This window comes from Lepisma saccharinum, chromosome 3 (assembly GCF_977018435.1).
Source record: "Lepisma saccharinum chromosome 3, izLepSacc3.1, whole genome shotgun sequence".
Taxonomy (NCBI): Eukaryota; Metazoa; Arthropoda; class Insecta; order Zygentoma; family Lepismatidae; genus Lepisma; species Lepisma saccharinum.
In genome coordinates this window covers 40610481-41187196 of record NC_139231.1, presented here as the reverse complement: position 1 = coordinate 41187196, position 576716 = coordinate 40610481, and the positions used below count along the sequence as shown (strand labels likewise).

The window sequence follows — 576716 nt, the reverse complement described above, 5'->3', positions numbered from 1 at the left end:
ATATTGGTGCACCTTCCCATCCCCTCTGGTCGTCGTCTTGTTGCTAATGGGTTTATTTTTCAACAAGATAATGATCCCAAACATACATCCAAATTGTGTACGCAGTATTTGGAACACAAGGCAACAGAAGGGGCATTAGTTCTCTTGACGTGGCCACCACAGTCTGCTGATCTTTCACCAATTGAACTGATATGGGACCAAATCGTTAGGGACATCAGGAAGAAGTTACCCAGCAACACTCAACACCTATGGGAATTCATCAACGATGCCTGGCGTAACATTCAACCATCCTATCTGGAAAAACTATTGGATCGCATGCCACGTGTTTGCGCTGTTGTCATTAAGGCCCATGCTGGACATATTGATGAAAGCAAAATATGAGGTGACATTCGTATGTATAGTGGATGTATCTATGTCTGTACATTGCCAAGCATATTCTTACATCTGTTTCTTGTACATTAATTACGAAATACACTCATTTCTACTGATTTTTGGCACTTTTTCCTGGTGGTCTTAAACTTTTTGTCGGTAGTGTATGTATGTATGTGTATATATATATATATATATATATATATATATATATATATATATATATATATATATATATATAATACACACACACCGACCCTCAATGCAAACAAAACTAAAAGACTGAGAAGAAATGAGGTTTTTCTCTCCAGACTGAACTTTCATCAAGCCTTTTGTCCCCCCTAATCAGAGGGTCTGCGTACGCCTATGTCAATGATGATATACTTCGAAATAGATTTCTGTTTCTTTTTAAGAAGTGTAAAGAATATGATAGTGGATATGTACATACACACAATGTTGTCGGGTCCAGCACCTGCCCCCTCCCCCGCTCCCGAACAAGCTTCAGGTCAGTTGTGTCCCGGATTTTCACTTATGAAATTTAGCAACCCTAATCATACCAAAAGTTGACCTCCCCCCCATACGTGAACTATATATACGCCCATGCTTGTCGGTATTTTTCGTTCCCACAGAGCAGACAAGATAAGAAGATGGACGAGCCATCTATTTTAGTTTAGAGTGGAAATGTCCATTAGGTCCTGTGGAGAACTTCAAGCATATATGCATTAGGTTAGGATAATAATTAGGTTTATAAATTAATAAATTTAGTAAATAATGTGTACTTTGTAACAATATAGCATAAATGTAATGGTAACCTCTGTTTGCAATATTGATCAACTTGTAGTAGTAGTGCAAGCAACCAGTCCCAGTGCTGTATCCATCGATGAACTATTTGATGACAATTAGGTGAATTACAATGGTACAAGTGATTTGCCTCAATTTTATGCTATATGTTTTTTCATTGCCCAATAGAGTTAGGGCGTAAATGAGTATCACGTGAGATCCTCTTTTCCTTTCACCAGGGCTGGAAATGGAACGCCTTACTTTCGTTGACATTTCATTTTCTTTTTTTTTTTTGTCACTGATTACCAAAGAGCGTATATAACAAGAGTCCTCATTTGCCGAAAAACCAATGGTACTACACAATTCAAATTTCCATACAAAGGATCACTGATAAACTTCGAATCTGATCCTGATAATAATACTAATATTCATGCTTTTATAAATTCAAATAGAATTGAAGAATTTCCATATCAATTTGAAAAGGGTGATATTTTACATTTTAAACCACATAGGCTAGGCTAGCAGCAATGGAAGAGCATACCGTTGTTATATTGTTCTTGATACAATAATGAAATAATTTCAATATGCAGTTTTTTATTATAATAAATGACCATAACATATTGCGTCAAGTGTAAAAAAAATACCGACAACATTAATCCTGTTACAAAAAAGGCTATAAATGGAAGACCATATGTGTCGTCAAAATGTAAGAAATGTGGATCCCTTTCACTACTGAATTAAAATTTAACGACACAAAAATTATTTCTCATCATAATGTGATGTCATGAGGTCTTCAAAATAAGAAAAAGCAATTTTTTCAAAATTTGCATATTTATTTTTTGGAATATGAGCTGTCCATTACTGTGAACATTGGTAGCAAGTTATACATTTTCAGCAGAATCACCATGAGAGAATACCATAAAAGAAACAGGATACACTTCTACTAAAGTTGCAAACATAATGTTGTAAAAATGTGCACTATTTTGCACGAAGACATACGCTGAATATCGAATAACAACACTAACATCCTGGTAGAAGTCATGCTACTGTTTATGAAACATTTATGTATTTTACACAGATCAGTTACACATGAAAATCCAAGAACCAGTTTTTTGCCTTTTATGAAACACAAATGTACACAACATTTCTTACGGAACACATGGTGTGTCAGGGGTGTCTTGAAGTTGAACGGCATTGTAAATGTCACTATTCATCTTAGCGACCCCAAAAACCATGGTTTTCACGCTAATATCGGTCCTTTTACATGTCACTCCATTCCCACCTCCACCCCTAGGGGTGCCAGGGGTGTCTTGGAGTTGAACGGCATTGGGAATGTCACTATTCATCGTAGCAACCACGAAAACTATTGATTTCCACACTAATATCGGTCGTTTTACATTTTTATATGTCACTCCATTCCCACCCCCACAAAGGTTTCAGGGATGTCTTGGAGTTGAACTGCATTGGGAGTGTCACTATTCATCTTAGCGACGCCTAGGAGTAACAGGGATGTCTTACCCCCACAGTATTTCTTTCCAAGTTGCAAGTGATATGTGTATCAAGTTTGGTTGCAATTGCTCCAGACGTTCGAGAGTTATCCCGGAACAAACATACGCACACACTGAAACATCAGACTCATCTTCCTCGCTTGATTCATATTCTATTTCAGATACTGTGCCATCGTTTATAAGATCCCATACTTGTTCGACATCTCCAGGTTTTCTTAGATCAAATATATCTGTAACAAACAAAAGAAATAATTCCATCAGTAACTAGTAAACTCCAAGTAAAAAATGCCAAGTTTCTGACAGACTTTGACGTGATACTACGCGAGTCCATTACAAGGGGCACTAAAATTTCACTCACTGTAGCTAAAAGACTATATGCTTGAATTGAAGGATACTGTAGTATGAGAATACATAATACTTGTATGTTGCAAAGAGCAAACTATTACTTCCCTTCGTTCATTTTGAATACTGCTAGAAATTAAAAGAATACACACGTACCTTGCATGCGTGAACTATTCGCCGCCATGCTGTTCGGACTGACACCTACTGCTTCACAAAACCAACCGTAGATGTCACCTGCGTACAAGTTTCCACAAGAGATGTCCACTGAAACGGACAACGTAAGTAAATGGTTCTAAAATATATTCATGGTCTATTTTTCGAGTATGCAGAATTAGCGTCCATTGTGGTGGACGCCAGTAGTGAAAGGGTTAAAAAAAAACTTAGGTGCAGGTGTAAAGACAGAAAACGAGCGGGAACAGAACATTGATGAACTACATAAACCAGCTAGAAAAAATTATCCAACAAGAAAAGTTTTAACTTATGGAATAGACGATGTTTAGCAAGCTGATTTGGTTGAAATGGACTCTGGCAATCTTAAAGAAATTTCTAAAATTAACAAAGGGTACAAGTACATGATAACCATTATAGATGTCTTTTCTAAATATGCTTGGGCTGTTCCTTTAAAAAATAAAACTGGAAAGCATGTAACCGACGCTTTTGAACACATATCGAATAAACGAAAACCAGTTAATCTGCAAATCGATAAAGGCAAAGAGTTTTACAATAAGGACTTTAAGAAGCTCATGATCAAATCAATCATTATTCTACTTATACAAACATCAAAGCATCCGTTGTCGAACGATTCAATAGAACGCTTAAAGAAAAATGTGGAAACAGTTCTCCATACAAGGTAATTATAAATGGATCGACATATTACCAAAATTATTGTACGAGTACAGTCATACAGTACATAGCACTATCAAAATGAAACCTACTGAAGTCAGCTTAAAGAACCAAGAGATGATCTACAACAGTGTGTATCATAGTGAGGTAACGAAGAGTTATCCTAAATTGAAAATTGGTGATCATGTACGTGTTAGTAATATAAAAGGTATATTCGAAAAACGATTATCAGCCAACTGGTCTACTGCGATATTTACGAGTAATAAGGTATTTAAAGGTGATCCACCATATTACCATCTTAAAGACTCTCAAGGTGAACAAATCATCGGTACTTTTTAGGAACAAGAGCTACAGAAAACAAAACACCCCGATGTATACTTGGTTGAGAAAGTATTACTTAAAAAAGGAGATATGGTATATGTTAAATGGCTTGGTTTTGATAGTTCACATAATAGTTGTGTTAACAAAAATTATGTTGTTTAAATTTGGTTGTAAAAAGCGTCTACACATTGGACAAGTATAATTTGATTTTAACCATTCGTCAACACACTCCTTATGTAATATGTGTTTGCATTTTGTTTTTACAAATTGATAATTGTGTTCGATTAAACATATAGAGCAACATACTTCTGAGATATCATCTGATGATAATACATGATATGGATAAAACATCTTTTTAATTGCCTCCTTAAAATCCAACTCCAATCAACCTTATCCTGAAACTCTATTAAAATCTTCGGATAGTGTTTGATTTTGTAAAATACAATCTCAATCAGCCACATCCTGGAACTCTCTAATAAAATCTTCGGATAGTGTTTGCTATTCTGAAATACATCTCCAATCAACTTTATCCTGAAACTCTGTAATAAAATCTTCGGACAGTTTTTGATATTTTGAAATGCAATCCCAATCAAACTTATCCTGAAACTCTCTAATAAAATCTTCTGATAGTGTTTGACATTCTAAAATCCATCTCCAATCAACTTTAGCCTTGAACTCTCTAATAAAATCGTGTGATAATTTTTGACTTAGTGAAATATAACCCCAATCAAGCTTATCCTGAAACTCTCGTATGAAGTGTTCGGATAGTTTTTGATTGATTGAAATACCTTCCCAATCAACTTTATCCTGAAACTAATAAAATCTTCTGATAATTTTTGATATTTTGATATACAATCCCAATCAACCTTATCCTGGAACTCTCTAATAAAATCTTCGGACAGTGTTTGATTTTGTGAAATAGGATCCCACTCAACTTTACGTTTCCCTAATTCTTCAACAGCATACACTGTAAGGTCACGATCTTTATAGCATTTCATTAGATTGTCCACCGGTACATGATTAATAATTTACTATGTAATTTTTGTATACCAAATGGAAATAAGTACCGACTTAGCCAATCAGCTTTTAAGTCATATGAAATACTTTACAAACAAAAAATGTAACCAAAACAATATATTAGTGATATTTTGTATTAGCCTTTTTATTGTTGTAGTTGTTTTAATTGTTTTGCTTTGTTACATTGCCTTTCAAGTCTTGATAAAATATACTGATTCTTTCTATCATCATCAAAACTAACCTTTATTCTCTCCTTACTACTGTTTAATCATTCTTCGTCAACATCACCAATTTTCTACACCAAAATCAAATATTTCATCTGACATTATTTTCATGGCATCTTTATACAAAATGATATTCGCTGTTAGATCTTTACATTTTGTGGTTATAGTAGCTAAAGACTGCTTATTTAAATCTATAAGTTCTTCTCTAATTTGGTTGCGAGTTTCAAGATTTGTTTTTACATATTCAATTATCTCACTCATTTATATATAATTAATTTATCATTCTATCTATTTCTTCATCTGTAAACTCAATTTGATCTGTGGTTCCACCAGCAATGATCGGTTTTTTGGTTTTTCTGTTTATAGATGTTTTATCAGTTGCAGATAAATGTACTTCATCCTTGATCTTAGTTGTTCTCATGTGATCTTTCTTGTTCTCATTTGTCCCCTGTTTTTGTATAATTTCAACACTCAACGATTTTAGGCCTGTATTTAGCGAATTTCTGCTAATTTTATTATTTTTACAAAATGCATCCTTCGTTACCTTCTTGTTCATATTCAGTTCGATATATTCACTAGCAAGATTACGATAGCGCATTTTATCTATCTCTTTGCTGTTTTTGGGTATGCATTTATTATTTCTTTCAAGAAGAGACTTATAGTTATTTTTTTATTTTCTGCAAACCAGAAATCGATTTTCGTTGTTTGATTGGTTTATCGGCGTAGTACTGCGCAATAATTGTTTGACCATCTGAAATCTTTATTTATGTCTGAAAAAATATATAAATCAACAAATAACATACACATTGAAGTAAGGGATAGAGTATTAGTATAAATAAAATTTTACCCTATTAAAAGGAGGCCCTCACAAGAAAATGCTCTATTTGTAAGACTCTGAAGCCTTAATGAGAAAGAGTTTGTTAAAAATAAATGTGTGAAAGATGGTATTGGATATACGTATCATGTTTGCCAAAATATAATTAATAACAAAAGGCTTGAAAAAGTATATTGTGAACCATGTCATAAATATATAACAAAATTACATTTTAAAGACCATACAAAAACAAAAATGCATGAATTATTAGTAGATAAACATAAAACAGAATTAGAAATGTCTCGTGCAGTTACAGTGTGCTAAAGTTTTATATTTTAAAAAAAATCATTGTACTAAATGAGTACTAAAAATGATATAGTGCAATCTAATACTTCTGATATAAATAACAATGAATATCAATGATCTAGATAATATGATAACCAAGCTTGATCTAATAAAATTTGCTAAGCAGCATGGTATCAAAGGATATTCCAGAGAAAAACATATAAATGCTTTACGAAAATATATAAAATACAAGTTATATTCACTTCCCTTTATTGATTCCCCTAATAATAAACATCAACATGAGACCATGAATGTTCCCAAGATAAAATATTCCGGAGGTAAAATAGTCCCCCATTCGGATCTCCGGGTGGGGACTACTTTGGGAGGTCCCTGGACTAAGGATAAGATCTGCATTAGGAATAAGGATATTAAATTAGGCACCTGGAATGTTCTGAGTCTTTACCGGCCTGGGGCATTTCAGTGTACAGTTAATGAGATAGTTAAGTATAAATTAGATGTAGTAGCTGTCCAGGAAGTTAGGTGGCCAGGAGAAGGGAATTGTAAAAGTAAAAATTATACTTTTTTCTATGGTGGTACTGAAAATCATAATTTTGGAACAGGCTTTTTCATAAATAATAGAATTATCTCGGCTCTTAAAACAGTAGAATTTATTAATGATAGGATATCATAGGCGTCTGACTACCATGGTAAAGGTCCCGGGTTCGATCCCCGGCCGGTTCAAATCCGGGAACTTTTCTAACGATGGAAGCGGCCCCGGCGCCCACCCAGCGTCGAATAACATGGGTACCTGGGGGAAACCCTGGGGGGTAAAGGCGGTCAGGGGCGTGATGCTGATCACATCACCCCACTCACGACCGGATCAAGAAAGTGTGGGGCGTTACCCCCACACCCCCTATACGCCTTCATGGCGTGGTGCTATGCACAGGGGAACACTTTACCTTTTTTTTTTACCTTTAGGATATTATATGCAGTTTTACAGGGTAGGTGGTGTAAAATTATTTTAATAAACATACATGCACCAACGGAAGATAAAGACGATAATACTAAAGATGATTTTTATGCAGATTTAGAACAGGTCTTTGATAAATTTTCTCAGTATGATATGAAAATTCTGTTAGGTGACTGTAATGCACAGATTGGCAAAGAAGAGACATTTAAACCCACGATTGGTAAAGAAAGTCTTCATGAATTAAGTAATGATAATGGTATAAGATTGATTACTTTTGCAACCTCAAAGAATTTAATTGTGAAAAGTACCACTTTTAAACATAAAGATATTCATAAATATACCTGGTCTTCTCCAGATGGTAAAACTAATAATCAGATAGATCATATTCTCATTGATAAGAGAAGGCATACTAGTATAATTGACGTTCGTACACATAGAGGTGCTGACTGTGCCAGTGACCATTATTTAGTAATTGCTAAATTAAGAGAAAGACTCTCAGTGATAAATCATAAGCAACAAAATCTAAAAGTTCTAAAATTTAATACAGGAAAATTTGCTGATGAAAGAATTAAGAAAGATTAAAAATTAAACTGTCCAATAGATTCGATGTTTTGCAGGATTTAAATGATGATGAAAATATAAATGAAACAGACATAAATAAGGATTGGGAGCACATACTTAATGCAATAGAATCAGCAACTAAAGAAAGTATAGGATACCATAAACCAAGAAAAAGTAAGCCATGGTTTGATAATGAATGTCATAATAGAAATAAGAAATCAGGCTAGACTTAGGTGGTTAAATAACTCTGATGATACAAATCTAAGCAATTATAATAGAATAAAGCGAGAAGTTAACTGCACGTTTAGAAGTAAAAAAAGAGATTACTTGAAAAGCAAAATTAACGAAATTGAAACAAACAGCAAAACCAAAAATATCAGAGAGTTATATAAAGGTGTAAATGAATTTAGAAAGGGGTGGCAACCTAAAGTAAACTTGATAAAAGATAAAGACGGTGATTTTCTAGCTGACCCAAGCGATATTCTAAATAGATGGAAGAACTACTTTAATGATCTTTTAAATGTTCATGTAGGAGATAAATCAGGAGTAAATGAAGTGCACACAGCAGAACCTTTAGTTCAAGAACCTAACTCGACTGAAGTTAAAGATGCTATTAAAAGGCTAAAGAATAACAAAGCAGCTGGCATAGATTTAATACCAGCTCAGTTAATTAAATATGGTGGAAATTCGTTAATACGTCAAATTCATAAATTAATTTGGTTAATATGAAATAAAGAAGAAATCCCTCAACAGTGGAAAGAATCCATAATTGTTCCTGTGTTTAAAAAAGGTGATAAAATGAGCTGCAATAATTATCGTGGAATTTCTCTACTCTCAACAACATATAAAAATATTATCTAACATTCTTTTAACAAGACTAACCCCATATGCTAATGAAATTATAGGTGATTATCAATGTGGATTTAAACGTAACAGATCAACTACAGATCAAATTTTTCACATCAGACAGACACTTGAAAAAAAGTGGGAATATAATCAAAATGTCCATCAGTTATGCATTGATTTCAAAAAAGCATATGATTCGGTCAAAAGAGATAAATTATTTAATATATTAGTAGAGTTTGGAATACGTAAGAACCTTGTTAGTATGATAAAAGTATATAAAAAAAGGTAAAGTGTTCCCCTGTGCTTAGCACCCCGCCTTGAAGGCGTATAGGGGGTGCGGGGGTAACGCCCTACACTTTCTTCATCCGGTCGTGAGTGGGGGTGATGTGATCAGCACCACGCCCCTGACCGCCTTTACCCCCCATGGTTTCCCCCAGGTACCCATGTTATTCGACGCTGGGTGAGCGCCGGGGCCGCTTTCAACGTTAGAAAAATGATAAAAGTATTCACCAGTAAAAGAGAAAGTAAAATTCGTGTGGGTATTAATGTGTCTGACAAATTTACAATTGATGATGGGTTAAAACAAGGAGATGCATTATCTCCATTGCTGTTTAATTTTGCCTTAGAGTATGCTGTTAGGAAGGTAAAAGAAACTAACAAAGCACTAGAATTAATCGGTGTGACTCAGTTGTTAGCATATGCAGATGATGTAGACTTATTAGGGGATGATATAAATACAATCAAGAATAATGCTAAAATATTTTTCAAAACTACTAAAGAGATAGGTTTGGAAGTTAACAAAGAGAAAATTAAATATATGCTTGCAGGCCGAAACCAAATGTTAGGTAATAATCAAAATCAAATTATTGATAACAATTCGTTTGAACCAGTTTCCAAATTCAAATACTTAGGAGTAATATTAACATGTGAACATTATATTAAAGAGGAAATAAAAAGTAGGCTTAATTCAGGAAATGCATGTTACTTCTCTCTTCATAAACTTTTGTCTTCTCGTTTAATATCTAAGAAACTAAAAGTTAAAATATACAAAACAGTAATTTTGCCTGTAGTATTATATGGGTGTGAAACTTGTTCCCTTACATTGAAAGAGGAAGAACATTTCATGAGAGTATTTGAGAATAAGATCCATAGGAAAATATTTGGACCTAAAAGGGATGATGAGACAGGTGAGTGGAGAAGGTTACATACATAATTTGTATTCATGTCCTGATATTATTAGAATGATTAAATCAAGAAGACTTAGGTGGGCAGGCCATGTGGTACGAATGGGAAAGGAAAGAGGAGTTTACAGGATTCTTGTTGGGAAACCTGATGGCAAGAGTCCTGTAGGAAGACGAAGATGGAGGGACAACGTTGAGATAGACCTAAAGGAAATCGGTAGGGATGGAAAAGAGTATATAGATCTTGCTCAGGATAGAGACAGATGGAAGGCCTGTGTTGCTGCAGCCATGAACCTTTGGTTTTAAGAAGGCTATAGAGTTAGTTAGTTAGTTAGTTAATAATAATGACACATTTCCACAACCACGAGAGAGATATCAACCACTATTTTGTAATGTCCCTAATAGTAATGACACATTTCCACAACAATGAGAGAGATATCCCCCCTTCTTGGACAGTTAATAGAAATTATGTATATGGCTCACCATTTTCTAATATCCCTAATAGTAATGACACATTGCCACAACCACGAGAGAGATTTCAACCACCATTTTCTAATGTCCCTAATAGTGAAGAGTTTGCTGAAGAGGAAGAAGTGGTAGAGAGAGAAAGAAGAAATCAAATTATGAGAGAATACTTAGCTAAACCCAGGAGAGCGTTTAATGGGATGATTGCTGATTTCGCATTTATTTCTAAAAATGACACAGATTTCATGGTACACTTTAACGAAATAAGAGGTAGAGTTATTAAGTATATTACCAATAGTTTAAAAAAAAATACCCAAACTTACTTATCTACCTTACTACACATTTTTAGTATCATATCTTAAACCCGGCTACTGGAGAAGTAGTAGGTACAGATAACTGGCATCTAAGGTGTCATACTTTCAATATTGAAAGATCAGCTATAAATAGATTAGGTGCTATACATGGATTAGCAACAGATGAGATTATAAGAAAATTTGAAGAATGGATTTATAAAAACCCAAAATATAGATTTGATAAAATAATTTATACAGTATTGAGTAGGGATGTGCATCATCCAGTAAGAGGTGACATTTGGATCGAACTACCTCAATAGATTAAAAATTAAAAATGTTGTATTAATGTAAAAAATATAAAAAAATAATAAGTTTAAATGTAAAAATAAAGAAGACCAATGATGCTTTGAATACACATTGGAAAGTATATTAAATCCAGCTATAATACATCCAGATAGGCCTACTCATTATAACATTTATGAATATAATGCGTTATGTATGAATTACCCTATTGAAATAACAAACGAAAACATTGAAATATACGAAACATTTCTCAACCTATCCATTAACATATATGGTATTGATAATAATGGTGAGGATCAGCTTTATACGATGCACACGAGTAAAAATATTGATCTACCAAACAAAACACATGCTAATATATTAGCTTTAGAATCATTATCATCGCAAGGTGATATTAACAGTGAAGACTACACCCCACCAATATATCATTGCGTAGGTATAAAAAATTACAATACACTCATTAGTGGTAAAATACATCACAGAAAGCAACACACTGATACATGCCCAAAATGTCATAAAAGGTTTGATAAAAAGGAAGCTTCTGCCAATCACATTAGAAAATTACCCTGTTAAAAATCATAAGTGGATGACCACAGAAGAAATTGACTATGTTAAAAAGAATATTTTAAATATTAACGATGAAAGTGATATAAGATATTCATTAGTAGTTAATCTTAAAACACCTAAACATTTGCATGACACATTTAATGACTATGCGCCTGCACCAGAGCATTTCGCACCAAACTTTAATGATTTGTCAGAGTTTCAAAGGTATATGATTGATAAAAATCTTGGGTCAAAGCCAACAGGCAAAAATAAAAAGCTTATGTGCACTCTAAATTATAAAACACATTACATAGTTGATTATAGAATACTTAAAGAGTATATTAACCTTGGTGTTGAGTTAGTTAGCATACATAGTGGAATTAAATATACACAAGTAGAGTGGTTAAAACCATATATTGAGAAAAACACAAAACTTAGACAATGAAAAGGAATTATCAAATTAATGAACAACAGTGTGTACGGTAAACAAATGGAGAATGTTAGAGCTAGAACTAATGTTGCTATTACAAATATTACAAAAACACCTGATAAATGTCTCAAATTAGTAATCTAAAAAAAATATCAAAATAGAACTATTATTATGAAAACATCGTGTTAGTTCCTGGTAGAAATATGAGAGTAACGTTAAATAAACCCATATTTGGTGGGTTTTGTATACTAGAGTTGATATATGGTGATAAGGTAAAGCTGCTACAGACTGATACAGACTCATTTATAATTTATGTAGAAACTGAAGACTTTTATGAAGATATAAAACAAAATATAGAATGGTTTGACACAAGGGATTATCCAGATGACTTTCCAATAGACATACCTAAAGCCAATAAAAATATACCTGGGATATTTAAAGATGAGTTCAATGGTATACCAATTAGAGAGTTTATTGGTTTGAGATCAAAGATGTGTTCCTTTAAAAATGATATTACAGACAAAAAAGTGTGTAAGGGTATTAAAAAGTCTAACATAGAAAGAATTAAATTTGAATTGTATAAAAAGTGTTTGTTTAATACGATACAGACGCAAGAAGAAATATATCGCATACATTCAAATAAACTACAGATGTATACAGTTAAAGAAACAAAAATCGCATTGAGTCCATATGATGATAAAAGAAAATATCTTGTGGATAATATGACTAGACTTAGTTTTGGTCATTACAGTATATGTAATAATTTTAACTCTTATAAATGAGTCAACAATCACATAACTACCCAGACGCTCAAGCACTGAAACATATGCTTAATATGTCACTGGAGTATATCAAGATGCAAGATTTAGAAATAGTTAAACCGTATGAAATCAACAATGGCGAAATTGTAAATACAAAGCATGGTCTAAAAGCAGGCGTTACATTAGATAACAAATACAGATTAGATTTACCAGATCGTTATAGCAAAATCTTAACTAATGAATTGATGCAAAGCTTGTTAATGATAAATCTAAAATTATATATAAAGGGAAAAAGAACTCTCTGGTAAGCAAACAAAACATGAGATTGAATTTGTCTAAATTTTTGTATAAAGAGTTTCAAGATAAATTAGGTAATATACATTCAAGTGATGAGGAGTAATAAACAGCGCTATATTATTACCATGTATCATTTATATTCCGCATTCTATAGAGAGGGGGTGACTCACCCTTGATTATGCCAATTTCGCGCTAAAATGAGCCAATCATATAAATCTGTGCTGATATTCCTATTTATCTAATTTTGAGTGCGTTTTGTGTTAAATTGGGTAGTATACCTAGGTATATAATCTGTCCTAAGAACCGCGGATATATATACATACTACTACTGGTAATACTGTATATCCTTGGAACTTCATTCTTGCGGGATAGCGAGGCTCTGGCATGTGTGTCAACGACCTGTGTATTACTCTGTAGGTTTGTGCTCTTTGTCTTATCGACAGGGGTTTGTGATCATCCCTTCATCCATTTCATCTACTCACCATTCATTTTCATCGTTGCGATTAGCCAAGTGGTAAATTATACGTAAAAATAAAGCAAGAGCAATACAAATTCAAAACAAAACTTATGGAACGAACATGCTGTTACGTCTTCCTGTATTTCAGGCACGTCGCACTTATCAGCCAACAGTCAGAGATTGCTTTTCGATCGAATGATACTTCTAATAATGGAAGGTAAATGCAAGCAAGCTGAGAATTATAATTTGGTCTTTTATCCACCTGAGTTTGAGGATCTTTATTTTTTGATTTTATTTGTAACAATATTATAAGTTAAATACTAATTCGAGGAATTAAAAAAACAACAACTTACGGCTAATTTCGGCACTGGCGTCCTATTATATTCTCTGATATTTACATTTGTTGTAAGAACATACTTAACACATTAATTAACTTTATATCAATGTTACATTATCCATTCCTTTTCCTAATTAAATGTCATACCATGTCCAACAGACACATAAAATGTGTTTTATTAATAATAATAGCAGTGCGCAATTAGAAAATAAGGCTTGTGAAGCAACACAAATATGGCCTCCCCGATGGCGTAGTGGTAGCGCCGTTGCTTGTAATAAAGGGGTCCCGGGTTCGATACCCGGTGGAGGCACAGTGGTTCGGTTCCTATTTTAAACTGTAGGTGCAGTCCCACTTAGCCTTTCTGTGCATAAAGTGGACTTTTAATCCACCAATTCAATCAAGCAACACAAATATGAAATATTAAATCTACGTCACAAGCATCCATATCCAGGGCGGGATTCCAACCTGGGACCCCTGGCGTCGTAGCGCGATGTGCCAACCACTCTTCCACGGAGGCCGGCTATTAAATCTACGTGAAAAGAGTTTCTGCAGCATGTTTGAGTTGCGTCAAACAAATTTCATAAAGTGTCAGTATTCTCGAGGGCATGTATCCAAATATGTATTCATATGAGAGAGAGCTAAGGCCTATCTACCGACTGCCGACCTCACTTCCAACTGCCGAGGCGGGAGATCAACGAACCTGTTACGAGGTGACGTGTGGTCAGCACGACGAACTCCCAGTCATTTTTGTAAGTTTCCATGACCGGATTACGCTACTCATTCGTAGCTCTCCAATTTCCTCACAATGGTGGGTGGCCACGGGTCCCATACAGAGTCCGAAATCTCAGAAGGAAAGTTGTTACGCTTCCCCTAGGAGACTCGAACCTGCGCGTTCGCTGGAGCCAAAGCATGACGTCTTAGACCGAACGACCACGATGTGGGAGACTAAATATGTACTATAAGTATTAAAAGCAAAAGCACCTTCTGCAACATGTAACATGCCATGAATGAATATAGAGATTACGATTGTCAATGTCGGCCATTTATGAAGGAGGTGTTATCATCACGTTCCGGTCCCCTCCTTTACCCCAAAATACAATTTTCTTAGACCCGTGTTGAACCTCAAAGCAGTTTTCGTGCGAGGGCGTTGCTGAGAAAAACCCCTCGAGACCAACCACCCCGGTAACAGAATCTGCGCTTACAGCGTGACAGTCAGACTATTTACCGACTGGACCAACGAGGCTTTTTAAAGCACATATAAAATAAATTAAAGCTAGACAAAGTAGTATTATTTTTGTACGATATCTTCAAATATATAGACGTGTTTATAAAATATTATATTGATAATACAAAAATCATTGATAAAATCTTCCTCGGTTTGATAAGTATGCTTCTTTAGGCATTATTTACATGACAGCTGTTCTCATTGTTTGACGAGAAGATTGAAAAGATGTGTCTTGTAAGTCGTACACTGGCGAACTTTAAAAAGAAGTCTCGCTCCTCTTAGTTAGATTGGAAGGTAGTTGGAAACACTTCATTAATCCTGTATTGGATAAGAAAGTGGGGGAAGGCAGTTGCAGACAAGGCCATCACTACCCTATGCGCACGTAAACTTGTTTCCGGAAAGCTTTCTGTTGGAGTCTTGTCAGGCATGATCTGGGCAGTTTGTGGAAGATTTTTGTGTTCCTACCCCCCTCCCCTCCTTTCTCTGTGTATGTGTGTTTGCGATCGCGCGCACACGCCGACACCCGTTTCTTTTTAAGTTTGGCGTATTTTTATTGCATCGACTAATTGCTGTTATGGCTGGGAATGAACCAGGTTAGCAATGGGCAAATGAAAAAGTATAAAAAATACCAAAATTCCTGGCATGAGTATGAGTAGTTAGTAGTAGTAAAGGTTAGGTAAAGTTCCTCGTGTGTATAGCAACGTGCCATGAAGGCACATTTAGGGGATGTGGTAGTGGGGCACCGCATATTCTCGAGCTCGGCACTTTTGGAGGTGATACGATCAGCACCACGCTCTAGCCGCCTTTTTTCGCCAGGGTTGTAGTAGAAATGAGAAAATAGAAATGTTTTGCATTCTGCGTATGTGACAGTATTCTTTGGATATTGTCCCTGAAATATCTGTTAACATCCTAACCCGCAGTTTTTTTCAGGATAAACTAATTGAAGGCCGCGAGTGGTTCCTGAGAAGTAATGAACATATCACAGAATGCGCACTAGTTTAGCTCACGTTTCTTGGGGGGAGGGGGAGAATGATATACAAATTTATTCTACGAATGCTTACGTCATTGTGACAATGGAGTATATTTTGCAGACTAACGAGGATCTGGCGTCTAGATACAAGGCCAGTATAATGGTCTGTGAAGTTTGGGCTGTGTCCTACGTTTGTGATTGCCTTTCACAAATTTCGTCTTAACACACCTTTCATCCTTATCTATGTGATTACTCAAAAGTGGAAGAAAAGCGAAGTAAAATCAATAAATCAATTGGTCATTGTGTCCCTGCGTTTTTCAATATTTCTTCCTGAACGAAAATTAATATTTCACCGATGTAATGCATGAATTATTATTTTCCGTCATCATAGTGTGCTTAATCATTCCTTAAGGCATAGACTTTAACGCTGTTGTCCTTAGTGTAAACGATCTTAACTGTGTGGAAGTTTTTATGCAAAAAAATGGTTAAGAGTAAATCCCAATTGATTGTTAGAAATTTAAGATATTATAACTCTGACGTGACGCATATTAACTGTTCTTAGTTCGCTGTCAAGGAACGATTTCTCCTAACTAAAAAGGATTCCTGCCTCCGTGGTAGAGTGGATAACACAGCTTGCTTAAACACCGCCTTGGCATTGTGTTCGTTCGGTGTTCATTGTGACTGTCCCTTCATCAATGTCATCATTTCATCGCTCATCCTCATCGTTGCGTTTAGCCGAAAGTGGCAGAAAAGCGAAGTAAAATAAACCAAACAAACATAAATAAGAATCTGAAGGGAAAATATTCCATTACCAAAAATAAAATATATAAATATACAGTAATTACTTTGTTAACACTGCAGTTTTTTTTGGCAGTGTGTAGCTGTCTTAGGGTCGTATGTTCGAATTAGCTGACCTCAAAATATACGAAGAGTGAACGATTAATGGAAATGGGGATGCACATTTCTATTACTTTAGTAAGCGTTCAGTCGTAAATCATGTGGACACAGTGTGATTTTCGTGCAAGGAAGGGTTCCTGAGACATCAACTAGGTCGACGTTTACTTATAACATTACGAGGGTATGGATTTCTCTCAACAAGTGCAACAAATGTTTATGGTCATGAAAATTATTTATACAATTTATTTGAGTAACGTCTTTTTCTACCTCTTGAAATTAATGGTGACTGGAGAGACACACGTGGCAGATTGTAACGTGCTTTGAAGACAGAGGTCTAAAGTTCGAACCATGATTAAGGTATGTTTGCGCCATCACATCCATGTTATCAATTGGTCAATCATTCTCATCGCCACGGATTAACCAAGAGGCAAAAAGGCAACGTAATATATCCTAAATAGAAAAAAATACAGGCAAGGAAATACAGATATCGTGCCTAGTCGAGGTTGTGTGTTGCAAGACGGAAATGTGTAACTATTATCGCAAGAGCACGTTCAATTATATTAGGGCAGAACCAAATATCACACAATACAGGTGAAATTGTTGTAGGTTGACGTGAACTGTTAATCTGCCTAAACTCTTAAAATACTCTAATGTCAGGTTGGTTTTTTGTTCCACTTATTATTTCAATTTCGAGGGTCTTCATGACCGAGTGCTTTGAATATTTCTCTATGAAACCGGATACCCTATGTTCGATTGATTGATTTGTTTTATTTTACTTCGCTTCTTGTGCCACTTTTGGCTAAGTTGCAAATATGGGAGAGGCCTCCCCGATGGCGCAGTGGTAGCATCGTCGCCTTGTGAACAAGCGTTCCCGTGTCCGATACCCGGTGGAGGCACATAGTGGTTCAGATTTAAACTGTAGGTCCAGTCCCGATTAGCCTTACTGTGCATAAAGTGGACTTCAAACATAAACTCAACCAATGAAACTCAATCAAATATGGGGATTAGTGACGTTATGATGAAATTGATGAATGGACACTCACAAATCCAAGCCCAGGCCAGGATTCGAATGCGGCGTAGCGTGATGTGGTAACCACTCTGCCACTGGGGCCGGAATCTATTTTCGAAGCGTGGGTAATATTTAAGAGCTTATTGTGTTCGTTCATTTTTTCTGGTCACTCCAACATTCGTCCTTATCGTTGAAAGTAAACAAGATGGATATAATATGGTCGTAAAAATAGCAAAGTTACCACATATGCCTGTCACGTGCCGAAAGAAACGACCTTCTTTGCTTGTTTTCTTTTTATATTTGTTTTAGAGCTAATGACAAAAGAGAGAAAAGAAACGAAAAAATGAGCAACCTATTTTCATTCATGAAGGATTTAAATCGCCAGCTCAGAACCTGACTTCTTGAAAGCTCAAAATGGACAACAAATATTTCTTCCGAGGCCGAATGACCACAGAAAGAAACGCTGTGCTAATTCCTTGATGACTCTTGGTTAACATTGCTCTTCTGTGTGGTGTTCACGACTGACAACTGTGCAGCTCTTCCTTATCTTACATAGAGTTTCGGCATTGACGCTGGAGTGTTTCCAATTCAATATCGGTTTTTGTTTGTTGCTTCCAATCTAACTGAGAGGAGGGAGACCTTTTTTTTAAAGTTCGCCAATGTACATTACAATTTCAGCACTATTTCTCAACAAACGCACTTAAAATAAAGTAACGCAGTGCAAGTGTTAATTAGTGTTGACTACCCACGAGATGCTCAAAGTATTATTTTCGCGGGCGATGTTTCAACTTCAAAGCTGTCGAAGAGCTATATGAAAGGAGCTGACCTTGAACAAGTCTCGATGCGCAGTAGCAAAAGGAGGAAGTACAGACTGCCGTGGAAAACGGGCGATGTCGTTCTTTTTGTGTTTCGAGCGATAAGAATCGGTTTGGTTTTCGTTGTGACTGTTCGTGTTTCTTCAGTGTGATCACAAAAATTTGCCAATATACGTGTACAAGATGGCTACAGAAACACGTAAGCGTCATGTTCTACACAAACAAGCGCGAGATATAGTGTACAAAGTGTATCAGTTCTTCAAAAGTGAATATCGCAGTGCAGACAGTGCCTCGTGTTCGTCAGGGAGCAGTGTTGCCTCATGTCAGGAGCGTACAGCGGCTGCATGTGGGATAGATCTGCGTACAGTTCAGACTATTGCGAAGGAAGCCAGGTCGTCGATCGGTGATACAGGGTCGGTTTCTTTTCGCTCGCCTGGTAAACGTCGTAATCGGCAAGAGAATGTTACGCACTTGGACGATTTTGATAAAGGGGTATTGCGTAATATTATATTTGATATGTACTCAAATGGCGAATTTCCTACTGCAGTGAAACTTAGGGCTAAATTGAAGGAAGCTATCGGGTTTGCAGGCAGTACGTGGTCAGTGTTAAAAATTTTGAAAAAACTGGGGTTCAGATATTGGAAAGGCAACGACGGGAGGAAATTTTTAATGGAGAGGGGTGATGTTGTAGCTGCGAGAGTGATCTTCCTCAGAACCATGCACGAAATCAGGAAAGCTGGTACCACAGATAAGGTACTGCAAATATGTACTATTTAGATGAAACATGGGTCAACCAGAATCACACGAGGACGAGCTGCTGTAAATTAGTTTTCCGCTCCAAAACAAACAGTGCTGACTATCATTCAGAAATGATGTCTGCCGTGTTTCGAAAGTGGTTTCGCTAGCAGTTCTTGCCTTTTCTCGCTCCTGAATCTGTGATTGTAATGGACAACGCGAGCATACATTCCTTGCAAGTAGATAAAACGCCTTGTTCGAACACAAGGAAGGCGGATATTAAGGCATGGCTCTGTAACAAGAACATTCCCCACACAAGCACGCAATCCCGAGCAGAATTGTTGCAGTTGGTGAAACATCATACACCAACTCACAAAAGTTACGAAATCTATAGCTATAATAGCAAGAGAATGTGGTCACAGAGTTGTTCGTCTCCCAAAATGATTTGGGCCCAGGTGAAGGGGTACGTAGCTGACAAGAACAAGACTTTCAAAATTGCCGACGTAGAGAAACTGACTCACGAAGCAGTAGACAGGATAGGTGTTTCCGAGTGGGTAAATTGTGTGGCTCACGCAGAGGAAATACAAGAAGATGACTTCCAGCCTGAGATAGTCAGAGCCGATGTCATCGAGCAGGTCATTATAAATTTGCAACACACGAATTCCGAAGAACTTGAATCAAGTGACGACGTTGACAGCAGTACGGAATGAGCGTTATGTAAGTAAATGCCATTTTAATTTTTCTTTTCAGTTCATGTTATGCATGCGAGACAGTTGTTTTGTTATTGCGAGTGCCACAAGACCGGCGAATGGTATCTGCAGCAAACGAAGTTGAAGAAATAATGAATCAAGTTCTTCTCTCGTTTTCTCAGTAACCAAATAACGTATCGCTGTAAGTATTATACGAACTTAAAATTTGGAGTTTTCTTTGTAACTTTCTCACTGGAAGTTATTTCAAATCTAATTTAATAAAAATCGGCTCGGAAGAGAACTTTTTCTCTATTGAATAATGGTCCATAAAATATTTTCATTTTTTTCACTTACTTTCAAGATTCTACACGTTTAATTTACAGCACAATACGATTGTCTAAAGCTTTGTGGTGATACTCGTGCAGGATTGGTATCGATTGTTGCAATAATAGCCGTGCAGCGGCTATTTACAATTGTTCGAATGTACGCCGTTGTGTTTTATTTTGTACGAGCTGTCGACAACCCGGAACGGTGAGTAGGTGGCAACAGCGGAAATGTATCTCCCTCTCTCTCTGCGCGGAGTTGTCAAGGTCAATCGCTTTCATATCGCTCGTTGACTTCTAAGAAGATCTTATCTTGCTCTCAATATTCAATAAAGCAATAATTAGAAACTGAGTTACGATTGTGTATTGGGTTTTGAAAGTTACACACGTGATGATGTGGAAGGCAAGTGTGGATGTAAGTCCGACGTTTGGAGGAATAAATTGAATCAATCCTGCTGCGGAAGTGGCGGATCCAGAAATTACTCTTGGGAGGGGCGAATTTCAGCGTCGGGTACCACACCGAACCTACAATTGCACTCTTAGTCCATTCTTCCTTCCAATCCTGGATGATCTGGAAATTAATTCTGCAATGGTAAGGGCATATCTACCGTATTTTTATCTCCAGGGCCGTACGATTGGTTTAAGAATTTCTAAGGGAAATATTAGGGATAAAACTGCAAGAACAAAGTTTTACAAGCCGTGCATTTAGCGTACGGACTAAGGTCTGGACCGTACGTCCGTACATGTACGGTTAGAACCGTACGGTTGGCAACGCTGCGCTTTCACCACTCGATTTTCCTCTGCCGATATGCGCGGCCCTGCTCTACAGTTATCTGGGAGAGGGTATAGAGTGGATCCTTACGTTGTTGATTTTGAGGCCATGAAGTTAGACATCTAATGTGCTTTCCATCTGATATGGTTCGTGGACAATCCATGTCTCTCATGGTCCTGTAAAGATGGGGCCAACTAACGTCGGTACAGGTAGATGTCAGTTTGAAGCCTCACAACGCCGTCAACGTCTCTACCATCTGTGAGGGCCTCTTTTTTTTCAGTTGGAAGAGGGACGCAAGGCCATTTGTACCTTACAGCCTTGCGCCGGAGAACCAACTGCAATCGACTTGATATATCGCTTGCAAATACACTCGATATAAATGTCGATTGCATCTGTGTATAACAAGATCTCGCTTTCATGTCCACAGCGATCTCTTGTAATACACCATTCTTCCTTTTGAGTCTGCAAATACTGTCATACACAAATCTAAGGTAATGAAAATTGCATAAAGCACTTGAAATATCTATCACTCAACCTAACCTACAAGCTTAAGGAATTACTTCGCAGATCCAAAAGGAAGAACCATTAGTGGTCTAACATTACATAGCTACCTACTATTTTAATACCTACATACTGGCTATGAAGAATTACCTCATTACATACCTTCATTTCCTGAAGTGACATGGAAAAATCTCAGGGATTACTGTCATTACTGTAATTGTACTGTGGCAAGCTGGCCAAGTTCACCCCAGCATAACAACAGTGGATGCTGAGCAAACATAGGACCTTCCCGACCCAGCAACATTCCAGAGCTGTCGAACTCGTACAGCTCGGAAAACGTCATGTACTATCACACCATAGTATAGGGCCACCAACGCAGAGGCAGGCCCATTGTCCTAGGTGGAACTTCCACGACGTCTCCTACCAAACGGTAGGGAAAAACTTTATCATGAGAGATCCTACAGATTTTCTTTCCATCCGAATAACAAGAATCCATGAGATATAGGGTAGAAACATAACATGTAAAGTACTTTTAATTATTTAAAAAAAATATTAAAAAAGCTTCCTTGGTCAGGAACTATAGTGTGTTTAATATGGAAACAATGCATAATCGTGTTGCAGCAAGAATCCAAGTAACTTCAGGAAAATCCTGTGTGTTATATATTGTTAGCACATAATATAATAACAGGATATAACTAGTAGATAAGATAGCAGATAAAGAGAATAACTAGCATTCATTCTGCAATCTAATCTATAATCAAGCTGTATACAGCAGCGGTGATGGAATTCTATGAGTTCACTAGGCGCCATCTAACTGAAATCTGGTTGGCAGGCTTTGGCACTCTAAGGCCTGTTGCCCACAGGGTTTATCTATTTTACAGACAAACACATTTGAACATACGTATATAGCATTAATACGGGTCCTTGGTTCGAATGCCGGCCTGGGAATGGGTGTTCTTTGTGGCTGTCCCGTCATCTTCATCTTCGCGAGTGGCCAAAAGTGGCAGAAAAGCGAAGTAGCATTAATAACATAAACACGCCGGTTCGGTGACCGAGTGTGTTAAGTGGCCTACTTTCGATCTTGCAATCGAAGTTCCCGGGTTCTAATCTCGATCTGGGCATGGGTGTCCTTCAGGGGGTGCTCGTTCGGCGGCGCAGATCGTATGCGCAGTTGTCCGTGTATGCATGACGTCATCATCGAAAAACACGGCACGGAAAAGGCTGGTTCCTTATGCAAATATTGAGAAATTTGACAACGAATATCTTCTAAAATATAGTAGCAAGGGAAAAGTTACAACTTTTACTGTTAAGATTCATCCTTTCTAATCAATTTATCACAAAGTTGATTCAAATGTGTAAAATGGTTTTCAAGAAATCGTGTTACAAAGGAACCCCTGTTTTGTTCTCTCCAGGCTTCCAATGTAAGGGAGTTTTAACTTAAGCGCGTTGGATTTCTTTTTGCTCTATGTTTTGAAATAAGATTATTTTGTTCTTGTCAACTGAAATCATGCCTAAATGCTATGGAAAGCTGTGAAAACTATTATCAGGAAACTAACGGAAGAAATCTAAAATATCACAGCTTGATTGATATAAAAAATGCGGGATTGCCCATTTTTGTGAAAAAGGCATTGTGCGAGATCTAAAAGCAGAACTTTATAATATTGTATGTAAATGTAAGGGTGTAATAAACGTGACTGCTTCCCAGGCACGTATCCAAAGGGGGGCTTAGGGGGCTCAAGCCCCCCCGAAAGTTTTCGGTTTACACTGGATACAATGAGATTTTTTGTTTCTTGTCGTGTCAAATAAAATAATGTGACGTTAATTTAAGGAGAGAAATAATTATCGAGGAAAGACGGAGAATATTCTATAACCCTGTTATTGGTAACAGCTCGTATCCAAGGTGGGAATCAGGAGGCTCAAGCCCCCCTTCAGAAAATTTTCAGTTTACGCTAGATAAAATTAGGTTTTTGGCTTCTTGAATAATATGGTGATAATTTGAGAGAGATATTTATCTAGGCAAGACGGAGAATGTTATATAAGCCTGTTATTGTTAATAGCGCGTATCCAAGGTAGGGATCAGGTGGTTCGAGCCCCCCCCTTCCCGCTCCCCAAGGAAATTTTTCAGTTTACACTGATAAAATTAGGTTTTTGACTTCTTGAATAATGTGACGATAATTTAAGGAGAGGAATAATTATCGAGACAAGACGGAGAATGTTCTATAACCCTGTTATTGTTAATAGTACGTATCCAAGTTGGGCATCAGGTGACAATTCATACATTCGATTAGTGATCAGTCAGTGTCCATTGGTTGCTTTATAAGATCTAGTGATTCGAAAATGAAATGGACTAAATACCGTAAAGTAACGAAGTCTACTACTAGTTCCAGTTCGGTCCGAAAGCTAAAAACATTGACGACAGCGGAACTTCGAGTAGTGCTACGAGTAGTTCGGGTCGAAAGATGAAGAGATCGAAGGTCTCTCTCTCTAAAGTGAATATTTCGGCAGTATCGGGCTGGGCATTGCAGCGATTTATTAAAAAAGAAATAAGCTGCACAGATCAACTGAAAATCAAAGTTTTGAGTGATGATTTGGTTGTGCCAGGACCAAATTTTGTGTATGCAGTCCGAGAATTTCATGGCATAAAAAAATACTTTTCTTTAAGGCTACTGGGTTCGACACACACTCAACAGACAATTTTGGACACTTGCGAGTGCTTAGGCATGAATATGAACAATTTGGTGGGTTTCGGCTTTTGTAAGAGCTGCAAACATGGGAGGACAAGACACATTAGTAGTGTTCAGGCTCGAATGAGAGAGAAATATTCGTGAACTGTCTGATTCCAGTTCCCAGCACACAGTTTGAATCTTGTATTGTCGAGTGGATTGTGCATTCCGTGCATGTGTAACACCTTCGTAAAAACACTTCTGGTACATAGATGTTTTGATGCCTGATGAGAAGAAATGGACAAACATACATACTGAGATGGTTCCGGCACACAATATTAATGCATGGAAACAGAGGAGTTGAGTGGTAGAAAATGTCCCGATTTCACGTTCTGATTAAAATGACAGCCTTAAACAGTGGCGACGATTTAGGAGATAGTTGCTCCCCATTCTTTTGCCTCCACACTATCACACTATGGTCTCTTAATGCTTGTCTCCTTGTCCACCCCCCACCCCCCGCCACATTTTGGAACCCAATTACCACCACTGGCCTTAAACATACAATTGTGATACCCCTTTAAAAAATGGTGTTCAGCCGCCGCCCCGAAAGGAATTCCTGGATACGTGCCTGCTGCTTCCCGTAAAATATCACTGCACTCTCCACGTTCTTCTTCTTCTGTCTTTTCTTTGGCGTCATCAATAGCTTCAACACGTTGTTTTTTTATATATATTTGTCACATATTTGTTTTAATTAGTATTCTGCTCGTTCCGCCACCTGAACGCAGCAGCTACGGCTCAAAGGGCAGTGTAGTTACACCGGAAGAAGGCTCGGAAATGGCAGGCTTCAGAAGTTAACTCATCCAAATTAAATTAAACAGGTATGTGCTCTCTCTAAATCTAAATCATAGTTCACAAATAATTTGATTAAAAGTTTTAAAAGTATCTGTTTTATTTAATAGCGTATTAATTGGTGCATTCTTCTCCAGCATAGCCATAGGCAGAGACCACACTACGGGAGGGGGAAGGGGGCAGGAACGCCCCCCAATTCTCGTTCGACAATTTCTCTCTCTCTCTCTCTTATCTGCCCCCAGTAAAACGACAAAATAAATAAATTAATGAATGAATGCTCTTTTAGCCAAAATATGCATTTTTGTGTCGTATGTAATGGAATAATAAAAATGATTGCCCCGGGAAAATATGATTTACCCTTCCATCTTTACTATTGCGCTGTCACTAGCTACAACATATTTTGATTTCTATTGTTCCCACATATTTATTTTAATTTTAGTATTGTGAATCATATTCCACTGTGTTACCTCACGTAGCCCCCCCCCCCCCTCACACACGTACGACTTCAGTTGTAAGTTTTAGACTAAGCTTGTCAAATATCCACTTATATCTTTGTATTATTGAGCCATTAAAAAAAATTTCGTCCCTTCTTCTGGACTATTTCATAGGAATGTTTTCCCACTGGAAGCCCCTTTGCAGATCGAGATCCGGGGCTATAGCCTTCCCAAGCCAGCGTCCCCTCTAAATACTCTCTTGGCCTCATGAAAGACAAATATATTTATTTCTACGAAATATTAATTTGACTTGGCAGTTTCTCTTTTCGAACAGGAATAAGTTTTAAATTTTAATAGCTTATACCTAGGTAAATTTACACTAGCAATTTTGAGTAAAGGTTTTGCGTAACCCTAAAAGTACATTTAGAGACTGCAAGGTCAACTCTCGATATTTCAGATATATTAATAATTTTCATCCCAACGTCTTGTAATAATTATTTGTTACTTTAATAACCTCCTCGCAAATGTTTCTCGCATATTAAAACATAGATGCCAATTTCTGTTTATTTCCTTGTAATGCTGACCTCTGTGGCGAAGTGGTTAGCACAACGCTTTACGATGCCAAGTGCCCCCAGGTTCGAATCCCCGCCCTGGCATGGGTCTACTTTCCTTTCTTCAATTTCATCATATCATCACGCATCCTCATCTTTGCGATTAGCCATATGTGACAGATAAGCGAAGTAAAAAACTAAGTCTATTAATCAATTATTTTTTTAAACACTTTAATTCTTCTTTAGCATGCCACGTTTTTGTTAAAATTATATTACGATTTGTAAAATGACGAAATTCTAAAGGAGAACACGCAACTTTCTTTGTAGCGGATCGGTCAGAAAGTTTCAGGAATATGGATTTTCAAAATACATTTTTTCACATGTACTTTGCCACCTTTTAAAAGTAGCGCGTTTTCAACTATGTTACTAATCATTAAAAGGATGCCTCAATACCATCTTGGAGGATGACAATTATTATTTTCCCCCTCCTAAAAGTAATTATATACTTTCGCTCTCTGAATCTCCCATATAAATGCTAGGGGCCGTCTGCTTCAGCGGAGCTCACTGCTTCTCCGGTGACGTCACGCGTTCGTGCAAGATCGGCAATCTTCGGATGGCTTTACCTAATCTCTATATTCCTTGGGTGTCCTTGTAAGTGTTCTTTGATTTAATCACATCATCACTAAATTCGCATTGCCGCTATTAGGCAGAAGTTACAGAAAAGCGACTGAATACAATAAAATTCAAAAACTTACGTATTATTCTGCAGCTGCCAGCATATCTCCACTTTTGAATGGGTATCCGATATTAAAGAACTTTTACCTTAAGTAAAAGTTCAATAGAATTCTTATACGTGTTGGGCCTTTAAGTTTTGGGTGTAGTTTCATAGCTACTGTAACGAGCTTCAACAATAAACAATAACTGTTGCATGTTAAACATTGTTGTGCTGTTTTGTGTTAGGTCTCGTTCATTTACAACCTAATATAGAGTGTAAAAGAATAAGTTTCCAACCTAAAGAAAGTAAATATTGAAACTGAACGTGGTTAGTAAATCTTTGTACTTTGCCAATTTTACTTTTTTTTTAATATAGCCATTTTGACGTCGTTTCTCTTTGCCTGTATCAGTTCATCTTAAATTTCAGAACGTGGATAATTATTGTGAATCTCATTTATTTGTGTACGTCTGAAATGTTCTTGTGGTAATTGGTCATATTTCGAAAGACATTTCACCAAATACGTGAAGTTTTTATGTTGTTTCTGCTGTGTATAATGTATTCGATGTTCTCGAACCGCTCATTTTTAATAAGTCAAAAATTGTGTTTATGCTTATCAATCTTTGTAAGAGAACGTTTCATTGTTGTTGTTTGGTCCTGAATATTCGAAAATCAGATGGCTACCACACGGTTTATTAAAAATACTAAATAGTTGACATATTCATTCAAATTGTAACGTTTCACTAGAAAATTACAACCGGTTAAATACATAATGTTATATTTTTGCTACCCACAAAAATTAGTCCTTTACATCTATTTTTCTCACCTTTATTTATTACATTTTTAAAAGAAAATAATAAGCTCACGGGACGCCCCTTCGCCCACCCTTCGCTACGCCTCTGTTGTTATCATAATTCCTCCCATTGTTACAGTAAATTGAAGGTCAGATATGAGGAGTAAAAAGAATAAATAAGGAAATGAAAACATATTCTCTGATTCCCTTTCAATGCACCTTGTAGACTCGTTCTGATCCAAATTTAAACTGTAGGTCCAGTTGCCAATTAGCCGATCATGGACATTCAGTGGACTTCTCGTTAAACGTGGTAATAAAAATACAGAACGAATGAGTCTTGAATATTATTAGGCATAATAGTACATCCAAAAACATGACAGTTGGAAGGGGCTGTCGCTCCTTTCTCCCTCACCGTAGATCCTCGCTTGTGCTGCGGCAACTTGTTTTTTGGGAAGCGAAGATCACTTTATTCAAGGCGATTATCTTCTATTATTATTGCACGTGGCAATAGCACAAACAGGGTGATTTGATTTGTACTCATTGTACCGGCATCCAAGAAAAGGTGTGTACACGTTAAAAAAAATCGACCCATTTATTTGAAGCTTCCTTATACGCTAACGAAGTAAATTCGATTATGTCCTCTTCATGACGTCATAGCGCGCAGACGATCATGGGAAGAAATCTCGGAACCTCGGGAATGGCCTACCTAATAAAGGTACCTTGTGCCAGGCTAATTTTGTGTGAGCTTGATAACAAACTATATTTCACAATATGAGATAAAAACAGAGCCATGGTAAAATCTTTCCACACTAATGCATGTGCTTTTAATTACCAAATTCCAGTTGCATAAGGTTATAACATTTTTTTTCTTCTTCAGTTTAGAATAGAATCTTGTTCAAGTTTTTCAGTTCAATTCAGAACTTTGTAAATTGCAATATGTTTATCATTCATGGTTTGAAAATGAAAAATGCAGTAGCAAACGGGAGCGGTGCCAAGAGTGGGCACCGTCTAAAATCAAGCTGACCCACCCTATCAAAATGTAATAGGCAATTGTATATAGATAGTGACGAATATACCTTTTTCTTTGAAAATGTGGGCCCACCCAAATCTTGTCAGCCTCCATAGCAGAGTGGTTAGTAGTTCTTCGTGCTACAATGCCAGAAGTCCTGGGTCACGAATCCCAGCTTGGGCGTCAGTGTTTGTGAGTGTCCCTTCATCAATTTCACCATATCTTCACTCATCCTCATCTTCGCGATTAGCCAAAAGTAAAATAAAAGCGAAGTAAAATAAGCCAAATGAAATGAAACCACCCAAATCTTTGACAGCCATTCACAGGCCACCCACACCACTAAGTCTTGGTAGCAAATTATTATGTATTGTACTGAAAAGAAATTAGCAAAGCTAAGAGTGCAGGGGTACCCACAGGGGGGCATTCATGACACGGCTGCGTCATGGGAATTTTTGGGGGGGACAAAATTTTATAGTTTCTATATATCTTTCACAGAAAAAATGGGGGGGATCGTTTCGTTTGATTGACTTGTTATTGATTTTTAGTTATGGTTATTATGTACAGTTTCTTTTACCCGCCTGTGGGTGATCGCTACGATGGGGTTGAAATGAAACACCACCGCTTATGCTTTTAGAATCTGTTTGTAAAGGGGGACGTGCTGTTGGCATTTATACAAGCAGTGGTGGCGATTAGAGGGGGCAGTTGCACCTCCCCCCCACTTTTTGCAACTTTTGCTCGCGCACTATAATAAGCTTTATCTACCAAGGGAAAGTAATCTGTCCTTGCAACCTTGGTTTTGGAACCCAATTGCCGCCACTGTATACAAGGTTAGTCAAGCTGGTAAAAGTACAGTAAAATGGTTCGATTGTTGGCATTTCGCCCCCCGCCCCCCCTGTTTGGACACCTTGGAACCCAATCGCCGTGCTACGTTTGATTGGATAATTGTAAAATACTGCCAGTTTTCATTGTCTAAAGCTTACTTTTGTTGACTATGTAAATTGAAAGAACATTCATTCCAGAGTCTTACAGGCCAGTTCAAATACATGTGTATGGATGGAGTACATGTGTAATACTATTCATCTCCAGGATAAGTGGAAAAAACACTGAACTTAAACATGTATATAAAACTAAAAATGTAAAGTGTTTCTGAAGCTTTGCAATGGAAAACATTATTCACATTGAGTTATTTAACGTCTCTTATCTACTTTGTGGTTAATCGTGATGGAGAAGATGAGATTGAGAAAGAATGTTAGAAAATTCAGATACAGACGACATGATTGGTTCTGAATAAATTGTGGATAAGCAGAAAAAGGTTAAGAATGTATTTCTTAAACCGTATCGTGTTGTTGTCCACTTTTCGACCTTTCCAAATTTGCAGGTATTGCATACAATTCTGATCGTAGTTACAATTAACCATTACCCGTTGGCGGCACATAGTGGTTCGGATTCCACTTTGAACTATAGGTCCAGTCCAATTAACCTTACTGTGCATAAAGTAGATTTAAAACACCAAATGAATCCATGGTGACAAGTTGCTCTGCAGAGCGCACAATGAGTGCAATTAGAACTATTAAAAACAGGCGACATTTCAATTTACAATGTTCGTGCGTGGCTGATGAGTGGTTAATGTCTACCTTCATTCCATCCTGTGCGTCCGATATTTTAAAAGTGGAGCCAATTGAGGAAATTATCAATAAGTTTGCTGCAACAACTTTGCCACATCAGAAATTATTATAATTTGCGTAAACTGTTATTTCAATCAATGGCAAAGTAATATGCAATGTACATGTAATTGTCTGCATTGTAAACAATACCTAAAGTAAACATATAGTATAATGCTTAAATATGTCTTTGTTACATTGTTCGGCAAATGTTGTCTGACAAAAATAATTTGAGTAAATAATTCGCCGTAATGAAAGGAGGATGTTTTACCATTTTGGGGGAAGTGCGTCATAGACCTTTGGGGAGGGGGGGGGATGGGAACTCCTGTAAAAGTGTGATGGCAGTTTGCATTGAAGTTAATGAATCATTATCATCATACATATCCAGTTTTCTGGAAAAGCGAGTAGCTACTTGTTTCCATTATGTTAGTATTTTTCGTGTTACAGATCTACCACTTTTCATGACATCCCGAAGTTTTGATATGATCACTGTTTTATCATTTGAGTGTGATTTGGAAAGCATATATAAATAATAATATTAATACAACTACATGCTGTTCATAAGATGTCTAATTTCTGAAATGCTTTAAAGGTCACATTTCTGCTTTGCTATCCACTTACTGTTTTCACGCTGCTTACTTACGTAGTATGCCCACATGTAGCTTTTGTCAGATACTTTTGAGTAAGGTCCTTTTTGGGTTGGAGGGTTTGATGTATTTTGAGAGTAGCAACCTCATTTCAGGAAGTTTTTAAATGCTCTTTGAAATTAAAAGAGTTACACTTTGTAATTGTTTTATGTGCTGATTTTAATTGTAATTATATGTACACGGACACTTCTGCGTTGTAACGATCCAATATGATAGTTTCAACCAAGATGTGTTCATGACTGTACACTTACCATCTTTCGAAACCGTATTGCCGAAAAGTTATTTTTCCCCTCCCAATGTAGGGTTTCTAGCAACATCCCTTGATCCACTCAATTTTTTTTGGTTTCTTATCACCCTGCTCCAGTGGCGCAGGAACATAGCGGGGGGTGGGGGTACAGGGGTACATTGTACCCCCCAAAATTTTGAAGGGGGTACTCTACCCCCTAAATCCGTAAATCGAGTTGTACCCCTTGTACCCCCCTCTCTTTTGGTAATGTGACAGCAGACGCAAGGTACTACTGTTAAAAGAACCTATTTTCAATTCGCCCAATAAAAAAGTGTATATTGTTTATAACTTATAGGCTAAGCATTATCTTCCTTACCACAGAAATTCAAACCATTGCAAACTTATTCTACTACATTGTGCTTGCTACTAGTTAGTTCATTGACCTGTGTTCTTGGAAACCTCATTAAGGAGATAAAAATTGTTTAAAATTTGTGTGGAACGATGGAATCAGATTTGCTCTCAGAAAATCATGCTGCAGCCCACGAGGTCCAGAGTTCAGAATTGTTATCTGGTTTTTAAATCGGTTCTTTTTTAAAAAAAACATAAATTCTAAGAAAAACAATGAAAAAAAATATTTATGCAAATTTTGCATTAAATAACAGGACATTCGTGTGCAGGGGTAACCCCACAGGGGGTTTTTATGACGCGCCTGAGTCATAGTAATTTTTTGGGGGGACAAAATTTTATATCTTGACACAAAAATGGGGGGAGGGGTCGTATCGTTTGATTGACTTGTTATTGATTTTTAATTTTGGTTATTATGTATAGTTTTTCTACCTACCTGTGGGCAGTGTTTCTTTCAGAAAATTTGTTCCGGGAGGGTAGGGAGGCATTCCTGAGAACCGGGAGGGCGTTGTGAATCTCATCTGTGAAATACAACATATGTGCATTTAACATTGAGAATTACCAGTGGTCGTTCGCGGTTTGACGCTGAGCGTTACAGGTGGGAAATGACATAGAGTAACAAATATAAAGTAGGATGCGGTGACCTAAGCATACTTAGTAATTCAATGTGGAAAGACATGGATTTTTCTTTTTATTTGTATCTGTTTCTTTTTAATAGTCTGTTGTCACAGTTACAAATATTATATTGTCAATTAGCATTACAATAGTAAATAGTAAATTATCACCTACTTTTAGTACATTTAATCATCCAGAACAAATTCCACAATGGTGAACCAGGAAAAATATTACAATTATTAAACTCAATAGAACACATCTGCAAAGCTTAAGATGGCATGAAGAATTTACAGCAATCTTATCCTGCGAACTTTCTTCGTGGCATATAAATCTACTGTTTTCTCCAGAAAATCATCAGTTGGAGTCTTAGGTCCCTCGATGCTTATTATCATGCAATGCATTAAAGTTCCTTGTGTCATTCTACTTCTTGTCCTAGTTATTATCCTATTCATAGCACTGAAAGACCTTTCTACGCCGGCTGTCGTAGAATGGTTAGAAGGACTTCACAGAGTTTTTTCAACTCGCAATATCCCACGTCAGCTTCTAAGATTTTCAACAATGGATTGTCAGCTTCTGTGTACATATATTCCATTATCAAACATCGACTTGACAAAAAATTGTAGGACTTGAGGTCAGCAAGAACGCTTTCCACCTTAAGCATGGGAAAATTAGCACAAAACCTTTTGACTTCGGTGTCTTGCAAGTCTACTACTGACTGAAAGGTTTCAAATTGACTTGCGAATCTCATGGTATCAACAGATTGATCGTTGAAACTGTTTTCCATTTGTTCAATTACACTTTCCGTGTATTCCTTCATCCCACAAAAAGTTTTTCTAACATCTTCAACAGCAACCAGGTGCGCTTCAGATCCGATATTCTTCAGTTCGGCCCAAATATTTTTTGCAAATCACTATTGATGTTTTCACGCTGATTTGCAATATCCTGCAAATGCAATTTGGTTGAAGTAATTAGAGGGATGACTTTGTCCAGACTCAAATCCTTTTTCTGCAATGCGTTGCTGAGGATAGAAAGTGCATTGAGAATTTAATTCATCACATTGCAAGTAATAATGAAACTTTCATTCGAGATAGGAGAGAGGAGACAAAGCCTTGCGGTTGCCAGTTTTATTCTGCTTCTTCTGTAAGAGTGGACAAGTGTAGGCGTTGTTATTTACAGAGGGATATATAAAGGCAAAAATATTCGCTTCACAAAGTAATGCGGTCCTATGCGAGGGAAACAACGGTAGCAGAAAAGTTTTATACTTTGGTTTTGTTGTACAATTTTGTCCGGGGCGGGAGGGGGGCGGTAGATTCCCTCCGCGGGTGCTCCGCACCCCCGGAAAGGTGCCTGAAAGACATTGCCTGTGGGTGATCGCGGCGATAGGGTTGAAATGAATCACTACCTCTTATGCCTTTAGAATAGGTTTGGATGGAGGGGGGGGGGGCGTGGTATTCGCATTAATACAAGGTTATTCGAGCAGACAAACTGTGCAGAATAAGGTTGACTAACAATGGCGGTGAGCCTAAAGTATCTAAAGGAAACATATATTGCTTAAATATGCTGTATTATACAGTGACGCAATCACAGGGGGGAAGGGGTGTCATTTCAAACAAATCCTTTAGCACTGACTTCTACCCCCTTTTTGCGTAATTTTTGAGGATAATAACTACTACCACTAGTAATAGGCTAATAATAATAATTATTATTATTATTTTTATTATTGGTACGTTTATCCTGGTACTTGCCCTCCCCCCGACAAAAATTCGTGGTTGCACCTCTGGTATTATATTTTTCCACAAATTTTGTCTGACAAAAATAATTTCAGTAATTAATTTGGCATAAACGAGGGGAGGGAATGTTCTACCTTTTGGGGGGAGCGCGTCATGGGCCTTGGGGGGGGGGATGGGCACCCCTGTTCGTGTGTACTTTTCTAAAATAGAATATTTCCCAGGGCTTCACATTATACCTAGGTATAACGGCCGTATTTGGGGGGGGGGGGCTGAAGGGTCCGAACCCCTCCCCCCGAAAGACTTGCCTAGTAGTATAGGTAAATAATCAAAATATAATTGTTTAGCATTTGTTATATAGCCTAGTCGATGGTTATTTCCGCTGAACTCATTGGAAGGCAAGGAATTTTGCTCATACGGCTTTGAAGGGTTCCAGAGATTTATGCACACTACTAATGATAATATCCATGAAATATTAATCAGGAACTTTATTTTTCGTTAATTGTATCTAACGACTTTTTTTGTTATTCAATAAATATCCAATTCTTTTTCTATTTGACATTAAATTCCATGCCAGGGCATTTGTTTTTTTGCAAATCTTGGCGATCTTAACTACACGTAAGCTAGATAATGAATACGTGCTGTATATCTCTATTCTTTTACTATCTCTTAGCTATTCATGTAATAATAACAATAGAATATTAATTAATATTTTAATTTAAAATAAATATAATTCTATTTATTATTATTATTATTGAGACACTTGGTTGGACTGCCCCCCCCCCCGAAATTACGTATCTCTAGATACGTGCCTACTAGGTATAGGCATCGGTGAAGTAGTATGTGTGGGTGTGGGTGTATATATATCTATATACATACATACATACATACATACATACATATATATATATATATATATATATATATATATATATATATATATATATGGGAGGCTGAATTTTGTACCCCTCAAATGAAAGACGCCTGCGCCACTGCCCTGCCCTATATTGCGTATTGTTAAATGCAGCACATAGTGTGTTTTATGATGGGCAATGAAAGTGTTATCACGGTTGCAACTCAACCTTATTTATCTTGGATTATGAGTGCGCATTTTGATAGACAAGTTTCTTACGTGTGTACCAAAGAGAGCGGAGTGCCATCTTTTGTGTGTAGAAATATCTGGAGTCCAAGTTTACACTGCACATCAGTGTAATGGCTTGCCTCCCTGTATATTTGTGTGGTCATCTAAATATATCCCAGGCGATAGTAACTTTATGTAGTACAATCAAGACTTACCTGTTTGATGATATCGACACAGCTTTGAAGGAACAGGAAAATCAACTTAGCTTTATCTTGTCTAAATTTCCTTCTCCACCTTGGTTGAAGAAGCTAGGAAATTAAACCAGTTTGTGTATTTGCAGGGCAACTTAACCGCGTGAAAACATCAGTAAGATAATTGGGCGCAATTAATTTACATGCGAACCTAGGAAGAAGTTCGGAAGATAACAGTGCTACGATTTTTTAATTTTTTTTTTTTACACTTCTGTTTTGTTGCTTTTGGTTGTGCTTGGATTGGATTCTTCTTGCACATTCTCGTGTGAGTTACTGTAAGCTATTGATTACTTTTCAGTTTCATATGCGCTTAGTACATTTAACCGCTTCCCAAATTCCAAAATCCATACAGACCAACGAATCCTCATATTAAGAAATGTCTCCTTTCAGAAATGTTTGGTGGCATCGGAGAACAAGTTCTGGCGCTACTTAAGATGCAAAGAGGAAGATAAAAACAGGACCATTAAGCATAATAGGACTACTATTAGTCTTGACTGACATCCACGTCTGGGTTTGAGGCTATAAATCAGTATCAATTAGTGTTTATAATGAAAATGTATGGCGTCTTTACAGAAGTTGATTTAAATCGGCCAAGGGCTGTTTGAAAGTTTAATTAAGACAAATACGGGAATGTTTATCATAAGAATGGCTGTAGATAGACAAGATGAACCAATTTCCCCACAGAGATCGGTTCGTGCCTGCCTCTTTGTCATTCTAGTTTTTGTTCACTTTAAATATTCGTAGAAAAAACACATGGCTAAAATATCGCGACTCCAACTTTAATATAATAAACTTTACTGGATGTCAGAGTTTTTAATGAACCAATTTTAGTAACATGCTTCTTAACATCAAAGTTGGATAAGTTACTCCAGAAAAGTTAAGGCTTTACGGTTACCGCTAACTTAGCTTCGAAAGTAACTCATTATCGTTACCTTGTCATAAATGAGACCGTTTTGTTTCGTTATCCAGAACCTCCCAAGAAAGAAATCTAGACTTTAAGTGCCTGTAGCGGCAAAACTGTCCATTTTCGACAGCTGTGCTCATTGGGATTTTGGATCTGCATTTTCTCAAAATTGTTATTCAGGAGTCCTGGATTCGAATAGCGGCCTGGGGCTGGGTGTTTCCTTGTGCTTCATCAATTTCATCGTATCATCACTCATCCTCATCTTCACGATTAACTAAAAGTGAAGTAGAATATGACCAACATGGTCATTACCTATGTAGTCTTTGGATTTTTCGCTTACTCACGAATCCAGGAATAGACTGCATCAACCTCTCACCCACCATAAGCATGGCTTTCCCGATGGCTTAGTGCTAACGCTGTCGCCTTGTAATCAAGTCGTCCCGGGTTCAATCCCCGGTGGAGGCACATTGGACACTTTAAACTGTGGGTGACATGCAGATTAACATATCTCAGCATAAAATTGGCTTAAGCAGAAAAATAATCACCAAAATCAAAAAGTTGAAGTTCACACCCTGATTTAAAGTGATCACCACCATTTATACATCACTATTCACAATGTCAACGTTGATCAAATACGCTTTTAAAGGAAGAAAACAGAATTGTTTTTTACAACACACTGAAACCACAAAAATATGCCTGTCCTCTGTCGAAAGTAAAGTTGGTTGCCGTCTTGTTAAATTTACAATGTCAACATGTCGCTTATCTGGCTGGTATAGGCTAGCATTTCATTCCCAAGTACAAATGTTGAAAAAAAAAATTGCACAACATAACGATCAGAACCATGTTTCAAGAAGTGCGTCAAATCCGTCACCAGCAACTCGATTGAACGTGACGTTGTTGGTGTTTCCTTGGGTGGAATGAGGTCCTCGAAGCTGGTGGCTTCCTCCATAATGGACGCGTTGAATCGTGGCAGCCATTTGTATCTCGACACTGTCGCTACTCAAATCTATAATTGCGATTCCAGACCTCCCTCGAGATCACCCTACCTCACAAGTCACGGATTTCGGATCTGCGCTTTTAAAATTCGCGATTGGATTGTTTTGCTTCCAGATTCTTGAGTTATTTCGTTCGGTTCGGCTCCACCAGCTATTTTGGAAGACTGCCTCTTTTATCGTTACTGCATCTCCGTCGTCTGCTCTTCACGATATTTGCATTAACTGTAAGTTTTGCATACTCTTATATTTCCGCCAAGGGCATACCGTTAACACTGCATTTTGCTTGTTCACATGAGAGAATTATGGTCCCGTGAAATTTACAGGCTGACCAAAATCCAACTACCAATGTTGATTTGGAGCTTAGGAGTAATGCTATTGCCACGTAGCACTTATAATGGATAATTCCTTCGATACCCACGTAGAAAAGTTCTCGTTATGTATAGTTAGGCTAGTTGGCCTATATACAATTCAGATATCTCATATGGCCTTATAATCAAGGGGTCTAGAGTTCATTTCTCGATGGAATGGAGCCACATTGCATAGCGTTTCGGATTCTACTTCAAACTGTAGGTCTAGCAAAATGTCAAGTTATAGCGAACTTTTTACATTTCTTGGTTTGGCCCCTTCATGCATTACTCCACTATCCATTTCATAATTATTAACCATCGATTCACGTTTCGCTCTTCATGTCCCGCCATAGGTAATATCCATGTATTATACTCTGTTGTAATCACTCAAATGCCTTCTTTTCGTTTTTTTTTTAAAAAAACATATCTTTTCATTCAAGTATGTATCCAGAAATTAACAAACTTTACGATAAAATGACGTTTTGTACCCCTTTTTTGATAAAGGTGAAACTCTGGTATGGAATATTCTGAATATGAAGAATGCAAATTCGATATCTCAAATTGCCTTTTGTAATTATTTCATTTTCCTTTGCAAATAACTACAGTACCATTATACATATATTTTATAATTTAATTTCTTGCGCTTCCTACCGCGTAATAATTGCTCGATGCGACGTTGCCAACATGTATCTTCGTCTTTGAAGATACAACTCAACTCAATATGTTTAATTTCTGATTCTCATATCACAGAAGAACAATCAACTTTTAGGACAAGGGTTGTACAAATGTAAGAAAATTTCAGGACTTGAAATCCTGAGTCTTAATGAGGTGTGGAATAAGTACACAAACACTTAAAGTTGCATAATTATTTTTTTTATTTGAATCTATACATAAGATTTCAAGTTTTTTGCTAATATTTTGTCTTCAGTAAATTGCACATAGCAGAAGTCAGGTAGTTTTTTATTCACAGGAAACAAAATAAGAAATGTGATTTCTGAAGACGGTGATGCTGAAGTATAGTCTTGCTTTCATTATTCTGTCTTAGGTATAACCAGTGAAGCAATGAGGTATAGGCGAGGCTCTGTTTCATGAACGTGAAGTACTGTTAGCAAGATAGGAAAGTTCTGAAGGAATGCTAAAATTGTGTAAACATTCTTATGAATCCTAACCTTTAGGACCTAAAACAGTGTAGTTAAAAGTATTTTTTTTCCACAGATCTCTTAGTTGTTTTCATTATTTACCAAATATAACTAATATGTAATTTCTTTTAACACGTGTAAACCTAGAATTGGAAAATACCAATAAGTACATTCTTGGATTATACACCAATCACACAAAATGCAATATGTTGAAAGGCTTAATTTTACGAAATCTGATCTAATGAATATTATCCTATCCAGTTGTTTGACCATGTTACATAACCCTATGACTGTTCCTGGTCTCGAAAATACTCTTCGTTCTACCATCATAGTGTTATCAGTCGTATCCAGTAATTTGAAAATTAAGCGAATTGATAACTAGCAGATGATAAGGAGATTTTATTCGAGAGCGGGAATGACGTTTTGGTCGTAGTAATCATTACAGTACCCAAAGCTGCATCTACATTGATACACTCAAGAGCTGAAACACTGTGGATTGACTTTAACGTTCTTGTTGGCAGTGAACTAGTAGCAATTGGCTTCAAACCACATTTCATATCGTATCAGATACTTTGCCATACTCCTCCATTCCAAATTCCGTGCACCACAAACATGGCAACACGCGGACGGGTTGATTCTCACTCGAATTCCTGCATACAATTTGATCAAACTAGGACCACTCCCTGTACATTTGAAGTCAGTACCACGTGATCCATGAGACTCGTGAAATTTCAGCTCTCGGTAAGAAAAGTATAGCTCCGTGAGTATGTAGTACCATCTTATATTTCATGTTTGATGTTGTCTTGATGAAAATTAAGGAATATAAATATATCACGTAAGAAACCCACTAAGAATAGACATAGTATTTTTGAAAGTTTCTTGACTGACTCGCAATGGCAGAAAAATTTAAAATATATAGTGTATTATTAATGGGTATCAAGTGTGTTTCATATTACTTTATATCTCTGGAATGATACAGATTTGAGACCGTAGTGTAGTTAGTGTATTTTGTTTTATTTATGTAATGAAGGTTAGAAGATGTGTAATCTTAAGAAAGGTATAACTTTCAGTCAACCAAATTCTATATGTTCCCTAAATCCCTACTAATGAAAATTCAAATAATAGCAAAAATCAAGCAGGAATTGCTTTCTTGAGACACAGCGAAGGACTGAGTAGAGGTGAAGTAAATAATGTCAGGAAGAGAGAAACTATTGGTATTGCTGTATTTTGTAAAATCACGCTCGTGTAAAGGTCGAAACTCATATTTGAATGCGCACATTTGAATTTTACTATTTTTTTAAAAAATAACCTAGAGGCAATCAATACACATATATGTATTACCAATTCTGTAGGAAATTGTTGATTCTAGTGTACAAGTTTAAGTTAGAGAGAGAGAGAGAGAGAGAGAGAGATAGATTCTGTGGGCAAGCGCGCACATTTTGTTAATGGATCGATGGATTTTGGTGGTTAAATTAGACAGAATTGAATTTTGAGAAATTAGTGCCATTAGCAAATAGAGAACAAGAAAGGGATTGAAAATGGTGCCTAAAATGTGAACGTTGCGAATAATTAGTTTAATCGTAAACTCCACGTTCCTACGCATATTATTATAGTAGTATGACGGGCGTAACCAAGGAGGGGGCTGATGGGGCTGCAGCCCCCAGATCCCTGAAATGACCCTTGATTAATTAATATTTTGTTCTGAATCATTTGTCTACCATGTTGTGAAAGTTAACCTATAGCCTATCCGTCCACCGGAGGAGATCTAACCTTTCCTATTTAGAATATAACTGTAAAGCACCAGTTTCAGTCCCTTTAAAATTAAATCTGAAATACGTTTCAGATCAGCATTAGCAGGATGTCGTCTTTCTGACGTAAGGAAGTAGTGAAGTTGCTTATCTTAAGAATCTCCGAAGTGAGACAAATTATAAAAGTTGTGCTCATATAAAGTTCTTTTTATGTTTGCGGATAATAGCCGAATGAAGAACACTTCATTGGTTATCTGACGTAGGGACATGAGGGAAAAGCATTATTTTGTGTTTGTTTCTTAAAATTTAAACTCTGTATTGAGCTTAATGCAAATTCGTCGGATACAATGTAGGGAAAGAAAGAGACCACCAATTCTTGAACTACAGAGGGAGAGTTAGGTTTCAAGCATATGTATTCAACAAAATACAAGAGAGAGGTGGTTTATATGGTAAATAGTATGATCAGGTGCAGGGCAAAAAGAGCTGTCATGATGCTCCTCGGTTGTCACGGAATGAACACAACGATGTTGATGATATTTGGAGCGTTTTAAGCCACGATCAAAATACTCATTTCAAAAGATGGCCTCTGTGTCCAATCAGTCTCTCTGGTGATATGTAGGCTCGAAAATTGATGAAAAGTCATATTTTTGACGGGACCTTGAAGACATTTCCTTCAAGTTAGAACCGGAAAACATTAGCATTGTCCTTTTATGGGATTATTTGTCTTTTTTTCAGTATTATGGCAGAGTTTTATTATTTGTTCAAAATAATTTTTCAGGTCTTGTAACTGTATTTTACTCAATCCCTATCGTTTCATGCACATTAGTTGGAATTGTTCTCCCGTCTACAACGGAAAACTTTTTCGATTCAAAATGCAGATAGATAGAGTGAGAGAAATAGAGAGAGACGAGGGAGGGAGTAAACGTCTTCTTGGCCGCTGGTCCCAGACAACGATAGAAAGAGAAATGAATCATCGAAGAGTTAACGTTGCAAGCAGCTGTGTATAAAAAGTATAATTGCACTTCTTAATCATTTTCAACCACCAAACATCCGGTTGCGTGAAATTAATTCACTTGACTCTTTCCTTACCTTTTATGTCATTTCATGTTGTAGTAGCAATCTTTTTTACATAAGTTCTTTTATATTATTTTATTTATGTAGTATCTTATAATTATCATGTATAATAATGTACTCTACTATATCTTTCTTTGTCTGGTTAGGTGGTAGATCAGCATTTGGTGAACCTCGATTAAGAATATAGACTATTGAATTGAATTGATATATCCTTTTATATAAAAGAAACATCTGTAGGTAAGAATATCAAAAGTAGTTGTAGGCTGTTTTTTAAAAGAGTATGTTCAATTAAAAATAATTTGAATATTATTTTTGGGACCTTGTAGGTCATCAACTTCAGAGCCCTAGCGTTATGGTTTTGGGTACTGAATAAACTGAACAATCCATTACATGTTAAGAATTGTATTTTTGGATCGAGAAGTGGTTATAGAGATGAATTCTTCAGTTGTCAAATGTGACTTTCCGTGAAGCGAACAAGAATACAGGTAGAATAGGACTGGTTGCGGGCAAGAAATCATCAGGTACTGACATGCCGAATGACTCTCGAGCATGTTACCAAGAGCACTCGCAGCTGACATTGACTCTCATCTGCTGCGACTTCCAGTCCTTCCTCAGCGAATCCGGTATGGACGTGTCTTCGCAATCGTCGGACGATGTCTGGCGGACAAGGATCTTCACCTCGGACTGCTGAGAGCGGCAATAGTAGAGATCGTTGTAGCATTTCACCGCCCTGCAGTGGACGGTGCGGACGAACCTCGGGAAGTAGGAAGAGCCGAGGTCCATCCAGTGGTACTCGGGCTCGCACTTCCAAGGCAGCCGCTGGTCCGAGTTGAAGGCGGAGTTCCTCTTTTGGAGCCTCCTGCAGTCGTCCATCAGCCGCCTCTTCAGCTCCTGGTGCGTCGTGGCCATCATGGACTTCTTGAAGGCCGGTCCCATCACGTCCCTCAGCGTGGCGGTGGTCGCTCCCCCGCAGGATTTCTTCCCGCGGGCGAATTCCTGGTTGCCCGGCTCTCCCTCCAGGTCGTCACCCTCGCTGGAAGGTTCCAGGAGGCTGTAGCATGCGTTCGGGGTGTACAGGAGCTTACCCACGTCCTGGATGGAGATCTCTTCCTCGCTGGATGGGTCGCCCTCACTCTGGCGATGGCCGGGTCTTGCGCGGTCCCAGCGCCATAGATCTCTTATGGTGAGCGTGGAGGTCAGGTTCAGGAAGGTCGCCAGCAGGAGGATAGTCGTGACCGTTTGGTACTGTAAAGATATTGAAGACATTCAGTCGTAAGATGCTTGCAATACCTTGATTTTCTTTTCAAGAGGACTTTGCCATTTCTCAATAAAACGACTAGCCAATCTAAGGAAAATGTCAAGTTAAAGCAAACTTTTTTTACATTTCTTTGTTTGGCTTCTTCATGCATTACTCTACTTTCCATTTCATAACTATTGACCACTGATTTCACGTTTCGCTCTTCATGTCCCCGCATGGCAAATATAAACGTATTATACCAGGTTGTTATAATTAAAGTGACGGTGTTCAGAGTGGTACAGTACGGACTGTAATGAGAGTAGCAGTCTGAAACTTTGTAGATATGCTAATGAAGCAATGCGCTCGCGAATTATGCAAAAATATAGTTCCAATTCTCGCCACTAGGGTAAAAAATGGCGCTGTAAGCAGTCAAAACTTGGTATAGTTACAGGAAAAACACTATAAATCGCAGAAAACAATACTCTTTGTAATAAAATATCGCTACAATTTCACTATTCGAATTACATGAACATTACTAAAGGAAAAAGCAACAAGCGTCATCAACAACAACCAGGGAGCTCACACAATGGTTAGGCAATGTCACCGACTTTGACGTCAGAGTTACGGAAATTTCCACGTTTTGACTGCTTACAGCGCCATTTTTTACCCTGGTGGCGAGAATTGGAACTAATTATTGTTTTGCATAATTCGCGAGCGCATTGCTTCATTAGCATATCTACGAAGTTTCAGACTCCTACTCTTATTACAGCCCGTGCTGTACCACTCTGAACACCGTCACTTTAATTATAACCACCTGGTACTTTGTTGTAATCACTGGAATGCCTTCTTTCGTTTTTTTAAGAAAACATATCTTTTCATTCAAGTATGTGTCCAGAAAATAACAAACTTTACGATAAAATAACATTTTGTACCCCTTTTTTGATAAAGGTGAAACTCTGATATGGAATATTCTGAATATGAAAAATGCAAATTCGATATGTCAAATTGCCTTTTGTAATTATTTCATTTTCCTTTGCAAATAACTACAGTAACATTATACATATATTTTATAATTTAATTTCTTGCGCTTCCTACCGCGTAATAATTGCTCGATGCGACGTTGCCAACATGGTGTACCGCTTCGTCTTTGAAGATACAACTCAACTCAATATGTTTAATTTCTGATTCTCATATCACAGAAGAACAATCAACTTTTGGGACAAGGGTTGTAGAAATGTAAGAAAACTTCAGGACTTGAAATTCTGAGTCATAAACAGGTATGGAATAAGTACACAACACTTAAAGTTGCATAATATTTTTGTTTATTTGAATCTATACATAAGATTTTAATTTTTTGCTAATATTTTGTCTTCAGTAAATTGCCCATAGCAGAAGTCAGATAGTTTTTTATTCACAGGAAACAAAATAAGAAATGTGATTTCTGAAGACGGTGATGCTGAAGTATAGTCTTGCTTTCATTATTCTGTCTTAGGTATAACCAGTGAAGCAATGAGGTATAGGCGAGGCTCTGTTTCATGAACGTGAAGTACAGTTAGTAGGATAGGAACGTTCTGAAGGAATGCTAAAATTGTGTAAACATTCTTATGAATAACCTTTAGGTCCTAAAACAGGTTTTGTTAAAAGTAATTTATTTTTTCCCCACAGATTTCTTAGTTGTTTTCATTATTTACCGAATTACATGTTTATACGTACTTTCCACCTTCTTCACACATGCACTCCTAACAGTGTTTGCAAAGGCTAAGTATGTAATAATTTCTTCGAACTTACAAATCTGGAAAACGTGCTGTGAATTAGGGACGATTGCACATTTTTTACACTTTTTCCAAATATAACTTATATGTATTTTTTTTTTTTGACACGTGTAAACCTAGACTTGGAAAATGCCAATTAGTGCGTTCTTGGATTATACACCAATCACACACAATGCAAGGGCTGAAAGGTTTAATTTTATGTAATTTTATCCTATCCAGTTGTTTGACCATGTTACATAACCCTATCACTGTTCCTGGTCTCGAAAATACTCTTCGTTCTACCATCATAGTGTTATCAGTCGTATCCAGTAATTTGAAAATTAAGCGAATTGATAACTAGCAGATGATAAGTAGATTTTATTCCAGAGCGGGAATGACGTTTTGGTCGTAGTAATCATTACAGTACCCAAAGCTGCATCTACATTGATACACTCAAGAGCTGAAACACTGTGGATTGACTTCAACGTTCTTGTTGGCAGTGAACTAGTAGCAATTGGCTTCAAACCACATTTCATATCGTATCAGATACTTTGCCATACTCCTCCATTCCAAATTTTTTGCACCACAAACATGGCAACACTCGAATTCCTGCATACAATTTGATCAAATTAGGACCACTTCCTCTACATTTGACGTTAGTACCACGAGATTCATGACACTCGTGAAATTTCAGCTCTCGGTAAGAAAAGTATAGCTCCGTGAGTATGTAGTATCTTCTTATATTTCATGTTTGATGTTGTCTTGATGGAAATTAAGGAATATAAATATATCACGTTAGTGATATAGAATAGACATAGTAATTTTGAAAGATTCTTTATCGTTCGCAATCGCAGAAAATTTTAAAATATATAGTGTATTATTAATGGGTATCAAGTGTATTTCATATTACTTTGTATCTCTGGAATGATACAGACTTGAGACCGTTGTGTAGTTACTGTATTTTTTTTTTTTTATGTAATGAAGGTTAGAAGATGTGCAATCTTAAGAAAGGTACAGCTTTCAGTCATCCAAATTCTATGTTCCCTAAATCCATACTAATAAAAATTCAAATAATAGCAAAAATCAAGCAGGAATTGCTTTCTTGAGACACAGTGAAGGACTGAGTAAAGGTGAAATAAATAATGTGACGAAGAGAGAAACTATTGGTCTTGCTGTATTTTGTAAAATCACGCTCGTGTAAAGGTCGAAACTCATATTTGAATGCGCACATTTGAATTTTACTATTTTTTAAAAAAATAACCTAGAGGCAATCAATACACATATATGTATTACCAATTCTGTAGGAAATTGTTGATTCTAGTGTACAAGTTTAAGTTAGAGAGAGAGAGAGAGATTCTGCGGACCAGCGCCCCATTTTGTTAATGGATCGATGGATTTTGATGGTTAAATTAAACAGAATTGAATTTTGAAATTAGCAAATAAAGAGGAAGAAAGGGATTGAAAATGGTGCTTAAAATGTGAACATAGCGGATAATTAGTTTAGTCGTAGTTAACGGCACGTTCCTAAGCATATTATTATAGTAGTATCACGGCCGTAACCAAGGAGGGGCTGATGGGGCTGCAGCCTCCAGATCCCTGAAATGACCATTGATTAATATTTTGTTCTGAATCATTTGTCTTCCATGTTGTGAAAGTTAACCTATAGCCTATCCGTCCACCGGAGGAGATCTAACCTTTCCTATTTAGAATATAACTGTGAAGCACCAGTTTCAGTCCCTTTAAAATTAAATCTGAAATACGATTCAGATCAGCATTAGTAGGATGTCGTCTTTCTGACGTAAGGAAGTAGTGAAGTTGATAATCTTAAGAATCTCCGAGGTGAGACAAATTATAAAAGTTGAGCTCATATAAAGTTCTTTGTATAATTTACGGATAATAGCCAAATGAAGAACACTTCGTTGGTTATCTGACGTAGGGACATGATGGATAAGCATTTTTTTATGTTTCTTAAAATTTAAACTCTGTATTGAGCTTAATGCAAATTCGTCGGATGCAATGTAGGGAAAGAAAGAGACCACCAATTCTTGAACTACAGAGGGAGGGTCAGGTTTCAAGCATATGTATCAACAAAATACAAGAGAGGTGCTTTATACGATAAATAGTATGATCAGGTACAGGGGAAAGAGAGCTGTCATGATGCTTCTCGGTTGTCACGGAATGAACACAACGATGTTGATGATATTTGGATCGTTTTAAGCCACGATCAAAATACTCATTTCAGAAGATGGCCTTTGTGTCCAATCAGTCTCTCTGGTGATAGGTAGGCTAGAAAATTGATGAAAATTCATTGTAAGTCATCAACTTCATCAACCGTTATGGTTCTGGGTACTGAATAAACTGAAAAATCCATTACATGTTAAGAAATGAATTTGTGGTTCGAGAAGTGGTCATAGAGATGAATTCTGCAGTTGTCAAATGTGACTTTCCGTGAAGCGAACAAGAATACAGGTAGAATAGCACTGGTTGCGGTCTAAGAATCATCGGGAACTGACATGCCGAATGACTCTCGAGCATGTTACCAAGAGCACTCGCAGCTGACATTGACTCTCATCTGCTGTGACTTCCAGCCCTTCCTCAGCGACTCGTGTATGGACGTGTCTTCGCAATCGTCGGACGATGTCTGGCGGACAAGGATCTTCACCTCGGACTGCTGGGAGCGGCAATAGTAAAGATCGTTGTAGCATTTCACCGCCCTGCAGTGGACGGTGCGGACGAACCTCGGGAAATAGGGCTCGCCGAGATACATCCAATGGTACTGGGGCTCGCACTTCCAAGGCAGCCGCTGGTCCGAGTTGAAGGCGGAGTTCCTCTTTTGGAGCCTCCTGCAGTCGTCCATCAGCCGCCTCTTCAGCTCCTGGTGCGTGGTGGCCATCATGGACTTCTTGTAGGCCGGTCCCATCCTGTCCCTCAGTGTGGCGGTGGTCGCTCCCCCGCAGGACTTCTTCCCGCGGGCGAATTCCTGGTTGTCCGGCTCTCCCTCCAGGTTGTCCCCGTTGCTGGAAGTTTCCAGGAGGCTATAGCATGCGTTCGGGGTGTACAGGACCTTCCCCACGTCCTGGATGGAGATCACTTCCTCGCTGGATGGGTCGCCCTCACTCTGGCGATGGTCGGGTCTTGCGCGGTCCCAGCGCCATAGATCTCTTATGGTGAGCGTGGAGGTCAGGTTCAGGAAAGTAGCCAGCAGGAAGATAGTCGTGACCGTTTGGTACTGTAAAGATATTGAAGACATTCAGTCGTTTCACAGTTTCCTATGAAAATTTACATGAATAGATTGTGAAATTTTTGCCATTATCTGGCTTGTCTACCAATTTAGGTAGCTACGTTTGAATTATTCCACAACGACACATTTCTACTGACTATACATATTCAGTCGTGTAAATCATATGATGAATTGACGGAACGTTTCCCCCTCCTCCCAACAAAGTGGAGATACATGAAGTATTTTTCTCGTGTGTGTTTTGAGGTGGAAATTTTTCATCTACGTAATATCCTTGCATTAGCGATCTGCGGTTCACCCTCTCATCATACATAAGGATAACTTTGGGGGCACAAGCGGTCGGAGTGTGAAGATGATCACATCCCGCTTGCTGTTGTCGAAGCCACGTTAGCAAATGCTTTCGAGAATTTGTAACGTTGGATACTTTGCCATTTTCTACATGTCCCTTAGGTAGAACTTATTACGCGAGATACAAACGTGCATGTAAACAGAGCTGGAAGCCAAGTATCTGGGTCATTCCATGTTTAATCATCCAGAATTTTATAAAAATGTCACCCACCATCTAATATTTTGATGAAATTCTGTATACGTATAGAACTTTTGATGCTTATTGCAGGAATGAGAACTTTTTTTTAGGTAGGTCAAGGGGTTCAGAAGTTTCACGCTTTTTAAAATCTCCGTTTACGACACATGCGGCTTCACTTTGGATGAAACGCATTAGGTTATAAATAGGGCTTGGAAGTTGAGGAAAAATCCTTTTTTTTTCCTAGTGTCCGAAGACGAGGCCCAACGTAATATATGTTCATTTTGGGTCATTGTAGGCCAGAAAAAAAGGTGGGTTTTATTTGTCCTTTGTTTCCTTTTTCGGAGTTTTTTTTGGCTTATTGGTCTTTTTTTAGCCTTGTTTAGGTCTTAACGGCTTTTTTTAGCGACTTCACCTTCTTTCGACTACGTTTTTACTGTCCATTCTCAATTCGAATTATCATCAGTTCATCACCTCTTAAACATCCTTTCTGTAGTAAAGAAATATATATATATATATATATATATGTATATTTGAACCATCTCTGAAGCGAGAGAAAAGCATTTTTGGACGACTGAAACAGGTACGGTACAAGGTCCTTTAACCGTAACTTGTCTGGAAGGTCGCGCTGTAAGTGGCAACTTTCTCTTGTTTTGAAGCTTTCAGCACGGTGTATACGACCAGACAGCACGCCCCTGCAAAGATCTCGAGTCAGATAAGGAGATGCCACGCATATTCATTAAATATGTAATTAAAACTGAAGTTATTAATTAATTTGGATCACATTTATACGTCCTTTTTCCGTTTTTAGGGCCTTTTTTTTTATATTTTTAGTTCTTTTTATAGGTCTTTTTTTGGCAATTTATAGGTCTTCAACTTCCGAGCCCTTGTTATAAATGATTGTATCTTCTCTGAGGTTTGTCGCAGAACATTCAAATTTGTTTTCTTTTGTTCAGAATGATATAAGCTTTAATTTAAATAACGTATCAGATGAGTGTAGCAATAAAAAAATATTTTTATGTATAGTTTTATGTATTTGTTTATAAAATTAAATGACTAACTTCAACAGCGAATTTCATGCAATACCACCCTACAATTTCCCCCCAATTTTATATTTGTAGGTAGCTTGGAATGTCTACTAATGCCTGATGGAAAAATTGGGATGGGCAAGAAAATCATTTGCATCAAATCACATTAAAAGTTAATCTTATTAAAAATGCTTATGTTTTTAGCACAAAGCTTGAAGTACAATTTGTTTTAAGGTATAATATTCGCATACCAGCATAGGCGTAACCTGGTGGGGGCAAAGAGATGCGCTTGTCCCCTACCAAATTTATAGATTATTTAAAATATATAAATAATAATTACAGTAGAATCCCGATTTTAAGTTCCTCAATTTTACATTTTCCTGCATTTTACAATAAATCTTCATGGTCCCAACATAGCAAAATGTTAAGAAATTTTCCTGAATTTTACATTTTCCAGCGTTTTAAGATTTTTCAGCTTGGTCCCATGAATAAAGTACAATCAAAGTTCTACTGCATCTAAGTTAGTTTCTACTGTCTTCAATTTTTTAAAAAAATATAATCATTATTAAAATTCCCAAATTTAGAAAATTTATCTTCGGCGACATTCTTTTTGTGCATTTCACTTCAATATGGACGTTCTTTTATTGGCTACTTGTAATCAGCATCAATTGTTCTATAACTATACCGAATTTCATCGAAATCGGGGATGGTGGATAATATAGTATTTATTTTCTCTTCTACCTTACGTTTTAAGCAACGAAGTGACAAGTGGCAAGGTAACCGTGCATGCGCAATCAGCAGACGGTCTGAGTGACACCCAAGCGACAAGTGAGACGTTATTGGACGTTATGTTTTGATTTAGATATTTTTGTACGTACTTCGGAAACTGCATGTATAAGAAAAATACATATTTAGACTTCATTTGGATCTTATGTGGACATTCCATGGATCACTTTTGGATATGTTTCGGACATCAGTGGGACATGAACGAGACGTTATCTGGATGTCTTTATTGTTCATGAGATAACAATATATTATGGACATTGTCTTGATATTTTTCACACATAGTTTGAATACGAAAAGATCATTCATGGACTAGATTTACGCATATCAAAGATATCATGCACCCATGTTATAAAATGTGTTTCTTATAATGTAAGACTGCATCACATAGTTTGAGTCCTCCAACATAATCAGCTAAATTACTAAACATTTTGAAGGGATATTACCACGGATATTAAGCATATTTGTCAATTTTTTAATAATACGTGCACGTATACCGTATGTCCTATGCATATCCAGGACGAGGGATGCGCTGGATATCCCAAGGACATCTAATTGATATTAATGGATCTGATGTGGGCATTAAGGATATCCAATAGCTATCCTTTGGAGATTTCTGTTGCGGGTTAAGCCAAAGAGTTTTTAGGTCAGTGTTACCTGGTAGAGTAATCGTTCATTTGCACTGTAATTGAGGTTAATGTGGTGAGAGGGGCGTAACGAAAAAAACCAAATGTCAACCTCACTTAAACGTAGTACACCCACGACTGTATTTTGCAGACTAGCGAGGCTCTGGCGTCTGAACTGACGGCCAGTATAATCCTTCGTGGGGCTCGCATTGTGTGTTGTCCTTGCGTTTTTGTGATTGTAGCTTTATGCATCTCGTCTTATTACCATTCGTCCTCGTCTTCCATATTAGCCAAAACTCGCAGAAAAGGGAAGCAAAAGGAAAACCAATCCTGTGGTGAGGGCACATTAAAGGGTTCCGATTGCGCTTGAGACGGTAGGTGCAGTTCCCATTAGCCTCATCTGTGCATAATTAGGACTAGAACTCTGCAAATTGATGATGATGACTAGGGCTCGGGACTTTATGTTATAACATATTTTTTCATTTGGCTTCGGATTTGGTGAGATCTTTACATCTTTACATATCTGATGAAAATCAGCCGAAATAGACAAATTTGACATATTTCACCAATTTCACGTTTTTACAACATATTTCTTCAATTTTCTTGTAATTATACATATTTCTGTATAATTTCGTAATTCTCCCGCACATAATCGGTTATTTCATAATTTTTTTTCGTAGCTTTAGCACAACGGATAGTTCATATTATCGATGACAGAATATGGAAATTACGGAGGAAGAAAGGTCCCGTCTTTTCTTAGTACAGAACAAGAATACCCCACTTTTTTTATCCCGCCGACAATTGATAGCCATGCAAACATTATTGAGGAAAAAGAAGTCTCGTTCTCATTTCTTTGCCTTCTTCGCTTTTCACAAATGAACGGGTTAAATTTACAGTGCTGTAAGTCACTTTTTAAAAAAATAGACTTAGACACAGAAACCAGATCGATATAAGTAAATCTGTTAACAGAAAATGTGAAGTAAATAAGAGATTCATTCAACTGTCAATAGATGACAGTTTAAGGTCTCGCGATAAAGGAAGCAGCTGTTGTGTTTATGAGCAAAGTGCTGTGAGTCAGACTGTTTTTTCTTATTAAGAAATTGACTTACACCACTGTAACTTTAACCAGTCCAAATATCAGTCAAAAGTAAAAATAACATTCGGTATATTACAGCCCCTACTCTACTCTATCGGGTATGGGAGAAATTCGAGAGTACTGTTGTGCATATTTTTGGCTTTACTGGGAATATTTCTGCATTTTTCTGACACATTTGTAATTTTTCATGACATATTTTCCAATTTATATGACATAATTACATACATATTTTACAGTTTTATAGGACATAAAGTCCCGGGCCCTAATGATGACACTCTGAAAGTGGTGTACTAATTGCCGGTTGCATAATAGCAAATCCATTGGCAAAGAACAGAAAATACTGAAAATAATTGCCTAACCTGAATATTACAGGACAGAAGGATTATCCTGGTACAGTTCCCGCCGAAAGACGTTGCCATCTATCACGTGATTCCTTCCTTTTAATGACAGAAACGCTGGAGACAGCATGTGCTTCGTTCTCTGTCAGCCAAAGTTTGGCATTCCCGTCGAGATTGGAAGTTGAAGACTTGGTTACCACATTCACTGCTGAGAAGTGGGGAAAGGCTAAATTTTCTTATACACACCTTACCTTCTAGTTTACTGAAGTCCATATCTGGTTGAGATGCTCGGTCTCCTGTCGATTTTGCAGAACACCTGTCTCGGTCTTGTCTCGGTGGGTCCGGTCGATTTTCAAATCATTGTCTCATTCTTAGCACTGTCGCATGTAACTTAGCTTGTACAAAATAACGTGCAAGTTGCAGTCATAAAATATTGCGCGGGATTTAATATAATTAAGTGCAGCAAATGTTACATAAACTGCATCATCGTATCGAGACGAGACTTGGTCTGATTTCGATTTATATACATCCGTCTCGTTCTATTCGGTCTCGAAATACAAAACACACCTACAGCGTGTCGCCGGCATGTCGTCAACGAAGGACAGAAGGATTATCCTGGTACAGTTCCCGCCGAAAGACGTTGCCATCTATCACGTGATTCCTTCCTTTTAATGACAGAAACGCTGGAGACAGCATGTGCTTCGTTCTCTGTCAGCCAAAGTTTGGCATTCCCGTCGAGATTGGAAGTTGAAGACTTGGTTACCACATTCACAGCTGAGAAGTGGGGAAAGGCTAAATTTTCTTATACACACCTTACCTTCTAGTTTACTGAAGTCCATATCTGGTTGAGATGCTCGGTCTCCTGTCGATTTTGCAGAACACCTGTCTCGGTCTTGTCTCGGTGGGTCCGGTCGATTTTCAAATCATTGTCTCATTCTTAGCACTGTCGCATGTAACTTAGCTTGTACAAAATAACGTGCAAGTTGCAGTCATAAAATATTGCGCGGGATTTAATATAATTAAGTGCAGCAAATGTTACATAAACTGGATCATCGTATCGAGACGAGACTTGGTCTGATTTCGATTTATATACATCCGTCTCGTTCTGTTCGGTCTCGAAATACAAAACACACCTACAGCGTGTCGCCGGCATGTCGTCAACGAAGTTGAAATCCCGGCGTGGACACAAGTGTCATTTGTGAGTGCAACAACATATCATCAGTCATCCTCATCGGCGCGATTAGCCAAAATTGCAAGAACAACGTCGGCAAATATGAAAAATACAAATACAAACAGCATTAACTTATAGGTCGCTAGTTCTTGCATGAAGCGTCGCGACGTTTACTTTTCCCGTGTATTGTTTTTGCACCTTCGACACGCTTGTTCCTCAGTGCCAGAGGCGACTGCTCTCCTTTACCGACAGCCATACGCTACAAGCTCGCAGAATTTCATTTTTGTAATACATGGTGTCCATAAAGATCGTTTACAACATCGCACCTCAATAACAAGAATTGGAATTGACGTGCAAAAGCACACTACGTTTCATATGATGTACCACCTCAAAAGGTTTTGTCTCAGATTTTCCAGCAAGACTGCGCACTATCACGTTAGGCCAGGATTGTGAGAGATGTCCTGAACATAAATTTTCCAGCACGTTGGATTGGTAGAGGTGGCCTCCTAGGTCCCCTGGACTTTGTGCGGTTAAGGACTGAGTGTATCAGACTGCTATGGTAACCTTGATTTTTTAAAGACTAGAATATCCAATACCATGCCACTGTCGACAGGGACATGCCGATGCAAATATGGACAGGGTTGAAACACCTGATACACGCAACCAGAGGTGTACAACAACCTTTGTGGTTTTCAACCTTTATGGATACCCTGCATTTTACAGTTGAAGGGTTCCCACACACCTGGAAAACCTGGAAATCTCAGGGAATTTGAAAAAAAAAAATACAAATCTCAGGGAAATTCTTGTAATTGATTAATGGTTCCCAATGAAGCAAAACTGAGGGATTATAATACTCGTATGCTCCTGTCTGTGGATAATCCAGGCTGTTGTAGCTTTTCTCCTTCAGCAAGGAACTCGTATCTATTTGTTTGTCTGTTTCTTGTTTTTAAATGTGATTCCAGAGCTGGTGAGCAAGTGTATACCCTCATAAATTTTGCGCTTTTTAAAATTTAATTAGCCGATTTCGATCTTATACATGACGTAAAATATATTTCAAGATGTGGGAAACGCATAATAAAGATAACCTGATGTTTAAAGTTAACCACTGTTCATCTGATTTCCCTTATTAGGGAGTAGTTTTATGTACAATATTGTTGATTGTGTATTTACTGCATTTAGAACAGAATTTTAAATATTTACTTATTAGTGCTATATATGAATTATGTACTGTTCATAAATACTTGTTCATATTTTAATTTTTTGATCATGTTCAACTATTGTTATAGTCATGACATGACATGTGAATTTTTACATGCCTCAAAAGCTCACATATGTGTAAAATGGAATTACTTGTAGGACCAGCAGATCTACATTAATATCATGTAATGAAATAGTTTTCTCAACAGATATGTCAGAAATTGAATATCATGAGGTGTAGGCCGGTCGAATGGTGTATACTTAACCCCCATCACACTTGCACTTGCAACTGTCACTAACTTACCATTACGTACTAGCATTCCTCACGTCTTTATCTTAGATTAGGCTGTTTTGTTCCTGCCATTATCACTGTCACTCATAATATTACCAATTCTAAAGCTAGTTTTTCTTGCAGGATATTTGTAGAGTTGGTATTTAAAGGCTCAGGAAAAGAATGTCTACTTTTCACACTAGTTTTAATCCCCGGTGGATTGATCCAGGTGTCAACCCAAAGTGATCTAAGTGACTAGAGGACGTAAAGGACAGTTGAACACAAGCAAAGTGTAAAACTTGTAAAAAAGTGTTTGAACTTAGTAACATGGGACGTCAAGCTATAGTAAGCCATTCAAAAAGTGCTGTACATAAAAGAAATACTGAAGCTCAGTTGCATCGATCTGTGAAAAATTATTTCCTACCAAGCACAAAGTTTGATGGCCAAAATAAACCTTCTAGTGCTGCAGTAAAAAGTGAGTTAGAAGAGTCAACACTTTCAGTTCCTTCACCAAGTGAACCAAAATCTACTTTGGAAAATTTTGTTGTGAATGAAGATGTAAGAGCAGCAGAAATTATGTGGACTCTAAAAATGGTCATGGGGCATTGTTCCTTTAATTTTCAGGCAGGCTTAGGAGACATTTTCAAGAAGATGCTTAAAGATAGCAAGATTGCTCAGCAGTTTACACTTGGTCCTACGAAAGTGTCATATTTAATTTTGTATGGATTAGCACCATATTTTACAAATTCTCTTAAAGACGATATTTTGTTGAGTTCCTCCTTTGTTGTGTGCTTTGATAAATCTTTGAATAAGATTGTTCAGCGTGAACAGATGGACATTGTTTTGAGGTACTGGAATATAGTTGATAATAAAGTGTCCACCCGGTACCTCAACTCAGTATTTTTGGATCATGCAACAGCCAAAGATCTTCTCGGCAAGTTTTTAGAAGCTTTGCCGTCTCTCCCTGTTCAAAAATCGTTCAAGTGTCAATGGATGGAGTAATTGTAAATTGGGCTTTTCTCCATGAATTGTCTAAACATCTGGTTTCAGATGAAGAAGATCCAGAGCTGCTATCAGTTGGTAACTGTGGTCTTCATGTAATACATGGTGCCTTTCAGCATGGTCACAAGAAATCTGGGTGGAGTGTCCATGAATTTCTTAGATGCGTCTATTATTTCTTTAAAGATCCTACAGCTCGGCGTGCAGATTACACAAAAATTACTGGCAAGACTGATCTGCCTCGAAAATTCTGTGCTTCTCGGTGGGTTGAAAATGTAGCTGTTGCTGAAAGAGCTATAGCCATTTTCTCTGACTTGAAAAAGTATTTTCACCAGAGAAAACGTTTCAAGGGATCATACTGTTTGTCAAGAATTATGGCAGGGCTTAATGATAATTTTATGCTCGCAAGGCTCAATTTCTTCATGACTAGCTAGCTCATTTGAGCCTTTTTTGACAATGTTCCAAACCCCCCAAACCTATGTTCCCATTTCTTCATGACTCATTAGAAAGTGTTGTTAGAGATGTAATGGGGAGATTAATAAGAAGTGACATCTTGAACAATGCAAGACATAGTTTTAAATTAATGTAAATTGATGTCAGGAATTCTCACAACTTGATTCCTTTGACAAAGATTGATATTGGAATTGGTGTCAAGGCTGCTTTGGAAGCTAAAGAGGTGAATGCAAAGGAGAAGATTATGTGTTTTACTAGCTGCAGAATTTTTTTGCAGTCAACAACAGAGAAGATTGTGGAACGTAGTCCCCTTAAGTTCAGGTTGGTGAGAGCCGCTAGTTGTTTAGTTCCGACGCAAATGACTCAGTTTCCAAAGCGATGTGCTCAGCGCATGGAAGACCTGATACAGGAGAAAGAGAATGAAGGCTGTAACTGGTGATAAAGTAATTCGCCAGTTTAAGACATTGTTGTACAATGTCAGTAGTGAAAAGGAATTGAAAGAGAAGTTTTGTAACTTTTCAATCAAAACTGATGCACTAGATTCTTTTTTTACAGGTGTCATGAAGGGCAAGGATGACTTCTCCGAGTTATGGAGCACTGTTAAGTTGGTTTTGATTTTATAACATGGCAATGCATATGTGGAAAGTGGGTTTTCTGTAAATAAGCAGGTTTTAATAGAAAACTTGAAAGAAGAGTCTGTTGTGGCTATTCGGCAAGTTTATGATGCAATAAAAGTGGTAGGAAGAGTGTCAAATGTAGAAGTAAGCAAAGATATGATCCAGAGTGTTGAAGGTGCACGTATTAGATACGAAGAAGCATTGCAGAAGATGAGAAAGAAATGTGATCACAAAGAAGACAAAAGGAAGGAAATGAAACTTAAAGCAAGTGAGATCTGTGCTTTACAAGCCAAACAACAAAAGATGCAAGAAGAAGCAAAGGCTATTGCAGAACAATTAAAGAAAACTTGAAGCTTCTGAGAAGTAAAGTTTCTTAATTTGCTGTATCAGATATTAAGTACATTTCTTGTTTTATATTTCAGTCTCAGTAACTTATTATTCCTTTTTAAATCGGTACTAATAATTGTCACTTCATTTTTATATGTTTTAAAAATTCCAATAATTTGTTTATCTTAACTATTATTGTACGCATTACAGATTAATTGTTTTGTATCCATTTATAAACATGTATGAAAAGTGTGAAAATATTTTAATGTTCTATATCAGATATGTTAGAAATTGTTTCAGAGTTGTTTAAAGTTCTAGAAAACTGGTCATCTTTGTTCTTAATTACATGCAAAGAAGTGTAATTTTATTTTATTGTTGAACTAGTTTTGTTATTTGCATCAGAAAACAACAGTAATAAAGAAGGTGAGGATGGTATGGCTATGAGCGGAAATGGAGGAGGCCATTGTAAAATTATAGTAGTCATTTACTGTGCATTCAATACTCTGGAAAAAAATATGAGGATTCTGGAAAACTCAGGGAAATCTCAGGGAAAATGGATTTGGAGTTTACGTGGGAATCCTGATTATAGTAAGGCGTGCATTACTTTTTTTTACCGCACTTTATATAATATATGTTAACGTTCGGTGAATTTTATCAATTTTAAGTTTGGCGGAAGAGAGCGTACTATTCAATGTGAAAAGGTTTTGAAGATGTTCACATATGACGTGAAAACTAGTTTTTCAGAGGACAGCTGAAAATGGACACCCTTTCCCCATATGCATCGCTCGTGGGGATAGCTGAATACTCAGGGGGTGCTAATATAGAGAATCTAGAACTGGCGAGAAGCACCTGTAGCCTGTTCCACTTTTGATTTCTGCTATAGATCAAAAGTAACAAGATCGTATGTACGTATTGCAAGTCCTATGGATATGATTTACCCGACGGGAGGATAATCACTGTTTATATATCTTCTCTTCCTTTAAGAAAATGCCAGTGAATCGCAGCTATAGGGTATTTGTACAGTTGAATTTGATCTTTATTAACATTCAAATCTGCAGAAGATATTGGTGTGTAAGTGGTGACAAGGCTCTGGCGTCCGGATTCTCCGAGGGACTCGTGTTGGGTCATCAATATATGTTTGTGATTTCCTTTCACCCATCTCATCACCATTCTTCCCCATCGTGGCGATTAGCCAAAATGGGAAGAAAAACGACGTAAAATAAACTAAATCAATATATTTTGTTTTTACATAAAGTTTCATTGTTGGGTCATTCCATACCAGTCTGACCAACCACTGTCGCATCACCATTTTTAAAAATATTAGTAATTTAACCACTTATTTCTACATCTTTCAAGTGTTCAAAACTGACATTGAATTTTCTTTCGGGTTTGCGTTTGGATCTGGCAGCCATTTTTAATCAGCGGTGATTTTAGCGTAACTTCTGTTCTATAATTCCAAATGTTGTGATCCAAAAAATATTTTCTTCAAAAAGAAATGCTCTTTGATTTTGTTTATGACCATTTTTGGATCCAGATTATTAGTTTCCATGCTATACTACAATAAATCCGATTGATTTCATTTTGCAAGCAAATATCTTTGGGGCACAAAATAACCATGAAGGGTGCAAAACACCTTAACCATATTTCTTACGTTTACTGTGAGTCCGAAAATTGTTAAATGTATGAGGTACCTGTGTCCTCTTTTTTTCTATAAGCCCCCCGAAATTGATAATTCTTTAAAAAAACAAAAGTTTGACGCTCTGTATCCCGAAATGAGAGACGGAGCAAAAATCTGAAATTTGCACCACAGTGAGAACTCTTGAGGCTCAACATAATATTAAAATTTGGTGAGGGTGTTTTTCCGAATAAGAAAAATATTTATTCAAACGTAAGCAAAAATAGCCCCTTGACCATACTAGATAAAGCACGTGTGGCACTGGAAAATGAAGAACTTGCAAGCTAAAAGATAGCTGTAAATACATTGCAAACCTAGACTTATTACAAATGTATATTAAATGTTAAAATATGTATTATAAGTAGATACAGGGCGAATAAAAAGTGGTTAACCACCCGAATGTATTTAAACGCTTGGAGTGAAAATGTTCAAAGCATTAGACGCATCTTGAATATTCGTGGCGAAGTTCTGGGATGTAAAACTCTTGAATGCATTTTGGATATCCATATGCAATGTCTAGAAGATATCCGCTGAATTCATTTTTGGATCTGTAACAGACATTTTTGGTTCATTTTTTGATATGTATGGGTTATGAATGTTTCATTTTATACACGAACAATACCTCATCTGGTCACTTTAATTTGGTTGAGATATGCTGTAGGTAAGAAAACATATATTCTGGACTAGAACTGGATCTAATCTGGATATTTATTACGCATAATTTTTACATTGTAAAGCCTTTCAGAGGTAGACTTGTGATTCAACTGCACAGGGACGGCGACAGGGGTGCAAAAATTCCTGTGCCCACCCGATTGCCCACCCAATCAAATTCAATACATATATACAATTAGGGAAATGTAGATGGTTCTGTAAGTATAGGCTGGTCCTCATTCCATGTATATTTTACTTGTGAATATTGTAGATACTAGAAAGTTCACAAGTTTCATTTCATTCCATAACAAGCATTGCTGTCATTTGGCGAAACTTTTCTCTAATAAGTACGTTTACGAAGATTAGAGCAAATATCTTGTTGAATGAAAATAATTTAAGCTTTTCTTTCTACTTCCTTAATTTTGTCATTGGAAAGGAACTCTCAGAACTCTTTCTTAAAATGCAATCTAATGAACACTGCTATGATTAGAAGCAATCAACAGGCTTAGTAAGTTTTATGGGATACTCACAATTATGAGGTACGTGTATATGATCAAGAGTTCATCAGGATTTGGAGGGTTGCAACTCCCAGCTTTCAATGGGGAAAAATTGCTCTGAAATCAGTCATATATTGAAGAAGAAAAAAATATATTAGGAATGTGGAAGTATAAAAAGTATAACTAACCATCTGACATGACTTGGGCTGTAGCATAGACTGAGTCTATGGCTAAAGGTTATAGACTAAATGAAACTGAGCATAGATGGGAGTGAGTTAAATCTTAGCCTGATGAAAGTAATAAACAAAACAAAAAAAAAACATATTTGCGTTAATCGCAATAATGAGTATGAATGATGATGATGAAGGGATACTCACAAAAACACCCATGCTCAGACCGGGATTGGAACCCGGCACCCCTTGCGTCATAACGCACTGCGATAACCACTCCGCGGGTAATTTGATGTGTCACTTTCTTTATTCTATCACAGTTTTTTTTACATAACTGTAATCTTCAAATAATGAAATGTTTCTAAAATTACAATTTCTAATTTGTTCTAATAATTAATAACGAGTAATCACAGTTACTTCCATACCGAGGTGGCCAGATTTTAATATAACAGTTTTGTAGGTTTGGAAAAAATCTATAGTATTACTGAACTGATGTAATTAGTGGCTAGCACTATTTACAAGTTCTCTTCCAACATATAAATTTTCACCATCAGTTATGCAGTTCTTATGATTAACTTGCATGAATTTCAAAGAAGATGAAGAAAGGGGTGGAAAGAAGCCTTGACTCGAGGGTGTCAGAGACCTATAATAACAAAAAAAATAATCAGGACAATAATTCAGGAGTGATTTTATTTGTTTTGTTTTTTAAGTCCACATGCTTAAATAGGCTAATTGTCACTAAATCTTCATTTTAAACTGTAATCCTAACGAGTGTGCGTTGTCTTACACTGGAGATTGAACCCAGGACCCTTAATTATAAGATGAGAGCGTTATGCGATCGGAGAGACGGTGTACAGAAAGAACTCCGTCAACTATTTATTCATTTATTCCAAGTTTCAGATACAGCACTTTTAAGGCCATTTTACACTGAAAACTCTAACAAATAAACAAGAACAAGTCAAGATGGTTTAAGGTAAAAGCAAGAAAGGTTAAATATAAACATAAGACATAAACAAGGAAACAAACAAAGATTTACATATTCATTTTTAGGGAAGATCGGAAAATGCTTTCAGGGGCAAAAATGTCTATGTTTGTGGTTAGTTTATTGTATAACTGGGGCAGCCTGTAGAATAGAGCGCGCTGTATAAGGGAAAGCCTAGCGGTAGAGTTGTGGAACAATTCAGTGTTTCGGGTCGATCGAGAGGGAACTCTGAAGTTGAATTCTGTAAGCAGAAATTCAGATCTTAATTTTCCATTGATGATTTTATAGAAAAAATTCATATCGGCCATATGGCGTCGGGTCTGCAGTAACTGGATGTTCAAAGTAGTCAGGATGTCAGGTTTCTGAAGATGCCGCAGAGAAGGAATTCTATGACAAGCAATGGCGGTAAAGAAGCTGAGGACGGAATCCATGCTAGAAAGATTTGTATTCGAAGCCATGGCCCAGACTGGAGAGCAGTATTCCGAGAATCGGTGAAATGAATGATTTGAAAAATAGGCTAAGAGAAGTTGGAGTATCAATTTCAGTGAATCTGTAGAGGAGGCCTAAGAGACGCATTGCACTTTTAGTAGTAGTTGGGATGTGTTCCTTAAAGTTCAGTTTTTCATCTATGATAACACCTAGATCTTTTTGAGTCGCAACTGTAGTAATATAATTGTTTTCAAGAACATAATGAGAATGTATTTTGTTCTTTTTTAAAGAGACTGTGAGGGAGGAACATTTCTGCGGGTTAAGTTGTAGATTCCACTGCTTACACCATGTGACAAGTTCGGAAAGAGCATTCCGGAGAATCACAGCATCTTGCGTGCTTGAGATTTCTTTGAAAAGTTTACAGTCGTCAGCAAACATGAGTATATTGACAGGAAGTGAGGAAAGTCTTTGAGGGAGATCGTCCATGTATAGGATGAACAAGAGAGGTCCGAAGACGCTCCCTTGTGGCACCCCAGACAAGACAGGAAGAAAATCATAAGAGACGCCTGAAAGAGTGTCACGCTGTGTACGTGAGTGTAGATAATCCTGGATTAAGGAGAGAAATTTGCTATGTATGTTAAATCTAGTTCGTAATTTGTGAATAAGAAGAGCATGGTTTATTTTGTCAAAGGCTTTTGAAATATCCAAGTATATCACATCTAGCTGGGAATTTTTTGAAATAGCCCTGCTGGCATTTGAAAGGAGAACTGAAAGATTAGTCAAGCAAGAGCTACCAGGAAGAAAACTGTGTTGGACAGTACTGATATCCAGAGATGTAAATCTGAATAATCTGTCCTTAATGATTTTTTCACAGATTATAGACAGAGGTGGCAGGAGTGATATTTAAGAGGTGGATTTTACTATTATTATGATTTGCACATGGACGTCCGCAGCATTTTCCAGGGAGGGACAAGCATGGAATCTTTTCCAGGGGAGACAAACGAGACATATTCCCCCCGATAATAGTGCTGCCCCCTAAAAAAAAAAACCTTATTAAAATGGAAGCTATCATGTTCCTGCAGCACCCTTCCAATAATTAACATAAATTACGGTGAATGAAATGAAATATATACATATGTGTGTAATGTATAAGTTTATGGTAAGACCCATTTTCCAGGGGGGCGTGCCTCCCTTGGACCCCCTCCTACCAGATATCCATGGATTACTTGAGATTTAAACTATTTCTTTCACGTACGGACAAAAATATTTGAGACTTAGCACGTCGTTTGATTGATTGAATTGCTGTTTTAAGTCCACTTTATGCACAGTAAGGCTAATCTGGACTGGACCTACAGTTTAAAGGGATCCGAACCACTATGTGCCTCCACCCGGAGTCGAACCCAGGACCTCTTGATTACAAGGCGGCGAAGCTACCACTGCGCCATCGGGGGAGGCCCAAAACCACGTCGTTGTTCGTCAAAAAATGAAGTATTGTGGTGTTGAAATTTCTATCTCAACTTTCGAAGTTGATTGATTGATTTGTTGTTTTAAGTCCACTTTATGCACAGAAAGACTAATCGGGACTGGACCTACAGTTTAAAGTGGAATCCGAGCCACCGGGACCCCTTGATTACAAGGCAACGACGCTACCACTGCGCCATCGGGGAGGCCCTAACTTTCGAAGTGCTATGAACTGTTGATACTCTATTTGTGGAAAGTAATCAAGACTAATTTGACTCATCGTTATATTTCAAGTCAGTTTTCTGCTAGTTTTGACCAATGGCGACGGTGGGGTTGAATGGTAATTAGATGAACGTCATGACGGGACGAACACAAACACGTAAGGAGACAATGCATCAAGAGGATTATCTTGACTGCGTTACAGGCGCCAGAGATTCATTTGCCTACAAGAATACAGTTTCCAGGATGTACTATTCAGGAGGGAGATTGAGATTTGAGTGTGTTCGAAGAGGTCACACTTACAGCCCAAATGATCTGTAAGAAAGATACAATGATTAGGATTGATGAATTCCTTGTGTCCAAATTGCTTTCTAAACAAGGCAAGGGGGGAATCTCGAGTAAGAGAGGGGGGATACGTGTTACTCAAACTCACCTAGTGCCTTACGTTTGTACTGCCCACCCTAATTTTCCAATATGCAGCTTCTGCCCACCCGGTCGAAAAATTCTGGCGCCGCCCCTGCAACTGCACTACAGTATGTCATCATCTTGGTATTTTTTGTACATAATTTGGACAGGAAAACATTTCTTGGATTAGATTTAGATTTATCAAGGATCTCATCAGGAGGTGTTTTTGTAATACAATAGAACATAATGTTTGTTTAACACGTTTTCTCTGCTGGCTTACCCGTGAACGTACGCGCACCTATAATTCTGAAAAATACTTCATATTTATGCCACCTTGTATGCGGAACCATGTGCGCTGAACAAAAGGAAATAACTAGAGGATTAATAATGCTCATACATAAGCAAGTCGGATAATTGATAAGCAGAATATTTCAATTTCAACTTTCTCTCTTTCTCTCTCTCTCTCTCTCTCTCTCTCTCTCTCTCTCTCTCTCTCTCGACTGCTAGCTTTTACCTAAGTATACAGTTGCGTGGACCAGGCAAAGGGTCCCTGAGAAGTATTCTGTTGGAAGTTGACTTCATGTTCAGAAAGGTTAATCGGGAATGAACTTAAAGTGTAGAGTAAAATTCGAACCACCGAGGATCAAACTCGAGACCTTTAATTACCTAGGTACATTGAAACAGAATTACCACTATACAATCTAGTCTTAAGAGGCTCGTAATGCGTTCTGGGGTGATATAATTTAATAGACCTTTGATTTACAGAGTTTATTGTGTACCTAATAGATGTAGCGGAATGCTTATGATGTAAATAATTGAACATAAGACTTATTTCATTTCTAAGCAAATGATAAAGTGCTCATAATGAAACATATGTGTAATATTTTGTTGTGTGATAAATATTATGATTTAAATGCTGAAACGTCATATGAGCAACAGAACACTATTCGATATATTGGACTTCCTTTAGACAATGTAAAATTATGTCCAGAAATAGATATCTAGTACTGGGCATTGTGCATGTCCAATGTATGTCCTTAGAGATTTTTGCTGCATATTCGAGTTTGTAGTTTTGAAATTGTCAATGGGAACCTTTAGGAATACTTTGCTCATGTTGACGTAAAATTGTGCCTTTGAGTTAAAAATGATTCCTTCCAAAGAGGAAGCATATGGTTACATAGTCAAAGCCACAAAAAATAGTCTAATACATAATGATAATCCTTCTGAAAATGTCGACTCCAAGCGTTTTATATACCAGGTGGCCCATAAGTCAGTTGGCAGTAGCAATTATGAGACGCTCAGTTTGCCAACTGACTTATGGGCCACCCTGTATATTCGTGGGGCTCACGACTTTTGACTCACCCTGTATGTACATATAATACATAGTTTCACATTTAATATATATTTGTAACTAATAAGTCTACGTTTGAAATGTATTTACAGCTGTATTTTGTCTTGCAATTTCTTCATTTTTCCAGTTCCACATGTGCTTTATTAGTAAGGTCAAGGGGTTATTTTTGGGTACGTTTAATCGTAAATGTTTTTCTTATTCGGGAAAACACCTTCAACAAATTTTAATATTATGTTGAGCCTCAAGAGTTCTCACTTTGGTGAAAATATCAGATTTTTCCTCCGTTCTCCTGTTGGGGATACAGAACGTCAAACTTTTGATTTTTTCAAAATTATCAATTTTTGGGAACTTGTAGAAAAAAATGGGTAGAGGCACCTCACGTTGAACAATTTTCGGACTCACCCGGTACCGCACAGTAAACGTAAGAAATATGGTTAAGGTGTTGTTACAGCTACAACGAAAAGTTGTAGCTGTTAAGGTAATTCCAAGTTCCTTATACTGGTAGATTTCAGTATACAAGGAATAAAGTGACGTAACCTCATCTCCTCTAAAATCCAAATCTTACTACCCTTGCTAACTGTCCTTTGTAAATGTAATAAAATGCTCACAATGGAGGCCATCATCGTCATTGATTCACTCATTCGGAAAAATGTGAAAAAAGATATGCTGAAATTAACTATTTGTGATTTTTCTTTATAAATAATGTTATGAGATAATAGACAAACAGTCAAAACATCATTTTCTTCCAAGTTATTTTCTGTCATCTGACATTATTGTAGGAATATTGTAAAGCAAAGATATTGTACAAGTAATGGCGGCAGAGCACACATTCACTTCTACAGTGAGAGAACAAGAACTCAGTAAAAAAATAAAATAAGAGTAGCTGTACTTTTCCTGAAATGGGTTATCATTATCACAGTTCTTGGTTTTTCAAACCCCATTTTCTCCGTGTAGCAATAAGAAAATATTTATTATTATTATTATCATCATCATCATCATCATCATCATTATTATTATTATTATTACCACAGAAACTTACACAAAAAATATTTCGGCAACTAGACGATAAATATTTGGCTTTCACGCTGGGTGCCACGAACACTGAAGTCGGCTCTGGAATGAAGCATGGATAGTGATTTTTTAAAATTAATTTTCCATGGGAGTTGTGAACTGAAAACACATTAGTTTCGTCATGTAAAGTGGTGACATATTTTGTATAGAATTATCGCCAAAATAAACTTTAAAAAAGCTAAAGAAGACGAAAGCTTTACTTTGCGACAGGTTGTCCCTATCATTCCACCCAGGGGTTTCATTGCAAATTTGAAAATTCGGTGCATATATTTACAATGGCATGTTTATTATCCTGATTTAATGATACCGAAAACGCAAAAATGAACGAAAACACACACTGTACTCGTTATTTAATAGAAAAGCAATGGAAATTTCCAAATAATAAAAAAATAGAACTGAATTTGAAAATTAATTCGCAATGTCGACTGGGTGCCCTGTATTTTTCTACCCTTGATTCCGATCCTTTTAATATACACCAAACTTTATTGACTCGGCTAGATTTCGTTGCACACACTACTTAATTGAAACTATCTGCGGTGGTCGTCAGTCGACCTACGTGGCGGAGTGGTTAGCATAGCGCACTACGACGCCAGGGGTTCAGCGTTCAAATCCCGGATGTTTGTGTTCGTCTGTCCTGAATGAAAAAGAGATTTTGATGATATGTGAGGAAGGCTATCGCTTAGGGTTCTTGCTTGGAAAAAAGTCTGTAGGGCGTCATATTTACTGCCACGCAGAAGATTGGAGTTCGATTCCCGTCGAACTTAGATAAAAAAAAATTTTGGCCTTGTCCCTGCATAAAGCTGCTCTGGGGTTCACCCAGCCTCAAATAAGTGGTACCTGGAACAACCCGGGGGGGGGGGGGGGCTGAAGGCGGCGTTGTACTGGTCACATTTGCTCCAAAAATGATCGAGATCAAGAATGTGTAGGACTCTATTTTCACATTCCCCAATGTGGCTTCATTGTATGGTGCAATGTGCACAGCGAACCTTACCCGTACCTTACTACACAATTCAGCACTAGTTTAGTGTAATCGAAATTAGCTTCTTTATACAGCTATACAATTCAGCACTAGTTTAGTGTAATCGAAATTAGCTTCTTTATACAGCTCTTAAGCAAGAGCATGCAATTCAACCTAGAATTTTGCGTTCGTCTTTTTTTCGTTCGCACAATTGATCCTTGCGAAGATGAAACTTAAGAAACACGAAAATGTAGTGAATTAATTTAGGCTTTACACCACGCTTGCTCACTCCCAATAAGGAAACAAATCTTTGTCACGTGACTAAGTGTTCATTCTGATTGGCTACTCCTAACATCGAAAACGAGGCAATATCAAGATAGAACACGATCTGTCGGCATTGGCAAGAAGAGTTGGTAAGTAAGTTTGATTCTTAGTAGAGCATTGGTTTTCCGTTTTTGATAACCAAAGTAATCTTTAGAATAGTTTGTAACTTATCTGCTAAATATCCAAGTCAACCAGTTTACGCGGATACAATCTGTGAAACATATGAAGATCATAATGGCTGTTTTTAAAAAGCCAAGTGCATTATACTCAATATTTTTTCTCTTGAAACTGTTTTGCTTGCTGGATAAAGGAGAAAAAGACATTTGATACTTACTGAATTGATGTGCACTGTTGAAATTCTCATGTTGTGGCGAAGTTAAGATCGTGGTGTTGAGTCTGTGGTGTTATAGCAGAGGGTGCACGAAAACGTTCCCTGTATTGTGTTTATATATCTTTTCCGAAGGGTGAAAATGAGCACTGCGGACATCCTATTTTGGAGCAAGGAGGAACAAAAGACATGTCCTTCTTGACAACCCATTAGCAGTGTCATGCATCGAACTATTATTAACGTCAAAGTGGACTGATTCGCGACAGAAAGTATAAAGGATCTGTATCACATTTCTTTTCGATGCCACTAAGTAGATGGCGCCACGGTAGTCGGGATTTCGTCTTCTTCTATGATCCTTTTTCGGTCATATAGGGAGGATGAATATGAATCCAGAGATGTGTTAAGATTGATTACACGGGAACTTCTGACGATGCGAGGCAAAGACTGCGACGAATGAGATCAAATTCCGAAATTACCACGAAAATGGCTTTCCGGAAGAAGCCACGAAAACTGGTTTCCGCCGGTTTTATATCGTGAGAGTAGGCTAGTCGTTGCTAGCTTAAAATTTATTGACTTCTGGTGCGAAGCGCGCTGTGCTAACTACTCCTCCACGGAGGTCGACGCTAACGAATTTTACTCGAGCAATCTACAAATTTTGGGCCCCTCTCGCAAAAAGTTACTAAAGGCCCCTTCTATATAAAATATACGTACTTGAGTAACGAAATGTGACTTCTGGAAATATTTGATTTACGGCTAAGAGGGACAATTAACGCACCAGTTGCGCACTTACTTCAATATCGTAAGATTGGGCACTGCATTTAAAGAAGGATTAGTATGCAAAAGAGTATGGATTTCTCTCCATGTTGCAAATGGAAACTGTTTTTCAAGTTGATTAGTAAGCTAGACACGATGTTTGAGAAATATGATAAATAAGTATTTACAGAATCCCATTTATTTCTTATGGGAAATCAACTTCAACTTCAAGTTACGGCTAATCAAATGGGAGTCTCGACTTTTCCTACTACTATGACATAGTTCAACGTGTCTTTTTTCCGACCATGTATACTTTTCTACGTCATTGGATGTTTCATATTCCCGAGAGAACGAATAAAATAATGGTCCCATAAGCCTAATGCATTTCTCCTTTCCACCTACGGCCATCCTGGCAGTGTTGCCAAACCTGATGTGCATAAAAGAGCTAAATTTCACCATTAATAGAGCTAAAGATGACTTTCAAGGAGCTGGATTAACGAAGGCTGGATAAAATGCCTCCTACGGTAATTTTAGGTGTCAGAGGGGTGGGGGCGCTGTTATTACCGTTAGCTTTAAAGTGATGGCAATTTATTCTTAATTTTCACCGCCTAGATTTGGCGGCATCACCCATCTCAATAATCCACTGATGCAGGCACGTATCCAGGAATTCCTTTCGCGGGGGCTGAACACCATTTTTTAAATGGATATAGATAGAACCTCATAATTGCATGTTTAAGGCCAGTGGTGGCACCAAAATGTGGCGGGGGGGGGGGGGGGGCTGCAAGGAAAGTTTATTTTGGGGAGCGACTATCCCCTAAATCGCCACTGTTTAAGGCTGTCATTTTAATCAGAACGTGAAATCGGAACATTTTCTACCACTCAACTCCGCTGTTTCCATGCATTAACATTGTGTGTCGGAACCATCTAAGTATGTGTGTTTGTCCATTTCTTCTCATCAGGCATCAAAACATCTATATACCAAAAGTGTTTTTACGAAGCTGTTACACATGCACAGGGGATGCACAACGCGAGATTCGAACTGTGTGCTGGGAACTGGACGCAGACAGTTCTCGAATATTTATCTCTGATTCGAGCCTGAACACCACTAATGTGTCTTGTCCTCCATATTTTCAGCTCTTACAAAAGCCGAAACCCACCAAATTGTTCATATTCAGGCCTAAGCACTCACAAGTGTTCAAAATTGGCTGTTGAGTGTGTGTCGAACTCAGTAGGCTTAAACAAAAGTATATTTTTATGCCATGAAATTCTCGGACTGCATACACGAAATTTGGTCGTGACATAACTAAATCATCACTCAAAACTTTGATTTTCAGTTGACCTGTGCATCTTAATTCTTTTTTAATAAACCGCTCCAATACCTGGTACTGCCGAAATATTCACTTTAGAGAGAGAGACCTTCGATCTCTTCGTCTTTCGACCCGAACACTACACTGAGGCTCCGGAAGTTCCGCTGTCGTCAATGTCATTAGCTTTGGGCCCGAACTGGAACTAGTAGTAGACTTCGTTACTTTACGGTATTTAGTTCTTTTCAGTTTCGAATCACTAGATCTTAAAAGCAACCAATGGACACTGACTGATCACTAATCGACTGTATGAATTGTCACACTAACCTCTGAAGTCTCAGCCGATTCTGTTGTACAGATCAACCGGGAAATTGAAGCCGCATATTTATATCCTCAATATATTCTAAAACGTTCCGCAGATAAAACGATTCGTAAATATTGCCAGTAGTTCGACTCCTTCTGTTATTCAAGAACGTTCCTTCTCGCTCTAGCCCCTTCCAGAGATTAAAAATTACAACGAATCGTCCTACGTGTTGCGCTACCTTTGTTGTGCATGCCACGTCCTCTCATGTGAGCATCTGCCAGCTTAGCACAGGGTAGAAACAATGAGATACCTCTGGGTACAGATCAGGGTGACTAACACTACGAATATATGGAAAGAAACAATAGATTTAACCCACTACGGAGGGTACAATTCGTAATATATTCTTGAATAATCATGTACAAACATTAGATAACTTTGGAAATCTTTTCAAACAATATTTTTTCTTCTATTTTTATTACTTATTAATTGCAGCCAATCTTCTTCTTTGAGCTTCTTCTTCTTGTAATTACTAAGGCTTCTTCTTCTTATAATTACTAAAGCATCTTCTTCTTTGAGCTTCTTTTTTGGCTTTATCTTCTTGTAATTACTAAAACATCTTCTTATAATTTCTAAGGCTTCTTCTTCTTGTAATTACTAAAGCTTCTTCTTCTTGTAATTACTGTAACATCTTCTTCTTATAATTTCTAAGGCTTCTTCTTCTTATAATTACTAAAGCTTCTTCTTCTTGTAATTACTAAAACATCTTCTTCTTATAATTTCTAAAGCATCTTCCTCTTATAATTACTAAGGCTTCTTCTTCTTGTGATTATTAAAACATCTTCTTCTTATAATTACATGCTGTATATTTACTTCCTTATTTACAAATTCCTGATGCTACTTAAGTTTCTTCATCTATGTAACATCATCCTTTCCTTATTCTTTATTTACATCTTTTGGTTTGTTCATTGGTCTTGCCTTTTAGATCCTGGCTGGATTGATTTTTTCTTGTACGTGGATCATTAGATACGCTTCCCTTTGTATCTTTGTATATACTTCCTGGAACACATAGGCGGAGTTTTGGAGGTGCCAGGGGGGGCCTGGCCGCCAAACATAAAAAAGGTTAAAAAAATAACACATGATTAAGTTCAGTTACTACATTTTTGTTATGAAGCCATACCGCAAATATTGACGTTTGTCATGATGTCGTGTGTGGTAATTGCGCCGCAATAGCGGGTCTTAGACGATTTGATTGATGTGTAGGTTGAAGAAAGAAAACGTAAAATGACTTTGTGTTGAGTCAACAGTTACTGCTGAGGTATCAAAAGAACTTTTCAATTGAATTTTTCTAAAATTTCTGAAGCTTACTATTGTACCGTAACTTTTTAAAGTAATACGAGTATTGTATCAATAAAAAAATAATGAAATGCAAAATGAAATAATCGTACTGTTTTGCTTCTTTTGAAACTGACAACCAATATACTAATTAACATTTCTTAACATTTTCAAATCTAAAAGGCCTAGAACTCAGTGTTTTTAAGTTTTTTTCTTTTCATTTTTTAATTTCCGGGGGAAGGCCTCCGGACCCCTTATAAACTGGATATTCAATAACCCTCAGGTACATCATATGCTTCTCCCAGAGTCTGGCCCTCCCAAAGCAAAAGCTCAAACTCCGCCCATGCTGGAACGGTATGTATATCTAGGTTCTGCAGCTTATATGCACGTTCTCGTTTGGAAACGTCGTGCAATAGATCCAGTGGATCATAGTTGATAATTGGAGGTTGTATGATTTCTCTTCCTTCCCTTTTTCGTCTTGCTAGAACAAATAGATTCTCTCGTTTCCCTGCCTCCTCTCTTTCCTCGTTTCTTTGGTATCACCTTATACAAATTGACGGAAATATTAAGAAAATCTATCAAGGGGTTAGTTAAAGATCACCGCCTGGCCGGCGCTAACCTTAAATTGGAGCTGCAATAGATGCGCCTACCAAAAGTGCTTGGGTGCCTGCCTTGAAATGACGCTACACCTCGGAAAACAACCCAAAAACCGCACGAAACTCTCAGTTCGTGGGAACCGTAATAGTCTCAGAATCGTAATTACAATTCGTTTTCTTTACTTTTATATAATGATCACTTATGCTATTACAGAATATTAATTACCCTTTCCACCTTATTTATATCCTGTTATTGTGCTAAGTTCATTTATTTCTTTCATTATAATTAGTATTAATATCTACAATCATTATTTCACCACATCAGCGCTTTCCCTTTTTTCTTTTTACAATGGTAGCCGTTCTCTTGAGTGCGGCCATCTCCAGCCCACTTTCTGAACTGCTTTATGCATCATCAAATATAAGCGTGCTGCCATCTATGATCCTCTACACCAAACAACAACAATGCAGTTTGTGTACGTGACAGTTTGTATACGTGACATGCAGCTTCCAAATGGTGACAAGTCTCTACATAGTGCTCAAGTTCGCTTCAACAACACCGAACAACACCGAAAGCGCAAGAAAAGCTTACGTGCAATATTATCAACAACAGGATTTAAAGAACATTCTCCGTCTTGCCTTGAAAGTATTTCTCTCCTTAAATTATCGTCACATTATTCAAGAAGACAAAAACCTAATTTTATGTAGTGTAAACTGAAAATTTTCCTGGTGGGGATGGGTGGGAGAGGGGCTCGAGCCACCTGAGAACCACCTAAGAAATAGAATGATTGATTGTTTTGATTGATTGATTGATTTGGTGTTTTAAGTTCACTTTATGCATATAGTAAGGCTAATCGAGACTGGACCTAAAGTTTAAAGTGGGATCCGAACCACTATGTGCCTCCACCGAGTATCGAACCCTTGCTTACAAGGCGACGACGCTACCACTGCACCATCGGGGAGGCAGATCCCCAACTTGGATACTCGCTATTAACAATAACATGTTTATAGAACATTCTCCGTCTTGTCTCGATAACTATCTCTCTCAAATTATCATCACATTATTCAAGAAACCAAAAACCTAATTTTATCTAGCGTAAACTGAAAATTTTCTTAAGGGAGGCTCGAGCCCTCTGATTCCCACCTTAAATACGAGCTATTAACAATAACAGGGTTATAAAATATTCTCCGTCTTGCCTCGATAATTACTTCTCTCCTTAAATTAACGTCCCATTATTTTATTTAACACCACAAGAAACAAAAAATCTCATTTTATCTAGTGTAAACTGAAAACTTTCGGGGGGCTCGAGCCCCTAAGCCCCCCCTCGGATACGTGCCTGCACTGATACTCATATGAAATCGTAAATAATGGATTCCAGGATAACAATATTGTCATCTTCACCTTAGCCACGGCCCTATATAAAAGTAGCTGGGGTGGTAAGAAGAGGGTGGGTGACGCAGCCAATATAACAATATCACGTCACGTGCAAAATGTACACTCATGGCAAAAGTTGATCTTTGTGGGCCGGAGCCAGTGGTGGCATCATAGTGGGGCAGGGAGCGGGTGCCACAGTTCACAGCAAAACGAGTGCACGAAAGAGCCAGATCTTGCTCCAAAAGAACGAAGTTGGCAACAGTGATCTGTGAGAAAATTTCGGAAATTCAGCCGGGGCGTCCGTTCCCCTTGTTCCTCCATTGGTTTACCTTTTCAATGACCCTCCCGCTTAGTAGCCCAGAAAATAAAACGTTGTGAGCTCAAATAATTTATATAAAGTTAAAAATTTCAGGATTTGTTTTTCAAGTTATTTGGAATAACTTACTAAAAGTCTTGGACAATCGCATGTGTGAGTCATCCTCAAAATGGCGGACAAAGATGGCGGCCAGTCGATATGAGTACAGTTCGGAATTTTGGTCATAGTTCGGAAATGATAAGTCGTAGTTCACTTGTGTAAAATTATTTGAACTCTAAAAACACCTAACTTTAACTCTAAGTGTAACAGTTTTGGATCCAATCACTTTTAAAGAATTTACATCCATTTAAACCTGAAAAATGTAGGAATGTTGGTCCTTACTCTGGCAGTTTATGCAAAAATCTCCTAATCGATTAAGAAATAGACGGTAAACGTTGTAATATTTTTAATGAGCTAATCATTACCTACAATTTAAAAAAAGCTCGTTCAAATCGGATAAAAATTATCTCAGATATTTAATTTTGAAACAGACAGGTTTGTCCAGACTCGAAATAAAAAAAATATCTCTTTTTCCAGATGGGACACTGAGACTGGCAGAGTTCTCAAGCAACCTTTGGATAGCCATGCATCTTGTGAAAGGTACGCCACAACCATTGTGGAGTGCTGCCATGCACGCTATGTACAAGGGTCAAGACTCTCCCTTTGATGTAAGCAGTGTAGTTCATTTGCCTTTCTTCAATAATGTCAGATATCAATAGAGGTAAAGGTGGTATTATGAGCCATTCATGTACTATGAGCCCCCACCAATATCTGTTCATGGAGTGGCCTCAGCCTAGTGGCGATGATTTGAACTGCTAATTTAGTAACGCCTTTTGCCGCCAGAGAGTTCTCGTTCAGTTGCAGCTGATAGTTTATGAGTGAACGTGTTCTTTTTGTTTTCTCGATCTGAAAAACTTTGAAAGGTAAGTGTTTTGCTTTCAATTGCAGTACTTATTCATTTAAATTCATCCTAGTGCATTATTGCATTGGATAAAGCATGGTTTAAAGCATGGTTAAAAGATTGTTTTTGTGTATATACTATGTAATTTTGCAAGTAACAAAGATTGGTTATGCATGTTCCAATTCCAATATGGCAAGGGTTGTAAAATGAGCCCCCATCATGCTTGGTATATGAGCCCCCAAACTTTAAGGGGCTCAATTTATATACACTACAGGAGTGGTTTCAACTTTGTCTTTTCAGATGTCACGAAAAGTGCTAGGTCCAAAAAACAAGACCAAAAGAAAAAACTGGAATACTGAAGATATGGTTAAGGCGATCAAGACTGTAAGAAACAAAGATATGGGATTGAAAAAGGCATCAAAAATGTTTCTTGTTCCAAGACCTACTCTTCAAACACAAACTAAAAAAAAAGCATGCAGTGAAACCGAAGCTTCATCAAGATTCAGATGAGGAATCCTGTGAATCAGATATCAATTCTGGGGAATCTGTCTCAGAAACACCAATCGGAGTAGAAAGTCCCAGTGATGAAGAAGCAGTTTGTCTGTTCTGCGAGGGTCTATTTTCGGCAGATGACCGAGGAGAACTGTAGGTGCAATGTCTCATCTGTGAAATGTGGGCACACAACAACTGCGCTGGATGCGAGAAAGATATTTACATTTGCGACTTTTGTAAATAGACATTACAAAGAAACAAAATAAAACTTTGCAAATGGTTTCTTAATGACCCTTTCAATTCATTTTTAATTACCCTTACAATTAGTTTTTTAATGATTTTTTCAATGATCTTGTTATGAACTCTTTTATGGTATTTCACATCATAATATCTTTTTAAAGGTTTTGTAATGAATAAAATGTTGTTTGTATGATTTAATTTTTCATACACTTTTCTAAACCAGTTATTCTATTATTTTTTCCTAGGGGCTCATATTACCAGCACAAAACTTTTTTTTTCCACAAATTGACTTGTTTTGTATTTTATTTTTTTCATATCCTTAAAGTTGCTCAAATTGGTTTATATGTTAACAATAGTTTTATGAAATGTTGTAGTTAAAGTTATCATAAGAATCTGAACAAAAAAGTTAAAAATCAAATTTTAAAAAATACAAAACAAAATGGGGGCTCATAATACCACCTTTACCTCTACTATCTACTCTGCTGTATGCAGTGAAAGGGTGCAAGAAATTGGGCAGAGCACATGTGTTGCGACATTCGACCAGCCATTGTACTTGAAAGCTCTTGAAATTGTATCTGCAGCTGAAGAAACTTCTGAATTGTCCAAATTTGAAGTGCTCTTAGGAGGTTTCCATTTACTTATGTCATTTCTGGGCACGATCGGGCACATTATGTCAAGAAGTGGTGTAGAGGAACTTTGGGATACGCTGTACGCCAAGACAACAGTAGTTAAAATGCTGAATGGCCATCCTTACCCAAGATCATTGAGAGCTCACTTCTTGACCTTGATCGCCCTATATCAGCAGTTGCAGAGACATTTACAGCCCATTGACGATATCACAAATCTGAGATTCTCGATCTTATTCAACAATGTCTGGATGGAGAAAACAATATCCAAGATTTGCAGCAAAATGAAACTATTCGACACGTGACAAACGATATCGAGGAAATCGAAGAAGGTGACTTTTCCCGAACGTGAAACTCTGGATACAGTACATTGAGCAGGTCAGAATCGTACTGCTGTTCATCCATGCAGACCGGCCAGGCGATTGGAAACTTAACTTGCATGCTATTAAATCAATGCTTCCGTATTATCATCATTTCTATGCAAAATGTGCCCATCACTATATTCAGCAGATGGAAGCTTTAGAGGCAACTATGAAACCAGAGGATTACAATAAATTAACAACCCAAGGATACTTCACAATTGGCAGAAAGGAGACTTTCTGGAGCAGAGTTCCAACTGATCAGGTTATCGAACAATCTTTAATGAAATCTAGAGGCTTTTTGTGGGAAACAGTTCTTGTCATCTGAACAGCACGTCGAGCTAAGACCCTCCCGTTCATTTCGAGACGATAGAGACTTGAAGAAATTTTCAGAACGGTTGTCCGTTCATGACCCATTTGAAAACACAACTCAAAAGGAATTACTCAAGAACATTGCCACGGACCTAGTTGGAGACAATAAAACAAATTCTGATCAAGCGAGGAGTGTTGGGGAAGCATTAGATCAGAGAATGATTGAAGGCTTCTACGGTTCAGTAAAATTTGAAAGAAAGAAGATAGTCATCCTTATCTCGGCCACCTACAGTACCGTCAAAATCAAAGAAGAACAGATTGTTATAAATATGTTGCAGCTCTTCGGCAGAATCGCAGCTGTAATTAAGCGAGGTGAAAATATTCGTGAGTATCTGAAGTATGAATTAGCTCCAATGCCACCTGCCCTGTATGACAACATCTCCATGTGCAAGAACGTCAAATCAACTATGGTAACTACTGTTGAGTGTCTCCTGCCTTGTGTTAAAACACCAGAAGACATTACGTATGTTGCAGATGGAGGATTATTTCTTCACGCAATGGTGTGGACTAAAAATGACGCTTGCCAACAAATCTGCGTTAAGTATGTGAGTTATGTCAAGCGACATTTTTACCTTGTAGTGCCGTTGTATTTGATGGATACAAATTTCAACCAGACACAAAGAATGCTGAAGGACAGAGAAGAGCTTTACGGAAAATGTCTGCAACGATCGCATTTGACTCTGCCATGGAAGCAACGACGGATCAAGCACAGTTCTTGAGAAACTCAGAGAACAAATCTAGACTGATTCTAATGATGAAAACATACTTCGGAGCAGCCAGGATAACCGTATTCCAAGCAGAAGGAGATGCCGATACATTAATCTGTTCAACAGCAATAGAAGAAAGTACGAACGGCAAATCTGTAGCTGTTGTTGGATCCGATTCTGACCTTTTAACAATCTTAATTGCTAAAAGACTTCCTGAGCAGTCGCTCTTACTGTTAAGGTCCCAGACAAGCAAAACTGAGGGAAAATGCTACGATATCGCTAAAATTCAAGGAACTCTTGGGCCACTCAAAGACTGCTTCCTCTACTTTCATGCTGCTACAGGTTGTGACACCACCTTGGGTATATTCAGAAGAGGAAAGTCGACAGCATTCAAGATACTCCAAAAAGATAAAGAATTGTGTAAGTTAGTCAGCATCTTCAACCAACCAAACCTCAACCGTGACAGAGTGATCGAAATTTTGGAAACGTTTCTTATTCGCCTGTATCGAGGAGGAGACGTGTGCTCCCTTGACAGCCTGAGACATATCAGGTATAGCAAGGAAGTCGTTAAAAAGCTGTCTTCACATTTCAACTTGGCCACTTTGTTCCCTACCAGCGCGGCAGCTGCTCAGAACTCACTTCGATTGTATCTCCAAGTCCAGAAGTGGAACAGACGAAGCAATAACCCAATCGAATGGGGTTGGTGTGTCAAAGAGCGTATGCTGAATCCAGTACCCACCAGTGGCGTAGCATGGGCATTTCGGGTGGGAACGCCAAGTCCGAATGAAGGGTCGGCCCTTTCTTGCTTAATAATTTACTTATGGTATTAGTCGCCACAGTCCTCCTCCGTAGTCGAGCGGGTTAAGGCGTTCACTCGTCTTGAGATCGTTCGCTGCGGGACGGCGTAGGTTCGAATCCGGCTCTGGTCGGAATTTATTCGGCCTACGTATAGGGCCGGTGGCAACCCACCATCGTGAAGAAATTGGGGAGCTCCGAGTGAGTGAGCGTAATCCGGTCGAGACGACCTACTATAACGGCTGGGGATACGTCGGGCCGACCCCCCGACTATTCCAATACTGGTTGAAGATCTCCACGCTTAGAGGTGACGAAGGAAAGTGTGGAAGGGAGACCGGCAGTCGGTAGGTAAGCCAAGGCCCTTCATGGGCTGTCGCGCTAAGGATTATTATTATTATTAGTCGCCACAGGTATTGTTTATTTGCCTGAGGTCAGCTGGGCTTTCAATAAAACATCATCCACGCATGTTTTAGCTAGAAAATTAGATGCCTCACTATGCCAAAAATGTTTTGAACTCTGGCGTTTTATACCTTTTTTATACCTTTCTGCATGACGCAAGTCATTAAGAAACCTACCTGAATCACAAGTGCCTCTGAATAACAATTGACGTCATTGTTGAGGGTGATCCAACTACTGATTAATTTGGTTTGTTTTACTTCGCTTTTCTACTACTTTTGGTTAATCGCGAATTTGAATATGAGTGATGTTATTGATGAACTTGATGAAGGGACACTCACAAAGAACACCCGTGCTCACCCCGGGATTCGAATCAGGGGTCTCTGTCATCTTGGCGCGCTGTGCAAAAAACTTTGACACGGAGGTGGGTGGATGATTCAACTATCGTAAACTCAACTGACGTAACAGTTCCGATTAGTAATTCAGACTACTGTTTATTACATCTTGAGAATGTTGATAAACATTTTAAAATAATTTTGTCCAGAGATCATTCGATGTTAAGAGTTTTCAAATGAATGCTAAACATTTCCATTGACAGATACTAACGAAATAATAATAATAATAATAATAATAATAATAATAATAATAATAATAATAATAATAAAGAATAGTTTTGTGGGTTAAGTGGTAGAGGAGCCACAGGCTGAACTTCTACCACGAGGACCTCACCAACTTGTTTGACAAAAACTGTGTTGATCTTTTAGTTTTTAATGCACATCGCTGTTCGTGCGATAAATTATACAATGCAGTGGCCATTATGAAGTGGTATATTTGAGTTTGGTAAAGTTATGTTAATCAATATTGCGTACTGTAGCATCACATAGCACGAGTCGAGTGGCATGAGCGCGAAGAACCGGGTAGGAATTCTACCGCAGTCGTCTGCTTCAGAAGGCAGGAAGTGTCACATGAACCAGTCACGTAGCCCTCTGCTCAGTACGCTGGCGTACGAGAGAGCATTTGCGCGCGTGCTGTAGAGATGCAAGCTTACCCTCCAGATAGACAGCAAGGGATGTAGAGTCCTTTACGCCGAACCTGGCCGGCGTCCGGCCAGGAAAGGTATTGAAAAAAAATGATAGAACGAGTGTTGTTAGTTTAGCGTTGCAAGCAGATCGCGAAAAATAGCTATTATAATGCTATGAAGGTCAGACATATATGAAATTAGTCAAGTTTTACTTTATATTTACAGCATTTACGCATTTTTGAAATTTTAAATCTGGGTACGCTGGGCATACGGGCGTACTATAACGCTACGCCACTGGTACCCACAGAGCTACCACCAACTCCAGCCGAAATACTGAACTTACTTGCCTGTAAGTGCAAAGTGACTGCGAGAAAGGATTGTGAACGAGCAACATGTGAGTGTAAGAAAGCTGATCTCAAGTGTTCAAAGTTCTGTGCACTCTGCCAAGGAAGTTCCTGTACAAAGGGCCAACTGGAAGACGAATCTGATTTACATTATGACAACCACCAGCCCTAGAAAATCCATATGTCAATCACAATGCCAATGGCCTATTTGCTGATGCATTCCGTAAGGTAACTGGTGAAACCTTAGAATTTCATCTTTAGTAAACTGTTTCAAAATTAAATATCTGAGATAATTTTTATCCGATTTGAACGAGCTTTTTTTTAAATTGTAGGTAATTAGTGTTGCCCACGAGACGAGACTTTGGCCTGTCTCGTCTCGTGGAGCCTCGTGGAAATGCTGTCTCGTCTCGAAAATATTCGTTTGTCTTATGACACATGGTCAATCTCGTCTCGTCTCGAATTTTTAAAAGCCTGTCCCGTCTCGTCCCGTGGGCAACACTATAGGTAATGATTAGCTCATTAAAAATATTACAACCTTTGCCGTCTATTTCTTAACTGATAAGGAGATTCTTGCATAAACTGCCAGAGTAAGGGCCAACATTCCTACATTTTTCAGGTTTAAATGGATGTAAATTCTTTAAAAGTGATTGGATCCAAAACTGTTACACTTAGAGTTAAAGTTAAGTGTTTTTAGAGTTCAAATAATTTTACACAAGTGAACTACGACTTATCTTTTCCGAACTATGACCAAAATTCCGAACTGTACTCATATCGAATGGCCGCCATCTTTGTCCGCCATTTTGAGGATGACGCACACATGCGATTGTCCACGACTTTCAGTAAGTTATTCCAAATAACTTGAAAAAGAAATCCTGAAATTTTTAGCTTTATAAATTATTTGAGCTCGACCTTATTTATAGCCCTTTATTTACTGGGCTATAGGCCGGAATAAGCTAGGGTCGAGTATAGTGCTCTAGCTAGATATTTTGATACCAAACATCAACATTTTATGTGCGTTTTTCTTAAAAAATATTTTCTTCTTATGCCATGGTTTTTGATATCCTATAAATGAGGAAACAAAGGAAAACTCATTAAAACGTTTCGCTCTCCATGTGAAGAAAATTAAACATTGGAATTGTGACAGCAGAGGTAATGAGTATGAGTTAGTAAGTGGCATTATTGCAATCGCTGTCTGAATTGGTACATTTTATGCGTTTGACCAAAAGAAATTGACTACACGTACACCTTCCATTATTGTTGAGCAACAATCTCGTGGTAGTTTTCGAATGGTAACAATTTCATAAGACTAACAACAATAACATAGACGCAGTGAAGCCAATATTTTATTTTTCGGAAAGAGGTCAGTATTTCGGGGTAAGTAAACATAATGTGAAAAATATATACGTATCTATATACAGGGTAAGTCTGTAACTTCGCATCAAACTCATAAATCGAAAAGGATTTATGGTAGAGATTTTTTCGTGACGATTGAACAGGGAACGTCATGTACCGAGTTGAATGGGGGCATCTATTTTCAGACGCTGATCACCCAAAGGTGATGATCACTTCATCATTTGAAAATCTTCAATGGGAACAAAGGTCGAGTAACACCTTGTATGTTTTCCTTCTCCTCTTACCTCTGCTAAGTGGCGGATCCAGAAGTACAGTTGGGAGGGTCGAATTTCAGTCGGACCTCACCGAGAATCAATTATAACCTACACTTGCAATCTTTTATAAAACCACTAGCTGATTACCCGGCGTTGCCCGGGTATTTATTTATCCCAATCTTGTATTAGACAGGAAAATAATGAATTCTAACTATAGTGTAAAATCTAACTAATTTTAAATGTGATCGTGAATGTCACCAATTAGCTTAGCGACTCCGAAAACTATGGATTCGACACTAATCTAGGTCATTTGTGGCATTTTATTTTTCACCCCCCTCTAACCCCCATGCCGATAAGTGATGAACTATGGATTCCACACGTTCTCGCAACACAAAATCATATCAGCCTCAATGTTAGACAACCCGAGGAACACTATATCGTTGTGCGGATTGCTTAGAGTCACGCATGTCTGTGCGGAATTTAATATCGGTGGTTTTCGATTATTTTTACATGTCACCCCTTCCCACCTCACCCCTAGGGGTGCCAGGGGTGTCTTACCCCAAAAGTATTATTTCCAGATTGCAAGTGATACGTGTACCAATTGTGGTTGAAATTGCTTCAGGCGTTCGAGAGTTATGTCGAAACAAACAAATATACACACCCACACACATCCATCCATTTATATATATATTTATTTATTTTTGTGTGTGTGTGTTTTAATTTGTTTATTGATATTGAAATACGTTGTTTCCCAATGTACTTTTTAATAATAGGTCTTACGTTTAATCACAGAGTTTTCATGTGCTTTGTTTATCTTGTTCTTACAGCGCATGTTTTTGTAATATTTATACAATGTCATTTTTATTCTTTGTTGTGCATTGTGTCTTCATGAGTAGTTTGTGTCATTTTTTTTGCTGATAATGAATTTGCGTGTGATTTGTTTTATTATTTGTGTTATATATTTAGAAAAAAAATTGCTTTTGTGTTTACATTGTTTTCAGACGCATTTTTGAATGTGTATAATTTATTATGGCCTTATTAATTTTTTCTTGTGTGATGAAAAACAGTTAAAAATATTTTATACATTTTCCTTGTTGTTGCAAAGGTAAGATCGAATATTGTAAATGGAATGGTATATATATTTTTTTCATTTCCAAATATGGTGATTGAACATGATACTGTTCTCTTTACAGAATCACAGACTGTCAATAGTTGTGTGGTGCTTATGGTATGTGTCTGCAAATGCTATAAACAAATCCATTTTCACATTGAGGAATACAGAAACTGTGAGCAATAGACGATAATCTTATGCTGTTCAACAACTACGTTCAGGAATGAAAGTAAGTAATAAAATATGTCGATTCTTGTGTTGGCGTTGTCCAATGTATTTCAAATATATATTTGTTAGTGTGTTCAAACTCCGTATGCAGTGGATTACCCTGATGCTGTAGTGGTTAGTGCTGTTTTCTCATAATCATTGGATCCCATGTTTCATTCCTAGTGGAGACACACTGCACAGTGGTTCAACTAGGGGAAGGAAGGGTAAAGTGGCCAGTGCGGGCAAAGTGACCATGAGAGTTTTCTTCGCTGTATAGCGCTTTCGCCACGCGGGAGCCGGGCGAAACAGTCGCCACAGTGTTGTCTGTGACTTTGAAGCGGGAGGCTGCACTTTTCTAGATGTGAACTCATTTTATTGTTTCTTCGCAAGTCTGAATTTAGCTAAGTGGTACAAATTGTTGATTAAAGCTAAATAATAGTAAGTGTTATAATTATATGCTCTTGTGCTGTTTGATCCGCGTGAAATAACCTTTTAAATGATGTGTATTTGAAAACGCTAAGTCATGTAGTTAGACGTTAGACCACAGTTTTTGTAAAGGTATCATTTCGGGGAAACAAACCGGGCAAAGTGGCCACGAAACATAGACAGACTCGAAAGGCAATGAAGGATGGATTAGATGTTTAAAATGTAAGAAGTGGGCACGTGAAGAGTGCGCCGGTTGTGACGAAGAATATGATGAGTTTGAGTGCGAATTTTGCAAATAGGCCTACGCCTAATCCTTTATTGATAGACTATTGATTATGAATTACTATTTACTTTATCTTGTAAAGATTTCATATTTAAGATAATACTTAAAAAACATAATACTTATTCTTAATGTGTATTACTTCAGCTTGTGTTGATTAAATACACACTCTGAATCAATGTGATTTGTTCATTTACCTATGCAGGTAAAATGGGAATGGGCTGGCCACTTTACCCAACCTAGGCGGGCAAAGTGGCCACTTCGTACTTTTTTTTAAAATATGTAACGTGTACATTTCTAAACAACAAGAATTAAAAAAATAGAAATAGGAAGTAAAGTTATTATACTTACTATTGGTCTACGTTTCTATAACTTTGCTGATTAAAAAGGTATGATAAGAATTCATAAAAAAAATCCTTAGAGTGGCCACTTTACCCTTCCTTCCCCTATTGGTAGAGTCCATTGTTCGAAACTATCAGTTGAAAGTCATAAAATGCAATTGGAATATTTGTTTTTTTCCTTACTTGCATTTTTCAAGTTTCTTCTTTGGTCAATAGAAAACAGTTGCATTTCTATAAACATTTTCTAAGATTTATGTAACAATTATCGAATTTTACACAGCATTTCTTTCTGCCTGGAATGATTGTTAATTGTAGCAATTACATTCAATTAATCAAAAGTATATAAAATACAATTTTTGTATTAATAATGACTACTATCAAGAGATAACACAACACTACTTCTAAATCTTATTTCTTGTGAGAGGGATGATGGTGCATTTCACTGACAAGTCGTGATATATCGGGCTTAATGGTAGAAACCTGAATCCTAAGTTCTAATCCTACATTTTCCAAATGGTTTCTGTACATGTTTTTAAGATAGATGAGAGCAGAGAATGATTATTCACATAAGTAGGTTGTTACGAAAGGTATTAATACTTTCATGGCCTTCTTTGGTAGTCCGGGAAAATCATCCTGTAAGTAAGCCCAAAAGTTTGCAAGTGTATTTTCTTTGAACTGCATTTTCAAAGCACCGTTGTTACCTCCATGAGTTGGTCTTCTTCTGCTTCTGTAAGCCCTTCTACTAAATGCACGCTAACTGAAAATGGATCCCTGATCCAATTTTTGCTTGCATCAGGCACAGGAAAATATTCTCTGAACGACTGCTGCAAGTGTTTCAAATGTTGTGTGAAGAGTGACTTGTCGTTCTCTGACAATTCTTCTTTCGTGGAACGAAGAAAATGTGAGAAGTTTGGAAAGGTCTCCTCATATTTTCCATTCAGTATACGCTAACGCCACAACTCCAACTTTTTGATCATTGCTTCGATCTTGTCTTCCAACTAAAAAGACGGTTACTTTTTCTCCTTGAAGAGTTAAGTTCAGATTATTTAAATGGATGAAGATATCTGATAAGTATACTAACTTGACTAACCAGGAAAAATCATTCAAACGATCGCTGAGATGAAATTGCTTATCCAAGAGAAATATTCTTATTTCGTCTCTCAATTCCCAGAATCGAGACAAAACTTTACCTCGTCACAGCCAGCGAATTTCACAATGAAGCAAAAGTTGATGATATTCACTGTCCTCTCTTTGCAGAGCTGCTCAAAAAGTCTTGAATTCAGTGACTTGCTTTTCATGAAATTGACAATTTTCACTGATTCATTTAAGGTCTGTTGAAGCTCTTCTGGCATCTTCTTGGCCACTAGTGCATCCCTGCTGCAAGTCCAGTAAGCCTTCCCGACATTGCTCGTGCTCCATCTGTGCTAACTCCAACGCATTTCAACCAGTTCATATTATGAGATATTAGTGTGCGTCAAATAGGAAATGAAGAGTAAGTCCTCATAAACACTTTTGAGATGTTCATACCTAACGTAGCACATCAGCATTGCTTTTTTTGTAATGTCTGTGCTTTCATCCAGTTGCGAACTCTTTCTAATAACTGCTCCTTCATATTTTAGGACAAACTGAGAATTCACTTCTTAACGGTATCAAAGAGAGATCTTTGGCAGCTTTTCCACTGATCAATGCAGAAACCATAATTTTTGCAGCTAGTAATACAAATTCTTCAGCGATTGTGTGAGGTTTTCCAGTTTTTGCTATGAGGTGAGAAACTTCAAATGACGCCCTCACGGCATTCTCGTTTGTTACACCCACTTGTAGACCTTTTCACAATTTTCTTGCTTTCGCGAAGTTCCTGCTCGTTACTTCTAAAAAAGTCAATGCTCTTTGTGATGTGTTCTTTGTGTTTAGTTTCAAGATGCCTTCGCAGTTTCGATGGTTTCATGACTTCATTGGACAATACGTCATGACTAGGACCTGGATTCTCAGGTTTTAACCTATTTTATTTCTTACTTGGTAACGTCACTATTCTAACACATATTTTCATTTTAGCCATTTCTTAATGAAGTACATGAATCCTATAGGTCCTAAAAACGGCTAAAAGGAGTTCAGATCCTAAAAAAAGGCTAAATTGAACTTTTCAGCTAAATAAATGTAAAAAGAAAATTAAAAAATGCTGAAACCTTGTTTTGTTTCATCAGAGTGAACGCATTGTTAACTGTATGGCAATATGAAAATGTATTATCACCTCCCCTCTCTCTCTCATACACACACACAGAAGGGGGAATGGAAATGAAAGGGAATAAAAAGGGAAGCAAAGTTGGCATTACAAAAGAAATAGCTTCATAATGACACGTTTTAATTTTTTCCGAAATTTCATTGTTGCTGTGATCCAGCAGATTCCCGTTTAAGATTGTAAATATAAGAGAAGCAGTTACAGTTTAGAATAGAGAAGATAACAGAGCTACTCCAAGTTATTACTGCTGCAACATGCCTAAAGTGAAAGCCGCAAAAAGTAATTTACTTCGACAATGGATTGTTAAGGATTCCCATTTTTCAACAGACGGTAAGGTCATCTTTTGTCAAGTGTGTCAAAAACAATTAAGTTGTGACAAAAAATCACATTTTGAGCAACATAAGGAGTTGACAACCCACAAAAACAATATCACAAAAAAACTGAAAACATTGATTCAACGTTTATTTCTTCATCTGCGACAAGTTCTACGGTGGATATTTGTAATATGCAGTTGTGTGAGGCATTTGTATCAGCAAACGTGTCATGGAATGTGTTGAAGAACAAGGTTTTACACAGTTTCCTTGAAGATGTTAGTGGTCGCAAAATTCCAGATGAGTCTATCTTGCGAAGAACTATTTGAGGCCCCTCTATGAGAAGACACTAGATACCATGAGAGCCGACATAGGTGACCATTACATGTGGCTTTGTGTTGATGAGACCGTGGATAGCTGCGGCCATTACATTGCCAATGTTGTCATCGGGGAGCTTGATTCTGCCGAACCTGGAAAACTGCATCTAGTCCTATGCAAAGAACTGGAGAAAACAAATCACAGCACTATAGCTTGTGTTGTTAGAGAAGCCCTACGTATCTTGTGGCCTACAGAGAATCGAGATGAAAAGTTTCCCCTCCTGCTTTGTGAGAGTGCTGCCTATATGTTTAAAGCAGGAGAGGTTCGTCAAGTTTCTATGTGAATATGACCCACGTAACGTGCCTAGCCCATGGTTTACATCGGTATGCAGAAGAAATAAGAAACAATTTCCCAGGAGTAAATGATATTGTTTCTTCTGTCACGAAAGTTTTCCTGAAATCACCAAGTCGCACTCAGATATTCAGAGTTGTTACCAGAAATACCTCTTCCTCCAGAGCCAATCATCACTCGCTGGGGAACTTGGTAGTCATCTGCACTCTACTAGGCTAAACATTTTCAGGAAATAAAAAGTGTTGTGGACAAATTTGACAACAGCGAAGCTGCTTGCATCTCGACGGCGAAGAATGTTCTACATAATAGCAAAAATATCGCTTCTCTTGCATTCATATTGCATTCATAAAATCCAACTTTGCTGACTTTCCTGCTACCATTGAACACCTGGAAGGTGCATCATTTCCAATAAACAAAGCAATGAACATCATTGAAATACTTTCAAAGAAGGAAGTACCAGGGGTATTGGGTGGTGTACTCTCTTCAAAGCTCTCTAAAATCCTAGAATGAAATCCTGGATATGTGAAGATGAAGGACATATCTGCAGCTCTCCAAGGAGAACAAATAAGTGAAGAATTAGCATGGGGACCTAAAGAACTTGCATCTATGAAGTATGCACCAATCACTTCATGTTGTGTGGAATGAACCTTTTTTCAATACAAAAATGTGTTGAGGGACAGTAGGAAATCTTTCACAACAGATAATGTGGGACTGTACATGGTTGTTCATTTCAACACTTCATCTTAAAAAATGACGATTTCGTTTTGTATGCGGGCCTCCCCGATGGCGTAGAGGCAAAGTCGTCGCCTTGTAATCAAGGGGTCCCGGGTTCGATACCCGGTGGAGGCACATGGCACAGTGGTTCGGATTCCACTTTAAACTGTAGGTCCAGTCCCGATTAGCCTTCCTGTGCATAAAGTGGACTTAAAACAACAAATCAATCAATCAATCGCTTTGTATGCTAACCTTTAACTTGGTATTTTAAAAACTGGAACTTTGAGTTTATATTATTTTCTAAAAACTGTGTTTTTTGTATGCTTTAAGTTTAGTAAACATGTAATATGTGAAGGAAAATGTGTTTGCAGTATTGAAGCTCATGCAAATGCAAAGATTTGTGATTGATTTAAATAAAAATGTGGGTAGGGAAAAAATCCTAAAAAGGGCTAAATCATATCTTTAAAAAGCCTAAAATGATGTCTATAAAATCCTAAAAGTCCGGGCCCTAGTCATAACATAACACACACATTGCTTCGAACTCGATGCACCCTCATCATCGGAATCTGCACTGTTTCATTTCAAATTCAGCCAGCGGTTCATCTTAGGTCAGAAGTCACAAGCATAAAATTCACCGCGGAAATATCAAGAAGTAACTTTACCATTACCCGACAATGTGCAAAGGCCCGAACAGAAACAACTCGTGATTACTGAGAAGTCTTCGCTAACAGTAATAGACTGACTGAGATGCGAATGCCGCAATCCTTTCGTATGGGGCTTTCTTCAAGAACATACTCCAAAGGACGAGAAAAAAATCTTAGAAGTAATACAAGACTTTCAGAGGATGCAAAAATCACAAGATTCTGAACAGCTGCAAAAGTGGCTTTTGATTGTTCATGCTGTGGAATAAAGTCATGCACGAAGCAATCAGAGTCAAACAATCAAGCACCCCCCCCCCCTAAACACACACACAAGCACCAGCCCAGGCAGTTCTCAGCCAAAACATAAGTGCTGTTGCTGTGGGAACTGGCGATTCTTAGTCATGTCTACGTTTTTGGCTTATCTATGCTAGCCTAAGGGTACATAGCACCTGCTAGCTTAGCACAGGGGTAGATACATGAGATAACTCGGGGCAATTAAACCTGAACAACAATTTAAAGGTTGAGAAAGGAAACACCATAATTTCCCACTACTGAAGGAGTAGTCAGTCATATATTCTGAAAAAAACAAAAAAAAAAACACGTTCTATATACAATTCACACACTTAATCAATTCTTTACAATTTCTATATATCGGTTCGTGTTCCAAATTTCCTTCTATAAATTTCTTTCATTACAATCTTCTTCTTCTGTGGCAACTTTCTGCATTCCTATATGGATTTCTTCTTTTGCTACAAGCTTCTTCTTTGACTACAGGCTTCTTCTTCTGTAGCAACCTTCTACATTTATTTCTTTTTAGGCATCTACCCAAAAATCTAAAGCCCCTCCTTCGGGTCACTAATGGAAACACTGCGCCACCGCCTAACTCAACCAAAAGGGGTAATCGAAGGGCACCGCCGATCCCGTGCTCAACCTCGACTCAGAGCTGCAATAAATGCGCTACACGAAAGTGTTTGGGGGCTGCCGAGGACTTGGCACCACCACAGGACAAACAACCAAAAGGTCTAACGGAAAAGCTCGTTCCCGTTAAACAATAAGGTCCAAGAATCATACTTGTCATTTGGGTTCTTTACTTTTCCTGCCATATTATATACAATATTAATGGTGATCCTTTATTTCTGACCCCTCGATACAATTCATTATTATTACTTATTCACAGATTAAACATTTAAAATTAGATTTACTATTTACAATTACATTCATATGTTTTCCTCACACGTTATTCCAAGAATCAGCGTTCTTTCATCTTTTCCCGCATGCTGCCATCTATCGTCAGCTGTATAACTAATCTTTGCGTTCGGATACGCAACATCTACTTCAATTTCTTTTACCTCAGTAAATAGACACCATAAATTTGTATAATTTTCGTTCTCTCATAATTCATTCTTAGCATTAAAGAGTAAATGCTCTTGTCTTAGTATTTTCCGAACCTTTGTGGAACACTGGGAGGGCTTCGTGGACCTCCTGAGAGGGTCCCCCACAGTTGAAGAACCGCTGATATAAGCAATGGACGATCTGCTTATCATCAAAATGATGTATAAGATTTCAAACCCAAGGAAGCAGTAAAATTATGGTGGTGTAATGTCTTAGTTGATGTGTTTCTGACTTCCAGTAACAGTCATGTGCTTAAACACCTGGGTGTCTGTATCTGACCACTTGAAATGTACACTAGTGTCCAGAAGTTAAGCATAACTAAGATATGAGAATACATGTTATTAATGAAGAGTCAGAACTGCAAAAAACGTAGAATACATTTGTTTTTAATTGCAAAGAGAGACACGCAAAAAAATAACAAAATTTGAAGATAACTTCCTCAACAAGAAAAATAGGTTAATATGGGGTGTGGTTACCTCCTAACAGCCACACACACCTCTCAACGATGTGGCATGGTCTCTACAAGGTGGTTCAAGAGCTCCATTTGCAGCTGGTTCAATTCCTCACAAAGATCAGTGCGGAGCTCTGGAATTGTTCTTGGTGGAGGCTGCCACTCCTTAATGCACCCCTGGCATGCTCTATAGGGTCTCGAGACCTTGTGGCCAGTCCATGAGGTGGGTTTCTTCACCTTGAAGGAAGTCATCCACCAGATTGGCTCGATGTACACATGTATTATAATCCATGAAGATGATGTCTAGACCGACAGTGCCTCTGAAATTTCACAATTTTTGTTGGAGTATCTCGTCTCTGTACCTCTGAGCAATAATGGTACCATGCAGCTCCAGATGTTCATAGAACATGATGCCTACCCACACCGTATTCCACCACCACCAAACTGATCCCTTTCCATGATGTTCCTGGGTTTAAATCATGTTTGAGGTTCTCTCCAGATGAATGTGCGACTGGAATCATTTTGCAAACTGAATCTGGACTCATCTGAGAAGAGCACGTTCCTCCATTCATCCAGGGTCCAATTTCGATGGTGCTGACTCCACTGTAAATGGGGCCTTTCTGTGCACTGTATCAAGCGGGACACACACTACTGTATGTCTCGCATAGATACTAACTGTCTTGAGGTTCCTACAAGCTCTGAGAACAGTTGTCTTGCAGTCATCATCCAGTTTTGTCATGCACTTAAGGCCATATATCGGTCCTCTTGTGACATAGTTACTCTTGGACAACCTTGGACTGGCCTACAATGAACATCTGTTGTGTCTTGGAACGATCGCCAAAGCTTGGAAATCGCAGTGTGTCAATAGTTGTGTGGTGATTATGGCACATTCAGCGCTGCCGAGACTTTAGTCCAATTCCTTTAAAAGAGGGCCCAACTGACGTCTTTGTGCTATGTTTTTACTGTACAGTGCCCACTTTACCAAGAGGATTCTCCGATCACAATGAGAGTTTGATACAGACTTTTGGTCTGATACACTGAGATTTGTTTACCTTTGATCAAGGGCTGGCAGTACTCTTGCCTATGCATGTATGGTGAGTTACACTATTTGATAAATATTTACGGTGACGTGCAATTCTCCCCTTCCCATTTTTTAAGTTTTCTAATTATGCTTAACTTTTGGACACTAAGCCGAGCGACAGGTTAAGTTTGCAGCAAATTTTCCCATATACGAGGGTGGTTCAGCATGTTCCGCCCCTGACCCATTTCCAGTGATAGTAGAGACCTGTAATTTTATATGTCACATTGTTCATTCTTTAGACTAATATCCACAAAGTTTCAAGAATTTACAACAATTTCTCTTTTTGTTACAGGTTGATGATCAGTAAGAAGTGTAGCCACATGTGAAACAATGGAAAAATCTGAGGTCCGAGAAAAATCTAACACCGAAAGACATCCATGCAGATATGGTGAGAACTCTTGGAGACTCTAGCCCCTCACATGACCTAGTGAAGAGATGGTGCCGTGAATTTAAATGTGGTCGGTAGTCCTGTGAAGATGAGCATGGTGGTGGCCCATCTGCAACGGTGACCACACCAGAAATTATTAGAAAAGTGCATGGCATGATTTCGGCAGACCGGCGAGTGACTGTCCACACCATATAGCCGACACATGTGGCATCCAACTGGCAGTGTGCATTCAATTATTCATAATCATTTGTTAATGAAAAAGATCTCTGCACATTGGGTCCCGAGAATGCTGACGGTCGACCAAAAGAGGACACGTTGTGTGACAAGTCAGAACCTGTTACGGACAATAAAGGCTGACAAGCCAAAGTTTCTGAAGAGATTTGTTACAATGGATGAAACGAGGGTTCACCACTGCGATCCCAAAAGTAAACGCCAAAGCATGCAATGGAAACACCCCCATTCTCCACCCCCAAACAAATTCAAGGTTCAACCATCAAAGGGCAAAGTGATGGCATCTGTGTTCTGGGATGCAGAAGGAATTCTTTTGATAGATTATCTCCAACACGGAAAGACAATCACAGGTGTTTATTTTACAACCCTAATTGTAGAATTGCGTACTGCCATCAAGGAGAAACGCTGCAGAATGTTGGCCCATGGTGTGTTGTTCCATTGTGACAATGCTGCCGCTCACACCTCCCAAGTTGCGGTGGCTGCAATTCATGCAGCAGGGTTCGAAATTGTCCCTCATGCCCCTTATTATCCAGATCTGGCCCCCAGTGACTTCCACCTGTTCCCAAACATGAAGAAACAACTTCATGGAAAATATTTTGCCAGTGATTCCAAGGTTATGGATGTTGTGAATGCTTGGTTGCAGGACCAACCACAATTTTTTTTTTTCTGCTGGGATTGAAGCACTGGAAGGCCGATTGAAAAGTGTGTTAATGTTGCAGGAGACTATGTTGAAAAGTGACAGTGATTTGGTTTTCCTACGAGGGTCCCTTCTATGTCAGGGGCGGAGCAAGCTGAACCACCCTCATACAGACCCAAACATGGACACAGGATATAATTCCGCTGAGACGGGTTCTATTCCGACACAATTGTATACTTGCAACAAAACAGTTATTTAGTTTGTAATATTAGACAAAATAATACATACATTAACAGATATGGACTTTATCACTGGGCAGACAAACTTGAAACTGCAGATTCACCAACTGGACAGTCTATTGCGCGAAAGAAAAACAAACTCATGAGCGAGTCAAGGTGCACTGGAACACGTTGCAGAGCCCTTGGAATCAGTGATACTAGTGTAGTACACCCCACTATGACAACCCTGTGTTTATCGTGATTCATTTCTAATCGTGCTATACAGTGACGAGAATGTCTGAATCGAGGTCTCCGTTCACCGTGCAGTTTTACCAGAGTGTTATTTTGGACATTACATTATCCGAAGGGAAAGCTATTCAAAGTCTAGCAAGTTGTTTTAAATGTACCGGTATATTTCTCCTTATGGCAACAGGATCAAAGTAAAACGGCATGAGGTGACAAAAGTAATGCCGGTGCTGACAGGTGTCAGCGAACATTCCATTTTTGCACCACAGAGGTTTCTTTCCATGTAATATAAAAACACCAGGCAAGAAGAGGCCCCTTGTCATTCAAGAACGGTGGTTGTTTGATGATTTCTCCGAGTGACTGATTCAGAAGAAAGTGCACAATGTCTATCATCACCACAATGAACTTTCAACAGTCCCAGGCAAGTGAGAGTGATTTGTTGTGTTTCGGGTGTTGAATGATTTGGGGTTTGAGTTTAGAAGGTGGAAATAATTGTTTGTTTTTTGGCAATAAAAGAATCTTCATGGTATTAAAAGAAGAAGAAAGAAGAAACATGTTAGAAGAAACATGTTTATTATTTGGATGAGACGTACATATGTACATTGAATATAGTGTGGGAGGATAATACCACCGTGCAAAACCACCGCCAGACTTTCATCAAAGGGCTGAGCACTGGGTTGAAGGAAAATAAACAACAAAGAATCGTCATTTTGTTTTCATGATATAGAGGTTGTGTTAAAAATCGATTCCTTCATGTATGTAATTTACGTAGCGTTAGTTACAGTGTAATATTGGTTGGTTGATTTGGTGTTTCAAGTCCACTTTATGCACGGTAAGGCTAATCGGGACTGGACCTACAGTTTAAAGTGGGATCCGAACCACTTGTGCCTCCACAGTGTAATATTGGAACACGATAGTGTTCTAGGGTTAATGTGTTGTATTGTACAGATTCCTTTACAACCTTGCACTTTTAACTTTTCCCAAGGGGCTCTCCTCTTTTAACTCTTAGGTAAAAAGCTATTTCCCAGTATACATTGAAGAGCTATTTCCCAGTATACATTGAAGCATGTAAAGTGGCCATATGTGCGGAAGCACCAGAAAATGTTAATTTATTCATTCATTCGTCTAATGATCAACTCACCTTGTCGTAATTAGCCTAAAGAGTCAGAAAACTGTTTAAAAGTAATATCAGAACCCCACATTAAATCGTGACTAAAGTTTCTTTAATAATAAATCCAAGATTAGGGACCATAAACTCTTAGAAATTTAACTTGAAAATTGCTAGACTTGGAATCTGCTGGAATCCAGTAGGCACCAAAGAGACTTAATATAAAAGGAAATTTCAAAAACACAAACAAATTAAATTAAAATTAATTTTTTAACAATGTAAGTGTAATAAAAACCATGAACATAGATTTATATACTTATTATTAATTAATATAATCTAATATAAAAGTTTGTTTATCTTTTTCCCTTTTTTATAATTGTTATTATTACTATTATTATTATTATTATCATCAAGTCTACATATAATTATTTGCATATTTTATGTATTTTATGTCATATTTATCTATTACATATCTAACAATTACAGTTACCGCATAATTAGCATGCTATCAAAACTTAGTATTACTGATTCACGTTAAATTGTGCGGCTGTGATTTCATTCTGATACCTCATAGCAGCTTCAGTCTGCACGGACATTGAACCTCGCATGGCCACTGTCGCTAGCATGGAATGCAGAGTCAGCTTCATGTCGCATAACCAAGTTGACACGGAGTGCTGACGCCGGTATCTTATCGAGCGTGTGTCCTCAAAACATAACTGCAACAACGGCAAGATAAATAAACTACAAAACCTCTTACAGTATGTGTATATTAGGAATCGATATCCACTAAATTAATGAACTAGTCCAGTATTTCAGTGCACTTAACTTCCTTCCAAATAGCAAATTCTCGCCACACATTACAATAAAGCCTGATCTGGAAACCAGACAGGTAACTTGCGTCCGTGCAGACTAATCCAAGCCATCATTCACCTCATCACCCCATCATACTCTCCCCTCAAGCTTAAAACAGTTCTGGATACCAGAATGGTTGTCCCTCCTGTACATAGCATTTCCTACTATCTATACGACAACTAAAACTAACCAATAAACTAACACAAATTAATCCATAACTACTATTAACAAGTTTAATTAATTACCAATCATACAAATGCACAATAAATTTACAAGAAATCTTAAGACTTGTTCTGGTCACCAGAAAGGTCTATTAAAATAATACAAACTAAAAATTATTAAATGTAGCTATGTATAGAATCTCCATGTATTTTTTTTTTGTACTTGTATTTGTATTTTATGTATGAAAATAAAGACGAGAAGAAGTAGGATAAAAAGGCGGGAGAACCGTTTAAATTCAGGAAACTGACGTCCTGGTTTATTTAAAGGTACCAGGACATTAAGAGCATACCCTCGAAAGTACGCGGGTGGAGGTGGGCTACTTCGGGAAGTTTCCCCCCTTTAGATATGTATATGTGTTTCAAAAAGTATTATTTTATGCTCATTCAATATGTTCTGCACTACTGTCTGCTTCATGTTCTAAATACATATTATATCATGATTCATTCCATGAACTAGTGTATCTTGTATATCAATTAAATTCAGAAGGAAAAGCTTTGTAATGGAATGTAGTGAAAATATGATCCAATGAAATGTATGATAAAGTTATAAATGTATACATTCTAAAGGTCAATAAATTTATGTCGTAACTTTAAAAAAAATAAAAATAATAATAATAATAATAGTCAGAAAGCATATGGGCGGACCCTTGGCCAAAAGGCTCTGTGCACCTTCCCCTCCATCGATTCAACTCAGGCTGTAAGGAATCATGCTCCACTCCACCCCTTCCCTCCATGTGCGAATATGATGCTCAGGAGTCACGGGTCTGTGCAGGCTCTTTTGCCCATGGTTCCACTATAGGACAACACACGTTCACAATCTTGGCCATTTGTGGAAGTGATGTGACAAGCAGCATGCTCCAACCACCTTTACCCCCAGGTGTCCCAAGGTATCAATTTATTAGAGGCTAGGTGAACCTCTGGGGACATTGCTAGAAAAATTTCCACCTGATAGCACTCACTGTGAGAATTGAACCCAGGCCTCCCACATTGTAGTAAAGCACCCTACCGACTGGATCACTGGAACATATAGTCAGAAAAGTGAAGTAAAATAAGAAACGGACCTACTTTTGTTGAACATTTCTAATAAAACAAATATATTGTATATATTATATTGCTAAATCATATGTTTAGATTTTTGTACATTATTTAATGGTATTTATTGTTCATTTGGTGCTACATGACTGTTTTAGTCTTCACTATGGGATCTGTTCTTCACAGAAATAACAGAAAAGATAACTTTAGAACTTCAACTCACACATCTTAATTTTAATTACATAAAATATTGCTTAACAATGTACATAAAAGTTTTAAGTACGTTCATTTAAAAAATATTCAGCACCAATTTTCAGCTTTTATTTTTCTACTTCCTGGTATAAAATGATACATAAATCAATAATTCTTTCGTTAAGTGAACCACAAGAACCAAATATTAACAAGACTTAAAACATAATTTGTTAGATATTTTTTACGCAGTAATGTTTTGCACAACTGCACACTATATACACACATACAGAGTTCAGTAAAATTAATTAAAGGTAGGAAAAATGAAAATATGAACATCATTTATGATACTATTGACTGTATACCAATTATCCCTTACATGCGGTAATATGCATTTGCATATTGAAAAATTATTTTATTTCAAAACAAGAAAATCCTGGAAGTGTATGTTTTAACAGTACAAACAATACATGCATTGAGCTTAGTTTGATTATTGTGCACACAATCAAACCTTACTTTAATAAAGTAAATTAAACTATTTTGTTTGTTTCGACACATTTTTGTTCAGATTGTCATATTAGCATATTAATTTTTAAGTACCTGTTTAAAGTGAAGCATAAGGAAAAATAATAATTGTGATCACTTGAAGTTGCAGAATTATCATCCACTTTATCTTCTCTACTACCAGTTAAAGTTCATTAAACTTATTCTTTCACTACAGAATATCTTTACTATGACATTTCTATAAAATTAATAACTAACGTAATGTAAATTTTTGCACATACATTGGAAAAACAAAAGTGAAATGAGACATTCGCAGTGAAAAAAACATATGGAATACTGGGTAGATGATACTCAGTAATGGTTAGATTAGAGATAGTCAATGCAAGTAAATTTTGTGTATGTATTGGCTCAGAAATCTGGTTATTATATTTCCATGATTTAAATGTCCAGTAATATTGGTGCAATGTCTATATATTAATGATGGATTGGGTTTATCAGACCCACCATGGTGCAACTCAGATTTTTCTGAAGGTTAGGGTTCATATTTGGAATACTTATTAAAAATAATGTTTTTGTTATTTAGGATTGATTTTTAATGAAATACATGCTATTATTATTAAACAATGGAGAACTGAAATTTAGAATACACCAGTGACACCATGTTAGCCTGTTTAAACAACAATGTATGATTTTCTGACAAAATCAAAGCAACAATCAAAGAATCTTGATAGTTCACAGAGATACAGCTCATTTATTTGCAGTAGTAAATAAATTAAACCTATTTTAAACATTAGAACCAGATCTAAAAGACCCATTCATACAAGTTTAACCAAGGTGAATTACTTGTTACTTTCAAAATGAATACCAAATAATTCAAAATTCAGGTTTCTGCTACCTTAATTTCTCAGCTATCCTTGGATGAGTGTCAATGTTTATTTTGGATAAAATTCACTGGTAGAACATGCCATAAAAAGGAAAAGGAAAACTTACTTTTTTAACATAATAATTATTAAGTGTTACTTAAATTTCTTACCAATGTACAATTTATTATGGCTAGATTGCATGTTTCAAGTCACAAAAATCATGCCAGTTTTACAAGAATTTTATGATGAAATTTATTTCTGCATCAACAAAGGTGAAGACGATTATTTGAATCTAACATGAAAGAAGCTACAAACTAAATATATGTTGCACTTCAAATACAAAGTTTGACTGTCTCATTGCATTGCATTGCATTGTAGTGGAGTACTGCCACATATTGTTGTACAATTTGTGTCAGAACAAAACTAATGTTTTCTTTCTTTCCCCAAAGAACATCAATATTTTTTTTTGTTTTCTGAGAACGTATTTGTGAATAATGATTTAAGGGTATTCAACAAAGAGGCACAAATACATGGCACAATATTTTTTCATTTGCTAATTGTGTATTTAACGCATGTCTTATTAATGCTTTACGAGTTACAAAATGTACAGAGTTAGTTACATGGCAGTGATTAACACATAATTTTTACAGTTTGAATACAATATATTATATCTTCAATTAATTTGTTTCTTAAATTATTCAGAGTTTTGCACATTAAATTGAAACTGTGATAAGGCCATTTTATTACTCTTTCAACTTCTCTCTCATCACTATTTTTATGAATGAATTCCTGTAAACAGTCTCCCTGGACTTATCACATTGTTAAGCGTTGTGCTCTGATTATATATAAAAAAAGGGTTTTCATTAAATGAATTTAAATATTAATTATCTATAATAATTAAAAAAGCAGCATATTGCACAGCCTTTAGGCAATAAACAAAATGAACACATTAAAACAACCTACACAAACAAGCTTTTAAAAATTAAATACATGGCATATTTATGTAATGTGGCAGTGTATCTTAGTAAAGAAAAAATAGTGCACTTACTATCATCATTCTGTATTTTTAAAAATCATTCTGTGCTTTTTATAGTTACCATCTGTTCATGGATCAGTAGCACATTCTGAGAAGCACTTTTAACAAAAGTCCTCTAAGTTTAGGCAATATTTTTCACTTCTCTCCAACATTGCAAAAATCACCTTTGATGTTAACTTGATAATGTTATTTTAGTCTTGCAAGAACTATGCTTCAACCTATCCACTTGTGCTAATAAACTCATTCTTGACGAAGAGTTGTTCACTTGAAGGCACACCATGTGAATTTACTGTGTTACCACGAGTCTCACTTGAAGCAAGAGTGGTTCCTCCCAAACATCATTCTCCACTGTTCTAAGCGAATGGCCTTCAATTTCCAAGTCGAACGTTCCCGGCTTCCTTAGTTTCCTCCTGAAGTGCAGGGCCCAAATTCCATTCTTCTTCACCATTTCAAATTGACCCCCATGATTTCCTTGAGTGATCACATACCGAATATTATTCTGTAAGAAAAATTTGAGAAAATTTCAACTTTAGCTGCTGGGACCCTTTTATGCCCCTACTGATGGGAAGTTTCCAAGCATGTGCTTTTCAAACATGCAGTGATGTGCAAAAAAATGTAGAACAACTATTTACTTAAGACAATTAGGATTTTCTTTGTAGAAAAAAAATGTGACGTGTTTGAAACCCCTTCTCACGAAGCACAGTTAGAACAAAATTTAATTTTACACAAAAAATTCCTCCCCAGTGAGCCTCTGTGACCAGCACAACGAACCAAAGTGAACACAAAGGTTGTAATATGTAGTGCAGGCATGCTAAGTTATGTTGGAAACTGTTTTGACTGTTCGCCCTAAAAAAGCATTAAACTGTTACACACAATATTAAAACTTGCAGGGCGTGTTCCAACAATTACTTTTAGTCATGCAGTACCCTAGATACTTGCATTTGAAATATCAAAAGTAGTTTTCCAAAATTTACATGAGAGAATTAGTCACATGGTGCTGTGATATAAAAGTCTGTGTCCTGGCTGGCATTTTAAGGTTAAATTGTTTCTATGTGCATGGCATTCCTGTTCATTTTTCACTTTCATTATGAAGTTAAATTTACAATACAATTTTGAAAAGTAAAAACACTGACTTAAAATTGTATATTTGTTCATCTGCTTTTCAGGTGAATAGTGGAAATGAGAATGGGTACTGATTAGGTTGAATGAAATGTCCAGGACTTGAAGCCAGAGTGTCAGATTAAGAGTGTAACACAGACAGGTAAAGTAGATATCAAATGTTTTGTGTGACCATCCTCAGTATATAGTCTGGGTGCCAAATGCCTAAAAGTGGCATAACCTCGTTTTCAGGTATGAGTAAAATGTTTTTGACTGATTTTGAAAGCTTACGTTATGTACATTCAGATCCGATTGATGCCACTCTGTCAACTTTGAGCAATTTGAGTAATTCAAGATGGCGTCCAATATGGTGGACTTTCCAGTTAATGACCTATATCTCAGTAACCAATGGTTAAACAGAATCTTTTTTTTTAGTCTTGATCCATATTAGATGAACTACGAAAAAGATTCTGTTTAGTTTTTCGCTAATGTCAGTAGTTTTACCATAATTTAAAAAATAATCCTTAAAATATGTAATTTTTCTAGCACCTTTTGAAGTTTTTGCCTTGTAACTTTTGAATAAATTAAATGGCAGGAAATTGTTTCAAATAAAAGTTATAGTCCAATTCATAACCTTTACAACAATATAAGATTTATGCATTTTAATGAAATATGCTATAAAATATATCCCAAAATGGAGAATAGTGTCAAAAGAGTGCATTTTTATCACAGGCCAGCGGCCAAGACCCGAATCATTGACTTTTTGATAAAAGCAAGAGACTTGGTAGGATTCATTGTTCTATCGTTAAAGATATTTTCAGTCGAGTAGCCAATCGATATCTGCACTCAACGGCTGCCATCTTCAAAATAATCTGCCATATTGGATATATTTTTATTTGATATATCTCGGCACAGTGTCCCCTATCAATGTCCGGTTTTCTCAGAAATGTTCCAAATAGTGTAAACTTTCATAATAAATCAATAGATCTATTTTTGAAAAATAAGAAATAGAAGTTTTGCAGAAAAACTACAAAAGATTTTATGTGAATAACTGCGAGTTGAAAGTCTTAATAATTATCAAACCAAACAACAAACAATGGCATTTTCTATTTTGTAAGATTATGAAGTGTTTGTTAGAAGTCTTTAGATGAACTGAACTGATTTTTTTTTAGATTTATACATTTACCTTAAATAATATTTTAAGATAAATACAATTTACAAACAAGTCAACATAATTTCTGAAAATAGAAGTCATTGAAATTTATACAGTATTAAATTGTTGTATTATTTGAAAAAAAGACACATCTTTATTGTAATTCATGAAACAAAACTAGCGAAAATTGTCTACCGAGTTTAGATATGAATCACTCTTTGGATCTTTTCCTTTTTTGATCAGGTCTTCTTATCCTTCACATTTAGATAAAGTACAGGGTGTCCTAATGAGACATCCCTGATTTTAAATTACAATTCTAAGGAAACTCTTCGACATAGAGCTTTGCTGGTTGTGGCAGTATGTCAAGCAATTCAATCTTTTTTAAAATTTAGTTCACTTCTACATGGGCTCCTTTCGTAACCTTCAAATGGTCTAGCTGATACTAGATCTCGACTCATGTGCACACTAGCATGTCAGGGGTGATGGAGTTGATGGGATTTTCAATTCTCCTGCAGAAATAAGAAGGTAACATACAGGTGAAGTGTAGACCATGTTTTGCATAACCCCAGAAGAAGAAATCCAGAGGGAGTTACGTCTGGAATCGCAGTAACCACCTGATTGGTCCATCATGCCCTGTCCATCGCTGTTGCAATGTTCTGTCCAGAAACTCGGAAACATCCAAATTCCAGTGCGGTGGTGCACCATCCTGTTGGAAGATCACATTTCTATCCCATCAAGTTTCATCTGATTTTCCTCTGCCAAACAAGTCACTTTCCTGGATGTGGCACAGGATGGTAATTTGAAAGCCCCACCAACTGTTTATACTGATTCCCTTACTCCAGCACCCATGCATACTGCACCAAGCAAGGAATTCCATTATCGTTTACCCTAAGATGCCAGCTCCTTAATACATTTTCTAAAGTTTTTGTTTTACGTCCACTTTATGCATAGATGGCTATCGGGACTGGGCCTACAGTTTAAAGTGGAATCTGAACCACTATGTGCCACCACCAGCACTCAAACCTGGAGCACTTAAGTTGCAAAATGGGTTTTTCCTGTCCTGTACACAATGCCAATTATTGTCGATTGTTCAAGGTATATCCTCTATGTGTTGATGGGGCAATAATAATTACGCACTACTAATAATCATGTTCACTTTTATGTAGAATTTGAAGTGGTATGGAAGGTGTATACATTTTCACATTTTCAAAATATAAGGGCCTTGCAGGCATTGTTCACACAGGCAGCAGCCTTGCTTCAGCTACACTTGATTCTGTTTAGCCAAAAAAGAAAATGTGTGATCTTGAATAAATTAATGAAAACACACATCACGGTAATTTGCATACTTCATTTTCTGAATATTGATGCAACTTTTTTTGGTCAGGTAATTTCTCAAATTAATGCTAAGTAGTTTTTGGAATATCCTACATGGAAAACACAATTATTTAATTAACCTCAGACTCTTATTACATACCCGTAAGTAACTGACTGCTGGCTGCAGCTTAATAATCCTCATCCGATGTTTTGTTTGAGACAAACTTATCTTCAGCATTATTTGTTCATCTTCCTGTTTGTGTTTCTTCAGTTTCCTGTGCAAGCTGCGTTTCTGGATCTGTTAAAGATAAGGAGAAAACAATTACATCAAAATTTTATCTTAATTTAATGTTCAAATACTCCATTGTCTAAATATTAAACTTGGGAGTATTATAATTACATGCTTTAGTATTACAATGTTAAATATTGCATTGTATAAATTGATGAAGTAGGGATAATTAATTATTATATAACATTCAGTACACTAATATTTGATGCTTAACCTCGGTGGAGTGAGAATGAAGCACAAGTACAGTGAGATGCATTGATTTTGATACCTTCCTCTTTCCATGGTTGAAAAGAGGCACTGAAGGGGACATGGCAGACGTTGCAACTATCCAGTTGGCCGCGACAGCTGAGCTACGCAGCATCCCAGAAGAGGCTTTCTCTACATGCTACCAGAACCTGCAGAAGTATTGACTGATGTGTGTCAATTCCAGAGAGGACTACTTTGAAGGTACTCAGGACAAATAATTGGTGAGTACAATATTTTCGTAGTTATTTTACCAGTCTCGATACACTCTGGACAAAGGTTGTACAAATATAAACCACTAAATACAAAAATAAAGTTTGTTAGAAAATTACTAGCATATGCGTCATACGACAACTGCGGGAGCAAATGATCTGTTAAGACAATCATATTATATGATAGAGAGAAATTGAGAGTTTTTAAAAAATAAGTTTTCAAACCTGATGAATATGATGCACTGCTGAGTAGTAATGTCCAGTGGGCTGCTGCTCCTTCAAAGTTGTGTTTATGATCTTTCCATCCCACCTCAATGTAAAAGGGGTTGGTTGGGGTAAGGTCTCATTCACAGATCTTTTACTGCGACTTCTTCCATTTACCTACCAAGACACAAGAAAATTCACAAGCTAGTAATTAAGGCAGAAATTTGGGATTTTATAAATGCATATGTTTTGGAAGGGTAAATCTTTCTTAATTGATTTTTCAATTAAAATATAGTGACAATATGCATGCATACCCCATACATCTGTGAATTAATTATTACACCCAGTGTTCACATCCCAGATAATATTCCACTAAAATAGGAATTCATTTCACAAAAGCTCAGCTGTTTGTAAATCACATTACAATCTATCTCTCTTCATCAAATTATGTACACGCTAGACACTCCTCTACAGTGGGACCATGTAAAGAATTTTAAAATATTATTCAATAGATGAAGATTAAATTTTTGCAGATTTATTTCTTGAGTAGCCCTATATAACTAAATTACAATGACAATAATGACTAAATCTTTCTAATACTTATCATTACACAATTAATTAAAGAGGTTTAGTATTAAAAAGGTACAAGTACAGTATAATTGTTATTCTAGATGAGTATATTTAATGCATTGAACCTGGTGCAATTATCTCTTACACTTTTTCTTTTATTAACACTAGTAGACCTGACAGACACAAGCTTTAGGGTAAGAACTGAAATATGTTGCCTTTCATGAAATTATATGCATGCAAATGAGAAGGAAATATGAAACGCTTACAAGACACTGAAAGAAAAAAAAATCCCTGAAAATCAACAACTACTGCTCCACCCGAAACCTAGACTTCACTGTTGCCATCCATACCAACAATCACAATATCACTTTCAGTGACTGCTTCCAGATAGCAATCATCCACCCATTAACCCAATCCACCAACACCTTAGTACAGAGAAGAGGGAGAGGGCTTAGATATCAGCCATTAGTGAAACCTCACCACCAGTGGCGGAGCGTGACCTTTCCAACAGTGTAAGCCTAGCATGACAAAGGCTATTTCCCGTTGTGCTTATTTTTGGGCTGACATGGTTAGATCCACACACATCAACCTCCCCCCCCCCAATTTTTTTCAGAACACTTCCCTGGAATTTTTCACTAAATTAAAAATTCTGGATATCTGATAAATAAGTCAGTGTTATTCCTATCACGATGAGTAACGTATCGATAAAAAATATGCAAAGTTAGATAAAATGAATAATAATAATAATAATAATAATAATAAACAAACGAAAACAGAAGGAAACAGAAAAGTGCTGAATACTTTTTACAACTGCATAACCAAGTATCATCTCCATACCATGAGTCGCAAAATCGGCGCACTTTATTTTTCGTTTCTGTTACTACTTTATTTTTCGTTTCTGCTAGAGAAAGAAGGGGTGGGCCTACCTATATCCACAAGTTTCTTCTTGGCTAAATCCTTGCTGAACAACGGCGTCTTCAACAAGTTCACCCCACCGCAAAATTACGCTCATTTTATTCCATAATGCACTTCACTATCACACAACAGCACAGGGACGGACGACAGTCCGCTTTTCAATAGATGGAATTCGCAAAAGCAATACCTCGAGACTTTAACAAACACACAACAAGAAGGGGGAAACAAAAAGAAACCAGATCCAAAATCGGTCACTGCTCAAAGCAGTGATCTTTCGGACTGTGAGGGGAATATCCCTTTCGGATATAAATAAATTCCCCTTTTGCCTTAAATTCCCTATATTTAGTAAAAAAAAATACAATATAAAATATAAAAGAAATGCTCACAAATTGTAGGGATATATCCAGAAATTTATATCAAAGGACATGTAAGTGCTTTCTTAGGATAGTGTAAAAGCAAATCTAGCACCTAAAGGATCATAAACAGACTTTTCGTACATTGTTCGAAGAGTGTTTGAATCACGGACTATGTAATTAATAATATTTGGTTCACATTTGACATGAAATTTGTAAAATTGGTTCAATCTTCAGTTTTCATTAACATTTATTTATTTATTTATTTCACTTTTTAGCTAAATTATTACCAGCTGAGTTCATAAATAAACGGAAAACAGAGATCTTAATATTTCTAATGTTTATGCTCTCCTACAAGCGAAAAACAGAAACAACAAGAATTTAGCACATCAATGTGTATCTAGTTTTCCCGTATCCGGCTCATTTCTAGGTTTCTCCTTTTTCCCCTTCCTGTTAGTTTTTTGCTTCAGAATTCCCTGTTCCTGGAAAAAAAAAAACTCCTTGAAGCACCATCGGCTCAAATTTCCTTTGCAGTCAACCATTCATACCCGACAACGCTGGAGCCCCTCCTCTTACAGGACCTGTGTCTCGCTGGCGCGTATTCAGTGAAGCCAACCCAAGCATAATGGTGCTAAATCTCGCACAAGTTTAAAAAGTCATTTGTAAGTTGGAGATATAAATAAAACAACAGGCCGCTTTTCGTTGTGGTTAAATTTTCTCAAACTTTTCACATAACGTCGAACCCATGCCGTTGGTTGAACCGTTCGAATTTATATTTGTTTTTGTTATAAATTAATATTTATAATATGAAAATCCCAGAAGAATTTAGTAGTATCTAGCATAATTTCGGAGTTTAAACGACACCATGGATGTCCAGAAGGGGAAAAGGGGAGGAGACACTTCCTGAAAAATGAATGCCCACCATTTTCACACATATAATTTCATTTCAGTCACATCAAATTGTTAATTATTGTAAGGGCGTTGCAGAAAAATGTTAACTTCAAATTCAATTTTGAGAAGGGAAATATACCTAGTTTACCCCAACCCCTGAAAAAAAATACTTTGCTTAATCCTCCCTGGTGGAAAGAAATACTGTGGACATCCATGAACAACACTTTTTCTAAACATGAGGTTTGCAACGCTGCTGTAAGCTTCTGTCCGTAGGTTTACACACCTAGGGTTTCGATGCGCTCTTCTCCCTATATTCCTTGCTCTTGCTCTTCTCCATCCAAATACGGTGGGCGACGGTAGCACTGCTCCTTCGCGGTCAGAAATTTGTAAGGCAACATTCAGACGGCTTACAACTTTCCCCAAGCAAAAGGCGGGAGTTCCTATGTGTCGCCTGGTGCTGAAGTGTTGCAATCTAACAAACAGGATCTCGAAGACTGGTATCGGGCCGAGATGAACTTTGAAGTTTTTATGAATTTTGCCATATAATTACATACATTTTACTAGAACTAATAAAGTGTAAGCCCGGCTTACATGGACGCTCCGCGCCTGCTCACCACATTCCTGCCCCTTTTAGCCAGCCTACTACTTTCAATTCTCAACAAGCCTGGCTAGAGAATCACATTTTTCTGTACCAGCTATAACTTTGATCTGGACCTGGCAAGTTTGCAGGTCGAACACTCATTTCCAACTTTTTTCCTATGACTGAATATGAATATGCTGCCTATGGCCGTTAAAATTTTAAGTTTTTCATTGTCTGATGATTTTTTTCTATTTCCTTCTCATTTGCTATTCAGTCCTTTGGTCTCTCCTTCCTTTCAGTCATTCACTTTATGTTTGTGTGTGTGTGTGTGTGTGTAAATATGTAAAAAATTGATATTTAATGCCATGTGAATCAATGTCCTGAAATTAACCAAAACAGTCCCATCACATACCTTCTTTTGGTTATCCTGAAGAAGAAGAGAAGCAGTCTAACGTAGTGAAGATCATTATACCTTTTAACCAATTATTTTAATGAAGGCATGTGTTGCAACTACAGTCTTGGCTAATTTTATATGTTGTGTTTTTAGTTTTAATATACACACAAAATGTACTTATATATGAGCATAACCATATATTTTATTCTTTGTCACGAAAATTAATCTAAGATTGAAATAAACAGATATGTAGATACGTAAGTATATATGTATGTATATTAATATCACCTTAGTAGCAGTTTCTGTTGTATCAATCATGCAGCATACATACCTTACATGTAAAGCATCCCTCTGTGGAAATTAGCCTGTCTTCCGGTATCTGATATGGATCAGAATCTATTGGGAATGTTGGGACGTTACCAATGTCTTCTCCATAGGCTGGTGGGTTGATGGTTGAGAGACAGTGACCCTAAAAATAATACATATTAACTGTAAGTTATTGAATCAATGCACAGTTGCATATTGCTACCAAACAAGAAAGTACATGAATATATATGCTTTTTGTTTATGAATAAGTAAAACTGCTGTATGGAGTGAATTTTTTTAGAACTGACCGAAATTTTGCTGAGGACAGGAACTGATGAAAGTTAAGCACAGTTGCCATGTTTCATTTTTAATATGTGAGCACCACATCAGTTGCTGGAAATATCTCTACCATGCTTGAATGAAATCCATCCTCTTGAAATATGCAAATGGCAGGAATGGAGTATGTTGTTTCCAGTTTATTTGCCACTGACAGTGACAGAATATATATTGCATCAAAGTTCATCTTACATATTCTCCTTATGTTAAAAGAAAGTGACCAAACATTTTACAGAATACATCGTGCAGTGCTGTTCTCGTACCACTGTTGCAACCTTTCCATGGGACCACTCTCTAGCATAAACTTATAAGCTGTACCCACTGTCTTTAACAGAATTTTCATGTTTTAGTTTTATAAAAATCACCCTCTAAGCTGGCTGGAACCTAAATCAATAACTCATGTTCATTGCCCTTTCAAACAATATAACAAACTATGGAGCCTGTATGCACATTTAAATTCACCTTGTTAAGGTGCATAACTACTTAAAATATCAATGAATTGCACAAACAGGATTCTAAAAATTACATATTTTTTTTTTGACATACACTCATGTCCATAAATTAAGGATGATGATACAGATACAGCTATATAACGTGTAGCAATTTGGTTCACATATTTGAGATAAAACTGGAAACAATACGAAAACACAAGAAACCAATAAATATGGTGGAAAGCAATTGGAAAATTGTAAAAAAAAATACAATAGAGAGCCTCATGGTCATTGTAACGTCTTCACACAAAGGCAAATTTGAATGCTGCACAGAAATGTTAATAGTGAATATCCCTGGCAGTTTCAGGATTCTTGAACAAGGGGTATGATAAGGAAAACAGCACCCCCCCCCCCCATCCTGTACTTATACAGAATGAAAATCGATTACACAGTTTCGCACCGTCTTTTATATACATATTACAATATATACCTTTACCAATTGACGTGACTAATGTACAATTTACTGCAAAAGTGAAACAAGTGCAAAAGCAAACCTATTTTTGAGTAAGTGCGTAGCCTATTTTTGTTCACATTGATTTTTAATAAATTTAAAATTTCCTGCTTTTCCGTTGATCCATTGATAATTTTGTACAATAAAATTTGTTCGTGAATTTCTCTTCTAGCAGAATGTATTATACTAATTTTTTTCTAGCAATTTTATATGTAGTATCTCTATGATTTTTTTATAAGTGTAATAATACAGTATAATTAACGTAAGAACTTTTTGGAATATACAGCACTAGTAAAAAGGATCCTATATTATACAGGCATATTTCTATATGCTTATAACAAAACTATTAAAATTTAATTATTAATATTTAATAAGTATATAATATAATTTATGCTTCTACCAGGTGTGCCGGTTAATAATTCTTAATTGATCCAAAAGAAAACAAGTGTATCTGGGGAGAAAGGTAACAAATGCTTTATTCAAAGTATGCACCATCGCTTGTTATAAATTGTGCCCATCTGTCCGTCAAATTGTGGATGCCCTTCCAAAAAAGTTGTTCACATTTTGAGGTGATCCAGTCAGCAAGCCATTGTTTGACATCTTCGTAATTGTTGAAGTGTTGCTGGGAAAGTGAGTGAGACAGCGATGAAACAAGTGGTAGTCCAAAGGGGCTAAGTCTGGTGAGTATGGCGAGTGGGGCAAGAATTCCCAGCCAAGTGCAGAAATGGTGTCTCTGACACCTTTCGCTGTGTGTGATGAGGCGTTGTCGTACTGCAAAATCACTTTTCCTTGTCTTGTCACCCAATCTGGATCTTTCCCATGGCATGAAGACGATCAGATATGGTTTGGCGACCAACATTTAACTTCTCTGCCAGCTGTTGTTGTGTTTGCGTATCGTCATCGTCCAACAGTGCTTGCAATTCGGCGTCTTGGAATTTTTTTGGCTGGCCCGGGCGATCCTTTGTCTTTAAAGTCAAAATCACCACTTTTGAATCGTCGAAACCAACGCACACACACGTCTTGCAATAGGACATTGTCACCGTACGTTTCCACAAGGATACAACGGCTATCACTCGCGTTTTTCTTTTGATTGAACAAGAAAAGCAGGACGTGCCGCACATGCTCCTTTTTTGGTTTGAAGGTCAACATGTTTCCCACACAAACCCAATATAACGATCACTCGCACTCGGTTGCACATCCACGGCATTTTGACAAGTACTGTCCTGGCAACACACTGAAGTAACTGTTGACACAGTGCACCAACACTTGCTTCCAGAGCCATCCAGCGACGAAATTAAGAATTATTAACCAGCACACCTGGTATATTGTTAATGTATTTTGTATTTGTTATAATAAAACCTAGTTCATGATAGGAGGTATTACATACAATATTTTTTCAATATGTGTTCCGAGAGACGAAAGTTAACTTATGACCGATCATTGATTTCTGTCCTCCTTTCCAAAATATAACTATCCACCTAGAAGCCACAAAGAAGAAATCGGGAACTTCAGAGTTCCGAACAGTATAATTACATGTCTAATCTTAATATTTGATTTTCTTTCGGGGACGATAAAATATAATTGTTTCTTGCATTTAGAATCATTAAGATGACAGGAAGTATGAGGAATGGGTGAAACTATAGAATTAAGTATGACTACTTCACTCAAATACCCACCCAAAACGTATGATTTGGTTAACTTTTTTTCTCAGGGGCGAAATATTACGTGTTCTCGTTGTCTCTCAATAACTTAACTTCACGGATGAATGGTTGGTCAACTCACATTTCATTCTGTTGTTGTTAGCAGTACCTAATACTATACGTAGTTTTACCAAGAAATTTCCAATTCTTGCAGCAATATTTTATTGTGATCAAAAGAAAAAGCCAGGAGAGAAGCAAAGACAAAAACAACACTAAACCTGACATAACTAATGTTATTCAAAATTCAAGTGTCAATATCTCTAGTTTCGAAACTCGAATCGCAAAACTTTTTTCACTATGATACTGTTCGGGAAAGTGTACAAAAATGATATGTTAGAAGTAGGCCGTTTTTCAGTGATTTCAATAACTCACCTGATTTCGAACATTTCAGAAAATTATTCATGAAAGTAGACTGACGCAATGTAGCCTTTTCCCGTTCTCTCTGCCTTTCCTATTTTCTGCCCCTGACAGTTTTTTCTTTGCTGTACTCATTTTCATTGGATGCGAAAACAAAATATCTGTTAACAGGGACGGCACTACAGGGGGGCTGAGGCCCCCCCCAAAAAAACCGCACCCCCCCCCCCCCCTGTAGCTTCCCAAGATTTTTTTGTATGGTAGATGTATTTTGACCGAAAACTTAAAAAGTTTAAGTTTACATTTTCCATTAATAAAATTCCATTGAGGCAAGTACAATGTTCAAGTACATTTTCTAGTTTGGTTAGATCGCGAAGTTACTTTTAATACGATGTGTTCTAAAATCAAGGGGAGGGGGATAGATGCAGATATGCCTGGATAGCAGTGGCTACCATTTTATACTACGTAATGGGCCAATCATGGGTGACAGCCAAACATGCTATGAAATCTGTTACCTGCCACATAGGTAGACGACGTATTCAGTGGATGTGAGATCGTTCTTAATTGTTGGCATATGCAGCTAAACGTGTACATTATTAGGCTCCATAAATCGTATTACTATATTTCTGAATAAATCTAACAGATGTGTAAAATGCATTTTTTTAAAGTAGGACAACGTTCAACCAAAGGCGTACGCAGACCCTCTGATTAGGGGGGGCAAAAGCCTTGATGAAAGTTCAGTTGGGAAAGAAAAACCTCATTTTATCTCACTGTTTAATTTCATTGCATTGTTGGGTGTATGTATGTGTATATATATACATATAATGCAGCAACATAGAGGCATCACAACGAATCTATAAATTGTCTCTGAAATGTGCCTCGCTCCTTTTCCTCCATGCATTTAAGACAAAACTGTTTTAGCAGCAAGAGTCTGAAGTACTTAGTAGTTATAACTTCTCTGTCTGGTAATTTGCAATGCATTACAGAAAACAATAAAATTGCGAGCAAAGAGAGCAAAAAATTTTTTATATCCAAATTTTTGCAAACTGAGAACAATATTGATTTAATATGGCACAAAAAATTTCAGGGGCGCCATTTTTCTCATTTAGATCATTCGGCACCCATGGCCAACTCCCACCACTCCCTAGCTACGGCTCTGAACTTGACAAGACTGTAAGAAAAGAAGACATTGCGACCGAAGTGAGAAAGAACATTTTACGAATTATATTTTTATTGTATAAACTTAGATATCGAGGAGGGCAATTGCTCCTTTGTGCCCCCTGCAGGTGCTCTTGGCCATCTGGAAGAAGTTATGTAAGAAAGACGTGAAAACTAATTCCATCTTCAGTATCCTTTTGTCCTATTACTCTTAGATTCTGCTAGTCTTGCATTCTTTTACCTCAATGTTTGCCATTTCTGTTCAAGGTTTGGGAGGGGCAATGGGGGCAATGTCCATTGCCGACATTCCCCCCCCTGGTGGTTGCACCACTGCACCCCTTCCCCCATAGTTGCTTTGAACTTTAATCACTTGAAAATGCTTCATTTTCTTGAAGGGTGTAATGTCGTTTAATACCAGCGATAAGCTTTCTCTGCACTAAATTTCTAGGTGAAAGTATAATAATGTAGGGTTATGGACGTCTGGAAGGGGGAGGGGGCAAGGATGGTCACACCACCCCTTAGAAATCGAATGTCACCCTAAAAGTATATATGAGGTGTGGCTAGAAAAAAAAAACGGATTGATGTTGCTGTTGACAAACGACAAGTGCGTCATGGTCAAGCGGTGAATGAGTGTATAACGTGATATCCTGCCTATTGACTGTGTGATTTTCCAGTGTGCGCGGTGCTCAGTTCCGCTGTAGCTTGTGGACAAAGTGAACCGTACATCTTTGCTCCGTCGGAAAAATGTTAAGTGTGAAAGTGGAACAGCATATCAATTTGAAGTTTCTTATGAAACTCTGAAAATCCACCACAGAAACTTATGGTTTGTTGAAGGAAGTATATGGAGATGAGTGTTTATCATGCACGCAAGTGTTTGAGTGGTTTCAAAGGTTTAAAGAGGGACAAGAAGTAATCGTGAATGACTCGCATCCTGGATGGCCTTTCACGTCAAAAACGAAATCAAATATTGCAAATGTCGGTGAATTGATTTGTAAAGATCGTCCTTGAGTATTCGAGCTATTGCAAAATAAGCAACATTATTAAATTATGGTGCTGACGACCCTTCGTGAGCGAGTAAGAAGATGACGACCTGATTTGTGGAAAAGCAAGTCATGGATTCATCATCAGAGCAATGCTTCTGTCCACACGGCATTGTCAGTTAAGGCTTTTTTGGCCAAGCATGGGATCCCAGTGTTAGAACATCCACCCTATTCGCCAGATATCACTCCGTGTGACTTTTTTTTATTCCCAAAGGTCAAATCAGCACTGAAAGGAACCAGATATACGACCGTAGAATCTGTGAAAACAAAAGCAACGGAGGTCATGAACATGCTTTCAGAAAATGATTTTCAGCACTGCTTCCAGAAATGGAAGATTCGTATGGAGCGGTGTATCAATAGTGCAGGGGAGTACTTTGAAGGGGATAATGTTCGTATTGTACAATCTAACCAATAAAAGATTTTGTAGCAACAGTCCGGTTTTTTTCTAGCCACACCTCGTATTTTACATGTATAATTTGATTTCAGTCATAGTAATTTATATTAATGCAATAATTTCACATTCAAGTGGTGTTTTTTGAAGGGGCAACACATATTTTCCTCCGTGGAACAAATCTGGAAACGTGCATGATTAGGGGGGCAATTGTCCCCCCCTTGCCCCCCCCTCTGTGCGCACGCCTATGCGTTCAACATCTAAAGAGCAGTCAATGTTCTTTTCTGTTTTGTTAGTTTCTCATTCGAGTACCAACAATGGTATGAGTGTTATCGATGTTCTCTCATTGTTTTCATTGTTATATCTATCCACATCGTTGCAAATATTCAAGAGGGAGAAATAGGACATTAAGAAATTAAAGAGTACACAAAGTAACTAACTTAATTCTTAAATGTTAAGAATTGGAAATATTAAAATTGGACCTCCCCGCCCTGCTTATCTAGCAGCAATACTGCTGCCTTAAAATTAAAGGGTCCCGGGTTCGATCTCTGGTGGAGGCACATATCATTAAGTGGCTCGGATTCCACTATAAGCTGTAGGTCTCATCCCAATTAGCTTCTGTGCCCTTAGTCCTTGAGTCTTTCCACAATATAGTTGATCTTAATACAAATACAATCAAATAAATATTTTTGCATATGATGGAAAAATCAGCAAACTTGGGCAATTTTATTCTTCGCCGGCCTAGGCCTACATGCTAATTACTTATCATTTGTGATGATAGAAAGAAAATCTGCAGTACCATCAAAGTGGCCAAATTTGATTCCATCCAGAAGAATCAATCCTTTAAGCACATCTCGTAAAACTATTGATCCAATTCTGATCATTATTCAGAGCACAATATATTCTGAAATAAAATTATAATCTTCAGCACTCACTTCTCTAACCAAAATGCCCAGTGCAAGAGTTGCAACTACATATATTCCTTGATTTTATGACAATATATTTGTCTCGTAGTGGAGGTGGATTTGTAGTGAAAATATTTTTCTTCTTTAAGAGTGGACACGTCCTAATTTCTCACATTTTCCCCCTTTTCTCACATATCTCCCCATTTTTAGCCCTAAGGTCTGATTTCCAGTCGTTGAACAAGAAAAGTAAGATATTTCATCATGGAAGAGGAGGAAAAGGTATCATTAATACAGTTTTTTCAAGGGTGTTTTCGCTTATTTGAAGCCTACTTTATTAAGTTAGTGCCACTTTTCTGAAGCATGTAAAGGTACAATCTTTATGCGCTCCCTACTGTTGTGATTTGGGCAGCTTAAAATCATGGCACACTATGAGGTAGAATGGAAGCCAAAATAAAGACCTTCAGCAGTTGCTTGCAATGCTTGAAACATTCAAAATTTTGTTTTACAGACTTTATAAGCTTTGTGTTATTGAAATGTTCATATCCCCATCAACGATTGCTTGCGACAAACCTTCAAAATCTAATTGGTGATGAGAGGTTGAGTGCTCTATCTGTTCTGTCCTTTGAAGAGCTTACAAAATCTTTGGATTTAAAAAAGGTTGTGGCTGCTCATAAAAACTGACTTATCTGCCTGTTAAGACCGTACTCTTCTAATGCATGTGATTCACTCACTACCAGACCACAACTGAGTATCCGAAGGGAAGCAATACTACGAACTATTTAAAAGAAACTGTTTATCATGCTGCTTATTGTTGCGGATTATTAAAATGTTCAAAAACATCCAGTAGCCCTTCCAAACAGCCACCTGCCATGTTCTGAAGCAGTGAACGGAAAAAGAAACACCTACAATTGAATTCGTAAAAGTAACAATGGAGCTTATAAGGGATTGTTGACGTTAGAGGACAGGTTCCGCGCAATTGTTGACAGTTGATTGAAGCAGCAAACAAAAGAAACAATGTTTTGGCATTTTTTCCTCTTACATATCTCCAAAGTGTTTCAGTCGGAACTTTGCAACGTGGAAGTTGCAGCAACAAATATGCGGAACAACAAGAACAAGTTTTCCCCAAAGGATGCATTCAGTAAACAAAAACTGGCTACTTTCTGCCTTCATGTCGCCCCGTCGTCTGTGAAACAACAGGGGGTACGGCTGTACCATCGTACCCCTGCTGGAGCCGCCGGTGGTGAATATGGTGGTAGCTCGGCTTCCTTGGTTGGCAGATTCAGTCTTGCTCCAGGATTCTGGGTTCGCATCCCATCCAAAGACCTTTCATTCCTTCCATGTAGTAACCATTCCAATTAACCATAATAAATATAAAAATATTAAATAAACAAAATGCAAATATGCAAACCTAAACTATTCTATTACTGAATACTAATGAAAACATTAAAACCAAACACTTACCTGACCAATCCGTTGATATCCCGTTGGACAGCCACAGGCAAAACCACTATTCCCCAATGGAGTGCACCCAAAGGCACATGGGCTACCAGTACAACCAGAACTAACCTGAGAAAGAGAACACAACCCTTCAATATAAATGCATACCTATGTTTTTAAAATTATTTTAGTAACTGATCAAATATAACAAAACAAATATATTCACCTCCAGTGATATTTTTTTTCTGCAAAAAAGGGTCCCAGTTCAATTCATAAGTCAAGTTGCTATGTTAACTCAAGTGATACTTGTGCAAAGTTAATAGTTTTAAAAACACACAGTTATTCACTTTTGTTATACTATATTAAAAATGCTCTGTTAATGTGATGAGGTTATTTTTATTGCTATATAAAAAAACAAACCATTTTTTTCTTTTGTATCATTTGTAAGTATAATGGATAAATTACTGCTGTAGGACACCAAAGAATCTAGCAAATGATTAAATTCAGAACTGTCACTAACACCTACCTGTACACATACTACCAAAGCTGAATCAAACTGGTAGCCATCAGGGCAACCACATCGGTAACTTCCTATTGTGTTGAAGCAATTTCCACCTGAACCGCATGGGTGCTGTGCACATTCATTGTCATCCACGCACTGGTTGTAGTAGAAGTGCTGCAGGAAACCATCTGGGCATGCACACCGGAATCCTCCCAGCAAATTCTTAAGAAAGACAAATAAATCAGTGCATATCTCATGGTATAATTATTGCTTTCTTCCTACTGTATTGAATGTACAGTTTTTGAAAATTCATGATCATCTTTACTTTTTACCACTTCTATCAGCAGCTTGAAAGGTTCACGATCTTACCTCTGTAAGTTCTGGTTTGAGCCATGTGCAGGGCATGGTGTTTCATTGGGTTTTTTCTTTCATCTACAGGGTGGCGCATATTCTATCTGCCAACTTGAAATGACAACGGAAAGATGGTGAGTGCTTGTAGTAACTTTATATCATGAAATAAAAATATACATGTAGGCATTTAATACAGTGTGTAATATGGACAATACAGACATCAATGCACTTTAGAAATGACATCCTCCTGCTTGCATGCACTGTTCGAGGTGATGCGGGAAGGCTTTCATGACATGCGTCCCAACATGTCCTGTGGAATATGGCATATTTCAGGGCGACTGTGTGTCTCTCGAACAGGTGCATTATAATCTTCATTGTTCAGTGCCCGGTGCCTGTTGGAGAAGGCTTCCACCACCGCAATCTGCATCTGCACCAGCCAATGCTCCATGCTAAACTAATTGCCCAACTCTCAACAGATGTAGGTACGCTACACATGCATATGTGCATTCTGGCAGGGTTGCCAACTCAAATTGGTAGATATAATATGCACCACTCTGTATTTTGCATAACCTGGTTCATTTTACATTGATCATTAATGATAATGTTCATATTAGTATTGTATAGGGTGACCGTAATATTTTGACCCTAAAATGGGACATCTTAAGACCCCCCTTCACTTTTAAACAATTGGTTAGACCTAATTATAAAAGTATTGTTATTAACGTGTTATTATTATTTATTAAAATATGGCTCAAAAAAATGATACATCATAAACAATGAATGGAATATGATGTCCTGTTGTCAAAAGGTGTTAATTATTATAATCTCGGTATGACTTACATAGTGTTCTGGACTTTCCTAATCAACCTTTGATGTTAGTCCTATGCTGTAGTTGAGGAGTGCTAGAAGTATTTATCAGAAGAACCAGTCTTCTTGAGAACAACTTTTTTTTGGACCAACCGTTTATAAAACTCCATACATATCTGATACACAATGCGAGATTTGTCTTTTGAGTTTGTGTCAAGATGCAGGAATGTAAATTCTAAATAGTCTCTTTCTCTCTTTCTGGCTCTACAGCCCTTGGTGGGCCTTGGCCTCCTCCACAATCAGCCTCCATTCCAATCTATCATCAATTCTTCTCCTCCATCCTTTAATCTTCATTGTCCGCAAGTTTGCAGCTACGTCATCTATCCATCGAAGTCGTGGTCTGCCCTTTCTTCTTGCGTGGTGAAGCTTTTCTTTCAACATTCTTCTTGGCATCCTATCGTCCATCATTCTCTCCACATGCCCCAACCACTTTATTCTCTGGGCTTTGACAAATCTCACTATATCTTGGCCTTTTATTAAATCATCTAGCTCTGCATTATATCTTATTCTCCAGTCGTCATCTTCCCTCACAGGTCCATATATCTTTCTTAATATTCTTCTCTCAAATATTCTGAGGGCATTTTCATCTGACAGTTTCAAAGTCCAATTATCTGATCCATAAGTGACAACTGGTCGTACCAGTGTCTTATAAATTTTAAGCTTTGTATTTCTTGCGATCAGTCTATTTCTAAACAACTGCATATTTGCAAAATATGCACGATTTCCTGCCTGTATTCTTTCCTTTATTACTTTACTCATATCATTATCACTATATACCATTGTCCCCAGATATTTAAAACAAGGAACTCCCTCAAACTTATTATCTCCAATTGTCAGATCTTGAGGTGCTCTTCTGATCTCAGAGTTAGACATTCTCATATACTTTGTCTTTTTTTCATTTACATTGAGCCCTATTTTTATTGCTTCTCTTTCCATTTGCTCATAGATTTGCTTAAGTGTTGTTATTGTTCTAGAAATGATTGTAACATCATCTGCATATGCACATATTTGACTGGATTTTCCAAATATGGTTCCCTTTTGATCAACTACATTCATTACTTTGTGCAATGCTAGATTAAATAATACTGCCAAAAGACCATCCCCTTGTTTCACTCCTGTATTGAATTTAAACTCTTCACTCAGTTTACTACAAACTTTCACTCGTGCCTTAGTACCACTCATAGTCATTCTTATTAGTCTTATTATTTTGATGGGAATATTATACTCTTCAAGTACCTTAAACAGTTCATTTCGATTAAAACTGTCAAAAGCCTGCCTGAAGTCAACAAATAAAAAATGCAAATCCACATCATGTTCATAAAACTTTTCCATCATCTGTCTAATTATAAAAATCTGATCAGTAGTGCTTCTGCCAGGGCGAAATCCACATTGGTACTCTCCCAGTATATCTTCTGTGTAACATTTTATTCTCTCACTGATCAATCCTGACAAGATCTTATAGACCACACTAAGAAGTGTGATGCCTCTGTAATTTCCGCATATCAATTTATCACCTTTCTTATAAATTGGGCATATTATTCCAGATTTCCATTTATGTGGCATTGTTTCATTTTCCCATATCATTACAATCAATCTATGTATTGCTGCCAACAATGCGTTACCACCAAGTTTGATAAGTTCAATTATCACCTCATCCTCGCCTGGAACTCTATTATTACTCATTTTCTTCATTACAAATTCAACTTCTTCAATACTAGGTACTTGTACCTCATGACCATCCCTATTTTGTATATTCCTATTATACTGCTCTTCTTCTTCTTGGTCTTCCACTTTATTCAAAATCTCTTTAAAGTGCTCTGCCCATCTATTGAGTATCTGATTCTCTTCTACAATTACTTTCCCATTCTTATCCTTACATACTTCTATTCTTGGCTCAAATCCTATTCTCATTCTATTTATAGCTCTATAGAATTTTCTTATTTCACTTTGCTGATTTAGTTCTTCTATTTCTTGCATCTTCTTTTTATACATCATTTTCTTCTTTTCCTTGCATACCCTATGTGCTTTCCTTCTTAGTTCTTTATACCTCTCAGTATTACTTCGAGTTTCCCTCTGTAGCATTCTCTCTCTAGCTTTATTCTTCTCATCTATAACCTGTATGCACTCTTCATCAAACCACTCATTCCTTTTAGTTTTCTCTTCTCCAAAAGTTTCTTGTGCTGCCTCCTTTATCACTCCTTCTATTATTTCCCATTCTTCCTCAACCACTCGAAGTCTGTTATTCTCTTTCTCCTTCAGTTTACTCTGTACCTTACTTACATATTCACTAATTACTTCTTCGTCTTTCATTTTTTTCATATTCCACTTCTTTCTCTTGGCCATCTCGTTTCTTTGCACCGCTATCAATTTTTCCCTCATTACTAATTTTACCAGGTAGTGGTCGCTATCACAATTGGGCCCTCTGCAGCTTCTCACGTCAATAACTGATGAGGCATGACGTGCATTAACCAGTATGTGATCAATCTGGCTTATTGTTCCATTAGGTGCCTTCCATGTTCCTAAGTGAATTCTTTTATGTTCGAAACAGGTACTTGTTATGATCATGTTGTTCCTGACAGCAAACTGGCAAAGAAGGTTCCCATTCTCATTGTTTTCTGCATGTAGAGTATGCCACCCTGAAACCCCTTGTTGATTCTTGTCCTTTCCTATCTGAGCATTAAAGTCGCCCAATACGGTTACCATATCGTACTTTTGGATCTTTCCACATGCTTGTTCCAGATTGTCATAGAACTCTTCTTTCTCGTTCTCATCTTTCTCTTCTGTAGGCGCATGTGCATTTATAATTGTTAAGTTTCTAAATCTTCCTCTCAACCGTATTCTACACATCCTTTCATTAATTGCTTCAAATTCCATAAGACTTTTTCTCATCTTTTTGGTTATTATAAAGCCTACACCGAATTGTCCGGTCCTCCTCTCTGGTCCACTATAAAATAATGTGTACCCTGGCTTATCAATTCTTCCTTGTCCCTGCCATCTAATTTCCTGAAGTGCAACCAGATCATACCTAAATTTTAATATCTCGTTTGACACTTCATTCATTTTCCCAGGTCTTAACAAAGTCCTGACATTCCACGTTGCAAGTGATAAATCATTAGTCCGTAAATATCGCCAGGTTCGAATTCCATTACGTCCATCCATCATCCGAGGCTGTTGCATTGGTTTCACAACGGTTTTATTTTTTTCCAGGGTGGGGTTGTCGGCCCCACGCCCAACCCCCAACCTGGAGGACCAGGATTTGTATAGGGTTTTCTCCCCTAGGTTGGCATTAGCGTGCCTTCGGAGTCCTTCCTGCCCCTCAGTTTTCTGTCAGGGTTTCCTTCCCTTAGCCTTTGGGGATCCCTCCTCTTACTGCAAGGCAGCAGTAGCTGAGCTTATTTAGTGGCGGCTCTCCTCGCCACATCGCAGGATTTTCTTCGGAGACTTGCAGCATTTACCGAGATGCAGTTGCCACTCCACATCTCACTGCCTCCTCCAATCCTGCTGCTGCTTGTCCGCGACTGTTTCCAGCTAGCCAACATATCTGCTGGCCATTCCCCTATCCGCAACCTGGGGACGCACCTGGTGGCATGCAGCTCTGCCACTGGGAAGGTAACAGTAGGTCTAAATAGTAGTTTTTTTTAATACTATTGATGGGACAACTGGGACACCCCTTTGAAATGGGACTGTCCTGGTCAAAATGGGATGCATGGTCACACTAGTATTGTATCACTATCTAAAAATTAAATTCATTCATCCTCATCATTGTAACTGACCTAAAAAGATAACAAACCCCAACTCCTTTTTAAAAGTTTTTAAATTTATACCATCGTTTTTAGATAACATGTAGGCAATGGGATGTGAAGAGCTTCCGCATAGCCAAATGGCTATCACCAGGGCTCGGAAGTTCACGAAAAATCATCTTTCTTTCCGAGCCTTGAAAACAATGCTGAACCTGATATCAGTCCGTTTCCCAGAAGTTAGAACTAGAAAACAGTGTTTTTATTTAGCATTTTTCAGCCTGTTTGGCTTTTAGGACATTTTTCAGTGTATTTTGCTGTTTTTATTGCATTCTTCTTCATTTTTGAGGTTTATTTTTCATCTCCCCTGTTGTTTCTTGTAATTTAAATGCATTTGTTAGCAATAATTTATGTATTTAAAGTTCTTGACATGGTCTTTTTAGCAAGTTTGCCATTAATCGAAAATCAATGCACAATATTATTTTTAACTGGAAGTTTGGCAACGGATTAAATAATTAATTGTGGTAGATTATTTTTTCTCCAGCACTTAAAATACTTTTTTGTGAAGCCTACTTTGAGGTTTCTTTGCTGGTCACTATAATCACTTGGGTTTTAGTCACAATACTAACAAATTATAATCTGTTGTGCGTGAAAAACAATTGTATTTTCAGATGCTGACGGACTACTGTATCGTGCAAGGCCCAGTCTGAAAGGAGGTGAATGAGTTACACAGAAAAAAAACCTTGTACAGTAAAAATAAAGAAGAATACATTAGCATTTAATTCCTTTTTATCCCCTTTGCTTCGATAGCAAACCAAACAACGGGTTTCGTCTAATTATGCAAGTACTCTGTTGAAATTTATGAAATAAAAACCAAGCTTTCATTTTAAGAGCGAAAATCAATTTTAGCTCATTTTTTACCATTTTAGGTCATTTTTTAATAATTTCAAGGTCATTCTATAGGTCATTTGTTGAGATTTTTTATATCATCAATTTCCGAGCCCTAGTTACCTTTGATGTGAAACCATCCGAGGTTCGGTTCAATGTTGAACTAGCATCATAAGGACAATTGGGGAGCCACTTGAATGCAACAGTTCCAAACTCTGGTCTCAAAAGCCAGAAAACTGTAGCAATGGAGCTCGATGCACTGATCATGTGTCACCCAGTGTAAAGTTGTTTGGCAGGCCTTCGCCCTCAAAAGGCTGTGGTGTCATGAAGTTTAGTTAATGAGATATGAAATTTTTAGATACTGACACAATACCAATATGAATTTTATCAATATCAATAACTGATACTGTACTGCTCAATGTAAAATGATGCACATGCACCTAGCATTTTGTTGTAGAAAAGAAGCTATGTGCATGAATTTTTCTTCTATATTAATTAGAAAAACAAGAATATGACAATTATAGCAGCATGTTATAAACTCTTCATGTAAGTAATGGACTAGTAAATTTTACCAGAAAAATGATACATCATTATTGACAGTTATGAATGGTAAACTTCATGACTTTACGGCCCTTGTTTGATTCCTCAGTTTTGTTTGGCGGCTTTCACTTCCCCTCAGTATCTTCATCTTTAAGTATCAGTGGGTTGAAGGGATAAATTGTATTTTGGGAAATTAGAGACATGGCCTGACTGAACGTTCGCTTCCGTACCTAGTCGTCGAATCGACGGGTTCCCGATTTTCATCACGTAGTTCCTTTTTCATTCAATAGATGGCAGAGGTTGTATGATCTTTCAAATCTATGATGTGTTTGTTTGTGCTGCTAAGTTTTTCATACCATTTCAAGCGTGTTTTGTTCAGTAATTTCTCATGTAAACAAACCTTCATTTGTTACGTCTTGCAAACATGTTGCATTAGAATGTTGTAGATGATTCTGTGATTGAAAAGTTGCTTTTCGATAGCGATGAAGAGGAAAATGTGGATTTTGGAAGGGGAGATGAACACGGGGGTTCATTTTATGTTAGTGAAATTGAAGAATGTAGTGAAAGTGAGGAAGAGGTGGCTGTGGCAGGAAAAATATAAAAGGTTGAGGAATGGAAATGGAATGCAAAGATGTGTGTGATCAAATTTATTAGGTGAGTTTCTAATTATCTTTCAAGTAAATTGCATATGCGCATACTTATTACTATACTTCAACTTCAATATATAAAATTTTCATGTAAATTGCTTGGATAGTTTAAACAATATTTGACATCTTGTCTTGCTGTGCAACCTTCATGGGAGATAGCCAAATTTAAATGGTATTTCATGGCAAAAAAAATTGGCATTTAAATGGTAAGCGGATGGGTTAATAGAACAGCAACAAAAAACAGTGTCATGGAAAAGTTAGTACATAAGTTCCTCTGTATTAATAGTTGCTATATTTTTAAACACACACACACACACATACACACAGTTCATTTGGCATCATATACTAATGAAGTGTTTTTTAATTTTTTGAAAACTTTCTGATGACTTACTTGGCAACCATACTGGCATTTGGAATCATCAGTGCATTCGTCCGTGTCAGTGCAGAATGTTCCAGTGGGATCCAATTTCAAGCCTCGAGGGCAAATACATCGGAAACTTCCTAAGGTATTTATGCAGGTTCCAGGAGGAGGGCACACACCAGTCTGGTCAACACATTCATTTACATCTGTTGACAAAATATAAATATGTTTTTGATAATATAATACCCTTTCCTATTGCCTATATTATGCCTATTTTACTCTTATTTTATAAATGTAATCTGCACTATCCTCACCTCACAACATCTGTTGGGATTTTAGTGAGGGAAACAATCAGAACCTGAAAGTTAATTCAAGTTCTGAAGGAGTTTGAATAATGAATCCAGGATTTCAGATTTGAATCCCACTAGATTCTGGTTAAGTAATTTTGGATCTGTATAATTAAAATTTGAATGCTCATCTGTAATCTGAAATTAGTGTAACAGTAAATTGAACAACTGACTCTGGATAGGCGTTACCTGTTCAATGCTAGCCCGGAATCGAAACTTTCTCCCTTGTCTCCACAGGCCCACTCCTTCTCTTCACATTCCTTCAGTGTGTTTTTTCTACCATACCATCTTCTAACCAAACCCACAACTAGATCAGATGGTGATACACTAGCAAAATAAGCATGCAAAGTTTTCTATTCAGACATTTAAAAGGAAAATTAGGATTTATAGTCATTCACATAGGCTCCCTTGATAGCCAGGACTGTGGGCTCAACTGTCTTGTCTATGTGGGAACCCTGGCTGCAACAGCAAATCAACTTTGCTTTTGATCTAGCTAATTTGATGGTATAAAATGACTCATAATGTAAAAACTGTGGGAATCATGGAAAAATATAGGAAAAAAAAATCAAGTTTGAAATTTCCCCCCATATCTCCATTAGTTAATGAAATATGAGCTAAAAGCCTAAAATTCTAGTGTGGCAGTGAAAGCTGAACTCGGATTTTTGGGGGACTTTTAGTACATCAAGCTGAGTAATACTCTGAACATCTCTGCAAAAATTCAGCTTCGATTTTTCCCCTGCCATCGGGGGTTAAAATGTCTAATCTTACTGGGCTAATAATGTAGTTCTTGATATCACCTTTTAATCTAAGCTGAAGCTGTAGTAAGGCCATAGAATATTACAAATTTTATATTACTATATGGTTAGTGTATCCTATTTCATTATTTTTTTTATATATTTAGTAGTCCTTGTAACTTACTCCTTTTTTATACACAGAGACACACAAATCAGTAAATGAAATGGGATACAGCAGCATAAAGAACAGTGAGTTCTGGAGAAAAGTGTTTGTGCTGACAGGAAAGACAATCCTGAAAATGAACTTCTCCATCCTTGAATAACAGTGTTTACAACTATGCACATTTCTTGTTATCTCCAATCATTGTTACTGAGATGGTGGATGCCTTGTTGTATTCAGATAAACTAGTATATTAAAAAAAATTGAGCGTTTCAGTGCTTGTTCAGTTCAAAACTCAACATCCACAAATTAAAAATGCATTTTCTAACTAACTCACCCATGCAGTGATCTCCGACTTGAGTGTAGCCTTTGGGGCATGTGCATGTGTAACTGCCCTGGGTGTTAACACACTCATGCGTGCACACATGGCGGCCGGTGGCACATTCATCCAGATCCCTGCAGCTAACTCCATCTGGGTTTAAGATGTAGCCCTGAGGGCATGAACAGATGTAACTGCCATCTGTATTTTGACAGGAGAACTTGCAATGAGATGGCGTTTTATCACACTCATTCACATCTGGAAAAAAATGGAAATTAATTTACATTACAGGTAGCTAATAAACCACTAACTTGACCTCACAAGTAAAACTACATTACAGTATGATTATACTGATTTTGGATGGGCAGATAGGAAATATTCTCCTCAAAGGATGTAACCAGGTGACTGCAAAGCGTTTTGCTTTGAAAGAGTTTCTATTTATTTATACATTTATTTTATAAAACTAGGGCATGTTTTTTGTCCAAGAAATAACAACATGCCAGATTTTTTGCACTAAGTTAAGGCAATTTATAGAAATATCAGACTGGTAAAATTACCAGCTGACGGAAGCAGAAACCAGCTCGCCTGGCTGGTTGCAAGCAACTTCATATTATTGAAAATACATGCAAAACTGTGAGGAAATTTTGAATCTCACTCAAACATTTCTAAACTTTATTGCAATAATAACAGTCTCTTTATTAGGCAAGAGTTTATACAGAATTTTTCATGAGAGGGGTGTTAACTTATATGTAATTTATATCATAAATTAGCATTAGAGTTAAACATTCTAATAACCATTTTAATTTGAATAAGACAGATGTTTTAAGGTAGGAGATCATTATGAAAATTGACTGTACATCTGAGTTACAATCAAGACAGGAATTTTTTGTCATTGTCCATGTTTGCACAATGTTCATATTATGAACTTTAATTTACATATGAGCATAATGTAAAGACTTGGTATAACTTTTAATATATTCTCGACATTTTGATGCTTCAAATATGCATCATCATTTTGACGAGAGGCATTGGCTGTACATTTGGACATTTACATGGGGTGTAAAGCATTAAAATGTAAAGAATTTATTATAGTTATACCACAGAATTAACATTAAGTTTACAGGGTACCTGGGCTAAAAGTTATACAGGGTAACTTACCAAGTTTTGATGGAGGTCAATGAAGTTCAATGTAGGGACCTTTTGTAGCTAGACAGATGTCAAAACGATACTCGAACTATCTCATATTTTCCAGAATCCGAGGCATTACGAGAACACTTCTTCAACAATATACTCTTTCAAATGGTCCAAACTGCACACAGTTTTTAATGAAGCCCCATGTAAAAAAAGATCCAATGGAGTCAAATCAGAGATCTAAGTGACCAGGCAGTTGGGCCTCCTTTTCCAATCCAACAATCAGGAAAACTGTTGGTTGGAAACTTGAAAGAGTGGTGGAGCACCATATTGCTGAAACGTAAAGTCTGGTGAAATCTGTGAACAAGCAAAGTTCTGCGGCATATCAAGATGAGCATGTCCTGTCACTGCAGACTCACTGAAAAAAATGGACCAATGTGAATTTTTGTTAATTCTTAACCAGACAATGACTTTTGGTGTATCCCTTCCATGTTCGATCACTTGGTGAGGATTCTCAGGCCACCACATGTGGCAATTGTGTCTGCTAACTTTCCCATATGGGTGAAAGCTTTCTTCATTGCTCACATCATCAGCTCAAGATAATTGTGACTGTCATTGATATGCCTCAATATCTCAAGAGCAAAATCAGCTCTGATGGAATGATCAGCTGGCTAAATCTGGTCAAGAAGTTAATTTTATATACACACAAACAAAGACGTTTGTTCACAATGTTGTGAACTGTTTAACGAGGAATCTGTAATTCATTACCAGGTTGTCTAATTGACTTACGAGGGCTTCTAGAGGATGACTCTGACACACAATCTACAGTCTCATCACTCGCATTATGTTTTTGTGTGTTTCGTAAGTTAGGAAACTAAACTTGCTTTCTCTCTTTGAGCCTTGTCCCACTGAAGAATGGATTTGGATTTGGGAGGATCCACATTCCACTCCCTTCATGTTTGCCACGAGAGAGCAGAGAACAAAACAGAATGCACTGAGCCTTCTTCTGTGTCATCCACATCTCAACCGAGGCTGTTCATGTACTGTTCTTTCCACACATGTGTGACTGCTGGTGACATACCTGCACCAGTGACCTCATAAGTGTGACAACAATTCTTGGAGATATTCTATCATTATGATTTGTTATTTTTGGATACCTTTAGATTACACACACTGTATATGTTAATTAAAGTTCATAATATCACCGGAATAATATACTGAAATGAAGCACTCACGTATCAACAAAAATTGTTTTTATGATGGTGGCCACAGAAGTTAACAGAACATCACAAAAAACAGTTTTGTGGGTAAGTGAGCACTTCGTTTCATTATATTAATTTGCTATCACATCTTTCTTTTCCCAAAGCATGAATCGCCATAATAATTGAGTTTACTTTTTTTAATTTTTCTAAAAATTGTCATTTTTATGGGCATAATTGATATAGCTAATAAACAAAGAGATGAAAATAAAAACTTACCTACGCAACGAGTACCACTATGATCTGGAGCATACCCTTTGTTGCAGATGCATCTATAAGATCCTAATGTATTTATGCAGCGGCCATTTCGACAAAGGTCAGGTATAGTGTGACATTCATCAATATCTAAAAAAAGCAAGACATGAATTTTACGAAGGAGTGTCTAACATCATTTCCCTAAAAAATGGTTACTACAAAATTCAGCAACATATCCATTGTACAAAATAACTCTTTCTCATGGCATAGCTTACTTCATATTACATGCAATTACACTAAATAAACACACAAATCCACTTACCATGGCCTTCGACTGAGTATCCTGATTCTAGGCACAGGTCCTTGTACTCGTCTGACCCTGACACAGGGCATATCTCACACAGTGGTCCCCAGGCAGCCCCCATGGTGCAGCAGCAATCTGCTTTCGTCACCTGCATCAAACCATCCGTGTGTGTTGTACAAGCTCCCCCGATCAGCTGACGGAAGCAGAAACCAGCTCGCCTGTCTGGATGCAAGCAACTTCATATTATTGAAAATACATGCAAAACTGTGAGAAAATTTTGAATCTCACTCAAACATTTCTAAACTTTATTTCAATAATAACAGTCTCTTTATTAGGCAAGAGTTTATCCAGAATTTTTCATGAGAGGGGTGTTAACTCTATTTTCAGGGTGTGTAATAGAGCACTGCAGAGAGAGGATTTTGCTCGAGTGTCAAATAGTTTGCATAGATGATGCTAGATAGCATATAGAATTAAAAGCTCTTCACTTGCCATGATATCATGAGTGAATAATGCTAAACCAGTCAAAACAAATGGCATACACTCAAAGCCAGGTAGTACACATATAACTGCCATTTGTCTGTAAGACTGTAAGATGCAGTAAAATTGAAACTTAAGTGAACATAGTCATTACCTTCATGTTAAAATGTATTCTAGTCTATTGTACCAATACACAGTGATATATTAAAATGAAATATACCAGGTGGCGCAAAAGTCAGTTTACCCATACATAGGGTGACCAGACGTCCTCTTTTATCCTGACATGTCCTCCTTTTTAGGTGTCTGTCCGGCATCCGGGCAGATTTTTTAAGAATCGGTAAATGTCCTCCTTTTTTTGGAAAAATGCTTCCACCCATAACAATCAACCAGGTGTTATTTTACATGTAAAGTACATCACTTGAGGCATGATAAGTAGTCTAGCAATGCTCACTGAGCACCTTGGAGCTCAACCACTATCATTTTGTCCAAATGAGCCTTCAACGCGTCCCAGACTGCAGTTCCTTTTCGAGTCCATACGCAACACAGTAATGGGTAATGAGAAATTTGATTATGAAGTAATATTTACATTTATGAAATACCAAAGTGCCAGACTCCATGGCAGAGTGGTTAGCACACAGCATTAAGATGCAAAAGGTCTCTGGTTCGAATCCCAGAACTGGAAAACAGTGTCGGATCCAGAAGTTACAGTTGATAGGAGCGAATTTCAGTTGGGTATATCACCCCACAGAAAATCAATTCCAACCTACAGTTGCAGTAGTCTATACAAAGGAGAAGAAGTACTATAAACAGGAACAATATTGTTTTGGAAAAATAGGGTACCAGGGCTGGAATAGATTGTTGTTGTATGTTGGAAGAAGCACATTTTATATATTATGAAATTAATGGTGATGGCAAATGTGCAGGAATTTTTTTCAGTGTTCTCTTTTTTATGTCTGTATCCTCCTTTTTCACAATGCCCTGTCCTCCTTTTTGAATGTATGTGTCTGGTCACCCTACCCAGACACAAATTCAAGTATACATACAAAATACAAGTAGATACACAAAATTCCAGTTTCAGTGGTTTTGTTCAAAGTGTCCTCCATTGTTTGCAATACATTGTGTGCAACAATCAACAACAGAATTACAAATACGATGCAGTAAACTTGTATCATTGTTGATGACATGAACGCATTGATAATTGAGTCTTTCAGTGTATCCAAATCTGCGAGAATGATGAGTATACCATATCCTTAACACATTGGGGTCTCACGATGAGCATAGCCTGCAGTGCACTTAAAGTCAATGTGGACGAACGACGGGCATAGCCCATCCTGCAGTATGCAATCACTTTGCCGATTGAACTACGGGCTATGTTTGTACTTCGTATCATGTGCGTGTTCATTCAAGCCAATCTGTTGAAATTCCGACTGCTAGGTGACTATTTTTATCTCGCACCTGCGACTGTTTGTTGTCGGGTTGATGTACGTTGAATTGTTTAGAATGGCATCGTTAGATCCACACTGCATAGCGAAAATTCTGCATGAGGATTCCACCTCAGAGTTAGAATTTAGCGACGATTTTGATGATGCAGATGAATTTGAAGATTTGGAAGGTACGTTATATTTGTAATAATTAATTGTTGACAATATAAACAGTGTTGCAAACTCTAGTATTTTATGAATGAAGTGAGAAGAGGTAATTTTTTTGGGTCTATTCATCTTGCCTCTTGCTTGATTCTCCTACATGCACTGATGTATTTTTAGTTTTTCCACTTATTATTTTGTATAGTGTATGTCAAATGAATATTTATTGTATTTGTTTATTTTATTTATTTATTTGTTTAATTTTTACAGATGACGCAGAACCAACTGGTAGTTAATTATTGAAATTTCCAGATTACGAACTTAAAATATCTTTATATTAACATTTGTTACAATGTTGTGCTTTTTTTTTCACAAAACATTGCTGAAAAAATATTCAAAAATGTCTGAAAATGAAAAGAAAATTTAACAAATTTTTGTTCATTGAAAAGAGGAAGTTTTGTAGATTCAAGAAATGTGTGGTAAATAAAAACAAATTAAAAATATTTTTTCTATGATTTTTTGAAAACCAACCAAAAACCGCAGTCCAGAGGTAAAAATGCTGTATTATGAGGCCAGTTCCGAATGTGTTAAGCTTAACAATTCCCCACAAAGCAAAATCGAATGGCGTCAAAACACAAGAACGTGCAGGCCAATCAATGATACCACAGCATCCACTCTTCAAATGTGTCATCAAACAACAAACAAGAGACTCAACTGTCGACAAAAGAATAACGAGTGCACTGTTGCCAGTGTCACATGACAATGTTACCAACCGTATACCTAAAAAATATTACTTAGCACAAGAAGCACATACACTATCTTAATACTACACTCCGCAGCAAAAAAAAATCGCCCCCTAGTGTTAAAATCTAATATTTTCTTTCCAGCATTTTTTTTTGTAATTATTTTGACAATTTTACATACTGTACATAATTTTAACATTTCTCTGATATTTTACTTACTCTAACAATGAAGGTAATAATGAAGAAATCAACAAAGAAAGCAGTTAGTTGATTAAATTGTTAAGCTTTATTGCCTTCTGCTATTGTTTAGTTACTTTTGTTTGGTCTGATGTATAGTTCAATTGTTACATTTGTTTAGGGATTGGTTTCATAACCTCGCTGAAAGGTTTCTTGATTAGAAGTCTTCCTTCTTGCTCACACTCTTCACACCTTCTTCTCATTGTTCGTTCCAATACCTTTTTCTCGAATTCACCGCTCCAAATGTCAGCTAATCGGCGGGTAGACAGTCTACGAGAAAGCTTGTCAGTTTTTGCTAGACGTTTCAATTTTCCTTCATCCCTGTGTGCTGTAACTCGTTTCCTTCCACTGCCTTTTCTAAGGTCTGTACTTCCAGTCTCTGTATTCCACCGAACAATATTTGTGACAGTTTTTGGATGAATATAAAGTCTTTGTGCAATTTCTTTCTTGGACTAAGATCTGTAACACCCTGCTTTCTACCCATTTCGATTTACTGTACTTTATGTGAGCAAGAAGGAAGACTTCTGATCAAGAAACCTTTCAGCAAGGTTATGAAACCAATCCCTAAACAAATGTAACAGTTGAACTATACATCAGACCAAACAAAGGTAACAACAATAGTGGAAGGCAAAAAAGGCCATAAAGCATAACAATTTAATTAACTAACCGCTTTGATTGTTGATTTCTTCATTATTACCTTCATTGTTAGAGTAAGTTATCAGAAAATGTTAAAATTACGTTCAGTATGTACAATTGTCAAAATATTTACAAAAAAAATAAAACATACTGCTTGAAAGAAAGTATTAGATTTTATCACTAGGGGGAGATTCTTTTTTTGCCGCGGAGTGTATTATCAATGTGCTTTTTGGGTAAACTGACTTTTGCACCACCCTGTATGATTGTAGGCTGAAAGTACCTAGGTGGATATTTCATATGTATAATTCTATAGTTATTGTCACATTAAAATGTTCGATTGTATGTTATTACTGTTTATTTCACATAATATGATTATCCTTTCCATAGTTTTCTTCCATGCATGGATGATTTTATGTTGACAGTGTTGCTTATTAGGCTCTGTAAAAGTAACGTTTCCACCCTCTAATAGGGTCTTCTTCAGATGAAGATTCACAATAAATTAGAGGGTGGAAACATTATGTTTTTACTGAATATTTTTTATACAATAAATTTTGCCTTGTCAGCATTTTATGCTTTATTAACATGAAAACAAGGCTTAACAGTGTTACCAGCTTCAACATTGCGCATGGTGATAACACCTGCCAATCATTCCATTACAAATACAGTATGCTCCAGCATGCACACTTGAAGGTGAGGAGCTTGAACGATTATGAGCACGCGAGAGGTCAAATGTGGGACTCTATAGTGTGTAAAGGTAAATTTAGGGTCACATTGGGTTTGATTGATTGATTCGCTATATATTACTTTGGTGTTTGTGCCACTTTTGGCTAATTTTCGAAGATGGAGATAAGTGATGATTTGATGAAATTGATGAATGGCCACTCACAAACATCCATGCCCAGGCCAGGATTCGAATCCGGGATGCCTGGCATCGTAGCACAATGTGGCCACATTGGGCTTTTGGGAAAAAATTTAGAGGGGTTTTTGAGGAAAATTTGGATGGGTGTTTGGTGAATGTTGGATGTGTGTGGATAAATCACTGCTGAGGTGAGGTTCAACAATAGGCTGCTCTCATTTTGATTGTTATGCTTTTTGCCTTTTCATTTGTGCATTAACTGAGCAGCCACAGTTCAATTTTTAGAATAGAAAAGTAATGTCCATTGCATCATGCCATGAACAGACATGGAGGTAGGACACCACACCTTTAGCCCTCCACACTAATTAATTAGAGGCTGGGTGAACAACAGAGCAACTTTGTGCTGGTACATATCTGAAAAATTCCCACCTGAGTTCACCAATCCTGGGAATTGATCCTGTCTCTCCCAAGTGGCAGCCAGATGCCCTATCAGCTGGATCACTGAGGCTCATTACAGTAAAGATTCAACAAAATTCAATATTTGCAACCCAACCATAAGTTTCTCTGACAATTTTAAGATTACTGTACTCTGTATGCAAGCACCTTGCATTCATGATAGGTCACAAATCTCTTTAATCTGTAACTGAATGCAAGATTTGAGGAGATTGCCAAACATCTATCAAACTGGTGCTTCTTAATATAACATTAAATTTCATATATCTGATTCAATTCTATAAGAACATCCTTCATAATACAGACATTACCTATGCATTGTTTTCCATCTCCACTAACTTCAAAGCCATCATAGCAGTCACAGCGGTAACTTCCTCTGGTATTCACACAGTGTCCATTCCTGCAAATGTTTGGATTCACAGCACACTCGTTGACGTCTCTGCAATCGTCTGAGATTCCTACCTGCTGGTAGCCTTCCGGGCAGATGCACATGAACGTACCTATCAGGTTCTTACACATGTGCTTGCAATTGTTTGCTGGCGTCACACACTCGTCCACATCTGCAAAAGAAAGCAATTTCAAAATATTCAGTGTTTATAATTTTAAAATCTGAAGTGATAGTACGGAACTGTACAGGATGTGTGTAAAGTCTCTTATCTATTTGACAAATGTTGCCTTGGTGGCCGAGCATGTAGAGGTTGGACTCTCAATCCCACCATCAATGGTCTGAGGTTTAAGTCCTGGCATGGGTATGAGTGTTTCTTTGCGAGTCTCCCTTCATCAAATCACTATTCATCCTCATCAGGATTAACCAAATGTAAAAGGAAAGTAGCACTAAATAAGAAAAATATGAAATATGAACATGACAAAAGTGTGGAAAATGCATATTAATAGATAAACCTTTGAACCACCACACCTTTATAGAATGCCACTTGTTGTCCATAACACGTCAAGCCAATACTCAAGTTTCAAGCATGTTCAGTGCAACTGATCATCACAAATTATGGAAAATGCACCCTGAATCCCTGTTATAAGGTCGTTGATGTTCCATACTTTGTATGACACATGGCATCGTTTGACATAACCTCTTATTATGCCAAGAGGGCATATTTTGTAACATTTATTATTTTTATTAGCATGACATTATACCCTTTTTCTTTACTGTAAAAGAATATATTTAGTGAGTAAATGCACAGATTTCCAAAATGTATGACATTATACCCTGATATATACTGAACAAAACAAGGTTACATTTGTGACTCTACCATTTTTAGTTTCTGAGATACAAAACTATTTGAAGCAGTATACAATTTCAAATTTAATGCTGAGACAGCTTGGGGATTGATGCTTTACTGCAGAATCAGGCCCAGCTTACACGAGCGTTTAAAGGATGGCAAAGGGATTAGGAATATGAACATTCTCTTCCAATCCACCAGTCAGGGAATGATTAATGTACAAACTCATGCATGTACAGTCCCCAGTAAGTGTGCATCTTTCTGCTAAATGGTAGGACAACCAAAAGTCTTGCAACTGTTGTACTACAATTCTGCCAAGGGATTGATAGTTTAATCTGATGTTTTTGGTCAACAACTACCCTCTTTATCCAGCACTCATCCTGCTCCTATAAAATTTCTTATGCCACTGGTGAATATACTGTAGGTTTTCTATACTTTGTTGTATAGCTTCACAACATCTGAAGCCAATTTGGTTTCAGTAAACTAAGAGATATATTAATTCTTGTTGGTGTACCCATTTCTAAAATAAATGAATTACATCGTTGAGATTACATGAAACACCAAAAGGTAATTTGAGTGTAAGCTTGGACACTTACTTAGCATTCTGCTAAAAACAAACAAACAAAAGAAAAATCAATTGATCATAAACATTGTGCTCTCTATGTTGAAAAAACTGATAAAAGACTTTATGAACATCCTATATATGGAAGATGCACAGTGTCACATGTATAAACTATGTTTTGAACTGTACTAGCTACATGAAATAACTTACAACACACAGAAGATATGTAATAACTTACTGAAAAGTTATACGAAAATTAGGCCTCAACCTGGAATCGAACCTGCACCTTTGGCATTCTGTCCCAATGCTCTACCATTGAGCTATCAAGCCAACCTCTGGCATCCCAACAATTGAGATCTCTTGAGATGCAAGGTCAGTGGCTGGCTTGTAGTTCAGTGGTAGAGCGCTGGCATGGAATGCCAAACATGCAGGTTTGATCCCTCGTTGAGCCACAATTTTCACATAACTTTTCAGAAAGATATTATTATTCTGAATTTGTTTTCATAAGATATTAAATACACAATTTCTCCTCTTAGCTGTAGACCAGAGTAAAAAATAATGTAAGGATGAATTAAACCAAAATAAAATGAAGCAACCAAATCTAAATTAAGAGAAAATCAACAACTTGCCTTGACAGTGCCTACCATCAGGGGCTAGTGCATACCCGTAAGGGCAAATGCACCGGAAAGACCCAGGGACATTGTGGCAGCGGAATGCACATTGATTCCCCATTTCCTGGCATTCGTTAACATCTTCACAGATCTATAATGTAAGCATTCACATTCAAAATAAAAATAAATAAACCATAATGAAATGCATAAAATAACATAAAAAACAAAACTTCAACTGTAATTTTGGTAAAGAATATACTGTATTTGGAACTATTCCAGGAAAAATCATGTGTGATAAATGAACAAATTTATAATTTGTTGAACACATGCATGTACTTAGAACTTTATGGACTACATATCACATTGCAAACATCTTATGTGTATGTTACATTTCAAATTCTCTCTCCTACCTGCATAGGTCCTGGTGCATAACCTTCATTGCAAGCGCATTCAAAGCTCCCTACAACGTTAGAGCATGTTCCATTTCCACAAACACTTCCTGCAACACATTCATTGTCATCTGCAATAAATAAAAATGTTTGTCATGATTTGGCCTTTTTTAAATTATTTTTTTAAAAAAAATTACTATTATACTTGTTTAATTTTGGCTGAATCATAGATTCTGCCAGTCATTCTTTAATTCTTATAGATACATTTAAAAGAGTCCCTTATTAAAGCTAGAAAACAGCAAGGATGGGAAATGATGCACTAACGATGTATCACCTGCTTAGCAGGCCTTGGCTCTCAATGGATTGTTGCACCACGATTCGAGTTCAGTAGAAATTTATTGCATCATCATGACTCTTTCTTAATCATATCAGCCATAACTGTATTATTAAAATAAAATAAAATCTCACCAAATACAGGGTATTTGGATTCAGACTGATACATTTTAAATTGTTGCCACAATTCACTAAGCATTGTGTGTTGGATGAGTACGACGGACTGTGAGATTTTTCTTAGAAATGCTTGATACATGGATGAATTTCATGGCAGCTACAGTGCAATTACCTAGTCAAAAGGGCATCTGCTTAAGAGGGAGCATAAGCAAGTCACGTGGTGTTATTCTGAGATGAATTCTGTAGTGCAAGTGCAGTGGTGACTTTTGTTGTGTGTCTAGGAAGAACACTCCATCACATGAGACCATCAAGGTATGGAAGAAACAGTTTCTGTCCATGAGAAGTGCATTTACCATTGGCCTCTTTTTCTGCTAGGAACTGACGATCACAGGAAATTTGTATCTGCATGTGCTTCAATAATTTGCAGTGATTTTCCAATTTGATGATGCTCATCCACATTGCAGCTTTCAAGTGAGACATTACCTGGACACAAGAATCGAACCCATGTCCTCCTCATATGGGAGTATGTCAAGGATAAGGTTTATACTGACATCAATCCATGGCCTCCAAGAACTTTGTGTGTGCATAGAGGATAAAGTTGCTTCTGTTATATCCCAGATTTTTGAGAACACTGAAAGGAGTCTGATCAACAAAAGAGGCACATGTGGACCTGTATTGATTTTATGAATTTTTATATACAGACTTACTGTAGAAACTTTTTTTTATCTATAAAAACTTGGTGAGCTTGTCTTTAAATTACAGATCTTAGTTTCATTGTATTTCTTTATTTACTTTTCTTATAGCTATTCAAAAATGTAGCAGACATGCATCATTAATTCAACAAGAACTTAGTTTTCATTTCCACAATGAAAGACTATTGTTGACTCACCAGTGTATTATTATTTTAGCTATCTAGACATTTTCCATCTCCTTAAGTTAATTTGATTTTGATTTCATTTGATTTATTTTACTTTGCTTCTTGTGCCACTTTTGGCTAATTTGCGAAGATGGGGATGAGTGATGATATGATATGTGTACTTCCTCCTCTTCATATCAAATTAGGGCTGATTAAACAATTTGTGAAGGCACTTAACAAGGAAGGACAATGTTTCTAGTTCATATGCAACAAATTTCCATCCCTGTCGTACGGCAAAGTGAAAGAAGGTGTTTTTGTTGGACCAGACATTAGGAAATTAATGAATGATAAAGACTTCGAGGAAACAATGACTGTAGCTGAAAGAGATGCTTGGATAGCATTTAAAAGTGTAGTGTTGAACTTCTTGGGGAACCACAAAAGTCCTGATTACAGAGAAGTTGTTGAGAATATGTTACTTAAATTTCAAGAGCTGGGTTGCAACATGAATCTCAAATTACATTTTTTGCATTCACACCTTGATAACTTTCCACAAAATCTCAGTGAATTAAGTGAGGAACAAGGTGAACGGTTCCATCAAGACATGAGGGATATGTAGAAAAGGTATCAAGGACATTGGATGCATGATGGCTGACTACTGTTGGGCATTGTACAGAGAAATGCCAGAAGAAAATCACAAGAAAGTTAGGAAAGCTTACAGAAGAAAGCGTGCTAAACAGAACTGAAAAATATGTATTGTGTAATGATTTTCTTGTGTTTATATTATATACTGCTATATGTCGTTTTCTATATTATATGGGTCCTTTGTGTCTGTCTATATTCATTTTAAAATAAACATGTTGATGTGTTTAGTGTGATAAGCTACTTATTCTGATTGAAGAAAAGAAAAATTATAATAAAACAGTATGCAATATTGGACAAAGCCCACATTTTGAAATTTGATTTGTAAGAAGCCTTGCGTGATAGAGAAAAACAAATTTCATATTCGTGATCAGCATGGCACAAATAATAAAGTTCACCTATTAAACAAAAAACAACATTAAATTGAATTTAATTTGCGGCCCTGTGTAATCAGTTGTGGTCCCTCCATGGAACAGAGGGAACAGGCTCTTTCCTTCTACTTCTCACCCTTTTTATCTATTTAAACTATCTATAATAACATAATAAGAACACTTCCTTCTTCCGAAATCAACATGCCGAAGAAAAACTTTCACCGTGACTGGACGTTTGTTTACTTCACCTACCCTCGTCGTCCCACCCTCTGCTGTCTAGACGCTGAGTATTTCCGACCACGTGTGTAGGTAAACGATCCTCATGGTCCCACCTCCCACCACGGATGGAAGCTGAACTCTCTAGCTGTTCCCTACAAGACACATAGCGAATTCGTTCTCCTTGAATTTTTGCTATGTGCTAAAGTTTAATTGCATCGTAGTGATAGTTTTGAGTGTAGTAAGTCTATAGTTTTCTAATTTCCTTGCAAAATTGCATCTGCCAGTCATAACGAACTGGAAAAATCTTCTACAGTCTAAGCGTCTCCTAAATGCCTTGGCTAAACACTGCGAAATAGCTTCCGAGGGAACAGCTCACATCTACCTGTTCCACCAGCAAGACAAGCGCAGCGCAGGACAAGAAAGTGAATGTTGCGAGCGTAGGGTAGTGAATGTTGTATGATCGACTGGCCGAAAGACGAAAGCTTTTAGTTCATTGAACTTTACAGAAAAGACAGCAAACCAACACCTATCCTAACCTAATTAGAAACTAAAACGAAATCATACACAAGGCATTTTCAAATAAGTTACTACAACTCTGTAAAATGATTAACTGGATACTCTTCCAGTGGCAAATTATTGTTGTCCTTGATTGTTCCCGAGTTTGGAACAGTTTGGGTTTTGTCACAATTTCTACAAATCTAGCAGACGTCATGAAAAAACTCGGCCATCTGATTGCCATTATTGCATTGAGGATGTTTGAAATACAAAGCTCAACTCTACCAAAAAAAAAAAAAAAAGTCAACTTAATCTACAAATAGAGAGATGAAACAGGTTTCGACAAAACATTGTTTTTCTATGATCACTCATAAATTGCCTTTATTAATTTTTCCTTTGTTGTGCATGAACAATTTTGTTTTTAATGTTTTCTTTACATTATATCATATTTGCTTTAACATTGGTAGTGTCACAATTTTAACATGCTGCATGTATGTCACTTCTGACAATTTGTAACATATGTTTCGTATGTTTATTTGGTTCATTTCAACAAGGGTTGAATTTTACTTGGTCTACTGTATTATATTATGACAGGTAAGGGAGGGGAGGGGGCAAGTGCAGGTCACCCGATTTAGCACCCCACGTCACTGATAATAATAATAATAATACACATAACTCTTCTGTTCACAGGAAGATGAAAATGAACAGTTGTCAACATAAACTATGAAAAACGTGAGTTTGAATTCTTAAAACAGGCACATTTTTTATTTAGTATCTTAATTCATAGCTATTACTCATTTGGATCTGTTGGTATACATACCTATGCACTTCTTCCCAGAACCATCGAGGACATACCCTGTGGGGCACTCACAACGAAATGAACCATCTGTATTGACACAGTCTCCACCTTCACATATCTCTGGCATCGTTTCACACTCGTTCAAATCCTCTCCTGTTCCACCCCTACCAGGACCTCCAGGACAGAGCTTCTCAAATTCTGCTAAAATAATAACAATAAATGTTCAATCCAAATAGTTTGATACCAAAACTGATTTGCACACAAGAAAGAGTCTGCAATGCACCTGTTTGTAAAAATGCTAGGATGGAGTTGAATAAATGGATGTAGTGTATACACCAATAAAGGCACATCAGTATATTCTATTACTGGCTATAAACAAATCCAATATTTCTACACATAGCCAGTAATTGAACACACAGTTCTGCCATTGTGGTGTTATTTTTATGAATATTTAACTACAAGTCTAGTACAAAGGTTTCATAAGAGAGTAAATTTCACATCAGTATTTTATCAGTAACAGTAAAAATATTCATGTCTGCATTAGTCGCTACCACTGAGGCAAGTGTGCATGCACTAACTGGATGAATCCAGCAACAAATAGGAATGAGGGCTGTAATATATGTGGACTGAACAGTGCCTTCAGACAGAGGGAACTGGCACCACTATTAACGGTAATATAGCCGACAGTGAACGGTCCTTGTAACCAAGATTGTTGCTTGTAACTTCTTGAGTTCTTGTTATACTTCGTGTTGTACAATAAAGTACATTGTTAAGTTAATGTTAGTCTTTATCATAATAGTAAGACAATGAGACAAGGGCTACAAGTGGAATGGATATGGGAATTGGGTTCTGTGAAAATGGTTTGCATCTGAAACAAAGTTTGCCCATTTTATGCACAGGTAGGCTAATCGGACTGGAGCTACAGTTTAAAATAGGATCTGAACTAGTGTGTAATGAGCCTCCATTGGGGATTGAATGCGGGACCTCTTAATGACAAGGCAGCAATTTGAGACTATGCCATCAGATAGGTTCCTGTTCCTGAAACAACATTTAAGTTTCACACAGTAATGTCGCTGGCAAAATATAGTTAGAGGGGATGTTACAATTTGTAATATCCATAGCCATAACAAATTCCAAACCCAACATAACAAGCAATAATAAACAAAGCAACCACACAAACGAATTACTGACCTAAAAAACACAACATTGTTTACACATGTCTCTTATCTGCTTTTACTTTTGCATATTGTTTTGTCTTCTGGAGCTAATCTTGTCTTTTATGGTTGGAGGGCATAAATTAAAGCAAGTTGTTTCCAACGACAATTTTTTGCAAATTACTATTTGTTTTTAAATATTTTAAAAAGGACGGTATCATTTTTTAAAAATAATTGACCAATGTGACATTGTTTGCAGATACTGGTATGAAAGTTATTAATACTAATAACTAGAGACATGCATATTTAGTTTTTGATGAAAACACAAAATGTGAAGTAACACATTGTAATGTTAATTTTTCATAGTTCTGAAAGGTGTAAGGTGCAATTTCCTACCCTGTTTTGTCACGAAATGAACTGCAAAGTGCGAAACAAACTCTTGTACACGAAATTTAGAGTTTACTTCCTGACGCAACACTTTCTAAAGTTTGAATTATCCTGCGAGTTATGAAATTCATGGAAACTTGATTAATTCTGTTGTAAATATTTGAGAAGCAAAAATGGACCTCTTTGTACAGGAATAAATTTAATTCTCTGGTAACTACAAAAATGTGCATTAGAAGGGAGACGTTTAGTTTGTGTAATAAATACAGCTTTTAAATCAAATTTAGGATTATTTTCATAATTTTAAAACCAGAATGTCATTTTATATATCGCTTGATCTGATTTTTCACCACTATACGAGGTGTGGCTAGAAAAAAAACGGACTTTTGCTACAAAATCTTTTATTGGTAATTTTGTACAATACGAACATTATCTCCTTCAAAGTACACCCCTGAACTATCGATACACCGCTCCATATGAATCTTCCATTTCTGGAAGCAGTGCTGGAAATCATTTTCTGAAACCATGTTCATGACTTCCGTCGCTTTTGTTTTCACAGGTTCTACAGTCGTAAATCTGTTTTTTTTCAGTGCTGATATGACCTTTGGGAATAAGAAAAAATCGCACGGAGTGATACCCGGTGGATAGGGTGGATGTTCTAACACTGGGATCCCATGCTTGGCCAAAAAAGCCTTGACTGACAATGCCATATGGACAGGAGCATTGTCCTGATGAAGAATCCATGACTTGCTTTTCCACAAATCAGGTCAACATCTTCTTACTTGCTCACGAAGGGTCGTCAGCACCTTAATGTTGGTTGTTTTGCAATAGCTCGAATACTCAAGCGACAATCCTCTCGAATCAATTCACCGACATTTGCAATGTTTGATTCCGTTTTCGACGTGCAAGGCTGTCCAGGCTGCGAGTAGTCCGCAATCACTTCTCGTCCCTCTTTAAACCTTTGAAACGACTCAAACACTTGCGTGCATGATAAACACTCATCTCCGAATACTTCCATCAACAGACCATAAGTTTCTGTGGCAGATTTTCCAAGTTTCATAAGAAACTTCAAATTGATTAGCTGTTCCACTTTCACACTTAACATTTTTCCGACGGAGCACAGATGTACGGTTTACTTCGTCGACAAGCTACAGCTGAACTGAGCGCCGCACACCCTGAGAAATCACACAGTCGATAGGCAGGATATCACGTTATACACTCATGCACCGCTTGACCTTGACGCGCTTGCCATTTGTCAACAGCAACACCAATCCGGTTTTTTTCTAGCCACACCTCGTAACTCCAAAATTTTAATTTCTTTACTGCTTTTGAACACGCTATTGACTGTTTCCATACCAAAATTTTGCTTTTTTATTTACCAAAAAAATTGTGTAATAAATACAGCTTTTAAATCAAATTCAGGATTATGTTCATAATTTTAAAACCAGAATGTCATTTTATATATCGTATGATCCGATTTTTCACCACTACAACTCCGAAATTTTAATTTATTTACTGCTTTTGAACACGCTATTGACTGTTTCCAAACCGAAATTTTGCTTTTTTATTTACCAAAAAATATGTGCTTCACCTCGACTAATAACAAAGATTTTACTCATAAAGTATTAAATGGCAAATATTCCATGAAGAACCTACAGGGTTAAATTCACCCTCTCAGTTCATGTATGGTACAGGTGACTGGATAGGTTTGAAAAAGAATTTGTTTTGTTTTATGAAAGTAAGGTATATGAATTACATTTTTATATTCACTACATTATCAGAAATCATATTGGTAATATGAAACTGATACACCAATATGCTTATATTGACTGTTTCAATAGTGTACTGATTTAATTAATCTGTCTACTCCTATAATGAACCCAAAAATTGCAGAGCAACAAAACATTTACCTGTTCCTTCTCGAGGGCACACTTCGCACCTAATACCCCAGGCTACACCCATAGTGCAGCAACACTCCATTCTGGTTATAGGCTTTGGTCGAGGGAAAGAACAGAATCCTAGAAAATACATGAAAATTTGTCAAATATCCTACATATATAATGATTTATGATTACAAATTGAATTAATTAAAGTTTTAAGTCAACTTTATGGGGGAAAATATATAATGGGCATCCAGACCATGTGCCCTTGACTACAAGGTGACAGAATTACCACCATGGCATCAAGGAAACCGAAATAATTTTGAATACACAAATATGTAAAAATTCCATGTGTCTTTTGCAAAATATTACTTTATTCGCCTATTGATTTTGGTGACACATTCTTTGAATTGGGTCAGTGAATCACTGAAATCCAGAGGCGAATAAAATAATTTTTAGCTAAATATGCACGGAATTATTGTAAAAAGAGAAGTCAACTCTGTTTGGGCTATAGTTTTTAATAATAAAGTCAATATATCACAATAGGCAATTTTCTCTGGTGTAGAAATCCCATGAAAATACCAATGTGAAGTTCTCAGTGGTTCAAAAATATTCAGTTGACAGGTTCATTTGCATGAATATTACTTGCATGGTACTACAGTGTATATTATAATCAGGGACGTCAGAACCAGGGGGGGGACTTGCCCCCACTTATCAACAAGGGGGGGGCAAGATAGTCCCCAGTCGCGTGCTAAAAATGAGGCACTATTTTTTCCAACTTATGTTTCGTTTTGAAAAAAATGGAAAAATATTTTTGCACATGTTAAATGAACGTGGACTCAAGTTTTAGATACCAGTAAGAAGTATGTGACAGAAAAATCTACGTGCAGATAATCACAGCCATGTCTCTGCAAATCAAGCATAAGGTGAAATTATCCCCTAGGAATTCGCAGCTTCGGTTTCCAGTTTTCCTTTGTATCTACCAGGTTTTGTATGTACAGGTGTGATCGGTGTGAAACGATAAACCCAGCTTACCTCGATGGGAAGAGAGGGGTCGCAGAAAATAGCTTAATTTTAAATCTATTCTTTTCCATGTGCAACTACATTGCATGGATGCAAGGTCTCCCAACAAGGTGGAAAACAAATAGAGACGAATGCGAGAGGACGCGGAGATCTAGTTGGTAGAGCGTCTGACTGTCACATGGAGAGCCAGGTTCAATTCCTGGGGTGGGTGATCTAAGGTGGGAATTCTTCCGGCCTTTTCCCAGCATAAATTATCTCCAGGGCCTACCCAGCCTCAAATGAATGGGAATGGGAAACCTTGGGAGGTAAAGGTGGCTGAAGCATGGTGGTCATCAAATCACTTCCAAAATGTCCGAGATCAAGAATGTGTGGGTCTTACCCCCACATTTCGTAAATGTGTCTTCATGGCATGGTGCTATATGCACAGGTAAAAAAACTCACACGTGAACATAAGAATAAATGGTGTTACCTCTCTCTGACGTCTAAAACTAAGCAATCAGCCCTGAATATGATGTATATAACAAGCAGTAAACTTTTATTAAATCAAAATGGCCAAGAAACATTGGTTGTTCCTCCTCTACCTACAAATGATTTCGTTATTGCCTGATGTGAAGAAACCACAAAGGAGGGGCAAGATTGTATTTTTGCTCCCCTTCCCACCACACCCCCCACACCCCAGTCACTCCCTAAAAATGAGACTACAGCTATTTCAACTTATCTTGGTTTTGAAGAATATTTGGAAAAATATTTTTGCACTAGATTTGTGAACGTACACTAAAGTTTCCATTAACAACAAGAAGCACGTGACATCGCAGTCAGGTCTCTGCAAATCAAGTATCCCTATAGGAATTCCCTGCTTCTGTTTCCAGTTTTGCTTTGAAGCTCGCATATAACAATGCGCTGGGGTAGAGGGACAGAGGACAGCTTAACTTTAAATCTTCCGGTGCACTTTCCGAACACGAGCTTTCATTAAAGACCCATTGCTGTCAAAACGGTCATCGACCATAGAAAAGGTGCTACTTGCAAGTTCTTGGCAATTCAAGTCTAGGCTAATTTTCAATTCCCTTTCCAAATTTAGACTTGGTCACACGACACAGTTATTGTTCAGAGTAGAACAACTGCAGAAGGCATGTTTCGGCATTTACTCTGGAAACGGTAGTGATGAGTGGATTTCTTTCGCACGAAGCAATATAACTGTGCACATGTACAGTCACGGACAGTTGTGGGTTGTAATGAATGCATTGACTTTCAATGGAATCATTACAACCCAGCAGTATTCGTGATTGTATGTGTAAATCATTTCAGAAAGTACACTGACTGCAGAGTCGCGTCAGAAGATCACTGCACCGCACTTAGTCACCTGATATAGAATCAAAAGACTGGTACGTTTTACTTCTCTCCTTACGTTTGTGAATGAGCAGAAAAATACGAGACTAGAGACAGACAAGTATCATCTCGATATAACATCTGCCCTTTCGGGTTTTAAAGCTGCAAACTTTGGAGTGTATGAACCATCTCCTGTCGTGGGAAGGGAGGATCTTTTATTCCTTTGACATTTTTATTAAAAGTTTACACTTGGTTTTATGCATCATGTTTGGGAGTGATGACTTAGTTTTAGACCTCTGGGAGAGGGAACACCATTTATTCTTATGTTAGCAGGTGATTTATTTTTACATTGGGATTAGTAATTGTTTAGTTTTATGTGGCAAGGTCGAGGCATGATCGATATTTTACACCTCTCGGGCGGTGAGAGGGGGACGATCTCCCCTGGCACCTTCAGTCTTGTAAAGCTCAGACTTATTTCATTCAAATGCAATACCAAGAACCTAGCTGCTATGATAATTACAGATCAAAATATTTAATTTTAAATCTGTTGGTGTGGCGTGGCGTGGCAACTTGACCCATATTTGATACCTCGGCCCTCTAACCGTGCACTTAGTTTGAAAGTTTTTGTTGGAACACTTTAGCCTAGCAAATGCTCTAAAATTACTGAGAGTTTCATTTCTAATCTGAATCTCTGAATAGCAGTCTGAGATTTGGAAAAAGGTGAAAGAATCAGTCTTCTTTTGCACCATCTTGCGCCATATTTTTATGTCTTTTTAGAAGCAGAAATGTTTTATATGTTAAAATTTTAAAAATATAGTGCCTACAAAATAAAAGATACCACACTGCCTCAATCTCAGCGACTGCCTTCGCGATTAGCCAAAAATGGCAAAAAAATGAAGTAAAATAAACTAAATCTATTATTTATTTCTAACTCTTTCATTCATGTAATTCTTCTTTAGTATGCGACTTTGTGTTAAAATTATTTTACAATTTATAAAATGATGAAATGGTAAATGAGAACACAGGCAACTTTCTTCGCAACAAATCGATCAGAAAGTTTCAGAAGCGGATTTTCTCAATACGTTTGCACATGAACTTCATCCCCTTTTAAAAGTAGCACGTGTTCAGTTATGTTAGTAATCATTAAAGAAATGCCTCAATACCATCATGCGTAACTGCATGCGAAGATCGAGTACCAGGCAGGGATGAATTTGAATTTTGAATTTTGAATTTGAATTTAAAATTTTGGGAGCGTCAGCACTTAGGCTATTTTGCTCCCGTCACATTATACGGGGGCCAGCCCCTTACCATTACAAATAACAACTCTAACATTGCATAACTAAAAATCTTAAAATCTTCTGACTTCTGTTAAAAGCTGAGGCTGTAAACGGGCACTCAGCACACACAAGGACAAAAAACAGGACAAAACACACAAAATTATACTGGCCATAGTGCCAGTTGCCAGAGCCTCATTAGTATTTAGTCCAGGGTGCACTACGTGGAAGTGAGGTTGACTTTTGGGCGCCTATGTGGAAGGTACCCCTTACACCCCCAGGCAGGGATGAAAAATTGCAGTAATCATCGTATTGTAAGACATAATATTTCAGTTTTCTTGTATTAAGCATCATTTAATGGAATTATAAGTAATAAAATAATCTGTAATAGTAGCCTCCTCTTACCTCTTATGAGCCACTGGGGATATACATTTTATATATACAGGGTGTTCGGCTTATATGTATAATAAAATAAATGGCCATAAATTCTTAATTTATAGATATTTTTTATGAAACTCATTATCCAGATGGAAGAAAGTGGGATTTTTTTTATTTTAAAGTTATGTCCCATAAACCTCAACATGACTTCAATCGGTGGCACGACAAATATCCAGTCGGTATTCCACCTCCCTCCATGTGTTTTGAAGCATTGTAGTAGGTGTTAGATTGTTCACTGCAGCACAAATTCTGTTACTTAATTCTGCAAGATCACTTACCGGTGTACAGTACACTTGGTCTTGGTCCACAGAAAAAAGTCAAGTGGAGTGAGGTCTGGGGATCTGGGAGCAGTGGCATGCCCAGGATTTTTGAAAGGGAGGGGTTTTGTATACTTTTTCTTGGTAGTCAGCTCTCATTTTGTCATATTTTCCTACCTTTGACGTTCTTTTTTTTAGGAATACTGGGCCAAAGGAGGGGGTTATAACCCCCACCAACCCTCCCCCCCTTTGGGCATGCCACTGTCTGGGAGGTCACGGAACAAAAGTTGATCCTCTTCCAATCCATTCATCAGGAAACGGCTCATTCAAAAAATTGCAAATTTCTCTGGCGTAGTGGGGGGGGGGGGTTGCTAGAAAATTGTTCTGTGAGGGAGTTGAGGTACAGCATACAATTGTATCATATCAAGGTAAGTGTTGCCATTGATCGTGGGCTTAGAGAAAAAGAAAGGGCCAATGATTTTGTTATGGAGAACACCACACCAAATATTCCATTTAGGCGAATACCTCTCGTACTCAATGATGACCCGGGGATTTTGTGACCCCCCGATGTGGCAGTTGTGCCTATTCACCTTACCAGATATGTGGAATGTTGCATCATCTGAAAAACAAACAGATTCAAGAAATGCATTGCCAGTGTCAATCTTTTCTAACATGTCAATAGCAAACGTTTGTCTCACTTTGCTGTCATTCGCCAAAATCTTCTGATGGAGTTGCATCTTGTATGCCCGTAGGTGCAATCTTTTGTGAAGCACAGTATGCACAGTTGTTGGTGGGATGTTAAGTTGTACTCTAGCTTTTTTGATGGATTTGCATGGATTTCTTTGGAACACCTCTCGAATGTGTTCAACATTCTTCTCTGACACTTTACGCTTGGCATGCTTACTTGCTTTTGACAGTAGACTTCCAGTCTCTCTAAGTTGTTTGTCCCATTTCATAATTGACAGGTAACTTGGAGCAGCTGTCCTCAGTGGAAGGTTGTACTCACCACGAAAAGGCGCTGCACACGCACCACAGATTTACATTCCACAAGCGACAACACACAGGAAACATTTTGCTGAGCCAGGGGTGGCCATCCCACCCCAAGGCCCTTGATGCACTCCCCCCAAATAGGTAGAATATTTGCCCCCCCCCTGTTTATGCCGAATTAATTACTCAAATTTTATTGTCGGACAAAATTTGCGAAAAAATATAATACCAGAGGTGCAACCACGATTTTTTGTCTTGGAAGGGGGGGGGGCAAGTACCAGGATAAACATACTAATAATAATAATAATAACATTAATAATGGCTTTATTATTATTACTAGTAGTAGTATCAAAGATGTTATTATCCTCAAAAATTATGCAAAAAGGGGGTAGAAGTCTGTGCTAAAGCATTTGTTTGGAACAAACAATTTGAAATATTTTTTTCAACACAGTCAATTTCACATTAGCTAATAATGGAAATCAAGCACACAAACTGTATTTTTTTTGAATGGCAGAAAATAAATGATAAATGCAATCTGAAGATACATGTGTAACTTTCATGTACAACGTATGTTTTACACATGTGCAACATGGAGAGACATAAAATAAGAAAATACATATGCAACAAGCTAACACTAAATTATGTATGTATTCAAAGCTTATTCAATACAAATATATTATATTACAGAAAACAAGTAGATTGCGAGCGAAGCGAGAAAGAAAATTTTTAGATCCAACTTTTGCAATTGAAAACAATATTAATTTAATAGGGTGCAAATAATTTCACAGGATGCCATGGCATTCTCTCTCTCTTTTAAAACTTTTTCTTTAGATGATTCGGTGCCCATGGCCGACTCCCGCCGCCCCTAGATACAGCTCTGAACTTGACAAAAACGAGAAAAGCAGACAATGCAAGCAAAGCAAGCAAGAAGATTTTACAAAATGAATAGAAGGGGTAATTGCTCCTCTGTGTCCCCCTGCAGGTGCTCTTGGCCATCAGTGTTTCTCCCCCCTTGCCCCCTAGAATTGACTTCCGTTGAAGGTTGGGGGGCAATGATCCCCTGCCCCCTGTGGTTGTGTCACTGTATAATACAGACATATTTAAGCAATATACGAGGGCCATTTTGAAAATCACTCGGCGTTAAGTCGGGGCTATACGCTGGGTGATCAAAAATTTCCCATTTAAACTGCTCCAGAAGGTGTTGGGTTACAGCGCTGAGTGATTTTCATCTCTTCCCTGCATTGAAGAACTAGCTAGGAGCCCAAAGCTTCCACACCAATGAGGAGCTTCAAAACAACGTTCAGGCCCATCTCACATCACTGGCGGCAACGTTCTTCGCAGAGGGGATCGGAAAGCTCGTCCCAGGATTTGACAAATGCCTGTATCTTACCGACGATTGTGTCAAAAAGTAACCAGGTATGTACATAACTTTTGGTAATAAATTTATTTTGTTACTTACACTTGTCTTATGTTTATGGTCCATCGGAGGTTGAAAAAAAAATGGCCCTCGTATGTTTACTTTAGATACTTTAGGCTCACTGCCATTGTTAGTGAACCTTATTCTGCACAGTCCCCCCCCCCCTCCATCCAAACCGATTCTAAAGGCATAAGAGGTGGTGTTTCATTTCAACTCTATCACTGTGATCACCCACAGGTAGGTAGAAAAACTATACATAATAACCAAAACTAAAAATCAATAGCAAGTCAATGAAACGATACGATCCCCGCCATTTTTGTGTAAAGATATATAGAATTGGTATAAAATTTTGTCCCCCCCCCCCAAAAAAAAATTCCCATGATGCAGGCACTTCATGAAAACCCCCTGTGGGTACCCCTGTGCTTAGCCGTCCACATTGTGACTCACTCTTCACAGCGTGGCGTGACTTTTCTGCGCATGCACATTGGCACGCGACTTATCTCCACGTTGCACATGCGCATGAGTGGATTTAAAATTTCCAACATTGCTCTTATCAATGGTTCCGACCATTTCTTATTAGTACTAATACTTTTTACGTTATAAAATCTTCTTTTATTATACATATAAGCCGAACACGATGTGTATATATATGGGGGAAGAGATTGTAAAATCTGGTTTGACGGATTTGAAAACCTGACCCACTCCAAAATAAGTTCCGACGTCTCTGATTATAATGAATTTCCCAAATAAATATTGCTATTGTAATTGTTCATTTTATATAATTATGAAAAATGAACATGTTAATACATATATAAACTAAACATTAAGGGTGATATACTTTGGCACGGCACAACAGCAGCTGAAGTCAGTAAACCTCCACTCATTCTAAACTTACATCCTTTCTGCTTATATTACAACAAACTGCTCACAGATAAGTACATTAACCTCTTGTGTATAAAGGTTTACTTTTCTGAATCTCAAACGGATCACCTGGTATTAGAGAAAAGAATAAGGGAAGTAACTGAACTGAACATGAGAGAGGAACAGTATGGATTTAGAAGAGGCAAATCGACAGTAAATCTCATATTTACCATAAGGCAAATGCAGAAAAGGCACTACGAGTATAGAAATGATTTGATTATGGCATTTCTAGATAGGAAAGGCATACGATAGCATGGGCAGAACAAAGATTTGAAAGGCTCTAAGAGAGAAGGGGTCGAGGAAGAGATAGTGTGTAGTGTGTAGAGTGCAGAGCACATACAAGGCCAACCAGAGCTTTGTGAAGACACCAGTGTGGAAGAACAGAGTGGTTCAGTATAAGTAATTGACTAAAACAGGGAAGTGCTCTTTCCCCACTGATCTTCATAATTACAATGGATGCAATTAATGAAGAAGTGAGGAAGAAGATAGGAGAGGAAGAGATGAAGGCCCTGTTGTTCGCTAATGACAGTAATATGGGGAGACAGGGAAGAAGAAGTACAGAGACAGCTTGATAGTTGGAATGAGGAAATCAGAAGAGCAGGAATAAAAATCAGTGCAGAAAAGAGCAAAGTGCTAATAACAACAAGAAACAGAGCCAGAAATGAACCAAGAATAAAGATGGACATGCAAGAGTTGAGGGTAGAGGAGAGCTTCAAAGATCTAGGAAGCATAATTGAGAAGTGGACGAATAGATGAGGAGGTAAACGGAATAGACAAATGGGTGGTGGACTATATCAAAGCGTTCAAAGATTAGTATGAAACAGGGATGTACATATAAAATGCAAGAAGGTAATATATAACACACACTACATACCGAGAGACAAAAGAAAGATGCTGGCAGTGGAGATGAAATTTTTAAGGAGTATATTGGGGAAGACTAGAAGGGATAGAATAAGGAATGAGGAGATCCGGCAGACAGTGGGTGTGGTAAAGCTTCAGGACAGGATAGATCAGGCACAGATGAGATGGTTCGGACACATGAAGAGAATGAATGCAGAAAGACTACCAGTAAGAGCTTACAATGCACAAGGAGTGGGAATAAGACCAAGGGGGAGACCAAGATGTCAGTGGAAAGAGCAGATAGTGGAGAGTGTTAGGAGAAAGATTGGAATACCGTGGAAAGAGAGGAGTGGTGGAAGACCAGTAAAAAATCGAGAGGCTTCACTTCTATGCCGACCCAGCCAGAGGCAGGAAACGGCAAAGGATGATGATGGCTAGCACAGTTATTTACAAATGCAAATATATTTTAATACCAACCTCTTCGATATGCTCCATAGCACAGCTCCTCGCGTACATCAATGCATTTCATTCCACTTGGGCTCAATATGTATCCATCAGGGCATTCACATATGACACCTCCTTCAGTATTTATACACGTTCCTCCCTCACACATATCTAACCTCTGAAGGCACTCGTTGATATCTGGAATGAAGCATTTTATGGCAAATTCAAGATGAATTTTCCAAACAGCCAAGGTTAAGATAATAATGATTTGATGATAAAATTAATTGGTACTAACATTTTATGCCACATATTTACAAATAGTTCCTTGTACATCTTAAAATATATCTAAAATTTTTGGACATGAAGAATTACACAAATGAATGTCTCATGAATTTCAAGCAACCCTTATTTGTACAGATTTATTTACTACTAATGCATTTTTACATTACATTTACATTACAAAGTTTTACAATTCAGCTGGAATCATTATGTTCCTTGCTGTGTTGATCAGGTACTGTAAATTAACTACTCTTCAAGCAACCTTAACAAAATAAGAATTCACTTGTGTTACATTTTATTTTTCCAGTGAAAATAAAGTATGGTTTTGTTATATCCTGTGAAAAATACACACTGAAATCTTTATGAATGTCTAAATTTCATAGAATTTAGTTTACTAGTAGTCCAGTCAGAAACTGGAAGGCTGTACATAATTTGAAGGGATTTTTTTTATGACAGAAAATAAAATTTTAAGAGTTGATAAAATTTAGCCTCGGAGTCATATTTTAAATAGTGGCATCTTCAAAAAATATTTTTAAATTTGTGAAATTGACATAAATTTTACTACAATTGGCAGTGAAACCTCTGATATATGGTGTTAGACTAACGAGGGACTGGGCAATGAAGGGAGAAAGACATCAAATTTGTGACCACAATAGCGGTTGTAAATTTTGACATTTTGATTAGGAAATTTGCAAGCTTTGAAATAACTACCCTGGAGTTCTGGTTTTGAACAAATTGACCGAGACATTTCAAAATGGTGGACAGAAAAATGTTTTTATTTTATCTGTGTTACAGATAATCTTAATTCTGTTGTTATTCTCAAACTTCTAACTACACTCTATGCTCAGAAATTAATAAACTCAATGATGAATTTAGGGCATCACTTGAGCTACAATTTAGTAATAAAAACTTTCAAACATATAGTCAGTCTGTTGTGAATGGTATATATTGCACTTTCATTTTAAATAGTACTTTTAGTAGAGTGTAAAAAAAAACTATAGTTCTTTTTTCCCTTTTTTTTTGCAATAACTTTCCTTTTTTGTCCATTTTAAAGGAAAATTTTCTCCTTTAAAATCAGGTCTCTAATTGTGAACAAACCAATAGAGTTGTCATGGGTTCACCACTTTCACTATCCATTGGAATTTCTACATGGAACATTTTGAACATGAAGCCCTGAAGGATGCTCCACACCCACCATTCTGTTTCTACTGATATGTGGATGACACATTCATCATTTGGCCACATGGATGACTGGCATTACATAGTTTTCTGGAATTCTTTAACAACCGCTATTCAAACATCAAGTTTACAATGGAGATAGAAGAAGATGACTGCCTCCCATTCCTGGACATCCTAATCTGCTGGAGACCAGATGACACCTTTGGGCATGGTGTGATCATAGTGCCCCCCCCCCCCCCACACACACACACACCATTCTAAACACACTAGCCCACACGGCAGTAACCATTTTGGACCATGAAAATTTTGCAACCAGAATTCACCCATCTTAGAACCACACTACAACAGAATGTATACCACATGAGAGATAACACAGGGTGCTCACCAAGGAACAGAGACCCACCACTAAAAACAGTGTGGTTCTTAGAAGGGGCGATTCTTCACAACTCGGACCAACCAAATATGGGGACGTGGCCCTTACCAATCCTTCACTTCACATCCTCACTGCTTGTAGCAACACAGGAAAGGAATGTCCCACTACAACAATTTTACCATTCATTGGTCACATCTCTGGGAAATTAAGCAGAATTCCCGCTAGGAATGGGGTGAAGACCATCCACAGACCACCACTCAAGAGCAAGACCAAGGCCCTGCTCTGCTCTATGACCTGGAACTCCATATTCCAGGAGTATACAGCATATGCTGTGAATATGGGACACCATATGTAGGACAAACAGGATGCACCATTCATCAGGGAAGAAATGAACATAAAAACTAAATCCGACTGTTCCAACCAAAAAAGTCAGGACTAGCAGAACACAGCATTACCGATGGTCACAGAATTTTTTTTTTGCAGATAGCACAATCAAAGCCAAATGTACTGGTTGCTGAGACAGAAGAGTAAAGGAAGCCATAGATATTTCCCAGGAAAGCATGAATCTCAACAGGAATGTGGAGACTCCAGCCCAGTTATGCCTGGAACCCACTCTTCATAAAAACACAGCATTTGCCAATAAAACACTTAAGATCCAGAGTGAACCAGTCTTCTCCAACCCATCATACTCATATTTAACCATGAACTGGTCTCCAATTCTACATTCCCTGATGATGAGAGTAATGTATGCACTCAAAACATTGTAAGCTAACAACAACTTAACCTGGCTGGTAAATTGAGAATGTGTTTCAATGTATAAAGTAAATTCAATGAAAATCTGCTAAATATGACTGAACAATTTTAAAAAATGCTCCATCACACAGAAATGACAAAATATGCCCTTTAGTTATTTTTGTAACACCAATTTCTACATATTTCTGGATCATCACATAAATACATAGTCCTGAAAATCCTAGCCTAGTTATTAATCATCACAGTATAGCCTCATAACATCACACTGCTCATGTTCAATATTTTACAATAAAGTTGAGAGTACCGAAATTTAAAATTAGAAGTTATTCAAAAACTCTATCCTTTTTTATGTAAAAAAAGAAATATATATATATATATACCTTCGCAAGCATTCCCATCCTCATCAAGGTCGAATCCTGGTGGACAAGTGCATATGTATGAACCCATTAAATTCTGGCACTTTCCTGGGTGTGGGCAGGTTCCTGGAACCTACAAACACAAGTATTGATATTATTACACTAAGCTTCACATTATCTCACTGTACATGATAAAGTAAAAAAAAAATCACACGCACTAAAAAGATTTTAACAATTTTTTTTAAAATTTATTGTTTCACTTTTTCTTTTTTTTTAGAAAATTTGAACCAGTGATAGGATATAACCCTCACGAATCTCTCCCCAGGAAGACAATGATGTAAGTATGCATTTTTATTTCTGAATTCTGTAATGAATATATTTGTATATTTTCTAGGGATGAATCCAGTGCTTGAAGTGGAAATTCCTAGCTGGGGGACGCTTTTTCAAGTTTGCGGTGGGGTGAAGGATGCTTGTATGGATTAACATGGACACAATGCAGTAGGTGAGGGTTTGTTTTACAAAAATTTTCTTACCTGGACTGATAGCATGCCCCCACTTTCAGCACTGGATGGGTCAATATGAAACATTGAAAATATGAAAAATATCAAACATTTGATGATAAAATTATTCACTTCCAGAATTAACAAATCATCCACCGAGATTGTAAATGTTCCATCTTCAAAATGTAAACAATTCAATACAATGAAGTACTCGCTTAATCTGTGAAAAAGGTAATTAATGTTCAATTAATTTCAGTAGCAATTGCCATTGTTCTCATGGGAATCTGTACAGCATCATAGACATGAACTTGTAATAATTATAATGGCTAGAATGTTGTTATACCATGCGTAGTTTAGTTCTCAAACTATACCAACAAGTCTCAACACAAAATCACAGTATCAGAAGTGCAGTAATTTTTAATCTCCATACTTATGATTAGGGCTCGGAAGTTGAAGACCTATAAATTGCCAAAAAAAAAAGACCTAAAAATATCAAAAAAAGGACCTAAACATGGAAACAAGGACATATAAATGTGATCCAAATTAATTAATAACTTCAGTTTTAATTACATATTTAATGATTTAAAAAAATACAAAATTCTGGTGGTATGGACCACACTGTGCGAAAAAACTGAAAGGTTCAAAACAACAAGAGAAAGTTGCCACTTACAGTGTGACTTTCCATACAAGTTACGGTTAAAGGACCTTGTAACGTACCTGCTTCAGTAATCCAAAAATGTTTTTCTCTCGTTTCAGGGATGGTTCAAATATATTTCTTTCTTTCTTTTTTTTATTTCTTTACTACAGAAAGTATGTTTAAGAGGTGATGAACTGATGATGATTCGAATTGAGAATGGGCAGTAAAAACGTAGTCGAAAGAAGGTGAAGTTGCAAAAAAAAAAAACGTTAAGACCTAAAAAAATGCTAAAAAAGGGCCAATAATTCATAAAACGTCGAAAAAGGCAAACAAGGACAAATAAAACCCACCTTTTTCTGGCCTACAATGACCCAAAATGAGCATATATTATGTTGGACCTCGTCTTCGAAAAACACTAGGGGGAAAAAAAAGGATTTTTCCTCAACTTCCGAGCCCTACTTATGATCAATGAAGTTCAAATGTTTAAACAATTTTACAATAAATGTTATACAAAGTTGACGAGAGAGAGAGGCATTGTTTACACCACCGGTTCCCAACCTGTGATCCGCAGAGCCCTAAGGGCTCCATGTGCACTTCCCAGGGACTCCACGGCCGCTCCAGGAAAATAAATAAAATTGAATGATATTAAAGATTATGAAACAAAAAGTAGAATCAAAAAAGGAAAACTAGAAATTACATTCTGATCGGAAATTTGCCAAGTTGAATTTCTCATATTCCTGTGTGAAATAAGGTGGTTGTCTCGGGGAAAAGCGTTGACACGTTTGATGGATCTGCATGTAGAGGTAGCAGCATTTTTGATGGACCATAACACACTATTGGCGACGGTTTTAAATGATGACGACTGGGTGGCAGACATTTTTAGCAAAATGAAGGAAATTAATCTATCATTGCAAAAAAAACTGCCACAGTTTTTGATTGAAACGCCAAAGTGTGTTCTTTTAAGAGGAAACTTATGTATTGGTTGGAGAACGTGGAAAAGGAAGATATTGATTGCTTCCCTCTTACAAAAAGCTTCTTGAATGAAAATAACATCAAGGTTCAAACAATACACAAAAATATTTAGGCACATGTCGATGCTATGAGAGACTCCTTTGAACATTATTTTCCAATAGCTCAAGAGAAGGTGCTTGATGACTTTAAATGGGTACTGAATGTGTTCAGCATGAACAAAAAACCATCCAGCTTAAATTCAGAGGAATATGAGGTCCTCGTAGATTTGACATGTCACAGCAAACTAAAAATCGCGTTCGCTATCGCTATCGGAGTTTTGGCAGCATTTACAAGATGAATTCAAAATCATGTCTGAGAAAGCAAAATTAGTATTGCTGCCTTTCTCAACTACATATTTCTGTGAAGCAGGATTCTCTGCTTATACAGCTACCAAAACACAATACAGAAGCCGCTTAAATGAAGAACCAGGAATTTGCCTGTAATTATCATCAATTGAACCTGTAATAAGAAAACTGTGCAGAAAAATGCAACCAGAAGTCATTACATGTTTATACGTTATTTTATGGACCTTATTGTTGCTCTCACAAAACAATGTAAAATCTATTGTAATGCAAATGGTTTGATTTATTGAACTTTGGAAGAACTTTTATGTATGGCCAAGTATTGACAATATCATCTGAATTGGTGGTAGTTGAGAATAAATTGAGTATTATGGTAAATTTAAAAGTTTTTAAAATATAATTTCACTGCATGAACATTGCGCAATTGTTTAAATATCTCTTTACTTTACATTCCCTTACTATCTACCCCCTCTTCTTCTTCTCCGTAACATTACTTCTATAATAATAATAATAATAATAATAATAATAATAATAACCCGTAGCTCGACAGGCCTGGAAGGACCTAGGCCGATCTCCCGACTGCCAGTCTCCCTCCCACAACACTACGTAGAGGTGTGGAGGAGATCTTCAACCAGTAATGGGATGCCATGAAGTCAGCTCGTCGAACCACCAGCCGTTATAGGAGATCTCCGAGACTGGGTTACGCTACTCACTCTTAGCTCCCCAATTTCCTCACCAGTCCTATACACAGGCTGAGAACCCGGAGACTGAACCCAGGCAGACTCAAACCCATACCATCCTGCACTCGGAGTTCAAAGCACAACGCCTTAGACCGCATGGCCACAGAGGAGGACAACATTACTTCTAAACACCACTAACTTGTAAAACATAGGGTACGGTAGGTAGAAATTGATTTTAAAAAGGGCACCACAAGTCAAAAGGTTGGGAACCACTGGTTTACACCAAAAAAATTGGGGAAAATTTTGTTCTGTTGTTAGAGAACTCACCATCTGGCCTGTTGTTGCTTAAGTTTTTTTTTTAGTTTTTGTTTTAAGTTCACTTTATGCACATATAGGCTAATCGAGACTGGACTTAGAGTTTTAATTGTGTTCTGAACCATTATGTGCCTCCACTGAGTGTCAAACCCAGGATCCCTTGATTACAAAGCAATGACATTACCACTGTATCATCGGAGGACCTGCCTATTGTTGCAATAACTAATATGAAATATTACAATTCGTAGTTTGGGTATTGCAAGCAATATGAATTATGTATTTATTACCACATGCTGACTTCCTGGATAGCAGCTTGTAATCATGGGGTCATGGATTTGATCCTTGCTGGAGGTACATTGCACACTTTTAAACTGTAGATTCAGTCCTGATTAGCCTATCTGAGCACAGTCAACTTAATCATTTTTTTTTGTTACCAGTATAGATATCACTGTAATGCGAAGGTCACTCTCTTAATGGTGTGAAAATGTATATGGAAGTGATGAAAAGTTTCCATAGGAGAAAATGAATTTAGGTTATTTGAAGTATTGCTATCAGCCAAAAAATAATAATATTCACCTCATGGCACTCGTCAACATCTCTACAGTGTTGCCCATCAGCTGTGAGTGTGTATCCCTCTGCACATTCACAAGTAAATGATCCAATTACATTACGGCACCTTCCATTTCGACAGAGGAAAGGCATTATGTGGCATTCATCAATATCTGCAAATATAATACAACTATTAAAAACTAGGAAATAAACTATGTTAACATATTTAACTTACATTCAGTAACTATGGAAGGTAGGGAGATTTATTTCTCACCAAAGTGACAAGCACTTGGAAACGAAATTCAATAAATGAATGAAATATTTTACACCGGAGTGAAGCAACGCACAGCACATGTTGCTTCTGTGTTACTTGGACTAAGTGTATCATGTTAGCTATGTCTGTTAAGCTGTCACAAGAATGTAGAAGTAAGTGGCTACTTAGGCTTATGCAGTCTGTGCAGATGTGTCACTTACCACTTAGGTGTGAAAACCCTGTGTTGCTTGAGGGAACTCTCAGACTGAATACATTCCCTTTTAACTAATGTATAAAATAAAATTACTTTCTTTTCGCACAACCACCTTCCAAGGTGTACCAGGCAGCCTTACCATCTTCACTGCTGGTGACGTACATGTGCATCATTTGATGTATTTTGCTGTGTGCCTCTACACACAAGTGCATCATATACACAGATGGCAGCACAAGGCTGCACACACAGTCACAGGGAGCACCGACCTTCATAAGTCAGTGTGCCAAGAGAGATCATCCTGTGTGCGTTGGGAACTACACAACTGGTGCTATTCTCACCATGTGCGTTACCAAGTCTGCAATTTCATCATTGACAGCAAATTACAACAAAGGGCAATGTGAAATTCTGCGCTAAACTTTGAAAATCTACCACAGAGACGCTTGACATGATTCGGTAGCAGAAGAGCCCTTCATCTTCACGACCTAAAAAGGCAAGGCAGGTCAGCAGATAGACCAAGTACATGCTCATAGTCTTATTTCGACATTCACAGCATTGTGCATCGAGAATTCATCTGCAGGGGCCAGACCGTCAATAGCTAGTTCTACTGCCAGGTTTTAAGGTGTGTGAGGGAAAACATCCACAACGAAAATGCATCCTGTCATCGATCTCTCCTCACATGTTAGTTTCCCACCGAAAACAACACGATCTCACTTCCGTACCCACTTTAGCCGCCAGATTTCGCTCCTGCAGACTTAGCCCTCTTCCCGAAGATGAAGATCCAGCTCAAATGTTACCATTATGACACCATTGCAGAGATCCAGCGCGAATCGCAGAAGCTGTTTGACACGCTTCAAAAAAGAAGATTTCCAGTCCACATTCCAGAAGTGACAGGAACGCTTGGAGCCCTGTATCGCTGTGCAAGGGGACTTTTTTGAACGTGATAGTGTGTAAACATAGATACATAAAATAAAATACTTTATTGTAAACAGAGGTAGTCTTGAAACTTTTTGATATCACCTCATACATGCTGTTTCTTATACTTGGCCAGCAATGACACTGCATAAGAGCCATTTCAGTCATTTATGGCACATTACTAAAAAAAAGTTTAAAGTTTTAAAAAAAACAGCTTAGTTTGTTTCTCTTTTATACATTTCTTTGTCATTAACTCAAATTGGATCATAGTTATTCTTTTTACATATGTTTCAAATATTTGTGGCCACAAAAGAGTGGTTTTATGATGTAGTTTCTCTATCATATTCAGTTAGAAACAGTAATATACATTCCTCAAAAAAATTTTGGAATATTATTATATTAGGCACAACAAGTTTGGAATACTATTATGTTAGGCAATAGGTGATAGGCATGGTGGCATATGTTGGCGAAAAGATGAGAACGTCCACCAGACAGATACCATGTGTTGTTGCATTCCAAGGCTGTGTCTATCACCTATTTTCTAACACAACAATATTCCAAACTTTTTGTGAGGAGTGTATTTTAAGGAGGATTTAAAAGGATTACCTAGAAGAAAAAATAACAATCACATGCATTTTTATTACCGTAAAAGAATTGATCCCTCAGACAGAGTACATAGTTCCTGGTCTGTCTCATCCTCAAAGGAGAAGAAAAGTATAAAGGAGAATTATAACTAATTTTAAGCTGCAGTGAGTGGGAAGTGGAGAGTGATTGGGGTCAAGGTGGGATTGTTGAAAATAATCACCAGAGTGTTGATACACCATTTCTAAAGTCGAACATTCTCAGACATGATAACAATTTATTTCTACAGAGATTATTTTATGCTGAACAAAAAATATTGATTTATGTATTTTCCTCATGGCGACTTACTTTGTTGGTCTAAGAAACAAGTGGAACATACATGGAACAAATACTGTATCAGCATAGAAAATGTTCACTCAGAAATGTTATCACATATGCGTGTAATGCATAGCTATTTGTTAAAACAAATAAGAAAATAAAGGAAAGAAGCAGAATTATCTGAAAAATTGAATGCCTTGACCACAAAAAGTAAGTATCTACATTAATAACACTGGATGTTATGTGTGTCAAGCTGCACAGCATAAAATAAATTTAATGTACATCCCGGTGATGTACATGTGTGTGTGATTGTAAATTTACATGAAAATCATAAATTTACAATATTACTAATGTGCAACATTGCATTTCATTCTACTGTTAAGCAGAATTAAGCAACAACAGTAGTCATCACTTGACATCAGTCTGCATTTTGTTTAAGTGGCAGTGAATGTGTTAATATGCAACATTGTATTGATTTCCACAGCTATTATTTAATTCCGTTTTTATATTGGGAGTGAAAATATGTTAACCTATCTTCCTTTGCACCATACTCTGATAACTACATTTTCATGGGTTAATGAGCCTCTTGTGCCTGAAACTATTTCATATTTCAGTTCAGCATATACTTATATTAGATACCTTTTTTTACATCACATATTATCATAGCTATGGAAAACTATATTGCAATAAGTATGGATTGCTTCCAGTTTGATTCATTGTAATAAAATGAGTAGTTATGACTAGGATCTTGTTCTCATATTCAATGACACACAAATTGCCTAGGTGTTGATACATCATAATTTCAATGTCACTGAATGCATATTTATATTGCAACTTCTATGCCTAACTTTGACCTTTCTTTATTATTTAAACATTTAACTGTTATATATAAATACAACTCCATTCCATGTAAAAATATAGATTAATATGTATGCAATACACATCATTTCAATACCAAGGATTACCATGTGAAAAATAATGATCAAGGACTCATGTACCTCCTTACCAATGCAGTCATTGTTATGGCTCAGCTTAAATCCAGGATAACAATGGCATTTGTATGAGCCCACACCATTAACACAACTTCCATTGTTGCATATGTTAGGATGGCGATGGCATTCATCAACATCAACGCAGGAGTCCCGAGCTGACGTGAGGGCATATCCATTGCTGCAGATGCACTGGAAACTTCCTTGAAAATTGTTGCAGTCTCCATTACTGCATATTCCATATTTGTCTACACACTCATCAATATCTGTTAAAGTAGAAGGAAAATAACAAATTAAACACTTAACATATCATGGTTTTTATTATATTTTATTCAGTTAATGAAATACATACTTTATAGCTGCCATGCTATTTTCCATCTTGGTTACTTGAATTTTTATTTCTCTGGTTAGCAAGCGCTCTGGCGGAAGAAGCTGGGGAGAGCATGATGCTTACTTCATTGTTTGATGGTCTTGTCGATATAGACAAGAAGTGACCATCGTTATCTGTAGAGTTACCAGATTAAAGTGGTGAAATGCTTTACTTGATGAGAAAAGAAGAAAAGTAGGTTCTGCAGTATGTTGCAGGCTATATTGGAAAGAAAATGCAAGAATATCGAAGCTGGTGAAATTTGTGTATCAAATTCATCAAGTGGAGGATGGATAGAAACTTTGCCACAAGGTGGCCTTCTCCTCGTTGGAAGGAAATTATGAAAGAGTGTGAGGGAATATTCTGGCAGTTCCATGGAAAAACAAAGATCAGAGAACAAAAGTAATAAGCAGTCTGTTTGAAATTCTGGAAAATAGGTTTCCCCATGAAGATCCGAAGGTGCTCAAGCTGTTTTGTAGAGAAAGAACATTTTTTCCGGATGTGGTATCTGAACCGCAGGTGCAGGACCCAAGAAATAAAAAGCAGAAATGCCATGAAACAAAAACGATAGACCCATGATCTGGTCTTCTTCCAGATCTTTCTAACACTAACCATGGGTAAGTTTATGCTTTTGCTTACTTATCATTTCTTCTGTACACCATTGCTTTCATGTATCCTGTGTAAGTTGTTTTGCGATGCTCTTCAGCATGTCTTTTTCCTCTTAAAAACAAGAACGTTGCATGTTTTACAGTGCTGGAAATAGCAGGCAATAGGATGAAGTTTCATCTTATAATGTCACAGAAACCCAGCTGCAGTTGTAACACGGGGACTGACAAAAAGGTCTCTTACGACCGAACCTTCTAGAGTGGGGGAAGGTTTTGACAACGGACCTTGCATTTTACTGTCAGATATCTCAATGTAAAAGTATCCAGATTTCTCATCTGGTGGTTATTTTCACCGAAATTATTTTTTAAGTAGTCAATCCGATGAATGTTCCTTCTACAGGACAAACAGCGAGTTCTTTATATTGGTACTGCACGATTTTTGTTTTCCAGTTACACTTCTTAAAAATGTACTTATTTAACATTCATACTTACCAATACACTCCCTTTGGCTAACACTGAGCTTGTATCCCTCGGGGCACTGGCATTCAAAGCTCCCAGGGGTGTTAACACATTGAGCATTTCCTCTACACGGGCCAGGGATGCGAATGCATTCATTGTCATCTGAAATGTAATGCCAAATACTCTCACTGTATGCAAATAATTTTACTGTTGCACAAAAATAAACCTCATTATTCTCTTTCTGTGCTTCTGCTTTTTTTAGAAGCCCCTAAATTCCAAAGGTTTGCTGCCTTCATTGCCTTCAGGTTGGGATCCAAGATGTCATCACCATCAAGACAAGGAAGGCAGCAGACCTGGAATTAATAGGTTTCTGAATAGAAAGAAGTATTAAAACAGGAAGTATTTAATCTTGATATATCAGCCATGCTTACCACACTACTTCACACTGTAACGTTACCGAATAATAAACAGAGAAATGCACAAAGGTTGCATGTCTAGTGTCAGGGTTGTTAAAGGTCCAGGAATTTTAAATAAATTCAATTCTGGTCCAGGAGAGAAAATCAGCAAGCGTAAATGGGTTCTGGACTATAAATAACCTTTTTATCTGTAAAGTATTTAAATTTGATCCAGGAACCTTTTTTCCAGATGAATTTAAATACGGTCCAGGAATCTTTTTCTGCATCAATTTAAATATGATCTAGGAACATTTTCTCAATTAAACAATATGCAACTTGGACCAAATTTAAATTGTGAGAGAAAAAAGGTTCTGGTCCTGTTGCAGAACCCATTAGAATTTATAGGTTCCTGGATGTTAAACAACCCTGACTAGTGTAACTGATCACTTTAAATTTGTGGATATAATCATTAACTGAATGTTACCAGTTCGTAATTAGTATGTTATGTTCATGGCTTTGACTTGTTTGGTGATTACTTACGTGAAATTTAGAAGATTTTGCACTTTCGCGTTGCACAATTTAATGGTAAAATCCTATTAATTTCGAAGATGAACTGTCTTCATTCACAAAAGGGTACGGCATTTGAAGCGGAGATGGTACCGCATCACTGCATTGTTTGTTCCCGGGCAGCAGTAGTTGCGATTTCTCCCATTCAGCGGCGCTGGCACACGCATGTTGGTTTGCGTCTGCTTCCTGTTGTCAGGTGGCATTGCCAGTTGGGGATTGGGGGGCTGGGTCATGCTGCTCGGTAATGTGCCGTTCCTGTTCCCCGCGTGGCTGGAGGGGGGTCGAGTATGTGCGCCGCATCTTTTCTTTTTCAGGTCGGGGATCTTTCTGAGGACAGAGTGCCAAGTTGGGTGTGCCTGTCCATTGTCCAGGTTCAGTGCTGGTTTCTGTTGGATGATGGCATGGGTTTCTTTGATGGTGAAAGATCCCCGACCTGAAAAGGAAAAGTTGCGGCGCACATACTCGACCCTCCTCCAGGCACACGCGGGGAACAGGAATGGCACATTGCCGAGCAGCATGGCCCAGCCCCCCAACCCCCAATTGGCAATGCCACCTGACAACACGAAGCAGATGACGTAAACCAAGATGCACGTGCCAGCGCTGCCGAATGAGAGAAATCCCAACTACCGCCACCCAGGAACAAACAATGCAGTGACGCGGTACCATCTCCGCTGCAAACGCCGTACCCTTTTGTGAATGAAGACAGTGGATCTTCGAAATTAATAGGAATTAACCATTAAATTGTGCATTGCGGAAGTGCAAAATCTTCTAAATTTCACGTAAGTAATTTTAAACCACGTTTACCGCAACCATCATGAATTGTTTGGTGATATTTAGATTTACAGAGTCTGCACAATCCCAGTACCAAATAATCTCAAAATACAATCATGGATGCTCAATTCACAACTCTCTAACATACATTACAGATGAAATACTGACATGTGCTCCATTATAACATTATTATTATTATTGTTGTTATTATTGATTTGCTTTATTTTACTTCGCTTCTTGTGCCACTTTTGGCTAATTTGAGAACATGGGGATGAGGGATGGCACAATAAAAATGATGAATGGATACTCGCAAACATCCATGCCCAAGGCAGGATTCGAACTCAGGACCAACATTATTATTATTAATAGTAGTGGTAGTATCAAAGACATTATTATCCTCGTAAATTACACAAAAAGTGGTAGAAGTTTGCGCTAAAGCATTTTTGTTCGAACAAACGATTTGAATTATTATTTTAACACGTTCAATTTCACATTAATAATGGAAATGAAGCACATAAACTATTTTTGAAAGACAGAAAATGCTTGATAAATGCATTCCAAATATAATTCTTTTTTACATTAACATAACTTTCATGCACAATATATGTTTCACACATATGCAACGTGGAGTGACGTGAACACTAAATTGTGTACATATTCAAAGTTTCTTTAATAAATATTATATACAGCATATATTATTTAAATACATTACACAACCATTTCACCCATCTCACAATAAACCAACATGAAAAATTACATAAATTGTCTCTCAAATGTGAAACAATTATTCACGTATTTAAAATGAAATCAATTAAGACAAGTCTTATTTCTCTGTCTGGTGAAACACAAAACAACAAACAAACACAAATTGCAAGCGAAGCGAGCAAGAAAATTTTTGGATCCAATTTTTTTACAGGCTGAAATCAATATTAATTGAATAGGGCGCAAATATTTTCACGGAATGGCATGGCATTATATCATTTACGACTTTTGTGCCTCCCGGATGGTGTAGTGGTAACATCGTCACCTTATGATCAAGGGGTCCCGGGTTTGATACCCTGTGGAGGTACATAGTGGTTCGGAACGCACATTAAGCTATAGGCTTAGTCTCAATTAGCCTTTCTGTGCATAAAGTAGACTAAAAAATAGCACAAATCAATCAAATTTTAGAATGTTTTTACATTTAGATCATTCGGTGCCCAGGGCCATCTCCCGTCATCCCCTAGATACGGTTCTGAACTTGATAAGACTAAGAAAAACAGGCATTGCGAGTGAAGCAAGCAACAAGATTTTACGAAAAGTATTTTTATTTGCATAATATTTGAAGTTCTGGGAGGTAATTGCCCCCCTGCAGGTCTTCTTGGCCATCAATGTTTACCCCCCTTGCCCCTAGAATTCATTTCTGACCAAGGTTGGGGGGACAATGCCCCCCTGCCCCCTGTGGTTACGCCACTGGGTCTGTTGCTCTAAATAACTGGAAGAACACAATTTTACACCTCAGAAATTGAATCAAAATTTCCTGCATAAAAGGCAGACACTTTGTTCTTTTGGACAATACTATTTCAATTTATTATAAAAATCGCTGCTTTTACCTGAGAAAACAACAATGTTTCTATGCATCTTCAAAAGTCATTTTGCTTTTATGACACAGATAATAATTATGCATAGGTAGAGGCATGCATATTTCATTTTTGACGAAAACACGAAATGTGAAATAACACATTGTAATGCTAATTTTTCATGTTTCTGAAAGGTGTGAGGTGCATTTTCCTACCCTGTTTTGTCACGAAATGATGCGAAATGAACTGCAAAATGCGAAATAGACTCTTAAACACGAAATTTACCATTTATATACCGACGCGACACTTTCTGAAGTCAGAATTATCCTGTGAGTTATGCAATTCACGGAAAATTAATTAATTCTGCTGCAAACATTTGAGAAGCAAAATGGACCCCTTTATACAGGAATAAACTTAATATTCTGGTAATAATTTAATGTGCTATTAGAAGGGATATGTTTATTTTGTGTAGTCTCACAAGGCCGCGGTGGCTCAGTCGGTAACGCATCTGACTACCATGCTAAAGGTCCCGGGTTCGATCCCCGGCCGGTTCAAATCCGGGAACTTTTCTAACGATGGAAGCGGCCCCGGCGCCCACCCAGCATCGAATAACAACCCTGGGGGGTAAAGGCGGTCAGGGGCGTGATGCTGATCACATCACCCCCACTCACGACCGGATCAAGAAAGTGTGGGGCGTTACCCCCACACCCCCTATACGCCTCCATGGCGTGGTGCTAAGCACAGGGGAACACTTTACTTTACTTTACTTTTTTACTTGTGTAATAGTGCAGTTTTTAAATCAAATTTTGGATTATATTCACATTTTTAAAACCAAAATGTCATTTTATATGCCACTTTTTCACTGCTATAACAGCAAAATTTCATTTTATTTACCACTTTTGAACCTGAAATTGAATGTTTTTGTACCGAAATTTTGCTTTTTTATTTACCAAAAATATGTGCCTCTATGCATGTGTAATCACAAGACTTACTAGAAAAATACTGTGCTAGATTCATAAATTACAGTGCAGTTGTGCATTGTGCATGTACATGTGTGTGTCAGGGGAGGGGGGAGGGGGTTTATTAGAGCTGAGCTGATTCCAGCTGATATATAGCAGAAACGACTATACAGTAGTTACATCTCAGCTACAAAATAGAGATGCTGGTACAGTACACCATTGCATACCACCAGAATAAAGAGTACTGATCAAAATACAGTTTTCTTCAGAATCAATAACAACATGCTGCAAGTAGTGATTGTGAATAGTGGCAGTCATCAAAATTGATAGGTGATTGGTTTTTTTCGCAAGTAACAGTGGATTGTTATTAGTTCCATAAAGTGATATGTGATATTTTAACAATTTTCTTGCCATGAATAAAACATACTTGCTGCACATGCAATTTTAAGAAGCTACCTGCTTCACTGACCTATGCACTGGTGTGAATCTATGTCATAAACGTAACCTCTGTTGCACTGACACTCAAAGCTGCCTGGGGTGTTCATGCACAGGCCGTGCTGGCACATCTGAGGCATCAGGTTACACTCATCTATTTCTTTGGTTTGATTGTGGATGGGGTCCCAGATCTGCCCTGGCTTCATGCCTCCACAAAGAGCAAAGTAGCCACCTGGAATTAAATTATGGAACTTCTTACACGAATTTTAATTAAATTATGTTTCTAAACTTTTGGCAAAAAATCATCAGTATCAATAAAGTACTGAAAACATAATATCATACCAATTAGATATAAAATGGCAAAACTTTCATGATTAGTTTCAATGGTTTTCTGGTAAGTTTTGTCTTAGGAAAGAGAAATTACTTTACAGAAATTTAGTATTTTACAAAGTCAGAATAGATGTAATATACCTTTATATTCATAAAAGTAAGAAAATGGCCTGATTTGCATTCCATTACAGACTATTTATAGTAGCAATGGACTAATATCAATAAATTACTAATATAAAATGTGCCAATCCAGACATTCTACTGGTACATAAAATTGATGTTTAATTAAGAACCTGAATTATTTATGGTTATGAATGGTTTATTCACTTCCTTAATTAATTTATGTAACCAGTTGAGTTGAATAGATTTTGCTGTGAAAAATAAACTACATATTTAGACATTCACATTAGAAATCCAGGGCGTATGAATCATTCTTCAATATTTATAAAAACAAAAAGAAAATGACAGAATTTTGCAAGCTAAAGGCTGTATACAGAAATAGATCTGTAAAATTATTGACAATATTGCTAATAAATTGATATACCTATGCAGGACAATACCGATAGAATACCAGTTACATTTTCATTTCTCATTTGTAATTCACATATATTGAATATTATTTTGACTTTTTTATTTGGCAAAATATATATAAATGAGCCTTATTCCTATTATTAGCTATTAATTCAGTATTGTAACGTAAGCAATTAGGAGTACAGAATCTTTAATGTAAGTGATACCTACTTGTACCCTGGGCAGGGCATTCCTCACAGCGTCTTCCCCAAGCCTTCCCCATGGAGCAACAGCAGAGCATCCTGGTGAGCTCCTGTGACATTGGGTGGGAGCAGGCTCCGTTCTTATACTGCTGGAAGCACTGCTCCTTCCTCATATCCACACACTCCTCTGAAAAAAAAAATGCCCAATAATAGTTTTAAACAATATAGCATACATCTTGGGAGCATACACACTAATGATAGAAATGATGAGAAATTCAATGAAAAGTAGTGAATTTAATGGCCTTGAAGATGGTTTGACCATAGCATTTCACTGTCATTATCATCCTGGTTTGATTTGGAAATCATCATCTGTTCTAACATCATTTCCTCTCTTTCTACTATATTCCCGTCTTGCCCTGTGAAACACATGCAAATCCATGAAGCATATCTCTAACCAGACTGGGAGCGTGGGGGCGGGTGTTATCATGGAACGGATTGTCTTGCAGTGACACGCATCCATCTCTGAATTTCTTATGCCACTCTAGCCACATGAGCATGACATACAGTGTTCACCATACATCAGATGTGAGACAAAGAATTTCTCATCCTCCAGCACCATCAGAAGTCAAAAAACGAAACCACACCTGTCTGCTTTCCATTCTGATGTTGGACGAATACACACATCGCTAATCCCACTTACTATGCAATGAAAAAACAATGAGTATGTACATGTGAGTTATCAATGTGCTTCTCCCCTTCCCCACAGATGGCGGCATCATTCGTAAACAACATTATTACAAACTTTTGCGGGCCTTGAGTTCTATCCATGGTGCCCATTTTCATTTGACTGGTCCTTACATATAGTGTAGCAACATTTGAACCTTTAGAAATGAAATAGAAGCTAAAAGATTAGTTTGAAAACTCTTTACACTTACTCCCACTAGGCAGCAGCATGTAGCCTTCAGGGCAAACGCAGTGGTAGTTGCCAAAGTCATTCACACAATTGCCCACACCACATACGCCTGGATTCTCTGCACATTCGTTGATATCTGCAATATACAAAAAAGTGAAAAATTACCTACTCAGGGTGGCCACTGTAGGATCATGATAAAATTCAAGTATAATTCCCGGTTTTCAAGCCAAACCTTCCAAAAATTCAAGGGTCCAAGCACATGTTTTTTCTCTATTTCAACCTTACATATTACCACCTCTCACCACCCACCCACCTACACACACACACACAAATATATTAATAATAAAAAGGGTCTGTGTGATTCCAGTGTATCCAAAACTTCTAATTCAATTAAATGGCATATATACTATTTAAAATATTTAATTTAAGGTGCAGAGTTCACACTTCATATACTCAGATTCGAAATACATTTACAAACAAAAGTTACAAATATTGCAGGATATAGTCCACTAATCTACGAAAAATTATTAACTGTGAAAGAATTTCAAGCTCAAATTTACCTAATCAACTACTTCAAGATATATTATCTTGCAATAATCTTCTCCCTTTCAGATAGATTGTTCTGCAAAGGACACTAACATAGTAAATGGACTGAGAACATTCCCTTTTATTTTCCACGCAGCTTCCTTTTTCCTTCCTCGGTAAAAATGAAAGCTAAACTGTGAAAAACTTGCCTCGGGGCATTTGTAAACATATGAATTCATTGTATTTATTAAAGTTGCAATCTTTCACATCTATGGAGAAAAATTCAAGCAGAATTCACGCATAATTCCCGGAGCCAATAATTCACGTATAATTACAGGAATTCAAAGAATTCCTGGTGAGTAGCCACCCTGCTACTGCAAATATATTTAATAGGGGTCGTACATCATTGACTACACAAAACAGGCTTTCATGTGTCATTATGAGAACAACTTTTTAACACAATTCAAAATATATTTGAGTTAATTACATCTATGTGTGTTCATGTTATCTTGAACTGAATTCACAGTAGGTTGTTTCAAGTGAAGTAGAAATACTTCATTTCTTTTAAATTAACTGTACCAGATAGATGAAAAAATGTGAATGTGAAGGTTGGAGTTTTTCATGCACTCTCTCTCCCTCTCTCACACACACTCACAGTGTGTGAAGAGAGAAAGATTGATTTCATAAACACCTACATACAATACAAACTATGATTATTTGGGATAAAAAATATATTTATTTATCTATTTTTCTTGAAGGGGATTACTGATTGCTGGAGGAAGGGGGGCCTTCACAATGAGAACTGTCAAACCTAAGGCTGGCCCTGACCTGAAGAATTGATGAATTCATTAACATCCTCCTTAATTAATGTATCTAACCAGGTGTCTGCAATAAGTTTCGTCTTAGAAAAGGAAATTGTATATTCACACACACTGCAAAATGAAAACATATACAACATATTTAGTTCTCTGAAAGTACTGAGAATGGAAATTAAATATCTTATTTTTAATTCATGTATAACTCATACCTATGCATGTCACATGGGTGTCATCCAACCTAAAGCCATCATTACAGGAACACATGAAACTTCCAAATGTGTTGGTGCAATGTCCATTCTTACATATATGTTCCATTTCTTCACATTCATTAATGTCTTCTAAAACAACCTGAAATTACAAAAAAGAAATATGTATAATAAATGCTTTCTTTCTTTTGCGGTTCACAACGGTAAGAATAAAACTAACAATATTTTATTACAATGAAAGAAAAGTGTGTGTAACTATATAGATGCACAATCATTTACGAACTTACAGCGCAATATCTTGAGTAATTCTTATAATGAGAAGAGTAACAATAATACACCAAATGGAAGAGTACGGGAACCTTTCTTCCCAGAGAAAAACACTGTGTATAATGAAAAGGTTGCAAAACAAATACAATGTGAAATTTTCAATTGTTGCACATGATGGGGCTACATCCTCAATAGCCCATGACAAACATTCCAGTGACTCATTTAAACCACTTTTGTAATCGTACACCATCATCACCCAAAAATCCTTGTATCTGCATCCATGACTGAAACCAAACTCGAATCACACTTAGCAACTTGGCAACACTGCTTCACCTCACATTTGGGGTAACTATGAGATGATATTGGTTTGCTAGGAAGGAATGAGACTTCATGGTACCAGACTTCATTTCTCCCTGTTACTTCCTTCACTGGCACATCTCAAAACTTTTCTAATGACCTATATACATGAACCAGCAGTCTGAACAAGCATATAGGCAGTGGTCCATATATGAACCAGCCATCTGACGAAGCCTAAGAGGGTCCATTCAAGTTCTTCATGTAATTTTAAATTGGATCGGTAGAATATCAGTATAGGGAAACTTTATATATTTTTTTATAAAACATTCTTAAAATTTCTGATGAGACAGATTAATCAGTATTGGTCAATATTGTCATATTAATGTATTCGTAATGTTGGTAAACTTCCTGATACACTTACTGATCTGATATAATTCAAAACTTACCATTATGTTACTATTTTTATGGATTTGAAGGCTAATTTATAAATGCTTGTTTTGTTAAGAAACTGTCTAAATACACAGAATTTTTCTAAAAGCAAAACCCATTGCAGTCACTTGGTTACTTTAATTAATTAAAGAAGTGATGTAGACTTATTAGGGGATGAAATAAATACAATTAAGAATAATGCTAAAATATTTTTCAAAACTGCTAAAGAGATAGGTTTGGAAGTTAACAAAGAGAAAACTAAATATATGCTTACAGGCCGAAACCAAGTGTTAGGTAATAATCAAAATCTAATTATTGATAACAACTCGTTTGAACCAGTTTCCAAATTCAAATACTTAGGAGTAATATTAACAAATGAAAATTATATTAAAGAGGAAATAAAAAGTAGGCTTAATTCAGGAAATGCATCTTACTTCTCTCTTCATAAACTTTTGTCTTCTCGTTTAATATCTAAGAAAGTAAAAGTTGAAATATACAAAACAGTAATCTTGCCTGTAGTATTATATGGATGTGAAACTTGGTCCCTTACATTGAAAGAGGAACATAAATTGAGAGTATTTGAAAATAAGATCCTTAGGAAAATCTTTGGACCTAAAAGGGATGAGGAGACAGGTGAGTGGAGAAGGTTACATAATTTAGAACTACATAATTTGTATTCATGTCCAGATATTATTAGAATGATTAAATCAAGAAGACTTAGGTGGGCAGGCCATGTGGCACGAATGGGAGAGGAAAGAGGAGTTTCCAGGATTCTTGTTGGGAAACCTGATGGTAAGAGACCTGTAGGAAGGTCGAGACGAAGATGGAGGGACAACGTTGAGATGGACCTAAAGGAAATCTGTAGGGATGGAAAAGAGTATATAGATCTTGCTCAAGATAGGAACAGATAGAAGGCCTGTGTTGCTGCAGCCATGAACCTTCGGGTTTAAGAAGGCTAGAGAGCTAGTTAGTTAGTTAGTTAGTGACATTTCTTTATGGAACACTTGCAATTTTATATTGGATCTGTTGAATATTGGTTATCAGCATTTGTAAATGTCATATTAGTCCATCCTGATAAATATAATTTAAAATATAAAAATGAGCACAAAACATGAAAGAAATATATTGGGAGTTTTCAAGAACCTTGGAAAACTCAAGAAATACTCACAGTTACTTGATTTGGACGATATCCTGGTCCACCAGGGCACAGTATTTTGAATTCATCACTATCCTCTGCAGGGCACACCTCACACAGGGGACCCCATGCTTTGCCAAAGCTGCAACAGCAAGTAGCTTTTGTGAGTTGCTCGGCCATCTCCTTGGAGCACTGGTGCCTTCGTCCTCTCTCTGTCACTTCAAGATAGCATCTTGATCTTCGGCGATCTGGAAATCAGGTAAAACTGCTTAGCAAATTAGTGTCTATGCTGAGACACTCTTCTGCATCTTTGGGCTAATTGCAATGATGACCACGATGAAGGGACAGTTACAAAGGAACACCCAGGCTTGGACTTAAACCTAGAGCCCTTAATGGTAAGACCATGAGTCAACCACTCCATTTGCGTTAGCTCCTTGTTTGAGTCTTTGTTTTAAGTCCACTTTATGCACAGATAAGCTAAACTGAGCTGGACCTACATTTTAAAGTGGTATCCAAATCACTAGGTGCCTCCACCAGTTACTGAACCTGGGACCCCTTGATTACAAGGCGAGGATGTTACCATTCCATCACCAGGGAGGACCTTTGTGTTATTCACAGACTGTAGTAATCAACAGGGTAATGAAAATTTTACAAATTATTAAATGATATTATGTAAAATGAAATGTGCAGTAAAATTAAATGTCAAGAACTGTTTTGAATGTGCAATGGAGTGAAATCAATGGGAATTATTTGAATATTTATTGAGAATATTTCCATTATAAATTAAAATATCATGAGTGTACATGCAGGTTCACTGGTAATAAAAACTCACATTTTAAAATGAACAATGTAATAACAGCTGAAGTGATTTTGGTATATTCCAAGTCACTTGGTTAATGTTCCTGACCATTCACCACAGTTTTAGATTTATTTAACTTGCTGACCCCCATGGTGAAGTGGTTAGTACATCGCGCTACGACACTAGGGGTCCCGGGTTTGAATTCCAGCCTGGCCATGTATATTTGTGAGTGTCCATTTATCAGTTTCATCATATCATCAATCATCCCCCTCTTCGCAAATTAGCCAAAAGTGGCACAAAAAGTGAAGTAAAATATAGCAAAACAATAAAATTTATTTAACTCAGTGAAACAAAAAATGCCTTTGATTGTTTTGCTTCTGTTCAGCCAGCATTGTTGGGGAAAAGTAAAAAAAAAAAGACTTCCAATGAATGACTGTACTGAGTGGAAGGTGAAGTTAGTCTTCTGAGATATTCTATCTTTCCACTGGTGCACTGGTGATACCAACTGCAAAGTAGCAAAACTGCAAACAAATAGTAGTGTTTTCTTTTACTGTGGTTTGATTATTTTAAAGCATGGAACTTCTATTGCTAGCGAAGGAAAGACTATCAGATTTCACTACTTGCATGGATAACCATTGTTATGTAAATAAAATGTGTAAATGTACATTAATTTTGCTTCACTCTCTGTAAAATTCAAGGTTGTTGATGTGTGTCAGCAATCAGATTGAATCTAACACAAGGCTGAATTGATAAATTTGGGTTGGCAATCAGTTTGAATCTAACACAAGGCAGAGTTGATATGGGTCAGCGATCAGTTTAAATCTAACGCAAGACTGAGTTGATATGTCAGCAAGTGGTTCTGAGTTGATATGGGTTGGCAATCAGTTTGAATCTAACCCCAAGGCTGAGTTGATATGGGTCAGTGATCAGTTTAAATCTAACGCAAGACTGAGTTGATATGTCAGCAAGTGGTTCTGAGTTGATATGGGTTGGCAATCAGTTTGAATCTAACCCCAAGGCTGAGTTGATATGGTTCAGCAATCAGTTTGAATCTAACGCAAGACTGAGTTGATATGTCAGCAAGTGGTTCTGAGTTGATATGGGTTGGCAATCAGTTTGAATCTAACCCCAAGGCTGAGTTGATATGGTTCAGCAATCAGTTTGAATCTAACACAAGGCTGAATTGATATGTCAGCAAGCGGTTCTGAGTTGATATGGGTTGGCAATCAATTTGAATCTAACCCCAAGGCTGAGTTGATATGGGTCAGCAATAGGGTTACCAGACGTCCGGTTTTTCCTGTACATGTCCTACATTTTAGCCTTATGTCCGGCATCCAGAAAGAATTTGAAAAATATCATAAATGTCCTACATTCTGAGCGTCACAATTGTAGCTATTAATTAGGAAAATATGTGTTTCAGTTAAACACAGAGAAATCATGCAAGTTACAAGTCTATGGACTGCGCTCCCAAACTCAATAGTGAAATTTACTTTCATTCAGTCATTATTACTAGGGAACGGATTTTAAGGTATATAATATAGCTGTTTTCATACCTATAAGACATGCAATCAAGTGAAATGAACACACTTTGTTGCACCTTTTCATGAGATTAGCACATTTATCCCCTTTTAACCACCTCTTTGATGATTCAGCACCTTTTTTCTACCTTTTCTTTCATGTTTTGTTAAGAAATTGGACATAAAAATAAATGATTTTCACTCTTCTTGAGCAGCTACATAAAATTCTATAGTCTCATTTTGTAGAGCAGAACAAGAGCTATAAAATGGTATAATATAATCTTTGCAACCCCAATAGTAGTTTGGGGAATAATAACCAAATCAAAGGATGTTGTCTTACCTTATTGTTTATTCTAGATGAACACTACAGCTACACTACAAACACTGAGTAATAATGAAGGAGACCGCTCCCGTCGTTTTCCCGGAGATGCCTGAAATCTCCCTCTCTAGCTCTTTTTTTCCCCAGTCTTTCACCCCTGCTTCCAGGGGTCAAATCCCTTGCGTCTGGTAAGGCGGAAAGAGTTCCTTCTCCCCCCGTTAGGTGGCAGCAAAAGTCAGCGGCTTTCGCTGCACCACAGTAGCTGTCGCTACACCAGCCCCCCATGGAGAAAAAGGGTTACACCTTGTGTGGGAGGCGAAATGTTACGCGTCGACCAGAACGGGTGACGTAGTCACCTTTTGGTGACGGACTCTCTTGAGGTTGCGCCGATGGTGGTTGGTTGGTGGGGTGCTGCGTTGGTGTCTCTGAGGAATCCTTGGTTGGTGGGACGTCCTCCGTCCAGGTGTAGGCTGGTTTGACCCGGTCAATGCTGACGCGGGTCTCACGACCGTTGAGACGCAGGGTGAAGGTCTTGCCGTCTTTGCTTAGGACTTGGTGTGGTCCGGAATACGGTGGTTGGAGGCTGCCTCGTACGGGGTCGTCACGGAGAAAGACGTGGGTGCAGGTTGACAGGTCCTTGAAAACGAAGGTGCTGGGTTGATTGTGACGCGAACCGGATTGTGGTCGCAGGCGAGCCATGTGTTCAGGGGTGAAAGACTGGGGAAAAAAAGAGTTCCTTCTCCCCCCGTTAGGTGGCAGCAAAAGTCAGCGGCTTTCGCTGCACCACAGTGGCTGTCGCTACAGTAGCAAAACCCACGAGAGAAAACCCAAACTTCAGCAAATCCTATTTGGCAGAACCACAGTGCTCTATGCGGTCCATGCACGTTATAAACAGAAGGTGCAGAAAATGAGATCATTGAATAAAGGAATTTTATCAGCACCTTTTTTGCACCTTTTTGAAAACATTTTCAGAACCTTTTTTCCCTTTTCCAACCATAATTTTGCACCTTAAAATCCTTTCCCTACCACAAATGAAATAAAAGTTTCTGTTAGAACAATGGGGTCACATTCTGATGATGTCACTGTTCAGTGTCTGGGTGGATTTTTTCCTTGCCTTGGGGTTTATACTGATGAACAAGGTGTTTCCATTCTTATTCAATATTGCGATTGTAAAGAAGGAGTTATAGAGAACAAAGTTATTGACCTAGAAACTACCCTAGATGAAACTTCTGGAACCATTTCAGTTATGGTAATTGCTGATAAATATTTGTTTGCCATTCCAGGTCATTATGAGAGAGTACTTTTATTACCATCAGCATAACGAAGTCATGAGAGAAAGATTTTTTTCAAAAAGTCTGTAAAATGTTTGTTACTGGAGTTCAGTATAATTTCAAAGATTTTGACTGTCCAGTCTCTCATAAATATATTTTGACTAAACCTGAAATTTTGATAAGATTTGGCTCCTCTGAGAAGGATCAGTTAAAACAAGTAGTAAGGAGTGTATTGTGTAGTATTGATTACAGCTTGGAAATTTGCATTTAAGAATTCATTAAGAAATCATATTTTTAAAAAGCTGAAAATTTTCAATTACTTTCTAACATGTTCTGGAAATGTGTATTATGTATTGCGAATTTTTTGTGTCCTACATTTTGGGACATTATGTCCTACATTTCCCTTATAGCGATCTGGTAACCCTAGTCAGAAATCAGTTTGAATCTAACACAAGGCTGAGTTAATATGTCAGCAAGCAGTTCTGAGTTGATATTGGTTGACAATTAGTTTGAATCTAACCCCAAGACTGAGTTGGTATGGGTCAGCAATCAGTTTGAATCTTACACAAGAATGAGTTGATATGTCAGCAAGTGGTTCTGAGTTGTTATGGGTTGGCAATCAGTTTGAATCTAACCCCAAGGCTGAGTTGATATGGGTCAGCAATTAGTTTAAATCTAACTCCAAGGCTGAGTTGATATGGGTCAGCAATCAATTTGAATCTAACTCCAAGGATGAGTTGATATGGGTCAGCGATCAGTTTAAATCTAACGCAAGACTGAGTTGATATGTCAGCAAGTGGTTCTGAGTTGATATGGGTTGGCAATCAGTTTGAATCTAACCCCAAGGCTGAGTTGATATGGTTCAGCAATCAGTTTGAATCTAACACAAGGCTGAATTGATATGTCAGCAAGCGGTTCTGAGTTGATATGGGTTGGCAATCAATTTGAATCTAACCCCAAGGCTGAGTTGATATGGGTCAGCAATAGGGTTACCAGACATCCGGTTTTTCCTGTACATGTCCTACATTTTAGCCTTATGTCCGGCATCCAGAAAGAATTTGAAAAATATCATAAATGTCCTACATTCTGAGCGTCACAATTGTAGCTATTAATTAGGAAAATATGTGTTTCAGTTAAACACAGAGAAATCATGCAAGTTACAAGTCTATGGACTGCGCTCCCAAACTCAATAGTGAAATTTACTTTCATTCAGTCATTATTACTAGGGAACGGATTTTAAGGTATATAATATAGCTGTTTTCATACCTATAAGACATGCAATCAAGTGAAATGAACACACTTTGTTGCACCTTTTCATGAGATTAGCACATTTATCCCCTTTTAACCACCTCTTTGATGATTCAGCACCTTTTTTCTACCTTTTCTTTCATGTTTTGTTAAGAAATTGGACATAAAAATAAATGATTTTCACTCTTCTTGAGCAGCTACATAAAATTCTATAGTCTCATTTTGTAGAGCAGAACGAGAGCTATAAAATGGTATAATATAATCTTTGCAACCCCAATAGTAGTTTGGGGAATAATAACCAAATCAAAGGATGTTGTCTTACCTTATTGTTTATTCTAGATGAACACTACAGCTACACTACAAACACTGAGTAATAATGAAGGAGACCGCTCCCGTCGTTTTCCCGGAGATGCCTGAAATCTCCCTCTCTAGCTCTTTTTTTCCCCAGTCTTTCACCCCTGCTTCCAGGGGTCAAATCCCTTGCGTCTGGTAAGGCGGAAAGAGTTCCTTCTCCCCCCGTTAGGTGGCAGCAAAAGTCAGCGGCTTTCGCTGCACCACAGTAGCTGTCGCTACACCAGCCCCCCACGGAGAAAAAGGGTTACACCTTGTGTGGGAGGCGAAATGTTACGCGTCGACCAGAACGGGTGACGTAGTCACCTTTTGGTGACGGACTCTCTTGAGGTTGCGCCGATGGTGGTTGGTTGGTGGGGTGCTGCGTTGGTGTCTCTGAGGAATCCTTGGTTGGTGGGACGTCCTCCGTCCAGGTGTAGGCTGGTTTGACCCGGTCAATGCTGACGTGGGTCTCACGACCGTTGAGACGCAGGGTGAAGGTCTTGCCGTCTTTGCTTAGGACTTGGTGTGGTCCGGAATACGGTGGTTGGAGGCTGCCTCGTACGGAGTCGTCACGGAGAAAGACGTGGGTGCAGGTTGACAGGTCCTTGAAAATGAAGGTGCTGGGTTGATTGTGACGCGAACCGGATTGTGGTCGCAGGCGAGCCATGTGTTCAGGGGTGAAAGACTGGGGAAAAAAAGAGTTCCTTCTCCCCCCGTTAGGTGGCAGCAAAAGTCAGCGGCTTTCGCTGCACCACAGTGGCTGTCGCTACAGTAGCAAAACCCACGAGAGAAAACCCAAACTTCAGCAAATCCTATTTGGCAGAACCACAGTGCTCTATGCGGTCCATGCACGTTATAAACAGAAGGTGCAGAAAATGAGATCATTGAATAAAGGAATTTTATCAGCACCTTTTTTGCACCTTTTTGAAAACATTTTCAGAACCTTTTTTCCCTTTTCCAACCATAATTTTGCACCTTAAAATCCTTTCCCTACCACAAATGAAATAAAAGTTTCTGTTAGAACAATGGGGTCACATTCTGATGATGTCACTGTTCAGTGTCTGGGTGGATTTTTTCCTTGCCTTGGGGTTTATACTGATGAACAAGGTGTTTCCATTCTTATTCAATATTGCGATTGTAAAGAAGGAGTTATAGAGAACAAAGTTATTGACCTAGAAACTACCCTAGATGAAACTTCTGGAACCATTTCAGTTATGGTAATTGCTGATAAATATTTGTTTGCCATTCCAGGTCATTATGAGAGAGTACTTTTATTACCATCAGCATAACGAAGTCATGAGAGAAAGATTTTTTTCAAAAAGTCTGTAAAATGTTTGTTACTGGAGTTCAGTATAATTTCAAAGATTTTGACTGTCCAGTCTCTCATAAATATATTTTGACTAAACCTGAAATTTTGATAAGATTTGGCTCCTCTGAGAAGGATCAGTTAAAACAAGTAGTAAGGAGTGTATTGTGTAGTATTGATTACAGCTTGGAAATTTGCATTTAAGAATTCATTAAGAAATCATATTTTTAAAAAGCTGAAAATTTTCAATTACTTTCTAACATGTTCTGGAAATGTGTATTATGTATTGCGAATTTTTTGTGTCCTACATTTTGGGACATTATGTCCTACATTTCCCTTATAGCGATCTGGTAACCCTAGTCAGAAATCAGTTTGAATCTAACACAAGGCTGAGTTAATATGTCAGCAAGCAGTTCTGAGTTGATATTGGTTGACAATTAGTTTGAATCTAACCCCAAGACTGAGTTGGTATGGGTCAGCAATCAGTTTGAATCTTACACAAGAATGAGTTGATATGTCAGCAAGTGGTTCTGAGTTGTTATGGGTTGGCAATCAGTTTGAATCTAACCCCAAGGCTGAGTTGATATGGGTCAGCAATTAGTTTAAATCTAACTCCAAGGCTGAGTTGATATGGGTCAGCAATCAATTTGAATCTAACTCCAAGGATGAGTTGATATGGGTCAGCGATCAGTTTAAATCTAACGCAAGACTGAGTTGATATGTCAGCAAGTGGTTCTGAGTTGATATGGGTTGGCAATCAGTTTGAATCTAACCCCAAGGCTGAGTTGATATGGTTCAGCAATCAGTTTGAATCTAACACAAGGCTGAATTGATATGTCAGCAAGCGGTTCTGAGTTGATATGGGTTGGCAATCAATTTGAATCTAACCCCAAGGCTGAGTTGATATGGGTCAGCAATAGGGTTACCAGACGTCCGGTTTTTCCTGTACATGTCCTACATTTTAGCCTTATGTCTGGCATCCAGAAAGAATTTGAAAAATATCATAAATGTCCTACATTCTGAGCGTCACAATTGTAGCTATTAATTAGGAAAATATGTGTTTCAGTTAAACACAGAGAAATCATGCAAGTTACAAGTCTATGGACTGCGCTCCCAAACTCAATAGTGAAATTTACTTTCATTCAGTCATTATTACTAGGGAACGGATTTTAAGGTATATAATATAGCTGTTTTCATACCTATAAGACATGCAATCAAGTGAAATGAACACACTTTGTTGCACCTTTTCATGAGATTAGCACATTTATCCCCTTTTAACCACCTCTTTGATGATTCAGCACCTTTTTTCTACCTTTTCTTTCATGTTTTGTTAAGAAATTGGACATAAAAATAAATGATTTTCACTCTTCTTGAGCAGCTACATAAAATTCTATAGTCTCATTTTGTAGAGCAGAACGAGAGCTATAAAATGGTATAATATAATCTTTGCAACCCCAATAGTAGTTTGGGGAATAATAACCAAATCAAAGGATGTTGTCTTACCTTATTGTTTATTCTAGATGAACACTACAGCTACACTACAAACACTGAGTAATAATGAAGGAGACCGCTCCCGTCGTTTTCCCGGAGATGCCTGAAATCTCCCTCTCTAGCTCTTTTTTTCCCCAGTCTTTCACCCCTGCTTCCAGGGGTCAAATCCCTTGCGTCTGGTAAGGCGGAAAGAGTTCCTTCTCCCCCCGTTAGGTGGCAGCAAAAGTCAGCGGCTTTCGCTGCACCACAGTAGCTGTCGCTACACCAGCCCCCCATGGAGAAAAAGGGTTACACCTTGTGTGGGAGGCGAAATGTTACGCGTCGACCAGAACGGGTGACGTAGTCACCTTTTGGTGACGGACTCTCTTGAGGTTGCGCCGATGGTGGTTGGTTGGTGGGGTGCTGCGTTGGTGTCTCTGAGGAATCCTTGGTTGGTGGGACGTCCTCCGTCCAGGTGTAGGCTGGTTTGACCCGGTCAATGCTGACGCGGGTCTCACGACCGTTGAGACGCAGGGTGAAGGTCTTGCCGTCTTTGCTTAGGACTTGGTGTGGTCCGGAATACGGTGGTTGGAGGCTGCCTCGTACGGGGTCGTCACGGAGAAAGACGTGGGTGCAGGTTGACAGGTCCTTGAAAACGAAGGTGCTGGGTTGATTGTGACGCGAACCGGATTGTGGTCGCAGGCGAGCCATGTGTTCAGGGGTGAAAGACTGGGGAAAAAAAGAGTTCCTTCTCCCCCCGTTAGGTGGCAGCAAAAGTCAGCGGCTTTCGCTGCACCACAGTGGCTGTCGCTACAGTAGCAAAACCCACGAGAGAAAACCCAAACTTCAGCAAATCCTATTTGGCAGAACCACAGTGCTCTATGCGGTCCATGCACGTTATAAACAGAAGGTGCAGAAAATGAGATCATTGAATAAAGGAATTTTATCAGCACCTTTTTTGCACCTTTTTGAAAACATTTTCAGAACCTTTTTTCCCTTTTCCAACCATAATTTTGCACCTTAAAATCCTTTCCCTACCACAAATGAAATAAAAGTTTCTGTTAGAACAATGGGGTCACATTCTGATGATGTCACTGTTCAGTGTCTGGGTGGATTTTTTCCTTGCCTTGGGGTTTATACTGATGAACAAGGTGTTTCCATTCTTATTCAATATTGCGATTGTAAAGAAGGAGTTATAGAGAACAAAGTTATTGACCTAGAAACTACCCTAGATGAAACTTCTGGAACCATTTCAGTTATGGTAATTGCTGATAAATATTTGTTTGCCATTCCAGGTCATTATGAGAGAGTACTTTTATTACCATCAGCATAACGAAGTCATGAGAGAAAGATTTTTTTCAAAAAGTCTGTAAAATGTTTGTTACTGGAGTTCAGTATAATTTCAAAGATTTTGACTGTCCAGTCTCTCATAAATATATTTTGACTAAACCTGAAATTTTGATAAGATTTGGCTCCTCTGAGAAGGATCAGTTAAAACAAGTAGTAAGGAGTGTATTGTGTAGTATTGATTACAGCTTGGAAATTTGCATTTAAGAATTCATTAAGAAATCATATTTTTAAAAAGCTGAAAATTTTCAATTACTTTCTAACATGTTCTGGAAATGTGTATTATGTATTGCGAATTTTTTGTGTCCTACATTTTGGGACATTATGTCCTACATTTCCCTTATAGCGATCTGGTAACCCTAGTCAGAAATCAGTTTGAATCTAACACAAGGCTGAGTTAATATGTCAGCAAGCAGTTCTGAGTTGATATTGGTTGACAATTAGTTTGAATCTAACCCCAAGACTGAGTTGGTATGGGTCAGCAATCAGTTTGAATCTTACACAAGAATGAGTTGATATGTCAGCAAGTGGTTCTGAGTTGTTATGGGTTGGCAATCAGTTTGAATCTAACCCCAAGGCTGAGTTGATATGGGTCAGCAATTAGTTTAAATCTAACTCCAAGGCTGAGTTGATATGGGTCAGCAATCAATTTGAATCTAACTCCAAGGATGAGTTGATATGGGTCAGCGATCAGTTTAAATCTAACGCAAGACTGAGTTGATATGTCAGCAAGTGGTTCTGAGTTGATATGGGTTGGCAATCAGTTTGAATCTAACCCCAAGGCTGAGTTGATATGGTTCAGCAATCAGTTTGAATCTAACACAAGGCTGAATTGATATGTCAGCAAGCGGTTCTGAGTTGATATGGGTTGGCAATCAATTTGAATCTAACCCCAAGGCTGAGTTGATATGGGTCAGCAATAGGGTTACCAGACGTCCGGTTTTTCCTGTACATGTCCTACATTTTAGCCTTATGTCCGGCATCCAGAAAGAATTTGAAAAATATCATAAATGTCCTACATTCTGAGCGTCACAATTGTAGCTATTAATTAGGAAAATATGTGTTTCAGTTAAACACAGAGAAATCATGCAAGTTACAAGTCTATGGACTGCGCTCCCAAACTCAATAGTGAAATTTACTTTCATTCAGTCATTATTACTAGGGAACGGATTTTAAGGTATATAATATAGCTGTTTTCATACCTATAAGACATGCAATCAAGTGAAATGAACACACTTTGTTGCACCTTTTCATGAGATTAGCACATTTATCCCCTTTTAACCACCTCTTTGATGATTCAGCACCTTTTTTCTACCTTTTCTTTCATGTTTTGTTAAGAAATTGGACATAAAAATAAATGATTTTCACTCTTCTTGAGCAGCTACATAAAATTCTATAGTCTCATTTTGTAGAGCAGAACGAGAGCTATAAAATGGTATAATATAATCTTTGCAACCCCAATAGTAGTTTGGGGAATAATAACCAAATCAAAGGATGTTGTCTTACCTTATTGTTTATTCTAGATGAACACTACAGCTACACTACAAACACTGAGTAATAATGAAGGAGACCGCTCCCGTCGTTTTCCCGGAGATGCCTGAAATCTCCCTCTCTAGCTCTTTTTTTCCCCAGTCTTTCACCCCTGCTTCCAGGGGTCAAATCCCTTGCGTCTGGTAAGGCGGAAAGAGTTCCTTCTCCCCCCGTTAGGTGGCAGCAAAAGTCAGCGGCTTTCGCTGCACCACAGTAGCTGTCGCTACACCAGCCCCCCACGGAGAAAAAGGGTTACACCTTGTGTGGGAGGCGAAATGTTACGCGTCGACCAGAACGGGTGACGTAGTCACCTTTTGGTGACGGACTCTCTTGAGGTTGCGCCGATGGTGGTTGGTTGGTGGGGTGCTGCGTTGGTGTCTCTGAGGAATCCTTGGTTGGTGGGACGTCCTCCGTCCAGGTGTAGGCTGGTTTGACCCGGTCAATGCTGACGTGGGTCTCACGACCGTTGAGACGCAGGGTGAAGGTCTTGCCGTCTTTGCTTAGGACTTGGTGTGGTCCGGAATACGGTGGTTGGAGGCTGCCTCGTACGGAGTCGTCACGGAGAAAGACGTGGGTGCAGGTTGACAGGTCCTTGAAAATGAAGGTGCTGGGTTGATTGTGACGCGAACCGGATTGTGGTCGCAGGCGAGCCATGTGTTCAGGGGTGAAAGACTGGGGAAAAAAAGAGTTCCTTCTCCCCCCGTTAGGTGGCAGCAAAAGTCAGCGGCTTTCGCTGCACCACAGTGGCTGTCGCTACAGTAGCAAAACCCACGAGAGAAAACCCAAACTTCAGCAAATCCTATTTGGCAGAACCACAGTGCTCTATGCGGTCCATGCACGTTATAAACAGAAGGTGCAGAAAATGAGATCATTGAATAAAGGAATTTTATCAGCACCTTTTTTGCACCTTTTTGAAAACATTTTCAGAACCTTTTTTCCCTTTTCCAACCATAATTTTGCACCTTAAAATCCTTTCCCTACCACAAATGAAATAAAAGTTTCTGTTAGAACAATGGGGTCACATTCTGATGATGTCACTGTTCAGTGTCTGGGTGGATTTTTTCCTTGCCTTGGGGTTTATACTGATGAACAAGGTGTTTCCATTCTTATTCAATATTGCGATTGTAAAGAAGGAGTTATAGAGAACAAAGTTATTGACCTAGAAACTACCCTAGATGAAACTTCTGGAACCATTTCAGTTATGGTAATTGCTGATAAATATTTGTTTGCCATTCCAGGTCATTATGAGAGAGTACTTTTATTACCATCAGCATAACGAAGTCATGAGAGAAAGATTTTTTTCAAAAAGTCTGTAAAATGTTTGTTACTGGAGTTCAGTATAATTTCAAAGATTTTGACTGTCCAGTCTCTCATAAATATATTTTGACTAAACCTGAAATTTTGATAAGATTTGGCTCCTCTGAGAAGGATCAGTTAAAACAAGTAGTAAGGAGTGTATTGTGTAGTATTGATTACAGCTTGGAAATTTGCATTTAAGAATTCATTAAGAAATCATATTTTTAAAAAGCTGAAAATTTTCAATTACTTTCTAACATGTTCTGGAAATGTGTATTATGTATTGCGAATTTTTTGTGTCCTACATTTTGGGACATTATGTCCTACATTTCCCTTATAGCGATCTGGTAACCCTAGTCAGAAATCAGTTTGAATCTAACACAAGGCTGAGTTAATATGTCAGCAAGCAGTTCTGAGTTGATATTGGTTGACAATTAGTTTGAATCTAACCCCAAGACTGAGTTGGTATGGGTCAGCAATCAGTTTGAATCTTACACAAGAATGAGTTGATATGTCAGCAAGTGGTTCTGAGTTGTTATGGGTTGGCAATCAGTTTGAATCTAACCCCAAGGCTGAGTTGATATGGGTCAGCAATTAGTTTAAATCTAACTCCAAGGCTGAGTTGATATGGGTCAGCAATCAATTTGAATCTAACTCCAAGGATGAGTTGATATGGGTCAGCGATCAGTTTAAATCTAACGCAAGACTGAGTTGATATGTCAGCAAGTGGTTCTGAGTTGATATGGGTTGGCAATCAGTTTGAATCTAACCCCAAGGCTGAGTTGATATGGTTCAGCAATCAGTTTGAATCTAACACAAGGCTGAATTGATATGTCAGCAAGCGGTTCTGAGTTGATATGGGTTGGCAATCAATTTGAATCTAACCCCAAGGCTGAGTTGATATGGGTCAGCAATAGGGTTACCAGACGTCCGGTTTTTCCTGTACATGTCCTACATTTTAGCCTTATGTCCGGCATCCAGAAAGAATTTGAAAAATATCATAAATGTCCTACATTCTGAGCGTCACAATTGTAGCTATTAATTAGGAAAATATGTGTTTCAGTTAAACACAGAGAAATCATGCAAGTTACAAGTCTATGGACTGCGCTCCCAAACTCAATAGTGAAATTTACTTTCATTCAGTCATTATTACTAGGGAACGGATTTTAAGGTATATAATATAGCTGTTTTCATACCTATAAGACATGCAATCAAGTGAAATGAACACACTTTGTTGCACCTTTTCATGAGATTAGCACATTTATCCCCTTTTAACCACCTCTTTGATGATTCAGCACCTTTTTTCTACCTTTTCTTTCATGTTTTGTTAAGAAATTGGACATAAAAATAAATGATTTTCACTCTTCTTGAGCAGCTACATAAAATTCTATAGTCTCATTTTGTAGAGCAGAACGAGAGCTATAAAATGGTATAATATAATCTTTGCAACCCCAATAGTAGTTTGGGGAATAATAACCAAATCAAAGGATGTTGTCTTACCTTATTGTTTATTCTAGATGAACACTACAGCTACACTACAAACACTGAGTAATAATGAAGGAGACCGCTCCCGTCGTTTTCCCGGAGATGCCTGAAATCTCCCTCTCTAGCTCTTTTTTTCCCCAGTCTTTCACCCCTGCTTCCAGGGGTCAAATCCCTTGCGTCTGGTAAGGCGGAAAGAGTTCCTTCTCCCCCCGTTAGGTGGCAGCAAAAGTCAGCGGCTTTCGCTGCACCACAGTAGCTGTCGCTACACCAGCCCCCCACGGAGAAAAAGGGTTACACCTTGTGTGGGAGGCGAAATGTTACGCGTCGACCAGAACGGGTGACGTAGTCACCTTTTGGTGACGGACTCTCTTGAGGTTGCGCCGATGGTGGTTGGTTGGTGGGGTGCTGCGTTGGTGTCTCTGAGGAATCCTTGGTTGGTGGGACGTCCTCCGTCCAGGTGTAGGCTGGTTTGACCCGGTCAATGCTGACGCGGGTCTCACGACCGTTGAGACGCAGGGTGAAGGTCTTGCCGTCTTTGCTTAGGACTTGGTGTGGTCCGGAATACGGTGGTTGGAGGCTGCCTCGTACGGAGTCGTCACGGAGAAAGACGTGGGTGCAGGTTGACAGGTCCTTGAAAACGAAGGTGCTGGGTTGATTGTGACGCGAACCGGATTGTGGTCGCAGGCGAGCCATGTGTTCAGGGGTGAAAGACTGGGGAAAAAAAGAGTTCCTTCTCCCCCCGTTAGGTGGCAGCAAAAGTCAGCGGCTTTCGCTGCACCACAGTGGCTGTCGCTACAGTAGCAAAACCCACGAGAGAAAACCCAAACTTCAGCAAATCCTATTTGGCAGAACCACAGTGCTCTATGCGGTCCATGCACGTTATAAACAGAAGGTGCAGAAAATGAGATCATTGAATAAAGGAATTTTATCAGCACCTTTTTTGCACCTTTTTGAAAACATTTTCAGAACCTTTTTTCCCTTTTCCAACCATAATTTTGCACCTTAAAATCCTTTCCCTACCACAAATGAAATAAAAGTTTCTGTTAGAACAATGGGGTCACATTCTGATGATGTCACTGTTCAGTGTCTGGGTGGATTTTTTCCTTGCCTTGGGGTTTATACTGATGAACAAGGTGTTTCCATTCTTATTCAATATTGCGATTGTAAAGAAGGAGTTATAGAGAACAAAGTTATTGACCTAGAAACTACCCTAGATGAAACTTCTGGAACCATTTCAGTTATGGTAATTGCTGATAAATATTTGTTTGCCATTCCAGGTCATTATGAGAGAGTACTTTTATTACCATCAGCATAACGAAGTCATGAGAGAAAGATTTTTTTCAAAAAGTCTGTAAAATGTTTGTTACTGGAGTTCAGTATAATTTCAAAGATTTTGACTGTCCAGTCTCTCATAAATATATTTTGACTAAACCTGAAATTTTGATAAGATTTGGCTCCTCTGAGAAGGATCAGTTAAAACAAGTAGTAAGGAGTGTATTGTGTAGTATTGATTACAGCTTGGAAATTTGCATTTAAGAATTCATTAAGAAATCATATTTTTAAAAAGCTGAAAATTTTCAATTACTTTCTAACATGTTCTGGAAATGTGTATTATGTATTGCGAATTTTTTGTGTCCTACATTTTGGGACATTATGTCCTACATTTCCCTTATAGCGATCTGGTAACCCTAGTCAGAAATCAGTTTGAATCTAACACAAGGCTGAGTTAATATGTCAGCAAGCAGTTCTGAGTTGATATTGGTTGACAATTAGTTTGAATCTAACCCCAAGACTGAGTTGGTATGGGTCAGCAATCAGTTTGAATCTTACACAAGAATGAGTTGATATGTCAGCAAGTGGTTCTGAGTTGTTATGGGTTGGCAATCAGTTTGAATCTAACCCCAAGGCTGAGTTGATATGGGTCAGCAATTAGTTTAAATCTAACTCCAAGGCTGAGTTGATATGGGTCAGCAATCAATTTGAATCTAACTCCAAGGATAAGTTGATATGGGTCAGCGATCAGTTTAAATCTAACGCAAGACTGAGTTGATATGTCAGCAACTGGTTCTGAGTTGATATGGGTTGGAAAGAAATATGAAAATATGCAATCAGTATGAATCTAACAACCTACATCAGCAAATACATTTCCAAATTCCAGGTATCGTGGATAGTTACCAAACTACCTCATTTGGGGAGAAAAAAATTCTGAAAACTATGTAGAAATGTGCAGTTTTATTGAATTCTTCATCCAAATTGAGGGGCAAAGAGAATACAGTGGACCTCAATTTTACATTTTTCAGGGTAAAAAGGTGAAAAAACTTAAAATGTAGGAAAACGTAAAATCCAGGAACATAAAATTAGGGTTCCACTGTATTTACTGTAGATGAGCTTGTAATGATATTGATCAGCATCTGAAAGTTTCTGAAAAAGAGCCTTACAATACAGTAAAACAAATCACAACATGCTTTACTTTTTACATGCATTTCTGAATAATTTCAATTGAACACTTACCAACGCAGGCATTTCCTGCTGGAACAAGCTCATAATGTGGTGGACACTGGCATATAAAGCTACCTTGTGTATTGATGCATGTTCCATAAAGACAAGCTTGTGGGCTGTCACATTCATTGATGTCTGTGCAATTCCCTGGAAAGTAAATACAAATAACAAAACTCTAATTGATTATTAATAATTAGCAGTCACATATCATTTAGGTTTAAAAAAAGGAATGAAACGTCAAGGATTTAGTAAGAAACAGAGATAAAAACTAGCATTGTAGTTTTTCTCGTTTAGAAAATTATGTGGATAGCAGCCGGGAAGATTTAAGGTTTATTTGTGGAATTTTGTTCTACTTGATATTTCATTGTAGCTTTTACAACATTTTTTACAATACTGTTCTATTCAAAATACTATTGATGTTATTTGCTTGCTGTAATAATTGTGCTCATTATACTGCATAGTAACACATATTACACAATAAAACAGATAAATAATTAATGGTAAATGTGCATTTCAATATTTCTGTAAAGGACACTTTTGTCTTAGTGAACTTTGCTACAGTTAGGGAACAAAATGTTTTTGTTGAGACAATTTTTTTTTAATTGGTTTATTTTGTTACAGGTAACACATGCTGTTTGAATGTGAGATTATTAAAAGGAACTTAGGAGAGTAACATTTGTCCCAAGTGGGGGACAGGAGTGAATTCCGTACAAAGGGTGCCAAAATCTAATCTTTCCCTGGGTACAGGAAAGTATTATTAATAATAGATTAAAAAAAGCTGGCCTTCCTCTTCTGCTGAACTTTAGCATGGAAGCCATAAAACAGATATAACTAGAGGCATGCATATTTCGCTTTTGACGAAAACACGAAATGTGAAATAACACATTGTAATGTTAATTTTTTGTGTTTCTGAATGGTGTGAGGTGTATTTTCCTACTCTGGTTTGTCACGAAATGATACGAAATTAAGTGCAAAATGCGAAACAGACCCTTAAACACAAAATTTAGAGTTTATTTACCGACACAACTTTCTGAAGCTTGAATTATCCTGCGAGTTATGCAATTCATGGAAAATTGTTTCTTTCTGCTGTAAATATTTGAGAAGCAAAAATGGATCCTTTCATACAGGAATAAACAAAATACTTAAATGTGCTATTAGAAGGAATATGTTTATTTTGTGTAATAATGGCAGTTTTTAAACCAAATTTAGGATTCTATTCACAATTTTAAAACAAATATATAATTTTATATTCCACTTTTGATCCGATTTTTCACCGCTAATCACCAAAATTTTATTTCATTTACTGCTTTTGAACCCGAAATTGACTGTTTTTGTTTCAAAATATTTACCAAAAATATGGGCCTCTAGATATAACTATTTATAGTTCTTGGTATGTGTTCCTATATTTCTTTTCTAGATTTTGTGTATAATGGAAATACATAATAGATAGAAAAAATGGACATCTACAGCATCGAGGAGTTGAAACTTTCGAACTCACCTCCTGATCCATCCAGTTGATAACCCTCATTGCATTCACAACGGAACATTCCAAAAATATTTTCACAGCGACCAAATACGCAAAGATTAGAGAACATTTGACATTCATTGATATCTGAAAGAAATAAAATTATGTTAATATAATTATTTCACACATACACAAGGATCTAAGTAGTGAACTTTGGGGTTGAGGGCAGAGTTTGACTTGATGGTGCAGTGATATAGCATTGGCACAGATTGCCAAGCGCCCAGAGAGGTGATGTGATCAGCGCTATGCTCTTGCAGAGATTGAGAAGGTGTGGAGTCTTACTTCCACATCCTTTATGCAGTGATATATGCATACACCCATCGACACCCCTCCTTAAAATCTTCCCGATGCCCTATATTTTTTTTCACAAAAGCCCATTTTATGGTCATGCTGGCTCTATTTTTAGCCTCCACCATCCAAAAAACAAAGCTAGAACTTCAGATGGAAAAATACTGGATAACTGGCAACTTCATGCCATGATGAAATTCACAAGTGATAGTTTAACTTTTTTTTTTAGAATAAATAGAAAACTGAATTAAAAATTATGACAAAATAGTATGGAAAATGCGAAAAATATAGTGCATCTACATTAGTTACACCCAATAATGCAAGTTCGTGAATGCTAACTGAATAAGTCCTGTGGTAAAATAGGGCAGGAATGGGTAGGGAAACAGGTTCTGTAAAAATCATCTGCTGCTGAAACACTGATTCACACACAGAAATGTCTCTGGTGTGAGGGGAGCTGAGAATTGTAACTGCCATCACAAACACAACATAGTGAGCAATAATAAACATAATACATAAATGTATACAGATGAAATACTGATTTGAAACATACAACATTGTTTTGTGCATGTTTCTACATACTTCCCCTATCATGTGTAGAGTTGTTTCCTCGGGTTACTCTCATCTGCTGCAGTTCAACAGTATAAATTTTCAAAATAAGTGCAAACTTTCAGAATAACTTCAAACAGAGATGTAGCATTAATATCCATATTTTTAGAGAAGAAACTAAGGCAGTAAGACAAAATCTGTACACAAAAAACAGGAAGTTTATCTTAGATACGTACCAACACATGCTTGCTCATTCCTCTCATCAGGATGCATAAATCCCATCTCACACTCACAGCGAAATGAACCAGGGTAATTGAGACAGTGTCCATTTTCGCACAGAGTAGGATCGCTTGAGCATTCGTCGACATCTTGGCAGGCTCGTCCATCTCCACGAAAACCAGCATCACAGACACACTGCAAGAAAGAGACATCAGCATTATGATTACACTTCTTCAGGAAATGGTACCTTGAACCTTAACAATTTGCCTTGCATTGAAGGGATAAAATGTGTTGCACACTTCTTCTTGATGTCAAATAAGTAATGTAAACAATGGATAGGGTGAAATTCTAAAGGAAGATGCACCCTCCTTTCTGGTTGCTAATTTTTGGCACTTGGGGTGGATATTATATATATAATATACACAGGTGGTGGCAGTGGCATCATGTGGAGTAAATCCTTGGGTGTTCACAGTCAGAGAAAATGTACACCCCTCCCCCAGATCAAAGGGGCTACAAACACAGAGAAATCAACCATCACAGAGAAGAGAACAGTGAACCTAAGTGACATTGGTTAATCGAGCATACAAAAGGCGAAATTTTAGTCAAGAATCGAAGCTAAGATTTCTTCTTATCTTCGAATGCTTTGCCAAATGTCAAAGAAAAGCAACATAAGAGAACAAATATAACAGCATACGTTTTATTGAGGATACGAACCTGGGTGCATTGTGCATTGTGCTAGACACTCCACCAGAGAGCTTAGTGAAAATACGTTTGTGAGTTTACAAAATAAATGCCAATTTTAATTTATTGCAAATTATTGTGTCCGCCTAACCCCCTTCTCTGTCACCCATGAATACTCCCTCAGAAACAAGGAAAAATTACCAAGTTAAACAATGCAAAAATTAATTTGCAAGTTTCATTTATTGAAATTCCTTACTTTCTTCCTCGCCAGACTCCATGGCAGAGTGGTTATCACAGCATCATACAATGCTAGGGATCCAGGGTTCAAATCCTGGCCAGGGCAAGATGTTCTTTGACAATGTTCCTTCATCAGTTTCATGATATCATCACTCATCCTCATCTTCACAATTAGCCAACAAGTGGCAGAAAAGCGAAACATAATAAACCAAACCAATAAACAATTACTTTTCTCTTTATTTTAGTTTTGAAAATTCTTAGGAGACATGGTAGCTCAGTCATTAGACTGTCTAACTACCATGCGAGAGGCCCAGGTTCGATCTCCGGTGGGGGAGAACTGGGACTTTTTCCACCTGTTAAAGTGCTTCCGTGCCCACCCAATGATCTATAAAGTGGGAACCTGCAGGAAACTCTGGGGGGATAAAGGCGGCCAGGGGCATGGTGCTGATCACATTACCCCCAGCTTCGGCCGAGATCAAGAAAGTGTGGGGCCCTAACTCCACACTCCCTATACACCTTCATGGCATGGTGCAAAGCACAGGGGAGCACTTTACCTCATTTTGGCCAATCATGATACCGTCGAATATGCAATTTTTTTTAATATAGCTATTTATAATTTCACAGCAGTTCCCCTATATCTCATTCGTAAGTCTCTGGCAATGCTCAAATTTCATGATGAGAATTACAACTCACGAAACAAAAAAAAAAAAAACTGTTTTGAAGCTTATCTGTAGGAGTTTATAACAATTATATTTTCTCTTCCATAAAAATGTAATTGGTAATTATCCATATTTGTTTTACATGTGTACCAAGATAAATATTATTTTCTGCTAACAGTGTCTTAGTCTTCTTTCATTTTAACTCATCTACATTATCTAAAGGCTTAAGCAACACATTTTAACTATCGATGTAAGTGTAAATTGCTCATTTTGGTGATAAAGTGTTTTAGAACTTAAAACCTTTGCCATGCAAGGTTTTGGATGCATAACAACTATTTGCAAGGAGTTGTTGCGGAGGTTTGCTGTCTTAATTTTTTGGTGAAATGTATTGGAAAAGAAAGGTATTAGGTTAAAACATCAAACATCTTAGGAATTACTATAACAATGCAAAGAGTGCTTCTTGCATTATATCCTAAGTACTGCTTACATTTCTCCAATACAGAAGTTAAACGAAAGGGGAAAAAAATAACCTCATAGCTCGGCCTCTATCGGCATTCTCTGAACAGTTGCTGCTATCTGTTGACAGTGTTCTTTCGGAAGGTGCACGTTCTCCAATTTCGAGTTTTCCCCCTTGGTTTTTTCGGCTTCTTCCATTGAGCTACACAGAATACGGGAAGAATACAGCAGAGGAAGTTCACTGTGCCAGATGTGCCCCGGGCTCTTGCTACCTAACCTGGTGAGCTTTTCTTGTCAACAGTCGGGGGAAATTTGGAAATTTCAAGCATTGTGAAGACTTTATGAATGAAAAAAGTTGCTTTGTAACATAAGTATATTTTAATGTAGTGTTTTATTGTGCAGAAAAGAAAACAAATTGAAAATTTTCCATTTTGGGTTGGGGGTTTGTGTGCTTCGTGAACCCCCTTCAGGTGGCGACGCCTCTGGATGGTGGACAAATTAATGCAAACATTCATATGAAAACGGGTCATAATTTGCCCTTGCAACACAGTCACATCATCTAGAAAAGAAGTCTGCCACCTAGTGGTTGTGAAGCTAAAGGTATCAGTTATCAGCAGCAGTCATATTGGTTGTATCTGAACATCTTGCTAGCAGTCAAATGCCATTATGTCCGACCTCTCAGACTTCAAACCTAGCTGGAGCCTCAGTGACAAAAACAGCCAACTTTGTGGGGGTTGCAAGGACCACAGTGTCATTGTCAACTGTGATGACAGCCTACAGTAAAGGTAAGGTATCATCTTCGAAACAGAACAGTGGGTGGAAATTGAAGCTCACCAACAGATAGACGGGTGTTAAAATTGATAGTGGCCTGAAAGCACAAGACAGTTCAGTGTCCCAGATAACCTCAGAGATGAACTCCCATCTACAGGACCCTGTTTCAGCAAAAACTATCCAATGGGAACTGCCTACTGGGAACATTCATGTCAGAGCGGCTATTCCAAAACCTTCCTGACACCACATAATGCTGTGTAGCATGGGAAATGTTGGCAGGAGAACAGAGGTTGGACACAACAGCAGCGGAGACCGGTCATCTGGTTTGACGAATCTGTATTCACATTATTCCAAACCACTGGGCATGTTTGGGTGTGAATGCCTACAGAAGCCTTTCATGCTGACTGCCTCCTTACTACTGTTAAGTATGGAGGGGGTTTTGTGATGGTGTGCGCTGCAATATCTTGGTATGGGCTTGGACCACTTGTAGTCTCCCTGGGAGGATCATGGCAGAGGAATATCACACCATACTGGGCAAACATCTCCATTCTATGATTCAGACTATTTCCCTGGCAAACAACCTATATTCTAAGATGACAGTCCACTCACACTGCTTGGTGCATTAAAGCATGGCTGGATGAGCAGGAAGATGAAGTGGAACATCTCATCTGGTCTCCTTAGCCACCTGATCTTAACACAATTAAACATTAGTGGAGTATTTTGGGGGCCAAAGTGCATTCTAGGTTTCCACCTTCAGCCACACTTTCTGCACTAGAGACTCCTTTGCATGAGATATGGATGTGTATTCCCTTTAGCATTGTGCATGACCTGCATTTATCCACCCATGTGGGTCAACTTCCTAGGAATGAAGATTTTTGTGTCATTATATGGTGTTACTTTTTTGTCCACCACCTGCATTTGTGTGTGTGTGTTATCATATCCTAATCCCTAATAAGTAGTTACTGAAATCTTCTCCCCCTGGAAATTTCTCATAAAGTATCCTTTGGCAATTAACAAGGCTTATTAAAGCCTGAAGACTTGCAGAAATATGATTGTGCCTGGGAGCCTACTACATTCATTATCTTGTCATGTGTCTTTCTGATCTGAAAGTTCAAGTGGCACCAGTGGCGGCACCAGGATTAATCATCTAGGGGTGCGACATTAAAAATATAGAAAATATGAAATATGCAAGCATGTTTTAGTCCCTACATCAAATATCAATCAACTTTTAGTAGGGATCTATGATAATATGCTAATGAAACTGAAGAATACTAGCGACTTGCTTCATTTTTGCCTGATTTTAGAACAATAACGTTAGGAAATTTGAAAAGAACAGCTTGTTCAAAGTAGGCCAATGACAAAAATGGACGACTGAAGAATTTTTTCCATGGAAAGGCAAGCAAGGCAATGCTTTTTTTTTCCACAGAGAGGGGTTGTGGTATATATTTTCCCCCAAATAGTGTTCCTTACTCTCTCTAAAAAAATCCTTCAGTTTGAAGTTACCATGTTCCTGCAACGCTCTTATAAATAATTAACATAAATGACCGTGACTGAAATGTACAATTTTAGATTGTTTTAAGTCCACTTTATGCACATATAAGCTAGCTGAGATTTAACCTAGAGTTTAAAGTCGGATTCGAACTACTATGTGCTTCCACCAGGTTTTGAACCTGGGATCCCTTGATTACAAGGCACAATCAATTGAGGTACAAAATTCAGTTATCAACAACAACTGCTGAGTGTTCAATTACTATGCATTGGGTAAAAGAAAGGCAACCTAAAGTTCTGCAATTTAAAAAAGAAAATAACACAATAAATACAAAATCATGTAGTGAAATTTCATGGAATTATCGACTTACGTTTTTTGGACTGCTTCACTTTACTGAAAAAGTTTTGTTACTTTCTTACCTCTCTTTTCATATGTGTTCATTTCACATAATACATAGCCTACCTTCTGTCTGCCCAGATGCTGTGGTGTCAGGATAAAACACTAAGTACACAGCAACTTCTTTGTTAAAATTCCTTGGGCTACACTGTCCCCAACAATGAACTATATCATTTATTTTCGAATTTCTGGCCTCTTCGTAAGTCTTTGAAAAAGTCTGAAATGGTTCGTTTACTGTAACAAATAGAACAAGGAAACTACCATCACGATAAAATTCACGTTAAATAATTCCTCGAGAACGACCTGATGATATCTTGAAAGTAACTGAAATTTTTGATCCAATTCGACTTGAAGGAAAGAGGAAGAACAAGTAGATGGACAACAAAACCATGTTTCAACAGTGCAAAGCAAAACATACAACAACTAACACTGAGCTATGTACATTTATTGAAAAACACAAACAACAAGTCTGAAGAAATGAAGATAAGGACCGCTGATCTTTAACCCTCAACTACAGTTGTGACGTCCCACGGACCGCAGCCTTTCTTTTTCTTTTTACCCCAGCATTAGTTTTGACCTTGAGGCTACCTTTCTCTCAGTACCTTCCTCAACTTCAGTGTGCTGTGAAAGCGTGAAGGGAAAGGTTGCATTATCTGCTTCTGTGGTGTTCTATTTATATACTGCGGTGATAAATCACTGATGATTTATTACGATCAATAGACAAGAGAATTGCAGATTTTTTTATTTGTGGCATATACTGAATAGAGGGACCCATGGTTTTGAAGAATGAATGTTAAACAATAACTAAGGACTAAATTCACGTTGATCAGCTGTGTGTAAATACTCAGTTAAGAGATATTTTGGATTGGTGTATTTGTTTTGCTTAAACTCACAATATAAACAAAATATTTTTTTGAGGGAAGTTAAAAAATAATGTTTCGCTCTCAAAACTACGTAATTGTGTTCAGTGAATAACAAAGCATAAGACATGATTAAATTCACATCATTTAAAATATGTCTTCATATATTTATATTCCTTTTTTTTCGTAGAGGTCCTGTGGACCGCACGACTGTGTTAGTGCCCAAAATGTTCACGACTGTGGTTAAGGGTTAAAGACTGCCAACAGTACAGGAAAATGAATGTGGAATCTCTTTGAGAGTAGGAAAATGCTTGCCTGTTGTAAATAATAACAGTAATCTCACTTCAGTACCTAACATTTGGCCCTCAATTTGATGACACGACACTGTATGAAGTAATGTTTTAGGTAGAATATAGGTTTTGGATAGGGGATGCTGAAGGGTGTGCAGAAGAAAATTAAGGGGTGTGCAAGTACCCCTTTGCACCCACCTGGTGCTGCCCCTGAGTGGCACATGCACAGTACAATGATTTGAGGTGAGAAGATCCAACTCTCAATTACAATTATCAGCTTGCCATAAAGTTATTAGAAAATAGCAAACAATTCTGATATTCATGCTGGAATGCATTCTTGTCTTTCTGATTATTGATTTCTATTTTACAATCACCTTACCACGTGGCAATCTGATTGAGACTTTCTGTACAGCAAGTTGATGCATGTAATATAGTTGTTTTTAGTATTTATTAAGGTATGATGATTTTTCCAAAGAGAGACTTACCTTGAATGATCCCTCTGTGTTTATGCACTGTGCATTTTGATCACAACCTCCATTATTTACAAGGCATTCATTGATGTCTCGGCATTGTATTCCACTTCCAGTGAAGCCATCCATGCAGCGGCAATCGTAAGATCCCTGGAAGGCAGAATTTGAATTAATTTTACTTAATTTCACAGGTGTATCAACATCCTGCAAAATGAGGGAGGGGGATGAGACATTTGTGGAATCTCTGCCAAACTTTGGGAACAGTTGATAACAGACTGGCTTCAAACTGATGTAACCCACATACACAAACTTGTAGAGTCTATGTTATTGTGAATTGTTACAGTCATTCGCTCCAAGGTAGGACCAATTAAACATTACATGTGATTTCCTATAGGGGTCTAATTATTATTATTATTATTATTTTGTTTGGTGTGATTATTGTGGTATTTATTTTATTTAAATACTTTGATTTTTGCAGGGACAGTAACAAAAGTGGTAATTGTTGCATAAAACTGTTTGTATGCCTGAATCTTAATCACATTTTTATTACATGGAAAATTACAAAAGTAATGTGAATTTTTCACTTACCTGAGAATTAAGACACTCTGCATTCAAATCACAATTGAAAATTCCTATAACACACTCATCATCATCTGAACATCCTGGGCCATCGTCAGGCTTCACAGAGTATCCATCCTCACACCGGCACAGGAAGGATCCCAGTGTGTTGTCACATTCACCATATTCACAAATATTTGAATTCACCATGCACTCGTCAATATCTGCAACAAACGCACACTGAATAAAAAATTGCTAGTCATTGTTGTATTTGCAATACACATCATTAATATATTTGTATAATGTGTCTGGGTTGGGACTAAATCATTAAGAGTGATCATTATTTTATTCACTATTTAAGATGACACACATGGAAGATGCAGTCACAGTTTGACACAATACCCACACACATCAAACAGCAAAAGAAAAATCAAGCAAACCAACTCAGTTGGTAGACATCACATGGTTTGCCAGAGACTTGGGTTCGAGTCCTGGTTGAGCTTTTTCGATTCTCACTAAAATTTTGTCTGTCTTTGAAAATTTACTTCTGAAATTTTTTTTTGGGAATGTAATTCTGGTACAGTTACCAAAACTTTAAACTTTGAAAACATTTCATGCATGAGCTGCAAGTAAGTTGTTCTTCATTTTTACTGCTGGCATGTAAAATATACATTTCTTTTCACTAATAAACCTCAAATCTTTAAATACGAAAAATATTGAGATAAGTAAATTCAAACAAAAGCTTATAAATACGGAGAAACTACTACTCACTTTTATTCGCGAAGCTGTTTTTTCTTTTTCGATTAATTTCAGTGGCCACTGCCACCACCCTCATTGGAACTTGCTGTACTGTTGCTTGGCAAGCGTCTTTTGTTTGTAGTTCTCTGGCTGCCACTCCGTGCGCTGTTGTTAACTGTGCGTCTAGGTCTGTGTCGTCTGCTATTTCCGGGCGATAACTGTTGTAGTAGGGGAATCCAAGTGTGGTGATGTGGGCAGTGTGTTTGACTTGAACCTTTTGAATTTTATGGCTATTGTATTTGATATGGTTTAAGTCAAACACACTGCCCACACTCTCGTAGACACCAAAATCAAGGGAACACATGCCATAATGCACTTCCTGCATGAGCTAAACATCGATAGCGAGCAAGCGCACCACACTTGGATTCCCCTGCTACAACAGTTATCGCCCGGAAATAGCAGACGACACAGAACGTGATGCACAGTTAACAACAGCGCACCTAGCGGCAGCCAGAGAACTACAAACAAAAGATGCTTGCCAAGCAACAGCACAGCAAGTTCCAACGACGATGGTGGCAGTGGCCACTGAAATTAATCGGAAAGGAAAAAACAGCTTCGCGGATAAAAGTGAGTACTAGTTTCTCCGTATTTATATACTACCGTGTCTCTCTTTTCCCAATTATGAAAGCTTATAATTGAAAAAAAAAAGATGTCATGGAAGCAAATTGCTCATGGCATATAAAATTTTATTATATAGTTTTACTGTTGAAATGTACAGAAAAGTAGTTGTATATTTCAATACTTTTGGTACCATCCACGTAGTTACATTTACTGTCTCAAGTAACAGTTGCTTTTTCAGCAATCATAACTATAACTATAGCTAAGTTAGAAGTAACTTGTTACTTCCAAATGCTGAATTGTGTACGAACAACATAGTGTCTTGAATCAGATCTAAGATGACTGACTGTTTATTTGTGATAAAAATATGTGATCTCATAGATGCCAGTTTGATTGCAATCATACTTTTTTTTATCTTATGTCACTAGATGATACTGTCTTAAAAATTCTCTGTGTAACAAACCCTTGGTAACACACCCATAAATTTCAACTCGCCATTCCAAAAACTTTAAATTGCACTGGATAAAAGAGGTCGTTGAAGGAGTAATGGTCGTCTCGGTGTGACGGTTAGTTAGTCTGAGGTGAGACACGTATCTGGAAATGTCTGTGCGAAGGAGATCTAAGATTTTTTAATTCAAATGCCTATATTTAGTCTATACCTTAGATATAAGTGTGTTGAAGTAAAGATAATAGTGCTAAGATAACTCTAGGAAAGTTTAGTGCTGTTATTATAAAGTATTTCAGAGTTACTACATAAAGATTTTTATGTTATGTTATTACTAACTGCAGTGAAGCAAGAGCTAGCAAGGGAGCTGGACGTTACTGCATAAATTACATAAGATCTACTGTTTAGTGTTTTAGTTCAATATATGGAACAGATTTCCCTTTAGTGTGTTCAAGTGTGGATCTGCAGATGGTGCTATGGTTGCTAAAGTTTATTGTAGCAAAATTAATAATATATTATAAGATATATTAATATCAGATAGAGAAAGGGAAATAACAATTGGGCAATCCTAAGTATTTTCTTACCACGTGTTCGATGTATGTATAAATTGTGGTAAAATATAAATGTGTGAAGTTTTACAAACAGTATTAACATAAATACCGAACTAGCTTCTACAAAACAAAAAACTTAAAATACTACATGGTTCTGTAAACCCAGAATAGCAATCACATCTACCTTTTTAAATGAATGTTCCTTATCAGCATACGTAGTTGATTTGACATTATCTATTTGTCTAGTACTTGTACTACTTATACCTATTCAAACATCACATTTCGAGAAAGTGCCTCTTCTCTCATCTTCAGATGAACAATTTCTATTTGCTGATGGTGAATATCAAACCTGTGATTTTTGCTACAAATCCAGCATGCTAATCAACTACTTCACAGCACCGATACTACCTTTTGCTCCACTCAAGTTACTATTTCTATTTTCTGAGGAAGTGGGGGCATATATGCTTGAATTCTACACCAGGGTGGCCTATAGGTTGTGGGCCATTGCTATGAAGACCGCTTCCTTGATTTCTCTGTTTCCAATTTGGTTCGTTGTGAAGTACTGTTATGTTGCTCCACTGTAATTTATGGAAGTTGTTCCATGTGTGTCCAGCTATTTTCAACCTTTCTACTCCTCCTTTGCATGTGTGCTGCTTGTGTTCATCTCTTCTTTAGAGGACACCTCGATTCTCCTAGGTAAACTCATCCACATTCATATACGTATAAGTAGGAGAAGCCCCAGACAATGAATTAACATTACATGCTAATGCTATTGTCTTGTTTGCATATTTTCTTGACTGTTACCACTCTTGTGAAATAGAGTTTCCAAATTCATTATTAGTCATTAATTCTTATTTTATAATTCTAATTCTTTCATTAACATTTCTTTCTAATTTATTATTAACACTGGAAATGGCAATCAATTTAGCTCTGTCGTGCGGTATTTTATAAACAGTATGCTGCAATCAAGTACACAAATAAAAAACTTTTAGGGCTACATTATTATCAGTCTGCATTAACCTTTAAGTCCCGATCGGTCATGTGCTGACCGATGGCATTTTTGGCCACAGTCCTGATCAGTCATGTGCTGACCGATGAAACAGAACCTTTTTTCATCACCTTGCAAGCCTGTTCATTTTCTATGCTCATGACTCGAAGTGCATGGAACTTGAAACCAAGAGTCGATATGCATCAACAGCGACACTGGCTCTTCAACTACCTAATGATGTCAGCAGCAGCTGCTAAATTTACACCTCCTCTTTGTCGGCGCAGTAAAAGAGGCATCGAATGACAAAGCTCACAGAAGTGAGTTGGCACCATTGTAAATGCTTGTATACAATGGTTGTTTACAATCTCACGCCTTGCAGGAAAGTGAGGTATGAGGAAATCGTTTGTCTATTGCTTTTCTTCTCAACATGCCGAAGTAGGTCTTGGGTGGAGGGGGAGGGGGCATTGTTGTCAAAAGTGTTTGCGGTGATAACTTTTCAGTGGGTGAAATGGACTTTGCACAATGGTTCCTTAAGAAGACAACCACTCCTTCTTCGGAAGGAAAATAAAAGGGGGGAGGGGAGGATCGGGCCTAAAAATAACTCGTGCACTTCATTGTGCATGTTGCCAACCCTTGTTGAAAATAACTCATGCACTTCGTTTTTTTTGTATGGCAAAAGGCATTAGGAACAAAACAAATATTGAATTATAATGTAAACATGTGGTTGCAAATAGGACATAAAATTTGTTCCTGTCCCATGTCTCAACAGGGAGGGGCAAAATTTTGTATTTTCTTTCGTCTCTTTAAATTTTCACATTTGAAGCCACGAATAATAACAAATACATACAGATAGCAACACTTCGTCTTTTCTATGTCAAAGTACATTTTATTCTTAGTAATATGTTTTCTTGTTTCACTAAATTATCTGCCATAGGAAGGAAGCTGTAACGATTTTTGCTAAACCTTATAAAACTCGTTTAAATGGCCTGGGACAGAGGTAAAAACTGCATAAGCACCACGGAACTTTAAAGGTTAATACACAGTGTCTTCTGACCAGAATGAGCTTGAGATTTATGCAGAAATTACTGATACTGATAATTAAACATGAATTCTGCATGAATTGTGTTCACAAATCTGAATACTAATTGGCTCAATCAAGACTTTGTGGTAGATAACTGTAACAAAACATTCTTTTCAAAGTAAATAAACAGTACTGTGCAGCATTCATCAGTAGTTTCTGAACAACATTTAATACTAGGCAATCCAATTTACGCAAGGTGCCACTGTTTTGCGTGTAGAGTTAGGTACAAAGTTTCATATTATATTGCAAATTACGAAATGTTTTGTGAAGAGTAATTGAGATTAAATTATATTAAAAAAAATCATATTTCATATTTTCTCATTTGTGACAAATGTATGGTTCCTTCCTCTAACCAATGTTCTTTATCCAAGAATGGTATGTAAGAAAAAAGCAACAAGGAAGAAATAATGAAGGATACAGCATATCCCACGATTTATGAAGTGGTCAGATAAATATTGAATTATGTTAATGATGAGAGTAGGCACTTCACTTTCATCCTGCTTCCTCTTCAGGGAAAGGAGAGAAATAAATAGTATTGGTGCATTGAATTCTATATTTATACAAACTGTACATGAGCATGCCCAAAGTATTTTTTGTGCATGTATGAGAGGGAGAAAAAGAGGTTATTCGTTTTAGTTGCAGAATAATGTGTCTGGCGTTCAATAAAAGAATAAAACTTTAATTTAAGTTTTAAAGAGAGGTTCTTATTATTATATAATATGTATTATATTAAATTAAACTGTAATTAGAAATTATTTCACGAAAATTTCCCCCATTTTAATTATGTAATTTCATGTAATTTTTTTTTTGCAAGGTGGAGAAAGCTATTTTTCTTAATCTCAGTGTACGATAAAATCTTCCTCCCAGGATTTTTTATTTATAAAACTTTACTTTACTGTAACTACTGTAACTGGAAAGGTAAAGTTGAAAATCCATGAAGTGAAAACTTTGTTTCATTAGTTATCCCATTTCTGAATTTACTGAATTTGTTTCTTAAAGTAATACTAGGGTTAGGGTTATCATGGCAAATCACCTTAGTAATTTAAAATTTGTTAACACTATTGAGGTTTGACATTAGTAATGAAACAACAAAAATACTGTAAAAGGAAATTGAAAAATGCAGTGTACCTACCTCTGCATGATGTCCCATCGTGACCTGGTAGAAGCCCATTAGTGCAAATGCAAGAGTAACTGCCTGGTGTGTTAGTGCATTTCCCTCCATTGCATATTCGAGGATTTTCCTTGCACTCATCTACATCTGCACAACTCCTTCCGTCGAGGAGCAGCATGTAGCCAGTACTAGAAAAGAACAACACTCATCTCTGCTGAGTTCACATTGACAAATTCATGCATTCTATAGTTAGTGCAGACAATTAACATTAGGTTGTTGTTGTTGAATTATTGTTTTAAGTCCACTTTATGCACAGAAAGGCTAATCAGGACTGGACCTACAGTTTAAAGTGGGATCCAAACCACCTTGTGCCTCCAACGGGTATCGAGCCCGGGACCCTTTGAATTAATAATAGGTAATCTACGATGTAGGCTGATTTTGTGGGAATCTTGTGACTGCTCAAAATAATACTTTTTGGCAACTACTACTTTTTCCCTAACTCTATCATTTTAAACTTTTGTTCCTTTCTTTCAGTGAGTGGAATGTTAGAAATGTGTATTGGCACTTCTGTACCTTTTCTTCTGAAAATTTATGTTACTGTTCCAATACTTCAAATTTGTAAGCAAGGTTTAAGAAAATTTATTGGGCGAGGGTACAAAAATATTGATGGTTCTTAACAGAGATGGACTACTACTAGTATAAAAATGATAGCATTCAAATGAATAGGGATACTTTTGGATTTTCAGGCACACATACCTAAATTTGTGCATTGTGTGCATTTAAAAAATATATTTCGAATTTAATGTTAATTGCCACACATATAATAAGATCTTATCCATTGAGCAGTAAATATTGTCCGATTAATTTCAAAGGACCTTCATTAATACAGGATACACTACCATCTCCATCCTAGATGATGCAACTTGATGGCAATGGTCCTTCAAAATTAATAAGACAATCTACAAAAACAGCAATGCGAAAATATGTAACTTTACCTACACTATACTTTAACTGTGTTCACCATTCAATACTATACATGGCACATTAGGCAAAATTATCATCAAATGTACTGATGAACTATCTGATTTGTATTTTTGTTATTTTACATTGCTTTCATGGTCTTTCTTGGCTAATCTGACTTTTCTATAAATCTGACTAAATAAAAATTAGACAAATCTTTAGATTTTAACTAGTATATAAACCTCCTCCAACTATGAAATCCTACTTTAATCGACACATACAGATTAAAATAAATCATGGTCCACAAGATTTGCCTGGAATTTTTTGATTTGGTGCAGATGGTGCATGAATCAGTGCAAAGAAAAACAAAAAGGACTATTAGGAAGAAATTTAAGGAAATTTAAATTTAAGAAATTTAAGATGATATTTGACAAAGGTAGGCTCCAAACAGAATAAGTGCAAACACAATTAAAAATATAAGAGGTTTAAAAATGGAAAGAGAGAACAGAAAAAGAAATTATTTAAACTCAATTGCAATTTTTAGGAGAAATATGACAAAAATAAATTATGGTGAGGTTAACGAAATTCTATTGCAACTTTTAAGGGAAATATGACAAAAATAAATTATGGTGAGGTTAAAGATGAATGGTTAAACATTGTTTCAGCAAAAATTTATGACATTTTAAGACTTCCATTCCACATAAGAAATGGATGATATTAACTGTGACAAATAACATTGTAAGTAAGTACTTTGGTATGAGTGGCTAGAATTGTTTAATTTGTTCGAAGTTTAAATGTGTTACACATACAATTATCTTGAGTGCTGAAAATACATTGTGTGTGTATGAGAAAGATGAATGGGTAATACATGATTGATTGATTTAGTGTTTAAGTCCACTTTATGCACAGTAAGGCTAATCAGAACTGGACCTACAGTTTAAAGTGGGATCCGAAGCACTATGTGCCTCCACTGGGTATCGAACCCAGGACCCCTTGATTATAAGGCAATGACGCAACCACTGCACCATCGGGGAGGCCCCTGTGTAATACATAAAAACGTTGAACTAATTAATAAAGAAACTAAAGTTTTAATAATATTATTTGTAAAATGACCGTGGGTAACACACCATCTGCACTAAAGATTTAAATTAAATGTGACCTTAGATTTCCATAATATCATACAGGTAAATTTGAATTAACAATATAACAAAGTCTTTTTTTCAAAAACATTTCTTAATTGACTGCTTGTAAATGTAACTGCTTCATACTTAATTGTTTAATCAATATTATAACTTTTCATTTGTTACGATTGCAAGGATGGCACTACAGGGGGGGTTGAAGCTCCCCGAAACCAGGCCTGAGCCCCCCGGTAGCCCCCTACATTTTTGTAGTGTGGTAGAAGCATTTCAATCGAAAACTTAAAAAGTATAATTTCTATTCTCTATTATGAAACTTCCATTGGGGCAAGTACAATGTTCAAGTACATTTTCTAGTTCAGTTAGATTGCAATTACTTTATTACGATGTGTTCTGAAATCAATGGGGCACAATCAGAAGTCGCCAAACTTGCTACAAAATCATCTGCCTGCCTGAAGGATGGACATATTAAGTGCTTGTGAGATTGTTCTTTGATTGTTGTTGGCAGCCTCTGTAAATCGTATCACTATATTTCGGAATAGGTCTAACAGGTGTGACAAATGATTTTTTATAAGTAGGATGAGGTTCAAAATCTAAAGAAGAGTTATGTTTCCTTTCTGTTTGTTAGTTCCTCATTGAAGTATCGACAATTACATGAGAATTAGAGATGTTCTCTCATTGGTTTCATCGTTATATCTATTCATAAGTAACTAATTCTCCAACATTCTTAAACCCAAAGGTTTATGGCTGCAGCAACACAATCCTTCCTATCCTTATCACTGCAAATATTCGAGCGGGAGAAATACTTAGTTAAAGAACGAAAAAGTACACAAACTACCTAATTCCTAAATGCTAAAATATTGAAAATATATAAATTGGCCTCCCAGCCCCTTAGTCTAGCAATAGAAATGCTGCCTTGATATAAAGGGGTCTCCATTCGATCCAGGTGGAGGTAACATTTCATTAAGTCCTTCAGTTTTCACCAGAAGGGCTTCCCCTATGGTGTAATGCCAGTGTCATCTACTTGTAATCAAGGGGTCCTGAGTTCAATACCCGGTGGAGGCACATTGCACAGTGGTTTGGATCCCACTTTAAAATGTTGGTCCAGTCCCGATTAACCTATCTGTGCATAAAGAGGACTTCAAAAACAATTCAATTTAATTTCACTAGAAGCTGTAGCTCTCGTCCCGATTAGCCTCTGTGCACATAATAGATCTTAATACATATTCAATCAAGTAATCATTGAAATACGGTGCGAATATCAGCAGGTTTGGGCAATTTTCTTGCTCGCAGTCCTAGTCCTACATGTTAATTAATTATAATTTGTGAGGTTAGGAAATAATTTCTGCAGTACCACCATAGTTGACAAAATTGGTTCTGTGCAAAAGAATCAATCTTTGAAGCACATCTAAAACTATTGATCCAATTCTGTACAGTATTTATGCACAATATATTCTGAAATAAAATTAAAATCTTCAGCAGTTATTTTCACTAATAAAAATGCCCAGTGCAAGAGTTGCAACTATATTCATTGCTTTCATGTCAATGTATTTGTATTCTTGTTCGTTGTGAGTGGCACCTCCTAAGTGTATGGCATTTCGACATCCTCACCATTTTTAGCCCTAAGTTCTGTATTTCAGTCGTTGAACAAGAAAAAGTAAGATATTTCATCATGACAGAGAAAATGGCATCATTAACGTACTTACTGTTCAAGGGTGGTTTGTTTATTTGATGCCTGCTTTATTAAGTTAGTGCCGCTTCTCTGATGCACGAAAAGCTACAATCTTTTACCGCTCCCTACTGTTGTAAGTTGAACAGTTTATAGTTATGGCACACTTTGTCAGAAAGGAACTCAAAATAAAGACCCTTCAGCAGCTGCTTGCAATGGTTGAAATATTTAAAATTGCCTTTTACGAACTTTATAAGGGTTGTGTTATTGAAATGTGCACACACCCATCAACGGCTGCTTACGGCAAATCAAGTGTTGCCTTCATAATCGAAATGGTAATGAGAGGTTGAATGCTATATCTATTCTGTCCTTTGAGAAAGAGCTTGCAAAATATTTGGATTTAAACAAGGTTGTAGCTGCTCATAAAAAAAGACATACCTTATTGTATTTTCTTGCTGTGGTTATTTTCTTATTTGAACAAAAAAGTACTCACATTCTTTACTTATATAGAGTATTATGTGTACTATTTATACATATCCAGCAAGTTGATAATGAGTCTATTTTTATGGTGTATTTTGTTTATTGTTAATATGAATAGTAAGTATGTGATACTATTCCTCTCGATAATGGCTTAGGAAAAGAAAACAATACAATTATTGCATTTTAATTGACATAAAAGATTCGTGCCTGTGGAATAAACATAATATCTCAGTGATTTATCTTTGGATTTGACTGTTAAGTATGTCACAGGTAAAATTATACTGTAATAAAGTATGATGTAATTACCTCTTAGCCGATATTTGTTAGCCCCCCGAGAATTTGACTTCGAAATCTGTAGCCCCCCACTTATTTTAGGCTGGCGCCGTCACTGTATTACATTTCATTCTGCTTATAATTCTTGCAAAAACATACGCGTAAAGTATGCTAAAATGTTGAGTATTAAAAGGTTTATAAATTGCAAGAAAAGGTTATGTTTTTATATTAGTTCTAATGTACTTCAGTTAATATTGATTCAAAACTAAAAAATTCTTTGTTTTCAGTATATATTAATGTTAATTAAATTAATAGTGCAGAATGTTAATACGTAACAAAAAACAAGATCATCATCTTCGTATGCACAGGAAAAAATTTTAATGAAGGCTTTGTTATGTTTCACCAATACTTAAACAGTAAATCTAAAAAGATGAATTTGGAAGTAATTCAAGTGGAAATATTTTAACTATTTCTAGAGACACATTACTAACCTACATGCGCATGAGTAGCTCCCTGGAGTATTCATACAGATGTCATCACAGCCTCCATTGCTCACTAGGCATTCATCAATATCTACAAAAAAGAAGAAAAAACATATTCAGGGATGGGATAGATTCATTGATACTCTCTCTATTGCTATTTTGTATTTTGCATCATTTCTCTGCCACTTTTTATTAATTGCTAAGATGAAGGTGAATAATGAGGAGATGAAATTGATGAAGAGTGCTTGCAAATAAACTTCTGTGCCCAGGCCAGGATTCTTTAAATTTTGAGGTGGTGAGTCAAATACTTTCTGCTCAGCCACTGAGAGGACAGTACTCTATTGGTATTGGTGTTGGCTGACATAGGTATAACTCTGCAAGGGTGGATTTAGAGGAGAGGAGGTATTGCTCCCATTATATCATTAACAAAACTATAGTAATATATATCAGCAAAAAAATATAGTACTTTTATATGCAAGCAAATATGTACTAGGTCGAAGTTGAAAATTGGCCAAACAATTTCCTTACTCCCCGTCACACACATTTTCTGCTTTTAACATTTTCTTTTGAACTCATGCTGCACTGACACTGTGGCCACCAAAATGGTAAATCTGGAAGTTTTGTTAGTGCTCCTGCTTTTTGCAGTGGGTGGCTGGAACTCCCTGGGTTATGTTTGACAAGGATTTCCCCAAGCTTTTCAAATATGTAGGCAACAGCTCTGAGAACAAACAGACCAAATAACGAATTCTACTATTTGTTTCTTTTTCCTGCACTGGGATACCCAGAGAATTATGAATGTGCCACCAGGCAGTTTTGTGAGGTTTACACACACCATTGGGGTTGAAGTTTCGACTTGGATATCATCTCTTTGTCTCGCCTGTGTCTTTTAACTCTTGTTTTGTTTACACTTTCAGGTTTTATAATGTATCAACTTCACATTGTTTCTCAGTAACTTCTCACACACTTCCTAGAAGCCTCTCCCTCTTTTACCCTACTCTGCAGATTTGGTGGATAATTGTGAGGCAGGGTTTGGACTGAGTAGAGTACATGGTTCTTCTGTAAAAACGAGAGGGTAGAATTATGTATGTAATCTCGTTTTTGTATCACAAGTGAAACATTGAGTATGATACTGCCAGCATGTCTTTCTCTGGAAACTGACTGATCGACCATATTCATCAAGACACTACATCACTCCTGTTGAAGCTGTGGGCTAGTTAGTAAAGAAACATCAATGCATCTCCTCTGTTTGTAAGGCAAGATCTTCAAATATCATGGACATGCATTTGGTTTTTTTTTCCTACACTTTTCATCCGTAATTTGCTTCTTACAGTATTATCCATTATTCTCTGTGGCAGAGTGGTCAGCACAGCATGCTATGACACCAGGGATCCCAGGTTCAAATCCCAGCCTGGACATGGACGTTCTTTCATCATATCATCCATCACTCACCCTCAATATCAGAATTATCCAAACGTGGCACAAAAACAATGCTAAGTAACAAAAATACAAAGTTATTTTAAAAATGTATCCATTATCTATATTTTTCAATTTTGTGAAATTTCCATAGTGAAATTTTATGTTCGAAAAGGATGTCTGACTGCCATGCAGGAGCCTAAGTTTGATTCCCAGGGCAGTCGATTTCAAGTGGGAACTTTATCCATGGAAGAGCTGCTCTAGTGCTGGAAATTTCTACTGTTTTCAGTAGGCAGAATCTACTATTATCAACTGTACTCTACTGTGTGTCTCAGAAACGTACTAAAACTCAATGGTTTCCTACTGAACAAGTTCAGTAGGTGTTCAGTAGGCCTACTGTACATGTACAGTAGAAGAAATATGAGTGAAATATTCTCTTCAGTATTGCATGTAATGTTGTATACAGTGCATGTAACTCAACATGTGGGCTGTAAAGATAACTTTTCATTCCTCCTGATTTACAATTTCGTTTTATATCTATTTGAAAATCTAAACACAGTAGATGTTTCAAAACACCTATAGATCTACTGAAAACAGTACAGTAGAGAAATTACAAGTGAAAATAACTTCTTCAGTATTATATTTAATATGTATGTAGTGTTTTTAGCTTAAAATGGTAGCTATAAGTATTACATTTCATTCATAATTATTTACAAATTTTATTTATATTTGTTTGAAAATCTGAACACAGTAGATGTTTCAAAACACCTATAGATCTACTGAAAACAGTAGACGAAATTTTCAGCAGGACCCACAGTCTCTCATAAATTGGTACCCAGGGGCAACCATTAGATATAAAGTTCACTGGGGGGTGGTGCTTGTCCATTCTGGCCAATATCAAAAATGTATAGTCTCCTAACCTCAATCTGGATGTGCCTTAGTGGTATGGTGCAATGCACAAGCAACAACAGCTACCGTAGGAGTGTTCACCCATTTTTCATAAAAACAATTCCCTACTGGAAAATTCTACTGTTCATAGTATAAAAAATCTGTTGTCAATTGTACCCTACTGTGTTCTCGAAAATCAACTGAAACACAATGGTTTTCTACTGAACACCTCTAGTAGGTCTAATGGTCAGCTATGGTTAATGTAGAGAGACTACACATGTAAATATTCTCTTAAATATTTTTATTTAGTATGCTATGTAGTATGTTGGCTTAACATGGTGGCTGTCAACACTTATAGTTGATATACTCTACTATACTTTACTGTACTGTTAACTTTTTACAATATTATTGCATTTTAAAAAATGAAGTTCCCTAGCTATACGACATTTTTGCTAGCACAAATGCTAGCAAGTGTTTCCTTCAATCACCGTGTGTAAAAATAAATGAGTAAAACCCAAACTATGAATTGTAACTGAGAAATGCAAGAAACAGCTGATATAACTTACCCTCACAATGAGACTTCTGGCCAGTCTGCTGATATCCATCATTGCACACACACTGGTATGTACCCATCATGTTTTCACACACACCGTTCGAGCATATGCCACTTGTCCTTGAACACTCATCAATATCTGTGAATAAAAAATACATAATTTTTACCTGCATCAGTACACATAATGTGCTACAGTTACAGTAATGTTCATACCTGCAATAAAATATTCAAAATATCCTTGAATTTATTAACTATTTAATACAAGGGCTGTTCAAAGGAATCCGAATTTTTACAGAATTGAGAACATTTGGACTGCTCTCATTCAAAGTACTCCCTTCCATTGCACACACACTACACCCAGCGTTCCTTTCAGTCCTGGAATGCTGGCTGGAATCCAGTTACCCATATCCGAATTTTCATCGCCCTCCGTCAACTCCTTTTCAAATTAAAAGGTTGTCCAATGACTTTTGACTCACCCTGTATTTATGGGCAAAATAACAATACAATTAACAAATAGCAAAGACACAGGATGGAGAATAAAAATACATATCACTGTTGCTGAAAACTGATTAATGCTTACCTTTGCAAGTTTTTTTGCTAGGAGCAAGCTCATGTCCAGGGGGGCACTCACATTTAAAACTACCTGGTGTGTTGATGCAGATTCCGCCTCTACAAAGTCCTGGTATTCGACTGCATTCATCAATATCTAATTTGAAAGAAAGCCAATAAACACAGATAAATTTATTACAAAATAGCTTTTGACTTGTCTTGTAAAGTACAAGCATTTCACATTTAACACTGATAATTCTGACTTTTTAATTTTACACTCAGTTGTAGTGCAGTTTGCGTAATGTTTTTGACAATTCAGGTTTTACAGTAAAATTAAATTCAGATTGCATACAACTTAATATTCTGATAACTTCATACTAATATCAATAAAGTTCTGAGTGAAGTGAGACACAGGTGCAGCACAAACTCAACAGCAACTAAATATATTTTTGTTAAAATCAACCAAAACACACAAACAGCATGATAAAAAACACTTTAAAAGTTTTTCCATGCTTTCGATTCCATCTCGGAATCATCATCAGGGATGGTCGAGTGACGACAAAGTGGACGCGGTTGAAGTTGTAGTGTTGGCAGTTTCTTGTTTGTTGGGATTGATGGCTGAGGGAGAAGCATTTTTAAGTTTTACTGTGTTGTACCATGATAAATAAAGATAGCAATAAACAAAATCTCAATGACAATTTATGTGCAACACTGCAATAACATCTTCCGGCAGATACAGCGAGTAGTGCCAGTGGAACTTCAACCGCGTCCACTTCATCGTCACTCGACCAGCCCTGATGATGATTCCGAGATGAAATCAAAAGCTTCGAAAAACTTTTAAAGTGTTTTTTATCATGCTGTTTGTGTGTTTTGTGTACATTTTAACAAGTATGTGACTTGAGAAGTTTTTACTGTCATATAAATATGTTTCATAGGAAATTATATTTTATACTTATTGGCTAAATATATTTGATACTTATTTTATAATTATATTTATTTTGATAAACAATTTCAGATACCCACTCTAATGAACACAATTTTCAGTTATAGTACTTTTTTTTAAAAAACAAATTGGTATTTCATGTCACGCATCGTCAACATGTTAAAAACAAGATGAAACCACAATGTGTACCTTGTTGTGCTCCCTACATTTTTGGACTGACCTCGTCCCTTCTTCATGGTTGGAAGGATTAAAACATGGTTAAAATAGCTAAAACGAATTAAAAAGTATCAAAATTTCATGTCCTGATCATGTTCCTGCAGCAGTCAATAGCTGCAAAAATGGCTGATTTCTTCTGCCTTCCATGGTCAACTGGTCGAGTTGTGAAAAGGGCAGCTGGGGGAGCTGTTTCCAGTCTGCATAGTGCCACCAAGGGATAATAAAGCAGCAGGAAAATGAATGTCACTTATGAACTGCAACTTTGGTAAAATATTGCTATTTCAAACTTATAAAAACTGTGTTATTGAGTGATTAATCGCTATTAGACTAACTACTCCTCAGTGCTGATTTTAACCTTCCACGAATCTTCCTTTCCTTTCATCCATGAAGAAGGCCTGAGGTCAGTCCAAAAATTCATACACAACAAGGTACTGTTGTGATTTGTATTGTTTATAATACTTTTAGTTATAAATCCTATCCTCAAAAGTAGATTTTCAGAAAACATCTAAGCCGCACATCAGGTTAAGTTTGAAGCAGGTATTAATCCGCATGAGAACGGCGCTCAGAATCATCCGTGCCAGTCTTGCCTGAACCGCCAAGCTCTTCGTATCACAGACAATGAGAGAATCGGCAGTATTTCCAACCTCTCAACACTTCAAAACCCGTACATCCATATCAAGCAGAATGTATTTCTGCTTCTTTTGTCTCCTAAACCACACAATTATTAATTTTTAAATCACTCTCTGTCCATAAACTGTGTAATAAATGTGTTATTGTTTAATCGCAAAATATCTTCGAAACATGAGGGTGTGTGTGCGGGGGAGAATTAGGTTGTATTGAGCGATCAAGAACAATGAAGAAGAAAAAAGTAAAAGTAAACGACATGCAATAATTCTTGAAGCTTTCCTGGTGGCAAATATTGAAAAGATTTTCTCGGGCAGGTGATTTCCAGAAAGGCCGAAGATGAGAGTGACGCTAGCTCTCGAAAGCTCGGAAGCCTTTTCGGAAATCACCTGGCTGATTACCCGAGAAAACCTTTTCAATAAACGACATGCATCCTTTGAATTTATTGGTGAGTTTTGGTTTACAAAGAATTAAATGTATTAAAAAGTTTGTTGCACCATTCGCAAGCAACTGTTCCTTATAAGACATACAAAATTCAAGTTTATATACCATAATAAACAGCGTGATTTGTTATTGATTGTGTTATAAAATGTACCAAGTGACAACAAGTATGTTATGTAAAATCACTTGTTGAAAATCCAAAACTGCCAGAATGTACAATTTTGTATTCAAAATTAAACTTATTTTTTGCTAGAGAAGCACATGCACTTCACAATACCAGAGTTGCTGTTTGCGCGAGAACATTAAGGAGGGTATTAAGCAAGGATAATTATATTTCATATATCAAGCACATGTGTTCTTTGAGAGTGTCCCTTCATCAATTTCTTCATATCACCATTCATTCTCATCTTCGCAATTAGCCAAAAGTGTCAAAAAAGCTAAGCAAAATAATCCAAATAAAAAAAATGTTAAAAAGAAGTTTTTGCGGGGATGAAAGGTTCCGGTATTCTCCAAGTTTTTTTTTGTCTGTCTTCATGTTCAACATAAGGACTACTGAAATGATTGTGCTATGTTCATAAATGATCGTGCATCCTACAGTAACATGCACGTAAGCCAGCGTGCCCGCACACACACACATTTCCTTTGGTTAAAAATGTCATTAATCAATTTTATTCTCAATTTTAAAATGCACTACAATGAAAGGGGTCCTGGATTCGAATCCCAGCCTGGGCATGAATATGTGTGAGTGTCCATTCATCAATTCATCATATCGTTACTCATCATCATCTTCGTAATTAGCCAAAAAGTGGCATAAAGGCGAAGTAAAATAAAGCACACCTAAATTTAAAAAATGAGGAAAATCTTATCTTTTTTTTAAAATGGTTCATTGAAGTTCTTCTACACCACTCATACTCTCTGAAGAATCGGATTCTGTATCAGATGGCGTGGAAATGACAAGAGGATTCACATACTTCTCATCAACTGAACAATCCATTTTTCACATCTTGTCTTCTTCCTCTACAATGTGCCGAACACAATGGTCTCACTTTTCAGGAGTAACCTGTTTCAGTCCTTCCAGAAGTAACTCTTGTACGTCATTTATTTTGAAAGTTCTGTTATTAGCAGAAACATATCGCTTAACTTCACTCCACGCCTTTTCTATTGGATTTAATTCGAAATGATATAGAAGCAAACGAAGAAATGAATGACCAGCTCCACGAGCATTTCTGTCCACTATGTACTCATTAAACATCACTTTAACATTGTTCACAATTCTATTTTTAGCATACACAGTGTCCACGAAAACCTGTCTTTCATTTCTTGCATCGTCTGATCTGCTGCTTTTGTTGACAGCCAATGTTGAATGTCAGATTTTTTTAAATGACGTATGCTGCACATTTTCTACATGAACTGAATCGTATGGTGCATTGTCTGCTACAATCACACTGTTTGGTTTTAATTTATGAACCACATCACTAAACCATGATTCAAATTTTGGTCTGTCCATTTCTTGGTAATAATCACCCTTCCACTTTCTTCTCACAGAACAGTAAACAAGAGTCTTCGAGAAAGCCTTTCTTGCTGCCAATGTGTGTAGCAATAAGTCACCCCCCCCCCCCCGAATTCCCCATCATGCCCAACAGGAGACCTCGATTTAGCCATTCTTGTTGAAGTGTAGCTCGATTAGCAATGAATCACGATAAATAAAGGGTTAAAATAGTACAGTGTGTAACACTGGTGTCAGATACATTGGTGATTCCATGCGTTCTGCAACCATCTTCAAGTCCCCCTCGACTCGCTCTTGAGTTTAAGTGTTCATTCCCTGCAACCGACAGCCCAGTTGGCGATCTGCGGTTCAAAGTTTGTCTGCTCAGTGATTGCAACCGATCAGGTACATACCTGCTAATGTATATATTATTTTGTCTACATATTACAAATTAAATAACTGTTTCCTTGCAAGTATGCAGTTATGTCGGAATATAACCCGTCTCAACAGAACTATATTCTGCTCACACATTTGGATCTACATATGCAAAAAGTTGCTGCAAAGTTGACTTGACGCGCAGCTTAATGCACAAGTGTATAAAAATAAGCTGCAATTTATATAATTAACAAGAAAGGCATTTGCAGTGGTTAAGGAAAGATTTATTGATTTGCTTTACTTTACTTCGCTTTTTGTGTCACTTTTGGCTAATTTGCAAAGATGGGGATGAGTGATGACATGATGAAATTAACGAACGGAGACTCACAAACATCCATGCCCAGGTTGGGATTCGAACCCGGGACCCCTAGCATCGTAGCACGATGTGCTAACCATTCCACTAAGGAGGCAGGTTAGGGAAAGAGAGTCAGAAGGGCAGATAATATCAAAATTTAAGAAAATGCTTAAACATGCACTAGACAATTTAGTACAGTAAATATGATGGCACAGGATGCTCCCCCCCACCATTAAGAAGAGTTGGCATCACCAGGTCGGACTTAACTAGTTCTTTCGCCTATTTCTGCAGTTTCTTTATTATACTTTCTTGATAGCAAAGAGCGCCCTTAATCTGGTTTTGAACAAAGTATACAACAGTATATGCACAATATCTACTAGTAAGTAAATAAACCTTTCTTTTTAGGTTACGACTCAATACCACATTTCCAGACATACTTATTGCTTACCCATGCACACCTGCATCATCATTGTACTCTCAAAGCCTTCGTTGCAGTCACATGTAAAGGTGCCAGCCGTGTTGCGACAGTTCCCATCCCCACACACGCCATGCATTATATTGCACTCGTCAATATCTGTAAAAAAAAAAAACAGATGGAAAAGTAAACAACAACACTATTTGATAGCTTTGTAATACAGCTAAATAAAACAGCAAATTGAATTTAATGATTGAATTTGCTATTTTATTCACTATTCAAAATCTTAATTTTGTTCTTGTTATGTTTAAAAGAGAGAATCACATTGGGAAATTAGAACCAATAAGTTGCTGACCAAGGCAGTTTATTAAGATAAAAACACTTAACACGTAACGTTTCGACCCTGTATCAGGGTCTTCCTCAGACGAAGAACTAAACTAAAAATTTTTAGTTTAGTTCTTCGTCTGAGGAAGACCCTGATACAGGGTCGAAACGTTACGTGTTAAGTGTTTTTATCTTAATAAACTGCCTTGGTCAGCAACTTATTGGTTTTAATATGGAAACAAGGCTTAATTATATTACAAATGGGAAATTAGCTGATCCATTGTTAGGGATAATGATATTGTGTGACAATACATGTATTACTACATAATACTCCTTTAGAATAACCTTAACTTTGTGTTTATGCATGATCTATAAAAAATATGACAAAATATAAATAAAATTTGTACAGAAATTCAGTCGTTAAGTCATCTGACTACCATGCGAGAGACCCAGGTTCGATTCCTGGCAGGGAATAACTGGGATTTTTTCCACCTGTTCAAGCAGCTCCGGAACCCACCCAGCATCATATAAAGTGGGTACCTGGAGGAAACTATGGGGGTAAAGGTGGCCAGGGACGTGTTGCTAATCACATCACCCCCACCCTTGGCTGTGATCAAGAAAGTGTGGGGGAAAGCACAGGGGAGCACTTTTTTTTTTACTTTACAGGAATTCCTAGTTCTTAGTTAACATGAAAATAGGATTTGATTTTAAAGTAATAACAATAATGATACAGTCAATACACTATAATGACAAAAGTGTAGTTTGTTAAAATTGAAATAATAAGACTTATTCCAGTAATTAAAAATTACACTTTTTCTTTCTAGCAACCAAACTTTGTACTATTGAACAGTTCGACACAATTTCACAAGTTTTCCCAAAAGTTTGTTTATATATGTGTACCATGTGTGTGTGTGTCACCAGGTTGTCTGGTTACTACAGTATCTGACTGACACATTGGAGACCTGGGGATATAGTTCCTGGGGTGGGTGATTTCAGGTGGGAATTTTTCAGCCATTTACCTGCATGGAGTGGCTCTGGGGTTAGCCCAGCCTCTAATAAATGGATCTGGCACAGGGGGGATAAAGATGACCAGATCATGGTACTGATCACATCCCCTCCACAAATTGATGGGAATGTGAATGTGTGGGACAGGGTGCGAAATCCCGGGAGGGATGGGGAGGAATTCCCCCCACCAACGATCTTGTCCTGAAATTTCCCCCCACCAAACTCTTCCGGGGTGGGAGAGTTTTTTGTTTTAAGAACGAACATAAACAATTAGTTTGGGATTCGAATATACTTGACTGGAATAATATCAATAACATACAAAAATAACGGAGTAGAAAGAGCCTCATCTCTTAGGACACTGAATCCAGCAATCCCCGGAACACAGAAATTAGACCGACTTATTTCTTCTCCATTTCTCATCGCCTTTCGTTAGCAACCAGGAAGTATATAAATATATTAATGAAACACGTAATAGCACTTATATGTGAATTTTATGCAGGAAACTATTATCTTCCAAATGTGTCTTAATTTTTGTCCCTCCTGCCTTACACAAATCATTGTTCATAGCATCAGTAGTAGAGCATCGTATGACATCAAAATCTTCAATTTGCAATTACATTTTGAATGAAAGACAGTCGATATAATATATTGTATATTTTATAATATAACTTGATTATTTAATAATTGACACATATATAATGACATTATTTATATATATATAGATACATATAAATAGATATATATAGATATATATAGTGTGTGTATGTGTGTCTGACTGTCTGTCTGCTCCTTCCCCCCCACCAATCTGCAGTGATTTTGCACCCTGGTGGGACAGCTACATCCACATCCTGCCATATGCATTCAGAGACAAATAAAATTCAATATGTTGTTTCATTTGTAATTTGGTAGGATGCAGAAGTTGACAGATAAGTGCACAATGAATTTATATAATAATAAATAACTGAAATCAGCTTACCAACACACTTAATCCCATCTTCATCTAAAGCATATCCTTGATTGCACCGGCAGCTGTAGCTTCCAATAGAATTACGACACCGCCCATTCTCACACATTCCAGGAAACATGGTGCACTCATTGATGTCCGTTCTCCCAAAAAACCCAGAGCCTCTGTTGCATAACTCATTAAATGTTTCAGTGCCTTGGCGAGGACACAGCTCGCATCCGAAACCCCATGCCTTGCCAACGGTACAGCAACATGTCGATTTATGGAAAAGTCCTTCGAGTTCCCGACTGCAGATTCCATGGCGGTACTCCAAATAGCACGATTCCTCTCTGAGATCTATGCATCTGGTTTTGGTTGAATCTAACGTGAGTCCAGGGGGACAGTTGCAGGTGAAGGAGCCATCCGTGTTGACACACACGCCACCCCCTTGGCAGATCCCAACATTTACTTCACACTCATTAATATCGATGCAAGTCTTCCCGTCTATCTGCAAAATAAGGTTTGTAACTCTTAATGTAATGTTCCTGTACACATATACATAAAACAAACACAGCTTTACGATGGCGTTAATTCACATTATAAATAAGACTAGACTTCTTTTTTACTTAATATTACGAAAGCAAAAAAAAAAAAAATTAGTGTCGCATTTATTGTGAAAAACAGACAAGCAATAATGACACCACTCAAGCTAATAACTCTAACTAATCAGCTAACTCTCTGGCATTCCTAAACTCAAAGGTTTATTGCCACGTTTTTCAAATATCTTTATCCTGAGGAAGATCAATCCATTCTTGACCACCTTTACCAGTTTCCTTCAGGTCAATCTCAATGTTATAATTTCATATTCTTTTGACCCACAGGTCTCTTTCCATCATTGGGGGAAGCCTGGTTGCAAAGAAGCTATGTTTGAATGCACAAATATAATGATAATTATGCAAAATGAGCCTCTTTAATGACAAAAAAGTGAGGAATAAATTAGGAGGTGGCAACACCATGTGTGTAAGTGTTGCTTCTCTGCTTCCGATTGGAACAGAAACTGTTGAGTGATGCAGTTTCCATGGCCTGCCCACTAAAGTTTACTTGATTTAATTATTCTAATAATATCAGGGGATGAATATAGATTATGCAGTTCAGTATTATGTAACCTTCCACTTCCCTCTTTTTAAGTCTAAGAATGTCTTTTTTAATATTATATTTTCAAAAACTCTTAATTTATGTTCCTCTTTTAGTTTAAGGGAACACTCACTAGATATGCTAATGTTAACATCAAATATAAAGTTTAAGGCCAAAATTGCAGACACTAAGTTACAAGCTTTAATTAAGGAAGTGAATGAACAATTCAGGTTCTTTGTAGAATGTATGCCATTTAGTATGAGATCAGGAGAATATCAGTCATCTGTTTCATTATTTTTTTTAACAGTGATGTTTTGCTACCAGTTAAAACTTCCTGTTGATCCATCTGTAATATAGATAATGTCACAACTACATAAAAACTCTTTGCATCTGCACCACCTCTCCCCTTTGGCATTGAAGTTTCTGGGTTTGAATCTTGACCATGGCATGGGTGTTTTATTCGGTTTTTCTTTCATCTAATCATCATCCATACCATCATTATTACTGATCTGAAGTGGTAGGAAACACACCATTAATAAACAACCAAATGCTACTAATACAAAAGCAAATCACACCCTTTACATAGACACAAGTAAACTAGTAATTGTCTCTTGAGAAAACATGGACACTAACCTTTGCATATCCTCTTTGACACTCACAATCCTGATGGTTGCATATCTCACAGGGGCTTCCCCAAGCAACACCAACAGAGCAGCAACACTCAGATTTCAAAATCAGCCGAGGGATGTTGTTTTCACATCTGTTCTCTACTAACTTTGTCCAGCAGGATCCTCTTCTATTGTCTAAAATAACAGTATGTAAATACATGATCATTGTTACCAAATAATAAATAGAAACACAAGTTTATCTTACAAACTTGTATATCTGAATTGCTGTGACTACACCCTCATAATACAGAATGTAATGTTTTAAAAATGTATTGTATATTAAACAAACAGTGAATATGACAGAATACCAAATAAACTAACCATAGTTAGACTGTTGTTGCTACTGTAAACGTATTTTGTAACCAGCTTCCATGGTAGTGTGTTTAGCACAGTGTGATACAATGTCAGGTGTCCCAGTTTTAAATCGCAGTCTCAGCATAGGTGCTCTTTGTGAGTGTCCCTTCATCTATTTCATCATATCATCACTCATCCTTGTGTGATTAGCCAAAAGTGTCAGAAAAGCAATGCTAAATAACAAAAATCAAATCAAATGCAAAAAAAAATGAAACAAGCCTGTGAATAGTAATAAAAACTATTTCACTGGCAGAATATAAAGATATCAACAAATTGAGAAATATCATTTCAATAAAACTAGCATTCATAGAATTTTAAGATATTTTAGTTTGACTGCATAGAAGAAAAATAATTTAGCCACGAACCATAGAAAAATGACTGTAAAGCCTTAAAAGTAGAAATTTCTCTCAAGAGAAGAAAGAAGACCTAACAAAAAAATGCAAGAAGGAAGACAAAACCTTATTAGTTGAGATACATCAGGGTTAGTGATTTTTTTTTAAGTTGTATCAAATAAGGACTCCAGCACCATGGCCGTGCAGCTTAAGGCATCATGCTTTGGGCTCTGGCTATAGGACCTGGCTACTGCTTCGAGTGTCCTGGGGGATGCGTAAAACACTTTCTCCTAGATTTCGACCTGTGTATGGGCCCGGTAGCCACCCACCATCATGAGGAAATTGGAGAGCTACGAATGAGTGGCATAAGCCGGTCACGGAAATCTACAACAACGACTGGGGGTTCATCATGCTGACCACATGTAACCCCGAAACTTTCTGGATTGTCTCCCACCTTGGGTGAGTGAGTGAGTAAGATCAGGTGGGAGTGAGGCTGGCAGTCGGTAGGTAGGCCTGTTGCGCCATGAGTTATTTATTATTAAATGAGGAAAGAAGAATCTGAAAGTATGCATTATCTAGAAAATAATTCTGTCCTAGAAGAGTCTGTAAATAAAAAAGTGATTCTGTATCATCATTTTTAACAATCATTATTCCTTTCTCAATAATAAACATGAAGATCTGATTCAGCTTGTGTATAAAGAAGCCTTTGTAAGCCACAAGCATCAGCAATCAGGCCTGATCAATTTATTTTTTACTTTAATAATTGCAAATTTTATTGTTACAACTGCGGTGATGTTTTTGAGAGACTAGCCCTATGATAATGCATGAATTTTGCATGTCCATAACCAAACTTGTTGCTTCCAGTGGCAGTGATTAGGGGTGGGGTGAAGGGCAGTTGCCATTTTTGCCCTTGCACTATGCTAAACCTTATGCACAGAGGAAAAATAAACTGTTCTTGTCCTTACAGTGCCACAAAACTGACAACAAAAATGGTATGCAATTTAAAACTTGCATTTTTGTTTGGACACCCTTACAGAATACAAAACAAATGAAAATTCCTAAACATTCAATTTTCATTTCAAAATAAAAAATACTACTGCAAGTACCAACCAATACAAATCCTTCCTGTGTTGTCCAAGATGGCATTGTCATTACATTCACACTGGAAACTCCCAACCACATTGACACAGTGCCCGTTTACACATGCATCAGGACCAAGTTCTCGGCATTCGTTGATATCTTCACACACATGATTGTATGTGTTGAGTTGTGTTCCAGTTGGGCATATGCACTGTAAAGAAATAAATTTAATTAATGTTAAAAAAACATTAAGATTCCCTTACATTTCCAGGTTCTTCTGGCAATATTAGAATACATTATCAGACCAATCTGTGCTGCTTTAACATGTTAGTAAACAATTTTAAGTGTTGAACTGGGCTTGCTATCCAAGAAAATACAGTTCAAAATAAGTTGACAAAAATTAATTATGAAAATATTTTTAGACAAGAGTAAAAAAAATGAATTTCTTAATTCAAAATTCCTGGCAAGTACAAAAAAACACTTGCTTTTTCCTGACTTTTCAAACTTTTTGGATAAATTCCCAAAATTTGCTGACTTTTACATGTTTTTTTTTGTATGTTAATTTTCCTAGCATTTCCACATCAATTATTGTTCTGTCATGCTTTAACTAGCACATATATTGCCTATTATCTGTGATATTCCTTAGTTCTGTAACAAGAAATGTCTGGATGGGTGTACTGATATAATACGAATATCAAATATCAACAATTCATTAACCTTATGAATTAATTTTTGCAACCTTCATTTGATGAGTTGAGCTTTAGAAAAAAGGAAGCTTAGTAATTAGAAAATGATTTTACAAAAACAAGTTATATCGATGCATGATGGATGCGGTAAACGTGGTATAAAATTACTTATGAGAAATTTTGAAATTTCGTATTTCCACGTTGCACAATTTAATGGTTATATTCTATTAATTTCGAAGACTCTCTGTCTTCATTCACTAAGGGTACGGCATCTGGAGTGGAGATGGTACCGTGTCACTGCTTTCTTTATTCCCAGGCAGCAGTAGTTGCACTTTCTCCCATTTGTCAGCGCTGGTATGTGTATCCTGGATTGCGTCGTCTGCTGTGCTTTCTGCTTCCTGTTGTCAGGTGGCGCTGCCGGGTGGTGGTTGGGGGGCTGGGCCATCTGCTGGATCGTGCTGCTCGGTGTGGTTCAGTTCCTGTTCCCCGTGTGGCTGGAGGGGGGTCGAGTATACGCACCGCATCTTTTCTTTTTCTGGACTGGGATCTTATGTAGGATGGGGTGCCAAATCGGGTGTGCTTGTCCATTGTCCAGGTTCAGCGATGGTTTCTGTTGGATGATAGCATGGGTTTCTTTGACATTGTTTTCTATGACAGAGTTGGTTGGATGAAGTATGGATGTAGGAGGAGATGGTGTGGTTTGTGGAGTGGAGATGCTGAGAAAGGCCTGATTTTGGTGTATCTTTTTTGACATCTTTTACGTGTTCATCAATCCGTTCTTGAACAGTGTGGATGGTTCTGCCAATGTAGCTGTTGTGGCATTGGCATGTGGCCTTGTAGACACCAGGGGATGCAAGTTTGGGTAGGTAGTATCTCTTGAAATTGGGTAGTGCTCTTCCGATTTGGGATATAGGTTTATGTGCCAGTTGGATGTTGAAGGGTTTAAGGGCCTTGGAGAATTTGCCTGATGTGGTGGGGTGGCATGGAAAAGTGATCCATTTGGGTTTGGGATTTTGATATGGGTTATCTCTATCTCATGGGTGTCTGAGCTGGGCTTCACCACATGGATAGCTGGCATTCGGTGTAACCGTTGTTTAGTCCTCTTTCAGTTACACATGCTATTTCATCATGGAGGTCACCTTCTGTGCAGCTGTGTGTGAATGCTCTTCTGTAGAAGTTCATCCATACTCCAGCTTTCTGTTTTGGGAGGTGGTTGGATTTGGCATGGATGTACTGAGTACCCGAACCTGGTTTCCTGTACATGGACGTGTCTTGGTGTCATTGGATGCTTAGGTCGAGAAAGTTGAGGTGGCCATTTTCTTCCCTTTCAACACCTCCACTTCACAAACCACAGCATCTCCTTCACATCCATACTTCCCCAAACTGGCTCTGTCATAGAAAACAATGTCAAAGAAACCCATGCTATCCTCCAACAGAAACCAGCGCTGAACCTGGACAATGGACAGGCACACCCGATTTGGCACCCCGTCCTACAAAAGATTCCAGACTAGAAAAAGAAAAGATGCGGTGCGTATACTCGACCCTCCCTCCAGCCACACAGGGAACAGGAACTGAACCACACCGAGCAGCATGACTCAGCAGATGGCCCAACTACCCAACCACCACCCAGCAGTGCCACCTGACAACAGGAAGCAGAAAGCACAGCAGATGACGCAAGCCAGGATACACACACCAGCACCTGCCAAACGGGAGAAAGTGCAACTACCTGGGAACAAACAAAGCAGTGACGTGGTTCCATCTCCACTCTAGACACTGTACCCTTAGTGAATAAAGACAAAGGGTCTTAGAAATTAATAGAATATAACCATTAAATTGTGCAACGCTGAAATACGAAATTTCAAAATTTCACGTAAGTAAGATATATCAACTTGGCTTGATAGACCTAGAAAAGTAATTAAACAATATGTATTGGAACTATGGGTGAACTGGTATGATACACTGGTATCAGTATCAAAGTATTGGTTGGGGTTTATTATCTGATACTTTTCTTAAGTCTAGGCATTTCACACAAAGTTCACAAAAATTCCTCCTTTTGTAGAGTCTGAATTACGCTAAATGCATAATTTTCATTATTTTTTGCAACAATGTTGTGGGAAGAAATTAAATTTCAAATGAAATAATGACTATTTTAAAGCAAAACTCTTGGTAAAACTTCTATGGTAAAGTTCCAATAGAGAACTAATACATTAAAGTTAATAAATGTTCAGAACTACTTTGATTTGTTACAATTTTTAAATATCGACATTGACATCAGCACTGGTATCAGTACTGGTCAGCTAAGACCTAATTGGAAGATTTTAAAGAAGGCAAGAATCACCTTCAAGGACACGAGTTATTCATTGATTTATTGATTTTATTTTCCGTTGCTTTTCTGCCCCTTTCAGCTAATTGCGAAAGACAAGAAGTATGTGTGTGAGTATAACCAAAAAGTCAGGCACACACAAGAGTAATACACACTAACTCTCACTCTCTCTCTCTCATTTGCAATATATATCACTGATTTTCAACTTATACATCAAAGAAGCAATGAATCAAGTAAATGAGAAATTAAGTCATCAGACCCGTAGTCAGACAGAGGCCAGCCTGTCAGTCCCCTTGATATTAGGTAAAAACTATTTTGTATAATTTGTTTGCATTGAAGGGTGAAAATGTAGACAGCAGATATTATTTTGCTCACAACATTGGTAAAGGATAACTTCACAGAACATGAACAGCAGCTATTACATTCGTTCATCTTGTTTATGAGCAGAAGTCTAAGTAGAGGCAAGTATTTAGAAGATTCTCTAGATGTTCGAAACTTGTTCAATAGAGAACTTCTTTATCTGTACCTTTGCTGTCCCTGTTGCAGCCTCCAGTTTAGACAGAAATATGTGATTTTGATGTCATCATTCACATTCCTCCCACATCTACATCAGCTCCCAAGTTTTGGGAATGAAAGAAGGTTTTATTGCTTCAGCCGGGGGTGGAATGTACAGTAGGCACTGTGATATAATATAATAATATGCATTTTTTCTTGTATGATATAAATATCTGTATCATCAAAAGTAGTATGGTGTGTGTAGTAAGGGGATGATGTCAGTAGCAGTCAATTAACACTTCAAGAGATGTTTTAGAAGATATAGAAAAAAAACTGTAGTATTTGAGTGATTTTCTAAATTTTATATTAACTTCATGATCCTCCCCCAACATACACACCTAATTTACCTTCATTAACTACTGTTCTACTTTTGAAAAACCCTCCCCGAGATCAATCCTAGCTACGAGCCTGAATTAAGTGCCGGAGTTAAAGTGAAAGAAAACAGATGTGCTCTGATTTTCAGCTGATAAAACTCCTAAGTGAGGATGAAGGAGGACATAACACAATGATAAACAAATTAGAATTGAACAATAAATATATGATGAAACTACATAATTTTTTTACCTGAAAGCTGCCTGGAGTGTTTCTACATTGCCCACCATGGCAAATCAGATCATCCATCTCACACTCGTTAATGTCTGTGCACACTTTCCCAGTTGCATCAACCTGATACCCAGGGTTGCATATGCATCGGTATGTTCCAATTAGATTCTCACAGGCTCCATTTTGACACATGTTGGGATTTTGAGCACACTCATTTATATCTGCAAAAACAGCAGGTATGAAACACTGCAATAATTGGAATATAAAATTCTGGGCATGACTGAATTTAAATTAAAAAATCTACATGGAGTGGTTAGTTTCCAACTTGAAAGAAAAAAAGAATTATAACACTGAATAAAAGTTACTAAAAACATATATTGATAAGGTATCATGGAATGAATTAGTAAAAATAACCTAATGGACAAGAAATATCTGACAATGCTAGTTCTCCTCGATTACAGCAAAGCCTACCAAACCATCAACCACGATATCCTGCTGGCAAAATTGTCATTTTATTTCAACTTTTCCCAACCTTCTGTTGACTGGACTCAATCATTCTTAGCAGGTAGACAGCAATGCACATTCATTTCTGACAATAAGTCGTCGTGGCTGGCGACAAATTGCAGTGTACCCCAAGGAAGTGTCTCGTCTCTGCTACTGTTCTCCATGTACATAAATGATATATCGGAAACATTTCAATCAACAAATTACCATCTGTACGATGATGACGTCCAATGTTACTTATCGTTCTCTAAAACAAACATCAATATGGCCCTCAAAACCCTAAACAATGATATTATAAACATTGTGCAAGTGGTATCAGACAAACGGTCTACGAGTAAATGCTGAGAAAACAAAATGTATTTTAATTGGCTCATAGCAGCTCATATCCACAACAGAGAAGTCCTCCATCCCTGACATTCTTGTAGACAGAAAAACCATTTCTCTATTGCTTTTGGTCAAAGATATGGGAATTGTTGTGGACGAAAACCTCACCTGGAGTGACCATGTGAAGGCCTTACGCAAAATATCTTACATAACATTACACTCACTGTACCACCTTAAAAACATTGGCATGAGATAAAGGAAAAAAACTCGTGGAATCGCTATTTTGTCGCAAATAGACTACTGTGACTTGGCGTATGTTGGCCTGAACAGTGAACTAGCAAGATGTCTACAGCGAATACAAAATGCATGTGTGCAGTTTATTTATAATATCAAATATTTTGACCACTTTACCCCGGGTTTCAAGGACGTAGGCTGGTTTGACATTTCCACACATTGCCGTTTCCAAGCTCTTACAGTGCTCTACAAAATAGTAAACTCACAAGAGCCCTCCTACCTACTTTCTCGATTTCAGCTCCTAAGCGGAGCACACCACTTTGCCACCCGTTCACGGGACAACTCTCTGCTGAACATCCCCTCCCACAAGACGTTTTATGGAAATTCCTTCATGGTCACTGCTACCAGAGCATGGAATGAACTTCCAAATAACATAAGAAATTATTCTTCTCTCGGCCAATTCAAATCAAACTTATGAAATCTGGAGTCAACTTACCAGGACTGAAAACAGGGAAAGACAATAAAATTAAACCTTTTTAAATGTAAATTTGTAGGACAAACACAGACTTACATTTCTGTATTTTGAGTATTTTTTTTATGTGTGTGTTCATGCTTTATGTGTATATTTTTACTTTTCTTATAGTGCATGTCTTTTTTTTGTGTTTTTTCTTTGTTCTCTTTTTTGTGCTATTTTTGTATTTTCTTTGGTATTTTGATGTTTTTAGTTTTTATGTATTTCGCAAACTGTTAGCTATTCAAATCAGTTTGTAAAATGTAAAGTAAAGATGGTTAATTGGAAGAAAAGGCTTGTGCCTTAAGTTCGTCATCCAAAACAATAAATCAAGAAATATATAAAAAGTTCCTATTAGAATCGAAATCATCATTAGCTGCGAAATTCGAAGAGGAATCCTCTTTAAAATATCCCCACAATGTGCAAATAAATTATTCACTGGTATTCTCAAGGGTATAAACAAAAGCACCACCTAATTCGACATGAGTACAAGTAAAATTCAGCAACGAAGAAAATGCAAAATCTACCAGTTAGAATTTGAAATAGGTAGTTACAATGCATGTGCACAAGAGATGTGGTGCGATTTTAGCTTTTTGTTCATTCACTATGGAATTTCATAATGAATGAATGATATGCCCATCGCCCATCTTATTGCACAGAAATTGTACGACAAGCACCCATCGCGCGTCCAATAAAGGTTAATAAGAGAAGTTTAGTAAGCTGGAAATGAATAGCAAGCTTAAAATGTACTAAACAGTTGTGGCCCAAATCTTAAACAGTTTTTTCCAAACTTGCAGAGTAAAGTTCCTTGTGAGGTCAGGTTAGTCTCTCTGTGCTCATCAATTAAGTGTAGATTCTGAATGTATATTCCATTAAAAGACTTAAGACATTTTTAAAATGAAACTAATGTTGAAAGTCTGTCTGTCGAGCCTAACATGCTTGATTCAGAGCAAGAAACACAATTGAAAAAGCACTCACCATCTCCATTGTATGTTATTCCTGGCCCGTGTGGGCAAAGGGATTCAAATTCAGTAGTTCCTGGCATAGGACAAGCCTGGCAAGGAGTGCCCCATCCCATTGGCTGGCCTAGAACCACTGAACAGCAGCAGCAGCTAGATTTAGTGACAGCCGTCGTGGATGGATTGAAACACTGGCCATCCTTGAATGTTGTATAGCACAAGTCTCTCCTTGTATCTGCAAATGTGATAGAAAATACTCTCATTAACTATGGAGATAATAATGAAAAATTCAAAGTGCATGCAAAATCTTTTTTTTTCTTTCAAAACATTCATATCATGTGGAATGCATATCCCCTCTCTCCTCGTATTTCTGAATTGAAGAAATTGAAACTAAATTTACTTTGAAAATATATGCAAGTTGTAAAGGAATGTTGTATAGTCACCTTCAGCATCTGAAATTCAGAACATTAGAATTTATTTATATTTTTAAAGTTTTAAATATGCTAATACTGTACTATGAATGGCAATGGTAATTTATTAGCTCACAATGTTAATTTGATATTATTCACTGTCTATTGCTTCTACTACTTATAATTATTCAGGGTGGCTACAAACAAGCAGGACAAAATTTACATTTTTCCCTGACAATTACAAACTAAACTAAATCGATGCTTTTGCAAATAGAAATAATAAACACACAGATCCACATATGGTTTTGTTAAGTACCAATATTATCTTCTATGAAGTTGACTTAATTTCTCTATTCTCTATGATTTGAATTCAAACTGCAAAATAGTGAATTTGGAAAATTATTACAATTCACAAGCTAGGGAAGGATTACGGAATTTTGTCATACGCATTAAATTTAAAATAAAATACTTGATGAGATAAGAGTGAAGAGTGATTGATTAAGAAATACAATTTGTAATTTATCAGTCTCCTTATACATTCTCGGTATTATATGTTGATATTTCCACTGAGGTTTAGAACCCTCTGCTTGCAAGAACCATGAGTGCGGACTTATTTTTCAATGCATAAAGCTACTTCTCTCTTTTCTGTAAAGCAAACAACTTAACTCTTGCATATAAGTGAAACAATTGAATCGAACAAAATAAAGTGTCATATTTCCTTACATTATCAATTGGATTTCTGCTTCAGTACAGTATATCCAAGTGAAGTACTGTGAAACTGACAACATGCAGTTATACCATTATTGCTGATGAAAAGGGTACGTAGGTATTAGAAATTAAACGCAAGGAACACTATAATAATAAAAGCTTCTGAAAGTTCATATACGAGGGGCATCCTGAAAAAAGCTCCAATGGTGCCTATACGCAGCACTAGTGGTCGGAGAGCGACACACACACACATGCAGGCAGGAAGAAGTGGCATGTAGCTGTAATCTGGTACAGTTGCAATGCAGCCGCTTTAGGACAGTTCTAGGTTAAAGATTGCAGCTCTCATACAGTCTCCCACCGACTGCGATGTACGCTACATTGCACGCTCAGAATTTGGCACAGAGCCAGCAGCAATCGTGTGAGGTGTGCAGACCGGACGTCGTGAGTGATAGTATGGTCAGACGATGGTGCAGACAATTCACGGAAGGCCAATCGAATGTGCACAACCACGCTGAGTACACACGGGTTCTTTGCATCACTTCAGGTGAGAGATCTTGGACCACTCCCTGTACAGCCTTGGCCTTGAATGTACAGATTTGCATCTCTTTGTTTAACTGAAAAGGTTTCTGGCAGGGCAAGGATTTGACAGCTACACTGCGGGAGAGATAGTTCCAGTCTTTGCTGTCAGACACATATACCATGGGCATACAAAATTTAGTGCCATGCTACGACAAATGTCAGAACAGCAGTGGTGATCATGCCAAAAATTAGGTTAGGACTCACTGTTACTAATGCAATAAATTACAACTGATATTCTTGTTTTATTTATGCGTAATCGGTAGGGACCTTGATATTTTGTTATTTTTTTTAAAAATTGGTGTATTTTCTTATTTTTTATTTTTTACTATACGGTGTTATTTTCCCCAAAATTCACATTTTCATTTTAGCGCAATTTCTGGCAAATATCTGAAATTATACCTTCATGGTGATTTTAAACTACTGTTTCAAATTGTAAGTCACATGGCTTACGCCTCTTCGTTAGAGTTTGATATCTTGAAAGTTAGTTCGGGAAAGTTATTTTCCATACTCCTTTTTCAATTTTAAGGTAAAGATTTTAGATAATGGAATTTTCCCCATATATACTAAAGGGTGCATAATGACCAAAGTGGCGACGCACCCAAAAAATTAAAATCAATCAATCTCACGTGACAGATACAGATATATTATGGCACCAAAAATTGGCATTATCTTTTTTTGACTTATTAGTGTTACGTTTCCCAAAATTTGCATTTTTGTTTTAGAACATTTATCTGCCAAATATACCGAAACTTAATACTCCATTGTGCTATTATTTTAAATTGTAGGTCACATGGTCTACGTATTTTCGTGACAGTTTGATATGTTGGAACAGATTTTTGAGGAAGTAAAAGTAAAGTGCTCCCTGCACTTTTCCATGAAGGTGTATAGTAGGGGTGTGGAGTTTGGGCCCCACACTTTCTTGATCACGGCTGAAGGTAGGGGTGATGTGATCAGCACCATGCTCCTGACTACCTTCATCCCTCAAAGTTTCCTCAAGGTACCAGCTTCATATGATGCTGCGTGGGTTCCGAAGCAGTTTGAATAGGTGGAAAACATCCCGATTCTCCACCGCAGGGGATCGACCCCAGGTCTCTCGCATAGTAGTCAGACGCCCTAACGACTGAGCTCCATTATTACTCGCTCGACAAATGCCGATGGTGTGCACTTAGCTTGGTAATTCAGAACATATCTCGTGCAACAAATACGTAGATGTGGCTCCCGTGTGACGGTAGATACACACTCGATCTCCTGTTAGAACCCTGCCACTTTGTTCTGTGATGCAAATGGTTTTGATAGAAGTTGAAAAAATCGTGGGAAATACATGATTTCATGTGGCTGCCGGAATTATTCCATGTATGTATAACTCTATAGTTTACTCTTGAGTAAATTGTTGGAAAACTTGCATGTTCTATGTACACAAACATGGCCTAGAAAAGACAAGAATGTGTATTTCAAGGAATTTTTCGTTGTTTTAGGACATTTCTTTAAAAAAATCACTGAAAACGCCAACAATTTGCATTTTATGCCAAATTCGCATTATTTCGATATTTCGAACGGGCAAAAAATGTGTCCAGACATAACTGCACATTCCTAAACATAACTTCGCAGCAATTACCATTTTTCACGGTTTTCGTGTTTGCGAAAAATCAATGTCCCTACTAATTGGAAATTATTTTCTGGCCACCCCTCGTATAAATCAGTAGATGGAAAGTGAAAATTTAGCAGGGCTGGAAGAGAAAAGTCAATTCTTGAAGAAAGTGATTTGCTTTTATGATTGAATGATTCGAGTAAATATGATATTAAAATATTTATTATTAGTATTTTATTTCATAATATTGTACATTAACCTTACTCAGTGAGAGATTAATGACCATCTGTTACGAGTTTAAACAGACAGGACAGACAGTGGCGTTAATTTCATTGCAATACTAGTAAATTTGAGGTTGGGAGCATGCACTTGCCAATTTTTATAACATTCACCAATGCAGATTTATGTTTCACTTTTTCGTGATGGTATTCAATACATATCCCATTTGGTTGGATTCTTCTTGATATCTAAGAATCGTGCAATGTCATTGTAAACGTATGTTAACTTGTGCGAAACCAGTAATACATCAGGATGATGAAAGAAAACCTTCGTAAGCACTTCTACATTAAGGTGAAGTGAGCCAGAAGAGTAATAAAATTCCAGCAGCATATTTGCAGTCTAAACCTCTTCTTGTTTATGCATTCGATTTTTGTTGGATGTTGCAGTCCATGCAATTTATGTCGCATGTTGTAGTGAGATACTTTGTCGGGTGGTGATATTCGACAAAAATCGTATGTATCAATGGAACCTATTTGTTTCCATGTTCCTTCAGTTTGCCCAACAAAATGCCTTACTACGACGTCCGACAACTATCGGACGACGCCACCCACTCTTATCTCCTCCATCTGTTGACAAGTCCCGTTACTACTCCCATACGTACAAGAAAAAATGATAATTCAATGCATTTTCCACGTAATATTTAGAGGCTTAACCTTTTCTCCCCCGATGATACCATATGGTATCATGGTGCTGATTACGAAATAAATGTGCTTTTTGTACCTTCATACTCTTATGTTTTGGTGGAAACTCTGACACATTCTTTGAAGATACTACTAAGGTTTGCGCCTTCTCCTCAAAATAGCGGGAGAAGAGGGAGCAAACTCCAGATTTTTATGTTTTTTTTAAATTGAAATTCGGTGGTCATGCCCCCAAACAATTTTCCTCCAAAAATGCAAATTACCTATTTTTCGTTAAAAAAAATCACATTATGGCTTTTATTCAACTTGGATGGCACCCAAGAACATGAAACATGTTACGTTTTCTTGATAAATGTCCATTCTTTGAAAAGAACACTAAAGTTCGCGACTTCTTCCCAAATAGCGGGAGAAGAGGGTGCAAACTCCAGATTTTTATGGTTTCTTCATTGAAATTCGGGGGCCGCGCCCCCAACCCCCCTTCCTCGGTTCGGCGTTCGGAATTGTACATGGTTGCATGCTCTTATGTTCTAGCTGCAAAATAACACTTATTTGAAGTAGATTGCTCCCATAGTGCCCGAGTTATAACGATTTTCTGAGCAATATGCAAATTAGCTATTTTTCGTAAAAAACAGAGTTTCACATTTTGGCTTATTAATCAACTTGTATGGCACCCAAATACATGAAACAAGTTTCATTCTCTTTGGAAACGTCCATTCTTTAAAGAGAATACTAAGGTTTGCGCCTTCTTCTCAAAATAGCGGAAGAAGAGGGGCAAACTCCAGATTTTTGTTTTTTCATTTGAAATTCGGGGGTCGCGCCCCCCAAGCCCCTCCTGCCCGGTCCGGCATTCTGAATTGTACACGATTGCATGCTCTGATGTTTTATCTGCAAAACAAAACTTATCCGAAGTAGATTGCTCCCATAGTGCCCGAGTTATAACAATTTTCCTCCAAAGAGTGTTCGAATTTAAAATTCCCGCCGAGAAGCCCGTGCGAGAGAAATTTCTCTCTCTCTCTCTCTCTCTCTCTCTCTCTCTCTCTCTCTCTCTCTCTCTCTCTAAACGATGAGGCCGAAACTTACGAACGAGATTTCCTGTTCCCATGCAGAGTTCCATAACGATATTTTTTTTTAAAAAAAAAGAAGTCAATGGAGACGAAATTCCCTGACATTTCCCTGACTTTTTTTGACACCTCAAATTCCCTGACTTTTCCCGGTTTTCCAGGTTTTCCAGGTCTGTCGCCACCCTGTTATTATAACATATATGTATATGTTAACATAATGTACACTGCTAATTTGGGGTGCCATGGAGTAGTTCGTTAGTACACCAAATTTGTAGTAAAATCAAAAGTTTGCCGTAAGCTCGATCCTCAACACCAGGGGGAGGGGAGGAGAAATTTTTCACCAGATGAGAGAAGAGATTCTCTTTCAAAATGTACTGTTAGAATAAGTGTAGGTATTACAAGCACTAGACAATGGATAATGTCCAATTAGCATTGCTTGCATTGAAGAATTATGCTTGTAATAACCGTAAATTACAGGAAAATAATTCAATTAATCTCATTTTAGCCTCATTTACTAAAACAAATTATTAGAAAATTTCACGAAATAATGTTGGTGACAATTGAATTTATAATAGTTTCTAAATTGTTGACACAATCATGCATATGGTAATTAGTTATTACTGTACATTTAGCTGCTTTGCTAACCAAACAAATTGCTTGCTTATGTTACAATCTCGCCACTGTTCAGGCTCAAGGCCTGGCATGTATATGTAATCATCATTCATCCTCATTGTGCTATTAGCCTAAAGAGGCAGAAAAGTGACATTAAGGAATAATAAAATATTATATTCACGATAAAAATATGTAATGAATAATAAGCTTGCTCACCTCTGTGGTGAAGTGGTCAGCATAATGTGCTACAAATCCAGAGATCACAAATTCAAAGTGTGGTAAAGGCAAGTGTGTACCATTATGTTTGTCCCATCATGCAGTTCATTAGTCTTTCTCATCACGATTAACCCAAAAGGTAGAAAAGTGATGTAAATAACCCAACCAGAAAGAAAGAAAATAGGACATCTCCAAATTGGGCAAAATCTTGGGTGATAAAGGTATTGATCATGCACTACTTCTGTGCAAAAAAGGTGCAAATTGCATGCAACCTTAGCTCCACACTACCTGTGTACAGTGTTCAGCAGACTTCATTTTATGACTGAACTTGAATTGCATGAGAAATATATGTTGAATTGCAAACAATAACATTTACAGAAGACAAAACATCAGTTTTGAATGCCATACCTAAACAAGTTCTTCCATCGGGTCCTAGATTGAATCCCGGCAAACAGGCACACTGAAAACTGCCCAGTGTATTTGTGCAGCGGCCATTTTGGCAGGGGAGGTTTACACAATCATCGATATCTGTAAGGAAAGTTAAAAGAAGTTTAACAATATTATTTTAAGAATTATTTCAACTTTAACCAAACAGATTGCATTTAACTTCTGTATTTTATTTAATGTTAACCTTCATCCGCTCATGTGGTTTGCCATCTCACTTGCACTTGTGCTAAGGCTATCCGTCGTTCGTCACTTATTTCTATATTGTCATGGGCTTTTCGCACATAGGAATTTTTTTATGCTTGCAATTAAATTTTGTGGTTTGGAAAGTAATTTTAAAAGAACATTTTTCAACAAAAAACTTTATTAAATAAACTCCAAAACAGTTTGAAGTACGAGAAGTATACAAATTCACTTTGACACAAAGAAAACTAGAAAAAACTTCGAAAGATGACTAGGAAATATCACTTCGCTTGACACTAAAAAAAATGCATTTTGAAAGGAAAAGTACTCGTAATTGAGATAACTGAGATCTCATGAGATCATAATTGAGATCTATTCCGTATCTGTACATTCTTCATCAGGATCAGAACACTTCATGCATGTGTTGTACGTAATACAATAGGGCTTCTCGTTCTACTCTTTTTTTATCTATAAATATATTTGTATACCTGACAATATTGTCAACCATCATCATCATCCATTGTGATTGTGATAAAAAGCACAAGAATCAAAAATTGGTACGAAATAGGTAGGTATCAGAATACGAAAACTATAATGAAATGACATCATAATACTTATACCACAAAAATAATTCAAAAAGAATGAGAGAGTAATGGGGGATGGGGGATGGGGAGATGAAGAGAGGGAGGATGGGAGAGAGAAAGAGAGAAACAAAAACAAATGTGTGAAAAATACATGCTAAACACTGAAATATTTACTTACATTTTTTATCAAGCGATCCAAGAAAAGTTCACACTTCCGCTCGCAGATGGCAATCTGCCGTTCGAAATTGACAGATCAAATTTTAGCACTGTACTGAACCTGTACGGTGCATCGGAAAAATGCGATTTTCTCGACACCTTGCAGAACAATGCCTAATTAGAGAATACATCCACCACCGCGGCCCCACCCGATCGTGGGGGACAAGTCATGCGTATTTTTTTAAAAAAAATGGCAATCTGCTGGGTGCGCGAACGGATGAAGGTTAACAATGATTATTATCCTTAGTTTAATAAAATGGGGATCTCTCTGATGGCATAGTCATCACCTTGTAATCAAGGGGTCCTAGATTAAATATACAGTGGAGGCACATAGTGGTTCAGATATAACTTTAAACTGCATGCCCAGTCCTAATTAGCCTATCTGTGCATAAAGTGGACTTGAAACAAAAACTCAACTCATTTTAATATGAATGAAACTATGGTGATACTAATCCATCAGAACAATTACAGATCACAAGAGATAGCCACAGTTTCTTTTACATCATTTGTTGGCTGACTTAGATGTCACCATCGAAGTTACCAGTTTTGAGTCCCAACCAGGGCATGGGTGTACTTTGTGAGTATCCCTTCATCAATTTCATCTAATCATCACCCATTCTGATCATCATGATTAGCCAGAAGTGGAAGATGTGATGCATAATAACAAAATATCAAATCAAATACATGATTTGTTGGTCAAAGTGCATCGGAGCCAGCACAAAAATTGTCGTCTACTTTGTTGGATGTTTTGCATTTTGTTTTTCTTATTGAACGTTGCTTTCTGGGCTCTTTAGGTGAATTGTGACAATGAGGATGAATGATGCATAGATGAAATTCATGAAGGGAAATTCACAAAGCACCATCCATACCAACTTGAACCTGGAACTGTTGGTGACACTCACCACTGAGGAAAGGCTATTAGCACTTTTGTTTCAATTCTTAAACCTCCATTGTGTAAAAGTGAATGAACAGTGATGTACAATTTAGTACATATCATGTCGCTAAACAGTTAAGGGCATTACTCACTTTTACAAATCATTCAATGGATGTCTTAATATTTCTTCAAATATGATTTTGTCAGCTATTAATTTTATCTTAGCCCTGTACTTCTGAAATTAACTGCAATGTGAATTATAACTCAAATTCTATAATTACATGTCGTTATGCAAAATAAAGGATTTTATAGTTCACACACCTGTTAAGTTCAAATTGAGATATTGGTTGACTGATTGATTGAGTTGGTATTTTAAGTCCATTTTATGCACGGTAAGGCTAATCGGGACTGGACCTACAGTTTAAAGTGGGATCAAAATTGAGATATGTCCCTGTGCATGGTGCCTGACATAAACTAACCTCGAGTTTATGTTAATAATTTTAATCAATCAGAATAAATAAAAAAAATTGTCTACAAACAAAAATTGTATAACAGCACTTTGAGGGCCAGGCCTGTCAATCACTTCTCATTAGATGGGTGGTCAGAGACATCAAGTCCCATTGCTGCCATTAGCAAAGCAAAGTACCCTATTTCTTTTTTTCATCTAGTTTCCAGTTATCCTCATCATGCTCAGCCAAACTGAAATATTGGTGTTCCATTCAAGGGTTGAATCCTGGTCTCCTTGTATCAAATATGACTGGGTATGCAGGAGGCCAGGTAACTAAATAAATATATGAACACTTATGTATGTTTTATTTATACATATATGTATTTCTATCACATATATGTTATTTCTCTTTTCATAGTCATTGAACTCTTTAGACAGTCATAAAGAGATTCAAATAATATGAATTGTCACAGGCTAAAAGTATCACATATATACTGGAAAGAGATGAAACAAAATTTTGTGTGGAAAGTGAACAATTTTGACAGCTGTAAATTGCATTAAGCTTGAACCATATTCATACCCAATTTCCTTCAATAAGTACAAGTGCTCATGCATTAAAACTTTTGAAAAATTGTCTGTGAAGCCACAGTTCTTATTAAAATTATTTGTTATAAATAATATTACACAAATTGACAACGCTCTTCGCTTACCCACACACTTCTTCCTGTCTGGTGCTAATCTGTATCCTGGGTCACATACACACTTGAACGATCCATCTACATTAACACATCGTCCATTATCACACATCCCAGTCTCCGAACATTCATCCATATCCACACAAAATGTCCCGTCTGTCGAGGAAGTGAAACCAGGGGCACAGAAGCAACGATAGGATCCTGGAGTGTTCTCACAGCGACCATTCAGGCAGATTCTAGGGTTTTCGTAACATTCATCAACATCTGAAATTGACAAAAATGTTACACTTTGTCACAACATATAAGAGCATATTAATAATTTAGTCTAACTTAAAAATGAAGGGAAGATCATCTTGAATATGTACTGTAAATTTAACTGTTTTCAGCAAGGTTTACCTGCTCACCATTTTGTTCCCCCTTGCTCATAAATGAATAGTTCATGGAGTGGCATTCCAGTTTCTGAGCTTCTTTGGCAACTCAGAATATATGAGTGAAGGGCTGGTCACATTTAGTGCTTGGGTTTTTATATAAAACCAAGGAAAAATTACAAAATGACAAGTGTTGGTGAATTGAGGACTAAAAGTGGTAAATGTTGTAAGTGCCAAAAGTGAAAGTGTTGGGAAATTGCATCATTCAGCACATCAGCCCGTAAGAACGTTCACACTAGTGACCTCTTTACATGCCCTTTGAACTACTTAGAAGGCTACCAGCCACTTTTCACGTTTACCACATTATAAAGCATGGCACATTTCACAGTTTAACGTGGAAAACGGTGTTTGAATTAATTTGGCACTTACATCATTTACCAATTTTAGTCTTCTACAGTCAGAAATGATATGCATGAATTTCATGTTACATATAATTACACATTTTGAGACACATTACATATTTTCCATTTAGAGTACTTATTTTACATAATCTGTGGGATTTGTGCCATTTATATAGTTTTCATTGATTAATGTTAATATGCTTGTGGTGTAAAGATTAAAATATATATATTTTTTTAAAAGAAACTAAATCTGTAATTTTATCTGATTGTAGCAGGGATTATTTGCAAAATATGGTAGTAGTGAAGAACAAAGTTTGCACATCTGATTTTCATGGCTTAAAATAATGTTCTTGTCAGGCACATATCTAGAAATATATTTCGGGGGGTTCAGAAAAAGTGTCTCAATAATAATTATAATAATTATAGTAATATAATAGTGCTTAAATTAAAATAATTTAAATTATATTAAACAATTAACAATAATTACAATTAATAACAGTATAAATTAAAATATTCAAATTAATTAATATTACATTTTTATTACATGAATAGGTAAAAAGACTGTATAAGAATAGTGATATAACAACACGTACTCATTATCTAGCTTACGCATAGTTAAAGCTGGCAAAATTTGTAAAAAAGAAAAAAAAAAGAGACTGCCCTGGGAAGGACATTAATATCAAATAGATAAAGAATTAAATATTTAGTGAATATCATAAAAGGATGTCAGATTCATTTGACTCGCATATTATGCATATCATTCCATTAATCTTCTTTGGTATTGTCATTCAAAGTAGTATGATCCCAATGTTATCCTTGCTTTACAATTAGTTCTGCGGAAATAAATAATCCTCGATTAAACAACAAGTATATTTTCATTATTTAATTTTAGTACTTATTAAGTCTTTCAGGGGAAGGTCTGGACACCCTGGAAACCTCCCGTAAATACGTCCTAGGTTCTTGTGAAGGTGACTGTAGGGCAGCAAATCAGGAAGTGGCCCTGACAGAACTTCTGATAAATTCGCTCAAGTGTAAAGAATAGCACAGGAATGAAGGAAATGATTGGACTACAAAAATATTATTAGATATTTTAATATACTTACATATTACTTTCTGTGTTTCGATGATTTATTCTACATATTTATGTACATACTTTGTTTGTATGTTTTTCCTACCAAAAATATCCAGGCCTTAGTTGTAATTAGGGATGAACATTCAAATCTGAATCCAGTGGGATGAACCCTGGTTTAGACATATAAACCCCAAATCCTGGATAATATTTAAACTTATTCTTGTTTTGATATCTATGTAATATACATGGTTTCTGATATGTGAATTCTGAATAATGGTTTACATATTCAACCCCCAAAAGCATGGATTTGATATCTGAATCTTTATAAGATGTAGTTTCAGAAATTGTAATCACAAAAAGAGTTTTTCACACAATACCAGTGTAAAATAAAGAAAAGTTTGAATTTTGCATAGTTTCCAGGCAAATTAGACTGTGAAAGTGTTGCATAACATTTCTGCAAATTCCACAAAATACCCAATCTTCGAAAAATTTTGGCTGATATTATAATACATTTCAACTGATCCTTTCTGATAACTGGCATTGATTCAGGGAAGGGGGATATGTTTCCTGGACCCATCTGGCCCCGTCACTGAATCCAACCTATTATCACAAATGGATCCCAAGATCTTTTTATAAACAGCAGCTGACAGACATGTTAAACAATAGAAAATTCAAACATAAAGTTGTAACAAGATTCCCACCCATTGCAGAGTGATCCAGAATGCCAGAAAAGTCGGCAAAAATAGAAATTTTGACTTTTCGGTAAGGGGGTAAAACATCAACACTTCTGTAAACAACTAAATGGGGCATGAAACTGCCATATAAATTTTTCTCTAAATTGATTATTTGTTCTCGTTTTCGGGCCTCAAAATGGCAGTTCGTGAAAATGGAATTTTCGGACTATATATTGTACTTATTTTTCAGACTTGTAGCAATTTTTTTTTACCAGACAATATAATTGTGCTAGGTAGACTCACAACTTCTCAGTAATGCACAGAAAAATAACACATATTTGAATTACAATAAAATATAATGTTTTTATTTTTGAATTGAAAATATAAAAGTTAACTTGAGTTAACATAGCTTTTGCCGCTATTTCCCATGACGATTTCTAACGCAAAGGATACTTTAAAGTATTGTGAAAACTGCACGGGAGAAAAGTTTAGCTACTTTTTGCTATTTTTGACAAATTTAGCTTATTTGTGAACATGTGCTCCGTTGTAAATGAGTCAGCTGCAACACTGAATCAAACATGGTCACGTGTGCGTATGCTATGGGAATAGGTTGTCTCCGATTTCGCTATCAGCTAATGCTTAATACATATAGAAGTAGTGCAGTGTAACAGAAATTTAATTCAAACGTCCCTAACACCTCCCAAAACCTTCATCGACACCCTCCCTAAAATTTTCTCCAAAGACTCGGTTGTGTAAATATTACTCAGAAGCAAAATTACTTTGTAAATCAGAGTTATAATTCCATTAAAGCATTTTATTAACAATACCTTTATTGGTTAAACTAATTGTATTAATATTGAACATCTTTATTATATTTCACAATTGATAAAAATGAGAGAAAAGACCATGTTTAAATACCAAGCTGAAACACAGGAGTGCATGTGTGGGTGATTTTCTACGGCCCCGTAAGGGGAACTAAGGAAGCCTCATAGCTGATTCAAGGTCATGGCATTCAAAAGTGTTTACTGGAAAGGTACTGAAAAAGGTTGCCTCAGGTACACTCATTGGTAAAGATGAAAGAAATATTTCAAAATAGCTTGGGTCATTTGTACCCATTCATGTGTCCTTCTGGGTTAATGGTGATGGTGTGTCATAGAAATCTACGAAACATTATTCCTGAAAAATCTGATGAAGATAGAAATTATAAGATTAATCATTTGTTTTATTCGTGTTAGTTTCTATAAATTTTGAAAATATTGGTTAACACATTGGGGTCTCACGATGGGCATAGCCCGCAGTGCACTTAAAGTCAATGTGAATGAACAACGGGCATAGCCCATCCTGCTGTATGCAATCACTTTGCCGATTGAACTACGGCTATATTCGTACTTTGTCTCATGTGCGTGTTCAATCAAGCCTCTTTGTTGAAATTCCGACCGCTAGGTGACTCATGTGCTATTTTTATCTCGCACCTGCAACTGTTTGTTGTCGGGTTGATGTATGTTGCATTGTTTAGAATGGCGTCGTTAGATCCAGACTGCATAGCAGAGTTTGAAGTTAGTGACAATTTTGATGATGCAGATGAATTTGAAGATTTGGAAGGTAGGTTGTATTCGTAATAATTAATTGTTGACAATATAAACAGTGTTGCAAACTCTAGCATTTTATGAATGAAGTGAGAAGAGGTAATTTTTTTTTGGTCTATTCATCTTGCCTCTTGCTTGATTCTCCTACATGCACTGATGTATTTTTAGTTTTTCCATTTATTATTTTGTATAGTGTATGTCAAATGAAAATTTATTTTATTCATTTAGTTTATTTATTTATTTGTTTAATTTTTACAGATGTCGCAGAACCAACTCATACATCGTCTGGTCCTGTCCTGCAGCCAAATCCAAGTATACAAGAGAGGCCACTATCCTTTCAAATGAAAATCATTGAAATGGTGGAAAAAGATGTTTTTCCATTTGTTCATTAGGTCAGTGGTGAATGCGTATGTTATTTATAAGAAAGTAAACAGGGAAAATCATAATATGTCTCTGGAAGAGTTCATCATCCAAGTAGGGGAAGCACTACTGATCAAAACGGGCGAAGATATTCAAGGTCAAACATCAATGTCAAGTACAGCAGATAGGCTAACAGGCCACCATTTTTCAAGGAAAATCCCCCCTACAGAGAAAAAGTCAAGGCCCTGTCGGTCATGTAAAGTTTGTGGAGACAGGCACAAAAAAGAAACTGGCAAGTGGGCAAGAAAAGACACAACATTTTACTGCCCCAGCTGTGATGTTGCTCTCTGCGTTCCTGAATGTTTCGAACTTTTTCATACAAAAGCTAATTACCTGTAATTTGTAATTATTTTTTGTTATGTGCACATAAGAAGTATTCTTATGCAAGATTCAAAAGATGTATTCATAGTTTATGTAGTTTTTGTTTTGTTAATTATTGAAATTTCCAGATTACAAACTTAAAATATCTCTATATTAACATTTGTTACAATGTCGTACTTTTTTTTTTTCACAAAACATTGCTGAAAAAAATATTCAAAAATGTCTGAAAATGAAAAGAAAATTTAACAAATTTTTGTTCATTGAAAAGAGGAAGTTTTGTAGATTTAAGAAATGTGTGGTAAATAAAAACAAATTAAAAATATTTTTTTCTATGATTTTTTTGAAAAACAACAAAAAACCACAGACCAGAGGCAAAAATGCTGTATTATGAGGCCAGACCCGAATGTGTTAAGACCTTTAGTATCGATGTGTCACGGTGCTGCAGCAAAGTATTTTAAGGATATGAAAAATGTTGCCGAAAATATAATTTTCTTAAAAATAATTTCAGTTAACTTTTAAAAAAATGTGGTGTTTGTAGTTGCTTTTCCTTCACTCTATGCAATCTCAAAAGCAGATTACCAGTTTTGAAGAAAGTAGCGACAGAAATAACAGGCAATATACTGAAGAGCTTTGCTGGGAAAATATGTCTAAGGAACTTGCATTCACCACCAAAGTACATATAAAGGAGAAGGAAAGATATCAGAACTTGTGAATAAATATTATTTAATGCATTAAAATATATTAATTTATCTTAAAAGTGATTTGATAGGAAGTCTATTTTCCTGGCTTTAAACATTTATTGTGCATACATTAATTTTAACGATACTTCTCACAATTATTATTATTATTACTATTATTATTATTGTTATTATTTTATTACTATCATTATTATACTTATTATCATTATTTAGGATATTATTTAATCTATTTCTGGAAATGGATTTCGATATTCCAAGCGTATTGTTTAGATTTACTGTGGTTCCAAGTGTGTATTGAAATAGGTCAAAATTAAACTGTTTGTATAAAAATCAAAACAATCAATTTCATGTGAATTCTGTGGACCCAAAGTGTGAATTATTCCTTAAAATTGCTAATCTTACACATTTGTATTGATTTAGGGGTCAAATAGCGAGCTCCTGATTTTTCCTCAATTTTTTCGCATTCCGGATCACTGTGCATTGCTGCAAAATGACTTCCTTGATTTTTCCAGACAATTTGACAATACATTTCCAGATCATTCTTTGACACTTTAATATGCTAATAACAAAAAAAAAAAAAATGCACTTGGTACCCAAGAGAATGAACACTATTGAAATGAACAAAAGTAACTAGAAAAACATTTTTATATAGAATATCTCTCATCAAGAACTGATTCAAGGAAAAATACAAGTTTATTTTGTTTCCCAAATCCTGCCAAGTACAAAAAAGTGTATGTATATATATATTTTCCCATACTTGTGTTTATTCTCCTGACTTTTCCAAGATTTCTAGGAAGCATGTATCAACAGAAGTTACCTTATGTAAATGTGTCAAATTATGATTTTTATGTGTTCAGATGTCACATTATGCAGCAGCGTAACTAACTAACTAGGCTCCATGTTACAGGTGCTCCACCTGATACCAGAATAAAGAATTGATAAATGAAATTAAAATGACTTCCTGAAAGCATTTTTTTACTTCATTGGCATGCATTTTGAGTAGCTGCTTTTTTTTTATTTGTTTGGGTAATATTTATGAAATGATATTTTATAAATGTAGTGAACATCAAATACGTATCTGAAAAATTCTTAAGAGAATTGCATAGCTACAAAGTACCCATAAGAGTGAAAAACAAATAACGCTTCAAAAAACCTGGCAGTGGCTTCAAGAAATAAAATAATGGAGGGTGCTCAACTTTTAGGTTTTGATGAAAGATGTGAAGCTGCATTAGCAACAATAAATTGAACTCTCCAATACTGCTTGAAGAAACAACGTGATGTTATGATTGCTATGTGCTGACTATATCTAAGATGTTAGGTACTGAAGGAAGCGTGACTTTTGATATGGCTTTTCAGTCATCCTTAGATCAGCTGTCAATGTGCAGTGCAGTGTAAATGTATATGTAGTTTGGTTGCAGGTCACATTCTTCTCATTGGGTACATCATCTCAAAATTGAGTGATGTGGAAAAAAGAACAAAGCAAAAAAAGAAGATTGAGTGAAGAAGTTGGAGAAAATACAAACTCAATGATTGCTTCACAGACAACATTAGTTATGCTACTGACAATAAGCTTCAGTAATCAACTGAAAAATAAAAAAATAAGTAACAGTACACTGAAGGACTGAACAAAGATATTTATGAGGAAAACCAAAATACCAAGTATAAAAGTTACTCAATCATTATGTAATTAACATAAGCTAATTCTTCTGTTCTGATGTTTTAGGAATCAAAGTTATTAATCATGGGAATCATATCAACATGCCCTGTAGGGGTTAGAGAATTGTGTTCGTAGATTCAATTTGTGGATCAGTTATGCTGTTTTCAGAGAATACATTTTAGCACAGGAGCCTGTGAAGATGAGCAGGAAATAGTTGACATTTAGCCAAACACTACTGTCTACTGCACTTTCATCAAAATAACTTGCAAAGCATTTTTTAAATTTTTCTTTCATGTTAGTAAATAGCAGAATCTCTTTTCTACAGCAACATGTAAAAATTCTTAGAAATTTCTACTTCACAAAACATAGACACATATATGTACATTACTTTACCAATACAAGAATGTCCGGTTGGAGACAGAACATATCCTTCCTTGCAGTGGCATTTGAAGGAGCCGTCCATATTGATACATATGCCGTTGGCACACATTCCAGTCTCGCTGCATTCATCATGGTCTGTCAAGAACAAAGAAAAGTACTTGTATGGAAGAATAATAATATGTCTGCCCTTAAAAAGGGGACAGGTTAGTGAACAATACTTGGGGTCCTAGGTTTGAAGCCTGGGTAAGGCATAGATGTATGATTATCCAATTCTATATTTCATCTGTTCATCATTCATCTTCAACATTGTGAGGTAGAAAAGTGGTGACAATAACCAAAATAGAGACAGAAATAAGCCAGTTGTTATGAAAACCTAAGCTTTAATTTTGGAAAAAATGAAACTTACATTGAAGAAACCATTAATTTCTTGTACGTATAGCACTTATATGTTAGTACTTATATGTATCAACATTGCTACAAAATCAGTATGCTAAGTTTTAAGTACTTCCTACATTAAAACTCAAAAATCATGGATTATTACTTAATTTTTAATTTCTAGACCAGAAGCTATTCCAAGAGTGGATTTTATTGTGCAAAAACAAGAAAAAATTTGTTATTTTAAATACTAACTAATACACATACACACACATATATATGCATACATACATACGTATTCAAGAAAAATAAAGTGCTTGAGAGACTTGTAGCCTGGCTAGCACATGGCTATTCATCAGTAGCGTAACCAACATGCTCTGCACCCCCCGCAACTTTCCGTTGTGTGCCCTTATTTGTTTAAAAAACCTCTCTTTTCTAAAATATTAATTCACGCATACATTTATATTAGGCATATACAAATATGACAATACATATATGTAATATAAATCAATGTAAAAAATGGTACGAAAGGTTAAGACAACAGACAAACTGTACAAAATTATATTCTATAATTATCTTATGAAAATTCACTGTTACTACAATAATTACGATATTGTTAAATGCCTATAACCACTCCTCTGCATTTTTCATGGAAACAAATTCTCATGCTAGTTTGGTCAAGTTCAGTATTCGACCCGAATGCTTTCGAAGTCCACTCAATCTCACTCTTGTCATTGTGCTTTTCAAGTAATTTTTGATCAATTTTACCTTGGAGTTGTTGTTTTAAGTCCACTTTATACACAGTAAGGCTAATTGGAACTGGACCTACAGTTTGAAGTGGGATCCGAACCACTGTGTGCCTCCACCAGGAATCGAACCCGGGACCCCTTGATTACAAGGCGACAATGCAACAACTGCGCCATCGGGGAGGCAATTTTAGCTTGGAAGAAATCGTCACATATAAGCAGTGCATACGACAGGAATGCTGCTACTAGCCACAATTTTGTTTTCTATCAAGAGGAATTCGCTGATGTTCGACACGTCTCTTCTTTTGATTTCAGTTGGCACTACAATCCGAAAACAAACAATTTCTGTAGCTACAGTGCAAGATATATCTTCTTCATATTTCTCTCAGAAATTAGTAGCGGATTCCACTGACTGTCGGTATGTTTCGTTAGGCTTGTGGGGTTTAAAAAGGCGAAGCACTATTTGATTTGTTCATACTCTGAAAAATATTGTTTATTTGATTTACTAGAACATCTAAAGTACGGCAGAAACTTGCATTTTCTTGCCTGTCATCTAACTTTCGGTGACGTAATCAATGACTAACTATTCAGGTAATGAAGGATTTCTTCTAATCTGGTAATTCACTTTCTACTTTTCAAGTGATTAACATTTTCTGCTTGCAGTTGTAGAGGTAATGTATTTGGTTGAAAATATATTTTAATAACGAAAGGAAAACTTTTGTGAACTATCGATCTTTCTTCATTTATAATTCTTACTGCACCCCTGAAGCTTGTGCACTCCCCCCCACACCGTGGGGGTTGCGGGGGTGTTATTTATGCCACTGCTATTCATTTATAAATGTTATTAGCTTGTAATCAAGGGGACCTTGGTTTGCTACATAGTGGAGATTCATTTCGGTAGTTCAGATCTTACTTACAACTGTAGGTTATTGTTCAATTTGCTTATCTGTGCATAAAATGGACCTAGAAGTATCTTTGCCATTTTATTTTTCTTCCTTTGCATTTGTTCTTTCATCATTTCAACTACTACTTTATTGTCATTATCCTGAAAGAGGTAGAAATGAAGTCCTACCTATACAAAATTTTCCATCCGAAGAGACATCAAATCCTGGTGGACATACACAGGTATAACTTCCATCTGTATTAGTACATCGTCCACCTTGACAGTAACTAAGCACATTACACTCGTCAATATCTAAAAAAAAAAAGAAGGTAAAGCAGTATTAGTGGAATGTATTGTAGTAATTCAAATTTTGTTCCAAAAATAACACATACTACCACTGTTAGTTATACAGTGTACTTTAGTGAAACTGCATTATGATTTTTGTCATACAAGGCATGAAATGTTCTATACATAAAAACTGAAAGGTTTTAAAGTACTGCATTAAGTAGAGATGGTCTGATATGAAATTTTAACTGATACTGATAAAGTACAGATATTCAACTGATAAAAATATTAAATAGAAAATGTTCCATTCACCTTTGGTTTTGCTTTCAAAAAAGAAACTATGCATACGAGGTCATCTGCAGAGAGGGGCAAAGTGTGGCAATTGCCCCCTCCCTCAATTTAAAACAAATTACATTAACAGGTAGATCTAAGAATTTCTAAAAAAAATGTGATTTATAAAATGGCCTTAAAATTATCTAAAAATGACCTGTATTTTTTTAATGACCTATAGTTACATTAGATAGTAAAATGTAAACTTGAATTTTTCATAAATGATAAGAGAGTCACTGTTCGAACTACTGAAGTTAATGAATAAAATATGCAGTGCCATATGCTTGAAAACCCATAACCGACGGAATGACTGATCCTGGGCTAACGTACAATATATAGCTTCCTTCTAAAAAAAACCTCAGCCATAACAACATCAAATCATACCCCCCCCCCCCCACCTCCCAGATCCAGATCCCCTAATCAGATGTCTCATTCACTTTGCTGCTGCCCCTCTCCACAAAACATTGTTCAAATTTAAAATTCTGATGTTCTTAAACCTGTATCACTCTACTTATAATTGTCCGATCTTTACAATAATTAATGTAATATGTATACAGTGTGTTTTGCATAGTATTCACTTTTAAGGATGGAAGGCCTTCATCCACCCCTGCCCTGCCCCTCTGCTGAAGGCCCATGCATTGATAATAATTATAAGGACAGATTTGAATGAAATGTATATACTATATTATGTGTAGAAATATAGCTCAGCAAAATTATTGGAAATGTTAGTAACCACTGTGTACCAAATAACTTATGATGTTAATTATATATAAATTGGAAACTATTTTCTTTCAATATCATCAGATATGGGAAACGTATATTTTTATTTTTTGAAACTTGAAACCATATTCCTACTGCCTATGCACTGAAACTAAGTCCTACAAAAGATATTCAAAATTTTCATTCCACTTAATCTTTGTTTTCTCTATATGTGAAAAATTTTCTTTTTTAAAATGTTCGTTGTTAATTCTGGAGAGTTTTCTAGATTCCCTTATGCAAAAATGTATTTAGAATATGAATAACCAACCTTCACATACTTCATTCTGCCCTTTGGTATATCCAGGGTGACAGTCACATCTATAGCCTTCAGGGGTATCAATGCAGCGACCATTGCCACATATGTTCGGCCGGAGGACACACTCATTGATTTGCAGTATTTGATCAGGTTCTAAACACAATTTGTTGTAATCATCTGCAAAAAATAACAAATAAAAATTATTCCCACAATTCATAAAATAATATTTAATAACTAATATTAAATCTATTTTCTGAGTGCAGTATGAAACTGATATGTACATATACACCCAGTGGCATATTTAAGGTGTGAATGTCACTTGAGTCATTCATTTCAAATATTAGTATCTTATAATTGCAATTTGTATACTGTAAATAATTTCCCACAGTCAATTCTAATTCACTTATGTACACCATTACCTACGGCTGATCCAATACAAATACCAATGTATCAACACAAGCAAATATCAATGATATTGGTATTGAAAAGTATCAGTTGGAAATTAATCACAAATACTGGCCAATAATTTTCTGCAGTCCAGATGTCTTTCAGAGTCTGCAAAAATTCCACATGACACTTCAGTGGAGTCTAAATATCCTGGGAATTTTGCAACTACATTATGGAGAGAAATGGATTTTGTGATTAAATGATTGTCATGTGAAATTGTGAATATTTCAAGGTAAAACTCTTGTATAGTGTTGTGACAAAGTTCCAATGAAAATTTTGTATCTTAAAAATATTCTGACTTTGCATTGTTACAATTTCCAAGTATCAGTGGTATCGGTATCAGCTTAAAGTGGTATCACCTCAGTTCTACTACAGAGCATTCCTTGACATTCGCTACGAGACTCGGCAGCAAGCGGCCCGGCATCAGCGCTTGTCTTTCCCGGTGAACGGGTCCGCAACAGTCGGTAGAGTCAGCTATTAAAATTACAGTTTTCATATTGTGTACTAACCTTGACTACAGAAGGTGTTGAAAATGATGTCCCTCTGCTGCAACACATTCCTGGCATCTCCCAAGGAAATTGGCATTTACACGTGAAAGTTCGTCTACTGTAATTCTCCTAATTTCTCGTACAATACTCTCTTTTCACTCACGGGTGGTGTGCGGATTGTCTTTGTATATATTTTTTTTTAGATTTCCCCATTTTTCTTTCCACTTTTATTCAGAACTGACCCTTTTACTCTAAACTTTTTTACGAGGTTTAATATAGTGGTCCTATGTGGAACGGGAACGCTAGGAAATATCGTTGCAAAACGTCGTCGCATTTCTCCACAATTCCTCTTTCCGAAGTAACACTCGACAAGATAAATCCTTTGTTATAATGTAAACTTTTATGGTGCCATATTAAGCTACAATCTTCAACACATGGACACGACACAACATAACTTCTGAGGGAAGATTATACTGGCGTCAGTCTGCAATAGTGGCGTCAGTCTGCAATGTCAACAGAAAGGGATAGAGAGCGAAGGCAGAGAGAGCGAAAAAACAGACTGTAGCGTGCGACTGTCGCGGACCCGTTCACCGGGAAAGACAAGCGCTGATGACGGGCCACTTGCCGCCGAGTCTCGTAGCGAATGTCAGGGAATGCTCTGTATTAGCCTAAAGAGGCAGAAATATGATGTAAAATAAAAAGACTATTTAGTAACATACTGCACTACTTTGTATTAAAGATTCTGTAGTTCTGTTCCTAATGTATAATATTGAATATCTATGGATTAAATTGTATAGATATTATACATCCAAACTTTTTCTGTTCGGTAAAGCAAAATAACTTAGCCACCTCTGAAATGGACTTTAGGTATTCTGTGCTAATAATATGCCACCTCAATCTCTGACCTATTTCATAACTTAAATCTCTCCTTAAATTTTAATGCCCACTTTATTAAATCCAAATTTCATAATAGTAAGTGATCCTGCACTGTGGCCATGCAATCTAAGGCATCATGCTTTGGGCTCCCACTAAGGGAAGTATGCAGGTTCGAGACTCCTGGGGGGAAACTTAACAACTTTTCTGCTGATATTTCACCTATGTATGGGAAATTAGGGGTCTCGAATGAGAAGCATAACATGGTCTACAACAGCAACTGGGGATTTGTCGTGATCACCACATGTCACCTCGGAACTTGTTGGATGATCTCCTATCTTGGCATGTGGGAGTGAGGGCGACACTTGGTAGTTAGACCCTGGCTCTCATGGACTGTTGCATCACAGGTTATTATTATGATAGTAAGTGTCAAATTATGGTCTCTTGCAATAAACATGCAAGACAGACAAAATTAAATATGATACAAGAAATTTCCTTATGCCTTGTGCTGGAAAATAAACTTTTATTTAATATTTAGAGAGCACATTGATTATTTTATAGCAAGTAACATTTCACAAACATTTAGTTTGTACAGACCCAATGGAGTTGGAAGAAAAACACTTGCATTGTGTATTATGTTGTTTGTTGAATCAGTTAAGATTCAACAAACTATGTAATGTGCAATACAGGTTCAGTTCAGATTCAATTAATTATGTAAGATGCAATACAAGTTCACTTCTGATTTAACAAATTATGAACAAACAAGTTCAGTTTTGATTCAATGAACTAAGTAATATACAATACAAGTTCAGTTTCAATTCTTCAAACTATGTATAGGCCAGTCAACAAGGGATGATTTTTGGGTCCAATAAGGAAAAAAATCAGGGAAAGCTGAAACAAATTTTATTATTTTTCTAAAAGGATTCTTAACAACATATTAATTTTGCACCCTTGCACCACCCCGGATTTGGCCACCATCTTTGGAAAATGGCACCCAAAATCAGTTTTTTCGCAAATATCTTGCTTGGAAAGTACTTTACAGCAAAAGAGGTTAGGACAAAAAGTAATCTACATAAAATTCTCTACAAAAAAGGTTCTGTGCATTTTTGTTCTAGGAAGTACCGTTAAGAGTGCTAGATGAGCGAGTAATTTCACTTCTTTTTTTTCCGCTCCATTTTGCAACAGCAAAAGACAAGGAAACTTTCTTGCAAAGTAACTTGAGGGCTTATTTCTTATTAAAATACCTATTCTAAATGTATGTGCCGCAATAGCTCAGTCCTGTTGACCTTCATGGTGGAGTGGTTTGCACAGCATGCTGCAATGCCAGGGGTACCGGGTTCTAATCCTGGCTAGGACATGGATGTTTGAGTATGTCCGTATTGAGAAAAACCGAGAATATTAGTAAAAAATTATATGTGTGAAAGTTCAGAAAATGGTGAATGATGGGAAATATAACTGCGTACGAGTATTGCTAAAAAAAAAAAGTCATTAGGGCATCTGACTACCATGCGAGAGACCTGGGTTCAATCCCCAGCAGGGGAGAACCGGGATTTTTTCCACCTATTCAAGTGGCTCCAGTGCCCATCCAGCGTCGTATGAAGTTGGTACCTGGAGGAAACTCTTGGGGGGGAGGTAAAGGCAGCCAGGGGAGCGGTGCTGATCACATCATCCTCAACTTCGGCCATGCTCTCAAGAAAGTGACTACACACACCCTATATGCCTTTATGGCATGCTGCAAACACAAAGGAGCATTTTACCTTTTTTTAATACGTTTTATTCTAAATATTCTAAGAACTTTTGTTGAAAATGTGTTTTCAAGTGGTAATAAATGTATATTAATTTGTTTTTTATTATTTTTACTTTAAAGTTTTGGGTGCGTCAGCACTTAAATAAATAAAATTATTATTAAATAAAATTTGCTCCAGCTTTCCCTGATTTTTTTTTCTTATTGTACCCCCTTATTGACTGGCCTAGTAATTTGCAATTCAAGCATCATTCTTCCAATGCCTGGGTCTGTTGATACAAATGAAAAGTTTGTGAAACACTACCTGTTTCAAAACAATCATTGTGCTATTTATACATATATATTGAATACCACAAATAAATATTTTAGTTAAGGACTAACCTGTTCCTGGTGATGGACAAATGTCACAATCATCACCCCAGCCTTTTCCCATGTTCATCCCACAGCAGCAGTCTTTTTTTGAGAGCCTCACAGAGAGACGGTTCCTGCACTGGCCACTTCTGCTGATGGACGTGTAGCAGTTTCCTTGCCTTGCATCTGGCAAAAGATACAAACATTTACATTAATTATCAGACATGAAAACAACCTAAGTTTTGTACGAAGTACTAGTGGGTTTGTGTGCAATATGGAAGTGATAATACAGAGTTCGTCAAAAAAATGTATACACAATTTAATGAACACTAATTCTTTATTGTGTGTTAGTTCTGATCTAAATTGCATATCAGAGGTTTAATACAAGCTTTCTGTGCCTGTTCACAGGTTTAATACAATCGTCCTGTACCTTCATTTTAAGTTACTTGAGGTGTTCAAAATGGCTGCCATTAGCGGCCAGACACATACCACAACGGCGAATGGTTGCTTGAACAATGCTGGTCAATGTGTGCATGGGGATTTCTGCACATGCTGCTGAAATTTTTTCACGAAGGGCCTCCAACTTATCACAAAGCTGTTTAATTGTGAAGCATGTTGGAGGTTGTGTTGCAAACTCATGTGCCCATGCACGTTGAACTTCAGTGACATTTTCAAACCTGAATCTGAACCACTTCCGTTCCTCAAACATCAGGCATGCAGCAGCCATTTTGATTCACTATCATACGTAAGGTGTTAGTCAAGGGAGCCATACAGGTACTGACATCTGTTGAGAAAACACCATACTACATGTTCCACAGATAATTCAATGCCACTCTAAAAACAATACGCAGATACCATCAGTTAAAGAGTGTATACATTTTTTGGACAGACTCTGTATTTTGTGCATATAAGTACTTGCAACTAGTGTTCAAATTTTTATTCCTCATTAGCCCTATAATTATTCTAATCTTTTTTTTTCTAATTTTGCCTTGTGTATTACTCAACCAATTAGATATGAATAAAATATGGTCTGAGTGAGTATCATGGGCATTTTCACAGCACAAATACTATTTCAACATTCATACAGTGAAGATAAGGAAGTTTTTAGTAGTGTTATAAATTTTATGAATGAGTTCAATTTCCGGTAATGTTGATTATGTGCACAACATTAACATCTTTTAAATGATTAATTTAAAAGATTCATAAGGTATCTTCCATTTAATTAAAATTATACCAACATTCATCAATTCAATTCATATAGGGTAGTCAATAGTATAAAGATTGTGTTGGGGTCCAAGATTTGAGTTCTTGGAAAAATCTAGTTGTATTCTTTATCCATAATCTGTCATCACTTTGTCATTCATCCTCTTCATCACAATTTATATTGAGAGGTAGAAAGGTGATGTAATATTACTAAATTTAATGGAGAGTAATGTACAAGATGGTCCAAAAGTATGGACACACCCGAATAAAAGTTGAATGACATACTGTTCCTCAAAACTAACACTGTAGGTTTGTAATAGGGGTGAAGGGAAATGTTATAGGGCATATGACAATGACAGCCGACATCATGAATTCAACTTCAAAATTTTAAATGAAAACCATAGCTTGTGTGACACCTCAAATGAATAGGAAATTTTCTCATGAATTCAATTGAGCTACAAGCTATAGTTTTCATTTAAAATTTTGAAGTTGAATTCAAGATGTCAGCTGTCATCATCATATGCATATACCCTATAACATTTCCCTTCTCCCCTATTACAAATCTACAGTGTTAGTTTTGCAGAACAGTATGTCATTCAACTTTTATTCGGTTGTCTCCAAACTTTTGGACCACCCTGTATAGCCATAAAAATAGTACTTATTCACAATTTGGCTAAAAATGTATATTTATGAGAGGGGTATGAGAATGTGCAGTGTGCAAGAAGCAAATTGTAATGCCAAGAATAAAAGTATGGACCAGGATGATGTACGATCAAAAGAAGGTAAAGGATATTGGTGACAATGAAAGAAATAACATAGTAATAGAAACAGCATTTGCTACAAATTCATTCTCTTCCTACTCATATTACTTCTTATCATCAATAGTCTCTTTAACATGATTTTCTTTGTGTTTTTCTCATATGACACCATTATCCATGACATGCCAAATACACTTCTTGTGCATTTCTAAACACTGATTGATGTTAATCCAACAATATCATATTCTATTCATTTGCTCATAGATCTAAAAGCCTACCAATGCACCTCTTCCTGTCTTGGCTGGGAATGAAGCCTCGATTGCAGACACAGTAGTATCCTCCATCTGTATTGACACAGTGGCCGTTCTCGCAGATGTCTGCATCTTGGCATTCATCTCTGTCTTCGCACTGGTTTGTCTCGGGATTCCTCGCCTGGCCATCTGGACACTCACACTTGAAAGAACCTATGGTATTTACGCATCGACCACCTTCACACAGACTAGGGATTGCTTCACATTCATCAATATCTGTGAATAAAAACAATAAGCACGTTGTTGTTATGCTGCTTTGAATTGTTCATAATGTACATCCTCATTCACTTCTGAATTACAAATGTACCTAGTTCGAGAGGTTAATTATTATTGGATTCTATGTTGCTGCCCATTTGAGTTCCTTTGCACCTATTTTATTTCTGTCATTAATAGACCTATGAATTTTAGGTTAGAAAAAACAAATTTTAGGTACTTAAATAACCTTCAAAAGTATCAAATTAGGCTCTAAAAATAAAATTACGCTCTGCTCCAAACTCTTCAATTAAGTTTTACATAATGATATAAAAAGTTATAATTATAAACACCCACACATTAAATCAAGTTTTATTCTTATTCCAGTTCATTTCTGTCTATGTTTGATTTATGCTTTTCTTGAAAAATCTAAAATCAGGAAAAAGAATGGGGGGGGGGGATTCTGTAGTGTACATGGCCATTTCAAGAAAGTTATATTAACACATATTTATGTATATTTCAATTTACATATGACCAATTACAAATTTTCTAAGTTCTGAATTACATTATTTTACATTTTCTGAAGTTTAAATTTCAGTAATGTCCCAGCAGATTCTACCTGAATGTAATCTAGAAGAATAACATTTGTCAAAAGCACTGGGAGAAGGGGATTAATTTGATGCAAAGGCAACAATTTCATTTGTCGCTCTGGAGGAGGATATTTCTATTTGGGGCTCAGACTTAAAACCTTTTAAGCAGGTCATAAATACATTAAAGGAGACTTCAGTGGTGAGTACTATTGCATTGTGTATAGAGGAGAAGGAAGTACACCACACTTACAACACTCGATTGTTCCATCAATTCTACCTACATGTAACACAAGAGACAGACAGTAAAATATGTAGGCCTAACAGTATTGGTATAATGAATTTTAGACTTTAAAGCACCATTTTACGGCACCATAAGATATTACAAATAGGCCTAATTTTGTGAAACCATATTTTGCTTTCTTGTAAAGGAACAAAAATATAGACATTTAATCTACATTCTAAAGTCTAATCATTATCGACTAATCTCCCATAGGAAAATTAAGTATGAGACCAGTGAGTCATCTTTCATCAATTACACTCTAATAATGGTATTGTTTATCAATTTATCAAGAAATTTTAAAAAATTGCATCCAGTAAATAACTAAATAGCAAAAACTAATGTAAAAAACATAAAATAACTAAAATTCAGAAACTAGTATCAGCATATAACTGATTGGAGAGGTAATATTTGTTTCCTGTTTAATTCACTCACAGGTTTGTCATTCTCTTACTAAAATTTTTACATAAGTTATGTAGAATTACTAGTTTTAAAGACCCAGTCAAGAGCAGTGGCGTGTCCAGGATTTTCGTAAGGTTATGTATACTTTTTCAGTAGTCAGTCCTCATTTTGCCATTTTTTCCTGCCTTTGACGTTCTTCTCTTACAGAATACTGAGCCAAAGGGGAAGGGGGTTATGACCACCACAACCCCACTCTTTGGGCACACCACTGATCAAGAAAATTAAATTTTTTCAACAATAATTTCACTAATTAATTAATTTAAAATGTTTCAAATTTCTGCTTTATGTTAGAGATATCAAATTATTTTAAAAATATATTTCTTAATATAATTTATATTCAGTGATATAAATCTTCAGTTTAAGTACTGTACTCTAAAACTGGAATTATAGATTGAGCAAGTAAAAGGTAAAGGTAAAGTGCTCCCCTGTGCTATCCACCATGCCATGAAGGCGTATAGGGGGTGTGGGGGTTAGGGCCCCACACTTTCTTGATCATGGCCGAAGGTGGGGGTGATGTGATCAGCACCATGCCCCTGGCTGCCTTTACCCCCAGAGTTTCCTCCAGGTACCCACTTTATACTAAGCTGGGTGGGCGCCAGAGCCACTTGAATAGGTGGAAAAATTCCTGGTTCTCCCCTACCAGGGGTCGAACCCGGATCTCTCGCATGGTAGTCAGATGGAGCAAGTAACAGTCTATATTCTATTTTAAAACATTAGTTGATTTGTTGATTTATTTGCTTCATTTTACTTCATTTTTTTGTGCTACTTTTGGCTAATTTGCGAAGATGGGGATGAATGATGAAATTGATGAATGGACACTCACAAACATCCATGCCCAGGCTGGGATTCAAACCTGGGACCCCTGGCATTGTAGTGCGATGTGTTAACCACTCTGTCATGGGGGCAGGCTTTATAACATTGGATAAATAACTTACTTTAGTACCACTCTCTTTAGTTTCATGAAAGATGTATAATTCTATGTCATTTATATGAGCCTTATAAGAACAGGTCTCTCTTCCCTGCTGGTGGAAATTGCACTATTGAAAGCTAATAAGGCTCCGATTCCTTAACCCACAATGAGAATAATGCTCCATGAGGCATTCTCTCTTGTTTACATGTGTGTTCAGTTCCCTTTATATAGCACTGATTAATAATAGCATAAGTATAGGTACATTAAGTGGCGGTGATTAGAAAGGGCAAGGGGGAAGTTCCCCCCACCTTTTGCCACTTTTGCCCCTGCACTATGCTAAACCTTACCTACCAAGGGAAAGTAAACTGTCCTTGCCCCCACAGTTTTAACACCTTACCCCCCTAGTTTTGGATCCCAATCGCCGCCACTTGAGTAAATATTAGTCCTTTGTTGCATTTTACTTTGTCCTAGAAAGAGGAGTTCATCTTCATAATATTTATTTTGGTCAAGGTATTTAATATTTGAATTCTCCCAATTGTATTTTTGAATGTTATTAAAATAATGTTCCCCATATTGTGTGAAGGGATAAATAGCTTATGTGATGACAATACCCATATTAATAGGACAATATCCCAAAGTTCTGTCAAAAAATAGTGTACAATTGTAAACACCACTATAAAATATCTCAAGCCATATTAATTACAGAATATGCAACAAATAGTTACAACTGTACTATTTGCCAAATGGAAAATAAATTTAATTTTTCTTTATTAGAATCATATTTTATGTACAAAAGTATGGAATTTTCAAGTTTGAAAGAATTTATATTTACTGCTCACTTGTATGGTTCTGGACACCTCAGAGTTGTAATGATACCAGATTTTTTATAACACAGAAGTGTCTATGAATATACCATTGTCAATTGAGCGGCTCAGGAGTAAAACTTGATAAGTCGCACTCCATTCAATATTCAGTTGTTGCACAGTCTCCAGTTGCTGTACAATAGTGAATGAATTTTCTTCAGTAGCCGATGATGGCCAGAAACACATGGCAACATCTGGGTAATCCACAAGCCACAATGTAATAGAGAACTTTCACCTGCATTTTCACACTTTTGTGGGTTGTCAAGTTTTACTCCCGAGCCGCTGAATTTTCAATTCTCCATAAATACTGAATATGATACTGACCTACACATTGGCCACTGTGAATGTTCTTCAGGAAACCTTCGTCACAATCCAACTGAGTTGGGCAGTGCTCGCAAGGATGTCCCCATGCCTTGCCCACAGTAGCACAGCAAAGTTGTTTGGTACAGACAACCCCTGGAAGCTGGCCCTGGCACATTTCGTTCTTCACTTTAGTAAAGCAAGGCCCCGTTCGGTAATCTGAAACACAAAATGTGAAAAGAAGTACCTCAATAGATCATGCATAACAAATGTGATTTAAAAATTCTTATTTGACAGCACCAGCAATAAATATTGGGAAGATGCAGGAAGAGGAGTAATAGTAATGTAACTGTATATTCTTACTTTATGGTACAAAATATGATGTACAAACAATGCAGTATTTGATAGATTTAGTTTATTTTACTTCACTTTTGTGCCACTTTTGGCTAATTTCGAAGATGATGATGAATGGTGATAGGATGAAGTGTTCACAAGAATATATGAACAACACAACATTAGATCCACAGAGGATTATACTGTCTGTGCATCCAGACGCCAGAGCCTTGCTAGTCGTCAAAATGCAGTCCAGGGTGTACTATGTGGAAGAGAGGTCGATATTTGGGTGTCTTGAGAAAGGGTCATCCCATACATCCCAATGCAGTATTTGAAAACTTTCCACTGGGGCAAGAATATTTTAGTTACTTCTCTTCTTGAGGTATCAAGAATATATCAATTATGTGTGTATGTGTGTTAGTATCCCCCAATGTAGAAAAATTAGGAACCAAAGGGGGTGCATTACCAGAGGGGAATGCCACTTCAAATATCACCATGTCTACAAAATTTGTAGGAAATCTAGGGAAAACAAACAAGAGAAAATAGAAAAATATGTGAACAGTACGGTGTATGTCCTGAGACATTTAACATGTGTCAAGTGTGTTATAAAAAATATGTTATATTCCTTTTTAGATAAGATTCTGAAGGAATTCAATTTTTCTACCTATAATTTTACATTTCCATACCATGGTATATTTCTATAAATCAAAGAATAATATGGACCTCCTGTTGGTGGAGTGGTAACATCATTACCTTGTAATCAAGGGGTTTCAGGTTGAATACCTGATGGAGGCACAGAGTGGTTTCGATCCCACCTTAAACTGTAGGTCCAGTCCGAATAAGCCTTTCTGTGCATAAAGTGGACTGAAAACAACAACTCAATGAATAATATGTACGTACTAATTATTTTTATTAAATTTGAAGTATTTAGAGTGAGTCTTATGAGCAATACATGTGATTTCAGTCATCAGTATTTATTTGATGTTACAATATTTATTTATTTCAAATGTAATGTTAAAATGATCTATACACTCTAAAGCACTCTCTGCATGATTAACCTTGTATGGGGCTTGGGCCAACTGTGGCTGTTGTCTTCCCTCCCTATCATTAGGATTGCTTCTGCATATGAAGAATATATAAGGGGGAAATAAAGAAACCACATTGTGGTACAAGCAATGCAAGCACTGCTTGCACTATTAAAATATTATTTAATGTACTTAATGTTGAGTGGCTTATTTATTTTCTACCGCACTCGATTTCACAAAATTTTATGTCTGCAAACTCCCTCAGCAGCCTGTTGGCAAGCAGCAACCTCTCTGCTTGCAGCCACTGTGCAGGAAACTAATGCCCCTGAACTATCATATAGCGAAGGGTAGATGCTGGTGAAGGCACGGTCCTCAAACCACTAATAAAAGTTCTGCTCTTCGGAGCTTTTTGGCTTCTCTTGAAAACAGCAGAGCCAAGCAGAAAGCAGGCTAATAGCAAAAAGCATCTCGAAGATGAATATTTGCTTTATTATAAACACAGAATTAGTGAAATAAATCATTATAACTGTGACAAATTCCATGTAGACAAACTTTAAAGCATTGCTTTTAAATTTCACGATTTGTAAAATGTGTCAATAATGTCGACGTTCAGGGGTTAAGACAAACATGGTGTCCCTGGCACTGGAGAATGCTGTAATCTGTAGAACAGCTGGCTATTGTCTGCCTCTTGCCTCAATCATCTCAAATTACACCAGTGTTGACAACTACCAAATAATTTACACAATATTTATTGAAATTTTCCATACAAACAAATTCAATAAACTGGTGTTTTTTGACAAAACTTATGTAAGGAAACTCTTCTGAGACCCGCAAATAGCAAAAATGTTAAGTGCTAAATGCTATCAAACACAAAATACTATTTTTATTGATATGATACATTATTTAAAAAAATGAACCGGCACATTTTCTTTCTGTATTAATGACCTATTATTCCAAAGCTTAATTAATTTTAATTGTTACAACGAGGTTGGTATCACTTTTCTGTCTGAGCTTTTCAGAACATTTTCCCTTTGTGTGGGAAGAATGAGTGGTTCAATCGAGTGTTCTCATTTGTTTGGTGTGTTGTGAATTTACCAAAACAAACATGGATATTTCAAATTGTGTATGGAAAGCTGTAAGTAATAGCAAGTATTTTATTATATCAATAACATGGTCATGAATTTTGAACTAAGAAGCATCGCTGTTGAGAGAGGTGTTGGGGATATATTATTATTATTATTTAAAATGCTGCCCTTTCTTTTGTAGAAAAACTGGGTCAATGTGCTGTATAATTTATTTACCCCCCTTTTTTTCAGAGTACTGCATTGCTTACCTTCTTCTTAAGATCATGCTTCGCCACTGGTGAACATCACTTAAGAAAGAGGGAACAGGGGAATGGGATAAAAGTTGATGAAGATATGAAAAAAAAGAGAAAAGAGAGAGGGGGGAAGATTCTCAATTCAATTGTATAAATCATATGTAAAGGAATAGCAAATAAAAAAAATGAATGTTCCTAATGAGCAATAGATAGATACATTCATGGGCGTCCGGAAGGGGGGGCAAGGTGGGGCCGTGGCCCCCCCTGGAAAATGAAAGTCAACTAAAAAATATGTAATTCACAAATATAATTTCATTTTAGCCACAATAATGTGTGTTAATTATTGCATGAACACCATAAATTCAAATTTAAGCAATGTTTTTTAGGGAACAACACTATTTTTGGGGAAAATTTTCCTTCGTTTGCCCCCCCCTGGAAAAAAAATACCTTCCTTGCCCCTCCCTGGAAAGAATCCTGCGGACGTCCATGGATACATTAATGGATAGAGATGATAATGAAGGTTGCTCTAGATCGAGCACAGAAGATAGAGTTTTCCTCCACCCCACCCCCTAAAGAAAAACATCTCGAAGATGAATATTTGCTTTATTATAAACACAGAATTAGTGAAATAAATCATTATAACTGTGACAAATTCCATGTAGACAAACTTTAAAGCATTTCCTAATGGAAATCAGTCAGTATGTAGAGAAGAAAGGGCATATTGTATTTCGATTTTTTATCATTTAACATTGCTTTACTGTTACTTGTGGCCAATCATATGAATGGCGATGAACGATGATTAGATTAAATTGATGAAGAGCCCAAAGCATTATGCATGTCCAGTCTGGAGCTCAAACCTGGAGCCTTTGTTGGTGATATCTTGAGTCAATTACTCAATACTCTTGGCCACCAAGGCAGAGAAGAAGAAACAGAAGGCCTACATTGTGGTTTAGTTGTAATGCTACCACCTCGTAACTAAGGGGTCCCAAGTTCGATACCAGGTAGAGGCACACATTGGTTCAGATCCTGCTTTCAATTGCAGGTTCATTCCCAATTAGCCTATCTGTGCATAACATGGACTTAACATATAACTCAAAGACAAATGGATTTGTGAGAGTAGGTTGTCAAACATTAAGTATTATAAGAAAGGAATAATCCTGAGAGAATTGTTTATTCATATTAATAATTAACCACATGTTATCATACTACTGTATTTACTTATGTAATTTTAAAACAAGATTGTTATCCTGTATGTTGTAGCCGACCTCCATGATGGAGTGGTTAGCACAGCATGATACGATGCTAGGGGTCCCAGGTTCGAATCCCAGCTCAAACATGGGTGTTCTTTGTGAGTGTCCCTTCATCAATTTCATCGTCACCATTGTGATTAGCCAAAAGTGGCAGAAAAAGTATGCTAAGTAAAAACAAATATATATGTTGCACACCAGGCCCGTAGCCAGGCAGGGGCCAGGGGGGGAGGGGCTGAGCCCACCTGGAACTACCGTCAGCCCCCCTGGCACTGAGGTCAGCCCTCTTGACATTAGGTAAAACTATTTTGTGTAATTTGCTTGCAGTGAAAAGTGAAAATGTAGACAGCAGATATTATTTTGATCACAACTTTGGTGGATACATTCAGGGAGCATGAACAGCAGCTATTACATTCGTTCATCTTATTTATAAGAAGAAGTCTAAGTAGCGGCAAGTATTTCTCTAGACTTCAGAAAGTTACTTCACAGGGGAGCTTCCTTATCTGTACCTTTTTTGCCCCTGTTGGGATCTCCTATTTATATAGAAATCTGTGACTTTGATGTCATTGTGCAAATTCCCTCTGCATCTGCACCAAAGGTTAACAGCTCACAAGTTTTGGGGAACGAAGGGGAGTTTTATTGTTTCGGTCCGGGAGTGGAATCTACGGTAGGCACTATGATTGAATATTGTCCATCTTTTCTTGTGTAATATCAATATCTGTATCATCAAACGTAGTATGGAGTGTGTAGTAAGGGATGATTTCAGTAGCAACCAATTAACACTTCAAGTGAGATTTTAAATGATATAGAAAAATGCAGTATTTGTGTGATATTTCTAAACTTTATGTAACTTAATGCCCCCTACACACACATAATTTACCTTCATTTAACACTGTTAAACTTTTGAAAAATGGACTTGATTTACAAAGCTCCCCCTGATAACCCATGAGCCCCCTGGAGATTAACTCGGGCTACGGGCATGTTGCACACATTATGGATGGTACACAGCCTGAAAAAAGTACCATATGCAGCAACAAAATGCAGGATATATCAAAAGGACTTACAATTTATAAAGGGTTTATTTATTTATTTATTAATTCATTATGTACAAATATGTCATAATGTGCCACAATGAAGCAAAACACTTCAAGGTTGTTTCTTTGAACCTGTTCAGTCATCTTGACTGCAACTACCAGGAATGCTAAGGGGGGCAGAAGGGTAAGTTAAAACTGTTTTCTTATAATCTTTTAACCTGGTCGATGTAGACAGCCCATAAAACAATTAGATATCACCATTGGCATAGCATCATATCGAGAGGCCCTGGGTGAGATTAGAATGTGAGGCCCTCATCCATTCTTTATATTTGAAATGTCAATGTGAATCAATCAATGTCAGACATATGTCAGCAATATATAACAAATTTAAATAATAAAAATTGCTAATTAAAAAAAGTGCATAACACGAACAATCACAGATTTGATAGAGAAATTATTCTATTCATAGCTTATTTACAGCAGTGTGGTTTCTCAAATCAAACTGCTACCAACCGGTTTATGTAAAATAATAAATATTTGAAGTATTCATTCAAATTGCAACATTTAGCTATAACTTATAACATAATGAAAACAAAATGTTATAGTTCTATCGCCCACAAAAATTAGACTTTTACATCTATCTTTCTCATTTCTATTTATTACAATATTTTTTTTTGTATAAGCCCCACGGGACGTGAGGTCCTGGACGGTTGCCAACTTTGCCCATCCCTTGCTACGCATATGCATATCACTATATAAAAGATGCAACAATAATGCTGTGGTTTCAGGAATGAGTGTGTATGGCCAATTTTAATTTGCTAACTTAAGGATGCAAACATAACCTTGTTTGCACAACTTATAGGTTGTCACAATAACATGTGGTTTGCTCCAACAGTAATTTTATCACTGTCCCATAAGGTTAAATCTGAACTAAGGAACTTGATAATTTGATTCCTGTTTGAGTCACAATGTGCATGTTTTCAAATAAGATATACTTGGCGATTTCCATGTAAGATATAAAAATTTGGTGAAACTATATCCAGCTGTGTATCCCAGAACCAAAAATTGTAAACATCTTATTGAAATGCTATGCTACAAGATAAGTGTTAATGCTCATATTCAAAGAAAACCATACCTGCTTCACATCGTCTTCCAGTAAATCCATACACACAAGCACATCGATCAGGGCCAATGCATCTACCTCCATTTAGACATGGTTCTCTGCATACAGCTACAAAGAGATAGAAATCATAATTTCCTTGTTGAAATTATAATCATTGTAATGGTTCTTGGTGTCTGTAATAATATGTAAATAAAATAATCTGCCATATAAATCCTGAACACTGTTGGAAATCAGATATACCAACTTAAAATTCAGTTACATTGCAATGCGCCCATATTTGTTGAAAACTATTGCAAATGTCTAAACAATGAAAGGAAAACTACTTTCACAAAATACAGAATAATTGTCTGTAGAGAAAGTAATTTGGATAATTCCCATTAATGTTCAAATGCTAGATAAATTTTCAATTTAAGCATTACAGGGTATAAATTTTTACCCAATACTTCCTGCCAAATACAAGGGCATCTTGAAAAGTTTTGCCTCCTATGCAATAACTCTGGCAACACTGCTCAGAGACATGCAAAATTGGTGTGAAAATAATCGATGATTCACTGACTATTGCAACATCTACGGGCGTTTGCCTGCAACATCACGCATACACACAATAGTGAGTAAAATGGCCACGTACATGGATGTAGGTTGAAACAACGTGCTGTTATTGAATTCCTCACAGCAGAGGGTTGTGCCCCTGTTGACATTCATCGACAAATGAGTGCTATCTATGGCGATGCCTGTGTGGGTGTGAGTACTGTCAGGAGGTGGGCAAGGAATCTGAAAGGCGACAATCTGGTCATGACAAGCCTGCATGATCAGGTCCGCAGTGGATGACCCATAACAGCCACTGATGCACAGCATCAAGCACGCGTGGACGAACTGATTACACGAGAATATACCCCACCCGCCGTACAGCTCAGACCTCGCACCTTATGATTTTTTTCCTTTTTCCGAAGCTGAAATAGCACCTGAAGGGACACCGTTCACCAGTGATGTGGAGGTGTAACAGATGTGCGTCGCTGGTGCCAGGAGTAGTGCCTGATTTCTTTGTCGACCGGATGCAAAAAACTTGTCCCACGTTGACATTTGTGTGTGGACTACGTCGAAAAGTAGTGACACCCTTGTAGAGGACATTACAAGCTTTAAGAACACATGTAGTTCATGTAAGTATCTTGCATATTATTGACGTTATTGCGTATGAGGCAAAACTTTTCAAAACGCCCTCATACGTCCCTACTCATAACGTAATATCAAAAGACTACTTACGTTCGCCACAATACTCTCCCTGGTAGCCTGGTCGGCACACACATCTCGAACCACTGCATGAGCCACCATTTAAACACGATGCTTGACATGTTCCAGAGTCTGCAAATGGTAAACATATACATGTATGTAATGCTTGCCACATTCTATTTGGCATGAGCCAGCTTAGCTCAGGGTAGAAACAAAATATACCTAGGGCTATTAGGATTGAGTAATAACGTTTATACTTGAAAGAAAACACAAGGTTTATCCACTACGGAAGGTCTAAACCGAAAATATATTCTAGAAAATCTCTATACAATTTATATGCTGAATAGTATTATTTTTATTATATAATTTCCTTTAATTGTTAATAAGTTTATCTTTCTTTCCACATTGTAATGATTCTATATATTATGCTGCTTCTTCTCACATTTCACAGGCTTCTACTTTAGGATTTTTACGATACTGAGAGGCTTCTTCTTCTTTCAACCAATCATTGGGAACTTCCTCCTATAATGTTAAAAGGCTTCTTCTTCTTTCAATCAATCATTGGAAACTTCTTCTTATAATGTTGAAAAGCTTCTTCTTCTTTCAATCAATCATTGGAAACTTCTTATAATGTTGAAAGGCTTCTTCTTCTTTCAATCAATCATTGAAAACTTCTTCTTCTTAATTTCTATTTACAATCAATCATTGGAAACTTCTTATAATGTTGAAAGGCTTCTTCTTCTTGCAATCAATCATTGGAAACTTCTTCTTCTTAATTTCTATTTACAATCAATCATTGGAAATTTCTTCTTTCTATTTACAATCAATCATTGGAAAATTTCTTTCATGGGCACATAACTTGCAATCATGTCATCTTTATATTATCTCCTAAAGATGAGTCTCTTTTCTTTCTTCTCTTCTTGGGTCTTCATTACAGTAGACTCGCGATTATCCGAGCTAATTGGGACCGAGATTACCTCGGATACGGAAAAACTCGGATAATACGGAGATAATGTGCTAATAGGTCGTAAATGACGAAACAACACTTAAAACTGTATAGTAATTATTTAGTACAACATAAATGAGAAGATTACTTTTTCTGCTTAGAATAGGCCTACACAGACTTAAACAACTATCGGATACACCGACAATGTAAAAACACGTGCAGCGCGAACGGTGACTTGACTCCATAAACAAACCGGGGGGTGCGTTATGAAGCGGGATGTTTTCGAACCACTACCTCGGTTAATCGGGTCTCGGTTAATCGCGAGTCTACTGTACTTCATTTACTCTTGTCATAAATGGCCTGTGCTGACGTTGATTCTCCTATAGCTACAAGCTTAAATTCCTTCTCTCTCCTTGATATGTCATATTGGAGACCTAGCGGATCTCGGCTAATAACAGGAGGTTGAATCGTCTCTCCGCCTTCTTGTCGTCGGCGTTCCAAGATGAATTCACGTATTCATTTGCCAGCTCTCTTCCCTCTTTTCTTTGGCATAACGACCTAGTCAAAGAACTATACTCAAAAAAGAAAATTTTAGGGGCGTCTAATCTTAGAACTAGCGCCGCCTCCTAGGCCAAACTAAAGGGAATATACCACGGATCGCTAACATGAAGCGCTCACACTGGCCCAGTGCTACTAACAGAAAGCACAGCCGGAAAGTGCTTCGGGGCGACTAACTTATAATAGCGCCTCCGGGGACGGACAACAAATAATAAAAACTGACAACTTTCTCCTTGCCAGAGGTAAGCAAAACGATTCTGATTCACAAATCAGAAAAGCACACATTTTCATAATCGTTTCCTCGGTTATCAACTTTCCTCAATTTCATTCATGATCTTAATAGTTTATCCTTTACAATCTGTCTATTCTATAAGATACAGCATTTTGAATTATTCTTTCATTTGTTTCCTAATTATTATTATATATACAATCATATTTCTTCTCTTCTTATCTCTACAATCTGTTTCCGCCTTCGTACTACAGCGCGCTGACATCTATTGTCGCTCCCGCGAAGTACTTCATCTGGCGTTTTGAAGGAACATATCAGTAGTCTCACTTTAAAACCTCCGAGTGCCATAAGCTGGGAAAGCAAATTCGATGCCTTAACTCCCTTGAGATATCAAGTGGCGGAGGTCTATGATACGCTCCTTCAAATAATTGGCGACAATACAACTGTCCAAATGGTCGCACATTTGCCTGGCTTTACATTCCTTTGCTCACTAGTTATCTGGTATGACTTTTTACTCCACGTAATGTAATGAGCAAATGTCTTCAAAACATTAATCTACGATGTGTTAGATGCGGTTAGATGATTTCTTGCAAACATACCAGTGCTTTGAAAAAAGCAGGAGTGATGAAATATTTCAAAGTTTTTTAGACGTCACTTGGCCACTCGTGGAGGCGTCGGGGGGGGGGGGGGGGCGGCAACCTGTGAGTCCCGGTTTATGAGAAAGAATTGGCATCGAATTTAGATATAGATGAACCAAAGATAGGCAACACTGTACAGGGTCGAAATCGAAAGAAGAAGCAGTTTCAGTATGATGAAACTGTTGAAGATCCACTAAAGCGGTACAAAGTTGATTTTTTATTACCAGGTCCTAGACGATTATTTTAGCTCTAAGAGAAAGATTTGAGCTGCTTAAACATCATAGTGAATTTTTCGATTAAGTTTATGATATTAGTAAGCATAAAGACATGCCATCTGATGTTTTGTCTGAAAAGTGTAGAGAACTTGCCGGAATGTTAACACATGAAGGCTACTGAATTAAAAGATGAACTAAAATTGCTTTCGGCTATAATAAAACAATTACACCTAAGGAGACCTTAAACTGATAAAGGGTCATGATTTTGCACCTAATGTGAGTGGAGATCTCGAATTTATTTACTTTGTCGTCAACCGTGGCAAGTGGCGAACAATTTTTGTTTTTAAATTTAGGTTAATAAAAATACTATACGCTTGTTTCCATTTTATGCAAGATAGCATTATACGAAATAGAATATTACATGCAAAGGTAAAGGTAAAGTTCCCTGTGCATATAGCACCATGTCATGAGGGCATATTTAGGGGATGTGGGGTGGATAGGGCCACATTTTGGAGGTTATGTGATCAACACCACTCTCCGGACGCCTTTACCTCCCAGCGTTGCCCCCAGGTACCTATTAATTTGAGGCTGGGTGAACCCCAGAGCCGCTTTATGTGGGAACAACGCAGGAAAGAATTCAGACCTTAGATCACCCACGCGGGAGATCCGGGAATATTACATTTTAAAGATCCAATCATATCACAGACTTACAACGGTAAACATGTGAAGTTAAGCCTTCATTTCTTTCCTAATACTTGTTACATTTAAGAGAGAGGGAGAGAGTGTTTTCATAAACTATAATAATAATATAAAATTAGTGTCGCATTTTTGAAAGTTTAACTGTGGTCGAGCGATATATCGTTTTGTGTTTAATAGTATTGAAATAGCGTAACAAGTTTCATTATTTATTTTATAGTTTGATGTTTTACTTAGGAATATATTGATTTTGAATTTCCCGTTGCTGCGTAATGACGGGGAGGGAGGGGGGTCCAAAGGGAGCGGCATCTGCCGCCACCGCCCAGGCTGGCAAAATGACTAGCGCCGGCCCTGCCTTGCCTTCCAATTTTTTGTCATCGACTTAGGCTACATGTCATGTCAGTGTAGTAGTTTCTCGAAACTAAATCAGAATGATCTGAATCTCTGATAAGTAGTCTAACCGGAGGAAGAAATTAGAAATATTTTTTCTTACTTCAACGCAGTGGCACAGCCAGGATTCTTTCTTGGAGAAGGGGGGAGGCTTCACAGCCAAATATTTTTGTTCGTGATCCTTTGTATTATTTGTTCGAAGCATTTTTCTAAAACATTAGGTTTCATATAATACACATATGTTAAAAAATACAGTTGGGGGAAATTGCTTATAGCATACACATAGTAAACACTCCTCTTTTGGACTTTGAGGTGGATGCGCCTTCAGTCCCGAAAGTAGCTCATATTAGCCTTCTAATACTGAAAGTTGTCTCAAGCAAACTTAGCATTTCAGTTACGGGGACTTCTAGATTGTTATCTAGGACAGTTGTTCTAGATAAGAACAATTGTTATCTACGAGTATCTAACTTATAGTTATGTTGAACTGAGGGTGACCTAACACCACAAGGTCAATTGCAATCTTCTACAATGAAATAACAGCGGACTCCAGTCTTCAGAGATGATGATAAAGCAGTGATGAGACTTTATTTACTGAAAATTTGTCACTCAATGAATTGCCGATTGCAAGAACTGGACCCCTCCTCCCTAAAAAAAAGGTTGCTGGCGCACGGGCACGATATTTAATTTTGGTGTTAGTGGACCTCAATATTATTTTTCATAATTTTAACCATTCCATTTCTTTTCGATGGACCACTGATATTTCTTAAATACTTTTTTCATGAAACAAGAACCATTTTGTTAATACATCAGTAGAGCTCTAAGAGGGTGTGTGAGAGGGAGGGTGTAAGTGACGCAGGGGTATGGTATCCCCCCAGCAAAGAAAAAAAAATCATAAAGCATCCCCCCAGCTAGGATAATTTGTAAAAGCATCCTCTTCCACCTTCTGCATTGTCTTCACGTTGATCCATGTGAGGATCCTTCCTTCTATCCTCTAACTCGAACAAGCAAATTCGCAGCTAGGAATTCTCACTTCGAGCGCTGTATACCCTGCGTGGCAGAATATGGGCTACTAGACCTAAGGGAAAAGGAATAATTGCCCCTGCGATCCACCTCCTGAGTTTTTGACTCCTTTGATGTAAAACGTAACAGGTGTGGACAATGTGGGAAATTTATCTTAGATCTTATTTCAATATTATAATGAGGCTTGAGGGCCCCTTGAAAATATTTGGTGTGAAAGTTACATTTTCACGTGTAAAACTAATATTACTGGTAAAAAAGGTCATGAATTATCAAATTTGTTTGTTTAGGTAGTGTGTAGTAATTAGGCCTAGACTGATTTAGCAACTGAATCTTTCTACTGTACTGCATTACCATAGGCGCCGATTCCATGGTGCTTGGGGGGGCTCGAGCCTCCCCAATGTTAACGATGTGGAAGCAGAACCCCCCAAATAATTTTGCTTAAGAGGATCTAATGTATTATTTTGCTTCTCTTGTAAAGTTTACTCTGAATTGTGCCACATGAACTTAACTTTAAATACACATTTGAAATGTTCAACTTTGGGGGGCTGAGACCGCTAAACCATCAACTTTGGGGGGCTATGACCGGAGGCAGTGTAGATACAATGGGGCAGAAGAGACTAAGTAGCTTAGCGGTACTCCACATACATCAAACTGTGATTGATAATTTGGAATTGAGACCACTCGTTAATGAGTTGAGGACTAAAAGTGGTAAACGTTGTAAGTGCCAAAAGCGAAAGTGTTGGGAAATCGCATCGTTCCGCACATCAGCCCGTAAGAACGTTCACACTAGTGACCTCTTTACACGTCCTTTAAACTACTTAGAGGGCTATCAGCCACTTTTCACGTTTACCACATTATAAAGCATAGCACATTGCACAGTTTAACGTGGAAAATGGTGTTTGAATTATTGTGGCACTTACAGCGTTTACAAATTTTAGTCTTCAGTTCATAAAAAATAACCAAGTGCGTAGAGCAACTTTTGCTTTATTTTGAATCATGTTCATATATTTTTCTTGTGTATGTTACTTTATATCTTAGTGTACATGCTGTGTTTTTTTTATTATTGCAAAATTAAATGTAAAAAGTAAAATATTGTAGCAAGAACAAAAAAGTAAAACCATTTTCCTGCGATTTGTGTTAGCATTTATGTAAATAATTAAATAAAACTGTTAAATATTCGTTATTTTTATGGGTACGTCAACACTAAGGTTATTTGCCCCGTCACATGTCCTTTCTTTACAGCTCTGTTGCGGACATTAAAACACACCCATGCCCTCGCCGGGACTCGAACCCGAGACCTCCGGATCAAAGCGAGTTGAGTCGACCACCCAACACGCTCGGCTACCGAGGCCGGCATAAAACTGTTAGATTGGCCTCTTAATGTAAATACATACTTTTAAATAAAAATGTTAATTATTATCTAAAAAAAACAAATGAGCAGACACAAAAGACATATGAAGAGACTTTGAAACATTTTATAAACGTTTTTCATGTTACATTTCATTTGCATGAGGAATATAGTCTAGTAGCTGCTTAAAAACTGCTATACGAAGACGTAATTCTTATTTTTAATAAAGGGAGCATTCATTCATTTATTTCAGTGATCAGAGCCCCCCCCGCAATAATTTTGACAAGTCGGCGCTGCTGTGCATTGTTTACGACAAACTGCGTAGCTATACAGGTGTGAGATGAGAGAATTTTCCTATCGATTTCATTCTGTGAGCAAGTAAGTTAATTCTGCACTTCGCAGGAGAGCCATATGTCAAGTTGCCCGAGCCACTCTGGATGACAATACGCCACTGCTTATTATCGCATGTGATATGTTACTGGGAACCAGATTTCTGATTCGCAAATCAATTTTTTAAATAAGCGACACTGTCTGATTAATTTCTGGGATTGTATAAAATTTCAGGAGTACAGATAGAGAACATTGCAGGGTCTCTATACCTCGCCCCCCCCCCCCCGCATTGCGGAGGTTGCGGGGACGGCCGCTACGCCACTGCGTTCCATGCACTAACAAAAACTAATTAACTCTACAATAGATGAAAATTTAAAAGAAAGTAAAGGTCGGAATTAGAACGTTTTTAATGTACGTACAGTTTCTTTATAATTCGAACTGTATGCCACATTTCCCCTTAATTGTTAAGGCCTGCCGTCTGATTTTGTGATACATTCGTAAATAGCACTTTCAAATCAGTTTCGACCACCCTACCACTTGAGCGACGTCTACGCATACAAATTTTAACGTCGGTGGATAGAACTGTTGCGCGACACACAACAAGCCATTATTCCATTTTTCTGATATGATGGAATTTGTATTGCTTCCGCTCGAATAGTGTAGGCACGATATCTCAATTTCGTTGTCACAGCACTAAATTCTAATATGACACGTCTTTACAGCAATTCAACGTACCTGCCTATTACACTTGACAAGTGAAAAATCTATTCCAAGAATTTGTTTCCACTGACAGACAGACAGCAATTATATCCCTCACTGACAACAGACAAGACGAAAGCTGTCATTAGCTGACAGTTGCTCCACACCATCTGCTCCTTAACGCCTTTTTTTTAAAACTTATATTATCGGAAATGTGTAATGAACGTGTTTTCTCCAGTGGTTTACGCGAGTCTTGCTTATGCTGCATCAAAAATTTCATTCCCTTCACATCAACAAACTGCATTGTGGGATTGACGTAATGATCGGGGGTTGGTAATGGTTGGGTGCTGCTTTCGGTTTTCGCTCGCAAGTACAATTAAGGAAGGGACTGGGAGGGGAGGTATATCATCATGCCTGTAGTTTCGTTTATTAAAGGGGAGGAGTCAGGATGGAGATTCACTGTGGAATCAAACCATTCTGATTCGTCTTCACCTTGACGTTTCTGGCCGCAATTTATGTACATTATACACATGAGAATTCTATTAATTGGAATGAAACGAACAGTGTGTTTGAACCATTGCATGAAATGAGAATGGTAAATTCATTGTTAGGGAAAGTAACAGTACAGATTAAACCAAGGGCCGATTCCTCCATTTAGGAAGTGAGGAACTTCCTACAGTTCATTTATACTTCCTTCCAGTTCTCTACTTTTTAGGAGTTTAATAATAATGCGCGTTATAAAATTATGAGATAAATGTACGTACAATTGACTAGGTTAGCTACTGTCAAGAGTTAGCTGCTGTCGCTCGCTCCAGCCGCAGCCCAAAGACGATGGACACACAGGCTTGGCTGTCCCGCCTGAGGAACCTCGCTGGTATCACTACAAACAGATGGGTGAGGAGTGGAAAAGGGACAGGGGAAAGGTTGCTGTTTTAAAGCATCCAGCGAGGAAGCATCGAGGGTTTCCTCAATCAGTGATGCCAACCCCAGCAGAATGGTACTAAATCTAGCACAGTTTGATCCCTGTTGGCACCTAGCAACCTGCTTTGGGCATAATGGTAAAATATAGCATAATCTGCAAACGTGAGTCTCTGGGAGGGGGAAATCTAATTCAAAGGAATATGTTTTCAGGAAATATAACTAAGATTAGGCCCAAATCTTATTTTTACTTCACCAGCCGAAATGCATCAATAAAAGGGAGTATTCTTACACAGCGAACAAGCGTTAAATTATAACCATGCAACGATCCATCCTCTAACTTTTCTTTATCCCGCCAGATTTTGTTCGTGAGGAAGTTTTATGGCAGGAAATCTGTAAAAGGTTGGAGGTAAACAAAGAGTTTTCTAAAACCGTTTCAAGTTCTATGCTGAGCCCATTTCATTTTTCAAACCTTCCTCGGTTTACCATAACTTCTTCCTACACCCAAAAAAAAGCCACGAGTCGGCACTGGATTAAACATAACAAAAAATAAAATAGAATTCAATCTGTGCACAGGTGCCAATGAGCGATTACATGGGAACTCGAAAACTGAAAGAAAAACAGTGAAACAATTTTAACCCACTCGAAAGCGGGAGAAGGGAATTATTTCCCCTCTGTCTGAAATTCCTTCTTGCGTCCTGAAGTCATGACAGATGTTAGAACAACATCGTACATCTGATTTTCCAACGATGGGTTGAACCAGAGTCCATCTGCATTACAAACGAGAATGCTAACGATTAACATTGGCTAAATACGTATATAAATTGAGATCCGAACCACTATGTGCCTCCATTGGGTATCGAACCCGCGACCTTTTAATTACAAGGCGACGATGTTACCACTATGCCATTGGGACTTGGTAGTCTCCCTCTGGTTCTATCTTCTCATGATTAACAAGACGGACAGAATGGAAGACCTTTGACAGGGAATGGGCAACATACAGTTGTTGCATTGGTACCGCGTTCCTCAAGTCGGCACTCTTCTATCATTTCTTTCGAGTCGCCAAACTCATAAATACATTCTCGCGCCGTCTGATCTGGGTTGCGAGAATTTCCTCTCCCCCCCATCTTTCTTCAAGCACGTTCACAGCAATGATTTGCCGCAGGCCACGACTCCGCATTAGCTTACGCAGGATTTTATTTCCGAGGGGGCTGGGATAATAAAAATGTATATCACATAGCAGAATTTTGGGTAAGGGTGGGATACACTATACAATATTTCGTAATTACAATTTTTAATCTTCGTTTTAAAAGTTTTTCAAAGATAAAAATGCTAACCGGGGGTCGTTTTAAAGCGGGTTCGTATTTGCCACTTTGATTTTTTGCGAGGTCTTTACTGCTCTCAGGGGAGGAGTTACAGTTACGCACCAATTGTGCATTTATTTCAATATCGCCCGAATGGACACTGCTACTAAAAAAAAAACTGGGTGTATCCAAGAGTATGAATTTCTCTCCATGTTGCAAGTGGAAGCGTTTTTTTAATGTTGATTATTAAACTGGACACGATGTTTGAAAAATATGATGAATAAGAATTTCCCGAATACCATGTATTCCTAATGGGGAATCAACTTCAACATCAAGTTACGGTTAATCAAATGGAAGTTTCGACTTTTCCGCTGGTGAAAGGTACCTTCAAACTGCCCCTTCCCGTTGATATATTTTTCTATTCCATCGGAAGTTTAATATTTCCAAGAGAACAAATCAAATAATACTCCCATAAGCGCAATGCATTTCTCCTTGCCTCCTACGACCATCCTGGCAGTGTTGCCAAACCTGATGCTCATAAAAGAGCTAAATTTCACCTTAAATGGAGTTATAACTGACTTCCAAGGAGCTAGATTTACGAAGGCTGGATAAAGTGCTTCCTAGGGTAATGTTAGTTGTCAAAGGCGTGGAGCGCTGCTATTACCGTTAACTCTAAATTTGATGACAACTTATTCTTAGTTTTCACCATCTAGATCCGGCGGCATCACCCATCTCAATAATCCACAGATGGTCGTATGAAATCGAATATAAAGGATTCACTGATAACAATATTATGTCAATATCACGTCAACACGGCGCTATTAAAAAGTAGCTGGGGATATAAGATGGGTGGGGCGACGCAGCCAATATAAAAATATCACGTCAAGTGCAAAATGTATAATCATGGCAAATGTTGGTCTATATGGGCCGGAACCGGTGCTGGTATCATAGTGGGGCACGGGGGCAGGCACCCCGGTTCACAGCCAAACGAGTGCATGAAAGAGGCAGATCTGGCTCCAAGAGAACTAAGTTGGCAACACTGCCACAGGGGGGGAAGAAGTTGGGAAGAACCCCGTGGAAACTGTTCCGCATTCCCTTCATTTGAAAATTTTCAGTTTCCCAAAATTTCGGGAGGCGCTGTAGGCCCCATCAGCTCTTGTCTGCGTACGCCAGTGTCTACAGTTGTTGTCTACAGTAAAATTCATGGATACACATTGGCTAGTAGTTTACATAGTCTACGTGAACAATGTAAACTACACCAAAAACTAATTTACTACACTCTTTTCGATGGAGGCACATAGTGGTTCAAGAAATGTGTCTCCGATGTATGAAACTGTTACCCTATTTTTCTCCTCCATACACTCCTCTATCATTTTTTGTTCGGATCCGACTTTAAAAATGTAGGCCCAGTCCCGATTAACATATCTGTGCATAAAGTGGACTTAAAGGATCGTTTTAAATCAGATTGATTTGTTTTAAAAATTCAGTCTTTCAAGGATCAACTGTATAATAATAATAATAAAGTAAAAGTAAAAAAGTAAAGTGTTCCCCTGTGCTTAGCACCACGCCATGAAGGCGTATAGGGGGTGTGGGGGTAACGCCCCACACTTTCTTGATCCGGTCGTGAGTGGGGTGATGTGATCAGCACCACGCCCCTGACCGCCTTTACCCCCCAGGTTTCCCCAGGTACCCATGTTATTCGACGCTGGGTGGGCGCCGGGGCCGCTTCCATCGTTAGAAAAGTTCCCGGATTTGAACCGGCCGGGGATCGAACCCGGGACCTTTAGCATGGTAGTCAGACGCGTTACCGACTGAGCCACCGCGGCCACAATAATAATAATAATAATAATAAATAATAATCCATGGGCCAACAGCCAGGGACGTAGCTAGGCTGATCAGTTCGGGGGGGCCCAAAACTTAAGATTTTTTCTATCAAACCATTAAAAACTAACAAACTATTAATATACCATATAGGCCTACATATATGTACAGTATGTGTGTGTGCTTTATTTATTTATTTATTTATTTATATTATATATATATATATATATATATATATATATATATATATTGTTGAAAGAGAACATTATATTCTCCTGTAGCCCCCTAAAATTTACGAATATAGACTCGCGAAATCCACGGCCATTATTCGGGAATCTAAATGCACAATGAACGCATTAACTTAATGGCATCTAGACAGTCTTTAAAAATCCATGTATTTTCTCTTATGTCAGATTTGAGATACCAAGAACAATGGCATTAGTCGTTACTCCTTAGATTTGTAAATTTGCTAGAAGAAAATTGAGAATTAGAGAAAACTCTCTTCCGTGGGTTTAGATATAAAAGGTTGCTGGAATCAGGTGTACAATTATGACAACGGTGCGAAAATGAAATGTTTGTGTAATGAGTTCAAGATAGGCATCCCATGTATATTGTTTATACCAGAATCGAATCCGGTAATAGTGCAAGGCGACACCCTTAACCACTATTCTATGGGACATGCACGAGTCTTTTGTGGCGTCGTACTGTTCACATTGGAGAATGATGACGATATATATGAAATTTTATGCACACATCTAGTTTCTTAAAAGTAATCTTCTTTGCGCGTGCAAAACTGAATATGTGATGGCAATAGAAACAACAAAATTCCCGCGCGCTCAAATTATTGCGCTCTAGTCTTTCAAGGTTCGATCCCTGGTAGGAACTCCAAAATTTCTGTGATGGCCTAACATCGTGAGGACAATTGAGAAGCTACTTGAAATCAATATGTAAGCGAATTCCACTCTCAAAGCTAGATGGGACTCGATGTGATTACCTCGCGTCATCAAATGGAAAAACACTTCGGAGGCTTTGTCCTTCAAAATTAATTTTACTGAATAACTGTACTTTTCTTTAGAGGACCTAAACATGGCTTTTTTGCACAGTACAATGTTGTTTTCTTTCACCCTACTTTTATAGTTTTTAATTCAAAGAATTCCACTCCCGAAGCATGAGCATGACACACTACGAAACCAGAGGTCCAAGGTTCGGACCTTGGACAGGTGTGGTTGCATCATGTCTCGCATCGCTATTCCTTCGGATCATCATTCAGTCTCATCGTCGCATTTAACCCAAGAGGTAGAAAAGCGGCGTAAAATAACGAAACAGAAATTATTGATTGACTTGGTTCATTTTACTTCACTTTTCTGACACTTTTTGGTTAATCGTGAAGATGAGAATGAGTTAAGATTAACTTGATGAAAGGACCATCACAAAGAAGACACATTCTCAGGCCGGGATTCGAACACGGGACATTCTGCTTCGTAGCGTAACCTCCTAACCACTCCAACACGGAGTTGTCGGCCCAAATAGAAATGTAAATTAGAAAACGCCGTCTTGAATTTGCAGGAACCGAGTTCACCAGCAAGGGCAAATGATTTTTGCTCCCACTAGGATAGGCAAATAACAGAAAATGCTTGATAAATAATTTGGCTCTCCGTATTTCATGATATTATTATGTAAGCAACTATTATTCGCTATATACCTTTGGATAAATTTTATTTGTATGTCTAGTCAACTTTCCCGCCTAAGCAGCAGCCACAGCGTCTGCATTTGCGGGTGGAGGCCAGGGTTGTTAAAGGTCCAAGGAATTTTAAATAAATTCAATTCCGGTCCAGGAGAGAAAATCAGCAAGCGTAAATGGGTTCTGGACCGTAATGAACCTTTTCATTTGTAAAGTTTTCAATTCGGTCCAGGAATATTCTTCCCAGATGAATTTCAATTCGGTCCAGGAACCTTATTTCTTGATGAATTTAAATTACGGTCAACGAACATTTTTTTTCCGGATCAGTTTAAATAGGGTCAAAGTTCCGTATTGAAATGAAACAATTCGCAACTTGGTACGAATTTAGATTGTGCGAAAGAATAGATTCCGGTCCTATAATGGGATTAGAATGTATGCGTTCCCTAATCTTTAACAATCCCAGGGTTGTTAATGGTCCAGGTATTGTAAATAAATTCATTTCACATCCGGGAGAGAAAATCAGCAAGTGTAAATGGGTTCTAGGCCTCAATTCGGTCCAGAAACCTTTTTTCCGTATGAATTTAAATACGGTGCAGGAACTCTTTTTTCGGTAAAATTTAAATACGGTCCAGGAACCTTGTTTTGCGGCTGAATTTCTGTCCAAGAACCTTTTTTCCAGGATCAATTAAAATTCGGTGCAGGATTTTTTTTCCGGATCAATTTAAATACGATCCAGTAACTTTTTTTAGTGGAACAATACACTACTAGGACCGAATTTAAATTGTGCGAGAAGAAAGGTTCCGGTCCTGCAACGGAACCCAATAAAACCCATAGAACTTATGGGTAGATGGACCTTTGACAACCCTGGTGGAGGCTAAATAAAGAAAAATCACAAAATATGCAGAATTTTGAAACGTATTATTTCTAGAGCATGCACACTACTATAAAATGTTGACTACATACCTCGTTTCCTTCCTTAATTGAAATGTGACTTATTCTTCATCACATGTGAGATCAACCGCCCTGGGAGTCAAACGCGGTCTCCTGTGTGGTAGTCGGACACCAATTTAGAAAGTTAATGTGTTGGACATTTGGTTGATCAGTCGATCCTACTTCACCTTTTTCGAGAGGAAAACGAGCTGGCAGCTTCACACTCGAAATTTCACTTCGCCTACCCCCGTGGCGGAGTGGTTAGCACATTGTGCTACGATGCCAGGTGTGCCGGTTTCGAATTCCGGACTGAGCAAGGGTGTTTGTTGTGTCCATTGATCAATTTAATCATATCATCACTCATCCCCATCTTCGCAATTAGCCAAATGTAGCAGAAGAGCGAAGTAAAATGAACCAAATCAATCGAAATTTCACTCGCAAAGCATGAAAATGAGATCTCAAGCACTCCGTGATCCTACCGGAATCTCACGTTTACAGAAGCTAACTACGAAACAACTTCTTGGATCAAACTGTTCTTCGAATTAGCTGACAGTCATCAATTGCCGACCAATCAACACAGTAGGGCAAAAAGAAGTAGATTTTTCTTGAAAATGAGTGCAAAGTTACAAGGAAGGATATAAAATAGGTATATTACAAAGGCTTATTATGGCCTTTCCCTTCATTTCAGGTTATGAGCACAAGGGTTGAGTGTGGGAACCTGAAGGAACCGCGACATCTTTGTCATTCATCTCCCGCCAGAAAAGGGACAAACAGTAGAATTTTGTCTTGCAATTTGAAAAGCATATGTCCATGGTGAACCATAAAGTAATTAACCCAGAAAGTCCTAGCTACCTGCAGTGCGTTTCGGCGCGGCCGATAATCAGAGCCAGATGAAGAGAAGATTTTGTGGGAGGGGGTGACCTGGCTTAGGCCCCCTGGTGTGCATGAAGGGAAAGTGCGTTTTCGAAAGGTCCCCGACTTCCCAGAAAGGGACGGCCCATAAAATCACTGCGTTTCCTACCAATGCATCCGTTTGTGTTCAACTAAAGTGTATGTCACCGTAGGATCCGAGCGCTTCGAATTCTGTCGGTTGCGGGACTTCTTGAGTCTTTTGTCAACATGGTGCCAATCAGAGTTTCTTTCTGCCAAGGTCGTTGCACCTATGAATCGGCTCTTCAGTTTGAGTGGCAAAAGACATGTTGTACGGAGGAAAGATGTACAGGAAAAATTACCTTCTTAAATACCATGAAACCTGTAAAACATCCACAGATATTTATTCGGGGGTGGTCCCTTTGACAAAACATCAATATTCTCAAAATTCTTCGAACGGACTGTGTAAAACATTGCAAATCTCCAAAAACTGAACCTGCTCTGCAACACAAGGAAAATGCCTCATTTAGCAATCAATGTGCCTTTGTTAAGTTGGTAAGTTCAGTATGTCACTACATTTGAAATAATGCTGATGGAAAAAATTAATAAAGTTTGTTAAATGACAACGACTCCTTACCACAAGAATATAATTATTCTTTACGGATATCCCCTATAACGGTTGGGGGTTCGACGTGCTGACCCCACGTCACCCCATTACTGGTTAAAGATCTCCACACCTCTAGGTAGGATTGTGGGAGGGACTGGCAGTCGGGAGATAGACCAAGGCCCTTCCAGGGCTGTCGAACCACGGGTTATTATATATTTATAGATGCTTAAATATATGTGCAACCTCACATGTCTTTCCAGTGACTTATTGCAAGGGTTTGTTATTGTACTTGACTCAACAAAATAAGCTTACTGTGTGAGGCAGATTCATACGAACCAAAAATACCCAAAATAATAACAATAATAATAATAATAATTTACTTCAAAATTACAAAAATGTATTTACTTGTTCTTGTTTAAATTTTCGATTCTTCGAAAAGTTTGTTAAGGAGTTGAGTTGAGTTGGTGTTTTTAGTCCAATTTATGCACAGTAAGTCTAATCGGGACTGGACCTACAGTTTAAAGTAAGATCCGGACCACTGTGTACCTCCACTCATGTATCGAACCCGGGACCCCCCGATTACAAGGCAACAACGCTATCACTGCGCAATCGGGGAGGCATCGTTTGTTAAGGAGGATTCTCAAAATCTGTCTCGAGAAAAATATGCGACTCGAGAAATCGTACAGTTTGTGAAGATAATTACTTTTAACACGTTGCGTGTTTTAAACTGTTTCAATAGTAGAATAGATATTTGGTGCGAATAATACTACTTACCCGGAGATATGAGGCATCCTGCCACCATTATACTTATTTAGCGTGTATTGCGCTCTGATTCGGGAACTGTTTGCATATATGTGGTTTACCGCTGCATAAGCGGTCGTTCTTCAATCTACTAAAGCTCAAAACATTGTTTGGACGCAACGGCAACACTCAACGCCCAACCCTGCCTGTTGTTGACCTGCGACTGCTAGGGGTGTAAAGACCGCTCCCTCAAAATTTCGAGAAACAACGAAGTTCTAGGTTCCTACACTGACATCCACTATAGCTACAACCAGGAAAACGAGAAAGAAATGTGGTTTTGGGTTCGTGCCACTCAAATTAAGAACAGTGTTTCTAACTGAAAGAAAAAATTACTGAAAAACTATTTTGCAATATTTGTCATGAAAGTAAAATTTTCAGCAAATGTAGAAAAGTTTGCCGGGGCCACGTGAACGTTTCGGGGGGCCAGTGCCCCCCCCCCCCCCTAACGACGTCCCTGCCAACAGCCCATTGAGGGCCTAGGCTAACCTACCAACATTCCCACCAAGGGAGGGTAGGAGATCATCCAACCGGTTACGGGGTGGCGTGTGGTCAGCAGGGGGGAAGGAGGGGCATTGCACCCCCCACCTTGGACGGAAATGAGTTCTAGAGGGAGCAAGGGGGCAAACATTGACGGCCAAGTGTGCCTGCAGGGGGCAATTACCACCCACAACTTCAAATTTTATGAAAAAATAAAAGTACTTTTCGTTATATATACTTGCTCGCTTCACTCGCAATACCTATTTTTCTTAATCTTATGAAGTTTAGGACTGTAGTTAGGGGACGGCAGGAGTTGGCTCTGGGCGCCGAACGATCTAAATGAAAATAAGTTGTAAAATTGATTGATTGATTTGTGGTTTTAAGTTCACTTTACGCACAGAAAGGCTAATCGGAACTGGACCTACAGTTAAAAGTGGAATCCGAACCACTGTGCCATGTGCCTCCACCGGGTATCGAACCCAGGACCCCTTGATCACAAGGCTACGATGTTACCACTACACCATCAGGGAGGCACAAAAGTTGTAAAAGAGAGAATGCATTGGCGTCCCATGAAATTAATTGCGCCCTATTAAATCAATATTGATGTCAGCCTGGACAAAAAATTGGATCCAAAAATGTTCTTGCTCGCTTCGCTGGCAGTTTATCATTGTTCTCTGTAATGCATTGTACATTACCAGACAGAGAAATAAGACTTATCTTAATTGATTTTGTTTTAAATGCATGAACAATTGTTTTGAGGAAAGGGAGAGTGCACACAATTTATGAAATTTTTGCTGTTGGTTTATTGTAATGTGGATGAATTGGTTGTGTAATGTATTTAAATAATAGTTGTAGCTATATAATATGAATATGTACACAATTTAGTGTGCACGTCGCTCCATGTTGCATAATGTGAAACATATATCGTGCATGAAAGTTATACGCTAATGTAAAAAATAATTATATTTGGAATTCATTTATCATGCATTTTCTGTCTTTCAAAAATAGTTTGTGTGCTTGTTTTCCATTATTAATGTGAAATTGAACGTGTTGAAAAAATAATTCAAATCGTTTGTTCGAACAAATGCTTTAGCACCAACTTTTGCATAATTTACGTGGGTAATAACGTCTTTGATACTACTAATACTACTAATAATAAAAATAATGTTGGTCCCGGGTTCGAATTCTGGCTTGGGCATGAATGTGAGTGTCCATTCATCAATTTCATCTCATCACTCATTCCCATCTTCGTAAACTAGCCAAAAGTGGCGCAATAAGCGAAGTAAAATAAAGCAAATTAATAATAACAATAATAATAATGTTATTAACATTATTATTATTATAAAAATTATTATTATAAACAATTATTATTATTATTATTATTATTGGTACGTTTATCCTAGTTTATAAAAAATTCGTGGTTGCGCCTCTGTACTACAAGTAAAACTAGTACGCGCGTATATAGTTTGCAGGAACACATTATATTCAAACAGAAGCAATGTTCTGGGCGAAAATGTATTGCTTGCTACCCTAGATAAGAAAATGTTTCCCTGTGTACAAATCTATATATATAAAAATGGATGTATGTATGTTTGTTCCGGCATAACTCTCGAACGCCTGGAGCAATTTCAACAAAACTTGGTACACATACAATCTGGAAAGAAATACTGGGGGGTAAGACATCCCTAGCACCCATAGGGCTGGGGGTGGGAAGGGGGTGACATGTAAAAATGATCGAAAACGACCTATATTAGTGTGGAATCCATAGCTTTCGGGGTCGCTAAGATGAATAGTGACACTCCCAATGCCGTTCAATTTATTTTTTCTACCTTATGGAGGTGAAACTAAAAATGTTGTTTATATTATAGTGAATTTGTATACTGTACTTATACTTTTAAATACCTCTAAATAAAAATAGTTACATTTTACATTGTAGTTAGAATTCATTATTTTCCTGTCTAATAGAAGATTGGAATAAATAAATACACGGGCAACGCCGGGAAATCAGCTAGTTATATATCCACCAAATATTTAGGGTTTCGCACGCCCACTTTTTTTCGAAGCAACAAACAACATAATCTGAAGTTAGCATAGAGAAAAATTAAGGCCCAAAACAAAGTTTAAAGATCGAGCTTGCTACTAATGTATAACCACAGATGGTATAACGTGTAGGTGCTAAAGCTGAAAATGTAGCCACCAAAGTTGAGTTCAATAGCAAAAAATAGAAAGACAGATATAGTGCACGACGCATAAATATAAATTGACTGCTTTCTTAGAATCGCGTAGGGAAGAAAGATACTGAAGCCATCAGAATTTTTAAAAAATAATATTTCACGTTTGGGAACATTAAAACAAATTTATTTAAGTCCGTTCAAATCTGGTGTTGTGAAGCTGGAGAATTTCAGGTTATAATCCATGAAAAATGCGTCTATTGTGATTGGTTTTTCGTATAATTGCAAGTCGTTCTCATCGTCGTGATTAAACGAGGGAGACCGAAAGGCGACAAAATAAATTACCAAAATGCAATTAGGTGCAATACAAATTTGTTCGCCCAAAGAAATGTACGTGAAAGAGCAAATCCAATTGCACAGGACATTAATCAATATTCCACGTTATGTATAAATAGACCCATAAAACCATGCAAACTTTCATCATATTTATAAACATATGAACATTTTTAGTTGCGAAAATTAGCAACATGATAAAATCTAAATGAATATGGTCTCAAACTGAGAATTGCATTCGCATTTTACTTGAGACAGCTAATTTCAAACACCGATGGATGTGCAATGTGGTTCCGTGAACATAAATTAGGATTTCGAAAATAACATCCAGCCAAAATGATCCCTGACAGATACTCGAGTCTATTGGAGTGGGGTACCTCCGACCCGCTCCCCCGCCCCCGCCTCCTGTGAAACGCAAATATGGAAAGGGAGTATCTTCATTGTTTCAGCAATGCAATCAGTAATGGCCAATTTGCATCTACACATTGAGCTTGACTGTACAGGAAGTCTGCGATTGGTCAGCGTCAAATCTAACGAGTGCGACAGGTTCTGCCCGACGACAATGGTCCGTTATTTCCAGAGCTGGAAGCTAAAAATTAATATAATCTGTTCGCAATCCGCCCAGTTCCCAGTGCTGGTTTTTTCCGCTTCCTGAACCCTGTACGTGGAGGTGTGGCTCCACTCGAAGCGGCCCCAGATCAGAAGTTGGCCTTCTCCGAAGCAATTTGACTGCATCTGGGTGGGTGATATTTATCTTTTCGGAACACACACACACATGTTACAGCAATTTGCCGGGTCGGTCGGGGCAATGACCTTTCCCCAGATACGATAAACTTGTCATCAACGTTTTACCAGCACAAGTGCATTTTTGCGTCTCCGAGGTAAGAAAGGATGGAACAAAAAAACACGAGTGTTAGAGTACCCAAGTCTTCTCTCTTAGCAATATCATCTCCAGTCTAATGGGGCAAAGATCTATCAAGAGTGTCCCGCCATAAGATTGCCAAATGGACGAATTAAATTCCTAAATTTATCTCGTGTTTCTGCAAGGTGCTGCCGATGCCGTAGTGGTACCGTTGTCTCCTTCTAATAATGGGGTCCCGGGTTCGAGCACCGCGGAGAGACATTGTTACAGCGTTTCGGATAACACTAAACTGTAGGTCCGGTCTGAATTCTTCTATGGGAGCATAAAGTAAACTTGATTGATTGATTGAATTTGAAATTTTGGGTGCCATTTTATACGGGGTCTAAAATATACTAAAATATTTTTACTTGGGTAAAAGCTGAGGCTGTAAAAAGGCACTCGGCACACATAAGGACAAAACACAGGACAACACACACACAACCCTACTGCAAAATGCAGTCCAGGGTGTACTAAGTGGAAGTGAAAGTAAACTTAAATTTTCAGCTGTATAATTATTGGTTACGAATAGGGACCTGAAGTCGTCGACCTCATCACAAACTGTCGTATCTCATTTTTTGCAATTTTTCAGGAGAGCAATTTAAAGGTTTTCACACATTTTTAAACTTTTACTACAGATATAATATTTAATTTCTGAAATTAAAATCTTGTATGCATGTTTACTGAAGATTAAAGTTTCTTTCCAAACAACATTCTCAAAATTTGTGTTATATCTAGTGGTATGGAAATGGGCATAAACAAGATTACAACCATTTGTGACGAGTGTGGTATGTCCGAACGCTTGAGATACGACATATTTTTTTAAAGTGCGTCAAAACTTCATTTAGGAACTTCTTGTATTATGTTTTAGTGTATTCACGTGTTGTTACTACGCATTATTGTAATGCTGTACCGTTGTGGTGGTTTATCATCACTTTATTTCTCCTTGCTTTTCCATGAAAAAATGAAAAAAAATTGTTACAAAATATTTGAAGAAAAGTATTGTTTGTAATATTTCTATTGAAACAAAGTGTTCAACAATAGAAGCAGAAATTGATACTGTGCTTCAGCACATTCATATCTCTATTTTTATCTGATTTAGGTGAGAAAGGGGAATTATAGATCCTACTGGCAGCGAACACAGTGTTTGATTCATAAACATTTCTGTCAAACTTTGACGAGGTCATGATGGCTTCATAACATTAGCAGGAATTACAGCTTTTAGTACTTGTATACCGTGAAACTGTAGTTAGCAAATCGTCGTTTACAACATGTGCAGTTTCCTGGCACTTGTGAACACGTAAATAACTTGTTGTAAATCAGATGCAACGCATCTCACTTACTTTACAAGGAAACTATTATATTTTATCAATAGCACTCTGACGATCTGTAGGTCAGATTTCATTTTCAACCATTAAAGATTCCGCAGAGAGTGCACAGTATTTTTTTGGGACGATATAAAGTCATATTTACACTGTTAAATTATTAGGCGTGTTTTGTGAAAGTACTCCCGTGAAGGCATATTGCACAGTGGTTTGTATCCCACTTTAAACTGTAGGTCCAGTCCACTTAGCCTCTCTAATCACGAAGTGAATTTAAAACAAAACTCATGTTGTGAAATTTGCGCCTTGTGACCTGGCGGTCACTTGGAGATAAGTGTCATACATACATTTTAATCACAGTTCAATCTAGATTCCAATGTTATTCGAATACTGGTTACTGCAATAATGAGATTCCACTTGTAGAAATCTCTCTTTAAATGAACAACAGTCATTTTACACTCTTATTTCTGTTTTGAAGTCTTTTGTAAGCACAACCTTTCCCATTTATATTTCCAAGATGCTAGATTCCTTCATTTTTTAAAGTCTAATTCTAACAACCTTCCTGATATGTTGAAAATATTTAGAGAAAAGAGTATTGCATAGGACCAGTTTTTGATTATTACAGGAAGAGAGAAAATATTGATAGTTTTTTTTTTTTAAACGAGACACTGTGTTGATTGTGTTCAATTTTGTTTCTTGTACAGAAATAAACCTTGCAATAAATTATCTTTTCAACTGAAGATCAGAGATTTCATAATATAAAATATTTGATCTTCTTCACCAGATATTAGAGAACAATCCCAGGCGCTGCTAAGGAACAAACATTTTCGTTCTAAGATTCAAAACATTGCCTTCTTAGTCTATCAGCTTCATTATTTTTGTTAATTTTGCAGACTAATCTTGTTCAGACTTTTGTGGAAAAGCCATTACTTAAAAATTTTCAGGATTTTTTGCTGATCCAAAAGAGAGTGGCTGTTTTCTTCAACATGGTAATTGGTTTATGATGAAGGGGCTACAGCCCCCCAGAAATTTTTAGAAAATTGAAAATTCAAATGAAGGCAGTAATGACGTCGAAAAAAACTTAAAATGACCACCAATAACCATTTTTGTGTTTTAATAACTTTTAAAACAAAGGTTTAAAATGGTAATTGGAACTCATATCTCATCAAAATAAAACACCAACAATGGGGTATCACCGAAATTGATGATGCATTCAAGCGAATACTTAATCTCGCTCTGTTCAGTAAAGATTAGATTCAAGGCATTGAACTCGTGTTCACGTTCAGCTTTAGATATTGGTATAATTTCAATTGAATGCACATAATCCTTGAGTGAGTGGACATGTCTCTTAGATTTTTTTTGTAGATGTGAAAATCTTTTAACTACTGACATGCTTTTGCTTCCATTAAAGTTCACCTAACATGTCACCATAGAACACACGTTCTTACCTAAATGCCATGTGTGTGCATCAGTAGCGGCTTCTGCCTATTCGCACGTACACACCCAAATAAATCTGTAATGCAAATCATTATTATTATTATACTTATTCTATTCATTGAACTCTATCTCCTTCGAAACATCAAGTGTTCCCACGCAGCTTCACCAAGAGAGGTGGTGGAGAAGTGTGCGATCAGTGATATCAACCCGCGTAGACTTAGGCGCGTTCGCACTATGCGAGTTTCGTTTCTCTGACGCTGTTGTAGCAGTCGCGTAGAGGATTTTGATTGGGTCTTTTGGCTTGGCGTCGTGCCTGGGGATTTTGCATCATAAGAAAACCCATGAACGCATCGGTCGGTGCGTTAGCAAATGTAGTGTTGCAAACCCATTACATTCGAGACCGTGTGACGGAGTCGAGGCAACCCATACATCATTGCAAATTGAGGTTTTTTTTTTTTTTTTTTTTTAAGAAAAGGGTAATTTCGATGGTATATTGGCCCTCTCATCCTGTTCCGAGCATAGCAGGGGCAGGTAAGAAGGGTAAGGGGAGATGGGCGACTGAAAGCGAAACGGGTGTTTTAAACATGCCGGATATTACCTTTGCTTAGTGCATCTTGGCCAAAATAAACTGTCCCTATGGCGCAGTAGACGAATTATCAACCCGCGCGGAGGGAGCGTACATCAATCAGCCAGCTGTTTTGCATTGTGTGCCTGTTACCACGTTGTAAAATTGTTTAGCGCTGTCAAATGGTCGTTCCTGTTTCAGTGCAAAGTGTTTGTTTCATGATGAATAGGGAAACTGTACACAACGAAAGCAGAGACTTAATATTTAACGTTGTTGAATTTTTGGAGGGAAGTTAGCTACAAAACCTGTAGGAACTGCAGTAATATATGGATACGGCAGAAGGGAAGGAAAAAATCTGAAGTACGAAGCAGGGCTGTGTGGATTGAGTGAGTACTGTAATTTTCTTTTAAGATTTATTATTCTCTTGATTTCGCTTGATTTGCTTGGTTCGATCAGTCTATCATTCGAAATAAACAACAGCTACATAGATGCTTCTTCTTTGGTGTGCGCCAATGTTATTATTCTTCTTGTTCATTAATATCAGCGGAGCGAGGGACGAAATGTTTACGAAATATTTTGCAAATCGACAATGGTATTGATATTGTAGAACGGTATTTCTATGTTTTGAGTGATTTTGTCAGGTTATCAAATGTTGAATTACGTATTGCACAATAACATCGCTCTTCTCGTGATTGGCTGGATAATTTCCGAAATATTTCAAATTTGTAAAAAATCCGTGCTAAAAAAATCATGAAATATAACTCTGTCATAGCCTCATTTTCAGTGAAAGGTGATCAAAATTTGGGTTTTCAATACATTTAGCATCATTATGTACGCAAACCCGGATCCGAGTATTTGACAGGGTGGTACAACAATTCTGGACGCGGGACTGAAGTGCACACCTATAGAGCCAGACCACCATCCGCCACTGGTGTGCATTTAATAGGACTACATTGCGAAAATAAACCTAAGTCTTCAACCCGGCTGTTCACATTCCCACGAAAGATTGAAACAATTGCTTCCGAACGTATGGATTTCCTCTCACTCCTGAACAACTGTTCCGTTCTCCTATATGGTGAATAAATATTTTCTAGGTTTCAAAATTGTCAATTTCTTGCTTTGCTCTAAGAACTGAAGGATTCGGTGTTGCATATACAATGAAAGTACCTTCAGTACTTGTAGAGAGTTTTAAAATATAGAAAATTCCATGATAAATAACTACTTTGTCAAATGTTTTACCAATCTTTCAAACCGGAACCTCCCACGAGTCGATCGGGGACCATTTCCAATTATTTTTTAAAACAACAAAACACTACGTACCTCAACAAGCGCTCGAACAGTACAAAGCGACCCAACATACGTCAAAAACACAGCCCAGTTTTAGTATTCGATACAAAAGTACTTGTGAAACACCAGAAGTCTGAAAAAGAAATACCGAATGCATGGCATCTAAAAGAGAGATAGCCTGGGCCACCAGCTTTTCAATAACATTGAGTTGACTCAAACACTTGAATTTCAAGTTCACAAAAAATCACATAAATTATTGGGTGGGCTCGGAACCCACGGCCAGGGACGTCGGAACCATGGCGGCAAGGGGGGCGACTTTCCCCCACTTATTATTGAGAGGGGGCAAGATAGTCGTTTTGCTCCCCCGGTCACGTGCCAAAAATGAGACACATGTTATGTTAATGCACATGTTAAATGAACGCGGACTCAAGTTTTAGCTACCAGCAAGAAGTATGTGACAGAAAAATCTACTTGCAGATAACAATCACAGCCACGTCTCAGCAAATCAAGCGTAACATTTCATTATCCCCCTAGGAATTCGCAGCTTCGTTTCCAGTTTTCCTTTGCATCTACCAGGGTTTGTATGTACAGGTGCGATCGGTGTGAATAAATAAACCCAGTGTACCCCGATGGGAAGGGAGGGAGGGGGCCAGAGATCAGCTTAATTTTAAATCTATTATTTTCCATCTACAACTACATTGCATGGATGCAAGGACTCCGAACAGGGGGGTAGACGAAGCTTGAGCATTCGAGCTTAAAAGTTCAAGGTGGAAAACAATTCGAGACGAATGCCAGGGGGCGCGGAGGTCTAGTCTGTAGGGCGTCTGACTGTCACGCGGATAGCCGGGTTCAATTCCCGGGGTGGGTGATCTAAGGTGGGAATTTTTCCGGCCATTTCCCAGCATAAAGCGGCTACGGGGCCCAACCAGCCTCAAATGAATGGGAATGGGAGCAACCTTGGGAGGTAAAGGCGGCTGGAGCGTGATGCTGATCAAATCACCTCCAAAATGTCCGAGATCGAGAATGTGTGGGCGTTACCACCACATTTCGTAAATGTGTCTTCATGGCACGGTGCTATATGCACGAGTAAATAACTCACACGTGAACATAAGAATAAATGGTGTTACCTCTCTCTGAGGTCTAAAACTAACATGACGCTTAAAACAAACAGTAAACTTTTATTAAATCTGATTGGCCAAAAATTAAACGTTCCTTCTTTGGTTATTCCGCTTCTACCTACAAATGCTTTCGTTATTGCCTGATGTAAAGAAACCACAGAGGAGGGGCAAGATTGCATTTTTGCTCGCCTTCCCACCTCCCCCCCCCCCAGTCACTCCCTAAAGATGAGACTACATCTATTTCAACTTATCTTGGTTTTGAAGAATATTTGGAAAAATATTTTTGTACTAGATTTGTGAACGTGCACTCAAGTTTCCGTTAACAGCAAGAAGCACGTGACATCGCAGTCAGGTCTCTGCAAATCAAGTATCCCCGTAGGAATTCGCTGCTTCTGTTTCCAGTTTTGCTTTGAAGCTCGCATATAACAATGCGCTGGGGTAGAGGGACAGAGGACAGCTTAACTTTAAATCTTCCGGTGGACTTTCCGAACACGAGCTTTCATTAAGGACCCATTGCTGTCAAAAAGTTCATCGACCATAGAATAGGTGCACCTTGCAAGTTCTTGGAAATTCAAGTCTAGGTTAATCTCCCCTTCCCTTTCCAAATTTAGACTTGGTCAGACGACACAGTTATTGTTCAGAGTAGAACAACTGCAGTAGGCATGTTTCGGCATTTACTCTGGAAATTGTAGTGATGAGTGGATTTCTTTCCGCACCAAGCGATATAACTGTGGAGATGAACGTGTAAATCACTTGCAGAAAGTACACAGACTGCAAGGTCACGTCGGAAGATCACTGCACTGCACTTAGTCGCCTGATATAGAATCAAATGACTGGTAAGTTTTATTTCTCTCCTTACGTCTTTTTACTAATTTACATTTTCTGTGTGAAAGGGCAGAAAAAGACGAGATTAGAGACAGACAAGTATCGTCTCGATATACCATCTGCCCTTTCGGGTTTTAAAGCTGCAAACTTTGGAGTGTATGAACCACCTCCTCTCGTGGGAAGGGAGGACTTTTTATTTGTTGGACATTTTTATTAAAAGTTTACTGTTTGTTTTAAACGTCATGTTCAGGACTGATGATTTAGTTTTAGACCTCAGAAAGAGGTAACAACATTTATTCTTATGTTAGCAGGTGATTTATTTTTACGTTGGGAGTAGTAATTGTTTCGTATTAGGTGGCAAGGTCGAGGCATGATCGATATTTTAGACCTCTCGGGGGTGAGAGGGGGACGATCTCCCCTGGTGCCATCAGTCTTGTAAAGTTCAAACGTAATACCAAGTACCTAGCTGCTATGATAATTACAGATCAAAATATCTAATTTTAAAGCTGTTGGCGTGGCGTGGCCACTTGACCCATATTTGATACCTCGGCCCTCCAACCATACACTACATTTGAAAGTCTTCGTTGGAACACTTTAGCCTATCAAATGCTCTAAAATTACTGAGAGTTTCTTTTTTTAATCTCAATCTCTGAATAGCAGTCCGAGATTTGCAAATATCAGTAAAAGGTGAGAGAATCGGTCTCTTTTTTGTGCCATCTTGCGCCATTTCTTTTACGCCTTTTTAGAAGCAGAGCGCCTACAAAATAAAAGATACCGTATTGCCTCAATCTCATCGACTGCCTTCGTGATTAGCCAAAAATGGCAGAAAAGTGAATTCTAAATCTATTATTTCTTTCTAACTTTCATTCATGTAATTCTTCTTTAATATGCGACTTTTTTGTTAAAATTATTCTACGATTTATAAAATGATGAAATGGTAAATGAGAACACGGGCAACTTTCTTTGCAACACATTGATCAGAAAGTTTCAGAAACATGGATTTTCTCAGTACGTTTGCACGTGTACTTCATCTCCTTTTAAAAGTAGCGCGTTTTCAGTTATGTTAGTAACATTAAAGGAATGCCTCAATACCATCATGCCTAACTGCATGCGAAGATCGAGTACCAGGCAGGGACGGAAATTTGCGGTAATTATCGTAAGACATAATATTTCAGTTTTCTTGCATTAAGCACAGTTCAATGGAATTATAAGTAACAAAATAATCCGTAATAGAGGCCTCTCGGCCTCCTCTTATGTCTTATGAGCCACTGGGGATATTCATATATTAAATAACTATATATATATATATATATATATATGGGGGAAGAGATTGTAAAATCTCGTTGACGGATTTGAAAACCTGTCCTAAGTTCCGACGTCTTTTTCCACGGCCCATATAAATTAGCGCCACTGTACACAGTCGCCATAAATTAAGTAACGAAATATTTGTATGTAGCTATGCAATTGAATTCAACTGGAACACCATAAGTACGATGTAGTTTACAAGTGGGTTGGACATAATGATCCCTGGTTGAGATGTGTCATTCATAACCAGAGATTTGATGGTTCAAAATGGGGAGATCCCTCCTACCCCAATTCAAATCGCACCCTGCATGCTTGTTCCCTACTTTCAAATCACAAACTTCTCATTTTCAGTTCCATCACATTCGAAATGAGCCCAAAACGAAGTCTAGAGCTTTATATGTTTCGGAATTATCTGTTTTTAAAATAACCATAAATTCCAAAAAAATAAAGAAATAAAATGTATTTATGTAAACTTTCGATTAAGAAAAAGAAAAAAAGGAAATCCGTGTGTGCTCTTCTACAATGGGATTCTCCATGCCACAACATTTCCTATATATATATATATATATATATATATATATATATATATATATATATATATATATATATATATGTATGTATGTGTACAGTGGCGGCGATTGGGTTCCAAAACCAGGAGGCAAGGTGCCAAAACTGGAGGAGGGCAACAGTGGCGAAAAGTGGGGAGCACCTGCCCCCTCGCCCCCTAATCGCCGCCACTGTATGTGTATGTATGGAGAACGAATTTTGTACCCTCCAGATGAAAAATATTCCTGCGCCTGCACCTTCCAAGTTCACAAGGGAAACCCCTTCCCGAAAAAATCCTGCGTACGCCAGTGACCCCAGCACACTAAACACATAAACACTTGATACACTTACTACTTGTGTTTCTTACATCCATGGACCCACGTGATGGTTGCATGCAAGTAGGATTGTTAGTATCACAAGCACAGAAGTCGCCATCTGAATTCAAGCAGGTTTCTTTGTTTGACGTTGTATCTCCAACAAAGTAACGTCGTTACCAGATGAGGAATTTCCGTTGTCTCCCTTGTCTATAGCGATTACGATTCCTGTACACTAGCGTACGTTTATCTGTGATTACACTTTTGATCTGGCTTTAAATACGATTAACTTGTTTAAAGTCTTTAGTAGATACAACATTCTTGACGAGAACCGCCTTGCCTCTGTACTCAAATATCCATCTTGCTTCTTTTTTCTAGTAACAAATTACTAGAGCTAAGCAAGTATAGAAATAGTACAAATATGTCGTAAATAGACTGTAAACCATGTACATAAGTACCACTGTTATGGCTGTAAAGCCTTTTGGTGTTTCTTTTTGTGTTTCCGACAAAGTTAAAACCTTTTACTTGCAACAATATGTCCAACAATTCGGTCAAAAGTCAAAAATATCTATCTTCCATTGAGAAAAATGGTCTTTACAAACAAGGGCCCAGGAGGGCGTATCTCAGTTCGTGCTGGAAAATTTTCGTCACAAATAGACGTAACTCAAGATACGACAGTGTGTGACAGTAACTTTTTCACAAAAAGTTGAGATACGACACTTTGACAAATCCTAAAAACTGAATATCTCGAAAACGGCTGATAGTTGAGGGACGTCGATTTGCCAGTTTGTGCGGACTACCATATACTACACGCAGGTGAAATATCTCAACTTTCGCTTTTTCTTTTTAGATACGACACTTTGTGACGGGGTCGACGAATTTCTCGGTGGTGTATCTCCACTCTTGTTGCACTTTCATTGCATTGTACTCACAGAAATAGACTTTACTCGAATCAGAACCAACTGTACTCAGCATTACAATGACAAAATCTTTCAATCAGTATATATTCTCAGCGTTCTACAGGTATCTTCCTCATGAAGATGGGAGATTCGTGAGCACAGTATTTTCTACAAACCATTTAGAGCAATTTGAGTCTTGATTTTTAACAACTTCACTGCCTCTGTAAGAAGCTTCTAATCTTCGTGTAAGTTTTGCCGTCAACCTTTTAAAAATAATTTTTTGAACTCAGTGTTTTAAAGTTGAAATTTCTGAAAATTTATATTTTATAAAATTCTTAAAGATCCAGTACTTACCGGATTTCGCCGTCGGACAAGACGGTCCTTGTACGCCTCCATCACATGCACAGACGTTAGGTTTGACGCAATGACCATTCCCACAAGTCCTCGTACAAATGGCTGAAAATAAATCGAAACATAAATTGGGTTGGATCTCCATATTACATAGACAAAAAATACACATTTCTCTCGCTTCGCATCTATGACCATCCATCCTAATGCCAATGCCAATGGTGGCAGAAAAGCGACGTTAAACAAAACAAATTCAACATATTCTTTAAAACACATTTAAGCAGGGGTGCCCATACCCCCCCTGATGGCGCATCCCCCAAATCATGTCATAATCCTCATAAGTATTTTATTACGACATTATTGAAAGTATTTTTTAAGCTTTAGCTCACACTATACTTGATCTGCCACTCACCTAGAACAGTTGTGCCCATCCCACGCAAGACAGTGGACGCATTACCCTCCCCCCCCCCAAAGTTTGGATGAATACGTAATATCTTATTTTTATTTGAAAGAAATAACCTGTTAAACTGTCCAATAACAATACAATAACCTATCTATGTTATTTTAATAATTTTAATCGTTCAAATTTTCGAAATAACGGAAAGCTAGCACATTGATTGGATAAATGATTGCCCATTCAGTTATTATTTCACATACATAGAACAAGAGTTGGATATCCGTCGTCGTCCCCCCCCCAAAAAAAATTAAATGCTCAGTCCCTCCCTATCTAAAATCCCGACTATAATATAAGATTTAACACTGATATTCAAGTTGAATATTGCCTTCCAACATTTAATTCTCAATCCTTCATCAGAATTCACGTGTCAAATTAAGGCCTAATATGTAAGAGTTACATATAATAGGAATACACTGCCAACAGAATTGTAACGGGTAATATGTATTATCAGGATGGGCAAAATCCAAGAATTGGACATTTGAATTCCCCCCCCCCCATCCCCGTTAATACATAGTAGGATAGGTTCCTATAAGAGTACGCGGTCTTGAAAGAGTACGCAGTGCCAATTTCCAAAGTTGGCGGCATTGTAGGATGGTAGCTTCTAGACGTTAGCAAGCAGCAGTGCGGAAGGTTGTGTACGAGCATGAAGGAAGTAACAAGTGGCTGGCAGGGTCTGAGTAATTAGCAGTTAAGTACTTTAATGCAATTTCAGTGTAATATTACGCTTGTAGAATATAACGTCTGCACAATAACGCTAAAACGGGAAGACAATGATCTGTATAGTAAATATCTGTGCACGCCTTGAGAATACATAGGTGTGGATTTCACATGTCTAGTCTGATTGATTCTGCCGTCTGGTGACCAAACATTAAATGTGGCGTTGTCCTCAAAGAGTACGCATTGAACAGTACCCAAAGAGTTCGCATGCGTACTCTTGAGGTACAGGTCAGTTTCTACGTAGTAAAATTCCTTGATTTTTTAAAAGATGTCTGAGGTAGGCCATTGCAAAAAAAAAAAATAAAAAAAAAATCGAAAGTTTCTTGTGCACCCCTGCCATATTGTTACTATTATTGAAACATAATCGCCTGTAAATTTTCAGGTCTGTAGGCCATGTTTTGACCCCCGCCCACCTCAAAAATAGTTGTCTGTTCTGTTGTTTGTAATTTTATATACTTTTTTCATTTTACGGACATTGACAACATGGCAACAAGTTGTAACCTTTTATCTTTTTCTTTTATAGGTTGTAACCAAGGCAGGAATGAGTGAAAATATGGGAAAAGAACCACCTCATGAAGCAGTTCCTTCAATTTCATCCACACCAAACTGCCCGGTACTTAGAAAGGATGATAGAGAAGTGTCTGAAGCGTGGCTCTTAAGAAATTTACTGCAAGATTTGACCCCGAAAAAAGGATCTCAACTGCCCACCAATGGGGATGTGCTTCGCTACTTTGTTTTTCTCAATCGTGGACCCATGCAGAAAGATAAAAGGGATGATGTTATAAAATTAGTTATCCTGAAGGCAGAAAAGTTTTGGGAGCTTTCTGGCATTCCAGTGACGCCTGTCAGAGCGGGACATTCCAAAGCAAAACTCAATAAATTAATTGTGCAATACGAAAATCTTCGGAAACATAAAACAAGGAAGAACTTCCCAGCTGAGAGTGAAAGCTTTCTCAATCTCTTCTTCTACTCTTTGACATAGCACATGACAATTCTATTTCTATTATAGAACATGACAGATGTAGGACTACAAAAATGATTCTGGAAGATGTGCAATTCTTAGAAGATCAAAGATCATGTGGAAAAATGGAGTTAGGTGTTTTTGATAAGACATACTTTGCAAAAGTTATTAGGAAATTATCTCGTAACGAAAAAGAAATTGAGCGTGCTGCGAGGGAGAAGCGTCGCCAAGAAGAAGCTTCAACCAAGACAAACATAAACACAAGTACTAGCCTAGAATTTGATAAAGTTGGTAGCCTTGATTCAAGTCATTCGGATGGCTTGGATGCTGAACCTGATGTAATTGAAGATCCTGAGTTCGTATTTCCTTCAACTAGCAGTGGCGCAGCAGGTACAGGTACAACACTTCGTAGAAAAAGTTCATCAATTGCTTTAAATCTACCCAGAAATCCATTTACAAGCAAAATCATATCAACCATGGGAGACAGGCTTAATCTATCAGCTGGTCAACGAACAGCATTCATGGGAGCAATTCTTACAGAAGGTGGAGTTCCACTGAAAAAAGCAACTCTTTTTATTAAAAGCACATGGACAGCAGGTAAAGAAGTTAGGAAATCATCAGCGCAAGCAATTAAGGCTACATTCACAGCACCGAAGCACTCAACACTACATTGGGATGGTAAGCTGGTTCCAGACTTCAAAGAAGAAAACAAAGAAAGACTAGCGATTTTGGTATCTGGTATGCCAGTCTGTGAAAAAGGCAAAGTTCTTGGTATCCCTGTAATTACAAACACAACAGGTGAAGAACAAGCAAGCGCTACGTTTGCCCTCGCAAAGGAGTGGGAGATTTCAGATAATGTGAGATTCCTTGTTTTTGACACTACAGCTTCAAACTCAGGATGGAAAATTGGAGCTTGTGTTAGGCTGGAAAACCTCATTGACCAGAAGTAGTTTATGCTGGCTTGTCGGCATCACATATTTGAAATAATTCTGACTTCAGTTCACAAATAATTGTTTGGTGCAACATCAGGTCCTGAAAACACCAATTTCATTCAATTCAGAGACTCTATTTGGTCAGCTATTAACACAGAAGCTGGTTTTAACATCCTAGAAATCAAAGACAGGAGTTTGAAGCTCACTATAGAAAATTCTATACAATCACTGAAGAGAATACTTTCTACTCCAAATAGAAAGAACTTGCTACCTCGCGCTGACTTTCGGGAGTGTGCTGAATTGATGTGATACTTCTGGGTGAGACACCTGAAAGAGGAATACACTGGCTGAAACCAGGAGCAGCGCATCAAGCTCGATGGATGCCATCCATTTTGTATCCTGCAAAGATGTTTGCTTTCAGTGCTCAAGCAGGATATGACAAGGACATGATCAGTAAACTGGAAGCACTATGCAAATTTAATGCACTATTCTACGATGAAAACTGGCTCTCTTCATCCATTGGTGCCGATGCAGTGTATAATGATCTCAAGCTACGGCATGACTTGAACAAGTATTGCAAGCATGATCCTCAAGTTGCAAATGCAGCCATAAAAGCCATGGAAAGGCACTTCTGGTACTTAACCGAAGAATGTGCTGTGTTCTCTCTATTTTCAAACAGACTTTCCTCTTCAGAACGGCAGCAGATTGCTCGAACATTGCTTCGAATTCCTCGACCAAAAAAGTTTGAAAGGGGCCATCCAACTTTTCCCATTCTTAGCCACAGTACAAAACTATCATCCCTTATTGGGCCTAAATCCTGGTTCTTGTTTCACAGTATGGGAATTGGCGGCGACTGGCTAAGAAAACATGTTAGTGAATGGCATAATGATCCCAATTACCAAGAAGCTGAGACATATGTGAGGCATGTCAAAGTGGTGAATGATCTGTCGGAACGGGCTGTGAAACTAATCCAAGACTTCTCAACTAGTGTTACCAATGATGAAACACAAAAACAGTTCTTATTTCAAGTGGTCGAATATCACCGCAAAAAAATTTCCAACTTTCAAAAAGAGACATTAAAGAACTTAACAGCACTCTCCTCCACAAAACCATAAATCCAGTAAAGTGATTTCATATGATTGTGTGTACACTATTACCATACTTGTTAGTTACTATATATGTAGTTTGTCTTCTCTGTATAATAAACTGTCTTATATTGCAAACATTTTTGTCATGATTTAGTGTAGGAAAACGATGATTAATAAACTAAATCAGTTAATCGTGTTGGGCGGGGGTCAAAACATCACCAAATGACCTAAAATTTGGTATGCATTCATATTTTGCCAGTAGAAACAACATAGGAGGAGTGCACCATATAATTTTTAAAAATATTTTTTTCCCATACCTACATGCAATGCCCTAGTCTGAGGTCACAATTTTTCAATAATTTTCTGTAAAATTAGAAGAATTTACATAGATTGAATCACAAATAGAATGAAAGTACAGTATCCTATGTGCATAAATTCATACATAAAAGACAAACTTTGTGACAATAGTTATTATTTCATCAACAGGAAAGATGTCAGGCTACAAAAGGAAAACAAGGTGTTCACGGAGGAAGTATTGAATGACTGCTTCAGGCGATTTCAACTGGGAGAAAGCAAAAGGAAAATTGCCGCATCGCTGGGAGTAAATGAGAGCACACTCCGGAAAAGAATGAAGGCTGTAAGTCCGTTTTCCTACAAAAAAATCATTTTTTACAAAAATCTTTGGCATGTTACAAAAAATTAACTAGCCTATTCCTTTCCAATCATAGAGGCATAATGACATCATCACCATATCGAACAACATTGGAGTGTAAAGATACTACTAAAGAAGTAGGTGCAGTTGCTTTGTGTTTCTGTTTGTTTACGTTCTCGTAATATGACTTTAAACACTAAGTGCGTACTCTTATAGGAACCTACCCTACTACCCGTTTCAATTCCATTGGCAGTCTATTTATATATATATATATATATATATATATATATATATATATATATATATAAAATTAATAACGTAATTCAACTTGTGTCCAATGCTGTACTGTTTACTTAATCAAATTTCCATCACAACCCCCCCCCCCACACACAAAAGTCGGGGGTGAACCCAAAGTATGTCCAGAACTACCATAAAGATGTAAATGTTTTTACATATATTTTAGAAAAATATATAAATGTTGAATTTTATATTATTTTGAGGAAAAAATCCCCCCCAAATATTTCCATGGCGTGATCCGTGCCATAATCCCCCTGCATTTAAGTATATTCTTCTTCGTGTCTCAGAAAACTTATGGTGCGAGAAATTTTGGTCACGATTGTGTCGAGATCCAGTTGACAGAAAATTTTCGCTGAACACTGACAAAGGATGGTACCATAGGCCAGAACATAGGCGTAGCTTGGCAGTGGCAAGGGAGCACTTGCCCCCCCACCACAATTTTCAGATGTATGAAAATTTAGAAGTTAATGATACTTTTGTTAAACTCCTGGAACCTGAGGAGCAAAGTAACAAGTAATTTATCAAAATAATCCTGGATTATATATTTGAAGGCATGATTTTTTTTATTTGCTCCCCCCTCCCAAAGTTCGGACCCAAGTTACGCCTAGGCCAGAAACTTTATCCTGGTGCATTTCCCTCCACTCTGTATTTGGCGTCTGCTGGCATGTGACTCCTTCCATCCACTATCAGGGGCGATAGATACAGGCCCTGATTTGTTCTTTGCCAGCCAGAGCTCGCGGATCCCTTTGTGAGCGAAATTTGAACACCTTGGTTGCCACATTCTCAGCGGAAGGGAAAGGAAGGCAACAGAAACATAGTGAGCGAGTGTTTCTTATGGCGAGCGGAAAAGAATTTACCCTCCAAGTGATTGAATGACTCGTTGATATTATTGCTTGTCTTTTCGAAGTAGGCGAGTGTAAGTTTGATGCATACGTAGCGATTAGTGACTAATTGGACTCTTGCACGAGTCATTCGAAAGAGTAAGCAAATCACATCAAAGCCAGTGACGTTTTCAGAGGGAAGGGCTGAGGACTGGGCGCTCCCCAGTCAGAACTCTCCCTCCCCATTCACGGGTGGTAATGAAGTATCGAATAATAAGGACCTTCACTTTTAAAAATATGGCGACTTACATCTTTTCTAAGTGGTGTGTTATGCAAATTATCACTTTTACTGTTTATAATACCAGCTTGACTCAGTCAAATTAATTAATTTTAGTATAGACTCTAATGTGCATCTGACTCGCTCAAGATTCCAGAACCGACCTAGCCATACGTGATTGTCCTTTCAGTTATAACACCATTAAGCCTTGTTTCCATGATATTAAAAACTCAATATGCTGACCAAGGCTGTAATTTATTTTATTATAAAAGATAAACTAAACGTAACGTTTCAACCTTCTAGCAAAGTCTTCTTCAGACTCTGCACCAAGTACAAATGTAACAAGGTATAAAACAGGACGATATATATACCCAAACATTACTTCCCTCCAGACTTTTAGAAAGTTGTTCTGGAACATTCTAGCAGGTGGCTTTCCCTTGTCAACTGTACTTTCACCTAACATGTTAAAAGGCTATGTGTACATAGGAGAAACGAAAAAGAGGCTGAAAGACAGGTTGAAACAACATAGGGATGATGTACGACTTAAGAGAGAGAAATACGATATTTAAACACACGAGAGAAACAGGACATGACAAAGAGTGGGATGAGGCTAAGCAGATAGGAAGGGAGAAGAGAATACTAGTGAGAAAATGGAAGGAGGCCAAGGAAATAGAGAAGAAAGGTGAAGAAGACACAATGAACTGGAATTAGGGACTGAAGTTAAACAAAGAATGGAAAAAGGTGTTAGAAAGAGTGGAAAGGACAAGAGAGAAAGAGGAGAGAAGAAGGAAGAAGAATGAAGGAAAAAGAGCGTGAGATAAAGAGTCCAACCACATTCTAGATGGAAGTAAATATGTTTAGCCTTTTAGGTGAAAGTACAGTTGACAAGAGAAAGCCACCTGCTACAATGTTCCAGAACAACTTTCTAAAAGTATGGAGGGGAGTAATGTTTGTGTATATATATCGTCCTGTTTTTGTACCTTGTTACATTTGTACTTGGTGCAGAGTCTGAAGAAGACCTTGCTAGAAGGTTGAAACGTTACGTTTAGTTTATCTTTTATAATAAAATAAATTACTGCCTTGGTCAGCATATTGAGTTTTTCCTTTCAGTTATATCCTGTAATCATCATTCGTCTCATCGCGGTTAACCTGCAGATAGATACCTTGATTTTTCGCAAACGCGACAACACAGAAAAAAAAAATTATAAATGTGGAGTGACATGTTCGGAACACATTTTTCACCCATTCGAAATCACGAAATAAAGCGACTTTACCATAAAATAGGAATTGTGGCCTTTTCGCTAATTTCAATACTTTTTGTGCTTAAACAAGGAAAAGTACCGCGAAAATCCAACATTCTTTTGTTTTAGGCTTACTGCATGTGTGATGCTCACGTTTTCCAAAATTTTATAACGCTACAATGCGTGCAACACATGGAATAATTCTGATACCTACACGAAGCCACGTGTAATGGATGTTTTTTTCACGAAGCGGCTTTGACAGGAGATTGAGTGCGAACATATACTGTCATATGGGAGCCGTTCCGTAACATAGGTGTTCGTCGAGTGAGACACTTTTGCGTTACCCACCGAAGGGGGTCGATTTTAGTGGAACCGAGAGCACACCTACCGGATTTTTGTCGCGCGAGAAATAATGGAAAATAACTTCCTCAAAAATCGGTTCCAACTCATCCAACCTTCACAAACATGCGTAGGCCATGTAACCTACAATTTAAAATACTTCGTTTAAAAGCAAATGGAAGTATAATTTTAGCTTTTTGGGAGAAAAATGTGGTAAAATAAAATATCGAATTTTGTGAAAAATAGCAGAAAATTGAGGATTTTTGAAAATAAACCACCGAAAAATCAAGCTCCCTATAAAGAGACAACAACCGTTAATTTAATTTGTGATTCTCTGAAAGCGGTTATTTCTTTCGGAACAAGAAACAGATAGTTTGCACACTGACTGCACACGCAAATCACACACACATCAAGGATGAAGGCAGACTAAATGAGATCAATCATTCAATACGGGATAGAGTTGCAGAAATATTGTAATCGATCGCATTTTGTTGAGGAGAACTGAATTACCTTACTATTTCTGCTACGAGTTCGCCTCGTGCTTCGGTGTGAAGCGAATGTGAAGTTATTACGTCGTGTTTCACCGTAACAGGAGAATGCGTTCTTGTGTTGTGTTTTGTCCAATTAACTAGTGCGAATAACCTATTTGCAATATATGAGTAGGTGGAAGATTTAAGTGTCACTAAAAATGCTATCGTATTTCATCCCATACATTCCTGCAGGTCACATGATCAAAATCGACCAATTCGCTGATAGGGCCACAACGGAGAAAAACAAGCAAAATATCTATATTCTTTGAGAAGAAATATTTCTGCTAACAAGCGTCGTCGCCCTATGAGACAGCCACCTCCCAACTTGAAGTTACAGATAGTGTGATTCCTTTCTCGCCAGTAGCCCAGTGGCATAAAGTACTTTTCTGTGCCACTGGACCAACATTAATACATAAATTAATTATGAAAAGATTCTTTGAATAGAATTTATTTGAATAGAATTTATTTTATTCCAGTATGAGCCGTTACAGCTATACATACCATACAAGTGCAAAAATTTTCGTGTGCTTTCCCTACACCCTTCCTCCTTTTTAGTCTGCTTCCACCTTCACCACTGCTTGGGAGTTCACAAACACTATTTCATTTGAAATCTTTCCCTATACTTGCCCTGTTACCTGAGTGTTTCCTAAATTTTCTCAAATTTATTTATTAATTTATTTATTTAGTACCCCTCCCCCCTTTCACACATGTTCGCTATCCCCACTGAGCTTCTTTGATTCTTTCGGGCTATCGATCAGGTGAGTTGTGGAAAAGATTCCAAGCTTTCGAGAGCTAACGTCACTCTCAACCTTTAATTACATCCGGCGAGCGCACATGTATCGAGCGCACGGTATTTCGAGCGCACAGAGAAGAGAAGCCGTTCATCGAGCGCACGTGAAGGTCACATAAAGTGAGTCACCCTAGCATATCCAAGGTGCAGGTGGTGCAGGCAAGAAGGAGATTGAAATGTGTAAAGTTGGTTTATTCTTGCAAAGTATTTGTAGTGAGAAAGTCGTGGTTCAGAGCGCTTTGTTTTTGTGTAGTTTTTCAAGTTTTACAAGAGTAAACCTAGTCTTCTGCTCAACGGATTTCGATACCGTGTTGGCCGTCAACTGAGAACATTATCCACTGGCGGTGTGTGAAGGAACGGCAACTCAAGTGCAAGGGTTCAGTGAAAACGTCATCGAACAACGATGATTTGGAATCGACACCTCATCAATGTGTGCCAAACGTTGCTGAGTCGGAAGTAGAGAAAGCCAAGTATAAGTGCAGGAAAACAACCAGAAAGGACCTTTCGACGCCAGTCAACGCCATCTACAAGCAACAGTTTGGTAAACTGTTGAACTGGGGATACGAATTGGTAACCGAAATTCCTAGATACGAGAACGTAAAAGGCAATCTGTGCCGAGAACGCAGAAGAGCTCTGGGGACTACGCAAAATCCGGCCGACAGTTCCGAAATTTCATTCAATTAGGAGATGCTGCGGCTTTCCGAAGGGACGAGCTTCCTTATGTTCGACATAACTCTGAATAATGGAAAGAAATGCATGATATTTGGAAGTGACAGTGGCAGAAAGTTATTATACAATACAGAGACTCTTTCTTCTTAGACGACACATTCAAAAGCTGTTCTAAACAGTTTCAACAGATTTATACAATCCATGCTGATTGTGGAAGTTCAGAAAAAGAAACAAAATTTTTTCCAGCGGTGTACGTCTTACTGGAGGATAAGAAGAAATCGACGTACGTGTAACTTTTTGAAGCGTTAAAACGTCGGGGTTGGTCTCCGAAAACCGTTAAATTGGACTTTGAGGTAGCGGTGATCAGAGATGTGTTCCCACAGACTCGTGTCTAGTTCTAATTATAATTTTAACCAGTGTCTGTGGAGGCAGATACAACTAGGTTTAGCAAAGGAGTACAGTCAACGGCAAAGATAATAGTAGGCAAATTGTACATCACTATTTTCATTACTCTTTGTTCTACATCCTGTGTTGTTTTAAGAAATGAATTTCTGTTCATGTAAAGCATTTGTTGTCCTCTGTCGGTTGACGTTTTTATTTTAATTCATGATCATCATATTGTGGAAAACTGACTGAATGAAAATAGTGGTGGACAATTTGCCTACTATTTCTCTTGCCGTGGTGTGTACAAAGAAAACGAGGAGATTAGGAAAACATGCATGATGTGTGCTGCTTTGGCGTTGATACCTACAGAAAAAAGTCGACGAAACCTCGCTCGGGATTATGGAGAACGCGCCACAGGATCTAAAATTAACAAAATTCCTGGACTATTTTGTGGAGCAGTGGTTGAACAACGAGAATATACCAATCAATGTATGGAATGTTTCCGGCCAAAGACACCGGACAAATAATCCTGTTGAAGAATGGAACAACAAGTTCAACAGGATCGTCGGAGCACCGAATCCGAACGTTTACCTACTTCTCCAGAAAATAATAGAAGAAGCGGAAGAGATAAGCGGTAGGATAGTGGCTCAAGACTAGTGTTGCCCACGAGACGAGACTTTGGCCTGTTTCGTCTCGTGGAAATGCTGTGAAATGCTGTCTCGTCTCGAAAATATTCGTTTGTCTCGGGACACATGATCAATCTCGTCTCGAATTTTTAAAAGCCTGTCCCGTCTCGTCCCGTGGGCAACATTACTCAAGACTTGGGAATCCAAAGCACAGGGGTGGGCACGGATGGGCTATTGCCCACCCAAAAATTACTGTGCCCACCCAATCAAATTCAATAAATATATACACTTTGGAAAATGCGAATGGTTCAATAAATAAAAATTTTATGGTGTTGACTCCATGTATATTTTACTTGTGAATATTAATTACAGACAAGTTCACATATTATCATTTATTATAAAGCTTTGTTGTCCTTTGCCGAAACACTGATTTTGTGAATAGGTTTACGCAAGTCAGAGTAAATAATAAGTTGAATGGAATTATTTTAAGCTTTTCTTTCAACTTCCTTAACTTTATCATTGGAAAGCGAAAGGACTTTCCAAAGCTTTTGAAACAAAAACTGTGATCTAATGCCCACTTGTATGCTTAAGCAGCCAGTAGGCTTAGGAAGCTTTATGGGAGGTGCAAAATTGTGCAGAAAATGATCAATATTAGAACAGGATTATGGGCCTGAGGGCTGCAGCTCCTGGCCTTCACAGGGACGATGCATCAAATTGCTTTGAAAATGTGCCACATAATGAAAAGAAATAAATACTTGAAATGTGACAAAAATATAGAAATATAATTAACTGTCTGCCATAACTTGGCCAAAAAGTTATAACTGAAACTGAGTGTAGAAGGGGTGGAGTGGAGTTGCTTGATGTTGTCAACTCCGGGCTTCCGGCCTGGGTATGATTAAGGTGATCTGTTAAACAAATAAAAACCTCTTCTTCGCGTTGCTTCCTCCAGCAACACACAAAGTTGTTTAGTTAGGTCAACATTGAAATACTAAGACAGAGGTAATTTAATATGTCCCTTATCATCACGATTGTATATACCTGTCATGTTCTAATTTCGATATGGTATCCAAAATAAAATAAAAAATAACAATTTTATATTCGTTCTACTAATAAGAAGCAATCACAAAAATCGATTTTGATAAAACAGCTCTGTAGGTTTGAAAAATAGCTGCAGAATTATTGACTTGATAATGAGTTAGCAACCGTATTTAGAAATCTTCTTACATGAGTTGTTGTTTTCAATCCACTTTATGTAATAATGTGATTTTTATTGTGGTTAACATAGAATAGGGACGAAATTTTAGAACTTTTTGCTTCAAAACATACATACAATATTATTTATTTATTTATTACTTCCCGGTGATATTTTGCCAAAATGTCCTTCTTTAGCCTAGCTAAATATTATGCAGAATGAACTAAGAATTTGATTTATACCCGGGACCTTGTTTTTTTTTTTTTGTTTTTTTTTAAATTTTGCTAATAAGACATTATCCATACTTATGTCAAACGCTGAGCTGTATTGGGCGCTCGGAATGCACACGTGATGTAGTGACACCTTTATCCTGGTCGGATTGATTTTAGTTATCATGTATTAGTTTTAATGTGCGAATTAATTAATGTTAAAACGTTGTTTTTAATTTTATTGTAAGAGCTATTACTATTCATTCTTTACAGTAAGGGGTTTATCCCCGTATTATGTGAGTGACTCAATTAGCCATTTAAAAATAAATAAATAACAGGCTGCGTGTGAAACAAGATGGCGAACACACTATGTTTGCATTTCTCAGTTCGTCGATTTCATCAACATGTCGTATGTGAATCTCGCGATTCACGATACTACACGACACTCGAAACATGATGGGGACATTTTAGAATGAATAGTCTTGAATTTCAGTCCGCATTTGTTGGAAATTCTTAGTCTTGGTCAGTTTTTAAATGCTGTAAATACTTCTAACAGCCATAGGTGTGTACACGAGGGTGCCAAAGGTACCTGGCTACCCCAAATGTCTTCTCAAATAAAAGCAAATAAAAGCAAATAAAAAAATTTACTACCATTAAAATAATGAAACTAATATCCGTGGTAAGAAAGTAAGGAATTTCGTTTCATTTGAGATGACCAGCTCTTGAGTATTTGTTTCTCTCCCTCTCCACAAAACAATGTGATATTCCTTTACTATAGTAATCAGTAATCACGTAGTAAATAAATTATTTTTTCCTTTATAAATCGCAGCCCCTTCAAATATCGGCCCGTACTTGTTCTTTTCCCGAAGACTGATTTGTTTGTTAATGCAACCTTCCAACATTTCCAATAAGACTTTCATGTTCAAAGAAATGCTCTCTTTCCCTTCTCTTTCAATGCCAAGCGTATAAATTTTCAGATTTTTGCTTGCATCTGAATTCTACGGTTTAAAATGACATATAACACATGGCATTAACTATCGGGTGACCAGGCACAGCAATATATTTTATGAAGTAATGTGCATTATAAAACATGGTAAAATTGAACCTACAGATGTATTTCGTGAGAGTGATTCAGCTGATAGTACCTGTAGAGATATAGCCTTGTATTTATCATTTTCAATTGTTTACTTTCATTACTTAAAATATCGACACAGTTATAGTAAAACCTGTGCTAAAGTGATAACAAATGCTCATTCTATAATGTTAAAATTTTATGTTCATATACGTAATAGTTTCTGTGAAAAGGAACATGAAGTTACGACAATTAGGCTACCCTTGTCCAGATAGGTAACTGAAACTTCCCTTAAGGAAGTTAAATTAGTCTGCGCACACCTTTGTTTACAACATCGCAAGTATAATTACTCTTTTGTATTTTGCACAGATATGACTCCCAAGTTGTTGTTTTTAAATTCAAGTGGCAACCTTGCTACGCGTCCCAGGAAGTTATGCCAGAACAATCGTTTGGTGAGTTGGGTTGCATACATACAGGTTAGATGTTCAGCGCTCATAGATCAGAAACTAAGCACTTTCGAGGTTATGTGTATTAGGAAAAGTTCCTTGTTTTTTTTTATATCTACCAGCATCCAACCGTTGTTGAAGTTGTTTAGGACACCCTGTAAAAAGGGGGGGGGGCATGAGTGCATGTAAAACTCATAGAAGGTCTTACATTTATACTGCCCACCCTAATTTATGAATATACGGCTTCTGCCCACCCGGTCGAAAATTTCTGGCGCCGCCCTTGCCAAAGCATGAAGAGGAGATGCAATGGAAACGGAACGACGCATACAAGCCATTCTAGAAAAATATGCTGAACCTGAAGACTTGCTTCACTGCCTCAGAGTTCTATCGTGTGTCCAAGTTTGGTTGAAAGCCATTAACCTTATGTGACGAGGCTATTGCCGATTGAAAACATTATTGTGAAAGGTTTTGACGAAGCTGAGTGCTGAATTAAAAAGTATTAATCCTAAAAAATCTGACGAAGCCGTTGCTAATATACAACAACCATTAAACCACCATTGTGTATTAGATTACATACACATTGTCCAGTTCCAAGTCTGGAAAAAAGTGTGAGGGAGGTTGACATTTAATCATAAAGGTAGAAAAATATGTGTGCGCTCGTTATACGGTCGTATAAAGGTCATTCAGGAAGTGTGCGCTCGATGTACGTGCGCTCGTCGCACGACACCCAACTTTTACCCTAAAGATGAGAGTGACGTTGGCTCTCGAAAGTTTGGAATCTATACCACAACTCACCTGGTCGCTAGCCCGAGAGAATCTTTTCATCACTCCTCGCCAGGAAAGCTTCAAGACTTACTTAATATAAATTAATTGTTTATTAATTGTAATAATGTTTAAATTTAAATTATCACATGGGAGAGATACCAGACTAAGGATCAGAAACCTGTTGGGTTTTTTTTTTCCTGAGCTCTGAAAAATGTCCTGTGTGTATTGTATGCACCAGGCTTCGCACCCACCTAACGCCGGCCCTGTTGTTAACCCAAGACAACTGCTTGGTAAATAGATTTTCAGCATATGTGGCACTACCTGTTTAATTTCTGGGCTTATACAAAATTTCAGTAGCACATAGAGAACATCGCAGGCATTGCGGGGGGACCTGCACCTGTGGCCCTCGATGGATCCCACATTAAACTGTAAGTCCAGTCCGATTAGTCTATGTGTGCATGAAGTGGACAAACTTTGACTTCCCGGTCGATAGTTACGCAGAACTTTGCATTCAATTCGTTTCAGGCACTCTAGAAATTCTATACTCATTGAAGTTGAGGAAGAAAGATTGAGAGAGAGAAAGAATAAAATGTTGTAAGTTACGGAAAGTAAAAGAAAGGAGAGGAGAGAAAGAAAGGGGCACATCGAAAATAAAATAAATACAGGACACGAGGAAGGAAGAAAGAAAAGAGAAACAGATTGCAAGAAATCGAGGAAAAGAAACAGAGGAAGAAGAAAAGGGGAGTTCACCGTTTATTAATCGAGATGAGAATACGAAAACACTCTTCGAGACGAGACCGAGACTACAAGTTCAATAATTTAAATAGTGTGCAAGGTAGCCTATATGAAAATTTTGCCTAAATCAAAGTTATTTTACAACTGGTTACTTTTATTTCAGTAGCGTACTCTGGATTTTATTTTCTAAAAATCCAAATAACAACGATGACGGGATTCAGTGCGTTGGTCTGGAAAAATAAAAATAAAATAAGCTTTCACATTTTGACAGCGTACGACTAAAATTTATATTTTCATCTTTTCTTAATCTACACAGTTGTTTTTTTGTTTGTTTTTTTTTTGCGTCAATTTTACCTATTCACGAGTACGAGGATGAAATTAACGAAAGAACATTCGCAAAGTAACACTCATGCTCAAGCTGCGATTCGAACCCTGGGGTTCTCGCTCGCCCACCGAGATTTGGCATTCGTAGAAAGCACAGAGAGGAAAGTTGTGTGATAAGTAAACGTGAAACTGGAGTGCTAGCGACAAGCAAGCATACTTCTTGAGAGCAATGCTTAAGTTGATTGAAAAAAAAAATGCTCTTGAAGAATATTCTAGTAATTAATTTCGTTCTTTCCAAGATTCCTATATTCTTATACATTCCTACAACTTTTCTCAATTTTTGGATACTTCTTTGGTACTGTATTGCGTGATTCAAAGCAAAGTTTGTTGTTGTTAATAATAATAATAATATGAACGTATCTATCCTCCCCTCCCAATGATTTCGTTGTCAGTATATGAATTTTCTGTTTTCGTACTTACACCTGAATTCGCCACCGTGTATGGTATCCCCAAGCTCTGATGAAACTTCACACGTACCCTGTACATTACACCTATTACACTTAATAATAACAACAATAAACTACTTACGAATGATACAAAGTCCATTTGGTTGTTTTCGCGTCCATCCAGGACAACAATAAACGCGGTAACGAGATCTACAGACGTTGGGGCTGAAACAAAGGAGAAAGAGAAGTATTAGATGCAGAAATGTAGAAAGTGATGTCAAATAAGTAAACGTGCAGTGGGGCCCATGAGTATTACCGTGCAAATTATCCATGACTATTTTCATTAATTTTTCTCATATCCTATGTGTTTTTAAGGGATGGATTTTTATGTATGCTGCTGCAGAAGTTGTCAACAGCTTGTTTTGAGTTTTCTTTTAATTCTTGAAGCTCTTATTGGGTCAAATAAAGTGCACGAATGGACAATTTGCACGGTAATATTCATGGATCCCACTGTACAAGTATATATATTGCAGGCCAAAATTTTTAGAACAAACATCCACTTGCTAATGCAATAAAAATGCTTTTTAAAGGTTTACTAATGTAATAGATGTTATATAATTTTTACGAATTAAATATTGCAACATTTTTATAAGTGGCATAAAACAGGTAATTTATGTTACTTGTTGAATTGGTTAAGCACTAGGTTTTTAAAAATCTTGTTAACTTTGTTTCTTCGACACACACATTAATTAACATTAATTAATGCAAAAACAAGACAAATAAAAGAAATCTCTCTTGAAGCACACTGTTGCCAGATAGATACGAAGTATTCTCACTCAAACATAAATTTAAGACCCAGGTTTGCTAGTCAAAACATCCATGTGTAAATTTGCTAATACAATAAAAATTATGTTTTTTAAATCTTTACGTTGTACAACGGATCCGAATAAAATATTGTAACATTTTTATAGCTGGCATCATAAGGGGATCTATATAGTTTCTGGGAGGGGCACAGAATATAATGTAAGCATAATGGAGTGGGGAGACTTAAAATCAGAAATATAATGTGTAAATCTTCCTGCATATTAAAAACATCTTACGCGTGCACGCACACACACACAGACAAAAATAGCACATCAGGATAATTACATTGTTGGTTTTAGGTCCATTATTTAGTCAGTTAAACTAATCGGGACTTTAGTTCCAAAGTAGAATAGGAGGCACTGTATACAAGGTACCTCAACCAGGAAATGAAACCAGGTCCCTTTGATTATACAGATATTGCAGTAGACTTTTGTGTAACATAAGTAGTTCTACGTTATTTGTATCAAGATATTAACCAGGCCCGTACCCAAGAGGGAAGCAGTGGAGCCATGTCCCCCCCCCCCCCCCGAGCCATGAAATGTAATGTGAAGCTACAAAAACCCACGAAAAAATATTGACATTTTTAAAGATTTTGTAAATTTATTACATTACAGGGTGGCCACTCTAAGACCATGATAAAATTCAAGTATAATTCCCGGTTTTCAAGGGAAATTTTCCAAAAATTCAAGGCTACAAGCACATGTTTTCTCTATTTCAACCTTACGTATTGTTGCCTCTCACCACCCACCCACAGACACACTCAAATATATGAACAATATAAATGGTCTGTGTGATTCCAATATATCCAATAATTCTAATTAAATTAAATTAAATTAACCGATATATATATTTAAAATATTTAATTTAAGGTCCGGAATTTAAATTTGCTAGTTCAGATACTCCGACTCGAAATACATTTACAAACAAAGTCACAAATTTTACGGGATATTGTAATCTACGATAAATTGTTATTTAAGATATACAAATTGTTGTATAAGAATTTCAGACTAAAATTTACCTAATCATCTTCAAGATATCTTATCTTCCGTCTGTTAGATTGTTCCGCAAAGGACACTAACAAAGCAAACGGATTGAGAGAATTCTGTTTTATTTTACACGCAGCTTTCTTTTCCTTCCTTGATAAAAATAAAGGTTAAACTGTGAAAAACTTGCCTCAGGGCATTTATAAATATGTATAAATTCAATGGAATTTGGATTAATAAAAGTTGCAATTTTTCACGTCTACAGAGAAAAATTCAAGCAGAATTCACACATAATTCCCGGAACCAATAATTCAGGCATAATTCCCGGAATTCAAGGAATTCCCGGTGAGTAGCCACCCTGCTCACGTATTACCGCCATATTTAATTTAAGGTGTGGAGTTTACATTTGTCATTTCGCATACTCAGACTAGAAATGCATCTATTAACACAAGTCACAAATTTTATGAGATATAGTAATTTACGAAAAATTGTTAATTGTATAACAATTTCAAATTTACCTAATCAACTTCCTAATTAACTTAGCCAAATTAACGCATATGCTGACGACGTAGTTATAATATCCAGAACAGAAGAAGAATTAAAGAGATCATACAGAATATTAGAAGAAGAAGCAAATAAAATTGGATTACAGACAAACATAAACAAAACCAAATTCATGCTACTGACACCAAAACAAGGTAAAAAACGTTACCACCAATTTACAATAGATGACAAGAAATTCGAAGCAGTAACAACCTTCAAGTAGGAATGACGATAAATGAACAAAATAATATGCATGATACAATTAGAGAAGAATAAATGCAGGGAACAAAGCATATTACACCAATATACAATTACTAAAGAGCAAGTTAATTAGCAGATATACACAACTATTGATTTACAAGACACTTATAAGACCGGTAATAACTTACAGTGCTGAGGTATGGACATTGAGTTTAGAAGATGAACAACAATTAAGGAAAACAGAAAGAAAAAGAATCAGAAAAATATATGGACCAATCAAGGATGGAGATTTTTGGAGAAGTCGAAACAATGAAGAGATAAATTCCATCTTAAACCAAAAGGATATAGTAAGATTTATTAGTCAGAAGAATTAGTTGGATGGGTCACATAGAACGTATGAATAAGGATAGAATGCCGCGAAGAATCATGAATGAGAGAATGAATTCCACAAGAAGAAGAGGCAGACCCAAACTAAGATGGTGGGATAGTGTCGTACAGTGGGATCCATGAGTATTACCGTGCAAATTGTCCATGACTATTTTCATTAATTTTTCTCTTACATCCTATGTGTTTTTAAGCCATGGATTTTTATGTATGCTGGTGCAGAAGTTGTTAATAGCTTGTTTTGAATTTTCTTTTAATACTTGAAGCTCTTATTGGGTCAAATAAAGTGCATGGACATGGTGATGGACAATTTGCACGGTAATACTCATGGATCCCACTGTACAAGATCTACAAAGAATGGGAGATCTACAAAGAACTGCAGTTGTGATACGAAAATGTCTGATTTTTGTTTAACTTGCATTCAAGCATGTTCTTCGTTGTAAGATAGAATCATTGCTAACATATAATTTACTTTATGAACATATATTTTTTCTAAACATAGAATTATCATGGCAGTTCAGAGCAGGGCAGGCCGGAGGCGGGTCTGAGGCCTGGGGCACACAATATACGCGGGGCCGATAATCAAATTTTATCACAAGTCTAAAAAAATCAGAGATTTTTGTTCCTTAATTTGAAGTGCAGGTATCCTATATAATCACAACATCCGCATTATTAAAATTAATTAACAAATAATTTATATATTTCGTTGAACATGTTAAAGGTTAAAAACAAGGATTTTAGGAGGCTAGGAAAAGTTTCTATTAGTTCTTCTTTTTAACTTCCGATGTGCCACTGCTGTAACGTTCATTATATTTAATTATAAAACTGAGTATATACAATATCTGTCAAAGCGGAAGCCTTTAATCACATCCAATAGATGTTATTTATCACAATTTTCCCGATGTTCCTTGTGATGTCCCTTCATCAGTTCCATCATTTCATCACTCATCCTTTATATAGCTATATTTAGCAATATGTGTAATAAATAAATTAATATATATACATACACATACATGCATCGTTCATTGCTGTGGGCAATGCGGGAGATTATTTCTAAGGTTTGTCATAATCAGACAGGTTTTTGTAACTTGTACATTAATACATGTGTATGTCACAGGGTTGCTTGGGTTCCCTTTCATGATTCCTACCAACAAAATATCCATTATGGATACTCTTTCAGTTGTATATAACAAATTTCTAATACATCGGTGTTGCTCCTTCGAAACATTTTATTCTATCCTCCTTGTCCAACAACCTCAAGAAACCTCGGAATACCAGTGAATTTTTTTCAACAAACATTCTCTTCTTCATGTTCAACAATGATGAACAATCTAGTACACTGCATTCTTTACCATGCTGCGATAAAAACGAAGCAAAAGGAAAAAAGCTCTTTCTTTTCGACGCGAAACTATAAGACTTTTTCTTGTAAGAAAAGCATTGTTCATATATAGTTTCAGCGTTGTAACATTCAGTTCTTTTATTTTGTGTCTTGTTTATTTTTCTCTGACCGAAGCAAATTAAAGAGTTATGTAACAACAATGGTGCAGAATATAACTCTCTCTCTCTCAGTATTTCAGTAAAATTTGCACTATTGAATTATTTGCACCATAAAACATCGGTAGATTCTGGTCATGTTATCACGTGATATACGTATGTTCCTTGTTAACGATATAGCATCCATAATATTTATCATGTCAGCAAAATATATCGTGTCCAAAATTAATACACGACTTAGATTTGACTTGAATAGTAAAAAACAGTATTACATTAAGCTGAACATGAAATTAAAATTCGTCGTTCTGGGCAACTATTAATGATCGACACGCGCCGTAAACAGTATTAGGCTTAAATAGAAGCACTAAAAAGTCTAAAATAAAATTTCGTTAACAATGCTAGACGAATGCGGGAATATGGAAGCACTTGTAACAGCTAAATTAGTCTGTCAGTACTTATGGTGCATGGAAAACATTATTTGTGGAGAATGAATTATGCAGCTCACTATAATGATTTTTGATATTCTAAAATCATCCTGATGCAGCTTATGGTGCGTATCTTTCCCAGGAGAGCAAATTTCAAGTTTGTGCCCAGTCACTCTGCAATAAGTCTCTTTTGATGACTCTATGCCTAACATTTTATTCGTATTTTCAAGAATAAACATAATTCATTAGTTTTTATTTAGTTTCCTGATTTGTGTGCGAATATCCTAGCTTTCATGTATAGGAAAGTATAGTTATGGCATTGCATTACATTCAAGCACCTCTCATTGAATTTGAGAAAGTTGTTTGTTTAGATTATACATTTTTTCTTTGTTCTCCACAAGAAAGCTCTTGAAAAATTCTCTGGGAAATAGAATCTTACACTAATTCTCTTGTCATGAAATAATCACATACTTCCACTCTTGGCAGTGCGTCAAGTTACACTTTGAATATACTGTGAGGACACTTTTATGATATCAAGTCTGATATTTTTCGAACTGCTAATATTTCATTTCACGATAGTTGTTGTATTATGTGTGTCAACTGAATAATTGCAGATGTTAAACTCTTAATAGTTCTAGTGCATGATAAGCCTGATCTTTGCGATGAAATTGTAGAATAATTACATTTTCGGGCGGATACCATAGTTGCATTGGGGGAATAGATTCGTAATAGAAAAGATGACTGAAGCGAGAACTGCAAAATCTTTTAGCTATTCCGTAATGGACCACAAAATGCCCCCTATTGTCAATGGAATTGCCCTGCTAAAATAGTAGTGCGTACAATCAAGACAACTACATCCCACTTTTTTCCTTCTAGGTTCAAGTGCATTTTTTACCTTCTGTCGGGTTAAATTTTAATTTATCCTGCATTTTTTTAACGAATTTATCTGCAAAAACTATGTGCCTCTACCGGGTATCGAACCCGAGACCCCTTGATTACAAGGCAACGATGCTACCACTGCGCCATCGGTGAGGCTCTATGCTAGAATTAGAAAAAGTAGCTAGACCCGATCATTTCTATTATATTGTATATGTTATATTTTGTCTTTCTTCTGCCCTTGTCCTAAACGGTTTACTCAATTTAGTGTTGTATATTGAACCTGATATTACGACGGCAACCCATCCAGAAAGATTTCGAATCGTTGTACATTGAACGAGTGCTCCCTGGGCGATGGCAACAATGAGGAATTCAAAAGGAACAATTAAAAGCTAAAATTATCGAGGCCTCGGTGGCGTAGGTGGCTTTGGTCGATCCCGTGCATGCTCTTGGGTGCAGCTTGCTTGTCCCGCGTGATAGCTAAGCCCCGCGACAGGTTAACTTTGCAGCAACTTTTCGCATACATAGACCCAAACGTGCGCGCAGAATATAGTTCCGCTGCAATACTGCGGATTTTCTCACTGTCTGTGATATGAACAGCTCAGCAGTTAGGGCGAGACTGGCACGGGGATGCTGAGTGTCGTTCTCGAGTGGATTGATACATAAAATCTGCTGCAAACTTAACCTGTCGCGGGGCTTACGTGCTTGACGGCGACTTGCCTACGCCCGGACACACGGAGGATCCCTCTGACTTGGAATTCGTCACCCGATGGTGGGCCTCACAAAGTTTTCATTCATTATGCGAGGATGGATTGATTTAGGATCTATAGATAGACGGTGGACAACAATTACCTTCCGTCAGGGGTCCCGGGTTCGAATCCCGGCCTGGGCATGATTTTTTTTTCAGGTTCTCATTTTTTGTGTTCATAAGGGTGTAGGTTATGTTTATTATTACAATAAATATGCACCGTTAATACAGAATATTTGGAAAGTATTCCTTCTTTAATATAGGGTGTCTATAAATTAAGTAGCCTATATTTTGTTGAAATAGTAATTTTACTCGCGATGTTTTTCATGGTGCATGTTCGTTACACATTACTTTGAACATGTGCACCATCAAGCATTGCGACACACTTCCCATTTGTCGGCATTGGAGCGAAGACGTTCTGGGGCATTGCCGGTGTTATGGCGGCAGCAGCTTGTGTAATGCGATTTCGGAGCTCCTCCAATATGGTAAAGGGTCGGGTGAACACATGTCAGCAAGAAGTGGCACCATGTCATTATGCCTTAGATGTCCGCACATTCATGAATACTCACTTTCCTGGAAATGGACTGGGCACGAGACATCCCTGATGTGGGCCCCTGACCTCACGCCCATGGACTTCTTTGCTTGGAGATTTATCAAAGAACGTGTGTTCACCCGACCCATTACCACATTGGAGGAGCTCCGAAACAGCATATAATACAAGCTGCTGCCGCCATAACACCGGCAATGCTCCAGAACGTCTTTCGCGCCACTGCCGACAAATGGGAAGTGTGTCGTAATGCTTGATGGTGCACATGTTGAAAGCAATATGTAGTAATCACTAGTTCAACAAAATAGATACTTAATTTATGGACACGCTGTAGTACAAGAGAGATACCTGATGTTTTCGGAAAACGAAAGATGGCTATTTAATGAATCCGATACACATGGGAGAACGGGATACTGCCGGTCTTAGAAATGGTTCATATACTGTTGTTTATAAAATGCTGAGGTAAGAACCAGTTGGACTTTCAGACATTCCTGAAACGTTGAACCAGAGAGAACCAGTTCTTTTTCTTACAGGATATCTATATTTAACAATAAACGTGGAAAATTCTAAGATTTTAACTGGAAATTTTGAAAACCAGTAAGACTAAATAGATTGTAAACAAAAGTAAGCTTGAAGTTCGTCGGTCAGAATCTAACACAACAGGTTTCCGTGCGTTGGAAAAAAAATAAGAAAGGAAATATCATCAAGCATTTTATTGCATTTCCTTACCTGTAATCACCTACATTTTCATACATACATATATTTATTTATCTACAATGTATGTAATAGAATATAATAATATATAATAATATCAAAATCTAGCTGATTACAAGTTAGGAAATGCATCAAAATGCTAACACTGTTAAGCCTTGTTTCCATGTTAATAAAACATTCAAATGCTGATGAAGGCAAAATTTATTGTATAAAAAATACACTAAAGACGTAACGTCTCCACCTTCTAACAGGATCATCTTCAAAGATTCACAGTAAATTCAATATTGTTAGTGTGTGGAAACGTAACTTTTTTAGTATATATTTTTCATACAATAAATTTTGTCTTGGTAAGCATTTGAATGTTTTATCAAAATGTTTGTTGATTTTTCCTTTATCTTATATATGTATGTGTCAGGCACGTATCTAGAAATATGTTTCGGGGGGGGGGGGTCCGAACCAAGTGTCTCAGGAATAATAATAATAATAATAATAATATAATAATGTTTAAATTAAAATAATTATATTAAATCAAATTAATACTAATTACAATACATAAATTTAAAATTATATTATTATCACACAATTAGGTAAAAAGACTGTATAAGAATAGAGATATAACAGCGCATATTCATTACGTAGCTTACCTGTAGTTATGATCGGAATAACTTACATAAAAACAAGTGCCCTGGCAATAAAATGAATGTCAAATAGATGAATAATTGAATATTTATCGAATACCAAAAATGATGTTACATGTAGTTGGACAAAAGTAAGTTTCTGATTAAAATTTTATGCATATTATTTTGAGCAGCAGTGTACATAAATCTTCTTTGTAATGTGCTTCAAAGCCGTATGATCCCAATATAACACTTAATAATAATCCTTTGCGCAACAGCCCTGAAGGGCCTTGGCTTACCTACCGACTGCCGGTGTCTCTCCCACGCTTTCCTTCGTCACCTCTAAGCGTGGAGATCTTCAACCAGTATTGGAATAGCCGGGTGGTCAGCCCGACGTATCCCCAGCCTTTATAGTAGGTTTCCGGGACTGAAGCTCCCCAATTTCCTCACGATGGTGGATTGCCACCGGCCCTATACGTAGGCCGAAGATATTCCGACCAGAGCCGGATTCGAACCTACGCCGTCCCGCAGCGAACGATCTCAAGACGAGTGAACGCCTTAACCCGCTTTTTTTTCTTTTTTATTAAAGGAAATACCCCCTACACGGAGGTATCCCCACCATTCACACTTTTTCTCATTTTACACTTTTCAATTTTTACAGTTTCTCAGTTTTCTTATCATCTGGACAAACACAAATACCCATGCCTTACCCGGGACTCGAACCCGGAACCCCTGGCGTTGTAGCGCGCTCTGCGTTGTAGCGCGCCACGGAGGTCGACTACCCGCTCGGCTACGGAGGAGGACCAATATAACACTTGCCTTCTAAAAAGTTTAGAGGAAATTAATAACCATCGATTATGCAACAAATGCTAATATTTTCATTACTTAATTTAGAACTTGGTAAGTCTTTTGGGGAGTCCGGATCCTTGGACTCCCCTCCCCCCTTAAATACGTCCTCCCTGTCCTTCAAAACCGTATGATCCCAATATAATCCTTATAATAATAACCCATAGCTCTACAGCCCGTGAGGGCCTTGGCTTACCTACCGACTGCTGGTCTCCCTCCCACACTGTTCCTCCGTCACCTGTTGTAGCGTGGAGATCTTAGACCAGTATTGGGGTGACGGGTGGTCAGCCCGTCGAACCCCCAGCCGTTGTAGGTCTTCTCGACCGGGTTACCGCTCACTCATTCGGAGCTTCCCAATTTCCTCACGATGGTGGGTTGCCACCGGCCCTATACGTAGGCCGAATAAATTCCGACCAGAGCCGGATTCGAACCTACGCCGTCCCGCAGCGAACGATCTCAAGACGAATATAATCCTTATCTTCCAATAAGTTTAGAGGAATGTATACAACAAATGCTAAACGAGTATATTTTCATTATTTAATTTTCGTACTTAATAAGTCTATCGGGTGGAGGGGGGGTCCAGACCCCCGAAATACATTCTTCGTGTCCTTCAAAGCCGTATGATCCGAATATAATCCTTGTCTTACAATAAGTTCAGAGGAATTTATATAACAACGGCTAAACGAATAAATTTTTCATTATTTAATTTTAGTACTTGATAAATCTTTCGGTGGGGTCCGGACCCCCTGGACCCCCCTAAATACGTCCTTGGTATGTGTGTGTGTGGAAAATTGTAACAAAATGAAGTAGTAGGTGAACATAAAGGTTTGTTTATGAGTTTTCAAATCAATAACAGGATTTTTAATACACATTCGTACGTAAAATTAATTCTAGACTTAAAATGAAAAGAAACTAGCATGATTTTTTGATAAATATAGTAGGTAATTCGAAGCTCCTTAGGAGATGAATTTCCGCCATTGTTAATATGTATCAGAAAACAATGCAGAGCCATCCACCCGAGAATGTTTGAATCATTGTTGCAGTATATTCTGAACTTCATAAGGTACCTTATGCTTCCGAATAGGAACCATACAAAAGTATTATGCAGTGGCGCAGGAACGTTTTGGTTTTGGGATCTACAAAGTTGAATTTATGTGTGGGGTGTGTTTCTATGGATTTCAATTTAAACTGTAGGCTTGTCTAAAGTAGACAAGTGAACTTGAAATAAATAAACACTGGCCATTCCATTTTAGAAGAACTGAAAATTTTCAAAATAATATTTTCGTAACTTTGTATTGCCAATACAAAAATGCCGTATTACACAGTAATTGTGAATATTTTAAAACGTTTTGTAGTTATTTTCATTGTACAAGGGAGAGTCAAATGAATATCTTAATTTATTTTTGATTGACTGATTGATTTGTTGCTTTAAGTCCACATTATGCACAGTAAGGCTAATCGGGACTGCACCTACAGTTTAAAGTGAGATCCGATCTAGTATGTGCTTCCACCGAGTATCGAACCCGGGTCCCCGTGTGTACAGAGCGACGACGCTACCATTGCGTCATGGGGTTAATTTGTTTTTGTTTCTTATCTAATAGATTTCTGATGTAGGGTTGCACAAGTTTGCTGCACATTAACACAGACCTATTGCTCATCTACATGTATTTTCAACTTTGATTTAGTGCCTGCATACCTCAAGGATACGTCTTTCGGCTCCACGCGCAATCACTTATGAGCCACAGCGAAGGCCCTTCCACCTATCTGCTTGCGTACTGAGTCCATTGTAGAACTTTCTCCTCCATTAGTAAACTTGCTGGTGTGGTAAGTTTATATTTTCTGCCACTTTTGGCTAACTGTGTAATCGTGACGATGAGGATGAGTGGTGATGTGATGAAATTGATGAGAAAACACTCACAAAGAACACCCATGCGCAGACCGAGATTCGACCCATGGACCCCTGGCGACTTAGCGTGATAGTCACTCTGCCACAGCGGTCGGCGAAATGCTGTTGAAGTATTAGATGTGACCAGTAATGCTATGGTGGTATTGCAAGGAGCTAAATGTATAATTGTAGAGTTGAAAATTATGACCCAAAGTAATGGAAGAAATTCAACTCATCGATAGACACCCCCTCCCCCAACCCAACAATCAGCAACACAGTCGCTCACATCCAAAGGCTGTCACAAAGCGTACAGCTTAGCTTATTGTTTGCATTCAATTCTCAGAAGTATTCGAATAGTATATCGCCGACACAATATATCGCCGATATCACGATACGGAAAAAATATCGTGTCCTATCGTCTGACGATATATCGCGATACCTAATTTCCGATATCGTCCATCCCTCGTCTTGAATAGTTGCCTTGTAACCAAGCCCCGAATTCAATTTGAAGTGTAGAGTTATTTGTCTAGTAAATCTAGTCCCGATTAATGTATACTTGCACTAAACTTTGTTTTATTATTTTAATATGTGGGAAAATATTGCTCAAACAGTTTTATTCATTGTAATATAATACTATCAATACTTACACATTATTTAATGATTTAATGATCCCTTTTGGGAGGGGCATGTGCCCCGTGCGCCTCCCACTAAATCCGACAATGGCTGACATTGTAAATGTAATTAATCTTACTCGTTTCATCACGTAGAAGCAGTAGATTTCGCTTTGTTTCTTCCAGACACACCTTAGACTTAGAGCATGCCAGAACGAGAATTTATAAAATCTCTCGAAGCTCACTGTTGCCAGGTACAAAGTATTCCCCAATTTATGACCTAAAAAGATCCCTCATGAACTAGAAAGATCTTAGGCTTCCGTGTGCTCTCTTTCCGAGCTGAAAAAATCCTGCGAGACGTTTTAATGACCCCCACTCGGATGTAAATATGACACGACGATAAGGAAAGGTCGGGAAGGGGCTTGTGCTTTACAGCACGCGAGTAATCTCGGGCATTCCAGAGGCGATGAGGTTATCGCAGTCAAGATGGGAGTGAGGGCACCGTGAGAAAATTGTCCGTTACTGGGAGCGTGGGAAGAAACATATTGACACACACAAAAAAAAGGGAAGACGTTTGGTGCTTATTATAACAGAAGCATTCAAGTTGTAAAACTCCTCAATACGCATGCATGGTAAAACTGGTAAAGAAATCAGGACCTTATGTGAGCCATTTTTGTTCCAGAAACATTTTCTGAACAACAACGCTATACGATCAAGATGAAATCATACTGTTCTTTGGGCGTACTGGAAATCACTGAATTTTCTACAACTTTCATCCTATTCTGAAATACAGCCTTGCAGCATGTATTTTTCCCAATATTATCGATGTGGGGGCAGAGCCCCAAAATAATTTTGCTTAAGAGAATCTAATGTATTATTTTGCTTCTCTTGTAAAGTTTACTCTGAATTGTGCCACATGAACATAACTTTAAATACACATTTGAAATCTTCTAGACCATCAACTTTGTTCACTGCTATTTTCATTAATTTTTCTCTTATACTCTATGTGTTTTTATGGATGAAAATTTATTGTTGCTGGTGCAGTTGTCAACAATTTGTTTTGAGTTTTCTTTTAATTCTTGAAGCTCTTTTTTGGTCAAATAAAGTGCACGAACATGATGATGGACAAATTATACGGTAATACTCATTGATCCCAATGTACAGTGGGATGCATAATTGATTGATTGATATGTTGTTTTAAGTCCACTTTATGCACAGTAAGGCTAATCGGTTCTGGACCTACAGTTTAAAGTGGGATCCGAACCACTTGTGCCTCCACCGGGTATCGAACCCGGGACCCCTTGATTACAAGGCGACGACGCTACCACTGCGCCATCGGGGAGGCCCTGTGGGATGCATAAGTATTGCTCGGCAAATTGTTCACTACTATTTTTATTAATTTAGCCTCTTGCGTCCTATGTGTTTTTAAGAACTAGTTTTTTACTTATGCTGTGCAGAAGTTGCCAATATCTTGTTTGGCGGTTTGTTTCGATTCTTGAAGCTAAAAACAAGAGTAAAACAAGAGAGTAAACATGATAATGGACAATTTGTTTTGCAATACTTACGCATCCGACTCTGCATGACATTAAAATAAATGAAGGTAAAATTCTCCCTTGTTCTCATCACCAAAGCCTGCTCAAATGGGGACGGATTTGGGGGAAAGAGATGGTCAGTCAAATACGAAACAAACATTTCTAGAATATTTTTGCACTCTAGACTTAAAAATCTTAAAATACAATTTTTAAAAGATGTATATTAAATAATTCATATGAAACCAAGCCGCCCCCGTGACGGAGTGGTTAGCACATCGCGCTACAACGTCAGGGGTTCCGGGTTCGAATCCCGGCCTGGGCATGGATGTTTGTGAGTGTCCACTTATCAATTTCATCATATCATCACTCATCCCCATCTTCGCAAATTAGCCAAGAGTGGCACAAAAAGCAAAGTAAAATAAAGCAAATCAATAAATAATATGAAACCAATTTGAGAAAGAGAAGAATAAAATGTATCAGGACTGTAACAGATTAGTCGCTAGCTACTCTATCGGTATTTGCAGATTAAGGCAAATCGGTGTAATGGTTAATTGATACAATAGCCGATTATTTTACTGATTCGGTATTTACTCGTATAAATAAATACAGTTCGTTGTTGGTACAGCCTCATGAGGACAATTGGGGAACAATGAAAAGAAGTAGCTGGAGTTTGGCGATCGCAGGCCCAATAAGGAGCCTCCACTGGGAAATATTGCGATGAATAGGGACAAAAAAGTCATTACAAGTGTGGTAAAAAAAAATATACGCTGACAAAACTTGACTTGGAAGTTTTTTGTGTCGTCTTTATTTTAAGTTCACTTTGTTCAGTTAGGTCAATAGGAACCTAACCTACGGCTTAAAGCTGGATCTGAACACTTGTGCAATGTATCTCCACCGGTAATCGAATCCGAGACACCTTGATGGCGAGGCGGCAGCTTTACCACGACGAGGTCTTCTCTCTCTCTCTCTGTCTGTTTGTAAGGGGGCTCGTGATGTTAGCCTCCACGTAGTACATAAATTCGTGTCTGCTATCAAGTCTTATAGTAATTACTTAAATAGCAATGAAATATATTGGGTATGAGAAATCAACCCACAAACTTACATAAAACTAACGTTCTGGAATTGTTAGATACCAAGGTTTATTCCAGCACTAACGCGAGTTTTCCATCTTAGGCAAGTCCAATAAGTAAGTAATTTCGTTCAAGGCCATCTCAAGTTGTTCACGACTAACCAAAAGGGCAGAAAATCGAAGTAAAATGAAACAAATCAGTCATTTCAAAGATTATCATTGAGTTCCCTAAACGATATATTAAAGATAACCGACATCTGCGCGAAAGGCAAGGAACAAGAAAAAGAAGACAGGAATTCGCAACCGTAAAAGTATGTTTGATCATGTTTACTGCTTCCCACACAATTGCTTGCTATGTCGCTTAGTGTTTTGACCTACAGTAAACAAACATAAATCACCCTTCTTACGTAAGGATTCTCAACATTTTTTTATTGCTGCATGGTGGTTGCGTTGAGATAAGAGATCCGTGCTCTGTGGGCTTTCAGTGAACAGAACTGAATTGTAAATGAAGCATTTCCCAGCTTTTTTTAAAACAACTTGCACGTGTTTCAAGTAGTCGAGGAGTGTCTGAATAAAAACTGAACTGCAAGCCCTTGCAAGGAGTGTGTCGAAATAGCACCCTCTCCGAGAGAGAGAGAGAGAAAAAAAGAGCTCATTTCAGTGTACGGAAATGCAATTTTAACTGCACCCGCTTTGGCAACGCTCCAAGAAGGGCTCCCCTTTGAACTCTGGGAGCACAGAAAGAATGTGAAGTGCCATGCTGCTTCCGCTATTTCCTTATGGCCAGTATAGCGACGCACAAAAGAGCATTGAAAGATGCATGCCAAGTAGTTCACACTGCGAGAATTAACTTTCTGCTTTCGGGAAAGATTTGCAAATGGATGCCATCCATTGCTAGATGTAGCTCTTCGAACATGGAATAATATAAAAACTACACGTCACTTTCACGAACGTATTCAGAGGTGGGGGGGGGGACAACTCTATCGAAAAAAGTTTGAGGTATTAAAATTAAACAATAATATGCACTGTTCCTTATTTCCGCAGAACTTCCATGAAGGTAAGGAACCATTTGGGATAAATCAGTTTTTTAATGGGTAGTGTCAAGTGGCGCAGGAATACATTGTACTATCTCTATTTTTAGGAAGAATCTACTATAATAGTATACTACCCCTTAGATTAGGGTGTCCATGCGTCCCGTTTTGACCGGGACAGTCCCGTTTCAGAGGCGTGTTCTAGTCGTCTCATCGATATTATTAAAAATCAGTATTTGTCCTGTTATATAAAACAATTAGGAGTTAGCTTGAAAACCAAGTCTACATTTGACAGACGTTTCATGCTAAAAGAAATGTTGTGACCAAATAGCTGGACGGTGTTTCAAGCAGTGTTAAATCCAGTCACTTTCTTCCGGGAGGGGGGACATTAAACTTCACGGGGGGTGTCCTAGACATCGAATTATAATACTAATAAAAATACTAATATTTTAAAATTGTCCCGTAGATCTGATATGTAATTAAATTAAGTGCAATTAGGTTTAATTATCTGTCATTTTAAGAATAAGTTTATGAGAATCAATGAAATAGGTAGATGTTAAGAACGAGAAACACTATGTAAGTCATACCGAGATTTTAATAGGAGATCATATTTCCTTTATTGTTTATGATGTATCATTTATGTGATACATAGTTCAATATTAAATAATACTAGTAATGCGTTAATAATAACTATAATTTTATAATTAGGCTTAAACGATTTTTCTGGAATGGGTGGGGGGCGGTAAACTGACCTAATTTGTGTCCCGTTTTGGGGCCAAGATATTACGGTCACCCTACCTTAAATCCTTTGATCCGAATTGTACCCCTTGTGCCCCTCCTCCGTCATTTTTTGTTTTAAACTTGCTTTTCAGAGCATCTTTATAAAAGGAAAGGGTTGTTCTTAGAGCTCGAACTTCATTACAAGAAGTACAGGTACTACTAGAGTACGCGTCAAATCTCCTGCATATGGCCTTGAACGGCTGAACAGCACCAGCGAATCACAGACGTGCGGCGTTGTCGTGCTCTCCTTGACAAGGCGTTTCGCTCGCTGTCTCTTTTCCGTGTGAGATTTCGACATGGCACCGCTGCAGTGCGCTGCTATTGACTATTGCCATATGCAGGAGATTTGACGCGCACTCTAGTCGGCATTTGCCCCCCTACTTTTTGCTACTTTGCTCCCGCACTATGCGAAACCTTATCTACGAAGGGAAAGTAAACTGTCCTTGCGCCCCCCCTCCCAGTTTTGTAACCCAATCGCCGCCACTGATTGTAACAAATGTGACATTGTAGAAATGTTCGAGTAGATGAAACCATATTTAGCGGATGTTAATTGATATTAATTGGTTTTTAATCTACATTAATGATCAATTAAAACCATTAATGTAAATTAGAAACCCATTAATATCATTTAACATCCTCTCTCATCAACTATTTTATTTTCACAAACTATCATCGACACTATCATTCCCCTTTCAGATTCACTTTCAACATGGTTCACCAAACAAACAAGAAACAGTGTAATGTTCTGGATAAAGGTAATGCAAGCATTGAAGTTATATGCAAAAGTGATTATGATAATCTTTGTGGTGATTTTTAAATATATCTGATATGTCTTTAATTGATACTGATATAGATGAATCTTTTAAGAACTTTAATTATGACGTTCAATTAATTTGAGAATATAATATACCTCTACATACACTTTGAATCTTTTCTTTTCAGGATGAAATAAAACAGGAGTGTTTCATTTGTGATACTCAGGGCTTCTGCGGCGTAATAGAACTAAAGCAACATGTTAAAACAATGCATTCATGTGGGACCGCTACAAGACAGAACCACCAACAAGGGATTGTGCCACCACCTCCCCTAATTCCACTACAACTAAGGAGGATATTCCTCTCTGAGAATAGGGAGGAATAAGGGTATGTGTGTTTATGTTATGTTAGTCTGAGCGTATGCAATTATATATTTGTATTTTTTTTTCACAATGTATATCTAAGTCTTAACATTTGTCTTTTCTCAACATCCCGTACGACAAAGAGACATAGCTCTCTAGATTTCGGCGTTTTGTGTGAACCGACTAGTGAGTTTTTGTTCCTTTTCTGAGACTACCTCGAAATTAGCTTTACGTTTAATTTTTTGAGTATTTTCAATCACTGTCTTTTCAATTTCTCCTTTGACAAGTTGCTTGAAATAGTCAAAATTAATTTGCAATTGTGGCTTGTAATTCATTGTAATACCTTGCACTTTGACATGTTTCAGTGTAAGGTGTTTGATTTCATGATGAATAGGGAAACTGTACATAGCGAAGGCAGACTTAACTGTACATAGCGAAGGCAGACTTAACTGTACATAGCGAAGGCACACTTTACGTTATTGAATTTTTGGAGGGAAGTTAGCTACAAAGCCTGTAGCAACTGCAGTAATATATGGATACGGCGGAAGAGAAGGAAAATTCTGAAGTACGATTGCGAAGCAGGGCAGTGTGAACTTAGTGAGTACTGTTATTTGCTTTAACATTTATTATAGATTACAACTGATTTCCTCCATGTCGTAGTTGGATCGGCTTCTTTGGTGTACGCCATTGTTATTATTCTCCTTGTTCATTAATATCAGCAGAGCGGGGGAGAAAGGTTTTACGAAACATTTTGCAAATCGACAATAGTATTGATATTGTAGATCGGTATTTCTATGTTTTGAGTGATTTTGTCAGGTTATCGAATACTGAATTACATACTGCACAATAACATCGCTCTTCTCGTGATTGGCTGGATAATTTCCGAAATATTTGAAATTTGTAAAAAAATTCGTGTTAAAAAAAATCATGAAATACGTATAACTCTGTCATAGCCCCATTTTCAGTGAAAGGTGATTAAAACTTGGGTTACCAATATATTAAGCTTCATTATGTGCGCAAAAACGGGTGTGAGTCTTTCACAGGGCTGGTATAACACTTCTAGACGATAGACTGAACTGCACACCCATAGAGCCAGACTATGAGCCGCCACTGCACCAGGGTCAGAATATTTCTTGAATTATGATATAACTGTAACCTTTTTCAGATTTTTATTCCTGTGTATGATTTCCTTGAAAGATGAAACGCAGATTTTGCCCAAAACTCTTCAGCGTTACGAAGATGGAACGAAAGTAGTCCTAATGGAATTCTTCGATATCCTAGGAAAATATAAATTGGCATTTCATAAGGTTCACACTCTAGTCTAGTTGTATTAACTGTAACAATCCCAGTTTGAAACCTTTGAAAAGCCTTGCTCGAAACAGGATGTTGGATGCAGCTGCCTCATTTGGCCGTCCTTGCTATTGAGAAGATGTCAAGTCTTGGACGTACCGAAGGTGGGTAATGTGTTCCAAGTGTTATTTTGTGTTTTGCTATAGTTTTAATAATGGCACACACGCACACATTACAACAAAACGTAGGGCCTCCCCGATGGCGCCTTGTAATCAAAGGGTCCCGTGTTCGATTCCCGGTGGAGGCGCATGCTGGTTCGGATAACACTTTTAACTGTAGGTCCAGTCCCGATTAGCCTTTAAGTGGACTTAAAACACCAACTCAATCAATCAATACAACAAAACGTTTTATGTACGATTCGTATCTGATTACAAATTCTTGAAGGGATGTTCGTAGACGATTTTCAATAGAATTCCCAGGTGTGCCTGTTCCACACAGAAATACCGTGCGAAACCTTACGGGGAATGTTAGTGGTGGGGTAATTGATCCGCGATTAATATTCTTCTCTAACGAAGCAAGGTTCCATTTACAGGGAACAATGGAACCTTACTTCCGTTGTGAAATCATTTTGAATAAGGATATCTAGCCTATCTTTCTAAATTTAATTTTATTTGAAAAGAAACTATTTATTTATCACATTTTGATAAAAAATTGTGACTTTATCTCTCCTTTTCGAACAGAAATGGGACCTATCGTCCATTGTTGAACTCGTTTTGAAAAAAGGATATCTAGTCTTTTCTAAATTTAATTTTCTTTGAAAAAAACTCACTATCCTGCAATATTTTTATCACGTTTTGATCACACACTATGACTTTTAACTCTCCTTTCCCAGCAACAATGGGACAAATGAACTCGTTATGAAAAGGGATATCTAGCCTTTTCCAAATTTAATTTTCTTTGAAAATAACTCACTGGCCTACAATACTTTTATCACATTTTGATCACAAGAAGTGTCTTCCTTCATCTGTCGTTTTTCATCAATGAGAGAGAGCTTTTGTTCCATTGTTGTTTGCAGCCTTGTTTAAATTTAACTTTCTTTAACAATCTCGCATTTCTGTCATGTTTCTCTCACATTTTTATCGCATGTTGTGCCATTTCCCAGTTTCCCGCCAAATTTAGCGAAATAACCGATTTAGTGTGCATGGCTACATGGACGTAAGTGTTTCGCGCTCATCTCGTAACTCGAAAAAAAAAATAGGGGACAGTGCCAGTGTCGTCAACTTAAATGAGCCTGTGGGGCTCGAACCGACACAATAATTTGCCTGTTATGTTTGTTTTCTTTTTTTAGAAATAAAGTCTCTGCGATTAAGAAAAGTTTTCATCATTAAAGACTGAAACAATTCTCGCAAGTTTAATTACTAACTGTTTTCAAAATGTTACATAATTTTTATGAGACTTTTCAGTGTCCTATATAATTTATACCATCCACGGTCATCACTAGGGCTAGGATTTTGATGCAAATGCATCTTTTTTTGGTAAGGCAGAAACGTTGCATAAGTAGATAGAAACGTGTTTTACACGAAAGTGAATAAATTGGGATGCCTTTGTTAGGGCATTTTTTTGCATTTTTTGACCCTTTTGGGAGTAAAGGTCATTTTTTGAACTTTTTAAACCGTTTAAGTCATTTTTCGACCTTTTAAAAGTCATATATGCATTTTTCTACATTTTGGTGAAAGAAGGGATATTTCACATGCAAATGTAACCCTTTGAAGGAGAGAAGTTCCCGACTCTCGTCTTATTGCCTTCAGCGCAGATCTGAACGATTGTGTTTGAAGAAACAAAAGAAATTCTGTGCGCTATTGTCGATACAAGCTTTTGTGTAACAATTCAGCTCAAATAATGTGATTTCCCCCTCTATCAGTAAATACATTGTCGCCGAACAGATTATTGTTCAAAAACAAGGGTTACAAAGGTTTGTGCTTTGTATCGGACATTTTGTCAGGGAAACAATTTGCACTCCATAGAATTGACAGTGACTTAATAGCAAGTGATATTGTTCATTTCAAGTACGCTCCTCTTGTGTCTGTGGAAGTCGAGAGAAATGTTTCCGTGTACAAGGCTCTCTTGTCCGAAAATCGACAATCATTCACTTTTGAAAATTTTCATATGGTTTTCGTTGTGTACTGCAACTCGATACTTAAATTGTAAAAGATGACAAAAAGTGATTTTTCTTACTTGTACTACCATACGCAATGAACATGTGTACTGTAACTTTAATTTGTAATTTGAATTCCTCTTAGTTTATAAATTTGTTCTAAAAATCCTTCAGAATGTTTAGGTCATTTTTCTAAGTTTATAGGGCATTTTATTGAATTTATTACGTCATAAGTGCATTTTTTAAAGGTCATTTTTTGGCAATTTTAAGGTCATCAAACTCCTAGCCCTAGTCATCACTATTACCAACCTAAGTGAGGTTAAATAAGGGCTTATAAACAGGATGAGGATTGATAGGCACTAAAAACTAGTAAAATAAGCAGGCAAATAAGAACAAAATACAAAATAGGCACTGGGCTGGCCTGGGCATGGATGTTTGTGAGTGTTCATTCATCAATTTCATCATATCAGTCATGTCCATCTTCGCAAATTAGCAAAAAGTGGCACAAAACGCGAAGTAAAATAAATGAAATCAAATCAAACTAAACGTGCTGAACATTTTTCATTATTTTCATGGATTAGACACTGAAAAAGCTGTTATCTTCGAAAGAAGCACTTGTGTCTGAAACAGTAACAAAAGAACACTATACCTGTGAAACATGAATACCGCTCACACAGGCACATAGTGGTTTTGGTAATTTACAATACATTACAGAGACCAATGACGTGAACAAGAAAATTTTTGGATCCAATTTTTTTGAGGCTGTAATCAATATTGATTTAATAAGGAGCAAATAATTTCACCGGACGCCAATGCATTCTTTCCTTTACAACTTTTGTGCCTCCTCGATGGTTTTTGATTGATTGATTGATTGATTGATTTGTTGTTTTAAGTCCACTTTATGCACAATAAGGCTAATCGGGACTGGACCTACAGTTTTTAAAGTGGGATCCGAACCACTGTGTCATGTGCCTCCACCGGGTATTACAAGGCGACGACGTTACCTCTACGCTCCTCTTCGATGGTGTAGTGGTAACATCGTCGCCTTGTGATCAAGGGGTCACGGGTTCCATATCCAGTGGAGGCACAGTGGTTCGGACCCCACTTTAAATTGTAGGTCCAGTCCCGGTTAGCCTTACTGTGCATAAAAAGTAAAAAAGTAAAGTGCTCCCCTGTGCTTAGCACTACGCCATGAAGGCGTATAGGGGGTGCGGGGGTCGTGATCGGTCGTGAGTGGGGGTGATGTGATCAGCACCACGCCCCTGACCACCTTTACCCCCCCCCCAGGTACCCATGTTATTCGACGCTGGGTGGGCGCCGATTCCAACGTTACGATGCATAAAGTGGACTTTAAACACCAACTCAATCAATCAATCAATGAATACCACTCAGAAATGTCACGAGACGATTTTTAAACATAAACGCCTACATTATCTGGCCAAGGAACAAGAAAAGGTATTTTATGGCAAATCGTTAGCCTATTATTGCATAAAATTTAAAACAAATCTCCGGGATCAGCCCACAAATTTCCTAAACCCGTGCCAAAAACGAGTGGATGAACGAGGACAAAATTTTCAACATCCCCCGTGACAATTAACGTGCATATTTCGAATGTAATTGTAACTATAATTCTGATAACTTGAAATCATTTCGAAGCTAGCGGCTTTCATAGCCGAGATATCGCACGGGATTTGACGGGAGTTGGATTCCGGGCGGCCGTTAAGCGTGGCGCCGTCAAGGCGCTCAAGGCTGAACGGAGGACCCTGTATATTATATGCATGTAGTGTTTCCGTGCGTTTTAATGTGGCTTCCTCCTATAATATCCCCCAGTCACTTTTCCCTGGCACTGACTTGCCAAATTGTTCCCATAGCGGGCTACATTCTATAAGGGGCTGGTTGGCCACACTGCTCCAGTTACGTTAATAGAGGCGATGGTGGCTTAAAATAATTAAAAGGGTTCCTTTCTTCAATATACAGAACATTCACTTACTGTACTCTTTTCTTACGAAACAATCATCATGGGTAACTATTGCGAAAGAGTTCTGAATTGAGGTTAGTTAATGGAGCGCAACAAGTAAGCATAACGAAACAGTGTTGTAGTTATTTTTTGAAAGCACATTAACTGTTATGGGCTTTATCAGGCCGCTAAATTAAAGCCAGTGGGCCGCATGTTGGCCGCGGATCGATACCGCTGGGCTTACGTTTGGTTGCATTTGCTACTCACAGGATTCTTTTATTGGGACCTTCCGAATGCAATTCTGCTACCTCAAACATTCAACCTAACTCGTTCTAAGAACTTACGTAAGACTACAATCTAAACTCTTACCACAGAGGAATTTATACATGTAAATATGTCCGTGTATAAATTTCTCTGTGCTCTTACTTTCAGTGAATTGGATGCTCGAATATTAAACGAAATTTGTGTGTAACGATGTACTCAAGACATTGACAAAGTGAATCCTGCCTTCTCTACTTCTGCTTGGTGTCATATTGGTTATCAAAACTGGTTCTAAGCTCTTTACAAGTGCATGTTGTTTCTGTAGTCTCTCACCAACATAATGCATCTTAATTGGCTTCCAGTTACATTTTGGGCAAAGTCCAATCCTAGTTGAAATTTATGTCGCACATATATCGATAAAGAGTGATATTTTTATGTTCCCACAGCCACATACACTTTTCATATCAACAGTTGGTCAAGCACAAGACAGTTTTATTACCCAATTTAACCCTTACAACTGTAGATTAAGTACCATTAATGGACCTATTAATCTCTTAAGGAAATATTAATGGCATTCCTGTGTTTACTTCTTTCTTTGCTGTGTTTAACACGTGGGAAGAAACTCTTAATTTGCTTGCCTGTTACACTAAACCATTCTTCTCCCACACTACCAGCTTCGATCTGAGCCACCTGGAATGCGAAGCAATGTTGCCAACTCCATTCGACAAGAATCCACTGGGTTTGGTGGAAAAACTGCAGACTGAAAATTTTCGTTTGTAGCCACCACGCCATCTGGCAAGTACCTTATTTCAACCAAAAAGTTGTTAACTGTAGTAATTAAATTGTCTTCGAGTGTTCTAAAGCTTAGAAATTTAAATTTTACCGATATAAGTTCGATTATAAGTTTTGAAATACTTAAAATGTGTAAAAATATTGTAAAAAATGTTCTAAATTATGTGTATATTTTATCAAAGTATCAACGATATTTATATTACAAAAAGGGTGTGAATTTGTGTAATAATGACACTTTCTCAGCTGCCGAAACGGAGAAAACAGGAATAAATCATATTTGATAGACCAAGCTAAAACGGATAGACATTCACAGAGAAACGCCCAGGCCGAGACTCGAACAAGGAACATACAGTGGCAAGATTCTGAGCCGACCAGTGAACGCAGTCGACGAGCGAAACGTTATTGGCTATAAAGTGGGTGTGATGTGGTCATCACCAAGCTCGTGCCTTCTTGGTGCCCGTTGACGAAAATCTTACTGAGTTCCTTGTGCAGGGTTATTGGCGGAAAATATCATAGATAGGTTCACTTTGTCGGGGATCGAATCTGAGTAACCGTGTGGCAGTCAGACGTCTAAAAATTAAACTTCGTTGGCCGAAGTTCATTCGAGAATTCCTTCGTACGTGTTAATTCGTTGTTCCCTTTACACATTGAATTTTCTGTAGTCTGCAGTTCATGTTCAGATTGATTTAGTTAATAGGATGCGGATTTTTTACGGCTTTTTAAAAATCCTTTGTATTAAAATATATTGGCTACTGGCTGGCACGTGGGAGATCCTGGTTCGATTCCCAGGATGGGTGGGGGTATTTCGAGCAATGTCGCTGCATGGTGCAGCTCTGGGGTTTTCAGCCGCTAATATATGAGTAAGGCGGGTTGTAAAAGCAGCAGGAGCGTGATGCTGATCACATCACTTCCATTAAAAATAATAATAATAATAAAAAAAATTAAAAAAGAGGCCGAGATTGTGAATGTGTGGAGCCATATATCCACATCCCCAATATACACTTTCGGCATGTTGCAATCTGCAGGGGATATATTTACCTTCTTATTAAAACACATGGTTCAATATTTAAATGTGATTAATGTTGTTTCGAACGTGTTTTTATAGTGCCCCTACAAATGCCTATTTTGAAGTTGTGTCTTTATCCCTAAATACCTATTTTCAAGTTCAGTACCTTGAAACGCATATTTTGAGGTTTAGTGTCACACATCTACTATTACTAACCATTATTTTAATCTTACTTATCTCCTCGTAGAATGCTGTATCTAAAATCAACTTTGTTCAGGAAAACTGAACAAATTTGGTTCTTCACACTGGGGCATTCATGTCAATGTCACAGTGAATTACTGTAAACAAAAAATGAAAAATTAAGGATGAATCAAAGAAAAGCGGGTGAATGCGTAAAGATTCGCGGAACTGACGCCCTGGGTTAATTTTCAGGTACCAGGGCATAAGCACATACCTCCGAAAGAATGCGGGTGGAGAAGGGATATTTTGGGGGTTCCTCCCCTTTTTTTAATATTTTTATTTATTAGTGTCTATGTTGAACAATATTGCTTAAAATGCCCTCTCCCTTTTTTTCTTTTACAAATTCCCACTTTATTTTGTTACTTTGGCTCTCTCAACAGTAGATTATATAGAAGATAATCTCCTGTTTTATGAGTTTTCCTTAATAAATACTTTAATCAAACCTCCATTCATCATCATTAGCTAAAAGTAAGAAGAGTAACCAAAAATGAGCAAAATACAATGAAATACATAATTCAATTCAATACGTGTGTAAAGGAACAAGAAAATTTAGAATAAACTCAAGTTCATGTCTTTTTTTTTATCTTACACTGCCTTTTTAGATTCTATATTCATAATTTTTGTCCTCTATTTGCTTACCTATTGTGCAAATATTTAGTACCTGTAAATCCACTCCCTAGAGTGCGCGTCAAATCTCTTGCATATGGCGATAGCCAATAGCAGCGCACTGCAGCGGTGCCATGTCGAAATCTCGCACGGAAAAGATACAGCGTAATTGAGCGAAACGGCTTGTCACGGAACTAGGCAACGCCGCACGTCTGTGATTCGCTCGGGCTGTTCAGCCGTTCAAGGTCATATGCAGGAGTTTTGACGCGCACTTTAGTAACCAATTCGTATAGATATATTTTTTTGTATATTCTAAATACATTTACGTGGGGTTTGCAACACTGTTATTAGGTGCAAGCGAAGAGGAGTTCAGTTTGGGCATGGTTATCTTCACTTTTCATCTGAGCTACGGGAAGCTCGTAGCAGCTGTGGCCTTCTCCCTAATCAGATTACGGCCACCCGCTGGCCTGTTAACATCGAGTCTGCCTACCTATAATGGAGTTTTCATTCTCGTCTGCTACGGTGTGAAACGTTTAATTGCTAAGATTCGTTTTTGTGTAATGGTACGTAGTAAAAAAGATAGTGGAAACATCGCCACAGAAATGTATAATAGGAGAGTAACGATCGCCACAAATAGCTCGAAGAATAAAGATACGATTGAAACCAGAATTGTACATAAACTATACAAATCACGTATTATGAAACATGCGGACATAAACGTTATAGTAGAATAATAACATGTATGTAAATATTACGGAATATCTTAAGTTGTTTTGAAACCTATATATAGAAAGATTTGTTTGTTAAATTCATTACGTAATACGAGAAATATACAGTTGTGTACAATCGTTGAAAATGAACCCATTTGAAGCAGACAATGAAACAACTAGAGGCAGATATTTCCTTATGAAATATGTAGCAAAATATAGTGGAATATTTAAGTCGTCCACTGAGAATGCAAATGTTCTGTCTCCAAACTATAAACATATTGAGACTTTTTTTCTTTAGACTACGCATTTACGATGCAATTCTTTGAACTATGTGCTATCGTAACTACCAATATTGATATTTTGATTTACTTTTGGTTTACTGGACGTCTAGATGCTATGTATACTGACATTATATTCGCACAAAGATTCTAAAGAATCATTTTTTAAAAACTAAAAAGTAACCAATGTGAAATTTGTTCTTGGTTCAAGAATCTAAAACAAGTCAACTATTCGATTCATTTAATGTAATCTTCTGAATCATGTTGCAATCACTAAAGATCAGTGTTCAAACGCAAGGGGGATCTTCAAAAATATATTTCTTCATATTTAGCTACCGTATAGGATATGCTTAATAATCTTTATGACGGTTAATTCAAATTGTGGCACTATAAGACATATATTTATTAAAAACTGCAGTTTGTTTAGCAAATATTTAAGAGTGCAATTACCGGGCACCCACGTTACCAAATGGTTACCACTCTTGCGTTTGGAGTAAGTGGTGCCGGTTTCGATCCCCGGTAGGAGCTCCAAAGTTGTTGTCGTTGTTGACCCAGCATCGCGAGAGCAATATTCAAAGAAGACGTAAAAGACTGGTTTCAATTTGGTTGGTTGGTTGGTTGATTTGGTATTGTAAGTCCACTTTATGCACAGTAAGGCTAATCGGGATTGGACCTACAGTTTAAAGTGGGATCCGAACCACTATGTGCCTCCACCGGGTATCGAACCCAAGACTCCTTGATTACAAGGCGACGACGCTACCACTGCGTCATCGGGGAGGCCCAAGACTGATTTCGAAAGCCAGAAAACATTGGCGATGGGACTCTTCCAGTCAATGAATGGAAAAAACGTCGAATGTCGTGAATTGGTCAGTTGTTAGAACACTAATAAATAGAAGTGCAAATGGCTCCTAAGTGTCAAGGTCTTGAACACTGATTTAATCACTGCTAAAGAAAGTGGTCAACTACGTATGTAGACAGAAGTGTCTGGAAGTAACGAGTTGCATGTAATGCAGTTACAAGTAACGGTTACTTTTTCGAGTAACTGTACCAGGAACTGATTTACTTTTTAACTGAGTAACTGGAACTCTGTTATTTTTCCAACTGCAATGAACGAAATTATAGTTTGCTAGAGAAATAGAACTAACATCTTGTTTAAAAAAAAATACAATTTCTTACGAGCAAATGTTTAACGTGGCGCAATTTTTCAAGAAAGTTAGTTTACTGTGAATTTTCTTTTCTCTATTTTTCATATCTAAAGGTTTATTTACTTATTTATAAAACTCAGCCGGGCGAAACCAATTATAGTGCTTTTATTACACAATATAATTGCAAAAGTTTCGCTGAAATGTTTCAGTATTTTTTCCCCTTTTGAAGTTTGTATAAACTCGTACCAAAAATACCAATAGTGCACTTGCAATCGTGTTGGACGAGGTTGGAATAGATGACGTTTTCGCTCTACGACAATGAAATATTTTGTATCTGGGGTGTTTTTTAAAAACTGGAACAATGAATGTTACGGCTGATTACATGTTGGAATCGGTGATTACTTTGTAGAGGAAGAGCACATTACTTACTTGTAGTCACTCACTGATATACTGGGAAAGTAGGGTCGAATGTACGATATCTCCACAAGTTTCGAATTTCAGGTGCCTAAGTAACTTTGAATGCATTTGTCTTCAAATCATTAAGTCTTTTTCAGTAGGATTCCCGACTGCTAAGGCATATTCTAATTTTGATCGCACGTACGAATAGTACAGAACAGTGGCGGAGTCTTGTCTACCAAGAAAAAGAAAACTCCCCCCACCCCAACCTCCCAATGGTTTTGCAACCAATCTCCGCTGCTGGTAAATAACTTTTACTGACTGTGAGTCTATTTTCGTGAGTAGTGGCTTGACTTGATTATGAAACCAAAGTTTGTGAAAGTGTTGTTAGTAACAGTTTCAATATTAAAATTACAATTGAATGCAACTTAATGTTATTCACCAATATAAACAACAATCGGCGAATTAGCTACACCTTCTCTACAATACAGTAACTGGAAGAGTAACTTACAGTTACTTTTTAATTAACAATAACTGTAAGTGAGTTGCATTTCTAAAACTGTAAATGTAACCGAGTTACTTTCTGAGAAGATTAACTGTAACTGCAACAACTCTTCGAAACAATGATTAGACAGTTCAGCTTCAAAATAAACTAAGTTTCTACGTGCTGCCAATGACGATCCGAACACTGACATTGTCTGCTATTTCCTACGATCCCTCACACGTTACTTCTTGAGGTGGGTTTCAATTCCATCCTGACAGTTGTTCGTCTCTTTGAGTCGCGTGTCTAATCGTATGCAAATGGCGTTAGGGACCTGCCACCCAGCAATGGCTTTTCATTTTCAACGGCGTGCGCCCCTTCATTATTTTTCAGGGATATCACAGCTGTCATGGTTCTACACTGTTGCCAGGTCTCGTTGTTCTTTGCATCCGGTAAAAAAGAGACCCACTTTTCGTTGAAGCGGGACTTGAGCAAGGTGTTCGCATACAGGTGGGTCAACGGAAGATCTCCTTGTGACGTAATTGTAGCAATTTCAGATTTAGCATGCGCGAAAGTTTTGAAGTTTCTTAATAACGCTTTTCAGCAGGCAAATTGATGCGCATGTGGGGAATTTATTGTATACAAATATTTAAAAGAAATCATTTACAGTTACTCATTCAGTAGGATCCCAAATTTTAAATAATATAGAAGTTGGCATTCATCACTGATTTTCCCATGAACTCAACATTTTCACACATTTTCCAGTTTCCAAACCAGATAAAATTTATGTAAATTTTGGGATCTTGACAGAACTGCAGGCAAGATTTTATCTAAGGAGCATAATCATTGTTAATTCAAAAACAACTGCATAGGGATTTTAAAGATCCAGACGAGAACATAACGCTTGTCTAAATCTTTTCTGGTTAAAAATTTTAATAAAATAGAAAGTTTCACTTAACTCGAAGTTGTGATATACTCAGCCTTGCGGAGGGGGAGGAGAATGGTTGTTTAACCTGTGGTTTAATATTCAAAACTTTATTTGGTTACAATAATTTTTTTTTTTTTTTTAAAAAAAAACAGCGGTGATATTTTGAACTTACATCCCTGGGGGGAAGGGGGGCTGGGATTAATTCGAGAATGTTAAATCAAGGGGTCCCGAGTTAGATACCCGCTGGGGGCACATAGTGGTTCGGATTCCAGTTGTAGGTCCAGTCTCAATTAGCCTACCTGTGCATAAAGTGGACTTAAAACAAATACTCAAACGCGCTCCCCTCCCCAGAAACCACAGTTTCAACGAGAAAGCCGACTTATTGTGCATACTACAATCATGGGCGTCCGGAAGGGGGGCAAGGGGGTGGGCGTGCCCCCCCTGGAAAATGAAAGTCAACCAAAAAAATATGTATTTCACACATATACTTTAATTTTAGCCACAACAATATGTGTTAATTATTGCATGAACACCATACATTCAAATTTAAGCAATGTTTTTTAGGCAACAACACTATTTTTGGGGAAAATTGGCCTTAGTTTGCCTCCTCCTGGAAAAAAATACCTTCCTTGCCACTCCCTGGAAAAAATCCTGCGGACGTCCATGATTACAATGGAAATTAAATTCTTAAGGATTTGATATGATTTTTGCTGTTTCGCGTAGCTTCTCTGACACTTTTGGCTAATCCCGACGATGAAAGTGATGGAGGGACCTCACAAGGAACACCCATGCCCAGGTCGGGACTCTAACTTGAGAACCCTCGCCTCGTAGCGCGTAGTGCTAACCACGGAGGTCAACGAAATTCTTAAGGATTACAATAGGGAAGATATGAAACGACTGAATACCATAAAAGTGTGGGGGTAGTGAAGCCAAATGATTGATTTGGTTTATTGTACAGTCACCGGCAATATAAATGAGACACCTAGATCCTGAAATACGTATTTCCCAGTAAGACGTTATGTGTGTTGCCTAACTCTACGGCGATTAGCGGATTTTAAGGCGAGGAGATACAGTTACGCACCATGTGTGCATTTATTTGAATATCGTCGGAATGGGCAATGCTACTGAAGAAAAACGTGGGGGTACAAGAGAGTATGAATTTCTCTACATATAGCAGGTCGAAGCGTTTTTCAAAGTTGATTATTAAGCTAGATACGACCTGTAAAAAATATGACGAATAAGAATTTTCGGAATCCCATGTATTCCTTATGGGGAATCAACTTCAACATCAAGTTACGGCTAATCAAATGGGAGTTTCGACTTTTCTGCTGGGCAATCGCTTCTTCAAACTGCCCTCTTCCCGTTTATATCATTTTCTATTCCATCGGAAGTTTGATATTCCCAAGAAAACAAATCAAGGGCAGTGTTGCCAAACCTGGTGCGCATAAAAGAGCTACATTTCACCATAAATGGAGTTAAAACTAGATTTACGAGTGCTTCCTAGAGTAATGTTAGTTGTCAAAGAGGTGGAGCGCTGCTATTACCGTTAACTCTAAATTGATGACAATTTATTCTTAGTTTTCACCATCTAGATCCGGCGGCATCACCCATCTCATGGTCGTACGAAATAGAAAATAAAGGATTCCCTGATAACATTAATATGCCAATTTCACGTCAACACGGCGCTATGAAAAAAAGTAGCTGGGGATATACGAGGGAATGGGGCGACGCAGGCAATATAAAAATATCACGTCACGTGCAAAAAAAGTAGCTGGGGACATAGATAGGCGCCGACTCCATGGGGCTTGGGGGGGGGGGATCGAGCCTCCCAATGTTAACGATGTGGGGACCGAGCCCCCCAAATAATTTTGCTTAAGAGGATCTAAAGTATTAATTTGTTCTCTTGTAAAGTTTACTCTGAATTGTGCCACATAAACTTAACTTTAAATACGCATTTGAAATGTTCTAGACCATCAACTTTGGGGGCTGAGACCGCCAAACCATCAACTTTCGGGGGAGTGGGGGCTATGACCAGAGGCAGCAAAACACATGACTTATTACTATATACTAAGTATATAATTATGAGTATTGTTAACATTTTTACTAAAAAGAGTTTCAAAAGAAGATGTGCATGAACTAGGAGAGTGGATGGGACGTTCGGGCCACAAATGGCTCTCACATGACATTCAGAACGAGATCATTGATATACAGGGTGGGCCATATTGATGGGACACATTTCAAATGCATTGTGGAGCATGTAGGAAGCAACATTTATTACCAAATATATGGAAAACACTGCCAAAGGACGGGAGTTTCGCACTGTGTTCAGTGTTTGAAGATTACATCCCTGAGATGGACACCACCTTGACGAGAACATTTGTTAATACGAACAGCATGACACCGTCACAGTCACCGCTGAGCGGTACAACACGATGCTACGAACATTCTTCATACCCGAAATGAGACGGCTTGGTCTAAGGGACATGTGGCTGCAGCAGGATGGTGCCACTAGTCATACAGCAGTAGTGTCAATGACAATCCTTCGACGACACTTCCCGGGACGGCTCATCTCGAGATTCGGTGATGTCCATTGGCCATCCAGATCCCCGGATCTAACTCCACCGGACTACTTCCTGTGGGGTTACCTAAAGGACAAGGTGTACACCACAAGGCCCACTACCATCAATGAACTAAAGGACAACATCCGAAGGGAGATAGCGGCCATCCCAGCCGAAACCCTGCGCAAAACTATGCTGAACATGTCTGTTAGAGCCAAAGAATGTTCTCGTCAAGGTTGTGTCCATCTCAGGGATGTAATCTTCAAACACTGAACTCGGTGCAAAACTCCTGTCCTTTGGCAGTGTTTTCCATATATTTGGTAATAAATGTTGCTTCCTACATGCTCCACATATGCATTTGAAATGTGTCCCATCAATATGGCCCACCCTATATTAGGGAGATCTGTTTTGCGCTCCGTGGTAGCAGATATTAAAAGTCGGGAATATTTTGCTATTATGGTTGACGAAACTTGTGACATATCCATCCGTGAACAATTGACATTCTGCATTCGAACTATGAATGAAAATGTTGATATTTTTGAGGAATTCATGGGCTTTTACGAGATTCCGAACACTGAGGACAAAACTTAAAAAAGGGAGGGAGTGATTCATTCATTAATTTATTTCAGTGATCAGAGCCCCACCAATAATTTTGACAAGTCGGCGCCCCTGGCTGGAGATATAAGAGGGAATGGGGCGACGCAGCCAATATAAAAATATCACGTCACGTGCAAAATGTATAATCATGGCAAAAGTTGGCCTACGTGGGCCGGAACCAGTGATGGTATCATAGTGAGGCACGGGGGCGGGCGCCCCATTTCACAGGCAAACGAGTGCACGAAAGAGCTAGATCTGGCTCCAAGAGACCTAAGTTGGCAACACTGACTTGGAGGGAAAAGCCGGGCTGAGACTGTCCCGCATGTCCAATAGCAAAATGTCAATGGCAACTTCTACCATTGCCGTGGAGTTAAGCAACACACATGACGTCATGCAGGGGAGCGAGTATTTCCGGATCTAGGTGCCCGCCCCACTTTTATTGCCAGTGACTGTACATACTTCGTTTTTCTGTCTCTTTTGGCTAATCGCGAAGATGAGAATGAGCGATGATGTGATGAAACTGATGAAAGGGCAGTCAAAAAGAACATCTACGCCCATGCCGGGATTTGAACCACCCAGGATCCCTTGTGTCATGGCGCGCATGTCAAGATGCGAGGCAGAATAGATCAGACATGGCTTGGATAAATGAAGAGGATGGGGAGAAATACTGCCATCAAGAGGTAGACTCAGGGACACTTTTGGGTTGTCATGCTCTTATTGAAAGTCAGTGAGGGTAGTTTCAACCCAGAAATATCCGTGACTGTACACTGCCCAAGGAGCAAGAAGAAGACGAAGATGTTGGAAATAGCAAGTACAGTAAAACCTCGTTAATCCAGACCCCGATAAGCCGGACTTCGCTTACTCCGGACAGGCAAAAGGCCAAAAAAAAATTAGCAGAATGCAAGGTTTAAATGTGGCTAGAAGTCAACAAGAGAACTTCCCAAAGAAAAGGCAGTCAACCACTGATGAAATTCTGTTTCCCACATACTTTATAGTGTACTGTATAGTGTATTTAGGCCTATGCCCTTTCTTAATAAACGTGTTTTGTTGCTATACACGGAGTTTTAATGCACTTTCTACTGTTCTTTTGCGTTATTTCAGTTAATCCGGCATTTCGTTAAACAGGTACTTATCTTTCCATTAGTCCGGATTAACGAGGTTATACTGTATAGTGGGGAGACTGAGAAGAGGGAAGGTTTGCAATCTGGTAAAAAGATTGTCGAATATCTGGCCTAACAGAAAACGGTGTGGGAGGGTCATGATCGTGATCATCATACTCATATCTTAGCAATATTTTGGGAAATTATAACCGGGACAAAAGCACATTTCGACTCTCAAACCGATATTCGAATTTCCACATGTGCCAACTTTTTACAAGAAAGCAACAAGCTACTTGAAAAATAGCAGTGGGCGATGTCGAAAACAGTCCTGGCTTGGAGATAAATCCAACCCTTTATTACCACTGATAGCCACAAGGTTGCAAGAGAGGTTGTCACCGTGACAAAGAAACCAAGATTACTTCCACCACGGTAAAGAATATCCAAACAAAAGACGATGATGCAAAGGATTCTGACTAATTAACGTGCAATTTATCTTACTCGGTTCTCACAAAACGATCCTCTTTGATATTCAAATTAACGCCAGGCATGTTTTCTCTGTGGAAGCATTCCACCTTGTAGGAGCTGCATTATCTAGACAATATCTCCACCAAGAACACGTGACCGGGACAAAATGCGTGTGCGTGCGTATGAAAGGGGCGAAGTGGTTGCTTCGTGCCTTGTATTCTTAAAGCGGACAAAAAAACAAAACTTCACTCCCTCTGCCTTGGACACAGTTGGGTAAACATCATTTTTCCCGGCTGACACGAGCTCTTGAGCGGGGAATTCTTATGAAATGAAAAATGGCTTCTACTTGTAGTCAGGAGGATGACTTAATTTTGGGGACACGTTCTGGAAGTTAGCGTACGTCGTGCTTAAAGTGCTAGTGCACGCCACGATCGTGTAGCGCGATTCTTGGACGTGAATTCTCCTCTACTGGTATGAATATATAAAGGTTACTGGTCTCGTGTACGGGTTCCGGTATTAGTATCAATGTAGACTTGTAATCAAGGGGTCTTTGGTTCGATCCGCTGTGGAGGCTCATTGTACAGTTTTTCGGATCTCACTTTCAAGTGTAGGTCCAGCTATGGGCTTCCACAGGGATTTTCACCAGGGAGGGGAGTAGGGATTAGGGATGGTCAGATCCGAATCCTAAAATATTTCGAATCCGGATCCGTGGATCCGAAATTTTATGATCCGGATTTTTCGGATCCGGATCCGTTTGGCCATCCCACATGAGCGTTTCTTTGGAAAGTAAGAATGTGTTTATAACATATTGTTACCTGCTAATATATATATATATAGTGTGTGTGTGTGCGCGATTTGTAATTAATACACTTACAAGGGAGGTTATCTTAGTGTCCTCCTCCGATTTCCATGAAACTTGGCAGGTGTATAGAGGGGCCCAAAGCAAAAAATACGTGCTTTTGTGTTTCAGCTAAAAAACGGTTTTAGGGGCAAAACCCCCTCAAATGACAAGATGAAGACAAATTGACGCGGGGATCTGACCCCTGTGTCCCACTCCGATTTCCATGAAACTTGGCAGGTTTAAAGAGGGACCCAAAGGAAGAAGTACGTGTTTTTGTGTTTCAGATAAAAAACGGTTTTAAGGGGCAACCTTCCCCCCCCCCCCTCCTGAAATGTCAAGATGGGGAGAAATTGAACTTTGGGATCCGCATCTGGAATTTTCGGAACCGGAACTTTTGGATCCGGATTTTTGGCTAGTAGTGATAGCACCGAGTGCGAGAGGAGTACCAGGATGAAAGATTTATCTAAACGAAATATATTTCGCCATTCGACTTCTTTGGACATAGTTAAGTTATAAATGTTGTTTACAGTAATGACAAAGTCAATCCGCTACTGGAAATTGTGCATGTGTTGCATGGTTGCATATATTCAGGCTAAAACAACGTTGTTCGAAGTTTCTCAGATGCGAAACAAGGTGTCTAAGACAAAAATACCATTAAGAAATGACTTCTGTATGCTGTGAATGTTTGTGCGGTGTTAACGCTGCATATGTTGCTTATACTATATATTTCGAGACAAGAACGAGAACGAGATTTGCATGTGAATGTATTTCCTCCCAAAACAGTACAATTATTTTTTCTTTAAAAAGAAAATGCTCAGTTTGAAGTTATCACATTCCCGCGACGATCTGTACCAGCGTTACTTGCAATTATAATGGTTATGTGTGTGAAATATATACGAGGCTTGTTCCGAAAGTTCGTGGACTGAGATTACTATTCGGAGTCCGAGTCAGTACGATGGTTGGTGTGAGTTTCCTTTTCGAAATAGCACCCTTCACACACTATACACCGATTCCAGCGATGCACTAGATTCTCAAACACATGTTGCAAACCATTTTCTGAGAGTCGGTGGAAGCTAGTGAATGGGACAGCTTTCACTTCCTGGTCCGTGCTAAACTTCCTTCCGCGCATCTCTTTCTTAAGTGATGGAAACGCCCAGAAATCGCAGGGTGCGAGGTCTGGGCTTTATGGAGGATGGTCTAGAAATTGCCCACCAATTTTCTCCAAAGCTGCCAAAGCTTGCCGTGCCATATGTGGCTTAGCGTTATCCTGCAGCAGAAACCATTCTTCGTGAAGCAGATCACGTCTCTTTTTTTGCGAATTGCTCCCTTCAAATGCACTTGCAAAACATTAGCATAATAATCTCCATTTACAGTTTAATTACTTGCAACCAAATGCTGCAGTACTATTCCACGGATATAAAAAAACAAAATCAACATTAACTTCTTTGAGGAACCAGAAACCCGAATGTTGATGGACGTTCACTTCTCGCCTTATCCTGCACATTGCGTTTACCTTCTTTAAAATGCTTTCACCACTTGAATACGGCCGATCTGCCCATTGCTTCCTTAACAGTCATTTTTTTCCAGGGTGGCCGTGAACTCGTAAGCCCCCTCTCCTTTCTGGACTCCGATGGCTCCAGGCCTGTTGAGAGAATCTGAGCTTTTGACGACCTCCTCAGAGCGCTGCGACGCGTGGGGTTCCGGGTTCAAATCCCGGTCTGGGCATGGGTGATCTTTCAATTTTATAATATCATCACCAAAGGTGCCAGAAAATCAAAGTATAATAAACCGAAGCAATTAAACAATTGAAAGCTCACTTTGGTCACAGATGGGCTAATCAATGGGATTTGTACCACTGTGTGCCTCCACCGGATATCGAACCAGAGATCCCTTGATTACAAGGCCATAATACGTTGGATACAAATAGTAAAGATTCTCTTGCTTTACAAATTAACCATACGACTCATGGTAGGTAACACAGATACAGATTTTATTTGTTTGTTTGGTTGAGTCTGTGTTTTAAGTCCACTTTATGCACAGTAAGGCTAATCGGGACTTGACCTACAGTTTAAAGTGGGATCCGAACCACTATGAGCCTCCCCCGGATATCGAACCCGGGAAGCCTTGATTGATGTTGTCAGCACCGGCCTCCAAATTAATCTCACCCTGGGTATGATCAAAGTAATAAACAATAAACAAACGAAAACATGTTATTTACCTTAATCGCAATGATGAGTATGAATGATGATAATGAAAGCAATGAAGGGACATTCACAAGAACACCCATGCTCAGACCGGGATTCGAACCCGGGACCCCTGGCGTCATAACGCACTGCGATAACCACTCCGCGGGTAATTTGATGTCACTTTCTTTATTCGATCGCAGTTTTTTTTACATAACTGTCATCTTCAAATAATGCAATGTTCCTAAAATTACAATTTTTAATTTGTTCTTGAAGGCCTCGGGTGTAAAACATGGTATGTGACATTTTGTTGATTACTGAGTTCATTAAGAGAAAAGGTTATTAGAAACTATACTGTAGATAAATTGTTTTCGTGTTGTGTTCACCAATTTCAGAAGGCTTCACTGAGTCCAATGTAAATTGTATGATATGGCAATTTCACTCGAAAATTGAAGGATGGTACATTTTACTTTGTAACTCAAAAAGAACCAAATTGTCACTTACCATGTTTTAAAGTACACTCGAGCCCTTCACGAGTTATCACAATCACTTTATACCGAGGTGGCCAGATTTTAATGTAACAGTTTGTAGGTTTGGAAAAAATCTACAGAATGATATTATTAGTGGCTAGCACTATTTACAAGTTTTCCTCCAACATATAAATTTTCACTATCAGTTATGCAGTTCTTATGATTAACTTGCATGAATTTCAAAGAAGATAAAGAAAGGGGTATAAAGAAACCTTGACTCGAGGGTGTCAGAGACCTATAATGAGGCAGCCAAATTAAATAACAAAATAAATAATCAGAATAATAAACCAGCAGTGATTTTTTTAAAAAAATGTCCACATGCTGAAATAGGCTAATTGTCACTATATCTTCTTTATAAGATGTAGTCCTAAGAAGTGTGCATTGGGCTTCCACTGGGGATTGAACCCAGGACACTTTAATTATAAGACGAGAGCGTTATGCGATCGGAGAGAGATAGATATACATAAATAACTCCGGCAACCGTATCATTTTATCATAACATAAGATGCGTCCATTTAAGAGGTGGATTACACTATTATTATGATTGACCCATGGACGTCCGCAGCATTTTTTCCAGAGAGGGGCAAGCATGGTAATTTGTTCAAGGGGAAGAAACCAGACATATTCCCCCGATAATAGTGCTACCCCTAACAAAAAAAAAAGACGCTTATTGAGATTGAAGCCATCATGTTCCTGAGCACCCTTTCAATAAATTAACGTAAATTACTGTGAATGAAATGATATATGTGTGCAATGTATAAGTTTATGGTAAGACCCATTTCCCAGTGTGGCGTGCCCCCTTGCACACCCTCCTTCCGGACACCCATGGATTGGCCTGAGATTTAAACTATTTCTTTCACGTACGGGCAAAAATATTTGAGATTTAGATAAAACCACGTCGTTGTTCGGGGAGTTATCTGATTTAATAAAAAATGAAGCATTGTGGAGTTGAAATTAAGGTAAACTGCCATAATATCGGATACCATCATTTCTCGGCTCGTGGGTGCTGCCATCTGCAACAAACCACTGAACTACGTTCGTCGATTGCCGCCAATACTTCATTGTGAGTGGAAGCGCGGTTGAGCACGCTGAGCGTGCACGATCGACGAAAACAGAAATTTTCAGTTTCTGAGTTTTTGGAAGCATTTCATGATCAAAGGTTTTCACATTGAAGGTAAGGAGAAACTATAGCTTACTTATATTTCATAGAAAGATGAAATATTAGAGTATGTTGATATGCTATTCCTGTTCGGGTAAATGTTTGATATGAAGGTTATATTTCCCACGAGGTCGCGTTTGGCCTAATATCGGATAGGGAGGCCTGCCAAATATCGGATATCAAATTGGTCAAATTGACATTCCCCAATCCCAAATTGCGGCACAAAACATGTCAAGAGCAATCTGACTCAGAAGAATCTGACACTAGTTTGAAAATAAATAATAGGTTGCTTCTATCATGAGATGTAATTTTATGTCAAATATAATGTTAATATATATATTACATAATGTTAAATTCTTATCCGATATTAGGCATACTCACTATCCGATATTCGGACGGCTGTTTTCGATTCCTCAAATTTGCATTTTTTTTATTTTATATACTGTACAACAAATAATTTAACAATAAGGGAAATAAACACATCACAAAGCAAAAGGTAAGGTACACTTCGCAACATCTTATTTGACCGCCCCGAAAGAATTCTAAGTCCCGAAAACGTAAACTTAGCAACATTGCACTTCAGCTCCAGGTGAGAGTAGCCAACTTTGAGTAGGTCCTTCCACTAGACGAAAAACGCTGCGGTGATAGGTTTTCAATTTAACACTTTCCATGAACTTAGAAACTATAAACCGCCATTATAATACATAATCAGACAGAAATAATAAATTGGAAAAAGAACCTTGAAGGATATTTACGATTCTGCTTACTCGACTTGAAATTTGGGGGGTTTGAAACACTGAATAGAGTTTTTCTCCACCTGGAGGAAATTGCCATCACGTTTGTGCAGAAAGAAGCAAATTTGTGAGGAGTTTATGCGACATTTTATTTACAATACCTTGCATAATATCGAACAGTTCTCAAAAACATATATTTTGTCGAGAAAATGTGCTTGAAACACAGGAAGGTGGGAGTCTTCATAAACGTCAACATGTTTTTTAAGGGTATAACGTCATTACGTTAATCTAGAGCAGTTGGTTAGGCGCTGCTATCCTTATTTTTCATCAAGCGTGAAAGGTAGCGGGTTCAAATCCCACCCTCTCCTCTTTCCTTTTTTTCTTTTTTTGTTTGCTGAACAGATACCGTTGATATTAGAATATTTAAAAAAATGAATCCGATGCACACTTGAGGGACGTCCCTTCTGCGCATATTTCCCCTTAGAAGTTGGAGATTTCCAGGATTTAAAGTTAAAACTTTTCTTTTTAGTTATTGTTCTTATGTTGTGTTAACACACACATCATGATTAATTTACAAATCACATATATGTATTCAGGATGCAAAATGTAATGTTATTTAAGTTACGTATTGTTTGTTCTTCACTGACACCTAAAATATTGAATATTTGATTTCGATATACTAAAAAAAGATATACAGTTATGTTAAGTAGTGATGTAGTACAGTACTGTAACGAAGGAGAGCGTTTAATGAGTTCAAATTGCTAAGATTGGTAATTTTATGTCCGTTCCTTCGTAATGAGTGTTGTCAATTCCCTCACCACCATCTTAGCATTCGTCTAAAACTAATAGCAAATCGCTTATTAACATAAATAAATTGTTATTGCGACGAAGGCCGATTAGATAAAAAAACTACTAATAAGTATTTATATAGTGAGTGATAAACAAAAATTCAAAACCTCATAATGATCGTTAATTCCTCACTGCTTTGTATCTAAAATGTTTGTCTTCTTTGAACACAAAGTACGAGTATCAGATATAACAAACTTTCCCCACTAACTTTACAATATTCGATACCACCATTACAGACTTAGCTCTATGTAACTTGATTCTGCGCATTCCACGTGGCATGTGACTTCCTCCTATCATCGAAACAACTTTCTCTTACTATTTCCTTTCCTCTCGTGAAATACAGAGACCAATGTTAACTTCTTAGCACGGTAGATAAACATTACACCCAACGATATACTCCTGAAAAAAATCCTACCTAGGTGGAGAATCGAACCTACGACCTCCCTCGTAAGAATCAAGCACGCTACCTCTTCTCCAGGTAGCTCATGTTAAAAGCTGCTACCAGTTTGAAGAAACCAAATCACACATAATGTCATATCTATAATTTCCTCATGGCAATTTTCATGAGGAAACGAATTCAGATAAAATCGAGAAACGCTGAAAGGAAAAATGATGAACATGTCTATTGGCGTTTTGTCATATTTTGTAAATTGTGTAAAAATTCCGTGTTTTGAACAAGCAATCGTTTAGTTACGAAGTATTTTGTTGTTTGTTTAAAGTAGGAACAGGAGAGCGAAAAGCAGTCATTTGAACCAGACCCCGTTTGACAAGAAACTTCAGCTTTTTTCCAAAGACTGTATGAAAAGAGAGAGGAACGTATGAAATATAAAATATGTGTGAAATTGAAACAATGGAAACCTTGAAAGATAATACTAACGAACTTCAAACTATGAAAAACATATTTTCGTGGTGGAAAACTCCAAGTCATTTTCGAAATATGAACTTGATGTTTTTCTTTATTATGAAGTTGAGATATGAGACGATACGATCCATCAGCAAGAAAATTTTAAGTAAGCTACCTCCAACTTTTTCAATGGTCATAATTACTAATTAGGGTCCGGAAGTTGATGAAAAATCAACTTTTTTTCTGACCCTTAAAAACAATGCTAAACCTGATATCATGTCAGTTTCCCTTCAGTTAGAGCCGGAAAACACTTTCTATTTTACATTTTTTTTTTCATTTTTAGGCCTTTTTTAGCTTTTAGTTTATTTGTCAGTATTTTTAACAGTTTTTGGTGCATTTTTACTTATTTTTGAGGTTTATTTTTCTCCTCCCCTGTTGTTTCGTGCATTTTAAATGCATTTACTAGTAAAACTTACATATTTAGATTTCTTGACATGGTCCTTTTAGTAAATTCACCATGAATCTAAAATACGGTCAATGGAAAAGCATAATATTATTCTTAACTGAAATGTTTGGCAATGGATTAAAATACTTTGTGTGAAGCTTTACTTTGAGGTTCTTTTTCTGGACACTATTATCGCTTTAATCTGTAGTTTTCAAGTAAAATTAGTCACAATATTAAATGCAATTTCACTCTGCTATACGCGAAGCAGAACTGTATTTTCGGATGCTGGCGACTACAGTATCATAGAAGGCCCACTCTGAAAGGAGATGAATTGGTTGATTTGGTGTTTTAAGTCAACTTTATGCATAGTAAGGCTAATCGGGACTGGACCTACAGTTTAAAGTGGAATCCGAACCGAGTGCATAAAATAACGTGAACCGTGTGGTGTAGGGGGAGCGTTTGCTTATGGAATGGAAGGTCATGGGTTCAAACCTACTTCTTTGCAAAATCTTTTTCGGGAAGTAAACGGCTTTGGACGAGAATGCTTATCTACGTTTCTTGGATATTTCCGTTGATATGTATGCGATTTATGTCCAGCATTTCCGGATGCAGAAAGTTGACATGTAAGTTCTTAGTATGTGTTAACTTATAACAGCTGAATGAAAGGAAAAGTATTTCCTAAAATCCTGCCAATCACTGAAAGATTAAAAACATTAGTAGAAGCATTTCTTGAGGCATGCACAGTGGCGACGATTATGGAGTGTGGAGGGGCAGTTGCCCCCGCACTATACTAAACCTTATCTCCCAGGGGAAAGTAAACTGTCCTTGCCCCCCTTCCCCCCGATCCCTAGTTTTGGCACCTTACCCCATCAGTTTTGAAACCCAATTGTCGCCACTGTGTATGCATCGCATAAGTATTTACAGTAATATCATATAACCTTATATTACGTTATTACAGCACTTCGTACTCGGTAAATAAAAAGGAAAAAATAATAATGAAAGGGTGGGATTTGAACCTACGATGTTTCGATCTTGACGAAAACAGTAAAAGAAACGAAAAAGCTGTCATCTAACCAACTACTCCAGGAGCTAACTAACGGGGAGCTCAGTAAAACACGTTAATCTCTGTTGAATCAACATTGTGCAGGAGTTTCGAATCATTTTTCGCCAATAACCAAGGAAAAGACACGCTTTGCAGAATCGTTTGGTGTTGTGCAAGGTATCTTTACTAAACATTTCGCATAAAATCATCATAAATTTACCTTCTTGCATTCAAATGTGACCGCAATTCTTTCCAGGTGGATGAGAACCTGTTCAGTGTTTCACAATGCACATACATTTTCCTATTTTCAAATTCAGAACTAAGAATCTTGAAATATTTTCAACATTCGTATTTCTTCTTAACATTTTTTTGTCTACACATATATTTTATTACTGTTTTAGGGTATCTTTACTTTATGGAATGTGAAAGAAGGAAAAAAAATCACGAGCGTTTTCATTCAGGATGAAGAAATGTTGCAAAGTTGGCTACTCTTAGTTGGCTCTAAAGCGCTATGCTGCCAAATTTACGAATTCCGGACTTTGAAATTTTTCAGGGCGGTCAAATAAGATGTTGCGAAGTGTACCAATAGCTAGTTCATATTACCCAAAATTATGCATTTCTGTTAAATTTTAGTGGGTTAATTATGGTGATTTCAAAAAGTATCCGATATTATGTCAGTTTACCCTACTACCTGATCTTTCGAAGTGCTATGAACTGTTGATACTCTATGTGTGGAAAGAAATCAAGACTGATTTGACTCATTGTTATATTTCAATTCGATTTTCTGCTGACCAATGGTGACGGTGAGGTTGAGTGGTAATTAGATGAACGTCATGAAGGGATGAACACAAACACGCAAGGAGACACAAAACACGAAGAGGATTATCTTCACTGCGGTTACAGGCGCCAGAGATTCATTTGCCTGCAAGAATACAGTTTCCAGGGTGGAAACTGTATTCTTGTGGTCTATTCAGGAGGGAGGTTGACATTTGAGTGTGTTCGAAAAGGTCACACTTACAGATCAAATGATCTGTAAAAAAGATACGAATTACTGGATACGATGATTAGGTTTGATGAATTCCTTGTGTCCAAATCGCTTTCTACACAAGGTAAGAGTCTCGAGTGAGAGAGATGGGGGTGGGGGGAGATACGTGTTCGACAAACTCACCTAATGCCTTACGTTTGTACTGCGCACCGAATTTATCAATATAAAGCTTCTGCCCAGCCGGTCGAAAAATTCTTGCGCCACCCCTGCTTTCTTCTTCTACTTGTTTCTTACTTTACTTATTTCTTGCGTTCTCTGCGTTTCTCATCTTCTTCTCCTTCTATCTGCTTCGCTTCTTATTCTTCCGTTTTTCATTGCCTTTCTTCCTACTTCTCCATCTTTTTTTCCTTCTCTGTTTTCTTCAGTATGTTTTTTTTCTTCCCCCACTTCTCTGTATTACTGTTTCTCCTCATTCGTGTTGCTCGTTACTTTGTTTTCCTTTCCATCACTTTGTCCCTCTGTGTGCAGGTTTCGCTCTATTATTAATGCGAACAAATTTCCCATGTAGCCTTGTCACTGTGGGACAGAGCCAACCCCCCTGGTGCGTAAAGGATGATGCGTGGTTAGAGCTCTTTACTCTGTGTATATTTAGTATTTTTCTTTCTTGTCAGACTTGCTTGTTATGTGAATATTGGTACAAGGAAGAAAATTTAACATTTTCAGATAAAAAAATACATTTCTGAATATGATCACGCAGCCAAACAGGCGCTAAAACTCAAATAAGAATCTAATAGGTTTTCACTTTTAATATTGTGAATAATGAAAAAATCTCAAATTCAAGTTCTCTCGTCCAAAATTTACTACTTCCCTAAAATTAACGGCAGTAATTTCAAAACGCATCTACAGGATTGTATTATAATTTTATATGCATTAACAGAAGCTATTTTGTAGAACACTGTTTATTCATTTTAAAAGAGAAGAATTTTTAAAATCATGTTATCTCGCATGAAATTAAAGAACATTGATAGTTCATATCGATCATTATTCCGCAGTAATGACTTTTTTATACAAACAAAAATCCCAACTTCGCAATAAGCTACTGGAGCATATTTCAATCAACAAGTTTTATCTTGCACTCTTAGAGCCCAAATACAGGGTTAACGAAGTTTGAAATAAGGTCTGATTTATACAACGTATATTGATACACTTGTTACATGAATTGTATCTTCTGCAAATATGGGGTATAAAGAAACAAACTGCCGGAGTACTAATTGAGGTGAGTGTATAGTACAGTGAAGACGAAACAATTTGTTTTGTGTCACTTTTCTGCAACTTTTGGCATATCGCGACGATGTGCATGATGATTTTATTTAATTGACGACGCTCCATTCACAAAGCAACAGTTATATCAACGCCAGGACTCGAACCTGGAACCTTCGATGTCGAGATTATGGATCAACATTTCAGCGCGCTTGGTCACAGCTTTCACTTAGGAGCGGTAGGCGGAGGGGAACTTTTTCTTCTAGGTATCTATACACAATGAAGATGACGTCAAGCGGGCGATTGCTTTTTACTCTCATGTTTATGAAGGACTAGCTGATTGCCCGGCGTTGCCCAGGTATTTATTTATCCCAATCTTCTATTAGACAGGAATATAATGAATTCTAACTATAGCGTAAAATGAACTTGGAGTTGAACGGCATTGGGAGTGTCCCTATTCATCTTATCGGCCCCGAAAATTATGGATTCCACATTAATATCTGTCGTTTTACATGTCATCCCCTTCCCACCCCCACCCCTAGGGGGTCCAGGGGTGTCTTGGAGTTGAACGGCATTGGGAGTGTCACTATTCATCTTAGCGACCCCGACAACTACGGATTCCACACTAATATTGGTCGTTTTCGATTATTTTTACATGTCACCCCTTCCCACCCCGCCCCTAGAGGTGCCAGGGTTGTCTGACCCGCACAGTATTTCCTTCCAGATTGTAAGTCATATGTGAACCAAGTTTGGTCATCGTGAATGTCACCAATTAGCTTAGAGACTCCGGAAACTATAGTCGACTAATGTACGTCATTTTTGACATTTTATTTTTCACCCCCTCCCACACCCCCATCCCGATAGGTGATGAACTTGGAGTTGAACGGCATTGGGAGTGTCACTATCCATCTTAGCGACCCCGAAAACTATTTATTCCACACTTAAATCGGTCGTTTTCGATTACACTGGTCTACAAAAATGAACTTTTTTTTTATTTCACAAGAAGAACATTAGCTGAATCTAGAAGTATTTTTTCCTGCTGGACGCTAATATATTTTTAGATTTTTTCCATCAAGCAGGGTTTTTGTGTGACAGACGTATAAAGTTTTATGAAATCAGTACCTCTATATAATAAAGAAATATGTTATTCTAGCTTACTTAAAACGTTGAAGGTAATGATTTGCGGGCATATTTGCATTGTGGATATCTCTCTTCATGGCTCAGCTGTAGTCAGGCCTCGTATATATGCCTGGGAAACTTTTCTCCATTGTAGAAATCTGCCGGTGGAAGCACAGACAGATTTTCTAAGTGGAATCTAAGAAGTGAATTTTTAAGACATGTTTCATCTAATAGCTTCATCTGAATTCAGATCAGTAACTATATCACGCTAGTTTTCTGCTTTATGATTTCCAAGAAAATTGCAACATAAATTTTTGAACAACTGCCAGGCTGCTTTTTACAGTGGCTTTAACAGTTCCTCAAAATATTCGTCGCCCATTAGTGATTTAATTTGTGGCCCTATAAAAATTGTTTCTTTCAGTTTTGCATCACTGACGTTGGGAGATTCAAATTTCAAATACATAAATGCAGCAAAGTTTTTATCCATTGCTTTCAGAAAACTTCCAATTTGATATGCAATGGAGTTAAATATATTTTCATCAGGATTCACTAAGGGGGGTATTTGACACTTTTTCTGCCCAGGAATAAGACATTCACATTTAGGCCACAATTTTGTAATGTAGTGAGCCTTCTTATCAGTACTGTCCCATTCACACACAAAATACAACAAATCCAGCCTTTGAATCTGTGACTTAAAATTTCAGATTGTTGTTTAGATAAGTGTAAACCCCTAATGAGATCATTAAGATCCTATAACCTTGAGTTAAAAAGCTAAGTTCTGACGAACAACGTGCTTCGAATGTAGGATCACTTCTATCTTCGTCTGTTACTTCTTCTGTAGATATATCACTAGGGAGCGGAAGTTGATGACAAAAAAATATAGGTATATGACCTATAGAATGTCCTAAAAAATGGGAAAAATGACGTAAAACATGCAAAAAATAACCATTAAATTTGTGAGTTTCAAGTTAAAAATTGAAATGAAAAGGAAATTTAACAAAATGCAATCTTGCTTTAAAGAAAAAAGGCACCAAAATTGGTGTAAAATGCATTAATTTCCCACATCTTTGCTTGGTGATGTAGTGTGGTGTGTTTCTGTGGCACTGTAGATAAAAAGAAATTATCACGATCCACGTAAGACAATTTTTGTTTGTTCGTAAATTGCAATCCTGCGAGATATAGCTACTGTACGTATAGGCCTATGTTCACCTTGGTGAAAGACTCAAGAATATTACCAAAATGAAAGAAGTGACAAAATATGACGAAACAATACACCGTATATTGCGAATAATGACGGGAAAATGACGAAAATCGGGGGAAATGACCTACAATCTGAAAATTGGCAAAAAATGCAAAGAAATGCACTTTAAAACTACCTTTTTTGAGTTCTAGACGAAGTGTAATATTGTGTATATTTAATGGGCATCGTGCCCGAGATGTCAGAAAAAAGATGAAAAGAAACAATACACATAAGTTAAATACAAGTTAAAGAATCTCATGGCAGGCAATATTGAACGCTACAATTCAATTTCAAAATGTAGCTGTCACCGAACAACTGTGCCTGATGAAAATTTCTTATTACATATTTGAATTCAGGGCAAAAAATTACACTAGATTGGCCATTTACTTTTCTTGTGAAAAAATCATGTTGACCAGTATTATTTTTACATGTCACTCCTCCCATCCCCACCCCTAGAGGTGCCAGGGGTGTCTTACCCCGACAGTATTTCTTTCCAGGTTGCAAGTGATACGCGTACCAAGTATGGTTAAAATCGCTCCAGGCGTTCGAGAGGTATGCCGGAACAAACAAACACACACATATACTACACACATACATCCATTTATATATATATATAGGCTATATATAGAGAGAGAGAGATTTAGAAGGCGTCAAGAAGGGGTGGGGGGACACCTTCCCATGTTCCCTAAACCCACCAATGGAAAATCTTAAAATGCACAAAAACACACTCTTGCAGAATTATTTTTGTTCCTCTTTTGGCAAATTATCACTAACAGTCGAAACAGGCACAATTGGTGGGCGAAGTGGGCGAGTGCCCGGGCCCTTGTGTCCCATGGGCTTATTATTATTATTTTTATTTTTAATGTAATAAATAGAAGTGAGAAAGATAGATTTAAAGGGCTAATTTTTGTGGCCGATAAAACTACAACATTTTAACCGATTATAAATTCTAGTGAAACATTACAGTTTGATTGAATACGTCAACTATTTAGTATTTTAAATAAACCGGGTGGTAGCCATCTGATTTTAGAATATCCAGGAAGCCAAACAATAATAATGAAACGTTCTCTTACAAAGGTTGATAAGCATAAACACAATTCTTGACCTCTCATAACCTCCCAGAACATCGAGAAACTTTATGCACAGCAGAAACAGCAGAAAATTAAGTAAACTTCATGTATTTGGTGAAATTTCTTTCGAAATATGACCAATTACCACAAGAACATTTTAGACGTACACAATAAAATGAGATCCACAATAATCATCCACGTTCTGAAATTCAAAATGAACTGATAGAGGTGAGCAACGAATTCAAAATGGCTATTTTAAAAAAAAAAGTAAAATTAGCTAAGTCCAGAGATTTACTAACTTCACGTTTAGTTTCAATATTTACTTTCTTTAAGTTCGAAACTACTACTTTTATATTGTTATTTTAATTATTTTGTAAGTGAAAGAGTGGGCCTCCCCCATGGCGCAGTGGTGGCGTCATTGCCTTGTAATCAAGGGGTCCCGGGTTCGATACCCGGTGGAGGCACAAGTGGTTCGGATCCCACTTTAAACTGTAGGTCCAGTCCCGATTAGCCTTACTGTGCATAAAGTGGACTTAAAACAGCAACTCTATTGTAAGTGAAAGTGATCTAACACACAACAGCACAACAATGTTTTTAACATGCAACACTTATTAATCATTGTTGAAGCTCGTTTCAGTAGCTATGAAACTACATCTAAAACCTGACGACCCAACACGCATAAGAATTCTATTGTACTTTTACTTAAAGTATAAGTTCTTCATACCGGATTTTCATTCAAAAGTGGAGAGATGCTGGCAGCTACATGATAGTACGTAAGTTATTTTTAATTTTATTATTTTTCAGTCGCTTTTCTGTAATTTCTGGCTAATAGCGGCGATGCGAATTTAGTGATGATGTGATTAAATTAACGGACACTTACAAGGACACCCATGCCCAGATCGAGATTAGAATCTGGGAACTTCGGTGGCAAGATCGAAAGTCGGCCACTTAACACACTCGGTCACCGAACCGGCTTATTTTTCTTCACTTTTCTGCCACTTTTGGCTACTCGCGAAGATAAAGATGATGGGACAGTCACAAAGAATACCCATTCCCAGGCCATCATTCGAACCCGGGATCCTTATTAATGCTATATATGTTCAAGGTGTTTGTCTAGAAAATAGATAAATCCTGTGGTCATAGAGTGTCAAAGCCTGCCAACCAGATGTCAGTTAGACGTCGCCTAGTCAACTCATAGACTCCCATCACCGCTGCTGAATACAGCTTGATAGATTAGATTGCAGAATGAATGGTAGTTACTCTCTTTATCTGCTATTCTATCTACTAGTTATATCCTGTGTGTTATATTTTGTGCTAACAAAATATAACATACAGGATTTTTCTGAAGTAGCTTGGATTCTTGCTGTAACACACTTTGCTAACGAAGGCAGCCTTTAAAAAAAATAAAAAAAACACTTTACACGTTATGTTTCCACCCTATATCTCACGGATTCCTGTTATTTGGATGGCAAGTAAAACTGTAGGACCTCTCCCGATAAGGTTTTTCCCTACCGTTTGGTAGGAGACGTCGTGGAAGTTCCACCTAGGACAACGGGCCTGCCTCTGCGTTGGTGGCCCTATACTATGGTGTGATAGTACATGACGTTTTCCGAGCTGTACGAGTACGTCAGCTTTGGAATATTCCTGGGTCGGGAAGGTCTTCCTGTGGCTCAGCATCCACTGTTGTTACGCTGGGGTGAACTTGGCCAGCTTACCACGGTACAATTACAGTAATAGCAGTAATCCCTGAGATCTTCCATCTTACTTCAGGAAATGTAGCTATGTAATGAAGTAAGTCTTGATAGCCAGTGTGTGTGTGTGTGTGTGTGTGTGTGTGTAGGTATGCAAATAGTAGATACGTAATGTAAGACCACTAAACGGTTTTTCCTTTTGGGTCTGCGAAGTAATTCGTTGAGCTTGTAGATTAGGTGACAGGTATTTCAAGTGCTTTGTGCAATTTTTATTACCTTAGATTTAAACATCAGGATTCCAGACTCAAAAGGAAGAATGGTGTATTACAAGAGATCGCTGTGGGCATGAAAGCGAGATCTTCTCATACACAGATGCAATCGACATTTATATCGAGTGTATTTGCAAGCGATATATCAAGTCGATTGCAGTTGGTTCTCCGGCGCAAGGCTGTAAGGTACAAATGGCCTTGCGTCCCTCTTCCAACTGAAAAAAAAAGGCCCTCACAGATGGTAGAGACGTTGACGGCGTTGTGAGGCTTTGAACTGACATCTACCTGTACCAACCAAGCTGCATCTTTTCAGGATCTTAAGAGACATATAGGCTATTGCTCAGGAACCCTCGACAGAATTATGGAAGCTATTGCTCCGACAGGAAAGCATATCAGATGTCCTAACTTCACGGCCTCAAAATCAACAACACAAAGAGACGAATTCTAGGTCAAGAATTGTAGAATCTAAAATTGGAACCATCTCTAGAAAAAATAGGGTATATTTCAGGATCAAAAGCACAAATAGACAATGCAGATGACGTAATAATTGTAATAAAAGGCAATTCAAGAAAAGAGTTGGAAAGGAAGTACAGTACTGCGATAAACTCTTTCGAGGACTTGTGTGATACGGCGAAATTGACAATTGCCTCCCTTTATAATCATAAAGGGTAAGCTGAATGCTAATAAACACCCACAGATGAAACTCAGAGAAAAATTTAGAAGATAAAGGAAGCTAAATATCTAGGTGTCAAATTACGAGAAATGCAACAATGACATGGATAATGTGACTTCAAAAGCTGAGTATGTAATAAATAAATTGGTAGGAATAGGTTCAAATACACTGGTCAAAAAAATTAGGGGAGCAAGCAAGAAATCCCAAAACCAAAGTTGGTAAGTCAAAAGTAGCAATGTATTTTGATTAGGTGAGTGTGTCCTCAACCAGTACAATACATGTCTATTGAGTCATTAGCACAACAGAGTTCTAGGGGTGATTACTGCAAGGTACTGCACAAAATCAGGAGAACAGCACGGTGATAAGACAACAGAAATGGACAGATACGCAACAGACCCATACCTCTAATAAGGCGTGTGGTCGCCATGAACTGCTATGACAGCTGCACATCTGTTTTGCATGGAACCAATAAGGTTATCAACGACAGCCTGCGGGATATTCACCCATTCCTCCAGAAGGGCCATTTCCAACTGTTGCAGAGTTGTAGGCGGCGCTGGCCGAGCAGCAATGCGTCTTCCGAGTGTGTCCCACACATGTTCAATGGGATTCAAGTCTGGGGAGGACGCTGGCCATACCATTCGTTCGATACCCTTATCCCGTAGCATGGCGTCAACCAGACGTGCTCGGTGAGGTCGGGCATTATTGTCCACAAAAATGAAACGATCACCGATATCTGCAGCCATTGGGACAACATGAGGCCTGAGGATCTCATCCCGGTACCGTAAGGCTGTCAAAGTACCGTTCCGGATAATGTGCAGGGGTGTACGTCGACCAACACTGATCCCTGCCCATACCATTAAGCCACCGCCACCATACTGAGACACTTCGCGCACATGTGCGGGATAATTGCGAGTCCCACGTTCCCTCCAGATGAGAATGCGTCGATTATCTGACTGGAAACTGAAACGCGACTCATCCGAGAAGAGAACTGAACTCCACTCTCCATGTCCCCACTCACGATGTTCCACAGCCCACTGTCTGCGGGCCCTACGGTGTTGGGCATTCAGAGGGACACACACCATTGGTCTTCTTGCATTATGACCCCTTTCCCGCAGGCGATTTCGTACAGTTTGGCCCGAAACTCTTCGTCCTGTTGCCAAAACAAGGCCGCGTTGCAAGTCAGTTGCAGTTTGCTGCCTATTCCTGCGAGCCGACAATGCTAAGTACCGGTCTTCCCTAACTGTTGTTGACCGTGGGCGACCTTGCCCAGGCCTCCTTCGTACTGTACCTGTCTGTTGAAATCGTGTCCACAACCTGGAAATTACACTGCGTGACACACCAAGGGCTGCAGCCACCTCACGTTGTGTTTGCCCTGCTTCCATCCTAATGGCTCTCCATGCGCTAGATTCCCCTAAATCGTGTTGTTCTGCCATCGTTCCTATTCAACACTACTCAACTGAATCCCACCTGCACTTACGGTCTGCCAGCACCACACAACCGGTGTTCCCAAGTGAGCTCGTGATTGCTCCTCATATCACAAATTCTGCCACGTGCCTCATGGTGTCACTAGAGAGCTCTTCATGCTTATGATTCATCACAATTGAATTGTACTGGTTGAGGACACACTCACTTCATCAACATACATTGCTACTTTTGACTTTCCAACTTTGGTTTTGGGATTTCTTGCTTGCTCCGCTAATTGTTTTGACCAGTGTACATTCAAACTCCCTATGTCGCTTATAAACCCATATATACTCATAATCTACAACGCGATTGTTTCTTTCGACGGACCAATCTGAGTAGACTACCTAAAATATAATAAAATAACCATCTATTTCACTCCTGACCCCTTAAAAAAGCTACTCCGTATAGCATAGTTGTCTGCTGGTAAAAGAACCATATATTGTTCATATAAAACAGTGCAATTGTAGGTTCGGTTCTGTACCCGACTCTGAAATTCGCCCCTCCCAACAGTAATTTCTGGACCCGCCACTGAGTCGAAATAGCCAATTCCAGGCCGAATAGAATTTACATATAATGATTATAGTGTTCCGAAACGTACTTATGTATTTAAAGCCTACGAATCCGATCACATAATCATGGTGTCGGCGTCAAGCCTCGACTTGCTAGCATTCACAGACAAAATTATATGCCCTAATTTTTTCCATTGATGCCTTAATGACGACGCCAATGTATTATGTACCCGGCTTTAATTTAATACATTAACCCCCTCCGTGAGGTTACAACGCACACTTGTGCCCGTATCTAACGTCTGTGGAGTTGTAAAACGTTGCCTTGCGCCAGATAAATAAGCACAATATATTGTAATCCGACAAAATCCGCTATCGCTGTGGACTAGATTAACTTCACAGCTGTGCAGCTGGTCGACCAATCGAAACTTGTAACGAGGGTCAAATAGTTAGGCATTCGTCATGCCCTTACAAGAACATGAAAAATGAGCATTCATACAACTCGATGTCGGCTGGGGAGGAACGTTCAGCGTCATCAACTGTGAAAAGTGATTCACGACAAAGAATTTAATTATTGCTTGAATCCTAGCATTTTGGCTTTCGATATGTGAGAAAGCAGCGAGAAAATTTCCGCCGTTGATACACACCCGAAAATTCCTACGTGATTTATGTTTCTTTTTGACAGTCAAGCCAGATAATGGCAAAAATCAAGAGGCAATGCATGATGCAAGATTGTTTTTCAGGATATAGGCCTCCCCGATGGCGCAGTGGCATCATCGTCGCCTTGTAATCAAGAAGTCCCGGGTTCGATACACACACAGTGGTTCAGATCCCACTTTAAACTGTAGGTCCAGTCCCGATTTGCCTTAGTGTGTGTAAAGTGGACTTAAAACACCAAATCAATCAATCAATTTTTCAGGATAGTGTGTAGGAGCTTGCAGGAGTTTCAGTGTCTTTTTCAATGCGCCTCTAACAACGGTAATACTCGACTCCTGTCCAGGCATGGTTACACTGTACCAAGTTTTGTCCGCCTCGCGAATGAAGAAACATATCTCGTTCAGAGATATAAATGCCGTCTCGTTTTCGCCTCCCCCTGAATAATACAATGAGGATGAATTACAATTAGATGAAATTGAAGTGACTCTCGGGAAGTAACAATGGGCGCCGTGCCCCTTCCTGAGATTTCTGGAAAGAGTTAATGCAATTGGAATGATGAAATTCTAGCGATATTTTATAACAAAAAGTATTGTATTAATACTTTTACTATTAGTATTATTATTATTATTATTTGACGTAGGGTTGCATTTACACTATTTTACACGGATTATCTAACTATAAAAAACAACTTTTTGTCCTGCATGAATTACATTAAGTACACAGTTACACAAATTGTGTATAGATATACAGAATATGGAAATTACAAATGTATGTAATTTAAAATAAAAAAAACTTAAGAAAGAAATGTAAGTAAAGTTTAAATAGTTTTTCAAGTAGCGCATGTGAAGGAGGCAATGAGGTAAGGTGTCAGTATTCGTAGATTAATTTCCTAATTTGTCTTTTAATTTTGACCAAATTTCTCTCCTCTCTGCAAAGCACAGGCAGTTGATTCCACGCTTGACTTGCCAAAGATAAAAGGGGATTTTGATCCGTATCTTGCCTTGTTACATTTCGGCTCCTCGGATAGTATTGATGTTATAGATCGCAGACTGGGATTATGTATGTTACTAGAGATAATAACTTTGTCGCTTAGTAAATGGCAGTCTGTGTGAATTGCCTGATGAATTTTTTGTAGGAATGAACGTCCTAATAAAAAAAAAAAGACAATGTTTTCACCAACGGTGTAGTGGAACCAGAAACAAGCAAACTTTCGGCCAGAAGCCTTCGCACCTTACCTTCAATCACACCTAGAATTCTGGATAAAGTTAATGTAATTCGAGTGGTGACGTTGTAGCGAATATTTTATTACAAATGACATGGTTTTCTGTGATTTACACACTGTCAGTTACAGCAATTAATTCCCATAAGTAGTAAAGTAAAGGTACACCTGTATATGGGGTGATGTGGAGGTACAGAGCTCCACATATTCTTGATCTCGGCCATAGTTGGGATGATGATCAGCATCACGCCCGGCCGCATTTACCCTCTTCCCCCATGGGCGTAACTTGGGAGCTAACTTTGAGAGGGGAGAATCAAGCTGGGCCTAATTTTGAGAGGGGAGAATCAAACTGGACCTAATTTTGAGAAGGGAGAATCAAACTGGACCTAATTTTGAGAAGGGAGAATCAAACTGGACCTAATTTTGAGAAGGGAGAATCAAACTGGACCTAATTTTGAGAGGGGAGAATCAAACTGGACCTAATTTTGAGATGGGAGAATCAAACTGGGTCTAATTTTGAGAGGGGATAATCAAACTGGGCCTAATTTTGAGAGGGGAGAATCAAACTTGGACCTAATTTTGAGGGGGCAGAATCAAACTGGGCCTAATTTTGAGAAGGGAGAATTAAACTGGACCTAATTTTGAGAGGGGAGAATCAAACTGGGCCTAATTTTAAGAGGGCAGAATCAAACTGGGCCTAATTTTGAGAGGGGAGAATCGAACTGGGCCTAATTTTGAGAGGGGAGAATCAAACTTGGACCTAATTTTGAGATGGGGAGAATCAAACTGGGCCTAATTTTGAGAAGGGAGAATCAAACTGGGCCTAATTTTGAGAGGGGAGAATTAAACTGGGCCTAATTTTGAGAGGGGAAAATCAAACTGGACCTAATTTTGAGAGGGGAGAATCAAACTGGGCTTAATTTTGAGAGGGGAGAATCAAACTGGGCCTAATTTTGAGAGGGGAGAATCAAACTTGGACCTAATTTTGAGGGCAGAATCAAACTGGGCCTAATTTTGAGAGGGCAGAATCAAACTTGGCCTAATCTTGAGAGGGGAGAATCAAACTGGGCCTAATTTTGAGAGGGGAGAATCAAACTGGGCCTAATTTTGAGAGGGGAGAATCAAACTGGGCCTAATTTTGAGAGGGGAGAATCAAACTTGGACCTAATTTTGAGGGGGGAAATTCAAACGGCCTAATTTTGAGAAGAGAGAATTAAACTTGGCCTAATTTTGAGGGGACAGAATCAAACTGGACCTAATTTTGAGAGGGAAGAATCAAACTGGGCCTAATTTTGAGAGGGCAGAATCAAACTGGGCCTAATTTTGAGGGGACAGAATCAAACTGGGCCTAATTTTGAGAGGGCAGAATCAAACTTGGCCTAATCTTGAGAGGGGAGAATCAAACTGGGCCTAATTTTGAGAGGGGAGAATCAAACTGGGCCTAATTTTGAGAGGGGAGAATCAAACTGGGCCTAATTTTGAGAGGGGAGAATCAAACTTGGACCTAATTTTGAGGGGGGAAATTCAAACGGCCTAATTTTGAGAAGAGAGAATTAAACTTGGCCTAATTTTGAGGGGACAGAATCAAACTGGACCTAATTTTGAGAGGGAAGAATCAAACTGGGCCTAATTTTGAGAGGGCAGAATCAAACTGGGCCTAATTTTGAGGGGACAGAATCAAACTGGGCCTAATTTTGAGAGGGCAGAATCAAACTGGGCCTAATTTTGAGAGGGGAGAATCAAACTTGGACCTAATTTTGAGAGGTCAGAATCAAACTGGGCCTAATTTTGAGAGGGGAGAATCAAACTGGGCCTAATTTTGAGAGGGGAGAATTAAACTTGGACCTAATTTTGAGGGGAAAGAATTAGACGGCCTAATTTTGAGGGACAGAATCAAAGTAGGCCTAATTTTGAGGGGGCAGAATTAAACCTGGGGATTAACTTTGGGGTAAGACTCAAAAGTTTATCATCCCATAAAAACGGCGTCCAGGATTATTTGATAAATAACTGTGACGTTTGCGAAATTACATATATTACGCCTACTCTTTGTTACTTTACTATTCAGGTACGCTATCTTGTAAATTTTAATATACCCGAAAATTTTGGGGAGGCAAGCGCCCGCCTTGCCCCCGCTAAGTTACGCCTATGTCCCCAGATAACCGTTTATATGAGGCTGGGTGGGCGTCAGAGACGGGCAGAAACTGGGAAATGGAAAAATTCCTGGATCATATAACCTGCGCCGGGTTTCGAACCGTGAGATGCTCTACCAACTGAGCTCACTCCTATGTTCAACAAATTGACGAGAGAACGTTTTCCCAAGAGACCCTAGAATCATATTGACTTCCGTAACTGGACATGAGAGGGACGGGATTGGGAAGGATATACCGGGTGTTCCGTTCAAATCTCCCTAATTTCAATTAATTACTGTGAACGAAGTACGATGAATTGTGAAATAACTGTAACACCAAATGAAAGGCCAGATCTTCAAGTTTTGTTTTCATGACTTGAAGTTGTCCGTTTGTTCACTACGCAGCGCCACGGTCGCATAAATAGAAATGGCGACTGTTGAACAACGCGCGCAGGCAGTGGTGTGGTATGCCGAGACAAAATCTGTGATTGCAACGCAACGAAATTTCAGACGAGTGAACGGAGGAGTTGCACCTGATGCTAAATCAATTAGGCTGCGGTTTAGTAAGTTTCTAACAACCGGCAGTGTGCTAAAACAATCTGGTGGACAGGGACGTCGTTAGAGGGGGGCACGGCGGGGCACTGGCCCCGGCAAACGTCTACGTGGCCCCGGGAAACTGTTCTGTATTTGCTGGAAATTTTACTTCGATGACAAATATTGCAAAATAATTCTTCAGTAAATTTTGCTTGCAGTTTGAAACAATTTTCAGTAGCACGAACCAAAGCAAGGCATTTCTTTCTTATTTCCCTATTTCTTGCTTCTTGAACACGAACAGATGTATTGAGAGGGGATGCAGTTAATGGTTTTGTGGTCCGCCCCGGTCAGGGAAGTCTGAGAGACCTGTTGAAAATGCACTTTTCCTCCCTGCTGCACACCAGACCCAGGATCCCCCCAAAACCCGAACTTAATCTTCATCTGGCCCTGCACTGACTCCATGTGCGCCGAAAGGACGACACAAGCAGGAAGATTTAGCTACGGGAGGCTAGAACTTTCTGCGCTAATTATTTTATGGTTCAGAAAAGATATCCCCATGCGTTTCAAATTCCAAGAACAGAATTCTATTACTTGTCCCTTTTTTGACGCGGGAATGAACGACATAGCGGTTCTTGTCACATGCACTCAACTCTCCTGCTAATGACCGCCCTGCAAAGGAGGGAAAGGCCACTTTCTGAAAATTCGGAGAAACATCGAAGCGGTCGGTTCATCTGTTGATTTGGTGGACAGTTGATATCTGTCAGAGAGTTTGAAGTAGGATTTGTTGTCCGAGCGGTGGTAAACTTCTATAAACTCGAGAAGATATCATCACGAAGTACTTGTGATTTCGTTTTCCTACATCGCGAGTAAAATGTCGAATGAGCAGCTGCTAGATTGTCTTCCTCTGGAAACAATGGATCAGGATCGACTGATCGACCAAATGTCCAACATAATGACTTTCTAAAAGAGATTCTGACTACCACACAAGATCCTGGGTTCCACTCCCAGGGTGGTTGATCTCATGTATAATGAAGAATATACCACGTTTCAGTTCAGGAAGGAAACTAGGTATGTAGCAATTGTTTTTACAGCCCTCTGCATACTCTATAAGTATTATGTTACACAATTTGTATATATACTTCTGACTTTCTGTAATTTTTCTTCATTTAGCCTCTACCTGCAAATGCGGAAGCTGCTGCTGCTGCTGCTTAGGTGGCAAGGTTGGCTAGACATACAAATATAATTAAATCCTAGTCAAAGAGCGAATAATACTTATAATATAATCATGAGTTATGGAGAAGCAAATAACTTATCAAGCATTTTCTGAATCTATTTGTTATGCAGTGGTTAACAAGGTGTACTACGATGCCAGGTGTCCTGGGTTCGAATCCCGAACTGCGCGTTTGTTCTTTATGATGGCCCTCTCATCAATTTCACATCACTCATTGTTATCTTCATCTTCACGATTAGCCAAAAAGTGTCAGAAAATGGAAGTAAAATAAACCAAATCAATCATTTATATATTTCTATATTTCGCCGCTTTTCTACCTCTTAGGTTAAATGCGACGATGAGGATGAATGATGAGCCGAAGGAATGGCGATGGGACAGACATGATATACTTGCCTCGTTCTTTGGATCCCCAGGCGGCATCAAAGCGCGCCGGTTTCCTTTGGAAACCAGATCCTCCCACCCTCGAGAATATTGCAATCCTGGGACGCGTGCAGGGTGAGCATGATGTCAACAGGCTGGACGTTGCCAAGTCACTTCATCCCCCAAGGCCTTCTCTTCGCCGCCTTTCACAAACTCCGCAACAAGAGAGCGGTGTGGTGCGTATGCGAGTTCGTATTCTTGGATTGACAAGTGTATTTTTTTTATCTAGTGAGGTGCGTATGCGAGTTCGTATTCTTGGATTGACAAGTGTATTTTTTTATCTAGTTTATTGTTACATCTTAGAAATATTACGGGAAAAAAGAGTTTGTATCGACATGTGGAGACCGTGGGACACATCCGAAGTTCCAGATCATTCAACGAACCGAGATAATCATCAACCAAGCACTTCCGGAACACCGAACAGAAAAGTACCCAAAACCAAAACGTTGAACAAACAAAGTCAGTTATTTGTGTGTAATGTGCACGAATATGTCGAAAAGAAAAAGCTAGGAAAAGGAGCCATTGCAGAGACAGCCAAAGTATTAAAGTTAGACAGAAAAACCGTGCGAAATGTGATTCGGAGAGGTCCAGTCACACCAAAGAAGCCTGGAAATAAAAAGAGAAAATTTAACAAAGTGGACGAGTTTACTTGCGATTTTATTAGACGCGAGATTTACAAGTTCTATAGTAAAGGACAGTCACCGACAGTGAGTGAACTATTGCAACTTTTAAAAAGTGTGTCGGACTTCCCTTATGAAGAAACAACGCTTCGAGAACTAATAAAAAAACTTGGTTTTCGGTTTGGTCGCTTAAGGAAAAAGAATGTAATAATGGAATCGGCGAGAATCGTTGCTTGGAGATACCGGTACCTACGGAGACTACAGGAGCTGCGTTCGGAAGGTTGCAAACTCATTTACTTGGACGAGACTTGGTATGACACCTACGATGCAGTCAAGAAGGGTTGGGACGATGGTACATGCAATTGTATTTTGAAGTCGCCATCAGGGAGGGGGAAACGTATTATGGTGCTCCATGCTGGGGGCAGTGAGGGATGGGTACCAAATTGTCTCTATCTGTCAGCAAAGAACATTGGAGATTGCAAAGCGGACAGCCACGATGAAATGACAGGAAAAGTTTTTGAAAATTGGTTCGAAAATTATCTTTTGGCAAATATGCCAATCGATACAAAATGCGTCATTATCATGGATAATGCTAGTTACCATTCGCGCCTATTGGTCAAAATCCCAACAATGAATACCAAGTTGCAGGATATTGTTTCGTTCATGGGACAGCACAGGATCCCGATACCAAACCCAGTTCCAATAAAAGCAGTTTTGTTAGATGTCATTAAATCTGCAAACATAAAAAAAAGATATGTAGTGGACGAGCTTGCACACTCACGTGGACATGAAGTGTTGCGTCTTCCCCCTTACCATTGTGTGCTGAATCCAATCGAACTAGTATGGTCTCAGCTTAAATTGTTCGTGCGGAAAAACAATGTAACCCCTACACTGAGTGCTAGCGTGTGTCAGCTATTGCGGGATGGTGCAGCGACAATTGACTCCCAGCTATGGTCATCATGCATCAAGCATGTTATCAAGGTTGAAAGTCAATACATGCATCACGACACTGATCGTAACCAGGAGCGGTTCATCATTCATGTTGGAGAGAGTGACGACGATGAATAAAGGTAAGCCACATTAAATTCTCTTATTAAACGTTACAAAATGCTATGCAAGATTGGAGGAATCAGATGATTATTATGATGTATTTTCGTGTCACAGAAATAATGAAACACCATAATTAATTATCTGTGTCGATTTATTTATTTATGTCACATGCTTTGAGTGCAGCGCGTCGACTTCCCTCCGCCGCCCTCTCAAAGCATGGCAACAACGCGTTGCCTGGAGCTTTGTTGGGGTGGTCTTGCTAAGGAGGTCCTGGCTCATTAGGAGAGGGGCGGGCAGGGTACGATTCCAAAGGCAGCCGCCTGGGGAACCAATGAACGCGACAACTATACAACCATACCTGTCAAAGTCTGAACCTTGGACCTCTGGTTTCGTAGCGTGTTATACTCAGTGGAATTCTTAGGAAGAAAAACTGTAAAAGTAGGGTGAAAAGAAGCAAAGTTGTACGATGCATAAAAGCCATGTTTAGTTCTTCTAAAAACCTTCCAATTATCGAGTTCGTGTTTTAAGTCCACTGTATGCACAGTAAGGCTAATCGGGGATCCGAACCACTATGTGAATCCACCGGGTATCGAACTCGGGACCCCTTGATTGCAAGGCGACGACGCTACCACTGCGTTATCGAGGAGGCCGAGAAAAACTTACAATTAGTCAGTAAAATTAATATTGAGGGACAAGGCCTGCGAAGAGTTCTTTCATTCGTTTGCGCGTGGTCATCACATCGAGTCCCATACTTTCGAGAGCAGAATTTGCTTCCATATCGCTTTCAAGTACTTCCCAAATTGTCCTCACGATGTTGGAACAGCACAGAAATTTTGGAACTCATACAAGCAGGCACATACCCAGGGAAGGGGCTCGGGGGCTGCAGTCCTTTCCCGAAATCCTACAAATATCTGATTTTAATAATGTGCAGTAGTAATTAAATTTACTTCATTAACAGGATTAAACATCTTGTATATGGTAAATTGCAATATACCATATAGAAATTCATCTTCAGCGCATTTACTCCTCCCCCAACCTTTTCGTCTTTAGATGGCAGCTGCCGATAAGGGATAAGCCCCTTCTGAAATCAAATTTTGGCTACCAGCCTGACCACCAGGGATCGAACCTTGAACCTTTCGATTGATTGATTAATTGAACTGGTGTTTTAAGTCCACTTTATGCACACTAAGGCTAATCGGGACTGGACCTACAGTTTAAAGTGAGATCCGAACAACTATGTACCTGTGCCTCCATCGGGAATCGAACCCGGGCAGATTGTTGAACCTGCCGAACCAAAGACGAGAGGGTAATCATTTGAACGTGTGGGAACTTTGTTTTATCCAGTGCCATATATTCAGTTTTCCACACACAAATAAGATTAATTTTAAGAAATTAGACGTGTGCATATAATTTCTTATCGTCATCATTTCCCAAGTGAACAATCAGATGCCATAGAAGACTCGGGCCGGCCCTTGAACTAAGAGATACCGGATTCGATTCCGGTATGAACTGTATGCATGAGATGCCTATCTTGAACTCATTACGCACACATTTCATATTTGCACTGTTGCCAATACTTGTAAACCTGGTTCCAGCACTTTATATCTAAAACCACAGAACAGGGTTTTATCTACTTCTCAATGTTTTCCAGCAAATTTACAAATCTAAAGACTAATAACATTGTTCTTGGTCTATAAAACATTAAGCTAATGAGTTCTTCTGCATTTAGTTTCCAGAATAATGGCTGGGTATTTCGCGAGAGTATATCCGTAGACTGTTGGGGGCTACAGAAGAGAATGATGTTCCTTTCCTATTGATTTATTGAATTGGTGTTTTAAGTCCACTTTATACACAGTAAGGCTAATCGGGACTGGTTCTACAGTGTAAAGTGGGATCGGAACCACTATGAGCATCGAACCCGGAACACCTTGATTACCAGGCGACGATGCTACCATGCGCCACCGAGGAGGCCCTTGATCCTTTTCTTTCCAAGACTATATATATATATATATATATATATACACACACACCCCCCCCCCACACACACACACACACACACACACATACATATATAATGTATGTATACAGCATAGGCGTATATGGTGTAGAAATAGTTTGTTATAATAGTTTGATAGAAAAAATCTTACGTTTGGGCCCCCCAAACAATGAATATACTTACACTAAATAGTTATAATAATTACATGAATGAAATACAACGAGCACTAATTAAGTTACTGTTAATATATTATGTTAATTCATAATAATAATAATAATAATAGTTTCTATGACTCTGCCCCCCCTGAGAAGAAATCCTGCGGTCGCCCTTGGAAGAAACACTCCACGCCAAGCCAAGATTCGCTCGAACCCCGACCGACCGTTCGATACCCATACCGTCGACAACCGTGTCGAACAAGAAAAGACTGCTGTCTCGTTCTTCTCCATTTCACAGAAGCTTATGAATGAGTTGATCTCTCTGACATCTATTGCTAACGTTCTACATCATTCGCAAAACCTAATATACTTTTAATGTACTGGTGTGCATCTAAAATATAACTACGTACTAATATATTAGATTACAATTTAAACATATAATCACTCAAATGAAACTTAATAATAATACAATATAAATAATGCATGTCTGTTCAGAAGAGAATCATTCGTAGATTCTGATCATGAATAAATTTTACTCACAATACACTAACCATGACTAAATTTTAAGGAAATGCTAGAACATTAACACACACACGCACAGGGGTTGCCTGATAATGTTAAGCATTGAGAAATATCTCAATGCATGAGGCTTCATAATGAACAAAATCCGGTGTAAATATCTCTTACGGTTTTAATGTTACAGGCGACCATTTGTGTTGCGCGACTTTTGAAATACTTAAAATAAATATTTTGCCAGGTTGCCATGTTAATTCTCGGTCCCGGGCTGTTCTCGGCTCGGTATCGGATATCTGATCCGTAAGGATTGAACCTATACTCTGTCTCGGGAATCTCTGGAGCAAGCGAACGAAAACAAGTCTCTGCGCAAGTAATGACTCGAGGGGCCTCCACCAATGAACTCGTGAGAGAGAACTGGATTGCAATGGGGGAAGGAGAGCAAGTGCTGCTATCTGCCGTTTTGCAGAAGTGTGTACTGTGTACTGCTTCGCTTCGCCCACTCGCTTTCTCCCCATCTCTACCTTCATGCGCGACCTTGCTCCAGATATTCTCGGATAGAGTATGTGTCGTGACCCATAGTTCCCTTGACGCCTCCAGAATTCAAGAAGGTAAGTCTATATAAATGACATTTATGTTCAGGGCTGTAGCCGAGGGTATACGGTGGTATATACGCCGTATACCCTCTGGTTAACCATACTCAACAGCGTATCCCTTCAACTTTGCATTACCGTAGCTTTTCTGTTTAAATGCAATCATTAAAAAAAATTCATACTTTTTTAGTTTTAAGAATATCTTCGCCAATCCCCTTTTATGACAAGTATGGGTATATCATCATCACTAGGGGAAGGATTTTAAGGTGCAAAATTATGGTCGGGAAAGGGAAAAAAGGTTCTGAAAATGTTTTCAAAAAAGTGCTGATAAAATGCCTTTATTCAGATCTAAACCAGTTACATTAACATTTTTATTCAATACTGTAGCAAATAACATAATTATTAACAGGGCAACTCCATATGTGACGGAATTACCTTTTGGACAACTATCTAATTACTACATATTTCCCTCATATACTTACACGTAAAGTACAATTTATGTATTTTCGTGGTATATGTAATGATTAGAGGCACATATTTTTGGTAAATAAAAAAGCAAAATTTCGGTACAAAAACATAGTCAATTTCGGGAAAAGCGGTAAATAAAATGAAATTTCGCTATTATAGCGGTGAAAAAGCGGCATATAAAATGACATTTTGGTTTTAAAAATGTAAATATAATCCAAAATTTGATTTAAAAACTGCACTATTACACAAAATAAACATATCCCTTCTAATAGCACATTAAATCATTACCAGAATATATAGTTTATTCCTGTATAAAGGGGTCGATTTTTGCTTCTCAAATGTTTCCAGCAGTTTTTTTTCCGTGAATTGCATAACGCACAGGATACTTCCGACTTCAGAAAGTGTCGCGTCGGTACATGAATGGTAAATTTCGTGTCTATTTCGCATTTTGCAGTTCATTTCGCATCATTTCGTGACAAAACAGGGTAGGAAAATGCACCTCACACCTTTCAGAAACATGAAAAATTAACATTACAATGTGTTAATTCACATTTCGTGTTTTCGTCAAAAACGAAATATGCATGCATGCACCATATGCATAGTAATGATCCAATGTGTTACAAGCGTGCAAAAGCATGTAAATTAGCTGGATGCACGAGACAGATATTGTGTCTATAATCTATGTGACGGAATTACCTTCATGGAAACCATCTTAGCAGGTGCATATTGACATATTCCAAATTCTGTGAATTATGAATTTTTGTCAGAAATATTAATATTAGGGAAAAATAGTTCAAAGCATGCTCATCATGCCAGGACACCACAACTGATTTTTTTTGTATTATGATACTTATTTTTTTCGAAAACAGTGTGTGACGGAATTACCATTTTGCATTAATTATTAAAAAATGTATATCTCACTTTACATACACAGAATATCATAGTGAAATACACCAATTAGTTCTTATAGGGCATGTTAATCTTACCATACTACCATATTAGTTATTTCCTGCCACATACAACGATATCATTGACCGTTAAGATGTACAATCAACTTAGCATGCCATGTACCTTGCGGCCATCTTGCAAAATAGTGTCTCTGACCACCTACATTATCTTGGAAACTATTGGGGCTGCTATGATTATATTATACCATTTTATAGCTCTCGTTCTGTTCTAAAAAATTAGACTATATGATTTTATATAGCTGCTCAAGAAGAGTGAAAATCATTTATTTTTCTGTTCAATTTTTTTAACAAAACATGAAGGAAAAAGGTGCTGAAGCATCAAAGAGTGGGTAAAAATGGGATAAATGTGCCAATCTCACGGAAAGGTGCAAAAAGTGTGTTCACTTCACTTGATTGCATGTCCTAATATACATATCTCAAACGCTCGATATGAAAACAGCTATTTTTTCGTAAAGGTGCTGCACCTGAAAATCTGTTTCCTAATTATCACTATTCTACCATGAATGACATGTTTTCTAGAAGTTAAATTATTTCAGCCATATATTTAATGGGAACATAATCCAAAATTAATGGAAACATGGTCTCTATCTAAAGTCAAAATTTCAAGAAACTTAGCGTATATCCTATGAAAATTACGGGGCTACAGCACTGTTTATGTCAATCTTTCCGCCCAACATTAATTTGATTTGATTTATTTTACTACGCTTTTGTGCCACTTTTTGGCTAATTTGCGAAGATGGGGATGAGTGATGATATAATGAATGAACACTCACAAATATCCATGCCCAGGCCAGGATTCGAACCCGGGACGCGAATTTTTCTTATTTCCTAGTATTTTTCAGCGCAAATTTGCTGCTTTCTAACCTAACCTAACGCACAGTGCAAAGAAGATATTCTCACAATCACAGCACCGTAACTTTCCAACAGCCACTCAGAGAGCAAGAAATGAAACCGCATTCACAAGTTGATTGGGGGGGGGGGGGAAATGCGCACCAGGGACCCCTGGCGTCGTAGTTCGATGTGCTACCCACTCCGCCACAGGGGCCGGCCCAACATTTATTTGAAGTTGGCGCTACTACGTTGCAACGGTGAACATGCAGTGGCACCCAGAAGGAACATCCAAGACTGACACATTGTTAAACAAAGCTTGAATCCGCATTCAATCAACACAGTGTGCATCTGAGCCTAGAAACAAGCATCAGGCAAGTTTTATCATCTTGTAATCGCAAGCCAACAATGCCTTTCACATGCCTTAACAAGATCGCTTGTACAGTGTCTCTCAAAAGTTTTAGGACAACGACATTTTAAAATAGGCAACCCAATTTACACAAGCCGTTGGTGGGTTGCGTGCAGAGTTAGGCTCAATTTCAGGGTTGCCACATGCACAATAGATATTTATAAAATACGCGAAAGAAATATAAACAAGTATTATTGTATAAAATTATTAAAAATATCACTATTATATCGCAAATGACAAAATTCTTTCTGAAAGAAAAAAAATAGGTTTTCTAGTATTTCATCGCTGATGAGTCTACAGTAAGGAAAAGAGGTGAGAGGAAACGAAAGGTTACAAAAGAGAGGAGAAAGAGAAAGCGAAAGGAGAAGAGGAAAAGTAGAGGAGAGAAGAAAGATAGGATAGACGAGGAGAGGAGAGTGAGGAGAATGGAAAAAGATTCGAGGAGAGATGAGGAAAAAAGAAAAAAGAAGAGAAAAGAGGAGGAAAACGAGAGGAGAGGAGAGGAGAGGAGGAGACGAGAAGACGGAAGTGGAGAGTAGAGTAAAGGAGAGAAAAAGAGAAGAACGAAAAAAGAGAGAATAGTGCAGTGGAGTCGGAAGTCTAAGACTGGAAAGGAGATAAGAGGAGTGGAGAAGAGTGGGATGGAGATAAGATGCGAGAAAAGTAGGGAAGGCGATATGAGATAAAAGCAGAACGGATAGAGGGGAGAGAAGAAGGAGAAGGAACTGGAGAGAAGAGGTAGTTGCAGAAAATATCGTCTGAGCGTCAAGAATGGATGCATTGGTCAAATTATCGACATGAAACATTCAATAACATTTTGAAATGTACTGGAGAATATATTAGATCGGTGCGAAATGCCTTTTGGCTGAGTTCAGAGCAAATTAAAATCTTCCATGTAAGATCTTTGATTTTACCTGCGATTACACCACTAAAAAAATGAATGTACTTTTTAATATTTATAAGAATTATTCAATTTTTCTCCACTTCTCGGTCCGTTGAAATGGAGATTTTGTAATTCAATATTTCCCCTCCCCCCATCGTTAATTCCAAACTGAATCATTCCGTTTCACACGGCGTGGACAATGAACACAATGGGATATGTCTAAAACTTACGAAAATTTTCTGCCACCGGAAGGGTTTGAACCTACGACCATCAGATTTACAATCCTGAACGGTAGCCACTACCCTACAAGCTTTAGCTCCTTAATCCAGGTAGAAGAACCACTACACCACGCCTTTACCTTCGAATGAAACAACATTTTTTTTTTAAGTATTCTGTCCCTCCAATATTGTAAATGTCATTTGGTATACGTGTAGTTGAACTTTTACTTTAATTTTGATTTGCTTTGTTGTAGTATAACCGATATCTTCGAGAAATAATTTTCGAAGTGATTAAAAACGAGAATATTGGTAGTTGTGAAAATGCGAGTTATTTCTTCTAACTTATTATTGTGATTAGACATTACTAAGGAAAATAACTAGAGGCTTGAACATTACAGGACGATGTTCTTTTCCTGTGATACTGTAACAGACAAAATGCTTGTTTACTGATGCAAGTCTTGTGTCCAGAACAGTCTTATGAAATGTATTTGCTGTTGCGTAAGATAACACGAAATAATTACACCGTGTGCGAACTACCAAATCTGTGCAACGTTATACGTGAACAGGCGGAAAATTTTATTCATAAAATCACTTCACATTTGACAGTGTTAGTCAAGAGAGACTCGTGGGACACTGTGTTAAGGTGCTGGACTAAATCCTTCTAATTTTTCTTCCTCGAAGAACAACAATTTCTAAGGAAGAGCAACAGTGATGATCTTTCTTATTTCTTTTAAATGCTTACACTTTCCTTTAATTGGGTTAAAAATAAATAAAAATATTGCTTGCATTTCTGTCATTGACGTAGACCAGAGAGAGAGACAGACAGACAGACAGATATTACGAAATAGTTCATATAGTGCGAGCGCCATTAAAAAGTCATGATACGAGGGGGTATCCAAAAGTTTTAATTATAATAAAGAAGTTATAGAGATATTTACATGAAACTTTTTGTGCATAATCAGTGTCATTGCCATGCATACTTGTGCAAGTATCAAATCTTTGTCGAACGTAGTTTTCTTTCCACAGGCTGTAGAAGACATCAACCTGCATGATGAATAAAATTGAAGCCCGAAGTGTCATAAAGTTCCTCCATTTGAAGGGCAACAACGCACACCAAATCCAGGACGAAATGAAAGCTGTGTATGGGGAAGAAAGCCCATCATATGACACGGTTGTGAGGTGAAAGAGGAACTTTCAAAGTGGTCACATGTCCCTGACAGACGAGCCACGAGCGGGTAGACCCTCAATCAAGGATGATCTTGCCATGGTGAAGAAAGTGGAGGCCGTTATCCTCGACGACAGAAGATCGACCATGGAAAGAGTGATGGCGGAGACTGGACTAAGTTACGGAAGTGCGTGGAGGATTATTCATGAGAAACTGCACATGAATAAGGTGTCTGCACGCTGGGTACCTCGCTTGTGGACACCTCTTCAAAAGCAAACTCGCCACGACTTTTCCCAGCAATATTTGACTCTGTTGGAGCGGAATGAAGACGATTTTTTTGCTCGTCTCGTCACTATGGACGAGTGCTGGGTATACCTCTACGATCCGGAGACCAAAGAAATGAGCAAGGAGTGGAAACATCCATGCTCCCCCCTCCCAAGAAGGCGAAGGTCCAGAAATCTGCTGGGAAGGTGATGCTGTACGTTTTTTGGGATAGCCGCGGGGTAATCTTAACCGATTACCTTCCGAAGGGCGAGACCCTCAACAGCGATTACTACTGCAACCTTCTGGAGAAACTGCGTGATGCATTGAAACAAAAACGTCGTGGCATGAGCAGCAAAGGTGTCCGTCTCCTGGCCGACAATGCACCCGTCCTTACGGCCCAAGCATCCGTTGTCGCCGCCCACCGGTTAGGCTATGAACTTTTGCACCATCCACCTTATTTGCCTGATCTTGAGATAAGCGACTTCTTCCTCTTTCCCGAGATGAAGAAACCACTTCGTGGTCGGCGATTTGACGACAGAGAGGATGTCATTTTCGAAGTGGAACAGTGGTTTTCGAGCAAATCGGAGGACTTCTACAAAGAGGGCTTGAAACAGGTGAAGAAAAGCTTGCAAAAATGTATGACTCTGCAGGGAGACTACGTGGAGAAAAACTAACTTTGACCACTGCAAGTGACTATTTTATGTTTTTTATTTCATGGTGATAATTAAAACTTTTGGATACCCCCTCGTAATTCTATGTTGCGTACTTAGAATTATTCATACAATAAATAACATGTCTAATTGGGAGTTAACAAAAAAAAAAAAAACAATAATAAAGAGACATTTTCGCATCACGATTGCAGTTCGAAAAAGTCGGGACAGGAATTGAAAATAACGTACTGTCCTGACTAAATCGGTGAATCGGACGTCTGGTAGCCTTGCATCAGTGATTATAAAACTAAAACCACCCAATATTGCAGCTTGAAGACTTTTGCGCAAGAAACAGATTCATTTATACAAAAGCAAAACTGAAATTTTTACTCATTTTAAAAATCCACGATGTTATTTTCGTATTTATTTATTTATAGGTTCACATTGAAATATTTTAGGGTTCGAGGGGAAAGCATGGCCCACATGGGCCCTCCCCTGGGTACTGACCTTACGTAGACAGTGGAAGAGAAATTTTGGAGAACCTTTCTAGTAAATTTAGTATTTACATTCACCTTATGCTCAGATAGGTTAAACCGTTTTTTGACAATCGTGAACTTTTCGTTTAATAGATAATATTTGGTTTTAAACGACGGGAGAACATTGGTCGAATTTCCTTTCTTGCTCTTTTGAGAGAATATATACTTCTACAATAGCAATCGCGTTCGGAAACCGTGAAACAAATGACTTGGTTTTCAAAGGCAGACAAGCTTGGTAGTCTAGCTTGCTCGCGATCAAAGTGACTCACTCACGCTATTCAAGGCCGCTTCTTAGTTATAAAACTAAAACCACCCAATATTGCAGCTTGAAGACTTTTGGCCAAGAAACAGATTGATTTATACAAGAGCAAAATTGAAATTTTTACACATCCTTGCATTGAACTCAAGTGGGAAAAGTGGTAAAATTAGCATGTCCTGAATTGCCACACATATAAGTAGTTATTTCATTAATATTTGTCAATGTCTTTGAAGCAGTACACAATTATCGTTAGAGTATCATAATCCATGATCTTATATATAAAAATATCCCGTTGAACGCGTGTCAATTCATTTATTTGTTTATTTTTTTTTTATAAATTCCATATGCAGAACAATGTAGCCACTATATACTGCTATTACAAATAATGTTACCATGCTCTTGTTTAATAGAAGGGATCTAGTATGGAGGATCGAACGTGGGACCGCAATGCTTTCATGAACTCTAACCAATACACTACGCCCTTTGTTTTCTTGGAGCTACTGTTCCTAATTATTCTTTCGCCTCAATATTGTAAACGTTATCTGAAAGAAAGAAGTTAAATACTCAGATATAGCTCTGTACTTCTAGAATTACTTTATACACATGCATTTGAAATTTAACTCTGAATTTCTTTCTTCGTATTAGTATATCTAAGGTTGTGAATATATTTTATTTGTAATTTTGTAACGGTTTCATGAACATCTTCGAAATAGTTCCTTATAACTTGGAATATGGTGAATAGATATGAAATGTCTTGAAATTAATTTTCGACCACTAGATTTTGGCAAGGGAATTATGTGTGATCCGTTTCCAGTTATTCATTGCTTAAACAAACGTTTTAAAACTATGTGGAATTTTCATTCTGGGATAAGTTTCTTTACTTGCTACATGTATGCGAACTACACTCTGTCCCACTTATCTCTGGAGCAGGTGAACGAAAACAAGTATCTGAGCAGCGATGAACACGTGAGAGGAATGGGATTGCGTGGAGGGAGGAAAGCCACTGCAGTTACCAGCCTTCCCAGCAGCGTGCACTGATTCGCTCTGTCCACTCGATCCCCTCTCCACTCTCTCCACTTCTCTTGCGCTATGCGCGGCTTTGCTCCAGAGATGCTGGGACAGGGTACAGTTAATTGCTTCTCGAAAGGTATCATCTATCTCTGTATACCACACATTTAATTCTTACTCACATGGAAAAAAAATGTCAATTTGTATTCAGGGGTAGTTTCACAGTTACAAACTATTTTGGCCTTGATGATAAGTTTAGTGTAAGGAGGCATTTTGTTTATAATTTTGAAATTGAGGTCGTCTAAGGTTGAAATCCTCATATTTAGGGCTTGGACTCGTCACTTAAGAGGTTGAAGATCGTCCTCTACTTTGTGCGTGACCTTCTTTATTTTTATATTGATTATTCATCCTCTTCGTCGCGATTATCCAAAGGTAAAATAAGAAAAGTCCTCCTCCGTGGCCTCCGACTGCAGGACGGCATGGATTCGAGTCCGCCTATGCTCACTCTCTAGGTTCTCGGCCTGTGTATGGGACCGGAGGCAACCCACCATCGTGAAAAAATTGGGGAGCTACGAGTGAGTAGCGTAACCGGGTCTCGGAAATCTCCTATGGGGCATGTTCCTGGGTAAACAAAAAATAATCGATCAGACAATTCGCTTATCGAAGGCGATAAAATAGTATTTACATTCACCTTATGCTGAGATAGGTTAAACCGTTTTTTGACAATCGTGAACTTTTCGTTTAATAGATAATATTTGGTTTTAAACGACGGGAGAACATTGGTCGAATTTCCTTTCTTGCTCTTTTGAGAGAATATATATTTCTACAATAGCAATCGCGTTCGGAAACCGTGAAAAAAATGACTTGGTTTTCAAAGGCAGACAAGCTTGGTAGTCTAGCTTGCTCGTGATCAAAGTGACTCACTCACGCTATTCAAGGCCGCTTCTTAACGCAAAACACTGTGCTTTCGATGCACAGTGTCTGCACCCAGCACGTTACAAGTGACCAGAGTCGAATTTTAGAGAGAATCTGAAGAATGGTAGATTTCATCAGAAGCGGCTAGGTAGGCACCAGCTCAACATGCAATATTTTAAGTGATAATTCCTGACAAACAAAAAACCGTATTGAATAATTATTGGGATAGTAATACGTGTATCCGCTCCTTTTTAACAATGTAACCTCGAAGACAATCTGTATTCCATTTATTTATATTGGCAACTTGGTCAACCGGAGGTTATTTTATCGCCTTCGATAAGCGAATTGTCTGATCGTTTATTTTTTGTTTACCCAGGAACATGCCCCATAGGAGATTTCCGAGACCCGGTTACGCTACTCACTCGTAGCTCCCCAATTTTTTCACGATGGTGGGTTGCCTCCGGTCCCATACACAGGCCGAGAACCTAGAGAGTGAGCATAGGCGGACTCGAATCCATGCCGTCCTGCAGTCGCAGGCCACGGAGGAGGACTTTTCTTATTTTACCTTTGGATAATCGCGACGATGAGGATGAATAATCAATATAAAAATAAAGAAGGTCACGCACAAAGTAGAGGACGATCTTCAACCTCTTAAGTGACGAGTCCAAGCCCTAAATATGAGGATTTCAACCTTAGACGACCTCAATTTCAAAATTATAAACAAAATGCCTCCTTACACTAAACTTATCATCAAGGCCAAAATAGTTTGTAACTGTGAAACTACCCCTGAATACAAATTGACATTTTTTTTCCATGTGAGTAAGAATTAAATGTGTGGTATACAGAGATAGATGATACCTTTCGAGAAGCAATTAACTGTACCCTGTCCCAGCATCTCTGGAGCAAAGCCGCGCATAGCGCAAGAGAAGTGGAGAGAGGGGAGAGGGGATCGAGTGGACAGAGCGAATCAGTGCACGCTGCTGGGAAGGCTGGTAACTGCAGTGGCTTTCCTCCCTCCACGCAATCCCATTCCTCTCACGTGTTCATCGCTGCTCAGATACTTGTTTTCGTTCACCTGCTCCAGAGATAAGTGGGACAGAGTGTAGTTCGCATACATGTAGCAAGTAAAGAAACTTATCCCAGAATGAAAATTCAACATAGTTTTAAAACGTTTGTTTAAGCAATGAATAACTGGAAACGGATCACACATAATTCCCTTGCCAAAATCTAGTGGTCGAAAATTAATTTCAAGACATTTCATATCTATTCACCATATTCCAAGTTATAAGGAACTATTTCGAAGATGTTCATGAAACCGTTACAAAATTACAAATAAAATATATTCACAACCTTAGATATACTAATACGAAGAAAGAAATTCAGAGTTAAATTTCAAATGCATGTGTATAAAGTAATTCTAGAAGTACAGAGCTATATCTGAGTATTTAACTTCTTTCTTTCAGATAACGTTTACAATATTGAGGCGAAAGAATAATTAGGAACAGTAGCTCCAAGAAAACAAAGGGCGTAGTGTATTGGTTAGAGTTCTTGAAAGCATTGCGGTCCCACGTTCGATCCTCCATACTAGATCCCGTCTATTAAACAAGAGCATGGTAACATTATTTGTAATAGCAGTATATAGTGGCTACATTGTTCTGCATATGGAATTTATAAAAAAAAATAAACAAATAAATGAATTGACACGCGTTCAACGGGATATTTTTATATATAAGATCATGGATTATGATACTCTAACGATAATTGTGTACTGCTTCAAAGACATTGACAAATATTAATGAAATAACTACTTATATGTGTGGCAATTCAGGACATGCTAATTTTACCACTTTTCCCACTTGAGTTCAATGCAAGGATGTGTAAAAATTTCAATTTTGCTCTTGTATAAATCAATCTGTTTCTTGGCCAAAAGTCTTCAAGCTGCAATATTGGGTGGTTTTAGTTTTATAACTAAGAAGCGGCCTTGAATAGCGTGAGTGAGTCACTTTGATCGCGAGCAAGCTAGACTACCAAGCTTGTCTGCCTTTGAAAACCAAGTCATTTGTTTCACGGTTTCCGAACGCGATTGCTATTGTAGAAGTATATATTCTCTCAAAAGAGCAAGAAAGGAAATTCGACCAATGTTCTCCCGTCGTTTAAAACCAAATATTATCTATTAAACGAAAAGTTCACGATTGTCAAAAAACGGTTTAACCTATCTGAGCATAAGGTGAATGTAAATACTAAATTTACTAGAAAGGTTCTCCAAAATTTCTCTTCCACTGTCTACGTAAGGTCAGTACCCAGGGGAGGGCCCATGTGGGCCATGCTTTCCCCTCGAACCCTAAAATATTTCAATGTGAACCTATAAATAAATAAATACGAAAATAACATCGTGGATTTTTAAAATGAGTAAAAATTTCAGTTTTGCTTTTGTATAAATGAATCTGTTTCTTGCGCAAAAGTCTTCAAGCTGCAATATTGGGTGGTTTTAGTTTTATAATCACTGATGCAAGGCTACCAGACGTCCGATTCACCGATTTAGTCAGGACAGTACGTTATTTTCAATTCCTGTCCCGACTTTTTCGAACTGCAATCGTGATGCGAAAATGTCTCTTTATTATTGTTTTTTTTTTTTGTTAACTCCCAATTAGACATGTTATTTATTGTATGAATAATTCTAAGTACGCAACATAGAATTATCATGACTTTTTAATGGCGCTCGCACTATATGAACTATTTCGTAATATCTGTCTGTCTGTCTGTCTCTCTCTCTGGTCTACGTCAATGACAGAAATGCAAGCAATATTTTTATTTATTTTTAACCCAATTAAAGGAAAGTGTAAGCATTTAAAAGAAATAAGAAAGATCATCACTGTTGCTCTTCCTTAGAAATTGTTGTTCTTCGAGGAAGAAAAATTAGAAGGATTTAGTCCAGCACCTTAACACAGTGTCCCACGAGTCTCTCTTGACTAACACTGTCAAATGTGAAGTGATTTTATGAATAAAATTTTCCGCCTGTTCACGTATAACGTTGCACAGATTTGGTAGTTCGCACACGGTGTAATTATTTCGTGTTATCTTACGCAACAGCAAATACATTTCATAAGACTGTTCTGGACACAAGACTTGCATCAGTAAACAAGCATTTTGTCTGTTACAGTATCACAGGAAAAGAACATCGTCCTGTAATGTTCAAGCCTCTAGTTATTTTCCTTAGTAATGTCTAATCACAATAATAAGTTAGAAGAAATAACTCGCATTTTCACAACTACCAATATTCTCGTTTTTAATCACTTCGAAAATTATTTCTCGAAGATATCGGTTATACTACAACAAAGCAAATCAAAATTAAAGTAAAAGTTCAACTACACGTATACCAAATGACATTTACAATATTGGAGGGACAGAATACTTAAAAAAAAAAATGTTGTTTCATTCGAAGGTAAAGGCGTGGTGTAGTGGTTCTTCTACCTGGATTAAGGAGCTAAAGCTTGTAGGGTAGTGGCTACCGTTCAGGATTGTAAATCTGACGGTCGTAAGTTCAAACCCTTCCGGTGGCAGAAAATTTTCGTAAGTTTTAGACATATCCCATTGTGTTCATTGTCCACGCCGTGTGAAACGGAATGATTCAGTTTGGAATTAACGATGGGGGGAGGGGAAATATTGAATTACAAAATCTCCATTTCAACGGACCGAGAAGTGGAGAAAAATTGAATAATTCTTATAAATATTAAAAAGTACATTCATTTTTTTAGTGGTGTAATCGCAGGTAAAATCAAAGATCTTACATGGAAGATTTTAATTTGCTCTGAACTCAACCAAAAGGCATTTCGCACCGATCTAATATATTCTCCAGTACATTTCAAAATGTTATTGAATGTTTCATGTCGATAATTTGACCAATGCATCCATTCTTGACGCTCAGACGATATTTTCTGCAACTACCTCTTCTCTCCAGTTCCTTCTCCTTCTTCTCTCCCCTCTATCCGTTCTGCTTTTATCTCATATCGCCTTCCCTACTTTTCTCGCATCTTATCTCCATCCCACTCTTCTCCACTCCTCTTATCTCCTTTCCAGTCTTAGACTTCCGACTCCACTGCACTATTCTCTCTTTTTTCGTTCTTCTCTTTTTCTCTCCTTTACTCTACTCTCCACTTCCGTCTTCTCGTCTCCTCCTCTCCTCTCCTCTCCTCTCGTTTTCCTCCTCTTTTCTCTTCTTTTTTCTTTTTTCCTCATCTCTCCTCGAATCTTTTTCCATTCTCCTCACTCTCCTCTCCTCGTCTATCCTATCTTTCTTCTCTCCTCTACTTTTCCTCTTCTCCTTTCGCTTTCTCTTTCTCCTCTCTTTTGTAACCTTTCGTTTCCTCTCACCTCTTTTCCTTACTGTAGACTCATCAGCGATGAAATACTAGAAAACCTATTTTTTTTCTTTCAGAAAGAATTTTGTCATTTGCGATATAATAGTGATATTTTTAATAATTTTATACAATAATACTTGTTTATATTTCTTTCGCGTATTTTATAAATATCTATTGTGCATGTGGCAACCCTGAAATTGAGCCTAACTCTGCACGCAACCCACCAACGGCTTGTGTAAATTGGGTTGCCTATTTTAAAATGTCGTTGTCCTAAAACTTTTGAGAGACACTGTACGTTAACATCGAAGCCCGTGCATTTTACGAGCGTGGCGATCCAACAGAGGTCTCTGGAAGCAGTCGGTGGGGGTAAAATGCAGCTGAGAGCCCTGCTGCACCCCTACCAGCGTCGAGGCCCGTGTCTTGCTGCATTAAACTTCAATAAGGGGCACTTAAAGATAATTAGCTACTCACATTTCAGCTACGAACTGCTAAGCCAAGTGCTATTGATTTCTGTACGGGGGAAGTACAAAACCTTAGGCTATTGCTGCTTTACATATTAAGCAAAGGCCCTGAAAACCGATACAAAAATCTTCTTGAAGCTTTTGTGTACGTGTGTGTGCAGTGGCGTACACTGGTGACTTCCCAGTTCACAGATTTCGAATTCACAGACTGCATGAATTCCTTACCGATTCACCGTGCAGTACCTCTTCCCAGTTCATAGATTTCCCCCCACCCCTCCCCACTTTAGGTTAGGTTAGGTTAGGTTAGGACACTGTCTTTCTACCTATTAGAGAGAATTATGCAAATCTATCATCTGCAAGAAAAAAATCCATTATTGCAAATCTGTTAACGACATATTACAAATACCGGACGTGGAAGTAACGCAGTTTACATATCAATAAAACTTACCTCCATCATTATTTCTTCCAGGGTTCATATCACATAAACCAAACAACTTTCACTTGGATCACAAAATGTTCACTTCGCACAACTACGTCAATTCGTGCGTGTTTATTGAATGAATCCGTAAAGGTGCCTGTGGGGGAGTGGTAGGGTACTTCTTCCGAGGAAGTGGGCGCGTATTGTGGACGGGGGAGGGGAGAAATCTGTGAATCTGGAAGAGTTTCGATAAGACTGCACGTGTCACACTCCGCCGGGGGTCATGATCGGTGAATCGGGAAGGAATTCAGGCAGTCTGTGAATTGGGCATGAATCTATACACTGCGCTCCAAATAGGGGTAGCGGAAATCTAACCGCCCACTCCCTAATCTTCCCCATATATACAGGGTGTCCCAATAAAATGTATAAACACTTGGAATGATTACAACGTCAGTGTTTATTCCTTCAAAGTTTTAGCAGAAAATATTTGAACTCTGTTACTGGTTTCCGGTTTGAGTTAAAGCTCTTTGAAAAATCCTCATTTATTTTTTTTTCAAAACTTGGGCCTCGATATATCTAGTTGGGAGGGCCTCCCCGATGGCGTACTAGTAACGTCGTCGCTTTGTAATCATGGGGTCCCGGGTTTGATACCTGGTGGAGGTACATAGTGGTTCGGATCCCACTTTAAAGCGTAGGTCCAGTCTCCATGCATAAAGTGGACTTGGGGGCCTCCCCGATGGCGCAGTGGTAGCGTCGCCGCCTTGTAATCAAGGGGACCCGGGTTCGATACCCGGTGGAGGCACAAGTGGTTCGGATCCCACTCTAAACTGTAGGTCCAGTCTCGATTAGCCTTACTGTGCATAAAGTGGACTTAAAACACCAATTCAACAACATAAAGTGGACTTAAAACTGAAATCAAACAAATATCTGGTTGGGAACCTAATAAAATTTGATATTTACAGCATCCTGTAAAAAATTTAAATTGATATTCCATGGATAACAAAGTTACAACGGGGGAGGGGGGAGTTGGGCAAAAACAGGAAAATTAACATGATTAGTTACAAATAAATATTTACTTTTAATGAACTATCATGCAATTACAATTATTTTACAGATTAATAAATTGCAATGCAATGGCATAGTAAGCCCGTTAGTGGCTATTATCAATGAAATGTGGGTAAGTAGTGTGTCAAATATTTTCTGCTAAAACTTTGAATGTATGTGTTTTCACGTATATATATACGTATATAATATAATCAGAACACCTTGATTACAAGGCGACGACGCTACCACTGCGCCATCGGGAAGGCCCGTTAAGAGGAGTGAAAAAAACTAAAAATTTTATTCCTTTTAGAGAAAGAGCATGTCTTTGCAATGATTTACATCATCAAGAACTTTTGGTTCCATCAAGCCCATATGCTGAAAATTCAGGTTAAGGTAACCTAGATTTTTCACCACAAAAATTAGGCTACAAGCCTATTATTAGTTTTTGAGGCTTTTATAAAACATTTTGAGTACTGATGTATTTTTTTTATGAAATCCGCATTACTTTATTGAGCATTGTGTGAAATTTCAAAGAGATTTGATCAGTGGTTAAGGAGAGAAAAATATAAAATGAAAGCAAGGGTATCTTGTGCAGAGAGTCTTAGGAGTGACACACAACACAGATTTAATGAAATTTCAAACTGCTGTAAAATTAAAACCGTTTGAGTTAGAGCGAAAAAAAATCGGGGTGTTTCTTTCAACCATAGGGGAAGGGTGCACACCAGGGTTTCATCAAAATCTGAGATGGTGGGTGACATCACCTCGTTGAAATGACGTGGAATGAGCAGGAGTTTTATTATTATTATTATTATTTTATTATTATTATTATTATTATTATTATTATTATTATTATTATTATTATTATTATTATTAAAGAAAAAAGGAATATAGATGTCTTTTCCATGAGACAATGGTATACCGGTAATATAAGCTCCCCAACTCTTCATCACTTTTTAAAAAATTGCTGATCAACAATTTTCACTGTCACAATGTCTGTTCGTGAAGACGCCTGCCAGATAGCAACAGCATACCCTCGCCACGACTTCCCAAAACACGAGTCCACCCAGACATTTTTTATTGCAAATCGGCACGTGGACTGCATTGCAAGAAACTCTTGGGCGGAAGAAGAAATTATGGGAGGGGAGAGAGATAGAAAGAAAAAAAAAGAAGCAGTTTGTCTGTCTGAAGCCTTTTGTGAATTTGGCAGACGTACCACGTGACTTCCATGGCACTTTTGTCCTTGGGAAGAGTGACTCAGAAGACAAACGGCCCCACTGTATTAGGAACGGCCAGCTAGTTCCGTTTCCTAACGCGACGAAAACTCCGATTCACAGAGGGCGTTGAAACCTCTCATTAACATGTACTGCCTCAGACAGGATCTTTCGCAAACGACTCGCGCGAAATCTACGCCAAGATCCACTCAGTGGAAAAAAAACAGACTATTAATCTATTTAGTCGGATAAAAACCTAAAACATTAATAAATTACACCAGTGTAACTCCTGTATGAATTTCAATCTGGACTAGTAGTAGTCAGAGGCGCAACCACAAATTTTTGTTTGGGGGGGGGGGGCAAGTACTAGGATAAACGTACCAATAATAATAATAATAATAATAATAATTTTAATAATAATAATGTTAATTAAAATAATGTTACTAATAATGTTATTATAACATTATTATTATTATTGAGTTGCTTTATTTTACATAAAGCTTATTTTTATAAGCACATATACTATTTTTGAAAGACAGAAAATGTTTGATAAATGCATTCCAAATATAATTATTTTTTACATTAACATAACTTTCATGCACGATATATGTTTCACATATATGCAACGTGGACTCTAAATTGTGTAAGTATTCAAAGTTTCTTTAATAAATATTATATACAGCATATTTTATTTAAATACATTACACAACCAATTCATCCATCTCACAATAAACCAATAGAAAAAATACATAAATTGTCCCTGAAATGTGCACGCTCACTTTCCTCAAAACAATTGTTCATGCATTTAAAACAAAATGAATTAAGACAAGTGTTATTTCTCTGTGTGGTAATCTACAACGCATTACAGCGAACAAACACAAATTGCGAGCGAAGTGAGCAAGAAAATTTTTGAATCCAATTTTTTTCCACACTGAAATCAATATTAATTTCATAGGGTGCAAATAATTTCACAGAACGCCTTGGCATTATATCATTTACAACTTTTGTGCCTCCCCGACGGTGTAGCGGTAACATCGTCGCCTTGTGATCAAGGGGTCGCGAGTTCGATACCTGGTGGAGGCACATAGTGGTTCGTAACCCACTTAAAGCTATAGGCCCAGTCTGAATTAGCTTTTCTGTGCATAAAGTAGACTTAAAAAACACAAATCAATCAATTAATTTTACAACTTTTTTTTTTATATCGTTCGGCGCCCAGGGCGGTATCCCGCCGTCCCCTAGCTGCGGTTCTGAACTTGACAAGACTAAGAAAGCAGGCACCGCGAGCGGAGCGAGCAAGAAAATTTTACGAATTGTAATTATATTTGCATAAAATTTGAAGTTCTGGGCGATAATTGCCCCCTTCAGGTACACTTGGCCGTCAATGTTTGCTCTCCTTGCCCCCCCCCCTAGAACTCATTTCCGACCAAGGTTGGGGGAGACACAATTTGTTGCAGACAAACTTAAGACTCATGAGTGTTACATGTGTGACGTAGAAACTGTTGCAGTGCCACCGAAATTTCGAATGCACACATAGCCGGATCCAGAATATTTTTTTGGGCGGGGAACAGAATATTTGGCAAATTTTGTTCCAAATCCATTTCAGTTTACAATGGAATCGAATCACTGGTCATCTACCTTCACTAGGAAGCGTTACATTCCCAGGAAATATTATTCCATTAATATAAATGTATGTACGTACAATGTATTCCAGTCTGTCATTCTTTGAGGGCATCCGCAATTACATTATCGTCCTGTAATCTCGGTTCCGGATTCAATTTCTAGTGTCAACACGATTCTGTCCTGTTAGACTGTGTGTGTTAAACTTGATATTATTTTTGTCTGTAAAAGTATACTATTACTCAAAGAAGCTGTTGAAGAATTCTACATTAGGTTACAGAACGTTTTGTTCCGTTGCTTGGAAAAACTATGTCATGACTTTTCAAAATTCTTAATCATTCCTTTCGAGAGGGGCACGTGCCCAAGTGCCTCTCCAGCTAAATCCACCAGTGCACACACACAGACACACGCCTAGTGCCTAGCAGCTAGACAACGACTTACATTTAGTTGTATCAAAAAGTTGCTATTGAAGTTGGCTCATCGCCGTATAGTTAGGCAACACACACAACACATTGCAAGCAATGTACTTTTATTGCCGGTGTCCGTACATGGTGCTATAGTATCTGGCGTTTCTACAAGTCATTTATTTGGATTTGTTCTATTGATATATTACTCTAATAGTTAACATAGGTTTCGTAAATACATGCCGCTACTTTCCCCATCAACCATAACTATAGCTTCTAGGGTTTATTAAAAAAACAGAAAAACAAGCCAATTTAATGTTTTCACTCTCAGTTCATTCTGAAGAATACAAGTGGTGAACTTACTTTGAAAATTTGGTTCGTGAAAGTTTAATGACCAACCGGATGTAATTTTGATTTTACCGAATCTCTTTCACGTTATATCCCTCGTAATTCACACACCAGAACATTAAAACGTGTTAAGAAGCTCTAATTTGCATCACATTCTGCAGAAAACAAACGTACGCTTCTAATGACCTTGACACAGACCTTGACGTATAATTCCAATAACCTTGCGTATCCTCCCCGACCCCTTATCTGTACGCTGGCCAAGTCTGAATTTGCCCGGGGACAAGGTGGGTACATGATAGGTTGGGTCAATTACTGCTACCGAATGAACGTTGGTTGATGAGAAGTTATATATATTTGAAGTACGTGGGTTTATAAGAAACCAAGGGAACACAATTTATTAGTAGCTAAAAAGGATAAATATATTTGAAAAAAAGATTTCACTTCTTTATTAAATATATAACTTTTTCCTTGTGTGGTTACAACACATCTGTGTGTAATGAATGAAGAAAAATTCCATTTTAAATTTGACTCTAATTATGTTGTTCCGTTGTTAAGTGCTTAGGATGATGTAACATGTTAAGTGAGATGTGCGTTCCTTCTCATCGAATTACATTTTTGTATTTTAAAAATAAGCAGTTGCACAAACTCATGGTGTTAAAATTATTACCAAGATAGCGGCATCAAAGGGCCTAAGTGCATATTTGCAAGGTCTTTAGAGGGAAGAAACCCTAGTATAGAAAGTGAGCGAGATTATTTGAAACCAAATCTTCACTGCAGAGTTGTGATTCAGTGTTGCCAACTGTTACTGTTTCAATTACTGTCACTTACAAAAATAATGACGTATGGCCGCGGAGAATATCGCGAGCTCTTCTCCGTGGATCACCTTGTAACACACTCCCTTGTATAACAGCCAACATGCTTGACATGTGGCGTGCATATTAACAGGAAGCCTTCTGTTCGCTCCAACCATAAATCCTTTCTCCAACTTCGAGCTGATGCTCTTGGTAGAGCGAAAGAAAAACTCCGAGCGGGCTTCTTCCAGTTTTAGTTGGGACGGGTAGGGGGCAGACGGGAAGCATGTATCGGCTAAAGTTAGACACCTCCCTCGCTTAAAATGCGCGTTTATTTTAAAACTCCTGTTTCCTAGTTTCTTTTTCTTCTGAATCAGGGTTTGTAATCTGGGTGGAAGTTCTCCAGGAGTTTTGAAGAAGATTGTCAGTTACTTCCTTTGGTTACTAACGCATTTGCTTTTTTTTTCGTAGTGACGTGTGAAAGGCCTTGACGACCTTCGTCTTAAATCCACTGTATGAACAGATCGGCACACAAGGTGCACCGCACAGTGAATCGAACCCACGTACCATTAATTAGAACGCTCTAGCGTAAATATTTGTAATTGAAAATAGGGTTTACGGCCAAAGTGTACTATTACGAATTATTTTTATTATGAAAATAGGTAGTCGTGATTGCCCGAAAACGACGAAAAAGTGATACGATTTCTTTTAAACTTTATGCGCACTTAGGTTAATCGGAACTGAAGTATGAGTCTAAAGTATGAACCGAGGAAACAAAACGTATATCCACAGGGAATCGAAACAGCGACATCGTAATTACGCTAGGCTGTCTATGAAAGAGGTTCTGGAAATTTAGGAAACGTGTAGACACACACACACACACGCACAAAGAGAGAGCAGGAGGCTTCGACTTCGAATCCAGGGCCTGGGTATGGTGTTGTTTGTGAGTGCCCCTTCATCAATTTCACCATCACTCATCGTCGCGATTAGCCAAAAGTGGCAGAAAAGGGACGCTAAATAACAAAAAATCAAGTCAAATCATAGCCAAACTGACAGACTGATCTATTTCTACTTTCATATCTGAGATAAAGGTGGTAGAATTGTCGATTATTCGCGTAGTGTTCATCGTAGCAAGATCTAAACATCGCGGTGTCAGTAAGATAAAACGACTGTTTTTATAACTTGAAACTACGTGCACGAAGCGAGCACTAGCAGATTAAAACACGTGATCTTTCTTCCTAATCTTGGGTTATAGTCGTCTAGAAGCTGGACATACCAATCTGCAATAAAGTCGGGCACCAATATGGTGATCTGAATGCCTTATCTCTTGTTGTCAGGTAATAAACACGAAGAATAACGCCTGTGAAGAACCAACCACTCACCTGGCTGGTCGTAAATTCGCCACTTTTTCAAACTGTAGAGCACCCTTTCGACTCCCAAGGAAAGAAAGATCACTCCACCCAACTCTGAAAGAAAGTCTTGGTTTATGAAAATCGTATTAAATCACTCACTTACGAAATTTGTACGGGATCTTTAGTCTTGCAACATTATAGACCAAGGCAAAATCAGAGAAACAAAAAATGAAAAACATCTAATTACACGTTGATAATATTCAGAATTTAGATATTTGCAAATATTAACAAGTATGAAGATCCAAAAAAATGTGAAGCATTTCCCCCCAAAATAAATTTTAAAAAATGTTCTAACTGGATAAAATAAAACATGTGAACAACAAATAGTTCCTTGTGCCTCAAAGTCTTCTTATCTCTCTTTGGCAGCTATTTTACATTTTTTCGCTTGCAGTTGCATGCTTCCGAGCAGATTTTTACCCACCATTAGGCGATGTGTGCATTTATGGAGTATTTGATGGCCGAACACAGTCTACGTAATATACTGTCGAGTAATATTACTGAGATGCTGGTGCTGATCCACCCGCAGGGTTTTGTCTTCCTACGAAATATCAAAGGACGTTGATGCTCCATTCGGTCTTCAGAAGTGTGCCACTTTGACGCCAGTCCCTTCCGGAGTGTTCATCAGCCACTGTCCATATCGGTTGGGGGGAGTAATGTTATCAAATAACTCGTTCTTTACGTTAGTAACCAGAGTAATTGTAACGGTATTTCGCTACTTTGCGTGAGTGAGTTTACTTCAGTTATCTTGATAAATTAAGAACTGGACTGATTTATTGATTTAGTTTATTTTACATCGCATTTCTTCCACTTTTGGCTAATCGCGAAGATGAGAATGAGCTATGATATGATGAAATTGATGAAGGGGCAATCACAGAGAACACCCATGCCCAGGCCAGGATTCGAACCCGGGATCTCTGGCGTCGTAGCTCGCTGTGCTAACCACTCCGCCACGGAGACCGGCATTTAAGAACTGGAGGATTTATTTGAAACATGTTTTGTTTTATTGTGTTGTTTTAAACTTGTGCATCTAAAGTTTCACTGCGAAAATATTCCCTACAGATTACATATGTGATAAATGTCTAAACCAAAGAGTCACTAGAGTGGCGAAAGCAGTTTCCAGCCTGAAGCGAATTCAACCTCCGGCTGGCAAAGGAGCCAATGAGAGCATGTGTACATTGCGGTGGAAATCATTGCCAATAACAAACAAATGAGGCGTTGAGGATACGAAGGGCGAACTCAACATTGGGCGATTCTTTTCTTTTCCATAACTTGGTTTGTCAGGCATTAGGGAATATGCTAGATAAGCTTTTTTGTTGAAGACGCCCTTCTAACCATATAAAACTAGGACTGACAAAAGCTCTCCTATCTTCTAAGAGCGGTAGAGACCCGGATACGAAGGGCGAACTCAACACCCTAGCTCCCTGCTGCTACTCGGACCCCGCCCACCCCACTCCATCGCTTGGCACGTGGCTTGAATGATTCAATCCGTTTAGTTTAGTTCAGTTTGCCCTTCACTTCTATTGCGCACGTTGGTGGAATGTTATCACGATCTCATTACGTGAATTATAGATAATCGAAGTTCAATCTGGCCACAGTTAAGTTACCGAATCTTCATGATTCCCCTGTGCATGTTCCCCCTGCAAAATTGAAGGATATTCGAGATCTACTGCCATGGTCACCATACTTCACAACCATTCTGGAAAATCCACCTGGAAATAGCTCCACGCCAAAAGAGGGTCACGCTGAGGAAATATAAGACGACCAAGTGGATTACGATAACTAAATTACATATTGTTCAGTTTAGAATAAACTTATAATAATGTTTTAAGTTCAATGAGAAGAAAAATTGTGAGTTCTGATTTTGTTATTAGTATATTGTGCAATACAGTTCCTTTCATTAGTATTTTTGTGCAATAAAGTTCTTTTCATTACAAGTCTGGTTTTCCCTATTTTTTTCTTTGACATTTATTTTCATTGCTCACTTTCGAATGTTTGTTATAGATAATATTTCTTAACAAAATTTATACATCCCAGAGCAAAAATAGCTAAAGTGTATTTTTTGTTGAGTTCGCCCGAGTGTAAAATTACTTCAATGCGTCTCGAATTTTTAAAAGCCTGTCCCGTCTCGTCCCATGGGCAACACTAATTCTAGTCATCTATGAAATCTGGATTCAAGGTATTCGATTTCTGAATTCAATATCCGAAGCCAATATTTGACATTTGAATCTCCACTATCTAAATCCTTTTAATCCACAAACGTGGCTTCAACGTCTACAGCAATATAATGATCTAGTTGGAAAGCCGTGTGAGAGTGAGCCAAGACAAAACTAGTCTTTTCTAGAGTTCGCCATATGTTCAACTATTTCCTTCCGAACATGGTGTCATGTTGAAGAAAAATATATTGATTGATTTAATTATTCGAAAAATATTATTGTTGTTTATAAGTAGTCCATATCCTTCTGGTAAGGCAGCTAAAGTCAACCCGTACGGCACGGTAACTTCTTCTTGCAGGGCAACGAGAGACTGAAAAATTATCTGTGGAGATGTGTTATCCTGTGTTCGTCCTTGTGTGCGTTGGCTCAGCTTTTAATAGGTAAGGAGATTTTATCAGCAAAGATAGTGTAGTTTTAGTTGTCATAAGTAATGAATGAACATCGAGTGAAGAAGTTTTTAGTAGGCATATTTTTGTTGTTCGAGGCTTGTCAACAATTTTGTTTTAGTTGAAGGGCTTATCCCCGTATTGCGTGATGGGGAAAAATATCATATGTGCTGATATGCCAATAATATCAACATGAAATCAAATCAACGTCTCATAATCATAAATAAATTTCCACAGAGCAGCGTGTATATTGTGAGGCTTGTGTGAGGCAGGACCCTGATCTGAGAATGCAAAATCGCGTAACATTTAGCGATAAATTTCATTCAGAGTTGGAAACACTGCCATTCGAGATCGTTGTCGGGTGTATGGACTTAAAGAATGCGAAGACAAACTTTAAAAATATCGTGCACTGAGGGGGAGGGAAGAAAGTAGCAACGAAGTCGAATAGCTAACTTTACATGGAGTGGAGTTGATGTAACGGTTTGGGAATGGGGAGAGGGGGAAATTAAGTTGTTGTTTTTTCGTGTGCGAATGGATGTGTGTGTGTGTGAAGGACCTCGCGAGATCAAAAGCAGAAAAAAATTACCAGGCCGAAATCCATGCTGAATCATCATAATAGCGGCGGCATCAAAGGCTATGGGCAACCCTGTTAAAATGTTACTGGCAAATTTCATGATAAAAATAAAAGCATAGCACTGCGGAACAAAATTTTTGTTGCATTGATACCAGCACTTAATCTAACCTAATTTGGGTGCGCTGATTTCAGATCTGAGGTTAGTTTTTCTCTGCAAACTCTAGTTTTTTTGTTTTTTTTTGCAATTCAACATTTTAATTTTTCAACTTAATATCCACTTTTCAAAATTCAATTCAACATTATAAAGTTTGGTGCCATCTTGGATACCATCTTGGTGAAGATATACATACTTAATTTATTCACAAACACGTGTAAGTGCATCACAATATGCATTGAAAATACGGCAAGATAAAAGCACTTCTCGGAGTATTAAACATATATTCAATATAGTAAAATATGAGTATGAATTTAAGGCTTTTTAAAAAGAAAATAACACATATCTCCAGCGGCGGCTCAAGGGGTAGAGCCGCCGTGGCATGGCACTAGCATCAGAAGAAACGCATACCTCGCCAAGTATTGTTAAATGAATACATTGATAGTTTACAGAAAAGGAGATTCGAATCTTGCAATCGGTCTTAGAGCTATCGAGAAGTAATCGCCATTCTTTGGACTACAGGAGGTAAGACATAATTGAATGAGAAGACCTGGCATAGCATGGCAGTAAACATAGTGCTTGTCTTCTGAAAAGAAATCCACAAAAATCTGCTCTCTTTTTCGGAAATATGACACTTTTGCTTAACAGTGCAGTATATATATATATATATATATATATATATATATATATATATATATATGTGTGTGTGTGTGTGTGTGTGTGTGTGTGTGTGTGTATATATGTTGCAGCCTCGATGCTAATAACTCAGCTGCTTTCTTATGTCTAAGTGAAAAAGCCATGATCCGAAACGAAAAACCGAAAAAAAAGGTGCTTTAACGTCTCACCGATGACGTGGTGGAACGTTGTCACCTTGTCATCAAGGAGTCCTGGGGATACCCTATGGAGGCACATAGTGGTCGCATCCCACAGTTCCGATTAGTCTTTGTACGCATAAAGTGGACTTAAAATACACTTAATGAATCAGTTAAAGGTGTTTTAGTGCATGGATAGAGTAAATGTAAGCGTCGTTGTCTACCTATCCGCAGTGTAAATACCAATGGGTGTCCTTTTTCGCAAAAGTAAAACTTTCAATTTCATACTAACTATAGCATGCACTGGAAAACCGGATTCATATTTAAAATCAGAGTTGAAAAATTACATAGAAACTGTTGAAAAATCAAATGCAACAGAAAATGAGAAAAAAAAAATGTCCCCTTGTGATATGATGACTATGATGGGAAACGCACAACTCGAATTCAAAATGTCTGATTTCAAGACCCACTGTACTAACCTCTTCATCATGTAAATCTTAAACTACAATAGAACACATCTTCAATGCAACATTCGAATTTGTATAATTTATGTTCACTAAAACATTTAAACTTCCTACTATTGGATAATATATCCTTGTTTGGATCACGCAATAAGGATGTGAATATCAAAATACAATTTATTTGAAGATGTGGCAACAAAATTGCACAAAACAACAATTTCGAAGAGCATTTTCTTCCTCAGTTTAAACATAAGGTTAGTTCCGTCACTACAAGAAGGGGGCCTGGCTCTACGCGGGGTCTATAAGAGTTGTTGTTGTTCATTGTAATTATTAGATGAATTTAAGAGAATTGAAAAACCATAGTTCTTGTCCGTCTGAACTACATGTGTCACAATATATACAATATTAATAAGCAACAGATTTATAACTGAAGCATTATTGCGTAAATGTATTAAGAGAAGAATGTAGATGTTACCAGAACTATCTGAAAATAAAAATTTGAGTTGAAAACCTATTGAACGCCATCCAAACTCTTGGATGCCCCTTCCACAAGTAGATACCGGTCACAGCGATTCTGCCATTTCAAAATGCATCCTGGAAGGGTGTCCAGCACTGCCTGCATTTCTGCTTCGATCATCTAAATCGTGTCAAACCAGCGACCTTTCAACTTTATGTATAGTCGGGAAAGAGTCACAGGAGGCCAATTCAGATGATTAGGGTGGGTTGAAAACGAAAATCATGTTATATTTGGCCAAAATATCCCTGGTGGACAAGGAAGTGTGGGACGGTGCGTTGTCGTGATGCAAATAGCCAGTTCTTTTGTTTCCAAAGTTCGAGATAACATCTTCGCACATTTTCACGCAGTCGTCGCAAAACGTCACAGTAGGTGGAATTGAATGTTTGGCCTGCTGAAACGATTTTTTGTGCACAATCCCCTTGATGTTGCAGAAAGTGGATGAGCATGCTTTTGACTTTGCTCTTCACCTGTCTTTGGTCTGGCGAGTTTATACTTTTCCATTGGAAGGACTGTTTCTATGTATCAGGGTCAGAACCATAAACTCATCCATCATCACCAGCAATAACCCTGAACAGGAATGCATCGTCGGAGACAACCTGACGCAACTCCTTGCAGACGTCAGCACGCTCCTGCTTCTCATCAGCTGTCAGGATCCTGAGCACAATTTTGGCGCTTGCACGATGCATGCCCAATTCAGAAGTCATAATCCTTTGGAATTCCCGTAAATAATTCCCACCTCATCGGCATGATTCGACGTCGATCCTCACGAACGAACTGTTGAACTTTGACAACAATATCGAGCATTGTACAGCCGAGATTTGCACAAAAGTTGATGCATACTCGCTGTTCTCTCTCGGATCCATCGCGAAATCGCTACTCACCACACACACGATTCACTCCAAAGGCGTGATTCAAACCCCGGGCTCCCGGCGTCATAGCTCGATAGACTAATCACTTCGCCAAGGGGTCCGGCTGAAGCGCTGGAAGTATCATCTTGTAAGCATATTACACCGGCGACCTTCAGTTGATCTGTAAACTCCGCTGACACGGGAATCGACAGGAAATCGTACGAAAATAAGTAAACTCAGCTTTTGCAAAAAGTACGTTTAACGACAGGATGGAATCGCCTCAACGGCTTTAACGATCGGAAATTTGAATCCCCCTTAAATAGTTCGAGAGAACAAATCTGAGCCCCAGTTGTAGTCCGATAGTTATAGTTGTTGTCTCCAAGTGATAGATTGGATATCGGTACTACGCTAGGATTATAAGCGGGGTGTTGCGCTCCCTTACAGAAGTTTCATTTCAGGACCGTGCATTATCTACCAGATCAGTGGGACGATCATCTCTACTGGAATCTACAGGTAAACGAACTTCATTTCTATTCTAATCATGACCCCGTCCTGTCCAGTCAATAGAAGCGTTAAACCCGGTATCCACTTGTTGCAAACCAGCGTATTGTATCCCCGTTCCGTATCAATCATTGATACGATACGGACACCGATTTGTCGCGTATCATCACTGCGTCCCGTATCATCCACCCTGTAGCATGATTGATACGGGAGTGCGATACTGTTCACAGTCTGGTCTCAAATGATGATGAGTACATCTTGTTTACGAATTTTGTTGTAGTACTCCGGATGATTAGGATCCCACAGGATTGCATATTTCTTATATATACTCGTATCAATAAATGCAATAGTATTTTCCATATTCCACTCCATAATAAAGATAATAAAGAAAATAAATTAACAATGGGACGTAATGTTATTCACAGAGCTCACTACACACTGAAGGATGATGCAACGAGGCAACGCAATGCGCGCATGCCCGTCCACACTGCCCTTCACCACGTATCGGGGAAAAACTGCCAAATGAGCGATCGGGCCCATTGCGTATCTTTTCTCACATTTTGAAACTGAGCGTTGCAAGTTTCATTTCGAAAAAAATGATACGGAACGGGGATACGATAAGCTGGTGTGCAACAAGTGGATACCGGGTTTTTAAGAGTGAATGTCGTTCGTGTATTCTTTATTTCACAGGTGAGTTCCCTTACATATAAAAGGTACCTCTCACATAAGCGAATTGCTTTAGGCTGGCACAGCCTAAGTTCGATCCCGAAAAAAACCGTAGGGGGTTTTATACGTGGTGGAGATGCTGGATAACGATCCCAGTACCTCTCACAAGCCAAGCTGGGAGGGTGTTAAATTGTGTGAGAAGTCGACAAGGAGAGTGTTTTCAATTTCAAGACTTGACTTTCCTTGTACAAAATAGGTTTGTATTACGCACTCTGGTGCATATACACTCGAAAGTGAAATGCCTGCATGAAGAGTATTGCAGAGAACTTTGCCATTGACGATTTTGAAAAGGCCCAAGGAGCGACGTTAATAGAGAGACTACAATTTCAGAAAGGATAAGGAACGGTTTGAAACAAGACTACATGCTCAAGCACATCTCTAGCGAACCACAGTTAGGAAAGCATTGAGGACTGAATCAATGCTACTAGAAATGTGAGTGTGAAATGCAATGGACCAGATTGAATAACAATATATTCTTGTTTGAATGGTATATATTATCCTAATTATCTTCTTACAACAAAATAGCTGCGTAAAGTTTTGCTAAATTTAAATTTAGAGACTCATGTGCTTCGATTTCAAAGCTTCATGGCATTTTACACGCCTATTTAATTTATACAGCATAATTTTACATTAACAGTAAGCTGAGTATAATTGTACAACAAATTAAATCAATATAAAATTTTAGCAAAATACAACAAATTGAAATTAATAACAACGAATAAGTGTTGAAACCGTATGTATGATATAATAAGTAAAACAGTCGTTATCAAATTAAACAATAGTATGTACTTGAGATAGACACATATTATATGAGAAAATGAGTGATTTGAAGTATGAAATTCAGTAAAACCGTTAAAAATATTATTTTCTATATTTACAAGCTACTGGTTGACGTCGCCTAATCGTGTTCGTTGATTATTACCCGAACCGGACTCACCTGTATAAATCCTCTTTCAACATGCATGCATTTAAGAAACATGGTAGAAGTTGATAGTCTTACTGAACCTTCAGCAGTTACAATAAGTACACATATCAAGTTCCACATCCTATCATTGTGCTTATCACTTTCCACAAGGAGCGAATTAAAGTCTACCACGTGCCACGCACATCCATCCATCTTCTTGTACAAAGCCCAGAGCCGCAAGATTGACAAATTGCTTACTTCCTGTCACCAAAACTAACGGGCACTCGGAAACCATATTAAATAAACGACAGTTTTGTTCCTCAGGGCTATCTCATTAGTATGCTGCGACAGCCTTTTCAAGTCCTCCTGCTGCTACGTGCTCGGGAAACACTTCGCAAATTACTCTGTAGCTGGGAAAGAAAACGCGCTATTAAGTGTGTATCAACGTTGCCAGATGATCTTGACGGACTTCGTGCATGGGCAAACATTATAAAACACTTCCAGGTGTTTCTACGGTTTTAAACCCGAAGAAAGAAAACGAAAATGGTATTCGTATATTTCATTTCACCAATAAGCTCGTAAGAATTTCGATCAGGTTACTTGGTGGACAACTTAATATCGACTAGAATGTTCCAAGAACAAAATAATTTGATCGATGTATCTCGTGTTCACATATGATTGAGGAATGTACTTATGCAGCGAACGGATCAAAACATGAAGGAGCAATTAATGCATGTATCAGGGTATATTTAAATTTAGTTACGATATACGAGGGTGGGCCAAACGTTAATGAACAGTACTTATCAGATCATGTCATTTTATGTGTATTGGGCAGATGAAATTCCTCATATTACTTTCATAACTGGACCGAACCTGCCATGGCGGAACTCTAGTGTGTATGTGGTGGAATGTCTAGCGATGATTGGGCTTGGAACCGGTTTGTTTCGATACAAATGTGTATGCTACCAATTTGATAGCGTGGTGGCGCCACAGTTCGCAACAAAGCCGGCTTCGCTGAATTATTTTTTCACCAAGATGAGACTTCTATTTATTTTGCTTTGTTGATACTGAGATATCTTGATAACAGCATTTCATAGGACGACGTGGCATCATTGTCTGGCCTCATAGGCGCCGACTCCATGGGGCTTGGGGGGCTCGAGCCCCCCCCCCCCCCAATGTTAACGATGTGGGGGCAGAGCCCCCAAATAATTTTGCTTTAGAGAATCTAATGTATTATTTTGCTTCTCTCGTAAAGTTAACTCTGAATTGTGCCACACGAACTTAACTTTAAATACACATTTGAAATGTTCTAGACCATCAATTTGGGGGTCTGAGACCGCCAAACCATCAAATTTGGGAGGGGGGCTATGACCAGAGACAGCAAAACACATGACCTATTACTATATACTAAGTATGTAATTATGAGTATTGTTAAATTTTTTACTAAAAATAGTTTCAAGAGACGATGTGCATGAACTGGGGTAGTGGATGGGACGTTTGGGCTACAAATGGCTCTAACATGACATTCAGAACGAGATCATTGATATATTAGGGAGATCTGTTTTGCGCTCCGTGGTAGCAGATGTTAAAAGTCGGGAATATTTTGCTATTATGGTTGACGAAACTTGTGACATATCCATCCGTGGACAATTAATATTCTGCATTAGAACTGTAAATAAAAATTTTGATATTTTTGAGGAATTCGTGGACTTTTATGAGATTCCGAACTCTGAGGCCATAACTTTAAAAACGGAGTCATTCATTAATTTATTTCAGTGATCAGAGGGCCCCCCCCCCAATAATTTTGACAAGTCGGCGACCCTGTCTGGCCTCCAGGTTCACCAGACTGACACCCATTGACTTTTTTATTTCTTGGGATGCAGTCAATGAGTTTGAGGGGAAAACCTTACACAGTGGACGAATTAAATAAGTTCTTCTCACAAGCATTTATGGACATGAATACTAACCGATATGTGTGTGTTTCTGTGTGTAAAACTGTTGCAGACAGGTTCCAGAAATTTGCAACGTTGACAGAGGACATTTCGAGCACACATGATGCCGGTGGTGTAGGTATATTCTGGTTCTCCTGTGTGTCGATTTCAGGATTCGAACCCGAGGCCTCTCTATCACCAATCTGGCATGCTTCATTGTGTACTACTTTATTGTAGCAAGCAAATGACATAACAATTGTATAGAATCGACATTCAAGGTCTAACATTTACCTTTTTGACTTTAAGCACAATATATCAGGATTGCTATAGATTACATTTTGACAAAACTGGGTGGTAAGTTTCGAAACTACTGCCTTATTATCACTTTGTCAATCATTGCCTTTAAAAATTTTACCACATATTGATTGAGTTGGTGTTTTAAGTCCACTTTATGCACAGTAAGGCTAATGTGCCTCTACCGGGTTACGAACCGGGGACCACTTGATTACAATGCGACAACGAAAGCACTGCGCCATCGAGGAGGCAAATTTTACCATATATCCCTTCGTTGCTAGAAATATAACATAAATATAAAATGATTTGCAGTTTCATACAGTCATAAAGAACTGGTGACAGCTGTTCTATTTCCTAATTACCTAAGTGAAATATTGTGTTGCTGCGGACGTAACCATCCCCAATGTGACAAGTAGCGCCTCCAAGGTAGTTGGGTGTTATAACCTCTCCATACTCTTTGATCCAACATTCATAGAAAAGAAAGCAGCAAAATATAAGACTGACACGCCCTCCCATTTTACGAAAATTCTGGGTATGCAACTAAATGTTGTGGTGACCAATGAAATAGCTTTGCAGATAAATAGACTTCCCAGTTCACAGGTCTGGTACTAGTGACTCGAATTACAAATCAAACCAAGAAATTGTAAATGCACATTAAACGTATCATGGCCGGCTTAAAATGTAAACACACAGCAGTATATCTCGCTGCGACGCCAAAGGTCCCGGGTTCGAATCCCGCTCGGGCTTGGTTGTTTGTGAATGTCCATTCATCAATTTCATAATGTCATCACTCATCCCCATCTTCGCAAATTAGCCAAGAGGCACAAAACGCGAAGTAAAATAAACTAAATCAATCAACACAGCCGTATTTTTTTCAACACTATTGCACAATATATCTTATGTTAATCGATTGAGTTTTTTACTTTTTTTCTTTTCATAATTGAGGACTAAAGGTGGTAAACGTTGTAAGTGCCAAAAGCGAAAGTGTTGGGAAATCGCATCGTTCCGCACATCAGCCCGTAAGAACGTTCTCACTAGTGACCTCTTTACAAGCCCTTTGAACTACTTAGAGGGCTACCAGCCACTTTTCACGTCATAAAGCATGGCACATTTTACAGTTTAACGTGGAAAACTGTGTTTGAATTATTGTGGCACTTACATCATTCACCAATTTTATTCTTCAATTTTCCACGAACCCGTTTATTTTTAACGTACAGGTGAATAACCTCTGATCATGTTTACAAAGGGCGAAAATATTTTAAAGAATAATACGCAGTATAAATTGTCCACAAATAACGTTGTGTTTGACGGTACAAGCCTCTTGCCTCTGGGTATCACTAATATGCCTGCTCCAGACAACTTGCTTGGAGAATTATAATTGCAGATACCATTCCACATTTAAATACAAGGCCAATAAACATGCCGAATATGTTTTGTGAACGGTGAAAATAATTTTTGCGGTTCGTTAGAGTACAAGACCAATTTCATCGCAAGAAACATATGAAATGGTTCTCAAGATTTACTAACATCAGCCATGTTAGGTCCACATGCTTTTTGCAGCCTTCAGAGAGACGGATGTTATTCAGTGCACAAAAAATGTTAAACAAACCGAAATTATTAAACAAATGGGGAAATGTTAAAACAAACATTACCATTAAACAACACACGCACAATGTGTTCTCGAAAAATGAAACAGCCCAGCTGCTTACTGGTCTTAACTTCAAGGAATTCGCCAGCCAATGATTTTTTTTTGTTTTCTCACGCCCAGTTGTTATACGTGTAACAGCCTACGCAGCTTTGCAATTTACTACGCAACGGAACCGCGCCCAGACACCGTACAAAGCAGAAATGGCTTCATCATGAGGCACCTGTTATCCGGTCTAATGGTTCAAATGAATTTATTACCCGAAGTTCTCTATCCTGAATACAAATTGAAAGTCTTTCTCTTCTGAGGAAATTAGAATGACTACCTGCGTCCCCCTTTCTAAAATACAACATTTACTGAAAGTCTTGTATTATCTTATAATAACTCCAACTTACAGTCCTGTGAAATTTTGTTTACATAAATGTTAAAAAAAGAAGCCAAATTATTGAAAAAAATTCATGTAAAAAAGGAATTATATTATGGATGCAAGCTCATGACTTAACGCTGCCATGTGTCTATAAAGTAGCTATTATTCGTCCAGGCTAAACGCATAAGGAATTTCAAGAAACCGCGAAACTCGGCACCAATTCTTGATGTCGTGTTTACTCACTACGTTTACCCTACTGCAATTCAGTCAGGGCCATATACAACAAGTAGATGGTATCAGAGTCATGAGCCCCTTCATACGTAGGGTGACCATAATATTTTGACCCAAAAACGGGACATCCCAAGGATATCAGTTTACTCCCCCCCTTTCCCTGAAATATAGGTTAGGCCTAATTATAAAATTATTGCTATTGTTAACGTATTTTTTATTATTTATTAAAGGATGGATCACCTAAATGATAAACCATGAACAATCAATGAAATATGATCTCATTATTATAATCTCGGTAAGACTTACATGGCGTTTCTCATCCTTTCTGATCAACCTTTGATCTTGAAGTTGAGTAATGCCAGAAGTATTGAGCAGAAGAACCATTCTTTTGAGGCCAGCTTTATTCTTCACCAACCGTTCATAAAACTCCCAGAAAATTTTACACCACATATCACTCACACAACGCGAGATTTGTCTTTTGAGATTGTGTCAAGACGCACGAACTTTAAATTCTTCTTGCAATTCCGTAAAGAAACTTCATGCTTATTCACTGCTCTACAAATAACGAGACACACACACAAAACAATACAAGATCATGTTTTCAAGATAACTCCTAGACTTATAAAACGGGACAAATACTGTAGTGGCTTTTTAATAATATGGTTTTTCACGTTTCACGCCTCTGAAACGGAACTGTCCCTGCCAAAACGTGACATATGGGTACTTGGCTACTGGATGGTGCATTTGTGGACCGTCTGTGTGGCTCGTTTCATGACCATACGCTAGAATAAGATACCCTGCTTCCTGCTGGACGATGACTTCACGGTATGACGCGCTTGTGAAGCGTTCGAGTTACTCCACAAATGAGACACTCGAGATCGGAAGGACTATAGGCGAGAAGGATTACCCTGGTACTACACTTCCCGCCATTTTTGCAGGCCATTGTTGCCAAATTTGGGAACAAGTTCCTTTTGTTTTATTGCGATTTCATCATGGTATGAATGCAATTTTAACATGGTTCGATTTTGATTTTCTTCTGTTAACACATACGAAGACGCAGAGTTTTAGCGATTACTTAAGGCGAGGAGATACAGTTACGTACCATGTGTGCATTTACTTGAATATCGTCGAAATGGGCAATGCTACTGAAGAAAAACGTGGGGGTACAAGATAGTATGAATTTCTCTACATGTATCATGTCGAAGCGTTTTTCGAAGTTGATTATTAAGCTAGATAAGACCTGTAAAAAATATGACGAATAAGAATTTTCGGAATCCCATGTATTCCTTATGGGGAATCAACTTCAACATCAAGTTACGGCTAATCAAATGGGAGTTTCGACTTTTCTGCTGGGCAATCGCTTCTTCAAACTGCCCTCTTCCCGTTGATATCATTTTCTATTCCATCGGAAGTTTGATATTCCCAAGAAAACAAATCAAAAAATATCCCCAATGCATTTCTCCTTGCCTCCTGGCAGTGTTGCCAAACCTGGTGCGCATAAAAGAGCTACATTTCACCATAAATTGAGTTAAAACTAGATTTACGAAGTGCTTCCTAGAGTAATGTTAGTTGTCAAAGGGGTGGGGCGCTGCTATTACCGTTAACTCTAAATTGATGACAATTTATTCTTAGTTTTCACCATCTAGATCCGGCGGCATCACCCATCTCATGGTCGTACGAAATCGAAAATAAAGGATTCCCTGATAACAATATTATGCCAATTTCACGTAAACACGTTGCTATAAAAAAAGTAGCTGGGGATATAAGAGGGAATGGGGCGACGCAGCCAATATAAAAATATCACGTCACGTGCAAAATGTATAATCATGGTAAAAGTTTGTCTATGAGGGCCGGAACCAGTGATGGCATTATAGTGAGGCACGGGGGCGGGCGCCCCATTTCACAGGCAAACGAGTGCACGAAAGAGCCAGATCTGGCTCCAAGAGAGCTAAGTTGGCAGCACTGACTCGGGGAAAAAGCCGGGTGGAGATTGTTCAGCATGCCCTAAGGTTTTGTTCAATATATGCTTTAGTTAGGTTAAGCAGGCCAGGTTTAGTTCTCTAAGCATTAAAATAAAGTCCCTAAATGCATTCTACTAGGTTCCGATTTACAGTCTACGATACTTACAGTCGCTTGTGAACGGAAAATATATTGTCCATGGGAAGTGCGCATGCTTGAACAAGGTAATTTTTAAGTTGTTCTTTTCAACATTTTTTACGAAATTCAAACAGTGATCATTACTTTAATGAAGGTTCAAATTTCGTGTGACAATGATTGCCAAAATTTTAAGATAATTAGTATTCCTGCTAGGAGAATTTGAAGAAAAAAAACATAAAACAATCGGAACCGTTACCGAAAATTGTTTCGTGCAAACATGGCGATTGATCATGCTGTTACACGAGTCCTTCGAAAAGGTTAGTTATTCATGCTCTTCAGTGGCAAATTCTTTTACTTTCGCTGCTTGAAATACCTGTGTCCGTTCCTTTCCCCTCGCCTCCGCCGTGAATGTGGCAATGAAGAATGGGGTGGTGAAGTTACGTATCTACTGCATGGAAATATATACGGCGACAATACTCAGAGCCATCTGGTGAGAAGTTTCAAATCACACAGTGTCTCTACACAGAACGTTATCAATTACTTATTACATCAAAATGTTGAATTAGTGCACGGAATCTTTTGGCTGTCAGAAACACTAAATCAATGTATACATAATTTCACGCAGTACAAATTTAACTCGGATTCAGGAATGAAGCTCCACGGTGCGACGCCAGAGGTCCCAGGTTCGAATCCCGACCTGGGCATGGGTGTTCTTTGTGCGTCCCTTCATCAATTTTATCATATAATCATCATATTCGCGATTAGCCAAAAGTGGCAGTGATGTGAAGTAAAATAAACCAAACCAATTAAGCAGTCAATCAATGATGAAGCGAGCTATAGATTCTATGCTCGTGATGCTAACCATGTGAGTCATTCAATTTTACGATATAGTAGTGGTCAAATAAATCACCCTATCCAATAGTATATGGCCAATAACTGGTCCAGCTTTTATATAGAACTAACCATAGACGAAAAATAACAGTAACTACATTTCTAAGTAATAAACAATATCATAGAAACATTTTTTTCTGCGTGAAGAGTCAACTTCAACCTAAGTTCAACACTCAATAATTTTGAGATTTTCCGCAGTAAAAGCAACGAAAAAATATGAATTATGTAATGTCGCTGAAGTCAAGCAAAACTTGCATGAAAAAACTCCTTGCTGCTTTCGTTTTACATTCTCAGTGCGAGTCATAGAGGCCGATAATCGGGTGTTGCCAATTCGCATTCCAAAGATAACAGGGTGGGACGATCATCCTACATACATCGAAACTCACTTTTGGATCTTGGATTCATCAGCTGATTTTCAACCACTGCACGTTCCAGCAGTTTGTCCTTCCTCTGCCTTGCACGGAACCAGCGAGTATTCCACGTGCAGCGTTGCCAACCTCGCTGAAGTGAGCGTGGATGTCTACCAAAGATGTGAATAAATTTAGACGAACAGATGGCGCTGAAGGTTCTTAATCCATTGAACGCTTATGGAAAATGTCGGCTACAGAGATATTTGAAAATACCAGAATTATGACGCAATATTTTGCTCGACATCTTGAAATGCTTTTGTCGATTTCAGCCAAATGTAATACCGGACTGGCTAAATGAATATTCAGCTTAAAACCTCAAATACTGTTACATTCATCGTGGTGATAAATTAGATGTATTTGCTCTATGACCCTCTGAAATTACGCCTTATATTACAAAGCTCTTATTGAAAACTTTTAGCTCTAGTTAATCAAGCGATCCCGGGTTCGATACCCGGTGGAGGCACAAGTGGTTCGGATCCCACTTTAAACTGTAGGTCCAGTCCCGATTAGCCTTACTGTGCATAAAGTGGACTTAAAACACCAACTCAATAAATTACAATAAATAAATTTTAGCTCTAGTGATTCTCAAAAACCGTTGAAATTTTTGTTTCTTATTCTACAAAAAATGTAGTCTGGGCAAATGCGAGCAGAACTTCAGGTCCTTGCATGAACGGGGGGGGGGGGGGAGGAACGGGTATTCGACCCAATTTGCACGGATTTTATCATATGTAGCACAAATCAATTGCTACGACAGTTACAGAGGTCAAATTTCAGCATAATTTGATACCCGTAACATAGAAAATCTATTATTCCTTCACCACCTTGAAACGGTTTTCCCAATTTCACTTATATGCAATGCCATATTAGCCATTCAAGGAACCAATTCATATGATTAGATAACTCTAATAATTCACTTGTGCCGAAGTTAGTGAATACACTTCAAGAAGTAGCACCATTTATTTCAGTGCCAACAGCACCATGGTCAGTGCAAATATTGCTACATAGGTCAATGATTAATAGTTCTTAGACCTGTTACATGAGCTTGGTAGGTCCTTGATATTACATAGTTTTCTCATTATTTATCTACACAATGTTCATACATGTAGCTAAACACAAGAAGTCAGTGCTTTTCTGCTGCGTACCGAGTAATGATACTAAGAAATTCATACACAAATTCTTCAAACAGAAACGTATGAAGTGGTTCGAATCCCGGCATGAGCGTGGATGTTCTATTTCACCATATCACCGCTCATCTTCATCTTCGCGATTAGCCAAAAGTGGCAGAAAAGCGAAGTAAAACAAACTAAATCAATCAATCAATCAATAAACGTACGAACACTCGTGTACGGTATTACTAAGATGAGAAGTTGGCAACTCTGATTACTATAAATCTACACCTCACATAAAGTAAAAGGGACTTTACGCCGTTAGATCTTTCCTTGTGAGCCGTCTTTTATTTTCTACCTGTTGGCATGAAGTAATACCACATTCCACTCTACTGGCTGCTATCTGATCGGGCTTAATTTAATGTACATAGCCACACTCATTCCGCTGTCATTCAAAGTCTGGATTCCTAAGCACGTCTTCCCTTTCATGTGTTGCTTTGCTTATCCTAAAGCCAGGCACTGTTTACCCTCACATACACTTAGGACAGGTTATGTAACAACATAAAAACTGGCATTTACGTCTGCCAGTGTGGTTGGTCTCAGTATCTTACCAAGATAAGAGACTTACGATGGCATAAGTTGAAGTCAAATGTACTTACTGTAGGTGCCGTAAATATTCGAATTGGATATGTCTGGTTGGGTTGTTATCTGCACCTAAAACCTACAACTCATGCAAGTATCAGAGAGAGAGAGATCTGTAGGCAATGTTCTTGTATTCGACTCGAATATGTGTATAAAGTAACAACCGTATACGACAAAATCTACACTGTACGATAACATGTAATTCTCCAATTGTAACTGTAATTCTTAACATGAACACCCACAAGCAGGGGTGCCCACAGGGGGGGGGGGTTATGGCGCAGGCTACGCCATTGAGATTTTTTGGGGGGATATTTTCCCTTCTAATAATCTAAAATTCAACATTTATATATATATTTCCAAAACATATGTAAAAAAAATTACAACTTAAATGCACCATATTTAATCCATTAGATGAAGAAAAGAAAGTGTTTAAGGGTATTATCGAAGGGGGGGGGGGAGAAATATCCAACTCTTACATATTAGACCTTAATTGATACGTAGTTTTGTTGGGGATTCTGAATTAAACGTTAGGGGGACAGTATCCAACTATAGGTCTTAGATTATGGCTGGTATTTTAGTTAGAGGGGATTGAACATTAAATTGAGGGGGTATCCAATTCCTGTGTATTACTAATGTCTTAGACTGTTGCGAAAATTCTGGTGTGGAGACTGAGAATTATTTTTTTTTGGAGGAGGCAATATCCACTCTTCAATATCAACAGTAGGCTAAGTCTAAAATTGGCATGGGAATTTTTGGCCCGACCCTGTGGCCGAGTGGATTGTCGACCTCCGTGGCGGAGTGGTTAGCAGAGCGCGCTACAACGCCAGGGGTTCTGGGTTCGAGTCCCGGGTAAGGCATGGGTATTTGTGTTCGTCCGGTTGATAAGAAGGAAAGAAAAATGTAAGAATTGAAAAGTGTAAAAGTGAGAAAAAGAGTGAATGGTGAGGGATACCTCCGTGTAGGGGGTATTTCCTTTTAAAAAAAAAAGTGGTTAGCACATCGCGCTGCGACGCCAAGGGTCCCGGGTTCGAATCCCGGTCGGGCTTGGTTGTTTGTGAATGTCCATTCATCAATTTCATAATTTCATCACTCATCCCCATCTTCGCAAATTAGCCAAGAGGCACAAAACGCGAAGTAAAATAAACTAAATCAAATCAAAGCATGGGAATTTTGTTGGTAGGACTGAGTATTAAATTTAAATGAGGAGATAAGAAGCTCTTGATAAAGTGTTAAATCTTAGATTACCGAGAAATTTCTGTAGTCGAGAGAGAGTTCAAACATTTCATTTTGGAGATGTATTTAGCGATATGGTATCCACACGTTTCTGACCCCAAACGTGCCAAAAGAGAAGCTGGAAAAGACTAAAGTATTGATCTGGGATCCTAAGAAAGTATTGACACTCCAATAAATTAACATTCTTGAAAGCCTGGAAAGAAATGGATGTAAAAATTTTCTTCCTAGCTTCGCTTCATGTGTTGCGAGAATGCGTGGTTGGCACTTTACTGAGGTGAATGTAAAGTTTTGTACTATAGCAGACATAAGCGATATTCTAGATATTGATTAATAACATCATTTCTTAAAATATAATGCTTAGTGTTGGTATACTGCTTAATTTAAAGCAGGTGAATCATTTGGAACAAAAATATATCGAATCCGCATTTCTAACTTCTTGTCACAGGAACATTTTACTTTAACCAGGTGAATCATTTGGAACAAAAATATATCGAATCCGCATTTCTAACTTCTTGTCACAGGAACATTTTACTTTAACAAGTTAAATTTACACTGAAGATAAAATCCACGTAATTATTGTTATGAGTTACTAAAATAATTATATTTACACCAATAAAACGGAGAGGGGGGGGGGTGAGTTCTTTGAAAGAGGAATCGTATTATATTATCGCCCTGAGCTTAAGAATTTCTAATAGCTAGGGTTCTGTAATGTTTCGTGAAACGATAATTAAATCGGTCATACGACTGGAGCATGTTATTTGGTTTGCCAAGGTTGAATTATTCTATCTTTATCTTAAGTTGTGTAACAATTTGTGTTAAATACTCAAATTGAGTTTTATAAACCCACTCAAAAATACTATTTATATATTTACATATTTTAATTTACTACATTTAACCAATCAATGTGCTAGCTTTAAGTCTTTTCGAAAATCGAACAATTAAAAAATATGGACAATGTAACATGGTATTTCATTCAAATAGACATCAATTATTACGCATTCATCCAAACTATATTGGAGGGATTATGATGAACGATTTTAGGGGCGGTCTTGAGTGATGGGCACCCTTGCTTAGGGAGGAGGGGCAGATTAAGTATAGTGTTTTGTAAAACTAAGAAAAAAGTTACTTTCGGTAGACACGCTGTCGTAATTAAGTACTTTGTGGGGACACGATATGGTTTGAGGGCGCGAATGATATGATTTTTTGGGGGGACGCATGACATAATTTAGGGGGGGAATGCGCCATTGGCTTTGGGGGGATGGGCACTCCTGCCCTCAAGAATCTAACCAAGATACTGAGCTTAATCCAGAATAGATACTCTAGCAACAGCACTAAATTCAAGTATAAATCCTGGTTCCCTAGAAGAAAATGTATGCAGTTCACTTTATCTTACTTTAGAATACAAGTTGCAATTAATTAGGATGAAGAGCAGTACTGGTCTCTGTGAGATCCCAAACAAATTTATGAATATTCGAGTGTTTAAAATTAGTTTCAATTGTTTTTTCATGTCTGTTTGTGAAGCTGAATATTGTCCAGAAACATTGAATATTTTGATATTAACATTTGTTTCATATTAGATGACATCAACAATTAAATTGAGACACAAACATGTAAAAGCTTGTCTTAAGTCTATTTCATGGTCAGATGTGCTCATCAGGAGTACACGTTTAGTTTTAACCATAGCTTACCGTGCCGTACGAAGAAACATATCGGGGCGGCTCACAGGCCCCACTTTTTTTATCACTAAAATTCAAGAAACCATTTTATTATTGAATCACTGCTTCCTTTGCTGATTATATATGTGAAGCTATTTATTAATTATAATAATTACAAAAATTACTATCATGAACAAAACATACTAACCAATTATTGCATGAGTATCTCACATATATTTTATCATTCACTAAAACTAACAAAATCCATAATAATTTTTTATTAATGTTTTTTTTGTTTGAAGAGGTGCAGTTGTTTATTAAACATAATAATTACAATAATTACCATCATTACCAACTAATTGTACACTGTCACTGTCACGAGTGTCTCGAATCAGACGCATTCAAAGATGGTGCCTGATATTCTCACCAAGTGCATTTTGTCTCCTAATTATATTAAATTTATGTTTTATGAACAAAAGTAATACAGACATATCGGAAACGTCCTAGAGAACAACGTAATTTATTTTCAAAAAGTTTAAAAATCTAAAAATATTGAGTTCGTGAGCCTGCAAGCCCCCTCGGTAGCTAGGGTTAAAATTGTATCTGAACCACTATGTAATATATGTCCACTGGGATTGGCCAATATCTGTCTCTTGGCTGCTACATCATGTAAATTTTTTAGCTAGTTGTAAAATATGTCACTACAAACCTGTAAACTCATAACAGTAACTTCAAGCGAAATAGGTTAGCTGTAATTGCTAAAAAGCAAAAAAAAAGCCAAAATTTCCGGTTTTTTCTTTTTAAAAAAGCCTGCTTTTTAACGAAAAAAAACCGTTCATTCAAAAAATCCGGCTTTTTTACAAGTCTACAGAGAATACAACTGGAGTGTGAAGCTTGTGAAATCCAATTTATACTTTCCTAGGAATTCGAAGAAATCCATTAAAAGTGAACTACTTTCGTTCCATCTTCATAACGCTGAAGAGTTTTGGGCAAAATCTGCGTTTCACCTTTCATGGAAATGTTATCACAGGAATAAACATCTGAAAAAGGTTACAGTTCTCATAATTCAAGAAATATTCTGACCCTGGTGCACCTCTCACTCTACCACTTCAACGTATGTTTGTGCTACACAATTACAGGCACCTATGGAGTTCTTGGGAAGCTTTGATTTTCATATGTAGTACGAGAAAGAGCGAACCGGCATCTAATGATTGAAGAGTGGCAAATCCTAAAAATCGTTCTTGTACCTGCCCGCGATACAAATATCTGTCCTGTTCCTTTCTCGCATATGTCTTTTGTTTCATCTGACATCAGTGTGAATACTCTCGCCTCTTCCACTTCCTGGCTTATTTTGCTGAGAATAAATGTGGACATTACGCAGATTAATTTGTTTTGAATCGAATTTTGAGTGTAATTTGCATTTTGAGGTTCAAGTTCAATACATTTCCGAATAATATCCCCTCATTTTGAAATTAACTTCAAGAGTATCGAAGAAATTCCCTTTGTTAAGGTTTGGATCAGGCTCATCATCTCGAAAATCAAATCCCTGAATGGTAAGAAACCGCGATGCATCCACAACAACCGACATGTAGTGTCGGTTTTCTTGATCACCTTTGGTCCCGGTTTCGATACCCGGTGGAGCGACTTTAAACTCTAGGTCCAGTCCCGATTAGCCTTACTGTGCATAAAGTGGACTTAAAACACCAAATCAACCAACCAACCAAATCTTGAATCACCTTTCAATGTCTTTTACTAATTATCGTTGTCACTAACGACCCACGATTAGAGTAATTTGCCCGTACTACAGATGATGTTTTGTGGTCCTCAGAATGTTCGTAATGTTTTAAAACCATCCACATTCAACGCTTTTTTCCAGTTCTTAAAACTGGTTAAAACTTAGGTTAATCGCGACGATTACAGGATATAAATTAATGAGAAATCGCCTATGCGCAGGTCGGTGCTCGAATCTTGAACGAAAGTCACACACACATACATATATAGCCTATACTAAAACAAATTAATATTTGTTACTCAAGTTTGTATTATAAGCAGAAAAAGTGATATCATGCAGAATACACCACTTAGAAAAGGTGATAATCGCCATACTCTTCAGTTGGCGGGGTGGACGAGGGGGCGAAGTGTCTGACTGGGGGGCGCCCGCCCCCCTACCCCCCCTCTGGCGTCGTCACTGGATGAATCTTCGGCTACCACCTGAGCAAGAATTTACATGAAAATGTATTACTTTTGAACTCAACACTGCGTGGTAGATCCATTTAGTTTATCTCATTATGGAAGCGTGGGCGGATGGATGTTGCACTTTTCTAGATATTTGTGTAATACTACAGAGCATCGGAAGCCTATTTTCTATTACAACTAGCTACATAATAGCAAATGCAGCTAACCTATCGAGCGGTCTATGAGGACTTATAATGCTAGTTTTTCACAATTGGAAACATTTTCGAACAAAAATACTGGATCAGTGGAATTATAAGAAATCAACCTCAATCAAAGGCGAAACCCTAATTTTTTACAGCAGGTCAATAATGAACAAGAGATTCAAATATCTTTTAAGTAATATGAAAAATATGATTATCGTAGATCATTCTCGCCATGTAAAGAACATTGTTATATAGTTGCAAGCATAAGTAGTAACAGGCAAATTGTTCATCAACATATTAATTCACTTTGTTTTACGCAATACGAGATTCGAGAATTGAAACAAAACGCCCGCGAAGTAGTTGAAAGTCTCTGCACAAGTACAATTCCTTTCAAGCCCGTAGGTTATGAGAAAACGAATGAAAATAGCTGTTTACTTGGCCTGGTAATATTTATGTATCACACTGCACATTTGATACTTGTATTGTGTTTCCCTTTCAATCGGCAGATGTGAAATATTGCCAGAAACGATAAACTATTATAATTCGTGAACTACACTTGATATTTTCTAACGATGCCAAGCAATGGAGGGCATACATGCTCATATTCTCCACTACAATGTGCCACTGGGGTTCACTGAATGTATTATAGATATCGATAGATATGTCTGTGTAGTTGGATATCCTAGTCACTCTATAACACTCTAGGAACTTGAAATCGTTACACTATCAAAGGCGCAATTTGCAAAGTAGAATATCAATAAGCAAGGTATACTTATGCAAATGTGTTTTAAATAGACAGATCCTTCACTTACCCGCCAGCTACTGCAGGTTGAAGCGCATTCTCAACGTCGCTTCCATACGGAGAATAATGACTAGGTGATTGTCCCTGGGTGCCCAGGAAAGTCCCCAAACACAAGACGCACAGTCCTAAAACACCGGGTATCATGTCGGTAGAGATCGGCGTGAAACGTCACTCATAGAATATCCTCTTTATCACAGCCACAAACAGATGACACTAACGCACGTTCTGTTATTGAGAGTCCTCGTATCTTTTAGAAAAAGATCCGCACCATGGGTCATGACATACGTTGAACAATTTACTATGTCTTCTCTTCGACAAAAAAGAGAAAAGACTAATCTCGTCTTTTCCTAATGACACATTATCGCAGACACCCTTTTTTCTCCCTTGTGATCACGCGACCGTTCACGGCGTGAATGCCCGAAGGTATCCCAAACCTGCACAGCTCACTGCTTGACTCCAAGATCTCCACTGCTCTGATGATGCGGGCACTTTCCAGCTTCATCGTCTCTCGTGTCCAGTGTATCCAACCGCATGATTATAAAAGACGCCGGAAAGGGGTATCATAAGTAGACAATATTTTGTGGAAATTGTCAGAGATAGAGATAACTGAAGGCATTAAGGGGCGAGGCCATATGGTCGATAGTTGTTCAAGATGATGGCTGTGTGGTAAGTTACTAATATAGCAGCAAGTTAAGTAAAAGTTTTCATAGGAGAAGTCATGCAACACCTTGGATTGCATTCTGTGCTTGTTTGGTTAGAATGGTGTAATATTGCTTAATGTGTAATACTGCTAGTTCAGGAAGAAGTATCCGGTAAACCTATGTATTGTAGGATTAATATACAACATAATGAATAACGGATAACAATATTAATGTAACATCAAAACAGCTAAATGTGATTGATCGATTGATTTGGTTTATTTTACTTTGCTTTTCTGCCACTTTAGGCTAATTGCGAAGATGAGGATGAATGATGATATGATGAAATTGATGAAGGGACATTCACAAAGAACAACTATGCTCAGGCCGGGATTCAAGCCCGGGATCCCTGGAGCTAAAGGTGACGTATGAGATATAGGGTGGACAGATATATTTAATATTGAACCGATAATTTATATTGAAATTTGTATTTTCTTAATTTACATCGCTTTTCTTCCTTTTTAGGTTAGTCGCGACAACGATGACAGGACCAGATTTATGCCTAGGTCTATGGATCTGCGAGTTACGGGGGAGATTTTCATATCCTAAGCAATTAAAGCGGTATTCAGTGGAGTCAATATGGAAAACAAAAACATGAAAAATAGGAAAGAATAAAACGTGCCAGTTATTTTTAATATTCTTAATTTACGTCGTTTTTTGACTCTTTAGTCTTACCACGACGATGCGGATGAATAAGCATGGTATGAAATGAACAGTCATGCTCGCGCAGGACTCGAACCTGGAACTATCGTTGGCGAGACCGTGAGTCCAGAACTCCCAAAATTTATTCCCAGAAAATCAGTCAAGCGATGTTGGCGATAAGGAAGGCACTATATAAAAAAGTGTAGAGTCAGTTAACGCAAGTTAAAACCCTCGTTATTTATGTGCTGCTGTACACGTTAAAATTATTAAATTAGGTATCTTGCCTAACTTGGCGATGCGCAATTGAAGATTTATTCACTATATTCGCGTGTTTTTGTAATATGATAATCTACTGTTATCGAGTCGGTACATTTTTTAACACAGGATCATTATCTGAATGAGGAATTTGACTAGAATGTGAGCATAGTCGTGATTTAGTTATAAGAGCATGCATTTGGCTACACTGCAAGTCTTCCTTTTTTCATCTAACCTCTCCCAACCTCCCCACCTCAAGGCGCCTCCTATAAGATCCCGGTCCCCTACATCTCTCTCCCTCCTCGCCTTTCATATTCACATGCACACACGCATCCACCACCCTCACCATACCCTCCCCCGACCTTGTCATGTTTTAACATTAACCATAAGGGGTTGAATGAATCCAACTTGTGTGGCGAATTCCAGGCACCAGATGCAGTGATACAAGAGATGTTCTATCAAAGAACAGGCAAGAAAAAGACATAACAATACGTTCTTAGACAGAGGCAAAGGAAAACGCTCCTTCTTCCCCTTCGAAACAGTCTACAGCCCTTTAACAAGTTATTAATCAACCCGTAACGACTTTCTCCCCTGCCCAGAAACCTTGCCGCCAACTGTTTTATTAACAATTTTATTCTTTCGTGTGGCTATCATTATCTTCATAACCGTATCAAGTTTCGAATAATTTGAGCTGCTGTTTATCTAGACTAGAGGTTTGCGAGGTTAACTCTTTACCCTGTAGAGTAAGGTTATCCACATTCAGTAATGGCCGCATTACGCGCATCAGAATGCCGCGCGGCAAAATAATTGTGCAAGAGAACGCTCTTACGCGCATCATCTTGTCGCGCGGGTTTCTGTCGGAGTACAACAATCTGACGAATGAAAAGCCAACATTTTTTTACACGTATCAGAAAATATAAACAAGTCTGATGTTCGAGATGCAATCTGATGTTATTTTCTGAGCAGATAGAACCTTATTACATTATCATTTTTCTGTGCGCAAGCTGATATACTTATCTCGTAATAAGGCGAAAAGGGAGATTTCACACCGAACCGACAAGCGTCACGTGTCACTTAAAAACAACCAATCACACCGTAGCGGCATAGGCATGGGCAAACCCTCTGATTAGGGGAGGGGGAGGCAAAATCCTTGATAAAAGTCAGTTGAAGAAAGAAAACCTTATTGCACCTCATTGTTTTATTTCATTGATGGGTCTGGAACGGGCGTATATAGAGTGATCCGGAGCGCCGAAAATCACTGCATTAGGAGAATTTCATGGCACTAACGTTCTTACCCCCTCCTTTATTTCCCCTCTCTGTGATTCAGAGACTATTTTACATATGACCTTGGTTTCGTCAGCAGATAAGAAACACATATTTTATTCATTTCCAACAGTGACAGCGATTAAGGGGGCGGGGGAGGAAGTTGCCCTCCTCCACTTTTTGCCCCCGCACTATGGCCTCTTAATGCTAAGACTTGTCTACAAAGAAGTCCTTGCCAACCCCCAGTTTTTGCACCACTGATTTCCTATGTATGGGCAATTTATTTTGCAAACACACAGACCTAGACGTAACACAACTAACGAATAAAGTGTGTGGGAGCAGTGGCGCAGGAACGTTTTTCATTTGGGGGGTACAAAATTCAGCCTCCCATATATATAAACACGCATACTACTGCACCTAGAAATACATTTCGGGGTGTCCAACCAAGTGTTGCAATAATAATAATAATAATTATTATTATATTTAATTAAATTAAAATATTAATTAAATATGTAAGTTAATTAATATTGTCTTGTTGTTATTACGTGAATAGGTAAAAGAATAGATATAACAGCATCTAGCTTGCACGTGGTTAAGATCGCCAAGATTTGCATAAATACAACTGCCCTGGCAAGGAATTTAATGCCAAATAGAAAAATAATTGAATATTTAGTGAATATCAAACAAAAGTTAGATCCAATTAACGAAAAGTAAAGTTTCTGATTAATATTCTATGGATATTATCATTAGTTGTGTGCATAAATCTTTGGAACCTTTCAAAGCCGTATGAGTCAAATTCCTTGCCATTCAATAAGTTCAGCGGAAATAACCATCGATTATATAGCAAATGCTAAACAATTACATTTTGATTATTTACTTTTACTTCTTGGTAAGTCTTTCGGGGAGGTGTCCGGACCCCCTCCTAAATACGTCCTTGATACTTAGGTATAATGTGAAGGCATGGGAAATATTCTATTTTAGAACAACACACACGAATGTCCTGTTATTTAATGCAAAATTTGCATAACTATTCTTTTCTTTGTTTTCTTAGAATTTATGTTTTTTTAAAACAGATTTTAAGTGGCCGCGGTGGCTCAAGGAAAGAAAAGCGGTAAGAGTGTTTAACTTACCACTAGAACTAGATGATGACTGTGTGAAAGAAAAAATGACGGAATTTGGGAAGGTGGAATGTATAGATAAAGAAACGTGGTCTGAAAACTTTAAATATCAAGTTTACAACGGGGTGAGAATAGCAAAAATGGAACTGAAAAAACCGATTCCGTCGTTCATTACAGTAAAATCTCATCAATGCCATGTGATATACGACGGACAGCCGAGAACGTGCAGAGTGTGTGGAAAAGAAGGACACGATAGCTGGCAATGTGATAGTCGTCAGATAACAACGCTTCGTGTGAATAAAAACCGAGAGAGAAATTATAGTGATATAGTAGTGGAAAGGGGGAGTTCCTCGAACGTGACAAATCAGTTCCAACCAGATAATAATCAAAACAGGTCGGAAGGTCTACAAAATGTGATAAAAGAACAAATGAAAGATAAGGGGATAAAGAATGTGCCAAGTGACACCCGCCCGGTGGAAATGTTCCCACCGGTAAATACGGAGACCACAAAGGAAGAACACAACCAGAAAATATTACCGATGGACACAAAACAACCGGGAACTTCCCACCTAGACAAACAAGAGGAAAAAGGAAGTGAAGAAATGCAGGATGACCAGATGCAGGACGAAAGAAACTCAGTTGATCTTCCTCCCATCCCAGCTGCAAAGGACAACGTCCCAAAAGAGGAAGACAAGGGACCATCAAAAGACTGTGAGCTGGAAAGTGAATTGAATACAGAAGAAGAAAGTGACGAAAGTGTCACTTCAGTGTCAAAGTGGAAAAAATCTCAGCAGGTGGGTGCAAAAAAACGGACGAAAAATACTTCGAAAGGTAGCGAGAACACAGTAGCGAAGAGGAGATCAGTGAGAGAGGTAGGAGGTATGAATAGAGTAATGAACAGAAGAAGTAAACCCTAAAAAGGGAAATTTAATTTGATATTTCATTTGTTGTTTGCATTTTTTTTTTCAACGTTATGAGGGACGATCGGAAAGTACTATTAACTGTGTGCTATATTATTCATTTATTAATGGTATATACCACTAGAATATGTACTATTAATATTAATGGAATCTTTTCGCCTGTAAAATGTAAAATGTTAGAAGAATTTGTACGGGTACACTCCATAGACGTATTGTTTTTGCAGGAAGTTTGTATGTGTGACTTTCCATCAATATATGGTTACGAAGCGATAGTTAATACTGGTATCAATGGCCGTGGGACTGCAACACTTGTTAGAAACGGCCTAACCATTAACAATGTAAAAAAGTTAGTAGATGGGAGAGGCATTAGCTTTCAAAGTAAGAACTATACTTTTGTGAATATTTATGCCCCATCAGGCAATCAAAATAGACAGGTACGTGAACAATTTTATAATCAGGACATTTTATATTTGCTACCGTTAAATGAATCTAAAATAATATTTGGGGGTGATTTTAATCAGGTATTAAATCCCAGCGATTGTTTAGGAGCTTATCAAAAGAGTCCAGCCCTTGCAACATTAATTGAAGAATTGCATTTGAAAGATATTTGGTTACAGAAGAGACAGGATATAATATTTACATATTTTAATAATAAATCTGGATCGAGAATCGATAGGTTATATACAAATACAGATCAAATAAAAAATATAACATCCATAGAAGCATTGCCAGCGCCCTTTACTGATCATATGGCAGTAAAAATGGCAATTAACCTGGAAGAAACAAAACTAGTCAGGGGTCCTTCATATTGGAAGCTAAATATACAGTTATTAGAGCTTCCACATATCAATGAAATATTTGCACAAAAATGGGCCGAATGGGGTAAACAACAAAAGCATTACAGTAATCATAATGACTGGTGGGTTCGATATGTAAAACCAAAATTAAAAACATTTTTCTGCTGGTATGGAAAAGAAAATGCAAAAGACAGAAATGGATTGATCAACTTTTATTACCAGTGTTTACACGAGGCATGTCAAGGGAGAGATGTCACCAAAAAATTACCAAGCCATACAGCAGTATAAAGCCAAAATCTTAACACTCCAGAGGCAACAAATGGAAGGCATAACAATAAGAACCAATTCCAAGAATTTAATTCAAGATGAAAGAACTTCGATGTATCACTATGTACAGATGCAAAAACAACAAAAAACAATCATGATAAACAATCTTGTGGATTCAGGTGGAGAATCGCATGCGAGTCAGCCAGGAATCATGCAAACATTTTATGACTATTATGGGGAGCTTTATCAAACCGGGGAGGGGGAACCAGAAGCAAGAGAGACAATACTGAATTCTTTAACTAATGGTTTGCAAGAAGAGGATAGACAACTTTTAGATACTGAAGTAACAATAGAAGAAGTATATGAAGCGTTACGAACATGCAACCTTAAAGGTGCACCAGGAAAAGATGGTATTGGTTACAAGTTTTATTTGCAGTTTTTTGAGATTATAAAATATGAACTAATCAAAATCATACAAGATGCCTTTAAAAATGGAAAAGTTTTACAAAATGAAGGCATCATCATATTGATACCGAAAAAAACACATGCAAAACAAGTAGACGACTACAGACCAATAACATTACTAAATTGTGACTATAAAATAATGGCAAAGATCTTAGCAAGTAGGTTAAAGTTAATTTTACCACGGATACTCAGCGAGAAACAAACATGCATTGGCAAAAAGCATAACATATTCAGTGCAGTTGGAGGGATTCGCGATCTGATATCCTATTATCTGGTGCAGAAACTTGATGCATGTGTGCTTGCTTTTGATTTCAAAAAAGCGTTTGATTTAGTGTCGCATGACTACCTGTTTGAGGTGCTAAAGGCATATAGATTCAGTGATAAATTTATTAATATTTTGAAAGGTTTCTATCAACAGGCAACATCTCGGATAATGGTCAATGGATTCCTGTCGTCCCCAATAAATATAACAAGATCAATTCGGCAAGGATGTCCACTAAGTATGCTCTTGTTTGCTTTAACCCTGGATCCTTTGCTGCAATATATCAGGAAAACTACTCCCGACGCGATACACGCCTTTAAGGAAAACCAAGTGTTTGCTTTTGCAGATGATTTATCCGCTTGTATCACCACAAACGAGCAAATGGAAAAAATGATGGCAGCGATACATATATACTGCCGTGCTAGTGGGGCCAAAATAAATATGGAAAAATCAAAGGCGCTACCCTTTGGCACATGGGATCAAAAATATCCAGATATAGGGATCCCATATGTACAGGAAATTAAAATATTAGGAATAATTTTTCACAGGGACGAGGAACAAATGTTAGAATCCAATTGGCAAAAGATAGCGAGAGACATTCGCATACAATGTTATAAAATGCGAAGCAGACAGTTGAACATGATACAACGAGTGTGGTTTTTGCAAACATATATGTTTAGTAAATTAAACTATACGGCCCAAGTGATCCCAATCAATCAAAAATACCTCAGAATAATGAATTCAGCAATTGGTTGGTTTATGTGGTATGGCCATTTTTTTCGAATACCACTATCCAATCTATGGCAAATGAAACTAAAAGGAGGATTGGAGCTCACAAATATTGAGATCAAATGCAAATCCCTATTCCTGGCAAGATCCTATACGCTCTATGGCATCGAAGATTCCATTACATCATTATGGATACAGTTATGGACGGAGGAATTTCCACCCCAAAATCCGCCAGATCTACGGAGATTGAAAAAAGGACCGTTATATCTCCGAAGTTTGATGCAAGAATTCAGTTATGTGGTGCTTCCGCCAAAAGGTGAAGATGTAAAACTCTCTCAATACTTGTATACACTGTTTCACAAACAGTTGCAGATACCAACTCACCGCATTGAAAATCATTTTCCCAATAACAGATGGCAAAATATTTGGAAAAATTTAAATAAGAAATTTCTGGATACATCAGTGTATAGTGTTTGGTACAATGTAATACATGATATTATACCAACTAATGAACGCTTACATAATATCAATAGACTAACAACTGATAAATGCAACATATGTGGAGAGATAGACACCATTGAGCATAGAATAGTAACATGTAATGGAGTACAGGAAATTTGGAAATGCCTAACGACATATCTAGGACAAATATGTCGAACATCACCCCAATACTTTCAACCGTCGATGTGTACAAGACCAGATTTCAAATATTTTCCAGAAAAGAAAAACAATGCAGTAATTTGGTTAATAGCTAATACAATATATTATGTATTTTGTAAAAAGTATGAGAGCAATAGCATTTTGTTCACACAGTATTTAAAAAGAACTAGATGGAAACTGTTACAATATCCAAAAATGTATGAGTATTTTGGAAACTACCTCAGTGTTGTTTAGAAAACAATAATTACGTACTTGTGGTGTGAAAGTGTAAACAGGTATTAAATATATGAAGAAATGTATATTTATATTACAGGTACAAATGCATGTTTACGCCAAAAATATTGTATCAGATAGCCAAAATGGGACTCTTACTATAATACTTACTATGTTAAAAATTCTATACAATACTTTAACAGAATTTATGTAAGAAAACAGACATATTTTGTATATATGCTGATAAAATAAAATTTTGTTAAAAAAAAATAAAAAAAGTCGGTATCTCGTCTGACTACCATACTCAAGGTCCCGGGTTCGATCCCCGGCCGGTTCAAATCCGGGAACTTTTCTAACGTTGGAAGTGGCCCCGGCGCCCACCCAGCGTCGAATAACATCTGTACCTGGGGGAAACCCTGGGGCGGTCAGGGGCGTGATGCTGATCACATCACCACCACTCATGACCGGATCAGAAAAGTGCGGTGCGTTACCACCACACCCCCTATACGCCTTCATGGGGTGCTGCTAAGCACAGGGGAGCAATTTACCTTTTTTTTAAACAGATTTTAAAACCAGTTAACAATTCTGAAACATATAAAGCTCTGGACTTCGTTCTGGGTGTATTTGAATTTAACGGAACGGAAAATCAGGAGTTCGAAATGTGAAAATTGCGAACAAAGATACATCTATTCATTTTAATGCAGATTGAGATTAAAGGGAGTGAGGAGGATTTTGAGCCACCCCAACCAGGAATAATCATCTCCCACCCATTGGATATAGAAACCACATTATTGAATATATCATACTTATAGAGTTCCACTTCAGTTCATTCTAATTTTAAATTCCCATAGCTACGCATAAAAATATCTTTAAACAATTTATGGCAGATGTGTACCACATCCAATGTCTTTTAGAAGCCGTGTATTTGGTATTTACTCAGACATCTGTAGGGTGTTGTTTTAAAAAGAGAAAAAAACTGAGTTGAGATGGTTCCCGATCAAATCGTAAGAAATCTAACTTTGAAATATTTGTGAAACATTGGCAAAGCATTTATTTGTTATATAATTAGCTGTACCTAATGACACTCTTCAAGCACTGAAAGTACTATCATTACATATACAAAACCGAAATCCTTCATATGTCAAAGGAAGCAAGGAAAGGCATACGCTCAAAAGGTTTTTTTTTTTTTTTTTTCGTTTCAATCTTTGGTGGACAATATGAAGAACCGCCTAAGGTTTCTTTTCGTATAGAGTAGTATTAAATGCAGATAGGATGCGTGTGTTTTAGGGTGGCATGTCAATTTCTCGTTTATGTGAAAAGGTAAACTTTATTGTAAGCAAAAGCATGTGCGCGTCACAGTTAAAGATTTTCGCATCTACAAAGAAAATCCGAAACACATTCCCACCTCGCCGGCCTCCGTAGCGGAGGGGTTAGCATAGCGAGCTTTGACGCCAGAGGTCCCAGGTTGGGCATGTGAGCGTTCATCAATTTCATCATATAATCACCCATCGTCATCTTTGCGATTAGCCAAAAGTGGCAGAAATGCGAAGTAAAATAAACCAGATCAATCAATCAATCAAGCATTCCCATCTCACTCAAAGAGCTTGCGAATCTAATCCAAAATCTACCAATAGAACCTGCAGTGAGTTTAATTTATCTCGTGCATTCATCTGACTAATGTACTTTTCTGACAGATTGACTTTACGGTTTAACTTAAAATGGTGTTGTGTTTGTGTTGCATTCGATACCAAAATTAGATTTTAAGCAATTAATGTCCAATTACAAGTATACCTAATACATAGGTAAAAATGATTCACTCCCCGCTCCTCTGATAATATCGCAAATTGAACCCTGTTTAAATGTCTAAGAAAAAATTAATTTCACCTAGGAATGATATCGCGATGCGATGAGTCGAGAATTGTCACAGCCTCATCTCGTCTCCTGTGTGGCGAGGTCCTTCTCGTTCATGTTTGTGTTTATTTTTGTTTCGGTTTACACTCAGAAGTTTTTAAAACTTATTCTAGATTCACTTCATGCTCAGATAGGCTAATCGGGGCTCTATTTTCAAAATATCTTAATATATGGTAGGTTTAAGTATAGTTTTCCGAACACCCTCTTACAAAGTTATGAAAAATATGTGTGAGGTACATCAGTACATTGTACCCCCAAGTTGGTCTGTAGTATCTCGTCTCGTTCGTGTAAGTATTTCGTTTTGGAAATTCCATTTCAAATATTCAAAAGAAAATGGGACCAGTGATATACTCTTCTGATGAAGATTTGTATCTTATCTTCGAATCGACGCGACCACTTCTTTAGAAAAGTGTACCCCCCTAACGCAAAGGAGCATTCGTCTGCAACGTGATTGTCTGAGAGCAAATCTGATTCCATCGTTCCACACACATTTTAAACAATTTTCATCTCCTTAAAGAGGTTTCCAAGAACTTAGGTCAATGAACTAACTAGTAGCAACACAATGTAGTAGAATAAGTTTAGAATGGTTTGAATTTCTGTGGTAAGGAAGATAATGTTTAGGGCTATAAGTTATAAACAATATACACTTTTTTTATTGGGTACACTTAAAATAGGTTCTTTCACCTTCCGTCTGCTGTCAAATTAGCAAAGGGGGTACAGGGGGTACAACTCGATTTACGGATTTAGGGGGTACAGTACCCCCCTTCAAAAATTAAGGGGATACAATGTACCCCTGTACCCCCCCGTTCCTACGCCACTGTGTGGGAGTGTTAATAACAAGAAATTTGCTAGGAAAAGAAGTTGGATAATTCAATTTGGAACTTTCGTCGGCTTGAAAATGCTTAATTTGTTAAAGACTATAATATTGTTTAATAACGGTGATAAGATTTCTCTACACTAAAATTTTAAGTGAGAGTATTATGTGGGCAACTGCCTCCTCTTGCCCCCTCCCCCGTGCGCACGCCTATGCAGCATGACAGGTCGCACATGATTGGTAGAAGCCTCAAGTGACCCGCGACACTTCTCGCTTGTCGCTTTGGTGTGAAATCTCCCTCATTGGCCTGCAGATAAACATCACTGTGTGTCACAATGGCGTTTTGGGCAAAACAAGAGTTCATGTTTTGTATTTTTGTCGTCAGTTGTCATAATATTAATTAAAGTAATTCTGATGTATCTTATATTTTGGTTACATTACGTGGGTATAGAAGATGAATTTATCTTCTTTTTTGTGTAACTCAATTTGGACGGCGTGTTTTCAGGTTAGATGGTGTACAGTTAGCGGCAATAAACTCTAAGAAGGTGGTAGAAGTTGCCTATGAAAATTTGCTATTAAGATCCACTTATCGCCGCAGAGTTACGCAACACACATAACATAACGTCTTGCAGGGAAGCGGGGTTTTCAGGATGTGGGTGTCTCATTTTTATTCCCGGTGATTGTACAAAACAGACATGGAGTGTATATAAGGGTCAGGACATTTTAATTCTGTTCTGGTCAATCGATTCATGTGGGAATGAAGAAATTTTAATCATAGTGTGATGCCTAGTGTGGAAGCTTCTCTCGTCAGTTGTGCTTGCGATGAAATCAAAGTACATATTCGATATCATGAGTGTGCTACTTTTCACAATCAGCGAGCAAACATGAACCAAGGTAAAGAATTTCACTACTGCGAACCCGTTTTCTGCACTTTCTGTGCATTGTACAGAACTCAGAAAATAAATTATGAGCGTTAATATGCGTATAACCTCCACTTACACAATTTGTGCCTGCATGAGTGTGCGTCAAAGGATGGGCGCGAGAACTTGAGTTTGAGTTTCGAGGTTGCTGTATGCACAGATAGGCTAATCAGGACTGGACCGACGGTTTCAAGTGGGATCCGTACCACTATGTGCCTCTACGGGATATCGAACCCAGAACCCCTTACTTACTACAAGGCGACAGCGTTAACACTACGCCAATGGGGAGGTCCGGGGGCGAGAACAAACAAGCAGGCATAATGTGAGTGATTTGTTGTAGGCACAAACTGTTACGTATTCCTTTTAAAAGAGAGGCCTTGCGTCTAAGTTATTTCATGCTAGTGTCCAGTGACAGCACAGTAAGGCTAATTGGGTCTAGACAAAGTGGTATCGAACCTTGATTAGAAGGCGACGACGCGTCTAATAATTTACTAAGCAGGTATTTTTTGTTATTGGGGGGGGGGGCATAACCTTCAGCAACCCACCTGGACATGCCAGTACTACTTGCAAAAGTGCACGTCAGTACTACTTGAGATTTGGCATTTCTAAGATCTTCCCTGCACAAAATAATGTTGTGTAATTCCTGATGTAACCGGCTTCTTGCTATGTAAAGTACCAGTGAATGTAAACAAAAGATATCTTCATAGGTCTTAACCTTCCTCCTCTATCTCGCATTCATACGTGCAGAATGTTAGGATCAGTGACATTTTCTAACAATGGATAAAAATGAAAGGACATGGAAGCATATTTCCCTTTTTCTTTGTGTTTTGTGGTTGGAAAATAAAGCACATTTCTGTCGTGTCGTTCCATAAGAGACCTTTAATGTTTTCAGTATCATTAATTGCAGGACCTTTTTAATTTCATTTTCCGACAACTTTTATAGTACATTGGGATGCCCAAGTATGGTTCGGCAAATTATCCGCAATTATTGTTATTTATTTTTCTTTTCAATCCTGTGTATTTTGAAGGATGGGTCTTATTGTGGTGCAGAAGTTGTCAGAAGCTTGTTTGGTGATGGTCAATTTGCTTGATAGTGCACCCCACTATACAATAAGATATTTCTATAGTATTTAATTTTAAAAAGATTAACTCGAAGAAAGAAAACTGACCTATAATTATAAATAGACTTGAGTCATTTGGTGGTAGAGGGATCCATGAGTATTATCGTGCAAATTGTCCATCACCATGTTCGTGCACTTTATTTGACCTAATAAGAGCTTCAAGAATTAAAAGATAACTAAAAACAAGCTGTTGACAACTTCTACACCAGCATACATAAAAATCTATCGCTTAAAAATACAAAGGATGCGAGAGAAAAATTAATGGAAATAGTCATGGACAATTTGCACGGTAATACTCATGGATCCCACTGTACGTTCGAAATCACTCTGGCAATACTCGACTGAAACAAAAAAAAATAATGGAAAGAAGAAATGCATGTTTGCCCCTTCAAGGGCGAAAAGATAGGTTCATGAACGAAATCACGCATCATAGTTACACATAAGGCGAACTAAGTTATTTATTATCAAAGAACAGTGGATACTTCGCTCGATAAGCGTGTTGCTTTCTACAGGCTATTGGCAGCTATCGTTCACTGCTAAGAACTACGTCATTACATTTAAGGCCAATCTCTCTTCAAGAGTAATGTTGAAGGTGTTAGTTTTTCAGTCTTTCTTTTAGAACTACTTGTAAAGCAATCCAGGCTACCAATACGATGCTCATGAACAAAGACCACATCTGTGGAACCAAGAACGCGAATTACACTTTCACAAGCTCTTGAAAGTCAAGTAGTTTGGGCCTTTTCAAGTGAGCAGTTAAGTGTTTTCTCTCTCTCACTTCCCCTTGAGCCTCTTGAGAACCACGCAAAACTCTCTTTACCTCTCAGCGTTTCTTCCAAATGCCCGCATCTTTGATTGAAATATTATTAACTGGTTGAAGTAAGCACTATCATGACTTCATCGTAACTCTCAATGGAAAAAAATGTTAACGGGAAGTGAAAATAAACAGATACAAGTTGGCGCTCCATTTACAGTGCCTAATCGCAAATTGCTCTCTAGGTGCTGATGTGTATGTGCATTTGGCTATTGAACGTTGGTTTTCTATCTCTTTTAGGTAAATGTGACGGTGGACATGAGTGGTGATTACATGCAATAGAAGAAAGAACAAACACAATAAAACACTCATGCTTTCGGTGAGACTCAAACCTAGAAATTTTGGTACAGAGATCGTGATCGAACATTCAACAAGTTGATCTTTCTTTTACCACAATCAATCTGAAGACTGTCAGGCGCTTTAACAAATGGCTGAGTCTATATGGAGATACTCAATACACACAAAAAGAACAGAACACCACAACACGGCGAGTTACCCTGGATGTACAGTAAGGTTGTTCGCTTTATATCCGACCATTTTCGATTCGGTGCTGCCACCTGGCGTATCATGCTGGAACTATTGGTCTGCTGGCGGGAGCAGTGTTGTGTCTGACCTTGTAGGTGCGTGTGTGTTGGTAGTGAATGTTATCAAATGGCGCCGAAAATCAACCGGTATTGGGAGGGTTACGTAATGACCCTTTTCCATGCTAAGTTTTCATACGTACGCATTGTGAAACAGTGTCGAGAGAATGGGTTAACACTCGGGGTGACTACTGTGGAAGCTATTGTGGCCCGTTACACACACAACAGGCTCTCCTTGCGAAACATTCACCCACGAAAACTACCAGGAGAAGGGCTGCAAGCAAAGTGTCACCCGTAGTGCTAAGGGGCGCAGTAACTTTGTTCGTCAGTGCAGGGAAAGTTTCCCTCGTGGCTTTATGGTTGTGACGGGATTCGGATATGAGGGTAAGTTGATGATACGCAAGGTGGACAAAAACGTAAAGGTGAATGCCAGATACTTCCAAGACTCCATTCTGACACCTATCTATCGGAGAGACATCCCACAATTGTATGGAATGGACGCGAACCAGGTGATGATCCATATGGACAAGGCTTCGAGTCATACCGCCAGAACATCACTATGTTTTTATCAGGAAATGACAGAGGAATTAGGAATTCGTGTCATTCCGTTTGAAGACATTCCTGTGAAAAGCCCAGATGCCAGTTCAATGGATTTTTGCGCATTTGGACTGTTGAAACGACGTCTTCAACATCGCCGCCCGCGCACCCTGGATGGTCTATGGAAAGCTTGCAGGGAAAAGTGGGGCAGAATTCCCATGCCTGTCCTGCGCCGGAGCTTGCTGCAATGGAAACTGCGATGCCGGGCGATAGTCCACAATGCTGGGGGTCCAATAGAACATGACCGGTGGTGCCGGCGCGGTATATCTTAAGGTGAGTACCCGCCAAAAATGGTCGGGTCGTTCAAGGTTGACCGGGACTTTTATTTCTGCAGAGGAAATAGGTAGCAGAAGAAACACCAAACTATGTCAGTTTTCAAAGGATTCTCTGTGCGCGCCGAGGCACCGTTGCCATCGCTCTGGCAGCTCCCGAATTCCTTTGGCGTAGAAAGAACTTGGTTGTTGTCGTAGCCACTGGAGGACATCGCTCCGCAGTGCTTCGTCTGTCGTGAATTTCTTCCCTCCCAGATGGTTTTTAAGGGGTGCAAACAAATGATAATCACTGGGGGCTAAATCCGGACTGTAGGGGGGATGGGGCAGAACTTCCCAGCGCATGTCGGCCAGAGTTGTTGTTGTTGTCACATTGGCCGTGTGAGGGCGGGCATTGTCATGGAGAAGAATGACATTTCCAGACAACATCCCAGGTCTTTTCTTGCGAATGGACTTTCGTACAGCACCACTCAACAATGTGGAGTAATACTGGGCATTAATCGTGCTCCCTTTGTCCAGAAAATCCACATGGATAACGCCCTTCATGTCCCAGAAGACACTTGCCATAATCTTTCCAGCGGACGGCTGCGTTTTGCTTTTCTTGGGGGGCGGGGAACCTTTATGCCGCCACTCCATGCTGCGTCTTTTGGTCTCTGGGGTTGAATTGTGCAACCATGTTTCATCACACGTGATGATGGATTGCAACAATTCATCACCTTCTGCTCGAAACCGATTCAGAAGCTGTTCACAGACCGTCCTGCGTGTCCACTTCTGATCGAATGTCAGCTGGCGGGGAACCCACCTTGCACAGATTTTGCGGAAGCGTAAGTGTTCGTGAATGATTGTGTCAACACTCCCGACACTGATATTCACCTCGGCAGCAATATCCCGCACTGTTACTCGCCGGTTCTCAAGAATCATTTGCTCAACACGTGCGATATTCACTGGTGTGACTGCAGTCGGGCGAATGTGTCCATGCGCTTCATTTGTCACCAGCTCCCGTCCTTCGCGAAACTGCTCACACCATTCGTACACTCTTGTCCGCGACATCGTTTGTTCACCATACTGTGCTTGCAATCGTCTGAAAATCTCAGCTGGTTTCACTTTCTCCTTCACGAGAAATTTGATTACACACCGCTGCTCCACAGCCACAGACACACTGCTTGCCGCCATGTTCGCTGCAACTGCTGCGCATGCGCGAAATACGTCATGCCGAGCGCTAGTTACTCGCGAAGGAATACATTACGTCACCCGCACGTTTCATCATGATCCGGCTATTCATCGATTTTTTACGTACGAAAATCCCGGTCAACCTTGAACGACCCTTGTATAAAGCGAACAACCTCTGTAGTCCATGTCGTTGGGGCTTTCATATTATGGGATAATCATTCCAGTTCCCAGAGTGAAATGCACGAAAGAAACGCTGGCATTTTAGTCACACAAAGCAGCAACCCTCAAATCTCTAGCTTGAGGTAAATTTGTATAATAGTAGAATCTCTCCTGCAATTTATCCCCAACGGAGTAAAACCCGCCCTTGCACTCAAATCAAGTCCCTACCATGGCCAAGAGGTGACTGGCGAAACTGGAAAATTGATTTGCTGCTTGATGTGCAACAATTATATGATCCAGTGGCGGAGATTAAAGGAGGCGTTGGAGTTACCCCCCACTGTTTGTCCCCTTACTATGGCCTCTCAATGCTAAACCTTGTCTAGCAAGAAAAAGTAAACTGTCTTTGCTCCCTTAGTTTTGGCACCTAAACGGCGCTACTGACATCTGTTGTAAGAATAGTCCACACATTATTCTTTCTCCCGTAATGTTGTTTCGGCACGTTTTGCAATTATTCCAGCTCAAAAAAACTGTATTGTTTTCATTCATTTTCATTATATTATATTCTAAATGCATTATTTATACACAGTGTTCCAATGTTAATTTATGTTCAATATCCCTCTACACTATTATTTTTATTTTACCCACACGAATGTGATGTGTGGTGTTTGACAAATTTAACACTGCTTTGTTCACACATATTACTATTGTTCCCATAGAACTGTACAATATACAGTTACATAAGCGCCGACTTTGCCCCCCCCCCCCCAAATTCACTTAGAAGGACACATTTTATGTATATTTACATATATAAAGTATTGTTTATTCCGATCTTGACCCCTCCAAAATTTACCTTGCTCCCCAAAAAATTTACCTTTTATACGTACATATAGCTCAATAGTCGTTCCTTGCCCTGTAGACAGACCCCGAATTTCCTATGTTAGGATGCTCAATTATTTGTTCATCCGTGTTCACAATGCATCAGGACTGCCAGTGCTGTCTATTGATCTAGTATTTATTTACAAGATCATTGATTCAAATCTGAAACTACAAAGTTAGATTTGTATTATAAAAATATAATCTTTCCTGCTTGACAATTTGTCTATAACGAGATGTCACCAAAGTACAGTATGAAGAATTGCACCTTTAGTTATTGTACGCAAAAACTGCCTTTGAACCCTATTCTCTTAACAAGTGACTGGATTACTTCAAGAAGAAATACTTTTTCTTGGAAAACAACAGCCTACAGCATGTCGAATGGGAGTATTGTACAGAGTAAGGAAAGAAGAAAAGTAAGCCATCTGTGGCCTTGTGTAGCCTGTGGTTCAAGAACCTTGAGGACTTGGCTGATAATTTGAGAGTATTCGTGTACAAAATCAAACACTATCTGGGTGATCTCTTCGCTGCCTATGATTTGACCAGAGTTCTACTACATCACCTGCAAGCCATCGTGACTTCACGCACAACAGCTGCTCTCAGAAAAAAAAATGAAGGCGGGGAGCCTCAATATTCATAAAGACAAAGATGGGACGGGGAAGTTAAGTCATAATAAGGGAGCTGAGCTTTCAACGTTGAAAGATCAAGCCGTAACGATGATTTATGCGAAGACGGCTTGCTTCCAAGTTTTTCGATCCGGCCTTGAGCACGGATTTGTTGTGAAGCCCAGCTACAAAGGAAACGAACTGTTTTCTCATCAACATACGTCGTTATTCTCACATTTAGATTAACCACTGCAATTAGTAGCGATGAAATGGTTAATAGAATGCCAATTAAACCCACAACTTCTGGTTTGGAAGCTGTTTTACATAAAATTTGCTTGCGATTGATTTCAGGAGTCGACACGGAAAGAATTTGTGCAGTTGATATTAATTTTACCCTTGCATATAAAAGTAACACTAAGGCAATCAACATATGCGTTTATAAGAAAAACGGAACATAAGTAAAGGCCGAATCACACGGAACTAGATTTCCTGTAGGATTGCCCTAGTTGGCTCTCGACTGGCTACCCATCTGCTAGTTTTCGCCTCACAGGATATTTGTTACCGTACTTATCGGTATAATTTTGTTCCCATAAGACATTGCGTGAAGCAGACAATCTAAAAAGTTGGACGAGCAATTTGAAGAACGTTGTAGGAAAATTACTGCTGTTATTAAAAATTAGTAAATAAAAGTATGGATTAGAAATTGGCTCGGAAAAAAAAATGGTAATCAATCAATCTCTCTTATCGAAAAGCGAACATAAACAACCAACAAACACTTGGAAACCACACACACAAAAATTTCCTTTGGCAAATTACAGAATATCTTCACATGGCCAAACTTCGCTCTGATTGGCTATTCCACAGAATCCAGTCGAGGAAAGCCAGTTGTAATTAGAACATGGCCTATTCCTCAAAACCAGTCAAGCACCAAGTCCGGCGGCCATGATTTCTACTCAGCTAGCTAGTTGAGAGCCAACTAGGTCATTCTTATTGGAAATCCAGTTCAAGTGAAAGGCGTTCACAGTGAGTCCCTGCCAAATATAAGTATTGGCGGATTTAGTTGGACGGGAAAGGGGCAGGAGGGGCACGTGCTCCTTACAAAAGGGATATCTAAATAGTATACAAAGTTTTGTTAGCATTAAATTACAACGACCAAAAATGTTCGATTAATCCTTTCCCAGATAGTAGAAGAATAAAATATCATACGAACGAGACCAAGAGCCTCGTACACAAATCTCGGGCTTGTCTCGATTTTACAGAGGTCTGTTTCGTTCTTGGTCGACGTACATGGTTTTGTTCTCGTCTCAATTTTTACAAGGCCGTCTCCAACATATCGAATTTCCAGACGGGAATGAGACTTGTTTCGTCTCGGCACAATTCTTATTCAACAACAGAATTTCGGAATTTCGGTTTGAGTTGGTTCCTTGCCTTTCAAGATATTTATTTTGCTAAATGAACTGCTACTTTGATTGATTTGGTTTATCTTACTTCGCTTTCTGGCAATTTTTGCCTAATCGCGGAGATGACGATGAATGAAGATATGGTGAAATTGATGAAAGGACACTCATAAAGAACACCCATGCCAAGGCTGGGATTCGAACTCGAGACCCTTGGCGTCATAGCGCGCTCTGATAGCCGCTCTGCCGCGTAAGTCTGCTCTATTTGGATTTAATTGTCCAATTTCTTAATTAGGTCGTGATATTTTGGTGGAGGAGAAAAACTGAAATCTGGAACGGGAAAGCCTTTATAAGACTGTAACCGAAAATTTTAGGCAATTAGCCTTTTAGTCAGATGGTAATTTCGTTCCCATACTTTGGAGGGGTGTAAAAAGATCCGACTTATCTGAGTTCTGGCCAGTAGAGGTCATGTGACCAAGCATGTCCTGCATCGTGTGAAGTGACTCGAGCACCAGGCCGAAACCAAGGAATAAAAAACAGCAGAAGATCAAGCGGCGCCGGGCATACGCGAAGGCTACATTCCGATGTCATACAGACTTCCATGGGGCCTTCCAAAACGCTCGGACACATCTTTTTAAAGGAAGCTGCACGGGGGGAAAACTGACTTCGTAACACGTGTTACGTGCAACAACAAGGCGATTAACGACTGGGGTTTCTTTTCTTTCGTCCAACACTTACGCTTTATTCTTCTTCTTTCCTTGCAAGCCACAAAGTTACGTCACTCAGACGCATTTCGTGGGTCTTTTGTTCTTATTCTAATGCACCTGTTGATTGACATTCACGAGGTTATGCTGTGCGCCTTGGTCGTAAAGGGAAAATGCAGCTTTGGAAATTCGAAAGAAAAGAAGGAGGATTAAATTCTACTATTACAGCGGGCGTGACGTGGGTATTATAAGTCTTGTAGTGTCAAACTTCAAATGTCTTTCCTTCCTTCCATTTCTATTGTCAATAACTTTTTCATAAACTCTTTACAGCGTTTCCAAGAAAAAAAGACGCATACTGGGCACATACAGCAAAACATCCACGATCTAACAAAAAGCACTCATAATTGCAGAAATGTACATAATTTGGATCATGTTTTAGTGAGCGGATTAAATATATTGTTCCACAAAATTATATTGTAATACTCCATCATATATATTCAGTATATGTAAAGGAACAAAAGAGTTTCGTCCATTACGTTGGCCGAACGTAGACACTTTACATGTAGGTTAGTCAACCAGAGAATAATTAAAGTTCAGCGATTGCTGAGAAGTGGCGTCAAGTGAGAGTATGTAGATGTTTTTTTCTTTTTTTAGAAACCTGAGTAAAAATAGCCGACTGTTTTGAAATTGCATACAAAGACTAATCTAAGAGCCAAAAGATACGTTGCATCAATAAGGATGCAGAGAGGGCTGTTCAGGGTGTCCGGACCACCTCTCCAAAGATTTTTTTCAAGTACTAAAATTTAAAGAACTTCTTTGTTTAGACGTTTTAACAGTAAAATATAAATTTTGTTCACTATCGCCCAAAATAAGGATACGATTGGGACGAATAAGTTTTGTAATAACAGTGTTTACGCAAATGAATGCATAATAATAGCATGGGCCCCATGCCCCCCTGATATTTCTGGAAAGAGTTAATGTAATTCAAGTGGTGAAATTGTAGATATATTTTATAACAAAATGGATTGTTTTCTGTGACTTACAGGCCGTAGGTTACAGCAACTGTTATTATTATTATTATTATTTGAAATAGGGTTACATTTAGCGTTACAATTTATTTTACACTGAGTATCTAATAGAATACTGCATTGGACCACTTTCGCTCGCTCAAACTCGATCGAATCTCCCACGCTCGAATATGTAGAATATAAAATATCATTTGAATTTGGCAATAATCGTACAAATATATGTGTAGAATCCGTCCTGGCAGTTTTAGCTCACAATCATCTATTCATCTTCATATATAGCTATGTACTGGCAAGATAGACTAAACTACAATTTATCATAGAGACAAGGACTGTTTACTTAAGTTCCAATTTCACTGCGTCTTTCATTTCACGAAGCATATTTGAAAGCCCACTGCCACAGACAAATTATGCTTATATGTGAACTACTGGGCTTAGAGCGTATACCGATCATTTGCCTGTTCGAGCGTTATTCGCTCGAGCAAACAAACTTTCGGTTCCGTAAGCCATCTACGGATCGTCGATTAGACGATCGAGTGAAAAAACCTCGATGCAGCACTCTATAAAACAGCTTTTTGTCCTACATGAATTAATGTTAAGTATACAGTTATGCAAATTGTACATATACAGATTATGGAAATTGCAAATGTAATATGTAAGTTAAAAAAAGTAGTAGTAGTAGTAGTAGTAATAGTAATGTAATAATAATAATAACAACAACAACAACAAAATATAAACAATAATAACAGTAATAATAATAATAATGATCGTTTATTTTAAGTGTTGAGCACAGTATGAAACCTAATACAGCACTAAGTCAAATAGAAAAGTACAAATTTACACGAATAAAATACATAAGCTGTAGAATAACATAACATAACAAGTTAGCATATTTACACTTCAAGTTACAGTTTTCAACGAGATTTATTATATCTCTGATACTAATAATTGTTTATTGTTATATAATATTGTGCAATTAACTGTGTATTGTTCTAATAATAATAATAATAATATTTATTTAAGTGATGATAACGATTAAACAACCAGGTATATCACTATGTCAAAATTGGTTATACAAAATTAAAAAATTGAATACATAATTATAAAATAAAACAGTGGATCCTACAATCTTATTCATCAACATACATTCAAATAGTAGGTCTCAACAAGATAATAATAGCAATAATAATAATAATAATAATAATATTAATAACAATCATTAAAGTTTCTGTGACTGCCCGCCTGGAAAAAATCCTGCGGGCGCCCTTGAATAATAGTATAACAGAAAATGTTAAAATGATCAGCTACCTGCTGTAGTTTTTCATCTCGCAAAATAACCCTTTTACCATAAGTCTTGCTTCTTTTATATTTATTTATTTTGACATTATTCGCCTACGTAGAACATCTTTTACTACAAATTTTAATGGGCCTAACAAAAACCGGCAAGATAGAGAAAGTATGTCATTTTATCTCTTTCATGTCATTATTATTATTATTATTATTATTATTATTAATAATAATAATAATAACATACTTAATATTTACAATATTTATTGCTGTATTTATTATTATTATTATTATTACACGTGGTACATTTGGTTAGCGAGCAAGGACTCCTCCCGAAATACATTTATAGATACGTACAGTGGGATCTATGAGTATTACCGTGCAAATTGTCCATCACCATCTTCGTGCACTTTATTTGACCCAATTAAAACTTAAAACAAGCTGTTGACAAGTTCTGCACCAGCATATATGAAAATCCATCGCTTAAAAACACACAGGATGTGAGAGACAAATTAATGAAAATAGTCATGGACAATTTGCACGGTAAAACTCATGGATCCCACTGTACCTGTATATCAAGAATGGTAAAGTACGAGGAGAAAAGGAAACTTCAGTCATAAACGAGTTGGTTAAAATTGTATTATTTCGAAGTCAACGAACCTATCAAAACAGAACGTAGTTCATATCTGGTCAACTATTAAAATGAGCGTAATTTAACTTACGTCAATAACGAAAGAACACATGAAGTGACTGAATGACCTACCTGTATGTCTCCACCTTGGTGTTGGTCATCTTTTCTGCTATCCTGCACACATAGCGATATTCACTAATCGTCCCTTCCCTCTCCCTCACTGCTTCCCCTCCGTCCTTCCGTCCGTTCGGTAGTAGCAAATGACCCGATCAACTACAAATCTGTCCACCTTCATTAGCAGGGCTATTGAGGTGGCCAGACAGGGAGGTCAATGCAATTCACCTCTGTCTTGTGGCTCAAGGGCAAATAACAACAGTGTTGCCATCTGAACATGTTTATGACTATCTTTCGCAAAAAATCGAATTGTTTTGAAGTCCATTCTTCAATGTATGCAGGGGTGCCCACGGGGGGGATTGTGGCGCAGACTGCGCCATCGAGATTTTTTGGGTGCATATATATATATATATATATATATATATATATATATATATATATATATATATATATATATATATAATATATAAATCAAAGAATATAAAATCCAAGATGTACATATTTTTTCTAAAATATATGTAAATCCATTAGATGAAGAAAAGAAAATATTTTGGGGCAGGGGTGCCTCAGGGGTGCCTACAGGTGGGTTTGTGGACGCACAGTTCGTCTACCCAACATAGGGGGGGGGGGGTTATGATGAAAATTTGACGTGAACAATGTAGCATTGGACAGAACAGAAGTTGAATTATGTTATCAATTAACCAACCATTGCTGCTACATAAATAGCAATTAGTAGACTTACAAAGGAATTGTAACGGAATTGTAACGGGTAATATGTATTTTCGGGGAGGGGGGAGGGGGATATCCAACTTTACATATTATTATTGAGGATTGAGGATTATTAACTTTAAGGCTCTTGATAAGGCTTAAAGCTCTTGATAAGTGTTAAACCTTAGATTGTCAAGGGATTACTGTAATGGACGGAGAATTCGAATATTATATTTTGGGGACTATATTTAGCGATATGGTATCAACACTTTTTCGGCGCCAAACGTGCGAAACTGGAAAATTGTAAATATCGCTGGATCCTAAGACAGTATTGACACCCCATCAAATTAATATTATTGAAAGCCTGCAAATAAATGGATGTAAAAATTTTCTTGCTCGGTTCGCTTGCAACAATGTGTTACAAAAACGCATGTCTGGCATTTTACTTAGGTCAATGTGAAGTTTCATACTATATAGCTGCATTGCAAGACGAATGCTATTCTCGATATTGATTAATAACATCACTTCTTGAAATATAATGCTTAGTGTTGGTACACTACTTAATTTAAAACAGGTTAATAATTTGGATGATTAGTAATATTATTGTATTATTGATTCCTTGTATGCTGTTATAGTTGTACTCAGTATACTTCATATAAGTAGCACCTTGCAAGTTGCCCCATAAAACAGAAAAATAAATTATACCTATCAAATTTACATTTCTAACTTCTTGTCAGGACAATTTTACTTTAACAAGTAAAGTAGATAAAGACAAAGATGAAGATAAAATCCACGTAATTATTGATATGGATTATTAAAATAGTTATATTTACCGCAAGCAAAGGGGGCGAGTTCTTTGAAGGAGGAATCGTATTATATTCTCGCCCTGAGCGTAGGAATTTCTAGCTAGGGTTCTGTAATGTCTCGTGAAACAATTATTGAATCGGTCACACGGCTGGAGCATGCTATTTGGTTTGCCCAGGTTGAATTTTCTATCTTAGGTTGTGTAACAATTTTTGTTAAATACTTAAATTGTGGGTTTTATAAATCTTTTTCTCCACTCACAAACACTGCTAAAATGCATATTTATTTAATTTAATTTATTACATTTAACCAATCAATGAGCTAGCTTTTAATTATTTCGAAAATTTAACTATTAAAAAATATGAACAATTTAACATATATTTAACATTCAAATTATTACGTATTCATCCCAACTATTTTGGGGGAATTGTGATAAACATTTTTTGGGGGGGGGTTAATGCATCCACGGTCTTGGGGTGATCACCCGTCTTTAGGGAGGAGCAGCAGATCAAGTATAGTATTCAGTAAATCTGAGAAGAAAAGTTATTTCCAGTAGACACGCTGTCGTAATTAAATACTTTATGGGAATATGACATGGTTTGAGGGGATGTGATATGATTTGGGGGAACACATGGCATGATTTGGGGGGGATGCGCCATTGGCCTTGGAGGTAGGGATGGGCACCCCTGAATGTGTGGGCTAATCGGGAAGTGATATAACATCCTGACCACATGCTGCTGTTGAGAATCTGCAGTCAACAGTGAATTTAGGACATTCTGTAACACAACAGAGCGACGAAGATACAAGTGGACAACATCCATCCCTCTAGTAGACAAGAAAAACTTGTGAAGAAATTAAAAACCTTATTCATGAAAATATGTTGAAATACCACTCCACCTTAATAATCCCCCCCACACTCTGCTTCCTCATTTGCTTTTTGCAAGCGACGTTACGGATCCAAGCTTGATCGGATAATTCTTCAGCTTCACAAAATAGATCCGAAATCTATTGCGTGAAACATACAAATTGAAAATTCAACTTAAATAAAATGTAAAAATATCGATCTAATTTCATCGTCTGAAATTCTGCTGTATAAAGAAATTAACTACCTCAAGTAAGTCCATACTTTCAACTGTAGTAGTTCCAGTTATTATAAATGAACTTCAAAACGAACTTTGCAAACCCTTTACGTTCAGATTAGGATCTATTATAACACGTTTCGTTAACTTTAGGTAAACTGCTTTTGACTGTCTCTCATTAATAGCTCATTTCAACGGTCATTGCAAACGTTTTCAATCAATATGTAGCTCAATAAAGGTTTCTACAAAGTTGTACAGCGGGATCCATGAGTATTGCCGTACAAATCGTCCATGACTATTTTCATTAATTTTTCTCTTACATCCTACGTGTTTTTAAGCTATGGGTTTTTATATACATGCTGGTGCAGAAGTTGTAAACAACTTGCTTTGAGTTTTCTTTTAATTCTTGAAGCTCTTATTGGGTGAAATAAAGTGCACGAACATGGTGATGGACAATTTGCACGGTAATACTCATGGATCCCACTGTATATCGTCACTATTGTTATTATTTTTTTGTAAAAATTGTCTCACTATGAAATATGTGTGCAGTTGCCCGCTTATAGTATACGAGTACTCAAATTGACCATAATCAGATTAAGTCAATGTGTTAATTGAAGCTTCGACAATTTAAGTAAGCCAACAACACTGAGGACAACATCTGAACCAGAACAAATTCAATTGCATCGCAATTAAGTACACAAAGGTTTAAGGATAGATGAATGAAAATAACAATGAACAATTTTAGAACGATGATCTTTGCTGACGACTGTATAGGCAACGTGTCAATTACGCACTTTACTTTATGCAATTCCCCACATCTTCAAAAATAGGAAGAAAGACGCCAAGCCAACGAAGCGGAAGATTTTCCAGGGGTCGCACTTATCGCACACCGTATTGAGCACCTTCGTCTATTGACGTCACGATAAATGTTCTCGTTGATGGGTTAGGCATGTTAGGTTTAGTTTTCCCTCCCCCCTTATGCTAAACTTTATCTACCAAGGAAAATAAACTGTCCTTTCCCCCCTAGTTTTGGAACCCAATCGCCACCACTGGATGCGATGCATAAGAATTACCAAGCAAATTGTTCATCACCATCATTATTATCTTTGTTTTACAGAATGCGAGCTTCAATTATTGAAACAAAAGCCAAATAAGCAGCTGACAATACCAGAATAAATACGTAAAAGTCAATTCCTTAAAAACACGTAGGATGCAAGAGGAAAAGTAATGACAATGTATAGACAATTTGCCGAGACATAGCCTTGTGCATGCCACTGTATATAGTAGAGTAATATTGCTACACTCATTCATTTCCATATTTTATTGATTAGAAAACTTCTTATATTCACTAAGAAGAATAAAGAATCAAGTACAACAAGAATAGAACATGCGACCTAAATGCATTGATTAAAATAAATTGAATTTAATTTTATATTTCGCCAAAACGCTGTACGAAGAAAAAAAAACACCTTCCGCATTTATAATTGAGACGAGTGTAGGGATGGATGCGTAAATATTAACAGACAAATTGCCCATCGTCATGTTCATTCACCTTGTCCTGAACAATGTGAGGTTCGAGAATTGAAACAAAACGCCAACGAAACCGTTACTAACCTCTGCACCAGCATCAGTACAATTTTATTCTTTGGAAATACGTAGGGCGAAAGAGAAAATTTAATGAAAATAACAATGGGTAATTTGCCTGGTAATATTTATGTATTCCACTGCACGTGGGGGAAATGATGTAAAATGGTGAAGTTCGCAACAGTTGCTACTTAGCTTTTGTGCTGCTCAGCTGAAGTGCATTGTGGAGCATTGAAGCAATCGTTCAGTGCCCCGAACCCATGCATGCCTTATCAACGAAAGCAGGTCTGGATTTGAAAGAGAAAACGACCACACATGTTGTGACTTCCCTGGTGTTTCTTGCTGCAAACCAATGGCACATGAAAGTTAAGTGCAGAACGATTTGTGTGCTTCTGGACGGAAGTTTAAAAAAGTACTAGTGGAAAACTGACTCTCGTATTGTAGCGATTAACCAAGAGACGTAAGAATAAAATCAATCAATTGTATAATTAGTTGTACACGCATTCCGTTATTCTTCTTTAGACTTTGAACAGTACACCATACAAACAGCGACGGCGCTAGCCTGAAATAAATGGGGGGGGGGGGGAGGCTACAGATTTCGGAGTCACATTCTTGGGGGGCTGACTAATACCGGCTAAATGGTAAGTTATTTAATACTTTACTACGGTGTAATTTTACCAATGGCATATATTACAGTCAGAACCAATAGATAGGCACTGAGATGTTGAATTTTGTTCCATCACATACAAGATACAAAAGTACTTTTAGGGACGAATCAGTTTGTGTAAAGTAAAATGAAATAATAATGTTGCTTTGTTTTCCTAAGCCATTTTTGAGTGGAATAATATCACAGACTTACTATGAACAGAACAAAATACTCCACAAAACCTACACTCATTAGTCATTACCAACTGAATATACTGTACGTATAAATATGCACGTTAACACTATTTATTTGTAAAGAGTTTGAGTACTTTAGGCTAAAATGAGAAAATAAACCATAGCAAGAAACTACCATAACATTCGTCTTCGTTTATGATCAGCTACAGCCTTGTTTAAATACAAAGATTTTGCAAGCTCTTTAAGGACAGAACAGAGAGAGCACTCAACCTCTTGTTACCAATTCGATTACGAAGGTAACGCTTGATTTTCCGCAAGCAGTCGTTAATGGGGGTATGCACATTTAGAATTAGAAATTAAAAGTAAAAAAGGAAAGTGCTCCCCTGTTCTTTGCACCACGCCATGAAGGTGTATAGGGTGTGTGGGGTTAGGGCCCCACACTTTCTTGATCTCGGCCGAGCTGGGGTTGATGTGATCCAGGGGTTTATCCAGGATTTTTATCTTGGGGGGGTGTTGAAAACTTTTGGGGGGTGTAAGTTTGAGGATGATAAGTGAATATTTTGGATCATTTCTAATTCAATTTGTTCATAGATGTTTCCAGAGATTAACCCCCCCTTTCCCTTCACGTAACATTTCAGTAGAAAATATATGTCAATGCAGGAAAAGATGGAAAATAGATTTTTGTGATAATGTTAACATTTCAGTCTAACGTTTCGAGTATTGCTTTCCGATAATGTTCACTACTTGATTTAATCAATCATTAGACAAGAGACAAGAGATGACATTGAAAAACACAAAATTTAAACATATTATTAACAGAAATCATTTCATGCAATTCTTAAGCTAGTTATAAAGGAAATAGGAACCACTTGCGCTATATTCTCTAACTGTATTTGTATGGTTCTTGTCGTAGGTGTAAGTCGGAGTTCATCTTAGGGGGTGCCTAATTCATGGATGGAATATCAGTGAGAATGCATTGCATGGGTGTGCGCGCGCTTGCATGTCTGTATACAGATATAATATGGCACTTAAATAAATCAACATACTGCGAGCGAAGCGAGCAAGAACATTTTTAGAACTATTTCTTTGCAAACTCATAATGCATATTATTAAGTAAACATAGCGACAATACTTTCATTTCACAGTATCCCATGATGTTTACTCTTTACAATCCTGCTTTGCTCGTTCGGCGCTCTCTTTACCTCAGCACATGCCCCCTGCTCCCTCCCGTTCTAGCTTCAGTTACAAAATATGCATATATATAATTTTAATAGTTTTATGTTGCGAGTGAGTTGTAAATTCTGCTGTTGTTTTCAAATCTCTATTTAAACAATGATTCACAAACTGAAAAAAAGTAATGAAACTATATATTTAGAGCATGGTTATGAAGACTTTAAAATGTAGTGGGAAGTTGGGATGCAAGTTGATAGATGCCTGGTATTGCTTTTGAACGAAATCGGTCAAGGAATTTCATATTGAAGTCCTATACCCTTACAAAACTTTGGAAAATAGTCTTGACGCTGTTCAGAGTTTATCTTTAAAATACTGGACGAGATACTCTAGGGAATTAGGAGTCATGTGTATCTTTGCCTTAAAAGAAAACGAAAAAACATGTGCAAATATATGTATGAAGGGTGGCTACTCACCAGGAATTCCTTGAATTCCTGGAATTATGCGAGAATTAATGGCTCCAGGAATTATGCGTGAATTCTACTTCAATTTTTATCCGTAGACGTGAAAAATTACAACTTTCTAAATACAAATCCTATTCACATTTTATGCAAATAAAAATTATTTTCGTAAAATTTTCTTGCTTGCTTCGTTCGCAATTCCTCATTTTCTTAGTCTTATCAAGTTTATAACCATAGCCAGGGGGGCGGCGTGAGTCGGCCCTGGGTGCCGAACTATCTAAATGAAAAAATGTTGTAAAATTGATTGATTGATTTGTGGTTTTAAGTCCACTTTATGCACAGAAAGGATAATCGGGACTGGACCTACGGTTTAAAGTGGGATCCGAACTACTGTGCCATGTGTTACAAAAATTATTAAAATCATTTGTTCGAACACAAATGCTTTAGCACCAACTTCTACCCCCCTTTTTGCATAATTTACGAGGATAATAACGTCTTTGATACTACTTCTACTACTAATAATAATAATAACAACAACAATGTTGGTCCCGGCGGGTTCGAATCCCGGCTAGGACATGGATGTTTCATCATATTTCATCAATTTCATCATATCACTCATCCCCATCTTCGCAAATTAGCCAAACGTGGCACAAGAAGCGAAGTAAAATAAAACAAATCAATAATAATAATAATAATAATGTTATAATGATAACATTATTACGTATTAACACTTATTATTATTAGTAGTATTAGTACGTTTATCCTGACATTTTCTCCCCGCCCGCTCAGACAAAAATTCGTGGTTGCGCCTCTGATAGAAACTCAGCACCTTAAAATAAATATTTTAATTGAATTATAATTTTAGGATGATGGAATCACATAGACCCTTTCTATTATTAAGATATTTGTGTGTGGATGTTGAGAGGCGGTAATACGTAAGATTGAAATAGAGAAAACATATGCTTGAATTTTTGGAAAGTTAGCCTTGAAAACCGGGAATTATACTACTTTAATTTTATCATGGTCCTAGAGTAGCCACCCTGGTATGGCATGTTAGCTGCAAAGGGAAGGCAAGGAATTTTCACTTCTAAATTGAGGTAATGTTTTATTTTCAATTATTTAAAAATTGAATAGCATTTATTTCACTTTCCAGCACAAAGCACAACGAACCAAACATTTTTTTTTATCTCCACGTTTTCCAGCAGGCAGTGAGTAGCAAGCACCGTCGTGCCCCCTCTGGTGCGCCTGTGGTCAGATATAAATTTGGGACTTAATGTAAATTAAATTTATTTTTATGTTTCATTCCTTATACTGCCTTTGCTTCCTCTTAAAAGTTGGAAAAAATTAAATATGTCATTATGTCAGGGAACCGACTACATAAAAAGAGGAAAACAATATTTACTAAATCTATATCTTTGCAAACTGACAATAACTTTAATTTAATAGGATGCCAGTAATTTCACAGGACACCACGACGTTAACGCTTTTCTATTTTTATCTGTCTTGCTTGTTCGACACCCCATTTGTCCTTAGCTCCCAGGCAACCACCTCGTGTGGACCCCCCCTTTTTTTACAACCCTCTTTCAAATACGAGGGTCACTATTTATATTTTGAGCCTAACAATGAAAAAACAGGAATTTGGCATTGAAAACTGCTTTATTGTTTCTCGAAGTATTTTCCTTTATGGTCAATACACTTTTGCATTCGTTCGAACCATTTGTCAAAGCAGTTTTTCCAATCTTCTTGAGACACCTCCATAATATGGTTTTTGAACGCATCAACGGCGTCTTCCGCCGACGAAAATCGTTGTCCACGCAATTTATTCTTGACATTCGGGAACAAGAAGTCATTGGGTGACAAATCAGGACTGTACGGCGGATGACCCATCAATTCCATTTTTTGACTGTTCATAAAGTCGGTTGTTAGACGAGATGTGTGACAGCTGGCATTGTCTTGATGAAGAATGATCCGACGGCGTTTGTTTGTTTTCCGTATTTGACCGAAGACCTCTGGCAAACAAATTGTTGTGTACCATTCAGAGTTGACCGTTCTACGTTCCTCTAAAGGCACAGTTGCCACATGACCAGTTTTCCCGAAAAAACAGGCGACCATTTGTTTCGATGTGCTTCGAGCGCGAACAACTTTTGTTGGATTGGGTTAATCTTGAAACACCCATACAGTCGATTTCTGTTTACGTTCCGGCTCATATGCATATATCCATGATTCGTCACCTGTTACAATCTTATATACGTCTTTTGAAGCACCACGATTGTATTTATTGAGCATTTGTTTGCACCAATTGACGCGAGCGTCTTTTTGAGTTTTTGTCAAATTCTGTGGGATCCAACGAGAACATACCTTTCTCACAGCTAAATGATCATGTAATATTTTATATACGCTGGTGGAACTAATGCCTACGGTTGCCTCAATCTCACAGTATGTCACCTGACGATCTTGCAGTATTAGGTTTTGCACAGCATCAATGTTTTCTTGAACAACAACTGATTTTGGACGACCTTCGCGAGTCTCGTCGGTGAGCGAATGGCGGCCACGATTAAATTCGTTATACCAGCGTTTCACAGTGGCAAAGGATGGGGCTTCATCGTCAAATGTGGAAGTAAGTTGATCGATGCACTCTTGTCTTGATAATCCACGTCGAAAATCGTAAAAAATCATCGCACGAAAATGTTCACGAGTTAATTCCATTTTATTGTTGTCGCGCAATCTCCAAGGCAACATAAACAACACAAATCAAGCTATTGACAAAACATTTGAAGTACGTTATGGTCAATAATGCCAGACGATTCCGTGCAAACGTCAAATCGCGCCTAACTTCAATCAGTGTTGCCAAGGCTCAAAATATAAATAGTGGCCCTCGTATATAATTTCTTTTACAAAAATAAGAACTCTTAGAGCCACACAAATGGTCACATACATCAACTATAGACGTGAATGAATCACTTCGGTTCTTCATGAAATACTTGCAGTTTTATATCGAATACTCTGCCAGTAAATTTTATATTGGTACTTTACGAATATCCGTTGGCAGAAATTATACCTACATATAGTGTCACTGTTTCTCTACTCAACCCTTTCGGTTTCTTTCTGTCTGATTTCATTCCCTTTTTCAAAATCCCGTATCTTCTTTAACCACTTTTGCAGTAACGTTTCAGACATTGTTACACTAAGCAAAACGACAACAAACGAACTGAGATGCTACATTGAGATTCTGACCTAAGGCCTAAGGCATTTGACAGTTCTCTTCTCTACCACTCCAAAATTTATCCATCTCGTCCAAGTTACAGAAAATAGTGTTGCTAACCGTAGTAACACAATTCACTACAAGAAGTCAAACCTGTAGCATTGAATATCTTCCCTTACTGACCTCTCGCCCTCTTTCCAGGGAGCACATACCACACACAGTGTTGACAGTTCAGCGTTTGAATACCTAAATAAATATTTCTTAAATACGTTACAGATTTGTAAATTGAACCCATGAGTCAATGAAAATAGGTTTTCCATCCTTGCTTATGGAAGAAGGTACTTTTCACAGAGTTTATTTTCAATAGGGAGGAACACCATAACACTATGGGAACGTTGTGAAGCAGTTTCTGTCCAAAGTTAGTTATCAGATGACAAGGGTCGCATATTCTGTTTATGAACTTCCTCATCAACATAAACATTAGCCCTGTCACTGTGAAAGACTTTTCATTTAATGGAAGCATCACACTGTAATTGTTCGCGACAACCATTCATAATGCGCAGCTCTTCATGGATGTATCCGATTAAAATCTTGTGCAATGGCATGCCAACTTCTCTCCCTAGACATCACTTTGATCTCGATGCATTACCGATGCGCTAAACGAATTTTAAGGCATTTTTCTAACACCTCGAAAAGGAGCAAATTGGTACAAGAATTCAATCATAACTTTTACTGGTTAAAGATACGTCGAAAAAACCTTCACCATTGCATTTCTCGTGAAATTCAAGCCTGATTTGATATATCATATCACTCCCTTCCCATTTAAAATTCTGAAGTTGAATTCAATATGGCGGACATCAAGATGGCCACCGACCACGCGGGTGGCGTCAATGCAGTTCCCCCTTGGCCTGGCAACGATTGGTCATCAACATTTCTACGTTGCGCGCTCCAATGGCCTTTTACCGAGGGTGTTAAGTGACTTGTTGAGCCTGAAACCTACACATTTGTATCAACATAAAACTAGATTCCAATATTAATATGTCTTGTATTCATAACTTAGATATGGTACATCACTTTTTACAAACTGTTTACTATATTCGATAGTCATTTGTTTCATTTTGAACACGTACGTTCATTAATTCACATTACAAACTCATCATAACTAAACATAACACAACACGTACGTTCATAAATTCACATTACAAACTCATCATAAATCAACATAACTCAACATTGTAACTATTGTGCTCGTCACAATATAATCCCCTCTCTTAGAAAAAATTTTCTGCGTGAGACAATTATCAATATACATTAAATTGTCGAACAAGAAGAAAATTTACAATAAAAGGGACATATTACAAACTGCTTTCTACAAACACTAACTCAATACAATATTTGCGTTCAGGCATGCCATTCATACATAATTCAGGCAATTTTCTTTGTCATATTCTCTTTATACAAAGAAGCAAAATTTATGACTTTCATAAATATACACAAATATTTCATTGAGAACACAGAAAATAAATACAACATTATACACAAAAAATCATTTTACACATTTCTTGCTTTCAATAGCTCTCTTCTCTTTTCTTCTGTACAATTGAAAAGTTTTGAGGCTTTACTTTAGTTTGCCTAGGTTTGGCAGAAAACAATATTCAGAAACGTAACAATAACTTAAAATATAAATCATACATTTCATCAGTAGCAATCAACAAACTATTATCAGCTAAAGAAGCTTTAAGATCGGTTTCTGATGCTAAGTAGTTTTCATCCTCTTCTTCCTCAGAATTCTTATAAAATGTTACAAAGTTACTTTGAAGAGAACATGAAGGGAATGTGTCAGTCGTTTCTAAAACATTATTAGATTGAACTCCCTTATCACTTGATAATGTGATATTTTGCTTCTTGAAATCAATTATTGCTCCGAAGCGCCAAAGAAATGTCAATCCTAATATTACTTCAGCATGCAACTGCTTAATAACATATAACTCTATATGAAAGTGCTCTGAAGCTATTATTAAACTAATATTCTTAGAACCAATAACTCTAAATCTTTTGTCACCAGCAAAAGAAAATAATTTAACATTATCCACTGAATCTAATCTAGCAGTAGGAATAATAGTTTTCAATTTTAACCAAGTTGCATAATCCATTAAATTTGCTTGACTTCCACAATCAATAATACAGTTAATGGTTAAGTCACAAATTTGACCTGGCAACACAATAACTCTTCTGTTCGAAACAAGAACACCGTCATCGTCCATTACCCATTCTGGTTCAGCTTCATACCAATCGAGTACAAAGTTTATAGTAAGAACTTCCTTTTCCGAATGGTTGGGAACAATAGATGTGTTGCTATGAAAATTGACATTATCTTCAATTGATGTTGGAGTATAGTGATGAATATGCTCCTTGTAATTAACTGGACAGAGGAACCGGAGCTCATTACTCTGCCTTACATGTTTAAGGATGAGTGTTTACTTGTATTAGCAGTCGTTCCTGTTAAATTGCACACTCCACTACTCGAAGGTACTTGACTTTGGGTCACGTTACTGCTAGTCCCGGGATGTGGTAACAAATTGGAATTATTACCATACCATAAAGAGTTATTAGCTGGATATATACTTGGCTGAGTTACTGTAGTATTGCAAGAAGTAAATGGTGTAGTCCAGGGAGAGAATATCCACGGTTGAGTAGGATATTGCACCATGGAATTTAAATTATTTGCATTCCACTGGGGTAAAGGTACAGATGGATTCACCTGCATACTTTGCGAAGGCCTTAACCACGGTTCAGCTAAAGAAGGTTGAGATTGTTGTTTAGATTGTTCAGTATTGCTTCGTACCGTGTTCCAATTACATTTACCCCGTTGGTTCCTTACTGGACGTTTATTATAACCACTTTGTGTATTTGATTGAACACTATTCGGAGATGAAAAGCCTTCATTCGTTCGTAAAGTATTTTGGATCTGTTGATTTGAGCATGGATTTGATTGCTGAACGTTGCTCGAAATTCTGCTTGCACCACCAATTGTTGTAGGTTCGGCATTTTGGGAAGATGTAAAATTCCTGGTCTTACGAAAATCTTGCGTTTTGACAGAAACTTGTCCAACATTGAATGATTGTTTGGATTTGTTGTTCAGAAATTTGGCTGTCTTATTTCTTCTCATAAATTCTTCCTGGTCCTCTGGAACTCTAAAAGATTTGTTTTTTCCCGAATGAACCAAATCAATTCTGTCTAAAATAGATATCAGTCTGTCCATACTTGGTATGTCATGACATGACACATATTCTGACACATTTCTCGGTATTTGTCGCAACACTAACTGAATCATATCAGATTCAGATGGGTCTTCTTCCAAATTTGAATAGGCAGAATAGAGTTTCAATGCAAATGTAGCTAAGTTTTCATCAACATTAGGATCATATTTTCTTGTTCGTAGAGCTGCCAACTGTGCTTGTACTACTTGTTCAGAAGCATAGTGATGCAAAAACTTTCCTACGAAATCCTGAAAACATGAAAATCTCTTCTTATGAGAATTATACCATAACAAAGCCTTGCCGTAAAAACACTTATATATACTATTCAGCCTATATTCCTCCGGAACTCCCATTAGATTGAATGTTGAAACTAACTGATCAATATAGTCTCTAGGACTTTGTTTCTCTAAATTTCCCCCGAACTTTGGGAGTAGGTTCAAGTCACTCACTTTTAATATGCGTTGCATAGTCTCATTACAGCCAGTTACTATTGCTTGTGAAGGACGGTTATTCAACGAAGTCATTGAATTCTGAAGACGAGGTGTCATTGGGTCAAACGGTACTGTAGTTACTACTGTGCTATCCTGATTATTCGGACTTATGAAGTGTACATTACTTCTGGCAGTACCAAAACCTGTGCCGCGATTATATGTAGCATTAATTCGTTCAGAATTATTGTCTAACACACAACTATTTCTGCAAACTGTTAATGGGCAGGAATTGGTATGAATGCTACAGTTAATAGAATCCGTAGTCATAGCATTTGTTGAACAGCCCGATAAACAAGCATGAACATTGCTATTACAATTGTCAGGCGAGTTGTGAACAGAACTGGTGTTAAATTGCCCTTGTAATGAATTATCACAACCGCATATATCTCGTGTGACATATGAATTAGTGCAAGAAGCATTTGTACAGTGTTTAGAATTGACATTATTGATGGCCTGATAACGCTCCCTAACTAATCTGCTTCTCTTCATTCTCTTGCCCTTGAACATTTGCTTTACATGCGTAGTATTCGAATCTTCACTCCCAAAATCTGTTACATCTGTATCAGATGAAGTTGCGTTTGAATTTTTGCCTTTAAAAGAAACAAATTTCTTCTTTCTCTTAACATGGTTTCTAGTTAAAGCTGTTACTGGAGTAGTTTGTGCAGTTTGAGAATTGACATCGACTTGATTGGCTTCAGACACATCAGATATTTTATCAACGGTTGGTGCATTATCATTCTCAGTAGCTAACACTTTTGTACTACTAATGTGCCCTATTTTAGTTTTAATATCACCAATCTCATCTTTTAAGCGAGAAATAGATACTTGTTGTTCATTTAGTGTAATTTTAACAGCACTTATATTGCAGACTTGTTCTTCCGCTTGTGTCGTTAGTTCGACGAGTTGTTCCTGATGAGAAGACGTCTTTGCAATAAGTGATTCTATATTAGACTGCACACCACTTAATTCCTCTTTAACATCATTTTTAAGGGCGTTAGTATTTATTTTGCAAGCATCAGCCACCTGTTTTATTTCTTCTCGGAGTTCAGCGCGAAAAGTAACAAGAGACTGATTGAAACTTTCTGAAAGAGTCGCTGTTATTAACTCCTGACTTTCAGAAAACTTTTTCATTTGATCAGTGAGTTGCTGTTTCATTTGATCTTGGCTGTCTGTAAGCTGCTGTTTCATCTGCGCTTGGCTGTCTGTGAGCTGTTTCATCTGCTCTTGGCTGTCTGTAAGCTGCTGTTTCATCTGCGCTTGGCTGTCTGTGAGCTGTTTCATCTGCTCTTGGCTGTCTGTAAGCTGCTGTTTCATCTGCGCTTGGCTGTCTGTGAGCTGTTTCATCTGCTCTTGGCTGTCTGTAAGCTGCTGTTTCATCTGCGCTTGGCTGTCTGTAAGCTGCTGTTTCATCTGCGCTTGGCTGTCTGTAAGCTGTTGTTTCATCTGCGCTTGGCTGTCTGTAAGCTGCTGTTTCATCTGCTCCTGACTTTCTGTAAACTGCAACTGAACGTCATCCATTTTATGAATTATTGTCTCCAATAATGCATTGAAATTAGTATCTTTATTTTGTTCAGTCCCATGCTGGCTAAACATCGGATCGCATACTTTGCACAAGTAATGATCAAATGTATCAGAATTACTGGAATGTAACGCTGCTAACTGTAGACATTTATGGTGATATAACTTTCCACATTTGCGACAAGTTATACACTTAGCATTCTTATCTGGATCCTTACAACAACCCAAATTTTCAACATTGATTTCCGCATTGTCAGAAATCAAGCTTTCATCAATAGTTTGTCCTTTTCGTGTTGATCTTTTCCCTTTATCTGTCATTATTTAACTATATTATTAAGAAAAACACATAGCTAAACACTTACTAATTCGAATCCTGGAAACTGGGTCGCCAAATTATTGAAACCTACACATTTGTATCAACATAAAACTAGATTCCAATATTAATATGTCTTGTATTCATAACTTAGATATGGTACATCACTTTTTACAAACTGTTTACTATATTCGATAGTCATTTGTTTCATTTTGAACACGTACGTTCATTAATTCACATTACAAACTCATCATAACTAAACATAACACAACACGTACGTTCATAAATTCACATTACAAACTCATCATAAATCAACATAACTCAACATTGTAACTATTGTGCTCGTCATCAACATTTCTACGTTGCGCGCTCCAATGGCCTTTTACCGAGGGTGTTAAGTGACTTGTTGAGCCACCCTGTACATTAATTATAATTATTAAATGATAAAGCTTTTTTCTAAAAAAATGTGTCCAAAAAAGGGGTTGCGTCTTTTACTTCGGCAAATACGGTAATTTGTACAATTTTGACTGTTCGCGATAATTCTCTTTTTTATTCTATTCCATTTTTGTCTTAAAATCTTCAATGTATTCTTGTCCGTTTGCTCTGTATTTATCAATAATTTCCTTTCTTCCTCGTGTTTATCCGGACTCCGGACAGTCTCTCCATCAATCAATCTATCCAATTCGGTGTTTATCTTCTGTTTTCAACTACTAACTTCGTACCTCTTCCTTCTGTCTCTCACTTTATATATAAGAATTAGGTGGGTAAAAAAAAATTACGAGGGCAGGTTGAATAATTCGCTGCCTAAGAGTGCACAAACTAGCACAATCAATTAAATACTCATATTAACCTACCATGCAATATCATGTCCGGATACAATAACTAGAACTTTTATTTTTCAAGTTCCAAATTGAGGATGTCAGCTCAGATTCCAGACATTAGTACATTTGAACAGCGTGCCTTCTTCAAGTACCTTTTTCTGAAGGAGCTGTCGCCGAAGAAGATCCACAACGACCTGACTATGACATTGGAGAACAAGGCACCATAATATACCACTGTGAAGAAATGGGCAGGAAATTTCAAACATGGGCAATTCGGGCTGGAGAATGACCAAAGGTCAGGCCGACCAATTTCTGTGACCACACCCGAGATGATTGACGCCATCCACAGGATGATTCTTGACGATCGCCGAATCCCACTCCGACGGATAGAGAAGCAACTGTATATCATCCATGGACAGTTGAGGAAGGTTATTCATGAGGACTTGCGAAAATAATAATAATAATGCCGATCAGAAGCATGACAACACAGCAGTCAGCAGAATGGCGCCACAGCGGTTCTCCATGCCCAAAAAAGGCAAGGGTACAGCGGTCCACTGTATAGTTCTGGGCACGGTCTTTTAGTATTGTGAGGGCATCATGCTGGCCGATTACCTCCAATGTGACACAACCATCAATGCCACACATTATACGAAGCTGGACAAACTGAGGCGGCACTCACGAAAAAGCGACGTGCAAAGCTGGCAAAAGGGGTCATCTTACAGCAGGTCAATGCGCCGTCCATAAGGTACTTAAAAAAATGGACAAACTGGAGGAGCTGCTGTTCCAGATACAGGAGTATCCACCAAATTACCAAGACTTGGCACCATCGTACTATTATCTTTTTTCCCAAATTTAAAATGGTTATGAACGCTACCTATTTTGAAAAACTCAATATGCTGACCAAGGCAGAAATTTATTTTATTATAAAACAAACTAAACGTAACGTTTCAACCTTCTAGCAAGGTCTTCTTCAGACTCTGTACCAAGTACAAATGTAACAAGGTACACAACAGGAATATATATATACACAAAAATGCTGATTGTGAATATATCGTCCTGTTGTGTACCTTGTTACATTTGTACTTTGTACAGAGTCTGAAGAAGACCTTGCTAGAAGGTTGAAACGTTGACTTACTTATTTCCTGTTACTCCGCTATGGAGCATAGGGCCTCAACGAAGCATCGCCAACGGACTCTGTTTCCAGCCATCTTCCTTATCTCGTTCCAGGTCTTTCCTGCTTCCCATATTTCTTGCTCTATTGTCCTTCTCCAACTCATTCTTGGCCTTCCTCTCCTACGTTGTCCTTGTGGATTCCAGCTCAATGCTTGTCTCTCTATTGCCGATGGATCTTTCCTCAATGTGTGGCCAATCCACTTCCACTTTCTACTTTTGATCTGTACTGCCACCGGTTCCTCTTGCGTACGTTTCCATAGATCTTCATTTGAGATAATATCTGGCCAATATATTCCCAGAAGTTTCCTTAGGCATCTGTTTATGAATGTCTGTAGGTCTTTAGTAATTTTCTTTGTTACTTTCCAAGTTTCACATCCATAAAGGAGAACTGACTTCACATTAGTTCTAAAAATTCGCAGCTTAGTTCTTATTGAAATTTCTCTGGCTTTCCAAACTTTATATAGCTGAATAAATGCCACATTTGCTTTCCTAATTCTTGATCTAACATCATCTTCTGTTCCCCCTGTATTTGTCACCAAACTCCCCAGATATGTAAACTCCTTAACCTCTTCAAAATTTTCCTCATTCAAGTGGAAATTTTCCATCTTTTTTACATTTGTTCTTAATGATTTCGTCTTTGTACTATTTATCTTTAAACTAACTCTTTTCCCTTGCTTATCCAAATCTCCTAATTTCTTTTCCATATTACGGTATGTGTGAGACAGCAGACAAACATCATCTGCAAAACACAAGTCTTCTAGCTGTTGGGTGAGACTCCAATTTATACCTCTCCTTTTTCCTTCCGTTACCCTCTTCATTACTTTATCAATTACCAACAGAAATATTGTTGGTGACAAAATACATCCTTGCCTTACTCCTGAAATAACTGGTATTGGATCCGTAAGTATTCCCTCATGCACAACTTGGCATGTGGAACCATCATAGGAGTTTTTAATAAGATCAATCATATGTGCTGGAATGCCATATTATTTTACAATTGTCCACACTTTCATTCTATTTACAGAGTCAAATGCTTTCTGGAAGTCCACAAATATAAGGTACATATTAGAGAAGTATTCCATACCTTACCTTACCACATGGTGCTACAGCTCCTCATGGGCTTTGGCCTCCTCAACTATGTGCCTCCATCTATTCCTGTCCTCTGCAATCTCCCACCATCTTTTCACCTTTATGTGACGCAAATCTTCCAGGACACCATCTAGCCATCTTGTAATTGGTCTTCCTCTTCTCCTTGTTGAATAGATTTTTTCTTGCATCACTTTCCTTTCCATTCTATCCTTTCCCATTCTCTGTACGTGACCCAGCCATCGCATTCTTTGTGATTTAATAAATCTCACAATATCATCTTTCCCTAGTATATGGTTAATTTCTTCATTAATTCTTATTCTCCAGAAATTATTTTCATTAACCGGTCCATATATTTTGCGTATCACCCTCCTCTCAAATCTGCGCAATGCTTCCTCTTCTGTCTTATTCATTACCCATGTCTCTGAAACATATGTTATTATAGGTCTTATTAACGTTTTATATACGGTAATTTTGAGATTCCTGTTTATTAGTTTGCTCTTTAATAATTGCATGTTTGCATAATATGCTCTATTCCCCATGTATATCCTTTCCTTTATCATGCTATCTTTTTTATTTTGTTCATTTATGATCAGCCCTAAGTATTAGAATGACCTGACTCTTTCAAATTCCTTCCCATTTATTTCTATTCTTTCCTCTCTATATTTGTCAGGTTTTTGGGTAACAATCATGTACTTTGTTTTATTGACATTTGTTTCTAGTCCTAACCTATTTCTTCTAATCTCTGGTATGTTTTCTTTAAATCGTTTCCTGTTCGTGCTATTATTGCAATGTCATCTGCATATGCGCATATTTGAGTGCTCTTTGTAAAAAATGATCCTCTCTTATCTACCTTTTGAATGGCCACGTGTAATGCTAGTATGAAGAGTGTGGTTGACAGTCCATCTCCTTGTTTGACTCCTCTGTAATATGGAAATTCTCTACTTGTTTCATTCCCTATTTTCACTTTTGCTCTGGTCTGTTTCATTGTCATTTCTATTAAATTTATTAACTTGATGGGGATTTTTAATTCTTTCATAGCTCTACTCAGTTCGGGTCTCCTTATACAGTGCGTCCATTTCGATCTGCAGCCGAGAGATCGGGAGAAACGTGGCGGGCGGCGCTGACGGAGATGCCGACATTTGAGGCCTGTAATGCCCGCTTATTTTTGTGGACATCTTGCAAAACGAGCACTAACCTGTGTTATGACACGCAAAAGTTCTTCTGTAATTCTTCCAAGTTCCACCCTTATATACACAAATAAATACGCTTTAGAAATTATATTAAGAGCCACAGATAATACTCTGTAAAACATTTTAATCATAGTTTTGACCAGTAACGTCCTGCTTAAGTTTATATCCTTGAAAGAGTTTTGTGTCGATGGGGATCGTTTGGAGGTTTCGAATGTGCAACACTGTATGTCGGCACCTCCGTCAGCGCCGCCCGCCACGTTTCTCCCGATCTCTCGGCTGCAGATCGAAATGGACGCACGGTACTATCAAATGCTCTTTTGTAGTCAATGAATAGAATTAGGAGGTCTATTGCATATTCATAATGTTTTTCAATTATCTGTTGTATAACGAATAATTGATCTGTTGTACCCCTGCCTGGTCTAAATCCACATTGATATTCTCCTACTATAGCTTCAGTATATTTCTTCAGTCTTTCATTAATAATACTGGTAAGGACTTTGTACACCACATTTAGCAGCATTATTGGTCTATAGTTACTACATTTCGTTCGATCCCCTTTTTTGTGTATTGGACATATTATTCCAACTTTATATCCTTCCGGCATTTGTTCTTCTTTCCAGATCCGTTCCAGGAGTTTATGGATTTCAATTTTCATTGTCAGTCCTGCCATCTTTAGCATTTCTATTATTATACCGTCTTCTCCTGGTGCTTTGTTATTTTTCGCTTTTCTAATTGCTATTTCTATCTCCTCAATTGTTGGTGGGTCATCAATGCTTCCCTCATTGTATCCATCCATTCCTGTAGTTCCCACTAGTTCCTCTTCTTTTCCTAGTTGTTCTTGATAATATTCTGCCCATCTCTCTAATTTTCTATGCTGATCTCCTATCACTGCTCCGTTTTTATCCTTATAGACAAATTCCTTTGGTTGGTATCCTTTATTTACTTTTTTGATTGTGGTATATACTTTTCTTGTTTCATTTTGTCTACTCAAGTCATCTATCTCCATCAGCTGTTTCTTCATTGGTATATACTTTTCTTGTTTCATTTTGTCTACTCCATCAGCTGTTTCTTCATTATCTCCTTCTTTTTCTGTTTACATGTTTTATTAGCTATATTCCTTTTTCCTCGGTACCTTTCGACATTTCCTCTCGTTTTTCTTTGTATCATTTTTTGTCTAGCTTCGTTCTTTTCCTTTATTACTTTCTCACAATCCTCATCGAACCACATTTTTTCCCCTACTTGTTTATCTTCTCCTATTATTTCTTCTGCTACTTCTTTTAGAGTTCCTTGTATTTTCTCCCAGTGTTTTTCGGTTGAGCTCCTCTCTTCTGCTGTCCAACTTTGTGTTTTTTGAGCTATTGCATCTTGGTATCTTTGTCTGATTTCTTCTTTTTTCCATTTCTGCATATTCCATTTTATTCTTTTTAGTTTTTCTGTCAGTTGTGTTGTTCTTATTCTCTCTCGAACTTTTACTTTCAAAAGAAAGTGGTCAGAGTCACAGTTAGGTCCTCTCCAACTTCTAATATCTGTGATTGAGGAGGAATATCTGTGACCTACCAAAACATGGTCGATTTGGTTTGTTGTTGTTCCATCTGGGGATCTCCAGGTCCCCAAATGTATATCTTTATGTGGGAAACACGTGCTTTTTATTATCATTTTGTTTCTAATTGTAAACTGATAGAGTGGATTGCCATTATTATTGCTTTCTCTATGTAAGGTATAGACTCCACTTTTTCCTTTTCTCCTATCCTCCTTGCCAATTTGTGCATTAAAATCTCCCATGATAATAATTGAATCATACCTCGGTGTTTCTTCTAATGTTTCCTCCAGCTTATCATAAAATTCTTCTTTCTCTTGATCACCTTTGTCTTCTGTAGGTGCATACACTGTTATAATTGTTATGTTTCTGAATGATCCTTTAACTATGAGCTTGCTTATTCTATCACATACTGGCACAAACTGCAGTGTACTTTTTCTTGCTTCCTTAAGTTATTATGAAGCCTGTACCTCTCTGCCCTGTCCTTTGTTCTGTTCCACTATAAAATATTGTGAAGTCTTTTTTGTCTACTCTACCCGTTCCAACCCATCTAATTTCCTGTACTGCTGCTATCTGTATACCATTTTTTTCTATTTCTTGTGCTACCTCCTGCATCTTTCCTGGGGCTAGCATTGTCTTTATATTCCACATGGCCATAATCATGTCCGTTATCCGTTTAGCTGGTCCGTCATCATGTTTATCCACTTTCCGAGGCACAAGTTGTGGTTTCTGAAAGATTGATTTTTTCCGGATAAGGTTGTCAGCCTCACGCCAACACCCAACCTGGAGGACCAGGTAATTTTCTGTTAGGGTTTTCTTCCCTTAGCCTTTATAGATCCCTCTGACTACAAGGCAACAGTATTTGGGACTAGGAAGGAATATTAGGATAGGATATGGTAAAGATGGGACGTTGTAGAACACCTGAGTCTGGCTTCTCTTCTGAGACCTGTCCAGCATGGGTGACCCTGCCGGTAGATTCTACCGCTGGCATAGCTCTCAGCCTCAACAAAGCACACAAACCCCTCTGCCCGCACAGTCAGTGCTTCTTTAAGGCGGTGTTCCCTGGAGGGGAAGTATTCCATACTCTGTTCTGTAATAATACGCAGTGTATTTATCTGATCTATACAGGAACGGTTGCTTCGAAAGCCTGCTTGTTCTCTCCGGATCTTTTTCTCAACACATCCTTTAATTCGGTTTAAAATAATTCTACTTAGAACTTTACTAGGAACTGAAAGTAGTGTTATGCCTCTCCAGTTATTGTAGTTAATAATATCTCCCTTCTTAGGTATTTTTACTAGTAAACCTCTTTTCCAATCTTCTGGTATTGATTTTGTTTTCCATATTTTTGCAAAAAGTGGTTGTAATATTTCTATTGTCATTTCCATGTCTTCCTTAAGAATTTCCGGTGGAATGTTATCAATTCCAGGTGCTTTACCACTCTTTTGTTCTCTCAATGCTTTTTTAATTTCTTCTTTTGTTGGTTCTTTAGTAGTTATTTCATCTTCTATTTCATATTCTGGCATTTCTGTCAGTATTTCAAGCAAATCTTCTGTCCCTTCTATGGTTTGGTTTAATACTTCTGAAAAATGTTCTTTCCATCTATTGAGCTGATTTTCCTTATTCGTAAGGAGTACTCCATCTCTATTTCTCACTGGGCGATCCGTATGGTTTTCTTTTGAGACAAGATTTTTGTAATTTGGTATACTTCCTTCAAATTTCCCTCATTTACTGCTTTTTCTGCCTTCCCAGCTAACTCACTGGTCCATTTTCTATGGTCAGGTTGCGCACTATATTTCACTTCATGATCTTTTTTCCTATATTCTTCTTGTAATTCTGCTTTCCTTTTCCTAGTTTTACACATATTAATCTTCTGCTTAATGTGTATCCTTTCTTCTATTTTCCTCCAAGTTTCCTCTAACATCCAGTTCTTTTTCTTAGGGTTTCTATATCCCTCCCAAAACTTCTTTTAATGCCGTTGTAAATGTATTTTTCACCTTTTCCCAGTGTTGTTCCACCTCATCACCATCCAGCTCCCCTAGTTCTTGATATTTGTTTTGAAGTTGCAACTCGAAGTCCTGTTTTACTCTATTATTCTGTAGTTTTCCAATGTCAAACTTTGTGCTTTGTTTATTAAATTTCTCCTTTGCGGCCATAATTTTTACCCTAAAACTGGCTACCATAAGATGATGATCACTGCCAATGTCTGCTCCACGTTTACTTCTCACATCTAATAAAGATGTTCTCCATTTCCTACTTATAGCTATTATGATCAATCTGATTTTGAGTTCTATGATCTGGTTATACCCAAGAGATCTTATGTATATTTTAATGTGCAAATAGTGTACCTCCAATAGTCATTTCATTTGAGGCACACCAATCTACAAACATTTCCCCATTTTCATTTCTATCACCTAGACCATGCTTGCCAATCACTTGCTCCAGTCCAACATTTTCTGAGCCAATTTTGGCATTTAAATCGTCCATTTTTTCTTAACATTATTTATAGTGTCTTGTAATTCTTTGTAGAACTCTTGTTTTTCTTCTATTTCTGCTTGGTTTGTAGGTGCATAGCATTGTATGATACTCACATTTCTAACCTTTGCCTGTAATCTGACCATAATTATTCGTTCAGATACAGGCTTCCAGTCCAATATACTTCGAGCAGTCTTCTTGTTTATGAGTATGCCTACTCCATTACGATGTTCATCATCTTCATTTGGTCTACCTGAATAGAGGAATGTCATACCACTAGAAGTTTTCATCTCTCCAAATTCATTCCAACGCACTTCGCTCATTTCCAGGATGTCCAACTTATATTTCTCCATTTCTGTTTCTGCTTGTTGCAATTTTCCTGCCTCATATAATGTTCTAACATTCCAAAACCCCACTAGAGTCTTCTTTTTAAGTCCAAAGGTCGTCAACAGTTTGTCCGTCCGGCTATTTCCTCGTTTGGTTTCTTTAATAATCTTTTTTTTAAGGTAGTGGGTTATTGGCCCTCTGACCCCGTGTGCCATGATGGGGCTGCCATCTTTAGGCCTTGGCACTTGCCACTCCACAATGTGGGACACAGATGCAGATGTTCGCATTTGTTTGTTTGGGACTGGGTAGGAATATTAGGATAGGATATACTAGGTAAGATGGGGCGTTGCAGAACGCCTTAGTCTGGCTTCTCTTCCGAGACCTGTCCAGCATGGATGACCCTGCTGGTAGAAAAATCTACCGCTGGAATAGCTCTCAGCCTCAACAAAGCACGCAAACCCCTTCTGCCCACACGGTCAGTGCTACTTTAAGGTGGCATTCCCTGGAGGGGTTGAAACATTACATTTAGTTTATGTTTTATAATAAAATAAATTTCTGCCTTGGTCAGCATATTGAGTTTTTCATATCATGGAAACAAGGCTTAATGGTATTATAACCATTTTGATGGCACGCAGATGCCATAATTAATCGCACAGGCTTGGTTTGCAGAGAAATATTCGTACTTCTATTTATAAGGTCTGCAAGCACTGCAGCAGCAATGTGAACAAATATTACCATTTTACCATAAGTCGCAATACTTATAGTGTGCTATACAGGGTTAGTCAAAAGTATCGGGACAGGCCAGTAATAAAGCGACGCGTCGATGGAGGAAAATCACATATTGCAAGTGGGTATTGGTGCGGAATCTGCATTGAATGGGATTGTGACCATCATGGCAGCCATCTTGGATTCCGCCATATTGGATATCACGCAATATTTTCACATGGAAAGGGATATGTATGACACATTAATTTAGGCTAGAATCGTCCCACAAACGACAATCCGAACTCATTTTGGACCTATCGCCATTCGTGGAAGAGATAGGGTGTGCTATGTTTTACTGCAAAAGATGAGATTTGTCTGAAATAATTGTTTACTGTATTCCTGTGGGTAACTGTAGACTGCAAATTACAGAGAGCATGAACAAAAAAATGACATTTACAAGGGTTGGATAAAAAGTAATGGCAACACTGGTATAATTGGTACTTGACTGTATTGGTCGAGGAGCACGTGTTACATTCCTTCAAAGTAATCGTCCCTCATCTCTACGACCTTCTGTCACACGTATGGAAGGCGTCGTACACCGTCAGCGTGTCCATCTCTGTCGATGTCCCGCAGTGACCGCCCTATAGCACGTATGATGGCTTTGCGCGTGTCGTAGTGCTTCCCGCCCAGTGGTTCCTTCACTTTGATAACGGTCGTAATCACACGGTCTCATACCGGTGAATACGGCGGATGTTCCAGTACCTCCCACTACCAGTTATGCAGGAGCGCCGTCACATTGTTCGCAGTGTGACACCTTGCATTGTCAAGCAGGATGATGGGTCACCGTGCTGTCGCTTCCTTCTTAATGTGAGACGAAGGTGGTGTTGCAAGAAGGTGCAGAAGTAGGCTGCATCGACCGTCTGCCTGAGAGACGTTGTTCTTCTTGCCTAAACATATTGTTAGGGTGCTTGCACTCTCGTCCTCTGTTTCAGAGCACTGCTGTTTTTGACTGAATAACATACAATCGCTCCCACTCACTGTACTTCCTCGTCTGACATTCCTTTATCAGCCATGAAACACCTGTGGCGCTGTGACTCACCCCTTTCACGGAACAGCAGTGTTGCCATTCCTTTTTATCCAACCCTTGTACTTACAGAATGCCTCAAAGCAAGTGCTCAAACTGCTTGCCGTCGACTGTCTGACAATATGCCAACCGATCGTAAAAACTGCAAAGTGCAAGTTGTAGCATATCCCGAGAAGTCCTCTTGTTTTGTCCACAGTGCAATTCCGTAGATCATTCAGGGTGTGTGGTTTGGTGCGATACACTTTGTCCTTCATGTGCTCCAGTAGAAAGTAATCCAGAGGTGATAGATCGGGAGATCTTGCAGGCCATTCGATCATACCTCGTCTCCCAATCAATTGTTGTGGAAAGGTTTCATGTAAGTATTGTCGAACATCCCGTCCATAGTGTGGACACTTGGATGGCAGGGACAATCTGTTCATGACACATTGTCAAATACTTCTCACCTGTCAGATTGCAGTCAATGAAGAAATGGTCAAGAATGATGCCTCCCATCATTCCTACCCAAACATTCAGTTTCTATGGATACTGGGTATGATGTTCCATCATCCAATGTGGGTTTTCATCCCTCCAATAGTGTCAGTTATGTCGGTTCACCTGCCCGTTTGACATAAATTTTGCTTCATCAGAGAATACAATGTCAATATCGTTATCGATATTTCGCATCATTACTTCTCAAAATTCAATACGGCGATCAGAGTCATCTTCCGTCAGTTCGTGCACTAAACTCACTTTGTAGGGTTTAAACTTACTGCCTACTAAAGTTCGTTGCACTGAACTCTGGGAAATGTCCAGTGTGTAGGAAACGCTGGTTGCCGATGTATTCGGATTTTCCACAAAAGATTGTAACACATCCATAGAAACATCTTTGTTGCTACACAATTTCGGCCTTCCTGATCGCACACGGTCTTTAATGCTTCCACTTGCTGCAAAACGTCGAATGGTTATTTCGACGGTTGGCTTCAAAATTGGGTTACGTTCAGGGAATGTTGCATTAAATAATTGTCACACCTCTGTATACGATCTCTTGCGATCTCCATAGCCACGCATCATTAATAACGTAATACGTTCTCATTCACTGAGCTCCATTTTGACCACTGACGCGGATACAAATCTCCTTCCTTTTGCACAACACTCCCCAACATGAGCAACATGCAGAACGTTCGCAAGGACGATAACAAATGCAACTGACCTTCGAGAAAGTTGACTACAATCTGCAAGGGATGTGTACAGGTAGAGTCCATATCCAGACGAACACTGTTATTGCTGTCCGTGGAAGGGAAAGAAAAACAAATACCTACCTGATGCTCTTAATTCGTCAAATTGGATTGTTAGTTACAAAAGAGTATGTTATTCTGTTGTAAGGAAGGATTGTTTAGACTGGCATTATTTAATTCGGTAATTTGCGATATTATGTTGTTTCCAAAAAAACTATCAAAACAACCCAGGAAAGAACTAGAGGCAGGAAGGAATAAATGAAGAGAAGTAGAAGTCACGGCCTCGAAGTAAGGTTCCATCCCAGCATTCACCTGGGGGAACTGAGGAAAACCGATATTCCGATCTTTCACCCCTAGATTACTTTCTATGTGGGCACATGAAGGACAAAGTGTATCGCACCAAACCACACACCCTGAATGATCTACGGAATCGCACTGTGGACGAAACAAGAGGACTTCTCGGGATATGCTACAACTTGCACTTTGCAGTTTTTACGATCGGTTGGCATATTGTCAAGACAGTCGACGGCAAGCAGTTTGAGCACTTGCTTTGAGGTATTCTGTAAGTAAATGTCATATTTTCTTGTTCATGCTCTCTGTAATTTGCAGTCTACAGTTACCCACTGGAATACAGTAAACAATTATTTCAGACAAATCTCATCTTTTGCAGTAAAACATAACACACCCTATCTCTTCCACGAATGGCGATAGGTCCAAAATGAGTTCGGATTGTCGTTTGTGGGACGATTCTAGCCTAAATTAATGTGTCATACATATCCCTTTCCATGTGAAAATATCGCGTGATATCCAATATGGCGGAATCCAAGATGGCTGCCATGATGGCCACACCTCCATTCAATGCAGTTTCCACACCTATACCCACTTGCAACATGTGATTTTCCTCCGTCCACGCGTCTCGTTATTACTGGCCTGTCCCGATACTTTTAACTAACCCTGTATATCAAGAATTAAGCATTCCTAAAGTTTTAATTTCCTGTTCAATAATCTTAAGATTGATAGTCATATATCATTTCCCAAAATCTGGATCGGGAAGGGATTTTTTTTTTCCAATTTGTTTCTATTGGAGATGTAACTGCATCTGGATTATATTCAGATTTCTCTGGTTTGGATGTGGATCTAGAAAATAATGTTGGTCAAGGATATGATGGTGCTACAGTAATGAGTGGTAGTTTTAAGGGAACGAGATTAATAATTTCACAGAAGTATCCAAAACCAATTTTTGTGCATTATGCAGAGCATACTTTAAATCTGTCTGTTTCCCGTTCATGCGAAATTTATGCGATAAGAAACTGCATTGGGACTGTTAAATAAGTTATAATTTTCTTCTGTGAATCTTCTCAAAGCAATTTGGTTTTGAAAAATGTAATGCAAGAAAATTCAGGATATGAGACACCCTAGTTGAGACAACAAGTTGTGTGACAGAACATGGACAGAAATGTATCAATCAGTAGCTCGATTTGTAGAATTGTACTCAACTATTGTAGAAACTTTACAACTTACCAGTACAAGGAAAACATCTCTGCAAGCTTTTTCAGTTTTTTCACTGTGTAACCTCTGGGCAGTTTATAATATCTTTAGTTGTTCTAAAAAAATAGGGGGGGGGGGGGGGTTCATATAGTGCAACATTATGTCTCGCACCTCAAAAGGTGGATTATGATCTTGTTCAGTGCTGTAAAGTTGTCGGTATTCTAAAGGAGATATTAAAGAACCGAGGGAGGAAGAAAGAGTTCAGAAAACTTTAATGAAATTTATTCACAAGCAGAGAAACTACTTACAGATTTTACCCAAATAGTTGATGAATTTGGCTACACTGTGTTTCACCTGCAACACCTCAGAGGATGTTTTCAACATTAAAGAGGTTGGAAACATGGTTTCGAAATTAAACGGCAGATACTTCACTAATGGGCCTTGCTATATTAAGTTTACATAAGAATATTAGAATTGATACTGATGATGTCATTTTCCATTCTGTAGCAAGAAGGAAAATACTAATTCTAATTTTGTAATTCTTTTTGAAGGTAGAGGGGGGAATAACTTTTTTAAAAGCACTAATCTGTTCATTTTATGTAAAGCAGGTAGAAGTTGGATACATAGATCTAATTTGATAAAGTTGTGGCCTTCCATATGGTGACAGATTGGATTTCTATAGCCTGATCATACCAAAAGTTGAACTCTCCCTGCCCTTGCAGGAACTAGATATATATATTCCCATGCCCACACCCTTCCTGACCATCTGACCATTTCAGTAAGATTCCTTACTAAATGTTAGCATTGCAGGATGGGACAACAAGGTTAATTCTAATATATAAAGCTCTCAGTTCAATAGAAACTTGCATAGTGATTCAGACAAGTAGCCTATATTAATTTACTCAAGGTCACCGTTTGGGGGTATGGACACGTGCCACTGTACAGGGCCTCACACTTCTGTATCAGTTATTCAACAATTTATTGTGCTGGGCTCAGTCTTGGCAAGTACATGTCATACCAGTTAAAATTCACCGACAATAAGCAGAGGCACATTGAGCCAATTTGTGACTACAACTTTCTACTGATTTCACCTATGAATGTTCACAACAGACTGGCTTCCTGGCTTTGTTTTGGTTCCCTCTTGTAGTCCTCCATGAAAGCTGCTCTCCTATTGGCTCGCTGGAGAGGCTTGCTGTTCAGGAAGTCAATGGGAGCTCAGGTCACAAACTCTCACCACACTAGTCAACTAAGGGTTGTACACTCATTCTCCACTTTTTTATTCATCCTTTAAACTTCCTCAGACACAGCAATATTATTTTTTAAATTTCATTAATGTTTTTTTTCTTTCTTGTTTTAAAAGAATTAGCACTGATTGCTGGTAGGAGTAATACTGGTGTATAGGTTCCTGTTGGTGGTAATACATTGATTGATTCAGTTTATTTTACTTCGCGTTTTGTGCCTCTTGGCTAATTTGCGAAGATGGGGATGAAATTGATGAATGGACATTCACAAACAACCAAGCCCGAGCGGGATTCGAACCCAGGACCCTTGGTGGTAATACAGTTGGCTACACTTGCCCAATGTACTTCTAACTAATGGTTGGTTGTAATATATATATATACAGGGTGTTACTAAAGTTTGTTTCCAACAGTTAGGAGGTGATTCTACAAGTGAAAATAAACACAAAAGTTCATGTGACAAAATGCCAAAAACGGCACCCATTCGTAGTTAATGAAGTGGGAAAAACCATATGACCACGGCGAAGGGGCTCCACAAAGAAATGTGGCATGCTCTATTAAAAAAAGCACATGGTCGATGTGTGAAGTTGATGCGCATGGGATTCCACAAAGGAAGCGAATGGATCTGTTGAAGTCATGGGGGTAGGGAAGGGTTTAGCGAGATGTGTTATCCACGGAAAGTGATATGTGAGACTGACAACCAAGAAGAAAGCGAATATCCGTAGTGGACATCACCATTACGTAGAAAAACAAAGATGGTGGTGGTGCTGCGCTAGGTTGCATATGTGTCGACATGTTCACTGTGTGCAGAGTGGAGGTGCCGAGGGAACCACATCACAGACGATGTTCAAACTGTCTGCCATTAACTTCCACGCAGAGATGACAACGCCGAATCAACGATTGTCTAGTGCGAGCAAACAACCCCACGGTGTCTGCTATCATCGCTGCGGCGACATGAATGCGTGCAACGAGATCCTCGGCTCACACCACAGGTGTTTCGTATACGAGGCATTTCATCTCTCCCCACAGAAAGAAGTCCAGGGGAGTGATGTCCGGCGATCTTGCTGGCGAAGGGCGTTCCATAAAGAAATGCGGCATGCTCTATTCAAAAAAGCACATGGCAGGAATGTGAAGTTGCGGTGTTAAATGCTGTCAGGGATCGTCCTCACACCAGTATGCTCGCTATAGCCAGGGCCCACAACACCTCCCATGTTAATGAGTGGCGCGTCCTATCCGAAGAGGGGATGTACCCTTTCAAACTCCAAAAGGTCCAAGACCTCTTACCTCAGGACTTTGACCCACATATGGTGTTCTGCCAATGGTCTTTTGCATCACATGGAAACTATCCCGAATTTTGTGAACAGGGTGTTGTGGACCGATGAAGCAATGTTCACCAAAACGGGCATGTTCAATAGTAAAAACAGTTACGTTTGGGATTTTGCAAATCCACATGCAATTCTCGTGGCACACCATCAGCACAGGTTTGCGGTTAATGTGTGGTGTGGGATAGTGCATGACCATTTGATTGGGCCGTACATTTTCCCTGTTTGCCTGTGTGGTGGTACATATCATGCATTTCTTCCTGATGTCTTGCCTGAACTGTTGGAGGACGTGCCGTTGGCACTGAGGCAAGGACTATGGTTCTGACATGATGGTGCACCACCACATTTTGACCAAAATATGCGTCACTTCCTCAATGGCTTGTTCCAGAATTTGTGTATTGGTAGGGGTGGGCCTGTGTCGTGGCCAGCAAGATCACCGGACATCACTCCCTTGGACTTCTTTCTATAGGGAGAGATGAAACGCCTCGTATACGAAACACCTGTCGTGTCGGCCGAGGATCTCGTTGCACGCATTAATGTCGCCGCAGCGATGATAGCAGACACCGCGGGGTTGTTTGCTCGAACTAGACAATCGTTGATTCGGCGCTGTCATATCTGTGTGAAAGTTAATGGCAGACAGTTTGAAAATCATCTGTGATGTGGTTCCCACGGCACCTCCACTCTGCACACAGTGAACATGTCGACACATATGCAACCTAGCGCAGCACCACCACCATCTTTGTTTTTCTACATAATGGTGATGTCCACTACAGATATTCGCTTTCTTCTTAGTTGTCAGTCTCACATATCACTTTCCGTGGATAACACATCTCGCTAAACCCTTCCCTACCCCCACGACTTCAACAGACCCATCCGCTTCCTTTGGGGAATCCCTTGTGCATCAATTTCACACATCTGCCATGTGCTTTTTTGAATAGAGCATGCCGCATTTCTTTGTGGAACGCCCTTCGCCACGGTCGTATGGTTGGCCATTGTGCCACTATTTCCTTGTAAACATAATTTTCCCACTTTTTCCCACTTCAATGAATCCGAATGGGTGCCGTTTTCGGCATTTCGTCACATGAACTTTTGTGTTTATTTTCACTTGTAGAATCACCTCCTAAGCGTTGGAAATGAACTTTAGTAATGCCCTGTATATATGATCTGATTTACTTTGACTAGATTCGACGCATAAAACCAAAATATGGTAGCAGCACTTGTTTGAAGTTTTGTTTAAGTCAACTTTATGCACATATAGGCTAAAGGATTGGACCTACAGTTCAAAGTGGGATCCGAACCACTGTACGAGCCTCCATTGGGTATCAAACCCAGCACCTTATGACAAGGTGACAATGTTACCACTACAGCATCGGGAGTTGCATTTGTTGTTGATCTCTGAAAGCAGTGACAGTGATTCTGAATTGGAAAAAGAAGAAGGGAGTGATGAAACGGAACTTTGCTAAAAAAACAAGGAACTGAATACTTACTTTTCCATAAAACTATTTATAGAAGTCTATGTAGGTTTTCCAGAAAGGTAAATACTTGAGTTGCTACAGCATTTTTCATTTCCTGGTATAAAACTTTCAGGTGCACATTGATATAATTATTGAGCGTTTGCAGTGTAAAGAATACTATGAACGATACAAATTTTTGTACCTCTGTTTTATTTTTAAAAATATCTCATTATACAAAAATATGAAAAAAGGACTTTCCTTGCAAATATATTATAAATAATTGCCTCTTACTTACTGACAGACAATGATTGTGTCTGACAAAACTGAGACTGACTATAAAGTATCAAGCACCATAACAAATTGCAATGGTTGTACCTCATCTTCTTAATTTTTCTTGCAATTTACTTGTACAACCAATGTAAATAATACTTTCACTGCAAAGTATTAAAAAAGCTGCCTGTTACTTAGACCAAAAGGACATATCCTATACATCTTGAGACGGACTACAAAAATAGGATATTATGTACCATAAACGCTAGGTAAAATTTATACCTATTTTAGACACAATTTGAGCATACAAAACATTAAAAAATCCACTCTCAGAGCATTAAAAGCTTTACCTGTTATTTACAGGCAAGGACATCTGATAAAATACTTTTTTTCAAACACTATAAAATATATCAAGATTAAAGCATGCTGCAACATACACATTGAAATCTTTTTTTAAAAAAACTATATGTATTACCATATTTTGAAAAACTTATAGTGTAACTGTAATCTTCTTTTCTAATATAATATATGAAACTTTCACAGATCACAGCCAAGGAAATAATACTGATAATTAAAATATAAAAAATCACACTAGATATCAATGCTTTGTGAGCAAGGGAAAATCCTTAATTAACAAACTTTAATAGGATTTTCACAGTATAAACCTGTAATAATGAATACCAAATACTCTTAACAAAAGTGATCTTACAAATGTTTTGAAAGACGATACATTGTACTTTTAGGCATAAATGCAACAACTGACATAGGCACTTTCTTTACACGACAGCAGTTCTGTCGAAATAGGGATGGGCGGTAAATCCACCATCTTTCTTGCCTTTGATGTAGTTGAATCCTTTAAAGCAGATATCGCAAAAATAACATGGATCAGCTGGAGTTCTTGAATTGTTTCGTGTCATCCACCTGCAATATGAAGAGATGCTCAAGATGATATGCAACACATGAAAAAAATATGATTTCATGAAATACTATATTCACTACATGCCTGTGTTGAATGGTAAAATTAATGCAAATATCTTGGGATTATGTTTCTCGAAGCAGTTTATGTAGGGTTACCAGACATCCGGTTCTTTCTGGACATGTCCTACATTTTAGCCTTACGTCTGGGAGGAATTTGAAAAATATCATAAATGTCCCACATTCTGAGCATCACATAAAATTAATTAGGAAAATACGACACAAAAAAAAATCATGGAAGTTACAAGTCTATGGACTGCGTTTCCAAACTCAATAAAAAAAGGTAAAGTGCTCCCCTGTGCTTAGCACCACGCCATGAAGGCGTATAGGGGGTGAGGGGGTAACGCCCTACACTTTCTTTATCCGGTCGAGAGTGGGGGTGATGTGATCAGCATCACACCCCTGACCGCCTTTACCCCCCAGGGTTTCCCCCATGTACCCATGTCGTTCAGCGCTGGGTCGGTGCCGGGGTCGCTTCCAACGTTAGAAAAGTTCCAGGATTTGAACTGGCCGGGGATCGAACCCGGGACCTTTAGCATGGTAGACAGTTGCGTTAACCACTTAGCCACCGTGGCCAAACTCATTCGTGAAATTTATTTTGATTCAGTCATTGCCCAAAAAGAAAATAAAAGTTTGTCCTGCTAGAAAACAAACGATAAAATGGAAGCAATTAATGAACAAAGTTTTGGGACCACTTTCTGATGAGTCACTGTTCAATGCCTTAGCGGGATTTCTTGCCTTGGGGTTTATACTGATGAAATAAGGTGCTTCCTATTCTGATTCAATATTTTGATTGTAAATCAGGGGTATACAGAACAAAGTTATTCAGGGTGCTGCCAGTCAAGAGAGTAATGGAAATCAAGAAAAAGTAAAGAAATGAACAAGGAGGTCAAGAAATCAATAAAAAGGCAATAAATTATTCTTGTGGTTAAGAATTTTTGCTCTCACAATAACTGATTGGTTCATTTAGTTATTTTACTTCACTTTTTCTATCCCTTTGGCTAATTGCGAAGATGAGGATGAATGATGGTAAGATAAGATGGATGAAGGGACAGTCACAAACATATAGGGACAACAGACAAGCCCCACATAAGATTATACTGGCTGAGTCCAAAGGGTCCTGGGTTCTATACCCAGTGGAGGATCATAGTGGTTCGGATGCCAGTTGAAACTGTACGTCCAGTCCCGATTAGCCTTACTGTGCACAAAGTGGACTTAAAACACCAACTCAATCAATCAATCCAGATGGCAAAGCCTCGCGAGTCTGCCAAAAACAGTCCACGATGCATTAATAAAGCAGATCTAATTCTCTTCTTAAATACAGCTTCATTTTTCATCTAGGGGTTTTCATTAAATAAATATTTATTTTCTTAATTAATTTTCAACTTTACCTAAGTAGGGGTCGAATAAATAAACGTTACGAAAAATGGAAAAAGGTCTAGAAAAGTCCAGAAAAAGTCACGAATTCTGGATGTGTTATTTTGGCAGACACCCTGTTATTGAACTAAAAACTACCCAAGATGAAACGTCTGGAACCATTTCAAATTACGATAATTGACGAATATTTGTTTGCCATTACAGGTCATAATGCAAATGTTGAAAGAGTATCTTCATTACCATCAGCACAACAGTGTCACAAGAGAAATGATTCTTTCATAAAGTCTGTAAAATGTTTGGTACCGTCCCTATAATTTCAAGAGTTTGACTGTCCATTCTAACCTAAATTCTGACTAAACTTGAAATTTTGAGAAAAATTGGCTCATCTGAGGAGTATCACTTAAATCATGTAGTAAGAGGTGCATTGTTTAGTATGATTGCAAGTTTTGAAATTTTGCATTTAACAATTCATTTCTTAAAACTGAAAAGTGTCATTTTTCAATTACTTTCTAACATGTTCTATAGTTATATGTATTATTTATTGAGAATGTTTTGTGTCCTACAATTTGACTTAATGTCCTACATTTTGGGACAGCACGTCCTACATTTCCCTTATAGCGATCTGTTAACCTTAAGTATATATGTACACACACACACCCACACACACACACACACACACAGTGCTCTTTTTTTGCTCTGAATGTGGACATACAATATTGAGGGACTGAAGAATACTGTGGTATGTTTATAATAAATTTGCACATATTTTTCTATATTTTGCTAGCTCAGTAGCTGCATGTTAAAGGGTAGACTTTTGATCTTGACACCAAAGTTCCCAGGTTCAAGTCCTGACCTACTGTAGGTACAGGTGTTCTTTGTGAGTGTCCCTTCATCAGTTTTATCTAATCATAATTCATCCTCATTGTAGCAATTAGCCTGAGGGGCAAAGAATAAATAAATAAAGAAAAAAACAATAAAAAACAAATAAAAAAACAAATATTTAATTCTCTCATGTGAAAAAAGTTGTGATCATGATGACTGCAACAAATTTAGGAATTTTGAGTTGAAAATTTCATAGCTGTTAGACAACTCTGATGGATGGTTTGTTATCTAATTTAAGAAAAATTGGTCAACCCATTACCAGATGGCCAAAAAAATAGTTTTCCTTATGATTGACTGAATTGTTGTTTTAAGCCCACTTTGTGCACAGAAAGGCTAATCGGGACTGGACCTAAAACTTTCAAAATATTGTGGAAAAGGTAGGAATTAGGTCGCAAACATTTTGACTGATCTGGTATTACATTAGATTAAGCTTAGTGAGAAAGTTGACATATGAAACATGTTGCAACAAATTTGTACACTTCCTGAATTCTGTATTTTCTAACACATTGACACAAATTTTTTTCGCAACAGCTTACTATGTAATTTGAAATGGATAGACATGTTCCAACACTGTACCCAAATTATTGAAGATATAATATTCAACTAGAACCCCACTACTGTTGAAGGGGGAGGGGCAATTGCTGACAAAAGCATTCTGAATGCCATTAAGGGTAAGAAAATGGGAGTGATATAATTATAGTGGTCTAGTTGATACAAGAAATTTATGTCCAAAGGAAAGGGGGGGGGGGAGTTACTTATCCCTCAACATCTGTCTCCCCCACTTTAGTGCACTGATGCGCAACCGTTGATGGATGAAAGACATTTAATTATAGAAAGTGTAAACATTCACATATTTTTTCTTTAATTTCTTTACATATTCAATTTCAATTTTCAGAGACTTGTACCTTACAGACTCATTTCAATATGCAATACAAACCACTAGCATTAATTTTAAGAGCACTAACTTGCAAAACAACATTGCTATGAAATTTTTCTATACAATCATCAATGGGAAATTAAGATCTGAATTTCTTCTTACAGAATTCAACTTCAGAGTTCCCTCTCAATCGACCCGAAACACTGAATTGTTCCACAACTCTACCGCTAGGCTTTCCCTTATACAGCGCACTCTATTCCACAGGCTGCCCCAGTTCTACAATAAACTACCCACAAGCATAGACATTTTTGCCCCTGAAAACATTTTCCGATCTTCCCTAATAATGAATATGTAAATCTTTGTTTGTTTCCTTGTTTATGTCTTATGTTTATATTTAACCTTTCTTGTTTTTACCTAAAACCATCTTGACTTGTTCTTGCTAGGGTTTTCAGTGTAAAATAGCCTTAAAAGTGCTGTATCTGAAACTTTGAATAAATGAATAAATAAATAAATAAAATGCTGACCAAGGTAAAATTTGTTGTAAAACAGGACACTATAAAGATAATGTTTCCACCCTCTAACAGGGTCTTCTTGTCTGTCACCCTGTTAGAGGGTGAAAACGTTACACTTATCACATCTTATTTTGCAATAAATTTTGCTTTGGTCAGCATTTTAGTGTCAAATATGGAAACAAGGCTTAATAGTATTACCTTGCAATGTACAGAGAGCAAACCATGCAGTACTTTGCATTTGTTGAGCACAAGCTACGGACCAAAGGATAATTGGCAGAGGACAAACTGTCAGACTTTTGAATCAATCTGAAAAGAAAGGGAGAAAATCTCACTAACACGAAACAATGCTGACAATACATAAATAATAATTTTCACTGGTGGTATTTATATTATTTTATTTGCAATAACAAACAGTGCCCAACAGTCAGTTTCCTGTAATTAAATGTGATGTTGTCCCAAGCTCAGTAACAAATTACAAAGTAGAACTTCCTTTTTCTTTATTATTATTATGTTGAGTTATAAATGTCTAAATTGAATAACTGACAATTTCTGTATTCATTATCTGAGAATCTTTTCAGTGTTTGGAAGAAGTATAAAGTTCCATATTAGAAAAATAGTAAAATGATGACTTTGTACATTTATTTACTGAATGCAACCTACAGAAAGATAATTATAATGAGGAAGAAAAGAAGTAAAATAAAACAGTATAGGTAGGAATTAGTACATAATACCAGGAAGTGATATTGGTTTAACTCTCATTATGAAACCATTAAAATACTGGATTTTATACCAGATAAAGAGTCCATTTACCTTGCATCTGCAAACACGATCAAGTGCTCGCAATTGCCCTGGTGCTGGTAAACATACGGATATCCCAATCTCAGGCTGAGATCTTTCACTTTCGTGGTTTCCATCAGAGCTGTCCTTAGCTCCCCTATGTCCCTCTTCCTGGCCCATTCTCGTATGACTTCACTGTAGTCCAGGCATGTCGAATGGCGCATGTCATTGTAAAACGTGTCCTCGATGAAAATAAAACCTGACTTGTATATATCCTGAAAAGAGAGCAGGCAATACCATCGTATCAGGGTTATTCAATCTTAGTTACCTAAAACTAAAGATGATTAACTCCTAAAGTATTATTCCATATTTATTCAAATATGGTTCTAAATACGTGTGTCACGTACCCACCCGTCCGGCTCCTTTGGACTCCACAGGTATCGTTCGTTACCTTCTTTGATCGGACACTGTTCTTAAGGCTTAGATAACACCTGGTCCGTTGCCAGCAATACAGGGAGGGATCTTCCGTTTTTAGTCCTTGAACGGCTTGTTTCTATCTATTGATTAATTTTATTCGATGCTGTTGCTGTGTTCTCAATCACAATCTCTGTTTTGATATCACCAGCTTGATAATACCGCTATTCCAAGCTGTAACTTTTTGCGTAGATTATCTTCTTGAAGTTGCTGCTGCCTGTTAAAATTGATTGATTGATTGATTTGTTGTTTTAAGTCCACTTTATGCACAGTAAGGCTAATCGGGACTGGACCTACAGTTTAAAGTGGGATCCGAACCACCATGTGCCTCCACCGGGGATCGAACCTGGGACCCCTTGATTACAAGGCGACGACGCTACCACTGCGCCATGGGGGAGGCCTGCCTGTGAAAAGATCAAATGCTTGTTAAAGGTGAGAGAAAGGTACCCAAGTGAAAATCACAGATCACCTTAATACAGACTCTGCTGGTGATTATCAGTCGAAAGGTCCTAGTTGGGTTTAGGCGAAAACCTCATACCCCTTCCAGGTTTCCGAAGTGATTCTCAATCAGCTAAGTCGTCTTCCAATGGATGAAAACCCTGTTGGCGGGACTTTGGGTGAAGTGCATACACGTGAAAACCACATATGACTCTGAATGTCTATCAGATTTTTCTCGCTTTTATAGCGGAAGACTGTTTATTTGGAAGACTGTTTATTTAGTTGCTAAGTGACTTTCAGCTCAGTAACGATACCTGTGGTGTCCAAAGGAGCCAGATGCGTGGATACGTGACAGGCAAGGGAATTTCTGGCGACCGTGACAGGACCCAAAGAAGAAGAAAAAGACTGAGGTAACTAAGGATCAAATTTAGCTTTTAGCCTTTCTGGTTATTCATAATTTATAAATAATAAACCAGTATTATTCTTTGATTTTTATTAATCCTTTAAACTGATAATTTTCTTTAATATTAGTAGCATACTTAGTTTTGCTAAAATATAATTTCCATGTTTTAATGTTGATCATAATGCGGCCGTAATAGAGGAGCGTCCTGAATACATAAACATGATAAGTAGGCATTCCTATAGGTGAATCCTCTTAAATGTTTTACATAAAAGTAACTCTCGTAGAGGGGTACCTGTCACGAGCCATACCATGAAGTTTCATTTCTAGGCTGCCAGAGGTCACATGCTCTGTTACAGATGACTAGGTGACCAATAAACCGGTCGACATGGAGTCTTACAGCAGTCCAGAGTGCACACAATGTTGTCTGTGGTCCACGAAACACAGTTCCTAGTTAACGTTCAACGGTGTTTCAGAAAAAGTTCTGCCTCAAGTAAAGACTGTCAAATCCTGGTACGATAGTTCAACAAAGGCTGTGTTGTGCACAGAGAACGAGGTCAGGGGCACCCTAGGGTAGCAGATCATGTTGTGGAAGCTGTGAAGGAGACTTGTGTGCCAAGTCCAATAAAGTCTACATCGAGAGAAGCAATATCAAACATTTATAAGAAACTTGAATTTATGTAGATTTTAATGCAGTAAATAAATGGAGTTATTTTAGTTTTAGGTAAATAATTATGAATAACCCTGTATCGTGAGGGATGCCTGTCTTCTCCTAGATGTTTAATACCACAAGATAGGGATGTGGTAACAATTTCCAATGTACCATATGAACATCAGCTGAAACTGACATACGAGTATACAAACTGGTAATGGAATTTAAAAAAATGATATTTAAATTAACAACCATAGGCAGAAAATATTAGGATGGGGGGGGGGGGAGTCACCTATTATTATAAATCCTATATTTAACACCTTCATTCAAACATGTTTTTTATGGAACTTATGTATACCTGCACCTTATGTAACCCTGATCGGTCTAGGGGTTTCTAACAGCCGACCAATTCCCAAACCACCTATATGATATATAGGGCTCACTCAATGACGCCTCATGGAGACATCTTTATGTACAATTTATTTACACACCTCCCCTTCTCCGTATATACATCGTTCCATTACAGCTCAGGTAAAAAATGCTCCAGGTTACCTTTTGCTCAATTACATAAGAATGCACTTTTCTGGACTTTGTTCGACGAGTGCACGATTTACCATAGTGCTAACTCGCTCTCGCAGTTTATCATGCAGGAGTCCCTATATACAGTGCTCACTCTCTATGAATGCATATCTCTCTCTGTCAATCTGTCCGAGTCTCTCTGTGTGTGCATCTGGGTGTGCCCCTCGGAACCCAGTATTCATACCTCCGACAAACTGGCCTGCCCCCAACCACTGGAGTGAAGGCCCTTTTCTTACCTCTTAAACAAGAAAGCCGTTCGGGGAAAACAAACTGTTGATTCCCCAGCTACCAAGCAAGAAGCAACCTTGGCAAGAGCATTTACAAACATACAAACTTTTAAAAAATTTTTTCCATTTTACAGCTGTGTGCATAAAACCACACAGCAGGGGTTCCACACCTTACCTAACAATACAAGGAATTTTGGGGCAATCATAATGGAATTTTCAGTCTGAACCAGAAACAGTACTGGTAAGAGGATGGTTAGAAGTGAAAATGGATGGGTCCCAGTTGAACTGTGATTCAAAGAACAAAAGCAGATTTGCACAATTTCAGGAATTCCAAATGTATGAAAATTATCGCACACTGTTCCTGTTGTATTTTTGTGAAACTTTGAATAAGTATTTGAAATTGAATTACTGATTTTGGATTCTGAACTTGCATTAATCCACCATGCCAGAAGTTGCAAGGAGGGAGTCTGAACCCTAACCCCCTTTTAAACCTTCAGAAAGTTTGATGAAAGAGAGCATATTGTACATATTTAATTCAGTACTGGGCTATGAAGCAGATTTTGTTTGGGAACCCACAGTCAGTGCATCAAGTCCTATTTTCGAGTATGTTACTATTTATTTTTCAAATAGCTCTAAATTAGCCCCATGGTGCAATATTAACACTGAAATGTTGAGCCAATGCCTTCTGATATTAATCCTGCTGCTATTTTTCAGTTCTCTACATGTAAGAAACATACAGCAGATCCTCCAGTTTACATTCCTGGATTTTTCATTTTTCATCATTATGCACAATCTTCAATGGACCCAATAGAGCAAAAACTAAAAGTTTCCAAGATTTTACATTTTCTGCATTTGAAGCTTTTTTCACCTTTGATCCCCCCCCCCCCTTTTCCAAAGAAAACAACGTAAAATCAGAGTTCCATTGTATTTTGTTTTCTTCATTCTTACCTTCGATATATTACAATTCTAATAATAACCCTTTAGAAAAGAAGCAATTTTCGTTACTTTTCTCACAAGAGCCATTGCATCAGTATTTATGAAAAAGAAGGGCACAACCATTCACATACATAACACATAATAGGAAATGCAACCTCTTTAGTATAATATTCATACTCAATAACACTGCTATGTGTCCTTTCAAGCATATTTCTTCAAAAATTTCAGTTTTTATCAAAATATAATTGCAAAGCTCTCAAGAGTTAAAAACTGTACCACACCAATGACAATCTTTTTACAGAATCTATGAAGAAGTTATAGTAGAGTATCTCTATTACAGTACTATTCTGTATAAATTTATAGTTAAGTCTAATAGATTTATTCAGAATAAATTATTTCTCTGTGATTTTATGTTTCTCCAGCACATTATGTGATGCTCAAAACATATGACACCTAAGTTTTTTGTCTTTCTTTTTAAAATTCTTCCTGAACGTAAGACTGAAAGTAGCCTATATCCATAAAACTCTATGATCATGCACATACCTCACTTTCACATAATTTCCCATCAACCTATGCTGATCCACCACCAGCAACTGACTCACATTCATGTATTATCTTGTAAATCTAGTCCCCTTTCCCGTTACATAGGCAGAATACCAAACGTACCTTTGCCCTGTATGCCTGATCTCGATTTGGAAGTTCACTCAGATCCCCTGGTACACCAAGATCTACGGGACACAAAATCTTATCCCTGAGAACGGTCAGATACTGGTTCCCCAGCAACATCAACTCCTGGCTACAACGTGGAGGCCTTGTACTAAAAAATAAAATATTCATCATAAACAGGTATACCGGATGCAGCAATGAATCGGGCAATTTTGCAACACGGGATATAGCTAATTGTTGCGTCAGAGATAACACATGACTATAGCTATCTTGCAGCCACTGCTTTACCATTCACTTATGATGGAGTTTGTAACGAGCCACACGATGCATTCTCTGTATAAGTGTATTACAAAAACAATGATAGTTATGGGCCTGTTCAGTCTTTTGGGTAAGTTACACATCACATTGCACAGTATGGCCACAGGAATTTGAGCCACCTCTTCCTGGATCTGATCTTTAGAACCTGTTTTGTCAAAGTTCTTAACCCATGTTTTGATGGGCAGAAGGCATTGGATCAGGATGTGGAATATTAAAATGTTTCCAAAATGCACACAGTACAGACACATAACTATCATCGGCCCAGTTCTAGTTCGAGTGTTTTCCTTTTTTTGCAACTGATATAAATAGCACATAAAAAGTAAGGAAAGATGCAGGCAGTGGAGATGAAATTTTTAATGAGTATATTGGGGAAGACTAGAAGAGATAGAATAAGGAATGAGGAGATCCAACAGACAGTGGGTGTGATGAAGCTTCAGGAGAGGATAGATCAGGCACAGATGAGATGGTCTGGACACATGAAGAGGATGGGTGCAGAAAGTAGAGTTGCAAAAAAGCAGGCTTTTGAATGGACGGTTTTTTTTCTGATAAAAAGCCGGCTTTTTTGGAAAAACAACCCGGAAATTTTGGCTTTTTTGGCTTCCTACCAATTGCAACTAACTTATTTTACTTGAAGTTACTGTTATGAGTTTACAGGTTTGTAATGACATATTTTACAACTAGCTAAAAAAAAATACATCATCTAGCAGCCAAAAGACAGATACTGGCCAATCCCAGTGGACACATATTGGATACTGGTTCAGATACAATTTTAACCCTAGCGAACCACCTCTGTTTATTACATTTTTCAACTTTTTGAAAATAATAAATTACATTGTTTCCTAGGATGTTCCCAATATTTCTTTATTACTTTTGTTCATCAAAACATAAATGTAATTATAACACCATTAAGCCTTGTTTCCATGATATGAAACACTCAATATGCTGACCAAGGCAGTAATTTATTTATAAAACATAAACTAAACATAACATTTCAACCGTCTAGCAAGGTCTTCTTCAGACTATGCACCAAGTGCAAATGTAACAAGGTACAAAAACAGGACAATATATATACACAAACATTACTCCCCTCCAGACTATTAGAAAGTTGTTCTGGAACATTCTAGTTCATTGTGTCTTCTTCACCTCTCTTCTCGATTTCCTTGGCCTCCTTCCATTTTCTCACTAGTATTCTATTCTCCCTTCCTATCTGCTTAGCCTCATCCCACTCTATGTCATGTCCTGATTCTCTCGTGTGTTTAAATATCGCATTTCTCTCTCTCTTTAAGTCTTACATCATCCCTATGTTGTTTCAAGCTGTCTTTCAGCCTCTTTTTGTTTCTCCTATGTACACACTCTGACATTCTTTACATTTCACTTTGTAAATAATCCCTTCCTCTTCTCTGTTTTCCTTTTTCTTGTTGGCATTCTTCGCTATTTTTAAGATGCTTCTCCCTCCCTTCCTGTAAGTTTTAATGCCCGCTTTCCTAAGCACTTTGCATATCTTTTCTGCGGTCTTCCCCATATTCTTTATTCCAAACCTCCTCTCTTTTTCTTTCTCTTCCAATTCTCCCCTGCCACTTTTCTTCCTTCTTCTGTTTATGTCCAGTCTATCCTCCTTCTCATAGCCATTCTTTTTCAGATGTTTCCATAGGCTATTTACACTATCTGGCCATTCGTCACCGGACACCCCATCAGGTGGCATCATGGTGTGGTCGTGCTTCTTCTGGTATGGTCTTGGTCCTCTTGTGTTAGTGCGTGGAAACATGAATGCAGATGCATACCAAACGATCCTGGACAATTCTGCGCTACCGACATTGTGGGCACAATTCGGTAGTGGTCCTTATCTGTTTCAGCACGACAATGCCCCATGTCATACGGCAGGTGTGATCAACACGTGGTTCGAGGATATGGGTGTGCAAAAACTTGATTGGCCCGCCCAAAGTCCTGATCTCAACCCGATTGAGCATCTTTCGGACGAGTTGGAGCGCCGGTTGAGAGCCAGGCCACACCGCCCAAAAAACACTAAAGAGTTGTTCGCCGCTTTGCAAGAGGAATGGAGCAGGATTCCCGTCGAAACCTATCGCAATTTGGTGGACAGTCTTCGTCAGAGGGTTGCGGCTGTACTTGCTGCGAAAGGTGGCCCCACACGATACTGACGGACGCCTGAAACCGGATTAAAGTACTCGTTCCAGGTGTCCGGTGACGAATGGCCAGATAGTGTATTTTGACTTCTTTTTCACATTCTTTCGTGCATATTTTCTTGATTCTGTCCTCCATATTCTTTATAAAATTTATTTTTGTCACCTCACTTACATCACTTCTTTTGTGGCAGAATACCCCTGCTGCACACTTCTTCTGATGCCAAGCGGTTTCAATTTCTTGTCCTCTCTTCCTTTTCATCAATATATCTAGGTAGCTTAACTTGTCTTCTTCTTCTATTTTGAGTTCCAATAATATTCCTCTTTCTTCATCTTGTATTTCCTTGGCAAAAATGTCGAGCTGCCTCTTCGTTCCCTTCCATATGCCAAAACAATCGTCCACATATTTGCAAAACAGAATTATTTTGTCACCTCCTTTTTCTATCACTTTCTTTTCCCATTCATTCATAACCAATTCAGCCAATGCTGGGCTTAGGAACATATATTCAGTCCTTCACTCATTAGCATTATTTTATTCCCCATTATACTGTAACCCTTATTCCAAATGGTTTCCAGCACGTTTACTACCCTTTCACTATCCCATTCTCCTATAATTTCGTCCCATTCTCTTTTCAACAATGTCCAAAACGTGTCCCCTCTTGATGCTTGGGAACATACTTTTCACATCTAAGCTAAACATTGCCATCTTCATCTCATTCAACTTAAGTCCTTTTATGAGGTCTGCCACTTGTTCACTGTTCTTAACTGCTCTGCTTTCTTGCTGTGTTACTAACACTTCAATAACTTTCTTTCATGTATTTTCCAAGGGTTCCAAAATATTGTTTCTGCACTCCATTACTGGTCTCAACTTTATCTCCTCTTTGTGTATCTTTGGAAAGCCTTTCAAACTTGGTAGTCTTCCTGTCTCCTTTATGAACTTCTTGAATCCTCTCCTCCTACAGTCTTGTATGACCCTTTCTCTTATAGTTTGTTCTTCTTCTCTTCCACAAATCTCGTCATATCTGTTCTCTTTTAGGTCTTCATACTTCCTCTAGTACCATTCTCTTTCCATCACCACAATTGCTCCTCCTTTATCTGTCTGCTCTATCACCACATCACTTCTTTCCATTTTCTTCATCCCTTTCCTTTCTTTTTGACTCAAATTATCTACTTTTCTTTATTTTTCTATTTCTCTTTCTTCAGTATGGCTGCTGTTCTTCTTCTAATCTTGTCTCTTTCTGGTTCTTATTTTATATGGAGCACTGCTTCTTCAATGTCATATATAACTTCTTCATAATGTACATGTCTTTCATCAACTTTGAAACCTCTTCCTAGTTTTAAAAAAGCTTCCTCTTCTTTTGATAGGTCTACATTCCCTATTACCACAACTCTTCTTCTGGTATCCTTCTCTTCTCCTTCTTCTCCCCTTTCTTCTTTCCATCCTAGTCCCTCTCCTAGGAGAAACTAAAAAGAGGCTGAAAGACAGCTTGAAACAACATAGGGATGATGTACAACTTAAGAGAGAGAGAAATGCGATATTTAAACATAAGAGAGAAACAGGACATGACATAGAGTGGGATGAGGCTAAGCAGATAGGAAGGGAGAATAGAATACTAGTGAGAAAATGGAAGGAGGCCAAGGAAATAGAGAAGAGAGGTGAAGAAGACACAATGAACTGGAATGGGGACTGAAGTTAAACAAAGAATGGAAGAAGGTGTTAGAAAGAGTGGAAAGGACAAGAGAAAGAGGAGAGAAAAAGGAAGAAGAATGAAGGAAAAAGAGCGTGAGATAAAGAGTCCAGCGACATTCTAGATGGAAGTAAATATGTTTTAGCCCTTTAGGTGAAAGTACAGTTGATAAGGGAAAGCCACCTGCTAGAATGTTCCAGAACAACTTTCTAATAATCTGGAGGGGAGTAATGTTTGTGTATATATATTGTCCTGTTTTTGTACCTTGTTACATTTGTACTTGGTGCATAGTCTGAAGAAGACCTTGCTAGAAGGTTGAAATGTTACGCTAAGTTTAAGTTTTTATATATAAATTACTGCCTTGGTCAGCATATTGAGTGTAATTAATAATGTAATTAGGAGGCAAAATGCACTTGGTGGGCATATCAAGTGCCATCTTTGAATGTGTCTCTTTCGAGATGCGCCTTGTAATCAAGGGGTCCCGGGTTCGATACCCGGTGGAGGCGCAAGTGGTTCGGATCCCACTTTAAACTGTAGGTCCAGTCCCGATTAGCCTTACTGTGCATAAAGTGGACTTAAAACACCAAATCAATCAATCAATCAATCAATCGAGATGCTCATGCTAGTGACAGTGTATAATTTGTTGGTAATGATTGTAATTATTATATTTAATAAACAAATACACTTCTGCAAACTAAAAAGCATTAACAAAAAATATTATGGATTTTGTGAGTTTTAGTGAATGATAAAATATAGCCTATGTGAGACATGTAATAATTGGTTATTATTTTTTATTAATGATCGTAATTTTTGTAATTATTATAATTAATAAATAACTGTTTATGTAATCAGTAAAAGAAGCAGTGATTCAATAATAAAATGGTATCTTGAATTTTAGTGATAAAAAAAAGTGTGGGCCTGTGAGTCGGCCCCAGGTATGTAAGTTTCTCGTACGGGTAAGCTAGGGTTAAAACTGAACGTGTAGTCCTGATGAGCACATCTGACCATGAAATGGACTTAAAACAAGCTTTTACATGTTTGTGTCTCAATTTAAATGTTGGATGTCAAAAAATATGAAACAAATGTTAATATCAAAATATTCTGTTTCGGGACAATTAAAAATCTTTATTGTTCACAACACACATGCAAAAATATACGTATTAAGTGAATGTGTATATATATCCTGTTTAACGGAGCTTTCAGACGGAAAGGACACGTGGCTCTTGAAAACCAACCCTTAGAAGTAAATGCAATCTTTCGAACCGACGCAACATAAGCTGCAAGTGTCTCTTGCCACTTGGTCTGTACAGTTTTCTCAGGGAACTTTCAGATCAAAACAACAAGTGATATGTGGAAGCACTAACTAACTAACTAACTCTCTAGCCTTCTTAAACCCGAAGGTTCATGGCTGCAGCAACACAGGCCTTCCATCTTTCCCTATCTTGAGCAAGTTCTATATACTCTTTTCCATCCCTACCGATTTCCCTTAGGTCCATCTCAACATTGTCCCTCCATCTTCGTCTTGGCCTTCCTACAGGTCTCTTACCATCAGGTTTCCCAACAACAATCCTGTAAACTCCTCTTTCCTCTCCCATTCGTGCAACATGGCCTGCCCACCTAAGTCTTCTTGATTTAATTATTCTAATAATATCTGGACTTCTAAATTGTGTAACCTTCTCCACTCACCTGTCTCCTCATCCCTTTTAGGTCCAAATATTTTCCTAAGGATCTTATTTTCAAAAACTCTCAATTTATGTTCCTCTTTCAATGTAAGGGACCAAGTTTCACATCCATATAATACTACAGGCAAAATTACTGTTTTGTATATTTTAACTTTTAGTTTCTTAGATATTAAACGAGAAGACAAAAGTTTATGAAGAGAGAAGTAACATGCATTTCCTAAATTAAGCCTACTTTTTATTTCCTCTATAATATAATTTTCATTTGTTAATATTACTCCTAAGTATTTGAATTTGGAAACTGGTTCAAACGAGTTGTTATCAATAATTAGATTTTGATTATTACCTAACACTTGGTTTCGGCCTGTAAGCAGATATTTAGTTTTCTCTTTGATAACTTCCAAACCTATCTCTTTAGCAGTTTTGAAAAATATTTTAGCATTATTCTTAATTGTATTCACATCATCCCCCAGTAAGTCTACATCATCTGCATATGCTAACATCTGAGTCACACCATTTAATTTTAGTCCTTCTTTAGTTTCTTTTACCTTCCTAACAGCATATTCTAAGGCAAAATTAAAGAGCAATGGAGATAATGCATCTCCTTGTTTTAACCCATCATGAATTGTAAATTTGTCAGACATATTAATACCCACACGAATTTTACTTTCTGTTTCACTGGTGCATATTTTTATCGTACTAACAAGCTTCTTAGGTATTCCAAATTCTACTAATATATTATATAATTTCTCTCTTTTGACCGAATCATATGCTTTTTTGAAATCAATGAATAGTTGATGGACATTTTGATTATATTCCCACTTTTTTTCAAGTGTCTGTCTGATGTGAAAAATTTGATCTGTAGTTGATCTGTTACGTTTAAATCCACATTGATAATCACCTATAATTTCATTAGCATATGGGGTTAGTCTTGTTAAAATAATGTTAGATAATATTTTATATGTTGTTGAGAGTAGAGAAATTCCACGGTAATTATTGCAGTTCATTTTATCAACTTTTTTAAACACAGGAACAATTATGGATTCTTTCCACTGTTGAGGGATTTCTTCTTTATTCCATATTAAACAAATTAATTTATGAATTTGACATATTAATGAATTTCCACCATATTTAATTAACTCAGCTGGTATTAAATCAATGCCAGGTGCTTTGTTATTCTTTAGCCTTTTAATAGCATCTTGAACTTCAGTCAAGTTAGGTTCTGGAACTAAAGGTTCTGCTGTGTGGACTTCATTCACTTCTGACTTATCTCCTACATGGACATTTAAAAGGTCATTAAAGTAGTTCTTCCATCTATTTAGAATATCGCTTGGGTCAGCTAGAAAATCACCGTCTTTATCTTTTATCAAGTTTACTTTAGGTTGCCACCCCTTTCTAAACTCATTTACACCTTTATATAAATCTCCGATATTTTTATTTTTGCTGTTTGTTTCAATTTCGTTAATTTTGCTTTTCAAGTAATCTCTTTTTTTACTTCTAAACATGCGGTTAACTTCTCGCTTTATTCTATTATAATTGCTTAGATTTGTATCATCAGAGTTATTTAACCACCTAAGTCTAGCCTAATTTCTTATTTCTATTAGATTATGACATTCATTATCAAACCATGGCTTACTTTTTCTCGGTTTATGGTATCCTATACTTTCTTTAGCTGCTGATTCTATTGCATTACGTATGTGCTCCCAATTCTTATTTACGTCTGTTTCATTTATATTTTCATCATCATTTAAATCCTGCAAAATATCAAATCTATTTGACAGTTTAATTTGGTAATCTTTCTTAATTCTTTCATCAGTAAACTTTCCTGTATCAAATTGTATAACTTTTAGATTTTGTTGCTTATGATTTAACACTGAGAGTCTTTCTCTTAATTTAGCAATTACTAAATAATGGTCACTGGCACAGTCCGCACCTCTATGTGTACGAACGTCAATTATACTAGTATGTCTTCTCTTATCAATGAGAATATGATCTATCTGATTATGAGTTTTACCATCTGGAGAAGACCAGGTATATTTATGGATATCTTTATGTTTAAAAGTGGTACTTTTCACAATTAAATTCTTTGAGGTTGCAAAAGTAATCAATCTTATACCATTATCATTACTTAATTCATGAAGACTTTCTTTACCAATCGTGGGTTTAAATGTCTCTTCTTTGCTGCCAATCTGTGCATTACAGTCACCTAACAGAATTTTCATATCATACTGAGAAAATTTATCAAAGACCTGTTCTAACTCTGTATAAAAATCATCTTTAGTGTCACTTGGAAGCACACCCTCAGTAATCCATTCAACCCTTTGAACCGAAGTGTGACAACAAGCTAAACATGTCACTTGCATGTTGCTCGGACTATGCTGTTTTCTCAATGGTGTGCATCGTGCCGGTTCAGTCTGTTGTTCTTGCATGCACGGTGAATGCTTTGCTTTATACTGAATGAGACTGTGTCGCTTGTAATCTGTGACTTGTCTGAAAGCTCCAGTGCCACACATCATGTCGTCTCGGTCTTGTTTCTGCATGTGTGGTGAATGCTTGCTTATACACTGAAGGGGCCCATGTCACTTGTCTCTTCAATGTTACACCTCCACTGTAATGTGTTGCTTCGGTCTGAATGTTCTCTATACTTAACAAGATTCTTAGTTACTTCATCAGAGATTAAGATTTAATTTAGCCTGTAAATTACAGAAAACAAATTGCAAATACTGTCGGAAAAAATTCTGGCATTTTGATAGAAGGTTCCTTTCATAATCATGACTGGGCCTCTGGAGTGGCATAAAGTAATGCTGTTGCCTTGTAATAAGAAGGGGTCTGAGATTCAATCCTCAGTGGAGGCAGAATGCTTCAGATGTCATTTCAAACTGTAGGTCCAGTCCAGATTTCTTAAATAGATTTCTTTTTGCCATTTGCAGCCAGTCTGGCTGCTTCAGTTTTAATGCGAGTGTTTTTCAACTGCCGGTTTGCAAAAGGTCCATTGCACCCAGGGGTTGATGACTAATTTAAATCTAATTTTATATTTGACAGCAAGTCCATACATAATTGAACTATGGTTATACCATAGTTGATACATTAATATTAAATAAGGGTGCATATTAATTTTCATATAAACTTTAAAGATCATAGATGTATTTATGAGTGAAATTGTTGGGATCAGGACATTGACTTCTAAGAAATAAATTGACTGGGCTTTGGTCTCACAAACGTTGAGAACCAGTGCAACAAACAGCCAAAATACATCACTAGTTGCTCCATGCCCAGGTTTAATGGCCATTTAACCAAATTATACATGATGTACTGGAAAGCCAGAATACAAATATATTTTACTGAACACAAAATTTAATGTAAAGAGATTTGATGCTAGATTTTCAAAAGGTATAGCATTTTATCCTTTGCTTCATGTACTTTTTTTTGTATGACAAATTCAAACATTGAAAATCATATCAAGGCAGATGGGACAGCCTCGTTGTTTGCGTCGATACTGCACCTTAACTTGATCCAGGAGGCCGCAGTAGTAGGGCACGTTGATGGTCCGACGTTCGTGTAAGAAATCCACCAGTAGGATCCCCCTCCAGTTCCAAAACACCGTGGCCAACACCTTCCCCGCAGACAACCGAACTTTGGTCTTCACGGGGTTTCCTCTGCCTTTCCTCCTCCACTCCATGCTGGCACGCTTGGATGCTGGGGTGTAATGATGCACCCAAGTCTCGTCACAGGTAACGATGCGATGCAAAAACGCTTCCCCTTCCACGTCAAAACGAGTGTGAAGCTGGCGAGCAATGCGAACTCGGTCATCTTTTTGAGCAACATTCAGCAGCTTGGGAACCCACCAAGCTGTGATTTTTGTGGAAGCCCAAGTGCATTGTGATGCTTGATTGGACACTTCCATAGCTCACACCAAGTTCTGCCGCAATTTGCTTCACAGTGACTCAGCGATCCTGTTCGACAAGCTCACGAACACGAGCCATGTTGTCATTCGTCACACTGGTGCGAGGACGACGGGGGTGCACTTCATTTGCAACACATTCATGGCCTTGCTGGAATTCCTTACACCACACCTTCACTCTTGCCCACGAGAGGGTACCATTCCCAAACTGGGCCTGCAGTCTCTGGTAAATTTCGGCCGGTTTGACGTTTTCCTGGGTGAGGAACTTGATGATTATGCATTGCGCAACAGACACTGGCACACTCTGCTCACTCATCGTGAGAGCTACTAAACGAAGCATGCGACACGCCGGCTGTTCTGGTTCCTGACTCACGGCAGCCCCACCTACCGGCCGCACATGCCCAATCACACCCTGCTACCCATTCCGACGCTTAGCCAATCAAGGCTCGTTCATATTTGATTCTCCTCGTATGTAAAGAAAAAGGGAACAACAAAAATTTGCATCGACCCAATATTTTATTGGGCGAGTTTTTGCAAGATGTTAGAAGAAAGATACACGACTTGCACGACTTGTATTTTAATTATCCAGTTCAACAGAATCCATTATGAACAGCATTTTATACTTTTACCTTTCACTCATTATATTTATTGAAAATGTATTAGTTTTTAGTCCTTCTGTTTCTCTAAATGAACCCACAACTCCTTGCTTATTACAACAGTTGCAGCTGTGTAAGAGACCAAAATATAAAAGCAATATTTCAGGTGGAATGTATAGCAACACATTAAATTCTGAAACTACCGCAACTACTCGATACAATGCTCAAGTAAATTTTGAGAGATAAACACAATTTACATGAGTTTTTGCTCGAAATATATTTTAAAATGCTAGTTAGCATGAAGGCTTCAAATACATAATTTTTTAAATATAATTTTTATGTGTTGCTAAAACCTTGTTCTGTTTCCCTTGCTTATGAAATCGCTGTACACAGCAAGTGTGTTATTATTGTATAAAGAGAAGACTGGATCTCTCATCGAACATCGTTGCACTCAATATATCTGTTTTAAATGTGCGACAAAAAAAAAATACTGGGAAAATGACGTTCATATAAAGCTGAGTGGAGTTTTTTTCTCTTTCTTTAAGTTCACTTTATGCACAGGTAGGCTAATCAGAACTGGATCCGAACCACTATGTACCTGCACCGGGTATCGAAAGAGACAATGTTCGTATGAAGTTAACAGCTAGAAGAAATCCACCCCCCCCCCCAAAAAAAAAAAAACCTGCAGTACAGCAGTACTCCATTTGCAATATGAGAAATATTTCATTCATTATTTTATGCTGCGACAATACTTTGGATCAGCTAGACGGAATGCACTTGCGCGATTCTTGAAGCGAAGTGCAGAAAAACGGCAATGCTGTGGAAGTCGCCTGCAGCCCAAGGAGTCTGAGATTGGCTGCACCTGGGCATACGTCATGCACCCCTTTACCATATTAGGAGTGCGATAGAATAATTTATATCTGTAACCATATTTGAGATACACACACCAAACTTCTGGAATTTGATCATATGCGTTATATCAACAGTTTTTTGCAATTTCATTGAATTTGTAATTATGCATTTCAAGTTTACACGTTTCCCTAAAATGTCAATTTTTGAAGCATCTATTAAAAATATGCATTTGATTTTTCTACAGAGGTGCAGAAATAATCAAACTTCAAGTACACAAAATCTTAAAATTATATATACAGTCAACTATGAACTGTATGGTGTTAAGTTCCCCATTCGTGAAAATTGGAAGAAAAACTACACTTTTCAGTGTTTTTTTTATTAGAGTAAGATAACAAAGTTAAGATTAATTTTCAGATAACGCTTATTAAAAAGTAGATACTTGAAGCTTTCCAATGAGGTATATTTGAATTTTTTTCCTCCCACGGAGTACAATTTTACAAGCACGTAAACCAAGGGCTCGATATTTTTGTCACAGATAGTAGTTATGTAAATATGTTTATACTACATCAATATATTTAATAAGCCTACCGAAATATGAAGATAACACTCGGAAAGAAACACCCATACAAAAAAGCCAGCTTTCTTGAACACACTGTTTATGTCTAGCTACGAATTTCATATTGTAAATTGTATTTTATATGTAGAAAAGAGTGTCTGTTTTACAGTAGGGGACAACTCCTGTATTTCCATTGATTTGAGACACTTTTGTGAAAAAAGCCGAAAAAAGGCCAAACGAAAAAGCTGCAGAAAAAAGCTCCTTTTTTTCCTTCCAAAAAAGCTGTTTTTTACCCGACCACTTACAACCCTACCAGAAAGACTACCAGTAAGAACTTACAATGCACAAGGAGTGGTTGGTAGAAAGAGCAGTTAGTGGAGAATGTTAGGAGAAGAGTACAAGATTGGAACACTGTGGAAAGAGAGGAGTGGTGGAAGACCACAAAAAAATGAAGGGGCTTGACTTTTATGCCGACCCAGCCAGAGGCAGGAAACTGTGATGATAAATAGCATACAATTAGTTCATATAGTTCCTAAATATGTAAATGTATTGATGTGGCTCTTATGAATTTTGCCATAGGGAAATAAACTGTTAACGAGTGTTACTGTAGAATGACACACAACAGAACATAGAGGACATAAAAATGAAGAACTTTTGCTAATAATGTTTTCTCTTTGAAGCTTGTTTCTACACTTCCCTTAATAATAATAATTTTTTTAAAAGGCAGTTTGTCTTGTATCAATATCAATAACTACTGATTGATAGGTTCCCTTTTCTTAATTTATTCTTCCACAAACAGTAATAAAAAATGCTTTTGTCACCATTCAAGTTGCCACTGAAACTCTTTACGACAAACATTACCACTTTTGATTATGACTTACCCTTTGCATCCAACCATGTGCTGGAAAGGGTGATACACACGAACAACTATCACAAATTCCTTCCCAGGTTGGAGGTCTTTTGGTTTATTTATACCATCATTCTGGAAATAATAGTAAATAATCAAAAACACATCTGGAAACAAAGTACATCTAAATTGTAATTTTAACTATTACAAACAGTTGCATCCTCTTAGACTTGAACGTAATGGAAGTGCTACACTTCAACTATAAATATCAGGCTTTTGGAAATTTTATTTGGACTTGTTAAGTCTTAAATAATATATACAAAAAAAAATCCTATTAGGATATTTTTAGTACATCGTGGGGTGCTGGATGTAAATGGAATGGGGGTCTTTTCAGTTGAACGTACTCCTTTTAAGTCCATAGGTTAAGTTATAGTTAGCCCATCTATGCATGAGGCGACTCTGAAAATGTAAACTTTGTTAACCTGTAAGCGGTCGCGTGGGTCATCATGACCCGTGCCTATGTTTCTTTACCAATCCATTAGGGTTTGAGGCAAGTGGGTCATACTCGCAGTAGCTTCTTATCTCCTCCTGGCCTCCACAGTCTCACAGGTGATATTCGGTTTGCGTTCACGTGTCGGCAGGAAAGGTGTATGTGGGACGTAGTGACCCACCGCGACCATTTACATTTGTGCAACTATACAGTGCTGGGCATATGGAATAAACTAATTATCACCTATTTCATACAAAAGTGTACTATATTTCTTTCCTTATTCGAAAAACTCTCATTCTTTGTTTTTTCCTAAAGATATTTGAGACAAGCAGAAATGGTGCATTTATTCAACATGTATTTACAAATATTACTAAGAACACAAAAATGTTAGTAAAACTAAATATGTACATTTATTTATTTGCCTAATGATGTAATAAAATAACAGGAGGACAAAACAAAAAAAATCTTTAAATATTGAAAAGAATAAAGTTTAAATTTGCAGGTCACAGTGACCCACCTCGACCACATTAAATTGTGAAATGAGCAGTGATCAGAACGCTACATTTTAAAAGTAGCTTCGCTACAGCTATAGCTATTCTTCCAAAATGTAGCTTCGCTACAGCTACAGCTACATTTATCAAAAAGTAGCTCGCTACGCTACTCCTGTTCGTTACTCGCTACTTCGCTACTTTTTGCGCTACTTCTGCATAAAAAAACTTAAAAATAACCATGTGAATATTAAAAAATCCCCTACTACTGGTAAATAGATTCTGTTATTTATTATCATGATTCCCGTCATTCAATAATTTTGATAGCTGTGTTACTTCAGTTACTTATTTTTACTATAGTTTTTGAGAATAACGTACCTATGCAAGTGGCATTTCAATTCAAATTTGATATATGAATATTGCAATTAGGGTGTTACCCAAATTAATGATTACAACTATACACAAATGAAATTTGGTAGGATTACGTTTATGTTCACATCAACTTATTTTTCTTGAGAATAAATATTTCATTTTTTAATAGACTGATATGATGGCAGCATTTTGAATGAAAAGTACCTGGGGCCCTTTGTTTACAAAAGGGCTCAAGGTTCGATACATAGCGGTGGTACATAGTGGCTCGGATCCAGTCTCGATCAGCTTATCTATGCATAAAATGGACAAAACAAAAACTAGGAAAGACGCCAAGTTGGGAGGATGTGATCCTCCTGCTCCTCCATTCCCAACACTGCTCATCATTCATCATTCTTCCTCGTTCTCACAATTAGCCGAAAGTGGCAGAAAGCTACTAGTATAGATAAGAGAATAATTAAATAAACCATTCATCCTCATTGTCATGATTGAGAAGAGTTCAAGAATAGATGAGGAGGTAAACAGAAGAGGACAAATGGGTGGTGGACTATATAAAAGCGTTCGAAGATTAATATGGAACAGGGATGTACCTATGAAATGCAAGAAGGTAACATGTAACACATATACTATGTGCCGATAATTACGTGACATAGAGAGACAAGAAAAAGATGCAGGCAGTGGAGATGAAATTTTAAGGAGTCTATGGGAGAAGACTAGAAGGGATAGAATAAGGAATGAGGAGATCCGACAGCCATAGGTGTGGTGAAGCTTCAGGACAGGATAGATCAGGCACAGATGAGATGGTTCGGACACATGAAGAGGATGGATGCAGAAAGACTACCAGTAAGAGATTATAATGCACAAGGCCAAGGGGGAGACCAAGATGTCGGTGGAAAGAGCAGATAGCGGAGAGTGTTAGGAGAAGAGGAGAAGATTGGGAACACCGTGGAAAGAGAGGAGTGGTTGAAGACCAGGAAATAACGGAGAGAGAGGCTTCACTTCTATGCCGACCCAGTCAGAGGCAGGAAACGGCGAAGGATAATGATGATGATGTCATGATTAGCAAAAGTTACAGAAAAGTGACGCAAAAGTAGGAAAAATACATAAATTTGAAAACTATGTATATTAACTAAAGAACTAAAGAAAATTGTCGTTTCTGCAGGAATGTCAATAACTCGTACGTACTTTTTACAACATGATACAATATATTGAGGAAACTGTCGTGTAAACCCGAGTGTTCTACACGTATTGTAATTTTAAAATTTGTGAACAAATATTTTCACGAAAATAATTGTAATTCCAGAAACTCTATCATTCTTGTAACAATAATTTCTTGCTGGTGAGATCCTATATACTGACAATGATCAATGCTGTTAACGTACTGAACCATTTATTGCTGGAACTATTCCTTTGTCAGTGCAGTGGAAAATCCATCGCTCGTTTTTGCACTGCAAGTTGTGTTTACACAGCAATTAATGACATTTTGGTGCCTCTTACACCATGGATATCCACAGGATTTGTTCCGGGGGTGATGCAAACGAGGCACTTTTTTCCAGCGGTGTAGCAAACGAGGTATGTTTCTCCCCAAAATAGCGATGAAGCTCAATAAAACGTCGCTGTTAGCTGGAATATATTCATATATGTCAGTTAGTTATCTGGATATCTGAATTATTCAGATACTAATTAAATAAGATGCAGTCTAGATAACCTGTATTTTTATGTAATTGACTTTGTCTTTATGAACCTCCTGCAAAATTAAAGGTTATTGTTGATTTTTTCTCACGCTGTTGCCACATTCAAAATTCACCTCAAAATGCTGAGAGAAAATAAATGTAGCTGTAGCGAAATTTTCGCTACAACTACAGGAATTTTGTAGCTTCGCTACCGCTACAACTACAATTTTCAAAATGTAGCGTCGCTACAGCTACAGCTACAAATTTTGTAGCTAGCTACTGTAGCGACGCTACAAGTAGCGCGCTACTTCTGACCACTGGAAATGAGCACGACCTCTCCCAGGTTAAGAAATGTTATTGACAACACATGAAACAGGTTACAGAGGAAATATTGTAGTACAATGATCTATGACTCCATGACTGCAACATATCCACAACACTAGAATATTTCCTTTTTAAAAAAATTATTTATTTTTTACACAGTGCGGAAATTTGAAATCAAAGCTGATTTTTCTTCTTCTCGGTAGGTAGTGCCACTGTGCAAACGTTCTGTGGTGCAAACAAATCAAATTCTGCGGTGGTCAAAACAATCGATGCAGAGCTCGTTGACCTTGAGCGATATTGCTGCTTGTGGCATTGTTGAATGCGAGCACGTGTTGTGAAAGTGTGTCGTGATTTCAACATGGAACATCGTGATTTCAACATGGAACAAAGAGCAAAAATCAAGTTTTGTGCACTCTTGGGTAAAACTGCTGTGGGAACGTTTCACATGTAGCAAGTCTATAGGGACAATTATCTATTCTGTACGTGTGTATTTGAATGGTTCAGGCGTTTCAGTGAAGGGCGGGAGCCAACTGAACATGACGAGCATCTAGGTGTAGCAGGGATGGTGAGAACACCAAAATTAGTTGAGAAAGTGAGGACAATCATTACTGAAGACTGAAATTTCAGACAGACTCTTACTGCTGCATTCTATGTTGAGGTACTGAAACGTTTGATGCAAGGAATAACACGTGTGAGGCTCGAGTATCGGGATGATGGCAGCAGGCGTCTGCTTCATGACAGTGCCCCAATTTACAAGACTGTGATTGCAAAGAACTTTTTGGCCCTAAATCGATTGTGTGTTGTCACACCTTGCCTACTCACCATATCTGGCTCAGTGTGATTATTTTTTATTTCCTAAACCAAAATCTGCACTGAAAGGTTCCTACTTTTATGATGTACCAACAATCAAGAAGGCTACAACATGGATTTTAAAAAGCACTACACAAAACAAATTCCAGCAATGCTTCCATGCACTGGTAGGCATTGCACTACGATGTGTGGATGCAGGAGGGTCCTGCTTTGAATGAAGACAAGGTTAAGTAACTTTCTATGAAGACTTGTTTATATTTTACAGCACCAGTCTCGATTTCAAATTGCGCACTATGTATAGAGCATTACTGGTCTGAATGCGGTAACCACTCATTTTCAAGACCAGCCGGCATTGTAACTATGAAATGTGTAGACAGTATATAATGATGGGGTTTTCTCGGGATAACCACATGATTTCTGGATAGGCATCCGAGCTTTCGAGAGCTAACACCACTCTCATCTTCATGGATTGAAGTGAAGCCTATCAGGAAATCACCTGGTTAATAAAATGATACCACATACCAAATATAAGTAAGATTGACCCTAGACTATTAACACATCATAATTTTCATGAACTCTTATGAACAAAGTACATTTTCCCGCATTCTTCCTCCTACTTTTCTAACCTTCTTAGAAAGAGTCTATGAAGAGCTGCCGTTCCGATGGGTTACTCTTGTCATGCACAGTGGGGGTGCATCATACATTTTACAAGTGGTTAGAGACTACTTATATTTTACTTGTGCGATTTATGGTGGCTGGGTGCCACTTCACAGTCTTGTTTTTTATTAATGTAGTGCTTATTAAAAGGGTCAAGGGAATAAACCCACAGGTAAGTAAATTTTCTGTCGTAAGTGAGGTAGTGGTATCATTTCCTGCCATGTTGTAGCAGTTCTGGACTTTACAACATGCTTTCTTTCATTTCATACATTGGCACTTCCATTCACCAAAGCATGTTTTTTTGTAGCTTTTCATTTACATTTTGTAATTAAAATTCATTTTCTAGAGTTTGACAAGCCTTGACTAACCTCATCCCCCTTCCCCTCTGAACCTACAATCCAGTTTTCCAGTGTGTTTTTAGGCCTCCCTGATGGTGCAGTGGTAGCATCGTTACCTTGTAATCAAGGGGTCCTGGGTTCGATATCCGGTGGAGGCACATAGTGGTTCGGATCCCACTTTAAACTGTAGGTCCAGTCCAGATTAGCCTTACTGTGCATAAAGTGGACTTAAAACACCAAATCAATCAATCAAGCAATCTAGTGTGTTTTAATGTGTTCTTGTTTAACGGTAAACCTACCCAATATTTATTGCATTCATAATATTTGTCCATTCTATTCACTAGTTTATGGATGTTGCACATGCTGCATTTTCAACATCTTGCCTGTGACAAGACACAGTCCATCATGGAGAAAGTGCTACTTTGGTCAAGTATTGCAGTTTGTCTCAGAAAGAGAATGCAAATTAAATGTCTCGTGAGTATGAGACATTCGAGATGGTCCAGACATTGGCTACTCAAAAGGCACCATTTCTTTTGTGAGGTTACTTAGTGAACTGTATGGTGAACTTGAAGACTGTGGCAAAATTATGCCTGAATCACACAAGGCTGGATCTCTTGCTGGATTTTCCAGTTGAACTTGGACTAGTTGTGTTGTACTGGATCATCCGCTAGTTTTTGCCTCACGAGATACTTGTTACCGTACTTATTGGTATACTTTTCTTCCCACAAGACTTTACACAGAGCAGAGAAGCTAAAAAGATAGACAAGAGTTTTGAAGAACGTTCAAGGAGAAGAGTTACTGCTGTTATTAAAAATTAACATGAAAAGAATTAATATAAAATGATGGGCTAGAAATTGGCTCAAAAGAAAATATGGCGAAATCAATGTGTACTCAAAAAGCTTTTTACTGAACTCTGGTATGTATATTCACACATGAGATTCACAGGATTCATTCATAAAAAATATTTTGTTGAACTACATATGTCAAACATTTAATTCACTGGTAATAATAAGGATTTTCACTATTGGCTAATCACATTTGTTGTTTACATATCTCATTGCTTTGGATAAATTCCTAAATCTTAAGTGAACGAAAACAACCAACACTCGAAAACCACAGACAAAAAACTTTCCCTTGCCAAACAGATCATCTTCAAATGAGCGAACTCTCACTCTGATTGGCTGCTCCACAGATTCTAGCAGAGAAATCAGTTGCAATTAGAACGTGGGCTAGTTGCCAAACCAGACCAGCAGCCATAATTTCCAGACAGGTAGCCAATCCAGCACCAACTAGGGCATTCTCACTGGAAATCCACTTCCGTGTGATTCAACCTATACTTACAAGTGGACATTGAAACACAATCACTTACTGGAATTAGTAAATTCACGTACAACGCACCAGTATGAGGAAAACTATTTCACCACAAGAGAGTCTGGCTGCAATGTTGAGATTCCTAGCAGCTGGCAGAAGATACAAGGACCTTGAGTTCACAACCATTATGTCCAAACAGAGTAAAATCATTCCTGAAACGTATAAAGCTATACATAAAGTTCAAGCTCTTCCAGTCCACATGCAGTACCTTGAACTGAGCAAGGAAAAATATTGTTGAAAATGTAGCATGTGGACCGGCCATTGCATTCGTTCTGTTTGTGCTACAGTTTTGAAGAAGGGTTGAAATTGCCTCAGTGCTGATGCATCCATTATAACTTTTAATAATCAATCGAGCTTAGTATGCTAGTTTTTGTTCTGTGCAAAATTGTAGTTTTGAAATCAACTATTAAAATTTTCTTTATCATAACACCAATATGTCATTTTATATAGAATTAGAATTCAAAATTGTGTGCTTTTGTACTGAGTATTTTTTTATTGATCACAAATAATGTAAAAGATGGACAATTCATTTAGCATTTTGTCCCATGAATGCAAAGCATTTTCAGAAGATGTAAATGAGAAACATTTACTGTGGAAAGAATTTGCAATATCCATTCCCATAGCTTAGAACCATGTTTTATGCCAGGTTTGTCAACATACCAAGATGGTATGAACAATTTTACACCAAACATCAAACTAGGAGTTGTTAACAATCAATTAACAAAGAAAGTGTGAAAAATAAACTTTCAAAACATGGTGGGCTCTAAATTCACACATGCCTGTCCTCTCCTAATCCTTGCAATTCTCTCTACCCCCCCCCCCTTCCTGTTTCATCGGTGCATGATGATACCCATGGGTCTTCATGATGGAAGACTATGAACAGAATAAGAGTGCATAAAAAAAAAGCAAAGAGGGGAAGAAAAGGCAGGGGATGACACGTGCTGACAGTTCCATGTAGGATGAAAGACACATGCTTACATTTAAAAAATCTTAGCTACAACTCCAAACTGTATAGTAGAATTACTTAATCATTACATACCAGCCATATGCTACTCTTATATTTGAGATTTATTGGTCCCTGTTCAACACTTTGTCTATGTTTTAAGTGCTTTAAAGTGGCCAACTGCTCAAGCCCCTCCTTTGGTATCCCACTCAGCTCAAACAGTGCTGGAAGAAAAAGATACAGTAGCAGTGATTGCAACTAGCACATGAACAATACTGCTAAAGTCACTCCATTCTGGTATGGCCGTTAGAGAGAGGTTTTGGACTCCACAGCATGGTTATTACATTGGGTCATGCTAATTAAAATGAATAGGTAATCATGTGCATGTACTCCAATGGCAGAAGGGATCAACTGCTCCAATTTTTACCAGTACAGTCATAAATAAACAGAACTTTGGCCACCAAGGCATTGTATCTGCAATGACTGGTCTGCGGCTGCACAGAGGGTTAGCTGGTGTGGTATGACGTGTGTAGCAAACAGTTCGTTTGAGCAGCTCTCAAGGTAAACACGTTACGGTGAAGGCTATCTGGTGCTGATACCGCAGTTTGTCGGGGTGGTAAGATCACGCTTCAAGAGCAGCAAGTGATCATCATATTTTGTGTTAAAGTTTCCTATCCTTCCGCAGCCTCCATATTCCCCAGATCTGGTCCCAGCTGATTACCACCTCTTTCAGAAGATGAACCAGTTGCTCAAAGGGTAGAGATTCGCTTCAGCTGACGAAGTCAAGACGTATGCGATGCACACTCTGAAGGAGGTGACCAAAGATGACCTTCAATATGTGTCACTTGTTGCTTGGACTGGGTTGTTTTCTTAATACTGTGCATCATGTCACTTTGGTCTGTTATTTGTGTGATGAATGCTTGATTATAGACTGAAGGGGTTCATGTCGCATGTCATTTCAGTGTGAAACTCTTGCTTTGGTCCAATAACTCCATACTTGTAATCAAGCAGCATGCCAAATGGACTACACTACAGATGTGGCACAGGGTCAAAAAAGTGCCACTGTGTTGAGCATGCCCATGGACACAAAGTGAATGATGTGGCTGTCTGTAGATGTGATATAGTGGACCATCCAGAGGGTGTACAAGGAGGAGTGTTGTACCTCCTCAGCAATCTCACACTGGCATCGTAACAGTGAGTAGAAAAAAAAGTAGCTGCAAATTGGTTTCACACCTGCCAGAAAATTCCAGACAAGTGAATGGAAGTCCATTCCAGCAGATTTCAGAATGGACATTGAGAAGGGAAGTGTATGTAAATGGGCATCTGAATCAGAGTACCATGAATAAGATTCCTGATTACAGCAGTTCACGAAGCAGCACATATAACAAGGCTTGGGGGCACCAAAACATCACTCTGGAGGACTGAAACATGCAATAAGGTCCAATGAATCTAATTTTTGTTTATACTCCAATGATGCAAGTAGATCCAATGGAGCCTTTTATTCATGCAGGTGCTGTTCAAAACTGAATGAGTTCTGGAGGCCATTTAGTACCATGAACTTCACCCTTTGCTACAAGTGACTGATTTTTTGTCTGTGGAGATTGGGTGCATACATGCTCCTGTGAGTGTACGTGTGTTATGTGCACCTGCTTGGTTTCTGAGACTTCACTCTTATATATTCGTATCAAAACGTGACCACTGGAGCAGGCACTTAGCAAACTTTTCTTATTCATATGACATGGGAGTACATGCTTCAGAAAAAGGTGAAAAAAGAGTAGATGCTACACCCTTATCATCCTAGGTTTGAATCCTGGCTAAGGCATTAGTGCATTTTTGTTCCATCATCTATTATTTCATTGGTTCAGAATTCATGTTCATCATTATGATAAATCTAAACATGTACAGTTACCATAAATAAAAATGGGACACCCATCCTGAAATACTTGTTTTACTGCAATGTGTTACAATTGAGCAATCTTCAATAACAATTTTTGAATAGCAGTTTCAGGATTACCGAGAAGTTAAGCAGCACACATAAAACATTGTAGTGATCGAGTATTCAGGTAATGGTAAAAATCAATAGGTAATACATGATGAAAGGTTTGTTTCAGGATAGGATGCGAATTGTACGATTCAGTATGTTTTTCAACAAGTCTCTAACAATAGCACTGCACATAGGGACATGCTTTATTATTGCTATGAGTAGGTTTCACCTTATTTCTAAAGTGAATTGTAAGTTATGAATTAATACATCACTCTGTCCCAATCAACCAGAAAGGTTCCTCCTATAAATGCGTGCAAATACCATATATACATGTGTAGAACGTGCACCATGGTTTTTGATGGGGAAAAGCAACAAATAAGTATATCTCGTATATAAATGCACAGTACAATTCAGGTTCAAGAAATGGCTTCTTTACTTGTAGGTCATAAAGCTGTTGCTATGCTGATGAAGTACGAATGGCATCATACCTATTCAATGAATCACCTACTGCTACGTGGACCAAGAGGACAATATCATCTTGTGTATACAATGAGCCATCAACCCACATCACCTCCCCCCTCTCCCTCCACTGTGTTTAGCATCCCACAACTTCCACTTTCGTAACCACCTTGTTTTTTTCTGTAGCGCAAGAAAGCGAGATCAAAATTATGTTATGATTTGCAGCACCCGTGATGTTATTTTCAATTGCTTCTTGCCCGATAAATACTGCTGATACACATCCCATGCTTGAATTCGGCCAGAACAGTTAGGTGCCGCTTTTCTAGGTGTTGCGAAATGTTCACTTAAAAGTGAATAATCATGGGAAATGGCAATTTCACTTTTTTAATGTTTTTCTTTTTTTAAAAAAATATTATTACTACAGAAATCCAACCCATTAATTTGTATTTGCGCCTCTTCATATATACATGTTATACACAGTGTCACAGTAAAAACATGCATGGTTTTAGTGTTGGCTGTCCGAATTATTCCATGCATAATATACACCACAGTTTTTGGGGTCCAAAATTTTGGAAAAGAGTAACAGTAAAGCCCAGTTGCCAATTATTCACCCTCATTTATTTATTTGGGAATAAATACACTTCAGTCACATTCTTCACTTATACACAAGGCATAAGAAAGAGGAATTTAGCAAACAAGCCCTCCCTTCATTTGGTGATACCTTTCTACCTTCATAATCACAAGACAGAGGGCTGAACTTGATTCTTCTTTGATTGCTACATGTTACAAAGTTTGAAACTCTAATTCTGATTAATAACATTAGAGATAATGATACTGTGACGGGTGTAACAAATTTTGTGATGGGTGTGATATCATGAGCATGTAGGATTATGGAACAATACAAAGGCTTTGAAAATTATCATAAATGGATTCTTCAAACTAAGGTTTATTTCAGAAATTAAGTAGGATACTTCAGAGCTTAAGATATAGAAACAATAAATAAGACAATTAGAAGGAAATATAATACTGTAATAGGTTTGAAACAACATGTTATTATAAACCATGAATCTAATGTTTGTATTAATAATACCAAATTCTACATGGTTTTCCCCTTTAATTTCATATATAATAAGTGATAATTGCAATAAAAATAAATTAACTTTGTTTGTCCACATTCACATGGAATGGCTCTGCAGTAGGGTGTATCGAAAAAACTTCTTTTCGAAATGTTAAGATGGCTAGTGCGGAAAAGTGGCCATTTGTGACCAAAAACACGTTGGATTTTTTTCAGATTTTTTGGAGGTCGTTTAGGTGGCACGCATTGTCCTTGAAGTTTTGATAGTGATTTAGTTATGCACCACGCACAACAATTTCACAAAAATGTCATTATTTGGCTATTTCATGTGTTTTTTTCTGCATTATGGTCATTTATTTTTTTGTTTATGGCAAATATGTTACATTCGTGCCTTAGGGGTGGTTTCCTATGCTGTTTACGTATGCTTTTGGTCAAAAATTGTCAATTTGAGGCTAAAAACTCCATTTTTTCTATTGATGGTTTCCAATTGGTTTCGACTGTGTTTTATTCGAAGGTTTTCCGATATAAAAGACTAAATAAAATATTTTGGCTTTCTAATTGATAACAGTTCCTCAATTACTGTCCAGCGCTTCGCTTATTTTCATAGCTTATTATGCTTTGAAAATAACCCAGAGCTCACCACGAGGAGGTGGCTGGACTGCGAGCTCCACCCACCCAAATGATGTTGGCAAACATAATTTTACTAAGGGGCAGGCCAAGATTTTCTTCTAGGTTTCTCCTTGAACTTTATAGTCACTTTTTGTTCGAAATGTCGGCATATGTTCTCTAGATTCGAATTTCGCTTTGATGTAGCCATCACGTGCGCTGGCGCCGAAAACTGAAGAAGCAGCCTCTGTGATAATTTTCACAAGTCGCTCCACTCCTTGTGTGTGGCAGGGGAAGTCTTGAATTTCCGCTATATTTTTGTTTTTATTGTAGTCATCTACTTCTTCATTTGTAATATTATTGGCCAACGTAGGCTCGTGGAGGGAGCATGAAGCCCAATCAACCATGTCATAGTATTGGTCTGCATTATAATTGATGGTTGGTAAAACAAAAGTGCGAATTCTTTTGCATTTTTTTCAATCCTCTTGCTTTCTTAATTCTTTGCCAACCAAAACTTCTTATTTTCTGGGATTTTGTCGGTTATTAAAGCCAGCAGGAGATTTTCAGGATGGGGCAAGAATGCGTTTTGTTGAATGACCCTATTAATCAGATCTCTCAAGTGGTGTGGGAGAAATCGGGACAAGTAGATCAAATTCCACATACTACATAATGAAGGTGTACGCACCGGTGTGGTTTGGGATCAAGAAGGAACCATCGATAACTGACGGAGCCCGACACCTCTGGAATTTGATCCACTTGTCCCGATTTCTCCCACACCACTTGAGAGATCTGATTAATAGGGTCATTCAACAAAACGCATTCTTGGCCCATCCTGAAAATCTCCTGCTGGCTTTAATAACCGACAAAATCCCAGAAATAAGAACTTTTGGTTGGCAAAGAATTAAGAAAGCAAGAGGATTGAAAGAAAGGCAAAAGAATTCGCACTTTTGTTTTACCAACCATCAATTATAATGCAGACCAATACTATGACATGGTTGATTGGGCTTCATGCTCCCTCCACGAGCCTACGTTGGCCAATAATATTACAAATGAAGAAGTAGATGACTACAATAAAAACAAAAATATAGCAGAAATTCAAGACTTCCCCTGCCACACACAAGGAGTGGAGCGACTTGTGAAAATTATCACAGAGGCTGCTTCTTCAGTTTTCGGCGCCAGCGCACGTGATGGCTACATCAAAGCGAAATTCGAATCTAGAGAACATATGCCGACATTTCGAACAAAAAGTGACTATAAATTTCAAGGAGAAACCTAGAAGAAAATCTTGGCCTGCCCCTTAGTAAAATTATGTTTGCCAACATCATTTGGGTGGGTGGAGCTCGCAGTCCAGCCACCTCCTCGTGATGAGCTCTGGGTTATTTTCAAAGCATAATAAGCTATGAAAATAAGCGAAGCGCTGGACAGTATTGAGGAACTGTTATCAATTAGAAAGCCAAAATATTTTATTTAGTCTTTTATATCGGAAAACCTTCGAATAAAACACAGTCGAAACCAATTGGAAACCATCAATAGAAAAAAATGGAGTTTTTAGCCTCAAATTGACAATTTTTGACCAAAAGCATACGTAAACAGCATAGGAAACCACCCCTAAGGCACGAATGTAACATATTTGCCATAAACAAAACAATAAACGACCATAATGCAGAAAAAAACACATGAAATAGCCAAATAATGACATTTCTGTGAAATTGTTGTGCGTGTTGCATAACCAAATCACTATCAAAACTTCGAGGTCGATGCGCGCCACCTAAACGACCTCCAAAAAATCTGAAAAAAATCAGACGTGTTTTTGGTCACAAATGGCCACTTTTCCCCACTAGCCACCTTAACATTTCGAAAAAAGTTTTTTTCGATACACCCTACTCTGCAGTAAACAAAAGTAAATGCCAAAATCATGTTAAACATTAACACAATTATGAAGAAAAAAAATTGTCCCAAGCATGGTCCATAGGTCCCCAATCATGTGCCACTTTTACATTATTAATTTCTTATCACAGTTATGAAAAATTAACTTTCCAAGGCCATAATTACAAATACATATATTCATTGAAGATTACTAGCATTACACTCTATCTCAGGTATTTCTGGAGTGAGCGAACAGAAACAAGTCTGCGCAAGTAGTGAGTTGAAAGAGCTCGACCAATGAACTCATGAGAGGGGAAGTGAGTGTGACTACCAACCACCAGAAGCACGCACTGCTGCATTCTGTTAACTTGCAGTCTCCCCTTCTCTACTGAAATGTCCGGCTTTGCTCCACAGATTCCCTGGACAGAGTATAACTTCTATTTTTCTAAAAGTGTTCAAGGAGATGAATATAATTGTAACTGACCTGGTCGCCTTTTAAAATAATCAACATCAACACCAGTCAACTCTTCTGGCAACTTCAACTGTTCTGTGCTGGAAAAAAATAGGAATTAACATTATTGAAGATTAGGCAGACACAGGAGATGTACTACGTAGAAATTTTCAGTGAAAAATGCAGGCTCGACCTGGAATCGAACCCAGGTTAATAATAATTAACATCTCTATGCTGGGAGGAACCAGGCAACATCAAAGTTTACCGTGTTTCAAAGGAAACAGATTCCGTTGCGGTAGCACTGGCAGAGACGATTCCACGCAGGTAAAACAGTGATAGTGAGGAATCAGGCGAGGCCGGGCTGGCTCGGTAGCTCAGTGGTAGAGCAATGGCACGGAATGCCAGAGACCCGGGTTCAAGTCCTAGTCGAACCTGCATTTTTCACTGAAAATTTCTATGTAGGAATGAACATATATTACACATTATATCTCCCATATTTTTCTCATTCATTCTACTATCTATACATATATGGAATAGTTTGCTCCAAACTACACATGTGGGTACTTGAATCTCAATGTTTATCAATTTCTGTGGAAGTACGGCAAAGAATGAATTATAATTTTTATTAACACGTTAGCTGTCATGTGAGTTGTATTTAACTCATGCTAGTTTTACGTCCGGGTCTTCGTGATGCGTATTTAACTCACATGCATCTTTACCTTGGGAGCCTCATGGTGCACCAGCAACTATGATGCTAAAACATACATGTTACGTCAAGGGTGGCCCCATGGACAATTTTTTTGAAAATCTTATTCAGTGATGCTGTTATTGTTACAATTCATACAAACAATATAAAAAAGCATGGATGAACATATGTACAGTCACGGACACTGCTGGCTTGTAATGAATACATTGACTTCCAATGGAATCGTTACAAGCCGGCAGTGTCCGTGACTGTACATTAACTTCTTATATATTTATTTTGGCCTTTAAATTTCACTTAAATCTGACAACAACAACAAAAGAAAAAAAAATCACTCGTGAACAGTTTTCAAGTTTTTCTGATTGTGTATTTGGCCTTGAATTATTGCTGGCCTGCTCCTCGAACAATATCGAGACACTAGTATATGGCAGACTCGATGCCGTATTATTTTTCTAAAACTTCACATCACATAAGTATAGAGGCCATTTTTGTTTAATGACTTCAGTCATTTTGGGCATTTGCAGACAGTTGTGATAATTATGATAACTCAGTTAAGAATAATAACAGAAAGCTGTGGTAAAAAAGACATTGTTTTTAATACATTTTAAGTTATATTCTGTGTTTTTTCACTATCTCTAATGCAACTGGATCAAATTTAGGGCCAAAACTGAAATTCAATTTTGAACAAACATCAAAGTTTAGGATTTTTTAACAGGGAAGTAATGTAATATCAGAGCTATAATTTTTTCCAGAAGAAAAAAAGACGTTAGTGCCACAAAGCACTGAACTGATGCAAAAGTTAGCAAGAACATACAGATCAGAAGTTTGCATTTTGGACTGTGCAGGTACCAGTGGCGCCAGACATTTTGCTTTATTTAGAGTTTCAACCCACATGTACAGTCTTGTTTTGGAGTTATATGACCCACGTCTAGTTCGCTGCACTTTTTACTCTATATGCATTGAAGCATCTAGTTGGTTACACGGCACAACACAGACTTGCCTACTTCGTCATTTGGTGTCAAGTAGTGTATTTGGTGTCTGCACCATTTGCACCACGTTCTGGAGCAGGGTAGAGTGTGGTGTATGATCATGTGGTGCGTGCTAACTGATCAAATGAACATTTGAAGCAACAGACATGCATTTGTTGAATCTTCTGAACTTGAACACCGCTTTTCATCTACTTGGTGAAATGTCATTTCCTTGCACCAGACTGACACCGGGGTACACATGCACTGCACCAAGTGTCAAAAAGTGCAGCAAACTAGATGGGGCAATTGCACCTCACTAAGTGTTCGCACTAATGCACATTTAGTGAGAATCAATACGACGCCATATTGCCGAGAGAATCTTCATGTTGGCACGTGAATTGTAGTCTCAGATATCATGTGGCTTGCCAAACTTATATCTGCGCATGCTCAGCTCAGTCATCTTTAGGTAGATTGTTGAATTACAGACAGACATGGGCTATCCTTTTTGTGTCTGAATTCTTACATTTCCTAGTTTTCGGTAACACGAGTAATTCTTGAAGCTTTCCTGGCTGCGAATTAGAAGTTTTCTTGGGATATCAGCCAGATTATTTCCGGATAGGCTTCCGAGATTTCTCGAGATAACATCACTCTCATCTTCAGGGATTGAAGTGACTTCCATGAACATGATGAGAGTGACGTTGGCTCTCGAAAGCTCAGAAGCCTATCCGGGAATCACCTGGCTGATATCCAGAGAAAACGTGTTCAAGAAAACACAAGTTTTCCTAGTTTTGAAAATCACAAATTTAATTGCAATATGTAAATGCCTACAACCTGAAATACTTTTTATGAATAGCAAATAAAAAAAATGCTTTCATATGGCTTCAACATAACAGTAAATGGGCAGTAGTATATAGAAAGTTCTGCAAGTAAGCTGGTGTAGTCCAATCACTAAAATAAGAACTGTCCACCACACATAGGGTCCTTGGTTAGAATCTACCCTTGAGCAGTCTTTTTTACAGTTGAATGCCAAGTAATGCCACTCTGTAAAATATTTATTACATTTTGGGGCTAGACTCTACATCCTTATTGCCTTTTGGTGGTAACCGATGGGAGTTAACAACACTGCAGGCTCGTCTTTGTGTCCACGTTGTGAATGCGTGTGCCTTGCTCATTTGCGTTCTGCATGGTGATTGCTTCTTTGCGTTCACGGTGCGTTGTGCGTGTGTATGGTGCATGGAGAACAGGTTCCAAAAACTTGTAGATAGTGTAAAATACGTTTATCCCCAGTAATAATTTAGTGCATCGTTCAACACCGTGCTCTTTGGGTAAGTACCTTTTTCTTTTTACACTTTCTGTTCACGATAGCCCCACTAACTATTCACTGGTAGCCCCATGAACCATTCACGATAGCCCCACAAACAATTCAAGAAAGCCCCACAAACCATTCACGAAAGCCCCACAAAACATTCACGTTAGCCACAAAAACCATGCACGGGTAGCCCCACAAACTATTCACGTTAGCTCCAAAAACCATGCATGGGTAGCTCCACGATCCATTCACAATAGCCCCATGAACCATTCACAGGGACGAGGTATGCCTACGAGGTTAGGTTAGGCCTGTTAGGTTAGGTTCCATTAGCACTCATTTCACCCATAAATATGTGCATCATCATCGAAAAATTTCCTCAGTACGTTCAATTACGCATATCCGGACAACATCGGTTTTTATCAATTTCCTCCTCCAGGTAATTTGTCCTCGCTTTAGGATTGTCGTTGTTGAATTCCTTATACAATAGGCTTTCCAATGATATATAACACGTATTCCTTAGGAAAAGGACGTAAAGTAGAGTCTTACCCATTTTGGAGCACAAATGTTTTTATTTTTTACATAAAAGTTGGAAATAATTTTGAAATTGATCAATACAAAACTACTTTCATAAAAGTATCAAAAGGGAAATGAGACATAAATGTAACAAATGACAAGTGTAACTTAAAGCTAGCAATTTAACAAAGCACGATTTTGATTGAATTTACGCCACATGTGCCATGTTGCAAAAACACAAACAGGAAATTGAGAATGAAATTTCACATTATTATACAGGGATTGTTCGCTTTATATCCGACCATTTTCGATTCGGTGCTGCCACCTGGTGTATCATGCTGGAACTATGGGTCTGCTGGCAGGAGCAATGTTGTGTCTGACTTTGTAGGTGTGTGAGTGTTGGTAGTGAATGTTATCAAATGGCGCCGAAAATCAACAGGTATTGGGAGGGTTACGTAATGGCCCTTTTCCATGCTAAGTCTTCACATGTACGCATTGTGAAACAGTGTCGGGAGAATGGGTTAACACTCGGGGTGACTACTGCGAAAACTATTGTGGCCCGTTACACACAACAGGCTCTCCTTGCGAAACATTCACCCTCGAAAACCACCAGGAGAAGGGCTGCAAGCAAAGTGTCACCCATAGTGCAAAGGGGGATCCGTTGATTGGCTTGCCAAGAAATTCCCCTGACTCAACGTGATATGGCCCACAGATTTCACCTCACACCGTCAACTGTGAACAAAACAATTCGCAAGCGCCTCAGGTTGAAGTGTGTGCAGAAGGCCCGTGTACACCATCTTCTACCACGTCACATTGCCGAACATAAGATGAACTGCAGGAAACTGTATGAAAAGTACCTGTCAGGTTCCAAATGGAAGAAAGTTGTCACAATGGATGAATTATATGTCCATCTGACTGCTGGTGGTCACATTCGGGCGATCACATACAGTGACATTGACAGCAAGGGGCTTTTGTTCGTCAGTGCTGGGAAAGTTTCCCTCGTGGCTTTATGGTTGTCACGGGATTTGGATATGAGGGTAAGTTGATGATATGCAAGGTGGACAAAAACATGAAGGTGAATGCCAGATACTTCCAACACTCCATTCTGACACCTATCTATCGGAGAGACATCTCACAATTGTATGGAATGGACGTGAACCAGGTGATGATTCATAAGGACAAGGCTTTGAGTCATACCGCCAGAACATCACTACATTTTTATCAGGAAATGACAGAGGAATTAGGAATTTGACATTCCTGTGAACAGCCCAGATGCCAGTCCAATGGATTTTTGCGTATTTGGACTGTTGAAACGATGACTTCAACATTGCCGCCCACGCACCCTGGATGGTCTATGGAAAGCTTGCAGTGAGGAGTGGGACAGAATTCCCATGCCTGTCCTGCGCCAGAGCTTGCTGCAATGGAAACTGCGATGCTGGGGGTCCAATAGAACATGATCGGTGGTGGCGGTGCAGTATCTCTTAAGGTGAGTACCCGTCAAAAATGGTCGGATATAAAGCAAACAACCTTACTGTATAACACAAGCTGTCTGAAATGGTTAAGATGTTAACTTGTTTGAAAAGGTGTAATTTTGTATTTGAATAATGTACAATGGCTTAAAGAATATCTACGATCAACATCATCGCCGATCAGAGGCATTGCCAGAATTTTTTTCTTACTGTGGGCACAAGAGTGGATAAAATATTTTTAGGTGGGCTCTGGTTTGGGCTGGTCAGGGCTGGTCCTGGGAATTTTTCAAGGCAGAGTGATGTTTCATGAGGGTGAACCCCCTCCAGTCAGCGTTGTGCTGTATTGGAGCATTCTTCTTCATGGCTTAAATTCATGGTTTAAAAAAATATAGAATTTTTATTTATTCATGTTGCCGGTTTTTTGAGTTATTGAAATTTGAAAAATGACAAAATTGCCCAAGAACCGCTCACCATTGAAACTTCAAATACGATTTGCAAGAGACCTGTTTCAACTAAAGGGCTGGGCATGGTCTCATTTTGAAGCTTATTAAGAGGGCTTTCATTTGATATACAACATGCTTGGGTTTTGAGAAAAACAAATTTTGAAGGTTTTTTTAAAAAATTTACACATATTGGCACACATCTACTGAAGGTTCAGTCAAAATTTCAAGGGGTAACTCTTTGGTATCATGTGAAAAGTGAATTCCTTTCAAGTCCATAGGATGATTTAAGTTAACATATTTTACATATCTAACCACATTATAAATACAGAAGCAATATTCACGTCACAACAGCGATGTTCAAATTAAAGCTCACTAAAAGCTGACGAGAATGACACACATTTGAGCTCTCTACATCAAATAGTATTTGATCTACTTAAGATTGCATTTTCAAAATTTGTAAAATTAAGACCAAAAAGTTGCATAATAGCAGGAGCCACTGGTACCCACACTGTATGTGTTTGTACCACTCATCAAAATGTTAAACCAATGATAGCTGGAGCTCACTTACATAAAATAACTCTCCCAGGACTTGAAAATCCATTAAAAACATACCGAGATTGTCTTTCAAAAATAATGTGTAGGGTACCACAACAGAAGTGTTTTCTAGATGAGTGTGATTCCTGTTCCAGCAAAATTGATTTCAAGGAAGCCTTGCTAACAAGCCTTGAGCAAGAGATGATTGAAAATATAACTTACAAGCAGTGGATATCAGTGGATCGCTGTTATTTTGAGACAATTACTAAATCCACAAAGAAATTTGTTCAAGATTTTTCAAATCAGTTGATCAACCTCAAGAGACACAATTTTATAGCCAAACAGCAATCAGTATATTTTTCTGAAAAGAAAAATTCTCTAGTGCATGATGAAGCTGTGGTGACATGTGATTTTGCTGAGAATTACTAATTTATTTTGCAGGATGAAGTACAAGGGTTCCACAGGAACAACTCAATGGCAACAGTTCATCCATTTGTAGTATATTTTAAGGACAATGAAGATATATGTAAAACATAAGAGTTATGTCTTCATTTCAAACTGTTTAATTCACAACACAGTTCTTGGAAACACTAAGTTGCTGACCAAGGCAGTTCATTAAGATAAAAAAAACAAAACAAGAAAAACAACATGTAACAGGGCTGAAATGTTATCTGTTAAGTGTTTTTTTTTTTTTTTTAATCTTAATAAACTGAGTTCGTCAGCAACTTATTGTTTTTAATATGGAAACAAGGCTTAATTATATTACAGTTCTTGTCCATGTTTTCCAAAGAAAGCTTTTAGATTTCTTGAAAATTGATTGTCTGCCAAACTTACAGAAAGTATATTACAGTACTTCTCTGATGGTTCAGCAGCGCAATATAAGAACTGCAAAAACTTTGCAAATTTGTGCAACCATCATAGAGATTTTGATGGCATTGCAGCTGAGTGTCATTTTTATGCAACAACACATGGTAAGGGAGTGTGTGATAATGTTGGAGGGACGGACAGTAAAGAGGCTGGCAGCCAAATCTAGTCTCCAGAAACCTCTTTCAAACCAAATCATGACACCACTCCAGCTATTTGAATGGGGAAAAGAGAACATTCCACCAATAACTTTCTTTTATGTGACAAATGGCGAATATTTGGAAGAAGAGAGACTTTTACAGACACAGTCTGGTGAAGCTGTAACTGTAACAGAGACTCAAGAGGTTTCATGGATTCATACCAGTAAGCACAGAAAAAACTGGAGACAAAGTGTTTTCTGCATCTGAAGAAACTTTGGTACCTTGTGTTAAAGTTAATGCAGGTGTTGAAAATGTACCCTTTGAACACATCACAGGTTTTTGTAGCATATGCGTATGATGCCAATTGGTGGGTGGGGTGTGTACTTTCGAAAGTTGATGTAGAACAGGTGTCTTTCTTGCATCCTTGTGGTTCATCACAGTCATTTAGTTATCCAAGGTGACCAGGTGTTCTTAAAATCCCAAGCAGGGCCGCCGTTAAGAAGCACGAGGGCATGTGCAAACTATACCCACGAGGCCCTTATATTTTGAAAAAATGAAAATTTATACACCCTTAATTCATCCTAAAATTCTACACTTAAACCAACATGGTCATTAATATTGTATAATCCTTCAACACAAGGATTTCCCTTGAGCCACCAACGAAATTTGGCAGCATGTTGAGGACATCAAAACAAATAACTTTCTTTAATAACGTTTTGCTACTTTAGGACCTGTTTCGGTGGGTACTGTACCCCTTCAATCTTTCAATTGAGTTGTACCCCCCTTTGGTAATTTGACAGCAGATGCAAGGTGCTACTGTTAAAAGAACCGATTTTCAATTCACCCAATAAAAAAAGTGTATAATGTTTATAACCTATAAGCATTATCTTCCTTACCACAGAAATTCAAACCATTGTAATCATATTCTACTACATTGAGCTTGCTACTAGTTAGTTCATTGACCTATGTTCTTGGAAACCTCTGGAGATGAAAATAGTCTAAAATGTGTGCGGAACGATTAAATCAGATTTGCTCTCACAAAACCACGCTGCAGACAAATGTTCCATTGCGTAAAAGGGGGGAGGTACACTTTTCTAAAGAAGTGGTCACATCGATTCGAAGATAAGATGCAAATCTTCATCAGAAGAGCATATGACTGACCCGATTTTCTTTTGAATATTTAAAATGGAATTTCCCGAAACGAAATACGTACACGAACGAGACGAGGCACGACAGACCAACTTTGGGGGGGGGGGGGGGGGGTACAATGTACTCCTGTGCCTCACCCATATTATTCATAACTTTGTAAGAGGGGTGTTCGGAAAACCATACTTAAACCTATATATTAGGAGATTTTTTAAAATAGAGTACCAATTAGCCTATCTGAGCATGAAGTGAATCTAGAATAAATTTTAATAACTTCAGAGTGGAAACCGAAACAAAAATAAGCACAAACAAGGAGAAGGACCTCAGCACACAAGAGACGGGATGAGACTGTGACAAATCTCGACTCATCGCATCGCGATATCATTCCTAGGTTATCATTCATCCCTACACATTTAAACAGGGTGTGATTTGCGATTTTATCAGGGTGGGGGACTTAATTTACCTATGTATTAGGTATACTTATAATTGGACATTAATTGCTTAAAATCTAATTTTAATATTGAATGCAACACACACACACACACACAACGTCATTTTAAGTTAAACCCTGAAGTCAAACTGTAAGAAAATTACATTAGTCAGATGAATCCACGAGATAAATGAGACTCCCTGCAGGTTCTATTGGTAGATCTTGGATTGAATTCACAAGGTCTTTGAGTGAGATGTGAAGTAGTATGGGTGTATACGTATATTATATATATGGGAGCTGAATTTTGTACCTCCCCCCTCAAATGAAAAACGTTCCTGCACCATTGATTGCAAACATACGTAAGAGCCGCTGTAGTCTAGTCGGTAGTGCGTCTGACTGCTACGCGAAAGACCCGGTTTCGATTCCCGGGGTGGGTGATCTAAGGTTCGAATTATCCTGACCTTGTCCCCACATAAAGCCGCTCTGGGGCCTACCCTGCCTGAAATAAATGGGCACTGGGGGGTAAAGGCAACTGGAGCATGGTATTGATAACATCACCTCCAAAATGGTCAAGATCAGGAATGTGTAGGGTCCTACTGCCACATCTCCTAAATGTGCCTTTATTGCACGGTGCTATAAGCACACGGAACTTTACATTTACCAACATACTAAAGACATTAGTACTCTATGGTAGCGGGATTGTGCTAACAGAGAAGCTGGCAGAAACACATTCCTGATTTTAAATTTCGCTCAATTCACGCACTGTTGCATATCATGCTTTAGTGACTTGCTAAGTTATATTAATATACTGAGGGCGATCCTTTCCTATCTATCCATAGGATACTAAAGATTTCGAACTTTTCCGGTAGAAAAATGTGATTTGTGGCGGCAAATGCAGATATTTGAGGAGTATTAAATTCTAAATTAAACCTCATCGACTTTACATCAACAAAACGTTATCAAGAAAAATCGTTCATATCGATGTCCTCTTCATGATGTGAAAGATTGTTGGTGGTTCGCTGGCAACAGCCTGTGTATGTCACAAAAAAGGGCCGATATCTTTTAAAAAACAAGAAAATGATAGAAGAAATTTATTGTGAATGATAAACAAATACACACCTTGCCTATTTTTCGACGTAGTCCCCATTAACCTCCAGACATTTCTGATAGCGTGGCACAAGCTTCCGTATACCCTCTGCGTAAAAATCTGCTGCCTGAGAGTGCAGCCAGTCCAGAACTGATGTCTTGAGCACGTCACTGTCGTCGAAACGCTTCGATGCAAGATGAAGAAAAATAAAGAAATAGCTGGGGGAAAGGTCAGGGCTGTAAGGGGGATGATTGAATAGTTTCCATCGAAATCTTTGAATTGTCTCACCAGTACGAGCAGCCGTGTGCGGGCGGGCGTTGTCATGGATCAGAAAAAATCCAGAGCATAGCATTCCTTGGCACGTCGCAGATTATTCAGTGTTTCACAATACACCTCTGCTATAATTGTTCATCCTGGTTCCAAGAATTCCACAAAAATCACACCCTTTTGGTCCCAAAACATGGTTGCCATGATTTTGTGAACTGATGGTGTTTGTATGAATTTCTTCGCTTTAGGAGAACCAGAGTGCCGCCATTGCATTGACTGCTGCTTTGACTCCCCAGTGGCGTATGATATACACGTTTCATCCCCCATCTCTATATGCGAAAAGAGGTCATCCCCATTGTGACGGTTGATATATATATATATATATATATATATATATATATATATATATATATATATATATATATATATATATACATAAATATCACCCCGCCACAGCTTTACTCTCCTCCTTATGTATGTGAGTGACGTATTTAACTTGACAAAATATGTCACTAATTCTTACGTAACAGTTGTCAAGTTGCGCAGCCTTCTCAACAGAGGGCGCTTGCTTCCGCCGAGAGCCAGCCTTGTGCATGCATAAATATATTCTTCCCAATCGGGCAGCGCTAGTAACTACACAGACCAGGCACAGACAGATACGTATAGACACCAGCCAGAGAGAGTTGAACTTCACCAAGCAGTTCGTGGAATAACACCCGACCTTTTACATCCCCTTCGTTGCATGATTGGCAGGGCTTATGTAGCTGACGAAAGTTTGTTTGAGCTGCCTATCTTCCACCTTGATCTGGATTTTGCCAACCAACGCAACGGGGAAGGAAAACGGTCACTACGGGTTTTTGTTTAATCAAGTTTTTTTGCTAATGTTGCTAAAATGTGATTTTTGCCGTTAAGAACCTTAGAAGTTTTGTTCTAAGTTGACAAGTTAAGGTTAATTAGTCTCTTCTACTACGAACTAAAACTCATCACTGTCGGTCCATAAATGGCACACAATTCCCGATGGATGTCAGCTGCATTCTGTCCTTTGGCGTTTAGAAATCGTATGACAGATCTCACTTCACATTTGGCGGGATTTTGTAGTATGACAACCCCACTCTGACGATTCTATCTCTGTTGCAAGCACAGAATACTAGGGCATGCTCCTGCTCAACTTCATCAGTGTTGCCAACCCCAAGTAAAAAATTATCGGCCTTTTTTTTTTAATTTTTTTTTTTACATGCACCTCGTATTTATCCATATACAAATATAAATATTTGTGTGTTACTTAAAATCTTTACCAATGCTCTAAGTGCGGTGTGGGGGTGTTGGGCACGGTACGAGAGAACAGTATTCCCCAGCTAAGTCCCTTTGCTTATGTAAATAATCACCCACAGCTAAGTCCCTTTGCTTATGCAAATAATCACCCCCCCCCCTCCAGCTACCCCAAAGGCTCGAACAACATCCCCCACCTAACACTCTCCACTACAAATGCTATTCTTTACACATGTGTGGAAGTATAAACATTTGGCATGATATAGTCAAGGGAAATTCTTATAAAGAGCACAATGTAGCTTACCTCTCACATAAAATTTATCCCTCACCATTTCTGTAGTAGTCGTCAATCCCAGGAGTGGCCTCATAAAGCATTTCATTAAGACAGCGTAACTGCAGTATTTTGTAATTGAAATCACTTGTCTTAGCTTTACAATTTAATTGATCTGCCTTCCCCCGAAATTCTTCATTCTCTTCAACTAACGGACTACATATATTGTCAAAAAAGTACCAGGAATTGTTAAATAAAACGCACAATTTTAATTTATTCATCAATATTTATTTTGTCACCTTCAAAGTAGGCTCCATTTGATGCAACACACATATGCCAGCATTTTTTCCAGTCTTGGAAACACTTTTTATAGGCACTTTCCGGTATGGCCTTCAGCTCCTACCACGAATTTTGATTTATGCATTCAATAGAGTCAAACCGGGTACCCCGGAGCGGCAATTTTAGTTTTGGGAACATAAAGAAGTCACACGGGGCCAGATATGGTGAATATGGTGGTTGATCGATGGTACTTATTGTGTTCTTGGCCATAAATTCGGTCACAACTGTCGCTCTATGTGATGGTGCATTATCGTCATTGTTCTTCCACAAATCTGGCCGTTTCTGATGGATTTTCTCACACAAACACTTCACTATGGCCAAAAAGTATTTTTTATTGACCGTCTGTTCCTCTGGAACGAATTCGTGATGCACCAAACTACGAATATCAAAGAAAACAATGAGCATCACCTTGACTTTTGAGCGACTTCGACGTGGTTTTTCGGTTTTGGCTCGTCTTTTGTCCTCCATTCTGATGACTGTTGACTTGTTTGCATGTCAAACTCGTAGACCCATGTCACCAGTTATGATGCGTTCCATGAATGTGGGATCAGAATTGGCACGATCCAGCATGTCTAAAGACACCTGCTCACGGTACTGTTCTTTAAGAAAATTCAGCTCTTTTGGAACAAGCCGTGCGCCGACGCATCTCATGCCCAAAATATCCACCAAAATCGAACGAACAGACTCGTGAGAGATGTTAAGGTCACTAGCTATCTCTCTCAAGCTGGAATGGTGATTATCGAGCACAATTTCCTTCACTTTTTTAATGTTTTCAGTGGTTGAAGAGGTCAAAGGTTGTCCAGAAAGAGGCATGTCTTCGACGATCTCTCGGCCCTCCTTGAACGCTTTGTACCACTCGTAAGCCTGTGTTTTTGATAAAACTGATTCACCACAAGTCTTTTCTAATGTTTTTAGCGAGTCAGCACACGAAATTCCGTTCGCAACACAAAATTTAAGGCTAACTCTTTGTTCATTAATTTCGTTCATTGTAAAAATCGTGATGCACTACTGAAGTGGACTGATTCAACCAGCTGCTGTAAACAAACTGGTTGACAGATCGCGCTCATGTTTGGCATAGTAATTAAGTACAGTGCTACCAACTTACGGAAAAAAAGATTTTTAAAAAATCATTCGCGCAGGCCTTTTAAATTACAAATTCCCGGTACTTTTTTGACAGAAGGTATACTGCACTTGGTAGTAAAAGTGATTTCAAACCAGCTAAAGTTAATGGATTACTAAGGATATATATTCTGATTTCCCCCTCCCTACCTCATTGCATATATTGCAACATGATGAAAATGTGTAAATTTTTTTTTCACACATTACAATATTACATATATTCAAAAAAATTTATACTGTTTAATTTTATATTATTTTAAGAAAGAAATCACCTCCAAATATTTTGATGATGTGGTCGGTGCCATTATCAGCCCCTCTGTGTGAGCCCTGGTCAATCACATATTCAAAGTCAAATTTTGACGCCACATAAGTTTCTGTCAATCTGGTGAGGGAGGAGAGCCCGTTGTGCTTTTTGAAGATTTTCCAATGTGAGGAATTTTAGTTAACTGCTCCTGAAGCATCAGGACATAATAAAAATTAAGACATGCATTTGCTCCCCTAACAACAAAACATTAGCAACCACATGGCAAGATTCTTCGACCTCTACTTTCCCCCGAAGATAGCGGAAATCAGATCAACTTTGACTACAGAGGGATGGAGAAATCCGACGGGCAATTCACCCTCATCCACTCTTCAAATACCACCCTGGGGTTAGCCTTTTTTGGTTAGTGGTAAAAGGCCTCCCCGATGACGCAGTGGTAGCTTTGTTGCCTTGTAATCAAGGGGTCCCAGTGGAGGCACATTAGTGGTTCGGATCCCACTTTAAACTGTAGGTCCACTCCCGATTAGCCTTTCTGTGCATAAGGTGGACTTGAAAAAAACATCAAATCAAATCAAATTGTTAGTGGTAAAATCCGCAATATCTGTAAATGCCCTGCCCCTTCTCTGGGTTTCAAGGAAGTAGAAATAAAAGTATCTCCAAATCTTTATTTCTTTCTCTGTGGATCCGTTTCACACAAAAGGCAACATGCTGACTGGGACAAGTTTCCCTGCCATGGTCTATCCTCTTCTTGACATCTGTTCTCAATGTACCTACATCGTAAATTCCCCATCCTCAAATTTTGGGCCTGGGAGCTTGGGGATACTCAAATGGAAACAATTTGCAAGATTCCAAGGGGGTTACCCAAATAAAGGACTGGTACACCTGTTTGAAAACTGGCCGGACATATTTTGTGCATTCAATTGTACAGGAGAATTTTGGCATTCACAGGGTAACAGCAAAACTTGTGTCCACACCGCTTTCACAGGAACAGTGAGGACTTCAATGTGACGTCGGTGTACAAGTATGACCCGACAAACGAAGTCCAATCATCACAGTGGAAGCACTGATCTTTGCAAATACCCAAAAACCCAAAAAGATACATCAGGTGCGGAGCAAAATCAAGGTGATGACGACTGTTTTCTTTGCCTGCTGTGGCAGTGTGCATCATGAGTACGCACCAGAAGGTTAAACTGTAAGTAAGGAGTACCATCAAGATGTCCTCCGTCGTTACTGTGATGCAGTTCGTTGCAAGAGACAGGACCTGTGGACCTCACGACAATGGCAGCTGCTTCACGATAACACCTCAGCTCATTCGTCACGTCTGATCCAGAATTTCATGGCAAAGAAAAGCATTGCAATCATTCGGCAGGATTCTTACTCTCCAGACATGGCTCCATGTGACTTTTGGTTATTTTCAAAGCTAAAATCTCCACTGAAAGGCTCCCGTTTTGACAGCACAGGATATGTGCAATGCGATGGCGGACTTGAGAGCCATTCCAGTAGTACTTCAAGCAATGGCAAGCTCGTTGCGCTAAGTGTGTGGAACCCAAAGAGACCTAGTTTGAAGGGGATTTGGAAGTGAACCACACCAGGCAAGTGACTTTCTTTTCCAGGCGTAAAGTCTGATACTTTAGACAGACCACGTACTTCGAGCCAGAGTATGTGAAATGCCAAATGCAAACTCCACACCTTAAATTAAATATTCAATATACTGTTTAATTGAATTTAATTAAAATTTTTGGATACATTGGAATCACACAAACCCTTTGTATTTATAATACATTTGTGTGTATGTCTTATATCTTGAAAATGATCTTTCAACAAAAACAAAGTCAGTGGTGCAAATTTGAATGTTGAAACGTTACTTTGCAAGGCGTGAATGCCACAGGGCACCGAAGCAAAAGTTAATAAGACCTCATGAGTCATGAATCAGGAGTTTGTACTTTGGACTGCGCAGGTAACAGTGATGCCAGACATTCTGCTTTGTTTAGAGATTTGAAAGAAAAAAAACATCATGGATTTGGAGGGAGGGAAATCGACAGAAAGTATGTTTCCAACATGTTAGTAATTAAATTTTTCGTCACCAAACAGTAAATACTCTGTGCGATACAAAAATCCTGTTAAACCTTAAAAATATATATATATAAATAACTGAAAAAAAGTTTGATTTAGGTGCACAAACTTAAAATAGGGGTAAAACTGTCAAAGCCGATAATTGGCTGTAACTCATTTATTCTGTAATTGTTGACATTCATACTTACTTATTTTGCATTGCGAAAGATTGTTTAAAAAAAGGTAAAGGTAAAGTGCTCCCCTGTGCTTAGCACCACGCCATGAAGGCGTATAGGGGGTGTGGGGGTAACGCCCCACACTTTCTTGATCCAGTCGTGAGTGGGGGTGATGTGATCAGCATCACGCCCCTGACCGCCTTTACCCCCCAGGGTTTCCCCCAGGTACCCATGTTATTCGACGCTGGGTGGGCGCCGGGGCCGCTTCCATCGTTAGAAAAGTTCCCGGATTTGAACCGGCCGGGGATCGAACCCGGGACCTTTAGCATGGTAGTCAGACGCGTTACCGACTGAGCCATCAAGAGATTTTGCATTTTTTAACGAAATTGGTATCTATTGTATTCGTGAATGTTTCGTGGGGCTATTTATGAATGGTTCGTGGGGCTATTTATGAATGGTTCGTGTGGTCTTCGAACCTGAATTTTTTCTTCTAATTTTAAAAAAACAAATTTAACTATGTTTGCCTAACCTAACCTTGCCGTGCATGGTTCGTAGGGCTTTCCGTGCATGGTTCGTGGGGTTTTCGAACCTGAAAAAAAATATTTTTCTAATTTAAAAAAAAAAAAAATTAACTATGTTTGCCTAACCTAACACAACCTAGAGTAACCTTCCCGTGCATGGTTCGTGGGGCTATTTATCAATCGTTCGTGGGGTTATCCGTGCATGATCTGTGCGTTTTTCGAATCTGGAAAGAAATACAAAATCAGTAACACCAAAGTAGGTACTTTTCTATGAAGAAGGTTGCAACACTGCATAACCACTGATCATGGACTACGCTAGTCAAGATTTCTCCGCCATATCACATGTAACGCAAGCGAAAGCGAACAGTATAAAAATACTCGATATTTCTAAAATTGACATTATTTCCGTGGAAAAAACGAAACGCGAATTTGAAGAATCCTTAGGAATGCCGAATACGTAACTATCAATGTGAAAAAGACGAAAATAAGGGAATTAGAGACGTTTGGTGGTTACTGAAATTTTAATCCAATTATGATTTTATTTAAAACTCTTACTTGCACGATTCAGCAACGACCTCTGCCTCAAAGTCTGACATCACAGTAGTTAGTATCTTCAAAAGTCTGTCTTGCTTCAGTCTGGGTGCTGCGGGTTTAGATCCTAATGGTGGATGAGCAGTATCTCTGTATAAGAAACTGGTTACTTCCGTATCGAATTCACTGAAGTACTCTTTCAGTGATACTTTCTCAGAAACCCACCTACGTACTTCAGAACCATAAACCGCATCCATTGTTGAGTACAATACAATGCTTTTGCGTACAAGACAAAGAACAAATTACCCCTTGATTATATTTTGATTTTTGTCTTACGTACTCGAATTCGCCTTGCACTGTATAACAATACGCAACTCTTAGTTTGTGAATTTACATTAGATATTCGATTTGGATTAAATGGCTAATAACAATAGTAATTCATGATTTGTACAGTACTCCTAATACGTGCTAGAAACATTACAGAATTCTTGCATCTGAGCAAAAAAGATTGATCGATGCCCTGCAGAAAGTAGTTGAATTAAGTTTGTTCGCAAGACGGGACAATTAGGACAACCTCAAATGTAGGCAGCGTCCATTCTGTTCAACAGTTGTGGTTTTGCGCGATAAAGGGTTCAGCGAGATTTGATCTTGTAGACACATCTATGAACTTGAACAGGCCTAGAAAGGTATAAATTTAAGCGAAAAACGCAGGTTTGACCAGGACTCGATCCCAGCTCTCTGGTATACCGTGCCAACTGAGCTCCCCATTCAGCCGTTAATCTTAGAATTCTTAAGGCATAGGAATTAATTGTGTACATCACTGGATCCCCGATAGATGCGAAGTAAACTTGTTGGTTATATCGGTTGTCCACGCTGGGCAGCATGCAAGGCAATGCAATTTTTTTGCAAGTTATACACACGTACTATACATTGTTCGATATAAATTAAATAATATGTAATTTTATTTGGGTTATTTAGGTAGGCTAAGTCTCTGTCTTCCTCCCAAAGCACATAAAATTTTGCAACTACGATTTTTTTCCAACGGTGATGGACAATTAGAAATACACCATGTGCCATGATCCGAGGATCAAATGTCGTCTTGATTGCTTGTTTTCATACATCTTCGAACGTGATTTAATTTATTTTTTTCTGCGCTGCACATGAATCCTGTAATTCGAAATGTACTATTACAGGGCGGTTAGTTCAATCAACAAAACCACATTAGTGGCAAGATGGACAAGATTTTGCTGTGTGAATTTAGCAGGCCGGACATACAGTGCTAATGTTAATGCCAATGTTGTTAGACAAGAGGATAGTGAAGATCCCGAATATCCGCCTATTCTTGATGTTTCTGAAGAAGCACTGCAAAAACGGGAACGGCAGAAGTGGCATGACAAAATCAGAAACCTGGGAACAGTAGAAGAAAAGTTATTTGAAATAAATATGCCGAAATACTATGGGTGGGAGTCTCTTATTCTTAAAGAGGGCTTTGATATTCCTTATAACAGCCTCCCGTTTTCGCAGTACATAACGAGAACCCACTTTACCAGCGATCTACCAGGTCATTACAATCTTGAAGTATCTAGTGAGAATGACCATGTTAAAAACTGGCTTGAGAAAATAAAATCAAACTTAGAAGAAGCACTTCTGTTTGAATATACTAATAGGAGGTGAGATTTTCCACTCTTTAACTACAAATAGACTTGTATAGTTTGTGAAAGTCCATTTTATACCAACCCTAAAATGGTATGAAAATGACAGAAAAGGGTAAATGTCTGTTATATCGGAGACATATTTCTTCATTTTTACAGAAGAAACTACTTAAGGAAATGAGTTTCTGTAGCATTTTGAAAGTTCGTGGAGGTATTTTCTCACCGTAGAATGCTACACAACAAGAAATATGCACCTTTGATATAATAAACTTGCATTTTGTGCAAAGCGACAATATTATGCTGTTGTTTCCATAATGTACCTCCAGATGGCGCGAGCGTCGAATGTCACATGGTCTCGCCAGTGTTTCCAAAGGTGCCTTTTTTTTTAACTATGCTTATCTTACCTAACCTTGCGGAAATGGTCCGTGAGGCTATCGTGAATGGTTTTTGGGGTTATCCGTCAATGGTTTTTGGGGCTATCCGTCAATGGTTCTTGGGGCTATCGTGAATGGTTTTTGGGGCTATCCATCAATGGTTCGTGGGCTATCGTGAATGGTATTTGGGGCTATCCGTCAATGGTTTGTGGGGCTATCCGTCAATGGTTTGTGATGATATAATGAACACAGTAGGTATTTTTTGATTAAGAAGGTTGGAAACACTGCATACCCACTCCAAATCGACAAAACACAAGCAGGACGTGCGATGATCCACAGCTGTGCACGCCATATTGTATGTTCCGCAACGGAAGAAGGGAACCAAAAGAATTACTCGTAATGTGAAAAAACTAAGTTATTTTCGTGTAAAAAGCGTAATGGCACCTTCAACTATGTTCCACAATACACAATTAGTAAGTACTAACCATCCGAAACACAAAATATCCAATTTTAATGTGTCTCCGATATAACTGACATTTACCCAGAAACGTGTGTACTGGACCATTCATTCTATGTCAAGTGTTTCAACTGATATGCCTCGCATTTCTTTTTTCCAAATTTTCCCTGTTGTAACATTAAAGTGTTGAAAAGATATCTCCCAATATTTGAGATTCTTAACTGCATTGTTTGGTGAGGTAGACCCCCTTATCGAAATGCTGCCGAGTCACATTGCATACAAGTAAGAAAAAGGTGCCTTTTTTCAGTGCTGATAAAATCAAGACAAGATTATTTATTGAACTAATAACTGGTTGTCCTGTAAAACATTTGGCCCAAGTTCCGATTGTTTAATTCCGATTTCCTTTGTGGTACACAGGCATTTTGTTCATTGTTCGATTTCTATTTATGCCTGTTAACACATATTTCGGCATTTTAGCAATTAGCCTACTTACTGCATGTTTATTTGAGAATAGTTTTCACCTCTGTATAGCTACTCCTATATCATTCATCTTGCAACAGGTCACGTGTGTGGTGCAAAGAGGTCTCGTAGTTAGGTTGTGCGAGTGAGGTTTAGGATTCTTAGTATTCAAATCACTTCTCTAAATGCTTTCGTGGTTAGTTTAGGTAGGCCAGTTATGGCTCTTAGCATTACAGTAATTTTCCCAAATGTTTTCAACATCCTATTATTTTGGTGCATGAAACCTCTTTCAGCCTTCTGTCGGCATGAGTCTGTGGAATAACTAGTCGATGGAAAGCAGTGATATTTACGTAAAGTACCTTTTACATTTTCTTTTTGCCAATAAATACAACTTTTCGGAATTTCAAACAGTGCTAATTACTTTCAGAAGCTTCAAATTTAATTTCACAATCATTTCCAATATTCTGTTGTGCTATCTATTTCTTGTATGAATAAAAATGTTTTGTTGATGGGAAGCACAGGTGTTTGTGTAGGGTAGTTTTTTCATCTTTTTTTTTTTCACCGATAAATTGCACTTTTCTGAACACTAGAGTGGTAATTACTTTTACCAAGGTTCAAATTTACTGTAACAATCATTTCTACAATTCTGAAATACTTTGTCTTTCTACTTTGAAAAAATCATTAAACATTTGGAACAGTTACCAAACTTTTTCTGCTGATTCGCCTGAAGATCAAGTGTAGTGTAACATGATGTACACAAGAGCAAGCCAGGAATCTGCTCAAGTTGTAATTTATAACAAAAGATTTTGACCAGAATTTAAGGGCTAATGACTTCTAGAAAAAGTATGTACACGCTTGATTTTTTTTACATGTATTGTACTTAAACTTGATGCTGTACTGGTAAATTTTGGACTTTTTGTCAAAAACACAAATAACAGAGATATTTGATCCCAAAGTATGTCTTGCATAAGTTATTTGCACACTCAAATAGCTAAAGAGCATGTGCAAAAGAACACATATAAAATTGCTATCTGCACCAAACCTAACACTCCTAACTTAACAATGTGAAATTACAAACACCAATAAATCTAACACTCCTAACGATAATGTCACTTCTATTTTGGTTTAATTAGTTTTCAGTCTTACATGTTTAATTAATTTTATTTTACAATATGAAACAGCAGGGAAAGTCCCATCTGCTGCTGTTGTGGAATGTTGCGTTGAGTGCTATATTCACTTGAGTGAAAACTTCGGGCTGTTCTGCTTCATGATAAGGTAATAGACATACTTTACTTCACATTAACACATATCTACCAGGTAAAAACAATGGAAAACCTACATAAATAATACAGGGTGAGCATAAAGTCTTTCCCTGATTACAAACTTTTATTGCTAAAGAACTATGCTAGATACAGATACAGTCCGGCCAAGGAAGACAAAACTACCTGGAAAGGACGACTCCAAACGTGAGAGGGGAAGCAGGGAGAAGCACTCGCCGAACTACCCTGTGGTATTTCGCTTGTGTGGGTTTGCTTGTTGTATTTATTACAGCTTTCTGTGTTGTGTTTGTGATGGCTCTTACAATTGGCAACAAACCGTTTCGAAGTGGAATGAGGAAAATTGGGACGTTTTGGCCCCTGTTGCACATTCTACAAAACACCCTCGTTTTGCTAGAAAATGTCACAAGCCATTCAGTTACTACATTTATACTTATAATACTATGTACAACAATATTATTATTATTAAATACTATCCTGATTAATGTTGTGTACATTTGTGCTAATTATAATATTTACTAAGAAGATCAATTTAATTGAATGATCTAAAATAAAGCTACTGCTTTACAAACAAGTTTATCTACTAATGTGACGATATGAATACTTTCCTGATATGTTCTGTTTGCTGATATAGTATATGACTGGCTTACATAACCCTTACATAATTCGTAAAAATCTCTGTATGTATTTTGGCGGCCATGTTACTACTATTGCCGTTTCTACAGCAGACTATTTTCAAGGAACCCGCTTCCTGTCCAAAGCTCCGTTACCCCTATTTAGCCACTGAACATGTCCGGTTGGTGCATGCACACTTCTGTCCATGGTCTCGGCTAAGACAGCCAGACAGTATGCGATTTGTTGGAAGTGGTAGCTTAACTCATAACGTTTTGTTATCAGTACACTTCGACATGTGCTCCCTTTGTTGCCCTTAGAATGTCTAGGCGATACTCAATTTCTCTCCATGTCTTTGCCAACATCTCTTCCGTCACCGTCTCTATAGCATCCCACATTCGTGTCTGAAGAGTTTGCATATCAGGAACTGGTGAACTAAACACTGTGTCCTTAACGTAACCCCATAAAAAAGTGAAGAGGGGTTATGTCCGGCGAACGTGGTGGCCATGATATGGGAATCAGAATCAGACAAAACATAGTAATGGAAAAAAACTTGATGTATTGCACCACTTATTGACATAGGTTTTTTTTTTGCCCATCTACCGTGGAAGTTGAGATATGAATATTCATAATCAGGGAAAGGCTTTATGCTCACCCTGTATAATATTCATAAACCGTGAAAAATATTTCACTTTCTCGAGGGGGTATAGAGGGTCAATGGGACAATTTTCATATTTACTGTGCAATGTAAAATTCACTACTTTTCAAGGTCAATTAAATAATAAGAGAGAGCCTGAATTTCCAGGCAATCAATGTCATCTGAAAGAGAAAGACTTTCTCTACAACATTGCCATGTTTATATTTGCAATGCCATTATCCTAAGATTAAATGTATTTCAAATGATCTGACTTTTTGCATGCACAGCACATGAATAAGTATTATACACCTGACTAATATTTTATTATTTTTCTATAAGCAGTTAATACAAACAACAATTATTATTACATTATAAATTAATTCTAACCTTGGACACTGGTATTGTAATCAACAAATTATTCTCCTTTTCCAATGCTGTTTTGACCACTTTATTCTCTGTGTGTGAGTGGTGGAGGGGGTCCCGATCGTGGTATTCTGTTCTCTTCATTTTACACAAATATACTGATGGTGTAGTGGTATCATTGTCGGCTTGTAATTAAGGGGTCTTCGGGTTTGATACCCAGTGAAGGCGCATGGTGGTTCGGATTCAACTTTAAACTTTAGGTCCAGTCCCCAATTAATCTTTTTGTTTATAAAGTGGACTTGAAAAAAAAAACTCGAATGTACCTATGTTTTCTGTGTTATACTAAGCATCTACGTTATAGGAGCCCATATTACGGGTCTGGCATGATACAAAAACAATATTTGTTTATGTGACACTGGTGTTTCAGATTAAAACAACTAAGATCTTTCCTTGCATGATGATTCATGTGAAACTGTTGGACTACTTAGGTAGTATTTTTTTTATTTATGTTAATTATTATCATTATTATTTGTGATAAGTCTGCATTGGTAATTTAATGTGAAATATCTTCAACATAATGTTTTAAATAATAAATACGGAGAAACTAGTACTCACTTTTATCCGCGAAGCTGTTTTTTCTTTTTCGATTAATTTCAGTGGCCACTGCCACCATCCTCGTTGGAACTTGCTGTACTGTTGCTTGGCAAGCGTCTTTTGTTTGCAGTTTTAACATACAAATATGTAATAACTGTGTGCTGATTCACCTTCTAATTATTTTCTTCCTTTATCTACTCACATTATTTTACATTTCACGAGAGAGTGAAGTTAACAATTCCAATTTTCCAATTGCTTGCTTTTCAACTGTTCAATTGTTAGGTGAAAATAAATATATCACTGTAACTTTTAACAAAATGTGTTTTTATATTTAGGATCGATCTGAATCTGGCTTTGACTGATATTATGGAATTCTTACAATTATGTTAAGTCACGTTTCTAACTCTTATATTAACGATAATGATCGTGATGAAATGATGGAACTGATGAAGTGGGTGATGAGAGAAACACAATTACATCTTATGCCTTCACCAAGGTTCCAACGCCGACCTAAGTGTTGGAGTGTTAGACAGCATGCTATGATGCTAGGAGTCCCAGGTTCGAATCCCAGCCTGGTCATGGGTGTCGCTTCAGCCATTTCATCATCGTCATTATTAGCCAAAAGTGGATGAAAATTGATGCTAAGTAACAAAAATCAAATCTAAACCAAGGTTTCATCAAGGGACCGCTGTTTTTGCACCGCTCTGCAGGTGCAACTCATGCATTCTTTTCTTGGGGGTTTGCTTAAATCATATCACATTCAATTTCCGCAAGTGGACTTTCTCTGTCAAAGAAGTGGAGGTTTGGCAAGGTTTATTCAGATATTTTTTTTATCCGAGATAAGTTTTTATAGTAAGGTTGGGTGTCTGAGTAGATTTAGCACTGATATGACAATAAGTGCCTTTATTTAAAAAAAAAAAAAAGGTTGCCTGGTAAATAATTAAAAATGTAGAAGGTATTGAAAATTTGTGGATGAATCACTGTACTTAATTCCTTTAACCCTTAACTGGGCAACCAGTGTCTATCGGAAACTGTTGCTTATATTTTCTGTCACATACTCCAAACGATACTTCCCGCGAACATGATATTTTTTGACTTTGTTTCTCCTTTTTTCTCATTTCACAATATTTGACTTTGGTAAAGAAGGTCAGGCGAAAAAAAATAATTTCCATTTCTCTCACGTAAACGGGCAAGCAGTGTCTGTCGGACACAGTGTACAATTGATATGTAAAGAAGTCTACTTGAATGTGTATTAACAAATGTTTAATAAAGAATAAAGTATTTAATAACACATCATATAAGAATATTATTAACACTAAAATTGAAAAATATGTGAGTAAATAAAACTATTTCCTCACACTACCTTCAGGCCTAACATGTTTCATATACTATGCTGCAAAAAAATACATCATCATGCAATTACGATGATGATGATGATGAATACAAGAATTATGGACATAACAATGATGATTAGGTTAAATAGCATGTCACTAGCTTGTTTCCACAGCGATGAAACATAAAAATCTCTCATTAAAGGGTAAAATTCATTTAAAGCAATGCAGTGTCCGACAGACACTGCTTGCCCGGACACGTTACAAAAATAGCTTGCTCAGATAAGGGTTAAGACACCAGGAATTATGAATAAAATATATGAATCGTGAACAATACCTTTAAGTAAAAAAAATAAATAAAAGAAGTTAGTAATTGCAATCAATGACGAGTTCACACTAGAAACTGAATTTAAGACACCCTGATTGAAATGCAACAGCATTGTTCAAATTTGGTTGGGTCGACCAGTACACACCATATGCCTGATTTCCTTCCAATGGGAATGAAAGTATGTGTACATAAATGATATCCATTTCTAAGAGTCAGTTCCTACGTACACAAACAGCAACACAGCACCTACACTGCATCATATGATGTAACCTAAGCACAGTGCACCCCTCGCTTTACTGAAGGCATCATCTAACACTTTCCAACAACTATCCAAGCACTTCAAAAACTAACATCCGTGAGACAATGGAAAGGCTAACCACATCTTCCTTTTAGGTCTTAGATTGCGTTATTCTTTTACTTTTATTTAACTGAAGTGTTTCCACCTTTAAGATTAGATGTCTCAATGCCTGAATGCATGCATGAGTTATTTTGCTAATGTGTCTCTTTTATTTTAGTTCATCACCTCTAATGCAAACTTCCATTTATTGTGACTCCTCACAATCTTGCAATTATTCTCAGAAATTTTGTACAAAAGTGATACAAGGATAAGATTGAATATGTAATGTGTCAACTTCAAACTTGAAGCCCACAAGGCAATTTTGCAAGGGAGAAAGCAGTGAGGTCAGTGTGTTCTACTGTAGCTTCTGTGAGAACAGAAGCTATAAAAAGTAATGATTAGATCTCCAATCTTCACTTTTTCTCATCCAGATTAGCCCCCTCCCCCCAATAAAAAAGGTCCGAAAAGTGACTAAATAACAGAAATACAATACAATGACACACTATCGGAGAGTGATCTCCTCAAAGGATTTTGCAGTTCACTGCACAAGTAATTTCATGGCTACTGGTTTGCTTTGTCTTAATGTAATTTTTTTCCCCCAGAATACCACTGTTGGGTGAGAATAATATGGAAGAAATTATCGAAGGATCGTAATTAAACATTAAAATGCCATTTGTGACCAACATGAGTCATATACAACATTTTCTGTGTTTGTGACTGGTGGTTATATGGATTAAGTAAGACAGCTATTTTAAGAACACATCACCTCAGCTTGCAACATTAACATGGCAAAATTTTGTCAACAGATGCAGGCAACATGTGCCTAAGTTTTGGTCATACACTGACATGAAACAAAACAACCATAATTTTCTACCAAGATTTGACTTTTATCTGCATATTTATTTATATATTTTTATTATTTTGTATATTTTTATTATTTTGTATTGTGTACATCCTTGAAATTATTGTGTTTAAATACCTGTTCAATATTCCAGAGAACCAGAATGTGTGAACGAGTCTGGGGAACCTCCAAGTGTAATAGATGCAGAAGATGCAGCTACAAGATCTCTGGTACGACAATTCAATCGTGTACTTTTGGCTAATCTGTCCGTTGAGTATCCACATCTGTTGGAAGCACAGGTATTTAGCAACTAATAGCATTATCTATTAATTTTGAGAAGGGGAAAGGGGAGTAGTGTAGAGTACACTAATATTTTATGTTACTTCTTGTTATTGCCTCTTACAATACTTTTTTATACCAAAAATAACTATACAATTCTAACAAAACAGTTGTCACCGTGCTTATTATCTATTGGAATTACAACTTTACATTTCACTGCTTTTGCCTTTCATATACCTTTGCACATACACTATTATTAAAAGTTCATGATGTAAAACTCAATGTGTACAATCATAATTACGTACACATTGGATCTTTGACTACACATTTTTCAGAGCAGTAATAATAATAATAAAGTAAAAAATTCCTACGAACATTTCCTTGTAATTTCCAATTAAATTGTCTCAATTAAGCATGAACAGCGAACATCTTGTGTGAACATACTGAAAGGGTGCATTTTAGACAAATTTTTATGAATTCATTCTTTAAATAGAGCATTCCAAAATAATGTGCTTAGCATGAAGCTTAAAATTGCCACACTCATAAGTAGAAGATTTGATTGATTTGCTTTATTTTATTCCGCTTCTTGTACCAATTTTGGCTAATTTGCGAAGATGGGACTGAGTGATGATATGATAAATTCATGAATGGACATTCACAAACATCCATGACCAGGCCAGGATTCAAACCTGGGACCCCTGGCATCGTAGCACGATGTGCTAACCACTCTGCCACGGGGGCTGGCTAGAAGATTTGAAAATGTGTATCTGAAATATGAAGGATATTTATTTTTAAAATCTCGGATCACATCCAAAAATGGCCGAGATCGAGAATGTGTGGGACCCTACACCCCCCCCCCCTTCCCACACACACATCTCCTAAATGTGCCTTCATGGCATGGTGCTATATGCACCGGAACTTGACCTTACCTTACCGATAAGCCATTACATAAGACCTATGTGCTATATGGAAATGGAAATACTGCAGCAGTGTTCAGTGGCTGTTCCGTTCGTCACACTACTCTTTTTATGTAATCCATTTCATTCAATCAGTGTTGAGTAGCAAGCATGTAAACATGTCCCAGATAATTCAGGTGCTCACCAAGTGTGAACTTCATCCTGTAATTCATTTTCTTCTACCTGAAGGCATAATGCATCCAAAATTCATCGTCGGATGAGTAAGTTTTATGGCAACAACTTTGTGAGTGGCAATTGCATGTGAGAATTTTGCAGAAGTTTAAGAATGCAGTGATGCCCAGGATGAAGTTGGCCAAGGGAGGAAGTCTGTAGCAACAGAAGATGTTGTTGAACAAATGAAACTGCTGTTTTGTGAGAGGTGCAAATTCATGATTTCCGAGCTGTCCTCCGACTTTCCTCAAATTTCAAGGTCTGCTCTCGATGAAATTGTAACCCTGAAGCTTGGTTACTACAAAGTTTGTGCACAGTGGGTTCTGAAAAAGCTTGCAGACAACCACAAGACTAAGCTAATGGGTGCAGCCTTGGAATTCTTTCTATGTTACCACCAGGAGGGGGAGGATTTTCTGGGCAAGATAGTGACATGGGTGTAGTTTGTAAATGTTGAGATGAAAGGACAGTCCAGTACACTGGATCCCTGAGCAAACCTCTTTGTATCTTTAATCCCTATGGCACTCTTTATATGTACTGAAACATGGTACTTATCCTTTTACGTGATTTACAGGTCGATTATAACCCTCGTATTGAAGCATTTTGGTTTGCAAGGATGAGATCAGAATTCAAGTCTGAATACGAGTGGAAGAAGGACGAAAAGAAACCAAAGGATTTAGACAAGTAAGTGAAGCATAGTTTAGTTTGAAAAGTTAATTGGTTGAATGTGTTATACAAGCATTCGAATTTCTCCAGAGAGAAAATTGGTTGTATGATATAATTCCAGCAAATGTGTCCTTGTGGTTGAAGACAATTGTATTTATAATTTATACTAACAAAACAGAAATATTAGTTATAATAATATTTTTTATTAAAGGAAATTTGTTTCAACCTGTTGGGTTGAACTTAAGAACAAACTTTTGTCAATAAGAAAGTGAAAGAGAAGAAAAAAACATGAGGAATGGAAATGCAAGAAAATGTTTCAATGTATGGGATCATTATATTCATTGGTTTAAAGAAATGAACTGTATATTTTGGCATTTATGGAAACAGAATGGATGAATTATGCATTTCAATAAAAAAAAAAATAAAGTATAGAATTTTGCACAAATTGTTTGTAGATGGATATCCATAAAAGAAAAGGCAGTTTAGTGATAAACTGAATGTCACTATTACCAGACACCAGTGGTGGCTCGTGGTCTGATTTTATGGGTGTGCACTAGGGATGGCCAAATGGATCCGGATCTGAAAATTCCGGATCCAGGTCCGAAAATTCCAGATACGGATCCAGGTCCGAATGTTTCGGATCTGGATCTGAAAATCCCGTATCCGGATCTGAGAGTTTCGTATCTCAATCCCATTATAATATTACCACACCTTAAAAGGTATTATGATCTTCGATTACAAAGAAATTTTTCATTAGTTAGTCCTACAAGAATTTTTTTCAAGTGTTGTTCCTAAAATACTTTGCTACGCATCGGCTAACACACTCGTGCACAAAAATAATCTTACTTGTTTAACATAAAATGTCAGAGGTGATTTTGTAAATGCCATTGAAACGAATATGTATTCATTTGAATGTATTGGAAATGGAAATACACATAAATGTGAGACATTCCATTCCAGGATGAAACCTTTAACACATATAACAAGATAGAAATGTTATACAAAAATTATACAATTGTTCTACAGTTACAGTTTTACAAATTAAAATAAAACATTATAATATATGCAGTGTTATATAATTACAAAGTGTAAGACTAACAAGGGAGGTTATCTAAGTGTCCCCTCCGATTTCCATGAAACTTGGCAGGTGTGTGTATAAACGGACCCAATTGAAGAAATACGTGTTTTTTTTTGTTTCGGCTAAAAAACTGTTTTAGTGGGCAACCCCCCTCAAATGTCAATATGAGGACAAATTTAAGTGGGCATTTGACCTATGTGTCCCCCTCCGATTTCCATGAAACTTGGAAGGTGTATAGTGGGGCCCAAAGGAAGAAATACGCGTTTTTTTTTGTTTCAGCTAAAAAACTGTTTTACGGGGCAAAACCCACTCAAATGTCAAGATGAGGACAAATTGAAGTGGGGATCTGACCCCTGTCCCCCCTCCGATTTCCATGAAACTTGGCAGGTGTGTGTATAAACGGGCCCAAAAGAAGAAATACGTGTTCTTTTGTTTCGGCTAAAAAACTGTTTTAGGGGGCAACCCCCCTCAAATGTCAAGATGAGGACAAATTTAAGTGGGTATTTGACACCTGTGTCCCCCTCGGATTTCCATGAAACTTGGCAGATTTATAGTGGGGCCCCAAGGAAGAAATAAGTGGTTTTTTTTTGTTTTTTTTTTTGGCTAAAAATCTGTTCTAGGGGGCAACCTCCCCTCAAATGTCAAGATGAGGACAAATTGAAGTGGGGATCTGACCCCTGCATCTCCCCTCCGATTTCCATGAAACTTGGCAGATTTATAGAGGGGCCCCAAGGAAGAAATATGTTTCTTTTTTGTTTTGGCTAAAAATCTGTTCTAGGGGGCAACCTCTCCTCAAATGTCAAGATGACAAATTGAAGTGGGGATCTGACCCCTGTGTTCCCTTCCGATTTCTATGAAACATGGCAGGTGTATAGAGGGGCCCAAAGGAAATAATACGTGTTTTTTGTTTGAGCTAAAAACTGTTTTAGGGGGCAAAATCCCCTCAAATGTCAAAATGAGGACAAATTGAAGTGGGGATCTGAGCGCTGTCCCCCCCTCTGATTTCCATGAAACTTGGCAGGTGTGTGTATAAACGGGCCCAAATGAAGAAATACGTGTTCTTTTGTTTCGGCTAAAAAACTGTTTTAGGGGGCAACCCCCCTCAAATGTCAAGATGAGGACAAATTTAAGTGGGCATTTGACCCCTGTGTCCCCCACCGATTTCCATGAAACTTGGCAGATTTATAGAGGGGCTCCAAGGAAGAAATACGTGTTTTTTGTTTTGTTTTGGCCAACAATCTGTTCTAGGGGGCAACCTCCCCTCAAATGTCAAGATGAGGACAAATTGAAGTGGGGATCTGACCCCTGTGTTCCCTTCCAATTTCCATGAAACGTGGCAGGTGTATAGAGGGGCCCAAAGGAAGAAATACGTGTTTTTTTGTTTGAGCTAAAAACTGTTTTAGGGGGCAACCTCCCCTCAAATGTCAAGATGAGGACAAATTGAAGTAAGGATCTGACCCCTGTGTCCCCCTCCAATTTTCATGAAACTTCGCAGGTGTATAGAGGAGCCCAAAGGAAGAAATATGTGTTTTTTTTTGTTTCGGCTAAAAAACTGTTTTAGGGGGCAAAACTCGCCTCTAATGTCTAGATGAGGACAAATTGACATGGGGATCATCTGACCCCTGTGTCCCCCTCCGATTTCCATGAAATTTGGCAGGTGTATAGAGAAACCCTATGCCCCCTGTTTCTTCCTATGCCATATTTACGTGGTTTCGGGGGTCAGATCCCCACTTCAATTACTCCTCATCTTGACATTTGAGGGGGGGGGGCTCTATACACCTGCCAAGTTTCATGGAAATCGGAGGAGGAAACTTATACCTACCTTGTAAGTGTATTAATTAATTACAAATTGTGCACGCGTGCACACACACTATATATATATATATATATATGTATGTATGTATATTATATATATATGTATATTAGCAGGTAACAATATGTTATAAACACATTCTTACTTTCCAAAGAAGCGCATGTGGGATCCGGATCCAAAAATACCGGATCCGGATCCGAAAATTTTAGGAAATTTTAGGATCCGGATCTGGCCATCCATAGTGTGCACTTCAGCATCGTATCCAGAAGAAGTGTTTTATAACTAGGGCTCGGATTTTTAGGTAAATAAATATTTTTTCTGCGAGTAGATATGACCTCATAAGTGAGTTACAAATTCCGATCATAGTAACTGGAGCCTATATATCAAATTTTATTTCACATAAAAAAACATATTTTCCAATTTTTTTTTATGTAAATACATATTTCTTAATATTCGCTCATAAATGCATAAAATGAATGTTTCGTCCCAAAAATTTCACATAAAATTTCGTATCTACTTAAATTTTCTTATCTTTTTAAGATTTCCCAGAAAAAAATCAAAAGGTTTTTTTTTATAGTCGCTGTATTTATAAGATGAATCATTATCAGCTGCGAAATTTTTTAGGCAAATACACAAACATCGACACCCCAGATGAGTCTACTTTAAGGAAATGTTACCTCCCAAAGTGTTACGAAGAAACGATGCAGAAAATTCGTGATATCTGTGAGAATGAAAAAATCTGGGTCAGCATAGATGAAAGTACGGACTCAAGTGGTAGGAAAGTGGGAAATGTAGTTGTTGGGTTATTGAAAAATGATGAAACAATTTCAAGTAAATCTTTTCTTTTAACATGCCCAGAACTGTGTGCCACAAATCATGTTACAATTGCTAGATTGTTCAATGAAGCCATGCAGATATTGTGGCCAAGTGGGGTGAAGTTCGACAATGTTTTACTTTTGCTCACAGATGCTGCAGCATATATGAAGAAAGCAGCAGAAGGTCTTGCAGTCAGTTATCCTAAAATGACTCATGTTACGTGCATTGTTCATGGATTGCATAGGGTATGTGAAGAAATCAGAAATGTATATCCTAATGTAGATAAATTGGTTTCGAATGGAAAAAAGGTGTTTGTGAAATCGCCAACAAGAATTGAAATCTTCAAAAAGGAAAATCCCCAACACCGTTGCCACCCACACCTGTAGTTAAGCAGTGGGGAACATGGCTTAATGCTGTTGCATACTATGCAGAAAATTTTGAAGAATTTTCATCTGTTGTTAATGGACTGAATAAAGATGATGCTTCTTCAATTGAAATTCTTCAAGGTATTTTGAGTGACTCTACATTAAGAAATGACCTGGCTTATATTTCTGCAAATTTGAGTTTCCTATGTAATATGATCAAGAAACTAGAAGCAACGGACATTCCTTTGTCAGAAGCAGTTAAAGAAGTTCGTGAAGTGGAGAGCAAGCTCAACAAACTTAATGGACCAAAGGCACAATTGCTTCGCAGAAAACTCCAAGATGTCATGGCAAAAAATTCCGGCTTTAAAATGATGTGTAACATTTCGAATGTATTGGACGGTGAACAGGAAGACAATATTGGATATTTAAGTGTGAGTGAAATATCATGCCTTAAGTATGCGAGGTTGACTTCATGTGATGTAGAACGAACATTTTCGCAGTATAAGGCACTGTATCGAGACAATCGTCAGTCCTTTGTAATGGACAATTTGAAGATGACAGTTGTGGTGTATTGTAATTCACCATTTTTTCAGCAAAACATGCTAATTTCATCTGGTGAGTAGAGCTGTTTTAAGCAGAAATTTTCAACATTTTTAGCACATAAAAATGCATATTTTCCATGTTTAAGTACATAAAGTGTAAATATTTTCCATATTTTGAGCACATAAAAAATAAATATTTTTCTGATTTTTAGCACCTAAAAATCCAAGCCCTATTTATAACCCTCTCAAATACTCACTCCTTTTTTTTTGTGTTCATAATGATGCTAAATGTATTGGTAACCCAAGTTATGAACACTTTTTATTTCATAAAAAATATTAATTTTTACAAATTTAAAATACCAAGGTGAATTTTCCGTTGATCACGAAAAGAGTGATGATGCTATTGGGTATAGATAATTCAACATTCGATAACCTGACAAAATCACTATAAACATAGAAATGCCAATTTACACTATTCAATATTATTGTCGATTTATAAAATATTTAGTAAAAACTTCACCCCTCACTCCACTGATAAATGTGAACAAGAATAATTACATTTGCATACATGAAACCAGCAGGGCCACTACCTAGGGTGCTAAACTGGGGCATCCTCATCGATTAGAGCCATATCTTAAGCAAAAGAGAAAAGAAATGCAAATAGAGACAGACAATCTACAATTTAAAGAGGGGTCTGAACCACCAAGCGCCCCCACCGGCTGCATGGCTATTTGTTTTAAAAAGAGTTGGATTTATTGCAAACAAGAATTAATTGAAGTTATTGCGGAATAACTTAATAAGTATATTGCAAAATCATCTAAGCTCAGAGATTATCGTTGTTTTGATGGCATTATGTAAGTATTAAATAAACACATACCTACAACAAACGTGTTCTTTAACAGCATTATAATATTTTAAAAATATTGTTGAATATTTGGAGGGAAGTTTGCTACTTGTACAAAGCATGCAACGACTGCAGTAATAAGACAGATAAGGCAGAAAATTTTATCTTGAGCCACTCCTGCAAACAAGGTAGACGTTTATTTCTAATGGCAGACTGACCAAACCAACAAACTCAAACGAAATCAAGAAAATAAATAAAAAAAACTTAAAGAAAACGACAGTACTCACTCAGTCCACACTACCCTCCTTCGTACTTCATAATTTGTCTTTCCCTTCTTCCTTATGGCCCAAGCTGAACGGAAAAAGGGAAAGCTGTGTGGAGACTTTTCGTTAAAGGTTCTTTTGTTTATGGTCGCTGTATAGGACACTTAGTGGTAAAACCCGACCAACAACCCAGCATGTGTTATTGAACTGTCTTTCTGGCACAAGCTTCATGTTTTCCTCCCTGCTGATGACCTTCAGAAAGGATCAAATGCTTGTTGTTAGGTGTCTAATTTGTTTTGTGCCATTCCTATTTTTTTGTTTCCTGGCTACAAGGTGAGTCGGATTTTATCACAATACATTTTAAGGTAACTATATCATGTCAATCTACCAGAGTTTTGGTTTAAAATATTTATAATTTCACATAAGATAAATGTTGGTGCAAGAATTAAGAAAATTATGCATTGTGCACAAGGTGGATTAATTTAAACCAGGCTGGTTTAAATCATGATTTAAAAGAAAATTACTGATTTACATCACTTTAAATAAATAATTTATAGAATAATGTACATAAGGATTTTGTAGATATCAGAATCACTTTTAAATAACAAACATTTTGTGTAGAAAAATATACAAAGTACTAATCATTTTAACCCATAAATAGTGTCATTATGATTTAACTGTAAATAAACATGGCAGCTGATATTTTTCAAACTATCATAAAAAAAATCTCCAAAATTCAGGTACAAAGAAAAATATTTAAGATAATATTTTAAGTTACAGTTATAGGGTATAATCCAGAATGTTTTATTTTCACTGGTAGAAAAGTTACTGAAATTATTACTAGTTTCATTAACACACTCAACAAACATTTCCATAGCAGGTACAGAATCAGAAACAGAAAAATGTATATTTACATATATTTTTTACTTGCTTTAATCAAACTGTTAAAATATTTTACAGGGTCGTTTACTAGAAAAACCATTTCTACAAAAAACATATATCTGTATGTGTTGTGCCAAAAACCATACAAGCAATTTCAAGTTGTTTTTTTTTAAAAAATCTATGTATGTAGATAAAAAAAATCCGATTTAAAAAAAAGAAATCAACAAAAATGAATTTTAAAATAAAAATTATGATTTTTATCCACCCTGATTGTGCATGATTGATGTTGCGTCATTTTTACATATTCTGCAAGACATTCAGTCTCAGGGAAAGTATCGGTCGATATCAGTGATAAACTTTGAACTGGCACATCAGTATCAGCTCAGCTAAGGTTCAACTCCCATATAACCAAATGTTTAGTTTAGCGCTCTTGTAGGGATGTGACGAAGCTGAAAATTTACCGATGCCGATGTACTCTGCGATAATTTTTGGAACCGATACCGATGCCTATATTTAACCAATTCCGATACAGAAGATTATTAAACAGAAATGGGATGTTATTTTCTGCATGACAAAAATAAATTTGCTATGTACATTTCTATTGCATATCATATGTATATACATATATATTCTCAAGAGATGCGAATGTACATTTGCATCTACAAAAGGTTATGTGAACCTAGAGATTTAACATTAGTACACAAGCAGTTCTTTGAAATGCAAAATTAATTCCTGTTCTGCCAGATTCAATTTCAGAAATTCGAGATTTGGAAGCACTTCAGGAAGTAACCTACTTCTTTTATCGCAAATCTGTTCAGCAACACTGAACACTCAATCACTGAATACTGATACAGCAAGTATGCCGAAGTATTTTCTCAGCACTTGCTTCAGGTTTGAATTTTTCAATTTCCAATACAATAGCAGTGTACTGTTTTATTTCCAATTTATAGTTAGGTTGATCCTCTGAATGAGAGTTTGCAATAATTTTATTACAAAAATTCTACAAAATGACGAATCATAACAAAATTTTCAATAAATCTTACAAAACTAGAATATAAAACTTGTTAGAAGGTAAAACTCTAGTATAATCTGTACTGGTTTAAATATTGGATTTTTGCCGATTCCGATACCAATGCCGATATGTCAATTTCTGCCGATTTTCATACATCTGTAATCGGCTTCGGCACATCCCTACGCTCTTGCATTTGGCGTGAGTGGTCCTGCATTTCAATTCTAGGTAAGGCCCCCGAAATGTTAGTGTTGCCCCTGGTATCATAAAGACAATTAGGGAGCTACTCTTAAAGATGAAGTAGTGGGCTCGAGAAAAAGGCAGCGATGGTATTCAGTGTGCTGATCACATGTCACTTAATGAAAAATCTAATTGGCATGCCCTGGCCCTCATAGGACTGTTGCACCTTGGTGTTTCGTTAAATATGTGTGTGTGTATACACATGCAAAATATCCATTCCTATTTTCAGACCAGTGCAGTATATTGGATCACCACTTCTGCAGTTGAGATGTGACCAGCCCTTGCCACCTGTTGCCAGTATAGCTGATAGTGAGAGGCTAACTAAGGAAGTCTCTTACTTCCCTTATGATCCTAGGCTATTCGAGATGAAGTTTGACAGAAGATTTGGCACAAACATTCCAGGTAGGAGAATAAATGTACTGTACTGAGGTACATGAAATTGTGAGCCTCAAGGCCACGTGTAGCCAGGGTGCTGTTGTCATGTTGGGTTGATGCTCTCTCCCTTGCATTACTATATTTTATACTTTATACTTGATGCTTTTTTATACTTTATTTTATAATTTTCTTTACATGTAATAAATGGCAGAAAAGAACAACAGAAATTCTTTACAAATTAATAAAACATTTAAAACACTGAGAACAATATAACACAGTAAACATAAACATACACGCCAGCACAATTTAAGTATCTGACTTGTCGGAACTGTCAGATTCATAACTGCAAGGAAGCTCGTGTAAAATCTCTTCTGTAATTCAGAAGTTTCTTCCATCATTGCACTTCCTACGTCTAAACCCCACACTCTGCAGAATTCAAACACAGATTTTTTTTATCTCAAAAGTTTATTTTTTATGCTAAATCACAAGTCTCACCTTTTCAGCAGTTATATATTCTCCACAATTATAGAAACTAAAAACAAACCTACACACAACTTCCTTATCACACTCATCTCAGCTGGCTATATTCTTCTCTTTTTTATAGTGTTTTATTGAAGTTGTGCCTACTGAATCCTTTCCCTTGTACGAGGGATATTTTCATTGTCATCATTGGCATCAAAGAACTGCACCAGTTTCTGGCGAGACAAAGCTACAAATGTGACAGTGCCGCTGGATGAGGTGCAAAGAGGGGAGTGGGGATGCAATTGGCCTTGAAGCTCGCAATTTTGGGTCCCTCAATATAGTCGATTTTTGTATGTTGCTTTGCATTTGTAGTAACTGAATTAACCTCTAAATAAAAATTAAACATATTGTCGAGGAATACTGTTATCATTAACAAAGAAATTTGGGTACTAGTTAGTGTAAATTATTGTGACCTACCTGGAATTTCTTTGAATGATCCACTCTGTAGGTGTCTGATGACCATCTCAGGTTGGTAGTTTCCAACAATATCCTTGGATAAAGGGACTCTGAGACTCATTCAGCTCTAATCAGTTGGGGTAAAGGCAGCTGGAGTGGGGTACTGACTACATTGTCTCCAATATGGCATAATGTGCATGACCCTACCTGCCTTCATGGCACAATGAAATGCACATAGAATAGTTTTACTTTATGACAAATATTGTCATAAGCACTATTTATTTGTGAAACTTAATTTTATATTCGTTTAACTTTATTTTGAAGAGGTAACACATAATTGCCAACCTTTATTTGTCCAATATACGTGTTATTTCATCGAGTACAATGTTTACTCGCATGATGGCAGTAGTTTACAGGACTGCCATAAATAGTATTAATTTTGTTCAATAAATGTCCTGGGCTTACTTTTATGTGTAAGAAGGGGTATTTACAGTTAAAATAGCACATTTTGTATTAAATTTTAAGTTATTAGGGATTTTAAATTAAAGTTTGCAAAACTATTACCATGTCAATAATAGACCAACTTATGTTATGTATATAACTAACTTGTTTTTACATGTATAAATTCCATGTCTGTGAGTGTGCATAAAATCTCACATTCCTGGAACAGAAGTGTGGAGGCAATGAGCTTAAGCTCAATTTTTTGAACGCGGCGAGGACTGGCATAGAAAGAAAGTACGCAATATGGACATTTCACAGGACGAGAGCCAGAAATTGTACGACATCTGGTTTGTCAAGGCAGAATGGAAGGATATCTATATCACGATTTATACACAAAAGGTGGTGGATTATGTTTATGTAAGAATATTGACCTGGATGACAGGTTGAACGTGAAAAAGTGAGTTTTGTTACCGGCCACGCTGGGCTGTTAGTTTGGGTTGCAGTGAAGACGTAAGTACGCATTTTCTTCAAAACGTTGGTGATAACCTATTGGTTATGTAAGAATTTTGGAATACAGCATAATTGTACCCTTTGTCTACTGCTAGCATGCGTGTGTAGCGATTATGGCCATAATCCGCAAATTTGTTCTGGAGTAAAACATAGTTGTGATCAGGATACGATGCGTCGTCATCTTTGAAAGAAATTGTTTATCTGAAATAAATATTCGTGGAAAGTACTAAGCAGGTGACTGAACCATTGATTGGAAATAAGCTGCTCGTTATTTCTCCATATGATGTTAATAAAGGGAGAAAAATGGTAATGTGGGTCAAGGTCATGTGATGTGGTCATATCAAAATGTATACTATTTCAAGTTTATAGGTGTACCTCCAAGTTAGTTTCAGCATCTCTTAGGACATTACTTATTGGCTTGTTACTATTTTCATTCCAATCATTCAATTTTGAAATCCGTGCAATTTTTATTTTGTTTTCCTTACATTGCAATATACAGCATGTAATTGTGTGTCAGCAAAGTAAATGTCATACTATTGTTAATTAATGATAATGCAACCAGTTTCTGTTTTTTAATCAGTGAGTAAAATGCAAACACATGATTTATTTTAAGATCTTTGCTTTGTATAGTGCTTCATATACAAATCCCGGCTTGTGAAAGAAATGCACATGGCCATGTCTTTGCCCTCCCATTGAACGAGGCAAAATTAAATTCGTAATGTTTGTAATTTAATAAGTGTTCATTTTCGTTTATTTTATTTGTTGCTTAATAAAAGTACATGTAATTGCACTATTGTGTTATAGTTTGACCCAAGGCTTTTCTCAGTGCATAGTTAGTTGGGCATTTGTGTAATAATGTCAAAGTTCTCTTCCAGGAGGGGGGAATTCTGTTTGGCACTGGTCACCATGGAAGACGTATATTAGTAAGACATTGAAGGCATCGTGGGGTCAACATTTTCATGGGTAAAATAGATCAAGAGGGCATAGTGTAAGTTTCTGGCTTGGGGCTCTATATTTTGACTTGGGTACCAACGTACGAACTTAATCTTCAGTACCTTTAGGGCAAGATTTATTTGGGAAAAAACTGTGGATTGGATGCAGTACCAAGTAAAGTTCTCAATGTAACATCTCATGCTCAATAGTCGTGCTTTGAATCCCAGGTGGCCCTTTTATCATAGATTAAGTGTTCTTGGCTAAATAAGCACCCCGGACAAAAAATTAGCCCCCCCCCCCCCTCGACAACTAACCTAATACCAGGTAACACCGCCTCTGGCCTGGAAAACAGCCTGGATTCGGTGAGGAGCTGACTCCACGAGGTGTTGCAGGTATGCCACATTGATATGATTCCACTTGCTCAGCAGGAGATCCCGTAATTCCAGCAAAGTACGAGGATGCCGATGTCTGCCTTTTACTCCCGGCTTTAAATAGTCCCACACACATTTTCGATGGGGTTCAAATCGGGATACTTTGCAGGCCAGACCGGGTGTTATGGGGTGCCGGAATGTTCCTCAAACAATGCACACACACGTCCAGCCCTGCACACATGGCAGTTGTCATTTGGAAGATGGGAGTTTCCACAGCATAGTCAGCATGAGGATGTTGGATAAAGGGCAACATCTGGTCACCGAGAATGTTCAGATACACATGCTTGTTCATGTTCACAGACACCTGAATGAGTGGGCCCAAGTCGTGGCATGAAAAACATTCCCACACCATCAAAGACCCACCTCCCATTGATCCACACACTGCGGATGAAATGCTTCAGTTGGCCGTTGGTGCACTCTACACCTGGCATCATTGGAAAAAAGACAAAATCGAAACTCACCAGACCACACTACACTTTTCCAGTCCCCTACAGTCCAGTATCGGCGTTCTCAAACCCAATGAAGACGTACCGCTTTATATGCCGCTGTGAGCAGTGGCCTCTTGTGTGGTACTTGGACTTCAAATGTTCTTTGCATACAGTTCCTTGCGCAGTATTCATTCAGAAATTGGTGGGGAAGGACTGCATTCATGGGCAGCAGCAATTCCAGTCTGGTTTTAAACCGATTTCCACTGACAAGATGTGACAGTTGTCTCCGGTTTCTCTGAGTTATGATCGGTTTGCGACCGCAGTTCTGATTCCGTGTTTCGTGCCCACGTATGGTACACCATTCCTCGTAGACTTGTTAGAGGTCTGCGTTGATACACCAACGAATTATGCAACTTCATTCAGTGTGTCCCATGGGCATGGCCAAACACAATTGCCCCCTTTTGTCAGTGTCACATTCTTGCTTATACCCATCTTGACATGCTGTTTACTTACAATTGGCTGGCACACTCACGTCACGTCACTGCCAATGTCATACGTCCACAGTGAGGGGCCATGTGGCCACATGGTACCCATTCAACGCCATCTATATTGACAAAGGGACTACTGTGCATTTGTGGGGGGTGACTAATTTTTGTCCGGGGAGCTTATATCCTTTTGCAATATTCGGACAATACCAAGAATGATTAGGGGGTTTGGCTACGTTTAATTTATTTTACTGCACAGGGTGTACTCAGAGGAGAGTTACTTCTTGGATTAGTAATAATACACATAGAGTGATCATCGGTTTATTTAAGGCAGGTACAAAATGTGATGTTCGACTCAAATTGGAACTTAGCTCTCTTTGGCAAGTCTGACTAAGGTAACACTATTTAGTCTCTATTTATCGGATTGTCAGCGGTGGTCCTCCAGTCATTGCTACCAGCACTACTGTCGAGACGACAGGGAATCATTTGGAAAGTTTTGGTGATTTGTTGGAAGTATACGGGAAAGGTGAAGTTTAAGTTGAGATTCCTTGACATGATGGAATGTTGGTTAGACCCCTCCACTGGCTGTTCGTCTCAACCTGTTATGAATTTCTTTGTGAATGGTGACAATGGCTTATTGATAGAGGCATGCATATTTTGTTTTTGACGAAAACACGAAATGTGAAATAACACTAACATTAATTTTTCATGGTGCATTTTCCCACTCTGTTTTGTCACGAAAAATTGCAAAATGCGAAATAGACTCTTAAACACGAAATTTAGAGTTTGTTTACCGATGCGACACTTTCTGAAGTCAGAATTATCCTGTGAGTTATGCAATTCAAGGAAAATGGATTAATTCTGCTGTAAATGTTTGAGAAGCAAAAATGGACTTCTTTATACAGGAATACACTTAATATTCTGGTAACTACATAAATGTGCTATTAGAAGGAGTATGTTTATTTTGTGTAGTAAGTGCAGTTTTTAAATCAAATTTGGAATTTATTCACATTTTTAAAACCAAAAATGTTATTTTATATACCGCTTTTACACCACTATAACAATGCAATTTTATTTTATTTACCACTTTTGAACCTGAAATTGACTCTGTTTTTGTACCGAAATTTTTTTTTTATTTACCATAAATATGTGCCTCTACTTATTGAACTTATGACCGGAGATCAACAGATGGTTGACCACTCCATCGACCAGGTATTGTAGTTAGGTTCCTTATTTTTTTAAACAATTTAAACTAGTTTTATCCATGTGCTTACGTCCTATCATATCTTGTTGGAAACCATTTCATTCCTGAAGGAAGATCAACATTGATCTGAAAATAGAGAATAAAACAGGCGATACATATTGTGACTGTGGTGTCATTTATCATTAGGGACTTGACTTTTAGGTGCTAAAAACATTTTTTTCTGTGGAAATATATGTCTAAAATAAATGTATTTTCATTCAAATTGACAGACTATCCAACGCTTTTTCATGTTCACACATAAATCTAATTTTTTGCAGAGTTTCTTCATAACACTTGGGGAGAGGAAGGTGCGGGTGTTTTCGTTACATGGATTCATAGTAGGATTTTTATTGTCTTCAGTGGGATGTCCACTGCAATACATGTTCTATTTAAATCTAATATTGCGGACACTTAGAACATCCATCTATGAAACATATTGAGGCTCCTATTAACACTTGTTCTGACAAGTTTGTTTCCTGACAATTGCTGGTTGACTTGAGAATGCTGTTCTGCTTGAATTGCCTTACCACATGGCTGACATAACAATATCGGCAGGAGGAACTGGTATGCTAAGTGAATAGGATAGTAATTTACTATTTTACAGCATGTTTTTCCTATTTTACGCATTAACTCCAAAATATGCAATCTACTAACTGGACAAAGCTTGCACACGTCAGTGGCACTCTGATGGAGGGCAGTAGTGACTGTTGTGGAGTCCCAAATGGGACAGTACTAATTTAGCACATATTATGCCTATTTTATGCATTAACTCCAAAATATGCATTTACACAAAGAATTTGGAAACTTTATTTTGTCTGAAATGTCTAAAATAAGTAAATCTTATGTTATTTTCGTAGAAATATGTGTGTTATATGCTACATGCATTTTTATGTGAAATAAGATTTTGCAGATTATTTTGTAGCCATATGGTGGGCATCCCTACAGAGTATGGCTGACCTCAGAAACAAAGGAAAGAAATGTTTTTACCTAAAAATCTGCTCTGTATTTATTATTACGATCATGTGTAAAAATATAAACTTCCTTTTGTAAAATTAAAAATTGTAAAAAATGTATTTTGACGTATTGACTAGGGCACACTAGAATAAAAGTACCATGCAGAATGCATAAACCTTTTCAAATAAGTATGGCACAGAGTTTAGACAAAGACTTACACAATATGAAATATAATAAAACACGACACTAGAGTGAGCGGTGAACATGAACTTATTAGTTGTGTTAGTAACCTTCACATTTATTGACTTGAATTTTTGATATCTATTGTATTGGACTTATTTTGATTCACTTTTAGCTAATTGCAACACCAATCTCTGTGGCAGAGTGGTTAGCACAGTTCTCCACGACACCAGGGGTCCCATTTTGAATCCTGGCGTGGGTGTTCTTTGTGAGCATCCCTTCATCAATTCCATCATATCATCACTCATCCTCATCGCAATTGACAAGTGGCAGAAAAGTAAAGTAAAATAAACCCAATCAATCAAGCTAATTGTGATGATCATAATAATGAATGTTGGTCAGATGAAATTAATGACGAGACACTCACCAAACAACAGCTTATCCTGTACAATGCACCGTGGAGAGAGCCAGAGTAGTAAAAGAAAGCACGAGTGAGAAAGAAAATAAAAATAACAATTTTTAGGCAAGATTATACAAAAATAGGCTCTAAACTTCAAAACAGGCATTCATAGGCACTATATATATAAAACAGTCTTTATTTATCAGGTTTGAATTAACATGGAACAAATTTATAACCTTAAAGGCTATTCATGATTGGGAAAAGAGAGACGCGGTAGTATATAAATACGGAGAAACTAGTACTCACTTTTATCCGCGAAGCTGTTTTTTCTTCTTTTTCGATTAATTTCAGTGGCCACTGCCACCATCCTCGTTGGAACTTGCTGCGCTGTTGCTTGGCGTGCGTCTTTTGTTCGTAGTTCTCTGGCTGCCGTTAGGTGCGCTGCTAGGTGTGCTGTGCGTCTTGGTGCGTCTTCTGCTATTTCCGGGCGATAACTGCTGCAGTAGTGGAATCCAAGTATGGTGCGCTTGCCCGCTATCGATGTTTAGTTCGTGCGGGAAGTGCATTATGGCGTGCGTTTCCTTGATTTTGGTGTCTATGAGCGTGTGGGCAGTGTGTTTGACTCGAACCTTTTGAATTTTATGGCTATTGTATTTGATATGTCTAGCAAGACCAGTAGTGGGTTGGGCTTTTTTCGCATCTGCTAGGTGCTGTTGGATTCTTTCATTGACAGATCTGATGGACCTGCCGATGTAATGAGCCTTGCATTCACACTCTGCATCATATACACCTGGGTTGTCAAGGGGGAGAGGAAGTACCGTTTGTGCTTGTTCAGTTTATCAGTTATTTTGGAGTTGGGTTTGTGCGCTACTTTGATGCCAAATGGGAGAAGGGCTTTGGCTATGCGGTTGGAAGTGGTGGGATGGTAGGGGAAGGCAAACCATTTATATTGGTCGCTGGGGGTTGGTTGTGGCTGGGTTGCTTGTGGATGGGTTGATTGTGGTAGGTTAGGGTGTCTGACCTGTATTTCCGCCTTACTGCACCAAGTGGAAAGTTGTGATTCAGTGTAGCCATGTTTCAGGGCTATTTCTGTGATGGTGGCTATCTCCTCTCGTAGATCCTCTTCTTTGCCACAGTAGGAGAAGGCTCTTCGATAAAAGTTTAGCCACACATTGGCTTTTTGCTTAGGGGGATGGCTAGAGAGAGCATGTATGTACTGGTTGCCTGCATCCGGTTTTCTGTAGACGGTGGTTGTGAATTTGTTAAGTGCACGGCTGATGGTGATGTCCAGGAAGTTGATTTTACCAAGTTTTTCATGCTCTACGGTGAAGTTGAGCCTGGGGTGGATGTTATTTAGTTTGTTCACTAGGAGGTTGAGTTCTTCTGCCTTTTTGTATACAACTATTGTGTCGTCCGCGTACCTTCCATATCGGATGTGTTGTAGTTCTGGAGTGTGGAGTATCTCTTTTTCAGCCAGGTGCATGACGATGTTGGCTAAAGGAGCTGATAGCGGGTTGCCCATCGCAAGGCCCTCGGATTGGTTGTAGAATTTATCTTCAAACTGAAAGTAATTGTGTTTTAGACAAACTTCCAATAGCCTGGTTATCTCTTGTACCTCAATCCCCATAGACCTAGCACTGCGTTCGGTGGAAAGATGGCTGACAACTAACAGAATCCCGGCCCTAGAGGTACAAGAGATAACCAGGCTATTGGAAGTTTGTCTAAAACACAATTACTTTCAGTTTTGAAGATAAATTCTACAACCAATCCGAGGGCCTTGCGATGGGCAACCCGCTATCAGCTCCTTTAGCCAACATCGTCATGCACCTGGCTGAAAAAGAGATACTCCACACTCCAGAACTACAACACATCCGATATGGAAGGTACGCGGACGACACAATAGTTGTATACAAAAAGGCAGAAGAACTCAACCTCCTAGTGAACAAACTAAATAACATCCACCCCAGGCTCAACTTCACCGTAGAGCATGAAAAACTTGGTAAAATCAACTTCCTGGACATCACCATCAGCCGTGCACTTAACAAATTCACAACCACCGTCTACAGAAAACCGGATGCAGGCAACCAGTACATACATGCTCTCTCTAGCCATCCCCCTAAGCAAAAAGCCAATGTGTGGCTAAACTTTTATCGAAGAGTCTTCTCCTACTGTGGCAAAGAAGAGGATCTACGAGAGGAGATAGCCACCATCACAGAAATAGCCCTGAAACATGGCTACACTGAATCACAACTTTCCACTTGGTGCAGTAAGGCGGAAATACAGGTCAGACACCCTAACCTACCACAATCAACCCATCCACAAGCAACCCAGCCACAACCAACCCCCAGCGACCAATATAAATGGTTTGCCTTCCCCTACCATCCCACCACTTCCAACCGCATAGCCAAAGCCCTTCTCCCATTTGGCATCAAAGTAGCGCACAAACCCAACTCCAAAATAACTGATAAACTGAACAAGCACAAACGGTACTTCCTCTCCCCCCTTGACAACCCAGGTGTATATGATGCAGAGTGTGAATGCAAGGCTCATTACATCGGCAGGTCCATCAGATCTGTCAATGAAAGAATCCAACAGCACCTAGCAGATGCGAAAAAAGCCCAACCCACTACTGGTCTTGCTAGACATATCAAATACAATAGCCATAAAATTCAAAAGGTTCGAGTCAAACACACTGCCCACACGCTCATAGACACCAAAATCAAGGAAACGCACGCCATAATGCACTTCCCGCACGAACTAAACATCGATAGCGGGCAAGCGCACCATACTTGGATTCCACTACTGCAGCAGTTATCGCCCGGAAATAGCAGAAGACGCACCAAGACGCACAGCACACCTAGCAGCGCACCTAACGGCAGCCAGAGAACTACGAACAAAAGACGCACGCCAAGCAACAGCGCAGCAAGTTCCAACGAGGATGGTGGCAGTGGCCACTGAAATTAATCGAAAAAGAAGAAAAAACAGCTTCGCGGATAAAAGTGAGTACTAGTTTCTCCGTATTTAAAGGCTATGTTTTAATGCAAAGGATTAAAAGAGGGCAAATAGACAATAATCTGCACCCTCCTTCATTGTGCTTTTAAACTAGAGTAGTATTTTCAATTGTAAGCCTCATGGCCTACACCCGTTTGTGACAGTTTAATATGTTAAAAACTACAACCATTGACAGTAACATGCGCGCCGGCCTCATTTTTAAAGAAATAAGGACCAACGGTGCCTCCAGCATGTAACCCACACCAGACAGTGCATTTTTCAGGATGCAATGGAGCCTCGTGTAATTCCTGAAGATTGGTCTTACTCCATATATGGCAATTGTGCTTGTTGACATCACCGTTTAACAAGAAATGAGATTTGTTACTAAACACAATTTGTCAATAAAAAAGGGGATCTGTTTCCAATTGATTTAGGCACCATTCACCAAACAAACGACGTTTCGTATGGTCTTGTGGCTTCAGTTCTTGCACCAATTGGATCTTGTATGGGTGTAGACCAAGATCTTTACGTAAAAGTTTCCATGTAGTGGATGGACACAGTCCAAGTTGTTGAGAACGGCGACGAATAGACAAATTCTGATCTTCTTCAACACTATTACTGACAGCACCGATATTTTCTTCCGTACGTACACTTCTTTGTCTTGTTGTTGGTCTTTCATCAAGTAGAGTAAATGTTGTTCTAAATTTATCAATAGTTCGACGAATAATTTGCTCTGACGGACGATTATGTCCACCATACAAATTCCGAAGTGCTCTATACGTTTGGCGAACAGAACATTGATTTTGGAAATATATTTCCACAATTTGTAAACGTTGTTGCAGCGTCAAGTCTTTCCATGATCATTTGCCAATGCTCACTGATATGAAATGACAAAACGACAAGTCATCAAAACAAAACAAATGACAGCTATCCCTATCGAAAGTTCTATCACTTAAAAAATACACCCTTTAGTTATTTTTCCACTATATTTTCCACGACAAATACCAATGTTGTGGCTCCAATGTGACAGTGGGTGCACACACGATCTCTGCCAAAACCACGCCACTTCACTCTGGACTTTAATATGCTTGTCACGCGATGAAATACCGATTCCATTCCCTTAGAAGGTGAAAAATCGTGGAAAACATGAATTTCATGTGCTTCCATGTAACTGTCAGAATTATTTCATGTATAACATGCACGATAGTTTTGTTTTGGTTAGAATTTTGGAAAACTTGCATGTTATATATGTGTAAATATGGTACATTATATTTTTTAAGTCAAAAATGTAAGATTGTATTTTCATGGTATTTTAGTTTTATAAACACGGTACGTGTTGAAATTTGAGAAGAAGGCCACAATTCACATTTTATGCCAAATTCACAGTATTTTGCAATTTTGAAATATCATACAGGAACACTTTTTTTTGTAGAAATTAACATTTTTCGGTGTTTTCACATTTGTAATGGTCAAGGTCCCTATGCATGACCCATAAGGGGTATTGTGTATGTTTTACATGTTGTTACAAGATTAACACTGATTACACATCTTTACCTGCTTGCCATTTCCAAACTATAAAATACATATATTGATATACTGCAGATAAAATGCATAAATTGAAACTATCTTTCTTTCAAAAGGACCAGAGTTTATATTGTTAAATTGTCCAGTCAGTCTTTTGGAATCCATTTAACAACTTGTTTGTGTCCTAATGGTCTATTGTTCCTTTCCATAGGCTTTTGGCCAGGAGAAAAATCAGAGTTTGGTCTTCTGTCGTTCCACTCTCGAAGCCATGTCTTGAAACGACCTGAAACGTACGGGGAAGAAGACAATATTGATGCGCTCCATTCCCAAGCCATGTTGGCATCCTTCTCTTGGCTTTATTCGCAAGCATGCTATCAAGGTGAGTACTATATTAATGTGGCAACGATAGATATGTAATGTGTGATCAACAAGTATCAAGACTAATTTCACTTCACTTTCACCAATTTTTATCTGAGGAAAGCACCAGAATTTTCAGGGAACCATGTTAGGTAAGTAGAGAGGATGATGAAATATAAGTATGCTATGTTTAGCTCAAAGCATATCCATGCGGGCACATTATTGTCATGCATTATGATGGTATCAAACCTGGGTCTGTGGCATTCCATACTAATGCTTCACCATTGAGCTACTAAGCCAACCACAAACATCCATATAATTTCCAAAATTTAGATGTCCATGTAAGTTTTATTCTTGTTCAATCATGGAGGTGTGTATATGCCATAAGCTTTTTCATATAAGTCGTTTGGTCCAAAATTGTCATGGTAATTATTCTGTAGCTCTGAAATTATCGCTCATAATGATATATTCTTTTAACATTCCTTCCATAGCAGGACTCTTTGTTACTTTTACATTTATTAACTCTGTACTTCTTGAAAACTATGAGAATGTGCATTTACAACCTAAATACAAGTTCTCATGGATGACTTGACAAGTGTTACTATGTACATTATTCAAAGTGTAGGAGTCAAAGACACTTTTTCTTAATAAGATACAAAAACTGGTGACAATGTTTATTAACTCTCAAAATAGTGTATTAAGTGTTTAATTTCTTCTCGAGCATAATAATTTCTTTCATGAGAAATCATACCAATCCACAGAATTGACTCCAATTGCTTTGTGTTGAGGGGACTGAGCCAACACTACTTTGAATCAATTCCGATTCCAACCAATACCAATACCGACGCTTAAAAATTGTAAAATTAAAACGTGCTCAAAATATTGATTAATATTAGTGCATGAGTATTCCACTTCATTTATAAGCATCAATTTACCAGAGTTTTGCTTTAAAATGTCCAAAAATTACATGAGAATATCTCCAATGTACAACAGCCTTCTGAGCACCAGGATGTACCAAGCGGCTCTTTCATTGGGTGATGTGTAAGCAGTGCATCAAGTCTCGTTGCTGCAGTTTTCTGGTTTTTGATACTGGAGCCTGCTACCTATTTTCATGATCTTACTTGTTCTCATTAACCCCCCCCCCCCACAACCTTTAATTATTTTCAATTAGAATAGCTATGTTCATCTTAAAGGTTCGCATAACCACTTTTTATAGATGAAAAATAATATATGGCTATTTTAAGTGTTTTTTATTTTATTTTTCATGCGATGTTTCGTCCAAGTTTCCCAGAACTTTCTGAAGTGTAGAGTGACTGGTCATGTAAGGTTGTGTGTTTGGTTATCTTGTTCTGAGAAATTTCTGGGAGACCAGGATGAAACACACAACACACAACCTTACATGACTAGTCATTCTACACTTGAGAATCTTCTGGGAAACCAGGACGAAACATCACATGAAAAATAAAATAAAAATCAATTAAAATAACTGTTAGTAAACAATATTATACTCTTTAAAAAATGAAGCATTTTCAAGCCGATGAAAATTGCAAGCAATTTCTTATGTAATCGGATGTGTCAGTAACAAACTAGAGGTATTAAAAATCTTGTACCAGCTGAATGAAGACTAACATTGTAGGATAGGACATTTTCGTAAGAATGTGGAAGTTCATTCTAATGTTGGACCAACAGTGCTTGATATGGTATTGAATATTTGTAAATTTGCAGTGGAAAGTTTTAGTTTAAGAAGTACTGTATAGAGTTTCATTTTCACATCAGAGCTAAGACGTAGATACAGCCATGCCTAAAATTACCCTAAATGTATGCAGGAATGGGATTTTTGGGGAGCAGGACTCACTCTAGATACAGCTGTCTTGTATGCATCACTACTGGATTTGTAAAGCAGTTATATGGAATGTAATTTTTTTTCCTGGACTGAACTTTCATCAATACTTTAGCTCTCTTCCCTTCCCCAATCACAGGGTGTGAACATGCATATGTTCATGATGCTGGCCCAACAATGAAATTTTGAGGCTCCTCACACCAAAGGTTGGAGCTCTAATGATTTGGCTACCTTGCTTATAAAATAGAACTAGATAAGTATACTACACAGTTTAGAATTAGTCAAGAACACAACAGAAATAAATGAAAGTAGGACTAAGCCACTTTGATACCCTTGATACCTTGTCCTCTACCAGGGTGTCACTACTTTTCCATGTAGTCACCATCATTGTCCACACACAAATGCCAACATCGGACAAGTTGTTGCATCCTGTCTGCAAAGAAATCAGGCATCTTTTCCCAGCACCAGCGATGCCCATCTGCTTGCACCTCCGCATCACTGGTGTAACGGTGTCCCTTCAGGTGCTCTTTCAGCCTCGGAAAAAGAAAATCACAAGGTTCGAGATCTGGGCTGTACAGCGAGTGGGTAAAGTCTCGTGTAATTTGAGACGCTGCAATGCATCCTGTGTTTGGCAACTTGTGTGTGGGCGAGCATTGTCATGTTGACGAATTGCATCCTTGCCATGCCTAACTCGCAGTAATCGTGCGCGGAGTTTCTCCAAAGTCTTCACATACGAATTGGAGATTACAGTGGTTCCGTGCTCCAAAAATTCTGTGTGGACTATACTGTCGATTGGCGATTGGCACGAATCAGTTTTTCCACGTGCTTTTGACGCTGATCATATGTGGCTGTTATGGGTCATCCACTGCGGACCTGATCATGCAGGCTTGTCGTGGCTGGATTGTTGCCTTTCAGATTCCTTGTCCACCTCCTGACAGTACTCGCATCCACGCAGACAGGCATCACCATAGATAGCACTCATTCGTAGATGAATGTCAACGGGTGCACAACCCTCTGCTATGAGGAATTCAATAACAGCACATTGTTTCAACTGCACATTCATGTACGTCTCCATCCATTTTACTCACTATTGTGCGCATGCATGATGTTGCAGGCGAATGACACTAGATGTCGCAACAGTCATTGAATCACTGATTATTCTGACACCAATTTCACGTGTGTCTGAGAAGTGTTGCCAGAGTTATTGCATAGTAGGCAAAATTTTTCAAAATGCTCATGAATATTATTTTCTTTTTAATGAAAGCAATAGAAAATCCCAATTTGAGACTTAATGTCTTTTCCTGAACACCATAGAACTTCTTATGAGAGAATAATTATGTCAGAAATCCCATGAAAAATTATTCATTTTTGCATAACTTTCAGGCTATTTAGACTTCACGAGAGTGGTATTTTTGCAGACTGCAAAATATCCAAATTGTGGATAGGTGTCAGTAGTTAAATTCCTAAAGGTACTATCTGTTATGATATCACATGTTAGCTCAATTATTTAATTTAAATAATACTGTAGGTAAAAAAATTAAATGATGAAGCGGACAAGTGCTTGTTCTTGCCATGTAATATGTGTACATAATTAATTTGAACAATATTTTTACCTTCCAGGTTTTAGTACGTTCAATGATGTCACGTACCCTTTTGTGGCACAGACTGTTATAACAAATGGACAGTTGTGGTCATTCTATGTTTATCAGCTGAACACAATGCTTCTGCATTCAGATTCTCAAGACAACCCTCGCTGTAATGTGTGCTGGGGGACCTCACCAATGAAGCTGTTTGAAAGGATTGAAGATGGTAAAGTTGAAGGTAAGTGTACATAACATCCACTGCTACAAAATTTGTATGCATCAGCACTTGTAATTCAACCGTAGGCACTTGCTTATGTTATCATGAGGGCTGTGATGAATTAACTCATGTCGGAGCCATCGGTGAACAGCCTGGTGCACCGCTGATGCATGCTTCGACGTTGTGTATTTCACCGGTGTCCACCAAAGCTTTCACCAGGTTAAACCATGACGTTATCATTTTTATACCGGCCTCCAGAGCTGGTGCAGCTGGTGAATCAAAATGGCATCGTCTGCTTTGAAACTTGTGATGCATAATATCCATTCTGTAGGCAATAGTATGGAATGTCATGCTGATTTTACTGCACTGAGGGTGAATAAACTGGATGCAGGCATCTACTGTCGACATTTTGAATAGTACTGCTCCTTCACGGAAATTGAAATAAAGTATCCTGATGCATCAAAACATGAATCAGTGTTCTGCTGCAACATGCAGGAAAGCCTCCATTCACAATATTCAATATTTTTTACAAACAATGCAAATTGAGATGTCCTTTAATAAAAATATATAATATTCGTGAAATATCTTCTGTGCTTTAGTCACTATCAATGACTTTTTCCTAATAAACTCAAATATGCATGCACTTTCCGCATTTTTGGTTCACCAATCTGATGCACGCTGGTAAATTCTGGAAAAGCATAGTAATTAGGATGGTTCTTCTCACGCTCTTGCATCAGTTACATTTTTCTGGGGACGATGCTAAATAACTTAAAATGAAGGAAAATGCAAAATCTTACAACAATATGCTATGCTGGGATCATCAAGATTGAATGTATAGTAACCCCCGTGGAGCAACAGCCCGTGAGGGCCAGAGCCTCGCTTTCACGTGCCCCAACAGATGTAAGATCATCCAATCAGTTAGAAGGTGGCTTGTGGTTGGCACGACGAACCCTCAGTCATTGTTGTAGGTTTCCATGACACTCATCCATAGCTCCCCAATTTCCTCACGATGGCCACCGGTCTCTTCACTGTATATCTAAAATGGTTGGCAGAATCCAACAAAGTATTTGGCCCCATGAGAAATGTGATCACTAGGACTCGGAAGTTGAAGACCTATAAAAAGACCTAAAATATTTTTAAAAAAGGACATAAAAACGGGAAAAAGGACGTATAAATGTGATCCAAAATAATTAATAACTTCAGTTTTAATTAAGTATTTAATGAATAAAAAAAATACAAAATTCTGGTGGTATGGAACACACAGTGTGAAAAAACTATATGAATGAAATATATCTTCTTTCAGACATTATATAACTTCCCCATCCCCTCCCTCTGTCTGCATGGCACCTCCTTATCTGACTTGAGATCTTTGCAGGCGCGTGCTGTCTGGTCGTATACACCGTGCTGAAAGCTTCAAAACAAGAGAAAGTTACCACTTACAGCGCGACCTTCCAGACAAGTTACGGTTAAAGGACCTTGTACCGTACCTGCTTTAGTCGTCCAAAAATGTTTTTCTCTCGTTTCAGGGATGGTTCAAATATATTTATTTATTTCATTTTTTTTTATTTCTTTGCTACAGAAGGGATGTTTAAGAGGTGATGAACTAATGATGATTCGAATTGAGAATGGGCAGTAAAAACGTAGTCGAAAGAAGGTGAAGTTGCAAAAAAAAAGCCTTTAAGACCTAAGAAAAGGCTAAAAAGGACCAATAAGCCAAAACATGCCGAAAAAGGACAAATAAAACCCACTTTTTTTTTGGCCTACAATGACACAAAATGAACATATATTATGTTGGGCCACGTCTTCGGACACTAGGAAAAGAAAGGATTTTTCCTCAACTTCCGAGCCCTAGTGATCACTATGCCACCTATCTTGTGCCTACATCTTAACATTGACATCTCTTGAGAGGGATCAACTACATTTCCCGTGTATATGAAGAAATATTGTCTGTTGCCTTTTGTAAAAGCTTCTGTGTCACTGAGAATCGAACCTACAACTACTGACATAGAAGTCAATGGTGCAACCACTGTACAAAGCTGCCATTTGAAGTTAAGACACAGTTTGAAGAATGACACTGTACTGAATACCTCTATTAGTTTAACAAAACCTTGCATTTGTGTTTCTCAAATGACAAAATCCAAGCTTTTTAACATTGATGCACCTAGAAACAGCTTTTTGTAAATATACAAGTGGAAGAGTGGCTAGCTTTTCACATGATATTTTTTACAGAAAACCCTTAATAAACAAGAAAACCTTGGTAATTAAAATATGTTTTCATGAATTATATACATCACATTTTTAAATATGAGTACCACTCACAAAATCTTGTTTGCCTCCCCACTTCTATGAACAATTTTAATTTGGTTAAGATTTTTAATGACTAGCTCATTCGTATTCAGCTGTGTGACTGGCAATATTAAATAGCTTAGCAATCTTCTTGAATATATTCTTAGAGGTTGGAAGCTAATCCCAACTATATTAACTTTATTTTTATGGGTGAATGTTGCAGCGATTAGGAGAGTGGCCAGTTACTGATCCTCCCCGACTTTTGTCCACTCTTTGCTCCTGCTTCTTAATGATAAGCCTCGTCTTCCAAAAAAGAAAAAAATGTCCTGCCCCCACACCCCACCCTTCAGTTTTGGCACTCTAAACTTCACTGTTGGTGAAGGTCACATTTATTTGACTCTAAACAATGAAATTGGCCTGTTTCAATAAAACTACCAAAGGTTTGCCTACTGGGTTTTTGAATGGAAGGGGGTTAGAAGGCAGCTACTTCTTGACACATTCTAGTGACAGAACTGGTCTATATAATGCATAAAACCCTTCAGAATCCATTAGTTAATGAGTACTAATATGTGACAGGGTAAAGAAAACTGCTAGCGAGTTTGCCAGTTGCAATTTTTTTTTTTTTTTTTTTGAAGCTCATTGTATTTGGATATGGTATCTCAAAAGTTGCAGTTGTAATTTTGTTCAGTAGTAACATGGCCAACTTTTGTGTTAGGGGCACAAGGTTCTAGCCTCAGTCAGAAGGCAACACATGTTTGACAAAATAGTTATTCGCATTCATGGGAAAGGTAGTTCATTCCTTTCAAGATATTTCAGCGTCAAGATGCCAAACAGCTATTTCTATGCTAAAAGATATTGTGTACTACAATGAATATTGCAAATGACAATTGCTAATAATTATATAGAGGATAAAAATTGATTGTATTGTATATATGTAATATGAATGTTTGGATGGTACCAATGACAAAGTAATTATACAGATATTTTTAGTTCTATGATTTAACTGTGGATTTTGCATGGATTTTTTTTCAGGAATGAGAAAAACAACTGTATTGAGAATTAACTTTAAACAACTGCAACAAAATGTTTGTCATTTGTTTTCTGTGTTTATCAGGTTTGGATTCAGGGCAGGGAAGAAGGGACTATAGCCCCAACCCTATCTGCAAAAAGGGCTTTACTGCAGAAAATTGCTTTGAAAAGAGCCAAAAAATTAAGAGAGAAAAATTATACATTGCTTTTCCCGGTCAAATTGTCTGCGGAGCAGCAGCAAGCGCACCTGGCAGCGAGAACTCATCTGCCAGCAAACTTCCGCGTAACTGGAAACACTAGCTATGTAATGAAATAAGTTCGTACTAATTAGGTGGACAATTACAATTAGAATAAACACGTGCGTTGTTACAAGAGGTGTTGAAAATGTTCTTCTCCTGCATCCTAAAATTTACGGTATCTTTTTAGCAAATTTTCACTAACATGTATCAGTTTCTCTTCCGAAATTGCTTCAATTTCTCTCCTGATATTTTCTTTCAATTCTTCTAATGTGTAGCTTCAGGTTTAAAAGTTTAGTAGCATGCCACGCAGACAACTTAAAGATGTCAGTTTCTTGTGCAAGGCGCCGGGGGAATATTTGAGGATTATGTTCCAATCATGCTCTAAGGTCATCTACTTTCTCCTCAGTAAACACATGTTGTTTCACCCTTCGATTTTTAACAAGAACAAAATTTGTTTTCTAACACTGTCTCTGTGTGGAACAGGAACATCTGGGAATTCTGCTGCGAAATGTCTCATAACTTCCTTCCCTGCAAGAATTCCTAATGACTTAGAGTTGTACATAAAAATTCGTTGTTTTATATTGTACGGATAGCGTGGCATTATTAGACTGCAGGAAAGCACAAGTAATACGTAAACTAAAACAAAACAATCTAAAACACTTGTTAACACCTAAACGCTTCACATACACGTGCAAATTGGACACCAGCTATCTGGATACTGAAGCACTGACGCATCCAGTGCCAAGGTCAGCGTACAGCTGTGGATGTAAATGCCAGCATATGCGCTCCCACCTGCCCAGCGAGCTGGCCACCGCTCCGAGGATGACTCGATTGTGAAATGCACTGTATTTGAAGTGTGGGGAAACTATACTAGCCATCTGATATAACTCAGTCTAAAAGTTATAACTAAAATTGTTATTTCTGCGCCAGAAAGAGAAAAAAAAGGTCTCAGTTCAAGCACTGGGAGAGTTGATGGTGCAATCAGCCCCACTTGCATTGTAACCCTGCTCCTATGTTGCCAAACTGTTGAGAACTCTTGAAAGCTTGATGCCTTTATGTTTGTACCTTTGTGAAGGGGAAAAACCATACACAGTGAAAGTAGAGAAGCAATATTTCACATTTATTTTATTATTTATTTATTTTTGCAAGGAAGCCTGGAAGGAAAGTTATAAAAACAATTTAATACAAACTACATAGCATCCAGTAGCAGAGATAAATGTGAGGTGCCACACAGCCCTTGAAATGGAATTATTAGATGTGGGGATGTTTGCTGAAGTCTTGAGAAACCTGGGGTTTGGTCCTGTTGTTTAACATGTTGACAATGAGGTGGGTAAGAGGATGCCCTGAGTACATTTTTCTAACTGTTGCCCTCTGCATCCCCCTCTTCGAGCATTGCTGCTAACAAGGCAAACAGTACTCAGGTGATAGACAAATTTAGGCTGCGCACCTCCATGTACATGTACAGTGGAACCTCTATTCTGCATTTTTCAGGGAATCAAGCTGAAAAAAATGAAAATGCTGGAAAGTGTACAATCGAGGAAAATTTTATAACATTTTGCTATGTTGAGAGCATCAAGATTGAATGTATAATGTAGGAAAATGTAAAACTGAGGAACGCAAAATTGGTGTTCCACTGTACGTATAATACAAATGGCAATGAATGTGGTAACATCAGGCCACACATGCATGAGGGAAGAGGAAAAAGAAACAAATGACTGTCAATTTTAGAATGCAATTTTTTTCACGGTATTTTCCTTCCTGGTACAATAGTATATATAGCATCTATTTGATGCCACGTGCCGACAAATAGATACTTACTGTTCTCATAAGGTTGAGTCCCTCCCAGTTATCACTTCTGACTATGTTACAGGTTTAAACGAAGAAGTTCTGCAAATGCTGCTTAAATTTTACCTCACCGTGCCATCTGTACGTGAAGGTATAGAATTGAAGCCGTACCTTTCCAAGGAGAAGCAAATTGCCAACGTGAAGGATGATGAAAGGTGCGAGTGGTTCGAGAAGAGGTTCAAGTACATGTATTCAAACAGGCCGAGAGGTTACCCACCACCGGAAATCTATGACTGGGAAAGGATATACAAGGTGGAACATGAGACGAGGCCCATGGATGCCAGGAGACGATTTTTCGAACTGGACATTGATCCATTTGAGAGGCGAGTCGATCAGTGCAGAGCAGAGTACATAGCAAGAGCCGACAGAACACATAGGCATATCAAATATAAAAAGACCTACTATCCATAATGAACTAGTACTCAGTGTAGATTTATGTTTATAAATAAACATTTGTTTATTACAATAATTGTTATTACTGTATTATCAAGTAAGTTAAAGGAGCTGGTGTGATCCGCTTAGTAGAATGTCTGATTCCCATGAAGGAAACCTTGGGTGGGTGATCTGGGGTGCGGATTTTCCTGACAATATTCCTCCAGGAAGACTCGCCCAACCCCAAATGAATGGGTATGCAAGGAAAAGCCTGGAAAGGGTAGGAAGTGGGGTGTAAATTCAGCAAGAGCATTGTTCTAATTTCATCACCTCCACTATGGCCAAAGACGAGAACATACCTTCAATCATTGTGGAATGCACAGGGGATAGCTTTACCTTTTTATCATTGTTAGGGCCCAGGACTTTATGTCATAACTAGGACTCACTTTATGTCCAATATAACTGTAAGATATGTATGCAATTATGTCATAAGAAGTTTAAAATATGTCATGAAAATGCAGAAATATTCCCTATAATGCCAAAAATATGCACAATAGTACTTTCAAATTTCTCATTATACAGGATGTTAGTATCTTCCAAGGAAGATTGACTAGCATGGGGGTGGGGTTTTAAATGAAGTCAGAATCCCTTTAACTGAAGAATGTAATGAAAAAAATATTTTTTTCAGTGTTTTTAAAAAATACTGAAAATATCGTAAGGTTCACTGCAATTATCCTAAGTTTCATTCACTGTTATGTCAGATTTACAAACTTTGTGGAAACTAATTGGTAGCTCGCTACAGCTCTCGTAAATCTAGGTAATCAATACACAAACACAACTTTTTTTAGGCAGATTTTAATGATCCGCCGTGTCTAAATGCTGCAATACTGAAGATCTCTTCGAATATCCTACCCTGGTTTCACACAACTTGCAAAACAGAATCTTGTCGTCTGTGGTGTACTGTACCGATTATTATTTTCACTTTTGACTAATTCTTATGAGAAGCAAGTAAAAAGGAAACATTTCAAACTTGTTTACTTCACGTGTCTGGACAACAAATGAGAGAGAACATTTTTCCTCAATAATGTTTGTATGGCTATCAACTGTTGGCAGGTTAACAAAAGGGAAGGGGGTTATTATTGTTCTGTACTAGTTGGTATGAAAAGACTGCATGTGCTTTTAATTTCTTCCTCCATAATTTCCTTATCCTGCCATCGATAATGAACTATCTGATGCGGTAAAGCTACGAAGAAGAAATTATATGCAAGATAATTACAAAATTATGCAAAAATATGTCTTATTGCAAGAAAAATTAAGAAATATGTTGTAAAAACCTGAAATTGGTAAAACATGTCAAAATATGCCTTATCAAATTTATCTAATTCAGCTGAATTTCATCAGATATGTAAGAATCTCACCCTGGTATTCGATCTGATGCCAAATGAAAACATAACATAAAGTTCATCCTGGGCCCTAGTTATAACATATTTTTTATTTGGTTTCGAATGAAATACTGGTGTAAGATCTTTACATATTTGATGAAAATCAGCCAAAACCTTAATAAGGCATATTTTTACATATTTTACAAAATTTCGAATTTTTACAACATATTTCTTCAATTTTCTCATAATAAGACATATTTCTGTATAACTTCATACTTGTCTTGCACATAATTTGTTATTTTATAATTTATTTCATACCTTTAGCGCAACAGATAGTTTATATTATCGATGGCAGAATAAGGAAATTGCGGTCAAAGAAATTAAAAGCAGATACAGTCTTTTCGTACCAATACAGAACAATAATGCCCCCCTTTTTTTTATCCTACCAACAATTGATAATTGTGCAAACATTATTGATGGAAAATGTTCTCTGTTATTGTTGTGCTGGCATGAGAATCACCATAAACAAGTTAATTGTTCTTTTTTTTTTTACTTTATTTTCACTTCTCACAACAATTGGTCAAATGTGAAAGTAACATTCGGTACATTCTATCAGCAGTCGAGTACAGGAGTTTCAAGATAACTTGTCTTGTCGTTTGAGCCAGGCACGTATCAGTGTGTAGCAGTGCGAGTGAATAGAATGCCACGAACAGGAACTCCTGCATTGTGGAATGGAAATAATATTGAGTGTAACATGTTCTAACAAAAGGTTTGAAGGCTGTTTTTCAGATTCTATATAGTTAAAATCTGCCTAAAAAAGTTGTTTTTGTGAATTGATTACCAGAGCTGTAGCGAGCCGCCAATTATGCTTTAGTTTCCACAAAGGTGTAAATCTGACAATAGTAAATGAAACTTAGGATAATTGCAGTGAACTTCACATTTTTTTCACAATTTTCCCATTCTTCGGTTAAAGAGATTCTGGCCATACCCTCACCATAGTCGATCTTCCCTGGAAAATACTGACTTCCTGTGTAATAAGAAATTCAAAAGTACTGTTGGGCATGTTTTTGGCTTTACTGGGAATATTTCTGCATTTCTCTAAAATTTTTAGTTTTCATGACATATTTTTCCCTTTTTATGACATAATTATACATATTTTACAGTTTTATAGGATCTTAATTATAGTCCCGGCCCCTAATTATTGTTATTTATTTCAAGTAAGTAGAAATAAATAATATGAACCAAGAGAGTGTGTGATTGGTAGGTTCACCTTTGGGAAAATTGTAAATTTGTTAGATTCGAATTGATTTTTCAACACATTTCAGACTGCTATATAATGCTCTGGAAAGGAGTGTCTGTGTGTTTTTTTTTCTAGATCATAGAAGTAAAAACTATTTTCCTTTCTAGAACATGATATCATTTGTTTAATATGCTTTTGTGCAGAGTATGAAGCAAGCCTTATTACATAAACTTCAACGGATCATCCTAATGTTTCACTTTACCATATAACAATTACAATTTTGATAACTTCAATGAATCTCGGATGTCACTATTTAAAATTTCCGTATATTAGTCACTTATTGATCTACAGTATTTTGTTTATTTTCTGTTGCTAGCTCAAAATGTGTATAGAAATTTTTACATCGTAATTTTAAATTATCAATAATTAAATATACATCATATTAATGCAACAACATTTTGCAAAATACAACAAAATATAAATTGATAATATCATAAATATATCATCATGCGTATTAAACACAAACACTCCTGCTATAACTCCTGATAATTTATTTTCTAATGTAAAGTCTGGATATTTCATAGTTTTTTATAGTAAGAAAGTTATAGTAAAAACCATCTTTTTCCTTTTTTTGATATTCAATTTTTCGTTCTTACATTAATGGTAAAATTTATTGTTTAAGTCCTGAAAAATCCTGCCTTTTCTGCAAGGAGATAATTGTGTGTTACTATAAGCATAGAGCTGTTATTTTCCTTTACGTATGAATGTAACAGTAAAAACACATTCAAAGAATTTGTTGGGTCTAAATTTCCCGTTGGTTCATCTAAGATCACCAGTACATTAAGTAATTCATTTTCTTTATATGCAACATAAAGCAAGCGAGCAGAGATGATGCCAAATAACGCCAATGTGGCTAAGTCAGCGTGTCAGTATGATTGTAACTCTAA

At 37.8% G+C, this 576716-nt stretch overlaps 3 protein-coding genes across 3 annotated transcripts; 1 reads left to right on the top strand and 2 right to left on the bottom strand.

Annotated features, from left to right (window-relative positions):
- Nucleotides 1-96690: 96690 nt before the first annotated feature.
- Nucleotides 96691-424055, bottom strand: LOC145984988 (fibrillin-2-like). The gene is made up of 53 exons (XM_083118469.1): nucleotides 423638-424055; nucleotides 315105-315187; nucleotides 298999-299100; nucleotides 269180-269278; nucleotides 267932-268027; nucleotides 261864-262058; nucleotides 258213-258461; nucleotides 256004-256159; nucleotides 252083-252247; nucleotides 250630-250752; nucleotides 248449-248571; nucleotides 240874-241122; nucleotides 237823-237942; nucleotides 231343-231558; nucleotides 228813-229012; nucleotides 224715-224895; nucleotides 222884-223053; nucleotides 221150-221624; nucleotides 218878-219003; nucleotides 214021-214146; nucleotides 213454-213579; nucleotides 210596-210677; nucleotides 205608-205774; nucleotides 200085-200278; nucleotides 199512-199646; nucleotides 193205-193382; nucleotides 192108-192221; nucleotides 190622-190756; nucleotides 174223-174437; nucleotides 172065-172203; nucleotides 170535-170648; nucleotides 169628-169786; nucleotides 168591-168788; nucleotides 163904-164032; nucleotides 162457-162705; nucleotides 159199-159344; nucleotides 155202-155310; nucleotides 152271-152435; nucleotides 143341-143448; nucleotides 139914-140093; nucleotides 136085-136194; nucleotides 135693-135825; nucleotides 133578-133826; nucleotides 128300-128503; nucleotides 128002-128127; nucleotides 125411-125650; nucleotides 123863-124038; nucleotides 116466-116663; nucleotides 115964-116068; nucleotides 107702-107839; nucleotides 103689-103844; nucleotides 102880-103017; nucleotides 96691-99653 (listed from the first exon to the last, which is right to left on the bottom strand). The coding sequence occupies exons 1-53, from the start codon at nucleotides 423769-423771 to the stop codon at nucleotides 99441-99443; spliced, it is 8616 nt and encodes a 2871-aa protein (XP_082974595.1). The 5' UTR covers nucleotides 423772-424055; the 3' UTR covers nucleotides 96691-99440.
- A 55607-nt stretch (nucleotides 424056-479662) lies between these two features.
- LOC145985751 (snRNA-activating protein complex subunit 3-like) lies at nucleotides 479663-532926 on the bottom strand. Its single transcript, XM_083119819.1, has 8 exons — nucleotides 532408-532926; nucleotides 516004-516071; nucleotides 509626-509753; nucleotides 502101-502201; nucleotides 489492-489642; nucleotides 485153-485394; nucleotides 484541-484648; nucleotides 479663-480640 (listed from the first exon to the last, which is right to left on the bottom strand). The coding sequence occupies exons 1-8, from the start codon at nucleotides 532638-532640 to the stop codon at nucleotides 480496-480498; spliced, it is 1176 nt and encodes a 391-aa protein (XP_082975945.1). The 5' UTR covers nucleotides 532641-532926; the 3' UTR covers nucleotides 479663-480495.
- Nucleotides 532927-533469: 543 nt separating this feature from the next.
- Nucleotides 533470-573238, top strand: mRpS30 (mitochondrial ribosomal protein S30). Its single transcript, XM_083118466.1, has 7 exons — nucleotides 533470-534053; nucleotides 541800-541944; nucleotides 543623-543732; nucleotides 551796-551968; nucleotides 563591-563758; nucleotides 567197-567397; nucleotides 572801-573238. The coding sequence occupies exons 1-7, from the start codon at nucleotides 533563-533565 to the stop codon at nucleotides 573184-573186; spliced, it is 1674 nt and encodes a 557-aa protein (XP_082974592.1). The 5' UTR covers nucleotides 533470-533562; the 3' UTR covers nucleotides 573187-573238.
- The last annotated feature ends 3478 nt before the right edge of the window (nucleotides 573239-576716 follow it).

What these genes read in the sequence shown, in the direction of transcription:
- LOC145984988 (XM_083118469.1), bottom strand. Translation starts at nt 423,771, where the DNA reads ATGATACCCGGTGTTTTAGGACTGTGCGTCTTGTGTTTGGGGACTTTC. An exon ending in CACCCATGTGACATGCATAG is followed by an intron (nt 170,649 to 172,064) that starts GTATGAGTTATA and finishes TGTATATTGCAG; the next exon opens with ATATCAACGAATGTGCAGAG. An exon ending in CTTTGGTAGTATGTGTACAG is followed by an intron (nt 116,069 to 116,465) that starts GTAGGTGTTAGT and finishes TCTCTTTCTCAG; the next exon opens with GTTAGTTCTGGTTGTACTGG.
- LOC145985751 (XM_083119819.1), bottom strand. Translation starts at nt 532,640, where the DNA reads ATGGATGCGGTTTATGGTTCTGAAGTACGTAGGTGGGTTTCTGAGAAA. An exon ending in TTATTTTAAAAGGCGACCAG is followed by an intron (nt 509,754 to 516,003) that starts GTCAGTTACAAT and finishes TTTTTCTTCCAG; the next exon opens with CACTGTTTGAGCTGAGTGGG. An exon ending in ATAAGAGTAGCATATGGCTG is followed by an intron (nt 502,202 to 509,625) that starts GTATGTAATGAT and finishes TATTATTTCCAG; the next exon opens with AATGATGGTATAAATAAACC.
- mRpS30 (XM_083118466.1), top strand. Translation starts at nt 533,563, where the DNA reads ATGTACTATTACAGGGCGGTTAGTTCAATCAACAAAACCACATTAGTG. An exon ending in TTTGAATATACTAATAGGAG is followed by an intron (nt 534,054 to 541,799) that starts GTGAGATTTTCC and finishes TCAATATTCCAG; the next exon opens with AGAACCAGAATGTGTGAACG. An exon ending in CACATCTGTTGGAAGCACAG is followed by an intron (nt 541,945 to 543,622) that starts GTATTTAGCAAC and finishes CGTGATTTACAG; the next exon opens with GTCGATTATAACCCTCGTAT.